The 576,716-nt window shown below is 46.8% G+C and overlaps 1 protein-coding gene and 1 pseudogene across 2 annotated transcripts; both read right to left on the reverse strand.

Moving 5' to 3' along the window:
• Window positions 1-195,556: 195,556 nt before the first annotated feature.
• USHBP1 (USH1 protein network component harmonin binding protein 1) lies at window positions 195,557-485,363 on the reverse strand. Of its 2 annotated transcripts, none has more exons than XM_069648861.1 (16): window positions 485,177-485,363; window positions 483,877-484,039; window positions 396,529-396,695; window positions 394,890-395,023; window positions 383,977-384,161; window positions 382,929-383,132; window positions 381,953-382,075; window positions 380,600-380,763; window positions 258,561-258,701; window positions 256,552-256,652; window positions 253,964-254,105; window positions 248,951-249,230; window positions 246,207-246,416; window positions 245,593-245,684; window positions 206,345-206,467; window positions 195,557-197,957 (listed from the first exon to the last, which is right to left on the reverse strand). In XM_069648861.1, the coding sequence occupies exons 2-16, from the start codon at window positions 483,898-483,900 to the stop codon at window positions 197,777-197,779; spliced, it is 2,271 nt and encodes a 756-aa protein (XP_069504962.1). In that variant the 5' UTR covers window positions 483,901-484,039; window positions 485,177-485,363; the 3' UTR covers window positions 195,557-197,776. The 2 variants fall into 2 exon arrangements, with proteins under 2 accessions (XP_069504962.1, XP_069504953.1); XM_069648852.1 differs by having other exon boundaries at window positions 253,964-254,108; window positions 485,177-485,362.
• Window positions 485,364-541,301: 55,938 nt separating this feature from the next.
• On the reverse strand, window positions 541,302-541,810 carry LOC138511637 (GTP-binding nuclear protein Ran pseudogene; annotated as a pseudogene).
• Window positions 541,811-576,716: the final 34,906 nt, after the last annotated feature.

A 576,716-nucleotide genomic window follows, 5' to 3' on the forward strand; every position in this document is an offset into this window, starting at 1 on the left:
AAACGGTTTTAAAAGGTTAAGCTCAATTTCCATGGAAAAGAAAATGCAAATGAAAATCGTTTTTTACTACGACCTCAAATGACAGGCAAGCTCTAGGCAATAGGGAACTCACAATAGGAAAATCGATTTTTAGTTAAAATGACAGAGGCAAATCACAGGTAGGCTCTAGGCAAAAGGATAGCTCACATTAGGAAAATCGGTTTGCAGTTAAATGACAGATGTAAATAACAGGTAGGCTCTGGGAAAAGGAATAGCTTTCAATAGGAAAATCGTTTTTTAGGTTAGGATGGCAGAGCCAGGAGAAAATACAGATGCAGATAGAAATTCTTTTCTAGGACACAATTTAACACACAGACAAATTCGTTTTTCATCTCATAATAAAATTAATTTTAGGGGGAACACTTTATAACTATAACGACTCACAGTGCACTGGGAAGAGAAAGTTGGTTTCGAAATTCCAACCATCCCAATCCCGTGAAATAAATGTGGAAATTAATTGATTTACTGAGAAAAATATACTAAGGATCTACACAAGCAACTGGAGATTCTTCATTGAGAAATTACTGAAATACACAGGCAAACAAAGTATTTTTCAATGGGAAAAATACTACAATGCACAGACAAGTAAATCATTTTTCAATAGAAAAATAACTGATTGAAAAAAAACAAATGAGAAAGGGGATTTTTCCATGGGGGTATATCTATGGCAATGCTGAAGAGGATAGGGCTTATTTAATCTATGGCTGGGGATGTATATACTTACAGGAGAGGGCTTGATGGACATCAGGGGGGCATCAGAGCATCACTGCTGGGACAATTCAGGGGTCAGTCAGGGATTCTCTCTGTCCTCCAATCCAGCTACTACAGCTCCTGGCTTCACTCCAAGATTTAGGCCTCACTCTGTTGTGAGTCTAGAAAAATGGATACCTCCACTGTGTGACCGCAAACATTTGTTGATGGCCGTGGGCCAACCGTCTCATGCACGATATGACAGGATTTTAGGTTTTCGAGTTTGCCAATGAACTGCCATTTTGATGTAACAAGAATCGCCATTTTGTTTTCCTAACCATTGCTCATTGCTTTCTGTTCTTATTGCTTCGCAGTACATTTTCTGCTTACACTGCTCAACTGTAAAACATTGTTGTCTGCACGTAAAAGGACAAGGCCGCAGGGCTCCGAGGATAACAAGAGTTTGTTGAAACACAACGTAGGCAGCGCCAGGAAGAATGCCCGGCTCCCTCCCGAGTGTAGCCTTGAAGCAGAGCTGCAGGGCATTTAATCATTTCGCAGCTGCCAGACAGTCTCGTTATATGGTAGAATATGTTAGAATAAAGCAGCTAAAGGCTCTTCTTACGGCCCCCCTTTGCTGAGCCCCGTTAGAGTGTGTCGGCTCCCAGAACACGAATAGCACCTCATAGATAGCAAGGTCTGGAATGCAACTCTCCCCCCGTATGTAGCTTGCTTCCAAGAACAGAAGCGCTGTGTTCTGTTCAACAACTGAAAGATGCCTCCGCACTCACAAATTGCAAATTGTTACTAGAATAGATGTTTGAAGGTGTCATAGTTGTTGAAAATGTCCATCATCACACCAAGTTTAAAGAAACCCAATAAAGGGGGGTGTTAAACATGTCAAAGCTGATTGTTTGATATGCATTTTGTATATATGTAACTGATGTACGTAATTCACTCTCTTGCGTCCCACGAGGTCTAGAGATACACGTCGCGGGGCGTGAGACCGAGTTGGCCAACTGAGACTATTGCTTTGCAATAAACCCTAGCTTTGGGAATACAACCTCGTGTCTGGCGTATCTATCGTGTGTGGTGACTTGCCTTGTTTCCATAGAGGTTAGGGACCCCAGGGGCCCCTTTCACTGTGTCAAGGATCACAAAAGGGGATCAGGGTTTGACAGCCTCCCCGAACCACAGAAGCCGAATAGATCGACCCCTCCCGCCGTGGTTGGCACAGGCTCCTGATGTTAGAATAACAGGTGACAACATGACAGCCAATGGGGGGAAGAGGGATTAGGGCGAGGTTGTGGATAAGAAAGGGGTAGTAGTAACACTGGAAAAAGGGATAAGGGATTCGTAGATTGGCTAGGTAAGGGGAGTTTCAGGGAAAATAACACACACATAAATATACCATCCTAATGCCAGCCTGCCTGACAACCTTTGTACTATAATGCTTGTCGCTCTAGTAACCTCCTATTAGAACCTTCTTCCTACCTATCACTGTATACAATTACCACCTTGTAACTTTTGACACAACATAATGCAGGACATAGCACATAAAGTATACATAACATGAAGCATGCCACCAGTATGTAGTTTCACGGAGCAGCACTTAATAACTTTCAACACTGGTGAGTAGCACATGGAACATATATCCAGATGTAACATGGAAACACTTAACCACAAGAGCAAGCGGTATGTAACATACACAGGGATTATCCCCTTCATGAGTGAGACAAAACACAAGGCCCTGTGGGCACGCGAAAGCAGACATGTGTAGCAAAACATTGAAAGGGAGATCCATAGAAGCATGTAATGCTGCTTAACCAAATGCTGCTTAACCAAACGTGAAATTGAACATAAAACTTTGGGCAGTTTTGTCTGCCTTCTACGACAATATGATTGAAATGTCCCTTTAAGCCACCAAACACATCAGGTAGTCAGATTCAAACTGCTGTAACCATTTGCCTTTTCGAATACAGCAGGGCAAGTAATTACAATTCAGACAACATGCCCTCATTCAATTCTCAAGCACTTAACTGAAGGTCCGGGCATCCTGAGGGATGACCCGGACCAGACGCTGCAGAGCGTAGAATCACCGGACCAGCTTCATGTTCACCGCAGCACTCTGGGATGAAGGTGATGAATCAGTCTTTCGGCCTCCCACAGATGGCCAAAACTGCTTGCACATGCCGCCGTGACCACCCTTGCTGCATACCGTTAATAAGCCACACCTAAGCACGGGCGGCCGATGTTTGAAATAGACCTTGCAATCAGCCTTCAGTTCTCGCAGAATGGATTGGGCAGTGCTCAAAGGTGCCCTCCCATCAGTGGGCAGATAGGTCCAAAGAATGTGGGAGTGTTTTGGGAAACCAGGGGAGGACACCCATCCATCATCTAACTTGGACAGGGAGCTGGGTCGGGTTTTTGCACATGGAAATCTCACTGTATTACAAATGCTGTTTCTATTCATATTTGGAAACATATGGCAGCATTTTTTAACACTATATTTTTCGGTGTATCACATAAACTTTGTCAGGTGTCTGTGCAACCTACTGCTGTGAAGATACCGGTTTTCTCATTTACGCCCAATCTATATTAATGAAAAATATGGCGCATGGTGGTATGTTGGTGTCATCAGAAGTGGCTCACTGCCAGCTTTTCAGAAATCCAAACATGAATAGTGTGCGATCAACATTGCCAAATTTATACTATAAACAGCATATCTCCCATTTTGTACAATGGAAGTGAAACCACTCCTTCAGCCTGGCCCCCACTCTTGGGATGGATCTGTTACTGGCTGTGACGTCAAGAGGGGTTCCTGTGTTTAGATTAGCAAAGGGCTTCAAGGGCTAATAGCCAGCTAAGGCCAGTTTGTTTGCGGCCTAAGTGGTTTGAGTCATAAACGCTGGGGAGCCGGGCAATTCTTTATCTCGCCCCCACCACAAAAATGATCTCTACCAGCCTTTGGTTTGTATGTCTAACAGAATGGCATCATATTTGAAGGGGAAACAGACTTCCATTACCATGACAATGGGCTTTGCACTCTAGTTTCAAATTTGAGGACCCACAACAGAGAAACAAAACCAGAAACCAAGATTTGGGCCTGCCTCTGCTGAAAGTATTTTACTTTTAACTAACCCTTGGAAATGCACACAATTTTAACATGTAAACCCTTGCAAAAGTAGTTCCCTGCACACAGTGGTTACAGAAGGGCAACATGATTATATATTTAGAGACTTTACCTGTACATCTGAATGCTTAAAGTGTTAATTTTAAATGCACAATTGCAATGTCACTTTGTGAAGTTTCAGCCGTGAAGCCTTCATTCTGCTGCAATTCACATCTCCTTGTAGATTCTGTGAATTATAGTTTCCTCTGTGATGGGCTCCTGTTGGGCAGAACTCCAGTTAATTTATTACAACTCTTGCACACCACATTTTGAGGAGCATATCTTTAACTGAAAGGGAAAAAAAGTATTTTACATGCATTTGTTTCTGTCACAGTAAAAAGTCTATATTCTGCTGCGCAGGCTTCAACACAATCTTGGCATTTTCATTTAACTTTCTGGACACTGCTGTTTCTGACAATATGACTTGATCTCTCCAAGACTTTTTGCAAAATTTGCCTCACGTCTTTCCCTTATGTCAGGCAATTAAAATGTGTATGCATCTCCATGTTTTGATGCTTAATTTCACTCCTTTTCAATTTGGAAGTGCAAGGCCTTATTTCAATGTTAATTCAAGCCAGGTATTTCATTTTGGGGAGACCTCATACTGACTCTGGCATTTAATTATGGCATTCAAGGCTATTTCACCCCACAATGCATCAGTGAGGGAAACTTCTCATTATCAGGTGAAACTCTTGACATGCAGGGCTTCTCTGGGGCTGTCGCCACGGTTCTCTACACAAAAGAACTTGATATCAAAATAGGAGGAACGAGGGTGCATGCACCTTTGCTGTATTCTGAGAGATCCCCGATAAATTTGTTATGGCGAGACCTGTTAAACAAATTGAATATGACCATCTCCTTTACAGACCATGAAATAGTGGGTGCCATTCTGGGCATGTGTGCCATAAGAGCGATGATTATAATGATGCTTTCCTGTTTTCAGTGAAATCCGATAAACACTGGAAAAACACCCCCGGAAGAAAAAGTGCCTCCGAGGTTTAAACTGAAAAACACTATTTTCCTCTTTTCCACTGCTACCTTAGTAGGAGCAAGGATAGGATGAAATTTGGAGTAGAAGGGGTGGCTGGAGAGGGGGCTTAGCAGACAATAGATAAAGGGCCCTACTCCCCCTGTGTATGCTTCTTTGCTTTCTCCCATTGCTTCCCCTCCTGTTCCCTGATCTTATTCAAAAACATTGTAATTTCAATGTGACATCGTTTTCTTTGTAAAAAAAAAATATTCTTTTGTAGTCAGAGCTATTTTGAGGAATTGTAGACAAATTGCAGCTATTTTTATGGTTGCCGATTTAGATCTCAAAATTGGCAAAAAGTCCTCAAAATGGCACTCGACCACTAAGAAATCTTTGTATTTACAAAAAATGGTTCAACATGGATTTTTCAGTATCTCGGTTTGTGTTCACAGACCCTCTGTGTATGTGTATCTATCTGGAGAATAGCTGAAAAGTGTCAGCTGCCTGTCGGCTTTAAAAGGAAAGCCGTGTGAGGCTTCCATGTATGGGGATTGTGTGAGGCCATGGTGTCACAGTCACCTCCCAACCTCATGTGGCTCTCTAGAGCACCCGCACCCAGCAGCCCATCAGAAGCTGCAGGCCCCTTAATTGCTGCTTATCACTTTCTTTCTTCAAGGAGAGTTTTAAAATTGGATTTATACAATTTGGCCATGGCACAATTGTTTGCGGCCGAATTGACCATGGACAATTTGGCCATAAAGACAATTTTGCTCCGGCCATATCGGGCCAAATTTAAAACCCCACCACCCCATACTTACCTTATTCACATCTGCTTTCTCTCTGAACCTGCAGCATCGGATCTGTCCCTCCTAGGCGGGTCGGATCCGATGCCGCAGGGTCCGCTTTTCTTTTCTTTTTTTTCCCATCCCCCTGCCCCCTGAAGTTGGGGATATCCCTGCTACCCCCGAAGGCCATCACTACCAAACATGGGGAGCGGGGGACAACCCTGCAACCCCCACACTCCATGTTTGATAGTGACTACCCAAACTGATCTTTTACAAAATATCGAATGGTACTGGTCGAATTTGGCCAGATTTACCATACGATCATTTGTAAATGATCAATTTGGGTACTACCTTTAAATTAGGAGCAATTTATAAATGATGGCTCATTCAAGGGATACATGTGGGTGGACAGCATAACTTGAAGAGAGACGTAACCCCTTGGTTTTTTTTGAGGTTGGCAAGCTTGCTCAAGTATTTGGCTACCAGGATTTTACCCAGGTTGTCATGTTTCCAGTGCACACGCTTTCCCACAAGAAAACAAACACTTGTCTTGTATTGGGATTTTGTTTTCCAGGGAATATTTCACTAAAGATTGCTGGGTTTAAAAGGTGAGCACCGTTATACTTTTCCAGCATTTATATTGGAACATTTTCTCTTGCAGGTCATTTTTCTGGTTTTCATTACTTTTTTTTAAAGTCTGATGGTCTTTTGTCTTGCACACTTCCGTCTAAGGGGAAGGTCAATTGATCTACATTTGTATATTTCACTTTAAGATATGCTCACTTACTGTGCCTATATTCATGGGTGCCAGCTTTTGATTTTCGCTATGGGGACAAATGTTCCGACAAAGAATGAAGCGAGAGAGCCATGCTCATCCACAGTCAAAACAATACTTTTTACAGCACACGATGCAGCAGGAATAGGAAAAAAGCCATATGATTTACAGGAAAGTATAAACATATAACATCTCAGCAATAATCACCTAACCTGCTGAGTTGCCTTTCAAAAATTCTGCTATAGGATTCCCTGATATTCCCACACCAGGCAAATGGTTTTGGCCTGCTCACTCCCTCCAATCAAGCACCAGGTGGTACATTAATGAGACTCCCTTCTCATTTTGTAGTTAGCAGCACTTGATAAACAGTTATTATCTGCTTGGAGTTTATTTATTTTGACAGTCAAAATAATCCTTATCTCCACTAAAGTGAGTGCTCCCTGGCAAATCCTTTTATCGTGCTATGCCTTATCTGCTAAAATTAGAAGTCTGTACAATGTGGAAAGGTCGTTTTCTAAAATCAAAGTCTTCATGGGAAGAAAAGAAAGAGCAAGGATGGGCAAAGAGTCCATGAAAAAGTATTGCATAATTTACTACAATACTTTTGACTTGTAAAAATGTTAGATATTACTGGATTAACACATTCATCTGTATTGTCCAGAAAGTGTTCATAACATCTCGCTCTAAAACACATTACCATACTTATGCGCGCAATGAAACAATAAAAGAATATTTGTGTCTTCATATTGGAAAAAAAGGGTATCTATGATTTTTTTCAAGTGGGCAAACTGGAAAACACTGATAAAAAAAGATTCTGAAACTTTTTGAAAACACTAAAAAACCACCCCTGGAAGTAAAAAAAAAAATAAACCCCTAAAACAGAAAACCCTAATCATAATATATGCAAGGGTAGGAGAGGCAGTGCTCTGCGGTATTCTCGTCGACCCCAATCTATTTGTGTACTGCATAACAGTGCTTCTTGAGGCGGTGCCCCAAACTGGCAAAGCTTGTTGGTAAGTGCCATCTGACTTCATTTTTTGGCCTGTGGTAACCCTGAATTAGTGGCAGGGACAACACTATCCCTGGACTAACAGGATCACATGGTGTCACCTAAATGGATTGTTGGGATTGGGACCGACTCAGAGGCGTACAGTAGTGCACAGTGTTGTGTATTGATCCTACAATGCCTCTCAGGGAAGTGGTGGATAAAGACTTATTTGAAGATAGACCAGATGACGGCAAAATTGTAATCGCAATTTCTATTCCATGTGACATTACGGTGAGTATTGAAAAGTTCAATGCTCCTTGATGGCTCTCACAGCCCCGTCCCCCTTCACTGAGGCAGACTTGAACAGGTCCCTGAAAGATTCTGGACACAAATGCCCATGATGTTGGGCTCCTACAAGGAGTGACCCCAGTCTGAATAACACTCAAGCCAGGTGCCGTGCTGCCCTGGGTGTGACAGTACCCTTTATCAAGAGAGGCAGAGGAAGGGATATGAGACACTATCATTGCCCTGCTAAATCAGGGGATAATTGTACCATTCACCTACCTGTGCTACATGGCTATATACACGATAAAGAAAGCAAAAAGGGGGAGCTGGAGAAAGATTCTGGTTTTGCGCCTTCTTAATGACATTGTACAGACAGAATTTCCAATGCTCCTGAACCCTGCGACAATACTTTGTAACATCCCTAAAGAGGTGATCTTTCTTAAAAATGCCTTCTTTTCTGTTCCCTAGCACCCCGACTCACAATACCTCACTGTGTTTACGCATGAGGGATGCGCTTTGAACACACAGGACTGCCTCAAGGGTACTGTGAGTCCCCCCATTTTTAACAGGATACTGCATGCTGATTTAAGCAATATTCAGGTGCCCAATACAATTATACAATATGTTGATGATTTACTGGTGTCCAGTGTCAGCGAGCCCCACTGCAGAAAGGCATCCATAACACTCCTACAGCTCTTGGCCCACAAGGGATACAAGGTTGATATGGCTAAATTACAGTACTGCCTCCAGGAAGTACTATGCTTGGGTCAGTTGATCTTTGTGAATTGCAAAAGAATCATCCCTGATCGCGCCACCTCCGTGTGCACCACCCCACAGCCCAAAACAGTGAAGGAAACGCAAACATTCTTGAGACTCTGCAATTATTGCAGGGCATGGATACTTGACTATGCAGCATACACCAGACTCCTTTTACAGGCCCTCAAGGAAGCACAAAAGGGCAACAACAAAATAGCATGGATGGAGGACATGCTCACAAGTTTCAATTACCTCAAGGAAGTCATATCGACAGCACCTGTGCTAGCAACCCCAGACTACGTGCAAGATTTCTATTTATTTTCCCATTCCAAGGGCAACTGATGAATGCAGTGCTCACACAGAAGAGCACCATGGGCCACAAACCATTGGCCTATTACAGTTGAAAACTAGACTCAGTAATGCAGGGCCAATTTGCATGTGAACAAGCACTTGCTGCTTTGGCATTTGCCATTGAGAAGAGTTATACTATTCTTATGGGATGCTCCATAACGTTGTATGTCGAGCAGGTAGTTTTGCAATTTTAGAGTGCTTAAAATCTGCACTGCCCACGCAGCATGCATTTGCATGCAAGATTATTTTATGAAACCCAAACATTCACATTTGTGATGTAAAACAATTAACCCTGCTACCTTTCGGACAGAAATGTGCTCTAATGAAGACTTAGCAAACCACAACTGTGTAACATTTGAGGGAGAGGAAGATGCTATTCCAAAAGCATGTGATAAACCACTTTATTGTGACCCATCAGCCACAATTGACCAGAACACAGGCTTGCGGCACACGGATGCATCAGTGGTCTGCCTGGTGGATGGGAAACACAAACCACTAGTGCAGAAGAGATTACTGATGCATGTTTTGGCTCAAGCTGCCGAGCTCATAGCGCTTATTGAAGCACTACTAGCATCCCAGGAGTGCCACGTGACCATTTATTCCAATTCAGCATATGTCACCATCACAGTGCATGCAGGTCTTGCACGGTGGAAGATGAGGAGCTTCCAGAGAACTGATGGATCTCCCATGCAACATGCCGCATTGTAGGATAAACTCATTCATGCACTGTGCCAACCATTTGTAGTGGCAGTCATAAAATGCAGTGCCCACACTAATAACAGAGACAAGGTCTCACTCTGTCACGCTTCAGTTTATCTTCCAGTGCCCCAAATTTCAGAGTATCTTTTGTTAACACCCAGCACTGAACAGTTGTCAATATTTGACAGTGACTTACCTATTGCACAGCTGATTGAGTTACAGGGTCGAGCACTACAAGAGGAAAAAGAACTTTGGGTGAAAAGAGGGTGTAAACAGTCCCCAACCTATCTGTTATGGAGGCGAGAGATATCCGGGAAAGCAGTTATTCCACATGAGTTATTACTGGTCGCATTCAACCAGTTACGCCATCCATCACACCTTTCCAAACAGCACATTTGAGCAGACATACAGGAGAACTGGTTTATTCCCAACCTACAGGAACATTTGACCAAAATGGCCATATATTGCACCATGTGTCAAAGTTACAATGCAGGGCTTAGATTAAGAACTATCAGATACATCTTGCCCCGCCCTGCTGAGCCATTCCGCAAACTGCATATTTTTGCAGACCTGGGGGAAAGGTGTAATGGATCCCGTTACCTCATTGTGGTCGTGTGTCCCTTATCACGATGCGTGGAGGCAGGGTCTTGTGCACATCGAGACGCTAATGTGCTGCAAAATCTTTAGTGCAAGAGGTTTTTCCTCAGTGGCGCATGTGTGATTTATTGAGGTCAGGTAACAGCACGCATTTCTTCAATTAACTTTTCAAGGACATTTCAGCATTACTGGGCATAAAGCATTAGATGTGCACTATTTACCACCCCCAGTCCAACGGCGTCATGAAACGGATTAATGGCCTCTTAAAAACAACGCTGTCCTAATGGTGCACCACATTAAAAAAAAAACTGGGAGCACTGTTTGCCATTTGCATTATTCAGTTTGCGGACACAGCCCTGCAAAGACCATCATTTATCGCCCTATGAAGTGGTAACTGTGTGCTTTAGGCACAGCACTCTCTCCTGTTTGGCAGGCCTAAGACACTCACAGGGCCGCGTCCATCTTGGGGAAGGAATTTAACAGCTATTTGTCCTCCCTAATGAAGGCCATAAAATGTGTCTCCAAACAGATTAAGCCACCCCGGACAGAGGAAGCAACTGGTGTCGCAATGGACATACTAGCAATGTCACCCCCTCTGCAGTTGTTCCCGGGTGACTAGATTTATATTAAAAACTTTGTCCGCTGGTTGTCAGAACCCAGATATAATGGTCAATTTCAGGTCATATACGCCACTCCGTTTGAAGTGAAGGTGAAGGAACTACATTACTGAGTACACCTCTCTGATGTCCACAAAGCACCTCAGCCCAAGCATAAACAGAGCAATTAAAGTGCCCACCTCCACAGCACCTAAACTGCATACTCCACCAAGGACCATATCCTCCTTCTAAAATAATAAAAGAATAGTACCCAGCATCCCCACCCAAACCATCCCCACACAAACATTACACAATGCTGCTATGCATTACATTTGCACAGTAAGTGCAATCCCGCCGCTCTCCATATTCTTTTCTATTACTTTTGCCATGTTTATGTACGGATTAGGGATTTATTGGGGATGTCCTTTTATATGGGGTGGACATATAAAAGGGGGGAGTATAACAATGGAAACAAATGTTACTAGAAAGGGTTTATTAAGCATGTGAATACTACCAGGAGTATAGACTTACATGTGTCCCCATTTTATTCAACATACAACACTGTGGCCACATATCCCCATGTTAATGACCAGTTCAAAAGTAACAACACTGTGAATGTACGAATGAATATGAATATATCAGTTCTTTTAATAATGCATATGACAAAGTTTCAACACGTAAAAAGAGGCAAGTTAGAAGGTCCTAGTATGACGAATACCGTAAACTTGGTTTAGATGCTATAGAAGACATGCACCATCCAGAACTCTCAAATAGTTGGTACACAGACATGAGCGTGGTGGAAAGGAAGAGGGTGAATGGCAGTTGTTATGTGTGTTAAGTGATACCACATGCATCAGGAGCACATGGTATTAATACCACAAGAATTACCATTTTTTGAGGCTCAATACCTAGTTCATCTGGCACTGTGTAGGCTGCGAGGCACTTTCCAGGCGCGCAATGTGCGACTAGAATTAATGGACCCTGATCAGTTGCAATGCACTCAAAATCCCGAAAGCATCCAGTGTTTGCAGAGACCATATCAGAAATTGCGAGTAGTAAAGTACGTGATGAGCAAGCTGCACGAGACATCAATGAGCTGCATGGCAGGAGGGCTACTGGGGTTTGGAGACAAAGTGTTGGCCCGAGTGAATACCGCATGTGTGCCATTCTGGAACGAACATATCGCAAAGTTGACATGGATCGAAGCAATGGAAAAGCCAGTGAAAGTGCAAAAGCTAGAGATTTATGAACTATGTTTTTACAATGAAAGAACTGCTATCGTAGGGGCCAACCAATGATGCAATAAAGCCTTACTTATTCCAGACCTCAAGATCAAGAAAGGCACTGCTGCAGGAATGGACTACTAGTGGGTGTGTGGACAGCAGGCATTATTGCACCTGCCACCATCATGAAGGGGCTTCTGCTCACTGGCCACGTTGCACTCAGCGCTTCTCGTGATCCCAGAAGGCCACCTAGCAGTGGGATCAAAGTGCTTGCTTGCCCCAATTTCAGCTCTAACAGTAGAGGGACCCACCAGAGATCCGTTTCAGCCCCCATCTTTCCTATCTTACATGAAAAAGAAAAGAACCAAAAACTCCTCTGAACCGCACAAAGAAATACCCAATGAATATAGACTATTCAGCAAAGAGGAAACATGTTTTGCATCTCTATTACTCCCTGGGATTCAAACAGATGCAAATGCTATATGGCTCCAAATTGTAAGATGGGAGGTCATACAGCTGGCAAATGACACAGATCAAGGCCTCAATGCAATTGAGGTCGAGATGCGCGCTATAAGATTGAGGCCCATCCAGAACAGATATGTACTAGACCTTCTCATGGCAATGGAAGGAGGCGTTTGCAAAAGAATTGGCGATTCTTGCTGCACATTTGTGCCTCCAAATGACGCAGAGAATGGCTCCCTGATGCAAATAATAGGAGCACTGCACACCCTTGACTCACACATGCAAATTGAAGCTGGCATACAAAAGGATGAGTAGTTTGAGGACCTTATTGCTGGATGTGGCGAGCATGAAAATGCTGGTGCCTGCAAACCTGCTTGTGTTGCTTCTTTTCTGTACCTGCCAACTGGGAGGCTGATGTTGTGCCAAAGCAGTATCTAGCAGTGCCATGATGATGGTTTCAATTGTGGCATCTAATGCACCTCGTGGTACAAAAAACAGTGCGAGATAAACAGATGACCCAATCAAACCAGGTATGCTGGTTATAGAGCAGCGCCTGCATACTCCCGGCACTATTACCACTCCCCCACCTGACTCTGACCATTATAATTATAATTTTATCATTGTTTTTTTATAATGCGCTTCATACCAAAGAGGTTTCTGAGTGCGGACTAGGGGTTTGAACCTGTGTTGCTCTGCGTCTTTTTTGCTTCCAATACGAGCGCGGTGCCACTGAGCTATACTACCCATGTCCCACTGAGCTACACTACCTGTGTATACAAAACACCAGGTGAAATTGGCAGGTTATGAGGGTTTTCTAAATATGACTTGTACCACTGAGGAATATGCCCAATCTGGCCAGAGTTTGCATCACCTATATAGAGCATGGGTTCCAAAGAAGGGTTTGCCACCTTACGTAGCGGTTGTGAGGTTGGAGGACAAACGCTACCGGGGGTAAAAAAACATGAGCTTATTGGGTAGTTTGTTAACGTGGAATTAACGAAAGGGAGAAATGTTGGGAAGGGGATGCAGGCTTCCCACACCCCAAGTGCTTCAGAATAAGGCAAAGTCCATGGGCGGTAATGTAAGAGACCAGGGGAGAGAAGGGTGCACTTAAAAGCTTTTACATTATCATATTATTGCATCCTTTATAGATATAGTGCACATGTGGGAACAAATGCCATCTTAGATATTAGCTGCCATATTGGAACATAATGCCTAAACTCAGCGCATCAGCCAGCATCCCAGACGTAGGCCATGAACATGAGGAAAATAACAGGTTGTATCCCGAGCACTGATGAGAAAGGCCAGAACCTCTCATAAGCCTTACTCCTGACCTCCTCAGGTACTACAGCCCCCTGACAACAGTGGGGCTACAGCCCTCCACAGTGGTTCCAAGGGCCCTAAAACTCCATCTTCGGAATATATGGAGTCAGTCCTGGCACCTTTGGCACCAGGCTCATTATCAGGAGTAAGGCAAGTACCCACTTTGGACCTTAATTCAACATGGAGGCCTGTTACACAGCTCAGATCCTAGAACCAAGCTGTGCAGACTAGTGTTTTGGGTGTGGCCGGGTCTTCAGGTGTGGCTGGCTATATAAGCCACGTCCAAATTGGAATCCACGCTTTGCGTTATTCTGCACTCCTGCAGCGTAACACTCATGGTATCCAGCTCCAGCTCATCTGCTTCTCCCGGGGACCTGCACCATAAGCCATCAACCAGAATTTCACCGGCTACCTGGAAGAACAAGAACAGCATTAGCAAACTGACACACTTACCTGTGAGTAGCAGTCTCTGCATCCATCCAGCGCTCGTTTGCATCGCCCATTTCGGAGTTGCACCGCAACCTGTAAAGGTAAAGAAAATAAGGACATCATTAACAATAACCCTTACCTGGCAAGCAGCGGATCCTGACATCACCCTGCGCTTTGTTAACCTCGCCCTAACTCCAGATTGCACCGTAACCTGCAAGGGCGAAGAAGAAACAAGCAAACATCAATAAAACACTTACCTGGAAATGCGTGAAGAAGAGAAAGGAATACAGGTTAGAAACTGATTCTAAATAAACAGCGCCGCACTCCGCGCTCAACAACTTAACATAGTCTTCTCCATCCGGTGCTGCAGCTCCGCAACCGCAACCATCCCTGTGGAGACAGAAAGAGACATTATCAAAGAGCATAGTAGAGAAAAGTAACACTGAGAAGACACAGAGAGCAAAGGAAAGAAAAGAGACAGAACAGAGACTAAAAGACTCACCTGAGCACAATAAGCAGAGTCGGAGTCACAGCCGGTCTGGACCCGACACAAGGGCAAATGGACCAGTGAAGCAACTAAGTCCTCGGAACGCCCGCATCCATCACACACCCCTGCACAGAGATGCAGGACAGAGAGCTCAAAGCATAAAAAACCAAGGCGCTACCCAATGGATCACATACAAACCAGGCAGAGAGGGGTACAGGATAGCGCACAACCTTCCATCCAGTATCGTGTGGTGGCCCCGTGGATACCAGGTGAGCGTAACAGAACGCGTAGCCTCCATTAAACATCCATCTGGTTCGTCATGTAACCATCAGAGTCTGACCAACTAACCCAGTTACTGGGGTAATTACGGGCCGAGGTATGGATACGGAGTCCATTAACCAAGGCCGAAAGAGACAAGAGAAGGCAACAGCAATTATGCCTGTGCTGCAGGAAGTCTGGTCACTTCCTCAGAGAATGCCCAGTCAAGCCTCCAAGGAGAATAGTTGGTGCTACAGAAAAAGAAGGAGGAGAACAAGAGTCAGAAAACTTCCAGGCCCGGCAAGCGTAGAGGTCCATTGTTTGTCGAGCGAAAGGAAAGAGCCACAAACCTTGGTCCTTGCCCTGCCTGTGATTTTGATCAGTCACCAACAACTGTCTCGGATGCATGCTGTGGAGGCATACATAGACAGCGGAGCCATTGGTAACTACATAGACCAAGGTCTGGCAACAAGGATGGGGCTTCTCCTCTGTCAGAAAACGACAACTGAGAAGGTCACCACGGTCAATGGCACAGATATAGCTTCTGGTCCTGTAACTCAACGCACAGCGGGACTTACCCTTCTGTGCCAAGACGGACATCAGGAAGCCATTGCCTTCGACCTTATCAAGGCCCCTCAGTTCCGAGTGATTTTGGGGATGCCGTGCTTGGTGGCTCACAATCTTAACATTGACTGGCGTGCAAAGAAGTTGGCTTTCTCCAATGAGTGTGCTCACGTCTGTTAACAAGTGGAAAGGCCATCATCTGATCCAACGACCCCAGTCCAAGGTAAAGAGGTGGTGGTGCTAGGTGTAACAAGTACGTTGCCAAGCGAGTACCACGACTTCCAAGACGTCTTCCAGAAGGAACAGGCCAATACCCTAACCCCTCACAGGCCATATGACTGTCAAATCGACCTTGTAACGGGTGCGCAAATCCCATGTAGTCGTATTTATGCACTCACCGAACCAGAAAACCTCCATTTGAAATCTCACCTGGACCAAAACCTGGCAAACGGGTTCCTCCGCTCATCCAAGTCCCCGGCAGCCTCACCCCTATTCTTCGTACCCAAGAAGGAGGGGGACTTGAGAACGTGCACTGACTACCGTGCACTAAATCAGGTAACAGTAAAAAACCACTATCCTCTACCCCTTATCCTGGAACTGCTGGACCAAGTCAAGGATGCCCGAATTTACACCAAATTGGACCTCAGGGACCATCTTGTGTATGTAAAAAAAGGAGACAAATGGAAAACCGCCTTTCGTACCAAGTATGGGCTGTACGAATATCAGGTGATGCCCTTTGGGCTTTGCAACGCTCCTGCCGTGTTCCAGTACTTCATGAACGACGTGCTGCGGGAGTTGATCGACATATGTGCCCTAGTTTACATCGACGACATCTTGGCGTACTCCTCTTCTAAACAAGATCATGTTAGGCATGTTTGCTCTGTCCTTGCAAAACTCTGACAGCACCAGCTATACACCAAACTTGAAAAATGCTCCTTCCATGTCACCGAAATTGAATTCCTTAGTTTCGTCCTCACTCCCAGAGGCATCTGGATGGATATGCACAAGGTAGATGCCATCCTTAACTAGCCAACACCCTCTTCAGTCAAAGGTGTCCAGAGTATGCTCGGTTTTGTGAACTTTTATCGCCAATTCATCCCGGGTTTCTCTCAGATAGTACACCTGATCACTTCTTTATTACGAAAAAATAACAAGCATTTCCAATGGACAGAAGAGGCAGAAAAGGCCTTTCAGGAACTCAAGAAAAAGTTTACCTGAGCCCCAGTTTTGCGACACCCCCGCCCAGATCTTCTGCATGTAGTGGAAAAAGATGCCTCCAGCATGGCGATGGGGGCTGTTCTTTCCCAAAGGGATCCCAAAACCGGCCAATTACATCCCGTGGCCTTTTGGTCGCATAAGTTTTCCCCACCTGAACTTAACTATGCAATAACAGACAAGGAACTCCTGGCGATTAAGGCAGCCTTTAAGGCTTGGCGACATTACCTTTTGGGTGCCAGACATACCATCATTGTAATCACCGACCATCGGAACCTACAATACCTCAAGACGGCAAAGGCTCACTCATCTCTTCAACTCTGATGGGCTTATTTTTCACAGAATATGATTACATAATCACCTATCGACCTGGAGTTCAGAACGGTAAGTCAGGCGCCCTATCCCGCATGGGAGTAGATGAGAAAGCATACTCAACCCCAGACCCTGTGGCCATCATTCCGGGTGACAAACTACTAGGACTCACAACAACGTTATCCTTGGACGAACTCCAAAAAGAAATTCAGCTTCTAATGAACACTGAGGCTTTACAGGACTGGACCACTCAAAGTGAACATCACATAACAAAGGACCAACTCCCATATTTCAGGGGGCGTTTATATCTACCGAATAAGGTGCTACAAGACCAAGTCATTTCTGGTTATCACAACTCCCTGATGGAAGGGCATCCAGGAACTGCCAAACCCTAGCCAAGGTGAAAAGAAATTCTGGTGGCCGACCTGGTGAAAGGACATTACACAGTTTGTTCTGTCATGTGGCATTTGTGCACAGAATAAATCCCAGAAACAGAGACCCGCGGGCCGTCTTCAACCCCTGGAAATTCCACCTGCACCCTGGCATACTCTGTCCCTCGATTTCATCACAGACCTGCCTCCCTGCCAAGGATTCAACACTATCTTAGTGGCAGTTGACCTCTTTTCCAAAATGGCCCATTTCATTCTGCTTAAGGGTCTTCCAAACGCATCCAGTCTGGCAAAGGTATTTTTAGAGCAAATCGTGCAACTACACGGATTCCCCTCCGTCCTGATTTTAGACCGAGGTAGTGTCATGGCCACTAACCAATGGCCCTTATTTCCTCCTTCCAAAGGGTCCAGATGGACCCTGTCCTGGCACCTTTGGCACCAGACTCATAAGAATGTGTGCTCTGCACACTTTGGATCAAAGGTACGTGTATCCAGGCTGGGCGTGGCCATTTGAAAGCATTGGAAGGCACGTGCAATCATCTATGGGAGTGGTGAGGTGGGGCCACAAGGCGGAGCTAAAGGGGAGTGGCTAGGGCCAGACTATTTAAGCCGGCCCCACACGCGTGTCGAGGCTTCGCGTTAATCTGCTGTATGCAGCGTAACGCTTACCGCCGTCTGAAGCTCTTACCTGTCTCCAGCTCTGCATCTTCGGATTCCAGCTTCACACCTTCGGCGCGCACATACCTGATTCCAGCTTCACATCTTCAGCGCGCACCTACCTGATTCCAGCTGTACATCTTCAACACGCACCTTAGCTGGATCCAGCTATACCATCGCCCGGAGCGCCTCCAACCGCGATCCGGCATCCGCAGCGTGCACCTTACCTGAAGACAGCCATACCACTGCTTGAAGTATTACAAGCTTCATGCCAGTATCTCCAGCGTGCACCTTACCTATCTTCGAATCCATCTTCTGTTGGGCACCTCTTCCTCACCTGTCGGAGTCTTCACCCACGCAGAAGTCTTCTTCTCGTCAGGCATCCTCACGGTTCGTCCATCTCGCAGCCACGGACAGCTTCCCGGATAACTGTTCTCCACTTTCCGACACCAGGTCATCCCTGCAAGAAATAAAGACAGCACAAGGTTAGAAACCGCATAAACATTTAACGCTTGGCCGTGCAACACCTAAGACTTGCGTTTCATTTAGAAACCCTACTTACCTTCTAGTGGTGCCTGCTCCATTCTTTTCGGACACTGCGTGGGTACACTGTCAGCAACGCGACTCAGTGGGGCCATCTTCAACACCTATTGGGGAAAAGAAAGACATTATTAAGGATAAGGATTCGGACAATAATCATTGGGAAAGTCTTTATAGAAGCATACAGACAATACACATTGTTATCAACCTCTCACGAGGATTGGTCGCAGCCAGTCCGGGCCATTACATATACGGGCTAGTGAAGCAACTGGGTCCGTCTATAGCACCCCTGCTGAAGAGAAGTAGGACGGAGAGCTCATCTTTGCAAAATAACAGGTGAGAGCCTATGGGAAAACGTTTGCAAATCTCATTCTGGCACGAGGGGGTTGAGGGGGATCGCAATTCAGTCACTGCATTCTCACTTCTTCTTACCTTTCCCCAAGGGCATTGCCAGCAACCTGACCAGACCAAATCGCTGCAGCTGGGGGTAAAGCAAGATCCAGGGAAGCCACATCCAGGGAGGGCTCCAACCATGCCCCAACGTCCCCGCAGAGACCAGGTGAGCGTAACAGGTAGTCAGTTTGTGTCTAAATTCTGGAAAAAGAGTTGTGCAATTGCCCAAATTGATATCCGTCTATCCACTAGTCACCATCCCCATACTGATGGTCAAACCGAGTGAACGAATCAGACGCTAGAGCAATACCTAAGGTGCATGTTACATCAAGTGGAAGAAGGTTGGAAGGATGTGCCGTGGATAGCCAAACATGCCTACAACAACTCGCTACACACCACCACTGGACAGAGTCTATTCTATACTGTGTATGGAAGGCACCCACGTACTTCTGAGTTGGACTTCCCCACGGCCTTGGAAATGCCTGCGGTGAAGACCTTACATACAACTATCACTCGGGCCTTCAAAAGGGAAGCAGAACACTTGATTCAAGCCAAAGACAGACAGACACCGAAGACTACCAAGTTGGAGACGAAGTCTGGTTGGCATCTCGGCATGAGCCCATAAGAGGAACCCGAACATTTCGTCCCAGGTACCTAGGACCCTATACCATCAAGGCTATCATAAACCCGGTGGCAGTAAAACTAGCTTTACCACCGAACATGCAGATCCATCCCGTATTCCATGTATCACTCCCAAAACCTGTTTAACCTGGAACCCGGGTCAAGGCACCACCAAAACTGGTACTGGTTAACGTAGGACCCGAATTTGAAGTTAGGGACATCCTAGACTCAAAACTCACCAGGTACAAGTTATTTTATTTAGTGGACTGGAAAGGGTACGGCCCTCAGGACAGGACATGGGAGCCTAACAAGCACATCCATGCACCACGCCTGGTAAGGCACTTTCAACAGAACTATCCAACCAAACCAGGGCCAGTCAGAAGAAATAACGTGAGAGGGGCCTTAGGGGGGAGTGCTGTCACGATCCTTACTCCTGACCCCCTCAGGTACAACAGCCCCCTGACAACAGTGGGGCTACAGCCCTCCACAGTGCCTCCAAGGGCCCTAAAACTCCATCATCGGAATACGTGGAGTCTGTCCTGGCACCTTTGGCCTTTGGCACCAGGCTCATTATCAGGAGTAAGGCAAGTACCAACTTTGGACCTTAATTCAACATGGAGGCCTGTTACACAGCTCAGTTCCTAGGACCAAGCTGTGCAAACAAGCGTTTTGGGCGTGGCCGGGTCTTCAGGTGTGGCTGGCTATATAAGTCATGCCCAAAATGGAATCCACGCTTCGCGCTATTCTGCACTCCTGCAGCGTAACGCTCATCGTGTCCAGCTCCAGCTCATCTGCTTCTCCCGGCGATCTGCACCTGAAGCCATCGACCAGAATTTCACCGGCTACCTGGAAGAACAAGAGCAGCATTAGCAAACGGACACACTTACCTGTGAGTAGCAGGCCCTGCATCCATCCAGCACTCGTTTGCATTGCCCATCTCGGAGCTGCAACGCAACCTGCAAAGGTAAAGAAAATAAGGACAGCATTAACAATAACCCTTACCTGGCAAGCAGCGGATCCTGACATCACCCTGCGCTTCGTTAACCTCGACCCAACTCCAGATCGCACCGTAACCTGCAAGGGCGAAAAAGAAACAAGCAAACATCAATAAAACAATTACCTGGAATAGCAGCGCTTCGATCAACCATCACTCCGAACATCACTGCACCGCAACCTGCATGAAGAAGAGAAAGGAATACAGGTTAGCAACTGATTCTAAATAAACAGCGCCACACTCTGCGCTCAACAATTTACCATAGTCTTCTCCATCCGGCGCTGCAGCTCCGAAACCATCCCTGTGGAGACAGAAAGAGACATTATCAAAGAGCGTAGTAGAGAAAAGTAACACCGAGAAGACACAGAGAGCGAAGGAAAGAAAAGAGACAGAACAGAGACTAAAAGACTCACCTGAACACAATAAGCAGAGTCGGAGTCACAGCCGGTCTGGACCCGACACAAGGGCACATGGACCAGTGAAGCAACTAGGTCCTCGGAACGCCCGCATCCATCACGCGCCCCTGCACAGAGACGCAAGACGGAGAGCTCAAAGCACAAAAAACCAAGGCGCTACCCAATGGCTGACATACAAACCAGGCAGAGAGGGGTCTAGGATAGCTCCCAACCTTCAATCAAGTATCGTGTGCCGCCCCCGAGGATACCAGGTGAGCATGACAGAATCACAGAGATCCATAAACCCATAGACCCTTAATTGTCCTAAAATGTTGCCAACTTTCATGCCCAGGGAGGAGTGTGCCTTGCAAAGCCACGGGAAAAGGGCTAAGCGTCTTTGTATGATACAATCCCACGAGATGGAGGGCACAGGCCTCCGACCCCCACCAGTCCCAATTCTAAGTTATAGCACCCAAATGACCTCTGAATTCCAAGATACCAGTCAGCCCCAGACCACTGATTGTAAACCTGTTAGACCCTGATTGATCAAAAGATCAGAGATCAGGGCTTTCCTGCCTTCACTTCTAGATTACCCAATTTGTGCTGTGAGGTGAAGGGACGGATGGAATTATAGCCCAGAGCAAGGGTGGAAAACCTTGGAAAGGTGCCAGTCTGTCTGGGAGCAAGTTAAGTGTGTGAGTTAGCATGACCTCCTCTTTCCCCCCAGTCCACTGTCTGCTTGTACCAGGTGCACTGATACATAGATGGAGATGTGTTGTTTAGTTTGCAAACCATTGCGTTACCCAGCTTGCGACTGATGACGAATGCAGCATCACCCACATGGAAGAAGATGGACGGATGGGGCTGGGGCCAACAGCCTTTCATCCACTATGGAGCAGGCGGTCAGTGTAGAGCAGGGTTGTCCAACATACGTCCTGTGGGCCACAAAGCAGCTCTCCATGTGGCCCACAAGGCAGATTTCTTTATTTATGCAATGTTTGTTGGGTAACTGTATCCGACAAACATTGCATAAATAAATAAACCGGGTTGTGGCGGAGGACTGTAACTGCCTCTGGTGGTCACCAGTCAGAATGCGGGCAGGCCTAGTGCAGTGTTCCCACTGGCCTGTAGGCCCCAGATGGGTCCATGTCCCTCCTGGGCCAACAGGTCAGCCCCCTTAACAAGAGCGTCTCAGGTGGGGTGCCCCCCCAGCAGGACACATCAACGCCATGAAGGTAAGGCCCAACGTGCACGAGTGGTGTTCGGATGGGGCCAGCGGCGGCAGCTAGTAGGCAGCCCCAGCCCTCCCGGAAGCCACAACCTGGTTAATTTATTTATTTCTGCATTGTTTGTCGGATACAAGTATCCGACAAACATTGCAGAAATAAATTAACCGGGTTGAGGCGGAGGACTGTAACTGGCTCTGGTGACTCAACTGCTTTTTTCACCTCACATTTTGCCACACCTTCTCCTCTTCTTCTCTTCCTATCTGCTCCACGTCACAGACTCCATCCTCATCTCCTCTACCAGCCTCTCCTTTCTTCAACTATCACTCCTTCTCATTCTCGAAACTCCTGCACCCTCTGCTTTTCCTGTGTCAGGTTTTACACTCCAATGTCCGCTACTCCCGGAAAGATCGTGTAGTGAGGGTCCACGACCGGGTTATTATTTATTTATGCATGTTTGGCGGATACATGGACCCAGCTTATTTATTTACTTATGCAATGTTTGCCTGATACCTGTATCCCACAAACATTGCATAAATAAATATACAGGTATCCGACAAACATTGCATGAATAAATAAATACCCCTATTAACATCACACACATGCAGCCACCCAACTGCTTTCAGAGGGGAGCTGCAGGAGCTATGCTGGGTGTGGTTCAAAAGGAAACATTGCTTATGGTGAACAGAAATCACCCGGTTCGAATAGTACCCAAGGGGGAGTTTTTTTTGTAAAATGGGATGAACATTTTGCATTTTAAACGAATATTTACTCGGCAACACTGGTCAAAACTATTATCTGCATAGCGAAGTAACCCAATTGGGTTCACCTTTGGGTGATCGCTTTTCTACATTGTATCTGTTGAATTGGATTATACTTTTTTCATTAGCACAGAAGTAATGAAATGTGTATTACAGAGATAATCTGACATATGTATTGGGCACACTGCACATGCTCAGGCAGCATCAATCATGCTTTGTACAGGACAATGCTGGCCTAAATTGAGAACAGCCAACATAGACATGTTGCTACAGAGGCATATTTTGGGCACAACCAGCATGACAATGTGTTACATCAGTGACAGTGCTGTCTTACACTGTGGACACATTGATCATTAACATGTGTTGTGTTGTAAAATGATCTTGTCTGCTGTTGGTGGCATGGAATTTTCATGTTCCCCTTTAGAACCGATTGTAAACATATCGCTTTCTGGTCACTTTTTCTGCTGTAAAATGCACCATTTCAACTCTATTTTTGAAAAAGAATTCTTGGGAGGGACACCCCCCCCCCAAAGCCTCCCTAGAACCTTATAGCTCCCTCGCTACGCTTGGTCGGCCCCACTATTTCAGAAAAATATTAACACATACACTTTAGAACTGATTGTAAACTTATCGCTTTTTTGTCACTTTTTCTGATGTAAAATGCACCATTTCAACCCCATATTTGGAAAAAGATTCTTGGGGGGGAAAATACCCTCCCTAGATCCTTATAGCTCCCTCTCTATGCTCGACCAAAAGCTATCTTTGGGACTGTATGGCTATCACTGCCTGTGATGTTATTGTGTCAAAGGTCACACACTATCGCTTTTTAACATACTGCTTTGGGTAAGGTTGTTGACTTTTGGCTCGCCGGCCCACTGGGTGATAAAAAGTTAATGCTTCAGCCCCCCATTTAAAAAGGTTGGGCAAGCCTGATGTAGAGGGTCTCACCAACCAGCCGTGCAGGTTTCTACTGTATGTAATGATGTCACTAATGACACTGTGTACCTTCATAATGTGCTGCTCATGAAGATTTTGCCAGAACGTTCCACAGCAGCAGAGTTCTTAGTTGGCGCTTACCATTTGTGTGTGGAAATAAACCTTGTTATACTTGCAAGAGGTGTATTGGGCCTTTTATTGGGCCTTTTTCCCCAGCGTGTTGTATTTTTTCTGGTGTGAGTGTCTAGGGACTTTTCTACATTAGTAATAAAACTTTAACACGAGAATCTAAGACACGAATGTTAGTCATTAAAGTAGATATGGGTAGTGGACACAAATGGTAAATGAGTAAAGTGTGTGTGTGTATGTGTGTGTGTGTGTGTGTGCGCACGCACACCCGTGCTTCATGCTGCCCCTGCATAAGCCAGTGCACCACTTGGGCCTGGACACGACACTGCTCTACGGTACTCAATTTATCGATCTTTGAGGGATGAAAGGCTGGTCTGCTCTTCCAGGATTCAAATCAGAGACACGTTATTTAGACTGTTCTTCATCTTTTTCTTGACCCAGTCACATCCCTTACAAGGCACTTGTATTTAAGTTTCTATGGAACTGATAATACACGTACATCTTTAGTCAGTGCTGGACCGGGGCATGAGGACACTGAGATAACCCCAAATAGACTAGATGGCAGGGGGCTGCTGTTATCATATTGTGGCAGCCCTGCCCCTGCTATGAAGTGCTTTAGTCTCCTTAGCGCCGGATTGGCCATTAGGCCAGGTAGGCACTGGCCTAGGGGCCCCACTCCTTTTAGGAGCCCGTGACAACAGAGCAACATAAAGCAGTGCAGAAAATTAAAAACGTATTAGGAGATACTTTATGAGGGTTGGGGTGGTGACATTTCGACTGCCTAGGGACGCCACCGGGTTTAATCTGGCACTGAGTCTGCTGGCCCTAGGCCCTGTCTGCTGCTGTGTCGCAGAACATTCCTGCCATTCATTGCTGGGAGTGTGCTGGGCTGCTGCTGAATAATGCACTATTCAGCACTCAGCTCAGCTTCCGCCGCCACACCCGGGCTTCTCCAATCATTGGACACGCGCTCTGATTCAGGCTGTGAGCCTCATAACGCCACTCGCCCTGCGAGGCACGTGCATGGTGCCACAGGAAGGCCCCAGGGGTCGAAACCACTGCAGCCATACCCTCTTATCACCAAAGCCATGCCACCAGGCCCCCTCTCTTTCAGCCAGCGAGACAGCAGTAAGAGCTGCAACATGAATGACGCGCATAGAAAACTGTGCCTGCTTTACTAAATGCGTGTAATAGAACGTGGCAAAATAGCTACAAATTGACATTAATGGCAGGTGACCTTGACCTGCCAACTGCAGCTAAAACCCCTGCTAAGTGCGGCTAAAACCACGTGACCACATCAAGCCAACCCTGCCCTCGTTGGACTGGTTCCCAGTTGCTATCCGCATCCACTTCAAGGACCCGCACCAGGCACACAGCCTTATGGGAAAGATGAACCCCTACTGTCCCGCAAACCTCCTCAGATACAGTGTTGATGCAGCCCTGAGGAGGGAGACACCAGGGGGACAACCATGGCCTCTACAGGTGCCTCCATTTCCACTGACTGATCCCTGGTCTTACAAATGGAAAAACGTAAGTGCTCTTGGAAGAAGACACTCCCAAATACATTTGAACTTAGCACGTGTTCCTGGAGTCGCTGCCTATTTTATTTCTTACCAGTACTGTCCTAAGCCTCTCTCTGTTCTCCAACCCCGCCCTCAGAGTTTGCTTTACTCCTGAATCCACTGGTTCTCCTGCACCCAGCTTTTTCTGGCTCCTTTGGCACTTATAACTCATAGGTACTTGCACACCTTCTGCCCCTCCCTGCGGTTGTAGTAGGCGCTTCTTCCCTAGTTTGTAGTGCACTTTTCCGGGGCTCTGTGAATATGCCCTTTCCTTGGCTGACACCATCGCACTTACTGATCTGAATGCCTCCAAGGCCTGTGAAAGAGCAATTGCCTGTACCTCGTTTACTGGAAGATTCACAAAATGGCTGTGCCTAAAGCGGGAGCCATACAAGTCACCAGTACATGCATTAAACTGTGAATGAGTATGAAATGTATAACGTGTACTACTGGACATTATGGAAATACGTAATCTGTATTTTGTGGCTAGCTCAGATGGCTGACTCCATCCCAAGGCATGCAGGAGGCTCTGCAGCCCAGGAAAGTCTGCTTATTGGGGTCTTGTCACTAGATCTGTTTGTAGGAAAATGGTGGGCGTTGCAGGGTCCCCCTCCCAATCCAGCACACTCCACAAAACTAAAGATTTAGCTTTTGAAGATCTAGATAATGATGAAGTAAAGTATTTGCCCTGCTCCCAATTGCCTATGCCTCAAATATATATATGAAGCCAGGGAAAAAGGGTCCAAATCACTCAAATTGTCCAAAAGGGAAACCCGTGGACCAATCTAGAAGGTCCAGATTTATCCATGGCCCACAGAGAGAACCCCTGCCCACCAGGGGGTCCCATCTGCCAGTGAGGACCCTTTCAGACATGTTATCCCAGAGAATCAGAAGTGATACTCAGTGATCATGTAGGGGGCGCTCTTGCATCACTGGGCTCAGTGCACCAGGAGGAAACCTGATTGAAAAAATCGCAAAAGACTAATAGTGTGAGAGAAGATTCTGAGAAATATGCAGTGTGCAAAACAGCCAAGATGCCAATATCCAAGGGCTGGGGAGGGTGATATGTCCCTGAGACTGTATTTAGGGTAAAGAAGTGAGGAGGGTGCCATGTCCCTGAGACAGTATTTAGGGTAAAGGAGTGAGGAGGGTGATATGTCCCTGAGACTGTATTTAGGGTAAAGAAGTGAGGAGGGTGCCATGTCCCTAAGACAGTATTTAGGGTAAAGGAGTGAGGAGGGTGATATGTCCCTGAGACTGTATTTAGGGTAAAGAAGCGAGGAGGGTGCTATGTCCCGAGACTATATTTAGGGTAAAGGAGTGAGGAGGGTGTTAAGTCCCCAAGACTGTATTTAGGGTAAAGGAGTGAGGAGGGTGCTATGTCCCTGAGACTGTATTTAGGGTACAGAAGTGTGGAGGGTGCTACGTTCCTGAGACTGTAATTAGGGTAAAGGAGTATGCTATAATACTAGACCCCTGAGATTGGCTCAAGCAAGGATGAAGGAGAACTCCAACACGTCTCAAACAGAAACGAAAAGGCAGAGGTTTGCCCTCATGAATCCCTTTGCCCTGCCATATTTTTTCCACATGAAAAGCTGCGCAAAAAGGAAAGGAAAGAGGTTCTATAAATAAGGATCGCTTCTTCCTGGGAATTTACAGAACAGTCACACGCGTTATAGGTACAATTCAAATTGAGGATACAATTCAAATGACGTGGCGAAGAAGCACTCATATCATATGACAGCAATAATGAAAACTAAATAGTTAGAAAAAATATATGAAAAAATATATTGAAAACACATATTATAAAGTCTGTGACTAGTTCCAGAGGAATCCGAGTGCTAGAGCCATCAGAGTCCGTACACAAACTCATCCTGGAGATTGGGTTTAGGGTAAGGATCCAGAGGAACACGCGTATCCCTTGTAAGGAGATTAGAGAGAGAACTCAGACACTTAATAGTTGAATCCCTTCTGACACTGTTTGCTTATATCATTCGGAGGGTGGAGTATACTTTTCTGTTATAGATAAACCCCCCGTACTCGTAGGCGTTATCCCCATTTCACTCCAGAGCAGAACGAAAGCATTTAGGGTGACTAACTTGGGTTATCCCTTCTGGACAGAGGGAGGACCTCAGCAGACCCAGGGTGAGACCTCTAACCCCAGTAGATTAAATTCCCTGATACCTTACGGTTTAGCCCATCCTTGCAGTTTTTGCTTAGTTATTTCCAAGGACGGAACAAGCCTTGTAGTTGTAGATAAACATTCATCTCCCATAGGAGTTTATCCCAACTTTATCCTTACAAGAAATTAAGCATTAAACATATATCTTTGTCATAAACTCAAAAATGTGAGTAAATTGAAGGATCTGGCTTATGTGCTTGCTGAAAGGAGAATTGCCATGGGATGGAAGACGTGCCACATGCCAAATGTGGAGGTGTGGTGTAGAGATCTACAAAAATGGGCGGAGGCAGAAACCATGGCATGGCAAGACACGAGTAGCAGGGGTGGGGGCGAAGAGACTGAGTCCCTGATGGCCTGGAAACTACTGATAGCCGAACTGTTTGGGTCTATACAGGACCCGGCGGATCCTGCGGATGATGAGACTATCACAGGTTGAGGAAACATAATGTTCAATCATTAGACTCGTATAGGGGGGTGGGTTGAGGGAAGTAGTGATTTGTAGTTGAGAAGCATAATGAATCTGTAGGATTATGTATTCTTTGAGTGGTTTGTATTGTTTGGTTGTGTTTATAAATTAATAAAATGTTTGAAAAAAAATAAATAAAAAAAAAAACATATATCTTCGTGTTTTGTTTGGTCCGCCGCAATTACCAGCCTTAATTGAGACTGAAAGTAATGTTCTAAGTGTGTACTATGGAAAGTGGCAATGATGTAAGGTTAGGTTCTGCTATGCTAAGGTGCCGCTATTGAGTGAGATGTATCAAAGCCTTAAACTGCATCTAAAGCATCCATGTATGTTTGCAAAGTGTGTCCTAAAACAGCAAGCCTGAGCCCGCACCTTAAGTAAATGACTAGGTCCACCTCCAAGATCTGGTTCAGAAGGAGCATGAGAGTGTCACAGGGCGTGCCATTCGGCCTACCTCTCTTGTCATTAAAGGCATGGTCTAGTAAAAAATGTTATTGTCCCTACGGGTCGGCCATGTTTTTTTAAGCCTAAGTGGCTCGATTTTAGAAAACTTTCCTATGGACCTTACCCGAGTTTTCGTCCATTAAACGCACGCGAAAACAAGCACCAGGGAGCCACCATTTTCTGATAATCCTATCTTTTCCCCGATCGCCCTGGCTGACCTGCTTTTGGGGCACTAAATCAATTCCCTCACCCCTGAGTCTGACATTATCAAAACATTCATATTCCCCACCTCTCCCCGTGACGTTACTGTGCTGCGTAGACAAACGCGCCCAGTCGTCTTCTGCGCGACTCCACACAGAACAGAAACCAACACAGACCATCTCACAACACAGCGCGCCACAATTCGGAATATGAAACTGTACTTTAAAATGAAACAGCAATACGGTACATTTGTAAAGTACATTTATTTGACATTAAATGTTTAGAGAATATTCAGCAATTGCCATATGAACTCCGGAAGCCATTTATTTTCTTTTATCTGTATCCGCAATAACTGTTCCGTTTCATCTTGAGTCACGCGCTGTTCCTTTATGGTGATTTTCGTAAAAAGAATCACTTTGGAAGCATGGTGAACCGCAAGGCTGTTCCATCAACTAGGCACTAGTCCAGCCTAAAGGTTGATATGTTGCTTCTAGCCACTAGTACAGCGTAAGGGCATGTGGGCCCTTGGCGATCGTCCCATAATATGGTGATCGTGCTTCAGTTGTTGACACGAAGCTGCAGGTGTCTGCTGAAGAATCCATCCGCCGGTGTCTCAAACAGATGGCAGTGGCAGAAAGGGATCAAATACCTGTTATGAAAACAAAAAAATGATAATTAGTCTCGCTAGCCGAACTTCATTAATATTACTCATTTTATTTATTACGGCCGATCAGAAACTATTTGCTTGCAAGGATAGTTCAATGGAGTATGTTTGTCTCTAAAATCAATGCGAAAAGTAACGAGATAAATCGAGGCCAACACACAATGATAAACGACAGTCTACATGCGTGAGGAATGATATGATATATGATATGGCATTTGTAACGCGCCTATACTCAAGTGTTTCTAGGCGTGACGAGGCAGGTGGGGAACAAGGGCAGACAGACAACGATCCTACTAGGCCAGGTGTCTTTCTGATCGCGCATGGGGAAGGGCTGTACATGGTTAGTTGAATACAAATTAAATAATAGGGCCAGCTGGTGGCAAGTGCAAGGTAAATGTCGGGAGAAGGGGCTGAAGGATACAGAGACAGTCCCGTAGTGCAGGTAGGCAGTGCAGGGAAAAGTGGCTGGGCCAAGGACCGAGATCGGTGAGACCAGTGGACCTGCATGCCCATGTGCCCACTACGAACAGTTTTACTTGCTTTTCCTAGCTCTTCATTCATTCATTTATTCATGCATCCATTCATTAAATCTTCATTCCGGTATAAAAGCGTGTAAAGATTTACTTACATTATATTTGAAATTTCCATTTCGGTCTAGTTTCTGAATTTTCTGCCTTATCGTCTCTTACGTTATTGCGCACTCCCTTCAAATGTAGTTCTTTCCGCATGGTCCCTGTCTCAAGGTCAAAAAACAATAGACCCTTATACTTCCAGTGCGACTTGTGGGCCTCATCTGGGCGCTGTCCTTCGCATTCTTTATTTGCAACATCACGTAGTATAGGCATCTGTGAGAACTTGAAGTTTAGAATCCGTCTATGTAGTGCGCCTCAATGTGCAAATCCGAACTGGCTTCTCTCCCAAATGCCACGGCCCGCTTGGCTGGCGCGTTCTAAGTGCCCCAATTTTGTCCCCGTTGTCTGCGAGCTTTGCAGCCCAAATTGAGACATTTAATTTTTGGCGGAAGGTCAGGGAAAGTATAAAGTACCACAGGAGTTGAGTTAAAAGTGAGATTTATTGTTTGTTTGTTTGTTTTAATATTTGCAATACGCAAGCCTCTCCTCCGTTAACAGTGCGCAGCATTTACATTTACATGAGATGAGACATGAGAAAAATATATACATACACATATGTGAGGTGAATAGAGAGAATTCAAAGATGACACCCAGCTTGTTCGCCACCCATGATGGTGAAGGTAGGGGTTAGGTTTACAGGTACACTGTACAATGACATTTATTTACAAAAGACAATCGTATTGCAATTATTTAAACCGGGATTTGTACTTCACAATCAGCTGTGCTTTGGGTGGGCATGGTACAGTCGCAATGTTCAGTGGCAATGGATCACTGCTCTGCACAGAAACGTCCAAAATTCCATATCTGTGCTTCTCTAACACAGCAACAATAAGGCCTTTCACAAAGTCGAACTGCATTTCATCATAGACTGGTTTGATCACCCATTGCTTACTTCGTTTTGAAAACACCTTAGTGTAGCGAGGCATCCTTACTTTACCCCTAGTCCTAGATTGTTCATGTTCGACATTGCTGTTATGGGCCAAGACCGCTAGTAGAGTGCGATGTTTCATGCCCCGAAAGCTAAAATGCAAGCGCTTTGGCCTGTACTTTAGGCACATTTTGTGGAACACCTCCAAATCTCCTGTGCGACAGAATTCTGTCAGTCCTCTCAAATCTCTTGATAGAGTTTTGTCGAAAACAATCTTCTCAATGGCTTTGTGTGTCGGTGAAGATGGAATCAACCACTTCTTCTTCCGTGCCTCCTCTGGGGACAAAGGGCCATGTTCACATTGGTGGAAATGTTCATTTGATGTCCAGCGGTGAGCGTTGGTACAGTGGTGCATCAGTGACCGCCATTTTTCAAGTAGTATTTCCACTGACCCCTCACAAGTTTTTGAGCTCCACCAAAGATGGTTGGTGATAGAATATGACCACTGCAAAATACTTTCAAAACCTTTTTTTTTCCCTGCAGCCGAGATTTTCTTATTGATTGAGTTAGCAAGATGCCATACGTCAAATTGATGTTTAATATGTGGGAACTGCTCTCTCATTGTCTTGGCAATTGAAACGTGTCTATCCGTGGCTATGAGGTCAATGTGCATTCCCCTCGATTGTAGATATTCCACTGATTTTATAAAACCTAGTTTCTCCATGGCCACTGAGGATGTACATTGTGTTACCTGAACGACCACCGAACTCACAATTTTCTTACTATCCATGTCCTGAAAGTGGTAGGTGCAGTACTTGGCAGAAAATCCAGGGCTGTCGCACTGTCCATCGCCGGCTAGCCTGAATCGTTTGCCTTCGAATATACTTGCTAGAGACAATTGTTCAATTTTCCAAGCATCACTAATGGCCGGAAACAGATAATCACGTTGGTATATGTAGTACAGCGCTTTAGAAATGAAATGGAGTCCCACAAACTGAAAGAAAGCCTCCAACTTTCTAAAACTGGAGCCACTAAAAAGTGATGCAGCTGCACACAGTAGATTGCCTGCTGGCAGTTTCCCCAGCATCGGTTGTGCAGACCATGAGAACCTATGATTTAATCTACAGGCGGCATTTATTTTGACGTTACTGCCTTTTATTTGACGAGTCACATTAATCAATGGCTTCCCACATACTTTCCCTCTAATGGAATGCACACATTTCAGCATACTTATAATTTCCATCAAACAACTGTAGAATACAATGTATTTGCTCTCTTTCATTAGACTGTCATCCTGCGTCAACGTTGTTTCGGCCTTTGACGTTGTGGAGATTTCAACACATTGGAAAGTAATATCGCTGATATCAAGTTCTGATGCGTCTATGGATGCTGCGGCTGGTTCATTCTCTGTCATTTCGACATCTATTACTTCAACATTGATGGGAGAACACAACAATGTCGACAGGTTTTTTGGTGGCAAATTTTTGGCGGGTGTAGATTGTGTAAATTGATCTGCAACCACTTCAGAGCTATCTTCAATACATTCAATAACATCTTCTTGTGGTGGTGCTGTCGCACTGTAGCTATGGTCCAATGCAACTTTGCTGTAGTCTCCAAACACAGTTAATTCATGTTCTGGCCATTGGACATGAGCATCTCGAGCCTGAACACGCCTCGCCTCAATTAATAGTTCCTCCCTAGTGTACACGGTCTGGCAAGCCACATCTCTCATTCGCTTCACTGTCTGTGTGTGTATAGTTCTGACACCCACGGGTAACTGGAGGAGAGATTGGAAAAGGGATGTTCAGTTTAAACACAAGATGGAGTGTAGTAGAATTGACTAGAAAAAAACATAAAATAGTCCCCAGCACAAACATTTTTTTAAAGTTATGAACTGTTTGTAACTAACCTTTTTTGTTTTTTTTTCTTTGCAACTTTTTTGACTCGACCTTCAACATCTGCACGCTGTAGCTCCGATTCGTTTCCGCATGTCCTCCCTTGCTCTTGCGCTGCAACGACTATATTTTCTGTATCCGCATAGACAGCACGGAATGAGGCTCCATCGTCTCCCTGAAACATAGTACTTTCATTACTATGTATCAAAATATTGTTAGCATAAAACACACGTGAGGACGAACACACAGGTACATCTCAATAGCCAAACACAATTTAAACATTGTGTGCAACAATCAAACGACAAGTATTCGACCAGTGATGATCTATTTCGATGGAACTGTCAGTATCCATACCTCTGGCTCTGCATGGACTGCCATGAATGGTTGTATTGGAGAGGAGGCATCCGCATCTCCCTGAAACACAGTACCTGCATTAGTATGCTTTTCAATATTGGAAACACAACACACACTTGGGGTCGACGGCACAGGTACATGTAAAGAGATAACCACAAATGATGCATTGTCCAAAAGAATCAAGGAAAATCCAAATATGATCACATTTCATCGACTTATTTCAACGATTCCTTTACATCTGCATCATCTAAATGAGATGTTGTGATTGTGGTGGAAGCTCCGTCGTCTCCCTGAAACACAGTACTTGGATTAGTATGGTTTTCAATATTGGAAACATAACACACACTTGGGATCGAACGCACAGGTACATATAAAGAGATAACCGCAAATGATGCATTGTCCAAAAGAATCAAGGAAAATCATAATATGATCACATTTCATCGACTTTTTTCAACGATTCCTTTACATCTGCATCATCTAAATGAGATGTTGTGATTGTGGTGGAAGCTTCGTCGTCTCCCTGAAACACAGCACTTGCGTTAATAGGGAAGAAAGTATAGCAAATGGAATCACGTTATATGATCACGCATGATGGAGCTGTCATTATCCATACCTCGTGCTGCTGAAGAATATCTATGGATGTTGCAAATGTAGTGCGCACTTCAGAAAGCTGTTGCGCCGATTCGTATACTTGAATGTCATGCTCTGCATCAAGTGCAGGGGTTGACGCTCCATCAACTACCTGAAACATAGTACTTGCATTAGTGAGGATTACAATTGTGAAAACATAACACACACCTGGGGTCGACAGCACAGGTACATATCAACGGCTAACCACGAATGAAACATTGTGTAGAACAATCAAACGACAAGAATTCCAGCTCTGATGATGACGCTCGATGGAGCTGTCAGTATCCATACCTCCTGCTGTTGAAGAACATCTAGAAATGTTGTAGATGTGGCGGACGTTTCAGCATCTCCCTGAAAGACAGTACTTGCATTAGTATGGATAACACTAATTAGAACTGAAAACAAACACCAGTGGACGATAACTAAGGTGTATATCAATTGGAAAGCAGTAACCAAACATTCGGTAAAGTAATTAGACGATAGAATAAAACTATTACTTGACATGCATAAAACAAGTATGTAGCGGATTAGCCTAGTAAGATTACCTGATACGCGCTAGAAGTGGTTGATAACTGAGACCACGTCAAGGATGTAGAATGTTCTTGCTTCAGATTGAGGGGATAGTCAAGAAGTTGTAAAGGTCAATTAATGATTGATAATGAAATGCCAATATTAAAAATAGCCATGTAAGCCGACAGAATACTTGAAAAATGCTCAATACAGCACAGTTCCCTGTCCCCATATATATATACATTGCGTTGTGGGTTATGAAATCGAAAAAGAATATATTGATAAATGTCATTATTCAAAAAACCATACACTCATTTCAATATCAAAATTATTACAAGGGATAGAACACCTACAATATCAATTAATCCATTCGGCTACCTACACACTACCGCAAGGCCTAAAGCTAAATCCGGACACTTGACTCACCGGTGGCGGAATGTGGACGAATAAAGTGGGAATAGCGTTTTCGCGCAATTTCCGTGTCGTTCGCCGTTTATTCTTCTTTGTTACTCAAGAAGTTGTGTACATGTCCAAGGAAAAGTGCCGGCTGCAGATGCGGTATCGATCACCCCTCTTGTCCTGTAAGACTTGTTGGACTCTACTTTCCAGCTCATCCAGTGGATATCCGCAATGTCTGACCCATTCTCTTATTCGATCAACAGTTTTCGGGAATACATGCATTGTAGTTCCTTCAGATTTCGCATGGGTCGAAGGGCAACCGCTAATCGAACAGGCAGGCATTGTTGATAAATCTGAAAAGTAAATATCGACATTATTAAACAATCTTCAAGAATAAAGATTTGATACAAAAGTAAATGAATCATACAATGATCAATGCAAGGTTTGTTTTGGTCGCAGGAACTATACCAGTTCATTATGTGCGGCTTAGTATTTGCATAAGTTGCAGAAATGTATAATTGATGTGACTGAAATCTGAACATGTGACTCGTCCCTTGGATGTTCTGTCTTGCACGAGAAGGAAACATGCTCACATTATAGACTGAACCCCCAAAGGATGCAATTCAATGACAATAGACAAAGATGAAAATAAATAGATCTATTGATAGCATAGCAATGGAAATTTAAGTCAATAGCAATGAGACCAATGAACATAGCACTATTGGGTACTCTACTCGCAAATAGATAGAAATTTAAAAATCTGCGAAATATGACCAGGATACATGGCCTTACCTTGACCAACAAACAGTTGGATTCAGCAAGCAGAGCAGTATGTTGCGGGAGAATAGGTGGATGGCCACAGGTAGCGCACTGATGGGTATGCTCGAAGCGGTCACAGAAGTTCACGGATAGCACCACGACGAGCAGATTAGCATGGATCTCAGTGGTTCCCAGGTAGCACGTTCAGGAGTTGACTTGCAAAGCACAAAGATGTTCTCATGACACATATCGAGTGGTTTTTAAAGTATTAGAAACTGGGGTGTGTTTGTGAATGAATGACGTATGTATGTCATGGTATTATGGGGGCGGCCTGCTTGAAGGGGAGGCCTGCATGGAGACACGGGGTCTGAGGAGGCCATGTGACCGATGGCCCCTTGGCGTGGGACACCTTTTGAAGTGTACATGTAGTTTGGCACCTTGGCCTTTCGCGCCCCTGACAGCCCCCCATGCCAGCGCGCATCCACCGGCGCGAACCGCCTTTGATATAGGGGGGTGGGATGGATGGGCCAGGGGGGTGCAGATAAGGCACAGGAAGACTGCTGAATGGAGACACACTTATGTGGATTGCAGGGGGGCGGCCTACTTCAAGGGGAGGCCTGGCTGGAGACACGGGGTCTGAGGAGGCCATGTGACCGATGGCCCCTTGGCGTGGGACACCTTTTGAAGTGTACATGAAGTTTGGCACCTTGGACTTTCGCGCCCCTGACAGCCCCCCATGCCAGCGCGCATCCACCGGCGCAAACCGCCTTTGATACAGGGGGGTGGGATGGATGGCCCTGGGGCGTGCAGATAAGGCACAGGAAGACTGCTGAATGGAGACACACTTATGTGGATTGCAGGGGGGCAGCCTGCCTCAGGAGAGGCCTGGCTGGAGACACAGGGTCTGAGAAGGCCATGTGACCGATGGCCCCTTGGCGTGGGACACCTTTTGAAGTGTACATGTAGTTTGGCACCTTGGCCTTTCGCGCCCCTGACAGCCCCTCATGCCAGCGCTCATCCACTGGCGCGAACCGCCTTTATATCAATATACAGTATATCGCCTTTATATCAATGATAGTATATCGTTGCTTATCAATAACAAATGCCACATACCGGAGATTCTTGTGAGCACAGACCCACACTTCAACCGGTGTATTATAGTGGTCAAGACCCTAAGGCCTGTATAATCCAATGGTAATTGTTAGTATAGATATATGTGTGACTTTTATAGAGACATAACCTACTGAAAGACTTTGAACAAGTGTTATTTAGTGCATGCATTATCGAGAATATGTTATGTTAGCTTAGATAGATAGTGACCACCCTGCTTCACAGCGACCAGACCTTCACCCATTCGGAGCACAGATGTCTGACGTCCATCCTTGAATGGAGACAAACTTGATTCATTTAAAAAATCGAGACAACCGTTGTTAAAATATATGTGGTGTTTTATTTTGTATCTTATTTTCATGACACAAAAATACAAGACTTTAAAGATTATACAGGTCAGGTTGCAGTACAGCGAGAGAAAATCCCCTGTACTGACCGCTGTCACTCGGGAACGTTTTTCTAATGGCACGAACGGCACAGGCGGGTATCACTCTTCGAACACGGTGTCCAAGCCTCCCGTGAAGCCACCATGTAAAGGAACGATAGGCCACCAGCCTGTACCACCTGTGAAAAGGAATGAAACAAACTGTTTTTAAATGACCAAGATAAGTTTAATAAACGTCTGTTGTCAATGACAATTCTTGTAACTAATGGCATTTTACACGGACAAATGCTATCTAGACAATGCACACTATTGAACGACTTACATGCGTTACAATGATATGTAGATGTAATTTTGGATATAGTAGAAGAACATGAAATAGGAGTGGCATGACAAGCAGAGTATACTTACTCGTTACTCGGATTACGAGGACGAACAGTTGCTCGAAGTTCGTGCATAAGCACCATCATTATTCTCAACACGGCCCGTGTGAGGCAGGCTGCCCTGAAGTCTGGCAGCTCGGTGATGCATTGCGGTCGTGGCTCGCCTTCCGAAATGTAGGCCAGGCATCCTGGGTTTTCTCGGCAGCAGCAGTTCTCGTCCTCAGTTGGCATTAGCTCGCACCGATTGCATGTGCACCAGGTGGAGACGCCGTCCATTCGACCAGGCCCAGGCTCTTCATCTGTTGATTTGTCCTGCCAACTGCCGTCCGAATCCCCATCGTTTTCGCCTGCTTCGTACATGTAGGGCATTATTGTAGCCATTGTGTGTTAAACAACCTAAAATAATTTATAGGGGTGGTACTGGTATCTGTTCACACGGGCTACAAGCGGCAAAGGTAGCTGACCAGAGCACTGAAACGAGTCACAGAATACTCAAAGTAACACAGAGAGAGGAATGGAATTGAAAATCTGCTGCTGTGTGTTGTGAAACGGTCTGTTTATACTTATTGAGGAGAGAGGCGTCATGCCATTTCCATGGCGACACGTCATTAGCTGAAGCGCAGCAAATGTTGACACGAGACGTGCTTTGGCGTTGGGAAATGGGCGGTACGAGTCTGCTGATGACAGGCTCAGGGGCGGGGGAATTGATTTAGTGCCGCAAAAGCAGGTCAGCCAGGGCGATCGGGGAAAAGATAGGATTATCAGAAAATGGCAGCTCCATGACGCTTGTTTTCGTGTGCGTTTAATGGACGAAAACTCGGTAAGGTCCATGGGAAAGTTTTCTAAAATCGAGCCACTTAGGCTTAAAAAAACATGGCCGACCCGTAGGGACAATAAAAATTTTTACTAGACCATGCCTTTAACCACATTTTCTGGCAGTCAGGAAGATACAATGTGCCTTGAAATAAGCATGCAGATATCCCTTCTCAACGTACAGTGCTTCAATTCAACCATCAGATAAACAGTCTTGGTTGAAATAGGTATGTTTGGGGTATGCAACAAGCGGGGACATGTTCTTGTGGCTACAACGGGTCAATGGGCAAAGCCCTTGTGCCCTTTACCTTCTCCGATGGGCACAACTGATAGGCCACCTTCTCAAAGACCCTAAGGAAATATCTCATAGCCTGATTATAAGCTGGTGAATTTCAAATGCGACATTCTGCATTTCCTAATTAGAGTTACCGCATGTGGTATGTCTGGAAATCAGCCTAATTACTACGAAAAGCAAGAGGTTTCTGGCAACGGCGGCAGATTTCCAGATATACCGAATGCAGTATTTGTGGAAACCCACATGTCATATTTTTCCTTAAACAAAATAATACATGTCCTCCTCATTTTTTAAAAACATTTTTTACCTCCCCCTCTTTCGGGGAGGAAAACGTCGGAGGTGTTTTTGGCACTATTCAAACCCATAATCAGGTGGTATTTATTGCATGCGGTACTCCTGAGATTCTTGCATGCTGTGAATTCTCCATCCTAATCATGCTGGAGCGGTAAAACAGCTGGTATTCGGAAATACAGCTTGTTCTCCCATCACCGCCAAACCCTTAGTTCTTGCATTCATTTGCGCTGCATTGCACTGCTGTAACTGCACTGCTGCCTGATCTTGATTGCAAAGCTAATGCTATGAAAGGCAGACTCTCTAACCACCACAGAGCGCTCGCTTTGACATCCGTACAGAGCTTGAGGTCGACAAATGAGCACCACACACCGTTGGTAATATGAGCAGCGCTCACATACCCGAGGGTTCTTAGCGCTATATAAATGCGAAATTATTATTATTATTAAGAAGCACGTTTAAAAAATATTGCAACGCTCCTCAACTTCTTAACAGTTCAACAGAGTTTATTCCACCACAACCCAGAAAATTAGGTCTCTGATTAACTGTTATGACCCTTCTGTGGCCAGTTTCTCACCTGCTGCCTCTTTTGAAACAATACTCTACCTTCAGCACATAAAGAGGCAAATAGAAGAGGGTGGTTTTAGCAGCTGGTTCCTGGAAAACGAACCTTAGTTGGTGATGGACCCACAATGGTACAGTCACACAAGCATGAACAAAATGTATAATCTTATGTAACTGCTAAGCTTTCTCCCCTATGTAACCAGTAATGAATATCTGTAACAGGGCCACGATGCCTAAGGGCTGATGTGTGCTTTAAAAATACAAATAAATAAATAAATAAATACCCACAAGGCGCATTACATATCCTTGTAGGCTCAAGGCAGTTAAGGGCATGAAATACAAAATGGTGATGGGTAGAGGTTGATTTAGAGTCAGAGCGTCAAGCATGTTGCAAATAGGCCCACTCACTCTCTTTGAACGTAAGCATACGTGCATGCGCAGGTTTCAGATAGGAGATACCACACAACTCTGGCAGCTGCCCCAACTCTAAGTAGCATTTGCAGTCATGTGGACTTATGTATAGTCTTCATCCTCAAGTTTTCTGGACCTTTCCCCCCACTCCTTTTAACTAAAGGACCGGGTCCAACTAACTAGAGACCTCTTCCCCAGACATTCCTCTATAAACTCCACACAAACTACTCCTTTGAACAATCAGATAATCACATCATTAAACAGTGCTATTCAACACAGGGTCAAACGTTCATCTTGACACTAGGGGGGGTGGGGGTAAAGAACTTTAAAGTGGTCCCAAGTGAACATGAAGCTGTGTGGGGTGTAATGAAAGGGCCCAAACTAACAGAACTGAAATGAACTGAAATACCATGTGAAAAAGGAAAAGCAGCATTTATAATTCAGGATTTTTAAACACTGACACTAAAATGGCTTTGCAAGGGTGTCTTTCTGCAAGGGAAACCTAAAGGAGGCTAAAACAAAAAATGTGATCCAAGTGCTGATTGGAAAAGCACATCACATTACTGGCTGAGAAATAAATGCAACATTTTCACTGAAACTGCCACCCATCAAAAGGCTGTGCACTGTGGCAATTCAGACTCACCTTTCAGCAGAAAATTAAACAGCAGATAATTAAAAGTGACTGAAAGTAACAGCCGGTACTTTTAGCACAAAATCAAAGTGGACCCTGAAAACACACTGTATGCAGAGGAGTCACGGCTGATGTTAGAACATTTTATATCTGGGTTCCTTTCAGCCCAGGAAAAGATGGGCCTCTGGGCAAACTTCACAAAGGCTTCCCCCACTGCCAGCCTGGGTTGTGCATCCCAACTGTTTACAACTGCAATAAAGTGTGGCCGCTAAGAGTGTTAAAAAACAAGTGTCACCGAGACTTGCTGTCTCTGAAAGCCCAGCCCGGGGCTAACCAAATGGTTCTAGCTAGTGCATCCCAGGTATTATGGTGATATAAATTCATCCACCTGTGACTCAGGGAACTGTAATGGCCCTCTTAAATTGTTTTCTGGCTGATCTGACAATATTCTGAATTTGAGAGTTTACAAACTGATGGAGTGTAAACTTAGGTATGTGGGGAATAAATTGCATGTTCCTAATGATTATGCTTTTTGTAAAAACAGCAGAAAATTGCCAAACGGCCGTGCAAAATGGTGCAGACCTGGCTGTCGCTTTATTTAATTCCCCATGATTAGCTGAATCGAAAAAATATATATACTATGGCAGTCACTAGTAAATCACAAAGTTTTTGACACATAACTTGTTTTGGCAAAATTTGACACATGAACAAATGAGGATTGCAAATGGAAGCTGCCATATGTCTGCACCAGACTCTTAATCCTTAGAAGCAGGACTGTAATTTAATTGGGTAATCCTATTTGTCCTGTTGACCCTGACTTCTTTAGGAAGAGTGGTGTCTTTGTCCCTAAACTAAAAGAAAATCAAATGTTTGCTGTCCAGCTTCCACAACAAAGGCCTTTAAGTAGAGGGCGTTGGGGGGTTTGAATTTTTCTGTCCGAATTCCCCAACATAGAACAAAGTAGGTGGGTTGGAAAAACCAGCTACTAAATCACCCTGTGTTATTTTAATGAAAAAGATGTGGCTGAAATCATAATTGCCATATGCATTGTACAATCAGTACACCAAATTGCTAGCCCTTTTAAGCGCACAAGAAAATCAAAATTGTACAGCATTGCCTATGTAATTGTATTTGTTAATTGATCAGTTTATTTTTTTGTGAATTGAAATTTGTAGAAAGTAAAGAAATGTGATTTGTGTTCTTTCCAACCAACCCACTTAAGAACTAAAGAGACACTGCCAGGCGGAACCGATCACGAGCAACAATACAATCAGGACAGAACAATAGCTAACAAGGCAGACACAAACAACAGGCACAACTATCAACCTTACCCACTACCAACTATCCCCCTGACAGACACAACAACATGACCCATGTGTAAACCCCAACCCAACGCAACTGTACATCCACACTATCCGACTACTACCTCATGGTCACAAGACAACCATCGTCAAACTGACCCTTCCATATAAGCTAACCCGCCAGACAAAATGGGACCACTAGGGCCACACTGAGAAACCCATGCCCTAGCTACTAAGTAGAAGATGGAATGGACTAGACTGACATACATAAACCCCTAGCAGTATTCCTGGAGATGTACTGACTTCCTAAACGACCAACCCAACACACACAACAAAAATCATCTGAGACATAGGTATGGTGATTCCCTTGCGTCAATGTAGACATGCTGGCAAGGACTGAACTCTACTGTATTGCACACAGACAGAGCAATGGGTATGGGCATAGGTCACAACTAGATAGATCCATGGGGACCAGTTTGCATCAGGCACAGACTGGGATGTAAGTGCTCGACTGAGTAACAACAAAGATAGAATTGTAGAGACTGAATAGCACAACATATGGACAGAGAGATGAGAGACAGCCTTGTGTCATGCTGAAACTAGATCACTGTAAGGAGGAAATTCATCCAAATCTTGAAAGACACACAAAAGAGTGTGCATTTCTTTAGAACACAATGCTAATAACCAACCCTACTAAAACCTCACCTCTCCTCATACACCTCTCAAACCCTAACTAAACACAACCACACCTCTTAAACTACAGTAACCCGCACACACTTCACCACACCGCAACAACAAACACACCACACAGAGCCTTACACAACAGCACACCACAGATTCTGGCCGGATACTACACCAAAAAGCTCAGCGAACAGTGTTAACTGAACTGAAGCTGCCAACAGCACATCACAGCTCCCTTGCTCTTTCTCCAAACTTTGTCCTACTAACGCGCCCTAACCTACCCCACTTTCTTTCAGATTCACCAGAGCACCAGGGGACCACTATGGTGGTGATAGTGTGTGGTATACATATCCTTTAAGATTAACATTAACATTGTGTGATTTATTTATGTTGAGAGAAGTTTATTGTGTTGTGCCATGGATAAAGTGGTGTTTTACATTTTAGTGTGATTTGATTCACATCTAATTCGAACAAATATAAATATATTTCCTGTACACCGGCCTAGTTCTTGGCTCATTGGTAGTTCAAGGGGAGTGATCTAAGGGGTATTAGATGAATTGGAGATAGGCCTGAATAAAAGAACTGACATTAACTGTGTATTGTGTGACACTTAGCTTGGGGAAGCATAGGAACTCCATTTGTTGAGGGTGGCCTCTCAATGAACTGTTACAAAGCACAACACAAAAAGAAAAAGAAACACATAGAAAATACATGATGTGCTAACTGGGAACACTGTAAACTATTTGTGAGGCTAGCCTTGCTAACTGGGGATAGTAGCAACTGGAAATGCTGCGCAAACTGTTCATATTGGAACCTGGCCACGATGAGCTAACTAACTGGTCTGTGTCTGCTGTGAGTAGTTATAGGGGGCCCATTTTTTCCAATGTTACATTTTTGACAGGTGGGAACGCCTCCTGGTTGTCCTTATCCCCACACCTTTTTGATATGGGTTTGGTTTCTTTTTGATATGGAATTTGATATCAATTCTTTTTTTTATATCAAAATGTTTCTAAATCAAATTTGATATCGATTTGATATCCATTTTATATAAACGGATATATAAAGTGTGTTTGTGTACTTTGATATGGTTTGATATACAGTTTATATCAAAATTATATAAAGTGTATGTCAATATGTTTTTGATATGGGAGAATGCGTGTGCGCTGTTGCTTGGTCGAGGGAAAAGTGAGTTGTGAGGAGTTAGACAGTGAGTGTAGGGTTTGATTATGCAGCGATGACTTAGGAGTGGGTTAGACCTTACTGACGTCATCATTTTATATAGATTTGATATAATTGTACAACAGATTTTATATAAACTTTGTATTATTTTTGTATATAAAAAATATTTTTAAAAAAAGTCTGATATTAAAATATCAGTCATTTTCAATATCGTAATTCAATTATTTCAACATTTTATATTGTTATCAACATTCTTTTTGATATAAAAATATCGGATTTTTTGTATCACAATTAAAATTTTGATATCAATTGTTTTTAATATCAAAATTCATTCAGATATTTTTATATTGCTATTCATTTTTTGATAGTAAACTCTGTTTATATACAAATGGTGCCACATCCCCTTTATATCCATTTTGTTATATAAAAAATATCAAATTTTATACCCAAATGTAAAAAAAATGTGATATAAAAAAATATCGGAATATTTACATACAAATGTTTTACATTCAAACATTTGATATAAAAAATGATCTCGGAGGGCATGCTCTGGCACACCCTGACATGCAAGCGTTGTGAACATATTACGCCAAAAGCTGCACTGTTTTTCTTTTTTTAAATTTCTGGTATTTGTGAATATATAGTTTTGTAATGCATAACAAATTGAAATTTAAAGATATAATTCCAGGGCTGCATAAAAAACACAGGCAACCCCATACAACATGCTGGGACACTGGAATCTATCATTCTCCTTGTTGTGCAGAAAGCAGTGTTCCAGCAACACAGCCCCAGTGTGACTTTATGAAGCTATGTAAGTCACCAGGGCAGAGAAGTCACAGATCACGACACACACACACACGAGGCCCTGGAACTCTGACTCAACTATTTCGGTTTCTCTGTTTATTACAAATGATATGAAGCCACATCAGAAGGATCCAACCTTGCAATGAAACCCTGAGGCTATTGTAATCACACGCCGCCATGTGCCTGGTGTGACTGAATTGTATTTGCATGGCCCCATTCATTGTAAAGTCACAGGACCCCCAAGGCTATTGTAATCAAGAGCAATCTATCATGCGGGGGGTGTGTCTAATTGACAGCCGTTCAGGCCAGTCATGGTAACTTATCCGTGACTAATGAGACTTTCAAAGGGCCCAGCAGTCTGCTCGTGGAATATTGTCATAGACAGGATGGGGGCTGTGCTGATGAGTAGGGTGTTGGATGTCTTTTAAACCCATGCTCTGGAAGCCTTCCAGAACATCGCTGCCTGTGGATTTCGGGACAATTGCAAGCCACCGCTGGAACTGAAGACCCCAGGCCATTTAAAGTTTGGTGATGAAAGAGACATTCCACTGCTAAAAAGGGAGTTGATTCTATTTAAAAATGGGACATACATTTTAAAACAAAATGTGCTTAGTCTTTATGTAAAGGCATGTAACTAAATAACTGTTTTTCTGACCAGGCTGCCTATGTGTTAAAAGCATTAAATATTTAAATTTAGAGAAGAGTATTCCTAGCACTATGAAGATGTCAAGGTGCAGATGTGTGCTTGTGATGCTGCAGTTCCAAGTGTTTTTAGATCAGCTATTTAATACCAGCTATTTAATATGCAGGATAAGAAAAATACAGGCGTTTTTCTATGAGTGGGGCAATATGTAAATCAGTTTATTTAAAGTTTGTTCTAGAATCTAGCACAATGTATTTTTATTCAACGGTGGCAAACAGTTTTTAAAATAAACAAAACATGCTTATTCTCACTATTAACTGCTATTCTGTATTTTTACAATATGCATTTTATTTTTGTTGAGGGACAGTTTTAGAAAGTTTGCGTACAAAGGGCCCCCCCCCCCGGTGGATGTTTTCTGTGTGTGTGTGCGTAAATGAAAGCCTTGGGGCTAGCTACACGAGGCATTGTGAAATGGCACACAGCACCTGTTTGTTAATTACCAAATGCTAACCAAATACCTTGTATTTTGTTTCAAGCAATGGATGTGAGACTGTTTAAATATCTGCATGGTAGTTTACAGCGCTCTGTTTCAGTATTTGAAAGCACAGCATTTGGGAGCTTTAGCAATTTCTGTTATGGGGTGTTTAAACCACACAGACGTCTGTGCTAGAGAAGTCGGTTTACATTGTTCAGCAAACTTAAATAGTACATGTCTGGATGTTTTACTGCTAGCCGCTCCAGCTCTAACCCTATCGCACAGCTGTTGTTATCAATTACGCACTGATCAAACTATCCCAACGCACATTTCTGCAGGGTTGTATTGAACATTTACATTAGCCAGAGTTGAAGACATTTTGATAAACCTAGGCGCAGTGATGGTTCAGAAGATAGCTCAGCGTGTTAAGCACATACTGCTTTGAACATTTACAAGCACCAATTCCAGCAAAATGTGTTTGTGTGTGTGTGCATGTGTACATGCATGTGTGCATGTGTGTGTGTGTGTGAAACACAAATTTGCGCTAGATACGTAATATTGTGTGTTAAATATTTATCTTTTTAAACATGGGTGCTCTTTCAAGTTTGCTAGCGAGCAAAGTTGACCATTAGGAACAGTGCAGCCACTTGGACTAATTGAGACATTGCAGCCATTTGGACTAGTAGGGACAGTTGCGACAATGCAGCAGTGATCCTGCGGATGTCCCTAATGGTTAAAATAGCCGCACTGCGCCTGATGGTTACATAATCACCATTGTGTTGGTTTCTTAACTGTGTGTCATGATTTTAAAATATAACGGCGCCTTTTATAATAGAATGTCCGGTTTGTAAATGTATCACAGATCACACAAGCAATTGAAATATTTAAATCCGCAGAGACTCAATATTTAACACTGAGCCAGAATATAAGATCATAACATTATAAGACGCTGATTCTTTATCTGTTTTTATAGAAATGGCCTACAACACCCGGATGGCACCAGCGTCACAATCTCTGGATGTGAATTGTAGAGCGAGTGATTCAGCAAATCATGGATGGCAGGATGGAGCAGGGATGGCCCTTTTGGCAGCCGGTTCAACAAATCTTGGATGCCCGAGGTGAATGGAATGATGCAACCTGTTTCTACTGGGGCTTTTGAGGGCGCCGGAATGTTTCAACGACCCATGGATGGGGACCGAGTGTGCTGTTACAGTGGTAAAGCTCAATGGATTTGGGGGGCATATGTCACAGAGTTCTTTGGTGAATTCATCAACGGGCCTGCTTGGCTCTCTTGTGATCAACAAATCATGAATGTTTTAAATGGCCCAAGGATGGGTCATCTTGGCAGTTGATCGTAAGGGCCCAAGGAATGGCTAGGGGGGCTACGATCGAAGTTGTTTTTGGTTCATCAATGCAATGGGCCTCATTACACGGACGGCGGTAAGGGTTAACGGTCACCGTTAATTGTACCGTGACCGTTAACCCTTACCGCCTTACCACAAGGTCCCTTTGCGGGTTGGAGACTTTAACGCCTGCTTTTTGCATGTGTTAAAAACCAACCCGCAAAGGGACCAGGGAGCTAATTACGATACTGCAATTTGCGGTGCCGTAATTAGCACCTTCCCCATTCCCATTATGCCCTATGGGGCAAAAAGGGGAATGGGGAAGGGCAATGGGGGAAGGGGGAATTACCGCCCCACCAACCTTGGAATAGGGCGGTAATTCCCCTTTCCTCCAAGGCGGTACCAGTATTTTACCGGCATGGACCAAGGTGCTAATAGCACCTTGGTCCACCGCCGTCCGTGTAATGAGGCCCAATGTCTTTGTTTTTGATTCATCCTGAGGGGGGCCCCAAGGAATGTCTGGGGGGTCCCTAGGATCAAAGTTGTTTCTGGTTCGCCCATCGGGGCACATGGAGTGTCTGGGGACTCTAGGATCAAAGGTGTTTGGGGTTCTAGGTTCTTGTTTGGGGGCCCGCAACATAAAGTTGTTCCTTTGTTTCATCCAAAGGGGCCCGTGGCTGCAACGCTCTAAATCCTTCTCTTATTTCTGAAAACTGAGACTGTGGAACACATGGAAAATGCTAACAGTGTTTTTTATAGGTGCGCTTTATGCTGAATGATTCATTATTACTTCTAAAGCTATGTTGTGTGCGATATATATTGTACGCGTTTTATACAGTTTTCAAGATGTAAATGCATCATGTTTTTTATTTACAGCTTTTTTATTTTCGATTCGGTGTAAGTTTCGACATAGCGCTTAAACGCCGGGTAGAAGCACATATACGTAGTAATGTTTGTTTATCAACTTTTAGAAGCTTGAAAGGCGCGCCATTCGATGGGATTTAAACTCGCCAAGAGCCTCATACTTGGCTATCTGTACATGCTTCGCTAATGCGCATGTGTTTGTCATTATGGATACCAGGCTACAACACCCCTTCACATGTGTGCTTGCAGCTCTTCTAGCTGTGGCAAGAGTTATTTTGTCAAAAAACATTTAGAAAACGCCCCCACCATGACATCATATGGCCACAAAATATTTGATTTTACAGCTGCTAGCAACCTCTTTACAACAACCTGCAACAGCAGTTTAAATACCTTCAGTTTGTAGAAGGTATGCCCGAGAGTTACAATTACGATCACTGATTACCGCTGAGCGGTGTGAATATGATTATTGTGCCGAACTAAAAAAAGCCTTTACTCAATATTCCCATCACTGCAATCTGAGCATTTGTTATATTGTGCAAAACATATTTAACAAGGGGAAGAGTAACAGATCGATAACACTATATGCTAGCTATATAGTGTTATTTAAACCCTCCCGGGATAAACAGCAACAAACCGTGATAGCCCGCCAGATATATCCGACCAAAACACATTTTTTCATGGAAGCTTTTGAAGACGTGACCAGTAAGCCCTACAGATATCTCCTGGTTGATTTAAAAACAACTACTCTAGAGGTTTATAGATTGCGCACCGATATATTTCCGCTGGAGTTGCCCACTGTTTATATCCCGAGAAAGACATCTAAAAAACAACATTAAGCGCAATATTGCGTCAGTACCCTGTCGCACCTTCACCATGTCAACATGCATATGAAGAAACTTTGCGCTGTTGAAAATGCTTGTATATGCCACCCCTCAACAACGCAAGGCCATTCTAGCCGTGGCCTCCGATGACTTGGTGACCGATATTACGGAGATTGTTCAGAACACTTTAAAGGGACACGTCCCCCTAACAAACCGTCAAATAAGTGTGTTGAAAAAGAAAAAGAAGGTCATCAAAAAACTGTGCAATAGGCAAATATCGGTAAGGGCTAAAAGAAAAGTGGTCTCGGAAGCCGGTGGATTCATAGGATCGAACATTGCAATAGGCTTACTACTAATGGCCAGCTTGCTCGGGGGTCAATAATGGAACACACCCATAAAATGTATCTGGTGGACAAACATCAGTTAGAAAACCTGACGACTCCCACACTGTTAGGCAGAAACCTGTGCAGTTCCCTTAGGGACCACTGAAAAAGATTTAAGACTACAGGTGTTTGGCAGTAAACCCACTTGGTAGCAGTCTGTACCACACAGATTCACTTGGTAGCTGTGGCTGAGTAGTCAGACCTCCCTCAAGAAGAGTTAGGCAGTATATAGAGTATACACAAATAGGTACAGAGATACAGTAGCACCAACAAACACTGACCAGAGTATATAATTATTTATTTAAAGGCACACTTGTAAATTACACTAGCACAAAGAGGTAAGTGAATTCAGCACACAGTCACTATTATATATATATATACAACCCTAATTACTTATTAGACAAGTCTTAATGAGAAACACCACTTATTTTCAGACAGAGGTGAGCGCTTAACATAAGATGGCACTCTAATAAGTTATTAAAAAGGGAGGGAAAAAGGCAGAGTTATGGAAGCACACACATTTCAATACTTCTTAAAGAACCACAGTAAGGCAGGATAGGCAGAGTTCTACTAGAGAGCAAGGAAGTCAATTGCAAGGCTCACTCTTGGAGAGAGCAAGCAGAAGGGGTCCAGGTTCACACAGTGGGGTTATGCCCAAAGAGTCTTGTAGATAGTTTGCACACAAAGAGTGAAATTAAAGTCAGGAAAAGTTAGCTAGGTTGTCCCAGGCCAGCCCAGGTTAGAAACTCGAGGCTTTACTGTCACCCCGAACGAGCTCTCGCAAGGGCAGCTAGGCGGGACACAGTACCTTAAGTGGGAAGGATGCTTCCAGAGGAAGAGGAGGTCTCGACGTGGAGGAAAGATGAAGGTCGTTACACTGCCAGGGAAGAAACCAGCCGCAGAGTTCTTCGGTTAAAAGGTACTACCCTTCTATTCGCGGTAGTGGTAAACCGTGGTATTCCGGTTGCCGGGGTATTTGGCACGGGCAAGGTGGCTACGAGGTGGTCCAGGAAGACGAAAAGAAGGCAAAACTGGTTATCCCCACCAGTCAAAGGTAGAAGACTCTCCGGACTGGAGATCTCCTCTGTCGTCGGGAAAATTGGTGAGACGGTTCAGCAGGGCTCCACCGGTGGTGTCATCATTGCAGGTCGGCTCAGATTCTCCCTCCTCGGATTCTTAGGTCCTGTGGCGACTTCTGAATTTCCAGTCCCCAAAGCCCTGATTTTATGCAGCAAACCCCCATTCATTCAGCCTAGCTGTCAATCAAACATGCTAAGTGGTGAGCCGGCCGGCTCACCACTTGGGCCAATCACACAAGAGTGGGACTTGAGTTGCCAAGGCAACTCAGTCCAGGGTGCCTAAACCCCCTCCCACACTCCCTGTGGTACCCAGACAGAGTGGCACCACTTTTGGAGGCTTCTGTGGAGAAGCCCGCCAAAAAATGGAACAAAGGGCTCGACTTGGGTTGGAGTCACAGAAGAGAACACAAACGCCATTTTAGAATCGAGTTCTGGCAAAAAATACCAACCAGTGAATTAATATTAAATAAATAAACCGGCGGTATGTTCGAGGCTATAGGAATTAAATAATTAAAGTTGGTAGCCTCGAACAATGGTAAAATCCCATAGAGATATATTTGCGGTCGAATATAAAAAGTAGTATCCACTGCCACCAGCCAAATCTCGATCAGGGGGGACGAAGACGTGCCCCCTCGAACAACAGACCCCGGGGCAATCAAATCGCCCCGACCAGTATGTCCACAATATGATGGTTTGTACTGGTTTCTGTAAAGCCAATGGTGACTTTACATGCCCTGGGAGACAGTAGTCAGTCCCAGGGTATGGAGTCTATGTTGGGGGGGGTCGCTACGACACCCCTGGGTTACGGCACGGAGGGTGCTGTGTAACCCACATTAAAAACACATGAAACCCTGTGGAGTAAAAGACCCCATAGCCCATAAAACACATGGAAAGACAAAGGAACACATCAAATCATGTCTAATAGTGGGAGTAAAAGAGTCTCACTCTTAGCAGGAGAAGAAAATAAACCCCAAAAATCCAGCAAAGCTGCTGGGGGACTCACTAGGTTTGGGAAATTAGCCTTTACAGAGAATTTCCCTAACACACACCCCGACGGATTGGGATATATGAAAAGTTGCTACCCCGCATCTCGACTCGGAAAGGAAGGATGTTTTAAACAGATCTGATTTATCGGCGAAGATGTTTTAAACAGATCTGATATATCGGTGCATGATAAAGTGGCATTATACTCGAATATTCTACACAGATACATAAACCACGCCCGACATGGCAATGCAGAGAAAAACAAACTAACTTTATACATGCGCCCGAAGAATCTAGCGGTGCGGGGGAACAACGGGGGACAGATCCGGTTGTGGCTGATGTGGTAAAAACTCTTAGCCAACGCTATAAACCTAATGCGGAACTATTGCTAAATAAAATGCAACTTACAAGGGATGTTACTGCTTGGACCGATCGAGGGGAGCTAATTTATAAAGGCAGAGTTTTCAAGGGTTCAAACTTGCATGATCTAGTACAAAGTGTTACAAACCGAAATCCCAGTGCTACAATAAAGGCACTCATCGGCTGGAATGAGTTTATGCAGGCGGTGGCCGGTTTAAATATTCTGACTTTGGTCAGGGGTAATGTCGGCAAGCTGTGCTTTCTATAACGGCTAAAAAATCGGGTTCCTGCAACTCCTCGCCAAGAACATAGCCCATTTGGCACCCCCATAAGCAGTCCCATCTCACCCATCCCTGAAAAGGATTGGCATACCAGCTGGCTTACGGATTCTTTATCTACCTCCGGCACGCGTGCCTCTGAAATGTCTAGATCTCGCCAGGGCCGCAGCATGCTTATATGGCTCCCCTTGTTGAATGTGTTGATTCTTCTCTGCTATATTCTGCTATAACCTTTCTTTTCTTTCAGTATTAAATATGTTTTTTAATAACAAAAGGTTCCAATTCATAAACATGACTGCTTATTATGTTATATTATTTAGTATGTTTAATAACATACAATGCATGTTGATTTTTAAAACTTTTTTATTGATGCATGTATCAGTGTATTGACGATCCGCATTTCCATTTTTTACACACTGTAAAAATTTTGCAAGATCTATGCACATTAGATAACATCTTATTAAAAACTCTGATCACCATTTGGTCGTTTTGCATGCAATTGCTCGAATACATTTTCAAAACAGCAGCCAGTGATTTACATTCTGACATTTGGCTGATAAAGAATATACAGTGCTGACCGCAGGTCACAGCTTTAGAGTCTTGAACCGGTACAGTAATATAACGTAAATATTTTGCAATGCTTTTTACATAGTCCATTAAAACTGCAGCGTATATGGGGTGTTGCGGGAAGTGCGCCGAACTTTCAAACACCGTTAGCACATCTCCCTCCGGCCAGTGTGTTCTAGCCCGGGCCTGAGGTTCGGTGTTCCCCACCAGGCTAACCGGGTGATTTCTGGGTAGGTGTTTGGGACATGTATCGCTGGCATACACACAATGAAAAGTTCTTCGAGCCCGTCTATGTTTACGCAAAAATCCTTTTATCTGTAGAGTATCCATTAAATATCAAAAAATATGTTTCTTTGCGCATTTATCTCAAGATCGCTATCGAAAACACTCCACACTAGCAGGGAATGTGTGGCTGCTAGGTTTATTTCAAACTTTATTTCAGTGTGTAGGTTTCCGCTCCTCATGAGGTTGAAATGACCCGCTGATGCGTTATCAGGTCTTAGATCAAAGGCCAGTAAGGTATAGCCAAGTGCACACACGTTGCATGTGAATGAAACTGGTACATCACGCTTGTGCTTTCCAGTGACAGCCATCAACCCCATGTATTCTCTGATTATGTTCTGCAGTCCAAAATTGGGTGTATATGTGTAACGCTCACCTGATTCCCGCAGAGGCGCCGGTCTTGACTGGGTGAATGCTGTATCTTCAAAGGTGATGTGTAACACACGGTTGGCTCTTTGGGCTGGACCTCTGTGCACTGTATGTCTGACTCGAAGAGTAAGATGTCTGCAGATAGAAAATATGGGATTAATGAACTGGGGTTATTGGGTGCCTCTCTCCTCTTCCCTTTCTCTTCTCCTGTAGAACCCCAAAGGTTAATGCCCTCACCTTAGGTAAGTGAACGCCGAGCTCTCCATCTGCCTCGGGGCAGGGTGCCGTAACCAGTTTCTTCACTGGATAAGGGTGCAGGCCTCTTGACCTCAGAGGACTGCTGTCCGTCGTTAACTGCACGAACGGTAAGTTCTGGGCACTTCAAATGTCTTAAAAGTCTTTTGTAATGATATCTCTTGTTTTGCAGTGTTCCGGCGATGGCGGATGGCGGGCTGATGAGAGTTGAGGATCGAACCCGCGTGAGGAATAGAAGCGCCTGGAAGCACGTAAGTAAGCGCTTGTAGCCTGCTTCACGATGCGCACTAACTGTCCCTTTTATCTTGCAGGTACAAGTTCGGAGCTTTAGAGAAGCTGAAGGGTGCTGGAATACCCACTGGATTCGGCATGGGAAGGAGTAATGGCACGTGAGTAATAAAGTTGCCCAATGTCTTTAAACGCACCTTCTTTTGTCTTTCAGATGCGGGATGCAGCGCCGAAGGCCTCCGGAGCGTGCGAAGAGCTGGTAAGCTTTTGTCTTTCAGATGCCGGAATGCAGTGCGAAGGAAGACCTCCGGAGCATGCGAAGAGTAGGTAAGCCTTTGTCTTTCAGATGCCGGAATGCAGCGCGAGGCGTTGGTGACAGCCGATGGACCAGGTAAGAGATGCGCTGCCACTGAAGACCGTAGTGCTAACCTGTTCTTTCTTTGTCTTTACAGGTGCTGCTGAAGACTGGATTCCAGGATGGTAAGCCTTTTTTCCCTTAGGCCCAGGATCAGAAGCAGAAGACACGATGAGCGTTCTGCTGCAGAGAATGCAGAATAACGCAAAGCAAGATTCATCCATCGGGTGTGGTTTAAATAGCCTCCTGTAGTGCTTAGGTGCCTCCTTCCACAGCCACGCCTAGGTAAGAAAAGAGTTCCTGCTTTCCAGAAGAGTTCCAGTGTTCTGAACCTAGGGAGTGGCTCCTGCCCCACCCAACAGGAAAAGTAGTCCCAAACAGAAGAGGATCAGGGGTTCAACTGGCAGGTAAGTAAGCAGCATGGTCTGCTGCAGGTAAGTCCACCCAAGCATTATGAGCCCGGCGCTTCCAGCGCTGGGACTGGGCATCTTTATGAGCCTGGTTCCACTGGTGCCAGGACAGGGTCCAAAAGGTCCCAATTGGGACTGGCTGGCACTCGGAACCGGGGTTATGGGTCTGCTTCCAAGGGAGTCGGGCAAGTCCTGATCTTTTGGAAGCAGAGATCATGACAGCACCCCCCCTCAAGGCCCCTCCCAAACCGGGCTTCTCCGGGGGTTTGGGCTTGTTAGGAAATGTTCGATGAAATCTTTTGATTAGACGAGGCGCGTGGACATATTCTGCAGGTTCCCAGGATCTTTCTTGGGGACCGTAGCCTTTCCAGTCAATCAGGTAAAATAGTTTAGATTTGGAGATCTTGGAATCCAGGATGCTTTTGACTTCAAACTCGAGTTCTCCATCAACTAGAATAGGTTTTGGAGATGTAGTTAGTCGGGTTTGAGGTTGCACGGGTTTTAATAGAGAGACGTGGAAGACCGGATGTATCTTCATGTGAGGGGGCAAGTCCAACTTGACCGCTACTGGATTTACTATGGTAGTGATAGAATAGGGACCAAGGTATCTTGGGTTGAATGTGCGTGGTCCTTTTAGAGGTAGATATTTGGTGGATAACCAGACTTGATCTCCTACTTGATACTGGGGGGCTTCCTTCCGATGTTGGTCTGCTCCTTTCTTGTATTGTTCTTTAGCCCTTTGAAGGTGAGAAACGGCTTCCTTAAAGGCTTGGGTGATTGTAGAATGCAGGTGGTCTACTGCTGGTGTTCCAAGATCTTGGAGTGGATCCAACTCCGAGGTTCGAGGGTGACTACCGTATAAAAGAAAAAACGGGGTCTTCCCAGTTCCCGAGTGGACAGAGTTATTGTAGGCATATTCGGCTATCCAAAGGATATCTTTCCAAGTTTTTTCAGTTTGCAGAACAAATACTGTTCCAGAGTTTGATTGGTCCTCTCGGTTTGTCCGTCGGTTTGAGGGTGGTGGCTGGTCGAAAGTCTCACATCAATTTGAGCCGACCGACAGCAACTTCGCCAAAAATGAGAAATAAATTGACTACCTCGATCCGAAATTAGAACTGAAGGAAAACCGTGCAGTCGGACGATGTTTTCGAGAAATTCTCGGGCCAGAGTTGCTGCTGTTGGTAAGCCTTTGAGTGGAATGAAATGCGCCATCTTGGAGAATAGGTCCACGATTACTAGGATCGTATTGTATCCGGAGCATGGAGGTAGATCGGTGATGAAGTCCATAGAAAGCGTATGCCAAGGGCGAGGCTGGATGTCAATAGGGCGTAAGAGGCCGGCTGGTTTTTCCTTTTGACTCTTGTTTTGGGCGCATACTCCACAGGACATTATAAAGTCTCTGATATCTTTTTTCCAAGACAGCCACCAGAAGCAGCGCTTGATCTTTTCCGAGGTCTTGGTCATACCGGGATGTCCTTCCATTAAAGAATCGTGATAACAAGAGATTACCTTTTTCTGTAAATCTGTGCTGGGCAGGTATAACCGTTCTTGGAAATATAATAGGTTGTCCTTCACCGTAAAGTCCTTTCCCTGCAGATGCCAATTCTGTATGTCTGCTGGAGTTACCAGTAGCCTGGCTTTATCCTTAACTTCCTCTATGGATTGTGTGGCGATTACACCTAGAATTCTTTGTTCGGGAATGATAGGTACAGGTTTAGGATTGATCAAATGTTCTTCCACTCCCATCCGAGAAAGGGCATCAGCTTTACCGTTTTTTGTACCAGGTCGATAGGTAATTATGAAGTCAAACTCGGCAAAGTATAGTGCCCAACGGAGTTGCCTAGAGGATTGAGCTTTTGCGGTTTTCAAATATTGCAGGTTTCGGTGATCTGTAATCACAGTAACGGTGTGTCGGGCCCCCAGAAGATAATGCCGCCAAGCCTTAAAGGCGGACTTGATAGCTAGAAGTTCCTTATCAGTAATAGTGTAATTGATTTCAGGAGGCGAGAATTTGCGGGACCAAAATGCCACGGGATGCAACTGATTGGTTACTGGGTCCTTTTGTGATAGAACTGCCCCCATGGCAAGGCTCGAAGCATCAGTTTCAACGATGTAGGGGAGTTCTGGGCGAGGATGTTTTAAGATCGGTGCAGAGATAAATCTAGTCTTCAAATTCTGGAAAGCTTGTTCCGCCTCGGTAGACCATTCAAAACGTTTGTTTTTCTTTAACAAGGCGGTGATGGGCTGGACTATTCGAGAGAATTCGGGGATAAACCTGCGGTAAAAGTTAGCAAAGCCTAACATGCTTTGAACACCTTTTACGGAGGATGGCGATGGCCATTTGAGAATTGCATCGACCTTCTTTGAATCCATACGCACTCCGCTAGGTGATAATATGAATCCCACTTCAGTCACGTTGAAAACACATTTTTCCAACTTAGCGAAAAGTTTGTGTTGACGCAATCTCTCGAGGACCATTTTCACGTGTTTCCGATGTTCAGTTTCCGATGAAGAATAAACGAGGATGTCGTCAATGTAAACAACAACACACACATCTATGAGCTCTCTGAGGACATCGTTCATAAAATATTGAAAGGCGGCCGGGGCATTGCAAAGTCCGAAGGGCATGACCTGATATTCAAATAGCCCATACTTGGTGCGGAAGGCCGTCTTCCATTCATCGCCCTCTTTTACTCGTACCAAGTGGTAGGCTCCTCTAAGATCCAGCTTTGTATATATGCATGCTTTTCTGACTTGGTCCAGGAGTTCAGGGATCAAAGGTAACGGATATCTATTCTTAACGGTGATCTGGTTCAGGGCGCGATAATCTATACAAGTTCTAAGGTCCCCTTCTTTTTTTGGAACGAAGAACAAAGCTGAGGAAGCAGGGCACTTGGAAGGACGAATAAACCCATTCGCTAGGTATTGATCCAGGTATTGTCGGAGGTGAATATTCTCAGGCTCGGTGAGGGCATAAATTCTACTACAAAGAGGAGTAGATCCAGGTATCAGGTATATCTGGCAGTCATAAGACCTATGAGGAGGTAGAGAGTTAGCCTGATCCTTCCGGAAAACATCTTGGAATTCTAGGTATTCAGGAGGTAACTGGGGAGCCTCCGAGGAAATTGCTGCCAGTGCAACACCAGGTCGAGGGTGACAAGTACAGACACATTCTGGAAACTGAACCGTTCTTGCTCGCCAATCGATCTGAGGATTGTGCTTCTCTAACCAAGGAATTCCTAGAATAATCTGGAACTGAGGGGCCTTGATCACATCGAACACGATCTTCTCATGGTGTCCATCTTGACTTACGAGCGTCACTTCTTGGGTGGTATGCGTTACTGGTCCGGAGGCTATCTCCGTACCATCCACCGTAGTAATGACGTCCTTTACAGCCTTTGGACAAAGAGTCAGATTCATCCTCAAAACCATTTCATGATCCACATAATTGCCGATGGCACCGCTGTTGACGTAAGCTTCAATCGCATGTAATCAATCCGGATGTTCAGGGCTAATGAGGACCATAGGTATCACGAAATGCGAGGTCACGGAACTGGTTTTAACGCTCGGCAAGAGGACCTCTATTCTTGTCGGGCGAGGTCGTTTCCCTGCTCAGAGTTTGTGACCCTGGTAACTGCAGCTCCTACTGCCTTCTTGGCTGGTTTCACCGGACAGTCTCGAAGAAAGTGCCCCGAGTTTCCGCAATAGAGGCATAATTGCAGCTGTTTTCTCCTTTCCCGCTCCTTTTGTGTTAGTGGTCCTTTCAGGCCCCCTATTTGCATGGGTTCCCCGGAGTCTACTCCTTTGGTAGGAGTTGGTGGTTTGGAAAATACTCGAGCATCAAACTTGGAACGATCGGCCTTCCTGTTCTGCAGTCTGTGGTCAATTTGAACGACTAAGTCAATATAGTCCGAACAGTCTTGCGGGGATTCGCTACTTGGGCTAACACATCTTTGAGCTCTCCACGTAGACCTCTATAAAACAGCGTAATCCTTTTGTCCTCAGGCCATCGAGTTTCCACTATCAGTCTGTTGAAAGACGCAATATAAGCCAAAAGGTCTTGATTACCCTGTCGCAATGAAAGGAGCTCATTGTCCAAGGCCTGCCCCTGTGAATGTCTTGCAAACAGTTTTTCCATACTGAGCTGAAAAGCATGAAAATCATGGAGAACCGGATCATCTTGATTAACTAGAGGGATCGACCAGTCTGCCGCATTGCCACTAAGGTATGAAAGCACGAAAGCTACCTTAGCTTGATCAGTTGGAAAGGCTGCTGGCCGGCATAAGAAGTGCAACCGGCACTGATTAATAAATACTGCAAACCTCTTTGGGTCACCAGAAAATCGTTCGGGCGGAGCCAGAGGTACATTCCCAGGTAGGTTGATCTGCACTGGGTTCGTAGAGGATGTTGAAGGAAGATTTGCCCCTGATGCGGGTAACGGAGTTTGTCCGGCTTGTGACTGTAGCAATTGTCTAGCAAGATCGTCTGTTCGCTCCTTGGAAATAATCAGTTCCCTTCTTAGAGCATTTGTTTCCTGACGGGCTGCATGCACTTCTGCTCTTAGTTCCCCAAGTAACTGGGCTAGCTGGTCGGTATCCGAGGTTTCCATAGCGCCTGGGTGGGAGTTTTGCGGTAGGCTTTGCGTTCTGTAACGCTCACCTGATTCCCGCAGAGGCGCCGGTCTTGACTGGGTGAATGCCGTATCTTCAAAGGTGATGTGTAACACACGGTTGGCTCTTTGGGCTGGACCTCTGTGCACTGTATGTCTGACTCGAAGAGTAAGATGTCTGCAGATAGAAAATATGGGATTAATGAGCTGGGGTTATTGGGTGCCTCTCTCCTCTTCCCTTTCTCTTCTCCTGTAGAGCCCCAAAGGTTAACGCCCTCACCTTAGGTAAGTGAACGCCGAGCTCTCCATCTGCCTCGGGGCAGGGTGCCGTAACCAGTTTCTTCACTGGATAAGGGTGCAGGCCTCTTGACCTCAGAGGACTGCTGTCCGTCGTTAACTGCACGAACGGTAAGTTCTGGGCACTTCAAATGTCTTAAAAGTCTTTTGTAATGATATCTCTTGTTTTGCAGGGTTCCGGCGATGGCGGATGGCGGGCTGATGAGAGTTGAGGATCGAACCCGCGTGAGGAATAGAAGCGCCTGGAAGCACGTAAGTAAGCGCTTGTAGCCTGCTTCATGATGCGCACTAACTGTCCCTTTTATCTTGCAGGTACAAGTTCGGAGCTTTAGAGAAGCTGGAGGGTGCTGGAATACCCACTGGATTCGGCGTGGGAAGGAGTAATGGCACGTGAGTAATAAAGTTGCCCAATGTCTTTAAACGCACCTTCTTTTGTCTTTCAGATGCGGGATGCAGCGCCGAAGGCCTCCGGAGCGTGCGAAGAGCTGGTAAGCTTTTGTCTTTCAGATGCCGGAATGCAGTGCGAAGGAAGACCTCCAGAGCATGCGAAGAGTAGGTAAGCCTTTGTCTTTCAGATGCCGGAATGCAGCGCGAGGCGTTGCTGACAGCCGATGGCCTATACGGAACTCTGGAGATTTCCCACCAGGCCTCTGCACCCTGGACCTCTTTTGTGTGGTATTTCCAAATGTTCCCATAGGAAATGGTTTGACATTGCTAAGAATGTGTAAAATGGGGCCACTTTGAACATTGTTTCCAGGGCCTCTTGTGGTTCCCAGTCCACCCCTGAATAGAGAACACATCCCGAAGGACCATCAACCTGGAATCTAGAGGCTCTAGAGAGTAAGTAAGCAGAGTAAGTAAACAGTGAGGAGGGCCTTTCAACATGATGTTGAGCCTTTGTCCCATCTAGCATCACGGTCAGGCCTTTTCCTTTCTCTATGGGGGTAAGTATGGACAATTCCTGAATAAAGGACCCTTGGAACCATGATAGAGACAAAAGCCCAAATCCCTCTTCCTTTGTCTTTCCTCCGGTGTAAGAGGTGCTACTGCTTTTTCTATCTGCGTATGTTAGTCTTGAGCAGGTTGTGCTGTTGAGGTAGGAGTGACAGTCTGCCTGGACAGAAGGTGCTTCCTCGTATTTGCTTCTTTTTGTCTCTTCCCTCCATCTCATAGTATTCGTTTTGAAGCACCATCAAAATCAAATGAGCAAGAGAGGAAGTGCGAACTGCCTGTGCAAGCTAATCCTTGATTTATTCAATAAGGCCTCTCTTGAAGATGGCGAATTGGGCTGTCTTGGGCCAGCGTGCCTCACAGGCTACTCATTTAAATGTGGTTGTACAGGCTAAGACATCTGATGAACCTTGTCGAGCATCTAGTAAGGTTTCATAAGGAGAGTATGTTAGTTCAGGACAGTTAAATAACTTGTTCATAGCCTTTATGAGGGTGGAGTAAGGAATGTGTTACTTACCTGTAATGAAAGATACCAATGCTGGAGAACTGGAATTACAGGTAAGTAACTAATTCCTTCTCCAGCATTGGATCTTTATATATTCAAATGCTGTGAATAGATTATAAAGCAGAATTACAATACCCATGGGCAGAGGCAAGCTCCCAGCATAACTTACAACTGGAGACTTACCCACCTCAAGAAAAAAGGTTCTGCAGAACCGAGTGGCCGACTCTAGACTCTTCTTACAGAATCTCTGTTTACATAGTACAACCTGGTGAATGTATACACCGATCTCCAGGTAACTGCATGGCAGATGTCAGGCGGCGGGATCCTGGAGAGAAATGCAGTAGTTGCAGTAGTTGCAGCCACTACTCTGCTGGAGTGCGTCCTGGTCGCAGAATGAAATGCAGGCTGCAATCCATCTTGAAATGGAGGACTTGGCGAGAGCCATTCCGGCCCCAGAAGGTCCAAATACAAAAAACAGCTGATTCGTCATACGGAATGATTAGTGCGTGCCACATAGTACTAAAGGGCACGCACCACATCCAGCGTGTGCAGGGTTTGCTCCGCTGGTGACATTGATGCATCAACTAATACTGGAAAAAATACCTGCTGATTGAGGTGGAAAGAGGATGGTGCCTTTGGCATAAAGGTTAGGTTAGTATGTAGAATGGCATTATCCCTGTGAAACATTAAGTAGAGTGGTCTCAAAGAGAATGCCTGGATCTCACCCACTTATCTGGCTGATGTTAAGGCCACTAAAAATGTTGTTTTCCATGAAAGATGTCTGAGGTATGCCGGGTGCATGGGCTTGAAGGGTGACCTCATGAGCCTAGCAAATTCAGCTCCCACGCTGGTGCAGGGTGACAAACAGTTGTAAAAGACCGGAACAGCCCATGTAAGAACTCCTCCACCAGCTAGGGAGGCCGTAGGGATGGCACCCCTGTGGAGCGCTTGTATGTGGAGATTGCTGCCAGGTGCACCTTAATTGAGGAATATGTAAAGCCAGACTCAGCCATGGACACCAGATAAGGCAACAGTCCATCCAGTAGGATGGTGTGAGGTTGCAGTTAATGGGTCCCGCACCATACCTGAAAACGTTTCCACTTGCTCTTGTAGCACTTCAAGGTGAACAGAGCTCTTGACCTAGCAAGGACCTCCTGGCAAGCTTGCGGGAGGGACATGGGGTAAAAATCTAAGAAAACAGGAGCCAGGCCGCAAGATTGAGAGAGGCCGAGTCATGGTGCAGAACTGCCCACTGGTTCCTGAACAGGAGCAATTGGTGCGGGTGCAGCTTGATCGGTGCTGCTGATGAGAGGGCAAGGAGGTTGGAGTACCAAAACAGTCTCGGCCATGCAGCGGGCTCTAATATCAGTTTGCACCGATACATTTTGAATGTGTGTAGAACTTGAGGCACCAGAGGAATTGGGGCAAATGCATACAGAAATTCCCCTCCCACGGAAAAGCAAAAGCGTCCCCCAAGCTTTCTGGGTGGGGAAAGCGGCTGGTAAAGGTCTTGCAGCGACTGTTGTCGTAGGTGGCAAAAAGATTGATATCCGTAGTGCCCCCATCTGAAACAGCAGATGAAATTCCCACTCGAGACAGGTGCGCAACTCCCTGCTGAAGGAATCCGCCAGAGTGTTCTGAATCACAGGTAGGTGGAGGGGAATAAGAAACAGGTTGTGTTGTAGAGGGCAATGCCATAGGGCTTGAGCCGCACTGAAAAGCGGTGGGTACCTCATTTTTCCTTGCTTGCAGACGTAAAACAACAATATTGTGTTGTTGGTGTAGATCCATACCGCCTTTCCTGTTAGGAGGGGGAGGAAGGATTTGAGGGCCCATAAAATTGCCTGGAGCTCCATCAGGTTGATGTGCTGGGTCTTCTCCTTCTCCGACCAAAGGCCTCTGGTATGCTGGTCTTGACCATGGGTGCCCCAGCCCTCCAATGAAGCATTCGCCCGTGACGGTGGCCTGATGGTCTGGTAGCCTGAGGGGGGCACCCTGCAGTAGATTCTCCCTCACCGACCACCAGCGAAGGCTCCTTCTGAAAACAGGAGTCAGTGCAATGCGGTCCGCCGAGGACCCTAAGGCTTGGATCCAGCGGACATCCATGAATTCCTGCACCAGTCTCATGTGTAACCGGCAGTTGGTGACCAATGAGATGCATGATGATAACAACCCCGGCAGGGAATTGTAGTTGCGAATAGTTGTTACATGGGCGCTATTGAGATAGCACACCTTGTGCAGAAGGGCCGCTATCCTCTCGTATGAGGGTCTGGCAGTCCAGGTCTCGGTGTCTAGCCTTTTGCCGAGGTAGAGAGCCTGTTGAGATGGTACCACACACAACTTTGTGAAGTTCATGGATAACCCTAGCTGCTGTATGCACTAGATGGTGGTGGCGATGTTGGTTTCTGCCAGTGGGTTGGAGGGGGCTCTTACCAACCAGTCAATTAGTTATGGGTAGACGTGAATGCTGCTCTGCTGCAAGGGAGCCACCACGCCACAAAGGCACAAGGCATTTGGTGAACACCTGCGGAGCAGACAATAAGCCGAATGCAAGGGCCTTGAACTGATAATGCACCCCTGTCACTACAAAGTGTAGGTAGCACCGGTGTGAGAGGTGAATAGGGATGTGAAAGCATGTTTCCCCGAGGTCGCGGGATGCAAGTAAGTCTCCTTGCTGTAGCTGGGAAACAACCCCAGCCGGTAGGGAACGCTAGAGGTCTGCACCATGGGAGACGCTAGCCAGCAAAGCGAGACACAGAAACAAAATTGCAAGCACACCGCCTAGCAGCAACGTGTGCTAACGAGAAGATAAAGAACTTCTCCTTTCCTGACCACTCGCCATGCGGCACATTTTGAGTCTTTGCACATCCCCATGGGAAGGGGCAACAATAAGAATGCCTGACTAAGGCCGAGGGCTGACTGGATAAGAAATAATAGTGACTTAACCCACACATTAATCCAGGACAACCAGCTGCCCCCTAGAAGGCGGGCACAGGAATTGGTACAAGCTACACCTGCCACCCGAAGGTTTCCAGAACACACCCAAGAGGGACACAATCCGAGGCCCGGAAGAAGGCGCACTCACCAAGAGCCCAGACGCCTTTTGGGACAAGCATCTTTTCTGCTGAGGAGTCCCTTAGACACTGAGGTCGCACCATCCTGGCGTAGACCTATGGACTGGTCACCTCTCTTTCTCTGTTTTTCAATTTATGTTAGGTTTTAAACAAGGACACACACATAGGCCTTGTGCCACAGAATCGCACAATTAGCACATTATTAATTATTTTTGCTGTATTAAGTTTGCAAATGAGAATAATGCATAAACTAGGCCATCTCAGATTCGAATTGACGGTCTTCACACCTCACATGGTATTGTCTAGTTTTCATTGAATATTGTTATGTATATATGTAGCTTTCTGAACAAGAACACAACATTTTGTACACTCATTGTACTGTTTATGTGGTAGAAAACAGCCTTGAGACTGGGTGCCAAAGGCAATATATTCATAGCTAATATACTCTCCAAATAGCTTCTGACATCTATGAATGACGAGATGTTGTAAACATTAAGTGGCAGGACGCCTCCCTGTTTCACAAAGCTGGAACAACACCTGTTGTAGCGTGACCATGTGGAACGTTTGTACTTTTAGGAACTTTTGAGCACCTCAGATCTAATATGGGTCTCCAACCCCCTGACTTGTTGTCCAGTGATTTTCTCCTTACCAGGAAGTACCGAGAGTATACTCCCATACCCACACATCCCTGGGAACATTCTCCACTGCAGTGTTCGTAGTTCGTGAAGCAAGAGGTGTTACAACTTCTCTGGTTTGCACACAGGAGGAATGTCCGTTGGATAGTCCATGAACTCCAGCGAGTAGCCCTGCTGGAGAAGTGATAACACCCAGTTAGAGGGCTTTTGTTATAAAGTATCCAGGGTGCATTGCAAGGATACAGAAATTTCAGCTCTGGCTGTAGAAATGCCACAATCCCCTTTTAAAATGGGGCTACGACATAGACCAGATTGTAGTCACAAGTGAGAAACGACAGTCGCAGCCAAAACCTATGGATGATTTGCCGATCTCCAAAACTGAATTGAGCAGTGTACAGTTTCTCAATCCTCTAAAAATTGTACACCAATCACTGCAGATAAGAAAACAGCAAACTCCCACTGGCACTGGTTACTGGCCTTCTTACCTGTCACCAGTCAGCATCCCTAAAAGCCATTTTACAAGCTGCTTCTGGAATATGTGTGGCCATTATCATTTATTTTCAGAAGAGAGCTCTTGTAGCCAATGTAATGCCTCTGATATAATATTGTTCCAGGAGACATGGCTGACTGGTGAGCTTTTGTTGGATGGATATATGTGTATCTCAAAATTTGCAAGAAAAGGGAACAATGCTCGTTCTAATACCCTTGTGGCAAGGGCAATTGGCATGCCACCTATAACCCACATTTCTTGCTGATTGAGGTGGAGTTTCATGATGGCCACCATACATTGCTGTTAAATCTCCATGATCCCCCGGGGGTGAGAGGGAGGGGTGTTTACACTGAAGCAATTCAAATGGCGATTTATGAAACCATTATCATAGATATCAGAAATGATCAGGCAATGGATCTCATTATTGGTGGAGATTTCATTTTCCCTTGTATTGATTATACTGTTGATGAAAATAAAGAGGAGCTGGCTATGGCAAAGGATAAGAAGCGCTGTAAATCAAGTGGACCTGCACGTTTGTAGTCTGCATTTTGTTTTGATCTGGGGTTACAACTGTTTAATGGTTCCATGAAGGGTGATATGCCGGCTGCCTCGAGCTGGAACAAGGGTGCCGCTCAATCGACTATTGATTATTTTCATGGGAGTATGGCTTTGTATAATGACGTTCATAGCATGTCTGTGCTTTTTCTAGATTTTAGAGATCATGCCATATTGGAAATTAAGTTCAATAATCATCTCATGACAATGCAAGATCGCGATAGGGTTGGGGAGGTCAAAGTAAATACTGCTCTGGATAGAATTGGATGGTCGGCCAGAAACATTGAGGCAGTTACGAAATATAAGAGCGGTCTGGATGCAGTGTTTACACACTTCGATACCCCAATCAATTGTCAATATCACCCCACAAATCTGGACAGATCATGCACTGATAACTTTCCTCCTAAATGTTAACATGGCCCAACCTATGGAAACTGCATTGGCCCCCCCCTTTGCCAACCAGAAATAAAAAACTTATAACCACAGAAAAATTGCTACCACTTATCCTCCCTACACTAAACTCTCTACCTGATTCATTGGACACCTCATCACTAGTAAAGGAATTCAACTCTACCATGGCTACAGCTCTTGATACTATCGCCCCATTAAAATTGAGAAAAAGCAAGCCCAGAGCCCACCTAAACACCTGGTTTACCCCTCACCTTAAATCTCTAAGATTAGAAAAACGCAAATGTGAATCTGCTTGGCGACTAACCCCAACAGAGACAAATAAAACTGCACTCATCAATGCCTCTAAGACCTACAAAAACGAAATAAAGAAAGCAAAAAAAGAGAACTTCAACAATAGAATACTGCAGGCTAAATCTGGAACCAAAGAACTATTCCTTATACTAAAGGAACTAGAAAACCCTATTCCTGTTCAAGATAACTGTGACAAAAATAAAATGTGGTGCTCGAACATCCAAAAAGCACTAAATGACAAAATAGCCACACTACAAACAAAAATTGAGAAAAAGAAACAGAATATTCCACCTCCATCCAACCAAAGAGGTAAACTACCAACCAGCACTAAACCAGACCATTAATTTAACTTCACGAAAGTAACTATACTTGAAACTGAAAAGATAATACTTTCACTCAAACCTTCCAATTGCCGAGGCGATCTATGCCCAGCCCAACTAATAAAAGACGTGGCCAGAGACCTTTCCCCATTCATTTCCAAGCTTATCAATGCATCCTTTGCATCAGGCACCATACCAGATAACCTTAAACAATCTTGGGTCCTCCCCCTCCTTAAAAAACAAACATTGGACCCATCCATCCCGACCAACTATAGGCCTATCACAACGGTACCCTTCCTGTTAAAAATCTTAGACAGGGTAGCCTACTTACAGATTCAAAAACACCTGGAGCTGCACCATCTTCTAGGCACAAGACAATCAGGTTTCAGACCCCAGCACGGAACTGAAACTGCACTCATCGATCTCAAAACCCAGGTCGACGAGCTGAGAGACTCCGGAAAGATGGCCTTACTCCTCTTACTGGATCTTTCTGCAGCATTTGACCTGGTGGATCATGACGTGCTCTGCACCCACCTAGAAACAGCTGCCCACTTCTCCACACATGCCATTGCATGGATCAAATCATTCCTAACCGGTAGAACCATGAGGGTCTTCTCTACTTCTGCTGCAGCTGACCCTGTGTCCATCACATGTGGAGTCCCACAGGGCTCTTGTGTCTCCCCCACTATGTACAACATCTTCACGAAGCCCTTGTTCGATGATCTGGACAATCTGGGTGTCACCTACACTAACTATGCGGATGACACTCAGATTCTCATTCCACTTTCAGGGGATTATGAACAAGATTTGGCCTTGGTGAACAAGATTTACCTCATCATTCAGGCATGGATGGCCAGTCATGGACTATGCCTGAATGATGACAAAACGGAACTCATCATATTGGGGCACACACAAAATGTCAAAAGATTAAAAGATTAATACTCTTCCTTCGTCATAGATGGTAACACTATCAAGGTAGCAAAAGAGGTAGAAACATTAGGGTTTTACCTTGATTCCTGCCTCTCCCTAACCAAACAAGTGAGCGCAATGGCATTCAGCACCGCATATACATGCAAGCTGATCAGAGCTGCAAAACCATACTTATCCACCGCCAACTGCCTCACCCTTGCTCGAGCATTAGTGCTATCGAAACTGGACTATTGCAACGCACTATACATAGGGGCCAACAAACATACGTTGCAAAAGATTCAAACACTACAGAATAATGCTCTCCGAGCTGCCCTAGGAATTCCAAGAAGAGAGCATATATCAGAGGCTAGAAGACAATCCAACTGGCTCTCCACAGCGGACAAAATTAAACTCAAAACAGCCTCCTTAACATTCAAAAGCATTAACGATCTAGCGCCCAAATATCTAACTGCAAGATTTAATAGGAAACCCTCCTCTAGGCCTACCAGAGAAGCATACGCCAACCAGTTAGTGATACCCCCATTTAAACTAAGTACGGCCGGAGGAAATAGCTTCCCGGTCAAAGCTGCCAGCTTTGGAACTCCCTCCCGCCCGGCCTAAGATCCTCCCAATCCTACTCTCACTTCAGATCTAACTGCATCAAATGGATCAAAGAAAATTACCTATAAACCATCCCTATGCCTACATAACTACTGACCAACAAGATGAACTCTGCATACATCTGGATACAACTGTATATACTCTCCACTGTACATATCGTGTACAATGTATATTTTCCTCACTTTCCTGTAATATGTAACTATTATATGCGAGTAATTGCTATCTGTAAACATGTGTAACCTGTAAAGCTTAAAGTATTCTTGAACAACGCGCCCGGTTACCCTCGAGTCTGGCGCGCGCTACGAAAAATAAACAAACAAACAATTCACAGATTGGATTAGCTCGATCGCAAATCGTGTTCTGTGTAGAGGTTGAGGCACTGTGTAGAGCAGGGTATGCATATGTGCAGCGATATGATAGAAGTATAACCCAGAAAAAAGAACACTTAGACAGGAGATTTATAAAGGTAAATAATGTATGTAATAATAATTTGGATACATTTCATCATATAAGGAATTTTAAGAATAGATATCATTCCTGGTTAAAGTGGTACCGTCTCTCCTGCCGGTCTTTAGTTTGTAGGGATCTGTACGAAGTTATTCATAAACACGATGCAAAATGTTTTTGGCTTCTTTTTAACAATAATGGTTCTCATCCACGGTTGTGTATGATTTAATCCCGTTGGCAGAAAAAATTGAGAATTGCACTTATGTAGCAAATGTGCAGCTAAATGTCTTCATGCTATATCCTCCTATCACCCATTGAATCTGTCTTTTGGCAGGGACAATTTGGTTGGCATTATGAGCAAGCCTCAGAAATCCAGAGCGCCGTTCCCTGATTTCGTCTCTAACGGAGAGCTAATCCCGAGTTCTAGGCAGATATTCTGCTAACCCTTTTTAGACAAATTGTGGCGATTGGTCAAATCCCAGATCACTGGAGGGTATCTCATTTCATACCTATCTTTAAGGGTGGAAAAAACGATGATCCTTCCCACTATAGGATATTACTTGTAGTAGACTGCGCCCACGCAAAACCTTCACCAAATGTCAGAAAACTGAAACATGGACTGTTGAAAATCACATTCGTAGTTGTTTTAAGACAGGATTCCGAAAGGGTTTTTCAGCAAATTATAACGTATTCATTCTTAATTCACTGATCAGACAAGCCTGTCTTAAACCAACCCCTACCCCTGTATTAATTATTTGTAGATGTTGCCTTTGCATTTGATACGATCAATCGCACATTATTGTGGTCTAAACTAGTGCAACTGAAGATGCCAAATGATTTACTGGTAGCATGTCAACATTTACACGAAAAAATAACACTGCACGTGCGGAGCTGAATGGTAAAGGCGAACTGTCTGCACCAGTTGACATTGCAAAGGGTGTGAAGCAGTGGTGCATTTAGGCCCCTGCTTTGTTTGACTTGTTTATGTCGGATATTGGCGAGTTTTTAACTAACGCACACAATTTTCCCTCTAAATTGGGTAATTTAAAAGTGTTATGTCTGACATACGCCAATGATCTGGCTACTTTTGACACTACCTATGTCGGCTTGTGAAGAAGCGTGCATGCATTGATTGAATATGCCAAACTTAACAATTTTATCATTCATTTTGCGAAATCAAAGTTCATGCGTGTTAGTAATGTTAAGAGAGATAAGCATCGTATTGTGACATCAGATGTGATTTTGTAACGTGTTCACAATTATTGGTCCCGAGGATACAGGATTGAATCTCTCCAAAACGAGCCATTGGATCTAAAGAATCGCTATACTAAAGCCAGCGCAATAATGTTATCGATAAAGACATTTGTTACTTCGAGTGATGGTTTTAGTTTGGTTGGTATAGTTATACTCTACCTCCAAAAACTGGTAAAAAGTATTTCATATGCACTGGAATGCTATTTTTTAATCACGAGCAATGGGCCAATCGTTGGGAGGGCCGCATTTGGTGCTGTATCCTGGGTCTTTGTAAAGCAACTCCAATATAGGCTAGAAGAATCGAGTTGGGCTTAACATCTTTGAGTATGATTATTAGTGTGAATAGAGTAAAACCTATTTATAAAAATAATGTGCGATGAATCGTCTTCTGTGCTAAGTCTGCTCAGGCTGAATTACTCAGGGGTAATAGTGGTTCCCTCTCAGAGTTTAGAGACAGCAATGAAGAGTTCTTCTCCAGAGTGTCGTGGTGCCCAGATTAGACAGATGGCTTGGGCTCCTTGTTAGGCTCCTTTAAAAAGAAAGCCCTGTAGTGGGACTGGGCATGTTGCCACAACCATATAGGAAAGTTATTCTCATTATCCCCCTATTCGAAACAATTTTTCTCCTTCTGTAAGGCCGAAAAGTATATGTAACTATTTCCAAGCCTGGTGGCCAGGTCACCATTCATGCAGATGAGGTTGAATAAACTTCCTGTCATGGAGGTTAAAGGGGCATGGTTGCATCTGCCCATTGAAGGACGAGGTTGCCCTTTGTGCAAAGGTCCGAGACTCACTGAATCACTCCGACATGTACTTACATCCTGTAGATGTATGATTAAGTATTATGTTAAATACTATATGCCTTTTGCTGATAGTCTGAAGGATTTACAGGGAGAAGTGTTCTGGCTGAACTGCCTTTCTGGATGTAGCCTGACCAGGTACATTGCCCTGATCAAGTTATGGCAGGCCTTTGAGTTCGAACTTTCAGGGATGTAGGTAAAGTGTTCCTAATTTGTGAGATATGTATGTCGATTTGTAGAGTTTGGATTAGCACTGTGTCTGTGTGAACTGTAATGTGTAATCATTTGTATGTTGCTAAAACAAGTATCGACGTATGGAGGTTATTATTGTGATGTGATTGGATTCTTGTTATTTCTCTCTTTTAGGATATTTGTTGTATGTATGTTAAATGAATTTTAATTTGAATTGTTGTATTTGACATGTAGTTTTGTAAAAAGTTTGTAATAAACTATAACACAATAAAAAGATGTTTAAAAGATGGTCTGTCTTCGTTGTGTTACGTGTGCAGCTGATATGAGTAGTGGAAGGGACGTCCCTACCGGTCACCACTGCGCCTGCCTGTGAGGCACAGGACAAGGCAAAGAGGGAACTAGATGGGAGAGCCAACTATCCAGGGGAAAAGCAGATATGCAGGAAAAACCCTGGGGGTCTTCAATTCGAGCAGGAAGAGAGAAGGCAGCTTCCATGAAGGGTCTATGGAAGGTGACAGCCGAAGGAGTAGGAGTCAGAGAAGAAGGCAAAAGGAACGAAGCAGCTAAAGAAGGGAAGTCGCAATAAGGAATGGAAGGAGAAAAAAGAAAAAAGGGAGTGTCTTTACCACAGGACCATGATCCAAGGGTTGTGATGCAGAGCATAGCCAGAGTTCCTTTGTAATTAAAAGTGGTCTGCCAGCCATCTTGGAAAAATACTAGAACCGTAATAAACGTACCTGTGGCACTGCCCGATGACGGGGCGCGCACGCGGCGGCGTGGCGTTGCACGCCGTCGCGTGCAGTTTAAATAAACGGGGCGTGTCCCGGCCGCATCAGAGCAACCGGGAAGCCTGAACCAAGACAGACGTGTCGGTCCATGTTCTTGGGGGCCGGGGCTTGCGGCGAAGCCCTCGGGGGGCGCCAGTCACCCTCAACAGTGGTGACGAGTGGGGGTAACGATGCCCGGGCCCGGCAGTGACAATTTGAACAATTTTTCTCACCGGAACGAGGTCGAAGGACAGACTTCGTTTCATGCCGCGAGTAGTGCGTTTGCCCACGTGGCTGGCGGCCATTTTGTGTAACGGCTGTGGGACTTCAAGGAGCTCCGGTTTGGGCCCTGAAACGACCCCAGGCCTAATTTTTGGACGTTTCAGTAGCTAACAGCTACATCTACACGGAGGTGTGCATGTTTGGTGCATTAACTTAATTTTGGGTTTATGAAGTCGAGTGGAAGCTAGGAGAAGGCCTATCTTGACTAGGCCTGCTGCATCCAGTCACTATCTTGCTACCAATTTGTGGAAAACCGAAAGGCATCCTGCTTTTTCGTCCCCTTCATCATCATCCTGGTGAACCCATCTGTCTTTATCCTCTTCATCATCGCAGAGGTGGCAGGACTCACTGCATCCTGGGTTGGTCCATGCTGAGAGTCACTGTGGGCTGAAGACTTGAGTTGCGGCCCCGATCAGCCTCATGGGGTGCCTGTGCGCTCAAGCTCATGAGTGACACCGAAGACCAGGACGGAGCACGCGGTGTGGCGGCGCAGTTTCATCCTCGTGCACCAGTGGCCCCGCAGTGTCTTCTACCCCCAATGCAGCAACCAGCAGCTCCAGGAGACGGTCAGGCGGCGGTTCCCGCCCCTCAGCCCCCAGTTCCACCTGCTGTTGCTCCTGGTGCTCAGCTGGCAGCGCCTGCCATGGCGCAGGTGCGTGCGCATGCTGCCCTGCAGCCCATCCCCGAATTTGATGTGTCGGGCCCACCATCCAGCCTGGGGCCCCGATGGAGAAGGTGGGTGGACCGCCCGGACATGTATTTCAGGGCTGCGCAAGTAGTTGATGATGACACCAAGCTGGCCACGATGTTGTACTCGGCAGGGCCCTCTGTCCAGGAGATTTTCGAATCATTGCCACAAGGGAATGGAACCTATGATCATGCAAAGGCCGCCCTCCAGGCATACTTTTTACCCCTGGCCAACGCGGACTATGAGCGATTCGTGATGCTCTCTGCCAAGCAAAAGGATGATGAGACTCTGGACACGTTCTACGGGCGCCTGAGGCGTCTGTCGCTCGCCTACGCCTGGGGCGATGCAGAGGACATGATCAGGACCATGCTCATCCAGGCGTGCTCATCAGGCAAGCTCAGGCGCCAAGTGCTGAGGGAGCCGGGAATAACACTCCAGCGCATCCTTGAGCTGGGAAGGAGCCACGAGGTGTCAGAGGCGAGAGCGGCAAGAATGGAAGCCGGGTCACGCCCCATAAAGACTGAAGAGATCTGCGCGATGTGGCGAGGGGGAAGAGGTGCTAGGAGGTATGGCGGTGGCACACGGGACAGAGCTGGGAGGGCAGGAGAGATTTGCCACAAATGCGGATACGACCTGCCTCACCCAGCGGAGTGCCCTGCAGCTGGAAAGACATGTGGACGATGCGGCTTGCCTGACCACTTCTCAAGAGTGTGTAGGGCGGCTTTGCCTGTGCTGGTGCCAAGGGGTCAGGGCCGAGCAGTCGCCGCTCGCCAGGGTCGGCCATCCAATGTTGCCCAGGTAGACCAGGGCGAGGAGGAAGCTCAGGCGGAAGAAGCAGAGGAGGAAGATGAAGAGAACATTTTCTTCGTATCAAGTGTGGAGCTCCTAAGAGGCAGAAATCGACGACTACCCAGGTGCGTGGTTGAGGTGAACCAGTCTCCGGTCCCTGTACTCGTGGACACAGGGGCATCGGTGAACGTCATGGCCCGAGAACATTACAACGCCATGGATCGGCCGCCCAGGCTGGTCACGCCAAAGGCCCGCATCTTTGCGTTTGGTGGGATGGAGCCCATCCCTCTGGACGGGGCCTTTGTGGCAAAAGTGGAACACGATGGCTCCCACATCACAGCCCCCTTCTACGGGACGCCAGTGAGTAAGAACACCTTGCTAAGTTGTGCAGCGGCGGAGGCTCTCGGCATCGTAAGCTTCGCGTACTCCGTCTACCTGGAGGACATTAATGACTTGCTAGAGAAGCATCAGGCCCTATTCAAGGGGATTGGGCAGATGGTCGGAGAGCCGGTACGGCTGCACATAGACGAGTCGGTACAGCCGGTGGCCCTCAAACATCGGAGGGTACCTTTCCACCTCCGTGAGCAGGTAGACAAAGAACTGGACAGCCTCGTCGATCTAGACATCATCGAGAAGGTGGAGGGACCGACTCCCTGGGTGTCCCCCATAGTGGTGGCAAGGAAACTCAAGCAACCGGGCGCAGTCAGAATCTGCGTAGACATGAGAATCCCCAACAGGGCCATCAGGAGAGAGAGGCACCTCACACCGACACTGGATGACATCATTGCGGAGGTGCAGGGTGCTCGATTCTTCTCGAAGCTAGACCTCAGGGCCGGATATCATCAGGTCGTCCTCCACCCCGACTCAAGGTACATTACCACCTTCACCACGCACCGGGGACTGTATCGCTACAAGAGGTTGAGTTTTGGGGTGTCCTCGGCCACGGAAGTATTCCAGAATATCATTCGGGGTGCCCTGGCCGACCTCGAGGGCGTCCTAAACATAAGCAACGACATTCTGGTCTTCGCGAGGACCGAGGTGGACCACCTGAGGCATCTGGCGAAAACCTTCGAGAGGCTGCAGTCGCTGGGACTCACACTACATAAGGAGAAGTGCGAATTTCTGCGCCCCTCCCTGGAGTTCTTCGGGTTTGTGTTCAAGGAAGGGGGGGTGTCGCCTGACCCCAGGAAGGTACTGGACATACAGAAGGCCCAACCACCGGAATCTGTGTCGGAGGTGCGAAGCTTTTTGGGCATGGTCACCTACTGTGGCCGGTTCATCAAGAACCTGGCGTCCAGGTCTGAGCCCCTCCGAGCCCTGACAAGGAAGGACACTGTCTGGAATTGGGGTCCGCTGGAACAGGCGGCCTTCGATGACATTAGGGGCGCCCTCACGGCCGAGGACACGATGTCATTCTTCGATCCCGCCCTACCATCGGAAATCATCCTCGATGCTAGCCCATTCGGCCTGGGGGCGGTGCTGACTCAGATTGACCGTGATGGCGGCGTCCGGCCAATCGCATATGCCAGCAAGGCGCTGTCAGACGCCGAACAACGCTACTTGCAGATTGAGCGCGAGGCTCTGGCTGTGCTGTGGGGATGCCGCCATTTCCGGCTCTATAAACTTGGACGCCCGGTGACGGTGGTCACCGACCACAAACCGCTGCTGCCGATCCTAGCGGGGTCGTCATCCAAACCGCAGGCACGCATTGAGAGGTGGATGCTGGTTCTTTTAGAGTATGGGGTGACCCTTGTTTACCGGCCAGGGGTAAACAACGCGGCTGACTATCTGTCCAGACACCCCGGGCCGCCTGGAGAAGGAATTCGTGACGTCTGTGAGCAGGAAGCAGAGGAGCATGTTCAGGTCGTGGTGGAAGCTGCCACGCCGAATGCCATGCCTCTCCAGGAGCTGGAGGCTGCGGCGGCACAGGATGAGTGCTTCAGAGTATTGAGGCAGTCCATGCAGCAGGGCTCCTGGAAGTCTGCGCTTGAGGCCCTGGCGGGACGCACTCAGGAGGCCCGGACGGCTCTTGAACAACTGTGGAAGGTTCGTGAGGAACTGTCCTTCTCGGCGTCGGGCCTGCTGCTTCGGGGCGACCGGATTGTAGTTCCCCAATCCAAGGTGGGTGAGGTGATCGCGCTGGCACACCGGGGCCACCAAGGGGCTGCCAAGACCAAGGCCCGCCTCCGGATGAAGGTGTGGTTCCCCGAGCTGGAACGCAAGGTGGACGAGTTCGTGGCGGCCTGTGTCTGGTGCCAAGCAGCATCGCCCCTACAGCGGGAACCGGTCATCGAGGCAATGCCGAGAGGGACCCATCCGTGGGAGGTGGTTCATGCCGATTTTGGGTCCACCACCATGGGCACCCACTTCCTGGTCCTGGTAGACGAGTACTCCCGCTACCCCGAGGTGGAGTTCGTCGAGTCCGTGGCGTTTGAACACGTGGTGGTGGCGGTGGAGAAAGTGTTTGCAGCTCACGGATTCCCGCACACGCTGTGTTCGGACAATGGGGCGCCTTTTCAGGGTGAGCGATTTGCTGAACTGATGGTGAGTTGCGGGGTGGTGCACCGGAAGATCATGCCCCTGTGGCCTCGAGCGAATGGGGAGGCAGAACGCCTGATGAGAACCCTCAATAAGACATTTAGAATTGCCCAAGGCCAGGGGCAGTCCCTACACAGGACCCTGTACCAGTTCTTGAGAGTGTACCGCACCACGCCACATGCGTCCACGGGAGTGGCCCCGGCAGAGGCAATGTTCAGGAGATGCCCGCGAGGGCTATTGCCGGAGGTCGGAGAACGGGAACCTGCGGTCATTGACGATCAACGGGTCGAGATGGACCGGCAAGCAAGGACGGAGCGGGAAAACGTGCGGAGGGGGCTTCGCCCCCAACATCTGGAGCCGGGCGATGAGGTACTCATTCGCAATCGACACCTGCATGGGAAACTCTCCTTGCCATATGAGCCTGAGCCGCTGGATGTCGTGGCCGTCCGGGGCTCCATGGTGACGGCGTCGGATGGACGATCGGAAGTGACGCGGAACGTGAGTTTCTTTAAAAAGATCAGAGACCCCAGGACTGACCCACCTCCTGATCCGGACCTGGGAGGAGCCCTGGAGCAAGAGGGAGATCCACCCTGCATGCCGGAGTCCCGATGCGAGGTCCACAGGCGGACCGATCACCCGTGCCGGAGGCGAGCAGGAGGTACCCCCAGAGGGCTGGGCGAGGGAAACCAGCTCGCCTCACCGATTACGTGCTGGGACAATTGGCTAAGGATCCAGAGGGTGAGAAAGCATAGTTAAGGGGACCCGGGTGGATGCTAATAAAGGGGTGCTCCTAGGACAGAGTTTGTGTGAGTTGTTTGTGTTGTCCCGTTAGTATCATGACTTGTTTCCGTTGCAATGTTTTATAGTTTGCAGTGAAGAGTTAATGATGATTATTGGTTATCCCCGAAAAAGGAGGAGTGTGGTGCTGCCCGATGACGGGCGCGCACGCGGCGGCGTGAAGTTGCACGCCGTCGCGTGCAGTTTAAATAAACGGGGCGTGTCCCGGCCGCATCAGAGCGACCGGGAAGCCCGAACCAAGACAGACGTGTCGGTCCATGTTCTTGGGGGCCGGGGCTTGTGGCGAAGTGCGCGGGGGGTGCCAGTCACCCTCAACAGTACCGGTCTAGCATTTTTAAGCCACACACACGCACCATCCTTCCTCCAGTGGTGCCATAGCAACCCAGGGCTCACTAAGGCAGTTTCTATGTGATTCAAGAGTTGTTGATAGATTAATTCTCCATGATTGTAGCAGAGAAGGGTGTGTTGGAGATGTCTTGCTAGCCATTGGCATCCACTGTTGATGTTTTGAGTAGATACTTAATGAAAGTGGCTTTGACGGATCGTGCAGTGACAGCGTGTTCGAAAGACGAATTGGGGGTGAAACAGAAATCAGTGTTGAGCACGAGCTGCTGGATTATTGATTTGCAGATTTCATGGCGGCATTGTTTTCAGGTGATCCTGCTTCTTTGCTGCTGTTGAATGTAGTTAGAAATCCTTGCACGGAGAAGGGTGGAAGACTTCTAGTGCCAGTATTCATGGTTGTGATGCTACCGATAGCACTGGATTCACTGTTAGGGATTTCTTACCTACCTGACATTGCATCTGTCAAATGTTGTCTCTGAAGTGTGATGAGATAGAGTTGCACAGATGTTGGGAAAGGGTCTGCGATGTGTTTCAGGATGAAGGGTTTTGGAATTTGTTGATAATTTTCAACATTTTCTTTTAGCCATTTTTTGCAGACTCCCTGAGTGCTGCAGAGAGTCTGTTTTGCTTTTATCATTTCCTCTCTGTAAATCTGGAGTTATCAATAGTACCTTATTTTTTCCATTGATAAGTAGTTTTCTCTCCAGGATTTCTCAAGCCTCCTGTTTTCTTTCTAGAGCTGGTTGCGTTTGGGTTTGTAAGCATAGCCACTTGATTCTTTTGTGAGTATTTGAAGGGTATCTTTGGGGCAGTTTGTCAGGAGCTTGTGATAACCATGCCTGATGGTTGTGTAGTTTTTCATCTGGTGTGCACACCTGGTTCTCACAGGAGGGGTTGTGATTTGTGGTTTCTAGTTTTCCCAAGAACACGTGCAATTTGATGTACTTACAGGGCTTGATCTTTGTTGGAGCCAACTTGATTCTTTTTTAGTAGTGGCGTGGCTTGGCCGTAAGCAGTGAACAGGATGTTGAGATGCTTGCCCCTTGAGTGGGTAGTGGGGATACAACAGTGGTGATGATTTGTAGCAGGGAATTCCATCCAGTGTATGACAGACTGCATATGTGCATATTTATGAAGTGCAGGGCACTCAGGATTACTAAAAGAGATTGTGTAGACCTCTTTTTCTTTTTTCTGGTGAAAGATTGAAATCACCCACTATGGTGAGGTGTTGGTGGCCTTATAAAGACTGGAGGGGGTTATCTATAGTTCTGCCCTCTATATGGTAGGGTAAAGGCACAGAACGCCCCAGCAAGGCTCTCCATTTGGTAGCAATGACCAAACAGCCAGGCTTAAGCTTTCAGAAGGTGATGCAGGCATTTTCTTATGTTCAGTGTTTCCCCAAATCTCCACAAAGGAATGTCCACACACTATGTTAGTTGATAACACAGCTTCTTCATATAAACTAAGGGTTCAGGAATATATACAAATATAAATAATAACACTTTGTACTTGGAATACTTATTAAAAAATGGTAAAAATATACATGCTATTTGGTACCACACATGACATAAATCCAGTAATAGATGCACTAACTGCAAACAGTTTTAAATAGGCAGGTGGATTCTTAAGTTGGGTATAACAACATAGAATAGGGAAGAAAGGCAGGTTAGTTATGAACAGTGGCAGAATGCTTTCTTTAGACTAGACAAATAATTCTGAGTAAAGACCCCACGCCCCCGCACCTGGGCAACCTGTAAGGGAAAATTTAGGAAGTAACATATGTAGTCTTTTACAAAACCCCTGGGACCCTTCGATGACTTCTGGCAGTGACGGGTGCATAGGTCACTTTTGTTGTCGGGTTTCAGAATATTACAGTTTTCTGACTTTCAGTTCTTTGGTGCTGCAGCCACATCATGGACCACTAGATGGCTTCTGGTGACCTGGACTCAACCACTGTAGTGGACCTCGGACCCTCACCAAGTCTGGACCCTTGGGACATCTTCATTAGCCTCTGGTGGTGGGAAACCCACAGACGGACCCTCTACTGCTTCCAGCGACCCTGGACTTTCTCCAGCAGGAGAAAGTGGTCAGGGTTGATGGCAAGGATGTCCTCTGAAATGTTCTTATGCAGTTTGGAACTTTAGCAGCTCCAGGTGTCCAGCAGCACCATGACAGGTGTAAGGGAGGTATGGTATAACAAGTATGACACTGACAAAAAAGGTACAATTTGGAAAACCTTTATTGAAGTCTCAATGTAGTTGGAGAAACTCCTACGTTGCCCTATCGCTAGAATGGGAGTAGTCTTGACCATCACATAATAAATAAAACAGTCCTAATTTAGCCTATCAAATCAAAATGGCCCATACTAATAAAAGCCTAGTGCCTGCCCTTTATCATGTACAAAAATTGTGAAAAGGAGAATATGTATGCAATGGAAGGTCAGTGTTCAAATTTAAAGTATGAATGGAGCTGAGCCAGCGCTCCTCCCCACGTTAGACAACACAGAGTAAGGTAATCCCTGTAGACAAGATGACACACTCTGGCTCAGGCTTTTAACACAAAGGCAGTTCAAAATGTGGATTGAGGCCTGCCTGGCCTTCCACGTTAAAGTCTTACTTTCAAATTTCCAAAACACAGTCCACCAAAAGGTTCATGTCTGTCCCCCTCTGTTGGGCTCAAACCTCTTAAAGCAAAATTTCACATCGGTCCCCCTCAGTCGGGTTCAGACCTTTCACAGCCAAAGTTCACATTGGGGTCCCTCAGTTGGGCTCTGATGTTTCACAATAAAATAAAACACTTGCAGGGGTTTCATTCGGCAAGTTTAATTCACCTCCCTTCCCCTAACTTATTGCACCTTCGGTCTCCCTCAGTTGGGCATGGACCGTTGCCTGATGTCGAAGACTTTCAAATGTGCATGGCTTTTTTTCTACAGACCTCTGTAGGACCACATTGACTTTCCAGCTTTCAACTCACACTCCTATGTCATTTGCCCCGGTGCTTCCATATCTCGGTAGTTCACTGTGTTATGCACCGATGTTCAACGTTCACCTTTTTACTCTCCCCTTTTCTCTGGGTTAATTTCAACCACTTCGCTTTTACAGTTCATTCACTTTATCGCTACAAACTTTTCACCTTTCACAGAGACTTTCGAGTGCGCTACTTTCTTTTGCCAAACCGCTACATTACTCAGTATTGCTGACTTTACATCAATCGTTATTTCAAAGTTCATTTGCAGGTCTGCCTTTCTTCGCGTCTCATCCACACACATGAAGCCTTCAATTGTTTGATATAGTGTTGCCACTTCAATATTTCTTTAGCACATACTGGTCTCTCATTTGGCTTGCCAACTAAACAGCTTAGTGTGTTTCTTTCTTGTCTTTACTGTCTTCGAGTTTATGAGTCAAGTTAGTACCACAGGCTTGGCCCACCTCTCCAACTCTGCTGTTCACCCAGAAGGGTCGCTGGCATCCTTGAAACACAAAGCAGCCTTCTTGTTTGGGATTCAACCTTCTCCACATGTCTTTCACTGCCTTTTGGAGGCAATGACCTCCTGCAGGGAACTCCTGGGGTTCTCAACCCGCTGCTCTCGTCCCTCGATCCCTTGCCCTGCTTCATTAGGTTCGCCTTTGCCCTGGAAGGTCTGCTGTTACTCATGTTCCACCTTGCTCAGAGTGTGTCTCTATGTTCCGCCTTTTATCCGTGTGAGGAGAGCTAATTGGTATCAGATGAATGCACATAGAGTCAAGTGCCTGACTTTGCCTGACCCAGTTAGCGGGACATGTCCAATGCGATGTGTAAGAGATAGCATTGTTACTCTCAGTCGCCCTTTTCCTGGGCCCAGTGTTTGTGTAGAAAGGGGGAGGGACATCGGCGAATCCTATGAAATAAAAGGGATCATGGGTTCTGGAAAGGGCGGAATACTGTGTCGCATCGTTGGCTGCCTCACCCCCACTCCCTGAAGACCCCTCACTCAGGTGATCCTCCCACACTGGTCCACCCCCAGGGCCTGGAACCAAAGGCAATGGCTGCTGTACCCTTGCCACCTGAGAAAGAGATCCCCGGGGACTAGCAGGTGAGACAGCCTTTGGTTTCTCATATACCCTTCCCCTATGTGATGTAGCTATATCTGTTTCACAGGGAAACCGGAAAAGGAATTTGATGTTCCCTTCTTCCTTTCATTTTTGGTATTCCACAGTGAAATAGTAGGGTTGCAGGTCTAAGATCCATCACATTACTTGAGGCTTAGAGTCCTTTCGTTGACCATACCAAAGGTGAGTGGTCGGTAACAAGTGGGAACTTTCTCCCCAGAAGTTAGTACTTCAGAGGAGTAGTTGCCCATTTGATGGCAAGGGCTTCTAATTGTACTACAGAGTAGTTTTTCTCATGTGGGAAGAGTTTACAACTAGTGAATAGGATGGGGTGTTCTAATCCATCGCATATTTGCGACAATACTGTTCCTAACCCTGTGAGGGAGGCAACAGTCTGTAATACGAATTCCTCTGAGAAGTCCACCACTTTAGTATTGGATTTTGGCATAAGGTTTGTTTCAGGTTATTAAAACATGCATCGTCCTCATCAGTCCAACTAATTTTCTGGGGCTCCGCATTTCATAGTTTGTCTGGCAGTCTGGCTGTTCTATCTGAAAAATGTGGGATAAACCCTCGGTAATAACTAATCAATTCAAGGAATGCCATCAGGTCTCTCTTGGTCACGGGTGTGGGGCGGCCATCAATGATGACTTTCACTTTTTCTTGCTAGGGTTAGACACTGCCATTCCCTACAAAGAAGCCTAGGTATTTCACAGCTGATAAAGCTAGCTTACATTTGAATGAATTGGTAGTTAACCCGGCGTCTCTGAGGGTTCTCATAATAGTAGAAAGATGAAAAAGATGGGCTTCCCAAATTTTACTATAAATGACTATGTCATCAATATATGCCCCACAGAAATCAGAGTAAGGCTGTAATATCCTTTCCCTAAGCCGTTGGTAAGTGGCTGGGGCTCCATGCAGTCCAAAAGGGAGGACTTTGAATTGGAACAATCTCATTGATGTCGAGAAAGCTGTCTTTTCCTTACCAGGTCCATGTACAGGGACTTGCCAACATCACTTGGTTAAATCTAGGGTTGACAGGAATGTGGCATTTCCAAGTTTATCTATTAAGTCATCGATGGGTGGTTCAGGATAGGCATCAAAGGCAGAGATGGCATTGACCTGCCTAATGTCTATGCAAAACCTCCAAGAATGATCAGGTTTAGTTACCAACACAATAGGGGAGGACCATGGACTCAAAGAGGGCTCGACAATGTTTGCCAACTTCATCAGTTACTATCTGCTTTAGTGCTTCTGGGAGTCTATATGGTTTCAAATAGACCCCTTTTCCCTTTGGAGTTCTGATAAAATTATAAGTAACATGCACTCTCCCTGGTTTCTCACAGAATACATCGGGGAATGCCATAATAAGGTCATTCAAATCTTCTTGTTTCTATTTGGATAGTTCTTGGGGAATAAGTTCAGAGTTGACTATCTCCTCGGGTACCAAACAGGATAATATAGAGGAAGCAGTAGTGGAAGGATTTTCTTTCCACTCTTTTAGGTGATTTACGTGGTAGAGGTGGGTCTTTTGCCTTCTATCTTGTTGGGCTATTCCCCTTCTCTTGTCCTTCTCCCTAAGGAATTAATTGTAAGAAAGCCTCTATGAGTACCGGATCATTTCACTGGGCGAAGGCTAAATCGGGAAGGATGGTAGGTTCCTCTTCCCTTTTTGCCTGAGTGAAACGTGTCTCATCAGCCTCTTCAAAGCCTAAGCTCCTTCTCTCAGTTTCTTCAGGTTGACCTTCTTTCTCGAAAGCTATTCTCTTGTCTCGGGAGGATAGCTCAGCGGCAACATGCTTGCCTTGGAAGCAAGACAACACGGAGCAACACAGGTTCGATCCCCAGGTCCACGCTTAGAAACCTCTGATTTTAGGGCCAATCTTGTTCCACCTTTTATCCATTTGAGGATATGGTAATTGGTATCAGATGTATGCACTTAGAGTCAAGTGCCTGACTTTGCCTGCCCCAATTAGCGGGACATGTCCAATGCGATGTGTAAGAGTTAGCATTGTTACTCTCAGTCGCCCTCTTCTTCGGCACAATGTTTGTGTAGAAAGGGGGGGGTTGGGACATCGGAGATTCCTATGAAATAGGAGGGATCATGGGCATGGGAAAGGGAGGAATTCTGCATCTCGCTGTTGTCTGCCTCACCCCCAGTCCCTGAAGACCCCCTCACTCAGGAGATCCTCCCACACAGGTCCACCCCCAGGGTCTGGATACAAAAACTATGGATGTGCCCTGACCACCTGAGAGAGAGAGAGATCCTCGAGGACTAGCAGGTGAGACACCGTTTGGTTTCTCACACTGGGTACCCCCTCCTCTGGGTGGTAGGCATCAACGGCTTCCAGTTGTCACAAAACAATCCTCCCACACGGGGCGATACCAATGGACTTCTCTGGCTCGAGATGTCTGGCACTCCTCTTCTGGCCTTTGAAGACCCAGGCACACAGGACTGGCTTCCATGATACTTTGATGAGGAGCAGCAATTTTGCATGATGGTCCCTGGTATCTCAGGGAGAGGTCTACTTTGCAGGTCCTCTCTGGATCAGTCCTTGGGAGACATGACCACTTTTGGATCACAGTGAAGAAATGCAGCAGCAGACTTTTCCTCCAGCTGGGCTACAAGGAACAGCTTCTTCTTGCTTCAGCTTCGACACTAGCTTCTGAACAAATTGGTAAGTGAGAGGTCACCAGATATACACATCTGTCCCTCATTTACTCTGGCTGATCCAGGCTCAGTCAGCCAGTCACACAAAAGGGCATTTATGCAGGCAGGCAGCCAATCAGGCTCACAGGCACTCAGTCCATTCACTCACTCCAGACCCAATATAAAGAATGTGGATTGGGGTATGTACCCGTCCCTTTCAGCACACCACACTGCATTCATGTCAGTTTCAGTCATGGCTCTCTCAGTCATTGTGTCACACATACAGAAACTAGACACCCACAAAAGAGAATGTGAGTTGACTCCCAAGTCCATTCACACAGATCCCACCCCAAGGGTTTACCCACATCACACAACACCTAGGAAGGCTCCAGTCAGTCAGACAGGGGGCAGCCCCAGAGCCATATATGGTATTTCCACCCAACAGCCAGTCAGGGGGAAAGGAACAACAGAGACATATATGGTGTTTGCACCCAAAAGCCATTCAGGAGGAAGGAAGAGAGTCAGGGTTTCCCAGGACTTTGGGGAACAGGATAAAAGGCAATAGAAACCAAGAGGCCACAGGGGCCATCTTGCCTGTCTGTGGGAATCCATTGATTCCTATGGCAGGGCCTGTGTCTCCCAAAAAGGGAGGACACTCAGAGCCACTGTCAGGTCAGCATGTAGCTGCCACCAGCCCATACCCTGCTCTGTGAGCAACACATCGGCGCCAAAAACAAACATAAGGGATGCAAGGGTGTACCTCCACCCTTGGGTGCCATAAGGGTATCCCATGGGTGTTGTTCACAAAAAGATAAAATGAAGAGCTGCACTGTGTAGGGAAGGCATGGTATGACACTGACACAATGGAAACAATGTGTAAAACCTTTATTGAAAATGTTGTGGTCGGAGAAAATCCTAGTTTGCCCTATAACTAAGATGGGAGTAGTCTCGGCCATCAAACAATAATCAAAACAAGTATGTGCAAGTAAATAACTTAGAAATTAATATTGCAAAGACCCAAATACTAAGATGTGAAAAACAGCAGTCTACACGGAGTAATATGTTCTCCTGGAAAATTCAGAAAGAAAATGTACAGAATGTACCCCAATACAAATACTTGGGGGTGCTAATCAGCAATATAAAAATAGATTATCTGAAGTGGAAGTAAGGAAGAACAAACTACAACAGCTTATTTCACAATCTCGATTGCTGATTAGGAAATACGGGAAGTTCTCTATGAAACACATTGTCTTATTTTATAAAAATGAAGGTAGTTTTTTGCCAAAAGAAAAGTGTTATTGGGATCGTCTGGAATCAAGTAACTGGAAACAGATCCTAAATTTACCCAATACTGTTCCAATCGCAATCTTGCGATATGAATTAGGATTGACCTCCATAATTGCTCAGGTAACTTGGAAACAGTGTGCATTCCTCCGTAAGTGCCTCTTGGAATGGCAAAGTAACAACATATTGAAAGTGATAGCTCATTATCTCCTGAAATCCTCAAATACTTTCGTTACTAAATGGAGAAAGCATGTATATAACAAATTAGCTCATATCGATATTACGGTGGAGATACTGCTATCAAATCCAGCTAGAGCGAAAGTAAAAATATATTTGGCGGATTGGGCAGAGAACATGTCAAGATGCTCCCAATACAAAGATTGGCCTGATGTCAAAATATCTGTTGAAAAGTCCATCTCCTAAAGTGAGAATGGGGTATCTAAGATTTAGATTAAACAAATGGTACATGAGAGATGTCCTTTATAAAAGGAAAAAGCTGTCAAAAGAACAAATCTATTGCAGATATTGACCTGTGCCAGAACAAAGGGAGACCTTACAACATCTGCTAGTGGAATGCGAAGAACTCTGTAATGTACAAACTAGATGTTTCGCAAACATCTTGGTAACACACAAAGCAACGGACAGTGACGAAAGGTGGCACTCGCTGTTTTCCATTTCTCGACCAAGATAGCCATAGTGCAGTTCTTTCAAATTGTGCTCCCTGGTCTTGATGTACTCAACGAGTAATGTACTACTCCATAAACGCTATTGGGTAATTGACTAGCTGTAAGAGGCAAGGTCTGGTCAAGTTGGCCCAACCAGGTGATACTATTGTAAATAGAATGAATTGATGTGAGTTATTTGTTTGTTATGAATTGTTATTTGTTATACGATAAGTATCGAAATTGTAAGAATGTATTATCTTTTAGCCTTTGTAAGATTGTATAATTTCTAAGTATATGTATATATATATGTGGTTGAAATTTGAAAAGTTAAGACAACTATAACAAATAAAAATAAATAAATAAATAAATAAAAACAGTCCTAGTGGAGTCCGTAAAATCAAAATGGCCTATGCTAACAAGAACCTAATGCCTGCCCTATCTCTTGTACAAAAAGGAGAAATGTATGCAAAGGAAAAATCAGTGTTCAAAAGAATAAAGGTAGGTGAACCAGCTGTCCTCACGTTAAACCCCATGGATTAAGGCTGTCCTTGTAGGCAGGATTGCACACTCTGGTTTCTAACACTCTACGCAGTTCCAAACCATGGATGGAGGCCCGCCTGGCCTTCCATGTTTTTTTTTCTTTTTAAAAAAAAACATTTTATTGAATATTTAAAAAAACAATACAAACCAAACTTGCAGTGTATAAAATAGCTGTTCAATTGTACATTTTCCAAGTCGTGCTCACTGCATCCCTTATCCCACCCCCCGTTACGAGCCTACTTCTGCTAACGTTCGGTTTCTGCCTCAGGCGATGGGGTATCTCTACCCGCGGGATCTGAAGGAACTTGTATTGACCCAAACAATTCTACTATCAGGAGCCTCGAAGCCATCAGGGTCTCGGTCTCTTCCTCCCCTCCAGCGCTGCTAGTTTCTCGCCATACCACAGTTTCCACCTCCGCCCATTTCTGCAAATCCATCCACCATACTTTTATTCGTGGTTTATGGCATGTCTTCCACCCCATAGCAATCCTCCTCTTCGCAAGCGCATATGCCAGGTCCCTCAGTTTGCTGACAGGCCTACGTTTCCGTGGCCTAGGGAACCCCCCCAACAGGCAGGCCCACACGGGATCCACCTTGATCTTAATGCCTTTTTCTGCCAACGTGTGTGCAACCTCACCCCAAAAGCGCTCTATTACTGGACATGACCAAAACACATGTACCATGCCCGCATTTTCCTCATCACATTTAGGGCATGCCTGCCTTCCCACATTTTTAAACTTGGATATTCTGTGAGGTGTCAGATACGCACTATGTGTAACATACAATTGCAACTGCTTAAGTCTTGCGTTCCTTGACACTTTCTTGTGATACCCTTGGTCTCGTTCCCACATCCCGTCCTCCATTGGGGTTCCTACTTCCCCTTCCCACTCCAGTCTCAATTGCACTCCTTCCCTACCATGGCCATCATCATCTCATATATTCGGGGTATCTCGTGTCCCCCTTCCGCTATATCGTATATTGTGTCTATAGCTGCATCTGGTTCTTCATCAAGCACAGGTTCAGGCCACCTTCTCTTAATCCTCCGCACCAGTCTATGGTGCGTGATATACTGGCCAGTGTGTAGCCCAGTTTCCGCCCCTAACTGCTCAAAGGTTTTCATGGTTCCTTCCTGCCAAATGTCCCCCAGGGTCGCTATACCGACCGACTCCCAATGGTTCCTGATTATCATTCTTAACTGCTCCTCCCCTCCTGCCAGTATAACCAGTGGTACCTGAGGGGAGCACAGGCTTAGATTCCCCATCAAGTGACAGGCCCTGCGCCACATCTTCCATCCCAATACCATCATCTTCGGACGCCCATCCATCTCTGTTTGGGACAACCACATGATCTCCTTCAGGTAAAATGGGGCACAATCTCGCCTGAACAATCTGGTGTCAGTGGTTTCATCCTCCGAAAGCCATTTTGCCACGTATTGTAGCTGACTTGCAACATAATAGACCTCGTAGTTGGGCAGATTTATACCACCTTTCTCGTAAAAGTTCTGTAGCTTCCAGGGGGCCACCCTATTTCGTGTGCCATGCCATAGGAAGTCTCTATACATACTTGCTAATCTGCTAAAGAACTTCTTTGGTATCATATATGGGATATTTCCGAAATAGTGCAAGAGCCTAGGCAGGACCACCATCTTTAGCATTGCACAACGACCCATCATTGCCAAAGGCAGCTTTAACCAGAACCGCATGCAATTCTCAATTTTCCTGATGGCTACTTCCGTATTACACATATGCTCTTCCACCACTGCGTGGTATATGTCTATTCCTAAGTAGCGGAATGTACTAACCGCCCATGGTACCTGCAACCTCGGTAGCTGATTCAGAGGGGTCCCTTTTTATCTACCCAATGGAAACATGCTAGACGTCTGAGGATTCACTGCTATGCCAGATAATCCTGCATATCTCTCCATCACCTCCAAACCATATTGAAGGTTTTCTTCTGGGTATCGCATCTCTACCCGCGGGATCTGAAGGAACTTGTATTGACCCAAACAATTCTGCTATCAGGAGCCTCCAAGCCATCAGGGTCTCGGTCTCTTCCTCCCCTCCAGCGCTGCTAGTTTCTCGCCATACCACAGTTTCCACCTCCGCCCATTTCTGCAAATCCATCCACCATACTTTTATTCGTGGTTTATGGCATGTCTTCCACCCCATAGCAATCCTCCTCTTCGCAAGCGCATATGCCAGGTCCCTCAGTTTGCTGACAGGCCTACGTTTCCGTGGCCTAGGGAACCCCCCCAACAGGCAGGCCCACACGGGATCCACCTTGATCTTAATGCCTTTTTCTGCCAACGTGTGTGCAACCTCACCCCAAAAGCGCTTTATTACCGGACATGACCAAAACACATGTACCATGCCCGCATTTTCCTCATCACATTTAGGGCATGCCTGCCTTCCCACATTTTTAAACTTGGATATTCTGTGAGGTGTCAGATACGCACTATGTGTAACATACAATTGCAACTGCTTAAGTCTTGCGTTCCTTGACACTTTCTTGTGATACCCTTGGACTCGTTCCCACATCCCGTCCTCCATTGGGGCTCCTACTTCCCCTTCCCACTCCAGTCTCAACTGCACTCCTTCCCTACCATGGCCATCATCATCTCATATATTCGGGGTATCTCGTGTCCCCCTTCCGCTATATCGTATATTGTGTCTATAGCTGCATCTGGTTCTTCATCAAGCACAGGTTCAGGCCACCTTCTCTTAATCCTCCGCACCAGTCTATGGTGCGTGATATACTGGCCAGTGTGTAGCCCAGTTTCCGCCCCTAACTGCTCAAAGGTTTTCATGGTTCCTTCCTGCCAAATGTCCCCCAGGGTCGCTATACCGACCGACTCCCAATGGTTCCTGATTATCATTCTTAACTGCTCCTCCCCTCCTGCCAGTACAACCAGTGGTACCTGAGGGGAGCACAGGCTTAGATTCCCCATCAAGTGACAGGCCCTGCACCACATCTTCCATCCCATTACCATCATCTTCGGACGCCCATCCATCTCTGTTTGGGACAACCACATGATCTCCTTCAGGTAAAATGGGGCACAATCTCGCCTGAACAATCTGGTGTCAGTGGTTTCATCCTCCGAAAGCCATTTTGCCACGTATTGTAGCTGACTTGCAACATAATAGACCTCGTAGTTGGGCAGATTTATACCACCTTTCTCGTAAAAGTTCTGTAGCTTCCAGGGGGCCACCCTATTTCGTGTGCCATGCCATAGGAAGTCTATATACATACTTGCTAATCTGCTAAAGAACTTCTTTGGTATCATATATGGGATATTCCCGAAATAGTGCAAGAGCCTAGGCAGGACCACCATCTTTAGCATTGCACAACGACCCATCATTGCCAAAGGCAGCTTTACCCAGAACCGCATGCAATTCTCAATTTTCCTGATGGCTACTTCCGTATTACACATATGCTCTTCCACCACTGCGTGGTATATGTCTATTCCTAAGTAGCGGAATGTACTAACCGCCCATGGTACCTGCAACCTCGGTAGCTGATTCAGAGGGGTCCCTTTTTATCTGCCCAATGGAAACATGCTAGACGTCTGAGGATTCACTGCTATGCCAGATAATCCTGCATATCTCTCCATCACCTCCAAACCATATTGAAGGTTTTCTTCTGGGTATCGCAAGTACAATAATATGTCATCTGCATATAATGATATCAAGTGACGTTCACCATCCACCGAGATGCCTATCGTGTCATATTGCTGCCTTAGATAAATCGCTAAGGGTTCCAGGGCTAATATATATAGCATAGGGGACCATGGACAACCCTGCCTAGTTCCCCTGCCCAGCTTCCACCTCTCCGATATCACTGTTCCTGTTTAAACCCTGGCCAGCGGTTCGCTATATAGCATCTTAGCCCACCGTAAATATCCTGGACCCATCCCATAGCCGGCCAGGGACGCCAACAGCCATGGCCATTTGACTGAGTCAAAGGCCTTGATTGCATCCAGTGACACAACCGCCAGTTCTTCTTCGCTTTCGTTCCCATATTCAATGACCCTGTGGAGCCTCCTGAGATTATGGGATATGTTCCTGTCAGGGACATAGCCCGTTTGGTCCGTGTGTATCAATTTACTTATAACCTTCTGTAATCTATTTGCCAAAACGGCGGTCGGAATTTTGCTATCTTGATTCAACATCGAAAAGGGTCTATAAGAACTACAGCTATGCCCTGGCTTGTTAGGTTTGGGAAGTGGTATAATAGTCACTTCTCTGAGTGACTCTGGCAGTCTGCCTAGCTCATACGCCTCGTTCAGCATGTTTAACAGCGGTGGGAGCACCTCATCCCTAAATATCTTATAAAATTCACTTGGGAGTCCATCAGCGCCCGGGGTCTTACTGGTTGGCAGCTGTCTCACCACCTCCCCGAGGTCCTCTAAGGTAATCGGTGCGTCCAGCTCCTCCCTCTCCTCAGCACTGATCTGCGGCAATTCAATGTCCTCTAGGGTTTCCTCTATCATCGCGCGGTTCTTCTCCCCATCGTCCCCATATAGTTGCCCATAATAGTTTGCGAACTCCAGATTGACACCCTCTTGAGTGTCGACCACATTCCCATCTTCTCCTATTATTGATCTAATAGGGGGCCGAGAGATCTCACTCTTGTATAGCCAGGCCAAGATCCTTCCCGGTTTATCTCCCCTCGCATGCTGTCTCTCTATGTACTTTCTATAGTTAAGGTTACATAGCCTCTCCCAGTGACCAGCTCACTTTTGCTGCAGTCTTAGTATCAAATCAGTATCCAGGTTGGTACTGTTTTCACCCCCAAGAGCCCTCTCCAGTTCTTCCTCAGTTTCTTGCAGATCAGCCAGGATCCCTCCCTGCAGCCCTTTCGATTTTGCAATAGTCGCTCCTCTAATCACTACTTTGAAGGCCTCCCACAACGTGCCCGCCGAGTCCACACTGCCCGTGTTCATCTCGAAGTAATTAATAATCTCGTCTCTCATGTCCTCCATAAAGAAGGGATCTCTGAGCGCTTCCGCCCTGAGGCGCCATGTCAGGATTCTTACTCTCGGGGGGCAACATTGCCACCCGAAGATCAGTGGCGAGTGGTCCGAGAGGACTCTCGCTTTATATTCAACGTGCGTGACTTCTGTCAGCATCTCTGGAGTGGCAAAGACATAGTCCAGCCTTGTGTGTAGTCGCTGCGGGGCAGAATAATGTGAGTATTGTCTCTCATGAGGATGACATGCCCTCCACACATCTTCGAACCCAAAGTCATTCAGCAGCATCTGTAACGCCATAGCCGACGGGGTAGGTTTATCCAATTTTCCATCTGACCTGTCTACCTTGGGATCTAGCACGCAATTGAAGTCCCCTCCCCAGATAACCGCACTCCCCACACAGTTGCTAAGGTTATTACACAGCGTTTTGAAATATGCAGCAGTATTTTGATTTGGGTCATACGTGTTTACAATACTTATTTCCCTGTTTTCTACCAATCCCCTCACCACCACCATCCTTACATCCGTCTCCACCAGTGTGTGTAACAGCTGGAACGGGACATGCGGTGCCATCCAAACGATCACTCCCCTGGAATAGGCCGAATATGAAGAACCCACCATAGTTCCCTTCCATTTCTTCCCAATCATCTCCATCTTGTCTTGCGTCAGGTGTGTCTCTTGCAACAGTACAATATCTTTCTTTTGCCTCCGCAGGTATAGCATAACCTTGTTTCACTTCAGGTAACTATTAAGCCCCCTGACGTTCCAAGTGACTACTTTAAGTTCCCCCATAGCGTGTCAGATTCCTACCACCTCCCCCATCCCTGCAATCCCATTTCCGCAGCTTGACCCGTCTATGTAGGCTCATACCCCAACTTAAACTCCCCCTAACTATTAACACCACAATCCCCCCGCCCCCTCCCACCCTCTTTCCCCCCCTCCCTAAATAACACCCTCCCCAACTGTTGCCCATCTCCATCCCTGGATCCCAGGCACCCCCGCATCTAGCCCCGTCCGGCAAAAGCCTACGCCCACGGCTCAGCAGGGTAAAGGCGCTCTAGCCGCGGCCTTACTACTAACTCTTGGTGGTGAGAGAAAAAGGGTCTCTATTCTATTGCCCCTGTATGTCTTGAATTTGCTGCGCTTAGTGCTACCCGGCTTGTTTATGCAATCAAGGCACTATATTCCAGTCCAACAGGTTAATGCAGTCCGAAAGCCACATCATATCGAGCAAGTGTTCCAGAGCTTCATACTAGGACTCCCCCCGCTTATCCCCACAACATTCCTGATACATTCCCATCACTTATCGTGCTTCTGGCGATCTTGCTCCTCGTCCTGCTCCAGGCAGCCCTGCAAGTCCAGCCAAGACGTCACTTCCTCCGGGGTGTCGAAAAAAAATACTTTGCTTTTATGCAAGACATTCAGCCTCGCAGGGTACAGAAGCATGTATTTGATACCAGCTGCACGTAGTCTTCTCTTAATCTCCACGTAACTGTACCGCTGTCTTTGCACCAGCATAGTATAGTCAGGGTATGCAGTGACATTATTGGATGCCTTCTCTATTGTACCGCCTTTGCGAAAATATTCCAAAATCTTCTCTCTGTCTTTGTCGTTTAGGATTTTTGTTATTATCGGCCACGGTGGGGCCCCGGGTCGTGGTTTCCTCATCAGAGCCCGATGCGCATGCTCAACCGCAAATCCCTGCGAAAGCTTGTCCACCCCTATCTTTTGCAGGATCATGTTCTCCACATAATTTGTAGGGTCCTGGCCCTCTTCTCCCTCCGGCAGGCCGACCACTCGAATGTTGTTCCGTCTTGCCCGTCCTTCCGCCTCTTCCACTCGGTTTTCAAGGTTAGCCACCTGCTGTTTAAGTGCATGTACCTCCTTTGCATTATTTGTGCTGACATCCGTGTTAGTCTTCACAGCGCTCTCCAGGCCACTTGTCCTTTCCGCCAGCGTTCTAACATCTTGTCGCAGCAGGGCGACTTTGATTCCTACTGCGTCAATTTTGTTCTCAAGGGCCGTACGCAGATCTGCCATTGCTGTGTCCCACTTAGTACTCAGTTCTGTTATGGCCGCTAGGACCTGATGATTGCCTCCCTCCGGGGAACTATCCGCAGAATGCGCCTTCGCACCTCGTGTCAGGGTCGAAGGGGCTTGCTGCGTCTTGGCAAAGGTCTCCATTGTCGATTGCTTGCTTTTGGTCCTCAGTCCCTTCACTGACATCATGTAATCTCCCTTACGTGCCCGGTCTCAGGTCTGCAATGTTATCTCATGTCTCCAATTCAGTCCAGTTTTGGGGTATCTACCCCCGCCGGTTGCGGTATGCGGTGGCTCAAAAATTGCGTTTCGCGTTGGCTGTGTCCTCCCACGTTTATCCAATTACCTCTATAGCGTCTTTCTTGAGAGCCCGTTAAGAGCCCGTTAGTGTTTGGCCCGGTCACAATCAGACATTTCCTACTGATGGGCACATTCTTGTCTAAGTGCGCCCTGGCCGGTTCCTCCTTTCTCACTGCACAATCCAGTTCGCTGCGCTATGCTTTCAGTGGGCACTGCGTCACCTGCCCGCTACCGCATGTGTGCACCTGGCTGGGTACAGCGTCCTCATGGGCTCCTGAGTCTGGTCCAGCACCTCAGCCCGTTAGCAGCTCCTAACACCAGTTCTAACAGCTTTTCACTGGCTTCTAGTAGAGCAAAACTGGCTTTAACATCTTGTAACCCTTCTAACACGCATGTAAAAAGGCCAAACATATCTTCATAACCTGTCTCTCAGTAGTGGCCTATCTGAGTTCACAGGCCCAGCCTTGTCCCTTAAAATTAATGAATTGAATATTGGCCACACAGCCCTGGAATAAACATGATGACCAAGTGAAAGGCCACACAAACTACATTAAAACAGAAAAGACTGGATAACTGCACCTTTCTGGAAGGCATTCAAACAACAAGTATTGCTGAAAACTACCCCACACTCCATCTTGATCCCTGCAAGGCACTAAGCCCACCAGATGAGCATGTATTTGTATTTGTATTTTGAAATTCATAACACGCACAGAACGGACTAAACCGTATAGCGGCACAGATGGAAACAGCAATTGATATAGAACACAGCTAAATCCCTACAGGAACCCAGAGATATAGGGCTATTCTATCTGAATAACAGGGTCTTTAGTGCTCGACGAAACTGAAGAAGTGATCTTAGGCTCCTTATTTCTAGTGGCAAGGAATTCCACAGCTTTGGGCCAAAAACAAGGAATCTTCTATCACACCGTGATTACTGAGTGAGGAGCAAGCAAAAGGTGACAATCACTAGAACGCAGCTGTCTCACAGGTGGATATAGCTGATCAGATCCTTCAAATACGCAGGGGCAATATCATTTACACATTTAAAGATGATACAGGCTACCTTAAACCTTATACGACATTCAATCGAGAGCCAGTGTAGATCACAATGAAATGCGGACACATGGGCAGTTCTGCCCAACTTAAATATCACCCTGATGGCCGCATTCTGTGCTTTTTGACGTCGCTGGAGTTGTTTGGATAGAGCACCCAACAAATGACTATTACAATAGTCCAACTGGGCACTAATTAATGCACCAGCCACAGATGCATGATCCTCTTTAGGGATGTAGGGGAGTGCCTGGCGTAAGAGTCTCAAAGAAAAATGCACCGCCTGGACTTTTGCTCCCACCTGAGCTGCACTACCAAGCTTGTCTTGCCATACACAACCCAGATTCTTTATCCTGGATACAAATTTTAGGCGTTTGCCTAAAAGCATTGGAATAGGCATCTTCTTAGCTGCGGTCAACAATTTCTTAGGTCAGAGCAAAATAAGTTCGGTCTTGGCTGCATTAAGTTGTAGATGATTTTTTGTTATCCATCCACTTACTTCATCCAAGCACTGTCGCAGTCTATTGAATGCTTCCCCGCAAGATCTGGGTATCGTCCGCATAAGAGTGAAAGTTGAACCCATAGTGTCTCAGGATCTCGAAAAGAGGCCGAATATACAGATTAAATAACAAAGGAGAGAGGGATGATCCCTGCGGGACTCCACAATCCAACCTAATGGCATCCGACAGGAACTCCCCCAATCTTACCCGCTGTTGACGGTCAATCAAAAAAGACCTGAACCAGCCTAGTGCCAAATCAGAAACTCTTCCTACTTCCTGCAATCAGTCCAGAAGGATGTTATGATTCACTGTGTCAAAGCATGAGTGCACATAATAAGCCAGATTTACTTCAACCTACTTTTTGCCCGATGACACTGTACACTGGCAAAGAGCCCCAAACCCATGGGTCTCGTGACCTGGCCTGTTCTATGTGGCTTCATCTTCATAATCTTTATAGTGGACCTATTAGATGTGGAACAGTCACCATTGCCATATAATTGTTGTTCTTATAATAATCCACTTTCCCATGTCCACCACATTACCGCTATGTCTTACACCTGCATACCCTCTTCCTCTAATATATATATAAATATATCATATTGGGGTGATCAAATTGCGAACTATAAATATTGTGGAGGTGAAAACACTGAAGACAGAGTCGCCCATTACTGGTTCATAGAGTAGGAGTTCATCAGTTACAAGGTTTCCACTCTATAGATTGTACAATATGTTATTGATCCAAGGAGCCAGGCACACTCTGAATTAGCAAGCAAGTGATATGCTCGGAGCCCTAGAAAAACTCTAAACAAATGTATTGATTACAAGAATCGTTACTGATAGTACTGCTTGATGGGACGTTTATTATTGACCACCAATTTTCTTAAAAATATCCTTGGTTGGAGATGTAATGACCAGAAAAGTGATCTTTAAATCTAGTCAATTTCTGATAAGTGTTGAGTATTGGGTTTGGCAAAATAGGTGTTTTTCTCATGCCACAGGAGGTTCCTAGTGATTGTTTCGAATGCCAAAGTTTCGAATGGCAAAGTTTTGAAAAAAATGCAGCGATAAAATGCATTTAAAAAAAAAAATAACCCCTGTTTTTCTTACCCCTTAACACCCATTTTAGTTAAAAAAAAACTTTACCTACAAAATAATTCATTTTTTTGATGCATTTATTTCGAAAATTTGGCATTCTAAACTATATATTCTAAACAATGTCTGGATACCCCACAGGATGTATGCCTGCTTTCTTTCCACTTGTTTCGACATGTACCAGAAATGCTTTCTTCTGTTGTACGATCAATTGTTTGCTGTCAATTCAGTGTTCATGCCAGGAGCACAGTTTTCTGATAGGCATATAAACATATTTGCTGCTGAAGTGGAATTATGATCCTGGGCTTGGAGGCAGACCTCGAAATATTGCATTGCTTCATGAGGTTTGCTTCAGAACTGCTTCAGGAATGTATCATGTAATGTGAGAAGATGAGATGCAAATGAATCGTTTGGAACTATTTCTTCAAATGATTTCTGAGGCAGATCAAATACATTATCAAATCTGTGAGTCTTGTTCTCGTGGTAGAAGATGGGGTTGGTACTGTAATAAAACAGTTTTCAGGGGGTTGTCGGCGATCAGTCTGTTCTTTTCTTAATGCCGTTAACATCAGGCTGGATGTAATGCATTAATGTATCAGAAAATCCATAATTTGCTGTTAACTCCAGTATCAGTCAGAGCTTGATGTTCTTATGAGGTACCAACTGACCCAAAAAAATTCATTAATTGTCAATCTATTTATATGGATGCTGGAAAAAGTAATCATCATAGAACCATTTCTTTCTTCATCTCCGACAAGCAGCACTCTTTCTCAAAAATTGTCTCTGACCCACCTCGTTTTAATGGCCAAAACACTGCGAGGGCTACAACAAATGTTGAATCAATTGGGCAAATTTGCAGACACTAATCTTCTAACAATCAACATAAACAAAACGAAAGTCAAGACATCTGCATCTAAACATACCATCAAAAAACATCCTTTATATGGACCTTGCAAGGGTAAACTTTAGAAAGAGTAGATGAGTATAAATACATAGGTCTTAGTACAAGCAATGATATATCTGACCGCCCCTATTTGCAAGATGTGACTAAAATAAAAACATTTGCACTGCGGCGGCTCAAGCCTCTATCATAAATGCCAAATACTGAAGATGTTCTATTCTCCCGGTCCTCTCCTTTAACAACCAAAAGGCTGTTCCCATTGCCATCTGTGGAGCTGAAACTAGAGCTTCACGGTCTGATCTATTTTGGCAAAGGATAGAAGGATACTTTTGGAAGTGATTACTTTTCTTATCTCAGAGTCGGCCAACGTGCGTATTACGCCACGAACTAGGATTGACCTCACTATACAGCCAATACATGTGGAAATTGTTGTCATTATACAGAAAATGTGTATTACCATCGGATTAAGGCTCTCTAATGAACGTATTGTCCCCCTACTTTCAAACTACTAACCACAAATTGATGCTAATCTGGAAAGAGAAGGTTTTAACTCTAATGGATCAGGCAGATATACCACTAGAACTCCTGAAACAAAATCCGAGCAGAGCAAAACAAAACAATTTGGAGATTCGATTGGATCTGCACCAAAAACCGATTTATGGAACATAAACGTGTTCAACACTCACAATTTCTCTGCAAAAGTCTCCACACCATACAAACCTATTTGGCGGAATTTCCATCAGCCAAATATAGAAATTTCTCCTTCGATTTTGCTTCAATTTGTGGAAAACTAATGATGTTTTAGCGACTCGCAAAATAATCTCTAAAGAAGAGAATGGGCCTCATTACGACCCTGGCGCTAAGTGAAAAACGATGGCGGTAAATGGTTACTGCCATCGTTTTCCGCCAGGTCCGATCATGACCCGTGACCGTTAACTACGATGCCATTAGCGGCATCGTAGTTAACGCTGCCGCTAACTGCGCTAAGGGTGCACGCACGCGACCGCCCACACCGTACTTAGCGCCATGGCGGAAAGGTACGCAAATGCCGACCCAAGCGGACATGCACCTAACGCCATCACCCAGCCCGTTAAGTACCTTACCGCCATGGTGCTAATAACGCCATCGCGAACCAACCGTAAAGGGCCATGTTAAGTGAATGCAGCTGCCACAGGTGCACAGAAACAGCACAGGTGAAGGCAATACAGACTCAGGAAGTACAAAAAGAGCACACCCCACCCCTTCCCACACCCAGTCACACTCCACAATGATACCAATACGACTAGCAATGTTGGGGCTGGAGGACCTGATAGCAATGCATGAGCTACAACAGCAACTTCAACAACAACAACAACAACAACAACAACAACAACAACAGGCAGCACAGAGGAGACGCAGGAGGAGAAGGAGGGCAAGGCAGGCCCAGCAAGCCCCACCAGCACAGCCAGTGCCACCACGCAGGCAGCCCCCAATCCCACGCATCAGAGCCAATCCATTCAACCTCACTGCTCAGCAGATCCACACCCTGTACCGTTTGGACCGGGACACCATCACCGCCATCGTAGACATGACACACAACGACATTGTCAGCATGATAGAAACTCCAACCGCCATCCCCCCCTACTGAAGGTAGTGTCTGTACTCCACTTCCTGGCCACTGGCACCTACCAGCACACAGTGGGGCACCTGCATGGCATTTCACAACCATTATTCTCACGAACACTCATCCAAGTGCTCGATGCCCTCCTCAAGCACACAGACGACCACATCTCATTACCACGGACTGGCCAGGAGATTGCAAACACCAAAGTGGGGTTCCATGCACTAGCCGGCATACCCGGTTGCATTGGTGCCATCGACTGCACCCATGTGGAATTGGTGGTTCCACGTGCCATGGAGGTACCGTACCGCAACCGGAAACAGTTCCACTCAATCAACGTGCAAATGGTCTGTGACTCCAACAAGATCATCACACATTGTTGTGCCCGATTCCCCGGATCAACCCATGATTCTATGGTCCTGAGGAACTCCACAATACCACGCTACATGGAGCGACATGCAGGGCCAAGATCCTGGCTACTCGGTGAGTCCAATGTCATGGAAGTGGGCAGGTGAATGACGTACCGATGCATACTCCACCTGGCTGAAAGGGGGGGGGATGCATACTCCACCTGGCTGAAAGGGGGGGGTACTCCACCTGGCTGAAAGGGGGGGATGCATACTCCACCTGGCTGAAAGGGGGGGGATGCATACTCCACCTGGCTGAAAGGGGGGGATGCATACTCCACCTGGCTGAAAGGGGGGGGCATACTCCACCTGGCTGAAAGGGGGGGGGTGCATACTCCACCTGGCTGAAAGGGGGGGGATGCATACTCCACCTGGCTGAAAGGGGGGGATGCATACTCCACCTGGCTGAAAGGGGGGGATGCATACTCCACCTGGCTGAAAGGGGGGGGGATGCATACTCCACCTGGCTGAAAGGGGGGGGATGCATACTCCACCTGGCTGAAAGGGGGGGATGCATACTCCACCTGGCTGAAAGGGGGGGGGGATGCATACTCCACCTGGCTGAAAGGGGGGGGATGCATACTCCACCTGGCTGAAAGGGGTGGGGGGATGCATACTCCACCTGGCTGAAAGGGGGGGGATGCATACTCCACCTGGCTGAAAGGGGGGGGGGATGCATACTCCACCTGGCTGAAAGGGGGGGGATGCATACTCCGCCTGGCTGAAAGGGGGGGATGCATACTCCACCTGGCTGAAAGGGGGGGGATGCATACTCCACCTGGCTGAAAGGGGGGGGATGCATACTCCACCTGGCTGAAAGGGGGAGGGATGCATACTCCACCTGGCTGTGAGTAACACAGAGAACGGAGACAGAGGACGGGCACACACAACCCCTCTGCATACATTGGGTGATGGCATGCAAAACAGGCCATGTGAGCCATGAGCATATAGTGGTAGCATTGTGTTAATCAATTAGTGCATGTAGAAGTGAGCCAAAGTAACAGTTGGATGCAAGCCATGGTGGAACATCATGTTCTTGATCAGACAACATGACTGACACATACATTCTCGCCTACATACAGGTGATGCAGGCTATCCCCTGAAGAGGTGGCTCCTTACACCAGTCCGGAACCCGCAGAACCAGCACGAGGAGGACTTCAACCGTGCACATACACGTACTCGTGTGGTCATAGAGCAGACATTCGGCCTATTGAAGGCACGGTTCCGAAGCCACAGCAGGTCTGGTGGGGCACTCCTGTATGGCCATGAGAAGGTGGCAAAGATCGTCATGGCATGTGTCATGCTACACAATATGTGCGTCAGACGGAATGTGCCCCTGCCCCCTGACGCAGAACTGCAACCACCTGACGATGAGGATGAGGAGGGTGCAGATGGGGCGGCACCCCATTGAGGAGGCGATGCAAAGGAGGGGCGTGCAATGCGCCAAAGTATCATCGACCACTGCTTCTAGCACACACGGCTGGTGTGTATCACATGGTGACTGCACTTGGGGCACTGTGTGGCTCTGGGACATGCACACTGTGGACTGTACACCAATAAAGCACACATACGCAATGAAAATGTCCACACAATTCTTTTTCGGAAAGAAAAAAGTGTATTCAAACTATGAAATGTCGTGACACACCCCCTCCCACCTCCCCCCTGCACACCCCAACACCCCCCCACCTCCCCCCTGCAACCCCAACACACCCCCCCACCTCCCCCCTGCACACCCCAACACACCCCCCCACCTCCCCCCTGCACACCCCAACACACCCCCCCACCTCCCCACTGCACACCCCAACACACCCCCCCACATCCCCCCTGCACACCCCAACACACCCCCCCACCTCCCCCCTGCACACCCCAACACACCCCCCCACCTCCCCCCTGCACACCCCAACACACCCCCCACCTCTCCCCTGCACACACCAACACACCCCATGTAGGTGTCAACAGATGCCTGTGACAGTGGCCACAGGCTGTTACAAGCCCCCTCTCCCGGCCCCCGGGGCACCCCTGGCTGTGGAGCACAGGTTACGTCCGGCACGTCGCACGGGGCTGCTCTGTGCAGAACTGGCAGTGGAGGATGTCCCTGCCTGCCCCCGTGCCTGCACGTCCTGTAGGGTGTGGGTGTGCTCAGTGAGCGCACGACGCAAGCCGGCAAGTTCAGCACAGATGTCCCTGGACATGGCCTGCATGGCATCCCTCAGGGTGGCAGTGCTCTGCGCTACTTCGGCCCTTAGGGTCTCCGTGGCCTGTTCAATGGTTGCCCTAGCCCCCACACATTCCGCGGCATGCTCAGTCAGCATCGTGGACAGTTGTTGCTGCCGTTCTGTGATGTCCTCGAGGGACTGCTGCCCCTGCTGGCCCATGGCCAGTGCTGGTGGTGTGATGGAGGGGCTGCTCCCCTCCTGTGGAGTGAGGACTGGGCATGGGGTGGAAGGCCACTCCTCTACCTCTGTGTGCCCCTGTGTGTGATCCTAATGGGGGCTGGCGTCTGAGAAACAGGGGGAATGTAGTAGGTCAGTGGGGCTTCTGACCTCGTGCTCCATGTCTGAGTCTGAACATGCAGCTATTGCAGCTGTCTCACCGATGTTGCTGCTGGCCGCTGACCCGGTGCCTTCTGTGGCAGGCAATGTCGGTAGAGGTGGAGCAGCTGCTGCTGGCCTGCTGCCTACAGGGGTGCTTGCCGGTGGGACGTCCGGTATGCTCGCAGTGGGTCCTGCTTGTTGTGGGGTCTGCCTCACTGCAGCTGAGGTTGAGGGTGCGGGGACGGTATTGATGGCCTTCTTGGCTCTCTTCGTCGCAGGGGTGTCCTGGTCCTCGGGGTGTGAATCTGTGCCTGTGGTGGAGCAAAGGAGGGAGGGCGTTATTGATGGGTCTGCGGACTTTGGAATGACAATGATTGACATTATTCTGGTCAGTAGATGAGGCAGATTTCAGGCAGGGCCATGCAGGTTGTCTCCTTTTAGTGTGGAATGTGGATGCAGGTATGCGGGTGCCAGCAGTGTATACAGGGTGGTGCTCGCATGTGGCTATGGGCAGTGTTGAAATGTGTTGCATTTACACTGTAGGGCAACCTTGTGCTACACATGAATGGACTGCAGTGACTATGGCATGTCTTGTTTGAGGCACCTACCTTCATCGCCTGATGTCGGAGCTCCCCTTTCCATCCCTCCAACGCCTTCAATGGATTCCATGCCAATCGTGGTTGCACAGATCTCCTCCCACGGTTGGAGTTTTAGTGGGGATTCCGACCCTCGACCGGTACCCAGGGCAAGGTTGCGGTTTGCAGAGATGACGGCTCTGACCCGTATGCGTAGGTCATCCCAGCGCTTCCTGCACTGCTGTGGGGTGCGGGGTACGGTCCCCACCGCGCTGACGCGCTCGGCCACCAGGGCCCAGATGGCCTTCTTCTTCGCTATCGCTGTCCTGGTCATTTCCGGGGAGAAAACGACACCTGCGTTGTCTTGCAGGGTCTCCGCAAGCATGCAGAGTTCCTCCCGGCTGAATCTCTCCTGGCGCTGGCGGTCACATGCTTTCTTTACAACTTTTGGCATTTTCGGGTACTTGGATGGGTGGCTGATTGGTTGGGACAGGTGTCAGGGTTGGGTCTGGTGTTGTTCGGTAGGATGGCAATGGATTGTGTTATTAAAGATGGCCGACGTGCTGTTTCCCGTTCCGGCGCGATGACGCTATTTCCGGTTCAGCTTTTTACGGCCACCGCAAATTACGGTGACCGCTAATTACGGTGGCCGCTAATTACGGTGGCGGAGGTGCACCTTACTCGCTTTACGATGCCGGTAGGGGCCTTTTCCGCCATGGCGTTAATTGCATTACCGCCATGGCGTAATGCTCGTGCACGATGGGTCGTAATGTGGCGCTCTTTACGCCATCGGCCCACGGCGTAAACACTCATTACGCCATGGCGGTAATGACCGAAGATTACCGCCTGGGTCGTAATGAGGCCCAATGTATGCAGATTTGCCGAGACTAGAAGCATCGGGAAATGCTCAAACATTTACTCATTGAATGCCCAGCTCTATTGCCACATCGAAAAATGTCCTTCCAGCGATTATTCGAAGACTTTGTAACTGTCACAAATGAATCTCTGTGGAATATGTTACCTAACTCGGAACACACCTCCAGTAGAATTGCAATTGTCAACTACTTGACTAGTCTGAATCTTTACTAAGCCAATGCCCAATGCTAAAAGACTAGTGTGAGAAGTAATGATGATTTTAATCTTTAAGAAACTTATGTAAATCACAAATATTATGTGAGATCGAGAACTTTGTTCTATTCTATTCCATTTTAAAGGAAAATTGTGTATGTTAAAATGTACATCACAAGGACTAACAATAGTTTACTAATTATCCCGTTTTACTGAATGTATTTCTTGTTGTATGATAATGTCTTTTCTTTTATGGATTGGTTTGAATAAGAAAATATTATATTTAAAGGTTCATTGCACTCAACTCAATAAAAATAAAAATAAAATAATAAGCATTGTTTGTCCCATTTTGTGGTCTGTGTGGAATTAATGTTAGCAAGGCAAATGCACAAGGGGTTTTTGTAGGGGGTTTTTCTTGCTTTGGTGACATAAGGTATAGATCAGTTCAGTTTTCTAGAGGTTTGAAGCGACCTTGCTTCTCCTTCTACAGATTGGCACTGTCTCTCAGAGGCTTTCTCCTCAACCTATTTATTTTCATTTTTTCACAGCGAGCTTTGAAGGGATTCACACAGGTTTTACAGAGACTTCTCACGCCTATTGGCTTTGTCAGGATTGACACAGTTTTCGCCTGAGCCTCCTCCCGGCTTGTGGCTATCTGAGAATTGAGGGCATTTTACAGAGACTTCTCCTACCGGTGACTTTATTTTGATTTACATTAGTTTAACACAGATTTGCACGTCTGTTGGCTTTGCAGGATTTGTAATGACTTTGCTGCCACAACATGGTAGTTTGCAGTTTCGCGCCCTGCTCCATGCTTCTCAAAATGCAGCGTCCCCAACGTATTTGGTCCTCTCACGATCGTCTGTCCCCTGGTACTGATGTGCATCTGTTTTTACTGTTCCGCTCCCGCCTCCGGATTGGTAGGGCATTGCCCTCCACATTCTCAGGATTTAACCTTCTCTGCAGGGTTCATCACCTGGTCTTTGTGACCGAGGTCATAAAAGCCTCCTGTGGCATAGCAGTGTCACCCAGCATCAACAGATGCCGATATCATGAATGACATGAGTCCTAGGGTTGTTTGTTATTGTAGTTTTGTCCTTATGAGTTTTGTCCCCTCTGCGTGGCATCCTGACTCCATAATGGGGTCTCTTGAAACCGTAATACGTTTGTTTGCAGAAATCGACCTATCATATATACATTTTTTGTGCATATGTAAATGTATTTGTGGGGGTACGGGCGGTGGGGTGGGGAGGGGTGCTAGGCATGTGTGCTAGAGAGGGGAGATGGGGGAACACATTTAAAAAAACATTGGTCGAAACCATGCATGTTCAAAGTACACACATTTTAAAAGGTGTTTACGAATAAACGTAGATCCCTTGAAACACAAGAGCTCTCACCAGGACACGGAAGATCCTTCCCCCTTGAAACACTGCAGTCCTTGCCTGGGGATCTAGACCTTCGTGTTGCTCCAAGTGACCCCCCGGCGCAAAAACTGTTCAGAAACTTGCACCCCTCGGCTTCCACTTCCGCCCTATTCAACCTCTCTCTCTCTCTCCTGACATCTTCCCCGCCTGTTACAAAGCAGCAAGACCCAGAATGCCCACTGTGGGTCGTGGCCCACACATCCCCTTGCTCTATAGGTCTGTCGCTCACCTTCCTCACCACCCTAAAATCCCAAGAGGGTTGTTTTCAACTGTGTAGTGTCACAGATGGTACTGAAATCATGTAAGTTGTAGAAACAGTTATGATATGATATGGCATTTATAACGCGCCTATACACAAGTGTTTCGAAGCGCCACGAGGCAAGGGAGTGGGACAGAGGGAAGACAGTGACAGAGACAACGATCTTACTAGGACAAGTGAAACTGAGACCACGCAAGGGAAGGGGGAATGGGAAAAGTGCAGGGGGTAAGGAGGAGGGGGCAGAGCAGTACATGGGATCGACAGTAAAAAATAAATAGAATAAATAAAATCAATAAGTAAAAGTGCAGCCAGCTGGTGGCAAATGCTGGGATAAGTGCAGACATCAGGTGTCAAATGCTGCTAGGGGACTGTAAGGATACAGAAAAGAGTCCCCTAGTGCGGGGGTTGCCAAGGAGACAGTGCAGGTGAGCAATTGGCGGGGGAGGGGACCTGGACCCCAGGTCAGAAGGTGGCCAGGTGACCAGTGATGTTACAGTTTCAGCCAGGAGTTCAGCAGGGGAGGAGAGGAGAGAAAGCAGAAGCAAAGAGGAAGGTTTTGAGGTACTTCCGGAACCGGAGATGGTTCTTCTCAAGTTTAAGGGAGGCAGGGAGGCAGGGAGGCCCCAGCCGAATCTACCACCAACTCGTTGCTTGGAGAAGCGACTGACCCTGAGGGAGTTGGAGGCGGATGAGCGAAGTGCTCGAGACGGAAGCTATTTAGGAAGAGAGAGTTGAAGGTATTGAGGCCCCAGGCCCCAGATGGCCTTGTGGACAATGCAGAGGGTTTTGAACTTAATCCTCGCAGCCACTGGCAGCCAGTGCAGAGATTTCAGTCCTGGAGAGATGCGATCCCTGGGTTTGAGGCCAAGGACAAGTCTCGAAATCCTGTTCTGGATGAGTTGCAGAGGGCGGAGAGTAGAAGCAGACAGATATAGAAAGAGGATGCTGCAGTAGTCCAGCCTAGAGAGAACCAGAGCTCTGGAGACAGTACGCTTCTGGGGAAGGAGAAGAAAGGAAGAATACATCTGAGGAGGTGCAGCTGGTAGTGTGACTTCTTAGAGACTTCAGAGATGTGGGGAGAGAAGGAGAGTGTGGAGTCAAAGATGTCCCCGAAGTTTTTAGCAAAGAACATGTTTGCAAGGAATGTAAAAAAGAAAAGAATGCAGGACTCTGCGCCATCAAAATGTGTGTATATTTAATAATATTGCATAATCACACATTAAAAAAGAAGCCCATGTATGATAACATGTTTCGGCTCTGCTGAGCCTTTTTCAAATCTGGGCTACATGATATTCCACAACAAATCACCATACGTAAATAACATAATATTGTAATTAAAAATATATAATTCACACGAAAACATGACATAAATGTACAAACAGTTATAAGGTCATATTGCACATTGCATTATTCCATCATGCCGCAATAAGACAATAGATATCATAGTAATAAGCGCATAGCGAGTATACAGAGAAACAAGGATTGGTGAAAGGGAGGATTCAAGGGTGTAGAAAAAGCAAAAAACCCATCAAAGATGCATATTAATTTCAAAAGATCAAAACATAAATAGACAGAACAAAAGAGAAAAAAGCAAAAAAATAATTGTTATTTTGAAATCGTGGTAACAAATCTATACTGGTCAACTGACCCCTATAATATCCTGAAATAAAATCAATCAGGTGTCCTTACCCGTATTTGCATATAATCAATCCATAGGACTGATGTCCATGTAGTAGTAACGGGGTTATATCCCCAGTATAGAGTCTGAAATTAAATAAATGTGAAATCAGGTTGTCATGGTATAATTATAAAATGTATACTCATTATTGGAATGAAAATCCACAAAAGAAAATTATCTCCCTGCATTTGACTCATGTAAAGTATTGTTTTGACTCTTCATAAAGTACATCATTGTATAAAACTAGCCATGGGCTTGGGTGTGTGGCGCATATAGCTAATGTGTGCACAATCTTAAATATCATCCTGCCGTCATCTACAGACCATATTGTAAATGCGTTCAAGCACTGTGATAGGCATCCTTCATTAACAGTGTTCGAAATAGTCACAGACTACGAACAAACTAGAGAACAGGCGTTACACATCACAAATCTTGAGCCCGTATGGCCCTGCTTATGAATAATCAGAATTTGCAAAGTAAACAGAATCAACCGTTAAGATAAGAGTAATGCCAGTCTAAAGCCTCCTAGGCTTACCTGATTCCTGCAAGCATAAAAAGTCACACGCGTCGGCAAAGTACGGAGCCGTCTGCGTACGCCATCTTGATAACTTTGTTGAACACGGTGACCATGGCAACGTGAGTCACGTCGCCATGGTGATCCGCGTTGACCGGTGCGCTACAGTAGCAACCGACGCAAAAAGAGCATCAGTGGCTATCGTCCATCTTGTAGATGGAGCCCACCATTATTGAGTGGTGTCTAAAGTTCACAACCAAAGCCGAAGTGGCTATAATTACCCTGGATTGATTATTTCAAACGTTGTGATTTCAACAAACCAATTTGTACAAATCTAATATTGGAAATATCACAGCAAGATAAATAATGTTCTTTCTTATGTGTAAGAAACAACTCTAAACAACGCCCCAGCACGTGCTCACACCCAATTACGTCATACAGTAGTGCTCAGAATTGTCGAACCTAGATCTGGAAATGGTTAAGAAACTCACCATGTACTGATACATTGTAATAAGAGTACTGAAAAATGCACCTGTTATAGGAAACTTCAGGCAAAGTAACTATACCCATTAACCTGTTATATGCTACAGGTAATCAGGAGCTGAGTCGCTAAGTTACAGGAATTACACCATTTCACTGTCACTGTTGAGACCTGTGATTGTTGAATTGAAATAGCAAATTGCTTGTGCCTCAGCTTGTCTTAGGATTCTCAACCTGTCCCCCCCTCTTTTATTAAGAGTAACCTGTTGTAGGCCGATAAAGCTAATCTCCGATTTATTATGTAATTGGTGCATCTTCTGCCAATGTTCAGCTATGGGGATAGATGGTTCCTGGCTACCAATTTTTGCCAGATGCTCGCGTATTCTGATTCTCAACTCTCTTTTTGTGCTCCCTATATATATTTTCATACATACACAAATAATACCATAAACCACAAATTTTGTCTTGCAATTGATCCCCTGTTTGATGGTCCAATTTTTACCATTGATGTCTACAAAAACCGTGGTTTAATCATGTGCATATTTACATTGGGGGCATATGCCACACTTCCTGAAACCAAGTTCTTTCTTATGTAACCATGTGACTTGATTGTCCCTTACGATATCTGGCAGAAGAGATGGGCTGAGAATGGATTTGAGAGTGCTTGCTCTTTTGTACATCATACGTGGGCGGTCACCCACGAAATTGCAAATGTGGTCATCCAGTTTCAATAGATACCAATGTCTTTTCAATATTTTCTGAATTTTATGATGATCAGAGCAATACTGAGTGATGAAACTTATTGCCCTGCTTGAGTCTGAATTGTCCTTTGGTCGGTGCTCCAAAGTATCTTGTTGCTTCATAGGTTTTGTTTTCTTATATGCAGCTCTTACGGATTTGTCAGAGTAACCTCTTTTCCTGAAGCGTTGTTGCAGTAGAGTGCATTCCTCTTCAAATTTAGTTTCTTTTTGACAATTACGTCTGGCTCTAATATATTCACCTAATGGTATATTGTGTATAGTCGGATGAAAATGACAGCTGTTAGCATGTAGTGTCGAGTTCACTTCAGTTGGTTTCCTGTACGTCCATGTCTGTAAATTATGGCTATACGCTTATTACTATGATATCTATTGTCTTATTGCGGCATTATGGAATAATGCAACGTTCAATATGACCATATAACTGTTTGTACATTTATGTCATGTTTTCATGTGAATTATATATTTTTTATTACAATATTATGTTATTTACGTATGGTGATTTGTTGTGGAATATCATGTAGCCCAGATTTGAAAAAGGCTCAGCAGAGCCGAAACATGTTATCATACATGGGCTTCTTTTTTAATGTGTCATTATGCAATATTATTAAATATACACACATTTTGATGGAGCGGAGTCCTGCATTCTTTTCTTTTTTACACTGTTTACGGTGACGGTGAGGCTTTATTACCGTCTGGATACGGTGACCTGCGACATCTTTGAACATATCCTATGGCCTCAAAGATACGGCATTAGATTGCACACTCAAATTGATACCAATTCAAGGAATTGTAAGGTGTCGCCCTCCAGAGCAACTTATACTAAAGCCACCCTTTTTATGTTTGCAAGGAACTTGGTGCTGGTCACCCTGCGTTACCTGGGGAACCCAGACGTGGACTCCCTGCTCACTGTGCTCAGAGAGGCACAGCTTTGTGTCACTGATGAGGCCCAACAAGGCTGAAACACGTGTATGGGTTGCTGTTGGTACTCTTGTTCAGAAGGGAATTGCCATAGCATTTCGATGCTGGACTGACCATGTGGGCGGGACAAAGACTGATATGCAAATGTTTATTTCCCATCTTTGAAAGATACAGTGAGCAAAAAGCGATGGCTACAAATTCACAAAGTGGGTAAAAACCACAGAACAGGTTATCATGCCATGTTCTTTCTGGAGAGGGTTGCCTGCTACCTTTTTTGAAAAATCTCTCCTCTAATAATACTCAGATGTTCTTCCCCTTCACTCCAGCAATATCTGATATTTATACCTGGCATAGGGGCAATGCTGTCTCTTGGATAGACTATTTTTGTCTCATCCATTTTGAAACCTATGTGAAGCAATATGATTTCCTTTGACCCTCTTGTAGGAGATCATTTAATGATCCACTTTAACTTGACATTACAAATTGCTGCACAGAAATGTGTCCGATATTGTTTGCTGTGAGACCTGATAGGAAGAGTCAAGGTTGTCCTTAGGATGGGAGACTCTACAACAGACTAATCAAGCTTCTTTTCCAGGGTGACATGGGGCACGAGGAGTCATTGGTAAAGGATTGCGTTCTTCCCCATATGGCTGGTAATCCCTTGGACATTTGCATTATTGAATGCATTACGAAGGTGTCATTTGAAGATGAATTTAATGTTAAAAAAGGATGCACCCTCACTATTTCGATCCCAGAATTTAGGCCTCTATTGTAAAAAACTGAAAGACCCAAGCCTGTTAAAGGGAAAGGACCTTCCTCTGAATGAATATCTAATTCAGAGGAGGCTTGCCAGCGTCGTTGAAACTTTGTGAAATCCCAGAAATTCAACCTGTACTTGAGAGATAACCAGACTATGCTTAGAACTCTTTGTAAAATCAAATTCAAGACAATTTTGGGCACTTATCAACAACACAACTGGTGATAATGTGGTGGAAATGTCATGCAGGAATCTACCTGGGTGTCTTTTTTCTCAGAGATGTTTAGTATTCCAGCAAATTTTAAGAACTATGTGGATCCTGTTGGGGCATGTGTTATTCGTGGTCTTAGTCCTTGGAATGTGAAGGACATTGAATGGGCCATAAAGAGACTTAACCATCTACGGCCTCTGGTGCTGATGGACTAACACCCTTTCTATTGAAAAAGGACCCCCTTGCTTGGGCTCACTTTCTTAAACCCCACTTTGACCACATCTATGCAACACACATAGTTCCGGAATCCTGGTCATAGTCCACCATTATTCCCATTTGTGAAAAGAGAGATTTGAATGGCCCAGGCAATTATAGGCCAATTTCCCTGATGGATTTGGTTAGCAAGATCTTTTCTACCTAGCTGTTGAGAGACTTTAACACCTCATTGAGTCAACATAACATCTTATCCCCCATTCAGGTGGGGTTTCACCAAAATATGGGCACGTCTCTCAAGGCTACCATACTTAAAAATCTGCTGTATAAAGTCAAGCACAAGCACAATCAAGGTGGTAATATATACATGGCTTTGCTGGATTTGACATCAGCATTTGAATGTGTTGTGCGGAAAACTTATAGAACAAATTGCTTAAATACAAAATACCACCGAAATTGATACAGCTGAATTCTCTTTTGCCCAACTGGGCATTAGGCAGGGATGCATCTTGGCACCTACCCTCTTTAATGCTTATTTAAGCGATGTAGAGGACTTATGGCAGAATGACAATATGGTGCCGGTAAAACCGGGGCATCTGAAAATTCACTGGTTGGCTTTAGCTGATGACATTATTTTATTTCATAGGACTCTGCAAGGTCACCAAAAAATCAAAGGTGGTTATAATGAAAACACAAAACTATGTGGTGGTCTTTGGGGGCTGAAAGAGTACAGCTGGTTTCATCGCTCCGTTATCTTGGCTCTAACCTTACGAACACGTCTTCCATTATTATGTGGAAGCAAGCCTTAAAAGATAGACTGTCTCTCCTTTTAGCCCACATGAAATGGATATTTGGAAAACTATGCCAATGTTCTATTCTTCCCATCATAAATTACTATCTAGGTATGATTGAACCAGCCTTACTTTACAGGCTAGATATGGCATCTGTAAATCTGGGTCCATATCTGGACATCTGGACTCTCTATGAGGTACAATTTGGAAGACCGTTTTAGGGCTCGGTCTCTCTATACCCAACCCTATCATACGCCATGAATATAATACCATTTCACTCCAAGCTCGATATCTTTGGCGTAAATAGTCAATATACTATAGATTTCTATGTCCACCGCACAATTCATTGTATACTGATTTGAAACAGATATTGGATGAATGGTCGACAATAGCAGTTACAATATTTAGGGATGACATGCAAAATCTGTTGCAAAGAATTATCTCTTCGGAGTCAGAATTGCTAAGCAATCCTGATGCGGTAAAGCAAAAACTTTTTGGAGAGGACCGGAGACTGATTGTTGAAGCCTTATCAAAAAACTCTTCATATTGTGAATATGCTAGGTTCCCTCGCAGGAGAGGCCAAATGTCAACTTACCTAAACTGTTTTCCCTGTATGAACAGTCACAAAATGTATATGAAATTCAAAATGAACCAGCTTCATACAAAAGAGAGAATGTGAAATTGGTCTGCTTTCCAATCTGAGGATGTGGTGTTGGCTTGTCGTTTTTGCAATGTGACGACTGGCACTGAAAGCCTCAAACACTGGAACCTGGACTGCGGATTAGATCTCTTTTTTTAGAATTGGATTGTTTTTCATTTGATTACTCTGAGGAACTGTTGTGGTCAAGGCTCATGTGGGATGAAAATGGGCCTCATTACGAGGTAGGAGGTAGCCATGGTGCTATTAGAACCATGGCTACCCCCTTACCGCATTCCGGGTCCGGGTTCTCGAAATAGGGACTTACCGGGTCATTCTAACCTTGGAGGACCCTGTAAGTCCCCATTCCGAGAACCATTCCCACTTCCCATTCGAGCCCCCATAGGGGGGCTCAATGGGAATGGGGATGGAGCTAATAATGGGCCTGCTAATAGCGGGCCCGTTATTAGCTCCTTGGTCCCTAAGCGGCTCCCGCTAAGGGACCTTGGAATACGATGGTAAGGGTTTACCAGCACCGGTCTCCTTACCGGTGCCCGTTAACCCTTACCGCCCACCTCGTTATGAGGCCCAATGTGTCTTTAATGATCCCATTAGTTTTTTTTTTTTAAGTAATTTTATTTATTTATTTTATTTATTCGCATTTGTATAGCGCACTTGCAGCCTATGGACATCGAGGCGCTGTTACAAGTAAGTGTTGGATTCTTAATTCAGCGGATAAGCATGAGACCAGAGGTCTTATGGATACACAATTACAAGCATAGTTGCAGGTGAGGCATGATATTCCTAATACAGTAACAGAATGCAGTCAGGTACGTTTCATATTGATTCTACTATCTAAAAAATGGAAGAGTATTAACATGTATGTAAAATGTATGAAATCTATATTTGTATGTATGCTTTCTACTTGTGTGAAGTCTTTTGTAAACCAACTCACAATAAAAAAAAATATATATCTAAATGGATACCCAACTGCCTAACTGCCATCACCCCCTAGATGGCTGTACACTGCCTCATGCTCATCTTTTAAAAGATGGAAGTGATTTGTCTTCCTGCCTCCAAAACCACCCTCACGCTTCCTTCTCCTATTTCCTCCCACTGGCTACCTCACATCTTCAAGCTTGACTCTCAACCTCAGGGCTCTCTTTGACAGCAGCCTGAAACATGTTTAGCAGATTAACAAGGCCACTGGCACCACAGCCAGACTCAACCTTCTAAATATTAGAAAAGTCTGCTCACATCTCAAGCACCTCTTAGGGCCTCATCACAAGTTGGGCGGTGCAGTAAAAATGTGGCGGTAATAGCATTACCGCCGCATTACCGCACTGCCCAACTATGAGATGGGTGGAAAGTTGGAGATCACCTCCAGCTCTGAGCTGGAGGTAAATACGCCAGCTTTCTGCCCATTTTTGGTGCAATTACGCAGTGCAATTACCGCCGCGATAATTGCACCGAAAATGCCCCATTAAAACCCATGGACTAAAGGAAAATAAGAACTTACACCACCACTTGTGATCTGGCAAAAATACTGCCTGATCAAGTGACGGTAACAGTAATTGTGCTGGGCAGTATTCTGGCAGATTTACCTCTGGGATACCACCAAACTTGTGATGAGGCCCATACATCCCTCATCTCTACTCATGCTTAGCAAACCGAACCACTGAAAAAGTCTACTTTTAGGTCTTCCCCTCTTATTTCTTTGCTCCCTTCAACTAAGTCCGCAAATTTTCCACATGCACCCTTTTAACCCTACCAAGACCCTGCCCCACCTCTACATCCAATCACCACTTTTGGAGGGTTCTCCATGCAAAATCATTATCCTTTTTCTACTGGAATGCTCTCCCCCTGGCCATCAAAGCCATCTATCTAGTGTATGTCAAGTATCTCTCTACATCGCAGATTAACCAATTTGCTTGCATTATTCCCTCAATAATACTCTATGTAATCTCTAAATATGTATATACTGGTGACCGATGCCATCAGGTGAAGGTGAAATACCCAAAGCTTTTTTGAGTTTGATTAAATAATTTAAATCATGCAGGTAAATCAGTCCCTAAAAGGGGCGCATGCTAATCAGACCTCTCTTTCATAAATATCCATGCCAGAAGCATAGTGCATACATGTGTCCTTGGTGCAAGACACTTCTGACATCTGCAGCACCTGCTCTTCAGTGGCACAAATGAGATGGGCTTTCATGAGAGCTGCTGTAGCCCAAGGTCACTGAAGGCAGAAATTGCAATTTAACATCTTCACCTCGGATCAAAATATAATAATTGTTTCCCTTATCCATTTGGTGGCATTGTAAACTCTAGGAATAAGCTAAAGCTGGTTGTGGTACAGTGACTGATAAGAATCCCACAATTATTAAAGCCACACCAATTCCATATCATACACAAGTCCATCCTGTGAGCCCAGACCAGCTATGTGAGAGCAATGTGTATTCATGGCAGCTTGGCTGTCTGCACTACTCCCAATGAGAGAATATCCCTCCTTTGATCCCCAGGAGGAAGGTAACGCCTCCTCTCGGGCAAAGGATCTCTCAACAGGAGATCTCCTGGTAGCCTTGTTTTCAAAGGGGAACTCTCATAACAAAGCCCAGCCTCACACCAGGAGGTTACAAACCAAAGCTCCTAAATATCATATCTGATAGGATGGAGTAAAGGTGTTACAGGAAAGAGAGGGATATCTTGTCTCACCATCCAGTGTCCCACTCCCACTCCCTAAAGATCCCTCACCCAGGTGATCCTCCCGCAATAGTCCACCCAGGAACTGGATCCAAAAGTGATGGCCGTGTCCTGGCCACATGAATGACAGATCTGCGGGGACTAGCGGGTGAGACACCTTCTGGTTTCTCAAACTGCCCTATTCTGAATTAGCTGGAGGGGCTTCAGAGTGGAAGAAGGTAGATTCAGGGGGATGCTATTGCAATTGTCAAATCTAGAGAGAACCAGGGCTCGGGTAACATTGAGCCTCTGAGGGAAAGTGAGAAAAGTGGGAATTTCTTTGAGAAGGAAGAGCTGAAAGTGGGGCATCTTTGTAATGTCCTGACTGTGAGGGAGGAAGGATAGAGAAGAGTCGAAGATTACTCCAAGGTTTCTGGCTTCAGAAGAAGGAGAACGGTGAGAGCCCAAGGAGGAAGGCTAGAGTGAAGGGAAGAAGGAGGGAGCTGGGATCCTGATGGCAAGGATCTCAGTTTTATAGGCATTGAGGCAGAGATCGTTGGAGGTGCACCAAGACTGGATGGCAGATAGGCAGTCAGGGATGATGGAAGGTGCAAGAGGGTTTGTAGGAAGTTAGAAAAGAGTTGTGTGTCATCTGCATAACACTTGAAGTTGGGGGAAAAGGAGGAGATGAGGCGTGCAAGCTGAGCAAGGTAGATGTTAAAGAGCCAAGGGGAGAGGATAGAACCCTGGGGGACACCACAGGTCGAGAAGGAAGTAGGAGAGGAGAAGGTACCCAGGACGACTTTGGACGAGCGGACATAAACTTGGGACATAAACTGGATCTTCCCCAATTTGTTATTGATGGGGGTTCAGTGTCGCAGAGGCAGGGAGGAAGTAACCAACATACAGATAGCAATGATCGACTGCCTCTCCCTTTTGCCCCCACTTACATGTAACATGGAAAATCGATGCCCAAATCAATTGTCGAAGCATCAATCTAAGCCTTTCTCGAAACCATACAGTATTTATTTAATTTTCAAAAACATACAATATTTATTTCAAAGACATAGAGAAAAACAGAAAGACAAAACATTTTAGCACAATCCATTATTGAAGCTTTGTGCACATCAACACATAGTGTGTGACAAGTGAGCAAGTGTTAGTAATGTGCCCACATCAGGTACTTCTCAATAAAATGTTGGTTTCAATGAAAACATTTTTGTTCATGTGAACATGGAGACTAGGGCACAGTCCCAGCTGCTGTTTGTAAGTGTTTTGCATAACTGTGTCCCAGGTATTTGTATTTATTGAAGAACAGGCTGCCATTTGGTACATGAATGACTTGCAAAGTAGGCAACACTTGAATGAGAATGTTTTTGTTAATATCTCTGCGATTCATCACTTTAACATAAAAGGACGTTGTATGTGTCGCACTTTAGAACGGTGCCAGGACATTTTCAATCATGTAATTGTTTATTAATACAAAATGACTTTTTGTTGAAAGACATAGTGGTAGCCCAGGGCCTATTGAAACTAATAAATGGTTTCTTTCAGCTCATTGATAACGGGGAGGTGAGGCTGATGTTGGTCTGGGAAGCATTCAAGGCCACGATACGTGGGGAATTAATCCAACGAGGCACTAGAAAGAAAAGGGAAAGAGAGAAAGAGGAGCTGAAGCTAAGAACCAAAATAAATGCACTAAAACCCTTGGGAAGGCTCAAATCCCAAATTGCACCAGATAAAATGGCAAAAGTGCAAATATACAGAACGCAGTTGAGGGACCTTCTCATACATCAAACAGAAAGAAAACTGGCGTTTCTCAAGCACAACATATGGAGAAGGGGGAAGCGTGCAAAATATTACCGTGGAAACTGCATGCCCAGAGAAATGCCAAAAGTGTGCGATCTATCTGTCAATCGGGCTCAGATCAACATATATAAAGATCAACAAATAGCAGAGGGGTTCACAAATCTTACGAGGCCGATTACACGACTAAATATAAGGGGGAGGGAACCCAGAGAGACAAATTTCTCAATGTGCTTCCAATACCAAGCATCACCCCAGAACAAGCAGCATTATTAGATGCCACTTTCACTACCGACAAAATAATCTCGTTGATTGTGAAGATGAAATCGGGCACCTCTCCAGGGGAAGATGGCTTCACGGTCCGATTTTTCAAAACATATCACTCTACCCTAGCACCCTTCCTGACTAAACTGTTTAACCAGGCATTGGAAACAGGTCTCTTCCCCGACTCCCTACTGAGGGCCTTGATAGTCGATCTTCTAAAGGAAGGAAGGGATCCAACGCAATGCCAGTCTTACAGGCAGATTTCTGTGTTAAACACAGATGCAAAGATTTTCGAAAAAACATTAGGCATAAGACTGGAATCACTCATGCCTTCCCTAGTCCATGGAGATCAGGCTGGTTTCACTGCACGACGTCAGGGCGTGGACAATTTTCGAAAAACAATCGATTTGATGCACCTGGCTCTGGATCAGAAACTAGAGACTTACCTGGTCTCCTTCGACTCTGAAAAAGCTTTCGATAGGGTGGAGTGGGGGTCTATGAGGAAGGTACTAGAGAAAATGGGGTTTGGTCCCAACTTTTGTAGGTGGATTGCGGCCCTATATAGGGATCTGATGGCCAAAGTTCTAGTAAATGGCACAATGTCACAATCCCTTCACTTTATAAGGGGAACTAGACAGGGCTGCCGTTTCTCCCACTCATCAACACCATCACCATGGAACCCCTGACGATAGCGATCAGAAGTAATTCTGACATCAGAGGGATACAGTGTGGCGCAGTTGAGTTTAAACTCTCACTGTTTGCAGATGACATCCTGTGTTACCTATCAGAGGTGCAACACACTCTCCCAAAACTCCTAGACCATATAAAGACTTGTGGGGCCTTCTCTGGCCTAAGAATTACCAAATTAAAGTCCAGTGTTATGCCACTACAGAAAGAATTCATATGTGGGACACCCCAGGGATCACTGAGAGCGATGAGACTTGAAAACAAAGAAAGTACCCACCTGGGAATGTCTCCCCCGAGACCTGACCCACCTGAATGCAGTTAATTTCCCCCAAGCCCTATCCAAGCTGGGTTCTGACCTTACTCGTTGTGCCCCCTTGAATCTGTCGTGGTATGGCAGGAAAACCTCAATCAAAATGTCGGTCCTCCCGCATCTATTATATCTGTTCACAGCGATTCCCACACACCTCCAATACACTTTCTTTGGGAAACTCAATTCCATGATCTCCCGATTCATATGGCAAGGGAAGAGACCCAGAATCAAAAGGACCCCCCTGAACCTGCCTGAGATTTTGGAGGGTTGGCAATTCCAGATTTCTTCCTGTACTATAAAGCAGCCCAATTGCGGATACTGCTGGAACATATGACGGATGACATGGGTACATTTTAGTCCTATTTGGAGGAAGTGTATTCTCCCCGGGGGAAGGTAAGAGACATGCGGTGGGCCCCGGCCAAGGCTGTACCAGTGATTCTCAGGGTCATCCAGTGCTGGGGGTAATATGGTTGCTGGGGAAGAACAATGGTCAGAATAAAGTCCTCTCCTCCTGGGCATCCCCTTTGAGTTCACTATGTGGACCCCCCATAACTTTAGGCAATAGGGGATTAAAAAATGCATAAATGTTGTCCGATAAGGGCCTGTAGAGGGTGGGACAACTCTTCCGGGATGGAAAGTTCGGGGAGTACGACGCGGTGTGGAAGGCGCTGGTGGCGGGAGGGGCTACCAGTGTTTGACTATCTGCGGCTGAAGGGCATTTGTACATGCCCTATGGTCCTGCCTAGCCTCTCCCGCCCGTTAACAATCTTTGAACGCCTCATGAAAGGTATCATGTATAAAATGTACAAAATTATGGTCACAGCTAATTTGGAAGGGAGACAAAAGTGTAAGCAATTCTGGGAGGCAGAGACTGGGAGGGAAATAGCCGAGGAGACTTGGGATTAGGTATATCGGATTATGTTTCATGGAAATCTCTTCACAGCCACAATCAAACACATTTTTAAAATGCTAAACAGCTGGCACCTATCACCCCTGAAAATGTCTAAAATGTTTGCTGCGGTGTACCCCCTCTGTCCCAGGGAATGTGGAATGCTAGGCACGTCATATCATATTTGGTGGACCTGCCCCAAAATCCAGATGTTCTGGTCTGAAGTCCTCAGTTGGATGAAAGAGGTGGTGGGCATAACTCTATCCCTGGATCCACTGCAAATGCTATTTGGGGTGCCTGAGAGTGACAGGCAGGAAAGCTGGTTACCAAAAATATTGGAGGCAATGCTGAGAGCAGCCCGTGTGCCGATAGCGCAAAGATGGAAGAGTAGCTCTACTCCCACAAAAAAGGACTGGTTGAATAAACTTTGGGACATCTTTAGCTTAGAAAAACTCACAGCCATGGTAAACGACAAAATGGAAACATTTCATGTCGATTGGGGAATGTTTATGCTTAAATGGGGCAATAGCAGACCGTGAGGTGGTACCAAAACCCTCCTCATGGACCGACTGATCCAGTCAAGCAGAAAATCTAAAAGGTTCATTCTGGGCCTAAGGTGGGGGAGTCTTCTCGAGAGGGAAAAGAAAAGGCCTCGAAACACCTGTGTATAGGCGCGTTATAAATACCATATCATATCATAAAGTTCTTACAGGGCTTCATACTTGGAACGCTCAGAACCCTTGCTCTACTGTCGTAACTAATGTAAACATGATGAAGCGAATGGTGTAACCCAGTGTTGTGTAAATTGGCATGTTGGAAAGTGGGTGGGGGGAAGGGCTGGACCACAATGGGAAAATTGTTTTTGAAAATGCCTTTGTAAACATGTTTGCTATCGCATTTGTTCCCTTTCCCATATGTTCAATAAATACACAGTTTAAGCAAAATAATATATTGCTGTAAACAAATACCACTCTTAACCCCATTTCTTTGGACGAAGGGTAAGCAAATGGTTTTAGGTGCTCCTTTCTCTACCGGTTTCTGCTGTGCCATATCTTACAGCATTCATCAGGATATCAGGACTACCTCAGTATCCAGGAAGGTCTCCCTGGAGTCACATCCTTGCTCTGTGAATGGAGAAATCCTTACCTGCACCTTGTCTTGCTTGCCTCTGGGGAACCAGACTATAAAAACCATTAGTGCCCACTGACATTTTCTCAATGGAGTGGAAGATGAGAATAGCACATTGCTTTTAGACAGGCGAGATATGTAAGAGATCACCTCATCATGACAGTACAATATCCATCTTGAACCCCAACAGCAGACGTGCCACCCCCTAGTTTAACCACTCCATGTCAGGCTAGGAGAACCCTGCTTGTGCATCTTCAGCTGTAAACTAAAATCACTGCTCATGGAACAATTCTTAAAAGACATGCATGGCCCAGATTATTTTAGCTGGACAGTTATAGAGCAATTCAGGATACCAGATGGGTTTAACATTGACTTCTTCCTCTTGTTAATAGAACAACCCTGGATTTATCATGTCAGCACGGCAACCTTGGGTCTTATTGAGTAGATAGAAGGGCGTCAGTCGGGTGTAGGGTAATAGCATAGATTGATACAATCCCCTGAGATTACCTCTGTGCTTAATTTGTTTTTTTAAAGCAGCAATGTCCAAGTATTTTCAAGCACCCCTATGCCACTTCGATGTGGTAACTCCCCACCCACTGCGGCAAGCACTTTTTTCAGCACCCAAAAGCGTTAACATATTTGGGGCTAGTTCTCTCAGAGTGAGCATCCTTGTTATCACTTTTCCATGTTTCGTTATGTGTCAAATTGACATTTTTCACCATCTAGACCCAGAAAATATACCAAAACAGCTTCCTTCCTACAATAAAGATCGGTCAAAATTCTTGCTGAACTGATGAAATTGCCACAGACCAGTGCAGCAAGATCATCTATCGGTTGACACGTCTCATTGGCAGAGGCCTTTTCCCTGGCCTTGCACCCTATTGTGGTCCTGTTGTTGTCCTCTCTGTGATGGGTTCCCCTTTTAGCTACTAATGGCACTCTGGACTGTTCAGAGTGTCAGGAATAAGGGCAGGCGCGGGTTTCATGGACCCATGAAAAGGGCTAAAACAGTGAAAATACACTAAAGACTACAATTGCCAGCAGTACTTGGGAGGCTGGGTAGTCAATTGCTGTGCGCGCTTGTGACCAGCTGATTCTGATTACTAACGGTTTATGAAGGGCCCACGGCGCACTGCAGGTGTGGCTTATTTTGTTTGGAGGACGAAGCCGCGTCGAATGAAGACAGGAGTCGTTCGCTCATGAACTTTGCAGGAACGCGGAGGCGGCGGGCGTGATTGTTTCTGCAGCGGCGAAGGAAGTGTTCACTGCGGCTGCTACAGCTACATCATTCCACGCCCGGGTAGGCTCAGGAGCCTCCCGGACTAAAGATAAGTGCGGGAATGGGCTCTACGATGCACGCGCTTATCAGGGGCATGGTTATGTAACGAACTAGCGACAAATAGACGCGCTGATTATAAACAATGTTATAGTCTGAAAGAGTGCTTCCTAGGTTCTATTTTGGGGGCAGCACGCCTCTGGTATCGCAAACTTGTGCTAATGGTTTGGGTTGAATGAGTACGCATTGGTCTCATTGTTTCCTCATTGTCCAGTGCTGATATGGAGTGCTAGTGGGGAAAAAACTTTATGCTTGAAGTATTCAAAGGGCAGAATTTTTACCTTTACATGTGTACTCCAATTTATGTTCTTGTTTCATAAGTGTTGCTGACGCCAGCCCAGGGGGTCATGTGTTATGTTCTTCATCAGGGGAGTTTTCCCCATTGTATGTTCCATCATGTTTGCTATGTTTATGTTAATGTCAGAGTATGAAAGGGGTACATGTATTAAGGTGTCCTCAAGAGGTATGTTATGAAGGAGACAAGTACTGCTGGAAGTGTACGTTATGAAAGTATCAAGGAATATAAGGTACAGGTTTGGTAGAAGTTATGATACCAGAAACACACCGTTGATGGTGTTACAAGCTAATAGTGAGAGTAGGGTTTTTTTTCCCATTGCTTCCCCAGTCCTATCCAAACTAGGTTTTCCCTTATCCTCTATCTGGTTTTCCTAAACTTCGCTACCCTGTCCACAACCTCTCCCCAACCCTCTTCCCCCCACTGGCTGCCACGTGGTGTCCTGCCTACTATATCAGGTACCTGTGCCAACCATGGTGGGAGGGTCGACTTCATTCGGCTGCTGTGGTTCAGGGGAGAGTGTCGACCTCTCTTCCCCATTTTTTTGTGTATCTTGACACAGTGCCATTCACAGTTGCATGCTGGTGTTCATGAGTCGATGCGTGACTTGTGTCTCCATATCCATGCATCACATGCTATTGAACAAAGACAGCTTCCCTGAAGCACACAGAGACTCACAGAAGTCTGTGTCACCTTGAAAGATGGCCGCCGTCATTATAGACCATCATCTCCCAGCAGCACTGACGTGCAGTGGTCTAGTAGTCCCTGGAGCCCTTCCTGCAGGATCGCCTGATTGGCTGATCCAAAAACAACATCCTGATGCAAACATCAGCAGGTGACGCTGGCCTGATTCGAAGGCCCTCATCTAAGGCCCATGCCTGTCTGGGCCTGTCCGGGAATGAACTGCCAAGTAATATACCAGCACCATCCACACAGGTATTTGCCAGTTTCCTCCACTCTACCGCCAGCCACAAGATTTCTGCCTAATCACCTGCCTTCTCATACCACTATGCCCCCACTAGATTCCTCCCATCCCTAACATTTCACCATGGACCTCCTAGCCACGCCACCCAGGGCTACCAAGTACCCACTACGCAACTACCACTCAACCCTTCTTCTCACTCCAGTGGGCCACAGCCTACTCAGCAAACCTGCCATGGCCACATCAGGCTCCACTGTCTACCTGCACTCAAACCCCAAATCTTCCCTTCTTCCCTCCCTTCCACCACCACCATTAGAAACCTGCATCTCATTTCACCCACCAATACTCCCCCATCACCTAACCATGTAACCACACCTCCCTGCAATGATTTACATCACCCTGCCCTACTCCATACTGATCACGCTACTAGCAACGCTCCCCATAGCCCCTCTGCTGTCGTAAAATGTTCATTGATTAATGCAAGGTCTGTTACAGCACACGCCCCTGATATATTCAACCTTATTCAAACAACCTAGATATGCTCACCATCACAGAAACCTGACTCCGTGCAGCTGCTGGCCCTGCCCTCTCTATTGTTATCCCTCCAGGATATTCTATCCTCTGCTGCGACCGACTTACTAGTAGAGGTGGCGGTATAGCTCTCATCTACTAAGAATATATTCCCTTCATATCCTTCACTACGAACCCCCCCAACTGTGACCTCCTATGCATGAAACTCTAACTATCCCCTACTACAACCATCTTTCTCCATGTCATCTCCCACCAAGTCCCAACCATTCCTTCAAAGAAGTTCTCCTGGTGCTTCTTACCAACGATTTAAAACCTAAATCTATACTTCTACTTCTAGACAATTTCAACCTAAGCTTCAACGATACCACAGACAAGGAAGCCATCTCCTCAGCTAATACCCTTAACACCCTTGGCTACTCCCAGTGGATACGAGCACCATCCCAGATGCTTGGACGCACACTTGACTGGCTCGCTGACATCAACTGCAGAACCTCGATCAGCTCCAACATGCCATGCCCATGGTCAAACCACATCATCTCCTTCTCCATCACTACCTCCAAACAACTAATTAATGTGCCTTTCGCCTTGCCTCCCACATTATCATGCTGCACCCGCAACCTTACCAAAGACCACCTTCTTCCACTGCTAGCCTCTGCCCTATCTCCCTCCTTAGTGCCAACCTCAACACCCTGGTTGCCCACTATAACAACGTGGTCTCCTAAGCCATAAACACTCACACCCTTAAAACAGCACAATGCCAAACCCTCCTTCCACAGATATTCATGGTTTACCCTAGACCTCCATGCCATGCGATCCAGAAAATGAGCAATTGAAGCAGAATGGTGGAAAACCCAATCGGAAACTAACAAAGAATGATTCATCACCTCGCTAAAGAATATAAACTGGCCATACATGGTGCTAAAGCTTCCATCTATAACGACAGAATCACCAACGCCAAGTCAGACTCATGTGAGCTCTTTGCCATACTGCGTGAGATTGAAACCCTCTCCGAACCAACTTCGCCAAAGACAACTCCTGGTGTAGCAAAGTGCAAGATGCCCTTATGGGAAAAATTGACACATTACAAGACACGATCTCCAAAAAACAAACTGCCATCCAACATAAATATCAGCAAATTGCATTCTCACAAACCCCCTAACCCCCTTTCTTTACCTTCCCACCTTTCAACTTTCAACCCATCACAGAGTCAAAAGTAACCCACCTGGTCAATGGACTCAAACCATCACGCTGTAAAGGTGATATCGGCCCTGCCCCACTTAGCAAGGACTGTGCTGAAGCCTCCTGTGTTGTCCCAACAAGTCTCAAGGAAGCCTGGATATCACCCCTTCGTGAAACATCCACGCTTGACCCTACCATTCCCACCAACAACCATTCCATCACCACTGTCCCATTCATCCTAAAAATTGTGGACCGAGCGGCCTATCTTCAGATCCAAGACCACCTTCAGCGACACCACATCCTGAGGCCCCGCCAGGCTGGCTTTTGTCCAGGATATGGAACCAAATAAGGTCATTCAGAACCAGCGGCATAATTAGGCTTTCTCCTGCCCTAGGCCAAAATAAGTGCATTCGTCTCCCCAACTTTACTCCACCTCTGCCAGACTCTGCACCTTCACCAGATTTTGCCCCTTCAACAAACTCTGTCTGCGTTGTCCAAACTTCACCACTTCATTCCCATTTTGTCCCCCATTTTGGCTCCATAACATTATAAGTAGGTTTTTAAGGTTGCATGGATTAGAAACGTATTGCTTACTCTCTATTAATTCAAGCCTGCCATCTTATATGTTATGTTAGTTGAAAGAGTGGTTTCAGATACTGCTGCCCAAGATTTGGAGAAGGCAGTGTGTTCTACAGTTCAGTGCACCAGAGGTAATTGTTATGGCTAATGGTCTACTTTTGGTTAAGTCCGAAAACAATCTTTTACAGGAAGTGATAAGAACATAAGCTGCCTTCCAACTGTACACAAGTGAGAGAAGGTTGGAATGAGGAATTTTGGTTTCAATGCTAATGTCTGGTTTCTCTCACAAATCGCCTGCTGTCACTCAATTAGAAGCACCGAGACTGGTCTGCAATATGAATACAAAATAACTACATTTCTACACCGGTCTTGTCACATGGTAAAGTTTACATATTAACAGATATATGCAAGTGATACAGGCAAATCTTATAAAACTTTTGAATGAAAAGAACTCAACCCCCTTCTCATGGTTACAGCTCTGATGTTAGCAGGGGGCAAAATGGAAATAAGGTAAGTAACCTGCTGCAGCTGATATACCTCCAATACCTTGGGCTGGAATGCCATTAACATATGGCAAAATCACAAGTGAAATTTGTAAACTCTGCCTGGGCATAAACACCTCAGCAAAGTGTGAGAGGCATTCTCATAAGTAGTCCTCTGGGATATGTTGCTCAGGTGGCCAGGGGAGGGCCATTGCACTTGGATCCCAACCCTGGAGACGGACAAGCGAGGGAGGATCACCTGGGCAGGGAGTCCTTGAGGACTTTGGGGAGAGCGTCCAAAGGCGAGACATGGTATTCCCCCCGTTCCTTGCCCCAATCCATCCTACCCACCCTCTTTGTTCATGGGATATTGTCACCCAAGTCCCAGCCTGCCCCTTAAGCCCCAGGTTAAGGTGCACTATATAAATAAATAAAACAAACAAACAAACAAACAAACCTTCCCTATCTAAAAGTGAAGATAAAATCTCGTGGACATCTAGAGAGACCAAGCCCTTTTTCAACTCTTAACCTTATCTCTCCTTCCTCAAAACCCAGAAGGTCTACTAGGAACCAGTGCTCCAGATAGTATTTTGAGGTGGGAGTATTTTACTCCCTATTTTTAAACTTTGAAAGTAAATGTGATTTCAAGAGATTAAAAATGAGTTTTCTACTTTGCAAGAGAGTAAAATGTAAGTGACATTCAGCCAACGTGTCCAAAAACTGTATGGAGATCATTACAATGCAGCAGCTTTCTGCATTGTGACAGAATACAGCTTTCATTATTTCTCTAAGGTCTGGCCATTTGATCTCTCCTGTATATATTTAAATGTTGAAAACACAAAAACCTAGCCAATTACACAGTAAAGCAAACCTGAATTGTATTGTGTGTTTTGAGGTTCGATAGCAGAATTGTCTTTTGATGTTTAATGAAAGTCCTCATTTCCTGGAACTATTACTACCTAATGGTATGCCAATGTTATGATACAACAGTGCAGCAGGGCAAAGACTCCATGCTAAATTCTATAATTAATCTCATGGTCAAATTGTTATTTATATAGCGATTTTGGCAAAGCACCGTACTTAGAACATATTTATCACAATTGTCACTAAACCGAAGTTGGTACTACACTTTTAGCGACCTCGAAAGGATGAAAGGCTGAGTTGGCCTTCCTGGGATTGAAACTGCAACCTACAGATCACGCACAGATTGCAGCAATGAACACTCAACCAGCTTAAGCTATCTCATTGGCTAACATCCTTCAAAGGCCGGTAAACTGAGTATCAACTGAAGTATAATAATCACAGTGCCTAGATGTTGGACGAACCATGCACAAAGCGCTAAATAAAGTTAAATACCAATATGGATCATCACAGGGACAGGTTTTTCTGAGTTTCTATTTCAATTACAAATGTAACTTTCATTTGTTTGTTTTTGAACAGTGCTTGCACTTCCTGGAGAGTCAGGTTTTTGAGGTTTTAATTGTAGTCTTAAAGATTTGAGAGGCTATAACACCTGTGTTTTGTGTAATGACCTTCACTTACCCTTGAGCAAAGGCTCTGCTGCCACTGACCATTTATAGTAATGTACCCCATTGACTGCAAGGTCATCCTTTTGCACACTGTTTTTATAATGTTAGTGTAATTAAATTATAAGTGGAAAAATGATCTGCCTACGCATGAATATGCCCATAGCACAGGAACTCAGACAAATAAAATTGTGCAATACTGCTTTGCTTTCACTGAGGAAAAAAAGCATAATTTGTTACAAAGGATTAGTTCTCAATTGCAGTTTAGTTGTCCATCTTATTAATTATACAATCCTAAAATGATAGGAAAATAAATATGCACCGTGCTTGTTTGCTCCATGAGCATCTACACCCAACATAGCAGAAGCTGAACAGAAATAAATCATTATTTCTAGCACAGCGTGCATGTTATTTTTTTTTTTTAAGGCTTCAGAGAAAACAATTCTTTTTCAGAAGCTTTTCTCAATGGCTTTTAATTACATCCATGTAGCTAAAAAAACAAAAGAAGCATTCTGGTTCTGTCAAGTAACCTGACCTCTGCTCCAAACCTGTGTGTAACTGTACGTAGAAAAATAATAAAGCTGTCCTATTTACAAGATTTTCATGCGTAAAAAGGCCTTGTACCACCCTTATCTAGTGGTCTGCTGGGAACCCACCTTTTTCTTGCCAGATATCCCCCTCCAGTAAACAGGGGGATTTAGCATCACTCCCTCACCTTAATGGGCCCCAACAAGTCCCCACCCCTGGTGCTGAAAAGAGGATCAGACAAGTTCAGGCTCCCTCAATCTGTCCGTGGTATTCCCAATCACACCCCATCTGCCCCTCCCCATTTCCAATAAGTACTGGGGCGAAGGAGAGGCGATCGGGATCAATGAGGATTACCCATAGAAACAACAGTGAGCCTTACCATGTAACACCTTTGAATTGTCCCACTTATAGAGTCAGGCAAGGTAAGGGACTTTATTCTGACTATTCACACCTGACTCCACTATATAAGGTGTGTTTCTACAAAGAGTATGGGCGAGCTGGGATTGCTGGTTGAAATGTGAATTCAGAAAGACGAGAAGCCTGGGAGGGCCGGAGGAAAACAGGACACCGAGACACTGGCACGGTGTACCAGAGGGGTCTCAGCGTGACAGAGGAGCAGAGGTAACAGTTTCAAACCGTAATTTAATAACGTTCCGGGGTTGGTGTAATACCTAACTAGCCCTAACTCTAAAGGGAGTGTTCCCTCAAATGATGTTTCTAATGCCCGATGATTAGAGGATACAGCTGGAGGATGCAGCTTTCCAGTCATCGCCCTCATGCTCTGGAACTCTCTACCGCTCTCCCTTCGCTCTGAACCATCCTATTGGGCCTTTAGAAGACAGGTAAAACCCTGGCTATTCACCTAACTCGGACTACTAATATACACGTTTCTACATGTACCTTATCTCTGTAACCACTGGTTAAGTGCGCTTAACAAAGGAAAAAATAAATAAATAGCTGTGTTACCCAAAGGATTAGTGCCCAGTTTAACATGGCCTTCATTGTGCCCAATGAGTGCCCCTGTGTGCAGAGGGGCAGCAATGTCAGAGCTATGCCTGCCACGTGCCAATCATATCCTGGCACTGACATATATACGCATGTGTGTGTCCGTGTGTCAACTGAGCTAGATCGTACTGCAACTGCCTGGATGCTGCCCTCACAACAATGTAGAGTCACTTACTCTGCTGCAGCGGTGCTGCCGGTTATTACAGTAGTGGAGCGATCTCAATGTCATGCAGGCTGACTGGAGCAGTGTGCAGGCATGACCGGCATGAGTACCACACTGTCACCTTTCAGGTCATTGTTATTCAGGTAAATAAATGACTAGCACAGCCGCGCTGGTAAGGGCTCATCGGTTTCATGAGTAACAATGAGCTGGCCTGTACTGCGGAGGCGCTTTGTATGGTTACAATGTTCTTACTTGTCTAACTATAAGTGTTTGACTATGAGTGATTGACGGTTAAAACAAAGTTGCTAAAACATTGCATCACAATCAAACTGACTCTCAGCCAAAAAATGGCAGTGCTCAGAAATATGTCCCAGGGCTCAGCACTGGCAATCCTCCCCACAAATTAATTTCCTCGAGTATTGCACATTTTCTTGAAGATTCCAGCGCTACTTGGAGATGGCGGTCATTTACCGTGCATGTAGCGGGGAGTGTTGTGACCTAGTTTCCCTGTAGATGTACCTCCCTCTGCCTATCCTTCTGGCACCCAGGCACCATCTGCTTTTCTCTCTTTTTCCTCTGCCGCAAGACATCTCACTCTCTTTCACGGCTCATATCTCCACTACCGCTCGCACCTGTCACTATCATCTCAATAAGGTTCATTATGCCCGTCCCTTCCTGTCTCCCTGTGCCACCCAACGTCTCTTCTCTCTTGCCTTTTCCTGCTTTGACTATTGTTCCTCTCTTATGATTTGGCATAGTGGTAAAATTGGCAGTAACAAAATTAACGCCAATTTTACCACTTACCACCTTACTCGTAATGAGGCCCATTGTCTACAAATTCCTGCATGGTCTTGTCCCGTCCCTTCATTTCTTGCCCCCTCCACTCCCCCCTTTCTCTCTATACATTCCTACACATTCTCTGCTCTGAACATCTTCACCTCAGTAGCCAAAAAGCCCCAGTGCCTCATCCCTCTTCCATTCTTTTTCACTACACGCTCCCAAACTCTGGAACTCCCCCCCTCTTGCTATATGTTCTGCGACCTGCCCTCTTTTCCTCTTTTCCGTACTGCTTTGAAAAATCATTTCCTCTCAATACCCTAACGCCTGCTTTCTGTTTCATTTTTATTTTGCCTTATCGCAACTTATTATGTACCTTCTTTTCTTTATTGTTCAGTGCTTTGGCAAAAGCGCTATAAAAATTCAAATAAATACAAATAGGTGCCATTCACTGTATACAGTGGTCAAATAGCAAGAATGGTGTGCTTTTGCCTCCTGCTGCTGGTGGGTGCCCATATCAATCTGTGGGTCCATATAAGGGCTGAATTTGCCCTATCTACCTGGGGTGGAGGGGGAGGGTTATGAGTGCTGTGGCCTATCAGTGACGCAGAGCTGGTAGTGGCTTCTGCTAACACCTAAGACACGGCCTAAAGCGAGTGCAGTGTAAATCCTGAGTATTTCTGAAATGTATACAGTGGCATGCTAGTCTTGCAATCATTGCTAACATCTCCACTCACACACTGAGCTTGCGTCGCAGCCGCAACCTAACTGGGCTTACCCACAAGTGTCTTTACATGTGACACCACAGCGTACAGCTTCGATGCCTTTGTGATTGCCCAAGTGTGATTATCTTTGGCTATATTTCAATTTTGTGTCACATAAGTTACCTCTTGAAAAGTATAGGTCCCATGTTAAAATGGATACTTATACTCTCCCTCACAGAAGATGGGTAGTTTTTCAGTCAGTAAGCGAGCGGTCTGCAGTGTGCCTTTTTTGGTACAAAGTGTTCCAGCTCTCGGAATAAGATGATGCTGCAAGCCGAGCACTGAAGAATCGTGTGCATACTGCATGGACAGGTCAGGTGAGCTAGATACCCGAGTGCGAGGTACATGGAAGTGGTTCTGAAACTCTCAGAGGTCACGTGATTGTCGGGAACTCAGGTCTTCTGGGATCTCGCTTGGCGTGGGGAACAGGGTCCACTGAGTCTTCACAGCTATCGCTTGCCACCACTACTAGGCTGTCTAGATGCTTCCACTCCTTCCACCACTTTATGTGGTATATTTGTGAGGGTTTTTGGCGATCCGTTTGTTGCACTCTGTAGTTGAGGTCGCGGTGTCCATAAACAGGCTATATATACCATTAGGCCAGCCACTTGTTTTTGGACCTTGGAAGAAGGACCAGATCCTTGTCCCCACCTTGAAGTGGCGGGTGTGACGTTCATGCCCTGTTGGCGCTCCCGTGTCACGTGTTGGGGGATAGCATGGTGCGGGAAGGGGAGCGGCGGGAAGTGGGAATACATAGTTCAGTTATGTGAAGAGTTGAGAGAATAAAGACGTCTTCTTACAGCCTCCTCCTGTGTCCGTCTCCTCCCTGCCTTGTGGTTGAGTGAGACCGTGTGGGGCCTCAGGGGAGGCAACGTAAAGGGACATCACTGCGTGGGGGGCTTCACAATCAAGTGGTGGCCTCTGTATCTGCTTCTCTCGCTCTCTATCCTGAGCTGGGTTGTTAATTCACAAGATCATGTGCCTGCTTCCTTCTTTCCTTAGTTGTTCAGGTGCCATTCCATGGAAGGATGATCCTGATATTGTGATGCCATTCCATGGAAGGATGGTCGTGGTACTGTGGTGACGTTTCATGGAAGGATGGTCCTCATATTGTGGTGCCATTCCATGAAAGGTTGTTCCTGGTATTGTGGTGACGTTTCATGGAAGGATGGTCCAGATATTGTGGTGCCTTTCCATGGAAGGATAGTCCTGGTACTGTGGTGACGTTTCATGGAGGGCTGATCCTGATATTGTGGTGCCTTTCCATGGAAGGATGTTCCTGGTATTGTGGTGATGTTTCTTGGAGGGCTGATCCTGATATTGTGGTGCCATTCCATGGAAGCTTGGTCCTGGTATTTTGGTGACGTTTCATGGAGGGATGGTCCTGGTATTTTGGTGACGTTTCATGGAAGGATGGTCCTGGTATTGTGGTGCCTTTCCATGGAAGGATGGTCCTGGTATTGTGGTGACGTTTCATGGAGGGATGGTCCTGGTATTGTGGTGACGTTTCATGGAGGGATGGTCCTGGTATTGTGGTGCCATTCCATGGAAGGTTGGTCCTGGTACTGTGGTGCCATTCCATGGAAGGTTGGTCCTGGCACTGTAGTGACGTTTCATGGAAGGATGGTCCAGATATTGTGGTGCCTTTCCATGGAAGGATAGTCCTGGTACTGTGGTGACTTTTCATGGAGGGCTGATCCTGATATTGTGGTGCCTTTCCATGGAAGGATGTTCCTGGTATTGTGGTGATGTTTCATGGAGGGCTGATCCTGATAGTGTGGTGCCTTTCCATGGAAGGATGTTCCTGGTATTGTGGTGATGTTTCATGGAGGGCTGATCCTGATAGTGTGGTGCCATTCCATGGAAGCTTGGTCCTGGTATTTTGGTGACGTTTCATGGAAGGATGGTCCTGATATTGTGGTGCCTTTCCATGGAAGGATGGTCCTGGTATTGTGGTGACGTTTCATGGAGGGATGGTCCTGGTGGTGTGGTGCCTTGCCATTGAAGGTTGGTCCTGGTACTGTGGTGGCGTTTCATGGAAGGATGGTCCTGGTATTGTGGAGCCTTTCCATGGAAGGATGGTCCTGGTATTGTTGTGACGTTTCATGGAGGGATGGTCCTGGTATTGTGGTGACGTTTCATGGAGGGATGGTCCTGGTATTGTGGTGCCATTCCATGGAAGGTTGGTCCTGGTACTGTGGTGACGTTTCATGGAAGGATGGTCCTGGTATTGTGGTGACGTTTCCTGGAGGGATGGTCCTGGTATTGTGGTGCCATTCTATGGAAGGTTGGTCCTGGTACTGTGGTGACGTTTCATGGAAGGATGGTCCTGGTATTGTGGTGACGTTTCATGGAGGGATGGTCCTGGTATTGTGGTGCCATTCCATGGAAGGTTGGTCCTGGTACTGTGGTGACGTTTCATGGAGGGATGGTCCTGGTATTGTGGTGCCTTTCCATGGAAGAATGGTCCTGATATTGTGGTGACGTTTCATGGAGGGCTGATCCTGATATTGTGGTGCCTTTCCATGGAAGGATGTTCCTGGTATTGTGGTGATGTTTCATGGAGGGCTGATCCTGATAGTGTGGTGTGACTGAAGGGGTACCTTTGACTGTGTTCCCTCCGTACCCACGTTCTCCTCACCTGGGCTTTCCGAGTCGATGGTATCTTGCAGGCCTCGACGTGCCAGGTAGTCTCTCTCTTTCCTCTGGTGCGAGGGCTTGTCACGGAGAGAAGCCACTGTGGCCGCTGGGTGTGAACAGCGGCACAGCGACCCCCTCTCCGGAATCAAACCAGAAAAAGCAGGGAAAAACCCACTAGGGGAAAAAACCCTGATAGGAGGTGCCAAGACTGTTCTCAGAAGGCCAGCAGTCCACCGATGAAGAGGAGGAAGCGAAGGATCACCAAACGCTGAAAACGTCCACTGTAGCGGTCGACCTGGAGAGAGGCGAGGGAAACAGCAGCTGGGAGGTCCGGACTGAAGGTAGAAGTCTTCCGAGAGGCACTGCGGAGGAACACGGGAGCACGGGAGAGAAAACCCCGCGATGACCAGACTCAAGAGCTAGGTGAGAGGACGAGAGGGAGAGAGAGAGAGAGAGAGAGAGAGAGAGAGAGAGAGAGAGAGAGAGAGAGAGAGAGAGAGAGAGAGAGAGAGAGAGAGAGAGAGAGAGCACGGCAGACGCCGCCTAAAGGGGGTCGGCGGATGGCAAAGGGAAACAAAGTATGGAGGTTACTGGTGACTGGACACCTATGAGAAGTAACCGCGTGGGGGTAAATATTAACCCCTAGTAGAATCCAAAGCGAGGTGCAGAGGAAGAGCGAAGGACCCAGAAACGAAGTAAACAACGGAGAGGGGTTGCAACGCAATGACCTGCCGGGAGGCAGGGATTTTATACTCCCGGCAGCGTTGCGTCTCGCGTTAGGAGCTGCGGCCATAAACACAAAAAAGGGACTAAAGCAACCTTCCCCCATGACCTCTCAAACTCCAACGCGGAAGTAAACGCCAGTCACGGCGATGGCCGCGACTGCGAGTGACAGTATGCCCCCCCCTAGAGTGCAACCGCCCAGGCCTACCTGGGTGCAAGCGATGGAACTTTGCCAACAGTTGAGGGGCATGTACATGGGAAGCTGGCTCCCAGGAATCCTCCGACCTTGGGAAACCCTTCCATGACAGGAGGTATTCCAACCGACCATGAAGGAATCTGGAATCACGAATGGCGGAAACTTCGTATTCCTCCTGGTCGGTTGTAGTGACAGGTAGTTTCCGGCGGAGAGACCGGTGATTGGGATCTGAATAGTAAGGTTTAAGAAGAGAGGCGTGAAAAACAGGGTGTATGCGTCTGAGAGACGGAGAGAGTTGTAGGCGATAGGCAACTGGATTGACCTTGGAGAGGATGGGAAAAGGTCCCAAGAAACGAGGAGATAGTTTAGAAGGCCTTGTCCATCTGGGAAGGAATCTGGTGGACAACCACACTTTGTCCCCCGGTTTCCATGAAGGTGTATCCCTGCGGTGTTTATCGGCCTCGGTCTTATTCCGCCGTCTGCAATCCGCCAAACTCGTTAATGCACTGTCCCTGGCCTCCTTGAGATTACTTAACACCTCTTCTGCAGTGGGAGAGTTGGAGTAACTGGGTACCTCGGGCATTAGATAACGCGGGTGAACGCCATAGGTACAATAAAAAGGTGATAGGCCAGTGGCACTGTGCTTGGAGTTGTTGTACACGAATTCCGCCGTAGGGAGTAGAGAAACCCAATTATCTTGGCACTGGGAAATAAAACATCGCAAGTACTGCTCCAAAGTTGCGTTGAGTCGCTCCGTTTGGCCGTTTGTCTGGGGGTGAAACCCTGAGGATAGGGCCCTTTCCATCCCCAATCGAGTACATAAAGCCGTCCAGAATTTGGATATGTACTGGCTTCCTCGATCGGATATCATCTTGTCGGGGAGGCCATGATGCTTAAAGATATCTCGGGCAAAGGTTTCTGCCATTTTGGTGGCCGAAGGGAGTCCTGGAAGAGGAGAGAAATGGGCTAGCTTGCTTAGAGAGTCCACTGTCACCATGATACATGTGCATGACTCGGAGTCGGGAAGCTCCACTATGAAGTCCGTGGAGATGAGACCCCACGGGCGAGTCGGCATCTCTGCTTGGGTAAGAAGTCCTAGGGGCTTCCCGGAAGCATATTTGACACTGGCACAAGTAGGGCAGGTCTTTACGTAGTTAAACACGTCTCTCCTGATGTTGGGCCACTGGAACGATCTCGAGATGAGTTCCAACGTACCATTCCCGCTTCGGTGTCCACCTAGACGTGAGTCGTGACACCATTTAAGGATTTTCCGGCGCAGTGACCCCTCAGGAATATACCACTTCTTCTTGTAGAAGACCCAGCCGTCTTTGATTTGGAAAGGAGAATCAACGGAAAAAGAGAACTGGGGAGCCTCTTGCGCAACGGCAGCCTTGACCTCCTGAAGGAAAGAACTCACTGTGGCTAAGATCCGATTTCTGTGGAATAACGGCTCAGACTTGACCGCTACTGTTTCCAAGTGGGAATCTTTGCGAGACAAAGCGTCAGCCAGACGGTTGAGAGACCCAGGGATGTACGTGATCTGGAAGTCGTACTGCGAAAACAGGTAGGCCCATCTAGCTTGTCTGGAGTTAGAACATTCCATGTCCTGTAAAGCCTTGAGGTTTTTGTGGTCAGTGCGAATGAGAAACCGATGACGGGCACCCATGAGAAGGTGCCTCCATTCCTCACAAGCCAATTTCATCGCCAACAATTCTTTCTCCAAAACCGAGTAGTTGAGCTGGCTGGGAGAAAGAGTCTTAGAGAGATAGGCGACCGGATGCTCCACCTTGTTGAAAGACTGAAGCAACACTGCTCCTACAGCGATAGCGGAGGCGTCCGTCTCCAGAATAAATGGAAGAGTTTGGTTTGGATGCTGCAGAATCGGGGCAGAGCAGAAGAGGGTTTTTAGATGACAGAAACTTCTTTCTGCTTCAGTAGACCAGGAAAAAGGATAGGCCGTCTTCTTGAGTAGGCGGGTGATGGGAAACACCACCTCTGAAAAGTTCGGAATGAATCTTCGGTAGTAATTTGAAAGACCCAAGAACCTCTGAACCTCCCGGACAGAGGTCGGGGCCGGCCAGCCAAGAATCACTTGCATCTTGTCAGGATCCATGGCGATCCCTTCTTCTGATAGCACGTATCCCAGATAATGTACCGAAGGTACCGCGAAGCTGCACTTCTCCTCTTTGACCAGAAGATGGTTTTCCTTAAGACGCTCCAAAACTCGTCGTACTTGTGCTATGTGTTCTCTCATATTAGGGGAAAAAACCAAGATATCATCTAAATAGATGATGACCGAGATGGAAAGCATGTCGGAGAACATCCGGTCCATGAACCTCTGAAATACCGCAGGGGCGTTCACCAAGCCAAACGGCATTACCTTGTATTCATATAGGCCCAGAGGAGTACGAAACGCAGTTTTCCATTCGTCACCCTTGGCTATCCGCAACAAATGGTAAGCGTTTCGTAGGTCCAGTTTGGTAAAGATTCGAGCACCTTGCACTGCCTCAATAATATCCGTGATTAGGGGCATCGGATACCTGTCACGGACTGTCACTGTATTTAGACCCCTGTAGTCGATGCAAGGTCTAAGATCGGTGGAATCTCTTTTCTTTATAAAAAACAAAGGGGCTCCTGCTGGGGACTTGGAAGGTTGTATGAGACCATTCTCCATGTTGGTATCCAAGTATTTCTGAAGCACTTGTCTCTCGGTCTGAGTGAGGGCGAACATCCTTCCGAATGGCACCAAGGCATGGGGCTCCAGGTCGATAGTGCAGTCCTCTGGCCGATGGGGTGGAAGTCTGGCATGGAGGCACTCCTGAAAAACGTCTGAAAAATCTGAGCAGAAATAGGGTAAAGCATGGATACCTACATGATAATTGGGAAACACCTTGACTGGCTGAAGATCAGCCCGACCTTCCAGAGAACAACAGTTAGTAGCGCAATATGGGGAACTGAAGCTTATTTGGTTCTCGGTCCAATTAATCAGAGGATTGTGTCGTCGGAGCCAGGTAATGCCCAAGATGATGGGAAAATGAGCCGCTCTGATAATATCAAAACTCAGGACTTCCTTATGTTGGTTGATCGTCAAAGTGAGTTCCTCAGTGGTATGGGTGATAGGACCTGAGGACAAAGGCGAGCCGTCTACTCCTTCCACCTTCTGACCTTCTGCCCGGGGAATTCGACGGAGGCCCACCTTGTCAGCCCACACGGTGTCAACAAAGTTCCCTGCCGCGCCACAGTCCAACAGAGCCAGTGTCTCCTCCTGATGGTTTCCGAGGTTGAGTTGTACTGGAATGACCATTAGCCTGGAATCTTCCTTAGACTCGGAAGAGGTCACTGACAGAGAAACATAGGGACGATGGAGATTTCTTAAAGACCCTCGGTCGTTTGTCCCTACTAACGCCGAGGGTAGTCGTTTCCCGACCTCTTGTTTGACAGTTCTGTGCAGTCTCTGAGAAAATGCTGCTCTGATCCGCAGTAGGCACACAGTCCTTTCTCTCTTCTGCGACGTCTTTCAGCAGCGGACAAGGGCGCCCTGGTAGCACCGATCTGCATAGGTTCTTCCGTAATGATGTTAGTAGAGCGACCAGGGAGAACGGGTACAGAGGGGTCTGAGTTATGGCCAGGAGTCCTTTGCTTACGACGTTCAACTCGTCTCTCCTGAAGGCGATACTCGATGTGAAGAGCAGCAGAAAGTAGATCTGTGAAAGTAGGAGAACGAGGAGACCTGGCTAGCTCGTCTTTAATTTCTTCCTTCAGTCCTCTTCTGAAAATGGCATACTGGGCTGTCTCGGGCCATCCGGCCCCGGCTGCTAATGTCTTGAAAGAGGAGATGTATGATAACACGTCTAGCGAGCCTTGCCTGACATCCAACAGGTCTTCGCAGGCTGTAAAGGAGAGCTCTGGTCGTTCGAAGGTGTGCTTGAGAAGATTCTGAAACCCCGGATAGTCCTGCAGAATGGCGTTTCCGCTAGTCACCAGAGGGGTGGCCCAGGAAAGAGCGTTTCCCGTCATGTTGGTTATTAGGAAACCCACCCGGGCCTGATCTGTAGCAAAGGTACGGGGTCTGAACGTAAAGTGAACCAGGCATGCTTCGAGAAACTCCTTTACCTTCTTTGGGGAGCCATCAAATTTCCCCGAGGACAGTGCCATGGGTGGCAATTCCGAGGGAGTAGGTTCCCTAGCCGCAACCATCTGTTTAAGCAAAGCGTTCTCAGTCTTGACCCCTTGTAGCTCTTGGGACATCGCTTGGAATGCCTTCCAGAGCTCTTGGACTTGTTCGTCAGCTGACATCGTGATACTCTTTGGCGTTGCAATCTGTGACTGAAGGGGTACCTTTGACTGTGTTCCCTCCGTACCCACGTTCTCCTCACCTGGGCTTTCCGAGTCGATGGTATCTTGCAGGCCTCGACGTGCCAGGTAGTCTCTCTCTTTCCTCTGGTGCGAGGGCTTGTCACGGAGAGAAGCCACTGTGGCCGCTGGGTGTGAACAGCGGCACAGCGACCCCCTCTCCGGAATCAAACCAGAAAAAGCAGGGAAAAACCCACTAGGGGAAAAAACCCTGATAGGAGGTGCCAAGACTGTTCTCAGAAGGCCAGCAGTCCACCGATGAAGAGGAGGAAGCGAAGGATCACCAAACGCTGAAAACGTCCACTGTAGCGGTCGACCTGGAGAGAGGCGAGGGAAACAGCAGCTGGGAGGTCCGGACTGAAGGTAGAAGTCTTCCGAGAGGCACTGCGGAGGAACACGGGAGCACGGGAGAGAAAACCCCGCGATGACCAGACTCAAGAGCTAGGTGAGAGGACGAGAGGGAGAGAGAGAGAGAGAGAGAGAGAGAGAGAGAGAGAGAGAGAGAGAGAGAGAGAGAGAGAGAGAGAGAGAGAGAGAGAGAGAGCACGGCAGACGCCGCCTAAAGGGGGTCGGCGGATGGCAAAGGGAAACAAAGTATGGAGGTTACTGGTGACTGGACACCTATGAGAAGTAACCGCGTGGGGGTAAATATTAACCCCTAGTAGAATCCAAAGCGAGGTGCAGAGGAAGAGCGAAGGACCCAGAAACGAAGTAAACAACGGAGAGGGGTTGCAACGCAATGACCTGCCGGGAGGCAGGGATTTTATACTCCCGGCAGCGTTGCGTCTCGCGTTAGGAGCTGCGGCCATAAACACAAAAAAGGGACTAAAGCAACCTTCCCCCATGACCTCTCAAACTCCAACGCGGAAGTAAACGCCAGTCACGGCGATGGCCGCGACTGCGAGTGACATGTGGTGCCATTCCATGGAAGCTTGGTCCTGGTATTTTGGTGACGTTTCATGGAAGGATGGTCCTGATATTGTGGTGCCTTTCCATGGAAGGATGGTCCTGGTATTGTTGTGACGTTTCATGGAGGGATGGTCCTGGTATTGTGGTGACGTTTCATGGAGGGATGGTCCTGGTATTGTGGTGCCATTCCATGGAAGGATGGTCCTGGTATTGTGGTGACGTTTCATGGAGGGATGGTCCTGGTATTGTGGTGCCATTCCATGGAAGGTTGGTCCTGGTACTGTGGTGACGTTTCATGGAGGGATGGTCCTGGTATTGTGGTGCCTTTCCATGTTAGAATGGTCCTGATATTGTGGTGACGTTTCATGGAGGCTTGATGTTGATTCTCACCGGTCTGATGCCGATAAGCACACATTTTATGGAGTCTTGATGGTTGCATTGCAGGATTTCTGATATTGAGACGGGATTTCATAGTGTTTTGATGCTGACATGTTGGGTATTTGTCGCTGGGTTTTGATGCTAGCATGTTGCTTCTCTTTCACGATAAGATAATGTTGAGACTGGGTGGTCTGCACCTCCCCCTCCATCCCCCCATTTCCTTTCCAGGTTTCTTGTAGATCCCTCGCTGCCAATTCCTTGATCCGTGTCTCTGCTTCCCTCACCGTGTGCTCCCCACTATGGCATGTAAAGCACTGTATTGCTTCCCATTGCTAGGGCCGCTCCCAATGCATACCCTAAGAATTATAATAATAGTAATAATGTTGTGTACATAGAACGGTGTTCTCGTACAACTATCCCGTGGACATGTAAGGCACATACATGTGGGAAATGGCATGATGATCTCGGTGCATTGAATGCAGATTTTGATTACATGTAAGGGTACTTTCATGCTGATACTCGAGGCTTTCAATGCTTAGAAGCATTTGTTTTTGGTTAATTTCATTATTCTTTTTAGAAATGTAAATGTTTCTCTCTTTTTAGCAAAATATGCCCAGTCATCTGCTATAATTACCCCTAATATCGAACTTTCTGGGGAACCCGTAATTGGAAGATAACTCCCTGACCCTCTTTAATGAAAACGTGTACTTGGACAATGTACAATGGACGTGGCTTGGTTTGAAATAGGCCCATTCCCCTTCATTTTGTGCAAACTTTTAGGGGTTGAGAATTCTTGCTTTTAATCGCACGTGTGACTGTCTCTGCCTAGCCTAGTGGCACGTCTGAAAATACTGCTATTATAATTATAAGCCATGCTGTCTCTATTAATAGGCAATTCGTATCAAAACTTCAAATCATACTGTTATTTCGCGGAATAGATCCGGCTCCAATCATTAAGAAGACTTGCGCTCTGCCGCCCTCAATTGGCGAAAACGGGTATTACAATATCAACACAGTCTATTTGATCTTTTTCGTGCCATCATACTTGCCGAGTCATTTTCATGAGGACTTCACAAGCCCCGCATTCCCCATCGGTCCCTAAAGGTTATTGATGTGGGAATCACAGGGTTTCTCTGAGGTGGGAGGTCTTGGGGTGTATCTTCGGTGTTTCAGGCATATACTGTATTCGAGGAGCTTGTAATGTTAAATGTTAAAGGTGTTTGTACCGCGCACCGTCACCAACGGAATTGGTCCCCAGGCGCTCTGGCGGATCTGTAAATGATAAGGTGGGGTGGGTTCGTAAGGTGAAGAGGGAGTAGGATAGTGAGAGGAGTGGTGTTCTGTTGGCAGCTTCAACTCGGTATACACCAGATGCTGAGCTTTGGTGCTGGTGTGATAGGCCGCGTGTGCTGTTGGTCCGGTTTATGTGTTGTTGCAGTGTTGTGAAGTGCGTGCGGCTTGTTGTGTGAGAGATGGTTGTGTGAGTTTGAGTGAGATAAGTATGCAGAGTTTGAGCTTATATTGTTTAGAGGGTTACCTGAACTTTGGCATGCTAGCATTGCAGTTCTGTCCCAGTGTGGCACCAACTTGTCCCCACAGCTCTATCCGGATGTGGCGCGGGCCAATGTCCAGAATTATTTCTGGGTGTGGGCAAACCAACAATTCACAGTCCCGTCTAGATGCGGCGTAAATTAGCGTTCTGAAATCTGTCCAGGTGTGGGCATGCTATCATTCGCAACCCCATCCGGATGCTGCGCTGGCTGGTGTTTGCAATTCCAAGTGTGGCACATGCCAACACTCAAGTTTCATCCAGGCGCGGGCTTGCTATCCTTCAATTGATCCCTTCTATATGTGACGCAGGCTAATGTCCACAATTCCAGGTGTGGCCTGGGCTAGTCTTCAGCTTTCACCTAGGTGCGGGCATGCCACCGCTCATGGTCCTATCTAGATGAGATGCAGGCTGACATTCTCCGTTCTGTCCAAATGTAGACATGCTAATATTCACCACTACATCTAGGGCGGGCATGCTAGCATTCAAAGTTTCCTCTAGATGAGACACAGGCCAATGTCCACAACTCCTTCCAGGTGTGTCCATGCTAATATTCTCAATTCTATCTAGATGTGTCTGCCGGTCTGGATATGGTGCGTCCGGTACGTGCGAGTGGGCGAGTCACTTGAGGACTTTCTCCTGTGTCTAAGTATGTGCTCCATCTCTGGAGCCTTCCTTTGTGGCTATTTCCATGATATCTTATGCTCTGTCGGGTGTTTAGTTCTTTGGTCTGAGTGTTTGTCCAGATTGAGAGTGGCCGGGATTGGGGTTATTTCCATCTTTGTTTTAATGTCTGGACATTCTGCTGCGTCTCCGTTGTGGTTACCCTGTGATGAGCCATGATTTGAGGAGTTTCCTGAATGCTAGGTGGTTTGCTGTGTTCCGTATATTCTTAGGTAGGTCATTCCAGGTTTTGGGTGCATGGTGGGAGAAAGAGGATCCACCGAGTTTTTTTCTGTTGTAGGGTTTTGGTTCCAGGCGTATGTCGGTGCTTGATGTTAGTGTTCTTGACGGTTGATGTAGGCGTAGGGAGACCACTGGGCGTTTGAGTTCCTTGCAGTGTTTGTGATGCAGGCATTAAGGTGACCTTGGAGGGCTTTGCATGTTTGGAGGCACTGCATCATTCAATCGGAAATATGCCTGTCTAGATCTGGTTTTCACTTTGCACTCTGGAACTTGTAGTCCATGATTTCCCCATTATAAATTCAGGACTGCAAGTTCAAGGAAGCAAAGAAGAAAACAGGACTGAACTACATTCCCGGAATGGAATAAGGCATGTTGGCATGTATGTCATTGGAGCCAGAGCCTGAATATGGTATTGCACCAGAAGATACTGTAAGCCAGTGGAGCTTCTTCAGACGGAGACCCCTGTAAGATGGTCTCTCCGGGGAGCCACAAGAGGCCCCCGAACTGGGAGTCCATACAGTTAGTATTGTCTGCGCATGGCTGTGCCTCCAGTGAACATCTCTGCTTTGGGTGATAGACTTTGGAATGCCATCCCATGGGAACTTTTGGAGGTGTCAACGGTGGGAGACACTGAAGTCCCTGTGACATCACACAACCCTTGACCTCTGATGACATCACAGGAAGTGATATCATTTAACGCCACTACCGAAGTGACATCACGGCAAGCGATGGATCACGACCTTTCACCCCTTGACAAAACAGGAAGTGGCACCACATAGCATTGTTCCTAAGTACACTACAACAAATATGGTAACAATATCACTATGATGTGATTTACATTTCATACAAGAAGGGATCACCATATGTATCGTTAATATCAGTGTGTATAACCAAATTACTGTGAATGCAAGCAGACGTCCAAGGCCAAATAGTAATGATGTGTTATTATATAGCTCTTACGCTTAAGCACTTTATATAGAACAAATATACATGCAATATCACCAAACCGGTGCTGGTACTCATGTATCGACCTCAGAAGGATAAAGCAGAGTTGAGGTGTTTAAGAACAGACTAAATCAGTCACTCACCCCCAGAAGTGTGCCTGAAATAAACCTTTAATGCATCGAGCAAATATTGTATAGAATTGCAGAAAGGTAAATCATCTGTTATTCCTATTCTTTCTTATTTGGGGGCACTGCTCAAAGTGTTACACTCGTGGAACTCCCTGTTTTTTTTAAGATGCCTGAACAAGAAAGCCAGCCACACCACAAATTAAGAGCCACATGGCGCTGGCCACAGCCCAGGAGCTTAAATTTAAAAAAAAAAAAAAACAGTTGCTTTTGTTTTTAGGGGTAGCAAGGGAGACCTCAGAGGTCGCAGCTGCGACCACTGGGGGGCCCCAAATGACATCCCTGCTGGCAATGTCAGCCACATAGGAGCCTCTGCAGTTGCAGTGGGGCCCCTCACCGAATTAGGGCTCTTTCTTGTAATTACTGTGGTTTCCTGAACTTTAGCAGAATGTCGCATGGGTCCAGTTATTTAAGAAAGTTGCATATTCTGCTGGTGCAGGTAACAATGGTTAGTTCTACCATTTGAGCTGAATGGTTATGCGACCTTCACTTTCCCTGCTACAAGGGCTGGTATGGGTCTCCCTACTGGTGGTCAGGCCATTGCTACTGGTATAAATCTAAAAGTTGATTCTGATATCTGGTTTGCCTCTGATGGTGTTTTAGAAGTGTGTTGGACTTTCACAGCTGTGAAGACCAAATACTTAGTGATTCATGTTTATTGGAGTCCTTCAACATACTCTATCGAGGCTTTTCATTCGACTCTGAACTTGCTGTTGAAGAAATGGCTTGCGTATGGTCACTCACATACTATTATTATGGGGGTGACTTTAACGCAAATTGCGCTGAGGGACACTACTATAATACTGCCTGTATGAGCCTGCTGTGCCCATCTAAATCCCTTGTTTAGTGTCTGCAGTGGGACTATTATTTGACAAACTGGGATTTGCAACATCTTGGTGTGCCTGGCGGCAATGCCGATGGGGTATTTACGTGGCATAGGGGTGACAGATCCTCATGGATTGATAACTTTTTTGTTTCATCTTTTTTGAAGCCTCGCGCTGGAGATCTGTGTTTTTATGACCCCTTGCAGGGTGATAATTTAATTTTGCAGTTCAGTCTTACTGTGGAGGAGGTTAGGAATTACATTTCACCCCCCTTTGTTTTCAGTGACGGAAGCTAGTAATGGAAATATGTGTAGGTGGGAGCATGTTTGCTGCCTCTTTGACTTGGATTGCTTTACCCCTCTTGTGATTTACCTCTCAGTTTAGGTCATACACCTTATGTAACTTCCGATCCACTTGATGTGGCGATAATTAAATGTCTAAACCACCTCTCTTCTGAGCGTTATGTCTCCTCGCAGAGAACCTCTTATTCTCATCTTTTCCAAGCTAGAATTTTGGCCTCTAAATGTGAGAAGCAGGACATCAAGATGTTCAAACTAAGTGATCTTTGCTTCCCAGATTATGTTTTGGTGAAGAGGCGGATTCTACATCAACATAGAAAGTATGTGAAAGTTCTAAGGCATGAGATGTTTCGCAATGCTACTCACTCTCTTTTGACTCTTCTTGGAAAGGCAGATGCAAGACACTTCTGGACCCAAATGAATACCATTTCGGGCCAGAAATTAAAGATCAATTCTGATGTATTTCAGGAGACGACCGTGGTCGATTTCGTTAAAGAAAAATGTGCTATGCCTTATCTGTTTTCTGGAGCGGATGATCCCTCTTTAGGTCTAGTGATACCTATGCCATCTTTTTGGGATACAGAAGATATTGAATGTGCTATTTCTAAATTAAAGCCGTCTCGGGCTTCGGGCCCCGATGGTCTCCAACCTTTTCTTCTGAAAAAGAACCCTGCTTTATGGGCAGTGTTTTTTAAACCTTTCTTCGACAAAATTTGTAATACTCATTTGGTTCTTTTGTCTTGGTCCTAATCTCTTGTTATTCCGATTTCTAAAAAGAGGGTCGTCAAGGACCCTTCAAACTATAGGCCTATGGCGCTTATCAATGCGGTGAGCAAGGTTTTTTCTATTCTTCTGCTAATAGACTTGAATCAATATCTACAACTTAATGTCCTCTCGCCTTTTCAGTTAGGCTTTAGGCAGGGCATGGGGACTATCCTCAATGCCACAATTTAGCCCATCTGTTACATGGCATTAAGCACTATCAAGCTGGTAATATGTATATGGCCTCTCTGGACATGTCGCCTGCTTTCGATTGTGTTATAAGAGAGAAGTTGTGGGCTACGCTCATTGTACCAGGTGTTCCTCTCTATCTGGTACAACTGATTGCCCTCCTTCACCAGAATTCTACACTGAAGGTGCCCCTTAATCAGTTGGGGCAGTCTCATTTATAATTCCAATCTATCTTGGTGTACGGCAGGGCTGTACTCTGGTTCCCAATCTCTTCAATGCTTATTCTAGCAATATAGAGGAGTTGCGGGCTGCTAACAACCTGATCCCTGGCAAATGAGGCCACCTCAAGATTCAATGGTTAGCTTTTGTGGACGATATCATCTTGTTCGACAGAACTGCCAAGTGCTTCCAAAAAAAAGCTGTATATTTTTCATTCTTTTGTCGAGGCAAATAACCCTATGGCAAATGGAGCGAAGTCCAACGTTTTTTTTTTCTGGGGGAAGAAATGTAAGAAACCTAAGGTGGACTTTTGCAGGGGTGAGAGTGGAGAGGGTTGTCTTTGAGGTATTTGGGATACAATCTTTCCAATACTGCTTCTATACAGTCATGGACGTTGGTCTTAAGAGACAAGATTGTTCCTCTTTTGTCCCATGTGAAGAGAATCTATTCAAAACTGTGCACATTCTCGCTTATTTCGGCCCTAAAATACTATGTAGCCAAGATAGGACTGACACTGCTGTATGGGCTGGATTTGTCTCTGCTTGATATGGGTTCTGTTTTGGACTCTTACAGGGACAAATTTGGAAACAAGTTTTTGGTCTTGCCTCTTCGATACCTAGCTCAATTAGGAGACATGAGTTGGACCCATTTTCACTCCAGGTACGCCATCAATGGAGGCTTCTGTCCAACTATAAGAAAATGCTGTCTCCCTTCTTTAACTCTCTGTAGATTGAATTTCATAGGTTTACACTGATGTCCTCTGTTAAGTCTGTCAAAGCTTTTGACACTGGCATGCTCAAGCTGCTGGATCGTATTGGTTCCAGCGCTGAGGAGTTGAGACTCAGACCGGATGAAGTCAAGGTTAAGCTCTTTTGGGACGACTTGAGGATAACACTTGAGGATTTCCCTTTTTTTCTTTGTACTCAGAATATGTGAGTTTTCCACATAAGAAGGACCATTTGTCCGTTTACTTGAAGCGCTTTCCATGTGATAAACTGAGATCGACATAGCTGTGTTTCAAGTTAGATCAATTTTATTACGAAGGAAAGGATTAGAGGTTGGTCCCGGTCTTCAGCGCTGCCATTTTCTCCAGTATGTCAGTATTGTAACAGCAATGATGGATTGGAAACCCTAAAATTATGGGTAATGGACTGCCAGTCCTTGCTCTCCATTCGTTTGAAGACATTCGATAAACCTATTGTGAATTTCAATTCAGACTTCTCGAAAATATGTTTTGGACAAGGTTGATGTGTGGGGAAAATATTTCTTTGATTATTGCTCTAGGACGGTTTTTAAATGATGAAATTTTTTTACTGATTGAATAGTTTGCTGATCTATTTTTCCTATGTTGATGTGATGAGTATGTTAAACTGTTTGATTTGTATTTAATTTGTGTAAGGGTTTTTGGAAACCATAACACAATAAAAATAACGAAAAAAAGGGGCTCCTTTGTCTCCTTGGAGCGGAACACCGGGAGCATCCGGCAATTGGAACACTTGAAGGTCCTTGAAGGTCCTTGCAGGGGGGAGTACTTGGAGTCACCTCTTGGGGCCCCCCTCTGGATCCCTGCCGTGGGAGTACTTGCCCTGGACGATCCTATAGAGGGAGCACCCCGAGTTCCCTGTAGTGGTTGCAGCTGAGGGTCCGTGCAGTGAGAGCCCCAGAGGGTCTGTGACTGCGAAGCCTTTAAAATCCCTGCAGTGAAAGCCTTTGAGGTACCTTCAGTGGGAGCCCCTGGGGGTCTCTGCTGCTGTGTATTTTAATGCCCTGGATGCCCCTGCGTGGGAGGCACTGGTGGCCCCGTCTGTAGGATCTAGTTCAGCGGTGATTAAATTGGAATGAGAAATTATTGGGGGCCTTCGTGAGTGTTGATACAATATTTGGGAGGGGGACCTAAGACGTTTCTGTTGCTACTTAAGAATCACAGGTAACCTTCAAAAGAGGTGTTGCTTGTGTACCTAACCAGACGGCCTAATCGACGATGTCAATTTTTGATCCGTTTCATAATATGCTTTAAATGAAACTGAGCAAAATCTAAAAACAAGGATGTATTGAATATCAGTAGTCAAGAAAATAAACTAAAATAAAGCCTTTCAGCAAAACTTGAACCTTACAAATTGAATTCTCTCGACCCTGCATATGATAATATGTATTATTATTACCCAACTCAATAATACTCAACATATAGATCTCAGAATGGTGAAGGACTGAGCGACCCTGCTGGGATTCGAGCCTGTGACTGCAAACTGTGCACAGATGCAAGAGTCGAGAGAGTCTAACTCTCTGAGACACTTTACAAAATCCAACAAAAGAGGCCCCACTCTTCCCAAAAACAACACAAGAGCTTTGGTCCAACTCTCGATGTCCCAGTCCACCTCACCCCCAAAAAACGGAAAGTATGCATTGTGCAATTTGCTATTCATAATTAACAAAAATGAAAACATATCTTTCAGAAAGGCGGGAGGAACAACTTTTAATAAAGTAAAGTTTTCTTACAGCACTCTGGGTGACCGGTGAGGTGTTAGTGGCTCATGCTGGATCATTGTGTGTTTTAGTGGTTTGCGAAATGGGAGAATAATCCCTACTGTGAATGAGATGTAAGGAGAGGGTCAAGGGGGTAGAATAAGCCTATGGCTGGGGTGAGGGAGGGGTCTATGCCTATAGCCACAGTGGAGGTATTGGGCCAGAACAAGATGGAGCTGCACTAAAAACAGTCTTGTGGGAGCTCCATTCTGTTTAGACAGAAGGCCCAACTGACCCCAACTGCCATCCTTTGCTGAACAACCCCAATTTAAACAACAAAGCTGTCCAAAGCTGCATATATGTCTCATGCTTTGCACACATTTTACTGTCAGGGTGACTATTCTGAAAGAGGAAATGAGCACCATACCAAGTGTGCATTACATGTTCAGATGGAATGAATGTTTGAATTACTAGCACAGACATGTTTGATAAATTGGTAGTCATTCTTATGTTCCCAAAATGCACTTTGTTTTAATGCAAAGCAGCCATCATCCTATATTCAGGGCACGCACATACTTTGGCCCTTAGCTCCGCCTCGCAGTTCACCCACACCACTGACTATCCACCCCCCACCCCACACACGAAGGAAAGAGGGGGTCCCCCAGTACATTTTGTCAATTTCCAGCACTGTATAGCCAGATCCTTCACTTGTGACCTCAAGTCTCACACTGCTCAGGTATAGTTCTGCCCAGTGCCTTAAGAGCCATGGCAAAACAAGCTGGGGCTCATCAAGGTGGTGTGGCCTAATGGCAGGGGGGGGTCGCCTGTTGGCTCATTATGCCATGCCCCCTTGACTAGGCCCGGCTTAGTGGCCTACAGCAGGGATCAGCACGCTCGCCCCTTTCGGAGAGAGGGTGCTGATCTCTGCATCTATTACCTAAAAGAATGAATGGCAGGGGACAGCAGCCACGTGTTTTGAGCCTTAATGGTGGTGTTGCCCGTCACCAGGAATTTGACATGGGGCAGAAGCACCATTAAGGATGAAGAAGGCAGCTGGAACCCAAGGACTTTTTTCCTAAATCTTGGAGATCCCACGGAGGTACAGGCTTTAGGAAGAAAAAGCCTGCTGCCTCACAGATTCTTCTATAATGGTGGCACTGGCCCACCGGCATTTCTTGATTAAAGGGATGCCTTGCAGGTGTCAGCACCACCATTATAGAGAAAGGGCATTTTTTTCTGAAGCCTGAAGCTCTCGCACATGAGCGAGAGCTTCAGGCTTTAGAACAAAAGCCTTGTCCTGTAGCGACTGGGGCTGCTTAGAGACATTAGGGGGCCCTGGCAGCGCCCTGTCTCAGACTCAAATTTCTGAGCCGCCGGGGCTCTGCACCAGCCCACTTAAAGCCCTAGTTCCGCCCACTGTTGATTATGAACTGGCCTTGATCTTTTGACCTATGTTGGAATCTGCATTTATTTCTGGCTTTCTGATTTCTGTCGCTTCCACCCAGCAAGGCACCCCTTTTTAAGCAAGTCACCTCACCTCTATCTCTGTGTTATCCAGTTTCTGACCAGCACCCCTTCTCGGGGGGCCACCAGAGCATGATTGGCATACAGAAGTACCAACCAGGCCTTCAGCTACTACTTGTCCTTTGCTCTCAGCACCTCCACTTGTCCTGGGTTCCTAGAAGGTTCAGTAGACGTGAGCATCATTGAGCCATCCCACTTCTGAAGGCCTGGATTTCTTGGAAGAACCATCATGTCCTCTGAAACCTGCCCCGCTGTAGATAAAGGACCTGGAAAGTTTTTATAGAGTAGGTGGGACTTTTGAGAGTGTTTGATTTGTACGGATTTTATGAACTGATATGCCAGTGTACTGACAGAATGCCTAACACTCAGCATGCTCTACCTTACAGTGCATTTTTGGGGTTAGGCTGATGCCATTGGGTTTCTTTTCTTAGGTAGGCTTCACCTCTCCAGCCCTTAGAAGGCTCCAGCTGTTATCCGAGAGGAGGCTCTGTTTTCAGTTTCTTGGGAAGGTCCTGCTCCCAGGCGCATAAGGAGAGTCCTGCTCCGACCCTTAGAAAGTTCCAGCTTTTATCCCCGAGAAGGCTTGAGTTTTCAGATTCTTGGGAAGGTCCTGCTCCCAGGCGCATAAGGAGAGTCCCACATCAAGGCTCTTATGGATATTGCAGAATTCAGCTCCTTAGGAACTGGCCAGGTCTCTGGCATTTAGGAAGATTCCATTCGATAAGCCCTTATGGAGATTCCAGCTTCTCAATCTCTTATGGAGACTCCAGGTCCCAGACCCTTAAGGGGAGTCCAACTCGCATGCCCTCAGGAAGATACCAGCTTTCAGGCACCGATGAGGTTCCAGCTGTTCTCAGGCACTTAGAACTATTCCACATCGACGGCCCTTAGGGAGATTCCAGCTCTCAAATCCTTAGGAAGATACCAGCTCCCAGGCCTGGTGCCAGCCCAACTCGCAGGAGGCCAACTTGTCAGGCCGTTTTGCAGCATTTTCTCACTGTATTTTTAGGTGGGGTGCAGGTTAGGGTTAAGCATTTTTAATTGTGGGAGTTGAGGAAGCGGTTGGGGGATAGCACCTTATAGAAATGCTGCAAAAAATGCAGGGAAGCGTCCACAATGAGCCTCCTGCGAGTTGCACGAGATACCCGGGCTTTTAAGGAGATTCCAGCAGTCATGTCCTTAAAATGGTGCCATATTCGGGGCCTTAGAGAGGTTGCAGTTCTCTGGCCCTCAGGAAGGATCCAGATTTGTTAGCCCATTTGGGAGGTCCCATCTCTCTGACATCCAGGAATGTTCCAATGTACACACCCGTAGGAATTTCAATTTCCCGGCCTTTATGAAAGGTACAGCTTTTGGGACCTTATGGACGTTCCCGCTACCAAGCCCATTGGAAGGTTCCAGCTTTCAGGCCTTTTGGCATTTTTTGGCTCTTTGGAATAGCCTGGCTTTTGGGACTTTATGGAGTTTTCAGCTCTGAAGCATTTAGAAAGGTCCCGGCTCTCAAGTACTTCAGCTTGTTCCAGGTAGATTCCAGCTTCCAAGACATTAGGAAGGTTCCAGCTGTTTGGCCCTTGAGGAGGTTTGAGCAATTGACTCCTAGGGAGGTTAAACGTCCCAGGTCCTTAGGACAGTTCTAGCATTCATGCCCCCTGGGAAGTTCCAGCTCTAAGGGCTTTGATGAGATTTGAAGATTCCATCTCCCAGGCACTTAGGGAGATTACAGTACTCAAGCCCTTAGGAATATAAAAGCTTTTAGGCCTGTAGGACAATTCCAGTTCTCAGGCTCATAAGCCGGTTCCAGCTTTCAAGCTGCTAGAATAGTTCTGCTCTCTGATCCTTAGGAATATTTAAGAATGCAGATCCTTAGGGCGATTACAGCTGTCAGCCCCCAAGAAGAGTGCAGTTTTCAGGGCATTAGAAGATTCCAGCTCTCAGACTTTTAGGAAGGCTCATTTGTTCAGGGGCTTACAGAGGATTCGGTGCTAAAACTCTAAGGATGGTTTCACCTCATATGTCCTTAGGGATATTCTAGCCTTCAGGTTCATAGGACGATTCCATACTATTAGGAAGGCTTCAACTCCCAGGCTTTTAAGGGGATTTCAGATCTAAAGCCCTTAGAAAAGTGCCCACTTTCGTTCCCTTAGAGACATTCCAGCACCCAGGCCCATAGGAAAGTTCCAGCTCCAAGGCCCCCATCCTTTAGTTGTTTGGGAAGTTTCCAGATCTCAGGCCTTTGGGAAGTTTTAGGTTCAGACCTTTATTACGGTTACAGCTCTAATGTTCTTTATTTGGTCCAGGCCCTTAAGAAGTTTCCAGCTTTCTGTCCCTTAGCAAGGTTTCAGCTCTCAGAACTGTGTGGAGGTTCGAGCTTTTGGCCCTCATGGTTTTCCAAATCTCATGGCCTTTAAATGGTTCCAGCTTTCTGGTCATTGGGTTGCTTCTCAGGCCTTAGGGAATGAAGGTTCTAGCTCAGAGACCCTAAGAACGGTTGGACGTTTATGCCCATATGTTGTTCTTGTACTGCTTTATCCCTATAGAGGCACTCTCTCTCTCTCCTTATCCCTCTATCGACAGGAGAGGTTTCAGCTCACAGGCACTGGTTGAGGTTTGAGTTTGTGGCCCGTAGGGCTATTCCAACTCTCAGGCCCTTAGAAAGGTTGCAGTTTCTGGTCTTGGGTTGGTTCTGTCTCTCGGTCCTTAAGAATTAAAGTTCTATCTCTCCCACCATTAAAAAAGTTAATTAAAGTTCTATCTCTCCCACCATAAAAACAGTTTCTGCTCTTTGGGCCCATCTGGGATCCATCCGATGAGGCATCATCTATGAGGGTCTCTCTCCTTCTATCTCCCACTCACTCTATCTCGCTCTGAGAGCCTTGGGGAGGCTATAGCTCTACCTCACTCTCAGTCTCTATCTATCTCTGTCTCCCACTCACTCTCCATCTCTCTCAGTTTCTTAGGAAGTCTACAGCACTCCATTACTTTGTCTCTCTCTCGCTCACTCTCTATCCCTTTGAGTGGTTGCATCCCTCTCTTTATCTTGCTGTCTCCCACTCATTCTCTATCTCTGTCTCTTGGGGAGGTTGCAGCTCTGTCTTTCTCTCTCGGTCTCCCACTCACTCTCTATCTCCCTCTGACCCTAGGGGAGGCTGCAGCTCTCTCACTTACTGTATATCTCCTTCTCAGTCTCTTGGGAAGGCTGCAGCTCTCTCTCACTCTTTGTCTCTGTCTATACTTCTCTGTCTCCCGCTCACACTCTTGCTCATGCCCTTGGGAAGGCTGCAGCTCTCTCTCACTCTGTCTTTGTCCCTCGGGGAGGATGCACCCCTCTCTCTCCCACTCACTCAGACCCTTGGGGCGGCTGCAGATCTCTCGCTTCTTCTCTCTGTCTCCCGCTCACTATCTCACTCTCGGTCCCCTGGGGAGTCTGCAGCTCTCTCTTGCTATCTATGTCTCTCAGTCCTTTGGGGGGGATGCACCTCTCTCGCGCCCTCTACCTCCCTGTCTTTTGGGGAGGCTGTGGCTCTGTATGCGTTCATGCAGCTGGAGCATCCAGCTCCTCAAGCCTGCTGCAGTCATTGCACCGTGAGAACCTGCGCGCCCTTGCTCAGAGCCCCTATTCTCTGCTAATTAGCAAGTCAGGCCCTAATGAGCCGCCTTTGACAGAGGCGCTGGCAGCCCCCCGCTTTATGACTTTATGGGGAGCCGTCCTTTTGTGCGCTGCTAATGAAGAGCATCGCCACTCCTCGCTTTGTTTGCCTTGGAGTGGGCCCTGAATGGGCGATAAATCCCAGTGCTGTCCCTGCCGCCCCTCTCCCACCCGCCCCACCACATGGAGGCTCCCCTCCTCAATAGAGGGCCTTGTCACGGGCTCTGATAGACTGTCCATCACTGGCGGGCCCGCAGCAGGCGGGTGCTGTCGCATTTTTCCGAAGTGGTATACATCTCTGGGCATCACGGGGCTTGGCAGCAAGCCCACCTGTTATTCCTTCGAGCGCAGACTTTTCCGGCGATGTGTGGACTGAGTGAGCGCCCATATGATCAGCGTTGCTGAAGGCTCCATTATGTGGCCTGCCGTACCTCAGAGGTCGTGGGTGCTAACACCTCCAGAGCAACTAATTGGCTAAACAAAACAACACGTGTTATTACCGCTGTCGGGTTGCTCATTGCAAAGCCCCCCGAAGTGTGAACCTCGCATTCCCCGGCAAGGCGCCATTCATAAACAAAGGCGCGGACCCCAAGCGAGGTTTAGCACTTCTTTCCCGAAACTCCTGCATAACACCAGCCCCTCCCCTTCCACCCACCTAGCTCACAGTACGTTGCGCCCCCCATCACGTGACTAGTTACGACATCACAAATGCCTACAGACAATTCACTTTTGTACCCTTGTTTGTGTGAAAGGTTTGTAAAATGTATAGAAGGGCTGGAAGATAGGCATGGAGTTGGGATCGTTTGAATGCGTCATGGCAGCGTTGGATCCATAAAACCTTCAGTCATGACTCCTCCCTTCTTGGGATGGAGCGTGCAGGACTGGCCCCAAAGAGACGGAGAGGGTCCCTGACATGAAGGGATGGCAGAGCAATGCCTGCTGACACTTGTGGCGTGCCTCTTCCGCATACTTGCCAAACACTCCGGATTTGGGCGGGAGACTCCCGAGTCTTTCAACAATAATGTTGCTATTTTTTACTTTCTCCCTCCCAACATATTTTTTAGCCCCAAATCAATCCAATGGGAAAATTCATCTGAAACAAAATCTCCCTCCCAGCTGTGGCAAAATGTTGGCAAGTATGCTTCCGTGTTTGAGGAAAGTATTAACGTTCTGCCGCACCTATGTACTGGTGTGCCATAGAGACGGGAAATGGATTACACGGATATATGACCTATGTTCGACTTTAACCAGTCAAATCACATTTTTCCGCATTGTTTTACCTTATTTTTTCACCGCAAAATATCGCAGGAGACCCCCTGCACAGACACACCTATCACATCGCTCCCTTTCTATATACCTAACCCCAACCAACCATCTACCTATCTAACCCTAACCCACCATCTATCTTTTCTGCAGTAAAAAATGCGGAAAAATTCAATTCAACCAACAAAGTGGGGAATACTAATTTTTTACAAGCACCACGAAGAGACAGCCTGTCAATATACTGTCCAAATGGATATATTTACAGACATTTTTCTGTTAGGGTAAAGTATTGAGACAAATGAAATGAGCAGGGAGCCTCATCCGAATGACTTGCTTTTAAGGGTTGCACGCTGAATCGCTACCTCGGACATAATCCATATGTGAAAAGTGGTAATTCTTATGTTACCAAAATGCTCTTTGCAAATCTCCAGGATTGGGATCCATGAAGAGATAGGGTGCTGCTCGACTTCAGCTCTACGCCCCTCAACCCTGCCAACATTCCCTCTATCCCCCACCACCCACCTCATGAAGAGACAGGATTTCTCAGAGTACATTTTTTTCAATTTCCTGCACTACTGCTGCTGCCTCTGGCATATGTTTTCTAAAAATTAGGTGAGTTTGCACTGCTGCGCTCTGTGCTGGGTGTGTTCTCACTGTGTAATGGAGACTTGAACCCATTCTGACCGTGCTGCTGATGTTCACATTGTAGAGCAAGCTTGCCCTGCTCTAGGAGTCATCTTCTTTTTTGAATAAAAAAAAAACTTTATTAAAGCACTTAGTAGCACATATTACACAAACAATGTAGAATGGACATAGCAGCTGTCAGTAACATCAAAGGTGACATCAGAGGCCCGTCGCCTCCCAAGCCCTCTGCACGGCCCTTGCCTCTCATTTCATCTAAAAAATCCAAGACATCATGTCCACACTCTGGTCCTCCCTGCCTCCTCCCCCTTCTCTCTCAGTTACCTCTGGCCCCCCTGCAGCCACCTCCCCTTGCTCTTTCTCATCTTTTCCTCTGTTCTCCACTGACAATATTTTCAGACAAGTTTGATCTATGAAAGTCTCATCAAAGCAGGTCCTTACTTGTTCATCCAAAACCATCAAGGACCACATTGATACCCTTGCTACTGTTCTGGCTGACTTCTGCAACCACTCCTTCGCCTCTAGAGCCTTCCCCTCCCCTCTGAAGCACTCTCTTGTGCACCCTCTTCTCAAGAAACCCACAGCCGACCCCTCTTGCCCAGCTAATTATCGCCTGATCTCTATCACTCCTTTCCTGGGCAAACTCCTGGAAAAGCTGGCCATCTCCCAGCTTAATCTTCACTCCGATTCTGTTGGTTGGCTCTATGACCATCGGTCTGGCTTCAGAGCTTCCATAAGCACGTAAACTGCTATCCAGAGCATCCATGAAGACCTGCCCTCCAACCTTGATTCTAATAACCCATCTGTCCTCATCCTACTCAATCTTTCTTCTGCCTTTGACACGGTCAAACATGTCACCCTGCACAATGGGCTCCATGATAATCTGGGTATCACTAATCAGGCCCTGGCCTGGCTGACCTCCTTCCTCTCCAACCAACCCTCCAAGGTCCAACTTGGGCCCTTCCTTTCCTCTATCTCACTTTCTACCTATCTCGTTCCTCAGGGTTCTAACCTCTCTCCTTGGCTTTTCAACCAATACCTGGCACAGTTCGCCCACTGCATTGCTGCTCTCTGCTCAAACGTGCAGTGCTATGCGGACAACACCCAACTTGTTTTCAGGCTCCCCTCTGCCACCACTTCTCTCTTATCTCTGACTGTCTGCAATCCAGGAGTGGTGCGCCTCCAACGACCTCTGCTTTAATGCCAGTAAGACAAAGATCCTCCTCATCAGCACACCAGCAACTTCCTTTCCTGTCACTCTCTGGCCAGCCTCCCTTGACCCTTTCCCTGCTCCCAATTGCGAGGCTGAGACCCCCAGGGTCATCTGCGATTCCACACTTTCTTTTTATCCTCACATTTCAGACATCTCAAAAAGTCTAACTACCAGCTGCACCTCCTCAGAGGTATTCTGCCTTTCCTCTCCTTCCCCCAGGAGCTCACTGTCTCCAGAACACTGGTTCTCTCTAGGCTGGACTACTGAAACAGCCTCTTTCTAAATCTGCCTGTAACCATTCTCTGCCCTCTGCTGCTCATCCGGAACAGAACTGTGAGACTTGTTCTTGGCCTCAATCCCTGGGATCTTATCTCTCTAGCCCTGAAATCTCTTCATTGGCTCCCAGTGGCTGCAAGGATTAAATTCAAGTCTCTGCATTGTCCACAATGCTTTCTGGGGCCTAGGTCCACAATACATTCAACTCTTCTTCCATAAATACATTCCTACTCAAGCTCTTCGCTCCTTTACCTCCAACTCCCTCAGGATCAGTCGCCTCTCCAAGCAACTAATTGGGGGTAGATCCCTTTACTCGGCTGGGTCCTCCCTCTGGAACAGCCTTCCTGCCTCTCCGAAACTCGAGGACCATCTTCGGTTCCAGATGCGCCTCAAGACCTTCCTCTTTGCTTCTGCCTTCGCTCTTCCTCTCACCTGCTAATCTGTTATGCTTTGGCACGGGGCACCTGGTTACCCTCTGATTTCGGGCCCAGATCTCTGCCCTCCCAGCCACACTCCCACACTGCATCCTGGTAACACCTGCACATGGATCTGTATCTGCAACCCTACAGTCCCCTTCCTGCACTTTTGTTGTTCTATCACGTTTTCAACACTTTCCACTTCCCCCACCCCTTGCACTTTCCCCCTTCCCTCTCCTATGTACCTGCACGCTCTCAATGTCACTGGGCCTAGTAAGATTGTTGTTTTGCCCTCCCTTGTTTCCCCCCCTTGCTTCGTCGCGCTCTGAAACACTTGTGTATGGGCGCGATACAAATAAAATATCATATCATATAATTGTAAACCAATAATGAATGATAAGCAGAAGTCATTATTAACAAAAGGCTGTGGCGTAAGCAGGTGCAACCAAACATGAAATACAATTGATGTGGCAAAGAAAGAAATAATAGTCCTGCATTAGGTTGTTAAGGAGTCCTCCTGTGTATGTAATAGGAAGGATTTGAAGGTTTCCATAAATCTCTCGGGCGATTACTCACCGTCTGCAAGTGTATGCAAACATGGTGGAATGGTGGCAATGGAGAAATGTTATGCGGTAATGTAAATGCATTTAATCAGATAGGAAGAAATGCTGAGGCCGTTCACCAACATGAGGAGAACCTGAGGTTGGGGGGCTTGGGTGCGGGGCTGAGCCCCAGGGGCACGACGCAAGCCTCAGCAGTGTCCAGTGTAATCCCATCATCCGGGGAGGTTAGTCAGTTACAGCAGGTCTTTGCAACACCATCAGGCCTGCAAGGGCATGGGTCAGCCTTGGGGGTTCAAAGGGTGGCTTTTTCACGGGAAACCCCAGTTTGTGGGGGCAGTCTTTGGGCACAGCCGTTGCCAACGCCGGCAGCAAGTCAAATTCAGGGTGTAATGGTGGGAGATGCCACACAGTATGGAAGAACAATGCCATGTTTTGCCCCCGCTCGGGCAGCAGGGAACTCATTGGTTTGGCACATACCATTGGCTTATAAGGAGAGGATCTGCCAGAAAGAGTTTTTTTAGCTCTTTTCTTTATTGAAAATGGAGCCGGTGGAGATGGGTTTGTGGGAATTAACTGAGAAAGAGAGGGAGAAGTAGGATGGAGAGAGGCCCAAGGTAGAGGAGACCATTCACAATTGGTTGCCAGCCTTTAGGATGCTGGCATCCATCATGATTGAAAAATACCCACAGTATGCCGGGGCTCTGTTTGCTTATGAGCAGTATATACATAAATTGTATTTGACTTATGGCGGTGACGCCAGGCTAAATTATGACAAGAGTTTTAGGCTCAAAATGCAGATTTGGCCCGCAATATCCTGGGATGAGGTCGATGTGAGGGGGTACATAGAAAAAATGGTACATTCGAGGGAGACCGGGGACAAGGCACAGGGTGAGAAGCCTCATTTTGGGAAATTCAGAGGGTCTTATTTGTACCGGGGAAGGGGGTCCTTTCACGGGCGCTCCTCCTGGAACAGTCATCCCAGTTACCAGGGGGAGCAGGCACCTTGCTGGAAATTCACAGAGAGGTACTGCCCCTTTGGTAAAACATGTCGATTTAAGCACACCGGTGGCAGAAGTTCAGGGGACCGCAGCTCTTCCAGCGAGGGGAAACAGAGGAGTGGTGCCAAACCCAAAGAAAAGGCTAAACGAAATTAAAACCCATTTGACCACACCGGTTCTCCTGCATAAATTGACTCCTTTTCTAAATGTATATTACAACAGTGCGGATGCAAAGTTGCTCTGGGAAGGTTTCAGGTGACCGTTCAGGATCCCTTAAAAGGGTGTGATTATGAGCAGGGAAGCCGACAATTTGAAGTCAGCATTGGGTATGCCTGAGCTTGTTACACAAATGGTTGCTAAAGAGATCAAGCTTGGGAGGGTGGCAGGCCCATTCGCCTCCTCGCCACTAGAAAATTTGGTAGTGTCACCTTTGCGATTGGAACCTAAGAAAGAGCAGGGTCAGTTCCGCCTAATACAGCACCTTTCCTTCCCCAAAGGGGAGTCGGTTAATGATGGCATAGCCGAAGAGATGTGCAGGGACCACTATTCATCATTTGACGATGCAGTGGAGCTGGTAAGGTCATCAGGGAAAGGCACTCTTATGGGGAAGGCCGACATTGAGTCAGCGTTTAGGTTACTACCGATTCACAAAGAGAGCTGTCATTTGCTGTGCTTCAAGGTAAAAGAGGAGTACTTTTATGAGCTGGGCAATTTCATGTGCTTACTTTGAAAAGTTTAGTACCTTTTTGGAATTTGCTCTGAAACAGAGGGCACAAGGGGGAGGGGTCCTGCCCTACCTCAATGATTTTTTGTTCATCGCGAAAGCCCACACTGCCCCGTCCCCTCTTTTCATTGGAAAAGAGGGGACGGGGGAGTGCGGGTCGTTGATGGGCACGTTCCAGGAATTGATGGAGGAAATGGGGGTCCGTTAGCAGGAGTAAGACAGTTGGCCCTCTCACAAAGCTGTCATTCCTGGGGATCAAGATTGACTCAGTCGGAGGGCTGTGCAGGCTGCCCAGGGATAAAGTGTTGAAATTGAAGGAAACAATCATGGACTTGAGGGGCACGAGCAAGGCTACCCCGAGGGAGTTCCAATCATTGACAGGTAACCTCAACTTTACGGGAAAGGTCATCCCGGCAGGGAAGGTGTTCGCTAGGAGTATCGAGCTCAAAACAGTGGGTTTGCAGCACACATCGCAGCAGGTGTGGCTGGGGACTGAGGTAAAGGAGGACCTCAGAATGTGGGAGGGGTTTTTGGATGAGTTCAGCGCTATGGAGGGAGGAGTGGGCCAACAGCAATAAACTCAAACTATTCACAGACTCTTCAGGCTCCAAAGGTTTTGGGGCCGTTTTGGGAAACAATTGGTGTGGCCAAGCTTGGCCAGTAGCGTGGCATCAGGAGGGGATTACCAGGGACATCAGGTTGCTGGAACTGTTCTCTATTGTAGTGGCCTTCAAGTTGTGGGGGAAAGAATTGAATAACAAGAAGATGTTACTCTGGTCAGATAACTTGGCAGTGGTTCAGATCATCAATCAGGGGACATCCAGCAAGTTGAGGGTATTGAAGCTACTTAGAGAGCTCACAAAAAGCTTGCTTACATTGAACACCGAAGTTAGAGCACAGCATATTCCAGGGGTGAAAAATATGGCCACTGACTCTCTCGTTTGCATTGAGAGACGTTTCGGGGGAACTATCCAGAAGCAAGCAAGACGATGACCCCATTCAATGCGCAGTGGTGTGGCATGATTGGGGGATCTGAGTTATTTAATCCACACTGCTCTGGCCCCTGGCACAGCAAGAAGATCCAAGGGGTGCTGGGAGCGGTTCTTGGCCTTCCAAGACGAAGGGTTAATGGATGGGCAGAGTGTAGCGCCAGTGCGCGCCTTTGTTGGATAGGGCTGGCGGTCTGGCAAAACCAGATCATGGATGGCTTATCACTTGGCGGCAATAGCGCATTATTTCAAACTGGGGCCCCACCAAGAAGCATACATTGTGATGGCGATGAGGGGTTGTGCCAAACAAGCTGAGAGGAAACCAGATGCAAGGCAGCCCATTGATATTGTAAAACTGCACTGTTTAATTGAAAGCCTGCGGGTGGTTTGCCATAGCAAGGGGGAGAGGGTTTTGTTCATGGAGGCCTTCGCATTGGCTTTCTTTGGAGCCTTTAGAGTAAGTGAGCTGGTGCCCGAAAATAAGGATGGAAGGAGCTTGGGGTTTCTAAGGTTGGAAGATGCACAGTTTTTTTTTTAATTTAATTTTTTATTTCATTTAGTTTATAACAAACTTTTTAAAAATTAAATCAATGTACAGTTCAATTCCCATCCCAGCCAACCCAAGATACAGTCTTCACGTACGCCATCAAGTAGAAAGAAAAAGGAAGAAAACGAAAAAATGAAAAAGCAACAGCATCAGCTACATGAAACAGGAGTGAGGAGTAGAGAGTTACCGATCTTCACGATCGTCAGTCGGCTCGAGCCTCTATCATTCTTTGCGTCATTCACCATGTTCCCACTGTATTTATTTATTTAGTTTCCACTCTCTAATTCATTTTGTTCTTTTAAACTTGAATTCAATTTGCATAAAAAGTTTATCAGACCATAAGTTTCTTTTTCACTTGAGGTGGCAAATTTTATCCAAAGCTCTTCTCCAGATAGTGATGGGTAGCGAGTTATCACTTGAGCCATGTGTACTGTTCTCAGAGATCTCAGCTTTATGCAGTATAGTGTGAGGTGCTTTAAAGTTTCAGGACAGTTTCCACAAAATTGGCAAGACAGAATCGCCAATTTATTTTTATGTCTTAGATTTAAGCTCACTCTTGTGTCAAATAAATTCAGCAGAAATTTCAGGAATGTTTTTAGGAATGTTGCATTTGGAGATTTCGTCATATATTGTGGGAGCTTTTTCTGATTTTTCCCTTCTTTTGCTGCATCTTCCATTAATTTATAACGGTTTCTTTTATTTACCATTGCACACCAGTGTCGCTCCCACAACTTCTTTTTCACCAAATTTGGGTTATTTTTCAGTGTCTCACGATCTGTAGATAGTTCTTTTAGGTGGTTTTCACATTCATTCACCCATCTAACAGGTGTTGAAGTCGAGATTCCATTTCCAAGATCAGCCAGAATATCAAACTGTGGTGATTGTTGGTCAATGATAATCTTACGGTAGACTGACAGCATATTCCACAAAACCCTCGCGTTGATTGACACCAGATTCAGTTCATAGCGCAGGCATGGAAGATGTACAGTTAACTAAAGGAAGGGTATGCATTTATCTAAGAAGGTCCAAGACCGATCAGAAGTGGAAGGGGAGGACGGTTACACTTCATAACATCCAAGGGAGCATAGTGTGCCCTGTAGCGGGCTTGGTGACATACCTCCAGCATAGGCAGCCGGCGGGTGCGGGGTCTCCTCTTTTCTTGCACAGGGACGGGTTGACCTTGAGCCGTTTCCATTTCAGGAGGGTCATGGACATGGCATTAGAGAAGATGAGGGTAAAAGAAGGTGTGTTTGGGACCCACTCCTTCAGGATAGGGGCAGCCACATCAGCAGTGGAGGTAGGCCTGGGTCTGGAAGCAATCAGGAGAATAGGAGGATGGAAGTCGGGGTGTTTCAGGAGATACATCAGGCCGGATAAAATGTAGTGTTAACAGCTTCCGTCTCATCTCCTTCCAACTAACAGCGACACAGTGGAGGAGACGGTCCGTCTGGGTAGTGGGGCATTCATCTGTGTCAAGGGCCGGGGCAAGCTTGACGGCCGAGAGAGAGGAACTGACTGCCGGCGAGTACCAGATTTGGTGGCACGGGGTGCTCGGAATGAGATGGGCTCAGCTGCATGGGCATGTCAACAAATTGCTGGGTAAGCAGCAAATGCCGGATGTTCTGATTATACACCTAGGCGGCAACGATTTGACAAGCCTGGGAAGGGGGGCTTTAATGAGGGAGATGATGTTTTCATTACAGGAGTTGTCGTCGCAGCTGGGCAAAACCGAGATTTTGTGGTCAGAGATCATTCCAAGGCAGGAATGGAGGGGCGCTGAGAGCCACTCATCAGTGGAGAAGTCGGAAAGAAAACTGAATGGGGCAGTGGCGAAATTTTGCAGGGGCAGAGGTATCCCCCACATCATGCATGGCTTGATCAATTTGAAATCCCTGGAGTATTATTTGAAGGATGGAGTGCAATTGCCGGCATCTGCGATGGATCTGTTTTACTGGAATGTATGCACAAAGCTCCTGGAATTGTGAAGTTGGAAAGGGGGGAGCCGCAGTGGGCAGTAACCCACTTTTGGCGTGGCAGTGTTTTGGTGACCAGTGGCAAGATACAGACTCCGAACAAGCCGTGGGAAAGCCATAAGGGTCTTCGTTCTTCTCAGGACCAGCGCTTCTTGGGGGCCTAAGCGGCGGGGTGTCTGGTGGTAGCAATGAGGGCTCAGCTTTCCCTGAATAAACGGCACTTGCCCAGCCCTGGAATACCTGCAAGGGCAGGTGGGGCTCAGACACAAAGGGTTGGGGGAGATGGGCCTACTGTGGACTTCGTTCGGAAAAGGGGGAAGCAGGTTTTGGACACGGTGAGGTCGCAGCACCTTCAGAACTATTTTCACAAAGTTGTTAGCAGTGTTTTGAATTTATTATGTTGTGAAAATAAATCTGCTGCCTTTTTATGCCAAAAAGAAGACATGTCTCATTCTGCACCTTACTGGGTGGGATAAGAAAGGGGCAAAGAGAATGAGAAAGTATGATGGTACAAAAATGGACAAATGCCCAGGTTATAGTGGGCTGGCCTCGAGCTAGCTCTACTCCTCCCGGAGTGAGGACAGGAAGTGGAGGAGTCTTGCCAGATTAAAGTCCAGCAGGCAGTGTTTAAATGCCCCTCCAACACCAACAAAACCTCTTTGTGGGCTAGGCAGCAAGGAAACGTTCTCCCACCCACACCCAAAGAAGGGCATTGAGGGCAAGGACAGGTTAGAGTAGGTTAGGACAGGGAGTGTAGGGCGTTACTAATTGATCTTGATTTCTTCAGTCACAGATTGGCGATCCTACCTTAGGAGGAACAATGGAGTGGCTGGCAGCTGCATTGACTACCCTCAGGCCATGGAAGCCACAGTGGTGTGATGGGCACTCTCTCCCATAAGGACAGTTGCACTCCTCAACAAATGTGGCGTGTCCTTGGCTACGCTCCATACGGGGTATGGGAGTGAATAGATGGTTCCCAGTAGTAAAGACTACCAGAGGCAGGTTTTAACCTGGCACTTTTCCGGAATTGAAAGTGATACCTCACCTAGATGGAAATGCCCGGTAAGGCAAATGCCTCGGAATTAATTAAGGCCAGAAGTGACACATGTCCCTGGATATTGATCCCCGGCAATGGCAAAGGGCCCCCCGGAAGTAATGGTTTGGAGCCTGGTTCATGGGGGAACCAGGATGTGCTGGGATTGCCTGTAAACTGACACTTATAATGAACTGTGGCCTGTTTCACTCCATTCAGCCGTGGTTTCAATTATTACTTTTCCCACAAAAGGGCCTTGGTAGGGCTAGCCCCACTATGTCCTGTGTTGTTTCCACTACTCTGGTCCTCATTACAAGTTAGACAGTAGTGGTAAAACGGAAGTTGTTTTGAATACCTGATGCCATTACAGCATGTGGCAATTACCAGTAGTATACAATCCATGTGCAGTCTTTTGGGAACCTAAAGTGGGGATTAATGGAAGGGTCTGCATATCTCAGAATCTTGTAGATCCTTCAAATTCCTGCATGCTTACTGCATACGTGATCAGGACATGGGTGTGCATGCGTGCTACCGCGTCTGTTTGTGTGAGGAATGCCTTTCCACTCCCATGCTGTACTCGTTGTTTGCGGAAAGCATGCACTACTTCTTTCTGGACTGTGTCTGTGCCTCAAATCATTCACTGCTTTTCATTTTGTAGGTGTTTTGTACCATGCTACATGCAAACATACAACCACTACAGTGTGCCAGAAAAAGGGGGACAAAAGTGAGAAAGGCTAAGGAACACAATGATATCAGGTGGCCTAGAAGCCGACGACCCTTGATGTGTATGAGGGTAGCATGCATTATTTCTGCCCATGCTGCACCTATTTGGGATGGGTGGTGGCGTGTGTGTGTAAGAGGGATGGAAGTTTGCAACGATGCTTCCAGTGCTGTACCTGTCCCATATGTGTACTGCAAAGTTGCTGGGCTACTGTCCAGGCTCGCACTGCTCGGTGCTTCAGGAAAGCTTGTCCTGCTGCACATGCCATCATGTGAGAGTGACAGTTGCATTGCTGTTTCCCATGCTTTAACAGTTTTACCCATGAGAGAAGCAGAAATGTGGCTGTCTGTATGTTGCGAGCTTACATTGGGGCTGTCTGTGCTGTATCTGTTCTCTGTCTGCAGGAGATCTTGCCAGGCTTGCCCGTACCTGGTATTTCTTCTGTGCCTCTGCAGGAAACCTACAGTGCTTTACTTGTTCTGTGAGTGAGGGTATCTAAACTACATTGGCTCAGTGTGTGAGGCAAGCTTGGGTGCTGCTGCAGATTGTGTTGTATCTATTCTGTGTGAGGGGTAGTTGTACTGTTGCCATACGTCTTCTGAATGTTAAGAAATTCATTCTGCTGCCTGTGCGGTGCCTGCTTTTCATGTGCTCAAAGCTTGCTTGCGCTCTACTACGCTCGCTGCACTAGTCGTTTCCTTTTAAAGGGAGCTTGCACTGTTGCTTCTTATCCTTAGCCACAACAGCCCAAACTAGGCCCTTCGACCCTTTCTGAGTACCAATTCATTATCCGCCCCTGCTGATCTCTACATCGTTATGGCCCCACATGCCCCATCCCCCCTGTAATAATGTCACCCGGACTCATATTGTGGGTGCATGAGGCTGCAGCTGCTTTATAAGGCAGGAGGTAACTTACAGGTGTTTTGCTTTTGGCAGTGCAGCATCAGGGTTCTGCTCTGAGCTGGTTCCCTTACACATTTGTAACTTTCCCCAAATGATCCCCTCATACGACCAGCAGGTTACTAAAACTCTTGCACATTTACAGGTTGCCCAGGTGCTTTGACCTCTTTCACGGTTCCTCATTTGCCAGGTACCCTGTCTACTTAGACAATTTCCTATTCCACAGGTGCCTTGAACTCCTACTCATTCCCCAGGTCTCCTGGCCTCTTACCCCATTCCCTGTTGCCCAGGTGCCTTGAGCTCTTACCTCTCACTCCTATTCCCAGGTGCTTTGACCTCTTACTCATTTCCCCGGTCTCTGCACCTCTTATGCGCTTCGCCGTTGCCTAGGTGCGTTGGCCTCTTACCCAGTGCCCATTTCCCCAGGTTTCTTGTCATCTTACCCAGTTGCTCCTTCCCTGAAGTTCTGCATTTGTCCTGCCCTTGCCCCCTTAATGTTTCCCTGGTGGCTTGTAATCTTCCCACTTACTTGCTTCCCCCTTCCGCCGTGGAGTTGCCTTCTTCCCCTTCGTTCCCCCGGACCTTTGTCCTCTTCTATGATTTCCTTGCATCCCCGGATCTCTGGACCTCTCACCTCATCCTTGGGTTCATTCGTTTCTTGACCTCTTCCCGCCTCTCTGGGTTTCCCCTACTCTCCTCCTCTCTCTTACCCCTTTCTCCGTCTCCTTTGTTTATTTCCTCTACTACCTATCCCAGCTGACATACCCTTTTGCCATGCATTTGGACCCCTGCCCCTTACCCCACTAAACTTGTTTTCGCACAAACTTTTACCTTTATGTTTGCTAGCCCCTTCCCCCTGCTACCCCTAGTCCCGCAAGTTTACTTTACTTTTTTCTTTACTTTACTTTTTCTTTTTTAACCCTCCTCCCACCACTTGTCCCGTGCAACCTCAGAGGTTATGCCCCTGCCGCTGTTAATTTCAGTGAATGCCCAGTCCCTTGTGGTTTCTGACAGCCCTCCACCGTGGATGCACCATGTACCTCCACTGTAACAGTTCAGCTGTAAAATTAAACAGATAATTTACAGAATGATCATTCAAAACATTCTCCATGGTGTGGGCGGCTGGGAATCCGTTGTCATCTGCTGCAAGCCCTGCCAAAGAGGGTGACTCCCTGTGATTGCTGCGTTTATAAATCCCTTCTGTGGGTTGGGCAAGCCCCCCCCTCCCTATCCATTTCCTGTCCTTTTCCCACTTCGGTCCAATCACTCCTCCCCTTTCCTGTTACCTCGCGCCCTCCAGTCTGCCTCTGCTGTCCGCAACTGCTTGGGGGCAGGGTCCTCCAGTGGTCTGTTGAGCTCCGCGGCTAATGCAGCGACCACCAGGTCTCACGTTGCTTGGTGCGTTGCCTGGCAGTACCCCCACTGTATTTGTCAGGGAAGTCTGTACCAATCTAGTCAGTTGTTGCTCCTGTTCTGTGTTTGTGGGCATATAATTCTTTTTCCCTCCTCACAGGATACGCAAGATATCTGTTTTCCAGGAAAGTGCTGAGTTGTATATTACCATTTATAGCATGCAGGGGTCATGTGTGTTGATGTGTTATGCAATCTGTGTATGGAGTGGCTGGGTGATCTGATTGATTGATTGGGTAGCCAATTACTGCATCTCTATGCTGACAAAACCAAGGAAGCAGGGACGGCATCAGGGCCTTTCAACATGTTCAGTCGAAATGGGCCCCTGTGCTCTAGGGGCCCCTAAGCAGCTGCCCCATTTTTTCAGTTGTATGGCATAGAAACATACACCTTTAATTTGAACCTTAAATGTGTGCAGCACACATGTTACATGATACCTTTTTTGGTGCATTAGACCATCACCTCCCTCGAACGGCTTGCAGTATCCAGCAATGTTCTTATCAGTGTGGGGCAGCCAAATATCATGTTGAAATGGGGTCACCGCCAGCCCTGACGTCTGACTTTGAGAATATCACACAGGTGGGTAGCCACCCATGATGGATCATTATACTGAATACACTCAGCCATACCTGATTGTGTCATCATTATGATATTTAGTGGCAATTGTACATTATACCTCAGAATTTGCAGCCAAACTCAATTACAGTGACACCACTTTGTCCAGTAGGTTTACCATGAGATTACGATGCTTGGAGCAGTGGTGGTGTAATACCCAATCTTTGGACTTCCTAGGGCTCCATGGGTAGTTCTGCTGATTTACCGCAAGCACCGATTCCAGTGTGGTAAAGCTGCTAATTTCTGGAGTGCAGGGTTTAACTCCAGCTGTATGATAGAGTTAAATCCTTCACTTCGCCGCCAAACTCTGAGTTCGGTGGTGCAGGAATGTGGCAGTAATTTCATTGCTGCCGTGTTACTATCTTTTTTCTCATACCACCAAACTTGTAATGAGGACAAGTGTCTATTACTGAGAATTTCATGTACCTAGGTAGCCAACAACGGTGCACATTTATGGGACATGAACCGGGGGCAGATAGTAGGGCTCAGACATAAATAACCCAGAAAATGCAGGCCTAGTGCCATGGTATATGTTTGTTCGTTTGTTTATTTATATATAGCACGCAAAACCATGAGGTATCTAGGCGCTTAAACTTAAAAATGTGTTTCAGTGCTTCGGGTTACAGAAAAGGAAGCGTAAGAGGTGAATTACAACATCGTGGAATGTGCAAAAGTAATACATCATACGCAAAGTGCAAAAGAGAAGTACATGGTGATCACATCCATTGGGCTTGCCCCAGGTTGCATGGGGTATATACATATTAACATATGAAATGTATGTGTGGGGATTAGCTTGGAGGAGTGGCCTGGGGTCAGTTTGTGGGGGAGTAGGGGTGACAGAATGCAATCTGGTGAGAGTGGAATTTTTGGGAATTTTAAAAAGTAAAATGATGTAGGTATTTCTGTTTTTGAAAGGCAGGTCTGCTAATCAGACTCCCTTTCATAACGCTACATGCCAAAATCACAGGTTACTCATGTGCCTTTGTGGAGATAGTATCCTGACATCTCAAGCCCCTGGCCTGCAGAGTCAACAGGACAGGATCAAAGTTCAAATGTGTATTCCTGACAGCTGCTGAAATAAAAAGTTAAAACAGGCAGAGGTGGCTTCTTAATCACCTGTACTTCTGGTTCAACCTATAATTGTGTACCCTAGTGAGCCTGGTGGCATGTTAAAGTGGAAATATAATCCATTCCTGGTTATGTCATATAGCCGCAGCACTTAGATGTCATATTAGTGCAGTGGTCTACAAACTGGGGGGCCCGAAGGATGTCCAGGGGGTGGAACATACTCTTTAAAAAGGGATTAAGATGACAGTATTTAATATGAAATATAAACCGAGTTTCTACTGCTTATATTTTCTATGAAAAGCAGTCACCTTCATCTTTTTTAAAGAGCCTGGGGACATCTGGATATCCTTTGGGTTCCCTATGTGAGGGGAAGCCCACAAACACTATTTTCTACTCAAAGGGCACCCGGTATGAATATCTTTGAATACCACTGTATTAGTGTACACTTGGAAAGAGGCCTTAGTCATGATAGGGCTGGTGCATATTAGCTGTCTGGCCTGCTTCTTTCCACAACCATATGGGACACTGCCCAGGAAGCTGCTACCTTTGATACCCCTGAGGAAGGCCAACACATTCCTCCAGGACACATGAACACTCCCTGGGAGGTATCCTGGGAACTGGTGCTTCAAAGACAGCCCTAGCATAATAAAGACACTCTCACACCAGGGTACTGATTACTGGAGACGTTTTGAAGTAGGCAGATATGGGAAGAGGTTGGAGTTAGGTAGTCAGAGGAGAGGGTTAGACCAAGGAAGGGGTTCCACCATCTTGGATTCTGCTAGAGCTGTCTTATTTGATTCATCTATGAACATTAAGACACAATGGATTCACCTGGAACTCTGTTGGGGATAGATTCTATTTCAAAATCCTCTGCCATGGAGGTAAAGACAAAAGGCTCCATAGAAGAAGAAATCTCTTCTCCCTACCCATTCCAAGGGCACATATGAACTGACACTGCTAGCTGACAGAACACCTGAAAGTGCTCGTTACAAACCTTCGTTGTTGGGAAGGGCAGAAAAAAGGAAGTAGCTTGTCCATGAGACCCTGTAACGGGTCTCTCAGGAACCACATCACTGAGGAAGCAACCCTTGGCTCATGGCAATGTTTGGGCACCTTCAATACATCCAAACTCCTGTAAGGGAACCACCAACGGCTCAACTGCTTCTGCATCTCTGTGTTCTCTCAATACTGGCACCAAAGCTCCACTGTCTCAGCATCTGAGACACGATCAGATTTCTAGCATCCTCAACTTGACACAGCCACCTGGCTCCAAACCGATGCTATTGCAGTGCCCCAATGCAAATGTAGAGGAGGAGCCAAATGCCTCTACAGAAAACCCTGCCCCTATTTTGCCTATATGTTGGAATCTGGAAATTGCAACATGCACAACACCAATAATGGTACCTATCCCACGAAGAATCCTCAAAACAAGGTATCTGTTGAGAAAGCCCTATATGAGGTACCCGCGGAGGGATGACAGTCTCTTAAAGGAGGTTCCTGAAGAAGTGTAAAGATGAATGAAAGAGGAGATTGGTGACATCACATGAAGCAAAGACGATGCATCAAGAGGAGATACCAAGAGAAAACATGAATAGACCTTACAGAATCTGATGATGAAATAAAGAGTCGAGTAACATTTCATGTGTGGAATGAAGATTACATGTGCGTAGAACACTGAAGAAAATATAAGTTGCTTTATAGCTGTACTGATGCTGCAACGCAAGAAGACTAAGTAACCAAGAAGGCTGGCTATACGTAGTGAATAGACTGCAAGCGGTGCAGCCAATATACATATGTGTATAGAATCTGTATGTTCCATGTTGCATTTTAGCAAACCAGGACCTCAGTAGCAAAAGGGCTGAAAGTGTGGCGCAGCAGAGAAAAGCAGATGAAGATGGAGGAAGAATCGAGAAGGCTTGTCTGGCCTAGTGTCAAGGGTTGACACAGCCAAGAAACTGCTTATCTATTCAAGAAGATATAATGAACGTGAGAAGCGAGGCAAGCTCCAGTTGAGGTATAATGCAAAAACACTATGAGTGCTAAGTTTTATTCATTTAATAGTATTAAATACGAAGAAGGAGCAAAAACACGGTCTCCTGTCACATGTGGTAGATGTAAATAGACTTTGGGCAAGCTACATCGAGACTTAAGATAAGAACGTGCTCACACTCCCTTCTATTCTCAGTCGCAGTGATACTTTGCAAGGCCGACTTCAAAGACAATTCGAATGGCAGGCAGCAGCAGTGATGATGGATGATGGGCTAATTGGGTGGGGAGGCATGGTCAAGTCCCCCCACAAGCACCTGGGGTACGAGCTTGCATGCTGCTAGCAAGTGCAATATTCCAGAAGGGTACACGCGTGCCAACCAATTATAGAGGGCCATGTTTCAAAGAGCCCTGTAGGTTGAGAGCCAATGAAACGTTGTGTATTTGATGACTTTCACTAGGGGTGGGCATAGTTGTCCACCTGACTGTAGAGACCCAATCATAATCCTATCCCCCATAGAAAGTATATTTAGATGTTCCCCGTAGACCAACCACAATCCTAGATAAGTTTGCTTAGTTTGCCACGTAGTATGACATCAATGATGGCGAGTCTTTGTTATAAAAGTGTATTTTCTGATGTAAAACGTTGAGGTCTATGTTTTGAGACGGCTGTTGATGTCTGTTGTACTCCCTGTTTTAGACAATTGATATTAAAACAGCTATTTTTTGACAACTTCCCGAGTCGATCTTATTATTGGTGTAAGAGTAAATTCTGCATCCCCATCGGTCCAATAAAGCGTTACCTCATTAAAAGGGCCTACGGGTTCATGTGGTAGCAGAGACAGGAAGGTTAAACCCATCAACCAGTAAGTTTCCAGTATTTCGGACGATCGGACACCCTCCGCCATCTAGTGGGAAGATTGCAAGGTTTTCTGTGGAGAACGGCCGATGTAGAATTCTTGCAAGAAAAATCGATGTAGGTGGGACAGGCCCCTCTTTGAGGAAATCCCTCCTGATTTCCACAGGCGCCTTGAGGACGGAAGTGGAAAGTGGCTGATTGGAAGAGGAGAGACGATACCGAAGGCCTTGAGCTGAAGAGCAAATGGTGAGGGCATGGGATTGTGGTAACATAGAAAAGTAACAAGGGGTTGTTTAAAGTATAACGAAAAGTGGTTAGAGTATAACGAAGAGCATTTAAAGAGCCCGGTTTCTTACCTCAAGGCAGGTCTAGAAGGAGTAATTTCAAATCCCAATCAGGGTATAAATAGGTGGCACATAAACAGGTTTATGATAGGGAAGGACACAAACTCCAATCAGAGTATTTTAGGGGCTAGGTGAAAAGGAGTACCATGGTATATATGTAAACAAGAGTCGAGTAGTATGTCTGTGTGTTGCGTATTGAAAGGAAAAGGTGTCGAAGAGCAACAAGAATAAGCTGTGTAAAGTTAAAGTAGAGATCAAAAGTTATTGCCTATTTTCGGTCATTGTCGGCACCTTCCAAAAAGTAGGTTCAGATAATTGAGAAATAGAAGAGCATGAAGGTTGGGGCGTGCTCATATTTGTTGTTTTTCTGAAACATATCTGTGTAAACAACGGTAAGTATTAACAGTCAATTGAGACTGGTCACAAAGGGAGATATTATTCCACTGATGTACCTGTGCACAACACTGCCAAAACACATGCCTAAGCTCAAACAGTATAGTGCGGAATGGATAGAGGGCACAGCAGATAGAATGTTCATGCCATGGCCACAAGGGGGATCACTGTCAAAGACAGTATTGCAACGCATGACCCCATACTTGTACGCTGTGTACACGGGGAAGAAAATGGAGACAAGGTTAGCTGTTTTAGAGCTCTGGAAAATGTACCAGGAGGAGCAGCAGGACCCACCGCCTCAGGAATGGATGCTTAGCCAGCGTGAGGAGGAAGGTGGTGAAACTTCTGCTCACCTTACCTCGCCGGAGGTAAACGGCGATAGTACAGAGACATAAGATTGTATCCGTTAAAGAAACTAAAAGTGGCGACAGTGTATAGTAATCCAATATATGAACCGCTTGCTTATAGCAGTGACGATAGTCCAGAAGAGACAAGAAAGGAGGAGATCTTTAAGATCTTACAGAACAAAGAGGAGAAAAGCAAACAATTGAATGTAACCACAGACATAGAACAAGAGATTAAGAGATGGTAAGGAGAAAAGGAGAAAACTGATGAGATAATGCTCGTACAGAACAAATGGATGGGTGGACAAATATTGTTCAAGCTTGATGGGAAAAGTATTGAGGAAATTAGACAAAGGGAAGATCAAGACGAGCAGGCCAGAAAAGACAGGGAACGAGAAAAGACTGAAAGAAGATGAACATAAGAGAAAGAGTAGGCCGAGGCACGAACAGATGTATCAGGAAGAATAGCAAAATAAAGTAGAAAGGTCGGAGGAGCAAAGGAAATATGACGAACGAGGTAGGCAAGAAAGGAAAAGAGAAGGAAGCAGATAAATTAAGGGATAAAAGGATGCAAAGACGAAGGGAAGAAGACAAGCGTAGAGTGAACGAAAGAAGGGAGGAGAAAAGACAAGAAGAGGAAAGAGTTAGATGGGAAGTGAGAAAGCGAAGAGAGTTAGACGAAGAAATTGAGAAAAAAGGTGACAGCGGGAACGTGATATTGATCGCATTCAGAAGGAGTTAATAGAACCAAGTCCAGTGATATCATGGGGCAATGTAGAGGAGTTCCTCCCGTTACAGGGGGCAATGTCACGGCAGTCTAGGACAGCCCTAGAAGAGAATTCTGACATAGGGAGCATCGGAGATAGGATCGATAAAGCCTATCAAGACTTGAGAGAAGGTAACAAATTGGGAAGCCGAGAGAAGGGAGACCAGTCCCATGTCTTCCAATCACAAAGCGCAGAAAGAGACCTGTTTAATCTTGAGCATAGAGCTGTGTCCTTAGACAGGCTGACTTTAGATAAGGGTGAAGGGGATGAGAGCCATACTAGCTGGGGGCTAAATATATCGGATGAAGAGAGAGAAACCTTCCGTGGGGAAGAGGGAGGAGGTGCATGCGGTCCCGAGGGATGTCTGCAGACAAATAAGGAAGTGAGATGGTCTGATCTAGAGCAGCCTAAAGATAGGACGCCAGATCCCATGGCGTATCCTGAGCATCCTAAAGGCTGATCGCATAGCGAGAAAGGAGAGTCACCATATGTGTGCAGGCTGAGGTCCTTGCCAGGTAGAAGGCGATCAGGAATCATTGTCTCTACTATAGATAGGCAGACGATGGAAGCCGATTGCGGGTTGCGATTCACGCAGTTCCCTTTATTGGAGAAAGGAGGGGACAGATTGCAGTATATTCCCTGGCCATAAATGGATAAGGATCATTTAAGGTGTAAACTTCCCAGTTTAACAGCGGGTGCGGGATAATAGATCTATGAGGTAGAGAAAATAACAGGGGGAAATACTTTAGCAATAGGGGACATTAAGGGTGTCCTTTCAGACATTCTTGGGGAAAGGGCTGATGACATTTGGACAAGAGCAGGCTATTCAAATATCATGGCACAGAGCACAGCGTACGATGGAGTGCCATTTAACAATTTTAGAGCAGATGTCTGGAGAGCACTTAGGGGCAGTATCCTGACACGTCAGACATGGGTGCAATTATGGCACGAAAGATGAAAGATGATGGCGATCCGATTGCTTACATTCAAAGTAGTTAGGAATGGTGGATTCTTTAAATGCGGGAGCCGTGGTGAAAAACAGTGGCAGTATTTTACCACATTTTATGTCAGGAATTGCTGGAACAAGTACAGAGACAGCTCAAGAAATTAGTGGTAATCGGAGCGAAGACATGGGCAGAAATACAGTTGACCATAGTGCATCACTGTCGGCTGTTTCAGGAGAAATATCTGAAGAAGGAAGATGCTAGAAAACTTGAGGAAGCCAAGTTAGTTCAGAAGAAATTGTCAAAATGTGCCATAGAAGCGGTAGCATTGACAAGGGGAGAAGGATTGGGAATACAGCAAGCAGTGGGTACATCGCAGGCGAATAATCAATGCCAAATGGATCAAGGAGGGAATGGGTTTGTACCACAAGGCAGAGGAATGGGTTACAGAGGAAGGGGTGGTTTTCAGAACAACCAAGGCGGTTTTCAGAATATGCAGAATGATAATCAGAATATGCAAAAGGATTTAACCAAGGTGGACAAATTAGAAGAGTTCCTCCTGTGTGTTGGACATGTGGGATGACAGGGCACATTTCATGCATGTTTGGAAGCCAACGGTATGTACAGAATGGGCAATTCTCAAGAGGTGGGACAGCTTATCCTTCAGCATATAGCTCACAAGCTAGGGACAGGTTCTCCCAAGATCAAACAATGTATCAAGCACAAGCACCGCAAATGCAACAGGCATTGCAACCACAGCAAACACCATTGAATCCCCCACAAGGGCAGTCACAGCACGCACCCATGCAGATACAGCAGAATGCAAACACAGGACAGTTATTGCTACCTAGAGTAGTGGGTGTCACTTTGGTGAGAAGACCATTCACAGGTACAAGGATATGCATGTATCCACAAGAGGACAGCTCACAGGGTGACTTGATGTGTTCAGTACTATTATTGACAACAGACCCTCAAGTGGAACCAAGGGTTGATGTGACGATAGGAGGCAAATCATTTTCTTTTTTAGTAGACACTGGGGCTACTCGTTCATGTATACGAGAGGGAAAATACCCAATGTCTGGAAATTCTATGAATGCTCAAGGATTCTCTGGATCTGCGAGTCGAGTTCCTTTCAATGACAAATTACCAGTCTCGATAGCAGAGTGTGACATGTCTGTTCCATTATTGTATTCACGGCAGACACCAGTTAACATTCTAGGACGAGATTTAATTACAAAGCTTAATATGACGATTTCTTTTACTGATGAAGGAAGGTGTGCTCTACTCCAGGGATACATTATATGAATGTGGGTGAATTTATATTGGCGTTTACATGGCAAAACTCCATACCATTTATGTAATGTTTATTTCCAAATGAGGATATCATTTGTTCATACAATTCTAGATGTTCCGACACCAAATACTTAGTGTTTTTTATGGTGTGGAGTCATGAAGCTCTTGATGGCCTTGATCTGTTTAATTGGGTCTTTGACAGAACCCTTTCCTTGTTTCCCTGCCTTCCTTTTTTCTCTGCACATAAGTCCATTCACCTTCTGACTCAGAGCTGCTATTGATACTCCATTCCCTATCTTCTAGGCGCTCCCTAACTCTATGAGACTGGGAATACCTCAGGGTCTGGACTCCTCTTTACTGTGCTGTCGTGAATTCTCTGGGTCATTTCCTCTGTAGTCACCTTTTTGCACAGGATAATACTCAGTCTCTTCCTCAGACTGACTCAACTGTGTAGTCTCCCCCCCTTCCGCACAGTCTGGGGAAATTCACCCCTTCCCCTGAATGTAAGGAGGTTTTTTAATATTCTTCTCCTGAGCTGAAGCTTTGAATGCTCTTCTCCAGCGAAGCGAGCTAGGTGGTTTTTTCCAGCAATCTTATTTTTTTAACTCCAACTCCCTCATTTTCTCATTTTCCCATCAAGGGAGTTTTCATGATCTGAAGTACTCAATGGATTATTCTGAACTTCCCTGGGCACACTCGTCGGGCCACCTTCCCTTCTGTATGATAGAGGTGAATACTTCTCAATCTCAGATAAGGACTGGCCTTCTGGATCAGTTTGGCTAGGCCTGGGTATGTCTAGGAGCCTCATGATTCCTTGGGATTGTTGGTGGAAAGCAGGTGGTCAGTCGCAGTCGGCCCATAGGAAGTTGTGGTTAACTAGCATCAGGTTCCTGGTGGGGAGGGCATCACCCCTGGATCAAAGGGCCCTTTCCTTTCCCGTTTTATCAGGGTGCCTCAGTGCCTGTCTGTGTTTCTTAATTTCATTTATCAAACTCTCACACCTGCTTCTCCCTGTCCTTATTTCCTGATGGTGTTGAGAGAGCTAGCTTTTTAACTCTGAGACCAAGTCCTGATTGGTCTCAAGCACATTACTCTGGGCCATTGATCTTTCAATTCCCTGATTTCATTCTGACTTGACTCATTTTCATTTTGTTCGGCCTGCATTGTGCACGCATATTCAAAGTGGTTGGCTTTCAAAAGACCAATCTCTTTCTCTTGCGCGTTACAACACTGCGCTGCCTGTAACAGGTCAGCTTCCGTTTGCCTCACATGCTGCATGAGTTCTGCATTGGCTTGCCTATTTCCAGTCAGTTCCTGAGTACCTGACAGACTCCTTTATGCATCCATTTTCAACTGATGCACCAGTTGCATTTTTTGTTGTTTTTAAGTATATACTTGCTGACATCTGATCAAAGCCATTTTGGGAATCAACCCTGTTTATAATTAACTGACTGTTTTAATTTTTCAACTCCTTTATTTGTAATTGAAAGGCCATACGGCAGGGGTGCACAACTGTTTTTATCTCGGGGCCGAATGTATCTTGCAAGCTGCCTGCAGTTGGCCGCACTGCTAATGTGTGGCATGGGGCAGGGGAGCGGGGCTGTTCAACTCCACCCGGACATTAACTGTAAACACCTGAAAAAAGAGCAAGTAAGGGTAACTGTAAATCACTTCAATCTATGCCAGCAATGGCCACTGGAAAACACTTAATGAAGCTGCCACCTCATTCTATGCCAGTAACGGCCGCTGGAAGGGACCTCCTGAAGCTGCAACCTCATTCAATGCCAGTAATGGCTGCTGGAAGTCAGCTCCTGCAGCTGCCACCTCATTCTATACCAGTAATGGCCAATGTAAGTCACCTATTGAAGCAGCCACCTCATTCTATGCCAGTAATGGCCACTGGAAGTTACCTCCTGAAGCTGCCACCTCATTCTATGTCAGTAATGGCTGCTGGAAATCACATCCCGCAGCTGCCACCTCATTCTGTGCAGTAATGGGCGCTGGAAGTTACCCCCTGAAGCTGCCACTCCATACTATGCCAGTAATGGCCAATGGAAGCAACCCCCTGAAGCTGCCACCCCATTTGATTTCATCAATGATCACTTGTATTACTTGCATGAAGTTGTCGCCACACCAGTCACAGTCTTCCCTGCAGTTGATTTTCTAATTTTGCGGGTTTTGGAATGGTGTACATCTGTTAGTTGGAGATTATGGTTTTCTTGTCCTTCCTGCAAGTGTTAAATGTATACAAATCTCAATCAGTCATTGTGTCTGAGGTCACTGCTGTACCAAAGCCTTCATGTTGAGTGAGTCAATTTGCAAACCCAGAAAACGAGATGTCTGGTATACAAATATACCAGAACTGGTGACGCAACATGGAGGTAGAATCCACTGTAATCAGGAATTAATACAAGGACTCATGTAGTAGATATTTTGAATATTAAACATCAATTATGCAGAAAACAGATGTGTAAAACAAATCTTCTTTTTAATCTTCTTATTCTTAGTTAGAGGTACAGAGGCCAACGTCGCCGGTGCATTTTGGACTACTGTCCAACATCAGGGCGATGTCTACAAAAAGAGTTGAGGTACATTTCATTTACCACCTCATAGTCTGTAATGTAATAATTCTTACATAACATACATATTAGTGCAACAACAAAACAAAAAAACGTGCAGCTGTGCTATGATACTTGTTCTGACAGTGTCCACTGCAAGGTAGTTTGTGAAACGTAAGATGTAAGTTTCTTTTCACAAATTTGCTTAAATACTTCAATCTTGGTGTTAAAGAAGCTGATGTTATAAGTGGGCACAAAACAGAGACCTTTTTGTAAAATATCAATTTTGGATATATTCAGCATTCGCTTAGATAAATTAAACACTAAGTTTTTCTGCTGGGATATCTTCCTTACGGTTTCTGTGTCACTTCTTTTCCTGTGACCCCTCCTGGTTCTTTTCTTCTCACGTCGATTCCTAAAAAAGATTGTCGTCAAGGAGTTGTTGAACACGTATTTGGTCTCATGGCAAGATCCGTGGTGTTGGTTTGTGGTTGTACTTCCCCTGTGTTCGTGCTTGGTATCCGAGATGTAGTAGGTCTTGTTTGAGCATCTGGGTATTAAGCGCGTTATAAATAACCTATCATATCTTACCATATCACACACGTTGTGTGTCTACTGAGCCAATAGAGAGACAGCCAGCAATGTTCCCAGGCAACTGTTTGTTTACTTGTGTAATGAAATGCAGCCGACTGCTTGAAGTGGGTCGCAGTTCATTACATAAGTAAAAAATCTTTATGGGCCGCATATCGAGGCAATGCGGGCAGCATTTGGCCCGCGGGCCATATGTTGTGCACCGCAGCCATAAGATCATCTAACAACCCTCTATTATAACTAGTCTGATCATTGTTGCAGTGTGCTCAAATTTTCCACACATTCTTTATGTGCATCTTGCAGTGCAGAACACGGTGTTTAACACTATGCACTCTCTTGCTGCTGGATTTGTAACTCATTTTTTAGTTGTTCAATGAGGCTTTCTTGTTTTAACACAAAAATATGGTTCTGCTGTGCTTGAATTTCAAATTGTTTAAGTTCAATATGCAGCATATTTAGATTCTCAATCTGACTCCGCGCACAGGCCTCACTCTTCTGCACTAACTCTTCCACTAACTACAGGTGGAAGTGTGGTTAAGCTGTGAGCTGAGCCAATTGGCTCAGTTCTTCTTGAGCATTTTTGGGTCAATGCTTTGTTCCATATCCCACCTTCACACCAAATGTCAATTCCTTCTGATGTAACATCTTGCATCATTTTAGCTTGCCAGCTCCCTTTATCCGCCTCTGTCCACTCACCACGAATGAACAGCTTAATAAGGAAGTGTCTCCTGGCATCACCTAATTCAATTGTATTCAACTCACAATACCAGAATAAAATCAATTCTTGCTCAATTTGAATTTTTCTCCTGTACACCTCCCTGGAACTCAGGGGTCAAGTATTTGCGGCACTTTAACAAGGCAAATATGACTTTCCCTCCACCCTAATGCAATTACATTAAAATGAATAGTCTGCCAAAATGCACTTGTCATGAGTCAATAATAGCAAGTCAAATCCCGGCCACAAGCCCCCAATTTGTAATGGTTTATTGAGAGGCCACCCTCAACACAAGGATCTAGGCGTCACACAATAAGTGGTTTAATGTCAGTTCTTTATTCAGCCCCATTTCTACCCCTTGCATCCCTCCCACTGAGCTACCAATGAACCAGGCTGGTGTACAGGAAATATATTTATATTTATTTGGATTATAGGTAATAGAAAATTGCACTAAAATGTCACATACCACTTAATCCATGGAACAACATAATACACTTCTCTCTACATAACTCACACAATTTGGTTGGGAAAACTCACATCACAATATTTTACTTTATACAAATTTCAAAACAAATGATCATCAACACTGGTCCCTGAATAAAATCACTTTAAATTTGCAAGGCTGTACAATTTCAGTTTTCCCGTGTGCTTAAAAGGCTAGCAGAAAATAAACACAGAATGGTCTAGCTGTGGGGTTTTCAGATCCCACTACTTTGGTCCGTGTTTGAGAAGTCGGTCAGAAAAATTGGGATGATTTAAGAATTTGGGTCTCAGACCCCCTCCACACAAAGGCCTGGGTTGGGGAAGCTGGATGGTAAAAATTGAGATTATTTGAGAATTTTGGATTTCAGACACCCCTCCACTTAAAAGCCTGTGTTCGGGAAGCTGGATGGTAAACATTGGGATGATTTGAGATTTTGGATTTCAGATCCACCCTCCCCCCCCAGACCCCTACTAAAGGCCTGTGTTGAGGAATCTGAACAGAAAAATTGCCCAATTAAATTACAGCTATACATTTCAGTGCACACTGGGAATGAGATTTGTTAATTTTGAATTTTAACAAAAATCATCCTGTGGTGTTCTGCCAAATGGGGAATACATTAAATGAATGTTTTTAGTTAAATAGGCTAAGGATCTTCACAGTTTTGCCCCTCCTCCCCCCGCCTGCCCACTATAAAGGGAAAGGATTTAAGGCAAGCAGACTCCCCCACCTTTGGTTTCAATTGGCTCAATTCTACTCACATTGAAAGCCTCTGTTTAAAGTTCAGGAAAGCCAGCTGCATTTCAGGAGGGCAGGGCAGGGATCTGGTCACTCCACTCTCAAGGATGGTCCCCGCTCTTCACCATAGTGCCCAATCAGATTTTATAGAGTGCTCCACCCAGATGGAATCTCAGCAATCTTCTCTGGTGTTTCCTTGCCTTCTGTCAGATGGTAATTTTCAGCAGCTCTGTCCCTTCTGCATAGTGTTATGTTATGTTATCCATTTCGTACCCAGAGTTACAGCGCATCTAACACCAAAAGGCAACCTGGTGCTACAAGACTTTCAAAACACCTACATTGGCCCAGTGCATTCACTTTATATATAGCAATGCCACCATCAAGATTTCAATACTGGGCGATACCCTGCAAGAATTCTTGCAACCCGTATTGGACAGTTTCCCTTCTCCCTACCCACAAGTCCAGCCTCTCTCTTTGGATTGGTTTAGGAGTCTGGAGCAGACATATGGCAATTCCCATTTGCAATCCCCTTTTGTTTTCATGTCAAGTTCTAGCAAGAATATGGTTATGTGTCAAAAACGTTGTTATTTACTAGTAACTTTCATAGTATATATATATTCCGCTTCAGCTAATCATGGGGAATTTAATAAGAGAACAGCCAGGTCCACATCATGTGACACGGCCATTTAGCTATTTTCCGCCATTTTCACAAAAAGCTTAATTGTTAGTATTTGACAAGTGCATTTATAAGTGCTGTCTCATCGTGCTATTCAAATCCGGAGTAAAAATTGTTACTTGTGATATTTTGAGCTTGGCTGCGCCCCCTTCCCAGCATTCCTACAAATATCCAGGTGTGCGCATTTGCGTGCGTGCATTTGACAAGTGAATTAATATTTTTAATGGTTAGTAACATGTAATTTATTCCCTACATACTTAATTTTACTCCCCACCTGTTCGCCAACTCTTAAATCTGGGACATGTTCATAGCAGCCAGAAACACCTTTTAGCTCGCCATTACAGTTCCCTAAGTCGCAGATGGATGAATTTTATTTCAACAAATTCGCCTGGAATTTACCTTAAAAATGACACATCAATCAAGGAAGTACAATTTATGGTTGCTGAGAAAAACGCCTAAATGATAATAGTCCCTTTAAAATGAATAGGAAATCTTAAGGTTATGCAAATTGGAGCCCTCCTGTCCCAAGCGCCATTTGCCCCTCTGGGCCAGCCTATGACCAGTTTTTTTTTTATTAGTCTCTTTCTTGTTTGAAGTTGGTAGCTGCTGGTCCTAAACACTTGGGAGACCTTGGCAACACAGAGATCCCCCTCCCCACATTCCAGTCATGCACCGGCTAGAGCCATTTGCTCTGCACAGAAATGAGCTTTCAGAGACACCAAGTCTGTGGAAAATCTGTTTTCAACACCACTTATCGGCCGCACTTTATTGCAGTTGTGAACAGCTGGGATGCCAGCCAGGCTTTCAGTGGGGGAGTCCTTTGTGAAGTTTGCCCAACAACAAGCAAAAGGGTGTGCCTTGGGCCTAGAGGAACTTTCATGTAATCCCTGGAAACAAAGTGGACTTTTCTTTTCAAATGTTTGCCAGTATTTTGCATGTAAAGCATCATATACATAACTTTTTGTCAGCACACATGATGTCTTTTCCCTGACATCTTTATATTAGCAGGGGTAGATTTTCTCATGTCTTGTTTTAAACTGCAAACGCCCATGCAAAGTCATTTCAGTGTCAGTGTTTGAAAATCCTGCTTTACACGTGAAAAGGCCGTTTGCATTTCTTCTGCCACTGTAAAAATGCTGCTATTCCTTTTGTAATGACAGTTAAGCCTTTTTACATAGCGCATCCTTGTGCTACGTTGAGCACCCCCCACAATCTGCTTTAATAGGCCCAGTTTCTGTGTGAGGTTTTTTCATATTTTCTTTGATGAAAACTGGCAGACCATGCTTTCCGCGACCCTCCAGTTTCATTTATTTGGGGGCTTTGAATAAACCCCAAATATCGGTGGGGAGTTATACACCAATCATTTGTTCCATGAAATTAACAGGTCATCGCCCAGGTAGACTGAGCCTCTGCCTCCCTTAGAAGCAAAGGAGCCTGCACTTCCTGTTAGATTCTGTGACAAACACATCCCCCATCGTTGACCGCACGTCACCAACAGCTGATGTATGAAAGAGTTGTGAGGCTCCCATTCGTGATGGCCATGTTGCAGACTGCTTAATCTGTTTCCCTCTTTGTTCTGACATTCCCGGAAGGTGAACCGCTCTGCAGGATATCCCCTCACAGAGGGTCTAACTGACTACTCCCAACCTACACAGGGCTGGGGGCCGAGTCCTACCCTGCTTGTTTATATAATACATGGAGGATGTTTTATCCATCTAAATAACCACAATCCTGCCTGAGACCACATGAAGGAACACCTTCAGCACTAGAGAAATAGCCTTCAGTTCCAGCACGTTGATATGCACCAACTGAGCTAGACTGGCGCAAAGTCTGTGAAGTGTCATTTCTTGAAAGGTTGCCCCTGAACCCATGAGGGGCAGATGCTCCAACACCTGGTTCCATGGCCAATGGTACTGCTAGAATGCCAGAAATCATCAGTTACAGCAGCCGTTGAAACCAGTAAAAATGACATATCATATCAGATGAGATCTGAAGAGAAACAGCTAGACCATCTGCCAGATATCTCTCCCCTCTCCTGCCCTCTGTGGGGAATATCTGGGCTCTGCTGGAGTCCACAGAAAGCTTATAAAAACGAATCCGCTGAGCAGGAATCGCTGGGAAATTCTCAGCGTCCATGGATAAACCCAGATTGTACAGAAGATAAAGAAGGTAAGGCAGGACTGCCAAGGATTCCTCAATTACAAATGCCTGGAGCAGCCTGTCATCCAGTTATTGGTATATGTGTGTTCCCTATTGCCTCAGATGAACACTGATGACTGCCATCAGTTTTGTGAACACTCTTGAGGCTGCACTGAGGTGGAAGAGCAGAATCCTGTACTGGAAGTGCATATATCCCTGTAACAGGCATTGGAATTTACTGTGCAGGGGACAAATAGGAATGTGAAAATGCATTTCCTTCAGGTCTACTGTGCATAACCAGTGATGATATAATTTGTGCTTTTCTGGTGATCTTGAATTTCTCTAGGCAAATTATGGAGGAGAGATGGTCGACAATCACTCTCAGGCATGCCTAGTTCTTATTTTGGACTGCAAACATCGTGGAATAAAAGCCATGGCCCATCCTGAAAGCAGAACTGGCTCAAAGGCTCTCATATCCAGGAATATTTGCACTTCTTCCTAAAGCACATTTCAAACCTGTCTCAAGGGAGGGGATGACAGAGATAAAGGAGGAAGGGCAATCCTGAAGACCCCTGCGACCACCAACATGGCCAAGAAATCCTCTAAAATTGAATGCCACACTGTTGCGAATGCTGAGATGCTGCCGCCAATCAGATATATGTGGACCCAGAAGCTGCCCCCCTTTCTGTTTCTCCACTGCCTGGAAAGTCAAGACGGAATAAGCTTCTTCCTGGGAATGCTCGGGGAGTAATCAGTGCGTCTCTTTTGCCTCTCAATGAAGCCTCTGAAATCACCAGGGCAGCTCAATCTGAAGTCCTGTCTGAGGGCTGTAGAATTCAGCTGCCTCTGAGGTGTCTTGGTCAGGACTGACAGCAGCGGTTTAGCCATTAGGATGGAGGTCTTTATCTGTTGTCCATCAAGCTGTGGAATAATTCTGCTACTTCTAAAGGAAAATAAATAATTTTATCTGGCACATCCTGTCCAAAATGTGTGGCCTGAAGCCAGGCTGATATGTGCATGTCTGCGCCAATGCACATTCTCATCAATGCTGCCAAGCCCAGAAAGTATGGGAATCCTCAGAGTCTCTTGTGAAAGCCACAAGCTGACAACAGTATTTCATCATTGCCCTTGATTGCATCCTGAGCAGGATCATCACCAACCAACCCTGGATCTGCAGGACCCCAACAGTCTCCAGAGTCAGGAGGAGGACCCACTGGTAGAGGCTCAACTGGCTTCTCCACTGAATTGGAAAGACCGATAATCGGGTCAGCCAGTCGAGGGATCAGGGCCAGTTGCACCAGAGGTTGAGGACTGGATTACGTTCAGGTATAAGGCCCTTAATTAGGCCATTGAAATAAGGTGTCATAGCAGAAGCCCTCATACGTGTCTGGAAGTCCTGGAAGAAGCGCTCCTCGCACACAGCCTGCAATGTAGTAGCTAAAGGGGGAGTCCAAGTCGCTGAAGATGCTGTAGGCTAAGCAGCCGGTTCACTGGGGTACCAGTGTGGCTATCTAAATGAAGCTGACCATGGGTCCGAATATCTGAGCGACCCATACACTGGAAGATACAGAGTCAAGCAGGTTGGCTTCGACATTTAAGTTCAATCCACCCTTGGTGTAAATGAGCCCTTCGACACGGTCAGGGAAATGGAACTGGCCTGGATGGAACATTTGAAACATCTTCCTGAGGTGAGTCCCCCGAATCTTATCAAGATGACAATGGTGATGTCTAGTCCATCTACGTCAAAGTGGTACCCCGTGATTCCAGAAATGCTGCCATTTTTTTTAAATATCTGTGGCCTGTGATACAGATGTGGACTTCGGAGTGCCAGTGGACCCTGAGACCCTCGCCAAAGGCTTTTTGCCCTCAAGCTGGGTGCCGGTAATGGCCATAAAGCACCTCTTGCTGGTGCTGCAAGGTGAAGGCGGACCTCAGGACGTGTCCCGAAAGCAGACTTGGCAGAGGACTCTGAAGATCCCTCGGTCGTAGATCTAGTGACAGGCCTCTGCATGCCCTCTCTGTTTCCACCAGTAGTAGACCCATTTGGGTCTTCGTTGCGGGCACTGGTAAATGCCTCTGGGGTCTCAGGGATGTCCATGATACAAGTAATATTAGAGAGATCCCTCACAGATGTGGCTATTTCCAGGAAGGAGTCACTGCGCCGGGGTGCGCTTATAGCAAATGGGTCACTTATCTTATGCCATGACTCCCCAAAGTTCCTCAGGTGCTCCGGAAGGTGAGCGTGGAAGCTTTGTCCACAGTGAGTCCATTTTTTTCTGAAGGCTCGATGGGAGACAAAGTCACTGATCGCACACACGTCCCATCAGGGATCCGTGCCCAAGCAATCCAATCAAAGGGAGTGTGGCCACATGCAGGACCAAAACACAGCAATCACCACCTTTATGCCTGACATAAACCATGGGGGAAATGTAAGAATTGCGAGGCCAGTACCGTCACTGTGGAAAAAGGGACTGATGGGAGTTGCCGATGGGTAGGGTCATGCCCCATGCATGCTCAGGCTGCTCCCCACATTGCCTTTTTTTTTTTAACCAACTTTATTTTTATTCATTTTTAACTGTAAGACGATTAGCTTTCGGTTACAGCAATATTCCAACCATTAATGACTGTGTATACATATAAATTGACCATCTCGAACTTAGGCTTTGGAACTATTGTCTTCCAGCTTTCCCCCCCAAATGCCCCTATCCCCACCCACCCTATCCCACCCTCAACCCTTAAAGAAATTCTGAAGCAAGCTGAATCAAGGTTATAACCAGAGCAAAGCAGTTCCCTGAGCTCGTCCCACCTCCATGTCTTCTGCTGTCGTTATCTGATGTGAATGTTTCTTAAGGTCCTGGGTTTAAAGAATCGGGCCTCCCTCTCCCCCACATAGTCCTGAAGAGGATCCCATATGGCTAGGAATTTCAGGTATGTCCCTGATTTTGTGGCGCAAATGTTCTCCATCGCCATCACTCCCCACACTTTCATCCACCACCATGGGGCTGTAGGGCCTTCCACTGTTTTCCATCATTGAGCGACTGTCATCCTTGCTGCCGCCAGTCGGTGGGTGATGAGGGCCGCTCTGTTCCCTGAAGCTGCGTATGTCCCTTCCGCCACTGCCCCCAACAGGATAACCTTGGGGGATTGAGGTAGGTCTGCACCTGTCATGTCTTTGATTAGACTCAGAACTTCTTTCCAATATATCTTTATCTTTGGACATGTCCACCACATATGGAATAGGTCGCCTCTTTCACCGCACTGGCACCAACAGTCTGGCGGGTACGTAGGGTTCATTTTATGTATTCTACTTGGGGACAGATACCATCGATAGCATAACTTATATGCTGATTCTTTGATTGCAGTGGACCTGGAAAGTTTGTGAGCCCACCTCCAGACTTGAAACCATTCTTCCTGAGTGATCTCCCCCCCCCATGTCCCGCTCCCAATCCTTCATGTATTGGAGGGATTCATCTGCTTGCGATTTATCTAGTAGCTTATACAATCTGGTAATCCCCTTTCCCTGTGCCCCCTCCCGTATCGTGAGTTCTAAACCAACTGGGGGGCGTAGTCCAACCCTTTTAACTGCAGGGTGCGAGATCCAGTGGCGAACTTGTATATATTTAAATCTGTTCTGTTCAGTGATGCCAAATCTTTGTTTGCATAAGTCAAAGGAGAGTGGGGCATCATCTTGGTAGATGTCTCGTAAGGTCAATGTGTCTGCTCCCTGCCAGCCATCCCAGAACCTCTGTTGGAGCCCAGGCGCGAAATCTGAATTGTGTATAATAGGAGACATTGGGCCCAGACCTAGTTTGATCCCTCTGCTATGGATCGCTGAGTCCCAGGTGTGAAGTGTCATCTTTGTCGCTTCCAATAGGATGCTTCCCCTCTCTCGTGCATTTGGCTTAAGGAATGGGAGCACACGTAATGGGGTGTCGGTCGTGAACTGTTCTATTTCCCCCCACCTTGGGAGGGGATCACTACCCGCCCATTTCAGAGCTGGCGCCAATTGGGCCGCTAGGACGTATCTCCCTATATCCGGCACTCCCAGTCCCCCCAGAAGTGTTGGGCGCATCATGATCTTTTTTTGGATTCTTGGCTTCTTATTCCCCCAGATAAATTTGAACACAGCTTTTTGGAGTTGCTGAATCCTTTTCGGGGGGATTACCACCGGGGTGGAACTCACCACATACAGCAGTCTAGGTAAAAAAGTCATTTTTATCGCCGCTATCCTAGCAAACCAAGCTAATTCCTGGAGGTCCCATCTCTGCAAGTCTCCTTGCAGGCGCTTCCAAAGAGGATTGATGTTCGCCTTGAGCAGGTTTTTTGTGGATCTAGTAATGCGAATTCCTAGGTATTCCAGGGATTGTTTTTCCCACTGTAGGGGATAGCGTTCCTCTAGGTATGTTATGTTCCCCCTATCCTCAGTTACATTCAGTGCTTTGGATTTGGCGTAATTTATTGTGAACCCTGATGTTTTCTCAAATGTCTGCAGTTCTTTAATTATGCTGGGTAGCGTGTGCCTTGAGTCTGCCATGTAGAGCATGACATTGTCTGCATATAGGGCTAACTTATGTTGGGTCTCCCCTATTCGCACCCCCCTGATTCCCGGGTCCTCCCTAATCCTGTGAGCGAAAGGCTCCATTGCCATGGCGAAAATAAGGGGGGAGAGTGGGCACGCCTGCCGAGTACCTCTCCGGACATTGAGTCTTTCTGATGTGTAGCCATTTACGATTAGGTGTGTGGTTGGGAGCTGGTAATTAGCCAGGACCATCTTAGAAAATGTCGGTCCACAGCCGAAACCATCTAGTACTAAACTTATGTATTTCCAGTCAATGCTGTCGAATGCCCGTGTGGCATCAAGTGCAGCGATAGCGAATTTCTGGGCGCTCCTAGTGCCCCAGTCTATGATATCAACTACCCGCCTGACATTATCCTGAGTGTGCCTACCCCGAACGAAGCCCGCCTGGTCTACATGTATTATCTCAGGCAATACTGTCGCCAACCGATTTGCAAGCATTTTTGCGTACAGTTTTGCGTCAGTATTGAGGAGGGCAATGGGGCGGTAGCTGGAGCATTCCACCGGGTCTTTCCCCGGCTTTAGGGGTAGAATTGTGGCCAAGTGCCCGATATCCTTTGAAACTGCTCCTTTATCCCTAATTAGGTTGAAAAGGCGTGTGAGGGGGGTTGTCAGCTGGGTAAGGAACACTTTATAGAACCCGTTCCCCAAACCATCTGGGCCGGGTGCCTTTCCCCTGGGTATTGCTGTTATCGCGCCCCCCACTTCTTGTGTTGTGAAAGGGGCTCCTAATTGATCTTTCTGCTGATCGGAAATCTGTGGCAGTTTTATGGTCGACAAGTAGGACACTTGTTCTGCTGCGTTCAGGTCCTCCCTAGACATTAGATTTTTGTGGAAGTGGACCATTGTTTCAAGTTTCTCCTTATCTACCGTTTGCAATACCCCACTACTATTTCTCAACCGGGTAATGTGGTTACGCACTTTCTGTTTGCGTAATTTGGCTGCCAAGAATGTACTCGCTTTCCCCCCGTGAATGTAATATGACTGTTTAGTATTTAGTAATATTTGCGCTGTTTTGTCCGCCATATGGTTTTCAAGTTTGGATCTAGCTTTTTTGAGGTCTCGCCAGGCTCTGGGCATCTGGCGGGTTTTATGGAGCTTTTCAGCGTTTCTTACTTCTTCTTCTAGTTTCTGCGTTATAAGGGCTTTCTCTCTGTAGTATTGCGTTGCTTGAGCTATAAATTCACCTCTAACGACTGCTTTCCCCGCGTCCCATACCACCCGCCAATCCACCTCTCCATTGTCATTTTCCAGGAAGTAATTTCTTATAACTTCCTCCATATGTGCCCTAAGCGCTAAGTCCCTCAGGATTGTTTCATTCAGCCTCCATTGTGGGCGGGCCCTATTCGTGATTTTCTGCAGTTCTATACAGGTTACCACTGGGGCGTGATCTGAGAGGTATTGGACTCCAATTTCTATTTTCTTGACATGGGGGATCAGAGTAGAGGAAACCAGGATCATGTCAATTCTAGAGTATCCTCTGTGTACCGCCGAGTAATGTGTGTACTGCATTCTGGGTGGAAGAACCGCCATGTCTCTATCACCTCCAAGTCTCTGAAGAGTTTACCCAGGGCTTGTCTATTCCGCTGGTCTGCGGCTGTTGGGGGGAGTGTTTTATCTAATTTTGGATCCATGACACAGTTAAAGTCTCCTCCTATTATCACTCTACCCTCACACCATCCTCCGACCTTCTGAAGTAATTTGGGGATATACTGGTCCTGTTTGTCGTTGGGGGCATATACTGCAATAATCGTGTACATATGGCCATTGATTGTCCCTTTCACCCTAAGGTATCTGCCCTCCCGATCCTTCATAATATGTTGTTTGTGGAAACCTAGGTCCCTGCTGCATAAGATTGCCACTCCTTTCGTTTTAGACTGACTTGAGGCGAAAAACTGAAGAGGGAATGTTCTACTATGCATCCTTCTCTCATCTTGCTGGAGCAGGTGTGTCTCCTGTAGGATCGCTATTTTCGTATGCATGGCCTCCAGCCTGCCTAGAATCGACCGTCTTTTAGCCGGGGAGTTTAGTCCCTGGACATTAAGCGAAATTATGTTCACTTCTTCCATTGGCCCCTAGTAGATGGGATTCAGCATATAGACCCAGTATCCTGCTACGGGATTTATTTCCTTTTGTTTTCTTTGTCTTAAACCCAGTTGTGGAGGTGGCCCATCTTTGCCCATGGTTTTTTGATTCCTTGCTTTCTTGTACTTCGAATGCTTCCCCACCCCTTCCCCCCCTCTTCCCTTCCCCCCCATCCTGGGAGAGTATGAGGCCAGGGCCCCTAACGGGCTCCTCCGCTGAACCAGCGGATGTATGGCCTCTAGATTCCTCCCAGTTCACAATGGTCAGTAGAAAAGAACTCTGACCCTGCTTCCAAGATTACTGACCTCCTACCTCCTTGCAGGCGCTTCGGAACAGTTCTGCGGGCTTCTCACTTTTATAGGGCGTTTCACTTTACATCCGTGTGTTGGGCCGCCTGCGGATCCGATGGGCCTTTTGGTTCGCCAATCTGGGCCTGTTGGGTGCTGCCAGATCTTCCGGGTCTTCCCCATCTTTGCCTTCTCCCCGTCGACCATTCCCATGGTTTGCCTGGCTGACCAGAAGCGTTTGGTCGGGGGTGCTCGGGTGCTTCCTGCTGTTCGTCCTCCAGATGTAGGAGCGCTAGACCTTCTGCGCAGTTCCCAATATTCCTCTGTTTACCTTCCCATGTGAATGACAGGCCAAACGGGTGCAACCATCTATATCTGATTTGATGTGTTCGAAGGGCTTTCGTAACTGGTTGCATTAGCCGCCTTTTATGAAGAGTGATCCAAGCGAGGTCTTGATATAGCTGAATGCGGGATCCGTTAACCGTGAGGTCCCCATTTGCCCTTGCCGCGTGTAGCACCTCTTCCTTCAGACCAATCAATGTCATCGCTATTAGGACATCTCTGGGTCGCAGACCTGGTTCGTTGCGTGTTGGGCCCACTCTGTGGATCCTGTCAAAGCTAATAGTTTCAGGTTGGGTATCGGCTAATAGACTGCTAAAGCAAAGTTGCATCGTGTCTCTCAGGTCTTTGTCCAGTACTGTTTCTGTCAGGCCCTTAACTCTGATATTGGATCTTCTCGAGCGGTTTTCTAGATCCTCTGCCTGGAGCTCCAAATTATTCGTTGCAGTTGCCAGCTGGTCAAGGAGCAAGTTATTTTGGTTAGTCTCCTCGGTGATGTTCGATAGGCCCCTTTCCACTATGTCCACTCTTTCGCCCATCTCCGCCATGTCCTTGTTGACCTCCTGGAGGGACGATTTCAAGTCCTCCCTAAGTTGTTCCATTTGAGTATGGAAGGCTTTTGTCATTCTGGCCTCCATGCCTTTCAGACAATTTAACAGTTCATCTTTGTCGGTCGCCATGTTGCTCGCTGGGTGGGCTTGTGTGTCAGTGAGTGGCGCTGGAGGAGAAGAGGGCAAGTCCGCCTGCGTGCGGCCCCTTTGTCGCCAGCACTTCTCTATCTGTCCCTCTTGGGGCCTGGCTGGAGTGTGTGCTCTTGATGGGCCCGTTTTAGATTTAGTACCTGGAATCTGAGGCAGACCGCTACTGTCGGCGGATAGTTTGCTCGAGACAGTGCAAGTTTTCGTTATAGTAGCCTTAGCCTGCTTCCGTTTAGGTGGACGTTGTAGGACGGCGGGTCCTGGGTTCGTGTCACCTCTCGTTGTGGGCGCCTAATTCCTCCAGCCCCACTGGGGGCCGAATCTTTCGAGTCCCACAGGGCACCAGCACCCGGGGACTGGGTTGCTAGCGTGGCGCAGACTCAGGGGGGTTCTTTCAACATCTGTTCCACCCGCCGTGTCTCTTCTGGGCCAAACACAACGTGCAAAAACGTATAAATGGGGGTCTCCCACCGCTCGGCACCTCGTGGTATGCCTCCCTCGCTGAATCCCGTCCAACCTCCTATGACGTGCCGTTCCTCAAGAGGAGCGTGTGATTTTCAACCGCCCCCGAATTGACGGTAGCCGGCGGGGTGGGGGCTCCGTCAGAAGCAGAAGGGAATCCACATGTGTATGGGGCGTTGGAAGTGCCCAGTGACTATTCCTTGTTCTCCCTTGGGGGGGGCTAACCCTCAGAGCCTGCCGCTCCCCCTCTCCATCCGCACCGCTGCTTCTTTCTTTGGGCACTCACCCCGCTGTTGGCCGCTCAGGATCTTCTTCCTTGGGAGCCGCTGGCACCTTGCGGGCTCCACCGGATCATCGGGGCCCGTTGTCGGGTGGGGAGGGGTAGCTCTCCTCACCACTCACCTTTCACTGAGGCTGGATCGGCTCCTCATGGGCTCGAGGCTTCGTTGCTTGGGAATGGGGGCAGCCCTGCCGGTTGCTCGCGAGGGCTTTCTCCTTATGCTTCCGCGGTCTGCAGCGGAGACCGTGCGTGCTTCTCCGCGCCGCCGAGGCGCGATGCTGGACCGGGGGGAGGGGAATCCTCACCCCAATTACTTTCTCCTGCCTCCGGAGCAGCCCCTGCCACAGGGTTCCTTCCTTCTTCTGCGGTCTCAGGCAGGGGACCGCGCGTGTACCTCTGCATAGCCGAGGCGCGTTGTCGGGTGGGGGGAGGGGAGCACGCTCCGACGGTCACCTTTCACCGCGATGACTCGGCCCCTCACGGGCTCGGGGCTTCGCTGCTTAGGGGTGGGGGAGACTCTGCCGGTCGATCACAAGCGAGCGGGGACCGCTGGCCACCGCTGCCACAGGGCTTTCTTCCTTCTTCTTCCGCGGTCTGCAGCGGGGACCACGCGTACTCCTCCACTCGGCCGAGGCGCGTTGTTGGGCCGGGGGGAGGGGAGTCCTCACCCCCGATTACTGTCGCCTACCTCCGGAGCGGCCCCTGACGGGGGCACAGGGTTTCGTCACCTGGGGGGCGTGGGGGTATCTCCGCCGGCTGTCCGCGACCAGGCTCATGGGGCAGCCTGTCACCGCTCCCTCAGATCTTCCAACTTCCCTCCAAGCCTCAAGCGGGGCAAGCTTGGATGTGTCGGGCTCCGTCGCCTGTGCCGGTCCCCTTGCACCGGCGTCTGGTGTCCGGACGCGCAGTCAGCATCCTGCTGTGTCTCCCTTTCTGCTTCCTTTTCTGCGTGGTTGGGGCTTTCAAAAGCCGCTATGTACACCTTTTTTTAATTTTTGCCTGCACGGAGGACTCGAGGAGTACGTCCTCACAGTCCGGCGGCCATCTTGGAAATCCCCACATTGCCTTTTTTTAAGGAAATGGCTATTTTATGGACAGAAATATGCTTGTCCCGTACCAATGGGGCAGACACAGGCTCAGACTGGCCTATATGGCAATAGGTAACAAATAAATGGTCCAACGGTCACTTCGTTGTACAAATTGGGGCACAGCATAGGGCAAAACAAATTTTGCTTCAAATTCAATTCTGTTACTATATTTGCTATCTTATAGTCAACAATTCAATCAATGATATTTCATTTAATATTCACCATGTTCGTATAACAAAAAATATTTATTCTATAGAGTTCCCAACATTTCTACATAAAAATAATTAGATTGTACATCATAAAGTTTTTTTGACATATTGACTCATAAGCATTTCACTTCACATTTTTATATTTGTATCAATTGTTGCTTCTTCATATGTGTGTGTTCATTGTCATGGTCCAATACCCTTATAGGTTTCCCAGTTTGTGATTTCCTATCTTAAACTACGCGTTTTGGGCAATTTGTGCCCTTCTTCAGGTTTTTAAGAATATTGGAGTTTTTCTGTAAAACATAATTTAAAAAGTCTCTATCTCTTGACCTCTTATATAAAGATTCAAAATCAATTTTACCATTGCTCAATTCAAATGAACTAACCTTCAGAATTTGTATCCCCTTCTAAAGAAAAGCTTGCTCCCACAAAACGTGGTCAATTTCAAAAGCTGCAAAATAAAGATAAAATTTGTTTCACCAGTGAATAATCTTAATTGTGGGGTGCAGAGGGAACAGTCGCTAAAATCAGCGCTGGGTACCCCTACACCCTGCCATTTCATGAACATTCTGATGTGGGTACATGGTAACTAGGGTAACTTTTGTCACTCACCACTGGGTAGGTGGTTGTTGCAATAGGTGTCAGCCACTGTCTTTTATATTCTTACTCCGATATAAGAAACCTCTAAAAATCATGCATAATTCTAATAAGAATATGCTTTTTCAATGATCATGTGGTCAATACATCCACTCAGTTGTGTAGCTCATTATTTCCTATATCCTACCTTATGGAGAAACATGATGCTGTCCCCTTCTGCCTGTTTTCTTACTCTCGGAGTGTAGCAGGGTTCCTAGTCAACCCGTAATCTCTCCTGCTCCTGCTTCCTAATCCACATAAATCTGTGGTGATAGGGATTACGTTAGTTTATGGATATAGGGCTGGGTGTGAACAGCAATCCTTTTAATAACATCTGCGAGGGAAGGCGGAACAGTATTTATTCTTACCCGTTAGAAGCCGACTTGCATATTTCAGCATTACGCGCGATGCTGCTCTCTGCAGAATTCTAAGGCGCCGAGCTGCTTAGCAGGTCGCTAGGCAAACACGGCAGCTCGTCGTCAGTTCTATAACAGCTGTAAGGTGCCGTTGCGGGCGCCATATTGGGAGAACAAAGCTGTTGGTATAAAATAGGGATTTACTGTCAAAGTGGAACTAACTACTCTAGATGGAACTAATCGAACCTAACATTATCAAGTCGAATTATACAGTTAATTCCCGATGTTCAATTTGGGGAAAGTCTGTACTAACGCTATACCGGTTTATGTTAGGTTCAGTTAAAGGAATATTCTTGACTACACTAATCCTCCACCTATCTCAGTAGAAAGAATGTGAAAATAGCAATACATTTCTTGTGCCCCGGCTAACATCTAGATAATTACAGAACATTTTCTCCTCTTGTATAACTTGTGATCTCTAGAACATTGAAAAACTTTACCAGGTGATTCAGGACATTACAACATTTGCAATTTAGTCCCTGGTATTTTTAACTGACTCCAGAGCGTTACTGAAGTACACATGTAAAGCATACTACTTATTACACAAAAGTTTGAATTTCAAGAATCCATCACAATTCACTGGTAAAACATTCAGGTACATTTTTTTACAAGATGTTTATAAATAGCAATTAAGATCCTGATCTAAATTCATCCCTCTTGGATGCATTGTATCGAGCTTATCAATCCAAAATATTTCTCTTTGTTGTAACAATTTGATAATATTACCTCCTCGTTTTGGTAATTTCACATGTTCTAGAATGACAAACTGGATCTGTGCAATGGAATGTTTGGCTGCATCAAAGTGTTGAGCAACAGGTGATTTAACTGAATGATTCCGGATGTTAGATATGTGCTCACCGCAGCGGGTTTTTGCTTTCCTGGTTGTTAACCCGATGTAATATAATCCACACGGGCATTTTATGCCATAAATTACATTCTTAGTATCACATGAGGATGTATGTTTCAGAGAGATACTTCGCCCAGTATGGGGATGATTAATGGAATTGCCTTTCATCACATTGTTGCAATTGTTACAGTTGTTACATGGTATGGTCCCCCTGTATGTTTATTTCATTGGACAATGTCTTTGACTGAAATAAGGCAATAGGGCCATGGCTGAACCAAAAACAGAAAATGCTGGTGTGGGCCACTTTTTTGGCCAATGTGGACCAGCAGTTTGATGAGTTACATCGCTATGCAGCTAGTAGTTTTGACCAGTGTTACTGAATGAATATTCTTTAAAATGCACAATTTTCATCACATTTTATCAAAAAACTCCCCGTTGGGTTCTATTCAAACAGTGTCACAAAAGGAATGACTAGCCCTTTGCAACTGTGGGCCATTTTTTCATTAGTGGACAGTCACCCTTAAGTATGGACGAAAGGGGACGAGACGTTGGAGTACATTAATTACAGGATTCACATGAAGATGTATTGGGCTGCAATAACATTGACATAACATTGTGAGTCAAGAGTTGGTGACAGCATGGACAAAGCCTGGTATACATTTCAAATGAACGGTGATTAAATTAACAATATGATAGCCTGGCATGGAAAACATCACACATCTTTGCATGTATTTATGTTTGGTATTTATAAAGCACGAATCTATCGAGATATCCTTAACATTGCCATAAGTAATGCCACTTTGCATTTGCACGGTGGTTGAGGTGTGATGTGCTGTCAATTCCTAGCGCTGAGAGTGTGGCTGGTCGGGTGCCCCGTTACCAGGTGGGAAGGCGGACATGTTGTGCTGCGGGATACGAGTCTGCATATGGGTTCAGCGGACAGCTGTTAAGTAAGGCCCATAAAAACTGACTGCAACTGATGGCGCTATGCTCGCACGTGCATTGCGCAACTTACCACGAACTGACTGCAACTGATGGCCCTATGCTCGCACGTGCATTGCGCAACTTACCACGAACTGACTGCAACTGATGGCCCTATGCTCGCACGTGCATTGCGCAACTTACCACGAACTGACTGCAACTGATTGCATTGCGCAACTTACCACGAACTGACTGCAACAGATGGCCCTATGCTCACACGTGCATTGTGCAACTTACCACTTGATGGGCTAGCAAGCATCATATGAGGAGACAATACACCAATAGCCGTTGCATTGAATAATAGACACACCCAATTTAGACAGTACAATATTTTAATTAGGCCTTTAATGAAACATCCAGGCATCCAGGCCTGAGAGAATGCAGCATCATAGGCTGAGATGCATAACAGACATTACATTATAGTACGACAGGATAGAGAGTGAGATTACAATCATAATATTCTGCAAACACGTGGTCACTGAGTGTCTCTACAGGCTAGACTGCTGTTCAAGGCTAGTGATGTGAGACTCATACCGATATTAATTTCTCATCAACAGTAGTGGTGTCTTTTCCACAGTCTCAGCATTAGCATCAGACAATAGCAGCATCAGACACCACTTCACGCCATAATGGCATCACAGGATCTTTGGCACTGATGATGGGCTGTCGAATCTGTTTAAACAATCATTAGTGAAAGTTCAAGAGTCTGCATGCCAATGCACATTTGATTGGTCACTAGCAAAAAGGCCAACACATTGAACAGCTAAAAGCGGAAGGCATTTTTAACCACTTTCTTTATAAAGACGTGGCCGGTAAAGTCATTGGCAAGCCTTCTGTGTAGCCAAGGACGTGGACGTCTACAGTGTCGGCAACCCACTTTGCGGTAATGTGGCCACAGGTAAAGTGGTGCTAAAGTGGTTCAAAATTGAGGAAAACGGTAGATATTTTTGGGGATGGAACGTCATGCCAGATGTTTAGAATCTAAGTAAATGAGGAATCACATTAGTTGAACAGAGGAGACAGTACATTATATATATGAGCAGCACACCATGTGAGACAGAGAAGGAAGAAACAGTGAGGGAGCCGGGAACAAGATAGTAATACTGGAGTCAGAGGTTAGAGACAGAGAAAGATACGATGATAGTGAGCGGAAGACATGGCAAGGCTGAACGCTAGAGAGTGGATAACATTGAGAAACCGAGAAAGGGAGAAGTGGGAAGAGTGAGAGAAGAGATTAGAGGGATGAGAGTAAAACACACACAAACATTATGTATATAGTATAAATCAGGAGCTAGAGAGAGAGGGAGGAGAGGGGAAAAAGAGAGGGAAGAGAGTGGTGAGAAAGATAGAGCGATAAAGAGAGAGCGGGAAAGTGAGAGAAGGGAAGGGGGGAGAGCGGGAGTGGAGCTAGAGATAAAAAAAGATTGGGCGAGAGAGAGAGCGTGGGGAAGACAGCAAGGGCTATTTTCCAAAGCAAGATACAGTTTGGGGACAACTTATATTTTAGGCCCCTCTGGACCAAGCATTACATAAAATGTGTTAGTGCAACTATGGGATGTTTTGCAAAGTTGTTCCGATATTTTCTACACGGTGCAAAGTCCTAGGAGGGTCAAAAGTGCAAGTTTGTATTGCAACCCATTTGGGGCATTTTTGTCACTGGCCAGCACAAACCTGCTGAATGTAAAGTTCCCCAAATAAGTAAGGGACACCATGTTTGCCTTAAGTCTGTGATGTTTGCATAAACTATGAACTTGTGCCCAGTAATGTTCTAAATACTCATCATCATTCAACATAGATCCCATCCTCATCAGATAAAGAAATAAGCTGTTTTCACTAATAATTACAACTGAAATATTGCATCACGTGCTGCAAGAAAAGGGAAGGGAACTCGCTCTAAAATCTTTCACGTTCCCAGAAAAAGCTTGCGCTAAAAGGACATTAAAATTACAAATATTCAAAAGTGACAATTTTTCAGTCAAGCACCCGGAGCAGCTTGAACTCACTCAGGGGTCCCTCCCCACCTTGAACTCACTCTGTGTCCCTCCCCACCCGCTCATCAGCAACAATTTACCGCTAGATACACATCCATTCACTTTTCCTAATGGCGCAAATGCACCATAACTGGGGATTCTTGGACATTCTTCAAGCTATCTAACCTTAATGAACCAACAGCAATGCTTTGAAGTCTGGAATGTGTCAAACCCATAAATAAGTGTCCATACATCCCATGTTGGCAAGTATAAACCAGTAGTCTTTTTGGACTTCCGCCTTGTGGGTTAATATCATATCACCAGCAATCCCCAGTGCCATTGTAGCGCCATATACATGGTTACCCGTTTTTATCATCTCTCTTTCTCTTCATTGAAACCCATTTCTTGGTCTGTTGCGGTGCATGCATTTTTGGAAGGCCTCCATGCTGGCGCTGGTTGGACGTCGATTCCCCATTTCTCAGCTTACCATGAAGTCCTCTTTCTTGCTCTCATACCAGCTCCTCAGGCTCTTGTAAGGAACGAGGTCCCACGCGGGCTCAGGTCTCACAGAGATGTCTCACCGGGGACTTGCGCAGCACGACATGACTCCAGCCTCTCTACTCTCTGCTGCAAGCTCCGGACCTGCCCCTGGTGTCGCCTGGACATCACCTCCACCTGGTTTTTCAGCTGCCGCAGCTGGTGGGCCTGTTTCCTCTGGGAATTCTTGTAGGCTGAAACCAGGTTGCTAGAAAATAACAACAGGACATGTTTCATGGTCTTTCAATAAATCTGTCAGGCGTTCCTGGGGACAAGGCCATTCCTGAGAAGTTGGGCCTTGCTGAGTTCTGCCCTTGCATTTCATGGGAAACTTTCAAACCTACCCCTCAACCAGCCCAGATTGGACCGTCTAGCCCATAATGGCCAGCCAGCTGTTGGGGTGTTGGGGTGCTGCTCTTACTGTTCCCCGTACCTGCTTCCCTTTCCAGAGCGCTCGTCTATCTGGAATCATCAACATTTGCCTTGACACCACTCCCACACAAAGCCCACTCTTCATGTTGCAGTATCCTGGCCTAGATGAGCCCAATTACTTTGTCCTGGGAGTGGGAGAGACAATAGGAGCAACTGTATGCAAGATCAGTGCAGTATGCATGCTCTGCTATAGAACATTTAATCAAATCAAAAAGGGGAAAAGGCCTAGTGTGGGGTGAAGTGTATGCTCTGGGTCCGAATTAAATTCCACTGTGAATCAAGAATACATCGAATGAATATATGTTTCCCTCACTCTGTGCCAGCGTACCCTCAATGAGACAACCAGTGGAGCACTTTAAAAAAGTACCAGGAAGTCTAGTGTGTCATAAATGTGGGCCAACAAAACAATTCTAGGAGACCACCGGCAGAGGGGCACAGTGGATGCCACTGTATCTCTAAAATATAAAGCCTGGTCTCTTTGTAAGCGGGCAGTTGGCATTCTGCTGTTAAAATATTTGCACTTTCTTATTAAAAGTACTGCTTGTTATCAAAACACGTTTGCCCACCTTAACTTGCCCGCTTTGCCCTGGCAGGGCGCACAATAAGGGCTCCAGTTCAGATACTGAAGTGGTAGTCATTTTAGATCCTACTTTAAGCATTAGGATGTACAATGATACTTTTTGGGGCCTTGCAAAGTGATGCGAATTATCAACATATGTAAGGGGGCAGGTAAACATGGATTTTCCTTTTAAAAGATGGAGCCTTTTTTGTGACGAATGCTGTTCTGTAGCTAGTTATTTAGTAAATGAATTCTATTTTCGTGTCTGCCCTTTCAGGATAATGAAACGGTGCCATTAGGGCACATCCTTGAATGCCCAGGGACGCTGCTGATGCCACTTATCCGAACCTACCAGTGGAGCAAAGCAGATAAGGAGGATAACCTCCTGTGCCGAGGCCATGCTTTTTTCCGGTGCCTGATTTTTGGGTTAAGCAGGTTTCCTAAGTCCAGAGGTACATGCAGCAGCACACATTATTACTTTTTTTTAAATGTGGGGTTTAATAGCGCCATACCCTACTTGGAGGTGCTTGGATGGAAAGGTGGAAGGGAAAACTGAGGTGGCAGAAGACACTGTATACTAGGAGGGCAGGGCATGCAACATTCGGAGCACGCTAGAGGCCACATTCATGGAAGACTAAAGTGCGCCCAAGGAGGTGAGAGGATGGGTGACGCAGGATGCAGTGCCGCCATTTTGTTGGGCGCAGTGTCGCAATCTTTAGTGCCGAAATGGTTAAGTCTGATGTGCGGGCAGGGTCTGGGATAGGCTCTGGTCAGAGCTGTGGTGGTGGCGAGGTTATGTGCAGAGTAGATTTGAGTCTGACTTTAGGGGTGCTGGTGGGTAGTAACACCAACAGGTGGTTTGGGAAAGTCCTGAGGAAGAGGTAGATTGTTATGGCATTGCAGAAGTGAGCATGATTCTTCAGGAGGCAAAGGCTTTCTGGAAGGTCAGTCCATAGTGTTCGCCCTGTGATACCCCATCTGCTGCCACCTTTGCAGACTCTGTTGCACACTGTCCCGATTGCTGCACTATTTGTCAACTAGAAGTACCTTGAGAAGAGGAAGCACTGGATTTCGTTAATAAAGTAGTTTGGCCTCTTCTCCCAAAAGGCGTACTACTTTGAAGTGTGCTGGCCCGACCCCTTGCATACATTACTATAAGAACACCTCCCGACTGCATTGCACAATGACGGGCCCTTACACAGCCCAAATTTTAACAGGACAGTACATTTAAAAAATACCATTTGTATCACTGTTTGAGGGACAGCAAAGCAAGAAATGGCCTTCACAAGCATTGTGCATGCTTTTCATTTCTGGACATTTGAAAGCGTATCACAATTGCGAATTTGGGATGCTCTTTAAAAAGAAACACACTCTTTAACTCCCTGCATTCCGCAATGAGTAAGTACATTCAGAAGCCCTTTTGTGAATAGCACACAACATATTTTGGTGCAAGTGAAGGAAATGCGCTACCACTTCACTTGTTATGTTATGTTGAGTTTTTGCAAATCGAGCCCTATGTGTTTTGCTTGGAATCATGTTTAGTTCCTGTAGTATGCTGGGAATATTGGACCGATTTAAGGGAGTAAAATGGAGTAATAATTGCCTTATATAGAGCCTTGTCCATAGTTCAGTTCTTAATTTATCTTTGGATGATGCAGAAACAGATCCCAGTGACCCCTTGGGGTGGTTCTACATATCCCCCATCCAGGATTTCAGGCCACGCAATTCAAGATGCTCAAGAAGAACCGGTGACTGTCTGCTCCCTAACTGAGGATATCAGGAAATATTGTGCTGCACTTGGGCACCAGGTATCCCTGCTGCCGCCATAGTGTTTTTCTGACCTTTTTACAGCAGATACAGAAAGTAAGGGAGGGGGGCTTGTCAAATACAGACTTTAAACCTACCAATGCCTTGTAGTGACTGGACAGTAGGTGCCTGTGCTGTTTTTGTGTCTGCCTATTCATACAGAAGACAGCGACAACATAGCAACTTGATCTTTGTCAAAAGGAGACTGCTAGCCTATAGACATGACCCTCCTAACGGGTGAGCCGGGCCGGAAACAATGCAGGTATAAATGCTGGTGCTACCGGCTCCTGCATTTTTTCCAGATTGGCTCGCTCTGAGTCTGCCGGTAGGGGTAGTGAACTACCGGCAGGCCTGATCTGCAGGAGTTCAGGCCCCGACCGGCAGAGAAATGACTGAATCACCAGCAGCGTTAACAACAGTGCTGGTGATTCAGTAGTTCCCATCCCATGGAGACCTATGGGACTCCATGGGATGGGAACTGGGAACTTGCCGCTGTTGCCTGCACCTGTAATATCCCGGAAACACTTGGATATCGGGCGCTGGTAAAGCTAAGGCGAGTTTATCGGTAACCCGCGGGTGGTAAAGGTGGGTTACCGGCAAACTCGTGATGAGGGCCTATAGTCTTGCACTTACCGGACTCTATCCCTGTTACACAAATGTCTGCCTGCTGCTTCCTTCTGAGTGTAATGCCCGGGCATTATGTGATTTGTGTCTGCCTGAGCCCATTTGGGTCTCTAACTATGCCTGACCACCATGGACCTGATTCTTAAAGATGTGTACTGGAGCACATCAGGAAATGGCCAAGCATCTCAGATTTGCGCCGGCTTCTTTATAAAGTATTCAGAAAGCCACCAACTGGAGCTAATGTGGAGCTGTCTGGCCCAGACGCTCATGTGCAAATGTGAATTGTGCTCAGAGACTTCTCCAGATGTTCTCCAGTTGTAGGCTTTTGGAATCAGGTCTTAGGTAGCAGGAGCAAGTCTGAGATGCTCCAGGTATCTCCTGAATAGCTCCAATGCAAATCTTTTTGAATCGGGCCCCCATGTGTCTACAGTCCACTTAGGGCTTGTTCTTAGTCTATACCCTCCCTTAGGGCCCCATTCAGTACTGTGCTTGGCCATAGGCTTCCCCGCTCCATCCTGTATCTGCCTGCTCTCATTTACTGCAGCTGCGGAGACCACACGACCACCTAACTAAGGGAAACCCGAGAGTGCCTTGTATGTGCCATTAGCAGTGATATGTATTGTTTTAGCATAATGCTAAGGGTGCTGTGAGACTGCCTCTAAGCAATTGTATGCTCTACAGGGGATTGAGGTGTGTGATGACATTAGGGGAAGTGAAATGGGGAGGATGTTGACAGCCCCAAGAGGGTATAACCCCTGTGCAAACCATAGGATTTTCTATAAAATGACTTTTCAGTTTTTTGCAGCTCTTTATGAAGATGGACTAAAGACAGAGGGTTGCCGAATGTGAGCTCCATTTGTTTGATCTTTGTGCATGGAATGATTTATTCAAATACATATATACCGCCTTGTGCAGAGGGTGGGTCTGCTTTGGAAAGCCGGCCTTGGGTATCTGGCAGGTTACTAAGGGCGCAGTCATGTTGTTAGGGCTCTGAATGTGTGTTCCAGGTAGAGTTTTGAACTCAACCTTTTGCTTAACTGGGCGCGGGTGCAGTGATTTCAGAACCAGTGTAATGTGGCCTGCCATTTACGGTCTTGGAAGACACCAGTACCGTAGTTCTGTACATTCTGTAGCTTGGCTAGTCTTGGGAAGTAGGTGCCATTGCTGCACTAGTGCCAGTTTGCGCTCACCCGTGGGGTCTCTTGCCAGGTGCGCCTAGCCACTAGGTGTGACTCCTGCATTGGCGTCTGTTTATGCCCCTTCCTCTGAATGTCATGCTATACTGTATTGGTCCAATGGGTGTTCCTACACTCGGTTATACACCAGAGGGTGACAAACAGTGGCCCCCACTTGCCATGGGAAAGCTGCAGGGACAAGTCCGTGTTTCTGAAGGTTTCAGACAATAATCTCGCTAGGCTCACCTGAAGCAGCTGCAGGGTGGTGTAAAGCCCTATACAATCATCCTGCATAATGAGACATAGATCCCTGCTATATTGGTGTGGGCGCCCTCTATTAGTATTCTATGTCATGCTGTACTAGACCGCTAGGTGTCGCTGCTACACTGGAAGCTGTCTATCCCCGCCCTTAACGTCTCCAGCACTGGAAGACACTGACCATTGACACCTTAATTCCTGGGTTGACTGATTTGGTATAAAGACAGTCACATGTGTCACCCACGTCCACCAGTTCTCCCTGGTTCAGCAGGTCTGAATGCAGTGTTCAGGAATAACGCATGTGGATTCGTATACTGGACCCCCATGACGGTTCTGCTGAATGCACACCCGCCATGATTGTGCAGCATACCAGAGGACATTCTGCATAACGACTGCCCCTGGGTGGTAGCGGTGCATAGTATAAATCAACATAACATAACCTGATGAAGTGCCCCATGGAAATCATTTGTGATGCCCCATGGATATCATTTGTGAGGCCATGTTGAGCCTCACAAATGATTTCCCTCGGGGATTGAGGCTGCGGAGTAACAGACATGTCAGCAAGGTAAATAATGGTATTTACCTTTGTTTCTTTCCGCTGTGTAGTCCCTGTTCACGGTGGAGAGTAAATCAGGATTAAGACGCAATTGGTGGTCCTCAGGAAGGATCCTACCTTACAGGGGATTTATTTGTTGCTCACTCTTTCAGAATCCACGGGGCGCAGAAGCAGTAGAGCTATTCGCCTACGATTCTCCTCCAATAGGAAAATCTGAATACTAGTGTCGCTTTTGCACACATGCATCAGCATCTACATCCATTACATTACATTTGTTAGGCGCACTATTGGCCCTCAGGCATAAAGGTGCAGACTTTATAAAAGACACCAAAGATGCAGAAGGAACAAAAAAGGAGGAAACCCCAAGAGGTGATAACTGGGTCCCTCGCATGAGAGCAAAGCAGGACATCGCATCAGAATTGAGGTATCCGGTTAAAGGATCGAATACAAAAGGATCGAATGCAAAAGGTGAGAGTCAATAGGATCGAAAACAAAAGGTTTGAATTTTTTTTTAATTATATATTTTTTGGGGGGTTTTGTTTAGGTAAAAAAGTGGTTTTTACCACAAAAACGGAGGTTGGGGGGACCACCCCCCACCCAAAAAAAAATATGTAAAAGAAGAAATATATATTTTTTCGAACCTTTTGTTTTTGGTCCTTTTGATTCGACCCTTTTGTCATTCGATCCTTTTGATTCGATACTTTGACCTATAACAAGAAATAATTAACTAAGAAACAGAGGGCCTCATTACGAGGTAGGTGGTAAGGGATTACCGGCACCGGTAAGGACACCAGTGCCGGTAATCCCTTACCACCCTATTCCGAGGTCCCTTAGCGGGTCCCTTCTTAAACGCCTGGTTTTACCAGGCGTTATGGAAGGGACCCGTTAAGGGACTTCAGAACTAATAACGGTACCGCAAATTGCGGTACCGTTATTAGCTCCATCCCCATTCCCATTGAGCCCTATGGGGGCTCGAATGAGAATGGGGAATGGTTCCCGGAATGGGGATTTACCGGGTCCTCCAAGGTTGGAATGACCCGGTAAGTCCCTATTTCGGGAACCCAGACCCGGAATGCGGTAAGGAAATGAGGCCCAGAGGAAATGAGGCCCAGAGTGGTGTAATTTCGGAGGCCTGGTTAAACCAGATCAGAATGGTATCAGGATAAAAGGCGAGTTTTCAGGTCTTTCTTTAATGCTTGGAGAGAATTATGGCTCCTTAGTCACAGGGAAGGCGCCTTCACATTAAACGCTCCTTTTTCTGCCTTTGAGGTCTTACATCTACGCTGTATAATCAGATTTAGATTTCCTGATCTGAGAGCTCGCTGATTACATTTCTCTTTTATATGATTTTGTAGATAAGCGGGCATTACTTGTAGCCTGCATTTAAATGTAAAACCAACACTCTAAAAGAGATCTGGGATTCAATGGGAAGCCAGTGAAGAGATCGCCTGGCCTCTGTTACATGGCTGCGCCTGGGAAGTCTGAGAACTACTCTGACCGGCCGGTTCTGAGCTACCTGCAGCCTAAGCAGTTCTTGCTGACTAATGCCTAGCAATAGACTGCAGCAATAATCCAGCTTTGCTCTGATTATTGCCCTGGCAATTGTCTCTGCACTTTCTTGAGAAATCATGGGCCTCAAGTGAGCCAGTAGTTTAACATAGTATATTACACCCGCCACTACTGTAGAGACATGAGCCTTCATACTCAGAGTCAGGTCCAGAGTTACCCCTAGAATTTTTGTTTTAGGTAGAGGAGAGATGTGGTCGTCTCCCAGTTTGAAAGAGTTACAGTCTTGATTTAGATTATTTAGTGCCTTAGAACTACCTACAATCAGTAACTCTGTCTTGCTTCGATTCAGGGCTAGGAAATTATCCAGCATCCACCTTTCGATCAGTGCGAAGATTCTATTTACCTCCAACTCATCTGTCTTTTGATGTCCAGTTAATGAGATGACACATTGGGTGTTATATGCATAGTTTGAGAATACGACCCTCTCTTCCTCTAGCATGAAGAAGAAGGGGGCCATAAATAGATCATAGAGGCAGAGCGACATGCTTGCCCCTTGTGAAACCCCGTACAGCACTGATAGTGGAGTGGCTTCAGCAGAGGCCGAGCAGATTCTGCTACTTCTGTGCTCCAGGAATGAGGCAACCCACTGGGCTGCCGAGTTAGAGAGGTTAGCTACCTCCTTTAATCTGGGAACAAGAATGGAGTGTTCAATTAAATCAAATGCCGCTGATTGATCTAATGAAATAATCAGGGACAAACCGCTTCTGTCCATTTCTCCCAAAATTTTAGTTTTCAGCTTCAGAAGAGCGGTTTCTGTCCCATATTCTTTTCAAAAGCCTGATTGTTTAGGATGGAGAATTGGATGTAACTCCAAATGCTCTGCCAACTGACCATAGGCCACCCTATCCAGAATTTTAAGTAAGAAGGGCGTGTTAGAAATGGGGCGAAAGTTGAGTGGATTATCCATTGCCAGACCTGGCTTCTTCAGAATTGGAGTAACCATCGTAGATTTTAGCTCATCTGGTTCGTTGCTTTCCTTCAGAGAGGTGTGCACACAGCTTCAATGAGACGTGGAGGGCATGTTTTTATAATCATAGAAGAGCAAGCATCTCCTCTACACTGTGGGGGTTTCATTTGCTCAATGATTGTTTTTAGCTCACTCACCGTTATGGGATGAAAGTTGAACTGAGGAACTGAAGGGTCATGACTGAACCCTTTGTTTGAATCCTCCTAAAAGGAATAGAGGAGTATTAATGTCTGTCTGCTTCTGACCTGACAATTTCATGCAGTGCCAAATCAGTGTGATCATCGGCTGGCAACCAGTTGCTTATTATAATCAAAGCAAACGCTCATAATGTTAAGGGGCCTAAATCTCAAAAATTTGTACTGAAGCAAATTGGGAGATGCCTGTGAGCTTCTAGGATTTGCACCTGCCACCTTATACCTGATTCTCAAAGGCTAAGGCCGGAGCAAATCTGAGATGTCTTGAGCAAATCTTTGCAGATCACATTTGCACATGAGCATCTGAAAGCTGCTCCGGGCATCTAAAGATTTCCTCGGGTTTTAAGCTTTGAGAATGAGATCCGATGCGCAGTGCCAACAGACTAAGCATTCCATGATGAGCATGACATCCATGATTCAATTTACTCAGCCATTCCATTCTACCAAGGCCTCACCTGTGAGCTCTAAAGAATTCATTGGTCAGCTGGATGGACTGACTTTTTCTGGCACTGTCTTCTCTCGTGGATTTTTCAAGTGCTGCCGAGAGGGCCTCAATCTGGGTCTGCAACTCTTCGCACCTGGAGCACCAAAAGAGGGTGAAATTAGGAATTAAGATTTTAGTGTGATTTGGGGTGGGGTGGGGCACGAGTTCAGATCTGAGAACCATCCACCTCAGAGAAAGAGTGTAGTAGCAAATAAATGTGAGCAGGTCGTATCTGACAGTGTTCTATGGGAAAGTAAAAGTCACTCACCCTATTGATTATAACACTTTTAGTCTATACTTCCCTTTTTCTCCATACGCATGGGTGCCAATCCCATTGGGAGGGGACTAGCACATTTTTGCTCAGCAAACATCACTTTCTCCAAAAATGTGGGGTGGAGCTGGTGCACACATGGGCCGTGACCTCGATGCTTACTAGTCCCGGCCACCAGCAACACCTGTCAGTCCCCTTTTCCTCTGCTTCAGAAAGGCTAACCTAGCTGCAATTTCTTTAGGGAGGTAGAGGGTAGGGTGTATGGAGGAAAGGGGACTAAATACAGGAGTACAGTAGTCACTTTAGTAAATACCTTTTACTTACCCCAACGTCTCATATTCTTTCCTAAATACTTATGAGAATAACCAAGTATATATCTCCTAGGGGCAAAGATGGTCAGGAACTATTGAAGCAAATAGATTCTACAGGGCCACCTGCACAAATCTTGTATCTGCATTTAAGTTTGTGTCTATAGAATAGTGTCTGCGAAGGCGGACAGACTACATCATGTATCTGCCTTGATGACATGCCATGGAACCCTTCTCTGGAATGCCACCGAGTTTATATTAGCCCTGACCACTTATGTGAGAATGCCCTTTGGGTGGGTATACCATATACATCTGGAATGCAGACCACTATCCAGCGAGCAATGGATGTCTTGAAAGCCTTAGTCCCTGGATACGAACCTTCGAACATCACCAAAAGTCATCCCTTCTGACATCTTTCGTTCTTTCAATGTGAAGCATGAAGGCCCTTTGAACACTAAGCTTATGCGCGACCCTCTCAGCCCCTCACTGTGGATAATGGAAGAAGTCTCAGAGATACATTTTCTGGTTGATGTGAAAGGAAGAAACTATTTCCGTCAATAAATGTTTGTGTATCCGTAAGACCAGCTTGTCCTTATAAAAGACTGTGGCCCTCATTCCAAGTCTGTCTTTCGGGACCGCCAGACTACAACTATGCCTGCAGGGGCTGTTGCTCCTGGCAGGTCTGACCTGACAGTGGCACTGACCCCTGTTTTTTGCGGAAGCTCAGGCACCATTAGCAATGGTGCCGATGATTCCGTGTCCCCATTCCCGGACTTACACTTTACGCCGCATGAAATCCCGGGCCACCGGGACTGTAATGACCTGGTGGCACCGGGATATCAGGCGGCGGAATGGTGTTACGAGTTCAGCGGAAACCCGCTGGTAACACCGGCGGGCTACCACCGAACTAGTAATGAGGGCTTCACTAAGTTCCTTCGCATCAGCATGAACACTTAACATATGACCCACTGCAGAAGCTGTAATGTAATGACCAAGTGCAACATCTGTAAAAACAGTATTATGTTTTGTAGTATTCACAATGTGTCAACGACTGCGACCATTCCTGTACCTTTGTAACTAAGCTCTTGCAAGCAACAGCGCCTCAATGCCCCTGAGCTGTTTGCGCGCTATATAAATATAAGCAAATAAATAAATAAATAAATGGTTCTGATGAAGCCAAAGCTTGAATTGCACTTTTTCTCCTGGCTGACGTCGCTGCAACCAAGAATGCCATTTTCCAAGCCACAAAACGAACATTTGTTGTTGCCATAGATTCGAGTAGCGTATGCGCAATAGCTGAAAGAACCAAGTTAAGGGGGTACAGCTGCAGAAAACCCTCAAAGTGCCTTCGAATGATAGGGTTGGAAGTACACACGCACAGGTAGGGGGTGCTCCTATATGCACAGAATGCAGCAATGGAAATGCAGCAGGACTCCACCGAAATCCCGGTCTGAGCCAGGTGTGAGATTAAACAAAGCACCTGGTAATGGTTGCATTTTAAGAGGATTGAGTTCCCTCTGCAAAGAAAAATGGCAAAATCGGAGCCACTTTCTCTTGTACTGAGAGCTAGGGGAAAGTTTTCAAGATGTCTGGATGATCTTAAAATTAATGTATCAAGCCAAATCTTCAGGAGCCAGCTGACCAAGGAATGACGGGAGTGGTGAAGGTCCATCCCTTCCTGTTGGAAGAACATCTCCAGAAAGACTGGAAGAAAGAACACCCCGGCTGCAGCCATCTCCATTATATATGAGAACTGCATTCTGGGGGACCAGTGAGGGGTCAACAGGATCATTGAGGCATTCGTAGTCATATGCCATTTGAACACCCCGTTGGGAATGAGAGGAATTGGCTAGAAGGCATATATTTAGCTTCACTGCTCCAAGAAATGAAGAGGGTGCAGCCCAGAGAGGCCGGCCCAAAACCCCTGAAATACAAACCTCTTGCATTTTTTGGCTGCTGTGGCAAACTTGTCCACCATAAGGAGACCTCACCTCTGAAAATGTTGCTGCAGAAGAGAATCATGGGGCTTCCACTCGTGCCTGCAAAGGTCTAGGCAGCCCAGCGTATCCACCTCAGTATTCTTCTCTACTGGGAGGAGGCCCACCCGGAGGAGCAGCCCATCTCCAAGGGCCCACTCACAAATGTTGACTGCCAACCTGCCAAGGGCCATTGATCTGGACCCGCCCTGCTTGGTGATATAGTACAAGCAGGTTATGCTGTCTGTCTGGAGGAACACTCTCCTTCCCGCAACCAAGGGAAGGACCGATTTGAGCGCCAAAAATATTAGTTTGTGTTCCGCACGTTAATGTGCTCTAACTGGTCTAGACCGGACCAAATACTATTATTATTATTGGGTATTTATTGAGCGTGAACCTAGCTTTGGGAAGCAATGGAGCAGTTTACAAGTCCTGGGGAGAAGGACCCAGTGAGGGAAGCAGATATACATGGGAGGAGGAGCGAACAACAGGGATGGGAAGGGCGATCAATTTGGCAGGAATGGATCTACACGCAACCAGGAGAGGAAACAGGGGGGAGAAGATCACACAGTGTCAGGCTATGGAGAGGAGGATGTGTGGACCTAACTGTTAGAGAGCAGCCATTCCTTGTAGAGGAACGTCTGGAGCTCCTTCCTGAAATGTAGAAGAGATGGGGCGAGTCTGGTGTTGATAGGTAGGAGGATCCAGAGTCTTGGGACTGTGGTGGGTCAGAAGAAGGAGTCGGACTCTTTGAGGACATTTCTAAATTACTTTTATTAAATGATAAGAAAACGGCTGATCTTTCCCTATTCTAAATGGGTTTCCTTACTGTTAAGATGAATCTCCTGTAGAGTTAGGTTATGGGCAAGGAAAATATGTATTGATACTAGTGGATTTGCTCTCACGATGGTCTGAATTCAAGGTTGTGAGAGATATCTGTGGTGAAAGTGTGGTGTAGTTCATTCAATTCGTTTTTGCAAGGGGAGGCATACCAGGGAGCCTACTTACTGACAATGGTATGCAGTTCATGGGTGGTTGTTTTTTGGAGTACTTGAAAGAGTGTGGTGTGAAGCACAAAAGGTCAGCATTGTATCATCCAGAGGATAATGGGATGGTGGAAAGGATGAATAGATGTGTAATAGATGCCAATCACATGGCTGTTGCAATGTGGCTTGGACAAAAAGGTGACCATCCATGACAGATTATATGCCTTGCGTATGTCGCCACACTCCATGACAGGTGTGAGCCCATTTGAACTCATGAGAGGGTGTAAGTCGAACACTAAGGTGAGCCCGCCCTGGCTGCAAAGAGAGAGGGAGGTGGATTGTGTGGTGGACGAATGGAGAGGAGTTTAAAGAAAAGAAAGAGAAGTGGGTAATGAGAGGGAATATAAGAATAAAAAGTGGGTGATGAGAGGCAATATGAGACGGGGAAGGAAGGAATTGAGACTGGAGTGCAGAGAAACTATGGGTGAAAATAAAGAAAAGAGTGATCAAGAGGAAGGGAGAATTATACTCTGATCCTGTCCATGTGGTGTCTGTGCTCAATGGTGCAGTGTGTGTTAGTGGTGGACAAGTGTGGAATAAGAGTAGCATTGCAGTGACGAGAAGAGGATATGTTAGGTAAATGAAGATAGGTGTGTTATGATGTTTCTTACTGAGTATAGAGTGTACTGTTGCCAACACTCCATGAAGAATGTTATCTTCAGAATGTATCATATGTTTTGTATTCCTAGCACAGCAGTTGGACAAGAGCAGCTGAGGGAAGAGCTGTGCTGGGGGTCTGTTCCTCATTATCTTAAATAAAGATGGCATATAAAACTACAACCTGCTCTTTGGTTTATATCATTACACTTACCTATGTAAAGGAAATACATGTGCGTGTCTGTCATCAAGAAGTCCCAAAGAAAGAAAAGTACTCCATCCAAACTATCCCCCTAAAATAGTAACCCTAAACGATTTCACCCGATTAGCTTGATTCTTCTGATGTACCAGTCTTTCCGATGGCCTCTTGTCTTTTTTATCTGGTTAGTATTTATCCCATACAACCTTCATTTATTGTCTCTCGTTACTTCTTTCATTAGTAATTGTAATTCCTTCACAACACTCTGCAGTTTGATATTCTCTTTGGTGAAGTATTTGTGGCAACCTTCCACGAGATACTTCCTCACTTGTTGGTTGGGATTTTTAGGACTCGCACAGTCTATTGAACCAGGCTGTCTCAGCTTGTCTGGTGTTTCTTTCCCTTTTGTATTTCCCCACTTATGGATTCTCCCCTTTTTTGCACTTTCTGCACTTGTCTTTACAGCTTCTTGGTCGTATAATATCTTCCCTTTGTTATTAGGTTTTGCTTTCGAATCTTGATAGGCTTTTAAGGCAGGGTTAGCTCAGTCCCCTCTTTCCCAGGTTTTTACCGTTCCAATTACATAGGTTTAAGTTAGGAAAATCTTCATAAGTACTGGGACAAGTTTCTCGTCTCGTCTTCCGTTGCCCTGGCGACCTCCCACTTCTCCCCGTTACCTCGCTGCCAGTTGGTGAACGTTGCAATCTCTTGCGTTTGCTGAGTGATCTTCTCCGGTACTTGGTCTATCCTTTTGCTTTGTCGCGCCATTGTCCTCAGATGTCCTTCTGCCGTACACAAAGTGTTTTGCTGGGAAGCTGACCACATTCCCAATGTGTCTCTCCTTCTCTTTGTTGGTCTCCCATTCTCGGCTTCCCTTACGCTGAGTATGGACAACAAGCTCATGCTTTCAGTTGCCTTGTTAGATGGTCTCAGCTTGTTCTGTTGGGCACCCTGTGGACCACAGTTGGGACCTGGTATTGCCACCACCTGCTGCGGGACTCTGCCTTACACTGGTTATCCGTAGGATATGCCAGGCTTCCAGCATCTCACTTTGGCCTTCAGCCAATCTTCGAAAGTCGCAGGCTCCGCGACTACTCTCTGGTCCAACCCTTCCAAGCATGCTCACGTCAGGGGCTTCCCAGGCTTAAGGTAATCTCTGCTTCTTCAGAATCCCCCACTCGTCCCAGTTAGGAATGTGTTTTCTCTTAAAGAGATATTCTCATTTCCCTATTCAGGCTGGCATAGTCCCTTCAGCCAAACAACTATATGGTACATTAGTCTTTGTAGTCATTAGTCCCATGTATACTACTAAGCTGGGTGGTTTAAGGAGTTCCTCACAGGAACGGGAGTCCTTGTCCCTTAATGGCAAGTCTCTCTCAGTAAGGTACCACTTGGCCAGACCCTTTGGGAGGGTCTTGCGGAGCCGACTTACTTCCCTAGCCTCAAAGGGAGAGGCTCCCCCTTGGGGAGGAGGGACAACACCTTTGATTCGTCAAAGGATGTAGTCAGAGAAGGCCTGCATTCTGGTTCTTTCCTTCCTGCTCCATCGGAGTTCAAGACTGCACATGTCCTTGCTTCTGGTGGATCGTAGGCCTCTGGATATCCTGAATTTCTCAGTGAGTTATCTTGGGGACTTCAGTGTGACAGCCTTGTACATGATGCAGCGGGATTTAAAGATGATACAGGCTTGCAGCGGGAGCCAATGCACTTCAACAAGGGTCAGGTTGATGCGCTTGAATTTGCAGCGTCCTTTGATGAGTCATGATGCAGCATGCAGGACACATCTCAGGGGTTACAGGGTAGTTTGCGGAAGACCTTCCAAAAGACCATTGCCACCTGTTAAAAGGCAGGTTCCAGGCTCTTTAAGATATCTTCAAGTAAGTTTATTTCCAAGTTCTTAGTTACATATCCACATGAAGACATAAAGGACATAAGCTGTGACAAACACCGGCTCCCATCACCCAGGGCCAGCCAGCTGTAACTGTCACTGAATAGAGCACTCACTAAGAAGATTCTATCATCCGCACACAAACATTCCACATGACATCACCAGCTACATCACCACAGACAGGCACAATACAACACCACCCTCCAGGTGAGAGAGAACCAATACTTGGACAGCAGATCTGAAGTTGTTTTCTGGGATGAAGGGCTTGATTCTTCGCAGGTGCCAAGATTGGTACCAGGCCATTTGTGTTTTCCTTGCTATGTGCTGTTTGAAGGAGAGATGTTTGTCGATGTCGAACCCAAGGGACTTGGCACAGGTGGCCCGCTGCGGTGTGAAGACCTCAAGGTACATACCAGAGAGCCAGGACTTGATGCCAGGGTGTTCATTGTTGTTGGTGCGCAGTAGGAATTCAGTCTTGGAGGGGTTGAGCTTCAGGCAGGCACTAGATATCCACGACTGGTTCAAAGAGAGACAGGCCTAGAGTCTGTGGATGTCTTCGATGGTGGATATCTTGAGGTTGAGCTGTGTGTCATCTGTATATTGGTGGATGTGGATGTTGTGTGGAGAGAGGAGGGTGTCACGCGGTTCCATGTAAAGATTGAAGATCACTGTGGAGAGGATGGATCCTTGTGGGGCTGCACATGTGATTGGTAGAATTGGTGATCTGAAGGAATCCATGTGTACAAACTGATGGCAATTATCAAGGTAGGATTTGAATCAGCCGAGGACGATCTCACGGATCCCCATGCAGTCATTTAGATTGTCAGTGAGTGTCTGGCGGTCTACTGTGTCGAATGCTGCTGAGAGGTCAAGAAGAACCAGCAGGAAAGGATGGCCACCATTGAGGATTTTACGGGCATCATCAGTCACCTTGATGGTAGCATTTCTGTGCTAAATCTGGGTCTGAAGTTAGATTGGTAGGGCTGAAGGAGGTTGTTGGCTGCAATGTGTTGGAGGAGTTGGATGGCTACTGCTTTCTCAAGGATCTTACCTAGGAAGGGAAGATGGGTGATGGGCCGGTAGTTGCTGAGGTCGGCCGGACTCAGTATTGGTTTCTTGAGAAACAGGAGGATTTGTCCATTCTTGATTTTTGAGGGGAAGGTGCCTTGAGTTAGGGAGCTGTTGATGATTGTCAGGTAAGGGAGGAGTGCAGCAATCAGAAGGGTCTTGAGTATGGAGGCCAGGAGGATGTCTGTGTACGATATGATCTTGAGGGATGTCAGGGTGGCAGCAAGGTCTTCCATAGTGAGTGTCTTGGTAGTGTGCAGGTAGTTGAAGTTTTGCCAGGTGCAATGTGCAGTGTGCTATCAATTGTAGCGTTGGTGTCTATGTGTTGGCGGATTATGCAGATCTACTTGATGAAGAGTTGATGGTGGTTTTTCAACCGAGTGTGCTACGAGTGGGTCAGGCAGCGGGTTGATGCAGAGCTTGATGGCTTTGAAGAGGGCTCTGCTTTACTTGTTCACCTGGGCTATGGTGGTTTGGTAGTAGTTAGCTTTGGCAGTCTGATCAGTCATCTGTTTGTAGTACAGAGTTCCTTGAGCAGGGCGAGATCGGTTGCGCTACAGGCATGAGTGGCAGATTTACAATCTTATAAATGGACACATTTAGGAAACTGTGGAAGTGATCCTTTGCCTAAACTGGATAGCCAAAGGCTCACACCAGTGGTGTGTCTGTATACATAAACCCACACATAGTTCGTGTATACAGACATTTTACTGTAAGGGCGAGTGTTGTGACAAATTAAATGAGCAGCAAGCCCTGTATGTATTACATGCTCCGAGGGGTTGCATGCTTGTATCACTTTCACAGACATATTTGTCAAATATAGAAAACTGAGGTAATTCTTATGTTCCAGAAATGCTCTTTGTTTTATGGAAAGGAGACAAGAACCCACATTGGTGATATTTCTCACCTTCCCTTTTCTCCTAGGTGATGCATTAACAGTATGAAGGTCATTTACTTACTGAGTAAACTGTTAATTTACTGAGTGAATAACTGATTTAGTACAAACAGCTATTTAATTACACATCAAGCCAGAACGGGATTTATTTTGAATATGCAGTCTGGATGCGAACAAGACTGTCTGACCGTATACAGATTGACACAAAATACAAGTTTGCAGGGGCTCATGATGTATTGTTAGGGGCAGGCAGCCATTACTGAAATTGGCTGCCCCCACTTCAAGCCTTGTCTTGCACCCTTTGGGCCGCCCCATCAGCACTCAGGCCATGTCCCCTTGTTACAGTTCTCTACAAGTTCTTATTCAACTTAATGCACTGTGTAGTGCTTTCATAGATTGCCTCAAGAACCCACTAACGTGCAGAGAATGTTCAAGGTTTTTAGTGAAGATTTTGAAATGGGACTTGTTAAGGGCCCTCTCGCTCTCTAGTCTCCCGTGAACAGTTCCCTCCGTAGCCCAGTGGTTTCGAAAACCACAGGATTGTCCTTAGAGATCGGTAGCCCCTACTACATAATAAATGACTTATAGTCGTGATGGCCTAAATGCAAAGTCTTACTTATCTAACTTCCTCGGTGAGCAATCTAGATGAGTCCTTACCCACGTTCCTCAATAAGGATGTTCTCAAGAACAGTTGCCATCCAATCACCCAGGCCCCACTCTGTCCTTTCCTTGCACACTTTTGTAGTCCTCAATCTGTTTTTCTATTGTTCCTTTCCCTCTGTAATACTCTTGACCTTCTCCTTCACCCGCTCTTCTTTTACTCTCCCTCACTCTTCTTCTCACTGTCTCTCTGATGTTCTTCTTCTACTCCTACCCTCCTGCTTCTTGCCTCCTTTCTCCATTCTACTACTCTCCCCTCCACTACTCTCCGCTGCGCTCTACTACTCTCCCCTCTCTGCTCTAATACCCTCGCTTCTCTCCTACACTCCCCTCTCTGCTATACGACTTTCACCTCTCCACCCCAGTATTGTACACCCCACCCACACCTTCTCCCACAATCACCCTCCTTTCACTCTCCCAGTCACCTTCCCACCTAATCTCATTCACCCATGCCTTTCTTCTGTTAGTTCCACTCACTCACTCACCTCACACACTCTCACCCCACGTACCACTTTCTTCCACCAACCAATACCTGACCTTGCACATCACTCTTCTTGACCGTATTGCCTCCAATTGATCTGCTAGTCCTCCTCCTCCCTTGATCTCACCCAAAAAACTCACCTTGTTCTGTTCCCCCTGTCCCCTTTAACATTGCACGGCCACTGCCATTGACGTCCCTGGTACGCTGGTTCACCTGGCCAACCGCTGCCTTCCTTCTCCTTAGGGTTTGGGATACAGGTATCCAAACAGATATAATATACTTTAAGCCCCATCCATTTCTTGTACGCAGGTCAGCTGGTATTCGACAATGGCGGATTGCTTAAAATGTAGTCAATTGATTGGGGGCGTGGCCAATGCTGCCCATAATGGCCACCTTCTAATCACACTCCGGCTGCCCCAAGGAAAATAAGCCCTCTCCCCCAGTAATGCGGCGCAACCTGTAAGACACAGAAGGGGACGCGGGAGACAGAGAGGTTTGCCACGCAGTGGGTTCGCTGGGGTTACGGCAATCGCAGAAATTGAGTGTTCCCGTGGGGGGTGGAGGACCTGCGGCAGCAGCTTGCTTGGGCACTGGGGACAGTGTGCTGCCACTGAAACATGACACGGTCCATGTCCCAGCAGGTGGGGAACTTGGGGCGCACCTCCCAAGGTCCTGTTCTGCAGGTCACGGAGTGAGAGAGTGGGCTGCCCAGCGCTCTCCGGCAGGCTGTGTAGAGTGGTTCACCAGTGGTGCACACGGTAGCAAAAGCTACCATTTACGGAGGATGATCTCCCAGAGGATAAGTGGACACAGGTCTGCAGGAGCGGTCTGCCGTTCCACGGTTAGCTTTCAGTATGTGGAACAAAACTTTAAAGTGCTCTCAAGGTGGTATATCACCCCTAATAGGGAGGCACACATAAGGGTTCTGTAGGAGATGTTGCGGGGGGGGGGGTACCTTTCTACATATCTGGTGGAGCTGCCCAAGACTACTACCCTACTGGACGGAAGTAGTTCAACTACTGCAGAGGGTGACTGGCATCTGCCTCCCCAACACACCAGAGGCCTGCATACTGGGCCTTATAGAAACTAAAAAGTGGCACTCGGGCAGCAGCTAGATGACCCTTAACCCTTAACAACAGACTGAATACGTTTTATCATAAATGGAGCTGCTAAATATCTAATAAAGACCATACATGGCCGTCCCGAGTAAGAGGCCTGGGTCTACTGAACACCCACTAGGCCAGAAGCCTTGGGCTATAGGACCCCTCTCACTGGAAATATCGGAGGATGGTTAGTCTGGTCATGGGCGGGCACTCAGATTCCTCAAAGTCTGATTGCACTGCCTATACATGTGGACATCATGGCTTTCGATCCGTTGTTCCTGGTGAAATGAACTGCGATACTTGATTGGGCCTAAACAACAGTAGCATTTCTGTATAGTGGATGTTGGATCTTGTTTCCTTTCCTGATCTTATATCTGTACTTTTGTTGGTATTCTCTTTTTGCCTGATCCTCACTTAGTCTCTTGCTCTCTTCCACTTTCTTTTTCTCTTTTAACAAGATGAAATGCATGTCATAGCATCCAAGTAGGTTTTGACACAGGACGGTGGAATTTACTTTGTTGGACGTCTGTCAAATCATTTTAGTATTAGTTTTGAGGCAGGGAAACCCCTCTTACATGTTAGGGACAGTAAGGAACGATATCTAAAATCATGCCACCTTTGTATCAGCATCCTTCGTTGACACCCATACACCTGCCAACACAATTCAGAGACTTCCTCTACTTACTCATTAACATGAAATGCAAATCATATTAGGCGAGAAGTGTAAGATGGCAGAATAGCAGCAAAATACCTGGCAGATTGTTACAATAAAAGGGATTGAACAGGCCATCGTTTTTGTTTACCTATAAGTTGATGGTTTGCAATTTCATTTTCTCCTGTTGAGTCTTTGCACATCACTGAGCCACACAAAGCAATACAGGCGGAGCATTGATTTCACTTTCATGTATCCAACCATGCTCGTTCCTCAGTTGGTTAAATAGAAACATTGAGACAGGACGACTTGCCATTGCTACCATCTGCTTTTTTTCAAATTGCATTTTAGTGTAGCTGGCGTGACAGAGCAAGACAGCAGAGATGCGGTAAAGTCTTTGTGAGAAGTAGTGCAATCCTATAGAAAGCAAACATCACTTCTTGTATAGCACTTTTTTGGCCTTGCTAAAAGCAAAGCAGGATATGTATATCCTTTTCAATTGGAACACATTTTTTTCTCACAGACAGGAGTCCCCATTCTCTCACCATACATATACTCATTTCTACTTGTCTCAGTTTTACTTCTTCGCCACACTGTAAGGTTTGCTCAGTGGTAGCGCAATAGCAAGATTTTCGAACACAAACCAGCATAAGCAGTACAGGCAGAGTCACTGCACGATTTCCATACACATATAACATACAGAGAAGGGGCAGCATTAAAGCAACGTTTCCTCTGACACATAGAAACTGTATAGAACAGTGCAGAACTAGTGCAAGCTTCCATGACACACCACAGTTTATTTATTTATTATTTATTATTTATTTTTTGGGTATTTATAATCCACCTATAAACAATGGGGGTCATTACAAGTTGGCCGGTATCCCTGTGGTAAATCTGCCAGGATATTAGCGCCGGATCACAAGTTGCAGTACTGCTGTAAATCCCCATTGTATTTGAGTGCATGGGACTCAATGAGGCATTTGCAGAGCAATTACCACGGCGGTAATTGTGCCGTGGTAATTGCGCCAAAAATGGGCAGAAGTTCGGCGCATTGACCTCGTGCTGAAAGCTGGAGGTGAATGCTCCGAGGTTCGCTCAAACTCGGGATTGGGCGGAGCAGTAATGCAGCGGCAATAGCGTTACTGCTGCATTGTTACCGCCCAACCCCTGATGAGATGCAACATGACAAGAGGGTGGGGGAACAGGGGAGGACTAAAACAAACAATCCTACTAGGCCTTATGACATTCGGCACGTGCCAGTGCAGTGAGAGAAGGGCAGGGGGAGGGGAGGGTGGACTGCCGGTCAGGGCGGACAGGTCAGTGAGAAATAAATGAGTGCCCTGGGAGGCCGGGTGGACAGTGCTAGGGGAAAGTGAGAGTGGAAGGGATGGAAGGTCCATGAGCTAAGTGCGAGGTAAAGGGCTGGAAGGGCTACAGGGTACAGGCCTAGCCAAGCAAGTGCGGGGGGAGGCGCAAGGAAGGGCAAGTACAGGTTGGGGGAGGTTCAGGGAGACCAAGTGCAGGGGCAGACTGGAAAGGGGGGGCTGGAGCCCTGAAGACTCTGAAGAAACCAGACAGCCAGTCAATGAGTAGACAGGGACATTAGCAGGGGAGGGGGAGAGGGAAGGAAGAAAAGAAAAGGAAGGTCTTGATAAGCTTCTAGAACGTAAGGAGATCCGGCTCAAGTCTGAGAGGGGCTGGGAGGCCATTCTAGAGGGAGGCACTTGCAGAGGAGAGAGATCTACCCCCCAATCTCGGCTTGGAAAAGCGTTTGATCTACAGAGAGTTAGAGCTAGACGACCGAAGGGTCCTAGCAGGGAGGTATTTGGGGAGAGAGAGTTGGATGTAGAGGGGTCCCAGGTCCCAGAAAGCCTTGTGGATGATGCAGGGGGTCTTGAACTTGATCCTCGTAGCAACCAGGAGCCAGTGGAGAGAGTTTAGGGCTGGAGAGGTGCGGTCCCGGGCTTGAGGCGAAGGATAAATCCTGCAGTCCTATCTGGATTAGTTGAATGGGGCGAAGGGAGGAGTTAGGCAGATTGAGGAAGAGGCTGTTGCAGTAGTCCAGCCTGGAGAGAACCAGAGTTCTGGAGACAATGAATTTCTAGTGGACAGTGAGGAAAGGGAGAATGCCTCTGAAGAGGTGCAGCTGAAAGTGGGCCTTCTTGGCAAGGTCCGTGATGTGAGAAGAGAAGGAGAGAGAGGAGTCGGAGATGACACTAAGAGGGTAATTCATAGAATTACGCAGAAAAGTGTCGCAAGCGGCTGGCGCAGAGTGTCCGCGTGCGATTGACTGCGCCAGGCACGTGCGATAAAACCGATTTCCGCGCACAGCGTATTCATGGATTTCATGCTCCCAAACCAGCCGTGGCGCAGAGTATCGCAGCGACCCTGCAGCAGCGCCAGTAACGCCCCCAAGAACGCCCTCGCGCAAGGAAAAGCCAGCAAAATCGCTAAATCATCGCAAAGGGCTGCGCTAACTCTGGACCAGTTCACAGGGCAGCCAAACAAGGAACGCAAAGCGGGTAACGTGCATATCAGGGGTACACGTGAAGTCATACACGCGATTAGCCAGGGTACGTGTATTACAGGGGTACGCGGGAAGTTTAACACGCGATTGGCCAGGGTACGTGTATTACAGGGGTACGCGGGAAGTTTAACACGCGATTAGCCAGGGTAAGTGTATTACAGGGGTACACGTGAAGTCATACACGCGATTAGCCAGGGTACGTGTATTACATGGGTACGCGGGAAGTTTAACACGCGATTGGCCAGGGTACGTGTATTACAGGGGTACGCGGGAAGTTTAACACGCGATTAGCCAGGGTAAGTGTATTACAGGGGTACGCGGGAAGTTCAACACGCAATTAGCCAGGGTACGTGTATTACAGGGGTACGCGGGAAGTTTAACACGCGATTGGCCAGGGTACGTGTATTACAGGGGTACGCGGGAAGTTTAACACGCGATTGGCCAGGGTACGTGTATTACAGGGGTACGCGGGAAGTTATACACGCGATTAGCCAGGTTACGTGTATTACAGGGGTACGCGGGAAGTTTAACACGCGATTAGCCAGGGTAAGTGTATTACAGGGGTACACGTGAAGTCATACACGCGATTAGCCAGGGTACGTGTATTACATGGGTACACGGGAAGTTTAACACGCGATTGGCCAGGGTACGTGTATTACAGGGGTACGCGGGAAGTTTAACACGCGATTAGCCAGGGTAAGTGTATTACAGGGGTACGCGGGAAGTTCAACACGCAATTAGCCAGGGTACGTGTATTACAGGGGTACGCGGGAAGTTTAACCCGCGATTAGCCAGGGTAAGTGTATTACAGGGGTACACGGGAAGTTCAACACGCAATTAGCCAGGGTACGTGTATTACAGGGGTACGCGGGAAGTTTAACACGCGATTGGCCAGGGTACGTGTATTACAGGGGTACGCGGGAAGTTTAACACGCGATTGGCCAGGGTACGTGTATTACAGGGGTACGCGGGAAGTTATACACGCGATTAGCCAGGGTACGTGTATTACAGGGGTACGCGGGAAGTTTAACACGCGATTGGCCAGGGTACGTGTATTACAGGGGTACGCGGGAAGTTATACACGCGATTAGCCAGGGTACGTGTATTACAGGGGTACGCGGGAAGTTTAACACGCGATTAGGCTGGGTGGGTCCTCACAGGTGTTCCCTGTACACCCTCCACGGCCCCTGCAGGCAGCCTACAAAACAGGGGACTACCCTGCACACCTGCTCATGTCCCCCTGCACCCCCACCCCCCCAGCAGTGCAGGGGCAGCCTCCACCAGGCCCCCACTCATGTCTCCCACCACCCCCACCCTCCCGCCACCAGGGGCAGCCTCCACCAGGCCCCCACCCATGTCTCCCACCACCCCCCGCCACCAGGGGCACTCTCCACCAAGCCCCCACCCATGTCTCCCACCACCCCCACCAGTGCAGGGGCACCCTCCACCAGGCCCCCACCCATGTCTCCCAACACCCCCACCCACCAGCACTGTGGGGCACGTGGCCAGCAGGCAGTCAGGCAGCAGCAGATGGCAGGTGGGAGCGTGCTCAGGGCTCTGGGGGGCAGTAATTTCGCCTCCTGGCCAGGAGCGTGGTCTCTCGTGTGTGAACGCGTGGACAGCCTGATAGGTAGTGAAATCCCACACGTCAGCAAAGGCCCTTAGCGCGTAAACCCGTCAACAGCATATGCGCGCCTATAGTCACCTGCACGTGCAGGAAATTGTTGCGTGACACGTCCCAGTGTCAAAGCGTGTGATTGGTGAAAATGGAAGTACACGTAGAAGTGACAAAGCGTGTGATTGGTGAAAATGGATCTACACGCAGGAGTGACAAAGCGTGTGATTGGTGAACGTACACGCCGCGTAAGTGACGCTGTACGTGTGGGCCTGTATATAAGGTACATGTAGAACACCATTTCCTTGTACGTGCTTTTCGTGGAGAGCGAGTGGGTGAAATCTGTACTTCTTGTCGTTTCACACGCGATTTACTTCACAGCGTTTCCAGTTCGTATTCCCTGTTACCTCTGACAGCTTTTTCTCTTTTTTCTCTTTTACTGGTTTACCTGGGCCTGTTCCCTCAAACAGTGTCCCCTTCTACTGTTGTCCTGTCTTCTCAGACAGCGTACACATCTTCTTTTGGCGGGGGTTTAGCCAGCCAAACGCGCTCATTCTTCACGCTCTTTTACCTGGCAGACGGTGAGTCACGCACGTATCCAACTTCTGTGCTTGCCCCGTGTGTTGCCTACCCCTTCAGAGGTCATTCTAGGCTGCGTGTGACACGCATACGTTCATTCTTGTGTTACTGGGTGCCACAGCGTAGTGCAGGTTTTTCTTTCTGCACACGTGGTCTAGGAGGGGTTGCGTGCACGTCATCTCCCTTTTTTGGGCCTCCTGTGCGTTGCGTGACCCGTCATCTTTCCCCAGGGGTTACAATCAGCCGTGCTAGGGTACAATTACCATCTGGTACCCAACCCCTTTGACCCCCAATTGCCCAGGACAATTGTCTACAGCCACTCCCATACGCACATTAATATCAGTGCCATGGCTGGGAGGCGAGGATTCCGTAAGGGTGGCAAAGGTGGAAGAGCCACAAGTGGTGGCCGTGGTGGATCCGGTAGGGGACGTGGTCGTAACTTGCAGGGTGAGCCTGTCCCCCCATGTGTGGAGGACCAGTCAAGGGCACCCATCATCCCCCCCCCCCCTCCCCCCCCTTCCCCCCTCCTGTTGAGGCTGAAGTGGCTGACACCATCCATGCTCAGCCCTTGTTGGACCAGCCCATTGTGGCACCAGACCTGGCTGACTCCATGGCTGACTTCCAGGTCAGCAGGGCTACGACACGTGCGCTGGTGCACGTTGATGCCATCATGCCACGTGGATCTGGGGCAGCAAGGTCATCTGCTGCACCAAGGAGGCAGGGCGGAGTGGCTGCAGGGGCAGCTGCGGCTCCATCCACCCCAGCCCTCACACACCCAGCCAGGACAGTGTCGGTCCTAGTCCATGCTGCTGACATTCCCCCTGACACCATCACACTCGAGCCAATGCCTGCACCAACTCCCATGCTGAGTGTGCAATCCCACACTCCTGATACAGAGTCCACCAGGGCTCCTGCCCCTAGTGTCCAGAGCGGCGCAGGACACTCAGGATCACCACCACCTTCCAAGCGGAAGAGGAAGAGTGCTCGTCCGGCACAGGCTGATGCCCCAGACACGGCTACACAGTCCGGCCCGTCCAGGAAGCCCAGCTTCACGGATGACGAACTGAATGCACTTGTCGAGTATGTGTCCGGACATGACAACGAGATGGTCATTGTTGCAGGATCCAAGACCACACCTGCACAACGCCAGGCACACTGGCAGACCGTTGCCGACATCGTAAGTGCCCTTGGAATCGTGAGGCGCACAGCCAATGATTGCTATAAGCGCTGGAATGACCTAAAGCGCAGGGCAAAGAGTAAGCTGGCCTCAAGTCATGCCGCAACTCTAGTGACTGGAGGTGGGTCTCCAGTAGTAGACATGGAACTCACTCCACATGAGTCAGTCGCTGGGACCTACGTCACGGAGGAACAGATCCAAGGCGTGGGAGATCTGGCTGATTACGAGGCATTGTCCGGTGAGTGCACATGCATGTGTGTGTCATACATGTGCATGGTGTGTGTGTGAGGGCTTCTGTTTGGGTGGCAGGAGAGAGTGTGTGCGCCTCAGTCGTATGGGTCAGCCATGTGCTTCATGCAATACTTCCTGCACAGCTGCATTTGGCCATAGCAGTATCCCTTCTGCCAACAGTAGACATCTAGCACAACTGCACGCCAGTTGCCCTTGAAGTGTCACCTTGACACAACAGATTTGCTTATTTTTCACTGTTCATTCAGTCAGTTTGTTTGCATTCCACCACTTTCACTAGGCATGTCGCTGTCCACTAGTCACATGTCTGACATGGGTATGGTAAAGGGGAGTGACTTTGTTACCTGGATATCATTTGTACACACATGTCCCTGTGCAATTTGACCATTACAGACTGGCAGCTCCAGGTGAAAAATCTGACCTGTTAGAATCAGAAAAGCTATTACATGCGGGAACTGGACTGAATGAATAGGTGCTGCCCTCCTCTCCATCTTCACTCAATAGCAATGGTACATGCCATCTGTGTGATGGCATGTGTGTTTCACCTGCCAATCACAGGCCAATGTGTGATGCCACTGCCAGGCAGCATGCAGAAAATTTGTTCATCTTCCATCTTGGTGTCATCAGTGTGTGCCGTTTGCCTGCACTTCATACGCAGTGTGGGTGCATGCATGGGAGGGTTTTAGTCATGTGGGACATGTCAATCAAGTACTGGTTCTCTTGCTTCTCAGCCCTCAATGTGTGCCATGGTGCTAATGCCTGTTTCCATTACTTTGTTTTCATGTCTTTGCAGGGGAAGACGCACCTGATACTGCTGGGGTTGTGGAGATGGTGCAGACCCAGGAGGTGTCCCAGGGCCGACCAACCACCAGTGAGGGACGTGGTGTGGTGGTGGGGGAGAACCCACAAGTGCTGCAGGTCGTGCTCTCAAGGGGTGTCTCTGGCTGCACCTCCCCCGAGCTGTACTCAGGTGTTGATTCGGATGAGACCTACGTGCCGTCGCTGGTGAGTGTTCCAGGGAGGGATTCTGTTCTGTCTCACCCACCTGCACCAGGGTCAGTACCCTCCATGGGGATGTCAGTGTTGGCAGCTACGCCTTCGGTGGTTACGGATGCAGGGTCACACTCCGCGACATCTGATCCTGTTCCTGGGCCAGCAGATCAGAGGGGGAATGCAGTCCTGCAGCCTCAGGCAGTGCCGGCACAGCAAGGCGCAGTTCGCCTTGCCCCAGACAGGTGTGGTGCCCGCCGACGTGGTGGCCGTACGCCACCTGGCAATACCGCATGGGAGCAATCCATTTACGGTATGGCTACCCAACAGGCTGCATCATCCGAGATGATGGCTCAGGCCATGGATAGGGTGGCCACTTCCATTGTCCCCCCAGAAAGGCTGATGGAGCGACTAGAGCAGGCAACTGACTCCATCTGCCAGTCACACAGGGAGGACATGTTGGGGTCCAACAGGGACAGGCGGGCGGCACTGGCGACTCTGCAGGAGGCCATCTCCATTGAGTCCCAGGGCCACAGGGAAGCCCTGAGGCAGGAGCTCCTACACCTCAGGACGACTCTTGTTGAGCTTGAGGCTTCAACACACCAAAGGACAGAACAGCAGCTGGAGCGTCTCACCCATACGCTCTCAGCTGAGATGCAGGCAACGAGGGCGGAGGTCCGGGCATCCCGTGAGTTGTTGCATGGGGACCTCCGCACACTCATCCTCCAGAACCAGACCTACCACACCCGCATGCTTGCAGCCATGGAGGAGCAGACTAGGGCCTTGCGTGGGCTGCCTCCCATAGTGCAACCACCTCCGGATGCAGCTGCACAGGGTGATAATAGCGACAGCAGTGACACTCCCACAATAGGGTAGCCGTGTGGGCCATGAGCCCATGGAGGTGTTTTATTTTCCCAGGATCCACGCAGGTGGGTTCTGGTGTGCATCCTGTCCTCGGACCTCCTGGGTGGCCTCCCCAACCCCCCCGGGCCCATCAATGGCCATTTTTGATTGTTTCTTATTTTTATTTTGATTTTGATTTCTTTTATTCCCAATTGTTTTGGGAGGATCTGTTGGCTCCGATCTGTTGGCTCCAATCTGTTGGCTCCGATCTGTTGGCTCCGATCTGTTGGCTCCGATCTGTTGGCTCCGATCTGTTGGCTCCGATCTGTTGGCTCCGATCTGTTGGCTCCGATCTGTTGGCTTCCGTGGTTCCTGTGGGCATACGCTGCATTGTGGCTGGGCACATGCAGGCTTGTAATGTATTTGGTTCAGATGCTTGGGTTTGAGTCACACACACCCCTCCTGCTTCCCGTTTCCATGGGCTTGCAAAGGGTGTGCCCAAGTGACAGTGAATTACACAGTGACGTTGGACTCCCATGAGCTGTGTGGCCAGTCTGTAGTCAATACTGTGTATACATTCCTAGTGCATATTGCTGTTGTGTTGTACACTGCATGTTGCATTGATGTGTAACTCTTCTTCTGTGTCTACCTCCCAATTTGCAGGTCCCTTCCTCAAGTCCACACAAGGACCTCTAGTCTGGCGATGGGGACCATGTTGGCAGCAGTGCACCTACAACTCTACATGGCGCCAACACTGCACAGTTGGTAGTGGTGGGAGTGCAGGCATTTCCAGGTGGTGAGACTACTAATATGTTACATTTTTGATGTCATGTTAATGGTACTACGTGCTCAAGTATGTTGTTGGTCCGGCATTGCTGTGAGCATTTCAGGTGTTGCAGGTTTCTAATAGTGCCACTGTACATAGTGAGAGTGATGTCATGTTGTGGGGATTACTTTGTTTACCTGCAATTAGCATGACATGGCACGGTGTGTCGTGTGGCAGTGCTGGGGTTGGGTTGGCTGACATGGCACTGTCCTCTTTTTGCATTTTGCAAGTGGGTATTCATTTTAGCTGCTTCAATGTGTAACTTCACAAAACTGCATTGGTGGTGTCTGTGTGGGTAGGGATGCACACATTGTGACACTTCCAGGTGAACAATCTCAGGCTGACATGGAATTCCCGGTTCATTCTCCAGACATTCAGGATCAGTGTCAGGTTGAGTCATCATTGATTGTCAGATGGAATGTGCCAGGGCAGTGTGCACTCCACAGGGGTGTGATTTCTATGTGAAGTAATTAGCCACTAGCTGTGTACGGGCTGCCTCCCCCCGTGCCCTTTCCCCTCCCATGCGCAGCGGCTGTGCATGTGGTTGGGGATGTGGGGCCACCACCATGTCCACGGCCAGGCCCCGGCGTATTGCAACGTTGTGCAGGACACATGCTGCCACTATGATCCTGCACACTACTGGGGGAGCGTATAACAGCTGCCCGCCAGAACGGTCAAGGGAGCGAAAGCGTGACTTCAGCACTCCGAATGTGCGCTCCACTATGCCCCTGGTTGTAATGTGGGCTGTGTTAAATCTTACCTGGGGTGGCGTGGTGGGGTTCCGAATTGGCGTCATCATGTGGGGGCTGAGAGGGTAGGCACTGTCCCCTGTGGAGGTGGGGATTGGTATCATTGGTGAGGTTGTGACCTTGCTCAGTATCCAACATGCATGCATGTGCAGTGGCATACATACTCACCAAGCAGCCATGTATCGCCATGCCGCCCAGCTTCTAGGTCCCGGCTTAGGGTGGACATTCGGTAAATGAAGCTGTCGTGGGTGGAGCCGGGATAGTTGGCATATACTGAGGTGATGATTCCCTTGGCATTACATGCTACCTGCACGTTGATGGAATGCCAGTGCTTGCGGTTCCTATAGATGTGCTCAGATGCCCTGGGGGGACGTAGAGCCACATGGGTGCAGTCGATGGCACCTAGCACTTTGGGGAATCGTGCCACTGCGTAAAAATCCAGGGCGGCAGCATGCCTTTCTGCAGGTGTTCTGGGCAGGTATATGTGCCTGCGGACTGATGGGCGTGCAGTCATGATGTTCAAGACCTGGTGTAGGCAGCGTGACTGGGTGGCCTGTGACACCCCACCCACTATGGCACTTGTCCGCTGAAATGATCCAGTGGCTAAGAAGTGCAGTACATTGAGGACCTTCTCCAGGGGGCTGAGTGCTTGGGAGCACAGGGTGGGTGATGTGAGGTCATCCTCCCACTCAGTCACCAGGTCCAGTATGATGTGTGGTGGAAACCTGTACCTCCCATACACCTGGTCATCAGGCATCCCGAAAAGGCTGGTTCTGGGTGTGAATATTCTGGCCCTGACTATCCTCCTCCTCCTCCTTTGGTAGCCCACTGCCACTGCTGCTAGGAACGGTATGTTCATCCTGGCGTCTGAGCTTGTTATAGTTAAAGTCCGCAATTTATGCTTAGCGCGTGTTCTAGGCGAGCGTGTGACCCGCGCAGCCCTGGAATCCTGTTCCCAGTCCAATAGCGTGTGGAAATTCACACGCACCACGGGATACAGCGTGTGACCCGCGCAGCCCTGGAATCCTGTTCCCAGTCCAATAGCGTGTGGAAATTCACACGCACCACGGGATACAGGTTCGCTGACGTACTTGCGTGTGTAAGTGGCCGCGCACCCATTAAATACACGTACATAGGCCAATCGCGTGTACGCGCACTTTTGTCCAACGCGATGACACTCTGACGTGCAGTATCTCCACGTGTGCCCCGTCATCACGTCCTGAGTGGGGAACACCCGTGCGGGTCACGTCACAGACGCGCTTACGCGCTGAGGGACTCTGGTCCAATAGAATCGCGTATGCGTGCTGACGCGCTTACGCGCTAAGGGCCTTTCCTCGGATTTCACGCTGACGTGCAGGATTTTCACGTGCCAAATCACTCCGTATCAAGCTGGCCACGCGAAAACACACGGAAGCCCACGCTCCTGCCCAGAAGGCCGAGTTACTGCCCCCCAGTGCCCCGAGCAGCCTCCCACGTGCCATCTGCTGCTGCCTGCCTGCCTGCCTGCTGCCACCGTGCCCTGCCATTTGGTGCCTGCACATCAGCCATCTGCAGGGGTCCAGTTGCTGTGTCCACCCCTGCTGGAACTGAAGACTCCCGACTGGTATTACATCGCTCCACAGCCCAGCCCCAGGACCCAGTTGCCCACCCACACCTGCCTCTGGGGTTGCCATGTCGGGCACTTCCACATCTGGCACCAGTGGCAACCCCAGGCCAGAGGGGCAGAGGGGCACCAGCTTCACTGTCACCGAAGTTGGTGTCCTGGTGGAGCATGTCCTGGGGCAGTATGATGCCCTCTTTGGATCGTCCCGCGCCAGCAAGGAAGGACGGCAGAGGATCTGGGCCGACTGTGTGGTTGCCATCAACGCGGAGGGGGTGGCAACCCGCGACGTCCTGAAGATCAAGAAGCGCTGGGAGGACTTGAGGTCCAGGACCCTTGTGAAGGCCCGGCGCCTCGTGGAGGGGGGCCGGGGCCGCATGAGTACCATCCAGATGAGGGTCCTGGAACGCGTACGCCCAGCGCTCCACGCCCAGATCCTTGAGAGGGAGGCCCGTCTGGAGTTGAGCGGTAAGTGTCCATGCATTACTGTGTGAGACAGGGCATGTTGCGGTGTGCTGGTTCTATGATACTTGCCTGTATGTGTGCCATAGCCCATGTATGCATGTATGTGTGCAGGGACATCATGGTAATGCATGTGCGACCAGTGATGTGTGATGCACATGGTTGTTGCATGTGTTGATATGCCGCATGGGGAGCCCTAATCAGATTATGAACATGAGAGCATGCCAGTCTCTGTACCTGAACATGGGTGGGGGTGAGGGATGGGTGCTGATGCCAGGTACATATATGGTAGCCATGTCTGTGTGCCTGACCTGCGTGTCTGTGACTTGTGCATGCCATGGATGCATGACACATGTGTGTGACAATGCAGAGATTCAGTAAAGCGGCAAAATTACCCTTGTATCCGCTGTGTTTGGTGTGTTTGGGGCCAGATGGATGTGACTGAGGTGATGTGTGTGCATGTGATGGGCATGAGGCATGATGCATGTGAGTTACATATCATTGAATGTTTCAAGAGTCCATTGGACATGCATGGAAATGTCCATGGCATGCACCATGCCTGTTACTGTGTGTGTTTTGCCTGGACTGGCCCATGTGTTGTGGAGGGACATGATGGAAGTGTACTTTGACAGTGGTGCTCATCTGCTATTGCTTCCTGTCTAGGGGACCATTGTACAGTGCCCTGATGCTTGTGTTCTTTGTCTCCCTCTACGCAGCGGCTAGTGAAGAAGAGGGCGGAGACGGCGCTGTGGAGCAAGGCGGCGGGGATGCCCCCACGGCTGCAGCGGAAGGGGTGGGTGAGCCCCCACAGGGGCCTGCTACGGTGGGAGACGGTGAGGAGCCATCCAGGTTGGTGGTTTGCACAGAGGAGGAGGAGGCCGCCACTGGGGCACACATGGGGCCTGGTGGGGGCATCCCTGCTGGTGCAAGTGGTGCAGTCCAGGGCCAGGGGCAGGAGGCAGCACAGGTCACCGTGGAGGGGCCTGTGCATGTCGCTGTCCCTGACCCTGTGAGTGCACCACCATGCACCAGCAGGGATGCCCCGTCCCAGGCCTGTCCGCAGGTAGAGGGGATGTCCATGTCACCTGACTCCCCTCCACCTGCGGACGTGGGAACCCCTGGCCGTGCGGAGAAGGTCCTGATTGGGGTCGCGTTGCGCACGGCTGCGATTCGTGATGCCGTGCGTGCTTCCCGGGAGGAGCACGCACGTCATCACGAAGTGCACCGTGCCGACGTGGCCCAATTGGGATCGGCCATGTTCGGGGGTTTCCTGCATGTGTTGGCCAATGTGGCGGCCCTCTCCTCCTCTGTGCAGGCTATCCACCAGTCGTTCTCCTTGCCGTCTTCCAGCCCAGATGCCACCAGGGCCCCCTGTGGACCTGCCCCGACCAATGCAGCCAGCTCGGTGGGGATCCCATCCCTGCCACAGTCGGGAGTCAGAGATCCAGCAGGGGTGGACACCAGAGCAACTGGACCCCAGCAGATGGAGGATGTGACGGCATCATCGGGCAGGGCACGTGCACGACGGCGTCGGTGGTTTCCATCAGCCTGGATGCCGTCGTGCTGGCACAGGCAGTTGCGTCGGAGGCAGCAGCAGGCTCAACGTGGGAGGCATCATGGCTCGGGGCCATCAACATCAGGGGTGCAGGCATCGGCCGGAGGGCAGGAGAACCCTGGAATGGGAGTGGCTTCCGTGTGGGAGAGGTTGTGCCAGCGGATGGGTGCGGAGCGGCAGCGGGCAGAGGAGGAACGGCTCACGATGGTCAGGGCGGAGGACTCCATGCGGAGGGCACTGAGGCGGGCTGAGTGCCTCGAGGGTCTTCGCAGGGAGTTTGAGCTTGACACTGCGTTATCCCTGCGGGACCTCGGGGCCAGGGAACATGCCCGCCTCCAAGCCATTGACCAGGAGTTCGAGGATGCCCTGGCCCATGACGACAACCAGTGAGCCGTCCGAATAGCCCGCTGCCTTTGTATATAGTTGTATAGTTAGGGTTAGGTTTCCTTTGTTTTTTTGAATTTTTTTTGGGTTGCGATTGGACAATGCACCACTTTTTTGTATATAGTTCCCTTTTTAGTTAGTAGTCAGTTAGGTTTAATTTGGTAGGGCTCATGGACCCAGGATTATCTTCTTGATTGGCTTATTTTAATTTTTCGTAATTTTTTCTTGGACATTCATCTTGTTTTGTTTGATTTGCTTTGTGTTTTTTCTTATTTGCTGTTCAATACATATTATTTTTTTAATCTTCAATGTGTCGTATCATCTCATTGCTTTCAGGCATGTCATGTTGGGTGTTTTGTCATTCACTTGCAGCCATTGTGTGTGACAGACATGTGTTAAATTGCATTATTTACATTGGGGGTGTAACATGTAATTGGCTTTGATATGTGGGTGGGTGTGATAGTTGGTTGGGCCTTTTGGCAGGGGAGGATGGGCATTACGGACATGATTGGGGAATGTTGGGACCCAGGTGCAGGGGGGCATGGATTGGACATGGGTGGGGGCCTGCTGGCAGGTGCCCCACAGTGCTGGGGGGTGGGGGTGGTGAGAGACATGAGTTGGACATGGGTGGGGGCCTGCTGGCAGGTGCCCCACAGTGCTGGGGGGTGGGGGTGGTGAGAGACATGAGTTGGACATGGGTGGGGGCCTGCTGGCAGGTGCCCCACAGTGCTGGGGGGTGGGGGTGGTGGGAGACATGAGTGGGGCCCTGGTGGAGGGTGACCCTGGTGGCTGGGGTTTGGGGGTGGTGGGAGACATGAGTTGGACATGGGTGGGGGCCTGCTGGCAGGTGCCCCACAGTGCTGGGGGGTGGGGGTGGTGGGAGACATGAGTGGGGCCCTGGTGGAGGGTGACCCTGGTGGCTGGGGTTTGGGGGTGGTGGGAGACATGAGTTGGACATGGGTGGGGGCCTGCTGGCAGGTGCCCCACAGTGCTGGGGGGTGGGGGTGGTGGGAGACATGAGTGGGGCCCTAGTGGAGGGTGACCCTGGTGGCTGGGGTTTGGGGGTGGTGGGAGACATGAGTTGGACATGGGTGGGGGCCTGCTGGCAGGTGCCCCACAGTGCTGGGGGGTGGGGGTGGTGGGAGACATGAGTGGGGCCCTGGTGGAGGGTGACCCTGGTGGCTGGGGTTTGGGGGTGGTGGGAGACATGAGTTGGACATGGGTGGGGGCCTGCTGGCAGGTGCCCCACAGTGCTGGGGGGTGGGGGTGCAAGGGGACATGTGTTGGTGTTCATTAGTTCAAGGAGACATGTGCCTTTGCTGGGGGGCATGCCCATGTTGGGTGGGCTGCCTGCGGGACATGACCAGGGATGCAGGGTAGTCCCCTGTGGTGTGGGCTGCCTGCAGGGGCCGTGGAGGGTGTACAGGGTACACCTGGGAGGAGCCACACTGTCAAATCACATGTGGAACTTCCCGCGCACCCCTGAAATACACGCGCCCAGGCTATTCGCGTGTGGAACTTCCCGCGCACCCCTCAAATTCACGCGCCCAGGCTATTCGCGTGTGGAACTTCCCGCGCACCCCTGAAATACACGCGCCCAGGCTATTCGCGTGTGGAACTTCCCGCGCACCCCTCAAATTCACGCGCCCAGGCTATTCGCGTGTGGAACTTCCCGCGCACCCCTGAAATACATGCGCCCAGGCTATTCGCGTGTGGAACTTCCCGCGCACCCCTGAAATACACGCGCCCAGGCTATTCGCGTGTGGAACTTCCCGCGCACCCCTGAAATACACGCGCCCAGGCTATTCGCGTGTGGAACTTCCCGCGAACCCCTGAAATACACGCGCCCAGGCTATTCGCGTGTGGAACTTCCCGCGAACCCCTGAAATACACGCGCCCAGGCTATTCGCGTGTGGAACTTCCCGCGCACCCCTCAAATTCACGCGCCCAGGCTATTCGCGTGTGGAACTTCCCGCGCACCCCTGAAATACACGCGCCCAGGCTATTCGCGTGTGGAACTTCCCGCGCACCCCTGAAATACACGCGCCCAGGCTATTCGCGTGTGGAACTTCCCGCGCACCCCTGAAATACACGCGCCCAGGCTATTCGCGTGTGGAACTTCCCGCGAACCCCTGAAATACACGCGCCCAGGCTATTCGCGTGTGGAACTTCCCGCGAACCCCTGAAATACACGCGCCCAGGCTATTCGCGTGTGGAACTTCCCGCGCACCCCTCAAATTCACGCGCCCAGGCTGTTCGGGTGTGGAACTTCCCGCGCACCCCTGAAATACACGCGCCCAGGCTATTCGCGTGTGGAACTTCCCGCGAACCCCTGTAATACACGAAGCCCGCTCCCCCAGGCCCGATCGCGTGTGGAACTTCACGCGAACCCCTGTAATACACGTAGCCCGCTCCCCCAGGCCCGATCGCGTGAGGAACTTCACGCGAACCCCTGTTATACACGTAGCCCGCTCCCCCAGGCCCGATCGCGTGAGGAACTTCACGCGAACCCCTGTTATACACGTAGCCCGCTCCCCCAGGCCCGATCGCGTGAGGAACTTCACGCGAACCCCTGTAATACACGAAGCCCGCTCCCCCAGGCCCGATCGCGTGTGGAACTTCACGCGAACCCCTGTAATACACGTAGCCCGCTCCCCCAGGCCCGATCGCGTGAATAACTTCACGCGAACCCCTGTGATGCACGTACCCTGCAAATCGCGTGTGACACTTCCCGCGCACCCCGGTATACATGCACACGTATTTTTTGTCAGCGGGTGTCCGTGTTTGTGGGTACCCCTTTGCACGTCATTTTTCCTGGAGGGCCACAGTATGGGACATTCATCATGGCAGTATATAGGTGCTATTTGTTGGCGCACCTTTTGGCGCACATTTCTTACAGCCGCAGAGACGCTACCGCCTCCTTTCTTGTGGCGGTCGTGTTTGTGCCTGTGCGCTGGTTTGAGCGTGCGCTTTTTTCCCCTATTCTATTCCATGAATACGTGTTGTAGGCGAGCGTGTGGGCGTTCCGCGCACTTGTGCCCTGTACTTCCCCCGTGACGCCCACGTTTTGGCAAGTTGTTCCCCATTCCGAGTGTTACGCCCGTGTTCCGCCTACTTTTATTGCGTGCGCCGCGCTATGTGCGATTTTCGCTGTGGCCTGTGCGATTTTCGCTGTGACCTGGCGCACGCTGTTAGATGGCCTGTGCGCTAACGTGCGCCGCGCACTTTTTATCGCACATCCGCTGGTTTTCTCGCGCACGGCCTTCCATGAATCGACGTGCGCTTCTTTTCGTGCGATTTTCGCACGTTCACTGCGATTTTCGCTATTCCACTGCGATTCGCACGTTTATGCCCACTTGCGCCGCGCTAATTATTCCATGAATCGGCCTGTAAGGTTATTTGCCTTTTAGGAGGGTCTGGGGAGGGGGCCCAGGGAGGGAGGCCAGAGTGTGGGAGGGAAAGAGGGAGCAACAATCCCAATGAGAAGGCTCTCTCTCTTACTGCCATTAAGGTAGAGATTGTTAGCAGAGCACCATGCCTGAATAGCAGACATGCAGTCAGGAATGAGAGAGGAAGAGGAGGAGACCGAGGAGGGAAGCTTGCAGGAGAGCTGTGTGTCATCTGCATAACACTGGAAGTTAGGGGAGAAGGTGGAGATTAAGTGGGCTCGGTAGCCAAGTAGATGTTGAACAGCCAAGGCGAGAGGATAGAGCCCTAGGGGACTTTGCAGGAGAAGAGTGAGATGGTGGTGAGAAAAGGGCCAAGTTGAACCTAGGAAAGTCAATCAGGGAGGAAAGAGGTCAACCAGTCCAGAGCCAGGTCTGTGATGCCAAGAATATCACTGTGCCGATGTATCAGGCTGGCATGATTGGAAGGAGAAAGGTCAAGAAGGATGAGAACGGAAGGAGAGCTGGAATCGAGATTAGAGAGAAGACTTGAATCTACCATCACATACAGCAAAGGTACATTACATGCAGCAGCATTGGAAGCTTCACAGCCAATAACAGAAATGGATTCTCTCTGCACGAAAGTTTGCAGAAAGTAGTTGTATAATAGTTGACAGATAAAGACCCACAAACCAAAGTAGTATGGCTATTTGGCTGCCAACCACAGCATTGTAGTTTCTAGTACCAATTTGGCTGCTTTAATTTTTAAAGTTTATTAAAATGATATCAAGTGCAAACAAGACATTAAAATGCATGAGAGCAGAATCAATTAATGTACATTATGTGACATGGTACATTGCCTGGTCCTAAAAGTGTGCGGATACAAAGGTGGATGGGCTTGGGGAGGTATGGCGTGGATCCCCTGTCCCACCACAGTACTGGGAGAATAGCACATGCGACTGCTACCACTTTGCTCATGCTCCTGCCCCTTTAAGAAGTCAGTGCCAAAATATTATAATGAAGTCCACAAGCCTTGTAAGACCAGACCCACAGTGTCTGACATGTTTTGATAACACTGAGAAGATGACAAAGCTAGAGGCAATCAGAAGCATGCTCCTGATACCATGGAGAAAGAGCAGCAAGGTTCAGAAGAGACAGTTCCTGCGGCTTCGATCGCTGGACCCAGATGTGCTTTTGAATGTACATGCGTAACTTTAGCAGATCCAAGATGGCGGCCTGTCCTTTTAGAGGTTCAGTCCATACTCAGAGGAAAGCTGGTAAGTTAATTAAACACACATGGCTTGTGAAGACCTGACAGGCCAGGCAATCTTTGAATAGTGGTGCAGGTCCTTACTAAAAGCCATGCCCTGGGGAGGGGAGTTGGGGGAGGAGGACTGCTATAAAAGCACACAAAGGAAGAATAGTAGTGTGTGAGTTTGGAGTAGTAGAGCAGCAAGCAGAGGAGTTTGAGGCACATGAGGAGTTGCTGGTGCAGGGGAATTTGGAGATACAGGAATAGTTGTGGGAACAGTAAGAGTTGGAGATTCAGGAGAGGTTTGAGGAGGTAATCATCCAGGAGGAGGAAGGGAGAACGTTGGAAAGGTTGGAGGAAGTGAAAATTCTGGAAAAGAAGTGAGAAAGCAGGAGTTTGGAGGAAACAAACATCCAAGGGGAGCGGAGAAACAAAAAAGATGTTGGAGGGGGAAATTATGCAGGAGTGGAGGAAGCAGAAGAGGGTGAGGGGGTGAAGCAGAAAATAGCAAACCACCAGGAGAAAACAAGGTTGGCAAATTACAAGGAGGAAGGCGGGATAGTTGGAGGAGAGAAGAAGCAGGAGGTGAGAGGTGGGTCATGGGTGGTCTCTTGGAGACTTTGGGAGAGGGCCAGACAAAGAGCAAGACAAAACAAGCCCATTTGTTGTCTGAGTGAAGTGGGAGGAGGAACAAGCATGTGGCGGAACATCAATGACGTTAGAGGACAGCCAGCTTGAGGGCTGGAAGCAAGGTCTAGCCACAGGTAAATAGGCACGTGAGATTGTTAAGAAGAGGAGTAAGACAGAATTGGGTGATTGTAAGTCCAGAATCTGAATAGAGGGATGTGAGACAGAGCCAAACCAGGTACATAATCACCTCTGAGAGATTCTGTGGAACCTAGTATAGAAAGGCCTAGAGCTCAAACAATAATAGCCAAGACAGCTTGGCAACGCAATCCACTCAGTGGACACTACGGTACCATTAATTGCAGAGGCTCTGTGCCTGAAACTGTGAGTGGCAGTGGGGGGAGACCCGGACAGAGACTATTTGAACAAGTGGCATTGACTGGTAGAAAAAGGAGAAAGGACTGTTTTGTGAGCTTCATTTGCAACTAGATCCCCCCTCCTACAAATACATGGGGAGGAGGGAGAAGATCCTACAAGAGGTGTCCCAGGGAACCTTATTGTAAAATGGAAGATTTATTGAAAGTTCTAACGAACCTTGCAAGAACCGAATGTGAACACCGGCAATGGTTTAGGAAAGGAATCCTGGAAGAGACTATTAGTGATGTTAGCATACTGTACAGAGACCTACAATACCTTTCAGGGTGTCTCACGGGGTGCTTAGTAAAGCACACAGGGGAGAAGGAGCCAAGCTAACAGGGATACATATTCCTTGTCTTATTCTCACTTAATTTATGATTCTGCACTCAACGGAGGTTCACCTTCATGTACACTTGCCCCGAGTACCTTTAAAGCCCTAATAAATACAGCACCTGTGAACCTTTCTTGCATGTCTTGTGGTGTTTCCCAGTTCTTTGTAGGAGACATCCTATAATTAATATAATACATAATACTACACAAAAACACAAAACATAATACTACACAAAAAACAAAAACCTATAAAATACAAACATTAAAGTGCAAAGAGTCAGCAAGAAGTCAAGAAGTTGAGAACCAATGCATCTGTGCCAAAAAACATTAGACATTCAGGAACCTGGTGAAGATTAACAGGAAACCTGTTCCAGCAATAACAATCATTACATTAAGCATGCTGTGAATTTCCTTAAAAAACAATGTCATTGTTAAATGTATTGTGGCACTACTTTTGTTATGTTATGGTATTGGGTTTTATAGCACGTACTGCTGCCAGTTGCTTGGTCTCCAGGTGCTCTTGTGAATCTGAACGGCAAAGTGGGTGGAGCGTTTGATGGCGGAGGAGAAGGAGGAGAAGATAAGGGGTGGTGATTAGCTGTTGATGCGTGTAGAACCAGGACCAACTAGCTTCTGTGATGGTGTTTTCTAGGTAGGTAGTGATTTGTACTAGTTTGTCTCCAGATGGGAAGCCTGAAGTGTTTAATTTGTTGGTTGTCAATTGCAAGTTGATTCAAGAGGTGTGGAGTTTTGAAGTGTTTAGGTTGAGGCAAAGCCATTTCTTTTGTCGTGGTTTGTCAGCATGTGGTGAGTGAGGATGATTGAGTATAAGGTTGTTAGTGGGTATCCTAAAGATACCTAGATACAAGAGAACTCTGGTCAGTGAAGACCAATGCAATGCGATTTTGGATGCCTAGATGAAAACACAATAGAGTAAAATACAGAAACAATGCAAAGTGCCTTTCTAGGGGCACTCAAATGCAAGCACAGGTAAGCACAACAAAGAAACAATGCAATGCGATTTCCTTGAAGCCAACCAGAGGCGAACTAAACAGAGCAAATGCATAGGGCAAAGCATATTCCAAGAGAATATCAAAGTATGAGAATTGTTAAGAATCAAGGGAATTCATCCCTTCTCCCCAAAGGGGAGTCCCCTCCTGTGATCCCACGCCGCAACACCCTCCCTAGGGGTTGAGGCAAGTGGGACCTCACCGGGAGACACTCTACCTCCGAGGACAAGGACTCCCATTCCTGTGAGGAACTCCCTAAGCGGTTCACAGGTTAGCGTACATGGGATGCTCTACAAGACCAGAGACTGTTAAACACCAAGACTGGGACAAAGAAACACTTAATAGATGTCATTATCATATAGCAAAAGAGCATGTCCTTTTAAATCGAACTGTCCAATCCACTGGGACAAGTACGTTGAATAGCGTGTACTCGACGAGCAACAGATGGAGAGAAGAGCGCCTACGCAGGCAAGGGACGGTCCTGAGCTGCGCAACACCTGGAGAAGGCGGAGTAAGCATAAACCAGAAAGCCTGCGAGTTTCAAACTCGCACAATACTGAAGAACGGGATGCCAGAGTTAGGCGAATCCCAAGCATGAGGAAGGTGGTGGCGAGACCACAAAGAATCCATGGTGGGCAGGCGGTCCACCAACCTTTGCCAATGCCACCGCAAGCATACCACAGCAGGGTGTCCAGACACCCATCTGAACACTGAGACACTGTAAGGAGATGAGAAAACCTGAGGAAGAAAACACAGATGAAGACAAACTGATGGCGGTACAGGACAATAAAGGAGGTCCCCGAGGATCAACACTCCCAAAGACATTCTCCTTCATAGTCGAAGGTAAAGGGGAGAATGGGAATAGCGGGAGGCCCTGAGGGAATCATTATTACGTGCAAGCAACTTGTTTCAGTAGAAGTCATGAGGCAAAGTTAAATCTGAAACTGATGAATTTACAGTGTTGCGATACAAGAAGAAGAATTACTGACTATCTGAATATTGAGAGAAAAGAACAGTGGATAACAATACCCTGGGAAAATGGGAAAAAAAACTCAGCATTCTGTGGAAAAGTAATATAATAGCAACGAAAGAGAACATTATTAGCCCGAGTTCACAGGAACTTTTCAATTGAACCATGTAAAAAAATCAAGTAAACCAGAACAAGCTGAACTATAACTATCCAGGAGGGAAAGCCTACCAGAGAACTAGTATTTTCCAAGGATATGCTGAAAGCAGCAACCAGGAATATATAAATGATCTACAAAAGGAATTCCCAAGGAGGAGGGTGTTAGGAAAGGATATCACCTTTCCTCTTTGATCACCTTTTCTCAGTTCATTCATCTGTAACCTTTGCCTCCTGGACGACATAGCTGTGTGTGACATCACACATCCAGGCTTAGTACTCTTAGAACATCCACCCCTGGTTACTGTCTCCACCTAAACTTGTTATTGTTCAGGGTTGAGAATGTGAAGGAGGTTGAGAAGCTCCAGCTAGAGGGTGCTGCCAGAAGCCACCTGAGGCTGGGGGTTATCTTGAAGATGATACTGAATAAACTTCCTTTGGCAACGTTTACCAGGTGTGGTTCCTTTGACTATCAGATGATGTCTGCCACCACACATAACGAATTGGCGACGAGGATTTGGGCATAAAGAAGTTGTGGAAGAAGGAAGAGCGGCAGACAAGCCCCAGCGACGCTACGTTGCTAGTTATTGTAGGCAGGATGCACCCAGGATCGTGGATGCACCCCAGCCAAAGGGAAACAGAAGAAAATCCTTTCCAGGAGCAAATTAAGCGAGGACAGCACCAGCGGACCCAGCAGAGGCAGGCATCACTGTCACTTTTATGTGTTTGAAACCTTCACGAACTCTCTCTAATTGCAAGTAAGTCAAGCTTTTAAGGAAAGCATTTGAACGTTGTAATATTGGCACAGTCACTGCAGGGAGTGCCAGCAGCCAGCACTTTGGGTATTAGCATTAGCATGGCGAACATTCCTGCCCCAGTAATTTTCCTTTCCAGCCCTGGTGAACGCAGAGTGAGATGGGTTGATTGGAAGGAAGGTTTTATCAAATATGCACTGGCAGCATTTGGGGCAAATTACTCGAACGAGAGGATGGAAGCATTATTGTCTCATTGTTTAGGCCCGGCTGGCCAGGATCTGTTGAGGAAGCTTCCCGAGACAGTGGGGTTGGAGGATGGTGGGCCATATGAGAGGACCCTATCAAAGTTAGACAAACATTTTATGGTGGAGGAAAACATTATATTAGAATGCTACAAGTTTGGCACCAGAGAACAGAAACAGTGTGAAACTATTGAGGAGTTTATAACAGCCTTGAGAGGACTAGCAGTAAAGTGCCATTGTCATGACGAACATCTGAGGGATCAACTTATGATCAAGTGCACTAATGACAATGTTAGGAAAGAACTGTGGAAAGAATGCAACCCTTCATTGGACAGAGTGATTGAAATTGCTAAAATGGTGGAGCATACAGAGAAATGCATCAATGCTCTCCAATCAGACAAGGGATCTGACCAATCTCGAGAGAAGCCCAAGGTGGAAGATGGCTTGGTGAATAAAGTCAATAAGGCACCCTCCAAAGCGCCCCAGGGTGAAAGTTCCAGGAAGCCGGAGAGAGACACCCGTGGATAGTGGGAAGAGAGACAAGGACATCTGCAAGAGGTGACGGAACATTCACAGAAAATGTTAGAGGAATGCCCATTAGAGGCATGCCTAGTAGAAGATGTTTCAGGTGTGGAAGCACCACGCGTTTGCTGTGGACAGGGAATGTTTTGCATGGCACATGATATGTCATGAATGTGGAAGAAAGGGACACTTAGCACGATGTTGCAAGAATTTTAACAGTGGTCAAATTAATGAAATGTATGATAATGAGGAAATGTATGAATCTGAGGTTGCAGGCAGGGAAGTTGTTTTCTCAGTTAATGCTGTGGAAGGGAAAGTGAGAATACCTAAACCTTATGCTGATATGATAATTGCAGGTATACCAGTGAAAATGTTAATTGACAGTGGAGCGGACTATACCCTAATTAGTGTTCAGGTATGGAGAAGAAAATTTCAATGTTGCACGTTGTGGAAAATTGGGTCAATGCAAACGCTTATGGGGATGTACCCACTGACATCATACATTGTTTTGAGGGAGAGGTTAAGTTTAAAGGGAGAAAAGCCGTGTCCACCATTCATGTTGCAACCAAGGGTGGTGAGCTATTGTCTTGGAGTGACCAAGCAGCTTTGAAGATTAGGCTTGAAGCCTGTCATCATTACCAAGTGCAAATGGGGAGAGAAGTTGAGACACCAGTCAAAGCAGTGGAAGTAATGGAAGTGAAGAAAGCATCAAAGTTAGGATGTCTGAGATGATTTGTACACAAAATTAGGTTGAAGAGAGGATCAGTTCCCAAAGTTGCAAAGTTACGCACAGTACCTCTTGCACTGTGCAAGGATGTACAAAATGAGATATTCAGGGTGGAGAGTGAGGGTGTGCTAGAGAGGATACAGACCTCTGAGTGGGTGCGTCCCACTGTGGTGGTTAAAAAAGCAAATGGACAAATAAGACTCTGCATCGATCTCAGGCACCTCAATATCATGGTGGTTGCTGAGATATTCCTTTGTCCAAGGATTGATGATGTGTTGGCGGGGGTGTCAGGTGCAAATATTTTTTCAATAATAGATTTGAAATCTGCCTATCACCAAGTAGAACTCCACAAAGACTCCAGTGATCTCACAGCTTTTATAACGCCCATTGGTTTGTTCAGATGTGTGAGAATGCCATTTGGACTGGTGTCCGCTGCTAGCGTGTTTCAAAACATAATGTATAAGCTGTTGGGGGATGAAGTTGGAGTGATGTTTTATCAAGATGATGTTTTAGAATGTGGGGCTGATGTGAAAGAACATGAGGTGAGGCTCAAGAGAGTTCTGAGAATTCTGGAGGAAGCTGGATTAACAATTGCTAAAGAGAAATGCACATTTAGAGCTGAGAAAGTAGTCTATCTTGGGCATGAGATATCTGGAAGCGGAGTCAGACCCAACAAAGATGCTATAGAGGCGATTAAGAACATGTTAGCTCCCAAGAATAAATCTGATGTATTGTCATTTCTAGGATTGAATGAATTCTATGGGAAATTCATTAGAGGATTAGCAGATAAAACTAGGATTATGATGGGGTTGTCGCGAAAAGGGGTCAATTTTAAGTGGGATGAGAAATGTGAAGCGGAATTTAAAGATATAAAGCTTGCAGTAGTTAATGCCCCATTTTGTCAGGATTTGAAAAAAGCAGGGAAACAATTATTTTTGTTGACGCTAGTGATCAAGGCCTTGGCGCAGTATTGATGCAACAGGACAGACTAGGATTACATGCCATTGCGTATGCTTCTTGAAGTCTCAAGGATGCAGAAACCAGGTATTCAGTAGTACAGAAGGAAGCACTGGCATGTGTGTGGGGAGTAAACAAGTTCATGAGGTTTTATGGGGGAGAGAATTTGTGGTGTGTACCGATCACAAACCGTTGGTGAGTATATGTTCTAAAAAAGGATTAGAGGGTGTATCTCGCCACATAATGAAATGGGTAAACTCCATGCAGGGTCTACGGTTTACCATGGTACATGTTTCTGGGGGAAACAAAGTAGTAGCAGATGCATTGTCGAGATGTGTGGAACAAAGCAAAGGTGATTTGCGAACCAGAAATATGGAAGATGAGTCAATGGAGATTTTTCAGGTACAGAACAGCATTCAGAGGACTAAGTGGAATGTGGCATGTAATGAAGATGAGTATATAAGAAAGTCCTCAACATGGTAAATGGCAACAACATTAAAGGAATTGATGATGAGGGTTTTTCCAGAGTGAAGGAAGAGTCATGGGCAGAAAATAACTACTTGTATCGTGGGCACCAATTAGTAGTTCTGACTGGTATGAGAAATGCTATTATTGAACTAGCCCATGTGGGGCATTTAGGTGTGGCGAGAAAAAGGGACTAGTGAGAGCGGATTTTTGGTGGCCAGGATTAGACAAAGAAGTGAAGGATCAGGTGTTGGCCTGCTCAGACTGCAAAGAAGGAGATCAAGGTCTCTCAGTTCAAACGGTTCCTATGGTTGTTCGGGACAGTCCCAAGTTACCATGGGATGAGGTGGCACTAGATTTGCTTGGGCCTTTTAATATAAGGGGAGCTAGAGACACATATTTACTAGTTGTTGTTGATCTTCTTTCAAAGTGGCCTGAAGTATGTGTTCTTAAAGAGATTACAAGTTTCAAGATAATTCAGTTTTCGTAACAGCTGTTCTGGAGGGAAGGCTTCCCCAAAAGATGCATTTCAGACAATGGCACGCAGTTGGTATCCAAAGAATTTAAAGAAGTTCTAGAAAAGAATGTGATTGAACAGGTGAACACAGCGCTTTATCAACCTCAAGGGAATGGTTGCGTTGAGAGATTTAACAGAACACTCATGGAAGCAATAAGAATTGCAGTGGCTACGCGGGGTGATTGGTTCAGGACTGTTATGGAGAGAATGTTTCAATACCGTCTGGCCCCACGCAGTGTCACTGGAGTGTCCCCATTTGAAGTTTTGAGGGGAAGGAAACCCAACACCCTTCTGTGCCCTGGGTGGATGGGGAGGTCAAGAATGGTAAACGTAGATGTGGATAGAGTGAGGGACAGAATGCAGATAAGTGGTGGCAAAGCTAAACGCAGGTATGATTGGATAAATTGTTGCAGGAATCTAACTGTCACTGAAGGTGATTGGATCAGAATTAAGTTGCCAACTAAGGTATGTAAAGGTTCTCCAATATTTTCGGAGCCCAAATTAGTAGTGAAAGATTTGGGCTCATCTGTTTTGGTGGAGGGTGGAGCTGTATGGAATAAAGAAAGAGTGGCAATCGTCAAAAACGGTGCAAGAAATAAGTAGCAGGAATGATGAAAGGGTCAAGTTTATTGGACTAGCTTTGCTGACAAATTTTGTGAACAAGCATCATTGATGAAAGGGTCAAGTTTGATGAACTACTTTGCTGACAAATTTTGTGAACAAGCATCATTGTTTGTATGTATGTAATTTCTTTGGAGTAGAGATCAAATGTTTCATTTATTGCTACTTTCAGAAAGAAGGGAGGTGTTAGGAAAGGATATCTCCTTTCCTCTTTGATTACACTCTTTTCATTCATCTGTAACCTTTGCCTCCTGGATGACATAGCTGTGTGTGACATCACACATCCAGGCTCAGTGCTCTTAGAACATTCACCCCTGGTTATTGTCTCCATGTAAACTTGTTATTGTTATGGTTCAGGGTTGCCAATGTGAAGGAGGTTGAGAAGCTCCAGCTAGAGGGTGCTGCCCGAAGCCACCTGAGGCTGGGGGTTGTCTTGAATATGATACTGAATAAACTTCCTTTGCCAACGTTTACCAGGTGTGGTTCCTTTCACTATCAGATGATGTCTGCTACCACACATAACAGAGGGAAAAGTCAATAGTCCATTTGACGAGTTTCAGAGACTAATCCAGGAAATCACAAGAGATTATTTAAGGATTTTGTATTAATAAAGAATCCTAAAGACTGGAAGGGAGATATTCTCCTGACCTAAATAAATGTTCACATTGGTAGGGTCATTTAGTTTTAGACAGCAGACGTATTCCTTTCGACATTCATGCATGAATGACGAGCACCTTAGTTAGTGACATAGGCAGGGACCATCCATAGTGATAGGGAAAGTTAGGCCTTATCATTTTACTTTAATAACATTCCGGGACACAGGTCCTCAGAGTGTCTGTGTCCTTTTTCTGGATTGGCACAGAATACACTACAGCAGTATATGGAAAGGTTAATTGCACCATCAGCGGTATATCTAGACACGAGAGTGGAGACAGAAAAGGCACAGCATAGCACACTGCAATATGCTGTCAAGGGAACTCTAGGTGTGAGTTACAATTTGATGCACAATAGAGCCAATGCATTGCCCTCTTCAAAGGTGCATAGATGGAAGATGGTAATAACTGAGCACAAAAAGGTGATACATATATATCGACAACAATATTAAGTATATATAAATGTACATGGCAATGCACTTTTCTTGAGACTACATAGAGAGGAGAGGAACAGTGATAGGCCACAGTCTAGAGTAAGGCAATGGGCTTTTTTGGGATACGAGGCAAAAAAGTACCTCATGTAGATCAAGTTACAATTTGGTATAGCCTTAGCAGGGGTGATGTAAGGTTTGGGGAAAAAGGGCATTGTCGCTTATTATTTAGCAAAACACATGCTCTTATTACTCCCGTGATCAAAGTAAGCACGCTTTTAACTATTAGTGCAAAGCCACGCCTATCGGCCTTGTCAAGTACTAAAGGGGAAATTGGCATGACTGGATGAGTTAGTCACCAGGAGCCGGAGATTGCTACAAGGAGCATACCATTTAAAATGGCATTAATTACTTGGGAGGATGGCGAAGAATGAGTTTCCTTGAAAGGCACTGGAAAGAATGCAAGATACGAGTGTGTACTCACCGGGCCAAGGACTGAGTAAGCGCATGCATTATGTTCGGCACTTGGAAGTCCACCACTTGTCCATTACTCTCAGTAGCACTTTCAGGAAACCCCTGGCACAAAATTAAGAAAATCGGATTGAGAATACCTTTTCAATGAGGACCACCGACATCAACTGTGTAACTTGTTAGAGCAGACAAGATTAACATGTCTGGCTGGAGCTACAGAACGCATCGGGTATGGGTCATCATCATTGATGTTTTAGAACTAGGGATAGCAAGCTTTAGATTCAGATCAAAACAACATCTAACAGAGAGAGATACAACACTAACACTGCCAGACAAAGATCTTCATCTTGAATACTGTCTTATACCCCTCAACCAATGAGACAGCTGGGTTAAGAAGTCCCACTAGATCATTGACATTTTTAATGCTACTTCAGGAATGGCTATTTTAAACCAGTGGCCAGGGGATTAACATCAGGCTATATAAATAACATGTGTGCAATTATCCTTCTCCAAACCCTAGTCACCTCTGAGTCTTCTACATCTGTAATATGTCCAGACACTCCAATGGGGGCAAACAGAGAACCATCTTCCCTGTTTCCTTTGAAACCAAACAATGACTAAGGTCACCTTTGTGCTGGAAGTGTTGTCACCAGTACATCTCACGGAGCTCATACATAATGTGGGCCATTCACTTCCATCCTCCAGCTTCCACTTCAGGTGCTCGGTCAGCAGCAGGTAGGCAGACTCCTGGTGTCGGTAGGCCAGGGCCTGCAACTCCAATCCTCTCTTCTCCTTCTCCCTCAGGTGCAGTTCAGTTTTCAGATCAGACATTTCCTCCTGGTTGGACAAGACAACACAACCAGTAAGTATCCTGCCTTTTGATGGCAGGTAAATTGCTGCATTTCCAGCTCAGTTACTTGGGCCCGGGACAAAACACGACCAGTAATGCCCGCCCATGGCTCGGCTTATTGCTTAAATATGAAAAAAGATGGCATTACTACAAATAATAAACAACTATTGATGTGTTAGTACCCTGCGAGGGTCAATGAGCCTGTTTCAAGCAAGCTCATTAGCCCTATCATGGTCCTTGCCTCGCCGACAAGGCATCATTTGCGCTGCGACCCTCCCGTGAGTGCCTGCTATGGAAAGGAAGAAAGGACTACATGTGCCATGGAAAGGGAGAAGGGACTCCCATTCCATGGTGGACATTTTCTTTGGGTGTTTTAAAATATTTTTTTAATGTCCGCCATGGAAAGGGAGAAGGGACTATGTGTATTACATTCTGCCGTTCCATAGCGGCCATTTTATTTGTTTACTTTTCTTTTTTACTATTTTCAATGGTCACCATGGAAAGGGAGAACAGACGTTCCCCGTTCTATGACGGACAATTTTATTATTTTATTTTTTTATTTTCAGTTTCGAAATACCAAAGTGTCACGCAACTGTAAAAACTGCTTTTAGTACCCCGGTCCTACAGGTTGGAGTAGTAATATCAATAAGCCCCTCACAGGGGGACCATTACCGCTTCTGGTAATGCCCCGTGGCCTGCGTACCGTGCTGTTTCGGCCCACTGCCAAGGGTAATATTGCCATTAGCACCGGAAAACTGCAGAACATGTGCTAAAGGCTGCAAACATTTTAAAAGAAAAAAGAAAATCTCACTTACCTTCTGTCCAGTAATGTCAGATCTCTGACAGAGACTCTGTTTTCAATGTTGATTATGTTGACGTAGTCAATAAAGTGCACTCCCTGTCAAAGAAGCGGTATTGCCGGACAGAAGGTAAGTGAGGTTTTCTTTTTATTTAAATATAGCCTTTAGCACCTGCATGTGCTTTTTCAAGGGTGGTAAAGGCGCTGTGGGAGCTATGGGGGGAGGAAAGTCAGGCACAGGGTTAGGTGCACGCGAGGGGATCTCAGAACAAATGCAGACCGCATTCCCAGCTCCCTTTTTGGTTAGCGCCCCTGCCCAGGATGATACTAGTTAAATATAATTCCTTTTTAGTGAGGAGTATCCATCAATTATATTAATTGCCTTATACTTAACTGTCTCTCAGTTTCAGTCATGTACTTGCTCATAGAAACTTCATCAGGACTAGCCCGGACCTCCAGTGGGAAAATGTCCATGCCGGACAGTACTTGCATAAGTGTGTCCTAATTTCTTATGGCTATCAGCCTTGCTTTTGGAAAAGCACTATGACCCCCTTATTATGTAGAGGAGCAAGCTGGGATGTTCGAATACATCAAGTGTACTAACTTGTCTGTGCTGACGGCAATCCCCAAATTTTTTATGATTTCCATTGCATATAGAAGATCAAGCTGGTTAGATTAGCAAGCGCCATTGGAATTTTCCACCAATAGATTCCATTAGACAGTCAGCACACCACCTCAACCTAGGGATAGGTATCCCTCCCTACTAGGTAGAGCTTAGCTGTCCCTTTTCCAATCGCTTGCATAAAACTGCTACCCATTTAATGCAGATGGCTCCTCCTTTTTTATTTTAAAAAAGCTACAGCTACTAACTTTCTTTAAAGAATTAGATCTGAGATATCAGCACAGAACGGCTTTAAATGTTCAAATGCACAAACTGTGGTGGCTACTTTGCACCTTTTATCCTTACTAACAATAATACAGAATGTACAAAGAAATTGCACTTAAAATTCGACTAGTGCACTTTTTGTCTATTAGAATTAAAAAAGTCTGACAATTGTTATTCATTGTATCTCATTTCTAGAAATCTTCTGTAGTAATGAAAGTCTGAACACTGGTTTTGCTGTTGTCTGCCTCCTCGAAAGGATAAAAGGCAACCCCCTGTTTGTCAATGTAGCTACTACAGAAGGATGAAAGGCTGGTTCCGACTTGCAAGGATCTTTCACTGTAGCTATTAGTTGGACACATATTTTAATCTCCTGGCTCGGGCCTCAGCATGCAGTATGGCTCCATGATGGACCTGGTAATGTGCATGTCCACTTTTATTTCATACAGGACTTTATATGGGTTGTCTAGCGTATTTCAAAGCTCTGCCAGCTTAGGCAGAGAATGTAACGGAGACCCGGAGGGTTAAATCAAATTTCTAATGGTCATGCAATGTTGTCAAGTGATGAAGAAAGGATTATAATTCAAGTCTCCTAGGCCCACAGCCCTAATGATAGCCTTTATGGCAAAACTCTTTATTATCTACAGTCTCTGAATATTTTCCAACGGCTTACCTTTTCTTTACACATTACAATTCTGATCGCTGACATTTGAAAGCCAAGGCCTGCTTTCACTTACAAGGGTGCTCCAGGGTTCATACTTTTTATTACAAAATAAATTAAAACATGTATTATCAATTCTATATGCCAGCCATAAAGGTTAATGATTGTCATTGCATACCCGGAGTTCTGATAGTGTCTGCAGGAGCTGGGATCTGTCCAGAACGGGTTTCCGTGCATAGCTAGGCAAGATGTCCAGAGAGGCATCGATGGCATCATCAACCTTCGCCTTTATGACTTCCTTTATTCGTGCCACATCCGCCGGCTGAGTGGACCCTTTCAAGGCCAGCTCTACTAGGGTGACTTTAATAGAGGCCTGGTCATGTCTGAGTTTGCAGATGTAATCTTTCAAAAGGTTCTCTTCCTCACAGATCAAGCCAAAGTGGTTCCTGTTGGAAAAACTAAAGCAAATATATAATTTTATAACACACCCCAAAGTACAATGCTCCTGCCTTTGTACAACCTACTCCTACAACCTTAATTGTGCGCTGAGCCTTATGCTGCCTAACAATAGTGTCGAACCAGAAATGACCACGACTCTCAAGATTAGGTTCGGGTTTGCAGTGACAGAGACTTGGATATCATTTGGCATATGTTTTCATGGGTCAAAATGCTATTGCCAAGTCTAAGCACCAACAGAGTACATGTACCATCTACAACAAGATCCAGCCAAGGCTTTTTTTACTTGGAATATTTATTGGCAGGGTACAGAGACGTCCTATTATGCATCAAATACCTCTTTATTTTCTAACAGAAGCACAATGCAAGAGATATATTGTGACGGATCCCCGGATGCTATCACTTCTCCGCTATGGGAAGCTCCTTCCCATGAGGCCACAGCGGTGTGTCTGCTACCTGATAGTCCTCCTGGGGGTGGATCTCATGGGGAAGAGTCATCTTCTTCGTGGCAGTCCCTGGCAGGCTGAGAAACCAGGGCTGCACAGACTACGGGATAAAGAAGGAAGTCTTTACAAAGGGGTCTCGGACCTAAGAGAAGAAAGAAATACCTACAAAAAGGGTCTAGGACCCAACACAGAGAGGCAGTCTCTGGTAGACTGGGAAGCCAGGGTTGCATAGACTACAAGAGAGAAAAAGGAACCAACAGCAAGAGGATCTGGGACCCAACAAAGGGACTACCTGGCAGGATAGTGAACCAGGTATAAGTCCTAAGAAACAAGAAGAGCCAAGAAGTGTCTGGGACCCAGACATAATAACAAACTGCCTCTGAGCTCATCCCTACAGTGACAGTACCTAGCAGGATAGTGAACTGGAAGACCAGGGGAAGAGAAAAATACCCCCTGGTGTTTTGGAACATACAAAGAACCAAGAGAAAGGGAGTCATTCTCTTGTCACTGTGAAAAGCTGGAAAGAAACCAGGGTAAGAGAGCTTTAACCTCTGGTGTTGTTGAACATTGTGTAAAGAACCAGGAGAAGGGAGTCAGCCCTTTGGCACAGTGGGGATCTGGAGAGAAGAGAAACCCAGTGAAGAGAGATATACCCTCTGGTGTTCATGAACAGGACACAAAGAGCCAAGAGAGAGAGTCATTCCCTTGGCACAGTGGCACAGTGAACATTGGCAGACAGACTAGCAGAAGAATGGCACTTGTCCTGGCATTGATAAAACTTGAGAAAGGCAAAAGGGGGAGGGAGTCATCCCCCTAACACTGTTGAGATACGGGAATTTTTTTCAGAGTTCCTTGCTGGAAAACCCAACCCAAACAATCCTTTTTGAAACTTTGATTTGCAATTTCTGAGAACATTTAGTTTATGTATCCTGTGGAATTGAACTTTGGCTGTCGTCCAGAAGATGGAAGCCATTGGACCAAGAAGACCATCGCTTTTTCTTAGTTAAGTTTCTAGTGTAAAGGTCAGAAATAGGTTTTCTGACACAGGAAGATGAAATCAAGATACTTCACATGGTCAGAAAAGCAGAGGTTAAACAGGCAGAGACCTAGAATGTAGGCCTGCCTGACAACGCTATTCTTTCTGACATGGGCTTTCTGTATAATCAAAATGTATGTACCCGTATGCAGATGGAAAAGAAATACTGAAAAAGCCTTGTTGAATCCCCCAAGAGACAAGTTTACTCCATAATCGAGAAGGATGAACATAATCAAACACAGCCAATGGATCAATACAGGCCACATAGATAATGGTAATGTTTTTACGTCAAGCCCGCCTCTGGAGAGAGGCCACAATAAGGCCATTCAAGGAAGAAAAAATCTTTTTCCTAAAACAAGTTTGACATTTTTCCAGCCTACTTGTCTCGTATGACCACCTCTCTAGTTCTTTTAGCACCAATGACTCAAAGATCTTGCTGCTCACGTCAAGGAGGGAATTGACATATTATTTGGAATGATTGGATCTATCACCTTTCTTATGAATAGGAACGTGAGACAGGTGTGAGGAATAAGGAAAACAAACAGTTGCTAATATTTGCCTAAATAAGGTTGCAAGTATTTATGCCCGGAATTTTGGAAAACCTTTTAAGATAGATAGTTTTTGTTAACTCCTTCCTGGCAGGAGCTCAGGATTGTTTTGCATTACTTATTAATAATACAATGTCCAAGTATCTCTATGCCAGGTACGATTAGCCGGCACGATTCCCACAACATTCCCATTTAGTTGTACAGGCCCCGAATTCCATGAAAATTAGCCCACTGTTAACTCTGAATAGATATATATTTCTTTCTTCTCACGTAGACATTATCAATGGGGCAATCCCTCTTATCTAAACATTGGCAACAGTTATTCAAATCTTCTGCCAACAATACTTCATAGCCTGGTGGTCACCATACTAGGCGTAAAGGAGAGCTGATAAAACTCCCAGGAATCAATCTAACTCAATCTGGGACGGATTCCAGTAGAGGTAATTTAGTAAATGGAAAATTCTATTCAGGTTCATATTGCAACCAGGCGTCCCAGGCACACGTCTGGCCATCGTGTTACACTTACCCCGAAGTAAACTTTAACGGCTGTAAGCAGACCGCGAAGGGGGCATCCGCGAGGGCCTTTTGAAGTCAGAGTCCTCTGTAATGTTCAAATTAGCAGAGAAGTATAGGGCGCGTGATACCAGTGAATCAGTTCAAAAAAGAGAGCAAGAGTTTGAAGTATGGAGCTCCACTTGGGAGACAGTTAGTTTGCGGATGTAACGAGCAACAGGGTTCTGTCACCAGCAGTAGTGGCTTCTTTCTTTGAAGAGAAGTAGTTTGTGATCTTGGCACTACGCGTGAATGTAGAGTAGGTAGTACTTGAAATGTTCAGAGTCACAATTTGCTGAGGTATTAGTGATGAAGGATGGTGGGGGGAGGAACGAGACATGGTGTTGGTCTGAGTTGTAGTATTACTAAGCAAATTGTACTTTTATTGTTATTGCAGGTAGTACTGTAGCAGGGTGATGGGATGCTCCACTTGGACTTCAAAACTGCATATCTGTCAGTCCCCATCACTGTTCTTTCCCCAATATCTATTCCTTTAGTAATCTTAATGGATCAAAGTTTTCTGTTTCACTTGTTTTCCATTCAGACTATTCTCCGGTCACAAAACTGATTAAGATAACAGCAGCGACCTTACAGGGTCCAGGAATTTGATTAGTGATTTATCAAGACAACATTCCGATCATGACCTCATTCGGGGAGCTGGCATTGAGTCATCTGGAGACTTTCCTACAGCAGCTGAAGTTTGTGATAAATCAGAGCAAATCAGACACTTCTCCAGCTCAGTAGACAACCTTTCTGCGATTCAGCCTCCGGGCGGCAACACCCTCCATGAATCTGCCCCACTCCAAGTCCTAAGCCACCCTCTACTTTCAATTCAGCACTCTCATCAATTCGGGCTATCTTTAAGGGTCTTCTGTATTGCAGGGACCTTCAGAGAAAGACAGCCAGCAATCTACGGCAGGAAGTATGTAGATTGGATTCCCCACATTAGAAGACAAAGGGAGAGATATGTTGGTTGCTATCTCTTTTACCCCAATGTCATCTTGTTCATACGAAATTTGGCTAACATTATGCGTTTTTGCTATTCCTTTATCAGACGGCACAACACACCATTATACCGGGAAAGGTATTGGCACTGTAAACCAACTACAGTGGTGAATAACACAGTATAAAAGCTTCATAACATAACATAAAATGCAGGCATGGACCTGTGAGCCATCTTCAATTGTCCCCACAGTCTTCTGTTATGGGTACCATGTCAGCCTGGCGGATTGGGGTGTCATACGTGGAGAAACCTTGACTGTAGGGTCATATCACTCAAGCAGTCGATAACGCACATAAACTATTCAGCATTGCTTGCCGGTTCCCTTGTAATCAAGTGTTTTTCAGGGAGACAGTTCTATGTTCCCAGTTTTTGAAAATGGACAACATATCACTGTTCTATTATATAAACAAGCTATAGGGGATCTGGCAAGAAGCTTTTGGAAATGTTGCCTCCCTTGGACTATCATGGTCCATGCAGGTTTCTGCCGGGGACAGTCAGTCCTGTGGTAGACTGGTGCTCCAAGCAGCTAAAGGATTTCGGTGGTTGGTGTCTATTGTTGAACTACATGCCATTGTTGCAGGCCCTGTGATACCTCTAGGGTCCGATATCCTTGGACCTTGTTGCATCCCGGCAGTACACTCCCGTTGCCCCAGTTTTTCAATCATAGGCCATACCCAGAAGCCGTAGTAACAGACACATTTTTCAGTTTTTGGATCACAACTTACTGTACACTTTCAACCCTTTTGCTATTATTGCAAGGATAATTTTGCTAAGAGGTGTCCCTACTTAATTTTAAGTCTAATGCTTCTTTTTGTTGATGATGGGAGAGATGTCGGATCTTGACTGCTGCAGCTTACAGCTTAAGAAAAGAGAAGGTGAGACTCTATGACCGAGGGAGGTATGGGGTTGGTCTTCCCATTTGATATAAGCTTAATGCATGTATTTATTTACTTGCATGGTGTCAAAAAATAAAGACATATTTGATGAATAATACTCGCCTCCTTGCCCTTAATAAAATGTTGAATTTCCATCGTATACTTGCCATTCTATCGTAGTTAATCTTGAACAACTCCCCATCTTTTTCGAAAACCCCTACAAAAGATGCTGGTGATCCTACAGTGTTTCCCTCGAGACCGCAGAGGCGACTTACCTTTCCCACAAGGAACCCTCTGAATCTTTCTTCTCAGCAGCTGGTAGGAGCTTGTCCGCGTGAAGAAGGCTGTAAGCCTCTGAAAGCACTGTTTTCTTTTTTAGCTCAAATTCTTTGAAAGCTGACTGCCACTTCAAAATCTCTTCTGAAACAGAATGAAAGGGTCAGCCAGGGACACATGTGGCTGGTTCTACGCAAAAGTACAACACTTAACAGCACCGGGCCAACAACCCACTCATTCTGTGGATCCTTCTTAACATCAGTTCACTCACTCCCACTACTGCTCCTGCTCGCCCAATACCCACTGTTAGCACTCAGTGAAGCAACATTTGAGAATATATTTTGTGGTGAGAGTTCTAAATCCATGCAACAAACCTAAGCAGAACATTTAGAGACCCCTGCCCATCCCAGCTCCTCTGTCATCCTTAAGCCCTACTTGAAACCCTGCATGTGTCCCTTTTGTAGAAGGCTTTGTTGCTTCCTAGCCAGGTTGGCACTTTATAAATCCCATACATACATGCATACATGCAAACATACTACATACATAAATACATAGCGACAAAACAGTAAACGATTTTAAAAAGGACTGAAGCAAGGAAAGGAGAGAAATATTACTGGAAAAGTAAAGGAAAAACCAAAGCCTGATCTTTCTCTGCCTGTTGGCATGTTTCTAGCCACTGCTACACCTAACAACCATGTGTCTGTCCGCTGGACAAAAAGCTATATCTGTACATGAATAGGCACTCTTAACATGATGAAAACATCCCAGTCAATTATTATAGGCCATTTTTGACACTGCAAAGAAATACCATCAACCTCTACGCTTTTCTCATGTTTAAAGTCAGAAGTCCTGCATCAGCGCCCCTCTTGTGAATTCATCTTTCCTCTCAAAAGCCTCCAGCAAAACTGCTAGGATTAGTAGATAACGCAACTGCACCAAAAGATCTAGCCATGACCACACACAGCTCAACTTCTGCCCCCAGCACAAACCTCTGCTTCATTGGCCAGCTGATAAAATAACATCTTCCAATAACAGCTCTTGTCCAATCAGGTTTCCAGTGCTTCTGCAGTTTCAAAGCAGCCGCTTCCAAAATTGCCCATAAACACGTATAGTGTAGTGCATGCGTGCTTGACTGGACCCATCTGACTCCATCACACAAAGGCTGCCCATTCATGTGACTCCACGGACTGACCCTGGATAGCTTTTGCTGTTTCTTATACATTCAATCCAAGCTTCAGCCTGCCAGCCCCTCTGCACAATTCTAGACTCTTAACACCTAGTCTCTCACCAATTTCTTCGGTCTCTGCATGGAACCCATAGGCAAGTTTGTGGTCCATCGCAACAGCTTCTTCGACAAATATAATGACTAGCCCTAGTTTTATCTTCTGCCAAATGGAGTCAATCACCTGCCTCCAAAAACTAAAACCCTGTATCAGGGACACGGAAAGATTTGTGACCAGGCACTTACCTATACTGGGCATTGCTTAACAGTTTATTGCTGATAATGTACTGGAAAATCACCATCTCCTGAAAAATGACATCCGGAGATCAGAGGGTCCCACCATCAGTGACCCATAAAGCCGATACCAAGACTTCATGCAAGATGGCTCCCTCACTTTATCCACTCAAATTCTTCTGAAAGACCAAACAAATTCATGCCCATATCCCCACTATCTATACCACATAACTAGCCAGGCGGTCGCCCTGCCCTAGCAACACTACAGCAAACTGCTGCTAGGTTTATCATTGTTACGACTATGGCAAACAGCTTGCCCAAGCCAACACTAGTCCCTTCAAAATGTGTCTTGCACAACGCTGCAAAATTAGTCACCGGAACACACGATTTCTCCCACAACCGCCACATCTGTAAAGAAAACTGCTGGGTTCCCCTGAATGCTATGACTTCCTCATGTGCTTCACCCACAAAGCCAGTTGCCAAACCAACCCAGATAACGAGACGAGGCGATCAGAGTATCAGCAGACAACCACCGACCATTTTAGTTCATCGCTGCTGGCGAGAGAAGATCACACAGCAATCACTCAAGGGCTAGGCTCCAAAGGAACTGAGCAAACCAACAGCCACCCTTTACTTGCAACAAGGCCTTCTAGTGTTAAACCCGGACTTTCGCAAAATTCGCAAAATTCACCAAACAGGGCTATCCCAACAATACAAAAATGCAAGGTCCCAAAAACGCGTACAGCACCAACATCTTGCAGATCTACTACAAACTGTGCAGCATCCCAGTCCCACTTCAAGCACTGTGATGCCCAATTACTAGCCCTCAGGGGCGTTGCTAGGGGGGGCTAAGGGGACTGTAGCCCCTGATCTTTTGGTTGTAGCCCCGGATAGAATCTCAGGAGCTACAGCCAAAAGACTAGCTAGCCCCGAGTCCCAACAGTTCAGACATCAGCTTAGCCCCGGCTCTTTTCCAGACCTAGCAACTCCCCTGCTAGCCCTCAATAACGTGCTCACTGATTGCTGCCAAAGATCCGCACGAACATTTGAATCTGCGCCTTTTAAGGGTGTGGCTGGCACTGTGACATAAATAGAGAGCGACAGATTCACGAGAGACCGAGGAGCAATCACCTGGTGACATGGGCCTGTCCTCCGCCATTTGGCCCAGCAGACTCTCTGCGTTCATGTCGACCAGCATACGTAGCACGTCATACGCAGCAATACGCCGTTCACTGCCAAGCAAAATAGGATTCAAGGAGTGAGGTTCTTCGACATGAGACAGGTATCCAGCTGTTATCAACTGCGCAGCTCTTTAAACACGAACTCTGCAACCTCGGGGCTCAGTGAGGCTTCACTTAGGCAGACAGCGCTGGCATACAAAGTGCAGATGTATTTCTCCCTTTGGAAGTCTTTATGCACACAACTTTACGTTTGATTTACCTTACTAGGTTGTTAGTCATAAGTTATTAGTGAGGAGATTTCCCACCCTGCTCCTCTGACCTGCATCTGATAGCCTAACATTGATCTCCCGCCATTTTCCCTTTCTGTCATTGTCAATTGTTTTGGATTTCAGGATTGCTTCCCTGCCATAAGAACATCCTTTATAGAGGGTTCTATGTATTATATGATAATTATTTTATAACGTGCTTAATACCCAGAGGTTTCTAAGCTCTGACCCGGGAATCGAACCTGTGTTGCTCCGTGTCGTCTTGCTTCCAAGGCGAGCATGTTGCCGCTGAGCTATACTACCGAGAAATGTGAAATTGAAGTACGTTTTCTTAAAGAGATCTTCTCTTACCGAACTTTTTCTTGGATAATCCATTCTGACATTTGGGAGTGTTGAAGCTGAAGAATTGTTTTGAGGAACGCAAACTTGATAATATTCGTTAGAAAGTCAATCAAATTGCCTCCATAAATTAATGTGGTTCGGATATGTGCATTGTTTTGCTTTTATGTCTTCGTCTTGCTGTATTGGTCTCAGGTGCCAACATCTTTTGCCTGTTCTTGCTCCCATGGAGGGAACATGCAACTAATACTCACTTCTTTACTCTTTATTTTTTGGCACCTTCTTTTAGTGAGCACTTCCCTCTTGTGGTCATTGTTGACATAGCACCATTCCTCTAAGCCTTAGCGGCTTATCTTTTTTTAGTACAGCATTTCATGTTTTTAACTTTCTCCGTCTATTATTCACCAGATTGTTTTTATTCAAGTTTTTTCAGCCTGATTATGTTTCTTTGAATATTTGTATAGAGATCTGCATAATTCTGCATAAAGCATCTGGTTGCTATTTTAATAAACATGGGGTGTTTGTGTTTCTATTTTTCCTATTAGATAGCGTCAATGCACCACCTATAAGCCAAAACTATGGCAATCGAGGACAGATAGGGAGAAATGGCATATGAAGAGGCACACGAAGCTTGTAGGTGTTTTTTTTCTCAAGCCTCACTATCACATTTTGCGCTCAAAGTGCCTGCCAGTGTTTCTTCAAGGCAGTCTTCTGAGAGATAATGGCTTAATTGGAGCTGTAAATTTGCTACTGGTGTGATAATGTCTGCCTTCACCCACTCGAATGTATAAGCACTATGCATGTCTTTCATTGAAGTCCTTTTAAAAACGAGCATTGGCAAAACCAACAGCTTTGGCTTTGTATTTAAGTATTAGGCATTTGCCAGGCACTGCTATTATATATCCAGGAATTCGCACCGTTTTGCAAATGCTACCATCGATGGCAGTTAGTACCACTACAGCAGTGCCTGAAAAATGCCTTTCCCATGCTTGCACAAAAGCTGCAGTGCCTGGCAAAGGCCAATGCTTGATAGAGAGATGGAGGGGCAATAAAGAGCCTGCCCTTAAATGCCAGCTTGAGCACAGCACAGTGCCAACTGAAATCTGCAGATTTCTCAACCGAGCCATGCCCCTGATAAGCCGGGGCCACTAGGCAGCCCTCATGCCAGGTAGATCTCTGACATCTGACCAGACTGATGGGACATGTGGCGCTATCCGGCATTTTTTACACCAGCAAATCAGAGTCCATTTCAAATAGGCACAGTATTCTAATTCATCCACATCAGGACTCGCGAGCACAGCCCAGACACCTATGCCTGGCCTAGTTCTAGGACTTCATTCAGCCTGGGCCTCACCTGGCCTGTAGCCCCAAGTGCAGCGCGGTGCTGTTGGACTCGTGCTTCCCCAGAATCAGGTTCAGTCTCTCGGAATCGCTCTTGCACTCCTCCAGGGTCACCACCAGCAAGTCGTTCAGGCACTTCAGCTTATCAATGCATCTGAAAGAGAGGGATGCACGAGAGGGCTGGCACTAAAAACCTGGGGTTCAAGACCGCTTCCACAGCAGGGTGACACTGCAGCGACTGGCATAGCTCAGAGTCACCGAAAGGATGCTTCCGATCCTGGGCGCAGACATGCATGCCCCCCCCCCCTCTACGGGGCAAGAGATTTTAATAAGTGATAGATATTGCATTTCCCTAGGATTCACTCCCCGAGGGTATTATAAAATCGGGAGGTGTTCTCACCATAGACTTTTTTTTCAGTAGCGTGCATTTGGGGCAAATCTGTGGCCAGATCATCTTCTACTAAAAACATGCACCTCCACAGATATAACAAGGAAGAACAGCTACTAGCGTGCATTTCAAAGCCATCCGCATAAGACCCTTGTGTAGCCATTACATCCAATTGTCATGCCAACATTTCAGCCGTATGAGCAACGCTGGGATGATACTGCCACATAATGCTGCTGATAGGGGATTCGTGCCCCGGTTTCCTCACTTTCCTCCAGGGTAATAGACTGTATTTCGCCATTTACACATGACAATTCTTTCGTCTGAAGATTGGCTCGTGCGCCTTTCAAGCTGCCGCATAAAACGGTATATCATCAACCATGCATTATCCAACCACAATAACATGATATAAGGAAAATATAAGGTTTTTCTATGGTGCTCCATGCCAGCTTCCTTCAACACCCAAGAGATGTAATAACGAGTGCTATTATTGCACGATTAAAAGGTTCTCAATTTGCAGACCTCGGAAGGATGATGGGCTCTGTCAGCCCTGCCGGGATTTGAACCTGGGATTGAACACAGATGCAAAGGCAAGCGGGAAAAGGTTGGCATCTATAGGCCAGTTAGCCTGAGCTCCAAGGTAAGGAAGACCTTGCAATCACTCCATAAGGAAACGATTGTGGGAGGTAACAAAGGGATTACAGGATCAATAGCAGCATGGTTTCACGAGTTAGAGGCTATGCCTGAAAAGTGCAATTAAATCATTTGACTGAAGTATTCGGAGTTAGCGCAAGTGGAGGGATGGTGGATGCGGTGTAGTTGAGCACCAGGAAATCCTTAGCTACTCTTCCTCAAGCAGAAGGCACTTGGACAATTCCGAAGCATTGGAATGGGGGCTGGAGTGGCCAATTGTTTTATGGCTGGAACAGAGGCCAACAGGTGGAATAAAATATACAAGAGGGAATCTTTTTTTTTATTAATGTAAATGGACAGGAGACCTTCAATAATGATAGAAGGCTTAAGGGTGGGGTGGGGTGGGGTGGGAGCAGTGGTTGTGGCCCAAAAGAGAGATGGGTGAACATCTCCTGATGGGGAAGGTAGTGGATGCCTCCCGCCCGCTGTTTCAGTTGTTTCCTTCACAGAGTAAGGTCTTCCCCTCGACATGGCAGCCGTAGGATTCAAGAACATGCATGTTTTAATAAGAAAGTGTTCACATTCTTCAGTCTATATGAGGGAGAAGCAAAAGTGGGCTGTTAGCCCCAGACAGCCTACATGATAAGAAATAGGGAAAAAAAAAGTGCAAAACAGCGGCAACAATAGAGATAATAGAGAGAACGCCAACTTATAAAACTGTCAAGATCCAAAAAAGCACCACCATCAACACATTTCATCAGGAGTCACCTTGTATGATGGCATGTCCCCCTATTATGGAGGAGCGAGAGGGAGATGCAGAAGGCTCGCTGTTGCTCACCATGACAGCTGCTGTCAGGCCCTGCAGGACATGAGGCTCCATGTGCCCGAGGGGCCAGGGCATGCAAGGAAGCAGTCCCACAGGAACAAGGTGGCACTGCTGAGCACAGCCTGTATGAGGCCCTAGGGTCACCTAAGGTCTACAGCTCTAGCATGCATGGACACACACAGGCCAAGACTCCCCCCCAGGCCGTGGACGCTCGGCTTGCACAGCATCCAATAAAGCACTGACACAGCGTTCTCACTCTCCGGATCTACTGGTGCACTGCCTGCACGTGTGCAGAGAGCCCCCTTTTTATTAACTCCAGTCATGATGAAGTCCTGAATGATTCTCCTAAACGGGCCACATACTACTGTTAAAGGGGCCACACCACACAGTGCACACCAGCGCTATGAGGCTTTCTGCCCGAAGGCATTCCCTGGGTAAGGTCAGAGGCAGCTCTTAGGGAGAGAGGTCATTGCCACCTCTCTCTGCGCATCCTACTTCTGTGCAGGAGTCAAAGCTGAATGGCGGCGTTGTGCAGGATTCTGCAGAAAACTGTGGCAAGGGTTTGAGGCACCAGCGATGGCATGGGCCAGTTTAGGCGGCCGTTAGAGAGGAAATGGCAGTGCCATGGGGCAAATCAAGATGCAGTGGGACATGACATGAGGCAGTTGTAGTGGGAAATGAGAGTGATCTGGTTCAAATAGACATGCCACAGGGCAAATCTGGTGGCAATAGGGTAGTTCTCAGAACAATAAGAATTACTTGGGGAAAATCGTGAGGCACTGGGATGTGCAATGGGTAAAAACAGCGGAGGCCAGTCCATTTCTGGAAGAAATATGAGACTCACATGGGGCAAATTAGCAAGCAGCGGTACTTGATATGGCGGCACATGTCAGGTTAAAAGAGAGCAACAAAGATCAAATCAGGCCGCAACGAGAGTGACACGGGCAAATCGTAAGCAATGGGGTGTAAGAGACATTTCTAGGGGCAAGGACAATCACATGGGGCACATCAGGGCACAGTGGAAAACACTACGGGGAAATAAGGGGTAGTTGGGCAGTTCAGTTGCAGTGAGAGTGGCATCAGACCAATCGTGTGGCAATGGGACAGTTCCGGGGCAATGTAGACACTTTGACAATGTGCTTATCTGTGGCAGTGCAGTTATGGCATTGTTGAGGCTTGTATCACCATTTTATGGGTTAGTGTAGATCACCCCCACAAAATAATGATAACCATATACTTATTGCTATTCCAGTTTTGCTGCAGTAAAGCAGAGAAACACGTTGGCATGGTTTTCTTAAGAATGGCAATACAATTAGTAGGTCAATGCAAATGCAGCATGATCATGGTTTTTACTGCAGAAATACTGGCATGCATGGCACTGTTAAAAATGACCTGACATTGATGTTGTGATTAACTGGGGCAGTGCGGAGCTGACATAACATTATTGTATTTTATGTTCTGGAATTTCAGCTTTATTTTATTAACCAGTGGAGGAACAATTATATGCATTCATAAGCAGCCAATGGTCTTTTTTAGTCTAACTCCACAAAGTATACAATCACAGGATACTTCCCCCACCCAAAACCTCCCTGGGTGGGTTTGGCCTCTCTTGCTAGGCTCACTCCAATTTTGGAAACTATGTACAGCCCACCAATGTATAAATTCAACAGTCAATGCTGATTCGCATAAACCCTGTTCAGTTCTTGCTTCTAATGTGATCTATTCACCAGAAGATGTGGTACTAGGTCGGCCACAGGTCTGTGACAGGGCCCAAGGAACACAATCTACTTGACTGCAGCAGCCAAATACTGCAATCCTTGGACACACTTTTTCCCGACCTTTAAACAACGTGAGTCATTCAGGCAAAATAGAATCAATGCAGACCGCGCTTTGTGAACTCGCTGTGGACTCTCTGCTACAGTCAAAGTACAAGCAAATATTTTCTTGGAATCTACATAGCAGGGATAAACACACATGCGGCTTCACAGCCACACGGCCAGTCAGAGCTCTACCAAGAACCTTCAAAGGCTTATTCCCGTCATGGAATCCATATTAGTAGAACACTGATCACATGACCACCAAGCACCAACTAAGCTTTTCCGCCTACCAGTGGCTAGTGAGGTTATGAGTGCTCCTGGTGTACCAGAGGTTTTCAAAATGAGCTCCAATTTATTGGAGCAGACAGGATACATTAACCAAAATAATGCTCCCTGTAACCCAAACAATTAGAAACTCAGCTTGAGGTGTAAACTTTCAACACACCATGGGTGAGACTGTAGTCTTAAAGTATCAGTTATGGTTAAAAAGAAGAACCAGAAGCCACCAGTCAATAATGTCTGGGGACAGTGAACCAGATATGCCATCAACCGTAAACAAAGTGCGTAGGAATCCTCAACAGAAATGATGTGCCCGTTCCTACTGCTTCTAGGCCAGATTACCAACATTCCAGCCCACAATCAAGACTTCTAAAATCATGTGCCTGGTCTACAACTGAAGCTATGTATATTACTCTAAAGAGGCAGAGAAACCAATCCCGTTGTAAAAAGGTTAAGTTAACTTTACAGGCAGATCGCCCCATGACCGTCCTCTATAAAAGATGGTCTGAAAATATATTCTAAAATCCTTGCCAACAAGTTAGCACCTATCCTATTGACTATTACCTAATGAGATCAGTCTGTGATCATTCAAGGGCAGAGCACTACTGAACATGATGATCTGGGATCCTGCTCACCTGCCTGACTTGCCATATATCTCATAGATCATGCGAAGATATTCAACAGAGCCCTTCAGGGCTTCCTCTGGGCCGCAATTAAAATGTTAACAATTTTGTGTAGTTTCATATATGGGGCTCAAGTCTGTTTCACAAGCAGCTCTGTTCCTGCCGAAAGCCTCCCCCTTAGAGGGTCCTGTGCTCGCTTTGTTTTATATCTAGACACACCTTTCCTAATCTACAACCAAAGCCAAAGAGGATTCCCTGTTGTATCACTGAATGATCCGATAGCTTTGTTCTACTTGTGGGGCTATTGCTATATTTACTAAGGATTCTAACACAGTTTTACTTTAGTAAAATAAATCTGATCTGCATTTGACACCTCAGACTGGTATACACTTTAAATGCACAAAACTTGATGTTGGTCATTCCTTGAAAACAACACCTCAAACTGAACACAGAACTAGGCAAAATATGGACAATAAACTATGAACTGCAACTAGAAGTTTGATTTACTTATTTTACAAATATGAAAAAATCCTTCTTCTCTCTCTGATCAGACAAATGAACATGGTAAAAATGATTACTCCACTCGACCCTATATATTGAGACGAATCCCCAGATGTCGTCACTTTTCCTCTATGGAGAGCCCCTTCCCATAAGCCAAGAAAGTGAGGCCGCTACCCGACAGTCCCCCTGGCAGTGGTACTCAGTGGGTAGATCTCATGGGGAGGAAAGCCCACTATGGGATAAGTAGCGACCGAGGGGAGACCATAGTATACCCTTAGCCCACTTAACCCTACACACCTTTTGTCATACCACCAATATAGGAAGTAAAGTACTGGGACGAGGAAGAGTGTGGACTCCTCAAGGAACATGTATCCCTTAAGTACTGAGACGATGGAGAGACCAATTAACTCCCTGGAAGACCTCAGGATCAGTCCTGAATCCAGAAGATGTGCAGAAGCATAGAGAGCACTTATGAGAATGTGAATGAACAGTCTAGTTTCTCTTGAAATCTGATTGGGTAGAGCCCAGTCAAAACTGAAGAGGGAACCAAGGAAGGAGAGAGAAGCCCTCGCTGGAGGAACCACGAGACGTGAAGGACACCAGAGTGGAGAACAGGAGAACACGTTGCTGGAGACGCTGCCCTGCAGGAGGAGCCATCCATAACTGGTCTGCTGTGGAGAGACCGACCGGAGCTGGGGAGAAGCAGGCGTCCAGACACAAGGAGCAGTTGGAGCGCACAGTCAACAGGAGACACGCAGCCCGCGAGGAACTAAACACTGTGGAGCCACCACAGCACACCAGAAAGCAGCAGGGGCTGTGAGAGGCTCAAAAGGACACAGAGGAGAGTCTGCGATTGACCGAAAGAACACCGGCAAGCCCCTTTCAGGTACCTGGGTTGCCGGTAAGGTTGGTGGGCCTCCAGAAGGGCTGACAAGCATTTGAACACGTTTTATGAAGATCAACCCAATAAATCTTCATAGCCACAGTACCTGGCAGGATAGTGACGCAGGTTTACTGCAAAAAGACAGGAAGAATACACACGTCTAGGACCAGCACCCATAACACTGGGAGCTCATGTGAAGTGCAAACCTTTGAAGAGCAAAGCAAACCAGGCGTGAGAGACATGCCGCCAGGGAATATTGAACTGTGAATTGCGAAAGCCAAAAGGGGAAAAGAAGCCGGGTGAAGGGAGGCATTTCCGCTGGCCGTGTGAACTGCATGCTAAAGTCTAAGAAGGGCCTGGGGGAAGGGAGTCATTCCACCCATCCCTTGTGATCTATGAAGCCAAGAGGCCTCAGGAGAAGGAAGCAATACTCCAGGCGATGAAGGGAGGCATTCTCCAGGAGCCCAATGGTGGAACAAAACAATGGTCAATAAGGAATAATGTTTACGTTGAAACATTTTCTTTTGAATTAGAACAGAAGCCTTATAGCACTGTTGATTGTTTTCCTCAGAAAGGAACCGAGACCTGGAGAAGGGAGTCATTCTCACAAGCGAAATTCCTCCTATGATTGGACCTGTGGCTCATTGTCCAGAAGAAGGGAGTCATTCTTCTGGACCAAGAAGAACCACTAACCTTTTCTTATTCGTTACAAGTGTGAGCGATAGAAGAAGACATTTTGACATGACAGTGGACTCTTTATTTACTTGGACATTCTGACCGATTCCTTAATTCCTTAGTAGAGGCAGGGAAACCCCTTTATCTTTGTCTGAATAAAAGTCTTTGACTATCACCATGCCACCATTGTGTCAGTCTTGTACATCTGCACCCTTACATTATCCACTGCAAGTTCAGACAATCTATGGCCCACAACAGTACGTCCTCAAAAAACAAATCACTGACTTTATGTCTCATTAGTGGTCAACCAGGAGGCAGGGGGCAGTCATGTCCCAAACAAACCCCATTATAACCTGAAACACCCACACTATTGCACTATCCGTATGTATTGCACTCATTCGCCGGAATGCTCTGGTGTTTTCTCGTTCGTCATCCTGATCTGCATTTCAAGGATTATCAGAAGCAAACCCATGACTTTGCATCTCAAATCCTTAGGCAGGTGTCTAACCCCTTCCTGCTAGGTATGAGGAAAAAAGGGAACCACAGTAGAGTTCTCTGGACGCGAACGCCATTTCGCTGAAATGAGAGAGAGAATCTGTGTCTGTGCGAGTCATAGCATCAAGCAAACATACCCTCTTTCCTTCTCAAATGTTTACCAATACTCTTCTCCCTTACAAGACCAAGGGATGCTTACTGTGAGGGGAAGGTGCGTGTGCGGGGCCTGGGAGTGCGTTGACTGAGAAGCCCTTCAAAAAACCCTCCAGGATTGAGGGGAAAAAAGGCACTGGGCAAACTCAAAACAGTATTTATTTATTTATTTGGTATTTATAATGCGCCTATACACCCAGGTGCTTCAAGGCGCAACAAGACAAGACGGGTCTTGTCTTGTTGCGTCTTGTTGGTCTTACTAGGCCTTGTGTCATTCGGATCGTGCAGTAACACGAAGTTCAGGGGAGCGGAGAGAGGGAAGTGTCGGTCACGGCGGAAGGCACAGTTATGCGAGTACCAAAGGGGGGTCAGGTGGACAAATGCCAGGGGAATGCAGAGAGTGCAGGGGAAAGAAAGTCCACGTGCTAAGTGCGAGGGACATGGCTGGAAGGGCTCAATGGGGTGCAGGCCCAGCCAGGCTAGTGCAGGGGGAGGGAGACCGGAAGGGCTAGCGCTCGTTTGGGTGGGAGGGAGTCAGGGGAGAACAAGTGCAGGGGAAAACCTGTGGAGGAGGGCCTGGTGCCCTGCAGAAATCAAAGGAGGCAGAGGGGGGCATTAGCAGGGGAGGCGCAGAGGGAACGAGGAAGGGAAAAGGAGGGTCTTGAGAAGCTTCTGGAACTTAAGGAGATCCGGCCCAAGTCTGAGAGGCGCAGGGAGGCCATTCCAGAGGGAAGCACCTGCGGAGGAGAGAGATCTAACCCCCGCTCCCGGTTTGTAAAAGCATCTGATCTGCAGAGAGTTGGAGCTAGAAGACCAAAGAGCTATAGCAGGGGGGTATTTTGGGAGAAAGAGTTGGCTGTAGCAGGGTCCCAAGCCCCAGAAAGCCTTGAGGATGATGCATAGGGTCTTGAACTTGATCCTCGCAGCAACCAGGAGCCAGTGGAGAGATTTTAGGGCTGTAAAGAAGCGGTCCCTGGGCTTGAGGCCAAGGATAAGACTTGCAATCCTATACTGGATTAGTTGAAGGGGGCAAAGCGAGGAGTTAGGCAGATTGAGGAAGAGGCTGTTGCAGTAGTCCAGCCTGGAGAAGACCAGAGCTCTGGAGACATTCAGTTTCTGGGGGAAGGTGAGGTGCAGCTGAAAGTGGGCCTTTTTGCAAAGGTCCGTGATGTGAGGAGAGAAGGAGAGAGGAGTCGAAGATGTCACTAAGGTTTTTTACCTCACAGGAGGGTGCAGGGAGGGGGCCCTTGCAGGGCATCCAGAGTTTAGGAGGGAGGGAGGGAGGGAGAGAACTGGGTTCCAATCAGAAAGATCTCAGTCTTACTGGCATTAAGACAGAGATCATTAGCAGTGCACCATGCCTGAACAGCACACACACAGTCAGGAATGAGAGAGGAAGAGGAGGCAGTGGAGGGCAGCTTGAAGGAGAGCTGCATGTCGTCCGTATAACACTGGAAGTTAGGAGAGAAGGCAGATATCAAATGAGCCAGATGGGCAAGGTAGATGTTGAAAAGCCAAGGATCGAGGATAGATTCCCGAGGAACACCACAGATAGAGAGTGAGATGCAGGAGAGAAAAGGGCGCAGTTGAACCTGGGAAGGATGGTCAGAGAGGAAGGAAGTCAAACAGTCCAGAGCCAGGTACGTGATGCCAAGGGTATCACAGAGCCGAATTATAAGGGTGGCATGATTGATCGTATCAAAGGCAGAGGAAAGGTCAAGAAGGATGAGAACAGAAGGAGAATTGGAATCAAGATTAGAGAGCAAGTCTTCACAGGTTTTCAGGAGTGCAGTTCCTGTGCCTCTGGCTGCTCTGAAGCCAGACTGGTGGTCATGGAGACAACCAACAGATTCAGTGTGGCGGATACGCTGGGAGATGACCAGCTTCTCCAAGAGTTTGTCCAATAAGGGAGTAATGGAGATAGGGCGGTAGTTAGCTGGACAGGAGGGGTCGGCAGAAGGGTTTTTGAGCAAAAGGTACACAAAAGAGTGCTAGAGGAGTAGCTGGAAGGATGCAGTGGTAAAGGAGTGATTGCAGAAACCAGCCAAGGCTGGAGCAAGGGAGGCAATGTTGTCCTTGATAGTTCTGGAGGAGCAGGGGAGCACCTGTTTCGATGAGACTCTCATAGAGCGGACTTGCCTAGAGACCTCATCAGATGATATGGGAGAGAAAGAGCAGAGAAGGAGGGAAAGGAAGAGGAGGGGCAAGGGAGGCAAGAGAGCAGGTGAGGGAGAAAGGATTGGTGTAGATGAGAGTGAGGACAGGAAGTCCTGAGTTTCAGTAATGAAGTGAGATTCCAGTGCAGTGCAGAGGGCCAGGGAAGGCAGAGGTGAGATGGAGAGACAGCATTAGGATTGGCGAGTTCCTTGCAGATTTAGAATCTGTGTTGTTAGTGGCCTCAGAGTTGCGGGCTTGGATATAGGCCCTCTTCTTTAAGCAGATCGATATTCTGTATTGCCTTTGTAGTAGGCGGCAGACCAGTCTGTCAGAGGATTTGCTTGAAGCCTGCCACTTCTGCTCAGTAGCTCTGCACTTGCGTTTCAGAGAGCCCAGTTAGGAGTGTTACGATCGCAGGAGCCTGCTGTCATCTCTGTGCTCCGCAACCTAGAGTGCATGGTCTCACTCACGGTAGGATGCAGCATTTCACAGCCCCGTTCCTTCACAGGCGACAGTTGCCCTAAAGATGCTCAAATGCAACGACGCTTCGCTTAGGAAAGAGTGTTGCCTTGGTTTCCTCGCATACTAACATAGCCAAGTCAGCTGATCGGTGGCAGCGGCTCCACCAACGATATTTGAATAACACGAACGCAATTCAGAGGAACGTTGCTTCTGATTGCAGTCGCTCACTTCCTTGATGCTGCGTTCCCGTTTAGCTCTTTACTTCAGCTTAGTGCCTTCATTTACCGGATTCCACCTGTCCGCTGATTTTGTACCTTGAACTTCTCGCTGTTGTCGACCTTGTCTGTTATTGGATTCCGACTGCCTCATGATTGAGTACTTCATCAGTCCCACCGCTACCGAATCTCTGCCTGTGCCTGGATTCAATTTGCTTGCAGATTCCAATCTGTACTTCTTTGGAACGGTTGTTCTTGCCTTCCCTAGAGTTACCGCACAGAACTTTCACAGACCTTTTTCCAATTTCCGATTCCTCTCAACATTGTTAAAGACTTGGGAACATTCCTGTTTTGACTTCTCGTGCACACTCAGGACGCCTTGCTGTGATTATCCCGTGGACCATCTCGGAACTAGTGCGACCCTCGTGCCTCAAGGGTAAGAGTCCTACTAACCTTGCCTGGTTGTTGGTTTTTCCTTCCGTTGTTCCTTTTCTGGATTCTTTTGGCCCTCATCCTACCTTTATTCTGCCACCAGCCCATCACCTAATCGGTAAGATCTGGCTATCAAGACATATTATATACTAGTGTATTAGTGATATATACCTTATTTCCTGTTAGTAGTCCGGGTCCGAATACTGCCTCCATGTCCGGATTCCTGAGCACCTCACAGAGCGGGATCAGGTTAATTACTCCAGATATAAGGGTATACATTATCTTTCTGTGTACCATTCAGTAACCATTGTGCTTTCCTTTGCAGCTTGGTAATGTGGCAGTGTGTTCTCCTGATCTTTCATCTGATTTACCCCTCTGTCTGTTTTGTTCACACATCAGAGGAGCGTATCAGGAGAAATAGTTCCCTCACGTTCACCTTGAACCACCATCCAGGGGATCCCCAGACGGTTAGTGACAGGAGGCATACCAGGAGTTGCGCTAGGAGGCAAGCTTCATGCGGATCCTCATGACAGGGTCAACGATGTCCAGAGTGTTGGAGATGGAGGGTTGAAGATTAGTAAGGGATGTGTCAGAGTGAGAGTCAGTGGCAGGAGTGGTAGTGGGAATGAAGGTGGAGGGAAAAGCAGCAACAGGCACTTGCTTCATAGGTCGAATGACGAAGAAGGAGACTGGCAGTGCGCACAGGGGTTTAGCCGGGGGACCCAAGAGGTCCAGGTGAGAGGCCAGGAGAGCACGATCAGACCAGGATAGAGGTGTAGTGAGAGGGTTGGAGATGAGGATGTCTGCTGAGATAAGAGCATCCAAGATGTGTATTGCTGAGTGTGTCCGACCAGCGGGATGATTGGAGAGGGAAAGAGAGTCACAGAGGTTGCATCAGGGGAGTCAAGGTGAATATTGAAGTCTCAGAGGAGGAGAAGCTTGGAGGTGGAGGCAAGGAGAGATGAGGGGAGGTCAGACCACTCAGAGAGGAAGAGGGTGCCTGGACCAGGGGGCCTGTAGATGGTGGCCAGAGTCAGCGACAGGATAGGAGAGACACCAAGCCTGCAGACAAGGCATTTGAAGGAGGAGTAGGACTGAATGGGTATGACAGTAGCAGGGACCTGTTCAGGGAATATGAGGCCCCCCCGGACCTGTTAGGCCTGGTCTTAGAGAGGATCTTGTAGCCCTCTGGGGGGAAGAGTGTCAAAACCTGTGACAGAGCTGGCCGTGAACCATGTCTCAGTGAGAGCGAGGATGTTGAGGTCTCCAAGGAGGTGGCAGATGTCAGAAGAGTGTTTGACTGCAGAGCGAGAGTTGAGGATAGCTAAGTGGAGCTGGTTGCCACTTTTGAAAATCTTCAGAGGAGAGGTACAGGAACGTGGTGCACCAGCCTGTGCTGGCAGAGAGGTGGCAGGAGGAGGACTGGCAGGAGAAGGGAGGAAGTTGATGAGATACAGAACACGCCTATCAAGAAGGACGAGGTTCGGCTGAGAGCCCTGGACAATGACAGTGCCATTCAGATAGACATTAATGATGGTTCTAGAGGAAGGGAAGTATGCCAAGAGAACTTTCCAATGGGTGCCACCATTAATGTGTGAGGAAGAGAAAAGGGAGAGCACTGAGACCAAATGAGGTAACAAAAGGTCCGGAGAGGGAAAGACAAAGTTAATGTCAGTGACAGTCTGCCTGGAAGAAGTGTTGGCATAGGGGTCAGCGATGGGCAGGCCTAAATTGGAGACCAGGAGATCCTTCTTGAACTTTCTCCTTCCTGACTTCAAAAGAGAGATAGAATAGGTGATAGAGTAGCTGTCAGAGAACATAGGGGAGATTGAAAGCACCAAGGAGGAAGAGCATGTAGAGAAGGAGAGGGGAGAGAGGGATAAAATGCAGTGCACAACCCCCAACTTCAACACAACTGCAATGCAACAATCTAGATTCAAGCGTCCAGGATAAATGGAGAGAGCCAAGATTTCAGCATACAGCAGATGAAAGCAAAGCAACGACCCCTAGAAATGAGTTTTCTGGATGAAGGCCAAAAATTCGATATTTTAAACACACAGCAATGCAAAACATCCAGATTCTACTTTCCTAGATAGAGGGGAAAAAGCCTAGAATTCAGACACACAGCAATGCAAAACACCAAGGGCCTCATTACGAGTGGGGCGGTAAGGGATACCGGGCACCGGTAAGGAGACCGGTGCTGGTAATCCCTTACCGCCCTACTACGAGTTCCCTTAGCGGGTCCCTCCTTTAACGCCTGGTCTGACCAGGCGTTATGGACGGGACCCGTTAAGGGAATTCAGAGCCAATAACGGTACCACAATTTGCGATACCGTTATTAGCGCCTTCCCCATTCCCATTGAGCCCTATGGGGGCTCAATGGGAATGGGGAATGGCTTTTTCAATGGGGACTTACTGGTCCCGCGAAGGTCGGACTACACCAGTAAGTCCCCATTGAACGAAACCGGTGCCAGACATGTTATTGGTGGCAGTCATGGTGTAAATAGCGCCATGACTACCACCAATCTCGTAATGAGGCCCCCAGACTCGAATTTTCTAGATAGAGGGGAAAAAGCCTGCATTTCAGACACACTTCAATGCAAAACACCCAGATTCGACTTTCCTAGATAGAGGGAACAAAGCCTACATTTCAGACACAGCAGCAATGCAAAGCACCAAGATTCAACTTTCATAGATAGAGGGGAAGACCCAATATGGCTAACGACGACAATGCACCTAATGGCAGATATAGATAACATACAACTGTGAGAGAAGTGTAGCATACTGCAAGCTTAGCTAATAGGAGTAATAAGAGAAGAGGAGCAGTTAAATAGGGAGCAGTAATGGCTGTTCATCCTGCCCGCACCTTTCTTACCGTGTCAGTCGCTGCTGGTTGATGGCTGTGCTGCATGCTCCTCTGGCGAACACAGTCTGGAGATGTTACTGTAGGAGCTGACATTTGCCGCAGGGCTCTCCGCCGAGGGGGCTGCATGGGCAGGTGGCTGCCTTAGAGACTTGAATTAAAGGTCACCAAGGACCAATTAGGGGTTGGGGCACACTGGGAGGCAGGTGGAGAGAAAAGGAATAAAGAAGAGGGCAGGAGGTGGGTGTTAGGCAGAATCCTGTGCAGTTCCCTTGGGGAACACTACAAAAAGATTAAGACTACAGGAGTAAGCAGTAAACCCAATTGGTAGCAGTCTGTACCACCCAGATTTACCTGGTAGCTGTGGCTGAGCAGTCAGACTTCTCTCAAGAAGAGTAAGGCAGTATATAGAGTATACACAATAGGGCTAAAAACACAGTGGAACAAGCAAACACTGACCAGAGCTTTGTATCAAAAGTATATAATTGTTTATTTAACACACACTTTAAAAACACACTAGCACTCTAAAACAAAAGCAAGTTCAAACACAGTCAGATAAAGTATAAACACCTCCCTTGATAACTATTAGACAAGTCAGAGTTAAAACACCACTGTTTGTTTAAACATATGTGAGCGCGTAACCTAGATGGCACTCCAATAGTTAGGTTAAAGGGAGAGAAAAAGGCAGAGCATAGAAATAAAACAGGTCCCAACACTTTTAGGAGTTCTCAGCAAGGGAATAAAGGCAGTATACTCTGTAGAGCCAAAGTTCATAGGCCAGGCCCACTTTAAATGGAGAAAAGCGAAATGTGCCCAGGATCACACGGTTTAAAATGCAATGTCTTTGCAGAATGTTCAAAAGAGGTTGGAGGGATTCAAGAAGATGAAGTTAGAAGGTCTGGGGCCAACCCAGTTGGAAAGCCAAGGATTTAAGGGTTACCTTGGGCAAACCGAAGAAAGGGAGGCCAGGCAGGACACAGTACCTTAAAGAGAGAGGAAGCTCCAGCAGTGGCAGTTGTTCCTGGCAGTAGTTGCAGTTCGTTGTTTTCGACCAGGGTAAGAGAGGATCTCGTCGAGGAGGAAACGTGGAGTTGATGCACTGCACAGGGATGAAACCAGCCGCGGAGTTCGTCGGTAAAAGGTGCGTTCCTTATTCGCAGTCGCAGTCGCAGTGGTGAAGCTTGGCTATCCGGCCGCCAGGGTGCTTGGCACGGCCAATTCGACCAAGAGACGTCTTTAGAAGGCGAAAAGGGCGAACTGGTTGGTCCCACCAGCTCAGAGGAAGAAGACTCGTCCAGTAGAAGATCTTCTCTTGTCGTTGGGAAAGTGGTGAGTTTGTTGCAGCAGGGCTCCACCGGTGGTGTCGTCGTTGTAGATGGCTCAGCTTCTTCCCTCTTTGGATTCTTAGGTCCTGTGGCGACTTCTGAAGTTCCAGTCCCAAAGGCCCTGCTTTTATGCAGAAAAACCCCCATTCAACAGCCTAGCTGTCACTCAAACATGCTAAGTGGTGAGCCGGGCGGCTCACCACTGGGCCAATCAGAATAGAGTGCGACTTGAGTTGCTAAGGCAACGCAGTCCAGGGTGCCAATTCCCCTCCCCACACATCCTGTGGAATCCAGACAGAGTGGCACCATTTGGAGGGCTTCTGTGGAGAAGCCCGCCAAAAAGTGGAACAAAGGGCTCGACCTTGGTCAGAGTTACAGAGACGGACACGAGCGCAATTTTAGAAAAGAGTTTTGGCAAAAAGACCCAACCGTTAATTTAATATTAAATAAATAAACCGGCGGTATCTTTAACATTGCACCAAAAAGTGGTGCGTTTAAAAATCAATGGGAAAATCCCATAGAGAATATTCCGGTGGAATATTTCGCGTGGTAACCACTGCCACCAGCCAGAAACTCGACAAGGGGGGACTGGACAGTGCCCCCTTGAAAACAGACCCACGTGCAATATAATTAACCCCTTCCAGTACTTCCACAATATGATGGTTTGTACTGGTTCTGTTCACAATTTAAGACTAGTAAAGTCAATGGTGACTTTACATGCCCTGGGAGACAGTAGTCATTCCCAGGGTATGGAGTCTATGTTTGGGGGTCACTATGACACCCCTGTGTTACTGCACTGAGGGTGCTGTGTAACACATACACACAAAACAGATGATACCCTATGGAGTAAAAGACCCCATAGTCCAAAATCACACAAATAGTCAGAGACATATCTCAAATCATGCCTAAGAGTGGGAGTAAAAGAATCTTACCCTTAGCAGGAGAAAAAAACAAACCCCAAAAATCCAGCAAAGCTGCTGGAGGACTCACTAGGTTTGGGAAATTAGCCTTATAAGAGAATTCTCCCCAACATGGGGCAGGCCCTGGCAACAAGCGGCGAGGTGGCAAACAACAGTAAAGGTTTTCTAAAGTTTAAAAATTAACAAATGTAACACGCACTAATGCCCACACCTCACCAGATGGATAGGAGCTGCAGAATGCAGTGCCCAGACTCGGGCACGCTGATGCAACGAGTGGCACTCTGAAATCAGGGCATCAGGCCCAATCAGGGGTCAGGCGGGCTGGGAGGCGGGTGGAGGGAAGGGGAATAAGGAAAAGGGCAGGGGGTGGGGGAGGCCATGGCAACAAGGCACAAGGAGACAAACAACAGTAAAGGTTTTCTAAAGTTAAACAATTTGCAATTGTAACGCACACTAATGCGCACACACAACAATGAAGGCGATATACTAGGGAGCCAACGATAGGTGGTGATGAACAGAGCGCAAGACAGAAGGACAAGGAAGCGACAATGGGATAAGAGCAGAAAGTGTAGGAAACACCACTTACAGGGAACAATGGGGACGTGCAGTCGATGTTGACAGGCGAAGACTGATTGGGAAATCGCTGCTAAAGAAAGATTTCTAAATGAACACAGAAGTTAGATAAATAACTCCTAGGCTGCTGGCCAGAAGGTCATGGAGTTAGTGTGCCTGAGGTTATAGCGAGGAATGCAATGTGCAGTCCATTTTCATATCTAGGTCGGGCCTTGTGGCCCAGTCTATCTTAAAATTAGCTGTAGATTGGCTGGCAGTCATTGTAGCTTCTTCCCGGCTGCTGTGGTATGGTCGATCTTTCCCACCTCAAGACAGATCTTGCCCACCTGTTACTATTTTTTTTTTAAGAGCCGTATGTGCAATAGTCAAGTTGAGAGAAGAGAATTGCTCCTTTAATTACTGCACAAACGTTAATTGGCTAGAGTGGGAGGATGCTTCAAAGTAGCATACATTAGAAGCGGGTAAACCGAGACTTGAGAGCCGACCCGCACACTGTGATTTTTCATTTTCTGAGTTGGTATCAGAGTTGTGCTAAGTGATGATGGGCAATTGCAGAGTAGGATGGAGCCAGTATCTTTGATGTGGTTTCATTTAGGCAAAGGTAGTCCCGTTTCATCCAATGGGACATGTGCCTCAGATATTCAGTGATTTTCTTTTGATGTGCTCAGATCTGCCTACGTTTGGAGAGGGACTGAGTCATCAGCACTCAGTCCCTCTACACACAAAGCTGTGGGTTGTGGCTGTTCTTCTCTAGCTACCCCTTAGTACCCATCCGTGTGCAGCCCATGTTAGGGCCTCTTCTGTATTTTCTTTTGCTCCCCCATTTCAAACAACTTTAGTACAGGCTACTCTGGTCTACAGATTATGGTCTGCATTTGGGGGAGTGCATCAAGGTCTTCAGCATTTTCCCCTTCTCTATAAAAATACTGTGACAGGGATTGTGGCTCCACATATGGTTGTTTTCTGTTGGTGGCATCACTTGTGCGTTCCTCTAACAGTCTTGGGGAGACTTGTGGCATTCCTCTGGCTTTTTCGCCAAATTGATTGTTTAGGTTTTATTTTCTCTCAGCGGTTTTATGGGGGAAAGGGCACATTATCTGTTTAGGAATCCATGTTGGGGGCCCATTCCTACCTGACCTGGGTATGACATTTCTAACAGCCGAAGATTTCCTTTCTTTGGAAAAGAAAAAAAGTACAAAAACAAAGGAAATTCTCCCTTTATACTCTATTATATTACAAACGAGAGTGCACTATATAGGCCCCTGTTCTACAGAACAACAATTCTAACACTAAAAAGGACACAAGGAGTCAAAGTGTGACCAGAAAAAAAAGCATTCATGGTATTGTAGAGCAAACTGCAAATGTAAAATTTAAAATACACAATGAAAGCAGGGTGTGTTGTTTTGTCTTTACATACTAACGGCCTCATCACAAATTGGGTGGTAACTCTTAATCCGGCGGTAACGGTATTAGCGCCGCCAATACTGCACCGCCGGATCACGAGTACAAATACCGCCAGCGTAACTACAGCTGGCTGTAACAGCGCCAGCTGTAATAGCGCCAGCACCCATTTGCGCTATTACAGAGCCATCACTAGTCCGGCGTGGGTGCTATTAGTGCCATAAAACTGGCAGAAATTCTGCCGAAAATACCCATAGCCAAATGCTGGAGGTAAAAGAACACAGGAGACAGCAAAAACAGCCCTGGTGAAACCAATGCAAATCAGAGGCCTACAAAGGACCCACCCAAGCACAACACACCCTCCCCAACACCATTACACAAGCAGGAGCAGGGAGGAGACAGCAAAAAGTGCCCAGGTGAAACCAATGCAAATGAGAGGCCTACAAAGGACCCACCCAAGCACAACACACCCTCCCCAACAGCATGTTGCCATTTGGAGCCAGGAGCCTTGATGATGACATCTACTTGCTGTGCCTGATATTGATATTGATATTTTATTTATATCGTGCTCGTACACAAGTGAGTCAGAGCGAGACCAGGCAAAAGGGAAGGGAACAGGAAGACAGAGATCTACCACCAGCGCGTTTCTGCAGCGGCCTGCCAACCAGCCAGGGCCCTGGGACCACAGGGGGTATTGGGGATGAGGAGAAGGAGGAGGAGACCAGCACCAGCAAGGCGGCCAGCCATCCCCGGGCTGAGGTCAACACCCTGGGCCCTGACTGAAGGGAAGCTGGTGACAGAGTACAGGCTGGACAGGGCAACCATCACGCAGTTGCTGGACACAATCCAGGCTGACTGAAGCAGCCGTATAGCCATCAGCACTTCTGTGCCCCCACATGTCAAGCTCTTGTCAGTACTACAGTACCTGGGGACTGGCAGCTACCAACACACCGTTGCCATGATGCAAGGCATGGCCCAGTCCACCTTCAGTGCAGTGCTGGGACAGGTGCTGGATGCACTGCTGCTCCATGTGAATGAGCACATCGCATTGCCAGCCACACAGGCAAAGGTCAACCAGCGCTAGGGCCAGTTCATTGCCATTGCCCAAGTCCCGAACGTCATAGCAGCCCTGGACTGCACACACGTAGCACTAGTAGCACCCCGGCAACATGAGGCAGCGTACAGGAACCGTAAGGATTATCATTCAATGAACGTACAGATGACGTGTAGCCCTGACCTAACCTTCACCCACTGCTGTGCCCGCTACCCAGGATCCACCCACGACTCCATGGTCCTGCGCAACAGTACCCTGCCAGCCTACATGAAGAGGCACAGAAGCCAAAACACATGGATGTTGGGCGAGTACAAAACTAGCCTCAAATGCATGCCAAATTGCATCTGCTGGGCAGGGGCCAAACACAGAGGAATCCCTGCATGCCAGCACGAGACACAGGCAGCACTAGCACTGCAACATTCCCATGCATGTGCCTCGCATGTGAAACCTTGCACACGTTCAACACAGCAGAGCACAGTCTGAATGTCACACACCTGTGAGAGCACAGTCACATATGGAAGCACAACTACCACTAAGCATCTTGTGTGTGCCGCAATGCTGTACCTCCCTCTGACACAGAGGGGACATCACGCCCTGGCCACCAGACAATCATGCCAATAGAGTCCTAATGCAGGCACATTCACAAAGCCACCATACACGAGTAGTTGGAGACTGACCCCTGAACGGGCAATCACATGCCTGACCAAATGTACATGACCGTGCCAAGTAGCAAACGCAACACCAGCCATAGCGAATGCCACGACACATGCACTAACAACGTGTCGCCTGAACAAGCAGACATAAGGGTGCCCCCATCCAGTGAGAATGGACAGAGTACTCTGGCATTTCGACACTGGGGTTGTGCATGCAATAAATGTTCCATTGATTGAATGTTGCACCTTGCCCAACACACACCACAATGAAATTAACCAAATAGGAATGAGCGTGCTTGTAAAACATGAGAGTGACACAAAGAATCCACATATCAATTGATACACTGCTGTGTGTAAACCTCAGGCCATGCATGTGAAAGGAAGCGCCCCCAATTTCAGCACGATCCTCCCCGCAATGAGAGACAATAAGGGACTCTCCCGTAGTGGGAATAAGGCCAAGACAGAGTGCGGGTGAGCGTAAGTGGGAGTTTATCCAAAGAATAGGGCATGCAAAGAACTCTGCAACCTCCGAGAGCGCTCTGTCTGACAATAGCAAAGACAGGCGTATTTCTAGTACAAAAAACGTCATCAGAACCTACACACTATAGGGGGCACAAGTTAATTGGGATTGGGTGGCGTCGACTAACTATAGGTGTTGCTGCAGCGCGGTTGGTCTTTGGCGTGAGGACGTCACTGGTCAGCCGCGTGGGTTGGGTTGGGCCTGGCAGGCCAGCTTGAGGTCATCCGAGCGGTGTTGGTATGCTGGGGCAGCCTGTGACAAAGATGAATACCTCTCCTGACTCGTTTGCCCTAGGCCATGCACACTGCAGTTATTCAAGAAACGACATCTAAGGTCATCAATAAATCGCTCAGCAGTTTGTCTTATACAATAAACGCAACGCATGAGGAATGCACCTCTTGAGAGGTCCGGTGATTGTCGGTTAGGGTGAGATTTACCTGTGTCCTATTGACCGGTATTCTAGGTCGAGGGGCTGAGTTTTGGGGCCTGAGACGACTGGTACATGCCTGTCTGCCGCGTTAGAAGTTATTATACAAATGGGTCTCTGTGTCTTGTCCCAGTGATGGGGGTCGTTCTTGGGGTGGTCTAGGGGGGAGGGTTGTGGACTTTACGAGAGGGTGCTGGTAGATCAGAGGATTCAAAACGTGGGTTTATTACCGTGCTGTAAATAACCCAGGTGGTGGGCTGTGGCCTTGGGTGCGGTACCGGGGCCTCTGACTCTCTGAAGCGGCTCCAGCTTGGTTGGGGGAGGTGAGGGAGCGCGGCACAGGCCTCAGCTTCCTTATCTGGCAGGCTTGGCCGGGTGGGAGGGAGAATGGCCTTGCATATACTCACAAAGGTTTTTTCCTCGTGCGTTGCTAACTTTTAAATGCAGAACTTTTATACTGTTCCGCCTTATTTTGATGTCATTTAAACACACATATATATTTCCATTTCGTTACACATTTCTTTAATACAGTCGGTCCGAGTACCTTTTCGTTACCTAACATTATGTTTGCTACATGATGTGATTATTTTATGTACATTATACGTTACACGAGGTCGTTCTAGGTTATGGCCTACAGAAATTGATGCTCGTTGCGTTAGGTGATTAAGGAAACGTATATGAGTAAGTAAAGGCTATACATTTGGCCGACATCTTTCTCTGTGGTTGTAGCAGCACTAGTCCAGACCTAGAGTGGTATCATGTAATCGTTACATCTTTATGGTTTATTCACAGTTTACATGATCTGTTTAACCCGAGGTAGTTTGTTGAATGCCAATACTTGAATTATTTTCTACTTTCTTCAGATAGTGATGCTTCAGCTTTTTTCCCGTCACCCCGGCCTCGCGGACCAGGTCATGCAGGGTGCGATATTACATTGTGGATGAGAATAATGTTACAATGTTAGCATCTCGGGTTAGTTCATATCCGACTTTCTCATGGGAACGCGCTCGCAGCGGATCTACCAAGGCTACTGCGGCGGCAGAGATGCATGAAAGGTCCTCCAAAGGTGGGGGCCTCGTTACAGTGTGCTGAACTCACGCCATGTTTGCTAAACAAGATGGCTTCTAGGCCTAACTGAATTTGGGTATATGCAGGGAACGGATAGGTGTGGGCAATGTCGTCGGCGGGTGACCCCTCCTTCACCTGGGCCCGGGTGGCATGAGGGGACGGCCACCGAGTCATGGTCCTCACCTGGGGAGAAGGCTGCAGGTGAGGAGGGCCTCGCGGCCAGTCCTCCCCTACATTTCCCCCCTTTCGTTACTAAAGTAACGAATTCTTTAGCTCTTCTAATCTTCTGCATTCCTGCTCCTCTATCACTGCGTCATCCCATGCAGGTGTTCCTTTTCTAGGCATCCAGGCTCTGCATACCCCCCTCAAGCTCTCACCTCTTCTAGCATACTCATCTGGGGTACAGGTTAAATATATACAGTCACCCGTCTCTTCCAAGTCCACCCAGACCTCCTCATACCATTCCAGTTCCACATCTCGGGGTTCTTTGATAGTGGTGTGCCATAGTTTGTCTACTATGTACTTATCACGGCACATAGGCACTAACTGGTATCTGGGAGTATTATCCGGTCCTGTCTGTACATGTACTTCTTGTGTCGCCTTAATTGTACCACCTGAGTTGCCCATTGTCACCATCATCATCGCACCGTTAGGGACTGCGTTAGCACAACATCGAAGGCCCACCTGGCACAGGCAGAACACCACGAGGAGGACCACCGCAACCGGTATCAATAATTTCATCGTCATTCCAAGCCAGGAGGGAACCCAGGAGAAGATATTGTCGAACCATGAGCTGTCTTTAGCCCCACCTTCCAGCTTCATTTTCTCTCCCAGGTTATGGACTGCTTCAATGACGTGGGACAGGGACCCATTTTCTGCGTCTTCAGAAGGTACGAACGTGCAGCACGCACTTCCTATTTTTCGGCAAACACCTCCATCGATTGCTGTTAGCAGGTCCAGAACATACCTGTTCTGCATGGTCATTAGTCGCAGAGCTCGTAATTCCACCTTTATTATGTTGAATCCTTCTTCAGTGTCATTGGCCAGCTGAATTAATTCCCACCGTGTGATCTGAAGCCATTTTGCATTTGCTCTTGCTTGGACACTTGAAACCAGTGAGGCAAAAAATGTTTCCACGGAGCTGAACAGGCGATACCTGTCTGGGATCTGTGCCAATAAATCGGATGACGCTTGTGATATATAGTTTGATGCTCGCTTGTTCCGTGATAGCTCCTCTTCTTTCCCTCCGGAGGACAGGACATAGAGGTGTGCTTCTGCAGTGGGAGACGTCTCGTCCTTGTTCATGTTTCCTTGCGTCTTTTTATTTTTGTCAACGTGGCTTTCTGGAATCACCATTAGGGCCGAATGCAAAGTGGCCATTGAGCAGCTGCCACTCCATGCCTGGGGAAGGTGCAAGTAAGCCTGATTCCCGCACACCCAGTATGTGTCCATTAGTGCTGCTGTTCCTTTTTTCATGTCTGGGATGGTGAGAGTTTTGTTACAGTTTTTGTTCGTTCCCATTGCCACTTTTCCTTCTCCCTTGAAACATAGTTCGTTTTGTATTTCACTTTGTAGCTTGAAGGGTTTCTCCATCGCTGTTACCCATGTTAGTTTAGAGATGTGTTCTTTCCATATTGGTAAGCACGTTTTTTCCATCCATCGCAGCTTGTCTGGTTGGACACCTCTCAGTGCTTCCGCTTTGCACAGTACTTCTTCATCTTTCCATTTGTTTTCTGAAAACAGCGTCCCTTGTATTGCAAAGAAGGGTTCTTTAGGACAGACCACTCCAGACGCTTTTGAATAGCACGTTTTGTTGTCCTGTATTATTTTGAAAGAGACATCGTGTGCTTGAAAGGTGTTCTTTATTCTACACAGTGTGAGATGAAGGAGACATTGGGCATCCACAATGGGCAATTCTCTTGGCAACAACACTTTGGGTGTACCTGATGCATGGGGGATGAGCGAACAGACATAGCAGCTTTCATTAGTTGTCTGTTTAGCTGTTGTACTCATATCTGCATACCATTTATTTGCTTGGTGGGGGTGTCGTGGGTCTTCCATCTTGTCTAATCCTAACCCATAATACTCATCATACCCCCTCCTGCTTGTCTCTCTTCTTCGCCTACTTCTCTCCCCCCTCCTATACCTTATAGTTCCGATAGATGTAATAATAGGCCCCCCTTTCTCATTCCCTCCCCCCTTTTCCACTTCTTCATGTAGGGACTTGTGTTCTGTCATTGTAATTACTTTTCCATTTTCCTCAATAAACAACAAGTCGCTGTTTTGTATCGGGGCGGGAAGGGTAGTGGGGCTGTTATATATTTCAGGTAGGGACATTGTGTCATTTTTCATACCTTTGTCTTTTGATCGTGACGGGGCAGCAGTGGGTGGTGCAGTGTAGTAACCCCATACAAGGCGGGATCCATCCCAGATCAAAAAATCACCTTCTTTAATATTCATATTTGTAATTGAATTCGTGCCAGGGGCAAGGGTGGTGTTACTCCCCCCCCCCTCCCCCCTCGTTCATCTCAGTAGAGATGAACGCTATGACCCAATGTGTCATTAGGCAGAATATTGAGATGAAGAACACAATAACACACATTGATAAACCACATTCGTATGAATACGTCAATCTATCTACTAACATTTCTCTAAATCTAACAAATCTATTAGTTGCAGGCTGCCCATCCGATGCCATAGTGAATCCTGTTTGAGACATAAAAGTGCATTAAGTACACGCATGTAAACATTTAGAACGTTGTGAATTTTTTTTCGGCAAAGTATGGGAGTGGGTGAAGGAGGGGGTATGTCCACAGACAAGGTAACTTTACAAATATTACTATCAGTACATTATTTCATACATAAAGAGAAAAGTCGAGAGAGAGAGAGAGAGAGAGAGAGAGAGAGAGAGAGAGAGAGAGAGAGAGAGAAAAGAAAACTTCTCCAAAACCCAAAAAGGACCAGACAAAAACCTTCAAAAGTTGTAAAAAATTATATATATATATATATGTATATACACATGTTCATTTCAGTACGCATGTCGTGCGCCATTCGTGTTCAGTGTTCAACACTTAATGCACACAAAATTCCCATCATCCATTCTGCACAATTTCATTGTCCGCAGTTGTCCGTGCCTCGTCCTGTACCTCACCTTCCGCGGCGTTATAAGCTCTGCGTACGTCTGTCAAATGCACCCAGTATCGTAGGCCCTTTACCTTTACTGCTGTCGGTGTGCAAAACACTACCTCATAAGGGCCATGGAAACGTGGTGCATTCCACCTTCGCACAAAACTTCGGACATATATAAGGTCACCAGGCATTAGTTGTAATGGTTTTTCAGGCATTGTCTCTGTTTCTGTTGTGTTCCCCTCCTCTCTTGTAGAGGGGGGGGCTAGTTGCTTTGCAATTACGCGCGCTGCCCGTGTCAGTTTTCTCAAGTACTCTGTGAACTCCTCTCCTAATATCGCTGCGCTTCTGTGTGCATCAGAACGTTCACGGAGAGGTGAATGCGCTGTGTGCATCCTCCTTCCCGTGACGATCTCATGCGGGGACAAGTGGTGGTCTTTACTTGGCTGATTTCGTAACTCGAACAAGGCCAAAGGCAGGCAGTACATCCAGGTCTTTTTAAGGGAAAAACACAGTTTTGACAATCTGCTTTTTAACAGACCGTTCATTTTTTCCACTACGCCATTACTTTGAGGATGATAAATTGAACATAATTTGTGCTTTATTCCCAATAGGGTAGTCACTTCCTTGAATAGTTCATTAACAAAATGCGTGCCGTTATCTGAGCGAATAACTTCGCAAATCCCCCAGCGCGGGAACACTTCCCGCACTAGGAACTTCGCGGCGCCCTTCGCATCAGGGCGCGCACAGGGGCCTGCCTCCACCCATCTCGAAAATGGACATACAACCACAATCATGTAGCGAGCCCCGTTACATCTTTCTCCCATGTCTACATAATCAATGTGGAGCTCTCTGAATGGGCCATTTGGTTTGGGTATCGTTCTTCTCAGTGTGCGCAATGTCATGCCTGAGTTGTAAATCTGACATGTCGTGCATTCTAAAGCCAGTCTTGTGACATGTTCATGGAGGCAAGGTGCAAACCAATCTTCTTGTATCTCTGCCATTATGTGTTGCTTTGCGTTATGTGCGGGAAAGTGTAGTTGTTGAAATGCTATTTCTAACAATGTGACTGGCATTACCGCTTTTCCTGAACTTTTTTGTCGCCATAACAAATCAGTCGGCGATTTGCTGCATCCCCTTTTAGTCCACAGCAATTTTTCTTCTGCACTAGCTCCCTCTTGCAGCTCTATTATTTCCTGTGTGGGCATCATGTTGTATCCTGTGGGGACCTCTTGGCGTGCTGTGTGGTGCAACATGTATTCTCCTACTACACCTTTCTGTAAATACGAAGCTTCTTTGGCAGCGGCGTCTGCTGCCGCGTTCCCCAAAGATATAAAATCTGTATTTGTGGTGTGGGCTTGGCATTTTACGATGGCCACTGCCGTGGGGTCTTGCAGAGCCTCAATCAGTTCTTTCAATAGTTCTGCATGCTGAACTGGTGTTCCATCTGCTCGTCGGAACCCTCTCCGCCCCCACCGTGCCAACCCGCCGTGTACTGTCGTTGTCATGTATGCTGAGTCGGTATATATTGTCACTGCGCACCCCTTGGCGGCATGCAATGCTTCTATTAGCGCAATTAGTTCTGCTGCTTGGGCTGAATAGTGGGATGGGAGGCGGTGTTGCACTAGTGTCTCGTATTCATCTTCCTCTAATCGTACAACTGCCATACCCACATGTTTCTCTCCTGTCTCCATATCTATTGATGCTGACCCGTCTACAAAATACACCTCTCCCTCGTTCAGGGCATTCTCAAAAATCACTTGATCCTGACCTTCGTCACCTGTGAACGTAGCGCAGTTGTGGTTTTGCATATCCTCTACGGTGCATGCCTCTGTGATGAATGTGGCTGGGTTCACTGTTTTACATCTTACTATGTGGATGTTTGCGCTGGACAATATTATTTCGTATGCTGTGGCGCGTTGTGTCGTCAATGTGCTCTTTGATCGCTCTAATATTGCAAAGAGTGAGTGTTCCACAAACAGTGTCACAGGACAGCCCATCACTATCGTGGCACTTTTCTCAATCGCGAACGCGGCTGCAGCTAGAGATTGTTCGCACGCGAAATGACCTTGCATTACTGCGTCTAGGGTGCCACTATAGTAAGCCAGTGGTTTGTGCCCTAACGATGTCTTTTGTGTCAATACTGCTGTCATCAGTGTTCCTTTGCAGTGTGAAAATAAGAAGAATTCGCGTCCATAGTCTGGATTTGCCAGTACTGGAGCGCTTGATATCAGCTCTTTTAGTGAGTCAAATGCTGTGTTCATCTCTTCTGTCCATTCTATGTGTTTGTTTTCCTGCTGTGCCTCTTTTAGTGCCTGTAACAAGGGCCTTGTGTATGCTGCATAATCCAATATCCATGCTCGGCAGTAGTTGCACATACCCAGAAATTTCTGCATCTCTTTTACTGTTTTGGGCTCCCCAACTGCTCTAATCGCCTGTGCCCTGTCGGGTATGATCCGCTTGCCGTCCTTTGATATCAGCTGTCCCAAGTATAGGACCTCGGTCAGACAGTATTGTAACTTCCCCTTGTCCACCTTGTACCCTTTATTGGCCAATAATGTCAGGAGTGTTATTGAGTCCTTTCTACACTCTTCCTCAGTTTGTGCACAGATCAATAAATCATCAACGTACTGAATCACTGTGCTTTCTACACACAAATTCCCCAGATCTTCATGTAGTACCCTGTTGAATATGCTTGGGCTCTCGCAATACCCTTGAGGTAGTCTGCAGTGTTCGAACCTCCTCCCCCCTAGTGTAAATGCTGTTAAGTACCTGCTCTCCTCAGCTAAGGCAATCGAGAAAAATGCATTTTTTAAGTCAATAACTGTGAAGTGGGATGCCGTTTTTGGAATGTTGCACAGTATTGTTGATGGGTTCGGGACTAAAGGGAACTCCTTCTGAATCACATCATTGAGTGGGCGTAAATCCTGTATCATCCTCCATGAACCTCCCTTCGCCTTTTTAATCGGGTAAATACATGTGTTGCATGGGGAGTTTGAGGGCACTATTATTCCTTGTGCTAGCAGTGCATCTAGTGTCTCTCTGATCCCTTCTTCTGCTTCGCGTGACAATGGATATTGTTTTACCCGGGGTATAATTGCTCCCGGTTTCAGTTTTATTACCACAGGCTGAACCTCATGTAATAACCCCACGTCATGGGGGCCATTTGTCCATATGTTATCGGGTACTAACCGCATGTCATCATCAAAAAATGCATGTGGTGCTCCTACCACTGCCATTAATTCAACTTGAGTTTTTCTGGCTGTAACTACAATGTCACACGGCATCGCTAGTTCCATCACTATTTCGCCATCTCTCTCAGTGTCTGAAAATAGCTCCTCGTCCGAGAGCTCCCTCAGTGGGATATTTGCATTTGTACACAGTACTGTCCGCCACTCACATCCTTCCATGTCAACGCCAATCACACATATTCTGTTTGCTGACACGTGTACTGCGTGTAAATCCAACGATACCACTGACCCTAGAGCAGTGTCGGGGCTTGCTATGGGGCGGAAGAGGAATTCGGCTGGAATCCTCCAATCCATCCTTTTTAGTTCTGGTACTATGAGAGCCAATGCTCTCATGCCCTCAACAAACATCTCCTCGTTTCTTGGTAACCCTCTGATCTCTTGCATAATTGTGTGGCCGTGTATTACTGCTAATATGCGGAGAGGACATATGCCTGGCGTCGAACATACGATACCGCTCCCTGTGAATGATATTGTCATGTTTAGTTTGCTCAAGAGATCTCTCCCCAGCAAATTAATGGGAGAGTGTTCATAGTACAGTAAGGGTGCTTTCACTGTTTTACCCCCCACTGTCACATCCAATGCTTCTGTGTAAGGAACTTCAATTACAGCCCCAGAGAACCCCTGCGTCTCTAACGTTCTATTAGATAACGGGAACCGGCCCTCTCTAATGCATGATTTCTCCGCTCCCGAATCCACCATGAATATGAACTGCTTGTCTCCTATCTGCGCTCCTATCAATGGTTCCTCTGATGCATTGTGGGTCGTAGATAGTACTGGACACGCAAGTGCTCTCTGTGGGCTGTCCTATGCGGGGTGTCTCATTGCCCCCCCTTGATCAAAAATGTTCCCCGAAACTACTGACACTCCGCTGTAAGGTGCAGGAGCAGGTGCTCCGTTAGCTACTGTGGCGAAAGTGTTACCTGGCGTGTATTGCATGTTGTCATTATTCTGTGGGTGGTTTTGTGTCCTGTACTGATGTCCGTGTAGCTGTGCGTTACTTCTTTGTCCTACATTTTCTGGTTGTTGATATTGTCCCATGGGGAGGCCGTAGGGGCTTCCTGGGTGGGGGTGACCGTACTGTCCTGTCTCCTGGAACCCGTTGTTTTGTCTGCTCCTGCACTCTCTTGAGTAGTGCCCCCATCTCCCACAATTCCAGCAGCTCCCCTGTGGACCTCTGGGACCCTGCCACCCATTACCTCCCATTCCTCCATACCCTTGTCCTCCTCTTCGGCCCCGGTACCCACCTCTTCCCCCTCTTGGGGCCCACTCTTGCCACATTGGACCTCCGTTCTGCTCCTGCTCAGTCCACTGTCGTTGTCCTTGTCCTGCCCAATTTGCTGCTATTCTTCCTTGTATTGCTATTTGCCCCTCCTCTCCTTCCTCTCCCTCCCTCATGAGTGGGAGTCCTGCTACCGCTGCTGCAACCTTCACTAGTTTTGATTGTACCAACTTTGCCTCGTCTGCCAACCTTTTCTGTGCTACTTCCCTCTCTCTCTCTTTGATCCTTTTGCAATGGTGCACTATTATACTTTGGATCTCTGGCCACCCCTTCGCCTCAACGCCCGCTATCTTATCGAGTGCCTTCTGCACCTCTTTTGGGAGCCCTCTCTTAATGATGAAATAAAATAGAGATGTGGATTGGTGCCAGGGCGTGCCCGTTTCCGCTCTCCACATCTCCTGCACCCGGAGAATGTAATCCATAGCATCCTCCCCGTCGTTCATTGTACATTGCATTACTGACTGTAAATCAGGGGTATCTGGGAATGTCTCCCGCAGCGCGTCCCACACCCTTGCTCGTACTGTATTAAAGGAAGCTCCATCATGACGATCATAATCTAACGTCACGGCCGGGAAACCAGCCTTAGCCCATACTCTGTCCGCTTGATCTCCTACTGCGGTGACTAGTAGGCTTTTCACATCGCCTACTGCCAACGGTATGCCGGCGGTATGTTTCTCAAATGCATATATCCACTTGCTCGCCCCTCCTGACAACTGGGGCAATAATTTCATTAAATTAGCCTTATCCATCTGAGCCCATGGTATATAGTTTGGTCTCCCCCCCCCTCTGTGTATCAATGGAAGTTGTAACTTCCCTTTTGCAGTTGCACCCTCCCTTTCCTTAGTCGCTGCTGACTCCAATGACGCCATCTTCCCCACCCTATTTCTTAGTCGTCCCATCCATTCGTCGTCTATAGTCCCTAGTGAACATGCACCGTCCACTTCCTCGCTTTCCCCTCCCACTGCCATACTCAACCTATCACTGTCATCCAATCCTCCTCTGACATCACATAACAAGTCCTCTCTGATCCCTCTCTCTCGTGATACATCACCAATGCTCCCTTCTACTGCTCCTACCTCTATTATTCGTGTCGGCTCCTCCTCAATCCTGAACAGTATTTCCCCCTTTTTCCATCCTTCCTCTATCTGTCTACCTTCGCTCGACGCTCTAGACGTGCGTCCTGATTGTGTGGGGGCACACGCTGTGCGCTCACATATGTCTTTTATCCTTGAGAGTTCATCCCTTGCCACAGTAAGCCTCGACTCTAAGTCACTCGTTAATTTCTCTATATCCACCCTCTGTGTGCTTCCCTGGGCTCGCTCTCTGGTGCTTTCGTATGGCGGGGGGGCTGTTGGTCTTTGTGGTGTACCAGTTGTGGGGGGAGGCACATACGTAGGGTCGCTGTATCCTGCTGCGGGGGCTGGTTTAGGTAATATCGGGTACAAACTAATCACTTCCGCAGGTTGTGCTGTACTTAGCTGTTCCTTGTCCTCTCTTGGAATCATCAATGGATTATCTGTGGTGGAAGGTAGATCAATATTTGGTGCCGGAGCTTTGGGTGGGGGTACCTCCTCAAACAATCTCCAGAGGTCTAATATCTCCTTCCTATTTTGCCATTGTTTCCCCTTATACTTGAGGCTAATGCATGTTCGTACCATATCAAGAACGCTTTTGTCAAAAGACCCTCCCTCGGGCCAAATCTGGGGCAGACCCTCCCCCTTCAATTCTGTTACCCATTGATCGTGATATTTATTTATTCGTTCAGCGTATCCCGGTAAGCTCTTACAAATATGTGACAAGGGAGTTTCGGCCCCCATCTTCTAAATCACTCTCACAGCCGTGTCCACCTTCTTTACGTTTAGTTAGGTGTAGATCTATGTATGTATACCTTTATGGCACAGACAAGAGCGGACGTCTCAAATTTTATCACCCAAGTTTATTTACTGCACAAATCCTTTCGCACTTACCATAGCTCATTTCCTTTCCATTCCCATACACTCCCGTGTGATTCCGCTCACAACTGATCAAGTACTAGTTATGGTCAACACTCTCTGGCGCCACCTCACGGTCAACCGATCGTCTCCAACACTCACACGGTGCGCGCACCCATCACAATGCCTTTCCACTCACACTTCTTCTTATTTCCTCCCTTTCCTCCCTGGCCAGCTGTCCCTATTTTTCTGCTAAGGTTGCTCCGTTCACGTCTGTACGTGCCACTACTTAGCCCCCACTCGTCAAAATGTGCTCCCTATTTTATAGCCCTTCTACAAGTATATTTATCTTATACCCTTTTCGCTTTCTTCCCCTGCCCCGTGGATTGGAAAAAAGAAAATAGAGAGAGTAGCAATCACTAAAAAATATTCCCGGTGTCTCCTTTTGCCAGACACCAATAACTTATTTCTTACTTCTTCATATATTCCCAGTACTAGTTTAGATAGCACTATGCGGCGCCGCCTTCCACCCCCTTTCGGAGCTAGGTTTCCGTCACTTCTACCACTTCACTTATTTCTTACTCCTAATGGCCATATGCAAAGAAAAGATAAAGAAAGTTTCAAGACCCGTCTTTAGTAGACCCCCGTTATTCTTCTCCTCTACCTGTCCCCGTTCTCCTGTTCACCGTTTCCCCTCCCTTCCCCTTTACGATCGCTCGCACTCAGTACTCACGTGCCCGTCTTGAACCGATAGTCTCCGAAACTGGGTCCGTCCAGGCGGTGTCACCGGTAACTCAACGGTCAGCCCCTGGCTCCGGCGAGCGGCACTCAAAGGGGATTTTTTTCCAATCGGGATCCCGTACCCTTTCTCATTGAGTGCGCACTTCTTATTGTGCCGGTCGCCGTTGGCGGGCGGCCTCCCGGAGCCGGCTCACCGTGCGTATCCCTTCTCGACCGGAGATTCTCGTGCCACAAGGGGGTCGTTAGAAAGGAGTTAGGAAAAATAATTTGGAGATATCACGCTATCGGGGTCACCACTGAAAGGAAGCGCCCCCAATTTCAGCACGATCCTCCCCGCAATGAGAGACAATAAGGGACTCTCCCGTAGTGGGAATAAGGCCAAGACAGAGTGCGGGTGAGCGTAAGTGGGAGTTTATCCAAAGAATAGGGCATGCAAAGAACTCTGCAACCTCCGAGAGCGCTCTGTCTGACAATAGCAAAGACAGGCGTATTTCTAGTACAAAAAACGTCATCAGAACCTACACACTATAGGGGGCACAAGTTAATTGGGATTGGGTGGCGTCGACTAACTATAGGTGTTGCTGCAGCGCGGTTGGTCTTTGGCGTGAGGACGTCACTGGTCAGCCGCGTGGGTTGGGTTGGGCCTGGCAGGCCAGCTTGAGGTCATCCGAGCGGTGTTGGTATGCTGGGGCAGCCTGTGACAAAGATGAATACCTCTCCTGACTCGTTTGCCCTAGGCCATGCACACTGCAGTTATTCAAGAAACGACATCTAAGGTCATCAATAAATCGCTCAGCAGTTTGTCTTATACAATAAACGCAACGCATGAGGAATGCACCTCTTGAGAGGTCCGGTGATTGTCGGTTAGGGTGAGATTTACCTGTGTCCTATTGACCGGTATTCTAGGTCGAGGGGCTGAGTTTTGGGGCCTGAGACGACTGGTACATGCCTGTCTGCCGCGTTAGAAGTTATTATACAAATGGGTCTCTGTGTCTTGTCCCAGTGATGGGGGTCGTTCTTGGGGTGGTCTAGGGGGGAGGGTTGTGGACTTTACGAGAGGGTGCTGGTAGATCAGAGGATTCAAAACGTGGGTTTATTACCGTGCTGTAAATAACCCAGGTGGTGGGCTGTGGCCTTGGGTGCGGTACCGGGGCCTCTGACTCTCTGAAGCGGCTCCAGCTTGGTTGGGGGAGGTGAGGGAGCGCGGCACAGGCCTCAGCTTCCTTATCTGGCAGGCTTGGCCGGGTGGGAGGGAGAATGGCCTTGCATATACTCACAAAGGTTTTTTCCTCGTGCGTTGCTAACTTTTAAATGCAGAACTTTTATACTGTTCCGCCTTATTTTGATGTCATTTAAACACACATATATATTTCCATTTCGTTACACATTTCTTTAATACAGTCGGTCCGAGTACCTTTTCGTTACCTAACATTATGTTTGCTACATGATGTGATTATTTTATGTACATTATACGTTACACGAGGTCGTTCTAGGTTATGGCCTACAGAAATTGATGCTCGTTGCGTTAGGTGATTAAGGAAACGTATATGAGTAAGTAAAGGCTATACATTTGGCCGACATCTTTCTCTGTGGTTGTAGCAGCACTAGTCCAGACCTAGAGTGGTATCATGTAATCGTTACATCTTTATGGTTTATTCACAGTTTACATGATCTGTTTAACCCGAGGTAGTTTGTTGAATGCCAATACTTGAATTATTTTCTACTTTCTTCAGATAGTGATGCTTCAGCTTTTTTCCCGTCACCCCAGCCTCGCGGACCAGGTCATGCAGGGTGCGATATTACATTGTGGATGAGAATAATGTTACAATGTTAGCATCTCGGGTTAGTTCATATCCGACTTTCTCATGGGAACGCGCTCGCAGCGGATCTACCAAGGCTACTGCGGCGGCAGAGATGCATGAAAGGTCCTCCAAAGGTGGGGGCCTCGTTACAGTGTGCTGAACTCACGCCATGTTTGCTAAACAAGATGGCTTCTAGGCCTAACTGAATTTGGGTATATGCAGGGAACGGATAGGTGTGGGCAATGTCGTCGGCGGGTGACCCCTCCTTCACCTGGGCCCGGGTGGCATGAGGGGACGGCCACCGAGTCATGGTCCTCACCTGGGGAGAAGGCTGCAGGTGAGGAGGGCCTCGCGGCCAGTCCTCCCCTACACATGTCTCAAAAGGTAAAGGATGTGTGTCAACATGTCACTGGGATAGCGGGAACCTCACAACGCATACCTAATTGTGCTGCCAATGTCACTGATGACCGAGCCTTGTACACCCACTGAACCAACCGAGCCCTGATGTACACATTTTCTCCCATGCAGGTAATTCTGGATACCCACAGTACACATGGCTTATGACCCCTGTGCGTCATCCACACACTGCAGCTGAGCTGGCATACAACATTGCCCATGGGCGTACACGCATCTGTTTATTTGGAGTATTTGGACTGCTGAAGGCATGATTCCGGTGCCTAGACCGTACAGTAGGGGCATTGATGTATGCACCTGATAAAGTTGGCAAAAACATACTTACCTGTGCTATACTGCACGTCATTTGCTGTCGCCGGCATGTGCCGCTGCCCTTGATGCTGATGGCCAGCCACCTGGGGATGGGAGTGATGATGAAAATGTGCCAAAGCCATGCCACATGCACACAGGGATGCAGTGAGGGAGGGGAAGTTGGGCAGACAGGCCTTGATTGACAATTATTTTTGATCCACTGCATTGAAACACTTGACACATACCACTTGTAGAATAAAGAGCACTTCAACTCAATCATGAATGTCCATGCTATGTATGCATTTTGAACGGGATTTATTGTTATTTTTACAAACCCCCCCACCTCCCGGTAAACTCCCCATCACATGATCCCACCACCCCCATGTAAACTCCCCATCACACGATCCCTCCAACCTCCTGTAAACTCCCCATCACATGATCCCATCACCCCCTGTAAACTCCCCATTGCACAATTCCCCCACCCCTGTAAACTCCCCATAACACGATCCCACCACCCCCCTGTAAACTCCCCATCACACGATCCCACCACCTTTGTAAACTCCCCATCACACGATCCCCCCACCATCTCAGCACACCCCTACATAGTGCTAGTGAGTTCATGTGCCCATAGCTCTGCACAACTGTGACATGTGGATCTACGATGGACGTGGCCGCTTTCCACGGCCAGGTCCCTCCGGTGAACAGCGGGTGAGATTTCGCAGGGAATGTCACCTGGGCGATGCCTCCTGGGATCCCTCAGTGGGTGTGGATGAGACAGAGGGAATTGCTCTGGTGATCCGCAGCTGCTGGCGGAGCAGATTGTTCGCCTCCCGCATCTGCTCGGCATGTGCGGATTAGACCTCGCACAGCTCCCGTATTCTCTGACCAAAACCTCTCAGGGCCGCTGTGCAGCCCTCCACGACCCTACAGGTCCGTGCATTGTCTCGTGCCATGGTCTTTGCAGCATCCTGTATTGCACTGCTGATAGCCTTGATGTGGTGTGTGTGTTCCGTTGACATTTCCTCAATGCGCCGATGTCGAGCTTTCATCAGATCCAGCTGCCCCATCACTGCTTCTCCTGTGAGGAGTGCTGGGGATCGGACTGACGGCGCAGCGTGGGTTTGGAGAGGGGCTGTTTGGGGTCATGGTGCCACCTCTCATGGGGTTGCTGTGGTTTGAGTGACTTTCCTCATGGGAGCCATATGATGGTGTGTCCACATCTGGCTGAGGTGGGCGGACCCGACGCACACGTACATGTGGCGTGGGTGCATCCTCTGGCGCATGGTCTGGTCTACCCTGGGGTGTGGCCAACTCTTGTGTGACACTGTAGACAGGTGACGACAGCAGTGCAGTGTGTCGTGCTGCTGTGGGGGTGTGGCCCTCATCAGAGTCAGACCCACTTGTGGCTCCCTCCACACTCTGGGTGCCTGTGGTGGCTTCCGGGGAATGAAGCGCTGTCGCCCTGTGGCCCTGCGGAAGCTGCACCCGTCTGGTTGGGCTACGGTGGGGTGACGTGGGATGTGTCCAGCGTCTTGTTTTTTCTGCCCGGCCCCTTTGCGGGGTAATGGTGCTGGTGGAAGCGAGCCGGGTCAGGTGGCTGGATGTTGTTGCCTCCTCATCATCATCATCGGCCTGTGATGAGCACTGCGTACCTGTGGGGTACATAGGGTGTTGAATGAGTTGAGGGCAACTTAGATTTGTATCATGCATATCATGCCTTACAGTGGGTTTGGACACAGTTTCAATCATGCTTCACCATTGCATTTTGGTGACTCCTCATGTTGTGATAGTTTGGACGTGGTACTGGGAGGGACACTGCTTGGACATGTTGGCGTGACATCTTCAGATGTCTGCTGTGGATGCACAGCCCCCATATTGCTGGGGGGGGTTCATGCACACTCACACATTACGTTGCTTTGCCATGGCCATGGATGTCTTTCCCCTGGGCCTTGTGCTGATGCAGTGTACGTACTCAGGGGACTAGGGTGCGCTGCAGTATGGTTGTACGAGGTGTCAGTTGTGGGTGGCTGCGGTGCCTCACGCACATTGCATGCACATACATTCACTCAGGGTCTGGGGTTGTGGCCCTTACAGGTTCATGGATTTTTAGGGATAAGGGTCTCACCTGCAGCCTCCTGGGTACCGGTGCCAGCCTCTGCTACTCCGACTCCCTCAATAGTGCCCATATCGATGAGTGTTGTCATCTGCTCCTCCCAGGGGATGAGTTTGGGTGGTGGTGGTGCTGGCCCTCCTCCAGTTGCCATGCTTGCACTCCTGTGCTGGGAGAGTAGGCCATGTACTCGGACCCACAAGTTATTGAGGCACTTGCAGCAGTCCTCACCATCCCTGGGCACGCAGCCCACCGTAGACACCCTCTGGTTGATTTGCCTCCATATCTGCACTGGACGCTGGGCAATTGTCTCGCACTTCAGTGCTCCATACAGCCCTTCCTGATGGGCCACTGCCTCCTCCACCAGTATGGCTAGCTCCTGGTTGTTGAATTTTGGTTTCCTCATCCTGTCCAGGGCAGACTTGCCCCTGGTGTGTTCCGGGGACATTTTGCGATGTTTACAGGGGTGGATGGCTTGCAGGGGCTGTAATTTTCGGCGAATTGTGATTTCCAAAATGGCTACCGCTTTATTTCCCGTTCCGACGGTGACGCCATTCCCATGCGCTAATACCGCCGAGGCTCAGCGGTAGTGCGATGTGCGATGGATTTCCGGGATCCTGGGCAATTTTTAGGCTGAGCGCTATTTGCGTTAACGCCATGTCCCTGAGCGCGTGCACGCAAACTTGTGGTCTGGCATACTTTCCGCCAGGCAGCGTGGCGTTAGCGCAAATAGCGCTCGACAGAAAATCTGCCGGAATACTGCCAAACTCGTGATGAGGCCCTAAGTCTAAATATGCTGATAGGTATGCTTAGTATGAAGTATTATAAAGACAAAACAACACACCCTGCTTTCATTGTGTATCTTATTGCAACCAAACTTCAGTCTTTCTAAGTAACATTTTTGCACATGTCTCCATGTCAGCCACAACCACACAATGATTGTAATTCCAAATTGAGCTTAAAAATTGCCCACTGTGCAGACTAAGCACATGATTGTTTTAAGTGGGACTCTTTTTGTTAAAAAACCATTCTGGTACTGTAGAGCAAACTTGAAATGTATGATTTAAAAACGGACTGTAGGGATTCCAAGATGGCTGCCATGCACTAAAGACGTGTGCAGGCTGATTTCCGCCCTGCGACTGTAAACACTGGCACAATAAGCGGCTGCATCTAGCAGTTTCCCCTCTCTGACAACCAAGTAAATGCTGCTTTGAGTTCCGTGTCCCTCCAGCTGTCACTAATGTGCTCGGGGATCCAGCAACTGAAGGAAGACCAGGCGTTGTTTGGTCTGGCCACGCCTGTGACTCAGAGAGGCGTACGCTCTTCACAGCCACACGGGTGAGTTGGGAATACGGCTCGCCCGCAAAGGTGAAGCACAAGGATACTGCGGGACCGGAGAAACGAAGAAGGACTGGCAGTGTGCCGGCAACGCAACCCCCAACTATATACCCTCCTGAGATTCCTGCGCTCGCAAAGAAAAAAGCGGGCACACTCGGCGTGAAACATCTTTTGCAGACGGCGCATAATCGAAAGGAACTGCATATAAAAGGAGGACACAAACGAGCAACACAAAGAATGGAAAGTAAGTTTCCTGCATATACAGTCCTCATGTGATAAAGAGGTGTGCACTCTAACCTAACGCTCATGGAAAACTAGCGGCATCCCCATGACTTATAACACTTAATGAAAAGTTCATATCAGGGGGATATACATTATTTCAATGGTTTGTTCGGCACAACTAGTATGAAACTGCATTATATATACAATCAATATCATGGAGGTGCCGGCCCAACGTGGTTTTAAGGAAAACAGGCCGTGTGACGCTGGGAGGAGTTAAGGCATATTAAGTCGGTAAATATACCTGGAACTAGGACAACATTGCCCTAGAGACAGTGTAGGCGTTATAACTGGTTGCATGAAACGCATAACCAAAATGTCACTGGCTTCACTTGGTTGGACACCACACCAGCATAACATGATAATAGCACCCTAAGAAGGATAAAAAGTCTCATATACTATTTGACACTTGCACCTATGGTCATTTGTGGGACTAGTACCAGCGCACTAATCTGGTGATCTCAGGAAAGGGCACAACTGTCTGCTTGGAGCTGAAGAGTTAACAAACATAGGTACTCTGGCCCAGGGTGAACGAGATCAATAAGGTTCATATGCAAACAGAAGCACTGTGAGAGTTATCACTGAAGAACAATGCCACTGGTAACATATAACTGTTGACTCTGGCAGGACTTATTAGCCAGTGAGATGACATTTTACAATACCCAAGACACAAGAATCTTATATATTGTCTTCACAGAAGTTTGACAGGCCAGCTTCCATCAAAGTAAATACTAAAAGTCCAAAGTGATATTTCAGCTTATTTCATGAGCACTAAAGACGTACGATGTACTCTGCAATAGTGACACTAAAAAATGCTGGACTACTATAGCCAGATACACCAACATAGGACAGCTATTCCCTTAAGGACTGAAGTAACCGTACCTACAATGGCCGTAACATAACGGCGGAACCAGTGTTAGCATCAACTATATAATACCTTTCAAAACATCTCGTTGAGCATTGGCAATATTTATCAAAACCTGCAGTCACTAACCACTCCTATAGGTTCTCCTAAAAGTTGTCTAGTTTGGGGGTGCCCCATTAACGGCCAGCACCTAATGCCGGGAACAAAAAAGGAAGTTGGTTTGGCCTCTCGTTCTATTTCTCAAATAAATAAGGAAATTCCATTACAGGATATCTGGGCTAGAACATCCAAGGCACAGCTACCATATTCTCCTATTTGATCCATTGACATCCCTGCAGCTATGCAACCCCCAAGGAAGACTTTGCAAAGAGTTTCCAGGACTTTCAGAGCACATTCACTGCATCATTTCAAACGCTGTTTACTGCATCTACTACGAAGATAAAGCAAATGATTACGGATTTCCAGAAAGATCTGACAGATCTAGGTGAACGCACTGACACCAATGAAAGAGCGATACCAGAATTGACTTACGATAACCAGCAATCAGAGGGATTGCTTGACCATTTGGCGAGATCAACCCATAATCTTGAGATACAATGTGAGGATTTAGAGAACAGGTCTCATAGGGCACATATCCGAGTCAGAAACCTCCCTGAATCAGTCGCAGACCCAGATCTGAAAGAAACAATAAATACCATCTTCAAAGAACTAATGGGGAACGGCGGAGTAGAGAAGATCTCACGTGACCGTGTTCACAGGGTGGGCCCGAAGAGATCAGACTCTGGTTTGCGCTCAAGGGGTGTTTTGGCAGCATTGGGCGACTACCCACAAAAGGAACACATTTTGAGGGCAGCCAGGCAAGCAGACCCCATCACATACAATGGTGTAACTATACAATTATACCAAGATCTTTCTCCACTCACACTTCAAAAGCCTAGAGAAATGCAAATTGTAGTAAAAACATTGCAATCTAAGAAGATAAAGTATAGGTGGACATTTCCATTTGGTGTAACATTTGCACTAGACGGGAGACAACATAGGAACACCTCTCCGGCAGAAGGTACTGCATTGTTAATAATCGAAGAAGATGAAAGTGGTATCGCTCAGGATCATCAGCTACAACTGGTTCACCCCACATCAGAGACATCAGACAAAAGATTGAGCAGGGACACTGGAGGCACGCGTACCAAAGGATCTAACTGGACTCGTTGGAAACAATGAAAATTGTAGAAGCTAAGCATAACTTCTACAACAGTCAAAATACCCAGGCTGGAAACCAAACTAAAGAGCTCTTTGGACTCCTGAGGTCCTGGGAGAAGCCCGTCAGCACAAGCCCTGTCATCAAACCTACTAACGATGACTTCAAAAGAGTGCAGAAAGCCTTTGCCGATAAACTAAGAACTGCTCAAAAGAAAATACTCCAAGAATTATCTAAGGCAACCTCTACTGTTACCCACAGAGAGCTCAGCTGCAACAGCACTGAGAAGTGACAGATCAACCCTAAAACTGCCTTTAAATCTTTGGCTGATGGAGAGCAGTCTCCCCAACAATCTCAGACTGAGTTTAACTTCAGGGAACATACCACGACCGAAATGTGTAATATTATGCGGGCCATGCACCCTACCAGTTGTCCGGGTGAACATGTACGCCCCTTTCCTCTGCTGGTTTGTGAACTCCTATTTCCGTACTAGTAATATCCCTTCCTCTATAAACAAATTAGCAGTCACCCCGTTGCTAAAAAAGCTGGCCTGGATCCAAATGATGCAGCCAATCCCAGGCCAATCACGAATACACTTTTTTTCTTGAGACTTGTGGATAAGGTAACTACGTTACAACTACAAGCACATGTGTCAGAAAGGTGTATCTTTCATAAAAAAACAATCAGGGTTTCACAGCTTTCATGGCACTGGGAGTGCCCTGCTAAACCTACAAATACATATGCTTTCCGGGTTGGAGTCTGGCAAGTCGTGGCTGCTAATGTTACTAGATCTATCGGCAGCGTTTGACTTGCTAGACCATGGGATCCTGCTGGACCGGATGGCCACTGTTGGAGGCCTCTCAGAGGAGGCAATAACTTGGCTCAAATCCTTTCTTGAGGGATGCAGTTCCCGAGTACACTGGGGCGACAGCGCATCTGATGCCGAGATTACTGTCTGTGGAGTCCCTCAAGGGGCTTGTCTTTCCCCCCTGCTTTTTAACATTTATATTTTTCCATTATGTATGGATCTTGAAAACTCTGACCTTTTCTTCCGCAACTATGCAGATGATTTTCAGTTGGTACTGGAAGTCTATGGGGCCCATAAAAAAGACCAACAGACATTATATTTGGTCTATTTGACGGTGAAAGGATGGATATCGACCAACTGGCTCTGCCTTAACGCCACAAAGACAGAGTTAATGTTATATGGCCCTAGACAAGCCAGAGAGAAGCTGAGCTCTTTGTACAGCAGTTTCCTAGTTGATGGATGCCAGATCCCAGTGGTACACAAGGTGAAGACCCTAGGTACTTATTTGGAGGCCAAATTGGACAACAATGCACATGTTGATGCATTTGTAAAAGGCACTAATTACCACTTGAAAGTGCTTCACCAAGTGGCCCCTCTGGTCTCAGAGGAAAACCGCAAGAAATAGTTTTGAGCTATAATACTCCAGAGAGTGGACTATTGCAATGCCCTCTTAGGGGGAGGCAGGAAGGCAGACCTTCAAAAACTCTAAATGATTCAGAACGCCGCTGTACGTACTGTCTTTCAGATGAACCGCCTGGAGCCTATATCAGCAGCCAGGAGTACTCCCCACTGGCTGCCAGTTTCGGCCAGAGTACAGTTCAAGCTACGGACTATCTGTCACAAGTTTGTCTATGGTGACACTCCTGTATACGTTCAGAACAGGATGAGATTATATACACCTAGTAGAACCCTTTGATCAGCTAAGGCTTGTTTTCTACAAGTAGACTGAGTGAAAAGAGCATGTGGAAATGGCAGTGCTTTCCATGTACAGACCGCACTGGCTTGGAATGCCAACCCTGAATCCTTACGTAACACAGCCGACCTTTTGGTCTTCCGGAAACAGCTAAAGACCATTCTGTTCGCGTAATCTTGATATAGCTGACCAGCAATAATTAGATAGGGCACTATCTTCTATCTTTCCTCTTCTCATGACGCCTGGATGCCTTTGGGCTTTGGCGCCTTACAAATAAACTAACATAACATAACCCTCACCTTAAAGGGCCACAATATCTGCCCAAGAAGTGACTTTAACTGAGAATAGGGAAGGCTGATTCCAGTTTATTACTGCTGAACAAGGATCGATAAAGAGAACCTTGGTATCAATCTACGCCCCAAACACACGCCAGGATAGCTTTTTGAAAAATACATTAGCGGAGGTGAAAACATTTATGGTAGGAGAACGGTTAGTATTCAGAGATTTAAACATGGCCTGGGACCCTTGCGGGGACAGAAGCGCGAGAACCTGGTTCAGTCAGCCCCCTCCGTCACAAGGTTTACGCACTAGAGTAGAGCAGCTATCGATCTCTGACGTATGGCTAACATTAAAAGGGACTGAGAAAGGCTACACAGATTACTCCCATGTCCATAAATCGTTCTCATGTATTGATTACATTTGGTCGTTAGCCTTGCTGTTGGATCATATTACAAAAATAGAGACACATCCAATCACAATATCAGATAATTCTCCCTTGGAAATGGAGTTACTCTTTCCAGGGCCAACACCGGGGATATGGTCTTGGGTTTGTCTTTCTGAACTTTTCCATGATTCAGATCTGAGGGAGAAATTGGGGGGGAAAATTGTGGAATATTTTTAGCTAAATGATACTGGTACGATAGCGATAGATACATTATGAGACACCTTTAAGGCTATGTTTCACAGGGAACTAATTTCAGTAGGGGCCTGTAGATATAAAGAACGGATGGCCATTTAGCCTGAACTGGTGATGGAATTGAAGCAAATAATGAAAGAAATTGAAACGGACGGTGGCCTACTTATCAAAAGGCATATAGAAATGTAAAGGGGAGACTACAGCTTATGCTAACATCAAAAGCGGAAAAAGGTCTATTATATGCGAAACAAAAATATTATATGCAAGCGAATAAGGCCAGACAGCTACGGCAGAGTCAGGCATCACGTACAATTTTAGGGGTAAAAGGCAAGCACAAGGATCTGGTTACGTCAACCCCACAGATACTTACGCAATTTGTGGAGTTCTTCTCTAGGTATCAGGTAATAAATCGCAGCAAAAATGTGACTGGTATAAAAAAATCACGGCAAAAATGCTGTGGTTTGACCCGGTAAAGGTGTACCCCATTATACTATTTAAGGGGAGCGGGGGTTGCGGGGGTGTCCCCAGCATCCTTTACATGATTGTGGCGGCAAAACCACAGCATTTTTGCCACGATATTTTGTATACACAGCCATTTTTGCAGTGATTTTAAGACATGGAACCTTCTCCACACTATATCAATCAGACAATCCCTACCCAATAGCCCAAAAGACAAATCTATGCTCCGTCAAGCTTCCTACTATTACATCGCAGGGTACGTGAACAACTAGAACAAGAGTTAACAATAGACGATGTCTCACACATAATCCGTAGTCTCCTCATGAATAAGGCTCCAGGTCCGGACGGATATTCTGCCTCATTTTATAAAACTTATCATTCGATTCTGGCCCAAAGACTGATAAAGCTACATAACTCATTTAAAGAAATGGGCCATCTAACACTGGCTATGCAGGAACCCCAAAATTATTTTCTTTCCAAAATCTAATGAAGACCCCACAGTACGTGGATCATATCAACCTATTGCTCTGATTAACCTCGACGTGAAAATGTATACGAACATTTAGCTAACAGATTAGTAGATATCTTACCGTCCTTAATCCACCCTGATCAGTCAGAGTTTATTCAAAACCGTCAAACTCATGACAACATTAGAAGGGCTTGTCATTTGATTGAAAAAACGTGCACGAAAAGACAACCAGCGCTCTTCTTATCATTGGATGCAGAAAAAGCATTTGATAGAGTGGAATGGTCATTCTTATTTCAAACCTTAGAGGCTATGGGATTTGGTCCTCCCTTCCTGAACATGATACGCGTGAATTATATAGATCCCAAGATCAGGTTGTCAATAAATGGTCAGGTATCCAATCCGATCACGCTACGTCGTGGTAAAAGCATGGATGCCCATTATCGTCCCTTTTGTATAAAATCAGACAATCAGATCTAATACAAGGGATGCCATTTGGGACAGAAAATCACAAGTTAATGGCATACACCGACGATATGTTGGTTACAGTTACAAATCCGGTCGAATCATTGACTGGGGTCACACAGGAATTAGAAGATTTCGGTAAAGTGACGGGTCTGAAAATAAACTTTTCCAAATGCGAAATAATGAATTTGTCTCTCACACCATCCCAATTAGCCCAGGTGTCTGTAAATACTAAATTTACTTGGGAAAAAGATAAAATTAGACTACTATACGTGTATCTAACCAATTTGCTAGAGTCGACATATAAAGCAAATGTTCCCCCATCCTGTTAGAACTTTGACGTTTATTGTTGCGGTGGTGCCCACTAACAATCTCCTGGTTGGGGCGGATAAATGCTGTGAAAATGTCGACACTCCCCAAGGTGCTATATCTATTTCAGGCTCTCCCTACACCTGTACCGCAAACTTTCTTTCAGGAGTTATAAAGTTTGATTTTGAAATTTATTTGGAATAAAACCCCATGCGTAGCAATGAGAACACTAATGATTCAAACAACTAAGGGGGGCCTGGGACTTCCCAATTTTGTTAAATATTATCAGGCTTCACACTTACGGGTAATGAAAAAATGGGTGTCATCATCGACAGAGAAAATATGGGCCAAAATGGAAAAGGCAATTTGCGGCCCGCATATCGAGGAACAGGTCTGGCTTCCCAAACAAGATCGTCCAATGAACATGCATGCTAGTCAAATTACTAACTTGGTTGAAAATATATGGGATAGAGCTGTCAATCAATACCACATCACTACATATCCCTCCCCGTTCCCACCAATATTTAATAATCTGCAGTTTAAACCTGCTTTAGAAAAAGGGTCCTTTACTAAATGGAGAGAAATGAAATGCAATAAAATTAAGGACTTGTTTCAAAGCATAGACTTTATTCAGTTCGAACAATGTAAAAAGGAGCTGGGACTTACGCAATTAGATAGATACCAATACTTTCTGGTTCAACATTGGCTTTTGGCTCCCCCCAAACAAAGCTGAGGCCCTTTGACCGCAGACTGCATTTGACAAATTCCTGATCTGAAATCCAGGAGAGAAATCCCTCATTTCTAACCTTTATCGTCTATTACAAGAGGAGTTCCAAGAAGGCAGCCTGAAATGTGCTCAGAACAGGCAACAGACACCAGGAATTTCGACATCAACTGAAGAATGGCAAACACTATGGAAAGACATCCCTACATGAACATGTTCTCTACAGGTCAGAGAATCATGGTATAAGGCAATGCTACAATGGCATTACACCCCTCACAAGCTATACAAAATGAAACTAATCAGCACAGACAAATGTTGGAGGCAATGCAACGGTAAGGGCGACTGGCTACGCACATGGTTGAACTGTCCTAAATTGGCTAACCACTGTGAAACCATTAATAAGCACATTCAAGGTATGTTTGGACAACAGACTCAGGCTCACATAAAGGACATTTTGTTAGGAATTCGTATATCGGAGGAGAGAAAATGGCCCAAACATAAACGTAAAAAGCGCATATTATCCTAAGGGCGGCAGCTCTAGTGGTGATTGTCCAACATTGGAAAGATAAAGATCCCCCACATGTTCATAACTGGTTTATGAAGCTTTGGAATTTTGTTGCATTAGAGTGGTTGACATATAGTATCCAGGGTGTGCAACAGGCTTTTACAAAACAATGGGGAATGGTACTGCAATTCTTACAAGCTGATTACAATTTGCAAGCGGTTGCGTGGGGGGGGAGAGAGGGTAAGGAGTGGGTTCTAATTAGGGTTGGGAAGATGTTCATTGTTTATGAAAATTGAAATGCCAATAAAATACATTTTAAAAAACGTAGTGTGTGTTGTTTTGCATAGCCTCACGATGTTCATAGGTATGCATAAAGTTCCATAACTGCAAACAATCTTGGTGGGGGTACAGTGATTTAACTACAGTTCCTTGATTAGAGACTAGCATACAAAGTGACGAACACAAGATACATTACCAGTGTAGGAAAGATGCAATATACAGTACTGTCTCAGTTTGCCCCATGCTTGAGAACAGATGGGTGCCAACCAATTGAGTGCAGACTCCAAAATTTGGCATTGTTGATGTAATGTGTCCTCACTCATTAATGATAGTGTTCGAGAGTCACACAGCAGTACACATACATATCCTGGTTGTATTCTGATGCTGTTGATTTGGTTTTCCTCTTTCTCCAGGGTTCAAAGGTGACCATACGGTGTCATAAATTTGTTAACCCTCCATTTTTGAGCTTGAACATCTCGAGGAACCTGAGCTCCCATGTTCTTCTGTGTCGTATTTTATAGAGCCCACCTTTCAATGCCATCACCAGCAAACTCAGTGCGGTGCGCCCATCCTGTGGGAAGTGGAGAACCGCAAGTGTTTCTGTTTTGTTGTTCTAGATGGATTATCTATGTAGAATTTGTAGATTCATTCTTTCCTGTATTCCTGGGAGGCCTGACCTACGTTGCTTTTTAGCAGGCCTTTTTTTTACATTGGCTCAAATATACAACATTGGATGATTTTCAGTTGTATGTCCCTTGGATTTGTATTGTTCTGTTCTGTGGGGGTTGTTACTGCAGATTCGGTACAGATTGGTGGGCATGTTTTGCATCTCTTGTTCTTCATCTTGCGAAAATGCACTTCTGTTCAAGGGCAGTACTAGATTTCTCGCTTGCTTGAATGCAATTAAGGGGGACGCATTGAAAATGTCTTCCAGCTCATCATATTTGCTAAGTACTGGTTGTATATCCATAACAATTCTGTTCCACTGTGTTAATGCTTGGTGATAAGTGACAACCAAAGCTATTTGGGCTGTACTTCCACTGTCTATGTATTGTAGCAGATTGTCTGTGGGTCTTTTCAATGCATGATCAAATTCACTGACAAATTGACTAAATGAATGACTCCTTGCGAAAATCCAGCGACGGCCAATGTTTTGCGATTTTACCAACCCTGTGCTCTTATAAAGACACGTTTTCCTCTCTGTGTGCAAAAACGCAGCATAGAGAGCAAACAAGGTAAAGGGAGTTTGAGGTTTAAATTCCAAAATGTCATCCGGCCAAATAAAATGTCCAATGTTTGACCTCCTTTCTGGGTGGCTCCAGCTATTCTAGGGATAAAATGGAGATGTTCCGTCCTTCTAAAAAGGTTTCTACCTATGCTGGATTGAGTGATCTGTTCGAAGATTAAACATTACTTAGGACAATGATTTTTTATGGATCATTGAAAGCTCTGCTATGCGATCTTCCATGTGCTCAACCAAAGTAGGGTTTTTTTTGGGGGTGGATAGATCAGTAAAATGCCAAGGTCTGAGAGTGGAAAATAGTAAAGCAGAGAAGCCTGAGTCACATTTTGGTACAGATGAAAAAGCCAAATGTATTTCCTGGATTTTAACAGCTGCAATAACTGAGAATCCACCTCCTTGAAAGTATCCTTAGTTATTTTAAAGCTAGAATGAACCATAGCCGACTTAATCAGCCGATAATCATCTTTAAGCCAGGATTCTGTTAAGAACAACAGCTCTATTACCTGGGCAGTTACAGTTATGAGTTTAGAACTATCAAATCCATGTTTGACTGCTGACCTGGTAGTGAAAAGTGAAAAAAGCAAAGATAACCATGAGTTTATCTAGAAAGGTGGCTTGATACATGTATTGCTCAATATACATGGCATTGATTTAAAAAAAAATCTTGAGATTAACAGATTCCTACTTCCTGAAGTATCACAAGATTATGATTTTTCAGTTAGGTGTATGTGCCATAGTTTGCACAGATCCACTAATAAGTACATTTGTCTGCAACCATACATGCAGAGTTAAGGGAGGTAACCCAACCCCCATCTTGGCCTAGGCTGGGCTTGCTTTGGACACACCCACTGCTCATCGCCCTATCTGCCAAGGCACGATGGCAGTTGGTTAGAAAAGGGGGACAGACAACAAATTGTAGTTCTCTGCTAGGGTTTATATGCCCCCAACAGAATTGACGGCAGTTAACGTAAAACACATACAGGGTAATTCATAGAATCCAGCGCACAAGTAGCGCACGAAGCTGGCGCACAGCGTGCGCCTGCGATAGTCTGCGCCAGGCACGTGCGCTAAAACTGATTTCCGCGCACAGCGTATTCATGGATTTCATGCTCCCAAACCAGCCGTGGCGCAGAGAATCGCAGCGAGCCTGCAGCAGCGCCAGTAACGCCCCCAAGAACGCCCTCGCGCACGGAAAAGCCATCAAAATCGCTAAATCATCGCTAAGGGCTGCGCTAACCCTGGACCACTTCACAGGGCAGGCAAACAAGGAAAGCAAAGCGGGCAATCTTCAAATCAGGAGTACGCGGGAAGTTCTACACGCGACTAGGCAGGGTACGTGTATTACAGGGGTACGCGTGAAGTACAACACGCGATTGCCCAGGGAACGTGAATTACAGGGGTACACGGGAATTATCACACGCGAACAGCCAGGGAACGTGTATTACAGGGGTACGCGTGAAGTAGAACACGCGATAGGCCAGGGAACGTGTATTACAGGGGTACGCGTGAAGTAGAACACGCGATAGGCCAGGGAACGTGTATTACAGGGGTACGCGGGAATTATCACACGCGAACAGCCAGGGTGCGTGTATTACAGGGGTAGCGGGAAGTTCAACACGCGATTGGCCAGGGTACGTGTATTACAGGGGTGCGTGGGAATTATCACACGCGAATAGGCTGGGTGGGCCCTCACAGGTGTACCCTGTACACCCTCCACGGCCCCTGCAGGCAGCCCACAAAACAGGGGACTACCCTGCACACCTGATCATGTCCCCCTGCACCCCCATCCACCAGGGGCACCCTCCACCAGGCCCCCACCCATGTCTCCCACCACCCCCACCCCCCAGCAGTGCAGAGGCACCTGCCAGCAGGCCCCCACCCATGTCTCCCACCACCCCCACCCCCCATCCACCAGGGGCACCCTCCACCAGGCCCCCACCCATGTCTCCCACCACCCCCAACCCCCAGCAGTGCAGGGGCACCTGCCAGCAGGCCCCCACCCATGTCTCCCACCACCCCCACCCACCAGCACTGTGGGGCACGTGGCCAGCAGGCAGTCAGGCAGCAGCAGATGGCAGGTGGGAGCGTGCTCAGGGCTCTGGGGGACTGTAATTTGGCCTCCTGGCCAGGAGCGTGGTCTTTCGTGTTTGAACGCGTGGACAGCCTGATAGGGAGTGATTTTGCACGTGAAAATCCCACACTCAGCGAATCGCGCGAAAACCCGTCACCAGCATATGTGCGTCTATAGTTACCTGCACGTGCAGTGTCAAAGCGTGTGATTGGTGAAAATGGATCTACACGCAGGAGTGACAAAGCGTGTGATTGGTGAAAATGGATCTACACGCAGGAGTGACAAAGCGTGTGATTGGTGAAAAGTGAGCTACACGCAGGAGTGTCAAAGCGTGTGATTGGTGAAAAAGGATCCACACGCAGAAGTGACAAAGCGTGTGATTGGTGAACATGGGCCAAGCACGTACACGCCGTAAGTGACGCTGTACGTGTGGGCCTGTATATAAGGTAGTGTAGAACACCATTTCCTTGTACGTGCTTTTCGTGGAGAGCGAGTGGGTGAATTCTGTACTTCTTGTCGTTTCACACGCGATTTACTTCACGGCGTTTCCAGTTCGTACTCCCTGTTACCTCTGACAGCTATTTTCTCTTTTTCCTCTTGTACTGGTTTACCTGGGCCTGTTCCCTCAAACAGTGTCCCCTTCTACTGTTGTCCTGTCTCCTCAGACAGCGTACACATCTTCTTTTGGCGGGGGTGTTGCCAACCAAACGCGCTCATTTTTCACGCTCTTTTACCTGGCAGACGGTGAGTCACGCACGTATCTAACTTCTGTGCTTGCCCCGTGTGTAGCCTACCCCTTCAGAGGTCATTCTAGGCTGCGTGTGACACGCATACGTTCATTTTTGTGTTACTGGATGCCACAGCGTAGTGCAGGGTTTTCCATCAGCACACGTGGTCTAGGAGGGGTATTGTGCACGTTCCTTAACTTTTTTGGGGTGCCTGTGCGTTGCGTGACCCGTCATCTTTCCCCAGGGGTGTCATATAGCCTTGCCACTGCACTAGGGTACGAATACCATCTGGTACCCAACCCCTTTGACACCCAATTGCCCAGGACAATTGTGCACACCGACTCCCATACGCACAATAACATCAGTGCCATGGTTGGGAGGCGTGCAAGCCGTAAGGGTGGCAAAGGTGGCCGAGCCACACGTGGTGGCCGTGGAGGATCCACTAGGGGACGTGGTTGTGACTTGCAGGGTGCCCCTGTCCCCCCCAGTCTGGAGGACCAGTCAGGGACACCCATGCCCCCCCCCCCCAGTTGAGGGTCATGTGGCTGATACCAACCCTGATCAGCCCTTGTCGGACCAGCCCATTGTGGCACCAGACCTGTCCGAGGGTGATCCCATCGCTGACATCCAGGTCAGCAGGTCCACTGCACGTGCACCGGTGCACATTGGTGTCATCAGGGCACGCGCATCTATGCCAGATAGGTCATCTGCTGGCCCCCGTAGCCAGGGTGTGGCTCCATCCACCCCACCTCTCATACACCCTGCCAAGACTGTGTCGGTCCTAGTTCATGCACCTCAGATCAGGCCTGACCCCATCCCTCTACCCCCAATGCCTGCACCTACTCCCATGCTGAGTGTGCAATCCCACACACCCAGTACTGAGTCCACCACGGCTCCTGCCCCTAGTGTCCACAGCGGCGTAGGACACTCTGGATCCCCACCCCCTTCCAAGCGCAAGAGGAAGAGTGCACGTCCGGCACAGGCTGATGCCCCAGGCACGGCTGCACAGTCCGGCCCATCAAGGAAGCCAAGCTTCACAGACGCCGAACTGAATGCACTTGTTCAGTATGTGTCAGATCATGATAGGGAAATGGTCATCGTTGCAGGGTCCAAGACCACACATGCCAGACGCCAGGCACACTGGCAGACCATTGCTGACAGAATAAGTGCCCTTGGAGTAGTGAGGCGCACAGCTAGTGATTGCCAGAAGCGCTGGAATGACCTTAAGCGCAGGGCAAAGGATAAGCTGGCCTCAAGTCATGCCGCAACCTTGGTGACTGGAGGTCCCCAGCACAGGAAATAGAACTCACACCACACGAGTCCGTAGCTGGATCCTACGTCACCGAGGGACAACTCCAAGGTGTGGGAGATCTCCCTGATTACGAGGCATCATCCGGTGAGTGCACATGCATGTGTGTATTATCCATGTGCATGGTGTGTGTGTGAAGCATTCATGTTGGGTGCCTGTCAAGGGGGTGTGTGGCAGAGTTGATAGTGGCACCCATGTGCCTCATCCAGTATGTTCAGTGCAACACCATCTGCCCACAGCACTATCCCTACTGGCAACAGTGCACATATGGCCCTACACCATGGAAGTTGCCCTTGAATAGTCATTTTGTCACTACATTGTTGCTCATACTCCCCTGTCTATTCATCTGATGTCTTACATACCATTCCTATACTTTCCCCCAGCCATTCAAGTTTCATCTTCACATGCCTGACATGCAATGATACCACATGCTAATGCGTCCTCTGTATATAAATGCCAACCAACATGCTGTCATACTGTGGATGTTGCCTTGACATCCACCTCCTACCTGTGTGCTTTGGTACCGTCTGGTTTCGAGCCCCATTCCCTCACACTCCATGCTGCTCTTCATGGTCTATCTTCCCTGACTTCTACAGTTCAGACCATCGTGCCCTACTCACGACACCTGCTTGCTAACAGTCAAATGAGGGCACCCTGCCCTCCAATGCGACCCACCCTATTGCTGACAAGTGCATCTGAGCCTACTCAAAGCTAACTCTCACTGACATCTGCTCATACATGCCTTTGCCTGTCCCATAGACCCTTCACATGGTCCCTGTCCTCTCTCCTTGCTCCTCTTCCACCATCAATGGTGGGACCCGTTGGGGTGTACTCCTGGCCTCCTTCCAATCCTCAGAGGCCACAATTGATGTGTATGGTAATGGGAGCATCTCAGTCCAAGGCCCTTAGGCCAACCTCATTCTCCTTGAGAAATGCTACCCACATCTCATCAACTTCCTTTCCTCTCCTGCTGTCCCCCCTCCTCTCTCCTCATCAATCCTGCACTGCCTCCCTGCACCCTCCCATGATCCTTCTCCGCCTCCCACTCCAACTCCTACACATGCTGCACCTCTGATCTCTAGCACTCCCCGTAAGTCCTACAAGGCTGTCAACCTCCTCCACAATTACACTCCTTTCACTGCGGCTGCATCAGGCATTCCTCCGATATCTGTCACTTACATGAGGTTATGCACCTTGACATCCTTGGTCTCATGGAAACATGTCTGACGGCCAGCTCTGTCTGCATCCTTCACACACTCCTACCTGATGTTCAGGAGATCCTCTCCTTGGCCCGCCACTACTGTGCAGGGGGGGTGTGCCCTTGGCTTCCCTGAGGGTATTCCTGCCACTGTCACTCCTACTTAGACCTACTCCACTCTGGAATGGCTTGTGTGACGTCTCTCTCTACCACACCTTGACATTCACAAACTGTGCGTACTGTGTCTGGGAAAACTGGTCAAATGTACTACTTCCTTTCTGAGTGTCCTCACCTCTCCTCCTCACTCATGTCCCCAGACACAGAAATCCTCTTCCTTGGTGCTGTACGCATCCACCTGCATGCTTGTTGACCCCCCCACGTGACCTTTCTGTGACCTCAGCAACTCCCTCTCACCCTCTAGACTCCCGTCTGTCCCTACTCATTCTGCAGGGCACACTCTTGATGCTCTGATCTCATCTGACTTTCCCCTCTCCGTCCATCTCTGCACTCCTCTCTCCTGGAGTGATCACATTCTCCTCTCCTCCCAGCTCACCCTCACCACCCCACAGGCAAAGCCACCCTCACCACTGTCACACACCTTCTTGGTATTCCAACCCATGAAGTGTGTGTCAGTCGAGGCTTATGCTGCCAAAATCTCCCCCCCATCCAGCTCCCCCTTAGGCTCACTCCCATCCTGACAGGGCCCACTCCATGCTCCACTCTATGTCAGGTACACTGGATGTCTTTGCCACGGTCATGACCACCTGTCTGAAGCCCCATGCCAATGCAGAGTCCTGGCATGACTCGGATCTTGTGAACCCAAACCACAGGTGCCGGGTGGCAGAGAGGGAATGTCCTGCATCATGCTCACCCTCTGGCAAACTGGCCTGCCACATGCTCCAAAGGCAATAGCGCCTCACCCTTTTCACCAAGATGAGATCCCCAATCCAAGGGCACATATCTGCGGCATGTGACAACTCTGCAGGACACATAGAAATCTGCAAGGACCTTGCCGAGCCAGATGCAGTGTGTACCTCCCCTGTCCCCTCCGAGCCCACAGCACTGCATGATTGTCTCTGTACCCCTATAGGCCACCCCCCCCAGCACTTGTCTGCGCCTAACACCATCTGCCCTTGACGTTAAGTCCTACTTACCTTGTACAGCACTTCCAGCCGCCACTTCCCCTTGCACTTCATTGTGCCACCCACCCCTGCACTTGCGTGACATGAATGACACCAGCACCAGTAGGATTGTTGACTGGCATCCCCTTCTGCCCCACCACCCCTCAGTGCTCCGCTGTACCTTCATACATTTCTGGACCGGTGCTTCACGAATGCTATATGATTCCTTTACAGGTGATGGGGAGGTGGAATCTCATTGTTTACTGCATTTTGTTGATGTAGACAAGGCACTGTGCATCGTGGCCAATTGGGACTAGCAGATCCATGTACAACATGTTAACTTATTGATGTGATGATGCAATGTCAGGACCAGAGTGGTTGAAATCCAAAAAAGTTGCCCTCCTCTCCCTCTTCACTTGGTGGCTATGTCACATGCCATGTGTGTGATGGCATGTGCCTTTGACATGGCAATCACCGGCCAATGTGTGATGGCAGTGCTAGGCAGCATGGTGAGCAGGCGTTGCTCTCCAATCTGTACATTGTATGCCCTGAGCCTCCCCTACAGACCCAGTGATGGTGAATGCATAGGAGGTCTCCCAGTCATGTGGGACATGTGTCGTAGAACTACTGCCTCTGTTGTTCATCAGCCCTTGTTGTATGCCATGGTGCTAATGCCTGTTTCCATTTTTCTCTTTCATGTCTTTGCAGGGGACGAAGCACTTGTTGATGCTGGGGATGTGGTGGTTGAGCCGTCCCAGGAGGGCAACCCGGGCCGACCTTCCACAAGTGAGGGACGTGGTGTGTTTGTGGGTGAAAACCCACAAGTGCTGCAGGTCGTGCTGTCGAGGGGTGTCTCTGGGGGTTCCTCCCCCGAGCAGTATTCAGGTGTAGACTCGGAGGATGACACCTATGTGCAGTCGCAGGTGAGTGTTCTTGGGAGAGAATCTCCTCTGTCCGACCCACCTGCAGCCGGGCCATTGCCCTCAATGGGGATGTCAGTGTCGGCAGCTCAGCCTCCGGTGGTTACGGATGCAGGGCCACACCACACAATCTCTGATCCTGTTCCTGGGGCTGCAGATCAGAGAGGGAATGCAGTCCTGCAGCCTGAGGCCTTGCCGGCACAGCAAGGCGCAGTCCGCCTTGCCCCAGGCAGGTGTGGTGCCCGTCAACGTGGTGGCCGTATGCCACCTGGCAATACCGCTTGGGAGCAATCCATCTACGGTATGGCCACCCAACAGGCAGCATCATCCGAGATGATTGCACAGGCCATGGATAGGGTGGCCACTTCCATTGTCCCCCCAGAAAGGCTGATGGAGCGACTGGAGCAGGCTACAGAGTCCATCTGCCAGGCACACAGGGAGGACATGTTGGCGTCCAACATGGACAGGCGGGCGGCACTGGCGACTCTGCGGGAATCACTTTCCATGGAGTCCCAGCGCCACAGGGAAGGCCTGAGGGAAGAATTCCATCACCTCAGGTCGACCCTGTTAGAGCTTGAGGCTTCATCCCATAGAAGGACAGAGGAGCAGCTGGAGCGTCTGACACGGACGCTCTCGGCCGAGATGCAGGCAACTCGTGCGGAGGTCAGGTCATCCCGGAAGTTACTGCATGGGGACCTCCGCATGATTATAACCCAGAACCAGAACTACCAGACCCGCCTGCTTGCAGCCATGGAGGAGCAAACTCTTGCTTTGCGTGGGCTGCCTCCCATTGTCACACCATCTTCTGAGGCAGCTCCCCCACCTCCTGAGTCAGCTGCAGGGTCTGGCCAGAGCGATAGCGACTCATCTCCCACAACAGAGTAGCCGTGTGGGCCACGAGCCTATGGGGTGTTTTATTTTCCCATGATCCACACAGGTGGATTGTGGCGTGCATCCTGTCCTCGGACCTCATAGGTGCCCCCCCCCCCCGCCGGCCCTTTCATGGCCATTTTTTCTCAATTTTTTTTTCTTTTTCAAGAGTGTTGCCTTGTGTGGGTACCTGGGCATACACTGTATTGTGGCTGGGCACATGCAGGCTTGTCCTGAGTTTGGTTTCGATGCTTGGGTACCAGACATCCACACCCCTCCTGCTTCCGTTTCCATGGGCTTGCAAAGGGTGTGCCCAAGTGACAGCAAATTACACGGTGACATTGGACTCCCATGAGCTGTTGGCCAGTCCATAGTCAATACTGTGTAGACATTCATAGTGTACATTGTTGTTGCACCTAACTATGCATGATGGTTTGATATGTGCCTCTACTTACATATGTTGCTCATGTTTTGCAGGTATTTCACACAGTTCTTCACACGGGCATACTCTCTGGAGTCAGACTACATGTCGGTAGATGTGCACTGACACTTTTGCGTGGCGCCATCACTGTACATCTGGACGGTGAGGACATACCAGCAGAATCAGGTATTGAGACTACCATTGATTACATGCATTGTGTCTTGTTTGGGTGGGCTTCAGGGTGGGTTGGTGTGTAATTTGATTGAAATTACTCTTACACAGGTGTGTAGTAGTGGCTCCAGCGCGGTTAGCTGTTCAAGTGCGGCTATGTACCATTTGGGGCACTGCTATTTGTGACACCGGTGTCATGTTGTGATGGCCAGTTTGTTTGCTCTCACATACCATGACATGGTGTCCTCAGTGGCGGGACTGTGAAGGGAATGGGTGACATGGCAATGTTGTCATGTAGTGAATCGCCTGTGGCAATGCATATTTGATTGATGGAGTTGTGTCTTTTCGTTGTGATGCATTGCTGGTGTATGTGTAGGTAGGGGTGCACACATAGTGACACTTCCATGTTAACAATCTCAGGCTGATGTGTATCTGACAGTTTATTGTCAAGTAATTTTGTGACATTGTCAGGTAGTGTCATCATTGATTGTCAGATGGTATGTGCCAGAGCAGTGTGCACTAGCCAGCACTGTGATTCCTAGGTGAAGAAGTTGGCCACCAGTTGCGTACGGGCTGCCTCCCCCCGTGCCCTTTCCCCTCCCATGCGCAGCGGGCGTGCATGTGGTTGTGGATGTGGGGGCACCACCATGTCCACGGGCAGGCCCCGGCGTGTTGCAACGTTGTGCAGGACACATGCTGCCACTATGATCCTGCACACTATTCGGGGAGCATATAACAGCTGCCCGCCAGAACGGTCAAGGGAGCGAAAGCGTGACTTCAGCACTCCGAATGTGCGCTCCACTATGCCCCGTGTTGCAATGTGGGCTGTGTTGTACCTTACCTCGGGTGGCGTGGTGGGGTTCCGGATTGGGGTCATCATGTGGGGGCTGATAGGGTAGGCACTGTCCCCTGCGGAGGTGGTGATGGGTATCATTAGTGGTGTTGTGTCATGACCCAGTATCTGACATGCATGCATGTGCAGTGGCATTCATGCTCACCAAGCAGCCATGTATCTCCATGCTGGCCAGCCTCTAGGTCCCGGCATAGGGTAGACATTCTGTAGATGAAGCTGTCGTGGGTGGACCCGGGATAGTTGGCATATACTGATGTGATTATTACCTTGGCATTGCATACAACTTGCACGTTGATGGAATGCCAGTGCTTGCGGTTTCTATAGATGTGCTCTGTTGCCCTGGGTGGACGTAGAGCCACATGTGTGCAGTCAATTGCACCAAGCACTTTGGGGAATTGAGCCACACCATAGAATTCCTGGATGCACGTCCGCCTTTCTGCATGAGTCCTGGGGAGATATATGTGCCTGCGGACTGATGGCCGTGCAGTGATGATGTTCAAGACCTGGTGTAGGCAGCGTGACTGCGTGGCCTGTGACACACCACCCACTATGGCACTTGTCCGCTGAAAGGATCCAGTGGCCAAGAAGTGCAGTACATTCAGGACCTTCTGCAGGGGGCTGAGTGCTTGGGAGCACAGGGTGGGTGATGTGAGGTCATCCTCCCACTCACTGACCAGGTCCAGTATGATGTGTGCTGGAAACCTGTACCTCCCATACACCTGGTCATCAGGCATCCCGAATAGGCTGGTTCTGGGTGTGAATATTCTGGCCCTGACTCTCCTCCTCCTCCTCCTTTGGTAGCCCACTGCCACTGCTGCTAGGAACGGTATGTTCATCCTGGCATCTGGCTTGTTTATTGAAAAGTGCGCAAATTAATGCTTTGCGCGTGTTCTAGGCGAGCGTGTGACCCTCGCACCCCTGGAATCTAGTTCCCACTCCAATAGCGTGTGGAAATTCCCACGCAGCAGGCATACAGGTGCGCTGACGTACTTGCGTGTGTAAGTGCCCGCGCACCCCTGAAATACACGTACATAGGCCAATGGCGTGTACGCGCACTTTTGGCCAATTACACGCGATGACACTCTGACGTGCAGTATTTCCACGTGTGCTCCGTCATCACGTGCTGAGTGGGGAACGCCCGTGCGGATCACGTCAGACGCGCTTACGCGCTGAGGGACTCTGGTCCAATAGAATCGCGTATGCGTGCTGACGCACTTACGCGCTAAGGGCCTTTCCTCGGATTTCACGCTGACGTGCAGGAATTTCACGTGCCAAATCACTCCGTATCAAGCTGGCCACCCGAAAACACACGGAACACCACGCTCCTGCCCAGAAGGCCGAGTTACTGCCCCCCCAGTGCCCTGAGCAGCCTCCCACGTGCTATCTGCTGCTGCCTGCCTGCCTGCCTGCCTGCTGCCACCGTGCCCTGCCATTTGGTGCCTGCACATCAGCCATCTGCAGGGGTCCAGTTGCTGTGTCCACCCCTGCTGGAACTGAAGACTCCCAACTGGGATTACATCGCTCCACAGCCCAGCCCCAGGACCCAGTTGCCCACCCACACCTGCCTCTGGGGTTGCCATGTCGGGCACTTCCACATCTGGCACCAGTGGCAACCCCAGGCCAGAGGGGCAGAGGGGCACCAGCTTCACTGCCACCGAAGTTGGTGTCCTGGTGGAGCATGTCCTGGGGCAGTATGATGCCCTCTTTGGATCGTCCCGCGCCAGCAAGGAAGGACGGGAGAGGATCTGGGCCGACTGTGTGGTTGCCATCAACGCGGAGGGGGTGGCAACCCGCAACGTCCAGAAGATCAAGAAGCGCTGGGAGGACTTGAGGTCCAGGACCCTTGTGAAGGCCCGGCGCCTCGTGGAGGGGGGCCGGGGCCGCATGAGTTCCATCCAGAAGAGGGTCCTGGAACGCGTACGCCCAGCGCTCCACGCCCAGGTCCTTGAGAGGGAGGCCCGTCTGGAGTTGAGCGGTAAGTGTGCAAGCATTACTGTGTGAGACAGGGCATGTTGCGGTGTGCTGGTTCTATGATACTTGCCTGTATGTGTGCCATGGGCCATGTATGCATGTATGTGTGCAGGGACATCATGGTAATGCATGTGCGACCAGTGATGTGTGACCCACATGGTTGTTGCATGTGTTGAAATGCGGCATGGGGAGCCCTATGCAGATTTAGGACATGAGAGCATGCCAGTCTCTGTACCTGGACATGGATGGGGGTGAAGGATGGGTGCTGATGCCAGGTACATATATGGTAGCCATGTCTGTGTGCCTGACCTGCGTGTCTGTGACTTGTGCATGCCATGGATGCATGACACATGTGTGTGACAATGCACAGATTCAGTGACGCACCCAACTTACCCTTGTTTCGCCTGTGTTCGGTGTGTTTGGGGCCAGATGGATGTGACTGAGGTGAAGTGTGTGCATGTGATATGCATGAGCCATGATGCATGTGAGTTACATATCATTGAATGTTTCAAGAGTCAATTGGACATGCATGGAAATGTGCATGGCATGCACCATGCCTGTTACTGTGTGTGTTTTGCCTGGACTGACCCATGTGTTGTGGAGGGACATGATGGAAGTGTACTTTGACAGTGGTGCTCATCTGCTATTGCTTCCTGTCTAGGGGACCATTGTACAGTAGTCTGATGCTTGTGTCCTTTGTCTCTGTCATGCCGCCGTCCTTTGGTGGCCGCTGGCGGTTATGGAAGGCTTGGCGTTGGCGGCGCCATTAGTTGTTCCGTGTGTTTTTTCTTTTCACTTCCTGGTTTGGCGGTCTAGTCTTTTTCTTCTGTGTTACTTTTCCTTCCGCTTCCTGGTTTATCGGTCTAGCCTTTTCTCTTGTTTCCGTATTTAACCACGCCCCTCTCTGGGCTCTGTGCGTTGCAACTTGTTTCTTTCGCTTTGTTGCCGTGCTACTGTGTTTCCAGTACTTCCCTATTACCTAGTTTACTCAGTAACAATAGCAGTGATTCTTTCTACTGCTTCTTCCCTTCCTTTTTTGCCTTTTTACTCCATTCTATTGATTTCCCGTGCCTTTCGGGGCTCCTCTATCCCTTCCTGTTTTCCGGATCTCGTTCCGGTATCTGGCAGTGGTGTGTTTTCCTCCTTCCCGGGTTCCCCGGGCTTCTCATGCTACAACTTCAAATACTACAGTTTGACAGCGTCGGAAAGACTTTCCTGCCTTTCACCTGCACTCCGGACTCTCCAGTCAACTCCTTCAGCACGCATTTGTTATCAACAACATCCGGCGAGAGGTTTTTTTAAGCGGCTGCTTTTTTCCTCTCTTCCTGGCATCTTCGGGACGGGGCCGGCTGTTTTCCTGTTTATCAGGGAATCAGGGTGGCTTCTTCCCGCGGACGACCTTATCTCTTCACAAAGAAGAAAAGACCAAGAGACAAGTCCTACAGACGAGGAAATCTTCTGGAAGAAACAGGTGAGGAGAAAGGGGAGGAGGACATAGACTTATCTGATTTGGAGGAATCTCCGTTATTTCCCAGCACTTGTGACAGTCTCCCTCTACGCAGCGGCTAGTGAAGAAGAGGGCGGAGACGGCGCTGTGGAGCAAGGCGGCGGGGATGCCCCCACGGCTGCAGCGGAAGGGGTGGCTGAGCCCCCACAGGGGCCTGCTACGGCGGGAGACGGTGAGGAGCCATCCAGGTTGGTGGTTTGCACAGAGGAGGAGGAGGCCGACACTGGTGCACACATAGGGCCTGGTGGGAGCATCCCTGCTGGTGCAAGTGGTGCAGTCCAGGGCCAGGGGCAGGAGGCAGCACAGGTCACCGTGGAGGTGCCTGTGCATGTCGCTGTCCCTGACCCTGTGAGTGCACCACCATGCACCAGCAGGGATGCCCTGTCCCAGGCCCGTCCGCAGGTAGAGGGGATGTCCATGTCAACTGACTCCCCTCCACCTGCGGCCGTGGGAACCCCTGGCCGCGTGGAGCAGGTCCTGATTGGGGTCGCGATGCGCACGGCTGTGATTCGTGATGCCGTGCGTGCTTCCCGGGAGGAGCACGCACGTCATCACGAAGTGCACCGTGCCGACGTGGCCCAATTGGGATCGGCCATGTTCGGGGGGTTCCTGCATGTGTTGGCCAATCTGACGGCCCTCTCCTCCTCTGTGCAGGCTATCCACCGGTCGTTCTCCTTGCCGTCTTCCGGCCCAGATGCCACCATGGCCCCCTGTGGACCTGCCCCGACCAATGCAGCCAGCTCGGTGGGGATCCCATCCCTGCCACAGTTGGGAGTCGGAGGTCCAGCAGGGGTGGACAACACAGCAAGTGGACCCCAGCAGATGGAAGATGTGCCGGCATCATCGGGCAGGGCACGTGCACGACGGCGTCGGTGGTTACCATCAGCCTGGATGCCGTCGTGCTGGCAGAGGCAGTGGCGTCGGAGGCAGCAGCGGGCTCGACGTGGGAGGCATCATGGCTCAGGGCCATCAAGATCAGAGGGGCAGGCATCGGCCGGAGGGCAGGGCAACCCTGGCATGGCGGTGTGTTCCGTGTGGGAGGAGTTTGGCCAGCAGATAGGTGCGGAGCGGCAGCGGGCGGAAGAGGAGCGGCTCGCCATGGCCAGGGCGGAGATCTCCATGCGTCGGGCATTGAGGCGGGCTGAGTGCCTCGAGGAGGCTCGCAGGGATTTTGGTGAGCACATGGGGTTGTCCCTGCGAGACCTCGGGGCCAGGACAGAGTCCCGCCTCCAGGACATTGACATGGAGTTCGAGGATGCCCTGGCCAGCATCACCAAGTGAGCCGCAGGACTTGCCCGCTGCCTTTGTATATAGTTTTTTAGTTAGTTAGTGCTAGGTTTCCTTTATTTATTTTTATTATTTTGGACCGCTCGGACAATGGCCACTTTTTTGTACATATTTTTTTTATTAGTTAGTATTAGGTTTCATTTGTGGTGTTGGGCTCATGGACCCTGGAACATTCCTGTATATATTGTTATTTTTTGGGAGATACATTTTTTTATTTTCTTATTGTTTACACCATGACGTAATGGTTTTTCTTTGATTTCCTACTACATGGTTTTGCTTTGGACAAATTCTATTTATTTTTTAATCCTTTGTTTTTTGGTTTATCATTTTTGTTCTCGGACATGGACCTTTTATTTACTTTGCCACATAGTTGTATGTTTTATTAGTTTACTTATTTTTTGTTTTTAATACCTTTTTATATTTTCTTACACTTGTGTTATTTTCTCTTTGGTTTCTTACATGTCATGATATGGGTTTTGACATTCACTTGCACCCATTGTGTATGTGTGTGTGACGGACATGTGTTCTTTTGCATACTTGCCTTTGGGGTTGTGTCATGTGATTGCATTCACTATGTGGGTGCATGCAATCCTTGCCTGGGTGTTTGTGCTGGGTATGCTGGCCATTACTGCCATGATTGTGTATCGTCAGGACCTGGGGCCAGGGGGACATGGGTGGGGGCCTGCTGGCAGGTTCCCCACAGTGCTGGGGGTGGTGGGAGACATGGGTGGGGGCCTGGTGGAGGGTGTCCCTGGTGGATGGGGGGTGGGGGTGGTGGGAGACATGGGTGGGGGCATGGTGGAGGGTGCCCCTGGTGGATGGGGGGTGGGGGTGGTGGGAGACATGGGTTGGACATGGGTGGGGGCCTGCTGGCAGGTTCCCCACAGTGCTGGGGGTGGTGGGAGACATGGGTGGGGGCCTGGTGGAGGGTGTCCCTGGTGGATGGGGGTGGGGGTGGTGGGAGACATGGGTGGGGGCCTGGTGGAGGGTGTCCCTGGTGGATGGGGGGTGGGGGTGGTGGGAGACATGAGCAGGTGTGCAGGGTAGTTCCCTGTGGTGTGTGCTGCCTGCAGGGGCCGTGGAGGGTGTACAGGTAATGCCTGGGAGCACACAGCCAATTCGCGTGTGGAACTTCCCGCGCACCCCTGAAATCCAAGTACCCGGCCATATCGCGTGTGGAACTTCCCGCGCACCCATGAAATCCACGTACCCTGACTAATCGCGTGTGGAACTTCCCGCGCACCCCTGAAATCCACGTACCCGGCCATATCGCGTGTGGAACTTCCCGCGCACCCCTGAAATCCACGTACCCGGCCATATCGCGTGTGGAACTTCCCGCGCACCCCTGCAATCCACGTACCCTGCCATATCGCGTGTGGAACTTCCCGCGCACCCCTGAAATCCACGTACCCGGCCATATCGCGTGTGCAACTTCCCGCGCACCCCTGCAATCCACGTACCCTGACTAATCGCGTGTGGAACTTCCCGCGCACCCCTGGAATCCACGTACCCGGCCATATCGCGTGTGCAACTTCCCGCGCACCCCTGCAATCCACGTACCCTGACTAATCGCGTGTGGAACTTCCCGCGCACCCCTGGAATCCACGTACCCGGCCATATCGCGTGTGCAACTTCCCGCGCACCCCTGCAATCCACGTACCCTGACTAATCGCGTGTGGAACTTCCCGCGCACCCCTGAAATCCACGTACCCGGCCATATCGCGTGTGCAACTTCCCGCGCACCCCGGTATACACGCACATGTTTATTTTTTCTCTCAGCGCGTGTCTGTGTTTGTGGGTACCCCTTTGTACGTCATTTGTCCTGGAGGGCCACAGTATTGGACATTGATCATGTCTGTATATAGGTGCTATTTGTTGGCGCACCTTTTAGCGCACATTTCTTGCAGGCGCAGAGACGCTACCGCCTGCTTTCTTGTGGCGGTCGTGTTTGTGCCTGTTTGTGCCTGTGCGCTGCTTTGAGCGTGCGCTTTTTTGCCCTATTCTATTCCATGAATACGTGTTGTATGCGAGCGTGTGGGCGTTCCGCGCACTTGCCTCCTAAACTTTCCCCGTGCCGCCCACATTCTTCCCCATTCCGAGTGTTGTGCCCCATTTTATTCCCCATTCCGAGTGTCCCGCCCTGTGTTCCGCCTACTTTAGAGCTGTGCGCTGCGCTCGGAGTGATAGCGCAGTGGCCGTGGCGCACGACGTTGGTTGACCTGTGCACCGGCCTGCGCCGCGCGCTTTTTCAGCGCACGTCCTCTGCTTTTCTTGCGCACGGACTTCCATGAATCGACGTGCGCTGGTTTCCCTGCGCTTTTCGCTAATTTTCGGCGCAGCGCACGTATTGGCCCCTCTGCGCCGGGATTTTCGGCGCACATTTATTCCATGAATCGGCCTGCAAATCTGCTATCCCTTGGCCTTTCAGGATTGGGCAATACTATCCTTATAAAATAGAATTACTTTACTCTTTGTTCTTTTTTGCAGGTTACTGACCTTATGGTTCTAAAATCAATGTGGCAGACATGCAGTGGGCTGTTCTCAATCATTTAATTTCTATATTTAAATAGTACTCCTCTTTAGTTTGAAGCACTTTCCCCCTTAGGTTAATGTTACCTTTGTAAGTTACCTGTGTTATATATATATATATATATATATATATATATATATATATATATATATATATATATAACCTTTTTTCTATTTTATTTTTTTACCGGGGCCTGAGATAGCGGCCCTGTAGTTATGGTTAATTTGCTCAACCCATAGGACAAGCACTTTTTGGGTGGCCTATAACTTCTCCCCCCCTGGTCGAATCCTCACCAAACTTTGCAAAACAAGTATATGGCCCCTCGGCTTGATTCTGTGAAGTTTGGTGAGGTGTCGTCCAGAAGGGGGGCAAAATTATGCAGAGGTCCCAAAATGTGTGGTTTTCCTCATAGACGCACAAAACATTTTAAAAAATGTGACTGGTATAAAAAAATCACGGCAAAAATGCTGTGGTTTGACCCGGTAAAGGTGTACCCCATTATACTATTTAAGGGGAGCGGGGGTTGCGGGGGTGTCCCCAGCATCCTTTACATGATTGTGGCGGCAAAACCACAGCATTTGTGACACGATATTTTGTATACACAGCCATTTTTGCAGTGATTTTAAGACATGGAACCTTCTCCACACTATATCAATCCGACAATCCCTACCCAATAGCCCAAAAGACACATCTATGCTCATTCAAGCTTCCTACTATTACATCGCAGGGTACGTGAACAACTAGAACAAGAGTTAATAACAGACGATGTCTCACACATTATCCGTAGTCTCCTCATGAATAAGGCTCCAGGTCCGGACGGATATTCTGCCTCATTTTATAAAACTTATCATTCGATTCTGGCCCAAAGACTGATAAAGCTACATAATTCATTTAAAGAAACGGGCCATCTAACACTGGCTATGCAGGAACCCCAAAATTATTTTCTTTCCAAAATCTAATAAAGACCCCACAGTACGTGGATCATATCAACCTATTGCTCTGATTAACCTCGACGTGAAAATGTATACGAACATTTAGCTAACAGATTAGTAGATATCTTACCGTCCTTAATCCACCCTGATCAGTCAGAGTTTATTCAAAACCGTCAAACTCATGACAACATTAGAAGGGCTTGTCATTTGATTGAAAAAACGTGCACGAAAAGACAACCAGCGCTCTTCTTATCATTGGATGCAGAAAAAGCATTTAATAGAGTGGAATGGTCATTCTTATTTCAAACCTTAGAGGCTATGGGATTTGGTCCTCCCTTCCTGAACATGATACGCGTGAATTATATAGATCCCAAGATCAGGTTGTCAATAAATGGTCAGGTATCCAATCCGATCACGCTACGTCATGGTAAAAGCATGGATGCCCATTATCGTCCCTTTTGTATAAAATCAGACAATCAGATCTAATACAAGGGATGCCATTTGGGACAGAAAAACACAAGTTAATGGCATACACCGACGATATGTTGGTTACAGTTACAAATCCGGTCGAATCATTGACTGGGGTCACACAGGAATTAGAAGATTTTGGTAAGGTGGCGGATCTGAAAATAAACTTTTCCAAATCCGAAATAGTGAATTTGTCTCTCACACCATCCCAATTAGCCCAGGTGTCTGTAAATACTAAATTTACTTGGGAAAAAGATAAAATTAGACTACTAGACGTGTATCTAACCAATTTGCTAGAGTCGACATATAAAGCAAATGTTCCCCCATCCTGTTAGAACTTTGACGGTTATTGTTGCGGTGGTGCCCACTAACAATCTCCTGGTTGGGGCGGATAAATGCTGTGAAAATGTCGACACTCCCCAAGGTGCTATATCTATTTCAGGCTCTCCCTACACCACCTGTACCGCAAACTTTCTTTCAGGAGTTATAAAGTTTGATTTTGAAATTTATTTGGAATAAAACCCCATGCGTAGCAATGAGAACACTAATGATTCAAACAACTAATGGGGGCCTGGGACTTCCCAATTTTGTTAAATATTATCAGGCTTCACACTTACGGGTAATGAAAAAATGGGTGTCATCATTGACAGAGAAAATATGGGCCAAAATGGAAAAGGCAATTTGCGGCCCGCATATCGAGGAACAGCTCTGGATTCCCAAACAAGATCGTCCAATGAACATGCATGCTAGTCAAATTACTAACTTGGTTGAAAATATATGGGATAGAGCTGTCAATCAATACCACATCACTACATATCCCTCCCCGTTCCCACCAATATTTAATAATCTGCAGTTTAAACCTGCTTTAGAAAAAGGGTCCTTTACTAAATGGAGAGAAATGAAATGCAATAAAATCAAGGACTTTTTTCAAAGCATAGACTTTATTCAGTTCGAACAATGTAAAAAGGAGCTGGGACTTACGCAATTAGAAAGATACCAATACTTTCCGGTTCAACATTGGCTTTTGGCTCCCCCCAAACAAAGCCGAGGCCCTTTGACCGCAGACTGCATTTGACAAATTCCTGTTCTGAAATCCAGGAGAGAAATCCCTCATTTCTAACCTTTATCGTCTATTACAAGAGGAGTTCCAAGAAGGCAGCCTGAAATATGCTCAGAACAGGCAACAGACACCAGGAATTTCGACATCCACTGAAGAATGGCAAACACTATGGAAAGACATCCCTACATGAACATGTTCTCTACAGGTCAGAGAATCATGGTATAAGGCAATGCTACAATGGCATTACACCCCTCACAAGCTATACAAAATGAAACTAATCAGCACAGACAAATGTTGGAGGCAATGCAACGGTAAGGGCGACTGGCTACGCACATGGTTGAACTGTCCTAAATTGGCTAACTACTGTGAAACCATTAATAAGCACATTCAAGGTATGTTTGGACAACAGACTCAGGCTCACATAAAGGACATTTTGTTAGGAATTCGTATATCGGAGGAGAGAAAATGGCCCAAACATAAACGTAAAAAGCGCATATTATCCTAAGGGCGGCAGCTCTAGTGGTGATTGTCCAACATTGGAAAGATAAAGATCCCCCACATGTTCATAACTGGTTTATGAAGCTTTGGAATTTTGTTGCATTAGAGTGGTTGACATATAGTATCCAGGGTGTGCAACAGGCTTTTACAAAACAATGGGGAATGGTACTGCAATTCTTACAAGCTGATTACAATTTGCAAGCGGTTGCGTGGGGGGGGAGAGAGGGTAAGGAGTGGGTTCTAATTAGGGTTGGGAAGATGTTCATTGTTTATGAAAATTGAAATGCCAATAAAATACATTTTAAAAAACGTAGTGTGTGTTGTTTTGCATAGCCTCACGATGTTCATAGGTATGCATAAAGTTCCATAACTGCAAACAATCTTGGTGGGGGTACAGTGATTTAACTACAGTTCCTTGATTAGAGACTAGCATACAAAGTGACGAACACAAGATACATTACCAGTGTAGGAAAGATGCAATATACAGTACTGTCTCAGTTTGCCCCATGCTTGATAACAGATGGGTGCCAACCAATTGAGTGCAGACTCCAAAATTTGGCATTGTTGATGTAATGTGTCCTCACTCATTAATGATAGTGTTCGAGAGTCACACAGCAGTACACATACATATCCTGGTTGTATTCTGATGCTGTTGATTTGGTTTTCCTCTTTCTCCAGGGTTCAAAGGTGACCATACGGTGTCATAAATTTGTTAACCCTCCATTTTTGAGCTTGAACATCTCGAGGAACCTGAGCTCCCATGTTCTTCTGTGTCGTATTTTATAGAGCCCACCTTTCAATGCCATCACCAGCAAACTCAGTGCGGTGCGCCCATCCTGTGGGAAGTGGAGAACCGCAAGTGTTTCTGTTTTGTTGTTCTAGATGGATTATCTATGTAGAATTTGTAGATTCATTCTTTCCTGTATTCCTGGGAGGCCTGACCTACGTTGCTTTTTAGCAGGCCTTTTTTTTACATTGGCTCAAATATACAACATTGGATGATTTTCAGTTGTATGTCCCTTGGATTTGTATTGTTCTGTTCTGTGGGGGTTGTTACTGCAGATTCGGTACAGATTGGTGGGCATGTTTTGCATCTCTTGTTCTTCATCTTGCGGAAATGCACTTCTGTTCAAGGGCAGTACTAGATTTCTCGCTTGCTTGAATGCAATTAAGGGGGACGCATTGAAAATGTCTTCCAGCTCATCATATTTGCTAAGTACTGGTTGTATATCCATAACAATTCTGTTCCACTGTGTTAATGCTTGGTGATAAGTGACAACCAAAGCTATTTGGGCTGTACTTCCACTGTCTATGTATTGTAGCAGATTGTCTGTGGGTCTTTTCAATGCATGATCAAATTCACTGACAAATTGACTAAATGAATGACTCCTTGCGAAAATCCAGCGACGGCCAATGTTTTGCGATTTTACCAACCCTGTGCTCTTATAAAGACACGTTTTCCTCTCTGTGTGCAAAAACGCAGCATAGAGAGCAAACAAGGTAAAGGGAGTTTGAGGTTTAAATTCCAAAATGTCATCCGGCCAAATAAAATGTCCAATGTTTGACCTCCTTTCTGGGTGGCTCCAGCTATTCTAGGGATAAAATGGAGATGTTCCGTCCTTCTAAAAAGGTTTCTACCTATGCTGGATTGAGTAATCTGTTCGAAGATTAAACATTACTTAGGACAATGATTTTTTATGGATCATTGAAAGCTCTGCTATGCGATCTTCCATGTGCTCAACCAAAGTAGGGTTTTTTTTGGGGGTGGATAGATCAGTAAAATGCCAAGGTCTGAGAGTGGAAAATAGTAAAGCAGAGAAGCCTGAGTCACATTTTGGTACAGATGAAAAAGCCAAATGTATTTCCTGGATTTTAACAGCTGCAATAACTGAGAATCCACCTCCTTGAAAGTATCCTTAGTTATTTTAAAGCTAGAATCAACCATAGCCGACTTAATCAGCCGATAATCATCTTTAAGCCAGGATTCTGTTAAGAACAACAGCTCTATTACCTGGGCAGTTACAGTTATGAGTTTAGAACTATCAAATCCATGTTTGACTGCTGACCTGGTAGTGAAAAGTGAAAAAAGCAAAGATAACCATGAGTTTATCTAGAAAGGTGGCTTGATACATTTATTGCTCAATATACATGGCATTGATTTAAAAAAAAATCTTGAGATTAACAGATTCCTACTTCCTGAAGTATCACAAGATTATGATTTTTCAGTTAGGTGTATGTGCCATAGTTTGCACAGATCCACTAATAAGTACATTTGTCTGCAACCATACATGCAGAGTTAAGGGAGGTAACCCAACCCCCATCTTGGCCTAGGCTGGGCTTGCTTTGGACACACCCACTGCTCATCGCCCTATCTGCCAAGGCACGATGGCAGTTGGTTAGAAAAGGGGGACAGACAACAAATTGTAGTTCTCTGCTAGGGTTTATATGCCCCCAACAGAATTGACGGCAGTTAACGTAAAACACATAGGCCCTCATTACGACCCTGGCGGATTTCGCGGTGCTAAATGCACCGCGAAGCACGGCGGAAAGCCGTCGATAGCGCCATGGGGGTTGGCGGATTTACCACCCCATGCCGACCTTGGCGGAGCGGTAAATCCCCAATCCCCATTTTACCCTTCCCCATTCCCATTCTTGCCCCATAGGGTATAATGGGAGTGGGGAAGGAGTTAATTACGCCGCCGTAAAGTACGGCGGCGTAATTAACAATGAGGTCCCTTAGCGCCATGGTTTTCTCCGCCCGGTAAAACCAGGCGGAGAAAACCTCCATGGCGCTAAGGGAACTCGTAGTACGGCGGACGGGTCCGCCGCGATTAGCGCTGGCGGAAACCCACTCCGCCAGGGTCCTAATGAGGGCCATAATCTGCTATCCCTTGGCCTTTCAGGATTGGGCAATACTATCCTTATAAAATAGAATTACTTTACTCTTTGTTCTTTTTTGCAGGTTACTGACCTTATGGTTCTAAAATCAATGTGGCAGACATGCAGTGGGCTGTTCTCAATCATTTAATTTCTATATTTAAATAGTACTCCTCTTTAGTTTGAAGCACTTTCCCCCTTAGGTTAATGTTACCTTTGTAAGTTACCTGTGTTATATATATATATATATATATATACATATATATATATATAACCTTTTTTCTATTTTATTTTTTTACCGGGGCCTGAGATAGCGGCCCTGTAGTTATGGTTAATTTGCTCAACCCATAGGACAAGCACTTTTTGGGTGGCCTATAACTTCTCCCCCCCTGGTCGAATCCTCACCAAACTTTGCAAAACAAGTATATGGCCCCTCGGCTTGATTCTGTGAAGTTTGGTGAGGTGTCGTCCAGAAGGGGGGCAAAATTATGCAGAGGTCCCAAAATGTGTGGTTTTCCTCATAGACGCACAAAACATTTTAAAAAATGTGACTGGTATAAAAAAATCACGGCAAAAATGCTGTGGTTTGACCCGGTAAAGGTGTACCCCATTATACTATTTAAGGGGAGCGGGGGTTGCGGGGGTGTCCCCAGCATCCTTTACATGATTGTGGCGGCAAAACCACAGCATTTTTGACACGATATTTTGTATACACAGCCATTTTTGCAGTGATTTTAAGACATGGAACCTTCTCCACACTATATCAATCCGACAATCCCTACCCAATAGCCCAAAAGACACATCTATGCTCATTCAAGCTTCCTACTATTACATCGCAGGGTACGTGAACAACTAGAACAAGAGTTAATAACAGACGATGTCTCACACATTATCCGTAGTCTCCTCATGAATAAGGCTCCAGGTCCGGACGGATATTCTGCCTCATTTTATAAAACTTATCATTCGATTCTGGCCCAAAGACTGATAAAGCTACATAATTCATTTAAAGAAACGGGCCATCTAACACTGGCTATGCAGGAACCCCAAAATTATTTTCTTTCCAAAATCTAATAAAGACCCCACAGTACGTGGATCATATCAACCTATTGCTCTGATTAACCTCGACGTGAAAATGTATACGAACATTTAGCTAACAGATTAGTAGATATCTTACCGTCCTTAATCCACCCTGATCAGTCAGAGTTTATTCAAAACCGTCAAACTCATGACAACATTAGAAGGGCTTGTCATTTGATTGAAAAAACGTGCACGAAAAGACAACCAGCGCTCTTCTTATCATTGGATGCAGAAAAAGCATTTGATAGAGTGGAATGGTCATTCTTATTTCAAACCTTAGAGGCTATGGGATTTGGTCCTCCCTTCCTGAACATGATACGCGTGAATTATATAGATCCCAAGATCAGGTTGTCAATAAATGGTCAGGTATCCAATCCGATCACGCTACGTCATGGTAAAAGCATGGATGCCCATTATCGTCCCTTTTGTATAAAATCAGACAATCAGATCTAATACAAGGGATGCCATTTGGGACAGAAAATCACAAGTTAATGGCATACACCGACGATATGTTGGTTACAGTTACAAATCCGGTCGAATCATTGACTGGGGTCACACAGGAATTAGAAGATTTCGGTAAAGTGACGGGTCTGAAAATAAACTTTTCCAAATGCGAAATAATGAATTTGTCTCTCACACCATCCCAATTAGCCCAGGTGTCTGTAAATACTAAATTTACTTGGGAAAAAGATAAAATTAGACTACTATACGTGTATCTAACCAATTTGCTAGAGTCGACATATAAAGCAAATGTTCCCCCATCCTGTTAGAACTTTGACGTTTATTGTTGCGGTGGTGCCCACTAACAATCTCCTGGTTGGGGCGGATAAATGCTGTGAAAATGTCGACACTCCCCAAGGTGCTATATCTATTTCAGGCTCTCCCTACACCTGTACCGCAAACTTTCTTTCAGGAGTTATAAAGTTTGATTTTGAAATTTATTTGGAATAAAACCCCATGCGTAGCAATGAGAACACTAATGATTCAAACAACTAAGGGGGGTCTGGGACTTCCCAATTTTGTTAAATATTATCAGGCTTCACACTTACGGGTAATGAAAAAATGGGTGTCATCATCGACAGAGAAAATATGGGCCAAAATGGAAAAGGCAATTTGCGGCCCGCATATCGAGGAACAGGTCTGGCTTCCCAAACAAGATCGTCCAATGAACATGCATGCTAGTCAAATTACTAACTTGGTTGAAAATATATGGGATAGAGCTGTCAATCAATACCACATCACTACATATCCCTCCCCGTTCCCACCAATATTTAATAATCTGCAGTTTAAACCTGCTTTAGAAAAAGGGTCCTTTACTAAATGGAGAGAAATGAAATGCAATAAAATTAAGGACTTGTTTCAAAGCATAGACTTTATTCAGTTCGAACAATGTAAAAAGGAGCTGGGACTTACGCAATTAGATAGATACCAATACTTTCTGGTTCAACATTGGCTTTTGGCTCCCCCCAAACAAAGCTGAGGCCCTTTGACCGCAGACTGCATTTGACAAATTCCTGATCTGAAATCCAGGAGAGAAATCCCTCATTTCTAACCTTTATCGTCTATTACAAGAGGAGTTCCAAGAAGGCAGCCTGAAATGTGCTCAGAACAGGCAACAGACACCAGGAATTTCGACATCAACTGAAGAATGGCAAACACTATGGAAAGACATCCCTACATGAACATGTTCTCTACAGGTCAGAGAATCATGGTATAAGGCAATGCTACAATGGCATTACACCCCTCACAAGCTATACAAAATGAAACTAATCAGCACAGACAAATGTTGGAGGCAATGCAACGGTAAGGGCGACTGGCTACGCACATGGTTGAACTGTCCTAAATTGGCTAACCACTGTGAAACCATTAATAAGCACATTCAAGGTATGTTTGGACAACAGACTCAGGCTCACATAAAGGACATTTTGTTAGGAATTCGTATATCGGAGGAGAGAAAATGGCCCAAACATAAACGTAAAAAGCGCATATTATCCTAAGGGCGGCAGCTCTAGTGGTGATTGTCCAACATTGGAAAGATAAAGATCCCCCACATGTTCATAACTGGTTTATGAAGCTTTGGAATTTTGTTGCATTAGAGTGGTTGACATATAGTATCCAGGGTGTGCAACAGGCTTTTACAAAACAATGGGGAATGGTACTGCAATTCTTACAAGCTGATTACAATTTGCAAGCGGTTGCGTGGGGGGGGAGAGAGGGTAAGGAGTGGGTTCTAATTAGGGTTGGGAAGATGTTCATTGTTTATGAAAATTGAAATGCCAATAAAATACATTTTAAAAAACGTAGTGTGTGTTGTTTTGCATAGCCTCACGATGTTCATAGGTATGCATAAAGTTCCATAACTGCAAACAATCTTGGTGGGGGTACAGTGATTTAACTACAGTTCCTTGATTAGAGACTAGCATACAAAGTGACGAACACAAGATACATTACCAGTGTAGGAAAGATGCAATATACAGTACTGTCTCAGTTTGCCCCATGCTTGAGAACAGATGGGTGCCAACCAATTGAGTGCAGACTCCAAAATTTGGCATTGTTGATGTAATGTGTCCTCACTCATTAATGATAGTGTTCGAGAGTCACACAGCAGTACACATACATATCCTGGTTGTATTCTGATGCTGTTGATTTGGTTTTCCTCTTTCTCCAGGGTTCAAAGGTGACCATACGGTGTCATAAATTTGTTAACCCTCCATTTTTGAGCTTGAACATCTCGAGGAACCTGAGCTCCCATGTTCTTCTGTGTCGTATTTTATAGAGCCCACCTTTCAATGCCATCACCAGCAAACTCAGTGCGGTGCGCCCATCCTGTGGGAAGTGGAGAACCGCAAGTGTTTCTGTTTTGTTGTTCTAGATGGATTATCTATGTAGAATTTGTAGATTCATTCTTTCCTGTATTCCTGGGAGGCCTGACCTACGTTGCTTTTTAGCAGGCCTTTTTTTTACATTGGCTCAAATATACAACATTGGATGATTTTCAGTTGTATGTCCCTTGGATTTGTATTGTTCTGTTCTGTGGGGGTTGTTACTGCAGATTCGGTACAGATTGGTGGGCATGTTTTGCATCTCTTGTTCTTCATCTTGCGGAAATGCACTTCTGTTCAAGGGCAGTACTAGATTTCTCGCTTGCTTGAATGCAATTAAGGGGGACGCATTGAAAATGTCTTCCAGCTCATCATATTTGCTAAGTACTGGTTGTATATCCATAACAATTCTGTTCCACTGTGTTAATGCTTGGTGATAAGTGACAACCAAAGCTATTTGGGCTGTACTTCCACTGTCTATGTATTGTAGCAGATTGTCTGTGGGTCTTTTCAATGCATGATCAAATTCACTGACAAATTGACTAAATGAATGACTCCTTGCGAAAATCCAGCGACGGCCAATGTTTTGCGATTTTACCAACCCTGTGCTCTTATAAAGACACGTTTTCCTCTCTGTGTGCAAAAACGCAGCATAGAGAGCAAACAAGGTAAAGGGAGTTTGAGGTTTAAATTCCAAAATGTCATCCGGCCAAATAAAATGTCCAATGTTTGACCTCCTTTCTGGGTGGCTCCAGCTATTCTAGGGATAAAATGGAGATGTTCCGTCCTTCTAAAAAGGTTTCTACCTATGCTGGATTGAGTGATCTGTTCGAAGATTAAACATTACTTAGGACAATGATTTTTTATGGATCATTGAAAGCTCTGCTATGCGATCTTCCATGTGCTCAACCAAAGTAGGGTTTTTTTTGGGGGTGGATAGATCAGTAAAATGCCAAGGTCTGAGAGTGGAAAATAGTAAAGCAGAGAAGCCTGAGTCACATTTTGGTACAGATGAAAAAGCCAAATGTATTTCCTGGATTTTAACAGCTGCAATAACTGAGAATCCACCTCCTTGAAAGTATCCTTAGTTATTTTAAAGCTAGAATGAACCATAGCCGACTTAATCAGCCGATAATCATCTTTAAGCCAGGATTCTGTTAAGAACAACAGCTCTATTACCTGGGCAGTTACAGTTATGAGTTTAGAACTATCAAATCCATGTTTGACTGCTGACCTGGTAGTGAAAAGTGAAAAAAGCAAAGATAACCATGAGTTTATCTAGAAAGGTGGCTTGATACATGCATTGCTCAATATACATGGCATTGATTTAAAAAAAAATCTTGAGATTAACAGATTCCTACTTCCTGAAGTATCACAAGATTATGATTTTTCAGTTAGGTGTATGTGCCATAGTTTGCACAGATCCACTAATAAGTACATTTGTCTGCAACCATACATGCAGAGTTAAGGGAGGTAACCCAACCCCCATCTTGGCCTAGGCTGGGCTTGCTTTGGACACACCCACTGCTCATCGCCCTATCTGCCAAGGCACGATGGCAGTTGGTTAGAAAAGGGGGACAGACAACAAATTGTAGTTCTCTGCTAGGGTTTATATGCCCCCAACAGAATTGACGGCAGTTAACGTAAAACACATACAGGGTAATTCATAGAATCCAGCGCACAAGTAGCGCACGCGGCTGGCGCACAGCGTGCGCCTGCGATAGTCTGCGCCAGGCACGTGCGCTAAAACTGATTTCCGCGCACAGCGTATTCATGGATTTCATGCTCCCAAACCAGCCGTGGCGCAGAGAATCGCAGCGAGCCTGCAGCAGCGCCAGTAACGCCCCCAAGAACGCCCTCGCGCACGGAAAAGCCATCAAAATCGCTAAATCATCGCTAAGGGCTGCGCTAACCCTGGACCACTTCACAGGGCAGGCAAACAAGGAAAGCAAAGCGGGCAATCTTCAAATCAGGAGTACGCGGGAAGTTCTACACGCGACTAGGCAGGGTACGTGTATTACAGGGGTACGCGTGAAGTACAACACGCGATTGCCCAGGGAACGTGAATTACAGGGGTACACGGGAATTATCACACGCGAACAGCCAGGGAACGTGTATTACAGGGGTACGCGTGAAGTAGAACACGCGATAGGCCAGGGAACGTGTATTACAGGGGTACGCGTGAAGTAGAACACGCGATAGGCCAGGGAACGTGTATTACAGGGGTACGCGGGAATTATCACACGCGAACAGCCAGGGTGCGTGTATTACAGGGGTAGCGGGAAGTTCAACACGCGATTGGCCAGGGTACGTGTATTACAGGGGTGCGTGGGAATTATCACACGCGAATAGGCTGGGTGGGCCCTCACAGGTGTACCCTGTACACCCTCCACGGCCCCTGCAGGCAGCCCACAAAACAGGGGACTACCCTGCACACCTGATCATGTCCCCCTGCACCCCCATCCACCAGGGGCACCCTCCACCAGGCCCCCACCCATGTCTCCCACCACCCCCACCCCCCAGCAGTGCAGAGGCACCTGCCAGCAGGCCCCCACCCATGTCTCCCACCACCCCCACCCCCCATCCACCAGGGGCACCCTCCACCAGGCCCCCACCCATGTCTCCCACCACCCCCAACCCCCAGCAGTGCAGGGGCACCTGCCAGCAGGCCCCCACCCATGTCTCCCACCACCCCCACCCACCAGCACTGTGGGGCACGTGGCCAGCAGGCAGTCAGGCAGCAGCAGATGGCAGGTGGGAGCGTGCTCAGGGCTCTGGGGGACTGTAATTTGGCCTCCTGGCCAGGAGCGTGGTCTTTCGTGTTTGAACGCGTGGACAGCCTGATAGGGAGTGATTTTGCACGTGAAAATCCCACACTCAGCGAATCGCGCGAAAACCCGTCACCAGCATATGTGCGTCTATAGTTACCTGCACGTGCAGTGTCAAAGCGTGTGATTGGTGAAAATGGATCTACACGCAGGAGTGACAAAGCGTGTGATTGGTGAAAATGGATCTACACGCAGGAGTGACAAAGCGTGTGATTGGTGAAAAGTGAGCTACACGCAGGAGTGTCAAAGCGTGTGATTGGTGAAAAAGGATCCACACGCAGAAGTGACAAAGCGTGTGATTGGTGAACATGGGCCAAGCACGTACACGCCGTAAGTGACGCTGTACGTGTGGGCCTGTATATAAGGTAGTGTAGAACACCATTTCCTTGTACGTGCTTTTCGTGGAGAGCGAGTGGGTGAATTCTGTACTTCTTGTCGTTTCACACGCGATTTACTTCACGGCGTTTCCAGTTCGTACTCCCTGTTACCTCTGACAGCTATTTTCTCTTTTTCCTCTTGTACTGGTTTACCTGGGCCTGTTCCCTCAAACAGTGTCCCCTTCTACTGTTGTCCTGTCTCCTCAGACAGCGTACACATCTTCTTTTGGCGGGGGTGTTGCCAACCAAACGCGCTCATTTTTCACGCTCTTTTACCTGGCAGACGGTGAGTCACGCACGTATCTAACTTCTGTGCTTGCCCCGTGTGTAGCCTACCCCTTCAGAGGTCATTCTAGGCTGCGTGTGACACGCATACGTTCATTTTTGTGTTACTGGATGCCACAGCGTAGTGCAGGGTTTTCCATCAGCACACGTGGTCTAGGAGGGGTATTGTGCACGTTCCTTAACTTTTTTGGGGTGCCTGTGCGTTGCGTGACCCGTCATCTTTCCCCAGGGGTGTCATATAGCCTTGCCACTGCACTAGGGTACGAATACCATCTGGTACCCAACCCCTTTGACACCCAATTGCCCAGGACAATTGTGCACACCGACTCCCATACGCACAATAACATCAGTGCCATGGTTGGGAGGCGTGCAAGCCGTAAGGGTGGCAAAGGTGGCCGAGCCACACGTGGTGGCCGTGGAGGATCCACTAGGGGACGTGGTTGTGACTTGCAGGGTGCCCCTGTCCCCCCCAGTCTGGAGGACCAGTCAGGGACACCCATGCCCCCCCCCCCCAGTTGAGGGTCATGTGGCTGATACCAACCCTGATCAGCCCTTGTCGGACCAGCCCATTGTGGCACCAGACCTGTCCGAGGGTGATCCCATCGCTGACATCCAGGTCAGCAGGTCCACTGCACGTGCACCGGTGCACATTGGTGTCATCAGGGCACGCGCATCTATGCCAGATAGGTCATCTGCTGGCCCCCGTAGCCAGGGTGTGGCTCCATCCACCCCACCTCTCATACACCCTGCCAAGACTGTGTCGGTCCTAGTTCATGCACCTCAGATCAGGCCTGACCCCATCCCTCTACCCCCAATGCCTGCACCTACTCCCATGCTGAGTGTGCAATCCCACACACCCAGTACTGAGTCCACCACGGCTCCTGCCCCTAGTGTCCACAGCGGCGTAGGACACTCTGGATCCCCACCCCCTTCCAAGCGCAAGAGGAAGAGTGCACGTCCGGCACAGGCTGATGCCCCAGGCACGGCTGCACAGTCCGGCCCATCAAGGAAGCCAAGCTTCACAGACGCCGAACTGAATGCACTTGTTCAGTATGTGTCAGATCATGATAGGGAAATGGTCATCGTTGCAGGGTCCAAGACCACACATGCCAGACGCCAGGCACACTGGCAGACCATTGCTGACAGAATAAGTGCCCTTGGAGTAGTGAGGCGCACAGCTAGTGATTGCCAGAAGCGCTGGAATGACCTTAAGCGCAGGGCAAAGGATAAGCTGGCCTCAAGTCATGCCGCAACCTTGGTGACTGGAGGTCCCCAGCACAGGAAATAGAACTCACACCACACGAGTCCGTAGCTGGATCCTACGTCACCGAGGGACAACTCCAAGGTGTGGGAGATCTCCCTGATTACGAGGCATCATCCGGTGAGTGCACATGCATGTGTGTATTATCCATGTGCATGGTGTGTGTGTGAAGCATTCATGTTGGGTGCCTGTCAAGGGGGTGTGTGGCAGAGTTGATAGTGGCACCCATGTGCCTCATCCAGTATGTTCAGTGCAACACCATCTGCCCACAGCACTATCCCTACTGGCAACAGTGCACATATGGCCCTACACCATGGAAGTTGCCCTTGAATAGTCATTTTGTCACTACATTGTTGCTCATACTCCCCTGTCTATTCATCTGATGTCTTACATACCATTCCTATACTTTCCCCCAGCCATTCAAGTTTCATCTTCACATGCCTGACATGCAATGATACCACATGCTAATGCGTCCTCTGTATATAAATGCCAACCAACATGCTGTCATACTGTGGATGTTGCCTTGACATCCACCTCCTACCTGTGTGCTTTGGTACCGTCTGGTTTCGAGCCCCATTCCCTCACACTCCATGCTGCTCTTCATGGTCTATCTTCCCTGACTTCTACAGTTCAGACCATCGTGCCCTACTCATGACACCTGCTTGCTAACAGTCAAATGAGGGCACCCTGCCCTCCAATGCGACCCACCCTATTGCTGACAAGTGCATCTGAGCCTACTCAAAGCTAACTCTCACTGACATCTGCTCATACATGCCTTTGCCTGTCCCATAGACCCTTCACATGGTCCCTGTCCTCTCTCCTTGCTCCTCTTCCACCATCAATGGTGGGACCCGTTGGGGTGTACTCCTGGCCTCCTTCCAATCCTCAGAGGCCACAATTGATGTGTATGGTAATGGGAGCATCTCAGTCCAAGGCCCTTAGGCCAACCTCATTCTCCTTGAGAAATGCTACCCACATCTCATCAACTTCCTTTCCTCTCCTGCTGTCCCCCCTCCTCTCTCCTCATCAATCCTGCACTGCCTCCCTGCACCCTCCCATGATCCTTCTCCGCCTCCCACTCCAACTCCTACACATGCTGCACCTCTGATCTCTAGCACTCCCCGTAAGTCCTACAAGGCTGTCAACCTCCTCCACAATTACACTCCTTTCACTGCGGCTGCATCAGGCATTCCTCCGATATCTGTCACTTACATGAGGTTATGCACCTTGACATCCTTGGTCTCATGGAAACATGTCTGACGGCCAGCTCTGTCTGCATCCTTCACACACTCCTACCTGATGTTCAGGAGATCCTCTCCTTGGCCCGCCACTACTGTGCAGGGGGGGTGTGCCCTTGGCTTCCCTGAGGGTATTCCTGCCACTGTCACTCCTACTTAGACCTACTCCACTCTGGAATGGCTTGTGTGACGTCCCTCTCTACCACACCTTGACATTCACAAACTGTGCGTACTGTGTCTGGGAAAACTGGTCAAATGTACTACTTCCTTTCTGAGTGTCCTCACCTCTCCTCCTCACTCATGTCCCCAGACACAGAAATCCTCTTCCTTGGTGCTGTACGCATCCACCTGCATGCTTGTTGACCCCCCCACGTGACCTTTCTGTGACCTCAGCAACTCCCTCTCACCCTCTAGACTCCCGTCTGTCCCTACTCATTCTGCAGGGCACACTCTTGATGCTCTGATCTCATCTGACTTTCCCCTCTCCGTCCATCTCTGCACTCCTCTCTCCTGGAGTGATCACATTCTCCTCTCCTCCCAGCTCACCCTCACCACCCCACAGGCAAAGCCACCCTCACCACTGTCACACACCTTCTTGGTATTCCAACCCATGAAGTGTGTGTCAGTCGAGGCTTATGCTGCCAAAATCTCCCCCCCATCCAGCTCCCCCTTAGGCTCACTCCCATCCTGACAGGGCCCACTCCATGCTCCACTCTATGTCAGGTACACTGGATGTCTTTGCCACGGTCATGACCACCTGTCTGAAGCCCCATGCCAATGCAGAGTCCTGGCATGACTCGGATCTTGTGAACCCAAACCACAGGTGCCGGGTGGCAGAGAGGGAATGTCCTGCATCATGCTCACCCTCTGGCAAACTGGCCTGCCACATGCTCCAAAGGCAATAGCGCCTCACCCTTTTCACCAAGATGAGATCCCCAATCCAAGGGCACATATCTGCGGCATGTGACAACTCTGCAGGACACATAGAAATCTGCAAGGACCTTGCCGAGCCAGATGCAGTGTGTACCTCCCCTGTCCCCTCCGAGCCCACAGCACTGCATGATTGTCTCTGTACCCCTATAGGCCACCCCCCCCAGCACTTGTCTGCGCCTAACACCATCTGCCCTTGACGTTAAGTCCTACTTACCTTGTACAGCACTTCCAGCCGCCACTTCCCCTTGCACTTCATTGTGCCACCCACCCCTGCACTTGCGTGACATGAATGACACCAGCACCAGTAGGATTGTTGACTGGCATCCCCTTCTGCCCCACCACCCCTCAGTGCTCCGCTGTACCTTCATACATTTCTGGACCGGTGCTTCACGAATGCTATATGATTCCTTTACAGGTGATGGGGAGGTGGAATCTCATTGTTTACTGCATTTTGTTGATGTAGACAAGGCACTGTGCATCGTGGCCAATTGGGACTAGCAGATCCATGTACAACATGTTAACTTATTGATGTGATGATGCAATGTCAGGACCAGAGTGGTTGAAATCCAAAAAAGTTGCCCTCCTCTCCCTCTTCACTTGGTGGCTATGTCACATGCCATGTGTGTGATGGCATGTGCCTTTGACATGGCAATCACCGGCCAATGTGTGATGGCAGTGCTAGGCAGCATGGTGAGCAGGCGTTGCTCTCCAATCTGTACATTGTATGCCCTGAGCCTCCCCTACAGACCCAGTGATGGTGAATGCATAGGAGGTCTCCCAGTCATGTGGGACATGTGTCGTAGAACTACTGCCTCTGTTGTTCATCAGCCCTTGTTGTATGCCATGGTGCTAATGCCTGTTTCCATTTTTCTCTTTCATGTCTTTGCAGGGGACGAAGCACTTGTTGATGCTGGGGATGTGGTGGTTGAGCCGTCCCAGGAGGGCAACCCGGGCCGACCTTCCACAAGTGAGGGACGTGGTGTGTTTGTGGGTGAAAACCCACAAGTGCTGCAGGTCGTGCTGTCGAGGGGTGTCTCTGGGGGTTCCTCCCCCGAGCAGTATTCAGGTGTAGACTCGGAGGATGACACCTATGTGCAGTCGCAGGTGAGTGTTCTTGGGAGAGAATCTCCTCTGTCCGACCCACCTGCAGCCGGGCCATTGCCCTCAATGGGGATGTCAGTGTCGGCAGCTCAGCCTCCGGTGGTTACGGATGCAGGGCCACACCACACAATCTCTGATCCTGTTCCTGGGGCTGCAGATCAGAGAGGGAATGCAGTCCTACAGCCTGAGGCCTTGCCGGCACAGCAAGGCGCAGTCCGCCTTGCCCCAGGCAGGTGTGGTGCCCGTCAACGTGGTGGCCGTATGCCACCTGGCAATACCGCTTGGGAGCAATCCATCTACGGTATGGCCACCCAACAGGCAGCATCATCCGAGATGATTGCACAGGCCATGGATAGGGTGGCCACTTCCATTGTCCCCCCAGAAAGGCTGATGGAGCGACTGGAGCAGGCTACAGAGTCCATCTGCCAGGCACACAGGGAGGACATGTTGGCGTCCAACATGGACAGGCGGGCGGCACTGGCGACTCTGCGGGAATCACTTTCCATGGAGTCCCAGCGCCACAGGGAAGGCCTGAGGGAAGAATTCCATCACCTCAGGTCGACCCTGTTAGAGCTTGAGGCTTCATCCCATAGAAGGACAGAGGAGCAGCTGGAGCGTCTGACACGGACGCTCTCGGCCGAGATGCAGGCAACTCGTGCGGAGGTCAGGTCATCCCGGAAGTTACTGCATGGGGACCTCCGCATGATTATAACCCAGAACCAGAACTACCAGACCCGCCTGCTTGCAGCCATGGAGGAGCAAACTCTTGCTTTGCGTGGGCTGCCTCCCATTGTCACACCATCTTCTGAGGCAGCTCCCCCACCTCCTGAGTCAGCTGCAGGGTCTGGCCAGAGCGATAGCGACTCATCTCCCACAACAGAGTAGCCGTGTGGGCCACGAGCCTATGGGGTGTTTTATTTTCCCATGATCCACACAGGTGGATTGTGGCGTGCATCCTGTCCTCGGACCTCATAGGTGGCCCCCCCCCCCGCCGGCCCTTTCATGGCCATTTTTTCTCAATTTTTTTTTCTTTTTCAAGAGTGTTGCCTTGTGTGGGTACCTGGGCATACACTGTATTGTGGCTGGGCACATGCAGGCTTGTCCTGAGTTTGGTTTCGATGCTTGGGTACCAGACATCCACACCCCTCCTGCTTCCGTTTCCATGGGCTTGCAAAGGGTGTGCCCAAGTGACAGCAAATTACACGGTGACATTGGACTCCCATGAGCTGTTGGCCAGTCCATAGTCAATACTGTGTAGACATTCATAGTGTACATTGTTGTTGCACCTAACTATGCATGATGGTTTGATATGTGCCTCTACTTACATATGTTGCTCATGTTTTGCAGGTATTTCACACAGTTCTTCACACGGGCATACTCTCTGGAGTCAGACTACATGTCGGTAGATGTGCACTGACACTTTTGCGTGGCGCCATCACTGTACATCTGGACGGTGAGGACATACCAGCAGAATCAGGTATTGAGACTACCATTGATTACATGCATTGTGTCTTGTTTGGGTGGGCTTCAGGGTGGGTTGGTGTGTAATTTGATTGAAATTACTCTTACACAGGTGTGTAGTAGTGGCTCCAGCGCGGTTAGCTGTTCAAGTGCGGCTATGTACCATTTGGGGCACTGCTATTTGTGACACCGGTGTCATGTTGTGATGGCCAGTTTGTTTGCTCTCACATACCATGACATGGTGTCCTCAGTGGCGGGACTGTGAAGGGAATGGGTGACATGGCAATGTTGTCATGTAGTGAATCGCCTGTGGCAATGCATATTTGATTGATGGAGTTGTGTCTTTTCGTTGTGATGCATTGCTGGTGTATGTGTAGGTAGGGGTGCACACATAGGGACACTTCCATGTTAACAATCTCAGGCTGATGTGTATCTGACAGTTTATTGTCAAGTAATTTTGTGACATTGTCAGGTAGTGTCATCATTGATTGTCAGATGGTATGTGCCAGAGCAGTGTGCACTAGCCAGCACTGTGATTCCTAGGTGAAGAAGTTGGCCACCAGTTGCGTACGGGCTGCCTCCCCCCGTGCCCTTTCCCCTCCCATGCGCAGCGGGCGTGCATGTGGTTGTGGATGTGGGGGCACCACCATGTCCACGGGCAGGCCCCGGCGTGTTGCAACGTTGTGCAGGACACATGCTGCCACTATGATCCTGCACACTATTCGGGGAGCATATAACAGCTGCCCGCCAGAACGGTCAAGGGAGCGAAAGCGTGACTTCAGCACTCCGAATGTGCGCTCCACTATGCCCCGTGTTGCAATGTGGGCTGTGTTGTACCTTACCTCGGGTGGCGTGGTGGGGTTCCGGATTGGGGTCATCATGTGGGGGCTGATAGGGTAGGCACTGTCCCCTGCGGAGGTGGTGATGGGTATCATTAGTGGTGTTGTGTCATGACCCAGTATCTGACATGCATGCATGTGCAGTGGCATTCATGCTCACCAAGCAGCCATGTATCTCCATGCTGGCCAGCCTCTAGGTCCCGGCATAGGGTAGACATTCTGTAGATGAAGCTGTCGTGGGTGGACCCGGGATAGTTGGCATATACTGATGTGATTATTACCTTGGCATTGCATACAACTTGCACGTTGATGGAATGCCAGTGCTTGCGGTTTCTATAGATGTGCTCTGTTGCCCTGGGTGGACGTAGAGCCACATGTGTGCAGTCAATTGCACCAAGCACTTTGGGGAATTGAGCCACACCATAGAATTCCTGGATGCACGTCCGCCTTTCTGCATGAGTCCTGGGGAGATATATGTGCCTGCGGACTGATGGCCGTGCAGTGATGATGTTCAAGACCTGGTGTAGGCAGCGTGACTGCGTGGCCTGTGACACACCACCCACTATGGCACTTGTCCGCTGAAAGGATCCAGTGGCCAAGAAGTGCAGTACATTCAGGACCTTCTGCAGGGGGCTGAGTGCTTGGGAGCACAGGGTGGGTGATGTGAGGTCATCCTCCCACTCACTGACCAGGTCCAGTATGATGTGTGCTGGAAACCTGTACCTCCCATACACCTGGTCATCAGGCATCCCGAATAGGCTGGTTCTGGGTGTGAATATTCTGGCCCTGACTCTCCTCCTCCTCCTCCTTTGGTAGCCCACTGCCACTGCTGCTAGGAACGGTATGTTCATCCTGGCATCTGGCTTGTTTATTGAAAAGTGCGCAAATTAATGCTTTGCGCGTGTTCTAGGCGAGCGTGTGACCCTCGCACCCCTGGAATCTAGTTCCCACTCCAATAGCGTGTGGAAATTCCCACGCAGCAGGCATACAGGTGCGCTGACGTACTTGCGTGTGTAAGTGCCCGCGCACCCCTGAAATACACGTACATAGGCCAATGGCGTGTACGCGCACTTTTGGCCAATTACACGCGATGACACTCTGACGTGCAGTATTTCCACGTGTGCTCCGTCATCACGTGCTGAGTGGGGAACGCCCGTGCGGATCACGTCAGACGCGCTTACGCGCTGAGGGACTCTGGTCCAATAGAATCGCGTATGCGTGCTGACGCACTTACGCGCTAAGGGCCTTTCCTCGGATTTCACGCTGACGTGCAGGAATTTCACGTGCCAAATCACTCCGTATCAAGCTGGCCACCCGAAAACACACGGAACACCACGCTCCTGCCCAGAAGGCCGAGTTACTGCCCCCCCAGTGCCCTGAGCAGCCTCCCACGTGCTATCTGCTGCTGCCTGCCTGCCTGCCTGCCTGCTGCCACCGTGCCCTGCCATTTGGTGCCTGCACATCAGCCATCTGCAGGGGTCCAGTTGCTGTGTCCACCCCTGCTGGAACTGAAGACTCCCAACTGGGATTACATCGCTCCACAGCCCAGCCCCAGGACCCAGTTGCCCACCCACACCTGCCTCTGGGGTTGCCATGTCGGGCACTTCCACATCTGGCACCAGTGGCAACCCCAGGCCAGAGGGGCAGAGGGGCACCAGCTTCACTGCCACCGAAGTTGGTGTCCTGGTGGAGCATGTCCTGGGGCAGTATGATGCCCTCTTTGGATCGTCCCGCGCCAGCAAGGAAGGACGGGAGAGGATCTGGGCCGACTGTGTGGTTGCCATCAACGCGGAGGGGGTGGCAACCCGCAACGTCCAGAAGATCAAGAAGCGCTGGGAGGACTTGAGGTCCAGGACCCTTGTGAAGGCCCGGCGCCTCGTGGAGGGGGGCCGGGGCCGCATGAGTTCCATCCAGAAGAGGGTCCTGGAACGCGTACGCCCAGCGCTCCACGCCCAGGTCCTTGAGAGGGAGGCCCGTCTGGAGTTGAGCGGTAAGTGTGCAAGCATTACTGTGTGAGACAGGGCATGTTGCGGTGTGCTGGTTCTATGATACTTGCCTGTATGTGTGCCATGGGCCATGTATGCATGTATGTGTGCAGGGACATCATGGTAATGCATGTGCGACCAGTGATGTGTGACCCACATGGTTGTTGCATGTCTTGAAATGCGGCATGGGGAGCCCTATGCAGATTTAGGACATGAGAGCATGCCAGTCTCTGTACCTGGACATGGATGGGGGTGAAGGATGGGTGCTGATGCCAGGTACATATATGGTAGCCATGTCTGTGTGCCTGACCTGCGTGTCTGTGACTTGTGCATGCCATGGATGCATGACACATGTGTGTGACAATGCACAGATTCAGTGACGCACCCAACTTACCCTTGTTTCGCCTGTGTTCGGTGTGTTTGGGGCCAGATGGATGTGACTGAGGTGAAGTGTGTGCATGTGATATGCATGAGCCATGATGCATGTGAGTTACATATCATTGAATGTTTCAAGAGTCAATTGGACATGCATGGAAATGTGCATGGCATGCACCATGCCTGTTACTGTGTGTGTTTTGCCTGGACTGACCCATGTGTTGTGGAGGGACATGATGGAAGTGTACTTTGACAGTGGTGCTCATCTGCTATTGCTTCCTGTCTAGGGGACCATTGTACAGTAGCCTGATGCTTGTGTCCTTTGTCTCTGTCATGCCGCCGTCCTTTGGTGGCCGCTGGCGGTTATGGAAGGCTTGGCGTTGGCGGCGCCATTAGTTGTTCCGTGTGTTTTTTCTTTTCACTTCCTGGTTTGGCGGTCTAGTCTTTTTCTTCTGTGTTACTTTTCCTTCCGCTTCCTGGTTTATCGGTCTAGCCTTTTCTCTTGTTTCCGTATTTAACCACGCCCCTCTCTGGGCTCTGTGCGTTGCAACTTGTTTCTTTCGCTTTGTTGCCGTGCTACTGTGTTTCCAGTACTTCCCTATTACCTAGTTTACTCAGTAACAATAGCAGTGATTCTTTCTACTGCTTCTTCCCTTCCTTTTTTGCCTTTTTACTCCATTCTATTGATTTCCCGTGCCTTTCGGGGCTCCTCTATCCCTTCCTGTTTTCCGGATCTCGTTCCGGTATCTGGCAGTGGTGTGTTTTCCTCCTTCCCGGGTTCCCCGGGCTTCTCATGCTACAACTTCAAATACTACAGTTTGACAGCGTCGGAAAGACTTTCCTGCCTTTCACCTGCACTCCGGACTCTCCAGTCAACTCCTTCAGCATGCATTTGTTATCAACAACATCCGGCGAGAGGTTTTTTTTAAGCGGCTGCTTTTTTCCTCTCTTCCTGGCATCTTCGGGACGGGGCCGGCTGTTTTCCTGTTTATCAGGGAATCAGGGTGGCTTCTTCCCGCGGACGACCTTATCTCTTCACAAAGAAGAAAAGACCAAGAGACAAGTCCTACAGACGAGGAAATCTTCTGGAAGAAACAGGTGAGGAGAAAGGGGAGGAGGACATAGACTTATCTGATTTGGAGGAATCTCCGTTATTTCCCAGCACTTGTGACAGTCTCCCTCTACGCAGCGGCTAGTGAAGAAGAGGGCGGAGACGGCGCTGTGGAGCAAGGCGGCGGGGATGCCCCCACGGCTGCAGCGGAAGGGGTGGCTGAGCCCCCACAGGGGCCTGCTACGGCGGGAGACGGTGAGGAGCCATCCAGGTTGGTGGTTTGCACAGAGGAGGAGGAGGCCGACACTGGTGCACACATAGGGCCTGGTGGGAGCATCCCTGCTGGTGCAAGTGGTGCAGTCCAGGGCCAGGGGCAGGAGGCAGCACAGGTCACCGTGGAGGTGCCTGTGCATGTCGCTGTCCCTGACCCTGTGAGTGCACCACCATGCACCAGCAGGGATGCCCTGTCCCAGGCCCGTCCGCAGGTAGAGGGGATGTCCATGTCAACTGACTCCCCTCCACCTGCGGCCGTGGGAACCCCTGGCCGCGTGGAGCAGGTCCTGATTGGGGTCGCGATGCGCACGGCTGTGATTCGTGATGCCGTGCGTGCTTCCCGGGAGGAGCACGCACGTCATCACGAAGTGCACCGTGCCGACGTGGCCCAATTGGGATCGGCCATGTTCGGGGGGTTCCTGCATGTGTTGGCCAATCTGACGGCCCTCTCCTCCTCTGTGCAGGCTATCCACCGGTCGTTCTCCTTGCCGTCTTCCGGCCCAGATGCCACCATGGCCCCCTGTGGACCTGCCCCGACCAATGCAGCCAGCTCGGTGGGGATCCCATCCCTGCCACAGTTGGGAGTCGGAGGTCCAGCTGGGGTGGACAACACAGCAAGTGGACCCCAGCAGATGGAAGATGTGCCGGCATCATCGGGCAGGGCACGTGCACGACGGCGTCGGTGGTTACCATCAGCCTGGATGCCGTCGTGCTGGCAGAGGCAGTGGCGTCGGAGGCAGCAGCGGGCTCGACGTGGGAGGCATCATGGCTCAGGGCCATCAAGATCAGAGGGGCAGGCATCGGCCGGAGGGCAGGGCAACCCTGGCATGGCGGTGTGTTCCGTGTGGGAGGAGTTTGGCCAGCAGATAGGTGCGGAGCGGCAGCGGGCGGAAGAGGAGCGGCTCGCCATGGCCAGGGCGGAGATCTCCATGCGTCGGGCATTGAGGCGGGCTGAGTGCCTCGAGGAGGCTCGCAGGGATTTTGGTGAGCACATGGGGTTGTCCCTGCGAGACCTCGGGGCCAGGACAGAGTCCCGCCTCCAGGACATTGACATGGAGTTCGAGGATGCCCTGGCCAGCATCACCAAGTGAGCCGCAGGACTTGCCCGCTGCCTTTGTATATAGTTTTTTAGTTAGTTAGTGCTAGGTTTCCTTTATTTATTTTTATTATTTTGGATCGCTCGGACAATGGCCACTTTTTTGTACATATTTTTTTTATTAGTTAGTATTAGGTTTCATTTGTGGTGTTGGGCTCATGGACCCTGGAACATTCCTGTATATATTGTTATTTTTTGGGAGATACATTTTTTTATTTTCTTATTGTTTACACCATGACGTAATGGTTTTTCTTTGATTTCCTACTACATGGTTTTGCTTTGGACAAATTCTATTTATTTTTTAATCCTTTGTTTTTTGGTTTATCATTTTTGTTCTCGGACATGGACCTTTTATTTACTTTGCCACATAGTTGTATGTTTTATTAGTTTACTTATTTTTTGTTTTTAATACCTTTTTATATTTTCTTACACTTGTGTTATTTTCTCTTTGGTTTCTTACATGTCATGATATGGGTTTTGACATTCACTTGCACCCATTGTGTATGTGTGTGTGACGGACATGTGTTCTTTTGCATACTTGCCTTTGGGGTTGTGTCATGTGATTGCATTCACTATGTGGGTGCATGCAATCCTTGCCTGGGTGTTTGTGCTGGGTATGCTGGCCATTACTGCCATGATTGTGTATCGTCAGGACCTGGGGCCAGGGGGACATGGGTGGGGGCCTGCTGGCAGGTTCCCCACAGTGCTGGGGGTGGTGGGAGACATGGGTGGGGGCCTGGTGGAGGGTGTCCCTGGTGGATGGGGGGTGGGGGTGGTGGGAGACATGGGTGGGGGCATGGTGGAGGGTGCCCCTGGTGGATGGGGGGTGGGGGTGGTGGGAGACATGGGTTGGACATGGGTGGGGGCCTGCTGGCAGGTTCCCCACAGTGCTGGGGGTGGTGGGAGACATGGGTGGGGGCCTGGTGGAGGGTGTCCCTGGTGGATGGGGGGTGGGGGTGGTGGGAGACATGGGTGGGGGCCTGGTGGAGGGTGTCCCTGGTGGATGGGGGGTGGGGGTGGTGGGAGACATGAGCAGGTGTGCAGGGTAGTTCCCTGTGGTGTGTGCTGCCTGCAGGGGCCGTGGAGGGTGTACAGGTAATGCCTGGGAGCACACAGCCAATTCGCGTGTGGAACTTCCCGCGCACCCCTGAAATCCAAGTACCCGGCCATATCGCGTGTGGAACTTCCCGCGCACCCATGAAATCCACGTACCCTGACTAATCGCGTGTGGAACTTCCCGCGCACCCCTGAAATCCACGTACCCGGCCATATCGCGTGTGGAACTTCCCGCGCACCCCTGAAATCCACGTACCCGGCCATATCGCGTGTGGAACTTCCCGCGCACCCCTGCAATCCACGTACCCTGCCATATCGCGTGTGGAACTTCCCGCGCACCCCTGAAATCCACGTACCCGGCCATATCGCGTGTGCAACTTCCCGCGCACCCCTGCAATCCACGTACCCTGACTAATCGCGTGTGGAACTTCCCGCGCACCCCTGGAATCCACGTACCCGGACATATCGCGTGTGCAACTTCCCGCGCACCCCTGCAATCCACGTACCCTGACTAATCGCGTGTGGAACTTCCCGCGCACCCCTGGAATCCACGTACCCGGCCATATCGCGTGTGCAACTTCCCGCGCACCCCTGCAATCCACGTACCCTGACTAATCGCGTGTGGAACTTCCCGCGCACCCCTGAAATCCACGTACCCAGCCATATCGCGTGTGCAACTTCCCGCGCACCCCGGTATACACGCACACGTTTATTTTTTCTCTCAGCGCGTGTCTGTGTTTGTGGGTACCCCTTTGTACGTCATTTGTCCTGGAGGGCCACAGTATTGGACATTGATCATGTCTGTATATAGGTGCTATTTGTTGGCGCACCTTTTAGCGCACATTTCTTGCAGGCGCAGAGACGCTACCGCCTGCTTTCTTGTGGCGGTCGTGTTTGTTCCTGTTTGTGCCTGTGCGCTGCTTTGAGCGTGCGCTTTTTTGCCCTATTCTATTCCATGAATACGTGTTGTATGCGAGCGTGTGGGCGTTCCGCGCACTTGCCTCCTAAACTTTCCCCGTGCCGCCCACATTCTTCCCCATTCCGAGTGTTGTGCCCCATTTTATTCCCCATTCCGAGTGTCCCGCCCTGTGTTCCGCCTACTTTAGAGCTGTGCGCTGCGCTCGGAGTGATAGCGCAGTGGCCGTGGCGCACGACGTTGGTTGACCTGTGCACCGGCCTGCGCCGCGCGCTTTTTCAGCGCACGTCCTCTGCTTTTCTTGCGCACGGACTTCCATGAATCGACGTGCGCTGGTTTCCCTGCGCTTTTCGCTAATTTTCGGCGCAGCGCACGTATTGGCCCCTCTGCGCCGGGATTTTCGGCGCACATTTATTCCATGAATCGGCCTGCAAATCTGCTATCCCTTGGCCTTTCAGGATTGGGCAATACTATCCTTATAAAATAGAATTACTTTACTCTTTGTTCTTTTTTGCAGGTTACTGACCTTATGGTTCTAAAATCAATGTGGCAGACATGCAGTGGGCTGTTCTCAATCATTTAATTTCTATATTTAAATAGTACTCCTCTTTAGTTTGAAGCACTTTCCCCCTTAGGTTAATGTTACCTTTGTAAGTTACCTGTGTTATATATATATATATATATACATATATATATATATAACCTTTTTTCTATTTTATTTTTTTACCGGGGCCTGAGATAGCGGCCCTGTAGTTATGGTTAATTTGCTCAACCCATAGGACAAGCACTTTTTGGGTGGCCTATAACTTCTCCCCCCCTGGTCGAATCCTCACCAAACTTTGCAAAACAAGTATATGGCCCCTCGGCTTGATTCTGTGAAGTTTGGTGAGGTGTCGTCCAGAAGGGGGGCAAAATTATGCAGAGGTCCCAAAATGTGTGGTTTTCCTCATAGACGCACAAAACATTTTAAAAAATGTGACTGGTATAAAAAAATCACGGCAAAAATGCTGTGGTTTGACCCGGTAAAGGTGTACCCCATTATACTATTTAAGGGGAGCGGGGGTTGCGGGGGTGTCCCCAGCATCCTTTACATGATTGTGGCGGCAAAACCACAGCATTTGTGACACGATATTTTGTATACACAGCCATTTTTGCAGTGATTTTAAGACATGGAACCTTCTCCACACTATATCAATCCGACAATCCCTACCCAATAGCCCAAAAGACACATCTATGCTCATTCAAGCTTCCTACTATTACATCGCAGGGTACGTGAACAACTAGAACAAGAGTTAATAACAGACGATGTCTCACACATTATCCGTAGTCTCCTCATGAATAAGGCTCCAGGTCCGGACGGATATTCTGCCTCATTTTATAAAACTTATCATTCGATTCTGGCCCAAAGACTGATAAAGCTACATAATTCATTTAAAGAAACGGGCCATCTAACACTGGCTATGCAGGAACCCCAAAATTATTTTCTTTCCAAAATCTAATAAAGACCCCACAGTACGTGGATCATATCAACCTATTGCTCTGATTAACCTCGACGTGAAAATGTATACGAACATTTAGCTAACAGATTAGTAGATATCTTACCGTCCTTAATCCACCCTGATCAGTCAGAGTTTATTCAAAACCGTCAAACTCATGACAACATTAGAAGGGCTTGTCATTTGATTGAAAAAACGTGCACGAAAAGACAACCAGCGCTCTTCTTATCATTGGATGCAGAAAAAGCATTTAATAGAGTGGAATGGTCATTCTTATTTCAAACCTTAGAGGCTATGGGATTTGGTCCTCCCTTCCTGAACATGATACGCGTGAATTATATAGATCCCAAGATCAGGTTGTCAATAAATGGTCAGGTATCCAATCCGATCACGCTACGTCATGGTAAAAGCATGGATGCCCATTATCGTCCCTTTTGTATAAAATCAGACAATCAGATCTAATACAAGGGATGCCATTTGGGACAGAAAAACACAAGTTAATGGCATACACCGACGATATGTTGGTTACAGTTACAAATCCGGTCGAATCATTGACTGGGGTCACACAGGAATTAGAAGATTTTGGTAAGGTGGCGGATCTGAAAATAAACTTTTCCAAATCCGAAATAGTGAATTTGTCTCTCACACCATCCCAATTAGCCCAGGTGTCTGTAAATACTAAATTTACTTGGGAAAAAGATAAAATTAGACTACTAGACGTGTATCTAACCAATTTGCTAGAGTCGACATATAAAGCAAATGTTCCCCCATCCTGTTAGAACTTTGACGGTTATTGTTGCGGTGGTGCCCACTAACAATCTCCTGGTTGGGGCGGATAAATGCTGTGAAAATGTCGACACTCCCCAAGGTGCTATATCTATTTCAGGCTCTCCCTACACCACCTGTACCGCAAACTTTCTTTCAGGAGTTATAAAGTTTGATTTTGAAATTTATTTGGAATAAAACCCCATGCGTAGCAATGAGAACACTAATGATTCAAACAACTAATGGGGGCCTGGGACTTCCCAATTTTGTTAAATATTATCAGGCTTCACACTTACGGGTAATGAAAAAATGGGTGTCATCATTGACAGAGAAAATATGGGCCAAAATGGAAAAGGCAATTTGCGGCCCGCATATCGAGGAACAGCTCTGGATTCCCAAACAAGATCGTCCAATGAACATGCATGCTAGTCAAATTACTAACTTGGTTGAAAATATATGGGATAGAGCTGTCAATCAATACCACATCACTACATATCCCTCCCCGTTCCCACCAATATTTAATAATCTGCAGTTTAAACCTGCTTTAGAAAAAGGGTCCTTTACTAAATGGAGAGAAATGAAATGCAATAAAATCAAGGACTTTTTTCAAAGCATAGACTTTATTCAGTTCGAACAATGTAAAAAGGAGCTGGGACTTACGCAATTAGAAAGATACCAATACTTTCCGGTTCAACATTGGCTTTTGGCTCCCCCCAAACAAAGCCGAGGCCCTTTGACCGCAGACTGCATTTGACAAATTCCTGATCTGAAATCCAGGAGAGAAATCCCTCATTTCTAACCTTTATCGTCTATTACAAGAGGAGTTCCAAGAAGGCAGCCTGAAATATGCTCAGAACAGGCAACAGACACCAGGAATTTCGACATCCACTGAAGAATGGCAAACACTATGGAAAGACATCCCTACATGAACATGTTCTCTACAGGTCAGAGAATCATGGTATAAGGCAATGCTACAATGGCATTACACCCCTCACAAGCTATACAAAATGAAACTAATCAGCACAGACAAATGTTGGAGGCAATGCAACGGTAAGGGCGACTGGCTACGCACATGGTTGAACTGTCCTAAATTGGCTAACTACTGTGAAACCATTAATAAGCACATTCAAGGTATGTTTGGACAACAGACTCAGGCTCACATAAAGGACATTTTGTTAGGAATTCGTATATCGGAGGAGAGAAAATGGCCCAAACATAAACGTAAAAAGCGCATATTATCCTAAGGGCGGCAGCTCTAGTGGTGATTGTCCAACATTGGAAAGATAAAGATCCCCCACATGTTCATAACTGGTTTATGAAGCTTTGGAATTTTGTTGCATTAGAGTGGTTGACATATAGTATCCAGGGTGTGCAACAGGCTTTTACAAAACAATGGGGAATGGTACTGCAATTCTTACAAGCTGATTACAATTTGCAAGCGGTTGCGTGGGGGGGGGAGAGAGGGTAAGGAGTGGGTTCTAATTAGGGTTGGGAAGATGTTCATTGTTTATGAAAATTGAAATGCCAATAAAATACATTTTAAAAAACGTAGTGTGTGTTGTTTTGCATAGCCTCACGATGTTCATAGGTATGCATAAAGTTCCATAACTGCAAACAATCTTGGTGGGGGTACAGTGATTTAACTACAGTTCCTTGATTAGAGACTAGCATACAAAGTGACGAACACAAGATACATTACCAGTGTAGGAAAGATGCAATATACAGTACTGTCTCAGTTTGCCCCATGCTTGAGAACAGATGGGTGCCAACCAATTGAGTGCAGACTCCAAAATTTGGCATTGTTGATGTAATGTGTCCTCACTCATTAATGATAGTGTTCGAGAGTCACACAGCAGTACACATACATATCCTGGTTGTATTCTGATGCTGTTGATTTGGTTTTCCTCTTTCTCCAGGGTTCAAAGGTGACCATACGGTGTCATAAATTTGTTAACCCTCCATTTTTGAGCTTGAACATCTCGAGGAACCTGAGCTCCCATGTTCTTCTGTGTCGTATTTTATAGAGCCCACCTTTCAATGCCATCACCAGCAAACTCAGTGCGGTGCGCCCATCCTGTGGGAAGTGGAGAACCGCAAGTGTTTCTGTTTTGTTGTTCTAGATGGATTATCTATGTAGAATTTGTAGATTCATTCTTTCCTGTATTCCTGGGAGGCCTGACCTACGTTGCTTTTTAGCAGGCCTTTTTTTTACATTGGCTCAAATATACAACATTGGATGATTTTCAGTTGAATGTCCCTTGGATTTGTATTGTTCTGTTCTGTGGGGGTTGTTACTGCAGATTCGGTACAGATTGGTGGGCATGTTTTGCATCTCTTGTTCTTCATCTTGCGGAAATGCACTTCTGTTCAAGGGCAGTACTAGATTTCTCGCTTGCTTGAATGCAATTAAGGGGGACGCATTGAAAATGTCTTCCAGCTCATCATATTTGCTAAGTACTGGTTGTATATCCATAACAATTCTGTTCCACTGTGTTAATGCTTGGTGATAAGTGACAACCAAAGCTATTTGGGCTGTACTTCCACTGTCTATGTATTGTAGCAGATTGTCTGTGGGTCTTTTCAATGCATGATCAAATTCACTGACAAATTGACTAAATGAATGACTCCTTGCGAAAATCCAGCGACGGCCAATGTTTTGCGATTTTACCAACCCTGTGCTCTTATAAAGACACGTTTTCCTCTCTGTGTGCAAAAACGCAGCATAGAGAGCAAACAAGGTAAAGGGAGTTTGAGGTTTAAATTCCAAAATGTCATCCGGCCAAATAAAATGTCCAATGTTTGACCTCCTTTCTGGGTGGCTCCAGCTATTCTAGGGATAAAATGGAGATGTTCCGTCCTTCTAAAAAGGTTTCTACCTATGCTGGATTGAGTAATCTGTTCGAAGATTAAACATTACTTAGGACAATGATTTTTTATGGATCATTGAAAGCTCTGCTATGCGATCTTCCATGTGCTCAACCAAAGTAGGGTTTTTTTTGGGGGTGGATAGATCAGTAAAATGCCAAGGTCTGAGAGTGGAAAATAGTAAAGCAGAGAAGCCTGAGTCACATTTTGGTACAGATGAAAAAGCCAAATGTATTTCCTGGATTTTAACAGCTGCAATAACTGAGAATCCACCTCCTTGAAAGTATCCTTAGTTATTTTAAAGCTAGAATCAACCATAGCCGACTTAATCAGCCGATAATCATCTTTAAGCCAGGATTCTGTTAAGAACAACAGCTCTATTACCTGGGCAGTTACAGTTATGAGTTTAGAACTATCAAATCCATGTTTGACTGCTGACCTGGTAGTGAAAAGTGAAAAAAGCAAAGATAACCATGAGTTTATCTAGAAAGGTGGCTTGATACATGTATTGCTCAATATACATGGCATTGATTTAAAAAAAAATCTTGAGATTAACAGATTCCTACTTCCTGAAGTATCACAAGATTATGATTTTTCAGTTAGGTGTATGTGCCATAGTTTGCACAGATCCACTAATAAGTACATTTGTCTGCAACCATACATGCAGAGTTAAGGGAGGTAACCCAACCCCCATCTTGGCCTAGGCTGGGCTTGCTTTGGACACACCCACTGCTCATCGCCCTATCTGCCAAGGCACGATGGCAGTTGGTTAGAAAAGGGGGACAGACAACAAATTGTAGTTCTCTGCTAGGGTTTATATGCCCCCAACAGAATTGACGGCAGTTAACGTAAAACACATAGGCCCTCATTACGACCCTGGCGGATTTCGCGGTGCTAAATGCACCGCGAAGCACGGCGGAAAGCCGTCGATAGCGCCATGGGGGTTGGCGGATTTACCACCCCATGCCGACCTTGGCGGAGCGGTAAATCCCCAATCCCCATTTTACCCTTCCCCATTCCCATTCTTGCCCCATAGGGTATAATGGGAGTGGGGAAGGAGTTAATTACGCCGCCGTAAAGTACGGCGGCGTAATTAACAATGAGGTCCCTTAGCGCCATGGTTTTCTCCGCCCGGTAAAACCAGGCGGAGAAAACCTCCATGGCGCTAAGGGAACTCGTAGTACGGCGGACGGGTCCGCCGCGATTAGCGCTGGCGGAAACCCACTCCGCCAGGGTCCTAATGAGGGCCATAATCTGCTATCCCTTGGCCTTTCAGGATTGGGCAATACTATCCTTATAAAATAGAATTACTTTACTCTTTGTTCTTTTTTGCAGGTTACTGACCTTATGGTTCTAAAATCAATGTGGCAGACATGCAGTGGGCTGTTCTCAATCATTTAATTTCTATATTTAAATAGTACTCCTCTTTAGTTTGAAGCACTTTCCCCCTTAGGTTAATGTTACCTTTGTAAGTTACCTGTGTTATATATATATATATATATATATACATATATATATATATAACCTTTTTTCTATTTTATTTTTTTACCGGGGCCTGAGATAGCGGCCCTGTAGTTATGGTTAATTTGCTCAACCCATAGGACAAGCACTTTTTGGGTGGCCTATAACTTCTCCCCCCCTGGTCGAATCCTCACCAAACTTTGCAAAACAAGTATATGGCCCCTCGGCTTGATTCTGTGAAGTTTGGTGAGGTGTCGTCCAGAAGGGGGGCAAAATTATGCAGAGGTCCCAAAATGTGTGGTTTTCCTCATAGACGCACAAAACATTTTAAAAAATGTGACTGGTATAAAAAAATCACGGCAAAAATGCTGTGGTTTGACCCGGTAAAGGTGTACCCCATTATACTATTTAAGGGGAGCGGGGGTTGCGGGGGTGTCCCCAGCATCCTTTACATGATTGTGGCGGCAAAACCACAGCATTTTTGACACGATATTTTGTATACACAGCCATTTTTGCAGTGATTTTAAGACATGGAACCTTCTCCACACTATATCAATCCGACAATCCCTACCCAATAGCCCAAAAGACACATCTATGCTCATTCAAGCTTCCTACTATTACATCGCAGGGTACGTGAACAACTAGAACAAGAGTTAATAACAGACGATGTCTCACACATTATCCGTAGTCTCCTCATGAATAAGGCTCCAGGTCCGGACGGATATTCTGCCTCATTTTATAAAACTTATCATTCGATTCTGGCCCAAAGACTGATAAAGCTACATAATTCATTTAAAGAAACGGGCCATCTAACACTGGCTATGCAGGAACCCCAAAATTATTTTCTTTCCAAAATCTAATAAAGACCCCACAGTACGTGGATCATATCAACCTATTGCTCTGATTAACCTCGACGTGAAAATGTATACGAACATTTAGCTAACAGATTAGTAGATATCTTACCGTCCTTAATCCACCCTGATCAGTCAGAGTTTATTCAAAACCGTCAAACTCATGACAACATTAGAAGGGCTTGTCATTTGATTGAAAAAACGTGCACGAAAAGACAACCAGCGCTCTTCTTATCATTGGATGCAGAAAAAGCATTTGATAGAGTGGAATGGTCATTCTTATTTCAAACCTTAGAGGCTATGGGATTTGGTCCTCCCTTCCTGAACATGATACGCGTGAATTATATAGATCCCAAGATCAGGTTGTCAATAAATGGTCAGGTATCCAATCCGATCACGCTACGTCATGGTAAAAGCATGGATGCCCATTATCGTCCCTTTTGTATAAAATCAGACAATCAGATCTAATACAAGGGATGCCATTTGGGACAGAAAAACACAAGTTAATGGCATACACCGACGATATGTTGGTTACAGTTACAAATCCGGTCGAATCATTGACTGGGGTCACACAGGAATTAGAAGATTTTGGTAAGGTGGCGGATCTGAAAATAAACTTTTCCAAATCCGAAATAGTGAATTTGTCTCTCACACCATCCCAATTAGCCCAGGTGTCTGTAAATACTAAATTTACTTGGGAAAAAGATAAAATTAGACTACTAGACGTGTATCTAACCAATTTGCTAGAGTCGACATATAAAGCAAATGTTCCCCCATCCTGTTAGAACTTTGACGGTTATTGTTGCGGTGGTGCCCACTAACAATCTCCTGGTTGGGGCGGATAAATGCTGTGAAAATGTCGACACTCCCCAAGGTGCTATATCTATTTCAGGCTCTCCCTACACCACCTGTACCGCAAACTTTCTTTCAGGAGTTATAAAGTTTGATTTTGAAATTTATTTGGAATAAAACCCCATGCGTAGCAATGAGAACACTAATGATTCAAACAACTAATGGGGGCCTGGGACTTCCCAATTTTGTTAAATATTATCAGGCTTCACACTTACGGGTAATGAAAAAATGGGTGTCATCATTGACAGAGAAAATATGGGCCAAAATGGAAAAGGCAATTTGCGGCCCGCATATCGAGGAACAGCTCTGGATTCCCAAACAAGATCGTCCAATGAACATGCATGCTAGTCAAATTACTAACTTGGTTGAAAATATATGGGATAGAGCTGTCAATCAATACCACATCACTACATATCCCTCCCCGTTCCCACCAATATTTAATAATCTGCAGTTTAAACCTGCTTTAGAAAAAGGGTCCTTTACTAAATGGAGAGAAATGAAATGCAATAAAATCAAGGACTTTTTTCAAAGCATAGACTTTATTCAGTTCGAACAATGTAAAAAGGAGCTGGGACTTACGCAATTAGAAAGATACCAATACTTTCTGGTTCAACATTGGCTTTTGGCTCCCCCCAAACAAAGCCGAGGCCCTTTGACCGCAGACTGCATTTGACAAATTCCTGATCTGAAATCCAGGAGAGAAATCCCTCATTTCTAACCTTTATCGTCTATTACAAGAGGAGTTCCAAGAAGGCAGCCTGAAATATGCTCAGAACAGGCAACAGACACCAGGAATTTCGACATCCACTGAAGAATGGCAAACACTATGGAAAGACATCCCTACATGAACATGTTCTCTACAGGTCAGAGAATCATGGTATAAGGCAATGCTACAATGGCATTACACCCCTCACAAGCTATACAAAATGAAACTAATCAGCACAGACAAATGTTGGAGGCAATGCAACGGTAAGGGCGACTGGCTACGCACATGGTTGAACTGTCCTAAATTGGCTAACTACTGTGAAACCATTAATAAGCACATTCAAGGTATGTTTGGACAACAGACTCAGGCTCACATAAAGGACATTTTGTTAGGAATTCGTATATCGGAGGAGAGAAAATGGCCCAAACATAATCGTAAAAAGCGCATATTATCCTAAGGGCGGCAGCTCTAGTGGTGATTGTCCAACATTGGAAAGATAAAGATCCCCCACATGTTCATAACTGGTTTATGAAGCTTTGGAATTTTGTTGCATTAGAGTGGTTGACATATAGTATCCAGGGTGTGCAACAGGCTTTTACAAAACAATGGGGAATGGTACTGCAATTCTTACAAGCTGATTACAATTTGCAAGCGGTTGCGTGGGGGGGGAGAGAGGGTAAGGAGTGGGTTCTAATTAGGGTTGGGAAGATGTTCATTGTTTATGAAAATTGAAATGCCAATAAAATACATTTTAAAAAACGTAGTGTGTGTTGTTTTGCATAGCCTCACGATGTTCATAGGTATGCATAAAGTTCCATAACTGCAAACAATCTTGGTGGGGGTACAGTGATTTAACTACAGTTCCTTGATTAGAGACTAGCATACAAAGTGACGAACACAAGATACATTACCAGTGTAGGAAAGATGCAATATACAGTACTGTCTCAGTTTGCCCCATGCTTGAGAACAGATGGGTGCCAACCAATTGAGTGCAGACTCCAAAATTTGGCATTGTTGATGTAATGTGTCCTCACTCATTAATGATAGTGTTCGAGAGTCACACAGCAGTACACATACATATCCTGGTTGTATTCTGATGCTGTTGATTTGGTTTTCCTCTTTCTCCAGGGTTCAAAGGTGACCATACGGTGTCATAAATTTGTTAACCCTCCATTTTTGAGCTTGAACATCTCGAGGAACCTGAGCTCCCATGTTCTTCTGTGTCGTATTTTATAGAGCCCACCTTTCAATGCCATCACCAGCAAACTCAGTGCGGTGCGCCCATCCTGTGGGAAGTGGAGAACCGCAAGTGTTTCTGTTTTGTTGTTCTAGATGGATTATCTATGTAGAATTTGTAGATTCATTCTTTCCTGTATTCCTGGGAGGCCTGACCTACGTTGCTTTTTAGCAGGCCTTTTTTTTACATTGGCTCAAATATACAACATTGGATGATTTTCAGTTGTATGTCCCTTGGATTTGTATTGTTCTGTTCTGTGGGGGTTGTTACTGCAGATTCGGTACAGATTGGTGGGCATGTTTTGCATCTCTTGTTCTTCATCTTGCGGAAATGCACTTCTGTTCAAGGGCAGTACTAGATTTCTCGCTTGCTTGAATGCAATTAAGGGGGACGCATTGAAAATGTCTTCCAGCTCATCATATTTGCTAAGTACTGGTTGTATATCCATAACAATTCTGTTCCACTGTGTTAATGCTTGGTGATAAGTGACAACCAAAGCTATTTGGGCTGTACTTCCACTGTCTATGTATTGTAGCAGATTGTCTGTGGGTCTTTTCAATGCATGATCAAATTCACTGACAAATTGACTAAATGAATGACTCCTTGCGAAAATCCAGCGACGGCCAATGTTTTGCGATTTTACCAACCCTGTGCTCTTATAAAGACACGTTTTCCTCTCTGTGTGCAAAAACGCAGCATAGAGAGCAAACAAGGTAAAGGGAGTTTGAGGTTTAAATTCCAAAATGTCATCCGGCCAAATAAAATGTCCAATGTTTGACCTCCTTTCTGGGTGGCTCCAGCTATTCTAGGGATAAAATGGAGATGTTCCGTCCTTCTAAAAAGGTTTCTACCTATGCTGGATTGAGTGATCTGTTCGAAGATTAAACATTACTTAGGACAATGATTTTTTATGGATCATTGAAAGCTCTGCTATGCGATCTTCCATGTGCTCAACCAAAGTAGGTTTTTTTTTGGGGGTGGATAGATCAGTAAAATGCCAAGGTCTGAGAGTGGAAAATAGTAAAGCAGAGAAGCCTGAGTCACATTTTGGTACAGATGAAAAAGCCAAATGTATTTCCTGGATTTTAACAGCTGCAATAACTGAGAATCCACCTCCTTGAAAGTATCCTTAGTTATTTTAAAGCTAGAATGAACCATAGCCGACTTAATCAGCCGATAATCATCTTTAAGCCAGGATTCTGTTAAGAACAACAGCTCTATTACCTGGGCAGTTACAGTTATGAGTTTAGAACTATCAAATCCATGTTTGACTGCTGACCTGGTAGTGAAAAGTGAAAAAAGCAAAGATAACCATGAGTTTATCTAGAAAGGTGGCTTGATACATGTATTGCTCAATATACATGGCATTGATTTAAAAAAAAATCTTGAGATTAACAGATTCCTACTTCCTGAAGTATCACAAGATTATGATTTTTCAGTTAGGTGTATGTGCCATAGTTTGCACAGATCCACTAATAAGTACATTTGTCTGCAACCATACATGCAGAGTTAAGGGAGGTAACCCAACCCCCATCTTGGCCTAGGCTGGGCTTGCTTTGGACACACCCACTGCTCATCGCCCTATCTGCCAAGGCACGATGGCAGTTGGTTAGAAAAGGGGGACAGACAACAAATTGTAGTTCTCTGCTAGGGTTTATATGCCCCCAAAAGAATTGACGGCAGTTAACGTAAAACACATAATCTGCTATCCCTTGGCCTTTCAGGATTGGGCAATACTATCCTTATAAAATAGAATTACTTTACTCTTTGTTCTTTTTTGCAGGTTACTGACCTTATGGTTCTAAAATCAATGTGGCAGACATGCAGTGGGCTGTTCTCAATCATTTAATTTCTATATTTAAATAGTACTCCTCTTTAGTTTGAAGCACTTTCCCCCTTAGGTTAATGTTACCTTTGTAAGTTACCTGTGTTATATATATATATATATATATATATACATATATATATATATAACCTTTTTTCTATTTTATTTTTTTACCGGGGCCTGAGATAGCGGCCCTGTAGTTATGGTTAATTTGCTCAACCCATAGGACAAGCACCTTTTGGGTGGCCTATAACTTCTCCCCCCCTGGTCGAATCCTCACCAAACTTTGCAAAACAAGTATATGGCCCCTCGGCTTGATTCTGTGAAGTTTGGTGAGGTGTCGTCCAGAAGGGGGGCAAAATTATGCAGAGGTCCCAAAATGTGTGGTTTTCCTCATAGACGCACAAAACATTTTAAAAAATGTGACTGGTATAAAAAAATCACGGCAAAAATGCTGTGGTTTGACCCGGTAAAGGTGTACCCCATTATTCTATTTAAGGGGAGCGGGGGTTGCGGGGGTATCCCCAGCATCCTTTACATGATTGTGGCGGCAAAACCACAGCATTTTTGACACGATATTTTGTATACACAGCCATTTTTGCAGTGATTTTAAGACATGGAACCTTCTCCACACTATATCAATCCGACAATCCCTACCCAATAGCCCAAAAGACACATCTATGCTCATTCAAGCTTCCTACTATTACATCGCAGGGTACGTGAACAACTAGAACAAGAGTTAATAACAGACGATGTCTCACACATTATCCGTAGTCTCCTCATGAATAAGGCTCCAGGTCCGGACGGATATTCTGCCTCATTTTATAAAACTTATCATTCGATTCTGGCCCAAAGACTGATAAAGCTACATAATTCATTTAAAGAAACGGGCCATCTAACACTGGCTATGCAGGAACCCCAAAATTATTTTCTTTCCAAAATCTAATAAAGACCCCACAGTACGTGGATCATATCAACCTATTGCTCTGATTAACCTCGACGTGAAAATGTATACGAACATTTAGCTAACAGATTAGTAGATATCTTACCGTCATTAATCCACCCTGATCAGTCAGAGTTTATTCAAAACCGTCAAACTCATGACAACATTAGAAGGGCTTGTCATTTGATTGAAAAAACGTGCACGAAAAGACAACCAGCGCTCTTCTTATCATTGGATGCAGAAAAAGCATTTGATAGAGTGGAATGGTCATTCTTATTTCAAACCTTAGAGGCTATGGGATTTGGTCCTCCCTTCCTGAACATGATACGCGTGAATTATATAGATCCCAAGATCAGGTTGTCAATAAATGGTCAGGTATCCAATCCGATCACGCTACGTCATGGTAAAAGCATGGATGCCCATTATCGTCCCTTTTGTATAAAATCAGACAATCAGATCTAATACAAGGGATGCCATTTGGGACAGAAAAACACAAGTTAATGGCATACACCGACGATATGTTGGTTACAGTTACAAATCCGGTCGAATCATTGACTGGGGTCACACAGGAATTAGAAGATTTTGGTAAGGTGGCGGATCTGAAAATAAACTTTTCCAAATCCGAAATAGTGAATTTGTCTCTCACACCATCCCAATTAGCCCAGGTGTCTGTAAATACTAAATTTACTTGGGAAAAAGATAAAATTAGACTACTAGACGTGTATCTAACCAATTTGCTAGAGTCGACATATAAAGCAAATGTTCCCCCATCCTGTTAGAACTTTGACGGTTATTGTTGCGGTGGTGCCCACTAACAATCTCCTGGTTGGGGCGGATAAATGCTGTGAAAATGTCGACACTCCCCAAGGTGCTATATCTATTTCAGGCTCTCCCTACACCACCTGTACCGCAAACTTTCTTTCAGGAGTTATAAAGTTTGATTTTGAAATTTATTTGGAATAAAACCCCATGCGTAGCAATGAGAACACTAATGATTCAAACAACTAATGGGGGCCTGGGACTTCCCAATTTTGTTAAATATTATCAGGCTTCACACTTACGGGTAATGAAAAAATGGGTGTCATCATTGACAGAGAAAATATGGGCCAAAATGGAAAAGGCAATTTGCGGCCCGCATATCGGGGAACAGCTCTGGATTCCCAAACAAGATCGTCCAATGAACATGCATGCTAGTCAAATTACTAACTTGGTTGAAAATATATGGGATAGAGCTGTCAATCAATACCACATCACTACATATCCCTCCCCGTTCCCACCAATATTTAATAATCTGCAGTTTAAACCTGCTTTAGAAAAAGGGTCCTTTACTAAATGGAGAGAAATGAAATGCAATAAAATCAAGGACTTTTTTCAAAGCATAGACTTTATTCAGTTCGAACAATGTAAAAAGGAGCTGGGACTTACGCAATTAGAAAGATACCAATACTTTCCGGTTCAACATTGGCTTTTGGCTCCCCCCAAACAAAGCCGAGGCCCTTTGACCGCAGACTGCATTTGACAAATTCCTGATCTGAAATCCAGGAGAGAAATCCCTCATTTCTAACCTTTATCGTCTATTACAAGAGGAGTTCCAAGAAGGCAGCCTGAAATATGCTCAGAACAGGCAACAGACACCAGGAATTTCGACATCCACTGAAGAATGGCAAACACTATGGAAAGACATCCCTACATGAACATGTTCTCTACAGGTCAGAGAATCATGGTATAAGGCAATGCTACAATGGCATTACACCCCTCACAAGCTATACAAAATGAAACTAATCAGCACAGACAAATGTTGGAGGCAATGCAACGGTAAGGGCGACTGGCTACGCACATGGTTGAACTGTCCTAAATTGGCTAACTACTGTGAAACCATTAATAAGCACATTCAAGGTATGTTTGGACAACAGACTCAGGCTCACATAAAGGACATTTTGTTAGGAATTCGTATATCGGAGGAGAGAAAATGGCCCAAACATAAACGTAAAAAGCGCATATTATCCTAAGGGCGGCAGCTCTAGTGGTGATTGTCCAACATTGGAAAGATAAAGATCCCCCACATGTTCATAACTGGTTTATGAAGCTTTGGAATTTTGTTGCATTAGAGTGGTTGACATATAGTATCCAGGGTGTGCAACAGGCTTTTACAAAACAATGGGGAATGGTACTGCAATTCTTACAAGCTGATTACAATTTGCAAGCGGTTGCGTGGGGGGGAGAGAGGGTAAGGAGTGGGTTCTAATTAGGGTTGGGAAGATGTTCATTGTTTATGAAAATTGAAATGCCAATAAAATACATTTTAAAAAACGTAGTGTGTGTTGTTTTGCATAGCCTCACGATGTTCATAGGTATGCATAAAGTTCCATAACTGCAAACAATCTTGGTGGGGGTACAGTGATTTAACTACAGTTCCTTGATTAGAGACTAGCATACAAAGTGACGAACACAAGATACATTACCAGTGTAGGAAAGATGCAATATACAGTACTGTCTCAGTTTGCCCCATGCTTGAGAACAGATGGGTGCCAACCAATTGAGTGCAGACTCCAAAATTTGGCATTGTTGATGTAATGTGTCCTCACTCATTAATGATAGTGTTCGAGAGTCACACAGCAGTACACATACATATCCTGGTTGTATTCTGATGCTGTTGATTTGGTTTTCCTCTTTCTCCAGGGTTCAAAGGTGACCATACGGTGTCATAAATTTGTTAACCCTCCATTTTTGAGCTTGAACATCTCGAGGAACCTGAGCTCCCATGTTCTTCTGTGTCGTATTTTATAGAGCCCACCTTTCAATGCCATCACCAGCAAACTCAGTGCGGTGCGCCCATCCTGTGGGAAGTGGAGAACCGCAAGTGTTTCTGTTTTGTTGTTCTAGATGGATTATCTATGTAGAATTTGTAGATTCATTCTTTCCTGTATTCCTGGGAGGCCTGACCTACGTTGCTTTTTAGCAGGCCTTTTTTTTACATTGGCTCAAATATACAACATTGGATGATTTTCAGTTGTATGTCCCTTGGATTTGTATTGTTCTGTTCTGTGGGGGTTGTTACTGCAGATTCGGTACAGATTGGTGGGCATGTTTTGCATCTCTTGTTCTTCATCTTGCGGAAATGCACTTCTGTTCAAGGGCAGTACTAGATTTCTCGCTTGCTTGAATGCAATTAAGGGGGACGCATTGAAAATGTCTTCCAGCTCATCATATTTGCTAAGTACTGGTTGTATATCCATAACAATTCTGTTCCACTGTGTTAATGCTTGGTGATAAGTGACAACCAAAGCTATTTGGGCTGTACTTCCACTGTCTATGTATTGTAGCAGATTGTCTGTGGGTCTTTTCAATGCATGATCAAATTCACTGACAAATTGACTAAATGAATGACTCCTTGCGAAAATCCAGCGACGGCCAATGTTTTGCGATTTTACCAACCCTGTGCTCTTATAAAGACACGTTTTCCTCTCTGTGTGCAAAAACGCAGCATAGAGAGCAAACAAGGTAAAGGGAGTTTGAGGTTTAAATTCCAAAATGTCATCCGGCCAAATAAAATGTCCAATGTTTGACCTCCTTTCTGGGTGGCTCCAGCTATTCTAGGGATAAAATGGAGATGTTCCGTCCTTCTAAAAAGGTTTCTACCTATGCTGGATTGAGTGATCTGTTCGAAGATTAAACATTACTTAGGACAATGATTTTTTATGGATCATTGAAAGCTCTGCTATGCGATCTTCCATGTGCTCAACCAAAGTAGGTTTTTTTTTGGGGGTGGATAGATCAGTAAAATGCCAAGGTCTGAGAGTGGAAAATAGTAAAGCAGAGAAGCCTGAGTCACATTTTGGTACAGATGAAAAAGCCAAATGTATTTCCTGGATTTTAACAGCTGCAATAACTGAGAATCCACCTCCTTGAAAGTATCCTTAGTTATTTTAAAGCTAGAATGAACCATAGCCGACTTAATCAGCCGATAATCATCTTTAAGCCAGGATTCTGTTAAGAACAACAGCTCTATTACCTGGGCAGTTACAGTTATGAGTTTAGAACTATCAAATCCATGTTTGACTGCTGACCTGGTAGTGAAAAGTGAAAAAAGCAAAGATAACCATGAGTTTATCTAGAAAGGTGGCTTGATACATGTATTGCTCAATATACATGGCATTGATTTAAAAAAAAATCTTGAGATTAACAGATTCCTACTTCCTGAAGTATCACAAGATTATGATTTTTCAGTTAGGTGTATGTGCCATAGTTTGCACAGATCCACTAATAAGTACATTTGTCTGCAACCATACATGCAGAGTTAAGGGAGGTAACCCAACCCCCATCTTGGCCTAGGCTGGGCTTGCTTTGGACACACCCACTGCTCATCGCCCTATCTGCCAAGGCACGATGGCAGTTGGTTAGAAAAGGGGGACAGACAACAAATTGTAGTTCTCTGCTAGGGTTTATATGCCCTCAACAGAATTGACGGCAGTTAACGTAAAACACATAATCTGCTATCCCTTGGCCTTTCAGGATTGGGCAATACTATCCTTATAAAATAGAATTACTTTACTCTTTGTTCTTTTTTGCAGGTTACTGACCTTATGGTTCTAAAATCAATGTGGCAGACATGCAGTGGGCTGTTCTCAATCATTTAATTTCTATATTTAAATAGTACTCCTCTTTAGTTTGAAGCACTTTCCCCCTTAGGTTAATGTTACCTTTGTAAGTTACCTGTGTTATATATATATATATATATATATACATATATATATATATAACCTTTTTTCTATTTTATTTTTTTACCGGGGCCTGAGATAGCGGCCCTGTAGTTATGGTTAATTTGCTCAACCCATAGGACAAGCACTTTTTGGGTGGCCTATAACTTCTCCCCCCCTGGTCGAATCCTCACCAAACTTTGCAAAACAAGTATATGGCCCCTCGGCTTGATTCTGTGAAGTTTGGTGAGGTGTCGTCCAGAAGGGGGGCAAAATTATGCAGAGGTCCCAAAATGTGTGGTTTTCCTCATAGACGCACAAAACATTTTACTCCCGCTTACAGCCCAAAACTACTGGACGGATTTTCACCAAATTTGTGCCAGGAGTGCAGTCTTGGTCCCGAAAGCGTGCTTTTGTAAATTTGGTGTAAATCCGTCCAGTAGTTTTTTGTAAAACGGCCAAAAGGTAGGTATCTAGGTCCGCTCCGCTGACTCACTTCCCTATTTGGGCTGCAAACACCTCTCTGGACCAATCAGGACCTAGAGTGATGTCCGCTGACATCAGACTCGCCCGCTGATTGGATGGCGAAAAACATGAGCTGTGTCAGATATTTTGAAACGGTTGGCATGTTGGATTCCGCAGACATTGCGGTAAATACATATTAAAAAACATAACAATGCACTTGTCAAACTAATGAAACAATCTCTGGGGAGGTTAAGGGTGATGAGGATGGGATATGGTATTAAAAAGCCAAAAAACATGGATGTTCGTGGGCATTCCTGTGATGTTCGCAAACATATCAGATGTTCAAGGGCCTCCAGGCCTATTTCTGAATTACAGGGTGGGTGAAAAGCATTTGGCGCCACTTAATGAAACTGCATGACATATTGCAATACCATTCTAGACCTGACCCTGAATGGTTCTGCAAACTTTGGTGCTGTATAGCCAAGAGGGATCAAAGTTAGAGTGGAGGTAGTGGGGCCCAAAATATTTCAAAGCCTTATACATTTTGGTGCCATTTGACAAATCTGCACAAAGTTTGCAAAAAGATTTTAGATCCATATTGTAATGTTTTCGCAAAGGTTTGGTGGGATTTTATCAAAAGGGGGCAAAATTAAGGGGGGTCTCAACATTTTCAGATGGCTTATAACTTTGTTGCCGCTTGACGAATGTGCACAAAGGTTTTCAGAAAGAGTATAGACCCAACCTTGAATGTGTGTGCAAAGTCTGAATGGATTTTGGCAAGTGGGGGCTAAGTTAAATTACTATTTTATGTATGTACATTTTGACACTTTTCAAAACATAAAACTTTTCAAAAAATAAAACTTGGACGGATTTGTAGCACACTCGTGCAAAGAGCATTGGCAAGGACCTGAAAGCATGGTTTTGCAAATGTGTTGTGCTTTATTTTTTGAAAAGTGTCATATTGTAGGCACAAAAAATAGTGATATACCTTTGGTGACTGAGGGCCCATGGCCTATGGGCATGGGTCGAGACAATCTGGCTACTGGCAAAGACCACGAGGGACCAGCAATGCAGTTAAAGTGGGCATGGCCACCAGGGACGAGCTATGTGGTAACGTTTTTCAAAATCAGGATAGGTTTTAATTGGAAGAAAAATTCTGCTCGTGGCTAAAGCCCGAAGTGCTGGACAGGATTGCAGCAAACATTCGTGAGGAGCATCAGCAAGAACCTCAAAGCATGGTTTTGCAAATCTGTCCTGTGTTTTATTTTTTCTAAAGTGTCAAAATGAAAGTACACACAATTGTTATAGAACTTTGGTGCTTGGGCAATGGGCCTGGCTCTGAGCAAGGACAAATGTGTACTCTGATTTGCATATTGGGGCATGCGGCATGGCCGAAGCCCTAGGTTTAAATGGGAAAACAAATGTTGCTTGCGTCTGCATCCCGAAGTTGTGGACGGGATTGCAGAAAAGTTGTGAAAGGAGCATTGATAAGGACCTGAAAGCATGGTTTTGCAAATGTGTCCGTGCTTTATATTTTGAAAAGTGTCATATTGCAGGCACAATAAATAGTGATATACCTTTGTTGACTGAGGGCCCATGGCCTGTGGCTATGTGCCGAGACAATATGGCTACTGGCCATGACCACGAGGGACCAGCAATGGGGTTAAAGTGAGCATGGCCACCAGGGACCGGCTATGTGGTAACGTTTTTCAAAATCGGAATAGGTTTTAATGGGAAGAAAAATTCTGCTTGTGGCTGCAGCCCGAAGTGCTGGACAGGATTGCAGCAAACATTTGCAAGGAGCATCAGCAAGGACATCAAAGCATGGTTTTGCAAATCTGTCCTGTGTTTTATTTTTTCTAAAGTGTCAAAATGTAAGTACACACAATTGTGATAGAACTTTGGTGCCTGGTCAATGGGCCTGGCCCTGAACAAGGACAAATGTGTACTCTGATTTGCTTATTGGGGCATGCGGCATGGCCGAAGCCCTAGGTTTCAATGGGAAAAGAAATTTTGCTTGCAGCTGCAGCCCGAAGTGCTGGACGGTATTGCAGAATACATGTGCGAGGAGCCTCAGCAAGGACCTGAAAGCATGCTTTTGCAAATCTGTGCTGTGTTTTACTTTTTTGAAAGTGTCAAAAAGTAAGTACAAAAAAAAGTGATATTAGTTTGCTGCCTGGGCAGTGAGCCTGGCCCTCGGCAAGGACAAATGTCTACTCTGATTTGCCTATTGGGGAACGCGGCATGACTGAAGCCCATGCCCCATGGATTGTGGACACTGGCCTAGGCTGCAAGCCATGAGCACTGGCCATTGGTCACATTATGATGGCAGGTATTAATCAAATAACCATATATATATAGGATGCAGAGTAGGTGCAGTGGATAACAGGGGTGGTTTGGTGGGGCTAGGGTCATGGTCGAGCCTCATGCCCTAGGCAATTCAACCATGACTTGCATCCCCAGCATGCGCTGCTGATAACAAAACACATCAGTATGCGTTGCAAAATAATTGTTTGTTAAAGGAGGTTTACAGTTCTTTCATATATGTTAAACAAAGAATTATTAATAACGTATTTACAGTGATGTATCATCATGAAACATTTTCACTCATGAAAACCTATGAAATTCAGTGAAATAACTGTGTTAAAGAGACGTTATGGTTAAGTTGCACTAATTAAAAGCTATGAAATTCAATAACCATAATCTGCACCATCACTGTGTAGTAGTAAGACTAACACCCAGGACATCAAAGATGACATCACAAATATCATTGATGACATCAATGATGACATCACATATTAAATTCATTTTGTTGAAAAGTCCCTACAAGGGGTTGTGTTTATAATGTTTGTAACAAGATGTCCGGGGTGATCCGGCGACCTATCATGAACTACTTAATGTGTTAAAGAATGTACTCATCTAACAAAATATTATATTGGAGTGTTGTTGTTAAGTCAGGAATCTAATCATACATACACATAGGCAAAGGCTGCACCATAGAAGCACAATATTTTTAATGTGGTAATTTTGGAAAGTAAAATAATAAATGCTACTTTATCAGAGTTTTGTGTAATGTTAAACATGGAATAAATAGCTAATATTTCAAGATTTACTAAATACTTGTGTTAGTACAAACAATACATATGAAGACCCACAATGCATACAAATCAGAAGCACATACAGGAAACTAACGTAAGGTAGAAAAAAACAACATCACCAGAAAATGTCAATAATATTAAAGTTCATCATCATATATACAAATGAATTGTGTATTGAGGCCTGCTTATTGCCCCATATATGTGCACCATGAGCTGAGACCAAACCCTACGGAAGTACTTTAAGAACATACTAGAAGGTTAATGTCTAGATATATAGCACCTTTTCAATTTTCATATTCTGACTGTCAGTGAATAAAACCGTCTTGCTTAGATTTGTCAGTAAACAAAAACAAGCCATTGATCAAGTATAGTGGGTAGTTGATATCTGATGTCATCAATGACATTTGTTATGTCATCTTTGATGTCCTGAGTGTTAGTCTTAGCAGTGCAAGGTGGAGGCGCAAGTCATCGTTGCTTAGCTTGCCATTACTGGCCAATTTCTGGGGGGATTTCACTGAATTTCACAGCTTTTATTAGTGCAACTTAACCATAACGTCCCTTTAACAAAGTTTTTTCACTGAATACATATATCTATATATATATATATATATATATATCTATATATAGTAGTTGGTTAGATAGGCTCCAGAAGAAGAAAGGAATTCTTGTGGTGGACACGAGCTGGCAGCGATCACAGGAAAAGGGTGGATGAGCCCTGCAATGTAGGGGGTTGTTGTAATGTAGTCTTGTCATGTCATGTCACTGGCTTGGAGTGCTTGATGTCAGAATGTTGATGTATGAATGCAGCTCAGGAGAATGTTGTGTGGATCTGTGAGTGAATGTTCTGAGAGAGTCAGTTGGGGGCCTGAGAGGGATAGACAGATGGCCGGTGGGTGTCCTCCTCTGTATGTGGGTCAATTACCTCTCCTTGTCCTTGACCTACATCTACATGTCTTGTATATAACTGTAGAGTAACATGATTGATGTATATACTGTACATCTGTAGAATAAAGCTACCTAGAACTATACCGACTCCACAGCAGGTCTGTGTTATGAGTGCCAGCTTTATTAACCAACAACTTGACTTTATAACAGGGGTACAGAATTCGGTAACATGTAAATGGCCTCTAAGTACATGGGATTGAAATTCTTTCATCATGCCAGGAAAATCAGTGGAACATGTGTCAGGCTGGAAAAATGTATTAAAGGGCAGAGTGAGGAGCAGGTTGGTGCTGTGTGGGAGTGGATGCCATGGGTACCAGTATGGGACAGTGAGGGATTGTGTGGGTTGGCAAGATCAAACTGTTGTTAGACCGATCCTACCTAGGATTTCTAGAAGTTTTACTTGTAACCAGTTTGTGCAGCTCTCTTTCCTTTGTAAATATGACTTAGGTCTAGTGACTGTATAAAATGTGTACATCTGCCTGTAAATATGTTTGACTGCATAGTTGTTTCCTCTATGATTCTCATTGTTCTTGCCTGTAAGGTGATTTGTAACACACCTCATCCCCTGTTTTTTTGGGTCCTGTGTACTATTTTCTGTAACTACCATGTAACTAAGTAGACGCGCCCAGATACCCGTGGGTGGGGTGTGATATATAAGTAAATAAACTAAACTAAACTAAACTAAACTAGGACATGAATTGAACAACTACCCACTATGCTTCATCAATGGCTTCATTAATTCATTGAAAATCTTTATTCCAAAAACTCCACTTTTACAGTTTGTTATTTGCACCCACACGTTTCCCCCATTTTGGGCACCTACTCCAATTTGTTGTTTTGTAAAATGTCCAACTTTGAACATTAGTGAAGTAAACCTTTTATGTTATGTCTCAAAAGTAGATATCCATTAAGAGCTATATCATCACATTAAAAATTACACAAAGCATATGTGCATGTGTTTGTGTGTGTGCATTTTGGAAGCTATACGTTGCTGCTAGCATGGGCAAGCTCCTTTATTTTGTAAACCGCCTGAAATTAATAATTAATAAAAGAAGGTGGCACAACAAACAGAAAAAAACCCACAAAAAACAAGCAGAACATTGATGCCAGCAGCAGCACCGAGGACAGCACTACCACTACCATTAAAAAACAATAACACAAAGAACATCAACAATAAAAATATCTAGACATGAAACTACAAGAAGAACAGCAACACAACCAGCTAGACTAGCAACAGTACCAACAAATCTAACAACATTAAAAACAGGCCAAACAATAAGGAAATAGTAACAGAAACAGTATCAAAAGGAGTCAAGGACGGGAGCTCGAGAGCCCAAGCATGATGGCGGCTGGGTGACGGAGCTCCGACGCAGAGGAGCTTTCCCGCGACAATCTCAAGCGTTTACGATAAACTAAAACGGACGGAAATTACCCTTAGAGTCGGCTGAAGATATGAGGGATAAGAAGCCTGCCCTTCAACCCGTGGGCTGGCTGCTCCAACGTGGTAAGAGGGCCAAAGCCTCCCTGGGGAGCCTAGTCGCAGCGTTACCCGGGTAGGCTGGGGACCGGACCCGACTCGGCTCGAGGACACCCTGCGGGGGCCGATTCGCACTAAGAGACAAACTGCCCAGAGACAGTTTCTACTTAATACGCCGCAGGAGCCCACGTCCGGCGCAAGCAAGTGATGGTCGACCATCATAGCTCTATGTGTGGCGGCCATAACACCCCATACTACCTGTATGGAAGCTTGCACTACGGGCTACTAACACCAACAGTAACTGCACACCGGGAAGCAGCCGCACTTGCTGCCCACGGAAGACGGATCCACCCAAGATCGCAGAGGGAGAAGCCCGCACCACAGCGACCTGCTGACGCTGAGTTGAGGCACTAGGGAGCATACGGGGCACCATGACTTTGCGGGCCATGAGGGGCTATGAATGACAATACCCCCAGTAGACGGTAACCATGGGGGGCCTTCACCCCCACTGAATCGCACAACGCTGGGACTTGTGCTCCTCCGTCCATGAGCCACCCTTAACGCGTGCTCAAATATCGCCGGCCCCCCGGGTGTTCTTCTCACCCAGCTACCGACCCGCAGCCAAGTGAAGAACCACTGCCGGGAGCATCACGAGACAATGTTGCTGGCAGCCAGATGCAGGGGCCAGGGGTGTGACATCCGCCAAATTCTGGGAGTGCCCAGACTATCCTAGCGACTGAGGGTGACCCTGAGGAGGGACCCTCATGTTACAGACTTCTACCCGGCTGGATGGAGGTGAAAAACCGCTGAGGCCTGCTCATCTTCCCACTCACGCTACCATATTTGCTAACAGTGTGCGCCCTTACAGGAGTGATACAGCCCAGTGGGGACCCCATCAGAATCACTGACAACAACCTGGGCCGCCCCAAGCCTGCTCCTACCTGGAACGATACAAGGACCCCCGATGCCCCTACAGACAACACCTCGGAAATAGGCTCGACTAGTGCACCACTACACCGCTCTACCTGGCGACAACCTATGATGGAGGCCCAAATTCAGACCCAACTACAGGAAATACTCCTGGAGAAGAAAACCATCAGTCAGAGAACACAAGAAACGAACAATACTGTTCAAAATATTAAACGTGACCTCCAAAAAGTCCACACAAGACTGAGCAAGCTGACTGGATGACCCACAACGAACAACGCATCAGTTCCCTCAAAGACAATGTTGAGACGGCCACCACTGATATCAATGGCCTGATTAGAGAGGTCCAAAGACTTGCCACAAAGTTGGGGGACCAGGAAACCAGGTCCTGGAGGAACAACCTATGCCTGGTGGGCCTGCCAGAACACAGCGAGGGACCCGATCTGGAAGCCTATATGTATGGGTTCCTCCTGAAAAGGTTGCAGGTTCAAGAACCGCAAAACCTTATAATAGAGTGAGTGCACAGGGCCCCCGTCCCCAATCCCCCCCCTGGAGATCGCCCGCGGGTCATCCTAATGCAGCTCTTAAACATCCAACACAAACTTTCCATCGTGAAGACATACAAAGCTGCTGGTGCGATACGGATAGATGGGGTTGATATTAAACTTTTCAATGACTTTTCCATTGAGGTCTCAAAACGCAGGAAAGAGTTTAGCCTGATCTTTGAAGCCTTGAAGAGCACAGACCACAGATTTTACTTGCGTTTCCGGCCGTGTGGTGCAACCAGCTGGGCAAACAATGGCACTCACCTGAAGATCCAATGGCGGCATGGCACTTCCTGCGACAAAGAGAAATCATCTCCACAGAATTCCCATGCACAGGCAACCCTCGTTCAGAATGTGGACACCTAGACCTCAACTTCGCAATAGACCACAAGGCCGCTGGAGGAAAACGGCCAGATATCCAATAGAACAGGGAAGCCGGCAAGAACCCCAAGCAAAATTAATATCAGAGACATTGCACATGAACCCGCCCTTCTGCACTAACATCGGCCTTGTGGGCAATACTCTTAAAAGCTGAACTCTTGTTAAAAGTCCTTGACCAAAAGGGGCTCAGTCTTTTCTCCCTCGAAGTAGACTCTGATAGACACGGATTTCTAGGGACACAGATCTCCGACTCTTCAACAATAAATGTGATGTCGTTAACAGCTCTGCTGTATCACCCGTCATCCGAAGCTCATTTCCTTTTTTTCTCTTTTTCTTGACTGGTTCTCTCATATCCCCCCTTGTTCATTTTTGGTGCACAATGAGAGACTGGAGGATAAAGAGAGTTCATGGCAACACCGATACCTCGAGGAAGGGAACTTCGGTATGTGTGGAAAGTGGAGGAGACCCTGGGTCTCCCCCGACCAACCTCCATGCATGGGCTGTCCTCCTCTTGTACTGGAGTACAGTTCCACGTCCCCAGTGTTTTATTGTTACACTGTTTGTTCATGGCTTGAAATGCTGGGGTATGTTTAGGGGCACAATCCTATGTATGAAATCCCAGCCCCAGTTCAGACACACAGTAATGATGTGAAAAACGGTCCTTACCACATGCATGGAGTGTTTCCCTCCCTCAAACTAAAATGGCTACCCTGAACTGTACCACCCTTAGCATCCAGGGTCTAGGCCACCCCATAAAGAGAAAACGAATGCTCAACTACACATGCGATATACGAACAGACATACTGTTTCTCCAAGAAACGCACCTCAACTCAATCGAGTCGGAGAAACTTTGTCGGGGCTCGGTGGGAATGGCGGTACACTACGGGAATAGGGGAGTTTCCATTCTAATGCACAAAAGGGTCCCCTTTCAGATGCTTAACATGCAGATAGATAACAAAGGCAGATATGTATTGATACAGGGCCACACATTCCACCAGGCTGTAGCTCTTCTTAACATGTACAGGCCCACAACCGATATACCATCCTTCTTCACCCACACCTTCTCTGCTTGCGCCCGATATATGAGCGCTACAACGCTCATTGGGGGAGACTTCAATGTAGTATTCCCATCAATTGACAGCCAAAGCAATTCTACGACATCACACCCGATCCCAAGAAAACTCTTTGATCTCTCCTGGGGGAGCTGCAGCTCCGAGATGCATGGCGGATCACTCACAAACAACAGCAAGACTTCACATTCTATTCCAATAGACACAGCAGCTACTCCAGATTAGACTATTGTTTACTCCCCTCTAACTCCACTCACCTAATTAGAGAGTGTAAAATACTGGCCTCCACCCTTTTGGATCACTTACCTGTACTACTACGGATAGAACTCCCCTACCTCCCACGTAAAAGACAGGTGTGGCGCCTCAATTTGAGAGCCCTGGGCTCTCCACAAAGACCCTGACTTCCTCGAACAACTAGTGGAGGACACAGACGTATTTTGGCTAACCAATATGTCCGGTGAATTTACATCTCTGAAATGGACGCATAAAAGGCATACATTAGGGAACAATGTATATCAATGTATATCACGCTGGGCTCACAAACAAAAAACCTGAGGGAAACGGGAAGCACAATTAATGGCCGAAAAATCTATCATGGAAAGGGATCATAAACACTTGCACGACCCACAAACAAACGCTAAACGGGTGGGGCTTTCCTCAGAATTAAAACCGGTCTCCTCCTACCGGGCTCAGAAATCATTCACCAGCTGGTGACACACGTATTACTGCAAAGGTGACCGACCCCTTCACCTCATGGCAATTGCTTTGTGCAGACGACAGGCAGCACAACTGATTGATTCCATCAACAACAGAGACGGGAACCCGGTGAAGGGGGATATGATATGATATGATATGATATGGCATTTGTAACGCGCCTATACACAGGTGTTTCAAGGCGCGACGAGGCAGGGAGGGGAGGAACAAGGGGAGACAGACAACGATCCTACTAGGCCAGGTGTCATTCAGATCGCGCAAGTGCAGGGGTGGGGGGGGGAGTGCAAGGGGAAAGAGGAGGGGGGGGAAGTGCAGTACAAGGTAGGTGGCGTAAAGTAATAAATAAATAGGGCCAGCTGGTGGCAAGTGCAAGGTAAGTGCAGAACAAGTGCTGGAAAAGGGGGGGGCTGTAGGGATACAGAGACAGTCCCGCAGTGCAGAGGGGTTCCAGGGCATCAGTGCAAGTGGAGAGTGGCTGGGCCCAGGACCGAGGCCGTTAAGAGTGGTCCAGTTGCAGAATCAATGAGCTAGTCGCACAATTCTATAGCAACTATACAAAGAACCAGCCAGGATAGACTCACAGTGTATTAATGAATTCCTAACTACCACTGAGCTCCCAACCCATATAGAAACCCTGACCACTGCAATCACTGCACAGGAGATCCTCTGAGCGATCGTATCCCTCTCTGCGGGTAAGGTCGCAGGCCCCGATGGACTCCCCATCGATTTCTATAAAGCACTAGACGACCACCTAGCACCCACCCTCGAAGCTGTTTATACCGAGGCCGGAAACACTGGCTCCCTTCCGCGCTCCATGCTCTCAGCTAATATAGTAGTATTCCAAAAGAAAGGCAGAGACCCAGTAGACTGAAGATCATATCACTGATATCGTTAATTATCGCTGATGCAAAGATCTTAGTGAAATGTTTAGCCCATCGCATCGAAGGCCTACTCCCTGACCTTATCCACAAAGACCAAACTGGGTTCATTCTGGGTAGACAGGCGACCGACAATGTTTGCCGTCTCCTGCACGTCATGGCGGGGTGGGGTGGACAAACCCGGACGAGGCGATCCTAACACTCAAGGCAGAGAAGGTTTTCGATAAGGTCCAATGGGACTTTATGTTCCAAGTGTTGAACGCTTCCGCTTCCCACCAGAGTTTACCAAACTCAAACTGCTATAAACCGGCCCCACAGCAGCAGAGGTGACGAATGGCATAACTTCCACTCCCTTCGGCCTCCACTCGGGCACCCGACAAGATGCCCTCTGCCCCCCCCTCCTATACGCTCTTACTTTTGAGCTGCTAGCGAACAAACTACGAACAGACTCTGGATGGACAGGGATACAACGCGAGACAGAGGAACATCGGGTGGCCCTCTATGCAGACAACCTCCTTATATATTTAAGTAACTACAAGACCGCACTCCCGAGGCTGCATCAATTACTATAATATCTCGGCCTCATGGCAGGCTATGTTATAAACTGGACGAAGTGCAAGTTCATCCCATTGAGACTAGACATCCCTTTGGACCCAGGCAGGGTGGCCCCATTTAGACTCCAACTTCACCATATCACTTACCTGGGGGTTAAAATATGTCCGACCCTGAGTGAAATACTCCAACTAAATTACCCTCCGATCCTACTAAAAATAAAACAAGATCTACTCAGATGGGACTCACTTCCCTTGTCCCTATCTGGAAGTATCAATGCCTTCAAAATGAATTCCTTACCGAAACTCATTTATTTTTCTCTGATGCTCCTCTTTTCCCCTACTAACCAGATGTTCAAAGAATTAGACTCCTACATAACCAAATTTATCTGGATGGGCAAAAAAGCGCAGCTCAGACTCAAAATCCTTCAGGCCTCTAAGGCGGTGTGCGGTCTAGTGGTCCCACAACGGAGAACATATTAGCAGGCGGCGCAGGCATGCTGAGCAAAACGGTGGCTCAACAAAGCAGACCTGACCAACTGGAAAACGATGGAAATATCTCTACTGACCCCACCTACTCCTACCAAGGTGCTGGCTATTCCCCTGAACAAACTGCTGGCATCACTAGGCTCTTCAATGCAAGAGGCCCCAAGGTGGAGTAGTATCAGGGCACTGTTGTCATATGGGTTAAACCACGGGCTACATCCCAATCAAGATACAAGGTGGCAACATATCAGGGTAATGGACCTCTGCAAACATCATCCCTGCTTAGCTTCTCAGATGGGAGGCGACTGCTAGGGCTAGGCGAATCAGATTGGCTACAATACATGACCTTGATTGAAATGATTCGCAAACATACCACAGAACAATCCCTTACAGCCCCCCGAAACCGTGAGAATCAGAAATGGAGCAGAACACAAAATACCCGCACTTAGGCAATTTCTACACAATATGCACCACCAATAATCTAATACGCATCCTCGCTTCCCAATGGTCCGATGATCTGGGATCCCAGTTTGACCCCAGCGATCTCTGACTGTTTTGAAGCCATACCAATGGTCTTGGTAAACATCCGCAATCGGGGCATCCAATACAGACTCGTCCAAAGAATGTACAATACACCTAGCAAGTTGTTTCGGATGGGTCTCATACACTCCCAGGACTGCTGGAGATTGTGTGGGGGACAGGATACCCTAGGACACATTCTATGGTCATGCCCGAAGATAAAGACATTCTGGGACAAAGTATATACACATATATCGTGCATTGACGGGACAGATATTATGATGACCCCAGGCTCCCTACTTCTGGGAGGACAGAGGAAGGACTGGCACTTCAACCCCATGCAGCGCAGGATAATACATATAATTCTATTCGCAGCGTGTAAAACTTTGATTCTTAATTGGGAAGCAGCCGAGCCACCCACCAACTCTATGTGGCAATCGCTACTCTCCAAACTATGCTCCGTAGAATACAACACCTACAAACGCTGCACTAGACCGGCACAAGCTGCACATTTTAAAGAATGAACAGAAGCATGTATATGACTGGTTTGAAAATAAAACCATGAGCAACCGACGGGCTATGTGCATAACTAAGAAACACCAATAGACGCTAGGTATAGGACGGGGAAACCACACTGACAGACCCAATTAGGAAGACCATAACACACTTATATGTCACAAATATACAATCAGCGGCAAGGGCGTCACGCAAGACTCACGAGACAGGGGATGTAGAGCCCAGATCAGCAGCACTACAATACTGGGCACTAATTAACATTCAACAATCAATGTTTACAGGGTAAGACAAACAAGTGATGGTAGGGTTAACGGGCGATGTGGGCAAGAACCTATGGGAGGATAGGGAGTGGGGTGGGGTAGTCCTGATCAAAGCATGGGACAAGGCAACCAATCTTCAGCACTGCCATTTGTGATAAAAGGAATAAATACTATGTTTATGCTCAATCCTTACCACAGTGCTGTCTCATGGGCCCACCTTATGTATCGGGCTGTTTCAACTATGTTATGTGGTGTTTAATAAAAAGATTTAACAAAAAAAAAAGGAGTCAAGAACAAAGGCACAATAATGCCACAAGTAACAACACCAATAGGAGTAGCAGTAACAAGAAAATTAAAAAAAAATGAATATTAACAGCAACAGCAAAGACAACCACGTGAAGAAAAGAAACAAGCCAAGTAATAACAACACATTTTAGTTACACTAACAGGCATTAGAGTATTGCCAATGTGTAGCACTGCAAATAGCGGGTGTATATATCAACGAATCAGGCACACTCAGTTATTTTCACCTTGGAAGAATGAAAGACTCAGTCAGATCAGACAGGTTTCCGTTCTCGGGGTTACAGCTAGAACTCTGCATTAGGTGCATTCACTTTGGAGCTGTCCTACCCCCGAGATAGAATGAGTAAGGCAGCTCCACTCCTACACCGCTGTAGAAGTCCAGATAGAATCATGACTCTTACCCTCTCAGATCTTCCAGCTGGGCCTCCAACTCTTTGATTTTGCTCTCTGATACTGGAGGCCCGGGCTTCAGTGGAAGCAGCTGGCAAAGGTGCCGGACTCTAGAGCAGTTCTTCAGGCAGTGGACCAAGCTCTGGACAGTGGCAATGGTGTCCTGGGAAGAGTGCTGAAAAATACAAGAAAATGTAACACGGGGTCTAGCACTGACATACAATGGGCAAGTAAATTCCAAAGCCCAGTATGAATGTTCTAATCCCATAGCATAGTTCTTCTGAACTTGCTCACTCTCCGGAGGCCACTGAACATGGAAACTTGCAATGACGTTCACTAGGGGCGCTTGATACAGTCTTGGCTCCTTCACTGTGCAGATGTTTGTAGTGGGCAATCTGCGCGACTCTGAATGCACACTGAAGTCTATATAAAAATGATGCTGTCTCATCCCAACTCCGGAATGAGCACTCACGCCATTTCCTCCTTCACTTCTTTCGGCGTTACAGTCTTTCTTGTGATAACTAAAATGATACTAAGGCAAACCCGTCCTATCGATACTGTGCTTGCTCTCTAAACTTTGGGGCCAATCCATTCTAGAGATGGTTTAAGAATAGGCCCTTTTCCAGATGAAACATGTCCCATTCTTAGTCCATGGCAGCTGGAAACATGCTCCTCGCATGTGGCGCAGCTCATGAGGAGCGCCAAGTATAAATAACATAGGGTGCACAGAGTTGGGGGTTGGGAGATAAGCTAACCAAAGCACAGTTTGCATCAACTAATTCTGATCTTCATGAAGCCGTCCAACAAGGGCAAGATTGAAGTAGCGGGATCTCCATAATAAGATTCCAATTCATGCAATAAGCACTTTGGGAGGCATACCAGGCATGCAAAGAAGCTAGAATGACAAATGTAAGGTTTTGGAAACAAAGGCCTTGATCAGACAAGATTAGTATGGCTATATGATCAACACTATCTATTGCCAAAGACCCACAAACCACTGCCCGGGCACATTTGTATGCAACATAGGAATGCTAACTAAACACTTTGCAGTATGTATTGACTCTTTTCTTATTTCATATATATAAAATGCCCGATTTCTTATGTTCAGGACAAGAAGGATACTGGCCAACCATATAAACAACCTTGCATGCAAACCAAATGCACAACCTGGAGACTACACAAGATGAGCTGGGTTGACTACAATATGTTTTAAAAGACACCACTCAGCATCCTATTATATGAATATTGCTATGCGAGATTTATCCTGTGAAATAATAATTTTTTGTTTAAATAGTTGTTTTTTTCTCAAGATCCAGGAATTACCAGTGTGAATAAAAAAAAATAGGACACAAGGTCCAACTCACGTGCATCACCCAGTCGCCCTCTTCTGTGCTGGGCGTGACCACTCCGCTGAAGGAGCTGGAGCGGCTCGAGGGCTGTAGCGAGGGGGACTCAACCCGCTGTATGCTATCTTGCAGGTCTTTAACCTTGGGGCAGAAAGGTAGAGATGCTTCAATGGAGGGAGGGGGGCTGGATAGGTTGCATGTGTATTTGTACTTCTAGGACAAGGGATGGGTGCAGTGACAGAATAGGGTATCAAGAGCTGTAACATGGCGATGATGGGTCAGTAAGAGCTATGTGTGGTCACAACCCTGGGATATCAAGGGTTGAAGTAGAGGGGTCAATTTTCCAATCTCCCAGAGCAGAAATGGGAGTCCAGGCAGAGCTACCTGTAGTAGCAGATGTGGAGTATCTGATCTGGGATGCAAAGCTAGGTGTGATAGGAGAACCTGGAAGTCAGGGTGCTCCAGCAAAGGAATGAGCAGCAGGGGCTGAGCGACGTCTGGTGGGAGGAATAATATGCCAATGGGTGCTGCAGACAGTGGTGCATAAAGGACTGTCAGTGAAATAAATAGGCGTATGGTGGCATGCCGGGTAGGGATGGTCGTGTCTTGCAAAGCTGTGTTTGGTGACTGAAGTGTGAAATCAGGGATGCTACGGGACAGGGATAAGAGTCAGCATCCGGGCTGGCAATGGCCTTTAAGGAGGGCTACAAGGCGAGGATGAAAGTCTGTGACAAAGCTCTGTTGGTTGGCAGAAGCGGGATATCCAGCGTTGCGGCAGAATGGAGCTAGCGGCTGAGCTATGCGTAGTGGTGGCAACAGCATGTCTAGGGTTCTGCAGGGCAGGTTTTTGCAAATCCCAAGGGGCATGGGGCATACTAAGGGCATACTTAGGGCATAGGACCTACTTAGACTTAGGGCACAGCATGTGGGTTCTTTGGATTCACATTCAGGAGCAGACACTGTCCCACCCACCCATCACATGAGACGCGCCTACCTTCCTCTGAAGTCTATCTCTTTCTTCTTGGAAAGTGCTCAGTGTGGCCTTCGACCGTTCTAAATCTGCCTCCTTTCCCCGAAGTGCCCTCTTGAGCACCAGGTTCTTTTCACGAAAGCCAGCAACTTCTGCCTTGTACCAGCTCTGGTCATCATCCGTGAGCTCCGACCAAGGCCCGGATACACCCTCCATTTCATCCAATGCCTGTGGAAACAAGAGACTCGCTAAAGAAAATAGGAGCATATAAAAAGCCTACACCCTCAGCTCCTAAGGACACATAAACCCTGATTATAGCATTCATAGCAAAGAAAGTGAAAGTGCCTTCTCGTAATTCATTAGTGAATTATGAAGTGGTGTAGACTACAATGTATTTCCTTTTCCAAAGATAGTGCCTGAGAATTTAAGGGGTGTATGGCGATGTCCTGATCCATGAGTGTGGAATGACGTATCCCCTTTACACGATTTATCACTCGAGTCCTTACACATAGTGACCAATAATATGAAATACTACTATATAAACAAACATACCATTACTATAATAGAAACTATTTCTCAGATATGTTTTCTCTTGTGAGGCATTGCATCTCTGGGGGAGAGCTACGCCTTATTCACTGATAGTCCTATCTGCTCACATCTCTGTTTTATCACTAAACTGGCACAGGAGGGCACAGTATAGATCAGTTCTATTCAAAATGTTTATGCCGAGCCATCCCTTGAGTAAAAACGATGTTTCCGAGCCCCCAGCTCCTCTTGCTGGGCACTTATTTTTTCTATTAAAAGCAGCCACCCTACTCCCTTTTGGAAGAGCCTGGCGGCCCCTGGACATCTTTCATGACTAAAAAAGGCGAACTATGGCTCGCCCTGAGAAAATAATCACATAACCTGAGATCTTTTGAACGGGCTCAAATTGCTTAGTCTGGTCCTAAGGAAAGCAAGGAAATTGTCATGGACAAACTATGGTCATACAGGTGCGCCCAGGTTACCCAATGATCATTAAAACAGGGTGGCCTGCCATGAACATTCAGGGTGTGAGGTGATGACTACCCACCTCAAATGCCTCGCTCCACTTCTCCACGTCCCACTTTTCCAAGCTTGCGTCCAGACTGCGCAAGTCAGGCTCGGCCCCTCCTTCGGCACTCTGCAGGCTAAGGGTCCGATTTCGCCGACAGGATACTACGTTCTCCAAAGAAGCAAGCGCCTGCTGCAGCTCTGCAAATAGCTGCGCACTCTCATCTACCAAGGCGATAAACAATGATATAAATTCCAATGTTAATATATATTTGCAACCAATGGCTCAAGCTCATGATATGCCCTATTGTATGTTCTGGCGTATATGTGTTCAATCTTGACCACATAATGTGGAGGATCGGCCCCAAGACCTCTACAGCACTTTGGGTCCCAGGTCACAGTTTAGAAAACACAAGACTAACAGACTACCTTGCAGAGAAGACAAATCACAGTGCAACAATGTTACGCATAGAGTAATGCTGTGTGCACCGCTAATTATTCCAAAGAGAACAGTCTTATGATTAATCCCAGACAAAAGAGAATTTTAGAGCTCTCTAACGAAATGAAGCGCAGTTCATCGAAATGGTATTTAGAAAATACAATGTTAACACATGCTTCTCTAGTGTTACATATCTGGGTTTTCATATCAAGGCGCATCCGGCACTACAGAACATCTGTTGCATCTTAACTCAGAAGGCGGTGTTTCTGTGTAGCCAATCGCTGAAGATCGACAGGAAGATTGCTCGCTTCTCAATAAAACCAGCTATTGGCTTCCACGAAGTTGACCCGAAATTGATCTACAGGATGGAACTTTGGCCTAAGGCTGTTTATGGGTGACTGGACAGAATCGAGGCCGCAATGTGAAGAGTGTACTGAATGTGCCCAATGCCGTTCCCATTGCAGCAATGCATTTTGAACTAGGGACATTATCACTGAAGGTGCATGTTCAGTGGCGACTTTTGTCTCTCATCCGCAAAATAAACAACCGCAAAATAAACACTTCGACTCGGGGTTGCCCTATACGATGATATAAATATTTGCATTGAATTGAAGCAGGGTGCTCCCCAGTTTATTGGAAAATTAAGAGAATATTGTGAAACCATGTTGAATGATCTTAATCAGGATGTAAAAGACTTTATAATTAATCCCAGCAAAGTTAAAGCTGCACTGTACAATAGGAACTGGAGCGGCACACTAGACTTATTCCGTGAGTATCCGTCCTTGTCACATTTGGCACATAAAAATAGAGGTCCTGTAGCTCCTTATTTGCACGTTTCCTGATCGATTTTTTAGATACATTTGAATGTGACTAAGATGGAACTTGTTGCAGACCAAGGAGATGCTGCTAAAGAGGAAAATGATCTGTAATGGGGGGTGGGGGGGCTATTGCCGATTGTGTAAGGACAAAGAAGTAATAGAAACAAGAAGGCCTTTACTTTTAGAGTGTTCAGCTCTCTCGACGGCACGAATGGCCTACTTTGACAAATACATTCTTTTCTATAAAATGGGCTGATAGTGAAAACCTCTGGAAGAGATATCTAAGTGTCAAGCTAATGTCTGATGGGATAGCCGTGGAAGCTTTCGTAAATTCCCTGAAGTTAGGCACTGTGCAAGTTCATTAGGATATCACATTTATAGATGGGACTGATTTCTTATCTTTTCATTATTGTGTGTCTTTTAACCCTATGTTTTTTAGAGATATGATATCCTAAGTGTGTGCTTCGATGAATACTTATATGAGAATGAAATATAGTATTGTGCATATGCAATTGTCTTTTAATAATAACTGTAGGGATGATAATGATGTAAATTGTTGCTTCTAAAATTGTTATCTTTTGTACTAATGAATTGTAAAGGTTTTGTTTAAACCATACACAATAAAAAAAGTGTACAATAAATTGTGCATGTATGCAAAGTGCTGCTCTCTAGGGACTGGCCGGTGCTGGAAGTTAAGGGGTGACATAATGTAGAAGATTGAATATAGAGGTTTCAGATCACCAGAAGCTGGGGCAGGAACGCTGGCATGTGTAGATGTATTTTAACCGGATCTGGGAATTAGATGTCTGGAATAAGGGCCTCTGGCGTGTCTCGTCTATCCACCCCCTACTGGTGTGTCCTGTCAGCATGTCCTGCTGGCTAGAGGGAATGGGTGATAGAATGTTGGTTCATTCTGAATTCCTGTGGGCTCAGTGAATGTTGTATGAGTGTTCTGCGTGGTGGGTCAGTCGGGGGTTGAGCTTGAGAGAGTAAGGAGTGTGATGGGTGCCTCTTGTCACTTGTCCTTAATTTACGTACAAAGTTTAACTGAGACAGCAACTTGTATTAATTGTTTGTGTGAGGAATTCGACTATTCGCACATGGAGTCTGTACGCGCCAGGGCTTTTTTAAAATTTTATAAGAAATGGAATGATGAGAGATCAACCTCAGAAAATGTGTGGAGCTAATCCACACACATTTTCTTATGCTTGCTGAACAACAAACACATAGTCAAGTGCACTCTGGGGGGACACAGCCTGCAGGCGCAGTCCTCTCTGCCACATTTAACTGGAATGTGACAGCCAAGAGTACATGAAAACATCTCCGGAAGGGGGAAGGCAACACCTTCCTCCTGATATGGCCAGACTAATAAATATCAAAGGCTCCATGGATCCGCTCTGCCCATCGTAGTTCTGTGTGGTGGCTGCGCATACTGATGAGAGTTAATTAAAGCAGGCCTGCAAAGAGGCCTGGTCACAAAACTAACAAGGGGCAGGAAACCCCAACACCTTTTTGATATGGAATGTGTCAGCTTGAAGCTAGCTCCCACCCCTCTGTATGAAGGGCAGTGAATGTCATGTCTGGGACACCTGTTTACAGTGGGCAACCCCTGCAAAGGGGACCCCCTTTCAGAGGGAAGAAGTATGTGATTTTATGGAGACAGAAGTCTATTCGGGCGCTTTGATCAGGAGCCACAAAGAGCTCAATTAACAAGAGAGACACTTGAATCCACAACAGACAGGAAGATGGGTGGGACTTAGTAGTACATGCTGTCACCCCTTGCCTTTCCTGTTGCAAAGCACTCTGGTTATGATCTCACGCATAACAGAAGATTGTTGGAGGATTGGTTCATTAAGGTAGGCTTAGCCTGCACCAATCACTGGGGCCCATTTGGCTTTAAAAGAGGGTTGAACCCCTCTTTTGGCAGATTATCCGACGACTTAGGATAAGAAGTAAGAAGTAGGACTCATTTGGACCAAGGCTGAAGATACAGACTGCCTTACAGCTTCAGCCAGTGAAGGAAGGCCAGGATTTCCAAGAGAGAAGCAAGATCCCTCCCTTAGATATCTACCAGGGAACAGAGGGAGATACCAACCTAATACGACCCACCAAGCAGCTCTACAACCGGTACAAAGCCAGCACATAGCGTGCCCTGTTAGGATCTGCCAGCAAGCAGTCGAGCACTCGAATCGCAACGGCTGAATCACTGACTGTTGTCATGCTGCAGTCACCGAGACATCCCGACCAGCATTACAGATCTTCCAACCAGCACAAGGACCACGATTCCTGACCCCGAGCCGCTGTGTAGGCCAGCCTGCAGCCGTCCATCCAGCCTCGCTTGCCAAACTGCCTACTGCCTGATACCCGCAGCTGTCTCCCGTCTTGAACTCTGTCGCAGGAGCAGCAAGGCATCCTAGAACCGACTCGTTGCTGTCGAGCATCAAGATCATCTCAAGCAACAGGTAGATTATGGTTCTTGCCCCTGGTCCTTCTCCGAAGGCCCCTAGTGAAATTTACAACCCTTGCTCCCTTGGTGCTGAAACCAAATCACATTGAACAGTTAAGACTGATTGCTTTACTGACTACCCTCCTGTCAGTATCTAGAGTGCATCCCTTTCCTTTGTGAAACTATTGTCCTCTGTGCTGTATTTTGTAGTTTGCTAGAACTGTCTGTTGCAATAACAATAAAGTAGATATTTTTATACAACCTTGAATGGACAGTCCCTTTTATCATTGGGTAATAATTGTATTTTCGCTGTGTTGGAACAAACCAACGATCCACAACCTTGCGGAGATAAGCCTGCCGTTCCATCCACGTTATTAACAATTAGACAAGGAGGTTTATAATTTGCTTGTGTTCCAATCTGTTTGGATCTCTTCTGGTGTACTAGAGGTGTGGGGCTGATTGATGGTTTAAAAAACGATATTCATCCCTGGAACACTGGTGCCCAGGAAGTTGATTTGTCACAGTGTATAATTAAGTTTTTCCATGTCTTTCATTATGGTACATATGTGATGTCCTCAAGGATCCTCTGGGGCGGAGGGTGGAGCATTTCTAATATGTGTGCGTGGGTGGATGGGTGTGGTGTTAGGACATTTATGTGTGAGTTGTGGAGGTGTAGTATGAGAGAAGGAGAAGTGTGGTGTCCTAACTGCATATCGGGCTGGCTAAATTGACTAAGAAATAGAATGATGGTGAACGATGAGTTCCTGTCAGGTCAGAGAATGTATGGAATGCCGTGTGGATGCTCTGAATGAACATGGTAGTCCAGTTGGGGCTGAGCTAAGTCAGGTTGCCGTTGGGTTTCCCTTGTCCTTAATGTTCTTCAAGGCTTGCACTGAGACTTTGACAAAACTGAAATAAAATCTTTCATAATTCTACGTGCTGCCTCCTGTTGCAACTGTGAAACATAACACCAACACTGTGTGCCATTAAAAGAGAAAGCACAGATATTTGATTTAAGTGCACAGGCAAGCCTCAAGGGAAACTGGAAGATTTCACATATAACCTGTGCATTTTAAAGGCCAAAATGCATGGGACAAAGTTATTCACATGTCAGGCTAAAGGTCGGTCATTCTTCCTTTGCTTTATGTTCTGTTAGAAATCTTTCAGACTGTGCCAAATCAACATCGTCCAGACGTCTGCAAAGCAAAGAGTAGGGGGGGTGAAAGCAGGGGAAAGGAGAGTACAGATAAAACAAATAGTGAGGTTCAAACTGAAGTGGGGCAGGAAAAGGAAGAAGGATAATGCTTGTGATAACCTGGGTGCATGTCCTTCCAGCCACAGTAGAGATTAGCCAATCAGCATTGCACACGGATTTATACTATGACCTTTTCACAATTGACCTCGGGAAAATTGACCTCAAGAGAATTTAAAAGGACATATATGCGGGGGGAAAACCCCCATAATCCACCACCCAATCCAAAAAATCCCTGCAGACCCCCACCCAATTCCCTTATATTACTTATAACCCAAAACCAACCGACTACATATATGAAATAACTAAAATAATATAAAGGTCAATTGTGCAGAAGGTCAATTAGGACCACTATAATTAGGTCAATTAGGACAAAGGGTCAATTGTAAAAGGTCAATTTGGGTAATACCTTGCACACATTAGGAGGGTTAATGCTAAACCGACTGAAGAAGAGACTATCTACGTTAGGGCAGTTTCAGAAAAGTAGCATGTTATGGGCACGAGATGTGCTCCAGATGTTATTGTCCAGGAGTACTTCAGAAATAAGTAGCAGCTCTGGGGGCCAGCCTCGGAGGATGCCACTACTCTTAACTAATTAATATAGACCATGGGTGCACAACATACGGCCCGCGGGCCAGTTGCGGCCCGCCATGCTGTTTTTTCAGGCCAGCGAGGCACAAAGACTTTCCTAATGGAGGGCGGCCCGCAAGCAGCATCGGCCGCCCTCCATTAGGAAAGTCTTTGTTGTCTTGGACAAAACACTGGCCGTCATTGGCTCAGCACACACGCACCACGTCACTCCTACGAGCCACGTAGTGCGTGTGTGCTGCACCAATGGAGTGCCAGCACTACGGCTGGCGTGGCCAGTAAGGCTTGATGCCGGAAGGCATTTCAGCCTTGCTGGCCACGCCAGCCGTAGTACGATTCCACTTACCTCGCCAGCGTTCCAACTTACCTGCCTTCCAGCACGTCTCCGGTAAGTGGTCTGTGTGTTTGTGTGTCGGGTCTGTTCTGCTGTATGTTTGTCTTGTGTATGTTGAGATGGGGGCGTGGGGGGTGTCGAATGTGTATGAATGTTTATTTTGAGTTTCTGTGTTGTGTATATTGAGATGGGGGTGGGGGGACGTGTCAGATGTGTATGAATGTTTGTTTTTGAGTGTTTGTGTTGTGTATGTTGAGATGGGGGGTCAGGGGGTGTCGGATGTGTATGAATGTTTATTTTTGAGTGTTTGTGTTGTGTATGTTGAGATGCGGGGGTGAGGGGATGTCGGATGTGTATGAATGTTTATTTTTGAGTGTTTGTGTTGTGTATGTTGAGATGTTGGGTCAGGGGGTGTCGGATGTGTATGAATGTTTGTTTTTGAGTGTTGGTGTTGTGTATGTTGATATGAGGGGTGGGGGGCGTGTCGGATGTGTATGAATGTTTGTTTTTGAGTGTTTGTGTTGTGTATGTTGAGATGGGGGTGGGGGGGCATGTCGGATGTGTATGAATGCTTGTTTTTGAGTGTTTGTGTTGTGTATGTTGAGATGGGGGTGGGGGCATGTCGGATGTGTATGAATGTTTGTTTTTGAGTGTTTGTGTTGTGTATGTTGAGGTGGGGGGGTGTGTCGGATGTGTATGAATGTTTGTTTTTGAGTGTTTGTGTTGTGTATGTTGAGATGGGGTGGGGGGCGTGTCGGATGTGTATGAATGTTTGGTTTTGAGTGTGTTGTGTATGTTGAGGTGGGGGGGCGTGTCGGATGTGTATGAATGTTTGTTTTTGAGTGTTTGTGCTGTGTATGTTGAGATGGGGGTGTGGGGGGGCGTGTCGGATGTGTATGAATGTTTGTTTTTGAATGTTCGTGTTGTGTATGTTGAGATGCATGTATGGGTGCATGCTTGAGAGTTTGTTTGCTGAGTTGGGGGGTTTGGGTCTGTATGGGTGCATGCTTGAGAGTGGGTGTGCTGAGTTAGGGGGTGGGGGTTCGGGTCTGTATGGGTGCATGTTTGAGAGTGTGCTGATTTGGGGGGTGGGGGGTTCGGGTCTGTATGGGTGCATGTTTGAGAGTGTGTGTGCTGAGTTGGGGGGTGGGGGGTTCGGATATGTATGAGTGCATGGTGTATGCTTAAGAGTGTGTGCTGAGTTGGGGGGTGGGGGTTCGGGTCTGTATGGGTGCATGTTTGAGAGTGTGTGTGCTGAGTTGGGAGGTGGGGGGTTCGGGACTGTATGGGTGCATGTTTGAGAGTGTGCTGATTTGGGGGGTGGGGGGTTCGTGTCTGTATGGGTGCATTTTGAGAGTCTATGTGCTGAGTTGGGGGGCGGGGGGTTCGGGTCTGTATGGGTGCATGTTTGAGAGTGTGCTGATTTGGGGGGTTCGGGTCTTTATGGGTGCATGCTGTTTGGTTGGGGCTGAGGGGGCCATGGGGCATAGTGTTTGGTTGGGGGTGAGGGACAGGGGGCATAGTGTTTGCTTGAGGCGTGGGGGCCATGGGGCATAGTGTTTGGTTGGGGGTGGAGCCATGGGGCATAGTGTTTGGTTGGGGGTGAGGGGGCCATGGGGCATAGTGTTTGGTTGGGGGTGAGGGACAGGGGCATAGTGTTTGCTTGGGGGGTGAGGGACAGGGGGCATAGTGTTTGGTTGGGGGTGAGGGGGCCATGGGGGCATAGTGTTTGGTTGGGGGTGAGGGACAGGGGGCATAGTGTTTGCTTGAGGTGTGGGGGCCATGGGGCATAGTGTTTGGTTGGGGGTGGGAGCCATGGGGCATAGTGTTTGGTTGGGGGTGAGGGGGCCATGGGGCATAGTGTTTGGTTGGAGGTGAGGACAGGGGGCATAGTGTTTGCTTGGGGGGTGAGGGACAGGGGGCATAGTGTTTGCTTGGGGGTGGGAGCCATGGGGCATAGTGTTTGGTTGGGGGTGAGGGGGCCATGGGGCATAGTGTTTGGTTGGGGGTGGAAGCCATGGGGCATAGTGTTTGATTGGGGTTGAGGGGGCCATGGGGCATAGTGTTTGTTTGGGGGTGAGGGACAGGGGGCATAGTGTTTGCTTGGGGGGTGAGGGACAGGGGGCATATTGTTTGGTTGGGGGTGGGAGCCATGGGGCATAGTGTTTGGTTGGGGGTGAGGGACAGGGGACATAGAGTTTGCTTGGGGGTGGGAGCCATGGGGCATAGTGTTTGGTTGGGGGTGAGGGAGCTATGGGGCATAGTGTTTGGTTGGAGGTGAGGGGGCCATGGGCATAGTGGTTGGTTGGGGGTGAGGGACAGGGGGCATAGTGTTTGGTTGGGGGTGGGAGCCATGGGGCATAGTGTTTGGTTGGGAGTGAGGAGGCCATGGGGCATAGTGTTTGGTTGGGGGTGACGGGGCCATGGGGCATAGTGTTTGGTTGGGGGTGGGAGCCATAGGGCATAGTGTTGCACTCCAAGAGTGAACTCAATAATAAAGCTAAAACAGGCACATTTAGGAGATGTACATCCTTTTCTTTTTTGAGGAAACCTGACTCAACGAAGGCCATACTCCTCTTGGGCAACCCAAACAGCAAACTATAGCAGTCCAAAATAACGGAATGTCCAATCAAGGGTCAATAAAATATATATAATTTAATTAAACAGACGATATACAATAACTAAATCGAAATAAATGGTAACAATGGAAAATGTGTAGTACAAAATGTAAGTTTGAAATGCAATAAAAATCGTTACCCCTCAAAAACATATTCTTTTTCCATGTGTTTAATACAAATTGGGGGTTGAAAATGCCTCCTGACATGTCCCGCCTAGCGCCCCGCCCACTTTTACTTTTCGGCCCACCATAGCCCTCATGTAAGGTACTTTCGGCCCTCTGTCAAAATCAGTTGTGTACCCCTGATATGGACTCTCTCCACACTGTTGCCAGCCAGAACAGTGATAGGGGCTTTTTGAGTGTGCGGGTAAGCTAAGATGCAGATCTAGTCCTCAGAGCCCCAATTCCTGCACAATAATTTTACAATCTTCCTGCTGATGTAGGCAGCGCCTTTAGCAATGAGCACCCATGTCTGTATGGTCTGGGACAGCAACTGTCACCTCCGACTTGTGGACGTGTTACCTACTGTCTGTGACCTAGCCAAATCAGGAAAATTCAGTTTTTGTTATTCCTTCCCTGGAGCTGCACATTGAGGATCCAGCACCCCAACGTTCAGTGTTTACTTATTTCCACTGCAGGCTCTCCCTACCTACAATCAGATATCAGAAAGGGAGATAAGAATTGAAGAAAGTGCACTTCCCTCGCAAGCCTGGTAAGAGTTGTGGAGCGTGTGTGCCTACTGCAGAGGGGAAAGAAAGAGGAACCACCATTACCAGAGTGTACCCCGGAATCTCCTTCAACCTCTGAGACAGGCCAGCATGCACGGCAAATGTTGCGTGCCAACAATAAATTTGGATTCTTTCATTATCCCTGGGATAAAATTGGATATCCTGACCAGTTGTGCCCAGGTCCCGCATGGAATACAATTAATGAAGGTAATCTTTGATAAGATAGGTAAACCCTCCACTCAATGTGCCCTGCCCGAGTGGAGGCCTAGTTGTATTTTTTAAAAACAATTAGATGTGGGCCTGCAGGTCCTCTCAGGGTGACAGGAATTAATGTTTGAGAGGATTTGGGGTAAATGTTGGCCTTTATACCTTCCAGGTAATAGGCTAAGTAAAAGAATGGTGTACATTGTATTAACATTGAATTTAGGGACAAAGGTTCCTGTTGAGGGGCAGACCACCTCAAAATGAATAAGAGAGACAATCTATGCTTAAACATGACTACTGTTGGCGATAAAATCTATGGATGAAAGATTGGGATATCTGCTTCATGGGTAAGATTTAATCACTGTCCTTGTAAGTTTAAGATCTCTGTGAATTCTTAATATTTTAAGTTGAGGTGAGAGCTCAGCAGAAGCTGAATGGAATGGATTTGAACAGTGTTTTACAGCTAGGATTCAAATACAGGCTTTTATTCAGGGCATCAGTAATTTGATGCTGATAAAAAAGACCTTTTGCTTGAGAGATGGCTGACCAACGATTATCCAGGCCTGCCTATGTTTGATTGCATTTACAGGTGGAATTGTGCAGATAGCAAACGATCCATTCCGTTCTATTTGCTGAGTCAGATCCAGGGAAGGTTTCATGCCGTGCTAGTTCATTTTAAAATCACACACAACACAGGTTTTGATAGCTGTTATTGGACTAACTGAAAGTATTATGTAGGGAGCAAAAAGTGCATAAACTTTCGAAGTCTCAACTTCTTCATCAGATGGTGGCAAGAGAATGAGTAGCAAAGAAACACACACTAGACAGTTCATTCCCATAGTTAAAAAATGATTCTGAGTTAGAATTTCATTGGGCAAAGAAATTGGATGCCTGGAATGCAGGCCTGGAATGGCTACATAAAACCTGTATCAGGGAACACACATAACAGTATCCATGGGAACAGTTCACCTTATCAACCATTCTGAACAATTAATTTTAAGAAAGCACATCTTATTCAAGCTTGTTGATAATGTTGAATATGGTAAATTCTCTATATCAGGCATAGGCAGTCTTAAACGTGAGACCCTGTAAGTTTGAAAAAATATTCATGTTCTTTTAAAAATATGTAGAAGTGTAAGATTTAAAAACACAGTTTAAAAGCAAGGTGCGTTTTGCATACTCTATCTAGTGCCAGGAAAGTGATTTCAATACACATGCTTAGGTTATATGGTCGTTATACAATATGACCACTACAATGTATGTTCTCAAGTTTTAAATGATGCAGTGTCCACTGTTACCAAGAGGTGGATGTAATGCTGGATTGTGGTGTGCTGTCAGGTGTGGCACTCAGAATGATAAAATAGTGGGTGCTTTCATGAGCAGGGGTCACTAGAAGAACATTATAGTAGCCCACTTGTGGAAATAAAGGGTGTGTTGCAGTAAAGGGAAAAATGGAGGCTCCATGGCGGTATCATGTCTGCGGAACCTCAGGGTTTCTTTAGAACATATATTGGGTGGCTACAGTACCTTCTCCTGGGATGAGCATGCTTTCACACTCTTTGTCCGAATGTGGGGTTATTTTCAGACTCCTCGGTTGCCACACACATCTGGGCAGGCTAGAAGTACACTGAGAGGACTGGTCCAAAAACTCCTCCTCCTCTCTGCCAGAAACCAAAAAACAAATTGTAACCAATTTAGAAATTGAAGGTCCCTGTTGTTTACAACACAGCACTTAACTAAGCCTCCTGTTAGAGTGGCTTCTAAATGAAAACTGCAAAGGAAGAGAGCACAGGTGAGAGGTAGGTATCCATTGAAAAAGGCACCAGCAAAAAAGTAGTCTGTGAAAAAGTCACGGTGAAAATACCTCTGCAGTGAAAAAGTTGTCAAGCAAAATGTAGTCAAAAATGCAGCTGAAAAGTAGCCAAAAATGTAGGGCTGCTAGAGTATTTCTTAGGGTTAAGGAGGGTTTTGTGGGCGTGTGATTGCTTGGTTTAGGGAAAGGGTAGGGCTAGAGTGAAGATTTTGGTTAGAATTAGTGTAAGAGGTAGGGTCACAGTGGTTGCTCCAGGGTTGGTGATGTTGGGGTTTGGTTAGTCATTAGGGTAGATTAAGTGTCTGGGTAAGTGTTAGGATAGGAGCTATGGTAAGGCAAGGTCATATAGACTAATGCTTTGGGTAAGTGTTGTAGAGAGGGATAGGGAAGTTGGGGAGGGCTGGCGATGCTGGTGTAGAATAAGGAGGTTAGCCTAAACCCAGTGAGTGGATAGAGCAAAGTAAGCATTAGGGTTAGTGTTAGAGTTGCAGTTAGGGTACGGCTAAGGGTAGGATTAGGATTAGAGCAAGAGTTTGATTTAGGACAATGGCTATGTCATTTGTGGTGCGCTGGCGATGGGGTTGGAGTTTCTTTACATTGAATTTGCATTGAGTAACATGCTAATAAAATGCTTTAGCGTACTGTAGGGTTAGTGTTCTGCAAGAGTTCAGGGTAGCAATTAGAGTAAGGAACGGAGTTAAGGTGATTGTGGATGTTTTTCTGAAGGTTTGGGTTATTGATAGGTTTAGTTTGGGGAAGTTTTCGGAACGGAGTTAGGGTGGTTTGGGAGGTTTTATTAGTGGTTTGGTTCATTGTTAGGGTTACAGACCTGTACTTTTTTGTATTTAAAAATATCTTTTTGGCGACCCTACTATTGGCAACTTTTTCACACTTTGCATTGAATGTATTGAATAACTACATTTTTTTAAACTACTTTTTGCTGGCTGCTGTTTCATATGACTATATTTTCCTGGGGACATTTTCATGCAAGAGTAACCTTATGGGATAGAGAAAAGGAGAAACGCTTGCTGTTACTTTAAAGTGGTAGAATAGTGCCCTTAGATTGGAGAGATGGGTGCAGAAGGGTGTCTTTGAATGTAAGAGGAAACATCCAGTCACATTGCAGAAGGAAAGGAGGGAAGCCGCATGGGAGAAGTTGGGGCAGGCGATGCAGGCATTGAGATGATAGGGAGGATAGACGTTCACATGAGAAAAGATAAAAGACACAGGTGCAGTCCCATTGGACAGGATCAGGAAGAATAGGCAGGCGCAAAAGAGGGGACAGTTCAGAGGTGCAAGACAGTGAGCGCGATAGCCCTAAGCGTGCTGCTATTCTAGACAAGCGGTTAATACCTGCTCGCATTTTGCTGCAGCTCCTCAATCCTTCCATTCAGCTCTGTGATGGTAACCAGTAGCTCCGTGATGTGCTCTTCATATCGCAGCATGGACCGTCCATCTGCTGATGCCACCTCCTCCAGGTCTGCAAACTCTGTGCCCCCCTCCAGCAGGTCAATCTCCTCCTGTAGCAGAGTCAAGAGCAAGCATCATCAGAGTCGCTCACTAACAGCCGCAGTGAAGGTGACATTGCCCCATGTGCTTCTTAACTTCCACCAACAGAGCGGCAGGTTTTGGCAAAAGCGTATGTGAGGAACCAATCTCTTCTGTAATATTGAGGTCACTAGAGCTGTGCCAAAAAACCTCAACTGGCACAGTCCTAAAAGTAGCGTTTTAATGCATCCACGGTTTTAGGTTCACACCCACTGCTTTCTGAGAAGTAAGGCTGGCAAATATCGGGCAGTCTGAGTACTACTGCTCCTTACCTTAAATGCTAAGGGTGTATATGTTAGTCCTGAATTCCAATAAGGAATCATTGTAGGCTCCGACTCCTGCAGTTAAGTTCAATGAAAATGGTGAACACCGCTCTGAACCGTACACCCCACTCCACAGCGGGAGGAGGTCTGATCCAGAGCAATGTGTCTCATTGACTGAGATACCTGTGGACTTTCAAGATCTAGATTAATGCACTCAATCTAGGGGCGCTCTGCTCCTAATGATGTCACACTGGACCAAAGATGGATGCACTTTTTTTGTCCCTGATAGAATCATTTCTGTAGAGTGCTCATTTCCTGTTCCTTCACTTTTGTTTAATTTCAGCTGTGAACTTTACTCTGCGGTCAAACTCGTTTTGATGATTTGAATTGAGGCTCACAACAGATTTGTGGTCCTCCTACTCTGTATGCAATCTGTTTTACGAGTGTTTCTTTGTATTATAAGGACTATGGGGCAGATGCTCAAAAATGAGCGTGAATAAAAAAAGCACAGAGGGAGCGCTTTTTTCATTTGTGCTCATTGCTAAAATGCACAGAACTCCTTATTCTCAAAGGTCACCTGCACTTTTCAGGAGGGGTTGGACAGTAGGTAAAAAATGTGCTGTCCAGCCCTTGCATACATTACGGTCAGTTGCGCCGTTCTGACACTAATGTATCGTTGGCTCACAGCAGCCAGCACATTTCACTAAGAAGGGCCGTTAAAGGGGCCGTCTCTGTAGTGCTCTCAGAAAAAAAAGCATTTCCATCTCTCTTGGGTTGTTTGAAAAGCAAGAGTGACAGCCACGTTTTAAACCACAAACCACGGCTGCCACACAAACAAAAAAAACATGACAAGATCAGAGATGACCCTGTCAGGATTTGCGCAACAGGCAAAGGGGAATGTGACCAATTTCTGTGCATTTAAAGAGTGCATTCCGTTTATAAATTTGGGATGCGCTTATAAATTTGCTGAAACGTCCCCCCCATTATATGCGCAAATGTGCAAAGGAATGAAAAGGTGCATCCGAATGGACGCATTTAAGATGTGCTCATTTAGATGCTGTTTGTAGATTGGGGTGACCAAAACATTTTTTTCTGACTCTGACCCTATGTGTTCAAGAACAATAAATGCAGGGGTAAACATTTCAAGTTGCAAGCTACTAGCCAATCATAAAAAAGTCACTTGTCACCTTAATTCTTACATACACACAGCACACCATTTCTTACTCCACAAGAATCAATTTTCACTAGCCAGTGCCTACTAGGCACCCTTAGTATTTTTTAAAAATAAATAATAAAGGCATAGGGCAAGATTCTCCAAACTTTTTTGGGTGCAATTTTTGGCACACCACAAGATGGAGATGCCAACAATGCAGCAAAGAAGCAAAGCCCCCACAAGATACCACCGGGGATAACGCCACCAAGTAAAAAGGTGGGATGGCGCCCCAGTCAAGGGAAAGCGGTGACATGCTGCCCGACCTAAATACCAGCAAGCGCACCAGGTTTCCATAGATTTCAAAGGTCAAATCGACAGAAAAAACAGGAGACATGAACATTAGTGGCCAGCTCCCTTGTGTTATCTTGCGGAAAAACAAAAAGTAGAGAGGCCTATTCCATACAGGAGAATCACAGATGTCTTCTACTTCCTATTGAGGGCCCTGAGACCAAGAGCGGATGAGGTGCAGGATGACGAAAATGATCCAGCCGGACACGCTTACGGAAAGAAACATCAAAGACAGGATGAACGCGCCAGATAAGAGGAAGTTGAAGACGAAAAGCAACCAGTCAAACGCGTGTCAGGATGCAAAATGGCACATCAAACCTGGGGACTAATTTGCACAGAACATTATGTAACAGTAGGTTATTCGTAACAGCGTTCTTCTAGAAGAGCCTCCACTGGGAAGTTCTTGAAGGATCTGAAGTCTTGATTGCTTGGTTTGCAATAGGTTTGCTTGAGAGGTGTGGTGTGACTAATCTCAAAAGTGTAAAGTTATACGTGAAATATTGGATTGGGTATTGCAGGGGGTTGTGTTGCCATTGGCTCATAGAATATCATCTCTTAATTCTCTTGACAACAACGAGAGACACTAAAGTCTGATTTAAGGATCCAAGCACAGGTTTTCCAGTTGATACTGGGATTACGAGTTCAGAGCTGGGGTAGACGAAGCACTAAAGGGTAAGAGTAAATCTGTATCACATCAAAAGCAAGAATTTCACGATGTTTGTTAATGGACACCCAGAGTTGCATCAATCACGTGTACATGTGCGACTTGCTCTTTACTGAGTGTGTGAATGCCTCGGAGTCGAACAAACTCTTGATCCCCGTAATTCATGGAGGCCCCACTGTCCAGAAGTCCTGTGACTTTAACTGACTCACCAGGTCCCGTGCCCCAAACCACTGCACTTCCAAAGCAAAGAGCAAGGAAGGGGGCATGGGAATCTTTGCTTCTCCGGGAAGATTCATTTCCATAAGAGTAGGGCCCGCTGTCATCTTCCCTTCAAATAGCAAACCCTTCTGTTTTCCGCCGGTCTAGATGGATGCACTCGGCAATTTCTCAAGAAATGTCCTGCATGATCGCAATACAGGCAAAGACTATTAGCGTGCCACCTGCGCTTTTCTGTTTCCATTAATGGGCCTCAGAGGGTACCAATCTGCATGGGCTCTACAGAATTCGGTGTAGGCAGAGCTTGAGACAGACTACAAAACGTACAAACATTTGAGCGGTCCATTCGTCGATGCTCTGCACGTTTGTCTGTGATGCGATGATCGTTTTATATTACCTGGTCAATCAAGCCTTGGAAGGAGGCTGACCCTGATACATGCACCAACTCATCCTTGTATTCCTCATGGCGTCCCCAATGGAACAGGGCGAGTTATGTGACCTCTGGCCACAATGGCTCAGTAACAAGCTGCATGAAGCAGCAGACACAGGTGATCAAATCTTAATTGCCCTGCTTTATTTCGATTAATTGGTTCTGAGCTAAGGCTGCATGGTTCGGCGACCTCAAGACATGGAAAATTCTCAAATTCTGTAGAGTTCTCCATTACCGGGCTGTGCAAGGTAACATAAGGGATGGCCCATGAAAAGGCACTCCCAGTTAGATGACTCAGTATATTTCCAATTTTAGCTTTATCTGTCAAGAAATGCATTGGGCGAAGCATGAATTATATAGTACAATGGTTACAAAACTCACTTCATTTAAGTGGGCCCCAATTGTACTTCATTGTACCAGACTGGCCTACCATACTTTCCATAAAAGCCTCTGTAGTTGTAGCCGAAAGAGCTTTCTTTAGTTTGGCATTTTCTGTCTTCAGCTACTTCAGTAGAAGTCAACAGCATAGGTAAGTCGTTGCAATCTGTCAAGCTGTACCTCATGTTGCACCATTGTACCGGTTAGTAGGATTCGTAGGCGATTGAGCACAGCTTCGTCATCCGGGGTGTCCAGGCTGGTCCTGTAGGCGGGTAGCATGGTAGCCCTGTCTCACGGGGCCAAGAGTAAACTTAACTGGATTTTCTCCCAACACAATGGAGGGACGTCTACCACGCATTAACGTGGTGTCAGAACAGTGCGTGCACTGAGCGTGGGTAGTCACAGTAGGTGAAGACATCAGAATCCAGAAAGGGAAAAAGGAAGGGTGGAGGAGGATTACCAAACCCAACTTGAACCAAGAACGGGGAAGCCAGACACCAGGAGGCAAAAGATAACAGATGGGAAAAAGACCAATGCAGAAGACACAAACAAATGTCGAGGCACGGGGATTCCAACTAAGTATTATCTCCTTGGAGCTAAGATGAATTACGACGCACAGCCATGTGAGGTAGCAGTGTTTTTGCTGATACCGATATCCAGGACAACGGACCAAGCGGAGCGTAATGCAAATGCGTGAAAATATGCAGCATGTCCCCCGCACCTACATGCTAGTGGCAACATGGCAGCTCCCATGTGGGTAGACCTCCAAGAAAGAGAATGCCAACTCTGCAGCAAAGGAGCAGAGATCCCCAGGCGCCACCAGGGATAGGACCATGAACAATATAGGATGGGAAAGCACCCCAGGTAAGAGAATACGGGGAAAGGTATCACACATGACATGGGGCCACTTGGCAGATATGCACCGGACCAGTGGTCTTCAACCTGCAGCTCTCCAGATGTTTTGAAGTATGTCTCCCATGATTCCTCACTTTTGACTATGCTGTTTGTGGCTAATTGAAGTTGCAGTCTAAAACATCGAGTAGTCCAAGCGTTGCAGAGACATACAATAGACTAAAGTTAGAGCTGTTAAATTAATAATCATATAGTCTGCTAGAAATGTCATGCAACAAAATTCAATGAGGTTGTGAACTCGACAGCCAGACACCCTGCCACCCTGCATACGAAAACGGGCAGGTATGCAACGCCATCGAGCTAATTATGCTTTAGACCCTCTTCTGCCGAAATTCACAGGACTTCACAGCAGAAGCCGGGAGGACAGTGATCAGCAGTTTCTGAAACTAGGACCGCTTTTGCTTTGTAAGTACTTGTCTGAATGTAGGCAATTGAAACTGTGATGGGCCATTTCCAACTGAAAGTTACCACAAAGCTACAAATGTGTGCCTTTTTCAGAAGACAAAGGGCCTCATTACACAGATGGCGGAGAACCATGGCGCTTTTAGCGCCATGGTGCATGCCGGTACCGCCTCAGCGGAAAGGGGAATTACCGCCCCATTCCAAGGTTCGCGGGGTGGTAATTCCCCCTTCCACCATTGCCCTTCCCCATTCCCATTTTTGGCCCATAGGGCTCAATGGGAATGAGGAAGGCGCTAATTACGGTACCGCAAATTGCGTTACTGTAATTAGCTGCGTGGGTCCCTTTGCGGGTTGGTTTTAAGCAGGCGTTAAATCCCCCAACCCGCAAAGGGACCTCGTAGTAAGGCGGTAAGGATTTACCGGTACCTGTATTTTACCGGTACCGGTAAATCCTTACCGCCATCCGTGTAATGAGGCCCAAAAACACTTAAAGTGAGTCGTAGAATGAAACTCATTTTTCAATGAATAATTTATATGCTATGTTCACACGCAAAAAAAGGGGTTTGCCGTTATGTGGACTTTCCAGTTTTCTTAACATCATGCATAATAAGCTGGACATGTGTGCCTACCAATTACATATGTAGGTAACTGTATCAGAACATGTCTTTTATTGCATGTGTTTAAGTGTGGAAAGTGTAATGGCGTAAAAAACCGAAGAAATATTATAGGCCTATTTATTTTTATTTATTTTTGGCTATTGAGAGGAGACCGAGCGTTGAGAAGCAGGGCAGCATGTACACTAGATATTAATAGTATTAAACAATAGAGGGCAGATTTACAACATGGCTTTGTTACATTCCAGGTAAGTAGCAGCAATGTAATTAGGGGCAAGCTTCTTTCTGAATTGTATAAGAGTGGATGCAAGTATGATGTTGACAGGTATGATGTTCCACAGCCTGGGGGGCATAAATTGAGAATGACTTTCTCTTTTTCATCTTTTTTGCATCTTATCTAACCAGATCCTGGTTCCTTGTGGAGCATTGGTTTGACAGAATGCCATCTGTGTGGGTCTGCTAGTGCTAGCCTGAGCTTTTCAGATTTTTAATACAAAATGGTGATATTAACTCTAGCTCAGAAAGTGAGATCTTCTAATCAGACCCACTTTCATAATGCCACATGCTAAAATGTATAGTGCAAACATTTAACTCTGCTGGGACTAACTACTGAAACCCCCAGAGCTGCCCTGTAGTTTGGCAACATGGGAGTTACAGAGTAACATGTGCATTACAGCAAAGGTTTGCTGGAACCTGAAGTTCTAACTGTCAGGGGCTTCCCTTAATCATGGGCAATCCTGATCCAAATGATATATAATTGTGTATCCCTCAAGACCTGATGGCAGTTTGATTAATAAATAATTATAAACCATATCTGCATTGATATAATGGTCTATGGAATATGCAATTGTACTGGCCAAAAACTTTATGATATTATTTTATTGTCAACCTGGTTTCTAGTGACTCATTCAACAGTTAGAGATTCATGGACCCATGTCTGGTGCTGGGTTTCACACAAAAACAAACAATTTGGTTCAGCCTGAGGAACACACCTTTCTGGGAAGGCTTGCCAGCTTCCCAGGAGGGCGGGATATGCCCCCAAGGGGTAATTTTGGAACTAGTACTTCAAAGGAAAGCCCTACCAGGACAATGGAGAGATCAGACCAGGGTGGTAATTACTGGAGTCTCTTTGATGTAAAGAAGACAGAGGAGAGGGAGCAGATAGTCTCTATATGTATTCCCCATCCATTTCCATCTACTATAATGTTTCCATGTGTTTCGTCTCTTAATTTTAACAGGTTTGGTCAGTAGTGTGTTCAGTGAGGTTCTGTTGTGTTTAGTCTGGGTTGCCGTGCTGCATGGACGTCTGAACTCCTAAGGAAGACGTTGTAAGCATGTGTGGGGGAAATGGTGGTGAACAGGTTGGCAAAGTTGTCAATGAAGGAGCTATATTGTTTGGGGGCTGTTGATAAGGTTGAGGGAGATGGTTTCAAAGGGTTTGAGGGGGAAGTGGCAGGAGATGGCTTCAAAGGAGCTGATAGTGGCTAATTCTACTCTGGTTCAGGGCCATGGAGATTTGTGGATGATGGCAAGTTCTCTGTCTCTCTTGTTTGGTCTGTAAACAGTTGAATGCTGTAGACATTGTGAGTGAGGGCATCCAATATGTGGATCACAGAGGCGATGAGTCAAATTTCAGTGATGAACTGGGCATCCAGATAATGGTTGGTAATGGTGACTATGTCAGCTGCCTATGTGATTGTAGAGGGTGGTGATGACCATCAGCTTCTGTATATTTGTACGGTACGTGTGGCTTGAGGGCAATCTAGTTGAGATTGCTGCGATGTGGAGTCCATGATGGTGGCAGAGTTGTGGGTTGTTTGCATTGTCTGATGGCAGCAGGGCTGGGCTGCGAAGAAAGGGAGGCTAACGGCAGGAGAAAATAATACCTCAAGTTATGCCTCTGTGAGCCTGGCCAGTTGGTATAACTGATGCATGGAGGGTAGAGGGCAGTTGGCATGACAGAGTACTAGATGGCAGTGGAAGCTGGCTGGCAGAAAAAGCAGGAAGGCAAAGGTGAGGTACAACACTGAGGGAGTGGGTGTGGGAAAAATGCAAACAAGTTTTAAAAAAATGGGCCTGTGGAAACGGCCATGTGACTTGATGATTGAATTACTTTGCATTCTGGGACTTGTAGTCTCCCATTCAGGATGTGGAAATTAAATCTACAATTAAACTGTTTGGAAAGAGCATCTATACTGTCCAATTGCTTTACTGTGTTATTTTTAGTTTTGGCTATTAGGTGGAGCTGAAATTACTGATTATTGTCATTAAAATAAGAGCTTTAACATGAGAGCTTGAAATATGAGCTTTGGATGCAGGTTTGTAATGCTATTCAATGCAAGTTGACATATGAGGAGGGATATTATGTAGTTTGGCCATGTGTCCCAGAATTTAACACTCATTGCCAAGTGGAATCTGTAGGGTTTTCCTCCCATTCCCACCCATTTCCTCCCACAACACACCTCTTTTTGAACTTTTTGGCTGTTTTTTTACTGTGTGGTGAATTTGTGAGCCATTTGTTAATGTTATTTTAAAGTAATGTGACTTGATTGATGCTTTAAAATATATTTACTGCAGCTCTCAAGTTATGTTACACATTTTACAGTATTGTTTATTAAAGATAAACAAGGTACTATAATAGTTTTGTTTGGGTTAAAAATGGCTGTTAAAATATACATCTAGTGACTTGTGGGGGATTGTTTCAGTGTTTTTGATGTAAGGAGTACCTGATTGGCTGTGCAGTTAGTGCTGTAATTAGATGTGCAGTGTGTGTTTGTTTGTCCAAGTAAGCCATTTTGTTTCTGGTAAGCCATAGTTGAAAGTTATGTGTTTTGTTTGCATTTCTTAATTTTTGTTAATTTGTGTTGGTGGTTTTAGCCACCGCCGCCATTGAATTTCTTTTTTACTAATGTTAGAAATATGTGCCGGCAGCGTTTTCATTTTGTTAACCCACCGCAGGCACCTATTTGCAACGTTAGTGAAACAAATTTAATGTCGGTGAGGCTTGGCTTTCCCGATGCCGCCGCCGCTGACTTTCACTTTGGTTTACTAACGTTGCAAATATGTCCCGGCGGCGGAAATAATGCTATTAACCTGCCGCTGATACCTATTTGCAATGTTAGTTAAACAAAGTGAAAGTCGCTGGCGGCTTGTTTGTAAATGTCGCAGCACTAGACATCATAGAAATAAACTTGACAGTTTAAAAAGAGGGGGCAGAGGAATATTTTGGGACTCCGTTTATTTGCCCTTAGATAAGACTCAGATTTGGGTAGCTAACTAGATACGAGTTAGCTTCACACACCTGTGCCTTACAGTTGCAAATTGTTACTACGCAAATCGAGGGGTTGAAATGATGAGCCAGGAGACCAGGTTTAGTTAAGAGACTTTAGTGGGTTCGTGGTGTAATGGCCACAGACCCAGGAGAGGTTAAAACATAACACAAATGCACCTAGGATTGTTTTGTCACCAACTGGGAGCGGGGCCAGCAACACCCAGTCCCTTCCCCCCATCACCACGAGAATAATATGATGCCCGGTCAGACTTTTTCAGAGCTCCACCGACCAGCACCTTCTTCATCTCATGATGGCTTTAGCTATGCACCAAGGACCCCATAGATAAGAAAATGAGAAGTGCAGTCAGTGTACTGTTCACTCTACTGCCTGCTAAAGAATGTAAGAACTTGTATTGAATGTTACTCCCTCTACATCACAACCGCGGCTCAGACAGATCAATGAAATGACCATACACCTCAGAAAGTATGCGTGCAGATCTGCTTGGTCCAAGGTAACCTAGGCTGCTGCAGAGAGCCATGTGATCGGATCACTTTGTACAACTAAAAAGCCCAGGAATGCGGGAGACCCGGTACAGGATAGCTGCAATGGCTCTACCTGGTACGCAACCTCAAAACCTAGTCATGTATCGGGTACATCAACACAGTTGCCGGATTTGCATTAAGTGCCCTTGAGTATTGTCGCCCCACTGTATGCCTCTAACCTACTATACCCACTTCACCAATCAGTCCTGTCACCTCTGTGCCCCGAACCACTTTGCGACTCCTCCACACATTCACCCACTCTTTACCCTCACATTTAATCTGTGCTTCTTTCACCCACTTTGTGCCCTCTTCGCTCAGTCAGTGCCTTCCATAATGTAGAATATCCCCCCTTATCCCACTATGTACATCCACTCCCACTCTGTGTTCTATTTACTTGTTTGTTTGTTTCTTTGTTTATTTTATTTCTATAGCACACCTGAGCCTGAAGTATCTGGTCGCAATTAGGTCACAGTAGTTAGTAGTGTTACAGACATAGACAAGACAGATTGCCTAGACGTACAATTTGCCTACTTACTACCCGCCTCACCCACATTTTGCCATCACCCAGTTTAGCCCATACCCTCCATATGCCTTATAACCCATCTGTTTCAAAATCCTTCATATGCCTCATTGTTAATCTCTCTGCAGCCCATGTTATCTGCTATTCCATGGCACCCCTAAAAGATTCACAATAGGTCATCAATACTACTTCTCTTACAGATTGCACCCTAGTCTCGGGAGGATAACTCAGGGGCGGTGTACTCGCCTTGGAAGCAAGACGACACAAACACCACAGATTCGATTCTCGGGTCCGCGCTTAGAAACCTCTGAGTATTAAACGAGTTATAAATAACCTATCATATCGCCCTCCTTTCCATTGCACCCAGACGAATGGTTTAAATTCTGTTTAACTTCACTGATACTGTCCCGAGAGGCTGCTGTGGATTTGACAACATCTAATGGTGTCTGCCAATGGATGGCATGTACTTTTAACATAAAAGCATATCTTTCTGCAGCCTACTTCAGACCTTGCCCCTCTGTATGGTTTCCAACCCCATTTAGCCCTTTTCCAGAGCTCTCATGTCGTCCAATATCAGATAGGAGTAGCGCACTTAGTCCATATTTTATTTGCTATTTAGGGCTAGCACTCCAGCATTTAGAATGGGAAAACAAAACAACGCATATCAGAATGTAAAAATTCAAACTAGAAGTGGAAAAGTTACCCAGGCATGATGCAGGAAACCGTAAGGGCTATGACTTTTCCTGTCCCATTATAACCCATGACAAATTACTGGCCCTCATGCTCTGCTGACCATCTGGCCAAGTTGCTGTGATTGTTTGGTGTAGTTACTATCCTCAACCATATTATCAATCATTCTTCACTAATAAGCAAGCGACTGAGCGAGCCAGGGAGCACAAACCCACTAAAGGTTCTCATCGCAAAATGCTTTTTTAAATAAAACACATATTTACTCCCAGTTCTGAAGGGCAACACATGAAAAAATGCAATAGATGCCAAGTTTCAAACAGTAAATAGAAGCATTTTCCATCACATTTTCTAGACGCCTGTGCCCAGAACATAAGCTATCATTGTCATTGTAAATACATACTGATTGTTTTGTTAAATAAGGCTGCTACTGGTACTGTAAGTAGGCATTCAGGTTGATTTTGCCTAATGTTACCAGTGATGCTACTGGAAGTACAATTTAGACACAAGTTGGCTTTGGCAAATAAGGCCAGTACTGTTACTGTAAGTACACGCTCATGAGAGTTTGCCCCAGTAAGCCCTGTGCAGCTGCTGTAAGTACACTCTCATGGTGGATTGGTCCAAAAAAGCTCAGTACTATTACTGTAAGTACACATTCATGTTGGCTTTGGCTCGTAGTGCCGGTTCGGCTACTGAAGGTACACACTCATGAGTGATTTACCAATTAACCACAGTACTGCTACAGTTAGTATCTACTCATGATGGGTTTGCAAATAATTTCAACAATGGTGGCACACACACATTTTGCCTATAATGGCGTAAGAAGATCTAGCTATAACTTAATAATAGGAAACGGAAAACATAAGACCAAACTGCGAAAGCCAAATGATTGCGTCCAGGTTCCTCAAAGTACTCGAGGCCTCCAACTCTGCTTGTAATACCCTGATAACTTGTTTAAAACTGACAGAATTCTCTGTGCATCCTGTCCTTGATTTCCTAGTGTTAGCGCCATTCGTCCACACATTTCTGTCATTTGTAAGTCCTTAGTACTATTTTGATTAAATAAATTAATTCTCCCTAAAAAGAGGCACACTGCGTGAAGGGTTAAAACTGCAGTGTAACTTTTCTATTCATAGGTGGCGTTTCTCTTTTCTAACCACTAAAATCTAGCTTAAGCGAAACTTGGCGTTTCGTTTCCAAACCAATTTTCTCTGTCAACTGCTGTTATTTTTAAAAATGAATTTACTTTCCCAGTGAGAATCTCATCCTGTCATTAATTTAGAGTCACTCTTTCCCTTTCATACTATCCCTGTGATGTGCATCTGTCACCCAGCATAAAAAGCGCATTTCGATTGTCTATTTCACCCGCTTTTCAAACCGTTTTCACATTTAAACCTGTGTAAATTAGCAAATGCAATTCCTATGCATGTGATTTGACTGCACTGTGTTTTCATTTCAAATTTGATTTTTGAAATGTATGCCCGTTGTTGGTATCTTGCCTTGTAGTTACTAGTGTTCTTACATCCCTGATACTGTTAGAACTCATATTTACCTCATTCATTCAACTTCACATTTTAATTAAATAATTAGTAATTCCGAGTGCTATTTTTTGCAATTGCAAAGGTTTTAAAATCCATTTCGTGGGGGAAGGTAAGGTTTTAATTCTGTTGATACCTAACTCCTTGCTGCTCCTTTCTATCCACTCAAAATTCGATTAACAGGGGTTTGAGGGAGCATTCCAGGTGGAAATCTTAACTCAGGTGCTATCTACCCGAACAGTAAAATTGCTCCCATTCATTTGTGCTTTGGATATGTTACAGTAGAAGGTCAAACTAAGTGTATTTAATCAATTTACCTGGTAATTATCACCCCATTGGTGATTGCTGCTCAATATTAAATGTGTGTGATTTTCTTTGAATAAAGATAAATATTGTATTACCACCCACCGACCTGGTTCATGGTCCATTGTGACCCGGGGTATTTGTAAAAGGGGGAGTGAGACGGGTTGGGTGCCAGCTCAATCCGAACTGTAGGAAATAAAGCAAAGGTATTCTAATTGTGCGCTGCATCTTAGGCTGGTGGCAAGAGTCCTGGTCTGGTGTGTGACGCCCGATTGGAATCCTTAACAGATTGGGGATTCATCCGGGATTTGCCACCCGTGACAGCTTAACACAGCAGGCTAACCTTCAAGGTAGTGATACTTTGTGTGGCTAGAAAGCTGTGTTATGCTTTAGAAGGTGCCTCCCCAAAACATAAACCCTAAGTACCAGGCCTGTGTGAAAAACTAAAGCAGAACCAACTCCAAATTTGACACAAAGCAACAGAATACATGTTACCCTTATATAAATAAATTAATAAAGAAAGAACACAGTAGAGATCAACATGGCTAGGCAGCACCTTCTGCACAAGCTATTTGTCGGGGGGAAATGGGCACAGCAAGATGAGGTGGTTTGGCTAGAAGAAATGATGCAACAGGTCACCGCCATGGACATGGATACGTGGCCTATTACATCAAGCTTTAAGCGAGTTGTACATGACTCCGAAAATTAAAGAGGAGCAGATTCAAATTGTCAGAATCAAAGCCTACATGTATCTCCATATGGGAGTGATGCAGGCAAAACATGAAGAAAAGAGAACCCTTGCGCAAAACGACTGCGGGCTCTTAAACCAAATCCAGGCTGAATTAAAATTAGTGGAAGAAAAATTGAAAAAGAGACTAGATTCGGAGGTAGAATCTGGAAATTACATTTAACAACTTAGTTACCTCCGAATCTTGGCTCTTTTTCAATTTTTCTTCCACTAATTTTAACTCAGTCTGGATTTGGTTTAAGAGCCCGGATTGGTTAGAAGAGAAGAGAGTCTACAGAAACTAAATCAACAACTAAAATATAATAATGTTTGCTCGGAACAAATAACCGTGTTACAAAAGCAGATTGATAAAGTGGAAGAGGAAAGTAATGCATTAATTATTAAATAACTCCACTCGCAAGCAGAATTTGATCAAGAACGCCAGAAATGAAATGCTATCAAGCAACAAAGGGACGACATGGCTGAACAGAGGGGCACCTAAATCAGGAGAAAGATGCCCTATGTCAGGAAGTGTGCAACCTAAAAACAGAACTGCAGAAAAAAGAGTTAGGCCTCCAGAAACTAAATGAACTAAAAGTAGAGCAGGTCATAGACGCAAGTCAAGCCCTGATAGCAGAGCAAAAAGCTCAGACCTTTGCCTATTATCAAGAGGTAGGGGCTGAGAAGGAGAAACGAGGGAGGTTAGAAAAAGAGTGTGCTATATTAAATCCAAACTGGAGGGACCCCGAACAAGTAGAGAGGGACAGGTATGAACAGCATGAAATGAGGTATGGACAGGTATGAACAGTATGAAGCCCTCTGAAGTAAGGGCCTCAAACCCACTTACCAATTTGTATCCCCCCAAGGCACTGCAGACTTCATGTCTACCGGTTCACATCAGCCAGAAACCATGAGGCAGTCAGAATTAAGTAGGCCTATCAAAAATGGAGCTGACAGATCAGCGCCCCTCAGAAATTGATGGGCGGGCGTCCCTGTATAGATTCAAAAATATCATGGCTGATGTCTCTGACCATGAAGCCTCTTATGAGGAGAAAGTCAGGGAATTAGACCTACAGAAGCACTATCTCCAAAGGGAACATTCACTTCAAATTGCAGAAAAACAGCATGAAATGAGGCCCCAAAAGATCATTCTGAAGACCTCCACCCAATCAGGGCAGTGGGGGGGGATCCTCTGCCAACCCTGGAAGCAGGGAAGAGTCAGAAAACTACTCTCCTGTGCTCCACAGGGGAGAAGAAACTAGGCCCCACCATTCTGCGAGCCCCTCACAAACTCACAGAATTAGGGAGCGCCTAGAAGATCATGAGGCGACCTCAAACAGTAGCGGCTCTGAGTCTGAGGGCGAGTGGACTCAGGTGACCTGGCAAAAGAAGGCAAATAAACTAAAGAGAGTTCTGGTGAAAGACCTCATTAGGCAGATCAAGACTATTAGGAATCTCATAACAATGCACAACAAAAACGCAAAATATTCTGTCTGGGAGCATCTGGAACCCTATGAACAAATGATGGACACTTTTACCATCAAAGATAGCCAGAACTGCATAGAGTATGCTGGACTAGAAGATCAAAACCATTCAAGGTGGTCCACCTACAAGGTGGCCATCTTGAAGCACTTTTCCACCCACAGAAACCCCCAGGAGGCTCGCAAAGTGGCCCACAATTTGCAATGCAGAGAAGATCAGGCCCCAAGAGAGTTTGTGCAGGAGCTGAAACGCACCTTTGCACAAACTACCAGGCGGGGACGAACTAATTCCAGAAAATGTATAACTACTTATTTTCATGCGCTCCCAAAATACATAATGACCCAGCTGTTGAGGGATTTTCATGACAAAAGATCCCTGAACTGGGTAATAGAGCAGGCTATCTGGATCTATAAAGTCCAAAAACCTGCAGAAAATAAAAACCAGATAAAAAAAAAAAAACAACCAACACGCCCGCTGCTGTTAAATGTGGCATGGGTGAAGGTGGCCCCCATTTCAGACCTAGAAATGGGGGGCCTAAAAACCAACTGTCCCAAAATCAGCCAAATCAGAGGTAAAGAAGGCCATCTGATCAATGAGCAACAGGTGGCAATCACAGAGGTTACCCCACCAATGGGAGCCCTAACTCTCCTGATTACATTAGTGCCCAATACAAGGGCAACCAACCTATCTTGGGGTATATATGGACTCCACCAGCCCAAGGGGGGATCCAACCAGGTGAGTACTGTCCCAAGAAACTTCTCTCCTAACTTCCCTCAGGAGGGCAGTAATCCCCCCAATTCAGGGTTAAGTTTCTTTCCCCGGTACCTACCAAACCCCAACCTGTAGGACAACCCTCCTTTCTTTCCCCGTTTTCAGGAGTCCAGACCACCCAATCCGGGAGAGGGGAGGCCAAGGGTGGAGGGTTACCAAAAACGTCAATACCCAAGGTACTCTGGAAGAAGGGATAGTTACCCTTCCCCAGAACCACCTAGGTATGAACAAAGACCCCCATACCAGCTGGAACGGGTGTCCCAACTGGAACGCCAGGTCCAGGACCTCACGCAGGATCTGAGTGGCATATAGAGGGCTCAGCAGAACCCTCAGATGAACATGGCTGCGCAGAACCCCTCAAACTCAGGGTCTCGCACCACAAAACAATGATGGGGAGAGAACCCCTACAACTCACCGGTTCCAGAGGAGAAGGCACGGGAGGAAGGGGGGTATAAAGCCGTAGAGGAAGCTTCCTTCCTCTCCCATGGAAAGCCCCTGGGCACCCCGGAACTGGAATTAAATATCCTGACACTGAAAATCTGCCGCCCAGGGAACAGAGGGTGGGTAGGAGAAATATAGATATCGAAAAGGCCCATTTTGTGGAGGAAGTTAGTGTCCTTCAGTTTGAAGGGGAAGAATCCTTAGAGGATTCTGGGAAAAAAATCTTCTCCCTCAGGGACGGGGCAATTCCTCCCAAAGAAAAATGGGTCCCATGAGATCTGAATGAAGACTGGGTGGGTGTGGACTGATTCAGAGTCACCCATCGCTGAACCCCAGAATTGTCATCCTGAGGAAAAAATAGTAATGGAGGGATCCTCCCCACAAATTAGTTCTAGTGACTGCCACCAGGTAAAGGGATGCGGCACAGAGCTAAGGGAAAAAGGGGATTCCAAAATCCCACATATTACAGGATGCCAAATTTTTGTTACAGATTCCCAGGCTCAGGCACAATAAAATGTCCAAAAACCCACTGTGTCGGAGTCCAAAAGAAAGAAATTGACCACCTAGCTTGCCCAAAATGCCCATTACCTTTGCCTGCTTTAGGGGAAGGAAGGAGGGGAGATGCTATGCCCCCGTTCGAGTGCAAGGACAATGGGCATTTTCAGCACTGGTGTACACTGGATACCTAGCCACTATTCAGTCGAAAAGGGCCTTTGAGCAGCTAAATTCAGGAAGGGAGAGGGACACCAGATCCCTTCCACCCCTCTTCCAGGACAACTCCAGAACCTCAACGAGAATTAAATTCCTGTCGAGGGGACTGCAGATCTGGAAATATAAATTGGGCGCGATAAGTTGAAACACCCAGTCATATCCGTGACTCCAGAGGGAACCCCCTGTCTATTAGGGAATGACATCCTTCGCATGTTGTCTCACCTAATAGACTGTGTGAATAAGGTCCTCTGGACTAACAGGCCAATAAAATTAAAACAGAGTGTCAACCATGTTAGTTTAAATGCCACATGCCACCTGGTTGAACAAAAGTCTGATCATATTGAGTTTCATTTCCAAAATAATCAAACACCTGACGTGACCGTAATTGCTGTGGGATAACAAACTGGGGATGGGAACTTCTCTCCATTCCTGAAAATCAACCTACCTTTCAGTTTCAAGTGGCATTCCACACTGGAAGGAAATACTTTGACATTTTAAACCAATTCACAATCTGAAAATCCTAGTTCTATAGTCAAAAGTGATGAAAATCCAGCTCAAAGTTTAGCTGACATTCAGAAAATTAAAGAACAGTTCCTCCTTATTCAGTTAAATGAGGGGAAAGAGTCTTTTCTCACCCAAGTGTGCGTGAACAATGGAAAGAGCTTCATCAGCGAAGCCATGTTCAGAAAGCTCCCAAAAGATCCAATCATTACCAGATTTAAGTTGATCGATAAGTGGGAAATGGGCCTGGAAACTCCCAATTCCAAACATCTCCTCCCTAGCAGGTTTATGCTTAAAATTTCTATAGGTGACAAAAGCATAGAACATAATTGTTGGGTCGTGCGAAATGTCCCTGCTGCATTCTATTTAGTCAGTGACATTCTCAATCAGTTTGCAATTAATTTGGATCTTATAAATTACAAGGCCTGATCCCGACTAGGGGGCAATCCCATGGGGTTTGATGATTCTGAAAAGGCATTTCGGTCAGCCCAATTGCTGCCGTATGCGGTTGAACTTCAAATTGGAGAGGAGGTTACCATCCCAAGACAGACCCGACAATTCCCACTTGAATTAAAAATGAAAAGGGGACAGAAATTACAAAATCCTGACGCATATGTACATCTCAATGCCCATCTCCAACAGCAGGGGTGGGGTTAAACCCAACTCCATTGGTCAATGTAGAGCACAACACCATTCCAATAGTGATGGATAACAGCGACCTCAGGAGTATCACTCTGGGCGCGGACACCATTATTGGAATGGCGGTTGATGACTAACATTTTTCCATTGATCTAGGAAATGAACTGATAGGACCAATCTCCAATGACTGTTATGATCATGACAATGATGATGACATACCACCAGACATGGTCTTCACCCGGCAAAGGGGGAATTTACTGGTGTACTCTTCTTGCCCTTACAGAGAGGAAGAGGTGACCTGTGACATCAGGCTGGATGAGGTGATATTCCAGGTCCACAATGACTGCCTCTCCTACCTGAAACCCTCTGTCCAGGTCAACACCCTAACCAGAGACCTCGACACCCAGCTTGAGCAGGCCACTGAGGTAGCAAAACCTGAAATCTTTACAGGCTTCAGGCAAATGGCTGAAGAGCGGGTCAACCTAGCTGATGCCTGCAAAACTGAGTAGCAAGAGCAAAAGTTGAAACAGGTTTTCTTAGATTTCCAAGACATCTTTGCTCTGGACTCGTATGACTGTGGTCGCACCGAGATACATACTACCACACTTCCCATGGACCCTGGAAGGACTCCAGTATTTGTGAAGCAATATCACTTGCCTCTCGCATATATGGAGTCCCTGACAGAAATGTTCAAATATCTAGAGTCCTGTGGGATAATTTGTCCAGTCCACAGCACCTTTAATAATCCTATGCTGGAGATTTTAAAACCAAATGGACAATGGAGACTTTGCACAGACCTTAGGGAGCTAAATAAACAGGTCCACGTGTCCCGATAGCCTCTTCCCTACATTGACCATGGGCTGGCCCAGATCCAGGGATCAAAGGTATAGACTGCCATTGACCTGACAAATGGATACTGGACCGTGCCCGTCATAAGGAGGACCACTACAAGCTGGCCTTTACATTCGGGGGGCAGCAGTACACATGGACCCAGACTCCCTTCGGATACATAAACTCTGGCAACAAATTCAACATCGTCCTACACAAGGCCATGCCCGACTTGGGTGAAATTGGTAACCTGGCCTAAGTGAATGATGTCTTGATAAAAAGTTCAACTGTGGAGGAACACATAGCGGAAATCTGTTATGTTCTGACCCAGCTGAGGGTTGCCAGAGCAAAGCTGTCCTTCCAGAAGGCACAGTGGTGCAGGACCCGTGTCTACTTCTACAGACATGAAATAACTCCTGAGGGTCTCTGTCCCCAGGAGTAGAAAGTGGAAGCACTCCTAAAACTAAAAGACCCCACAACTCTGCGTGAGATAATAAGCCTCCTTGGACTGACTAATTACTGTAGGAAGTTCATTGAGGATTACGTAGAGGTCACAAGACCCCTGATCCATCTGTTGAAGGGGGGATCAAGTGGGATGTGGTCCAGAACAAGCCGAGGCATTAAAGCAACTCAAAAGAAGTCTCTCACAAGCGCCTTATCCAGTTTACCATGTCAAAAACAAGGAGTTCTTCATAGAGACAGGGTTCTCAAATACACACTTGACAGTAGTATTATATCAAAAGCATGACAAGGTCAATAAAGTCATCTCCTATGCAAGCAAGACTTTATCCTCTGTTGACGAAGAATTCAACGATTGTGAGAAGGCACTCCTGGCAACGGTGTGGGCATTAAAAAAAATCTCTGCCAGTTCGTACAGGAAAAGCACATTATAGTGGAGACTCCACACCAGCCTTTGCAATACCTCCTAAGCGACAGAATCCGGGCCGGAAATGTGAATAATTCCAGAATTACTTCCTAGATTCTGGCAATGCAAGGCTTTTCTGTGGAGGTCAGATATGGCCAAAACAAGAAGAGTTCCCTCGTGCAAGTTCTTGTTGACTTGCATGATTGTGCCAGAGAAAACTGTCTCGTGGATGAAAGTCTCAAAACCCAGGACAACATGGAGGCGTACCTGAATTCCCTGCACAAAGTCTATGAATAAGAAACGTGCCAGGGAATGCCCACAGTTTATGTGGATGGGTGCTCCTACCATGTTGACAACAGGGAAAAGGAACTGGTGGCCGGCGTTGGGAATGCCTGAGTGAATGATTCCCCGGAACCCTCCACTGGCAACAAAATCGGTCCCCGCAGTAGTCAGGTGGCGGAGTTGATGGCAGTTTATCAGACCATCCTCACTGCTGTCCAACGCCCGCTCCACGAACTGGTCATAATCACTGACTCAGATTATGTCCGGAACAGGTTTGTGGAGCACCTGGTTAATTGGAAAACCAGAGGCATGCTGTGTGCTAATAACAAACCACTTAAACATGGCAAGCTAATAAAACATATTGATGACCTGGTCACCTCTAATGGATGACCAGATGGTAGATATTGGAAAAAGATTAAGGGTCATTCCAGAATAGAGGGGCCAGACAAAACTGGAAACAACCTAGCTGATCAGCTGGCCAAAACCGGAGCCATCCATGGGGATCTCCTTTAGATCAAGTCCCTGTTCCTGTTGGGAGAAATCCAGGTCACTGCTGTCACTAAGGCCCAGACAAATTCTCACAACAAACTCTCAACTGCCCAGTGGAGTAAGGAGACCGCAGATGCTGATTTAATCATGGCACAAAAAAAGGGGTTCCGATTATTGGGAAATGTTATCAACACATTGAGGACCCTGAGAACTTTCCTCTGACGGATACCGATTACATTGGGAAAGAGGACCTCAAGGTGTTGATAAAGTGTCCCAAAATGTTCAGAATCCAAGACAGTTTGTTGGTAAGGAGATCCATCTCCGGATGCGACTAGTGGGTGGTACCTACCTCATTCTGGAGCCTGATGCTAAGTCACGCCGATGACGCGGTACAGCCGGTCATCAGGGGTTTCACACTACTCTAGAAATCTTGCAGAAGGTTGCATACTGGCCACACATGGGGCAGGACTTCAACCAATTTTGAAAGGGTGTCTTGTGTGTGCACAATTTCAGCCAAGCTCACTCACACACTGAGCTCCCCTTCAGAAGAGGGGGATGACACTGCCTTGGTCAGATTTACAAGTAGATTTCATCAGGCCTGTGATTTGCTCCTCTAGTGGGCACAAGTACATGTTAACAGTAACATGCTTGTTTACCAAATGGGTGGACTGTCTCCGAGCCCCAAAATGCGAGGCAGAAACAGCAGCTGCCCTGATGATCAACCACATCTTCTCGCGTTTTGGCCTACCCCAAAGGATTGAATCAGACTGAGGATGTGAATTCACCAGCGAAGTGATGACAAAGATGTGGGAGATACTTGAGGTAAAAAGGAAACTTTTTGCATACCACTGTCCTCTAGTGGGGAAGATGAGAGGTACAACAAAACAATTGTGAGCATTCTAAAAAGGTTTGTGGCAGATTCTTGTCCAAATTGTGACATCCAATTACCGCTTGTCCTGATGGCCATCAGATCTACACCATGTTCTGCGCCCAAAAGTCTCCATTTGAGCTAATGACTGGGGGAAGAATGGTGCTACCTCAGCATCTGCTCTATAGAACACAAGAGCAGACACTGATAAACACCTCCACAATACACAAGTATATTGAGAATCTAATAAAACACCTTCAGCATGCTTTTGCGTGCGCTCAGCGGAATCTGGAAAGATCAGCAAAGGGTTTGCAGACTCAATATGACTTAAAAACAACCAAAAACGAATACCAAGTAGGAGACAGGGTCTACTTGTACACTTTTCAAAAGAACCAGACCAAGGAGCGGAAATTTCTCCCTAGCTGGTGCAGTCCTTTTGAAATTGTAGATAAAATTTCACCTGTCGCCTACAGAGTTGGCAGAAGAGAAATGGGTCCATATTAATAAGTTAAAGAGTTGTCACCCCAGACACACTTTGCAGCTGACTGAGGAGCCAAGAGAAAGTCAAGTAGAGGAGACATCTGGAGAATCAGAACAAGAAAAAGAGGAACCAGAAGGGAACAGGTAGGTCCATAGGTATATCTATCCAACAGGGAGTAATTTCATTTCATTGCCATTGCAAAACGGGGTCACAAAAACATGGCGTAAATATCGATAGTTATCTGTGTCTTGTTAGGAATTATTTATTGTTATTGTCCGAGTACTTGAATGACTGTAATGTATGTGTGTCCCACTGCTGTCAACCTTTCGGGAAGACAGTCAGTGGGAAAATGTTGTAATTTGTTTTTATCTATCCACAAGTTAGTATCAATTCCGTTCCTTCAGGAGACCAAGGAGGACTTCCCAGGGGACCTGGAAAGGAAAGACCGAAGGACAATCTGGGGGTGTTACTCCACACTCCAACGAAAGACAATGGGAGGATTGTGGCGTACCGCTCCCTGATGGAAGAAGAACACCTGATGAACCCCACTTTGCCCTACTCTTCCCTCAACAAGAAGTCTCGGGAGAGTCAGGGGGAATTTGTGGGGTACATTTACCAATCCAGCAGCATTCCCCTCCATTACCAATCTGCAATTCAGCAGTACCAGCAGAAGGGCTGCACTGGCTCTATTGAGCACCATTGCCTCGCATCAAAACTGCGTTTTGCAGCTACAAAAATTATGGCTGCGCTGTCTTTGCCAAGCACATATGGGCAAGAGGGAACATGGAACACCCAGAGAATGGCTGCCAGTGTTTTCCTTATGTGCACCAAAGAAAAGAATTGAAAGGCATCGCTGCTTTGCTGTTAGCTCAAAATTTCCCATTGAAAAAAGGAAATATTTTGCGTCCTGATGCTCTTTTCCACCACTTTCAACAGTACAAAGTTCTGATCCAGTGGGACCCAGCTATGTTTATCCACGTTCAGGTTGTGCTCCAGCAAAAAAAGGGCATTTCTCATTGAATGACAGGCTGTGTCAGGCAAGATCTGTGAAATAACAAAGAAACTTCACTTCAAGCCGTATGGAAAAATGCTTTACCTTGCAAACAAATATCACAGTTGAACTCTTCACAAAAAGCCCTATTTCTCTGTGCTTATGTTAGTGTCAGTGGATCCTTGCTTTGAACAGATTTCTGTGTATGAGAAATTGACTAGGGCTGCAAATAAGGTTTACAGTCTAGATGTCAGAGAAAACCTCATTGGAAGTGACAGCAAAAGGAAAATTCACCACGTGTAGAAATGGTTGCTTTTTGCAAACAAGAAAATGTCTGTTTAAAAGTAAATTGTTGAATTAAGGCCCTGTCCTTGCATAGAAAGGTGAGGGGGGTTTGTTTTGAAATATTTGTAGGATATTTATTCCCAGCAGACTAGCTTCTTGTTCAGGAAAGAAAAAACAATCTACTGTGAAACAAGCAGGACAGGTTTTTTTCAGCCCCTGGCTTCAAAGGACATGACTTCCTGGGAACAGGATTTGCCTCCCTTCAAGTGGACAGCCCCCGAGGCATCTGAATAGGAAAGGGTAGTGGATGTAACATGCTCATCAGACTCTGTGGCAGTGCACCAGCTTGATACAATGGATTCTGGGACATATAGGTGTAACTATTTAAGCAACACCTCCCCTCATCTTAAACTGGGGAGCTTCAAAGGCAACTCTAGAGCCACATTGGATTCAGGCTAGCTAAAGCCTGACATTTGCTGGGGGTTGGAAGTATGTTCTTTTATGGGAGACAAAAGCTAGCCCATCTGGGGCAAAAGACTGTTCAGAATTAATCAACTTTAATACTTTTATCTCTGCAACCGGAAGACGCAGAAATGTGACAGTTTAACAGTTTAAATGTAATTTTGGTGGCATTAAAACAAGACTTTGTTGATTCCCCTACTGTCACAACTTTAAAAATTTGCAATTTATGTCCTAACTGATTTTTGGCAAAATTGACTGTGGGATGGCTCTGTACCTCATAAAAACACACCCCATAAAACTGAGTCCCCTCCTTCAGTCCAATCTGCTTCTAGGGAGGAGGCGACATACATAGGCTGACCTATCCCATTGTTAGAGGCATGTCTAGCCAAAGCCGGCCACACTGTATAATGCTGTGATGTCACCCGCCTTATAAAACGGGGAAGCTCACAGAGACAAAGGACACACTCTTCTGAATTTTCCAGCTCCTGTGTATCCAGACAATCCATATTCATCCTGCAAGATTCCAGATTCCACTGCCAGGCCAGAGTATAGCTGACTCTATACAGGCAGGACCACTAATCCAAAAGGAAACCCAACTGAAAATCCCAATAACTCAGGGAGAAAGGGGAAAAGCTGTGGTACCCTTTTTGAGAGTATCCTGTGACCAGACCGGCTTTTGGCCTCACTACCTGCATGTCAGCTGTACCCTCACTATCCAGTGACCAGACAGGCACAGCTGTTTTCTTTTAGGAGAGCCCGCCGTTGGGCCATGACCAGATCCTTTGAGTCCATAATCCCGGTTGGCTGACCCAAATCCCAAACTCATGTGCTGATTGTGAGTATTACCCTATCCCATAGCAACAAATAGCATACCCCCATCTTGATACCTTGTCTTTGTTCCACCTTATAAGTAATTCCATCAATACCCTGATAACTTGTTTAAACTGTCAGAATTCTCTATGCATCTTGTCCTTGATTTCCTAATGTTAGTGCCATTCGTCCATAAATTTCTGTCATTTGTAAGTCCTTAGTAATATTTTGATTAAGTAAATTAATTATCCCTAAAAAAAAGGCACACTGCGTGAAGAGTTACAACTGCGGCGCACCTTTTCTGTTCACGGGTGGCGTTTCTCTTTTCTAGCCACCAAAATCTAGCTTAAGTGAAATTTGCCCTTTCCTTTTCAAACCGATTTTCTCTGTCAACTGCTGTTATTTTTAAAACTGAATGTACTTTTCCAGTGAGAATCTCATCCTGTCATTAATTTAGAGTCACACTTTCACTTTCATATTATCCCTGTGATGTGCATCTGTCACCCAGCATAAAAACAACCACATTCCGATTCTGTCTAATTCACCCGTTTTTCAAACCATTTTGACATTTATACCCGCCTAAATTAGCAAATGCAAATCCTACGTGTGTGATTTGACTGCACTGTTTTTTCATATCAAAGTTGATTTTTGAACTGTATGCCCGTTGTTGGTACCTTGCCTTGTAGTTGCTAGTGTTCTTACATCCCTGATACTGTTATAACTCATATTTACCTCATTCATTCAACCGCACATTTTAATTAAATATTTAGTAATTCCGAGTGCTATTTTATTAAATTGCAAAGGTTTTAAAATGTTGCCTCCCATTTCGTGCGGGAAGGTCAGATTTTAATTCAGTTTTCTGCCTAGTATACCTGAGTCCTTCCTGCTCTTTTATATCCACTCAAAATTAACAGGGGTTTGAGGGAGCATTGCAGGGGAAATCTTAACTCGGGTGCTATCTACCCGAACAGTAAAATTGCACCAATTCATTTGTGCTTTGGATATGTTACAGTAGAAGGTCAAACTAATTTTATTTCATCAATTTACCTGGAAATTATCACCCCATTGGTTATTGCTGCCCAATATTAAATTTGTGTGATTTTATTTGAATTAAAATAAATAAATATTGTATTACCACCCACCGGCCTGGTTCATGGTCCATTGTGACCCAGGATATTTGTAAAAGGGGGTGGGACACAGGTTGGGTGCCAGCTCAATCCGAACTCTAGGAAATAAAGCAAAAGTATTCTAATTGTACGCTGCATTTTAGGCTGGTGGCAAGAGTCCTGGTCTGGTGTGTGACGCCCAACTGGAATCCTTAATAGGATACAGAGACAATGCTACCACTGCGGCATGAGCTTCCCATATTCTGGAACCTGCCCAGCCTTATCACAAAAATGCTCCAACTGTGGCAGAGAAGGCCATTTTCAATCAGTCTGCAGAGAAAGAAGGCCATTTCCCACTCCCCAAATGAACTTTCAGCCACAGGGGAGGACGTATAGCCGCCCGCCACAACATCCGGCACACCAGAATATATCCAACATACCATTCTATCAAAGACAACGACGATACATCAGAGCAATAGAAGAGGTTCCTCCCCAGGACCTCGGACAGGGCTATGACCAGTACGACCCGTACTCCCAGTTCGGAGACGAATACAACAAACCCCCAAATGCATACCAGACCTACGGAGATCATCACCACAACCTCCAGTATCAATTTGGCGATGAATATGTCCGAAGTCACCTAGATGAATATGTCAATCTAATCCAAGATGACCATGAAGCCCGGGAGGCACCCACAATAGCAGTCAATCTGGGGAAAAAATTCTGTTTTCTCATTGACTCTGGCACAACGATAAACATCATGGGGGTGCAAGAATTCTTACTAATGCCAGAGAGGCCCGAACTCCCGAAAGCCAACTCGAAGATCTTCCAGTGGGGAGCAGCACTGCCCCTACATTCGATCAGACAATTTGGGAGATGCTGTCACGCCCCCATCATCATCCACGCGTCCCGTGGACACACTCCATAAACCAGCCCTCACTACCACCACCAAACAAAAAACATGCCAGGACATACTCTCACCTGGAGGCCTGCCGGCAAAGGGTGGGACAAGGTCAGCGACGCCGGTTTCTGCCTCATTTCCCATCCCGGCGTTGGTTTCCATCTCAGCGTTGGCAGTTGCCATGGAGACGCGCCACGGGCATTCTACAACGTCTCCATTGCCGGCGCCTGGGAGCTCCTCCTCAGCACGTTCGATCACGTGACGGATGACGAGAGTCACGTGATCGCTAGTCAGCGTTCAAAAGCGACGCGCTGACTGCCATCTAGCGCTTCACAGATGATCCTGTTGGGCGCATTACAGATTACGGATTACAGACTACCACTTGGCTATTTTGACCTCGGATTGATCTTGGACTCTGATTTGGTCCTTCCCATCACGGTACCTTTGCCTGGAACTTACTCCTTTCTGGTTACGACCTCGGCTCTTCCCTCGGATTGATTTTTGGATTTCCCTTGCTGTACCTTGCTGGAACTGTTTCTCCTGGATTCGACCATGGTTTTGTCCCCGGACTGCTATTGGGTTGCCCTTTTGTTACAAACTCTGTTCTTGGATCACGTACCTTTCAGGACTCCCATACCTGATTGGCTCACAGTTTCTGGCTTCTACGTCAGGTGGTGATTACATCCTCCTAAGTGCATTGCCAGGCTGCCATCCTGTCGTCAACCTTGCCGGCTGCCTCCGATAACATCCCTACACCAATATTGGGTACCGACCAACTCCTAAGGGTAAGCCCCATTGTAAGATTTCTTACGTATTCATATTCAAGTCTAGGGTTCTGTATTTATTATCTAACCCCGTGTTTGCCTTACAGTGGTCGTGGGGGGCATCTTCCGGCATTCCTGGTTCCGGCTGACGAAATTCACCACCTGTGGCCTCAAGGACCGCTCGGGCAGTAATTTCTTGTTTGCTCGGGTGGTACTTGGGGATGGAGGTATCATCGTCTACACGACCATCAAGTCTTGACAGATGCCTGGTGCACAACAGGTCAACACTTGCCACTACCATCCACATCATTGGGAGCCCAACGAAAGGCTGCTGCCTCCTCAGCTACAACACAGTGTGCTGCCTAGGCCTCATTGACATCCGGTTCCAGGAGGGTGAGGTGATTCAATCAACTACAGTTGCAAGCAATAACGGAGAGCTGGTGTACACGATCAACACCGCCCTGAATGAAATCGACAGCATCACAAAGGACACAATCCTAGCCCGATTCCCAGGCCTATGCAGAGGTCTAGGGAAGCTAAAAGGAGCACCTATCAAACTCCACATCGATGAAACCGTCAGATCAGTCCCTCAACACCCCCGAATGGTAGGCTTCCACCTCCAGAGGGCAAGGCAAAACAAAAGAGAAAAAACAAATAAGTGAAAATATAGTTATCAATATATCTAACAAGATGCTCACCAGCGGTCAATTAGACATGTTGAACCGAGGTTTATCCTTTGTCCCTACAAACAACACAACTTTATTCAAAGAAAACATTTATTCTCACAGGCTTTTAAGAAAATTGCGATTAAGAATCTTTTTTGACATAGATGAAAACCTTGAATCCAATGAGTCAGGAAGTGACACATTAGAAATGAGACCAAAGAGTAATTTTGATCCACAGACACAGAATTTCATCTTGAACCTCTTTGAGGATGAGGTCCTAGCAGACATAAAACGTATCAACTATAATCTAACAACACCCTGTAATGTGAGGAAACACCAATTGGACCATATCGAGGCACTAGCTAAAGACGAAGATTTAACGATAAAACCAGCAGATAAAGAAGATGCCATTGTGATCATGGACACGGCAAAATACACACAGAAATGTCTGGAATTACAGGAGGATGACACTACCTACAACAAACTAGATTGTGACCCCATCATCAGGATAAGATCAGCCATAGAGGAACTAGTGGAGGAAGCATACTCCAATGAATGGATTAGTAGCAAAACCTGCGAGTTTCTTATAAATCAACATCCTATCACACCAGTTTTTTATGGACTCCCTAAGATTCATAAAAACCAAAACGACCCACCTCTAAGACCCATAGTGGCAGGATCTGATAGCATATTTGACCCCTTGGCTATATACATTGACCAACTGTTACAACCACTTATTCAAGATATACCAACATACTTGAAAGATACAACAGACTTCCTCAACTGCATCTATGAGATCTCAGAGTTAAGCTCAGACTGCATACTTTTCAGTTTAGATGTATGCAGCCTATATACCTCCATCCCCCATAGGGAAGGTATAGAAGCAGTAGAATGGTTATTACTTGATTCACGTGCCACAAGAGGCGATCCTCAATTCATAATGCAATTGTTAAATCTGATACTCAATAACAACTACTTTAGGTTTCAAGGTCAATTCTACCTCCAGACAACAGGCCCCTGTCTACGCTAATACATTCATGTATAAGTTTGAGCGATCCTTTGTATTAGGCAAACCAGAATGCGCAAGCAAAATAAACATGTGGAAACGCTTCATAGATGACATCTTTGCGATAGAGTTAACAACATACTTTAACTATTTGAACACGTACACCAGAGCATCAAATTTACCATGGAAATAGGAGCTCCCTCTCTCCACTTCTTAGCTATTTGCTTGAAAATCAAAGACAATGCCATCGCCACAAATGTGTATCACAAGCCAACAGATGTTAACAATCTTCTACATTTCACAAGCTTTCACCCTAAATCCATGAGAGACAGTTTATCTTACAGTCAAATCTTGAGGCTAAAGAGGATCATCTCGGACCCAACAGGTCTCGACACAGAGTGCACCAAACTGCTGGAGAAGTTTGAAAAAAAGAGGATACACAGCTCCTGTGCTAGATGAAGCCAAATCACGATCATTAAACAAGAGCACAGAACATCTACTGACACCTAAGATTAAGGATAAGACAACACCACTACTCTATATATCAAAATACTCACAAAGTTTTCAAGTTGGCAGAGCAATAAAGAAACACTGGAGTACTCTACAAAGCGATCCTTTGCTCAAAATGTATTTTCCGAAACCACGCATGATGGCCTTTAAGAGAGGCATTAACCTCAGAGATAAATTGGTCAGAGCAGAGAAGATTCCTAAAGATAGACGGTTGTTATTGAGCACGAGGAAAAAAGGCACTTACCCCTGTTTAAGTTGCTCCAATTGCAACAATGTAATCAAGGGAGAAACAGTGACACACCCACATACAGGCAAGAAATATTAACTCAGAGATTTCGCCACTTGTATCTCTGTAGGCGCAATTTACGCCGTTAAATGACCCTGTGGGAAACTGCATGTGGGACAGACCACAAGACAAGTCAAAGACAGAATCAATTAACACAAATCTAACATCAGGTGTAAGAATACTAACAGGGTAATTCATAGAATTCAGCACACAAGTGGCACACAGGGCTGGCACACAGTGTGTGCGTGCGACTGTCTGCTCCAGCCGCGTGCGCTAGAATCCATTTCCGCGCACAGTGTATTCATGGATTTTAGCATCCAAAACAAGCCGTGGCGCAGAGTGGCGCAACGACCCTGCAGCAGCGCCAGTTACACCCCCAACCCCTCCCTGTGCGCCATGCACAGCGCACAAATCCCGTACATGGCGCACAGGCCCCGAACCACGAAAACGCCAGTAAAACTCCCCGTGCACCCCTCCAAATACATGTACATCCCGGCGCGGGGAGTTTCCCACGCGATTGGCCCTGTGCGAGCGGGTACGTGTGTTACTGGGGTGCGCGGGAATTTTCACACGCGATTGGCCCTGTGCGAGCAGGGTACGTGTATTACTGGGGAGCGCGGGAACTTTCATACGCGATTGGCTCTGTGCGAGCAGAGTACGTGTATTACTGGGGTGCGCCGGAACTTTCACACGCGATTGGCCCTGTGCGAGCAGGGTACGTGTGTTACTGGGGTGCACGGGAACTTTCACACGCGATTGGCCCTGTGTGAGCGGGGTACGTGGATTACTGGGGTGCGCGGGAACTTTCACACGCGATTGGCCCTGTGCGAGCGGAGTATGTGTGTTACTGGGGTGCACGGGAACTTTCACACGCGATTGGCCCTGTGCGAGCGGAGTATGTGTGTTACTGGGGTGCGCGGGAACTTTCACACGCGATTGGCCCTGTGCGAGTGGGGAACATGTATTACTGGGGTGTGCAGGAACTTTCACATGCGATTGGCCCTGTGCGAGCGGGGTACGTGTATTACTGGGGTGTGCGGGAACTTTCACACGCGATTGGCCCTGTGCGAGCGGGGTACGTTGTGTTACTGGGGTGCACGGGAACTTTCACACGCGATTGGCCCTGTGCGAGCGGAGTATGTGTGTTACTGGGGTGCGCGGGAACTTTCACACGCGATTGGCCCTGTGCGAGTGGGGAACATGTATTACTGGGGTGTGCAGGAACTTTCACATGCGATTGGCCCTGTGCGAGCGGGGTACGTGTATTACTGGGGTGTGCGGGAACTTTCACACGCGATTGGCCCTGTGCGAGCGGGGTACGTTGTGTTACTGGGGTGTGCGGGAACTTTCACAGGCGATTGGCCCTGCGCGAGCGGGGTACGTGTTTTACTGGGGTACACGGGAACTTTCACACGCGATTGGCCCTGTGCGAGCGGGGTACGTGTGTTACTGGGGTGCGCAGGAACTTTCACACGCGATTGGCCCTGTGCGAGCGGGGTACGTGTATTACTGGGTGCGTGGGAGGTTTCACACGCAAATTTGCTGTCAGAGCGGGTTACGTGTATCCAGTGTGGTGCGCGGGGAGTCCTACACGTGAATTGGCAGTGTGGGTCCTCCCAGGTGTCCCCCCTACCCCCTCCACAGCCCCTGCAGGCAGCCCACACCACAGGGGACGACCCTGCACCCCTGGACATGTCCCACAGGCAGCCCGTCCACCATGGCCATGCCCCCCCAGCCAGGCCACGTGTCACGTTGCACTAGTGATCACCAACTCATGTCCCCCTGCACCCCCACCCCCCATCAGTGAGGGGCACCTGCCAGCAGGCCCCCACTCATGTCCCCCTGCACCCCCACCCCCATCAGTGAGGGCAACTGCCAGCAGGCCCCCACACATGTCCCCCTGTGCCCCCACCCCCCATCAGTTAGGGGCACCTGCCAGCAGGCCCCCACTCATGTCCCCCTGCACCCCCACCCCCCATCAGTGAGGGGCACCTGCCAGCAGGACCTCACTCATGTCCCCCTGCACCCCCACCCCCCATCAGTGAGGGGCACCTGCCAGCAGGCCCCCACTCATGTCCCCCTGCAACCCCACACCCCATCAGTGAGGGGCACCTGCCAGCAGGCCCCCACACATGTCCCCCTGCACCCCCACCCCCATCAGTGAGGGGAACCTGGCAGCAGGCCCCCACACATGTCCCCCTGTACCCCACCCCCATCAGTGAGGGGTACCTGCCAGCAGGCCCCCACTCATGTCCCCATGCACCCCCACCCCCCATCAGTGAGGGGCACCTGTCAACAGGCCCCCACTCATGTCCCCCTGCACCCTCACCCCCCATCAGTGAGGGCAGCAGGTCCCCACACATGTGCCCCCCCTACATGAATAAAGATGCACAATCATGGCCCACTTCTACACCAAATCACCACAGCACGCCACCCCATTTCTGAGATGCAATGATTTTCCAATCAAACCCACACTGATATGCCCATCTCAAGACACAAACCAAAAGTCAGCTATGTACATCAACACATGTCCGTCACACACACACACTCGTTGGCATTGATTGGGTAAACCCACATTTTCACATGCATTAACCCAATGAGCAAATCCCACACATTGAACTAAAATATGAAAATGTATTATGTACAAAAATAAATCAATAAAATGAAAGCATAACAAAATAGCAAACATGAAATGAAAAGCATGTGCAAAAGAAGAGTAAATTAAAAGTATGACCAATACAAAGAAATCCAAAAGAAAAATAGTCCAAACTCTCGCTCCACCAACGCAAATCCAAAGGAAACGTAAAAAAAAATCCATTGGTCCATGGTGAAATCAAAAGAAAAAGTTCAAAATAATCCATTGTCCAACTATGTACAATCCATTGTCCAAAATAAAAATCCATTAATCCATGTTCAAAATCAAATCAAAAGTTAAAATCAATCCAACGTCCAACTATGTACAATCAAATTTCCAAGGGTCCATGAGCCCAACAAAACAAATGAAACCTATCTAATAACCTACCTAACAAAAAAACTATTTACAAGTGTGGGGCATAGTCCAAAAGCCCCAAAATAAAGAAAAAAAAGGAAACCTAACACTATAAACTATTTACAATGGCGACGGGCAAGTCCTGCGGCTCACTCAGTGATGTTTTCGGCCAGGGCATCATCGAACTCAATGTCTATTTGCTGGAGGTGGGCCTCTGTCATGGCCCCAAGGTCTCGCAGGGAGGCACTCAGGGCCTGTTCCAACTCCCTGCGAGTCGCCTCGAGGCACTCTGCCCGCCTCAATGCCCGACACATGGAGAACTCCGCCCTGACCATGGTGAGCTGCGCCTCTTCCGCCCGCCGCCGTTCCGCACCTATACGCTGGCCCAACCGCAGCCAGACGGAAGACACATCCATTCCAGGGTTCTCCTGCCCTCTGGCCGATGCCTGCCCCCCTGATGTCGATGGCCCTGAGCCATCATTGCTCCCACCTAGAGTCTGCTCCTGCTGCTACTGCTGCTGCTGTCCATGTGCCCTGTCCGATGATGCCTGCACATCCTCCATCAGCTGGTCTCCAGTTGTGGTGACCACCCCTGCTGGACTGCCGACTCCCGACTATGGCAGCGATGGGATCTCCACCAAGCTGGCTGTCTTGGTCAGGCCAGGTCCACAGGGGGCCTTGGTGGAATCTGGGCCGGAAAAGACAGCAGGGAGAACGACTGGCGTATAGTCTCCACAGAGGAGGAGAGGTCCGCCAGAGTGCGCGTCACATGTAGGAACCCACCAACCAGGGCCCCTCCCAACAGTGCCACATCGCAACGCTGCTGTTCGTGATGGCGTGCGTTCTCCGCCCAGGAAGAACGCATGCCATCACGAATGTCACGCGTGCGCAACGTGACACCAATCAGGACGGAGCCCATACATTCATTGGACCCCTCGTCCGCAGGTAGTGGAGAGGCAGATGACATGGCACTCTCCCCTACCTGCGGACGGGCCTGGGACGGGGCATCCCTGCTGATGCAGTCACAGGGTCAAAGACAGGGACATGCACAGGCCCCTCCGTGGTGACCTGTGCTGCTTCCTGACCCTGGCTTGCACCACTTGCACCAGTGGTACTACCCCCACCAGGTCCCATGTGCGGCTCAGTAGCGGACTCCTCCTCCTCTGTGGAGACCACCAACCTGTCTCCGTACCGTCTTCCGCCATTGCAAGCCCCTGAGGGGGCTCACCCGGCCCTTCCGCCACAGCCGTAGTGGCAGACGCGGCACCAGCCCCCTCGATCCCGGATGATGGCAAGTCATGGGAGGGTGGCTGGGCCTTGCGTCGCCACCCAGTGGAGGCATCCCCGCCGCTTGGCTCCACAGCGCCGTCTCCGCCCTCTTCTTCACTTGATGCTGCATAGAGGGAGACATAGAACACAAGCATCAGGGTACAGTACAATATTTGCCTAGACAGGAAGCAATAACACATGAGTGGCAGTGTCTAACGTCACTTCCATCCTGTCCCTCCACAACACATGGGTGAATGCACGCAACACACATGCATAAACAGGCACGGTGCCTGCAATCAACATCAGCATCCATGTACAAGGGCCTCTATTAATCAAAATGTTGCCTTCAAACTCACATGGATAGACACAGTGCATACAACGGTGACCGCACTGCATGAGTGAATGTACACATCATCACAGACATGTGTCATGAATCCATGGTGTTTCAAAGTCACAGACACACTTCTCAGACACACACACATGTGCACCATACATGACACCAGCACCCACCCCTCACACCCCCATCATGTGCAAGAAAAGACACTGGCATGCTTTCATGTGTGCATTTGCCATACAGCTCCCCATGTTGCATTGGAACTCATGCACAAACCATGTGGTTCGCACATTACTGGTCACTGCACACACACATCCATACATGGCCCATGTCACACATACAGGCAAGTATCAGACTACCAGTACCCTGCAACATGCCCTGTCTCACACAACAATGCTTGGCCACTTACCGCTCAACTCCAGACGGGTCTTCCTCCGAAGGATCTGGGCGTGGAGCGCTGGGCATACGTGTTCCAGGAACCTCATCTGGATGTCATTCATGCTGACCCGGCCCCCCTCCGCGAGGCGCCGGGCCTTGTGGAGGGTCCTGGACCTGAAGTCCTCCAAGCGCTTCTTGACGTGCTTGATGTCGCGGGTTGCCACCCCCTCCGCATTGATGGCAACCACTACGTCGTCCCAGATCCTCTCCCGTCCTTCCTTGTTGGCGCGTGATGTTCCGAAAAGGGCATCATACTGCCCCAGGAAATGCTCCACCAGGACACCAACTTCTTTCACACTGAAGCTGGTGGCCCTCTGCCTCAGATGGTGTTTGCCCCGACATGGCGACCCCGAGGCAGGCGTGGGTGGGCAACTGAGTCCTGTGGCTGGGCTGTGGAGCGATGGTATCCCAGTCGGGAGTCTTCTGTTCCAGCAGGGGTGGACACAGCAACTGGAACCCTGGGTGATGTGCAGGCACCAAATACCAGTGCACGTGGGCAGCAGGCAGCAGCAGATGGCAGGTGGGAGCGTGCTTGGAGCTCTGGGGGGCAGTAATTCGGCCTTCTGGGCAGGAGCATGGTCTTCCATGTGTTGTTGCGTGGCCAGCTTGATACGGAGTGATTTGGCACGTGAAAATCTCGCACGTCAGCGTGTAATTCGAGGAAAGGCCCTTCGTGCGTAAGCGCGTCAGCACACATACGCGGTTTCATTGGACCAAAGGTCCTTATTGCGTAAGCGCGTCTGTGACGTGACGCGGGCAGGCGTTTCCCTCGTGACGTGGAAATAGTGGCTCATGGCACGTGAAAAAACTGCACGTCTGCGTGTGAATGCGTGTAATCCGAGGGAAGGGCCTACGCGTCTGTGACGTGACACGCGAGCATTTCCCTCTGCACGGGTGCATGTGTACACGTCCAAGAACTGCACGTCCGAGTGTAGGCTGTGTAATTGGAGGAAAGGGCCTTAGCGCGTACACGCGTAAGTGGCGTTGTACGTGTGGGCCGGTTTAAAAGATACGTGTAGGACCCCATTTCCTTGTACGTGCTTTTCGTGGAGAGCGAGTGGGTGAATTCTGTACTTCTTGTTGGTTCACACGCGATTACTTCACATCGTTTCAAGTTCGTACTCCCTGTTACCTCTGACAGCGTTCATTTTTTTTTGTTGGGCCTGTTTCCTCAAACAGCGTTGACTACTTCTTTTGTCCTGTCTCCTCAGACAGCGGACAATTCTTCTTTTGGTGGGGATGTTGCCAACGCGTACACGCGCGTCTTTTTCACGTTCTTTTTCCAGTCAGACAGTGAGTCGCGCACGTATTTACCAAATGTGCTTGCCCCGTGTGTCGCGTATCCCTTCAGAGGTCATTGTAGGCTGCGTGTAACACGCGTACGCTTATTTTTTGTGTTTCTGGGTGCCACAGCGTAGTGCGGGTTCATTTTTCCATGCACGTGGTCTACGAGGGGTTGCATGCATGTTACCTTTTTTTTCGGGGTGTCTGTGCATTGCGTAAACCCGTCATCTTCCCCCAGGGGTCACAGACAGCCTTGTTAGAGCACTAGGGTACGAATTCCATCTAGTACCTTACCCCTTTCACCCCCAATTGCCCAGGACAATTGTTTACTGCAACTCACATACGCACAACAACATCAGTGCCATGGTTGGGAGGCAACCAAGCGGTAAGGGAGGCAAAGGTGTCCAACCTTCAAAAGGTGGGTGTGGTGGGTGCGGTAGGGAACGTTGCCAGGATTTGCAGGGTGCCCCTAGACCCCCATCTGTGGAGGACCAATCAGGGACACCCATGCTCCCCCCCATGGTTGAGGGAAACGTGGCTGACACCATCCCAGCTCAGCCCTTGTTGGACCATCCCATTGTGGCACATGACCCGGCACAGGATGACTCCCAGGCTGACTTCCAGGTCAACAAGTCTAAGCCACATGTGGCGGTGCAAGTTGGTGTCACCAGGCCACGTGGATCTGGGGCAGCAATGTCATCTGCTGCCCCAAGTAGGCAGGGTGCGGAGGCTGCAGGGGGAGCTGCAGCCCCATCCACCCCAGCTCTGAGTCTCCCAGCCAGGACAGTGTCGGTCTAGGTCCATCAAACCGACGTTGCCCCTGCCAACATCACACTTCAGTCAATGCCTGCACCAAGACCTATGGTCATTGTGCCTTCGCACACTCCCAGTACCCAGTCCACCGGCGCTTCTTCCCCTACTGACCAGAGCGGCGCAAGCCACTCAGGCTCCGCTCCACCTTTGAAAAAGAGGAAGAAGGGTGCTCTGGCACTACAGGCTGAGACCCCAGACACGGCTACACAGTCCGGCATGTCAAGAAAGCCTTGCTTTAATGATGCCAAACTTGATGCACTTGTGACCTATGTGTCGGCACATAGGCACGAAATGGTGGTGACTGCAGGGTGCAAGACCACACCTGGTCAACGTAGGGCACACTGGCAGACCATCGCGGACCGCATAAGTGCCCTTGGATTTGTGAGGCGCACAGCTGATGATTGCTACAAGCGGTGGAATGACCTGAAACGCAGAGCAAAGAAAAAGCTGGCCTCAAATCATGCCGCTACCCTGGTGACTGGCGGTGGGTCTCCACCAGAGAACAACAAACTCACTGAACATGAGTCTGTTGCAGGGACCTTCGTCACAGAGGAACAGATCCAAGGCGTGGGACACCTACCTGATTACGACGCATTGTCCGGTGAGTGCCCATGCATGTGTGTGTAATCCATGTGTATGTTGTTTGGGTGACTGGTTCTGATTGCTTGCCAGGTGAGGGTGTGTACTCCTGAGTGTTATGGGTCACCCATGTGCTTCAGGTATGACAGTATCCCTTCTGCCCACAGTAGCCAATTAGCCCCACCTTACTGCTATTGTACTTGAACTATCATCTTGCAACAACATTGTTCTGATTTTTTCTGTGTTCATTCACGCTGATTGTTTCGATTATCCCATCATTCATATGCTTTTTTCATCCATAATGCCACATATGTGACATGCTTCTGTCATTGTTTGCACCGACATTGTGCCACATTAGTTACCTGGTTATGTGAATGATTAGACAATTCAGGGCGAGGGAGTATTGGCCTGCTGAAATTTATTTTTAGGGCCTGTTTGCATGTGGAACATGAGAGTTGTTTCCTGTCATGTTGAAGTGACCAACCATTGATGTGGGCATCTGCCTACAATCACTGTCTTATTGTACACTGGATGTGTTGCAGTGTGTGGCACATGCATATTTTGCAACACTATTCTGCATTAATTTCTCATCATGTCCATGTGACATGGATGTGTGACAGTACTCATTCACTGACATATCGCTCTAGTTGTCTAATTTACCATGGTTATGCTACATGACATCTGTGTGCTGGCATGTGTCATGCATGTGTATTGGACATGCCACTCACATGCTGATGTGTGATGCCAGTGCTACATAACATGCTGCGAATGTGTTGCTTTTCCATCTTGGTGTTTGACTCCCCTTCAAACTCATTGACGGTGCACGCATGCCAGGGTTATATAGTCATGTGGGACATGTGTAAACCATGTACAGGATCTCTGACTTGTCAGGCCTATGTGTGTGCTATGGTGCTCATGCCTGTTTCCATTTCTTGTATTTCATGTTTTTGCAGGTGACAACGCACTTGATGCTAGTGAGGTTCATGAGATGGTTCAGACCCAGGAGGATTCTCAGCCATGACCAGGCACCAGTGGGGGAAGTGGTGTGGTGGTGGGTGAAAACACTTTGGTACTGCAGACCATACTGTTGAGGGGTGTCTCTGGGTGCAGCTCCCCAGACCTATATTCAGGTGCTGAGTCGGTTGATGAGACTTATGTGCTGTCGCAGGTCAGTGCTTCTGGCAGGGATTCTGTTCTGTCCAACCCACCTGCACCAGGGGTAGAACCCTCTATGGGGATGTCAGTGTTGGTAGATCCGCCTTTGGCGGTTACGGATGCGGGGTCACACTCCACAGCATCTGATCCTGTTCCTGGGCCAGCAGATCAGAGGGGGAATGCAATCCTGCAGCCTCAGGCAGTGCCAGCACAGCAAGGTGCAGATCGCCTTGCCCCGAACAGGTGTGGTGCCCGCAGTGGCCGTGCGCCACCAGGCAATACTGTATGGGAAAACTCCATGTACGGTATGGCAACCCAACAAGCAGCATCAGTAGAAATGATGGCTCAGGCAATGGAGAGGGTGGCCACTTCCATTATCCCCCCTGAAAGGCAGATGGAGCAACAACAGCAGGCAACAGACTCAATTTGCCAATCACACAGGGAAGACATGTTGGCGTCCAACAGGGACCGACTGGCGGCACTGGAGACTCTGCGCGAAACCATATCAATAGAGTCACAGGGCCACAGGGAAGCCCTGAGTGTAGAACTCCATAACCTCAGGCAGAGTCTGCTTGAACTTGAGGCTTCCCGAAATGTTAGGGCAGAACAGCAGCTGGAACAGCTCACACGTTCGCTCTCAGCTGAGCTGCAGGCAACACGTGAGGAGATCCGGGCATCCCGCGAGGCCATGCGTGCAGAAGTGCAGGCAACCCGTGAGGTGCTGCATGGGGATCTCCGCACTTTAATCCTCCAGAATCAGACCTTCCAGACCTGCATGCTTGCTGCCACCACCTCCTGATGCAGCAGCAGAAGGTGAAGAGAGCGACAGCAGTTCTCCCAAAATGGCATAGCTGTGCAGGCCATGAGCCCACGGAGGTATTTTATTTTCTCGCAACATCCACGCAGGTGGGTGTTGGTGTACACCTTGTCCTCGAACCTCCTGGGTGGCCTTCCCCCCCAGGCCCCCACATGGCCATTTTTGATTTTTTTTGTTTTTGTTTACAGTGTGTTGCCTTGTGTGGCTCCCGTGGGCATCCACTGTATTCCAGGTGGGCACATGCAGGCTTGTCCTGAGTTTGGGTTAGATGCCTGGGTTCATGACACACACACCCCTCCTGCTTCCCGTTTCCATGGGCTTGCAAAGGGTGTGACCAAGTGACAGTGACTTACACAGTGACATTGGGCTCCCATGAGCTGTGTGGGCAGTCTGTAGCCAATACTGTGTGTACATCCCTAGTGGGTATTGTTGTTGTATTGTACACTGCATGGTGTATTGATATGGGCTTGTGCATCCATGTCTTCCTCCTAATTTGCAGGTTCCTTCCTCATGTCTTCACAAGGCCGTCTCCTTTGCAGATGGAGTTCATGTTGTATGCAGTACACTGACACATTTATGTGGCAGCAACACTCTACAGTTGGAAGGGGTCGATGTGCTGGCTTATTCAGGTTGTAAGACTACCACTACTTTGACTTAGTACTGTCATGTTTTTGCAATGTTTCATGGTGTGTTGCTGTATTGTGTTGGTGGTAAGTATTTGTTCATGTGTGCTGTTTGTTATTGATTACTGGGAGCATATTGTCTGTGGGCAGTTTCCATTTGGGACAGTGCACTTTGTGACACTTGTGTCAGGTCTTGTGCATTGCTTTGTTTGCTTTCACATTGCATGACATGCCATGGTGTGTTGGGTGGCGGAGCTGGTTGAGGGGTTGGGTGACATGGCGCTATTTTCATGTTGTATTTTGCAAGGGGGTAGTCATTCATGCAGCATAAATGATTGTTTTTTTGTGACACAGCATTGGTTGTCTTTCGGCAGGTAGGGATGCACACAATGTAACAATTCCAGGTGACCAATCTCAGGCTGGTATGGTTGTGACAGTTGACTGTCCCTTATGTCATCATCATTGATTGTCAGCTGGTATGTGCCAGGGCTGTGTGCACTCTACAGGGGTGTGATTTTGCGTACGAGCTGCCTCACCACGTGCCCTTTCCCCTCCCATGCGCAGCGGTCGTGCTTGTAGTTGGGTATGTGGGGGCACCACCATGTCCACCGGCAGGCCGGGGCGTGTTGCAACGTTATGCAGGACACATGCTGCCACTATGATCCTGCACACTACTGGGCGCGTATAGCAGCTGCCCAGCAGAGCGGTCAAGGGAGCGAAAGCGTGACTTGAGCACTCCGAATGTGCGCTCCACTATGCCCCGGGTTGCAATATGGGCTGTGTTGTATCTTACCTCGGGTGGTGTGGTGGGGTTCCAAATTGACGTCATCATGTGGGTGTTCAGTGGGTAGGCACTGTCCCCTGGGGAGGTGATGATGGGTATCATTAATGGGGTTGTGACATTACTCAGTATCTGACATGCATGCATGTGCAGGGGCATTTATACTCACCAAGCAGCCATGTATCACCATGCCGCCCAGCTTCTAGGTCCCGGTTTAGGGTTGACATTCTGTAAATGAAACTGTCATGGGTGGACCCTGGATAGTTGGCATATACTGAGGTGATGATTCGCTTGGCATCCCATACTACCTGCACGTTGATGGAATGCCAGTGCTTGCGGTTTCTGTAGATGTGCTCAGTTGCCCTGGGAGGACGTAGAGCCACATGGGTGTAGTCAATGGCACCTCGCACTTTGGGGAAGTGTGCCACCCCGTAAAAATCCTGGACGACAGCCTGCCTTTCTGCAGGTGTTCTGGGCAGGTATATGTGCCTGCGGACTGATGGGCGTGCAGTTATGATGGCCAACACCTGGTGCAGGCAGCGTGACTGCGTGGCCTGTGACACCCCCCCACTATGGCACTTGTCCGCTGAAATGAACCAGTGGCCAAGAAGTGCAGTACATTGAGCACCTTTTCCAAGGGGCTCAGTGCTTGGGAGCACAGGGTGGGTGATGTGAGGTCATCCTCCCACTCACTCACCAGGTCGAGTATTATGTGAGGTGGAAACCTGTACCTCCCATACACCTGGTCATCAGGCATCCCAAAAAGGCTGGTTCTGGGTGTAATAATTCTGGCTCCTCCTCCTGCGGTATCCCACAACCACTGCTGCGAGGAACGGTATATTCATCTTGGCGTCTGAGCTTGTTTGTTGTTTGCGCGCACTTTTATGCTGCGCGGGTCGACGTACGCCTGATTCCTGCTGGCGTACGTGTTTCCGGATTAGCGCGTCTTTTACGTCTGAATACTTGTTGTAGGCGCGCGTGTGGGCGTTCCACGCATTTTCCTTCCGTACTTACCCTGTGACGCCCACATTTTCACACGTTGGTCCCCATTCCGCGGGTTACGCCCCGTATTACGCCTACTTTTGTTGTGTGTGCTTCGGTATGTGCGCTTTCGCTGTGCGCGTAGCGCACGCTGTTTGAAGACGTGTGCGCCAGCGTGCGCCACGCAGGATTTTAGCGCACATCCATGGATTTACCCACGCACGGACTTCCATGAATATCTGTGCGCGGGTTTCACTGCGATTTTCGCACTTGCGCTGCGATTCGCACACTTTCGCATGCTTGCGCCGGAATTTTCAGCGCACATTAATTCCATGAATCGGCCTCTTAATCTCCATTAGCAAAACATTTCACAGAACACCACCCCTCTGTGGCTCAGTTTAAATTTCAGATCTTGGAATTAGTAAAAAAACCTTATAGAGGAGGTGATTACAACTCGATCCTCTCCCACAGAGAAAAATATTGCATCCATCTTCTGGACACCCTGAAACCCAAGGGACTTAATGAAGAATTTTCCTTAAGGTGCTTTACATAGTGAACTAGCAATCACCCATATCTATACACAATCTACACCCACTCTTATTTATATAAGTGATATTCACTACCTTAAATGACATCATATAATGTTGATGCAAAATTAACATGGCAAATTCAGATATAATGTTTATACAACCTCAACAGGGCAAGTGGAGGTGGAACACCTGTTAAATCCATTGGAGTCCGGGACGTGTCTTAGCGGCCCAACCCATCACTCTCTTTTTTTTATAATGTTCAAGAGGGAATCCTCAACATTTACTTTACAGATCCAAGATAAATATATGGTGGAATTCGTGTTAAACTAACAGAAGTCCAGGCTATGATTTACCGGCCCACCATACCGTTTGATTCAAGAAATGAAAAGTTGTCTTCCATGGTAAAGCTTCACACTATTTTCCTGAAATTCTTAACTCTTGATGACCGCTATCAATCCAGCATATGCATATCTCCATAACAACCATTAGTCAAACTAGACTCAGGCGGCATTTTACATAAGAAGGCTATGCGACACCGATCTAATCGCGGGCTGATGGACTTTGAACAGACACAGGGGTGCTTTTCTGCATATCTAATATAGACTTTGGAATTTCATCTTTCTTATTTTCGTGTTACACCGATATAATCGCGGCCCTTCACACTTTGGATAGACATGACTTTTTGTGAGTCCAACATGTGCCTTGAAGTTCCATATGTTCTTATTACCTTACATCCACATATATATGCTTATAATTCTATGCTATCACCAGTTGGACTTTATTCCAAGCAAACCTTCTCATTTTACCATTTGATGGGTTGCTTTAGTGGCGTACACCATTCCAAAATGACGCCCCCTATTTTTCCTCTCCATGGTGACTTCCAGATTAAGTCCATTTTCTATTGTTATTATTCTGCCGTATTATACACATGAAGGTCTTTCCTGATAGACCCTTACTGAGCATTCACGGTCACCAAGACGACCGCTACGCTTCGTTCCGCAGATTTCTCTACACTAAGCGTGGATAGCATCTCTTGACAAACCGCGCCTTCAACAATTGGATTTCGCACATTTCAGCGCGTCTCTACATACTACTGACACATCGATCTTCAGGTGTCAGAGGTAAGAATGCCTTTTCACAAATCTATCCTGCCAATATCAGTAAACGCCACATTACGAGCTTGTAGTTTTCGATTCTACCTCTAATGAGGTCTCACTCCTTAATCCTTTTAGGGGAAGATACCTCTCCAGAATTACTGGACTCCACCTTTCATGGAGCAATCAATCGCTTACCCTGCATTTTTTCATTGATGTAAGGTTGCGGACATATTGGATGTATGGACACGAACTTTCAGCCATAAGATTCAGCCCCATCTCATGGGTGAGTGCATAAAGAGGAAACCTTTGTCATTGTTACACATTAATAGATCTCGTAAATGGGCACATCTGGGGGTTTCTAATAAATTATTCAAGATTTATTTTCGTCTCTCTGAACCTCATAGGAACCTGTAGAAAGTGACAAAGTGTTTGTCTAGTGCCAGATCAGCCATAAAGGGACGAGAACATTCACTTAGAAAAGGAACAAAGACAGAGTATCATCAAGGTACATCATTTTATACTCTCGCTCTAACTATTAAGCATGACTTTCGGGGATAGAGCTTCATTCAGGCCGCTTGTGAAATTTCACAGATTATCCTATAACTACAGACTACTTATGATACAACATTGGCGTCACGCCGTCAGCCATCAATATACCTGAATTTTTTGTGAAAAAGGTTCTTATGCATATGCTGAATTGAAGGCTCTCTTGAACGTTTACTATTGAAATACTAGGAAGGATTTTTGCATTTCACAATGAGACCACTTTAAGGGTGTACGGATAGGGTTGTTCTATGTGCGTGGCTAAACTCTTTTGTTTAAACATTAGATTAAGTCTAATTCCTTTGTTTTTGGAGATGATTGTTAATAAAAGAAACTACTTTATTTGCTTTTCAGTTCTAAATCTGGCTCAGGAAGAGAAAGGATTCTCGAAATGCGTCAGCCCTTTTAATTGTTTATTTACCTTCAAAATCCTGTTTCTTTATGCTGATCTTCTGTATTCATGAAACTAATGTGAAAGAAACTAATTCAATAGTTGGTTCTCTCTTTTTATGAAGATAATGTTTTGAAAATAATTTTTTCATAATATACTCATTAAATAACAATATTCTGTTATAAGTAATTATTGAACCGGTTCATAAACTATAGAGTGCAGGGGACGGGAGGGCTCCAGAATTTTGGACCTTCTTTTTCTCTTTACACAATTGTAGTAGTGGACCTGTGCCAGATCCACTTTTCCTCCCCCGCACCTTTAAGTTGTTTAAAGTTCTATAACCCAGTTAATTTATTCACTATTTTAAGGAGTGCATCCACATATCCCTCTTTTCCACCTCCAGGATGCCATCTCGAAGGCGCTCGACCAGCTATTCTGCGATGGAATCATCGAACCTGTCACAGGTCCCACCCCGTGGGTATCCCCGTTGGTCACTGTCCCAAAAGAAGGCGGACATTTGCGACTATGTGTCGACATGAAAATGGCAAACACCGATATTCAACGGGAACGACACCCAGGTCGATACATCTAGGACATGATCGTGCTGCAAAAAACAAATCAACCACATTTTCAAAACTTGATCTCATACAGGGATACCACCAGCTGGAGCTCCACCCAGAATCAAGAAGCATCATCACATTTGCCACACACGACGGACATTTCCGCTATCGGAGATTAACCTTCGGCATCTCCTCTGCCGCAGACATTTTTCAAGAGGCCATTCAGCAAGTCAATCACGCCGTCAAAGGCGCACTAATCTACAGCGATCACATCCTCGTTTTCGGCACATCTCAGGAGGAACATGACTCGGCACTACTATAGACCTGCGAGGCGCTACACATAGCAGGTTTGACACTCAAACTGGAAAAGTGCAGGTTCAGTAAAAGAAAGCTAAACATTTTTGTCCATGCCTTCTCGGACTAAAGCATGACACCACACCCAGACAAGGTCAGCACCATCACTGGTTTTAGGGAACCTGCACAAGTGGCGGATGTGCAGTCATTTCTCGCTACATCTGATATTATGCATCCCTCACCGAACCTCTGCAAAGACTGTTGCAGAAGGACTCTGCATTTGAATGGTAAACAGACTGCCAGACAGCATTCAACGACATAAAAACGGCATTAGCCGAAGCACGCCGACTCACATACTTTGACCCCACATGGCACACAGAGATAACAGTAGACGCCAGCCCTGTGGGACTCTGTGCCATCCTGGCACAGACAAGTGGGGCCAACATATACTCCAGACACATTGTTGCCTACACAAGCAGAGCCCTATCGGCCACAGAATCTGCATACTCGCAGGCCGAGAAGGAAAGCTTGGCAGCAGTCTGGGCATGCAAAAATGTTCACAATTTTATAATTGGAATAAAATGTACGCTAATCACCGATCACCAAGCCCTACACTCACTGTTTGGGAACCCTCACACGAAAATGCCACGAAGAATAGAACGATGGGGCATCAGACTGCAAGAATACGACTATACCATCGTTCAGAGGTCGGGTGGCAATCAGAATCCGGCGTACTACATCTCACATCATCCGTCCGGGTCCCTGACGACATGCATAGGGACGCTGTATGCATAAACTATGTGGCTGCTAACGCCCTGCCACCTGCACTGTCCCTTGACACCATCGCAACAGCGTCTGGGGCTGACCCTTCCATGGCTTTAGCCATCAGCCTCACGTGCAACAACAAATGGAAAGACTATCGTTGTGCTGTCCAGAACCACCCGGGGGTGAGCAAGGAAGAGCTAGAGAGGCTAGCAAGGGTACATAACGAGTTGGCGGTCAAAGACCATTCCATACTACTCCAAGGCTGCTGGTTGGTCATCCCAGCGACACTCAGAGCAGAGGACATCAAAACGGCGCATGAAGGCCATCAAGGAGCTGGCAATACTAAAAAACAGCTGAGGTGCCACATATGGTTCCCATTCATGTACTCACTAGTAGACAGTTGGGTCAAAACCTACCTGCCCTGTCAGTGCACTGCACAAGCGGAGACCCCCATCCCACTGCTACTGACGCACATACCGGAACGACCATGGAACAAAGTGGCTGTCGATTTCTATGGTCCCATGGAGTCAGGCGAATATCTACTAGTATTTATCGATGAAGTATTCAGCGAGTGGGGCATTCCCTGCTCCATCAAGTCAGCTAATGGAACCCCTGTTTAATAGTCATGAATTCTCAGCATTTGCAAGACACTTGGGATCACCCCCTGCTGGTCAAAAGCCGATGGAATGGCGGAATGCTTCAGGGCGTCAATTAAAAAGACGAACCAGAGATCCCGCATTGATGCCACCAACCCACACCAAGCAATCTGCACAATGCTCTGGGACTATCGCAACACGTCCCCCAAAGGCAACAACAAATCACCCGTGGAAAGAATTATGTGTTTTCAAGTTCACACCAGCGTTGTGAGGAACACCAGCGAACAAGAGGAGGCTACCGAACAAATCATAAGAAGAGACACCGAAAGGAAATAGCAAGCAAATGTGGACACTGACGCGAGACGGAGAGCAGTGCCCAAAGAATTTCAAGTCAGAGATGACGTTTTAGTGCAGCAATCCACCCCTAGGAGTCCGACAGTCTGGCTTCAGGCCTCAGCACGGAACTGAGACTGCACTCATAGATCTCAAGTCACAGATAGATGAGCTGAGAGAGGAGGGCAAGACTGCATTATTGCTACTTCTTTATCTCTCAGCCGCTTTCGACTTGGTTGACCATGAGATACTCTGCAACCAATTACAATCGGCAGCCCATTTTTCTCAAGAGGCAACCGACTGGATCCAATCCTTTCTCAACAACCGTACTATGAGAGTCTTCTCCCCATTTGCAGCTGCTGACCCAACGCCCATTACTTGTGGCGTGCCTCAGAGCTCTTGCGTCTCTCCCACTCTGTACAACATTTTCACAAAGCCCTTTTCGATGATCTAGATGGTCTGGGTATCACCTACACTAATTATGCTGATGATACCCAGATCATCATCCTGCTGACGGGGGATTATGACAAGGATTTGGCCTTTGTAAATAAAGTGTACCTCATCATCCAGGCATGGATGGCTTCACACAGTCTATGCCTGAATGATGACAAAACAGAACTCCTCATTCTAGGCACCTCATCCAACCTTAACAAACTAGGCCAAAACTACTCCTCCTTTGTAATTGACAATAACAAGATCACTGTAGCCAAGGAGGTCAAAACCCTCGGATTCCACCTAGACTCCACACTCACCTTCTCAAAACAAGTTAACGCTATGGCGCCCGCTACATCTTACACATGTAAACGTATTAGAGCAGCTAGACCATTCCTCTCACCTTCCAACTGTATTACCTTAGCCAGAGCTCTGATCCTGTCCAAGCTGGACTATTGTAATGCTCTATATGTAGGTTGCAACAAATATATCACTAATAAAATTCAAATTCTACAAAACAATGCTTTAAGAGCTGCCCTAAGAATCCAGAAGAAAGCCCATATTTCAGAGACCAGAAGATCTGTCAATTGGCTATCAACGAAAGACAAAATCTTCCTCAAATCCGTCTCTCTGACTCATAAGTGCCTCCACCAGGCTGCCCCTCAATACCTGATAACTAGATTCACCAGACCAGCATCCTCCCGCCCGTCTAGAAAGACTACCTCTAATCTCCTTCTAGTGCCCAGATTCAAACGTAGGATGTATGGAGGGAACAGCTTTCCTGTCAAAGCAGCACAATTCTGGAACTCCTTACCACCACCATTTAGACCTCCCATACCTACAATTCAGATCTAAGACCATCCTTTGACTTAAGGAACATGATACATAACGTTCCTCCTTGCTGTCCTACATTACAATTACTGTAAATTGTGTATATCCATGTTTATCTACTGATTCTCTTAGAGATAATATATTATATAACTTGTAAATATTGTATATATTGTGCAACCAGCTGCCTGATCGTCTCTGATTGTTCTTGTTGTCTCCAGCAATGTAACCGCAGCTGGACCCCAACTTTTGCTGTTATGTAACTAAGTTTCACAATCCTCTTGCTGCCTCTGCGCCTTGTTACCCTTGGGTAAGGTGCGCACTATAAATAATAAATACAAATACTAATACAAATGAACAGAAAGACCGATGCAAGATACTCACCAAGATCACTGAAAGTGGTTGCCGTAAAAGGATCCATGGTGACGGCACAAAATGCAACCCATGAGATAACGAGAAACAGTTCACAATTCAAGAACCTCATCAAAAGAGAAGAGCCTGAACTGGTTCCACCAGAACCTGATCCAGAGTCTAGGGAGCCAATGGACAACACATGGATCCCTCCAGAGAGAAGTCGACACGAAGCACCGGACCCATCAAGACAAGCCAAAGTAGCGAGACTCAGCGAGGCCTGGATGCGTTCACAATGCATAACCAGGAAGCCTGCAACTGGTCGAAGAATGTTAAGCCCAACGACAGAACATTTGTCCAGGGGTGATGTTAAAGGTCTCTCCACCTTTAAGGCAGAGACGAGAACACTGGCGGGAGCGAGGGTGAGGAGAGGGAGGAGCCAAGGAGGAAAACGGGCAGTCTCTGAGTAATATCCAAATAAAGCAGACACATTATTCATTCCTCCGGTGTTGCGTCCTTTATGCTACGCAAGCTTTCCAACAGAGGTCCTCTAAGTAATCAGAGATTTCCTACGAGGGCCTCTGTATGTTGTCAATGGTACTACACCTCTTTAATAAATAATGCTTGTAATACAATGTAATGCAAGCATTATTTTTTGGAGAGGTGCAGTACCACTGACAACATACAGGGGTCCTCATAAGAAATCTGAGAAGATCTCTGTATTTTGTTAGTGGTAGTGCACCTCTCCAAAAAATAATGCCATTCAGATATCCTCTAAGAAATCAGATTTCCAATGAGGACCTCTGTACCTTAACAGCGGTACTGCACCTCTAATGCCATACAGAGGTCTCATAAGAGATCAGCTCTGGGGAGCTTTGCCACTCCCCCCCCCCCCCTGCACTTTCGCTCCTTTCCCCTTGTGCCGATGCTCCTTCCCTACTTGCGCTGTTGCTCCTCCACCCCTTGTGCTGTTGCTCCTTCACTCCTTGGGGTGTTGCTCCTTCCCCTCCATTTGCGCTCTCACGCTTTTCCCCCCCATTTGCACTGCAACTCCTTCCTTCAAATGTTGTACAATGCTTCTGTGTACTGTTGCTGGCCTAGCTTTCATCGATTGGATTGTTTTATTCTCCCTCTTGTAGTCATGTACTTCTTATTCCTCCCTTCACAGTTCTGCCCTCACTCCCCGGTTCTGCCCTTCATTCCCTCCCATGGTGTAATTCACTCTTCCCTGTGCTGTCACTCCTCATTCCTTGCCTCCATGCTAAATATAACATGCAATAAGCAACTAAATACGCCAAAACTATTGTCAATGCCAAAGCTTCTTTAATGTAAGTAAACTCTATACGACAGTATCACTGTATATCTTGAAAAACAAAACTTAAATATTTGTACCAACTAGAGCTCAGTGGGTAAACTGGCAACTGCCTAAATTGCAGATTGGATTAAAACTGAGGCATCACTAACCAAAGCAAGTGATCCTGGACAAATACTCTAATCACACTGCTTTATCTGGCAAAATTGGGAGCCCCTAATAGGTATTAATTTTATAGTTATAAAAAATACTCCCTTACAATCGGACAGATTTAATGTTTCTAGGAACAAAATGGTCTCCTCCAGGTCAACTTATTGTAACCCCAAAGCCTCAGCCACCTCATCCCTCGTCATCACTGATAACAAACTACAGGAGAAAACACCCCTCAAGTAAGTCATGGAAGGAAGCCGAGAACCTGCGAGTCAGGCCAGTTGGCATAACAGATGCATGGAGGGAAGGGGGCAGCTGCCAGGACGCAGGACTCGAATGAAGCGGAAGCGGAAGCCGACCGGCCCAGTCTAGGGCTGCATCCTGTTATTGCCTGGAAACTATCGGCCTTCCGCCAGCCCTAGAGTGCAGGACAGGTCACCGTAATATGCCACACATCATTAAAAGGGCTCACAACTGAAGGGTAACAGTACGCGGTCTCTTTGCTGCTTGCAACTACTCACACACATTTTGAACTGAGCTAGGACGTTTCGTTTTGATATTTAGGTTTCTGGTCAGAGAACACCTCGTTAACTGTGACACCAATATGCTAATATAAGACAGTTCTAACGATGATATGCTTTCCATGTGCCAGGGCACTCTTTGGTAAGTGGTCTGGCCTTCATCAATATATAGTCCTTGTTTCCCATGCACGCCTTTGAAAGAAAAATCTGTGCATAAATTAAGCGAGGGGACGCCAGCTTTGGGAGTGGATTGGCTTGTTTAATGGGGTTGCTTATTTGCTAAACCTGATTTCTGGAGTGTTAGCAAGATGGAGCTGAGTATAAAGGAGTTCCCGGCAAATCTGACAAGTAGTGTTATGGTCTAACGTCATATTTATTATAAGTGAATCCGTGGCAATGAGATGCATCATCACCAACGTAATAAATGCTCGGATTACTTACCGGTAATCGTCATTACTCCTAGTCCTGCTCTTCCTCGTCCCAGTACTTAACTATGTGGGTCCTTGCCTCTCACCAGGAGCCCTTTTCACTTTCCATTCTTTTCTGCTTATCTATGGCTCTTCCCACCGGGGCATAAACCCCTTCTCCAGCAGCCACCGACAGTTATTACCAACTGCCATGAAACCCATTCGTCATATTCGTCAATCGGGAGGGATACATGGGACGGCCATACCGGGATGAGAAAGAGTAGGACTATAAGTAATGAAGATTATCGGTAAATCCTCTGAGCATTACCTCCACGTCCCTCTTCCTCATTTCATTACTTACCTTTGAGGTATACCAACTCTGTATAATGAAGGAGCCTAGAACATAAAAATCAGACTAGGCATAGGTATGCACACCAAACATCACCAGGTTTATTCAAGAACCAGCAGACCACCGCCCTGTGTCCATGCCCTGTAGGTTACAGTAGTGCAACACTCAACACCCCAGTACCAAAGGCCCCGCCCTCCTGACCATGCAGATTAGGATGGTAGTGTCTACTGAAGGTGTTCTGGATAGCCCAGGTTGGTGGTGTCCTGCAAATATCATGAATGGGGTCTTCGGCCCAGGATGTGAACAGCAAGGGGGGAGGAGGGGAATAGCATCCACCGAAAAGGAGGCCAGGGAGACCCCATTCCTCAGCCAGCGGCATAGGTAATGTTGACTTTGTCGCAGGAGAGGGCCCCCAATGGTGTCAAACAGACTGGGAGCCAAGCAAAAGACCTTGCGCCTCTGTAAGAATGTCAGTACAGCCCTTCTGACATCCGATTTGGCCCAGAGTTCTTCCTCCGGGGATGACAAGTCAGGGAAGAATAAGGGCAGGACTATTAGCTGTGATGTATGAAATTTGGAAACCACAGTGTGAAGAAATGAGGGATGACACCAGAGGACAAAGGCTTCCGGGGAGACAACCAAGTACAGTCCTCACATGACAAGACACTCATTTTCCAGAGTCTCCTGGCAGAAGTGATGGCTACCAGGAAGACAGTTTTAAGGGTCAGAAATATGGACCTCCCACAAGGACTTGAAGGAAGGAGATTGCATGATTTCAGGACATCCCAGGGAGGTAGCCCTGATGCTGTGACAGGCCTAGACAGGTAGAAGCCCTTGAGGAGGCAGCCTTCAAAATCCTGCAGTTCAGAAGCATCATTCCCCTGGACTCCGAAGGAACAGATGGGAGCCACTGCACCTGAAGGGTGGAGACAGACAGCTCCATGTTAAAGCCTTCCCGAAGGAATTGAAGAATACTTGCTCTGGGGCCCATAGAAGAAGAAACCTCCTGAATATGACACCAGGAATCAACATTTTTCCAGTGCCTTTCATATGCCCTCAGCACGGAAGACCTGCTGTCGCTCTGGGTGGAGCAAGCTACCTCGGAGAGACCCTGCGACAGCAGCCTCTCCCTTTCAATTTCCAGGCCCAAACATCAATTTCTTTGGACCTACCTGGTCCCGGGTGGGGGCACTACCGGCTCCAGAAGTAAGGAGAGGGAAAGCATTTGAGCTACTGCTAGGTCCAGGAGAAGGGGGAACCAATTCCTGTGGGACCAGAAGGAAATAAGCAGAATAACTTCCACCCTGGAATCCTTGATTTTGAGCAGGACCCTTGGGATCAATGGAAGCGGGACAAGGCATAGAGGAGCCCTTCTGGCCACTTCAAGGACATTGCTTTCATATCCCACACTCCCCGGGAGGGGAACCGTGAGCAAAACCTGGGAACTTGATATTCAGAGGGCAAACAAAGAAGTCACAGGTTGTGGATCCGAGGACATTGCAGACCTTCCAGACGACCTCCACCCTCAATTCCAAGTTTGACAAGGGAAACACTCTGCTGAACTGGTCCGCCACAATGTTGTCCAGGTCCCTGATGTAGAAAGTAGACAGTCGGAGGAGATTTTGCTTCTGCCCGGGATCCTAAAATGAGAGCCATATTCCCCAAGTGCCTTGAGCAGGTACCCCCCTGCTTGTTTATGCAAGCCGCTGCAGTGGTGTTGTCAGACTGGAAGACGACCAAATAGTACTGAAAGGAGAACTGAAAAGAGAAGACAGATAAGGTACAATTCTCCTGACATGAGATGTCAGTTGGAGGAAACCTGGAACAAGCATTGCCAAGATCCAAGATCCAAGAAAGATTGAAAGAAAGGTTGACAGACAGAGCTTCAATACATTCTCATATATGGAATGTCAGTATGGAGTAATTTGGTACAAGAAACAAGGAACAACTGAAGTCAACAAAAGTTTGATGGTAAAAAAGTACAATTGTAGGACTTGAGTGTGTTGTATTTTATCTGCACATTTAACCACAGAGCCTGGCTAAGAAGAGATAAAGCTCTTTTATCTAATGGCTCGAGATCTTGAGCATTGTGTAAAGCTCACCCTAGATAAAGCGTGGACATGTAGGGGGAATTGAGGCAGCTTGAACATCTTAGTGTCCTATCATGCACTGGTATTGACCTATTATGTACATTTTATTATGGAATTACTTAGTTTAATCTGATTTTAGAACTCAATGTTTGACATTTTGTAATGTGTATGTGGTTTTATCCATTGAATGTATTTTAACTCTTTTTTGTAACTGAAACGGTTTATGCCGAATAAAGGTATTACACACACAATTGTATGATACCTAAGGAGAATGGGAATGTTGCAGAAAGGCCTGATAGGAGTATCAGATGATGAAGGTTTTGGAAAGAGGTACCTAGCAGGAGAATACACCAGGGGATCTGTGTGAGCCAAAAGGGGAGATATTCCTGACAGAAGAGTAAACTATGATATTAAGAGTTTTCAGTTAAGAGGTTTCCTGGCAGGAGAGTGTACTGGGAAGCTCACTTTGAATTGGTTTGTTGAACAGAACTTTGTCATATTAAGTTGTTATTGCAACTGAACATTTTGTCAACCACAAGGTCAACTTTCTTTAGTCTTAGTTTCATAGGAAGGGACATTCACTTTAGAATAGGGAAGGTTAGGCCTTTATCCAAACCCCTTTCTTTTAATAAAATGGCTAATTTTGATAATATTACTACTTTGTGTCCGCCTCTCATTTCTGACCCCTCACACTTCCCCATCTCCTTCCATAGGAAAATGGGACAGGAAATCCATGTTTCCCTGATCTTTTCCCGTTATATGTTCTACACAAAAACAAAAGGGTTGTAGGTCCAAGAATCAGCGCATTATCCTAGGGTTGGTATCTTTACAGTGACTTAGCCAAGTAAGGGGTGAATGGTCAGGGATACATCTACATTTTCTCGCGGTTAGATAGTATTTTAGGTATTCCATGGCCCACGTTATTGCCAATGCCACTAATTCGATGGTAGCCTCATTTCTTTCTTGAGGAAATAACGTCCGGCTGATGTATAGCACAGGATGTTCCACACCATCATATTCCTGAGATACCACTATACCACATTAGAGGCGTCAGTCTGAAGGATTATAATTGTTTTTTTTATAACGCGATTAATACCGAAGAGGTTTCTAAGCGCGGAATCGGATTTCGAACTGGCATTGCTCTGCGTCTTCTTGCTTACAATACGAGCGCGTTGCCACTGAGCTATACTATGTGTGTCTATCCGCAATCCTTATTAATATCGGGGAGTTTTAAGACTGGCTCACTACATAGGATTGACTTCAAAGCATCAAAACTGGCTTGGTTTTCCTTCTGCCAATGCAGTTTTTAGGGCTCTGCATTCTTTAACTTATCAGTTAGACACGAGGTGATGGCGAGTAGTTGTGGCTAAAGCTCCTGTAATATCCGGTAAATCCTACGAAGGCCCTCAGGTCTCTCTTGGCTTTTGGAGCCTGTGTTTCCTAGACAGCACAGATTCTTTATAACTTGGGTTGAACCAACCCATTCCCCACAAAAAATCCCAAATACTTTACCGCCGTCTGGGCTAGGTGCCATTTCTTGGGGCTGTTTGTGAAGCCTTGCGTTGCAGGGCTCTAGTAACTTCATAAAGATTGAACATATGCTCTTCCCAGGATCGGCTTTGAATGGTTATATCATCCAGATATGCACTGCAAAAGCTGGAATATGGTCGCAAAATTGGGTCCATTCGTCTGTAGAAAAAGAGCGCCATGGAGACCAAATGGGAGGACTTTAAAAAGAAATAGTCTTCTAGGGACGGAGAATGCCATCTTCTCTTTGTCCGTAGGATTCAAGGGCACCTGCCAATAGCACTTGCTAAGATCAATCGTGGAGAGAAAGACCGCTGACCGCAGCTGATCAATAAGGTTGTGTCAGGATCTCAGGGACAGGTTTTAGTCGAGACCACAAATCCAGATGCACTGATGCCCTTCACTGGAATCAAGCAGCCAGAGAATCCCTTTACCCTTTAAAACTCTACTAACTGAGTGATTGCAGAGTAAGAAGGAGGAAAGCAGGAATCAGCACTGGATGCGCACCGGATACCCCACAGCTGTGAAGGCAAAAAGAGGAGAGGGTGATTAATACGAGAAGGCAATAGCACCCACACACAACCCCATTGAACTTAAGTACCTGAAGGCAAAACAGGGGCCGGCTGGTAACTCCGCAGGATGGAAATTCAGAGAAGCAGCAGTAATCCGGTGCAAGTATTTAGAATGCAAATGGCAGATCCCAAAAAGAAAAACAGTACGATCCACGGTGCCAGCAAACAAAAACAAAACAAACTACATAGTATAAATCCAGGGCGTAATCTAAGACTGTCCAAAGAGTAGCAAGGTTCAAAGTTCCAGGTGAGCAATCCGAGTGTTCACCAAAAACCAGCAAGGAAAATCTGATGGGGAGTCCTTTAAACAAAGTAAAATTCATAACAAGGTGCAAGCAACAGGGGAGAAGAACACATTTGATTGCCAGCCGCTCTGACTTCCGGCGTGAATATCTGTTGAGAAGTGCTGTTCTATGAAAAACGTTTAGCTTTATGTGCCTGCGTTCGCCTCCTGACCATGGGGCCTGTGACATAATCGAATGGGCGTTGGTGCACGTCCTGCTGGGAACTGTAGTCTTTGCCTAGGCACTCTGTCCTGCAGTCTTCAGGGTAGTTTCCAGCAGCGGGCTACCATGGAGATAATTAAATGTCTAGAAAGCACAAGTTCTATCCTTGGGCCAATAACCCTTTGAATCGACTAGGTAGTACGGGAGTCAAGAACGGCACAAACCTTGTATTCTTAAGAACCATCCAACTGCAGAGGATGAGGACGCGCAGGAAGGCGAGTAGCGGGCGCATGGTTTCAGAAGGGAGGTGTAAAATACCAGATGAATGCACAAAGAACAAGGAAGTATTAGCCGATAAGTGACAGGGTTGATAGGCCGATCGATTTTATATGGTCCAGCAAACTTGCGAGAACCAGGGATCTTCAAATAATGGGTAGAAAGCCAAACCAAGTCACCAGATTGGTACTGCGGTGCCTGTCGCCGATGGCGGTCAGCAAACAAAGGAACCCACAGCTGGGCTGTTTTCAAGATAGAAGGAACAGTGGTTTGAACATCCGTGAGATCTTGGCAGCAAGAATTTGCTGCAGGAACCAAAGAGCTGCGTGTGTAACTCACCACGCAGGCCGGGGCGTTGAACACAAAACCTGACACTGGTGAGGAGCTGATGAATGTCGAAATCCTGTGGACTGGAAAGGCCAAGTTCGTCCTATGCCGCACCTCCTCAACTTGAGGAACTCTTTACTATGATTTGACCCTCTGCTGGAGTAAACAGACAGAGGGACCGATCAAATTAAAGAGCAGGGGAAACCACGCACCTCCAATTCACCACGCTGTAGGAGGAAATTAGAAATGATTAGTATGGGTGGACACTTGTGAGAAACAGCTCTACTAATTCTGAACTGGGAATACCTTATGAGTTAGAAGGAAAGACTTGCAGAAAGATTACCCTATTAAAAGAAGAAAGGCACTATAAGTCTAGCTGTTTATGTTTTCTTAGAGGTAGAGTTCCAAAGAAGGGCAAAGTCTTACCATACTGAAAATAACTGGATTTTATACAGTCCAGAGACTAGAACAAAGCGACAGGATAAAATAAAAAAAGGTAGTTTGTACAGGTAAGCAATCCCGAACGGCACGAGGGTTGCACTAAATCCGCGATGGTGCACTACCACAGCAGAGCGTCCCAGAGTGCACTGTCATAATGACTGAAGTGGAGAGCAATCCCAGAAAATCTGATATGCCAGGTAGGAACACAGCAATAGGTAACCAGCAGGAGAATGGAGGAGTCACAAAAGGAAGGAAGGCTCACCCGCAGTGTTCAGGTAGAGGCTTCAGTAGTGGTACTTGAATGGAACAGCAGAACCAAACAGAGTTCACTCCGTGTGCGGGAACGCATGATTGAAGACAAGCGACGTAGTAGGGAAACTACGCAGGAGTCTGTGGACAGGCTGAAGTCAGCAACAGGCAGGTAGGAGTCAGACAGACGAAAAGCGAGGCAGTTCGTAAGGGAAGTCCGGGTCAGAGGATCAGGAATCAAAGGGTCCAACACGTAAGGCAGAAGGAAATCCAAATAGAAGGCCGAAGTCGGTAACCAGGTAATCTTCAGAGTCAGGAATGGTATGAAAGTGAGAACGCTAAACAGAAGCAGCGTTCTGCACGAGGACGCCAGCTTTAAACAGACTAAGGAGGCGTATACGTCACAATCCCGACATGGGACGTAGTCAGCTGAGCGGTCACGTGATGGGTTTCCGTTTCAGCGGTGCGCAATGTATTGCAACAGAGTGTTGCCATGGTAAGCGCCAACGCTGCCAGAGAGGGGAGGCCAGGCGACGACTGGATGGATAATAACGCCATACAGGCAGTTTAGCAATTTGTGTGGCAGGGGACTACTGCTTGCTGCTAGATGTAACAGTGTGGTCCTAGTAGCAGCAAGTTACGAGGATGAATGAGCAGCTGTGTTATATGCATACTCGGCCGTAAACAGAACCAATACCAAGTCTCTTGATGTTGTAAACAAAGACACCTCCAGAACCTTTCCAAGGTCTGGTTGACTGTTAGGTAGAATTCTCAAGAATGGCTAATTTCCCTTACCTACTGAGTCCCTCAGAAGCTTTGCTGGATTTCTAGGATTTATTCTTTTCACCTGGTAAGCGTGTGAGCCTTTTTTCCCACTCTTACATGTGTTTTGCTGTGTGTGTTTAACATTTTTGTGTTCATAGACTGTGGAACCTCACCTACTCCACAGGCATCATCTTGTTACTGTTTGTTACACAGCAACTTCAGTGCAATGGGTTGTCTTTTATTTTACCAACTCAGACTGCATTTTCTGGGACTGGCTACTGTCTCCCAGAACATGTAGAGTTGTCATTGACTTTATTAGTCTTTTTAAATCCACAGACCCAGTACAAACCATCTTTTATGGCGTACTGGAAAGGGTTAACACTTATTCTTTTTTGTCTCTTTCTCTTGGAGCATTGTTTTGCTCCCTTTTCATCAAGACTTGGCTGGTGGCAGTGGTAACTACCCATTTGTTCCTACGGCGATTATCTTAAATAACCTTGGTATTGTTTTAGGCTATCTTGGTAACCTCGAACTTAAACCCGCTAGACCATATGAGTTTTTATACGGTTCCAGCTGGGTTTATTCGTCATTTCTTTTTGAAAATGTCTTTCTTGTGTTTTTCTCTGCGCACCAAACCAGGTTTGGTTCCTTTGTTCACTGTCTCTTCGCAGGCTTCTACACCGAAGCCCTCCTTAGGCGCCTGAAAGTCTGGGTAGGCAGGATGTGAGGGAGGGGTTTTAGGACCCCTGCCATGGGTTCCCTTGGTAACCCAAGTCGCACTCCTGTTTGATTGGCTAGGTTACTGTCCAGCCAGGACAGCCACCCTGCTGTGTGATTGACAGCCAGGCTGTGTGAATAGGGAAAACGGCATAAAAAGCAGGTCTCTGGGATTGGAAAGGCAGAGTCGCCACTGGAACAAAAGAACTGATGAGGAGCTGACAGAGGAGGACCCCTACAACGCCTGAACCACCCGGTGAAGCCCTGCTGCAGGTCCGAATCTTCAGACTCCAATGACAGAGAGGATCCTCCAGGAATCTTCTTCCCCTGAGCTGGTGGGACCAACCAGTTCACCCAAACTGCAACCCAGGACTCCCTCCTCTGGTCGAATTCGCTGTACAGAGCTACAGTGGGCCGGATAGCCAGGAAGGTCGGACCCAGCTTGGGTTTTAAGGAGCGCACCTTTTATTTGTTGCTTTGCTCTGCTGCTGGTTTCTTCCCTGGGTAGTGCAGGACCCTCCAGTCTTCCTACTTTGTGTCAGTCTGACAGTCGCTTCAGGAACCGTGAGCCTGCAGGAACTACCAGGAACAGCCGCCTCAGCTACAGCTTCTTTTCCATTTAAATCTACCTGCCTCCACTCTCCGCCCTCTACAACTAATCCAGAACAGGACTGCAATACTTGTCCTTGGCCTCAAGCCCTGGGATCGTATCTCTCCAGCCTTGAAATCCCTTCATTGGCTTCCAGTGAAACCCTCTCCATTGTCCACAAGGCTTTCTGGGGCCTGGGTCCAAAATACCTTCAACTATCCCTCCATAAATACCTCCCCTCTCGAGCCCTTCACTCCTCTACTTCTAACTACTTCTAACTCCTTCAAGGTTAGTCGTTTGGCAATAAAATGAGCTGGGGGTAGATCTCTGTCTTCGGCTGGTGCCTCCCTTTGGAACAGCCTCCCGGCCACCTTGAAACTTGAGGAAAAACATCTTCAGTTCCGGAAACCTCTCAAGACCTTCCTCTTTGCCTTTGCCCCCCTTCTCCCCTGTTGATCTGTTTCTTCACGTGGCATTGTGCACCTGGCCACCCTCTGTTCTTTCGGGCCCAGGTACCTGCTCACCCTGCTACCCTCCTGCACTGCCTCCAGGTCACCATCTGCACTAGGGTTCTGTATCTGTACCCATACAGTCCCCCTCCCACATTTCTTCTGCACTTATCAGATATACCTTTCTGACTAACTTTCACCTGCCACTTGCTGGCTGCACTACCATGGTTTATCGCCCTTAGTTATTATTTATTCTATTTATTATTTATTTTTGTTTTCTCTCCTCTGGCTCACACTTTCCACTCCCCCCTTTCCATACACTTTCCCCCCATTTTCCTTTCCCATGCACTTGCACTTTATTAAATGTCAATGGGCCTAGTAAGATTGCAGTTTTTCTGTTTTTTCTCCCTTGTTCCCCTTCCTTTTTGCCTGGTCGCGCTCTGAAACACTTGTGTATGAGCGCAATATGAATAAAATATCATTTCATTTCAAATATCATTTGTCATAAAAGAGAGAAAAAAATAGAAGGGGTAGTGGAATTAATATTATGTGGTCACTATACTATACTATGGTCACCCCTTTTCCCACCCTGCTGACTGCACTTATAGTTTCTATGTGCCCCGCTCTCCTCCTCACCTGTGTTTTGATATTAAGGAGCTCTCCATCCTGCTTTCATGCAGGGGTGCATTGTGGTGAGGCTCAAGAAGAACTCAGGCCGGAAAACGTTGAAAAGCCTCTAAAGGTTAGTGTCTAGAGCTTGGCAGGATCTTTTGTTTTTGTAGTGAGTTGGGTGGTGAAGTCTCTGAGAGCGAGAGCTCTCTCTTGATGTAGATCTAATAACTCTCTCTTTCTTTTGCAGGTTCGTTGAAGAGAGAAGTTTCACTTGAGGAGCATGGGCATCGTCGAAGAAAAAACATGAATTCTTCTCTTCAGGTAAGAATGCGCGCATAGTTGGGAAAGGCGTGCAGCGCTTCGTGCCTTTGTTACCAAGCTATGGTACCATATCGGTGAGGCAAGGCTTTGGAATGCTTGGAAGAGCTTGTTGGAGCTTCAGGTATGTAAGCATGTAGTTTTATTACCACTCGCTACAATGTCTTTACTGTTCTTTCATTAACTATTGTACCTTGTCTTTGCAGGTTTTCGGAGGTCGGAGGAATCTACGATGAAGCTGCAGCTGAAGAAGAAGATTGCTGACTGGACAGCAGAACTACGGAGAAAGATGTCACCTGTCGGAGGACTGCTGCTGCGGAAAATTCTTTTCAGGTATTTTGAATACTTGGGTCTGTGGATTGTCTGTTAATTTAACAAGTTCATAACATGACTTTGTCTTTACAGGTCTGTGAGCTGAGCGCCAGTAGCGTTACACCGCTGTCAGCGGAACGAATACGAAGCGCGTGTTACTGTGGGGGCGGGGCTTTTATAGTCCTCCATGCCAACTACTAGTTCTCAATTGCTACTTGGACAGTGTCCCGCAAGGCGGCCGTCTTAAGGGAAATTGTACACCATTGGATCTCTATGGGAGCCCACTGTAATTTTGGTACTGAGGAATGTGAGAACACCGGGTTTGACATGCTAATACCCATCTAGCCCCCACTAATCTGCGCCATGAACCCTTCCTGGCCTGAATACCTGATCCAAACCCTGCAACTCTGGAGGTGATCATGACAGTCGTGTGTTTATTGCCAACAAACACGTGACTGCAGGACGCATCTGGCAGCTGCCATGGCGCCTTCGCGACTGTCGCGCTCTCAAGCCTGTCGGTTCCTGGAAGGTGACATGCCCCCACCTTGCTCGCAATCGATTGCCATAGAGACAACCCTCTGCTACTGACGCCGTAAAGCACGTCACGAAAGCACCATCATCCACATTCAGCGGGTGCTTCTGATTGAAGTTGTTTTGCTGTTTGTAGCTGTGTTCTACTCTCCATGATGGTTTCCATTCCGGTCTGGCTGAAATCCCTTGTTCCACGCTCCACTCTGGTTTCCAACTCCGTCCCGGCTGCTATTGCTCTGGTAATTGCATTCTGTCTTTTTTTCCTTGGTATTACCCCACTTACTGATAACTTGGCTTTTCGAACCTATTTTTGAATCACGGATTGCTACTGAATTTTCCCTGATGCTTGCTGTTAAATTTTGACTTGTTGCCTGTTTTCTTGGACTTCTTTCAGATTACCCTTAGGTCCCGCAGAGTGTTTTGAACTTTGGATGCCTTGCAGTTGTCATTGCCTCTTTGCATTCCCTTAGTGCGCCCTCGTTCCGTTCGAGTGTTAGGTTGCCAACAAACCAAATTAACTATGCCCCCTTTTCCCTACTTCCCAAAAAACCTTTGGAAGTGTGTCTACAACCCTAATATGGACGTTCTATCAGAGAACATTTGCTATAAATAGTTTTTTACCACCTATACCTGCTCTTCCCTTTGATCACTATTCACTGCATCTCAGGTTAGTCTGACATTCATTACCCTTTCATACATACGTATACTTCTTGGAGGAGTTCTGTACTAATACTCACCTTCATTTCCTTTCAGGCTGTGCATACCGGGGGGTATGTATGCTCTTCCAGGTGAACCACCATCCTGTCCGTATCTGATTGGCTTGGACAGGGTGGTATTTCACAGGGAAGGTCACCCTCAATTGAGGAGGTCTGGACTGGGCTAATAAAATATGATTTGGACCTGACCAATCATGCCTACAGTGAACTCGCAAGTATACCGGTTTACGTGAGTGCTTAACAGAATCAGAAGCCTTAATTAGCAATGGATGTGGCAGATACTTTGGCTAGTTTGCTTCAGCTGGTTGCTGATCTGTGGACCGACATGACTAAGGCGCAGTCGGATCTGCATCGCAGAATGGATGCACTTCAGGAATTGTTGCAACGCTCTGTTCACAACGCTGACTATTCGGGTGCCTCTGCCTCAACTTCAGGGTAGCCCTAACCACAACAACATTCCGTCCCTGTATTAATGTACACCAACTTTCCTGAGAGGTTCCAGGGCTACTCGAAGTTGTATCGCACCTTCATTATTCAGTGCAAGCTGCACTTTCGCTGACTTTTTATATAACTGCAACGCCCTTATTGATGCCATGAACCGGGTTTTTTATACCCATTATAAATCACAGGTTACGGATCTAGAGTTCTTGGAGGTGAAGCAAGGCAATGCCTCCTTGTTGACATATCTGGCCAAATTCAACCAGTTAGCAGCCAAAACTAGTTGGCCAGAAGAAAAGAAGGCGGCAGTCGTCTCCAAAGGGCTGTCTGATGACCTGAAGGACATCATCGCCACTGTCCTGGTAGTCCCGGTCCAATACCCAGAACTATTAGATTTAATCCTTCCGATTGTTGCCTGCAGGGCCGAATGCAAAGTCAAAAAGAAAGCAGTTCAAATGCCTCCTACCAGACTTCAGTCACCGGCCACAATGCCATTGGAGACCAAACCTATTCAAATCGGTGCTATTCGTGGACCCTTGTCTTCCGCTTAACGGGAATGCAGACGCACCTCCAACCTTTGTATGTAGTGCAGTTCTGCTGATCATGTCCTATGAAATTGTCCTAAAAAACCTATTCGTAGGGCAGGAAACTCCAAAACTCGACCACAGTAGGAGTCCCTCGGTCGAGTAATGATCCTTTGGACTCTGTTTTTTCTACAACCCTGTTACCGGTTGTCAAGTCAGTCTTACTATCCTTGTCTAATAACCATATAGCCCGGACACCAGTGGGCTATGATACTGAGGCCACTGGCAATTACATGGATATCTCCTATGCTCAACTGATAGGTATATCGATAAATGCGTACCAATTTTGGTTGGGTGATATTGTATGTAAATATGTGCTCTGTAAAGCGCTTTGGATTAAGGCGCTATATAAATAACACATCATTATCATTATCATTATATCGGCTGTCCACAAGACACAACCTGAGATTGTTAACCCTGTGGATGGTACTGCCATAATTTCTGTATTAATGGTTTATCAGACCCCCGTTATCTCTATGATTACCGATTCGGGCCACCGGGAACACCTATCCTTTGATCTTATAGCTGCACCCCACTACAAGGTGATACTGGGCATACCATGGTTACAACTACACAACCCACACATTGATTGGAATAGCCATACCGTCTCCTTTTTGTCTGATTTTTGTCGAGATTCCAGTCTCCAGTCTGATGCCGTCCTTTATAGCTCACCTTGTGTGTTGCTACTGCAGACTGGGTCGTCCACTGGGGCTGTCACTAAGTCGCCTGAGACCTCGATTCCGGTACATTATAGGAAATATATGGACGTATTAGATAAAGGCAAGGCTGAACACCTTCCTCCTCATAGACCATATAATTGTACTATTGATTTACTTCCTGGTTCCAAGATTCCATCTGGTCGTATATATTCACTTACTATCAAGGAGGACAAGGTCCTCAAAGAATATATCGATTCTGCTCTGGCTAATGGCTTCACATGCCCCTCCACATCCCCCGCTGCTTCCCCCTTATTCTTTGTACCCAAGAATGAAGGGGACCTCAGGGCTTGCATCGATTACATGGCATTGAATGCTGTAACGGTAAAGAACCAATACCCTCCGCCCTTTATTTCAGTGCTTTTGGACCAACTGCCTTCCTCTACCATCTTCACCAAGCTATATCTGAGGGGGCCTATAACCTGGTACGAATCTGTCGGGGGGACGAGTGGAAGACAGCCCTCAAAACACGCTATGGTTTGTTTGAGTATTTAGTGATGCTCTTCAGGCTATGCAACGCTCCTGTCATCTTCCAGTTCTTTATGAACGATATTTTCCGGGACATAGTGGACCGCTACGTAGTTGTCTATTTAGATGACATCTTAATCTTTTCTCAGTCCCTGGAACATCATTTGTTTGCCAAGGCGGAGGTTTTCCATGCCACTGACATTGAGTTTCTAGGCTATAACATTACCGATAAGGGGGTCAAGATGTCTCACTCCAAGGTGAAGACGGTTTTGGATTGGCCCGTCCCTAACTCAGTGAAGTCCCTGCAAAATTTTAAAGGGTTTGCAAATTTCTATAGGAGATTTATCCATTCCTTTTCCTCTATTGTCGGTCCTCTTACCACCCTGACAAGTCCTAAAATGCTGTTTCGCTGCAACCTGGATACCCAAAATGCTTTTAAGCGACTTAAGGAAGCCTTTACCACTGCTCCTGTTCTGCAACACCCAGACCCTTTGTAGCTGTCGGGGCTGTCCTTTCGCAACCGTGTCCGGGTACTGGTGTCACCCATCCTGATATGGACCAATGTGAATGTTATATTTGCTAAAAGGTAATAACATTTTGATACCAAAAAAGACTATTGAAGTTGTTGTTATTCTAATTTGAAAATTACCATTGAAGCACTTTTCTGTTCTGGTGTTGAAGAAATGAACGAGCAGGCGAGTATACACGTAGGGCAATAAGTGACTGCCCAGAAGAAACCTGGTGAAAGAATAAGCCAGGTCGTAGAAGGTGCAAGTGCTAAAGAGTGGTACTAACAGAAAACAACATGTTGTGACATTTGGTTGAAGAAAAGTTAAATTCTTTCTGCAGTTAAAATTGTGGAGAACCATCCTGACCGCACTGCGAGACCGTTCTTATACCAGTAGCAGTGAGAGCTTATTATTTCTTTTTCAAGATCATTTATTAAAGCAATGGAACTTTGTGAATTTGAGTACAAGAAATTAAGAACTGTTTTGAACTTTGTGTTGAATCGGATTTCCTTGTTTTTCCTTTTTGTGGAGAAAACCCTTGATTGGATGTGGGGAAGGGATGTTCGCCCACACCACGACAAGAGACATTGATCATACAGTGAATCACGACATATCTCATATATTGTTGTTGATTTGAATTGCCATACATTTCCTTTTTGCTTTGATTGTTGTCGAAGTGTGAGGGTTAGATATCCCTTGGTGGTTAGTGTTACCTTTAGTTTATTTTAGGCAGGGAAATCCTTGTCATGGTAGGGATAGTGAAGCGTTTATTCAACCTGTTTATTTAATCGAATGGCAAAAGTTTAGAGAATACTCTCTAAAAAGTTGTCTGCCTCACATTTCTGACCCCTCACACAAGCTAATAACAAAGACATCCTGGGAGGATAGCTCAGTGGCAACGTGCTCGCCTTGGAAACAAGACGACACAAAGCAACACAGGTTTGATTCAAGGGTCCGTGCTTAGAAATCTCTGGGTATTGAAGCACGTTATAAATACGCAACTTAGACAAAAGATTAAACAATTACACAACAAAAAAAAAAAGACTATTCTTGTAACAGCGCCTCGATGCCTGCGGGCTGCGTGAGCGCTTTAAAATGCAAAATAAATAAATAAACATGTTCTCACAGAAGGTTTAAAAAAAAAAAAAATTACATTTGATTTTATTAGAATTTGTCTTCTCTAGGAACTTGACCTGACCTGTGTTGGGGGAATATATTACTGCAATCGTTACTTTCACCTTTGCGATATTCCCAGTAATCAGAAGGGCACGCCCGCTTACGTCGGACCATGTTTTGTCTATTTCTAAGTTGATACCCTTCTTAATCAGAATACCCACACCTCCTTTCCTGAGCGGGCCGGATCCCTAGTACTCCATTCCTCCTTTTCTCCCGGTAATACATCGTTCTTTCCCTTTAGCAAACTTTGTCTCTTGCAGGAGAAGAATGTCAATTTGAGATCTCCTGAATTCCCTGGCAACCAGAGACCTTTTGGTTGGTGAATTTAATCTTTTCACATTAGTGTCCCTTTCCTGAGGGAATTTTTCCCCTTCTGCTCTTCATTCGGTGCCATATTTGGCCTTTATTTGGTGCAAATAAGCGACCCGTGTCTGATAAGTAGTATGTGCATCAAGTCCCACAATGTCTTGGAAGTTCTGGATTGTCATCAGTGGTACAACATCCTTGTCCCGCTTTTTGTTCGCTCAATTCCCCCTCCCCCACCCTTCCCAATTTGGCGGCGTTCGGTCAAGCCAAGGTGAAAACTCCGGCCCTGCATCGAACCACCTGTGGGGACCGTTACTTCACGTCCCTTTACATAACATAACATCTCAATATTGATTGAGCCCCACTTCAGAACCCCCCCTCATGTCCATGGCCCGTCTTTATATTAAACCTGCATTTCTTTCTCTATTCAGGTCATCGACATGTGTAATGGAATAATGGTCTTCTTACCAAAGCTGCGGATCATCTGTTCTCTCCCCCTGGAGGGGTGTTACCTCTGCGGAATTTCCTCGAGCCTTTGACAAGTTTCCTTCTAGGACCTTGTGTTTGCCATCCTGTATCTCCCCGCCATGGTCCTTCTCGAATATTTTCTTCAGCACAAGGGTCGAGGAGGTCTGCGATACAAGCCTTGATTTCTCTCTCTGACTTAATTTGATTCTGTCACCATTGTACTCGAAGGAGAGGGAGAAGGGGTAGCCCCACCTATACCTTATACCTTTTTCCTTCTAGTGTTTGGTAAGAGGTCCGCACATCCGTCGGAGTGCGAGCGTCATTGACGATAAGTCTTGATATATTGAGATCTGGGCGCCTCCCAGAGTGATCGAATCATTAGCCCTCGCCTTTTCGAGGATCCTGGTCTTGTCCTGAAAGCGATGGAATTGCGCAAGTACGGATCTCGGTCCGCCTGGCGGTCCACCAGCTCTATGTATCTTTTCCGTTTTAGGCTTGTCAACCATATCATCAGAGACTAGGAGTTTAATGATGTTGTGTAGAGTATTCTTCTGGTCACTCTCCGTTTCCCCTTCTCGTTCCGGGATGCCGAAAATTATCAGGTTGTTTCATCTTTCCCTGTTTTCTAAATCGTCGAGTTTTAGTTTGAAATGTTCTTCTTGTTGTTCTAGTTCTGTCATCCATTGGTCAAGTTGTGCTACCAGGGTGTCTATGGACGCCTGGTTGTTTTCAACACCATCCAGTCTTTCCTCCATGGTGTCTAGGCATTGCGTGGTTTTGTCTATTTTTGAGCCAATGCCGGCACCCATGTTTTTTATTTCACCTAATAGGGAGGCTATGTCTCCTTTGGTGGCTGCCGATTCGCTCGTCGAGCTGTCTTTGTTCGCCATGCTGGAATTGCAGTTCTTGGCGGACGCCGGGGTGTAAATAAATGATGCAAGTTTCTCTTTTACGTCCATAGGGTTTATCGGGACCTTGTGATGACACTGTTGGTCTTTGGTGCGAAGGTGGGGAGCAGGACAGAGGAGGCACATGCCCCTGAGTCGGGGCCCAGCCCTCTGTACTGGACTGCTCGTGACCGTGTTCAAATATTGTGCGGTAGAAGACAAATTCGTGTGGCACTTGGTGATGGACTAGGAATGCGCAGGGTACAAGACTATGAGTAGGTCATTAGGAACTCTTGCGATGGAATTTCAGGTCTGCAAGGTTCTTGGTTGCACGCATCAGTCTCTTTGGGGTTCAGGTTCAGTGATCAGGGCCTTGTTTGTTATGGCCAGGTGGAGGGTTGCGCCTCTGGGTGTCTGCAGATTTGACCTCTGTCTAATTTACTATGTCCTTCTCCGACCACTTTCCTCTTCCCTCTTGCCCTCTTCTTATGTCTCCCCCCGCATCTGTTGTGTTTCTCATGCGTATCCTCTGCTAGGCCCGTGCACAGGTTCTGAGATGCGTGGTTCCTCCAGAGTGTGCAACCTCACTTGAGTACACGCCACCGATTCGACGTTGGTAAGGTTTTTTGCCGTGGGGGGCCACCCGCGTGGTCTGCTGTGAATATTGTTGGGGGCTCAGGAGGGGCACAGCGCGAGCGCCCGTTGGGCCTGTTCCTGCGTATGTAAGGCCGCTCGTTTGGGAGACTGCTCACACTTCACCCGCGCTGAGCGGAGCACTCCCAAGAGCGAGGAGAGACCGTCCAGTGTCACACGGTCCGCCGGGGTGAGTACTGATGGTGCACCAGGGGCACAGAGTGGGTGCGTGCCAGGAAGACCCTGCACCGGCAGGCTGCTCCCGCCTCGCGCTGCCTCCAGGTGGGGGGGCCGGGGAAGGATTTCGTGCAATGTCACGTAATCTGCAGTGGAAGGCTTCGGGGAATCCTCAACGGCACAGTGGAGTTATCCCTCGAGCGCCGCTTTACGGGCGGTGGGGGGGAGACGGTCGCTTACCGTCTACTAATGAAGGGCGAATCCTGTGCCTTCCAAATGTGTCTCGTAGCGGGTACTTCCGCCGTTGCGCCAGTGACTTTGCTATTGCTTGCGGTTTAGCGTTGAGAGGGGTGAGGGCCTTTACAAACAAGAGGTACAGTGTTTCCGGGATCCTCAAACTGCAGTTGCGCGGGCCTCCTGGTGTGGAGAGGAGCCGCAAAGCTCTTTTATGTCCTGTCTTTTTCAAGGACGGGGTTTGAGGGTTTGCAGGGGCCGATTTCGGTTGGATTTTTCCTCAGATTGTGGTGGTCTTTAGACAACTCCGCAGCAGGTTTGGGTCTTGGGAGGGCTCCCAAGGTGGGGGCTCAAGCCATTTTAGGGACCTGGAGTCGCGGAGCTCACACGGAGTAAAGACCCATCCGTGCGCCCTCTGGTGGCCAGTCCCTCACAGAAGGTTTTGAATCATATTGTATCAATACTAGTGCTTATTTTAGATGATTTAATGGTATCGCAGTCACCACAGAGTATTTTAGAAATCTTTAACTTACTGTGCATTAGAAGCTCAACAAAATGTCAGAAGGAGGTCACTACGTTTTTGACTGGCAAACAGGCAAATTGGTTTGAAGAGAGATTCAAGAATGCACGAAAGTCACTGCTAGTACTACTAAAAAGCCTGGAGACTGATAAAAACCTGATTCGCTCAGCAAGAGCAAATTGCAAACAGGTAGTGTAAAAAGAACTTGATATGGCCTTTTGGGAAGACTTGATCCAGGTCACCAAGGCCAATAATAGCAACATATATTGGGAGTTAGTGTCCCTGGGCCCTAAGCATACAAGGCTATGTGACGGGTTAGAAACCACCGTCTCGAACGGCAAATGGATATCCCATTTTAAAACACGCTATAACCCAGTTCATTCTGGGATTGAAGGGGAACAATCCCCTCCCATACAGGCACAAGATGTTCCCATAGTGAAGCAGCCATTGCAGGATGGGCAAATAGTTACATTTTCCCTTATAGAGTTCATGGAGGGGCCTTCATCAAAAGCTTAATCTCTTTCCTGGCCCAAATGGTAATCCTGCTGACTTATTTAGAGAGGAAGTTGATTTTTGGGCACCAATACTTAAATCTTGTTTTAACACTATGAGCCTGATTCACAGAAGTGTTTTATAATGGCACAGTCGCATAAGAAAACGTTCTGTGAATCAGGCCCTATGTGATCAGCAAAGCAATTCCCAGCATCTTGGGAAAATGCGGTAATTCAGCCAATATATAAGAAAGGCCCAAGGGATGTCCTTCCTCTTACCTTCCAATTTCGCTCTTTGAATCTCTACTTAAAATATTTTGCAGGGCACAGTGGGTAAAGTTGAATCCTGGGTTAATGAGAATGGTATTCTTTTAGACATTTAACTGGGGTTGCGCCAGGGTTAGGGCACTAGTGAACAAGCTCTGAACTTACACTTTATTGTGGTGAGCTCTATGCATGTATGTGTGTAAGGCGCGAACCTATATATTTGGCCTTTATGGACCTGAGCACAGCCTTTGATAAGGTGAATAGAAGCATACTTTCAGCCGTGCTCAGGTACCAGGAATGCCCGCTACATTGCATGAAAAGGCTCAAACTTGTGTTTGGAGCGGTACCAATGGGCAAATAGAAGCAAACTTTCAGACGTGCTCAGGTCCCAGGAATGCCCACCACATTGCATGAAAATACTGAAACGTGTGTGTGGAGCGGTAGCAATGAGCACTGCATAACCTATTTTTCAGTGAAGGTTGGAGTCCGCCAGAGATGTTTAGTGTGACGATTCGCAAGGTATCATCACTTCTCTCCAAGGGGGAACCCTTTCCCATGAGGCTAGGGAGGTGCGGCCGCTACCCGATAGCCCTCTTAGTTGTGGTATAATGCACAAGGATCGCTGAGGATAAGGACGATCACCTAGGGTATAGCCCACTGGCCAATGTCACTCCCCAACCTCACCTAACGCCTCCCTCCCTCCCTCCATGCCAAACAACTTTCATGAAAGTAGGTTAATGTATTCCTGTATTGTAGGAGAAACCATCACATTGGAAAGTACCAGGCCAAAGATGAGCACAGAAGACATGAGTATTAATCACTGTGCTAGTACTGGTACGAGGAGGTCCTGAGGATGCATGAAGATCAATTCATCAAAAACAACAAAGGATTTTGACAATCCGCCAGGGTTGCGACTGGCAATATTTTATAAGAAGAGACGAAGGACTGAAGATTTGATCAAACCCAGCCGGGATAGGCAGCAGGTGCGAGCGGGAAGCAGAAGAGCAGAGGATGCTTGTGAGGCACTGAGAGAGTTCTAAGTGGGTCCAGCTGCAGCAGACTCGAAAGCGACTCAGGAAGAAGAATCCGAGCAGTCCAGTCGCACACTGCTGCAGAGGTGGAGAGAAGCAGTCAGAAGAGCCGGAGAGATGCGTCCCAGTTCCCGGAAGCCCCAGTGGCGTACCAAAATCACAACAAAGGTAACGAGAGGTACAAGAGAACCAGAGTGGACACAAGGGAGGAAGAAAGGCAGACTAGAGGGACTCTCTGCTGACCCAGTAGTACTAGTCAAACTACTGGGAAAGGAGCATCGAGCATCGGTGGGTAGCTTCCTCGTCGCAGTGGTCGTAACAGGCCCACTGACCACCAGAGATGGGTCTGGGGCCCGGACACCAGTATATTGAGCATCAGAGGAGAATTTCTTTGTCGCAGAGGCAGCAACGAGCCCACTGATCACCAGAGAAGGGACCCTAAACCAAGTATATTGAGCATCCGAATGAAAGCATAATCGTCGCAGTGGTGGGGAAGGGTTAACTGAGGCCCCGAGAAGGACTTGGGACTTTGCCAATACCACCAGAAGGGAGTCATTCTCTTGGTTTTGAAAGTTGAAGGAAATTAAAAGGCATTTTATTCAAGAGACACCAGGGGATGGGAGTCATTCCCCCTGGTTTTGTTATGAAATACAGTGGGGTGATTAAACCACTACCAGGAGAAGGGAGACATTCTCCTGGTTCTGAAAGTAGGAGAAACTGAAAGTCCTTTTGAACAGAAGACGTCAGGGGAAGGGAGTTATTCCCCCTGACTTTTGTGTGAACTATATTGGAGGCAGTGGAATAATACCAGGAGAAGGGAGGCATTCTCCTGGCCCTGAAAGTTGACTGGTATAAAGGTTTGTTGGAACCATAAACCAGGGCAAAAGAGCCATTTCCCCTGGCATCCTTTTTTACCAAAGAACATTTACCCAACTACCAGGAGAAGGACATTTTCTGCTGACTTATTCTTTAGTTGTAATGTAAGGGATAGAAGTAGGTTATGACACAGGACGGTGGAGTTTGTTTTCAACAGACATTCAGACAGGCAATCATTACTATAAGTTTTAGGCATGGGGTTTAGAAAATATGGATAGTTAGTTTCTTTTGATAAAAATAAAATTCTTTGCCAACCTCCATGCCACCATTGTGTCAGTTTCCTTCTTTATCACCCCTACAGTAATGACCCCTTTATTGTTTGTTTTCATTGTATATTAATGGACTAAGTAATCCCCTGACGCATGCCTCCTCTGATGTCCCGAAAATTGGAAGGAGATTACTTTCGGTCCTTCCGTACTCTGATGATACGGTCCTGATTGGCCACATTCCACGTGCCTTGCAGGTCCTTATCACGGCGTACACATACTTTATGACAACATTAGATCGAAAAGTCAATCCCAACAAATCGGTGTTAATGGCTTGCCATCCTATGAGAAAAAAAAACAGGATGGCAGCGATGTCAAGTAATGCAATAATCACGATAGTGTATGTATTTGATTATTTAGGATATGCTTCACTCCTAATTTGAAACCAGCAGCGTATCTAACAAAACAAGTAACTAGGTTCAAACAAGCTCTCGGTGGGGATAGGAGATTTATGGCAATGTCTAATTCAAAGCCACTGGACCTGATAAAGATGGTCTACGGCAGTAAAGCAGGGGCAGTGGCTAAACATGGAGCTGCAACTTGGGGTTATGGAAATGCTTGGAGCTTCTGCAATCATTACTGAACTATGGTGTTCATCTTGTATTGGGCATTGTCGTATTTGGAAGATGAAATTGCAGCTGAACCACCTATGCATTGGTAAGGCTAAGGGCTAATCCCAAAGCTGTACTGGCACATTATTAAATACGCAGATTCTTGGTAAAAGCAGCGCGTATGATATTCCCTGGCTAGGCCATGTCAAGAAACAGCTGCAAAAATTGAACGTGAAGCATTTTCTGACTGACCCCACCCTGATTAGTCGAGCAGCTGCAACTCACTTAAAAACTAAGTTGCTGTTGAAATTCAAGGAAGACCGAGAATCCTGTGAAATTCAGAAAGGAACAAATAGGAGTTTGGCCATTATTTCCTCTGACTCCATTCAAATGTACTTGTTGTGGGTTAATAATATGCCTGAAAGAATACTTCTAACCCAGGCAAGATTTAACCGTCCCCCAGTAAGAACAACACTGTCCCGCGGGTCAACAAACAGTACTGAAGGAAAGAGTTGTTCCCTTTTGCAGAGACATAGGAGGACCTCTTGCACTTCCTGCTGTTTTGTCCAGAATATAGTGTGAGAAACCAGAAGGTGTCTCACCCACTAAGCCCCAGGTATCTGTCATCCAGGTGGCCAGGACACAGCCATCGCTTTTGGATCCAGTCCCTGGGGGTGGACCAGTGTGGGCGGATCACCTGGATGAGGGGTCTTCAGGCAGTGGGACTCCATATGGTGAGACCCAGTATCTCCTTCCATGTAACACCTTTACCCCACCTTACTAGGTAGGATATTAAGGAACTCTACCTCCCACCCTTTCACAACACGAACACTTTCACACAGACAGCCCGCTATGAGAGAAAACAGACTAACCCTGAGCAGTACATCTGACGTGTCCCAATACAATGGTCAGGCAAGGTCAGGCAATTACTGACCATCACACACACCTGACTTCCATTAGTCTTCCCCACACAGATAAAAGGTAGAGCACAAGAGCACACTCTGAGCGAAGTAAAGCACACAAAGAAACAGCAGTTCCCAGACGGCATCTGAACGAGAGAGGAAAGATGACAAAACAGAAGGGAATCGCAAGGAGGGAAGTTCCCTTGAATGTTGGCAAGGAACTGTTACTTTCCAGATACCTCGAGAATAGAAAGTGTAAGACCAAGAAACCAGGCTGAACCAGGCTGAAGTGGTACTGTCCTTGGCTCCAAGAACAAAGCAGCCAGTGAAATCAACACAGCAGGTGAGTTGGGATGACTGATACAAGACTGGTCTGAGTTGAAGCCAAGGTTGCAAGCAGCAACACTGTATGGCAAGCGCTGGAATGAACATTGTTAAAACATGTGATGAGTGTCTGAACTTTAAAAAGGAAGATACAATACCTTTGACAGAGTGGTCCGGCACATCATGGGTGCTCAATCGAAGGTCTCTGTAAGGTGTCCAGCTCGAAAGTGGCAAAAGTGAAAGTGAGGAAAAGGTTATATCAAGAAGAAAATGAGTAATTGTGAATCGAAGTGGTCCTGCGACGGGTCAAGCAAAATCCCACGCACAGTCGAAATTTTTCGATTTTGATGAAGTAGAGAAAGTTTGGAAAAGTAGATAAATTTGGTCCGAGCAGGCCGGCGGGAGACCAATTGAAGATTTTGTGTAAAAGTGGGTCTGACCACGGCAGAGGGGGACGCGGGGTGAACAGTAAATCACTCAAGAAGTTGTATATGTGAAATCCTAAGAAGAAAGGAACTTTAATGTTTGTTGTTTTGCATCAGGCCCTCTGAAATAAGAGACTTTGAATGGCAAAGAGACTTGGGCACAGAAGGCCCTGATGTTGAGATTTTGAACTGCATCCTCATGCTAGAGAAGCTAAAGAGTGTGCTAAGCTCCAGTGTGCTGCCTTGTCCCGTGCTGAAAATGTGGGGAAGGGAAGCCAATGGCTTGAATATCCTGAGATATCATTTCTTGAACACTTTTCTTTTGCATAACATTGTTTCCCACACTATTTGTATTTAGAAGTAAGGATTGGCAATAGGTTTATTAGTATAAGCCCTTTTATTTTGACATACTCGACTAGGACTGCGTTATCATTATTTGATGGTCATATCTTGCCCCCATCGTTAGATTTAGGATTAGATAGGTGTTTATCAAACCCAACTGAAGTTCAATAAACACCCTTGAACTGTGATCACTTGTGACTGTCTTACTGTTTGATACCATGCCTTCCTTACGATATGGACATTAGAGGTAGGACCTTGGTGCCCATTTTGGGAGATAGACAGTTTACACAATGTCGTCCGGCATTGACATACTTACTGTGGGCTGAAAATCTGCTAGTGAGCTGAACACTATTAGTTTTTAAAGCAAGCTCTAGCCAGAAGGATGTTTATTTTGTCTCAATAAGCAGTGCTTGTTTCTCGATTTTAAGATATACAGCCTCATCACGAGTTTGGCGGTAACCCTTAAATGTGGCGGTAACGCTATTACTGCTGCATTTAAGGATCTGCCAAATTATTGTCTTGTCAGATTTACCCCCAGCTCTGAGCTGGGGGCAAATCCGCCACGATTTTGCTGATTTTCGGCACTATTACCACCAGCGGTAATAGCGCCGAGCATTCCACATTGGGTCCAATGTGGAATGGGAAATTACCAAATGGGCCCAATGGGGAATGGGGACTTACCGCTTCGCCAACCCTGTGATTCAGCGCTAATAGCGCCAGGGGGTTTGGCAGTAGGGCTGATAGCCCTGGCGGTAATACCGCTGCGATTAGCACCCAACTCCTGATGAGGCCCATACTCTTGACATCAAGCAGGTCATAGGATGTGCATGTCGCATGAATAACAGGATTGCTTTGAGTAAGGGTTTATTAGGCCCCCTTGGTTTGTGAAGTTTTAGCTTAATCTCATTACTCCAATGTTTTTACCTGGTACTTCCTAGTGTTCCTTATAAGTAGAAAAAGAACATTCAGGTTGCTTAATAATGATTGCTTCATCTTAGTTCTATTTTTAACTCATGGGTATGGTGATTTTTAGTACACAAGTGTGTTTTTAGATTCTAGAATAGTTTTAACTGGCCATTTCTTATCGCTCATAGGAATTTGGAAGTGTTTTGTGTTTTGATTTATCTACCTACTGACTTGCACAACATGACTGTTGGAACATTGTGAGAATGTTTCATGTGAAAGTTGCTATAATGGTGTGTTTTATGGAAGTATAGCACTGAAATATACATATTGAATTTTCAATAAGGAAAGCATCCGCAGGATGACGGTTTCACTGTATATTCAGGAAGGTGACACTGCATAGTCCAAAATAGGGAACCGAGTATGCCGCTTGAACCACAACCCTAGTGAGTAACTGAGGTGAAGGGATTGTAGAGAAACCCCTAAATGCTCACACCAGAAAAAATGCAACCCGCTAGGGAAAAAGGCCCAGCACACCTCTTGCAAGGAGATCAAGGTTTATTTCCACAAAAATAGGATGCACCAGCAAAGAACTCTGCAGCCGCGGAACGTTCTGCCAAAGTCAGCACTAGCAACAAGTTAAAAAGGCTGCAGCGTCATCAATGACGTAAGTTACATAGGTTACAAATCCAAATGGCTGGTTAGCGCGACCCTATACATAGGCTACCTGCTCCATAAGGGTTGCCAGGTCATTGGTCCCAGCCTCTTTTGTCTGTCTTCATCCACTTGGGCTCCTCCGAATATGTCATCAGGCTTGAACCAACAGTTATTCACCAATTAAAAACAGAAAAAACAATACATTCTCGATCTCTATCCTAGTGTGTACCTGGTACTGCAGACATGTGCTTGGAGGATACATTTCAATGTCACTGCAATTCACAAACCCCAGCTTGATTCCAGACACGTTGTTGCCCTTCCAAATCTCCCCACCCTTGTTTTAGGTTTGTTGTTTTAGCCCTCCCGGCACCTCGCAGCACAAATCACACGACCAGATAGTGGGGGCAGCCTGTCTCTGCTTTCTGATCTTTTCTCACCGATTGGAGGTATAGCAGTTTTATAATCGGTGGTCTGGGGCTGACCGGGGCCTTGGAATGCAAGGGTCCAGGGGTAGAGGTCATCTGAGCACATAACTTAAAACTGGGATGGAGGGAAGGTCAGAGGCTTGTGCCCTCCTTCTCCTGAGATAACCACTTGTGGAGAGCTCTCAGCCCTCTCATGGGCTTGAAGGGTGCATTCCTTCCAAGGTACGCGTGCTGTAGACATAAGACATTGGAGGATTTATGAATCTCTGTGGCTCTGGCCTTTCTAACTGCTGTGAGAAACCTGAAGGTGTCTCACCCGCTTGTCCCCAAGGATCTGTCATGCAGGTGGCCAGGACACAGCCATCGCTATTGTATCCAGTTCCTGGGGGTGGACCAGTGCGGGAGGATCACGGCAATGGGGGGTCTTCGTGGAGTGGAAGAGGGACACCGAAGGGTGAGACGCGGTATCCCCTTCCGTATAATACCTTTTCCCCATCCTACCAGGTAGGATACCTAGAAACACAACCCCCTCCGCCTTTTCTAACACGAACACTTTCTCACAGACAATTCATAATGAGCAACAATGGACTAACATCAGCCATATACCTGACATGTCCTAACGCAAGGTTCAGGCAGAGTCATGCAATTACTGATAATTACACACACCTGACTTCCATCACCCTTCCCCACATGGATAAAAGGCAGAGCATGAAAGCACACTCTGAGCAAGGCAAAACACACGAGGAAGCAGCAATTCTGAGATGGCAGTTTAAACCGAGGAGAAAGGCGGCGAGATCAGAGGACGACAAGGAAATAATTACCCTTGCCCTTCTCAACTCAAAACCACGACTTTCAAGAAGCCCCAAGGAAAAGAAACATAGACCGGGTATTGCAGCTGACGAACGGTGTAACGTGTGTCAAAGGTACATGGGGCCCACCCGCATTGATAGTCAAGGCAGGGAGAAGCGATTGCCACTGTGGTACTGTCCTTGACTCCGACACGCCAACGAGTTCAGCACAGCTGGTCAGTTGGAGAAACTGATAGCAGACCGGATTGTGTTAAGCTCAAGGTTGCAAACTGCACCATTGTATGAAGAAAGAGATCTTATATACAATTGAACTTTGTGAAACAAAGATAGGTACTAAATACAAAGTGTTCCGGCGCCATGTAGGTGCAAACTCGAAGATCTCTGTTTGGTGCCCCCCTGACCCTCTCAGCGGGGAAGAATTATTGAACTGTGAAATCGAAGAGGTCCTGCTGCAGGTTACGTTGAATCCTGTGAACACTCAAAAGTCATTGATTGTCTGTAAACTGAAGTTGATCTGAAACCGCCACCTATTCTCCCTCTCATGGTTCCCTGGATCATCTTCCACCACACCCCTGAGTACAAACCAGCACTTCCTGGTCACCCATTTCTTATGTCGTTCTGACCGAATCAATTCCTAAAGGTGTCCAGTGGCTGGACGTGCCACCACTTTACCTTTATAGACCCTTATGGCAACTCTACAAGTGCAGCTCGTCCCTGTGATGCCTGTGCCCACAGCACAAGCCATCAATGCCACTCTAAAGCACGCCCCACTCCCTGTCCCCACAATATATGCCAGTGTTGATCTTGCCGAATACCCTTCATGAAGTCTGTGTCCACAAAATATGCAAGCATTGCCTTTGCAAGCAGACCCGCATGAAGCCTGTGCAGATGGCAGTGGCAAACCATGTGCTCCAGAATTGCCCTGCAAAAACAAATGCCCATGCCGACTGTGACCCGCACATGCCGGCACTGTCCTTCAAAAGAACTATCTTGCTGCCAGTAGCACATATCAGACCTTCCAGCTTATAGCGATTTTGCGATCCCGCAAAATGCAGCGAAAACGGCCGTTTTGCGTAAAATGCTACAAAAACGGGTGTTTTTGCAAAAATAAACCTGCAAAAAATACATTAAAAAAAATCCTCAGGTTCCCAGATTCTCAAAACGTATCAATGCAAGAAATGAAATGCGCAAACAAATCTCATCACTTGCGCCAAAAAAAAGAGCAGACCAATCCACAAGGGACACCTCAAAGGGCACATTTTATTAAAATGTGCCCATTCAGGTGTCCTTTGTGGATTTTATATGCGCGCCCATTCAGATCGCCGTTTCACCTATGAGTAAATCAGGGGGCGTTTCTGCCAATTTAAAAGCACATCCTAAATTTCCACGCAAGATGCACTTTTAAATGTGCAGAAATTGTAGGCAACCCTACGCCGGGGGTGCCACTGCATGACAGGGGGCCTCATTACAAGTCGGTGGTAGCCGTGCCGGCAAAAACGGCACATCTGGCGCCGTAGTCATTTTTTTTTGGCAGTCCCTCTGGCCAGATGCTGGAAAAAAGAAAATCCCTATTCCCATCGAGTCCCATTGGACTCGATGGGACTCGATGAATTTAAATAGAAGCATTGTAAACATAAGTCATCAGAGTAATCTGTTCTGCATCTAGATCCAGACAGAATTCATCTGATGTTCTGGTGGGGAGGAGCAAGAGTGTTTATAATGAATGCAGATAGCAATGTAGAGAACTTCAAGGGTTTGGCAATGTAGGAGAGAGGGTGACCCAGACGCTACAACACTTGTCCAAATTAATACAAATATTATTTATTATTATTATTATTATTATTATTATTATTATTATTATTATTATGGTATTTATTGAGCACGGAGAAGAAACAGTGCTTTACAGAGGTATACACCAATACAGATACATAACGGAGCGCTTTACAGATGCATAAATGAGTGCTTTTAAGTGGTAACAACAGAAGAGAGATACAGTTGAACCAGGTGGCAGGGAAGAGATGGGCGACTCAGGTGGCGCAAGGGGCGACGTGGTGGCCTAGGTGTTGAGGAGGAGAGACTCCTTGATGATGTGGGTTTTGAGTTCTTTTCAATGAAGATACAATTGATGGGTAATACTAGAATCTAAGACATTGATGTGAGGAAAATTAAGATAGCTGAAACTTTAATCAATACTTAAAAGGAGGGGCAAATAAAGCACTGTAAGAAGTTAATTACGGATGTATGGAACCTTGAGAGCAATTAATGAAGTCTGGAACTCTGAGAGCAACTAATGAAGTTGAATTTGATGTGTGGAACTTGTCAGCCACAAACAAGAAAAGATACCAATAGGTAAAATTGTTATATTCATAAGTGGAATTGGGAGAACTGTAATCTAATAAAGAACCAAATTGGTATAAATGCATGAGAGTATGTATTCGATGAACAGATAAATCTAACGCACTGCTTTAATGGTTCAGATTTGAAGTAAAAAGCTAAGCAGCAAACTAAGTAATGAAACAGTGACGTTTAAGATAGCTGTCAAGAGGACCCCAACTTCCAGGAATTGGAAGGGTCGCGAGACAACTGGAGCAGGGTTGTGATAAGCATTGATTGAAGGTCGATGAGTTGTACATAGAATAGTTAAGTCCCATGCAGTGACAGGTGGCCAAGGCAGTCGATTTGAGAGATGTCAGGGGTAAAAAAGAAAGGCAAAATGTGGGTTTCATCCACACGTTACTGTTTGCAAAATAATGTAAGTTTATATGTGGCCCATTTAAAAATTAATGTCCGTAACAGTTCACTAACCACAAATATTACACCTTCCCCTACTAATTTTATACCTCACACTGCAAAACAAGCACTTTACAAGCACAAAGACAATTCCTCTGCACAGAGTCGGTGTAGGCTAGAATGGCTACAAGTCAACAAGCCAAATACCACCCAACTGTGAGGCACCACACATTCAGCAAATTAAATCCAAGTCTGTACATAAATTGGGCAAAATTAGGAGTCACTTACCTGTAGCCCCCGGTTTCGTAATTATTACAGCTGAAATGGAGATAGTCACTGTATGCATAATCTCTTGGGATCAAGTATAATTTCAACAGTCAGGCAACCTTTGATAAGTGATGCTTAATTGTCTTTACCACCATATTGTGAGATTTCCACCCATGCTTTTATAATGTTGGCACTTTTGGTACAGCTCTCACAATGCATCGGCATGTATACCCACAGGATTCCTACTGCAATTCCATTACTGGAGTACTGCTGTCAGCTCTGTCAGGGCCCCTTGATCCTGACCTACAGCAATCCTGCTACCTAAATATGTGTGCCTCAGGTCAGTCTGCCACAGTGTACCTCAACCGTAACCTGCAGCACTTCCGGTTTTCAGGAATGTGCACCTGACATACAGCTATGGCAATGCGCCTACACTGTGACCTACAATGCTTTGGCTGCTCCAGCTTTAGGATTTCGCACGAACGGCTAGAAATGCAGTCACATTGCTACCATATACCAGGACCTAAAAGTACCAATCAGAATGAAGACCTTGGGGATTATTGCAAGTTTGGCAGCAACTGTAAATCTTGCTGTATATACCAATACCCCCAGATTTACTGTCCAGCCAATTCAGAGTCAGGTCAAATACAACTGGCGGTATTCTAGAGGGCTATCACCGATGGCTTTTCAACGTAATTCTGAACTGAAAATCTGGCTATTTTTACCTCCAATCCAGAGATTAGGGTAAACATTGTAAAATGACCCAAAAAGTGTTTTTGATTGTTTTTACTACATAGACAGGAGTCACGTGCACTACACTTCAATATAGCAACAAGGGTTTTTACATAGGGGTCTTTGGAAGATGCCGTCCTCTCACCACCTTTCACATTTAATGCACACTAGGGTCAGAAATCTCCCTTCTGAGCATTTAAAAAATGTACAGTAGTGGTAACAACCCCTACTTTACATTACATAGTTCCACCATCAGTATGATGATAGAAATGGCTAAAAATGTATGATAATAATTCCAGGGTTTATAAATGGTAGGGATGTTAAGGGTGGAATAGCACATTACCACCCCTGCCACTGGTAAACACTGTATTGGGGGGATTTGCAGAAATATCATTGGCAGAGGAAGCATGCACCGCCAGAGGTATTTCTGAAAATAATCTGCCCAACTCGTAATGAAGCCCCATGTGAGAATCCTTTACAGCAGAGATCTGAGTGTGACCTGCAGACCACAGGATCAAAATTGGGTGAAGCTACCTCAGCTTGTCATCCCTATGACTGTGATCATTTGAATACCATTACCTTTAACACTAATTATTTACAGTACAATGAAACAGAAAAACTGTGTTAGTAGCCGCTGTATAGAAAATATTTTACATTGTGAAGTTTTTGGCCTCATTTGACTCAAGCAGGATATTGGTAGGGCTACCTTGTGCAATGTCGTTTTACTGACTTTGCTATGCATCATGGGTCACACTGATTTGAAAAAGACCCCTTAGTCATCCTAATGTGAAAAATACCCCCTTAGTGATACTGAAGTGGCGAAAGGGAGGAGAGATCACATGCATCTTGCACTAAATCTCTTTTTTTGCTTTTGTTTTTTTGCATTATAGCCCGACACTGATGGCTCTATCAATTGTTATAAACCAACTCCCAGAGTTGAACTATAAATAAACCTGGGAGCAGAGATGGAGCATTGGAATTATGGAACAAAGTGCAAATGCCAGCCATTGGCACCCTAGTTGGGTTGCTCCGCTAATCAACCTGTTCTAAACTCATTCTATATTCACCAGTACAAGCACGTGTTTGGAGAACGCCATCCCACAGCTCCCACTGCTCCTGATGCCTTAGAAAAACACAAGAGGTGATGGCTAGAAGGTTTAGAATTAATCTTAACCACTCTCATGGCTATGGATAACCCTCCAGATCATCATCAATCTGCCTTTGTCCGAGCCCAAACAGGGCAGTCCAGCCGGAACCACTTGGTCGCATGCCTTCTGCATGAGACCACAAGCAACCCGAGAAATGTTATGACCTCATTGGGCATCATTAGTGAGGTGTAGCTTGGGTCTCTAGGCCCAGCAGGCTCGGAACCCACATCTGGGCATACTTTTGGGTAATGAGGGACACGACCAGGCGGAATGTGGGTTAGCAAGTGTTTATTAACGGAGAGCGCAGACAGTGGCAATCACCTCTTCCTGCCTCCTTCTCTCAACTCCATTCTGTTCTAGAACAGTGCGAGGTTCTGGAACACTTTAAAAGAACACAACACATCTTTCCCCTTGACAAGGAATCAACAACAAATTAACATAACCCCCCAACAATCACAAATTGAACAATGACAACACTTAACTAAAGAACTACTATTTTTTGAAACAATTGCCAGCATCGAAATTATAATTAACCACAAAGGAAATGTTTAAACTTCAATGGAAACGTTTTAACTCTTCTGCTAACACATCCACCCACACTATTCGCCTCCTCGCCAACACTCTTCATTTCCTCGTCCACACTCTTTACTTCCTCCCCACCTCTTCTCATCACTCCATAAACTCGTCACTTGTTGCCAGCCTACCCTTGGACCACACCTCTCCACCATCAACCACCAACACACTATTCCTCACAGCGGCAATCCTTTTTGGTCCCAAAAACATGCTCTCAAAACATTTGAGCCCGTACCTGGGATTCTTCATCAGTACCCAATCCTCAACTTTTCATTCCCTTTCCTTTACTTTGAGGTTTTCATCAAACCGTCCTTTATATTGACATTGTGCCTCTTCCACCATCCTCATCATCCCCTTTCGATAAAGATTCTCACTGCATGCCAGCCCTAACCAGAATTTTGTCCCCGGTTTGCGTCCCTTCAATGACAAAAAGGGAGACAGTTTTGTTACACAATAACTCCTTACCATGTGTTTCAACACATTACTACACAACAACCCCGACCTCATAGCCAGTTGAATGCCCCCTTTAAGGAACCTATTTGCACGTTCCACCATCCCATTAGCTCTAGGGTGGTACAAGGCTGTGCGTGTGTATTTAATGCCGAACTGTCAAAAATGTCTTCATTGTTTCTGAAGAGAACTGCTCCCCATTATCAGTTACAATTTATGTGGGCACGCCTTCACAAAAAAACACCTCTTCAAAAAATGTCACCAACTCCACTGTGGATGCTTATCTTAGTCCCATCCACTCTATCCACATTGAGTGGTAATCACTAAGACTACAACAAACTTGAATCCCTCACCCAAACCTTGAATGGGGCCCATTAAATCCACTGCAACCTTTTACCAAGGTCCCCAGGTACTTGCACAGGGCAAAGTGGTATTTCAGCTACTACTCTGCATTTGTCACTTGCCAGGCAAACTTCACATCTCCTTATTTCTCTATCAACTCCACCATCTATTGCTGGCCACCAATAACCCTGTCTCAACATCCTTTTTGACCTATTCATTCAACAGTGTCCTTGATGAGCAATCTCTTTCAGACTTTTCCTGACACCCTCAGGAGGGATAACTTTATTGCCTCTTCTAAGACTCCCTCCAGACAGAGACAACTCCTCTGTCACTTCATATAAGCGATCAAACCTCCTGTCCACATCATTCCTACAGGGCCATCCCTTCACTGTACACTCCATCACTTTGCTAAGTACTGGGTGATCTCTTTCTGCCAACCCCCATTATTCCATTCATTTTTTTGGGCTCAAAATGTTCCTCTGTTTTTTTCATCTAGGTCCCCCGCTCCTTCTCCCTGCGGTTCTGGAAGGCCATCAAGGACACTGCAGCCCTCCTGGCCCAAATTATGGAGTAACAGAGCTTGTTTCCTGGAGGCGTTGAACTTGTCTCTGCCCATGGCAACAATGTATGTTTCAAACCTCTCCTTCCACCTCTCCCTCCTTATTGGAGGTGTCCCTGGTTCAGCTAGGAATGGTGGTGGGGTGGTATAGCTGCCGTGGCCATACTTTACTGAGGTCAAACGTGGATTCCTTATATCTTAAGTACTATTCCTTTCATTATAAGTTGGCTCGGAGCAGGCACTGTAATTCATTTCTTTTATGTTTTCTATAGTGTTCCTTTAATCTTTCTTAGGATGTTCCTGTTCCTCTTTCCTCCTCTTTTTTTTCTTTGCAGAGCGCTGCTTGAATAATCTGCAGCTTTGTCTCCTGCGCTACCTGGACAGCATCCTCGTCTTGGTAACGTTTAGTCAGGCCGGATTGTGAAGGGAGGGCACCCAAAAGCGTGGTGTGTGGCGTTCTCTTGACAACGCTCATGCTATCATCAATGGTGAGGGGGAGGCACTCGCAAGAGTAACTACCAACGCTCGCGTTATTCTTTGTTTCCTTGTTTGGGGCTGGCACTGCCCCTGTTGCGTTGGGCTTTCTCCTTTTGTGATACTGCCGTGCCGCGGTCGCCCCTCTCACCTGGTGCTGGTCTGGAGCCGTTTCCTCTGATCCTCCTGAGCTATTCCGCCAATCCTCCCCCAGGATCTGCTTCCGCATGAGGCCCTCTGCGCTCTCCTTCGCCAATCCTCATCGCCAATGTTGGGTAATGCGGGACACGACCAGGCGGAATGTGGGTGAGCAAGTGTTTATTAACGGAGAGCGGCAAGCACCTCTGCCGCCTCCTTCTCTCAACTCCCTTCTTTTCCAGAACCGTGCACGGTTCTGGAACGATTTAAAAGAACACAAAACATACCCGTCCCACTCAGGGTGCCTTAAACAAACAAATGAGGGGAGGCTGAAAGGTTAAAAATGTATCTTAACCACTAACATTGCTCTGGGCAACCGTCCAGACCATCATTCTCAGGGCTCACAAAATCTTCTAGCCCACTCACTTGGTGAGGAGATTTTATGAAAGGGGGGTATCATTTGCATGGTACTCAACCTTGCTTGCTAAAATGATTTTCAAAACTTTTATTTGATATTGACTGCAAATAAACTTTGTTTGCACTAAATGACAAATAAAAGTTTCACTGTGCATGGTGCCCTTTGTTGTCAGCATTGTACCAAATGTGAAGTGTGCTTATGGTGACATGCATCAACCAAATAATTATCCTAGTGTAATACCTAACTACCTCCTGGAGAGTGTGTCTGGGAAAAACAAATAACTCTAAGACAGTAACACAAAGTCGTTACTAGTGTATAAATGCTGTTAAAACAAATTTTGAATGCATAGATTTGGAAAATCAATTACAAACAATGTGTAACACAACATATATACAGATGGTACCTAAACCTATAAAGTGCCTTTGTGCTAAAACCTACAAAGCATATGTGATAACAAACAAAAGCTCATTAAATTCATTGTCAAACAAGAACATTCCATTAAAATATATATAGCACCCATCAATACAAAAACAATATAATCTTGTGTTGACAAATAATTAAAAATTCTTAAAGCTATGGTCTATCGATATAGACTCATGTTGGACTGAATGGACGCTCCCCACCTTCGCCTGCATGCACATTTACAGAAAACACTGCTAAATATTTTCCTACCATTTTACAGAAAACACTGCTAAATATTTTGCCCTCGTCCCCATTGGGAGAGTGCATGCCTCTTAGGTTGGGAATTTAAACTAAGGAACTCACCCTGCAGGTCTAGTGGGATTCTTTCAAATTTGTAGAGCCTGATTTTTCAGCCTGCCAAACCATTAAAGAAAGAGGAAAGCCCATATGTAATGAAGGCTTGGTTCCAACCCAAAAGAAAAAGTCTAGCCCGAACTGATTGGTCAAATCCCTTCTGCACGAGACCTCTAGAAACCACAGACATGCTTTGGCCTCATTGGGTATTATAAGTGAGGTGTTGACTAGTCCTTGTAGCGTGAGGTCTTGTGCAGAAGGGATGTGACCAAGATGTTTGGGCTGGAATTCCCACTTTGGGGTGGAACCAAGCAGTGGAGTAACGTTGCTGAAAATGTTGGGGGGGACATGTCATCTGAAAAAAAATGCTCCATTCAAATAAATGGGGACATAATCGTGTGCCATGAAAGTTGGGGGTGACAAACCCCCCGTACCCCTCTAAAATTACACCCATGGGACCAAGCCTGATTTGCATATGGTCTTTCCCCTTCTGTAATGGCTTGGCAGGCTGAAAAACGAGGGTCTGGAGAGTTGCCCAGAGCTATGCCAGAGGTTCAGATTAAAGGTGAAACCTTCCATCCATCGCTCCTTTTGTTTGCATTGCCCCCATGCCTGCCTGCTACTTCCCCCCATTAGCACCTGTGTTTTGAAAAACACTGATGCTAAAGCCTTGTTTCCCTAGAAACGAAAATTAAACATTCCTCTCACCTATAAATCGCTGTGCGTCCTATCAACTGGAATCCATTTTTACTTGCGCATAACCAACTTTGCAAACAGGACTTCAGTATAACGACCGTGCCTACGCACACCTTGAAGAAATATATATATTTTTTATAAGAGGCATTAGCACCTCTGTGTGGTAATAGCACTTAACCCGGCCGGTGCGGCTGCCAGACAGCTTGCCCTGTTGATAATGGTGCTCATGCATTAACTCCAGCAGGCAGGCCGTTGGCGGCAAAGACAGCGGGCCGTGGTGGGTATTATTGCCTCAATGTTATCTTTTGCCATTCCATGCTCTTTAATAAAGTGGTACTGGCATTCGGGCAGTCGTACCATCTGGTAACAGCCTGCCGTTCTGAGGTAATGGCTGAAGCATGTAAGGCCGTTACCCAGACTGTACAGATTAGAACCCATCTGGAGACCCCCAAAAATGGACTGCTAATGGCAGATCACAATAAAGAAAAAACAAGGAATATGTTGCCGCATTGACACCAAGTGGGAGAGGATGGGCGTGCGGCAGGTGGGAGGCACAGAGGAGCCACAACATGCCCTGGTTTGGGAAAAGGATAGAGAAGGGCCAAGAGAGTGGGAAAGCGGCAAAGTAGGTATGCCGTGTCTGCCGAGTGCAGGAGGCGAGGAGATATAGAGGTGACAGGGGCAAGAAAAGGGATGCCACTGTGGTCTGTGGAGGCCAAAGAATGCATGGAACATGGGCTTGTCCCAGCAGATAATGCTGTATTCCCTGTGTCCTGACTGGCTTCTGAGGACTGAACATTCGGCCTAGGGTGCTAATGGAACTTTCTCCATTCCAGTGGACCTGTTCTCTTTTTTAATAACATTCCAACCATAATCTCTTTGAATCTCTGAAGGATTCTAGACAGTACCTTACCTGATCCAAATCAGCACTCTCCATTATCACTTGCTGGGTTGACCAATGTACGTATCCTTGGCTTGGTAGGTGCTGAAGAAGGGATCAATGCTTTCTTAAATCCTTGAAGTCCAGTGTTGACCAACTCGAAGACTGGATCAGATTTCCATCATGCTGGCTCCAACTGGATAGATCATTAGACAGACACTGCTCAACACACTGGCTACTACAAGAAGACTGTGTCTACTACAATTAGCCCATCAATTTTAAAACTGGCCAATCACTGGTAGACCATCATGGCTAAAATAGGGCTGTAAAGGCTACAAGAGGTATATCAATACTACGGCTGGACTGCCGCTACTTCAACAGGACCATGGCAGCTACAAGAAGAATGTGACTTCAAAAACTGGTAAATCAATGCTACAACTATGGCTTGCATAACTACTACAAATAGACTGTTTCGGCTACAACAGGATGTCACTGGTATGCCAGGCCATCCAGCAAGTGGATTGTAAATGCTGCAACAGAACCATCACTGCGATGCCTGGAATTTCAACCTTATAACTGCCCATTGTTGCTACAACTTGAGCAGAAATACTACAACGGAGCCATCACTGGTACAAACTGGCAGATCACTGCTATAACTGCAATGAATACACTAACTGTGAATCCTACAACAGGGCTGTCACAGCTACACTACACGTGGATCCGCACTTGCATTACTATAATGCAGCGGGTAGAACTAAAATCGAAGTGACCCAACTACGCAGTCGTAGTTACAATGATGGGGGAGAATCACTGAGACAAGTAAAGCATTACTATTACTATTAGAACATTCATTGGTACAACGTCCACTGCTTTAGGTAGACAAGAGTCATCCCTACAACTATACAGTTCAATTCGAATGGCTAGCCAATGGTACTACAGGTCCGTAATTAATATTACATTTCACTTCTGCACCTACAGTAGCAGTGCTTCAAGCAGATTGCCACTTCTACAACTGTACAGTTACTGCTACATCCAGAGACGAATTGCTGCAACTAGACAATTACTCCATACATGAGCCTGTTCACTGCTAGAACTGCGCTGTTCCCTCAAAAATGCGTAATCTCAGCGCTGGCACAAGTATTATATACCATCAATGCACCATCAGGTCCACTAGCCTACCACTAAACTGCGACTGCTACCAAACCGTTCACTGTTTAATGTACTGCCACTTGTACGAGTGCATTTGTTCTAGTGGTGTATGAACAAATGCACTCGTACAAGTGAGAGTACACCTCAACCGCTGTGCTACCTAAGAATCAAGTAGCCCACTTACTGGTAGAAGTAGATTGTTCATGCCCTGGACCGCTCTCTGCGTGAATGAGAAAGCGCGCGGCTAGAAGCGGGCCGTCTCGCGTGAATTAGGCGGCACGTCTGGTACCAGCAGAGCCGCCTGTGCCTGGGTGAGCCCGCTCTCTGCTGGGAGCCCGCCTGCGCTCTGCCCTCACAGAGGGACTTCCTGCGTCGGCGCAGCCGCCCAGGCCCTGCGCGCCCCCCTTTCCATCCGCAGGCCGCGCATCGCCTGGAGAGGTTTCCTGTCCCTGAGGAAACCCGACTCTCTCGCCCAGGCCGCTCCCTGCCAATAATTCCATTTATTTTATCCTTTCGATTGTCGCCCAAGAAGCACGCTGCATCAGGGAGTCGGAAGGCCAAGTCTAAGCAGGGTTCGCTCTAAGTTCTTGTATGGGAAAATAGGATTTCATTGGGGTTAGAAATATTTTAGGCGGGAGAAATTAACAAATTACTATTTTTTATTGAAAAATCGTGCCTCCCGCCTAGAGGGTTGTCATGTATGAACAACGGTGATCCCGAATACCTTTACACTCTATTAAAACCTCGTACGACGCACGATCACATTATGTCCAGATGTTTCCAATTTACCAGGTTTGCGAAAATATGTGGTACAAGGCAATTTCAGCTCGAGCCCCTAAACTTGCACTGTGCAACGGCCGAAACCTAGCTCTTTTGGAAAAGAGCGGTTTTGCGAACCCTTCTTCTCGGCCATCATGTCCCATTTGAAACTCAGAAGGGAAGGCAGGCGCTTATTTTTTTTTCAGATGGTACATATGTTGTTGCTGCTAGATTCCATGTAACCCCAGCTGCTGTTTTTCCTTCTTCTGGGATTTCGTCTGGTGGAGAATGCACTACATTGCGAAATTCAGAAATCAACTTATGTGGAATTCTGACTAATTTCTATTTCGTGTAATTGAGTAGTCTGTGGGTTTTGGGGAATGTGTGATTTTACTCGTGGCGGGTTCAAACAGCTCAGTGCAAAAGACAGTGGAAAATGCGACAGAGTGGATACAATTGCTCACCATATTAACACACGCATATATTTTTGCATACATTGAGAGCTCACTAGTTTAGTTTCGTTTATTTTATTTGTAGAGTGCACCAAGCCCTACTACAAAATGAAATTACAGGCAGCTTTGCAATGCCCGAATCAGGCATCACAAGTGATCAGTTGACTGGTGGGTGATGGGGAGATGATGGAGCAGAAAGCCGGGGCAGTAAATACATGATCTATGGAGCAGAGAGAGAACTCGTTTTGTAGTTTCAATGCAAAGGGGCAAGGAGGGAGAAGGAGTGGAAACGTGATGCGGTGCAAGAAGGGTGGAGGGCATGTGATGGTGTGTACCTGGAGCTTTATGCAAGGTAGCGGGGTGCAAGGCAGTGCAGTAATTTGAACACAAGTAGAAGGAACTAGGGATTTAAGTACCTTCATATTACTTCCTGTACTTATTTCCTGCCACCTAGTATAGTACTTTCTGTATTTATATCCTGGAGGGACACAATAACCAGAGGTGGGCAGCACAGGAATTCTCGATTGTGAACCAAGCCAAGTGCATACATGGCAATGCCCCCCTCCCCCACAACACAAGACCAATATGTGGTGTACTGCCTTCACAACCCCCACAACCCAAGACCTACACCTGGCATCATGCATCCCCACTGCCCAAAACACAAACACCGACCTGCATCATACCTCTCCAGCCCTCATCCACCAAAACGCACAACCCATTCCTGTTGTCTGGCCACCACACTTCTCTCAAAACATACCCCATACGTGTCCCAATTCTTTACAGATAATACATAGAAAGATTAAAAAGATTTTACAAGAACCACACACTTTAATTAGGACTGCCAGAATTATGAGCCTTGCACTCTGGACACTTAACCACATACCTTCTCAGCTGTAGTACATACAAATATGTGTCAATGTATGGCTTTAAGTATCTACAATACTACTCTGTTTTATGGAGATATTTAAAAAGAGCACAATCCATGCTATTACAACCATGTGACAAATACATCGTTAGGTTAAGCAAAACGTTTATGATTGTAGCTTTATTTTTCCAATCCTGATTCAAAAGCTACAAGTACCAGAATAAACAATGCTTCTAGCAGAAAACAACCTCCTACGTTTTGTAAAACCTGAAGGCCCACAGAAACGCATCTGTGTGAGAAGGTCACATGTTAGTAGTCATTGTATGACACAGACATGCAGCTAAATGTTAGAGAAGGGGTAGTAGCCGAACAGGACATGTGACACATGCCACAGCATTTCAACAATTACTGAACTTGCTGATGTAAAATGTACTGTTTAAATAACTTTAAAGACATTATACAAGTGGAAAACACCTTGTTAGGGGTGGACCCCCAGGTCCGACTGAGCCTCTTTGGTGGCCCGCTGGAGCGAGACCGTGGAAGGCCCAACCACTTCCCTTAGTCCTGATCAAGAACTCCAGGACCACACAAGAGGCAAGGATATCTGTGGTTTATTGTACACGCCACAGGGATCACATACATGGACAGGAATCCATGAAGCTCGCAACGGATCCTGGCTTCCAGGCCAGTTTTGTAGTAAAGTGACGTCGTAATTGACGTCATCACTGTGAACTGTCTCAAAAACCTATCGGAATTTGGGATAGGCTGTTTAGTAGTAGGTCCCCTATACAGACATATAGAAGAATTTGGTTATTGGCCCAAACTGTGCCAGGTGGTATGGTGGTATGGTATGCTTTAGCCATTCCCCTAAAATTTCTACAACAAAATAGTTACAGTGACTGGACCCCATGATTGGTTGTCAATCCTCACCCTCCACCCCAAAGGTTCTTTACCCTGATTGGATAAGCCCTGAGCCCCCCACACTGGGACTGATCCTGTTCTCGGGTCGCGAACACCTGTGAACAATACTTTGTATAATAATGTATCAGTGCAGTGCAACTATATGTCAGCATTATATGGTGTGTAGCCCATAACCATGCCGAGGGCACTCTGGTTCCCAGCGCAGCACTTTGCTGTGGCTGTAACTATTTTGTTACAGTTATTGTCTGGATGGTGGAACAGGTGGTTCTTCTCAGGCTGCACTCTTGGCAGCTCCTCATCATGGTCTGATCACGTGTATGGAGACCGTAGTTGAGAGTCTAGGATGGCCAGTTTATACTGTATTTTGTGAAGCAACTCACTGCTTCTGTGGCCGGTGTTACTATAGTTCAGGAGCAGGAATGCCACTTGCAACATTGCAACCTTAGCAGTGGCTTCGCTGCTGTCGCTGCGGTCTTCCTATGCATGATCCTGCGAGGCTTTGGGTTCCGTCTCTGGGCAGTTCGTGGCCTACTTGAGATAGTGAGCTATAGTCTGGCTTTGGTCGTATATGCGTTATAATCCATCTATACGTTTGTGCGGTTATGGTTGTCAGGTCCCTTGAGTGCTCCTGTCATGCCCTGGGTTATTTGCATGTGAGCGTCAGCAAGCTTGTGCACAAACTCCTCTTGCTTCTTACGTTACTGCGGTGCTGGAGCAAGCCTAATGACAAAATAATAAACATACAGACAGTATGTATATTTCACGGTCCTTTAACTATAGAGCTATTCTTCGTGTAGATGGGTGTGTGTGTGTGTGTGTGTGTGTGTGTGTGTCAGAGGTGATCAGATAGCACCTATGCTTCATGTCTACCATGGTCGTTGTGAGGTCTCTAATGACAGGGCATATTGATTCTCTGCATTTAGTCAATTCGGTCCATGTAATCTTCTTCAGCTCTGTCTTGGGTCTCTTCATTCACTCTGGGTAAGATCTGCACCACTGCAGGGTTATAGGGTCTGCTGGGTGAGTATCATTCGTGGTAGCTCTCCATTGTGGGGGCAGAAGGAATTTGTGTATGTTCATATGATCGGCGGTCATATTGTCTCAGGTGCTTCTTCCTGCTGAGGGGTCTCCTGGGACTAGGGACACGTTCTGCTCTCCCCTCTTCAGCCCCCCTTCTGGTCAACTTGTCAACCACACCACTATATTCTTGTCTCTCGTCCACCAGGCGCCATACCTTTGTTATTCCAGTCAGATGTCCATAATAATTGACTTGATCTTCAAACGACCAAGACATGTAGATGCATCTCCCCCTCAGGCTTACAATATACCCATATTCCAATGTATTTCTTCGGATTTCGGGGATGTTCCACCTTCATTCCGAGCAGGAAGATCTCTGACGCTGCAATCTGCTTCCTCAGCCTCTCTCTTTTCTTAATGATGTCATCCGTCTGTTCTTCGTTTTCTATTTCCATCAGTAGTTGTATCCCCACTACTTCTGCTGCCGTGGTCTTGCATTTTGCAGTGCACACTTTTATCCCGAACAGTGATGCCACTCCTAGCATCAATGCTCCAGTCAAAACCTTCATACTATCTGCCAGCCAGCAGGGCATCCAGGACCAGCGGTATGTGAACCAGCTTTTGTCTTTCCCTGTTCCCTGTGCTTCCACTTCCATTTTTGCATGTAGGTGGGCCAATTGAGCCACAGCGTCTGATAATGTTCTGTTATCTTCATCGTTGGCAGGAATGAATGTGCAACAGGAACCTCCTATTTTGGCACAAACCCCTCCTTCCATTGCCATCAGGAATCCAAGACATATCTGCCATGAAGTGCTACTAGCCTTATTGTTCAAAGCTCTACTTTTATGGCGTTGAATCCCTTCACTGTTGAATTGATAGTGACCATGAGTTCCCACCTGGTGATCTGCAGCCATTTTGAATTTGCATACACCTGTGCTCCGGGGACGAATGCCACAAAGAACATCTGTGCTCTGCTAAATAGTCTGTGGGAGGCTGGTACTTCGTTCAATGCTTCTTCAGATCGTCCCCACAGGTAATTTCCTTCTCTCTTCACCCTTTTGAGCTGGTTGGCAATGTCTTTGTCTTTTGAGCTGTCAAAGTTAGGTGCTATCGATCTCTTTTTCCTCGTATTCTTCCTCGTATTGTATGGCATTGTTGTCCCCTAGTTGCAGATCTTTCTGCGGCACTACTAGGGAGGGCATGTTCACATGTGCCAGCGAACATATCCCTCCCTAGTTTGGAGCCAACTTGTCATATGCCTTCGTTCCGCAAACCAAATAGCAGTCCATTAATATAATCGTCCCTACTCCCCTTTCTGGTATTGTCTGTAATGATTTGAATCCTACATTTTCTCCTAGTTCATCTTTGTCGTTATTCTGGAAGTAGAGAGCAGGCGTTGTTAACAGAATTATTGATATGGGTCCTGCTTCATTGTCTACCCATGTCACCAGTTTGGCGTCCTTGTCCCATTCTTGAGGCATTTGTCATTTTCCTCTTGTACCTTGTTTAGTGCTGCTTTGGCAAGGGTTACTGCTTTGCTTCCTACCACTCCATCCATCCATCCATCCTTCAGTTGTGTATACTTGTCCATAGATCAATATTTGTGGTCTTTCCCAACACCCTAGTTCTCCACCTATCTCTCTTGCTCTCCATTTGCATGGTAGATACATTATTTTTATTGTTTTCGCCTCTCCTTTCTCTGGTTCTTCTGTTATATATTTCAGGCTTTCAGCTAATTGCCAGTAATTATTCATCATGTGCAGTGTCTTGATATAGTTATCTTCATACGGGAAGGTTGCTTTGGACATCCATTTTAGGGTAGCCATTTTCCCTTGAAATCCTCCCCTAGTTTGGAACATGGCTAGGCACATGAGGCATTGTGCTGCTGTCGCATGTATTTCTGTTGCTTCAAAGGTTCTAGAGGCACTCATGGTATGTGGAATTGATGAGCAGACATAACAGCTCTCATCAGTTGTGTCTTTCCCAATGATGAATATCGTTTTTATTACTGTCATAGTTGGTTCTTATACTTGCACCGTAGCTGTAGCAGATGAGATGAGATGATAAAGTTGCCTGCCTGAAAATCACATAAAATGCGTTATTTTTAGTACTTGCAAGTAGAATTCAAGCCCCGCGTACTAAGTAATCATTAATATCCCATGCAAACATCTCTTCCCATATCTTTCGTACAGAATGATGTCTAAGTACGGGCAAAACAGGGTATTCCCGTTGTTTAAGTTGTGGGTATGTTTGCGCTAAATATTCGAGGAATGCGTAATAATATATACGGAGTGGTTGGGGTCTGAAATGTGTGGGTATTCTTATAGCATGGACACATTGATGGGAAAGTGCTTCGGGGGTGCTCAGTAGAAGGCAACATCTAAGCTATTTCTTATCCCTATATTTGCTACTATATATACATCAACAATGAACAGTCGCAGAACCCTGCATTTGCGAGAAAAGAGATTGTTAAGACAGTGTTACTCGTATCTGTTGCGTCTACTAGCTGTGCCTGCGGTATGACAAGTTAAAACATCTAGCTAAGCTATTATTTCATGTGACACAAGCAATTGGAGATAGGTGTGAGGACCCCTCCAAGGGTGATGATGGAGGGAGGGACAACAATGATACAGTATTTATAGAGCGCCTTAGGACCAAGGCAATATTTATGACAGATCGATTTGCATCAGGACTGCAGTCAGAGGGTCAATTACTTGGGAGTGTCTGAGCATAGCACGCCCAGTTGGATGGCGGTCATCAGAGTCTTGGGGCTTTGGGTTTTCTGGTACAGCGTTGTTCTTATCAGCTTCTTGGGGCGGTGTCAATGGTACATCCTGGGCGTGATTCCATGTTGCTTTTTCATGGAGCTTCACTGTCCGGTCTGTGACGGCTTCTACAATGTAGGGGCCGGTGATCCGGAGCACGTTCCACTGCCGAACGAAATTCCTTAGGAGGACCCTATCACCCACCTGTACTGGTGTCTCTCCCTGTGCATCTATTCTGCAGGAGCTGTCTCGTATGTTGTCCTCTTGCTTCTTCTTTGTTTGCTGTATTTGATGAGAAATAAAAGAGATGCTAGAAACAAATTAATTCACATAGTCATGCATTTCCTGTATCAACATTTCTGCAGTGTTTTTACAGTCCTTCAAGGCTCTTGCAGGGGGTGCTAGTGGGAGCTGCATTCTGTGTCCTGTCACCACCTCGTAGTGTTTTAAATGGAGGTCAGACCCTGGTTTGTTTCTCAATTCAAACAGAGCAAGGGGTAAACAATGGAGCCAACTTCATTTGGTACTCTTTTGGGTCTTTGCTATGCATTCTTTCAGGATGCCGTTGAGACGTTCACACATACCATTTGCTTGCGGATGATACGCACAAGCAAATTTGTGTTTTTATCCCTAGCAGAGTGGTAATATGCTGGAACAGCTATTTGGCAAAGTGGGGTCCGTTATCAGACTGCAGTACTGCACACACACACACACACCCATCTGGGAAACCCTTCTCTTACTAGGAATTGTGCTGCTCTCATGGCATTGGCATGGGAACATGACCCTGCTTCTATCCAGCGGGAAAAGGGACAGACCACCACAATCATGTAACAGTACCCTTGACAAACCTGGATCATATCCACGTTATCAACCTGGAGATGTAAGAACAGTCCTGAGGACCTGGGTATGCTTCCTGTTATTACCTTTAGGGTGTGACCCGCATTAAATTGTTTGCATGTCAGACAGTTACTGATGAAGTTTGCTACATGGCTGTCTAAATCAGGGCAAACCCATGATTCTCCAATGCATGCTGCAATGACTTCTTTCCCGGTGTGTGCAGAATAATGTAGTTTCTGTGATGCTGTTTCTAAGAGTGCACATGGCATTACTACTTTCCCTGTATTGTTCTGCCACAATAGAGCGTTGGTATGGTAGGGGACATTGAACATCCCCTCTTTACCCACAATTCCTTCTCATCTCTGGGCGCTGCTGCCTGCGGCTCCATTATTTGTGTTTTCTGGTAGGTGGGTGTATAAGTCCTTTAATAACATCTGTCTCACCCCTCCCCTTCGTTTTAGCTCCTCCTTCAGATTCCACCATTCCCCAAAATATGAGGCATGCTTTGCTTGATAATCTACTGCTTCATTTCGCCTAGACACCCATTGGTATGTGCCTGGCATTTTACTAATGCTACTTCCTATGGGTATGTGATGTCATTTATTAATTCCCCTAGAAGTAGGGCATTCTGTACAGGGGTTCCGTCTTCTCTTCGGAATCCCCTTCTGAGCCACCTTGCGATGCCAGAGTGTACTGTGGAAGTGGCATAGGCACTATCTGTATATATTGTTACTTTCTTCCCTACGCTATTCTGTAGAGCTAATATTAATGCCACTAATTCTGCTGCTTGTGCTGAATAATGGGATGGTAAGCGGACACTATACACGACATCACTTGTCCGGTCTTCTTTGAGCTTTACTACTGCTGCTCCAGTTCTCCTGACTCCATCTGTTTGATCAACTGTCGATGACCCATCACTGTATAGCACTTCTCCCCCCTCAAGTGCATCTTCCTCTACCTTGTGTCTCAGTGAAGAATTCAATATTGTGCGTGCAGTCATGAGACCAATCACCTGGCTGTTGCTCTGCTATGAATTGTGCAGGTTAACATTTTTACATCACGCTATTTTTAATTTTGACCTGGACAGTAGTATTTCATACCGTGTTGCTCTTTGGGTTGTTAAAGTGCTTTTTGGTTTGTGCAGTATTGCAAAGAGGGCATGCTCTACATAAAGTGTTGTTGCGCATCCCATGGTGATTGATAAGGTTTTTTCTACAGCGAATGCGGCAGCAGCTGAATGTTGTTTGCATGGGAAATGTCCCTTTATTACTGGGTCTAATTGTGCACTGTAATAGGCAATTGGCTTGTGGCCTAAGTATGTTTTCTGGGTCAGAACCACCTTCATCACTACGCCATCGGCGTGAGAGAACAGGAAAAAAATGTTTATAGTTTGTAGTTGCTAACAATTATGCTGTACTTATAGCCTCTTTGAGTTAATTGAAAGCATCAGTCATTTCTCTTGTCCAGCCCAGTGGTTTTGTGTCTCTCTTTGCTTCTTTGAGGGCCGTTAAGAGTGGGCAGGTGTAGGAGCTGTAGTCAAATACCCATGCTCAACAATAGTTAAATAATCCAAGGAATTGCTGCAGTATTGTTTTAGATTGGGAGTGTTTTTGATTGTCTGCACTCTCTTTGGTGCAATATGCATCCCGTCTTTAGATATTATCTGGCCGATGTACAGGACTTCCTTCTGGCAGTATTGAAGTCTTGCTTTGTCTCCTTTGTATCCTTTGTTTGCTAGCACTGTCAGTACATGCGCTGAGTCCTCCCTACACTCTCTTTCAGTTTCACTACAGATCAGGATGTCGTCTACATATTTTAGGACAGTACTTGCTGTTTGAATATTTGCTAGATCCATCTGTATGACTCTGTTGAAAATGGAAGGTGATTAGCAGTAGCCTTGTGGTAGCTGGGTGCGTTTCCACTTCCAGTTACGGTACATGAAACTGGTTAGATCTTGGGAATCTGGGTGTAATGGCATCGAAAAGAATGCATTTTTGAGATTAATTACCGTGAAGCAGCCGGCCTCTGCCAGTATCCTGCACAGGATTGTGGCAGGGTTCGCTGCCACCGGATACTGAGCTTCTTCAATCTCACTAAGTGGGAGGAGGTCTTGAATAAAACACCATGACCCCCCGTCAGCCTTGCGCACGGCATACACTGCAGTGTTGCAAGAAGACTTTGATGGTTCTAAGATTCCTCTTTGAACGAGTGCATTGATTGTTTCATAGATGACCTCATCTGCTTACTTTGTTAACGGGTATTGTTTGGCTCTGGGTACGATGGCGCCGGGTTTCAGCTTGATTTTTACTCCTCCTATGCTTCGTATGTAGCACACGTCATAGGGGATGGTGGTCCACAAGTCGTTGGGCACCCTTGCTAGGTCCTTTTCCATAAATGGGGGCGGTACCTCCAGCACGATCTCCATTCTCTGGGCCCCTTCCCGGTATGTGATGCATAGCCAAAACCTAATACTCATTTCTAGCATTGTTTCTGTCCTACTTATGTCTTCTGTGAATAGTTCTTCATCTGACACCTGGGTTAATCTGCATCCTTCTGTTGCTGCAATTATTGCCATCCATGCTCTTCCTTGGTCATCTACTGCGTGCACTACAATGCCTTCAATGTCTACAGCTAATGCCGCTCCCTCCTCTTTGTCTGCTGGTGTTTCTGGTCTAAAAGGTACTCACCTGGACTCCTCCAAACATTCCCTGCAAATCCCAGTAGCCATGAAATTGCCATGTCTGTGCCAAATTGAAACAACTCGGGGTCTGCTGGCTCTCCTCTCGGTACCCTTTTGCTGCAGTATGCCTGAACAAGCTGCCTCACTGTGAGCATGTGTATCGCTGGTGTCGAGCATATTATACCCTTGTCCGTGAATGAAATGGTCATATTTAATCTACTCATTATATCTCGATCTAGTATGTTAACAAGCGCATGTTTAGAGTAGAGTAAGGATAATGACAGATCATATTCCCCGATAGATAAGGAGATGTTATCAGTAAATGGAACTACCTCTCAAGCCCCAGAGAATCCTTGTGTGTTCATGGCATCTCCTGGAATCGCAAAAGTCTCTTCCCATATGCATGATCTGGTTGCCCTAGTGTCCACAAGAAAGGAAAATGTTTTGTCACCTATCGTCACACTTATATCCGTAGGATTAGGTGTGACTGACAGGATGGGACACAACAAGTTCATCTGAGGGCTGTCCTATTGGGGAAATAAGGATAGCCCACATCCTGTGTATGGGGTTATTCCCTATTATGGTAACCCCTCCCATCTTTTGAACTGGTACCGTTGTTGTCGTATCCATGGGATCTGAATGAGCATGTGCTTGTACTAACTGCTGTGTCGGTGCTGTTCCTTGGGGCACTATCATCTGGGGTGGCACTGTTGTCGGGGCTGTGTATTGGTGTTGTGTCTGTGTTTGTTGTTGCATGCTCTGTGGTTGTGTCACGACCTTAGCCCCTGACCATGGGACTCGGGCACCATGGCCCCCACCACAGACCTCAAATAAGGCCAGAAAGGTCCACCTTAGCCCTTCGCGTGTCCCTTGGATGCAATCCTGGCGCCGTTGGCATCAGGCGCACTTGACGAGTGTGGATTCCAATGGACAAGGGTGAACATGGCTGCCCCCACAGGAATCATCGGGGTACTGGAACAAGCAGTCTAGCATCATGGCGGCGTCCACCCCAAAGGCACCTGGGACACCTGCCGGGTATTTAAACCACGTCCGATCCGAGGCACGCGCTTTGCGTTATTCTGCTTTTGCAGCGTGACGTTCACCGGGTCCTGTTCTGCATCCAGGCCTACATGGGCGAGAGACTTTAAGAACATCGCCATCCTTATCTGTACAGCTCTGGTTCCTCCATCCAGTCGGAGCCTTCAGGGATTTCTCCATCATCCTCCTGCTACATCCCTAGAAAAAATAGAGGCAAGAATCAACATCAAATAAGCTACTTACTCAACTCTCCTGGAAGGCCTCCGCCATTCCGAACATCATCTTCGGCGTTTGGTACCAGTATATCGCAGCTTCCAGGAATACTCTGCAACCTGTAAAGAACAACATCACAGGTCAGTCAACTTGTAAGGACGCTTTCAGCGCTGCATCTAGCGCATCCTTACCTTCTCGAACTCTGCCGTCAGTCTCGGCACTCTACATCAGCTCCTGCAAGACAAGGGAAGAAGGTTATAGGAGCATTGATCATCACAGTCATTACTCGAAAAAACATTAAAGACTTACCTGAAAGGTGGAGTTGCAGCCCGTCTGGACTCCAGGCTATCGCCAGTGAAGTAACTCGGCGGACCAAGCCAACAACGACGCACCCCTGCCCAGTACGGCAGGACGGAGAGCACAACATCCCAAAAATCAAGGTGAGAGAAGTCCCAAGGGGAAACTGCAAGGGGAACGCTGGGAGGTGGGTCTCTCGAGGGAAGGAGAAGTCGCTAACAACCTCCTCCTGTCTTCTAGAATTGACTCCTGGCAGAACGAACCCCGGGAAAGGCGCAGTGTACCCAGAAGCATCCCAGACAAGTCCAGAGGCGCCCCTGTGGATGCAAGGTGAGCGTTACTTAATAATCCACCCGGACACCCAATATGGAAACCTCAGAAACTGATTAGTTGGCCCAATTGTTGGGGCAGTTGCACGCAGAGGTCCACTCATCGCAGCAGGAAACCAACGCCTTGCGGAGGGAACTAATTGTGACCAAAGAAAGAACGGACAACCTTAGTAGGCAACTTCTTCAATCACAAGCCGGACAAGCCCCGTTGCCAGGGGTCGCCCCTTCAACGCCAACTCCAGTGAGCAATCCGGTCCAGATCAACCTACCTGGAACAGTACCGTTAGCCCCTCCGGAGCGATTCTCGAGAGATCCCCGACGATATGCGACTTTCATGAACCAGTGTCGCCTCCATTTTCTGTGTAGACCAGGGGCATTTCCTACCGACCAATCGCGTGTGGCCTTTGTCCTATCCTACCTGAGTGGAAGTGCTGCAGATTGGTCGGTGCCATTCATCAGTCGGGATGATCCCTTGTTACAGGACTTTGGAGGGTTTCTACAGGAGCTGGAAAAGCTCTTCGCCCGACGCCACCATGGACAGGCTTTAGACAATGAACTCTTGTCCCCCTGTCAAGGGAACCAGAACTTGCTGACATACATCGCCACCTCCAACAGACTGGTGGTAGAGGCGGATTGGCCTGAGGACAAGCGGACCACCCTGTTCCCCGGGGTCTGCGAGGGGAGCTGAAGGACGTTTTGGCTCAAGTGGTGGACCCACCCCGGGATTGTGCTGAGTTCATTAGCTCAGTGGTGCAACTCGATCAGCGACTGCAAGATCGAAAAAGCGATCGTGGTAAGCTGGATGCTTGCCCTGTATTTGTACGACCCAAAGACCAAGCTCCTCGAGGGTCCGAAGGGGCCAGTGAACCCATGCAAATAGGAGGAGTCAGGCCTCCCTTGACCAAAGCCGAACGTGAGAAAAGGAGGGAGCTGCAGTTGTGCTTGTATTGTGGAAAGGCCGGTCACTTCCTAAAAAATGTCCCGTCAAGCCGCCCAGAAGGACTGTCGGGGCTACAGACGAGGAGACCCCCGGTGAGGAGTCGGAAAACTGCCAAGCCTGGCAATTGTAGGGGTCCAATTGTCGAGCAAGGAGATTCAACTATAGACCTCCCATTTTGCTCTACCTGTGATCTTAATCACCCACCAGTAGCCATCTATCATACACTCAACGGAAGCTTATATCGATAGTGGAGCCGTGGGAAACTATATTGATCAGGACGTCGCAGCAAAGATGGGGCTACCTCTCTGCCCTAAGCCAACCACAGAGACGGTCACCACTGTTGATGGCAACGAAATCGCCTCGGGTTCAGTGTCCGAATGCACCACAGAACTCACCTTCTTGTGTGAGGATGGACATCGCGAGATCATCACCTTCGATCTGTTCAAGGCACCGCAGTTTCGGCTAATCCTGGGAATGTCATGGCTAGTCGCACATAACCCACAAATCAACTGGCATGCTCGTGAATTGTTTTTCACCCATGGCTGCACGCACACTTGCTACCCAAAAGGTCAGAAGGAGAAGCATGCCAGTTCTCCTGTAAGTGAGGGGGCAGTGAGTGTCCTGGAAGGGGTCGCTTCACTGTCAGTGCACTATCAAGACTTTCAGGATGTGTTTCAAAAAGAGCAAGCGAATATTTTGCCACCCCACAGACCCTACGATTGCCAGATTGACCTGTTGTCTGGAGCTCGGATTACATGTGGGCGTATCTATGCGCTCACAGAACCTGAAAACCAACACCTGAAAACCTATCTCAAGCAACACCTAGCCAACGGTTTCATCCGCCCGTCCAAGTCATCAGCCGCGGCCCCATTATTCTTCATACCAAAAAAGGAAGGAGACTTGAGAATGTGCATCGACTACCGTGCTCTGAACCAAATCACCGTAAAAAACGTTATCCCCTGCCGTTGATCCCGGAACTATTAGACCAGGTTAAAGAAGCCCAGATTTATACCAAATTGGATCTTAGAGGGGCATACCATCTAGTGCGCATTAAAGAAGGGGACGAGTGGAAAACGGCGTTCCGCACCAAGTACGGCTTATTTGAATATCAGGTAATGCCGTTCGGCCTGTGTAATGCCCCAGCCGCGTTCTAATACTTCATGAACGATGTGCTTAGGGAACTCATTGATGTCTGCACCCTAGTGTACCTCGACGACATCCTGGTGTACTCAACATCTGAGCAAGAACACGTAGAGCATGTACGGGCAGTCCTGACCAAGCTTCGCAAACATCACCTCTATGCCAAGCTGGAGAAATGCTGGTTCCATGTTACGGAAGTGGAGTTTCTGGGCTTTGTCCTTTCACCTAAGGGGATAGGCATGGATGCTCATAAGGTCAACGCTGTCCTCAACTGGCCACCGCCAAGTTCAATCAAGGGTGTCCAGAGTATGCTGGGTTTTGCGAACTTTTACCGCCGCTTTATTACTGGGTTCTCTCAAATTGTGCATCCGATTACTTCACTATTAAGAAAATGCAACAAGACCTTTCCCTGGACAGAGGAGGTGGAAAAGGCTTTCCAGGAACTCAAGGCGAAGTTTACCACCGCCCGATCTTGCGGCATCCACGTCCAGACCTTCCCTACATTGTGGAAACAGATGCGTCTAGTATGGCAATGGGCGCGGTTTTATCACAGAAGGACTAGCACACAGGTCAACTACATCCAGTGGTCTTTTGGTCACGGAAATTCTCGCCACCACAGCTCAACTATGCCATTACAGACAAGGAGCTGCTGGCCATTAAGGCCGCATTCAAGGCATGGCGACACTACCTATTGGGCGCCAAACATACCATCACCGTGATAACGGATCACCGAAATCTCTAGTATTTGAAAAATGCAAAAGCTCAGTCGTCTCGGCAGCTACGTTGGGCCCTTTTTTTGCTGGCAGAGCAGATGCCCTTTCTCGCATGGGCACCGAGGAAATGGCGCATGCACCTCCAGATCCCGTGGCCATTATCCCAGGGGACAGAATCCTGGGCATCACCACCACCATGACCCAGGACGAGCTCCAAGTCCGGCAAGTGTTAACTCAAGAGCAACTGCAAGAATGGGGTTCCAGAGGTGAGCACTATTGTGTTAAGGACCAATTGCTTTAATACAGGAACCCGCTATTTGTGCCGGTGAAGGAACGGCAAGAACAAGTCATTTCAGAGTATCACAACTCTCTCATAGAAGGACACCCGGGAATTGCAAAGACCTTGGGTAAAGTGAAAAGGAGTTACTGATGGCCAACGTGGCGCAGAGATGTAATCGAGTTCATCTCTTCTTGCGGCATCTGTGCCCAGAACAAGTCCCGCAGGCCTCCTTCAACCTCTGGACATTCCGCCAGCCCCATGGCACACGCTATCGCTAGACTTTATTACTGATCTCCCTTCTTGTCCAGGTTACGACACCATCCTGGTAGTCGTGGACTTATTCTCCAAATTGGCTCACTTCTTTCCATTCAAGGGTCTGCCTAACGCTTCCGGCCTCGCCCGGGTCTTCCTCGAGCACATAGTGCGTCTGCACAGATTCCCTTCAGCCCTAATATCGGATCGAGGAAGTCAGTTTGTGTCCAACTTCTGGAGAAAAGGCTGCTCTCTAGCCCAAATAGATGTCCGACTGTCCACTAGCCACCACCCCCAAACAGACGCTCAAACGGAGAGAAAAAATCAAACCCTTGAGCAGTACTTACGCTGCATGCTCCACCAGGTGGAAGGGGATTGGAAAGATCTCTTATGGATCGCTGAGTACGCCTATAATAACTCTTTGCACAGCAGCACTGGACAAACGCCGTTTTTCACGGTTTACGGAAGGCATCCAAGCACATCCGAGCTAGACATCCCTAAGACTCTAGAAATGCCAGCTGTCACAACCCTCCACACGACTATCTCACAGGCTTTCACAAGAGCTCAAGAACATCTGCAACTAGCCAAAGCGCGCCAGAAAGAAAATGCGGATCAGCATCGCACCAAGGCCCCAGATTACCAAGTAGGGGATCTGGTGTGGTTAGCTTCAAAAGACATACCTATAAAGGGTAAGCGGACATTTCGCCTGCGGTTTTTGGGACCGTACCTGGTGGAATCCATCATTAACCCAGCTGCAGTAAGACTGGCGTTACCAGCCCACATGAGGATACACCCGGTGTTTCACGTATCTCTGCTAAAGCCAGTGAAGCCGGGAACTCGGTTTTCCACTCCACCAGAGCCTGTAATTATCCATGGCGAACCCGAGTACGAAGTAAGGGCATCCTGGACTCTAAATACGGGAAGACAAAACTTTACTATTTGGTGGACTGGAAGGGGTACGGTCCACAGGACAGGACATGGGAGCCTAGTGAGTACATCCATGCTCCGCGCCTGCTTCAATGTTTTCATCGAGAAAACCCTGACAAGCCAGGACCAGTCAGGAGGGTCACCGTGAGAGTGACCTTAGGGGTGAGTGCTGTCACGACCTTAGCCCCAGACCATGGGACTCAGGCACCATTGCCCCACCACAGAACTCAAATAAGGCCAGAAAGGCCCACCTTAGCCCTTTGCAGGTGCCTTGGACGCAATCCTGGCGCTGTTGGCATCAGGCGCACTTGACGAGTGTGGATTCCAATGGACAATGGGTGAACATGGCTGCCCCCACAGGAATCATCGGGAACTGCAACAAGCAGTCTAGTATCAGGGCGGGGTCCGCCCCAAAGGCACCTGGGATACCTGCTGGGTATTTAAACCATGCCCGACCCGAAGCACGCGCTTCGCGTTATTCTGCTTTTGCAGCGTGACGTTCATCGGGTCCTGCTCTGCATCCAGGCCTACATGGGCGAGAGACTTTAAGAACATCGCCATCCTTACCTGTTCAGCTCTGGTTCCTCCATCCAGTCGGAGCCTCAGGGATTTCTCCATCACCCTCCTGCTACATCCCTAGGAAAAATAGAGGCAAGAATCAACATCAAGTAAGCTACTTACTCAACTCTCCTGGAAGGCCTACGCCATTCCGAACATCATCTTTGGCGTTTGGTGCCAGTATATCGCCGCTTCCAGGAATACTATGCAACCTGTAAAGAACATCATCACGGGTCAGTCAACTTGCAAGGACGCTTTCAGCGCCGCATCTAGCGCATCCTTACCTTCTCGAACTCTGCCGTCAGTCTCGGCACTCTACATCAGCTCCTGCAAGACAAGGGAAGAAGGTTATAGGAGCATTCATCATCACAGTCACTACTTTAAAAAACATTAAAGACTTACCTGAAAGGTGGAGTCGCAGCTGGTTTGGACTCCAGGCTATCGCCAGTGAAGTAACTCGGTGGACCAAGCCAACAACGACGCACCCCTGCCCAGTACGGCAGGACGGAGAGCGCAACATCCCAAAAATCAAGAAGTCCCAAGGGGAAACCGCAAGGGGAATGCCGGGAGGTGGGTCTCTCGAGGGAAGGAGAAGTCGCTAACAACCACCTCCTGTCTTTTAGAATTGAATCATAACATGGGAAAGGCGCAGTGTACCCAGAAGCGTCCCAGACCAGTCGAGAGGCGCCCCTGTGGATGCAAGGTGAGCTTTACAGGTTGTGCTTATTGTAGTGTCTCTGGTGTGTAGTAATTGCCCTGCTCCTCCTGGTACCCTGGCTCCCCCCATCCTTGGTGGATTCCCCTGTGCTTACCCACTCGGGAGATGTGTCCTAATTGCACACACGTCCAGCATTGTGGGGGCTCCCTTGTCTGCCAGGGAAATCCCCTTTCCCCTTCTCCCAGTCCATTTTGTATTTGCTGTGTATAGCCTCGGAACCCTCCTACGTGTTGGTGTGCCATGGTTCCAAACCCCCTTCCCCTCTGAGGGCCTCCACTCCCTCAGAGTCCTTGTCGGTATCCTCCCCTCCCCATGCACCCTCCTCCCATGGGTGGTGCATACATCGGTGCTGTGTTGTGGACTTGTCGCAATTGATGCTGAGGTTGCGAAGTCGCTGTTTGCGTGTGTGGACCAGAGCTAATTATTAATGCTCCTTCCAATGTGTACTTTCTTTTGTACTAATTTCGCTTCATCTGCCTTTCTTTCTTCCGTCTTTTGCTTCTGTTTTTGTTGCCACAATCTACAATAGTGAGTTGTATTTCTGGCCAGGCCTTCCAACCAACTTTTAAAAGATTTTCTGTACCGGTTCTGGTAACTCTTGCACTAAGATTTGATAGAATATTGCTATAGTTTTGTCCCACGGCTCTCGAGGCGGCAGTGCTGCTGAATCTACTGAATGCACTCAACAGGATCTTCGTTGTCACGTATTTTGAGTTACGTTATTGCCCCTATGTCTGATGTGTCCGGGAATTGCATCCGCAATGCTTGCCATAGTGCTGCCTGCAGTTTGCGAATGGTGCCCCATCGTGTGCTGTATTCTGGATGGTCACCCCAGGGAACCCTGCCCTCTTCCAGATGTCATCAGCAGCGGCACCCAGAATGGAGACCAGTAATCCCTTGACATCCCCTACTGCTAGCTAGTGCCCCGCCATTAACTTCTCCATCTTATATATCCATTTCCCCGCCCCTCCACTCCACTTTATGTTTTCCTTGTCTGTGTGCTTGCACGGCCCATACTGTGGCCACGTCCATCGTGGACTACTCGAGTTAGTGAGCCATAGTCTGGCTTTGGTCGTATATGCGTTCTAATCCATCTATACGTTAGTGCAGTTATGGCTGTCAGGTCCCTTGAGTGCTCCTGTCATGCCATGGGCAAGCTTGTGCACAAACTCTTCTTTCTTCTTGCGTTACTGAGGTGCTGAAGCAGGCCTAGTGACAAAATAAACATGCAGACAGTATGTATATGTCACGGTCCTCTAACTATAGAGCTGCGTATCCGTATTCTTCTTGTAGATGTGTGTGTGTGTCAGAGGTGTGCGGATAACACGTATGCTTCATGTCTACCGTGGCTAGGTCGTTGTAACGTCTCTAATGACAGGGGACGTGGATTCTCAGCGTTTAGTCAGTTTGGTCCATGTAATCGTCTCCATCCATGTAATCGTCTCCAGCTCTGTCTTTGGTCTCTTCATTCACTCTGGGTAAGATCTGCACCACTGCAGGGTTATAGGGTATGACTGTGTGAGTATGTTTCGTGGTAGCTCTCCATTGCGGGAGCAGAAGGAATGGGTGTACGTTCATATGTCCGGCGGCCATATTGTCTCAGGTGCTTCTTCCTGCTGAGGGGTCTCTTGGGCATAGGGGCACGTTCTGCTCTCCCCTCTTCAACCCTCTGAATCATTGTGGGCTATTATGCATACAATGAAATGAAAAAACAATCTGAGAGGGTCCTTGAATTCTCAACATCAGAGTCCTAGTCCCTTCCACAGAACTAAATGCCCTAATGGTGTTTGTCATTCATCCAGGCCTTATCACCTTCTCAGATTGCAGTTTCTACTAGTCATTTTTCGGTATCAGGTAATCTTATCCCCATAAATAATGTCACCATACATATAGTCGCTGGGAAACGGCATAGGCAACCTTGTTTAGGGGGGTAATATATGGGGTAAATCGGAGCTGGGGTTGGGGGGGTGTCCCCCGCTCCATTTAAAAATATGTGGGGAGTTGTAGGGGTGTCCCCCGCAGGTTCTATGTGGTAATATCGTCACAGAAAAAACAACGCCATTGTTGTATGGCGAAATTTTTACAGAGATATTATCACATGGAACCAATTTTTCTCTGTCAATGGGCCTGATCATGACTTTGGCGGTAACGCCGGCGGTATTACTGCTGGCGGTATTAGCCCTACCGCCGAACTCCCCGGCGCTAATAGCGCCGGATGACGAGTACGGCGGTAATGTAATTCCTCATTCCCCATTGAGCCCATTCAGGAATGCCCCATTCCCCATTGAGCTCAATGGGGAAAATCCACACTCTTACCGCCGGCGGATTTCCCGCCGGCGGTAATAGCGCACATTTTTGGCAAATTTCCCCCCAGCCAAGAGCTGGGGCGAAATCCGCCGAAGTCCTGATTTGGCGGACCCCTAAATCCGGTGGTAATAGCGCGACCGCCGGATTTAAGGGTTACCGCCAAACTTGTGATGAGGCCCAATGTATTACATATCATGTCCTAGAGTGACACCGACATTTATCTGCATATCACATTGAAATCAGCCTTCTGTTGGCTTCAATTAGTACTGCAGACAGCTCTCCTCTTACCCTGTTGCCTTTCATTAAATAGCATTCAGCAATTGCATGGTTTAAAGCACATAAAACACAAGCATGCCACAGCATGTCACCAATCACTGTACTCACTGATTCAACATTTAATGTGTAAATTACATTACAAAGACATTAAACAAGTGAAAAACACCCTCTGAATCATTGTGGGATAATATAAATTAAAATTAAAAAAAAAAGTAATCTGATAGGGTCTTTGAACTATCAACCTCATGTATCAGAGTCCTAGACCCTACCACAGTACTAACTATTGTAAGAGTTGAATGTCCCACAGCTTGGCTTTCACTGCTATGGATTACCACAAAACCTAAACAGCACGGTGAGGTATGCATCAGAGTGGACATGCGGTTACCCAGCCAGCACTGGATGGTATCATGTGTGATCTAAAAGGTCTGGGAGTTACCAAGGGTAATCCAGACGTGGACCCCTTGCTCACTGTGCTTAGAGAGGCACAGCATCACCTCACTGATGAGGCCTGACCAGGCTGAAACATGTGTCTGGGGTTGCTTTTGGTACTCTTGTTCAGAGGAGAATTGCCCAGCATTTCGGTGCTGGACTGCCCTTGTGGGCAGGACAAAGACTGATATGCAAATTGGTATTTCTCTTCTGTGAAAGGTACAGTGAGCTAAAACGTGGTTGTGGACCCTCCAAGTGGGCGCCTTCCGAGAGAACAGGATATTGCCTTTGTTCATTCTCGGCAGAGAGGCTCACAGACCTCTTTGTGTTTGTTTAGATACAAGCCACTCTTTTTCAGGGTGTCATTGGCTACCGAGGTTTTTCAACATATGTTGAAAGGGTTACTACCTTGCCTAGACACTGTCGTTAATATGAGTGATGATGTCCTGATATATTGAACAACTGAAAAAGAATATCTGAAGACACTTCAAGTGATGTTCAGTCGATTGCGTCAGAAGGGACTTATATTAGATTATATCGGTGTCCTTTAATGCATACCAAATTACACTTCTTTGGTTTTCTATTCGAAGGCACAGTCATTTTAGCTGATCCTCAAAAGGTGGCAGGCATCAATGACTTTGCATATCCCACATCCCCTTCTGAAGTACACAGTTTCCTAGTTTAGATACATTTTGGTGGTATCTCTATCCCGAACTTGCACAAAATAACAGTGTTGTCACAAACAAAGCATTTGAAGACTCCAAAGCAGCTCTAGTAGAATACACCACAATTGCATTTTTCAACCCTCTCGATCGGCCCGATATATTTGTTGATGCTAGTCTTGTGGGACAATGGGCCTCATTACACGGATGGCGGTAGGGATTTACCGGTACCGGTAAAATACCAGTACCGGTAAATCCCTACCGCCTTACTACGAGGTCCCTTTGCGGGTTGGGGGATTTAACGCCTGCTTTTTGCAGGCGTTAAAATCCAACCCGCTAAGGGACCTCGGAGCTAATTGCGGCACCGCAAAATTGCGGTGCCGTAATTAGCGCCTTCCCCATTCCCATAGAGCCCTATGGTGCAGAAATGGGAATGGGGAAGGGCAATGGCGGAAAGGGGATTTACCGCCCCTCCAACCTTGGAATGGGGCGGTAAATCCCCTTTCCGCCAAGGCAGTGCCGGTATTTTACCGGCATGAGCCATGGCGCTAATTGCACCATTGCTCACCGCCTACCGGGTAATAAGGCCCAATGACAGGGTGAGACACTCCATGGTATTTGCTGCCAAAGCATTGAAACCAACAGAAATTAGGTATTCACTAATAGAGTGTGAGTTGTTTCTTGTTCTGTGGTGGTGTTGTCATGTCCACCTTTACATTTTTGATCATCCAACCATGATCATGACAAATCCTAAACCCCTACTGCCAATTCTCCAAGGGTCATTGCTTCACACACCACTCCCATTAGAGCACTGGATGTTGCAACTGTCAGATAATGCGATCACTGTCCAATCTGAAGCAGTGGCTGGCAACCCCATGGACTACCTGCTGCGTCATCCAAGTCTTCAGGCATCAACACCGGGGGCAGTGTAGGTTGAGGTGAAATCTCTGGTGAGCATGGTCAGATGGATGACTACTATGAAATTGATGTCTTTGCAAGACATTGCAGAAGCCACCCGCCAGCATTGAGGCATGCAGAACGTCATCAAACAGCTTAGGGGTTAGTGAAAATCCTTATTGGCGGATATTTGTCATGATATAGAAGAAACACAGGTATTCATCTAGGGCCAATGGAGGGTTCGCACTGAATTGTCTATGGATATTGAGGGTGTCCTATTTCGGGGTATCCAAATTGTGATTCCCCCAATCACTAATCCGAATAATAATCAGTATTGCATACATGGGCCACAAAGAGTCCTGCACAAAAAGTCTGTTTCCCTTTATTCTATGACAAGACTGGAGGCGAGCATTATGCTTCATCTTCATTTATTTCTACTCTTCAGCAGTTCAACAAAACACATAAAAACCATGAAAAAGTGTAAACGTTCCTTTTCTCTTTTTTTTTTTTATTTTTTTTTTTAAGAACTACAACATCCCTGAGTCTCGGTAGTCCATGCCCTTTCCACCAGTCACAACCCACTTCCTGTGCTCGGGCTCCTCCTCTTCTTTTACTGCTCTTCAAGCAGATAAGTACAATTTCTTCCCTCTCCGCATGTCAGTGAATGTATTGACCGGGTTTGAGTGGGAGACTATTAGTAAAGATAGTTAAGACACGGTATATGTGGGAAAGAGAGGAGACGCCGATATAGTGCATAATAAAAAAATTAAAAAAATTTTTTGTATATACGGAGTAACTGTAATAGCCCATAATGTATGCGCGTAATTTATAGAACGGGCGACGCGTTAACGTAGAAGCTTGGGGCGCTTAGGATGGCGCGAAGGATTACGCGGGAGTATTGCCGAAGGGTTTATCAGGCAGGAGTCTGTTCGTCAGGCGGACGGCCCCGTGTCGTAATTTCGGCATGCCGGGGGTTTAGTTAGCCTCGCGAACCACACAGCAGGCCAAGCCAGCATCCGAGAGCAGGCCCCCACCCTCGCATAGGCGGAGCCAGCTCCCGCGAAGCACGTAGCGCGGCCAGAATGCTCCACAGGAAGCCCCCACCCGCGGGTGGGCGGAGCTACCGCAGAGAGCACAACGATTTTGAGCGTTAGCCCCCACCCGCGGGTGGGAGGAGTTAGACGCGTAGGACACGAGTTTCAAAACGTCGCATTGATGCACCGTTATCTGCAGAGCACAACCGGCATCAGTACGCTCGTGTGAGCAGGTCTTTATTAGTGACCGCAATTAGGAGACCTTTTTCATAATCAGCGGTCATAACGATCGCAAGCGCCGTGTTTCCTAAGGAGCACGTATAGAGACAGCAGGCCTCAGGATAAGGAGCGGCAGAGGTCAGGAGGCTGCTGGGCTCTTACACTGCTAATTAGCAGAAGATTGGCGCGACTGAGCAGAGGGCTTCACAGGAGCCACTAAGCGACTACGTCTAGATGCAGCCACTGAAGAAAAAAAAAAAAAAGGGAGTGCAAAGAGTAAAACGACTTTACTGACTCCGAATCATCAAGAGGGACAGTGGGCGTGCTAAGACACCTGGCTCAGGTATTTTAGGCTCAAGCACAAGAGTGTCAGAATTTGAGTGGAGCGAGAAGGAGCAGTCCCAGGACCTCGCGGCCAGCTTTAAGAAAGTGCTAGGAAGCTCCCTTGTTGATGCAGTGGCAGAGGGCGTCAGACCCCTACAGGAGAGGCTGGAGACGCTGGAGGCTATGCTTTCACAGCCTAGTAGCAGCACCGGAGACTGGAAGCGCACGCCCGCGGAGCCCGTGAAAGAGGGACACAAGGGGAGTATGCTAGCCCTCAAGAGGAAATCCTCTGACGACCCCCGGGGCTCTTTGGAAGGGGCAGAAGATAAGGCCCCAGAGGTGCCTGACGGGTTCGCGAAGCTGAAAGAAGCTTATCTGCAACGGCAGGCAGTGCCGCACCTCATGACCCCCACTCCAGGGGATGAAAATATAGGAGATGACCCTGACTCGGAAGATGAGAAGGATGACTACCAGGCCTCGCAAGAAGACGAGGAGGTAGAGGATGAAGACTGGGCGAAACCCAGTGGGGGTAAGAGAGCTCGAAAGGAGAAGCACCTCCTGGCGCCGCAGGAGGACATGTTTGACCCAGATAGTATACGGAATCCGAGGTTCTCCGAGTGGCATCCGTCCCCCCGAGTAGCACAATACATGGCAACAAGATTACGCAAGCCTCTAGACAAGGAGGTGAGACAACGACTGCGAGCAGAGTGCCCGCGTCCGGATCTTCCGGGAAAAGTAGCGGAAGCTCCCGAGCTCGATCCGAAGATGCTGACATTCGTGTCGAAAACAAGTAAAGACCCACGCAAGGGTATTGACAGGTCCTGGAAAAACTGCCAGGAAAAAGTACTCGACTTAGCAGGCCCTCTCGCAAAAATCATGGACCTAGCGGAGAGAGCAAGGGATACGGGGGAGGACGTTGACCCCGAGGCTCTCTCAGGATGGGCGCAGAGAGCAGTCTGCCTTCTGGGGAATGCGAATTGCGCCATTGCTTCGGAGAGAAGGAAGGGTCTCTTACTCAAAATTGATTCTAAGCTCAGCGATCTTTCATCATATGGAGCGGGAGAAGGAGCCCAGGGCCTCCTGTTCGGGGAGACTTTCGGGAAGGAGATGGGCCGATTCGTAGGGACATATGCTTCCCTCGAGAAGGCCCAAGCATCGATCCGCAAAATATTCCCGAGTAGAGTTTTTAGAGGGACCGGCCGCTCCAGAGGCCGTGCAGCCGGTCGTACTCAAGGAAGAAGGCCTCAGAACCCCAGAGCTCAATACTGGGAAAACAGGAGCCAGGATACATTCTTCCCGTCCAGAGGGAGAGGCCCGAGAGGCCGCAGGTCCAGAGGATCAGGACGAGGTCAAGGGTTTACACCAGGTGAGAGCGGTTCAGTATCCTCCGGTAGGGGGGAGGACGCGCATGTTTTTAGAGAATTGGCGCAAGCTTTCAAGCGATTCCTGGATATTGCAGACCGTCAGCGGTCTGAGACTAGATTTCATAGAGACCCCAGTGCAGCGGAGCAGGCCACAGAGTCAGAGGCTAGCGCAAGCGGAACAAGCACTCCTAGACAGCGAGATAGCGCAATTAGTTCGCAAGCAGGCGATAGAGAGATGCGAGACCACACCCAAGTTCGTGAGCAATATGTTCCTGGTGCACAGGAAAGAGAAGGTACGCCCGGTTATAAACCTCAAAGAGCTGAACGGTTGGATCATATATCGCCACTTCAAGATGGAGGGCATACATCAGCTCAGAGACTCACTAAGAGAAGCAGACTGGCTGACGCGCCTAGATCTAAAGGACGCGTATCTCACAGTACCCGTACTCAAGGAGTACAGACCATATCTAGCTTTCCGCTGGCACGGACAGTTCTGGAAATTCAGGACAATGCCATTCGGACTTGCCTCAGCCCCCTGGGCTTTCACGAAGCTGATGAAACCAGTAGCGGCAGCGATCAGAGAGAAGGGCGTCAGGCTGATCATTTATCTGGACGACCTTTTACTCCTAGCAGAGGATCGAGAAGTGCTGGTATACCAAACGAGATGGGTACAAGACCTTCTAATCTATCTAGGACTTCTAGTGAATACAGAGAAATCGGACACCATACCGGCTCAGAGGTTAGACTTCCTGGGGTTTGTACTAGACACAAAGAAAGCAACCCTGGAGCTGCCAGCTCGAAAAATGAAAGATATAAAGAGGGAGATCAGATTATGCCTAGAGAAACAACGGATATCTCTCAGGACATTGGCAAGGATAGTGGGGCTATTAGCAGCATCTATTCAGGCCATATTCCCAGGGCCCCTGCACTACCGGGCGCTACAGAGGTTGAAAATAAAACATCTACAGCAGGACCTGAAGTATCACCAACAGGTACCTCTAGATCAAGACTCCATTACAGAACTAGAATGGTGGTTGAAGAATATGGACGCCTGGAATGGGCGAGCCATATTCGGAGACAAGCCAGATCTGATAATAGAATCAGACGCCAGCCGGAAGGGCTGGGGGGCCAGATGTGGGACCCTACAGACTGGGGGCAAATGGAGCGAAGAGGAGCTCCGGCTACACATAAACTGCCTGGAGCTACTGGCAGGATCGTTCGCGATCAAGGCCTTCACAAGAGGAAGAGTGAAATCTTGTGTGCTGCTGAAGATGGACAACATTTCTGCAGTAAGGTACATAAACCACCTAGGAGGTACGAGGTCCAAGTTGCTAGCGGAGCTAGCGAAGGACTTCTGGCATTTCTGTCTACAGTCAGAGACGTCAGTGACAGCAGAGTACCTGCCAGGCTCACTGAATGTAGTAGCAGACTGGAACTCTCGTTACCTGATAGACTCCAGCGATTGGAGACTGGACCCAGCAGTGTTTCAGAGGCTGGACAGGAGATGGGGACCACTACGTATGGATCTTTTCGCCTCTCGGCTCAACGCACAGACGAGCCTCTATTACAGCTGGAGGCTGGATCCGGAAGCTCAAGGAACAGATGCGTTCCTGCAGGAGTGGACAGGAGGTCCACATTACGCTTTTCCCCCCTTCGCGATGTTGAACAGAGTTCTAGCGAAGTGTCGGAGGGAGAGAGCGGAACTGGTGTTGGTTGCACCATTGTGGAAGTCACAAGTGTGGTTTCCAACGCTGATGGAGCTAGTAGCGGACGTACCCAGAGTACTCCCCGAAGGAGAGCGATTGATCACGGACCCAGCTGGGTTGTGTCATCCTCTGAGAGCGAGAGGGACACTCCCGCTAGTCGCGTGCAGGATATCAGGAGACGCTGGGCCCTGCCAGGAATTTCGGCGCAGGCAGCTCAGCTTATCGCAGAGTCCTGGGCTCCTTCCACTAGGAGGAGCTATGACGCAGCTTGGGCAAAATGGACAAGCTGGTGCAAGAACAGAGGTGTTCATCCCGTTTCAGCACCTGTAGTGGAAATTCTAAATTTCTTAGCGAACTTACTGCAGAACGGAAGAGCTTTCCGTACGATAGGAGTATACAGATCAGCCATATCGGCGGGACACATGCCAATAGAAGGAGTGCCAGCAGGAGAGCACCCCGCAGTAGTTAAACTCGTTAGAGGGGCGAAATTCAGAGTGCCACCTGTGTCCAGATATAACACAACATGGGACGTGGCGACAGTATTACGATTATTATCAGATTGGCCAACAGATAAATACCTTACCCTTAAACAACTATCTGGTAAACTAGCTATGCTATTATGTCTAATCTCATGCAAACGAGTGTCAGACGTTAGAGCTCTAGAGGTTAACAGGCGAGCTTTCGGACCGGAAGGAGTCACATTCTCCATAGCCAGGAGAACTAAGACAGGCACCTCCACAGTGCATTATCCGTATTTTCCGAAAAATTCGAAATGGTGCGTAGCACGATGTATTAAAGAATACGAGAGTAGAACAGCAGAGAATAGAGCAGCGAATATTACCCAGTTGTTATTAGCGCGCAGGAAACCCTATCACGCAGTAGCATCGGCTACCATAGCCAGATGGGTAAAGGAGATCATGCATGCAGCTGGTGTGAATGTGGACACGTATGGAGCTCATTCAGTGAGAGGTGCAATGGCATCGTCAGCCGCGAGAGCGGGAGTGCCCTTGAGTGTAATAATGCTAGCAGCAGACTGGTCAAACGATCGTACATTTAAAGAGTTTTACTTTAAGCCAGCAGAGAGTCTGGCTAGTACAGTGTTGGGGAAGCTTTGAACAAGCATAATGCTCGCCTCCAGTCTTGTCATAGAATGTAGATTACCCCTGCTATCTGCGCAGGGAATATTAATTCTATTAAAGACTAAGGAGGCGAGCATTAAATTCCCTCCCGAGTAATGTACTATACAAAATGTCGATGCATTATATGAGTGAGTACACTACAGGCGCACCACCCTAAGATTTTCTATTTATGTTTTCATAGGAGAAGATCAGAAGAATAGCTGAAGGCAGTGCCGTAGCTGAGAGTATTAGGAGACCGGGAGTGCACCGGCAGTGGAGTTTAAGAGTTCAGAAGAGCCTCCGCACCGTTGGCGAGGATTAGTTAATGGACTTGAGCGACTATCAGAGCGAGTAAAAGCAGAGGAGGAGCCCGAGCACAGGAAGTGGGTTGTGACTGGTGGAAAGGGCATGGACTACCGAGACTCAGGGATGTTGTAGTTCTTAAAAAAAAAAATTAAAAAAAAGAGAAAAGGGACGTTTACACTTTTTCATGGTTTTTATGTGTTTTGTTGAACTGCTGAAGAGTAGAAATAAATGAAGATGAAGCATAATGCTCGCCTCCTTAGTCTTTAATAGAATTAATACTCCCTGCGCAGATAGCAGGGGTAACCTACATTAGAGAAGAAAGTGTATGCCCTGTTAGACAGCTGTTAGTGATGCCAGGAGACTGGTGAAATTCAGACATGTCACCCCACCAATTGTATCGCCCGTGCGGTCATCTGTGCCATGGCAAGCCATAAGCATGGACTATACAGCAGTACAAGTAGTTTTTCTCCTGATATCCTGCTGGTGATAGAGGAACTTATTGTTGATCAAAGGCTCCCACAGACGGTGAGAACATATGATGGGCCCCCATTTCAAGGAGCAGATTTGGCAAAATTCACGTCTTTCTATGACATTCTGCACCACCGCATTATGCTGTGCTGGCCAAGAGCTAATGTAGACGTGGAGTGGTTCATGAAAACTTTAAACAAGGCTTTCTGAATTGCTCACACAAACGGCATTCCAATGGAGACAGCACTGACCATGTTCTTGATGTCTTGCAGGACAACTTTGCACACAGCCACAAGCTTGTCTCAGGCCAAGGTGTTTTTGAAGAGGAAAGTCTGCTCGCTGGTACCTGAACGTTAGTACGGACAGTCACAGGAAATTGATGTGACTTTAGTTCACCAGAAACAGGTGATCAACAATCAGAGGCAATCATCCTGGAGGAAAATGTTATCATCCCAAACACAATCGGGGTATCCTCGTCATTTACGAAACGGGAAGCCCATTCATAAATTGTGTATGCCACATGAGTATTCCCCATAGGCGGTTATTAGCCGAAAAGGTTCCATGGTCATGGCAGCCAGACCCTGTGAAGAGTTGACAGAGAACTGCAATTGGTTCAAGCAATTCCCATCATGGAACAATGGCAACCTGTTGGTAGATGTAGAGGCCAAAGATGCCACATCAATGTCTGAGAACTACCTCCCCAGGACCAACCATGGCATGGAGGTAAGGAGTCCGCCACAGTCCCCGATGGCGGGGCCCATCCAAAATAAAGAAGGCCTGGGTTTGGAGAAGAGATACCCATCAAGGCCCGCTACGTGAATGCCTGGAAAAATTAAAGACTATTTGACAGAAGAGGGAGATTGATGCTATCAGAACAATGGGGTGTTTCAATATCATTTTATATTGATGGCTTGTGGGGGTGTTAGTAAGACCGTGTTGTTGATGTTTGTATTTGTTGCTTAATGATTATGATGGAGGGATGGTGTAACTTTAGTGCCCGCTCTCCTGTGAGGTGACAGACAGTGCCCGCCCTCCTGTGAGGTGACAGACAGTGTACGTGACATGAACTGGAAATAAACTCTACCATTATGCCACTTATCGCAGCAGAGATTCGTCAGATATTTCTCTTACAACTTCTGCCAGAAGCTTCCTTCATAAGCAGCAAGGAAGTATGCACCGCAGCATGTACACTCTGGAATAGCTGAGGCTGTGAGTGAAGATCCTTGATGGCGTTGCTTCTTTATGATACAGAAACCGTTTGGCGAAACAAGCTTGCTGGCTGAAAGTTATCTGGTGATCATTGTGGCAGTAGCTTCTATGGCTCCATATAGCCTCGGCAGATTAGGTGGCTTCAGGTAGATCCTCCAAACCCACTAGCAAGGAATACCCTTATCAATTTTTTTAAACTATAAAATAGACGATTAAGTAAGTCTGGCACTATGCGATTAGTGAAGATAATGTGTGCTCTAAAAGGGTAATAGTAAAGACGGTTGGTCAGTGTTTCTCTATGCACTTTATTATCAGTGCTGTAGGCAGTGCGTTGCCTTCACCGTTCAGATGCACATCACTGTGTTAAAAAAGCAAGTGCAATGGCTCCAATCCAAGCTACAAAGGGGTCACTTTTGTATTAAATTAGTAGGATGTACAGTAAAATGCATAGATGTGGTGATACATGTTATGTCAGCCTAATTTCCTTGTTCTACAGTAGCAGTTGCATCAGGCCGAATTGCAGCGGTAGGTGCATATTCTTGATATCAGTGCATGGCAGTCATCCACCTTGTACCCACTATCTATGCTACTGCTTTTAGCACTGAAATGCCATGCTTATCCGTTCAGCTACGCAACTCTTTATATTCAGTTTGCCCATGATTATTCATCCTTTGAGCCCATGAGACCTTCTCTCCCTATCCCCATACCTCTCATATTACCCTTCGTTCACCTCTGTGAGTTATTTAATTCCCGTTCCCACTTAATAAACGTCCCTTGTGTTGTATCATTGTAAAGTCTGTTTATTCCCATTGTAAACTCACTCATCAACGTTTTGCTGTTAAGCCTGAAACCCTACGCTGCCTGCCTAGAGACCCTTCAAGCCCCTCAAATTCTGTCTGTCCTCCTCCCACTTCTGAGCACTTCTGTTTAAACACACTTTCAACCATCCTAGGTCACTTGAATCAACCTGATCTGCAATTAGGCACTCTCAAGCCCCACCTTCGTTAATATAGGATTTGGATCATCTCTAATATTGCCCATATACATCATCACTAATTAACATATTCAAAAATGGCATTTTGAACAAAAGCTTTCATGACTTTACACAGTTTTACTGATGACCAGTTAACAATACAAACCTATTTTTTGTATTTCCCTTTGTTAAATAAAACATACTTTGGATCTCGCAAGTAGTGAATAAATCAGAAATATTTTGTACTTATAAACCTTTTTAGTGAATTTGTACAACATAGTGTTAAAAATGACAAGTAAACACTCTTATCTTCTACTTGGTTGGAACCCCCTACTGTGTCCTGAATGCTGCGAGTTGAGGGATGGCCTAATTGCTTGATGGTGGGTCAGCCAAGCTCTAGCCTGGGCCTCCAGAAATAGCAGCAGCTATCTCTTAGTTAAACAATATACCACCTTCTCCTTTTCTGGTAAATGGAAGGCTATACTCTCAAGAGGGGTGTGAATGTGTTTCAGTAGCCACGCAAACAATAACAGTCCAAAATAAAAGAAATGTCCAATCAAGGCTGTATGAAAAATAGATATACTTTAATAATACACGCCATTTACAAAATAACTAAATAGACAAACATTACACTAAACCCACCCCTGATGAAAGAACAGAATAAGCAAATATAGCACAATGCAGCACTCTGGCACCCCGACCCCGCACAATACCAAACGCCATTCATGACCTGGTTCACACAACCACCATTATGTGAAGACATTTTGTGTGTCATGGCCACTTCCCACACCAGAAGGTTTTTCGTGCGCTACTCTGGGAAGGCAATCGAGAACTAGCACGGAATAGCACTGGAAGGACTTGAGGAACAGGTGGGTATTACGCCTGGAGGAACTATAAGGCTGGCCACCCATGACAAAGGTAAAAATTGTGAAGGTTTAGTATGCACGCTATATCTGGAAGATTCGCCATGCGTGCAACCTGGAAGAGCCTATAAGTATAGCCCGTGCTCATCCAGCGCAATTTATGAGCCATAAACTGTTCCTAACCGTTTTATCGCTGCTGCAAAAATCGACAGAGGAAGCTACTACCTGACTGGGCACACATACACACCCGAACTGCTCAGTACTATAATGCACCACTCAGGTGGACACTGGCTGCAGGCATGGCTACTTGCACACATCCCTGTTGCCTTCCAACGTTTTCCCCTAACCCACCAAAGACATCCAGTGCTCTTTCCACACACCCCTCCTTCCCGCCTCTCGTCACTTTTCCCCAGAGGGGAGCCCTGTTCTGTGAGGCTAGGGAGTTGAGGCTGCTACCCAATAGTGCCCCTACAGGTGGTAGAAAGTGGGACCTCACAGAGAGAGACTCCCCTCCTGGGGATAAAAACTCCTGTTCTGTGAAGGAACTCCCTAATCCCTTTTCCCTTGGGACCAAGAAAAAATCCTGATAACACTACTGTCTGTTATGGTAATGTCTCTTTCACCTTCGATCCACAAATTAATATGACAGAGACAAAGAAGAGCCAAAAAAACCTGCAGAGTAATAACAGGTTGCCTTACCATAGTACTGAGAAGAGTTGGCCCCAAAGGAGGCATAAAGATTACCTCAACAACAGTAAAGAAGGACTTTGACTTTACGCTGGGGAGTATCCAGCCATAGGGAATAAAGTGCGGGAAAGGACTGGGAAATAGAGGGAGCAGCCGGCGTGAAGCCAGCCTAGCCCGGGATGTTCGAACCTGGGAACAGGAAGCTGCAAGAAAGCTGATCCCCAGTGGCAGGGACATCGAAGAACGCTCGGCGGAGCATGTGATCCAAGTCTCATCTGAGCTGCAAGGACAGAAAGCGGGGAGTGGAGTGAAGGAAGCAAAAAGCGCTGAGCAGCACAAGTCAGTCCATCACCTCAGGAAGAACTGGCAATGCTGTTCCAACATGTAACAGCAAATAACAAGGGGGGTCCTGGGAGACTCACTGCCAGACATGAGTCCTGGTTACAAGAGCATCACCCAGAGTCTTTAGCTCACTATCTTTCACAGAGAAGAAATATCCCAAACATATCAGTCTTTGTCCTGCCATAGGGCAGTCCAGCGTCGAAATGCTAGGCAATTCTCCTCTGAACAAGAGTACCAACAGCAACCCCAGACATGTGTTTCGGTCTGGTTGAAACTCATCAGTATGGTGTAACTGTGCCTCTCTAAGAATAGTGAGCAAGGGGTCCACGTCTGGACTCCCCTAGTAACTTAAGGTGAGATCCAAAGTTACTTGAAATATGCAAATAACAAGGGGGGTCCTGGGAGACTCTCTGCCAGACATGAGTCCTGGTTACAAGAGCCTTTCCCAGAGTCTTTAGCTCACTATCTTTCACAGAGAAGAAATATCCCAAACATATCAGTCTTTGTCCTGCCCTGGGGCAGTCCAGCATTGAAATGCTAGGCAATTCTCCTCTGAGCAAGAGTACCAACAACAACCTCAGACACGTGTTTTGGCCTGGTTGAACCTCATCAGTAGGGTGTAGCTGTGCCTCTCTAAGAATAGTGAGCAAGGGGTCCACGTCTGGATGCCCCTAGTAATTTAGTGTGAGACCCAAAGTTACTTGAAATATGCAAATAACAAGGGGGATCCTGGGAGACTCTCTGCCAAACATGAGTCCTGGGTACAAGAGCCTTACCCAGAGTCTTTAGCTCACTATCTTTCACAGGGATGAAATAGCCCAAACATATCAGTCTTTGTCCTGCCCTGGGGCAGTCCAGCACCGAAATGCTAGGCAATTCTCCTCTGAACAAGAGTACCAACAGCAACCCCAGACACATGTTTCGGTCGGGTTGGACCTCATCAGTAGAGTGGAGCTGTGCCTCTCTAAGAATAGTGAGCAAGGGGTCCACGTCTGGATTCCCCTAGCAATTTAGGGTGAGACCCAAAGTTATTTGAAATATGCAAATAATAAGTGGGAACCTGGGAGACTCTCTGCCAGACATGAGTCCTGGTTACAAGAGCCTTACCCAGAGTCTTTAGCTTTCTATCTTTCACAGAGAAGAAATTGCCCAAACATATCAGTCTTTGTCCTGCCCTGGGGCAGACCAGCACCGAAATGCTAGGCAATTCTCCTCTGAACAAGAGTACCAACAGCAACCCAAGACATGTGTTTCAGTCTGGTTGGAACTCATCAGTAGGGTGTAACAGGCCACAGAGTAGTGGGAAACCCACTAGGGTCTTAGGGCAGCTCAAGAGTCAAGAGAACCTCAGGAGTATTATCCCTTGTCACAGTAGTGACAGTCAGAGAATCAAAACTCAAGAGAGCCTCAGAGTAATCTCCCTCATCACAGTAGTGATACCCAGAGAACCAAGAATCAAGAGAGCCTCAGGAGTAATCTCCCTTCTCACAGGAGTGATACCCAGAGAACTAGGAATAAATAGAGCCCCATGAGTAATCTCCCTTGTCACAATAGTGATAATCAGAGAACCTAGAGTCAAGAGAGCCTTGAGAGTGATCTCCCTGGTCACAGTAGTGATACCCAGAGAACCAAGAGTCAAGAGAGCCTTGGGACTAATCTCCCTCATCGCAGTAGTGAGATCCAAAGATCTAAGAGTCAAGCGTACATCGGGAGGAATTTCCCTCGTCACAGTGGTAATCCAAGAAAGAGTAAAGAGGATACTAGACAACAAGAGCTGTCCGGAAGTAATCTTCATAACATTGTAACACAGGGAAGAATTGCTGGAACTGTAAAGCAAGCTTTCAGGAGCCCTTGAAAGAAGTGAAGTGAGTTTTGAGGACTATTGCGAAAGACTATCCTAAAACAGCCCTCAGGGCTGTGCAACGTAGGCCAGGATAAGGGAGTCATTCTCCTGACCATACTCTCTTGGTTGATTCTGAAACTAAAGCAAAGGATTGTTGGAAAAGAGACAAAGACTGAGCAAGTGCATCTTGCCATACTTCTTGGGAGATAAAGTCCTGTGGGTCAGGATCCAGCAAAGAGACGCCTTATAGAGTGTTACGGTGTCTTGAAGGGGAAACAGCAAACCAACTGGATCCCTCTTCATCCCCCCTCTAGGAGGCACATTGGTTATCCATTTTGGTGAGCTATCCATTCCCGTGTTGCCCTCACATGTAAGGAGTTCAGAAAACTCACAACTGCTCACCAGTTGCCGACCTCTTACTCCCTCTATGATATGCTTCTGGATTTACCTGTGATTCTGCCTACCTGCCATTTGCAGGTCTCAGAGTTCTCCTGTGACCCAATTCTAGTTCCTCACGTATCTACGTTCACCTGCATGTTGTGACCTCTGGCAACTCTGACACGCTCTTGGATTCTGTGAACTCTTGTAGCTCTTTGTTTACTCTGACTGTTTCTTGGATTGTTCCAGCTTGCCATCATTACTTGCCCACTTCTACTGCTGCCTGTAACCCTGCAGAATCCTTCTCCTCCCTCTGTTTTCTCAGACTTCAGGAATTATCAAGACTTTCTCCTGTCTTCTGAAAACTGTCCTCGTTCCATCAAAGCCAGGACTCTTGGACTGCTCCATGTCCTTGTGCCGTTTGGATAGTTCTCCTTCCTCATGCTCATCTTTCAATTGACCATCTCCCCATGTGAGGCAGCCAGGGTTCATCTAGATTCACCTTAGTAGGTGTAACAGCTATCCCATATATGATTCAGGGACTCTGCTATTTGAGTATTTGTTTTTCTCTGGTGACCTCAATTAATTGCTTAAACAACCTGTCTCCCTTTTGCAGCTGTGAGCTGGTTTGTCTTCCTCCCGTCCCTTATCTTTAATCTCTGGTGCACTGGAGAATTTCCACTTTGATGGAGCTTGGAGTGGTGCCTCCATGGGGGCCAGCACCACAGCCGGTGCCCAAAATATATGCATTTATGTACCTGTAAAACACATGTCATGCAACCTGTATGAAAATGTATGCTATTATTGCCACTGTAAAAAACATTTTAATAATGGTACCAGTGACATAATGCCATCTACGAGAGCAGAACAGCCTGAACTAGTTTCAATTTTTAGGGTACCTCTGTCTCTGAAAGTGAGGTCTACTAATCAGAACCCCTCCCACCACATAATGCCCCCTATTAAAACATAAAGAGCTCACATGCACCTCTGCTGAACCTTTCTACTGACACATCTCAGCAACTGCTTTTTGGTTTGGCAACATGGCAGTCACGAGGTGAGACGCGCATTCCTGCCAGGAGCTATTAGAAAAAATATCCATCAGCCACAATCTGCCTTTAACCATGGTCAATCCTGCATCTAAATTAAATAGTATTATTGTGGGACCTAGGATCTGGTGGCAGGTGGCACATCTAAATATAATCCATGTCTGGTTATGACACAGTGGTCTCTGGGTCTCCACCATTATATACCCAAATTCAGTTTGTGTGATTTTATTATCAGCTTGGTTCACAGTGACCTGCCTGACACAAACCTTTTAGGCTTCCTTCTGGGAAGAGATGAAATGCCCCCAGGGAGCAGGTCTTCAAAGGTTAGGCAACCTGGGCTAGACCAAAGGAATGTACACCAAGGTGGTAATTAACAGAGACTCTTTGATGTAGGCAGATAGTAGTAGCAAGCAGAACTAGAGTAGCCAAGAGTGAAGCATACGTCTACAGAAAGGTCTCACCATCTTGGATTCAACCAGACCACCCAAACTTCCTGTAACCCTCCCTTCTCTTACTGCAGGCAGGGTCTGACATCACCATGCAGATGAATATAAAAGAGTAGTCTCTACTGGACCCCTTACAGAAGGCAAAAAGGGAATATGTGCTCTATAGAAGATTGTCTATATAAGGGGGAGAAACCCTCAGCTTAGCCTATTGATCTGTGGAAACTTGGAGGAATCATCTGGAATCTTGTTGGGGGTACAGTATATTCCACAATTCACTGCTAAAGCAGTTAAGATCAAGATTTCCATGGAAGAGGAAATCCCTTTTACCCACCCAATGGAATATTTGGGGGAGACCTGTTGGCTGCATAAGGCCTACAGCAACTGAGACTACTGGGACACTGGAACCTGAAGGCACGCCCCTGTATGCTCACACTAGAACAAATACAACCTGCTAGGAAAAAAGGCCCAATACATGCTTGCAAGTGTAACAAGTATTTATTTCCACAAAAATAGGAATGCATCAGCAAACGTCTGTGCTGCGGCGGAACATTCAGCCGTCCAAGAACACCTGCAGCACATTATAAGCACAAGCAACGTCACTAATGACGTCATTATATGTAACAATTATACATAAATAATACACATAGGGTATGCTCCATATGGGATGCTCCATTAGCCAATCTTCATCTGTTCATCGCTCTCCATGTGGGTGCAGCTGGGCTTGTTATCCAAGGTGAAGTTGGTCTGCAATTAATTGGCTACTTATGCTAACAATGTTATTTTATCGTTGTAACAACCACCTGGCAGACACATGGATGGGTTCAGGAAAAGAGCCGAGGGCACACTAACTCACACCCTTCACTCGTCCCTGGACAGATCAGAAACTCCCAAGGTCCTCCACCTTAGTTTTGGGTTATAATTTCAATGCTACCCTGCACCTTGCTGCACAAATCATGTGACCCGTTTCTGAAGGCGCGATAGCCTTGCCTTCTGATGTTAGTGATCGATTGAGGAGTGTAAAAGTTTTATGGTCGGTGGTCCGGGTATGGGTAGTGCCCTGACATGTAGGGGTCTTAGGATGAAAGTACTACAAAGCTGTATTTCTCGTGTGGGGATCATTGGGGGTCATCCATCTGTCCCGTGGGATGGTACTGCCAAGAGACACGCTGCTTCCTTCCCAAGGCCTTGCAGAGCGCATTCTTCCCTGGGCGCAAAGGCTTGTAACTTTCTGAACAATGAGGAAGGTTGTGGACCTGTGAACATGGCAGGGTGGGGGTGATGTTCGCGCTCATGCAAGAGGGTCTGGTACTAACACTTAATGATGTTCGCCACGTTTGGGCCTAACTTCTAAGATGGCTGCTACTTGCCCAGATGGCGTTTATGCTTGTATCTATCATATAGCTCATAATGCCTGCACTAAGGTGATCGCGCACCCTTCTTCATGTGTAATCCTCTCCCCCTTCCCTCTGGGTGGGCTCAGTTAGATTTTATTTCTCAATTGGTGTTACCTAGGGGGGTGGGAAAACCCTGTCTTCTTCCCAACAATCCCCCTTTCGTTAATTCTATATTAACAAACTCCCCACTTGGGTCCCATGAGATCTTCTCCATTCTTCAGCATTCGTCCTGGACCATCCCCTCTCTAGTCGTTCAAAGTTCAGCCTCCAAGTATGGTGGTGAACCCTTTATTGGAGCCTTTATTGGGAACAATGCCCTGCATACATCTCGCAAGCTTTCACGAGACTGAGCATATTCTTTTGGAGTGCACGTCATGTAAATACAACCCCCATCTCCAGCTAAGTCAACCCAATGCTCGGTATAATTCTCTGGGTCGGGTGGTGTGTGGTGATTGTCCTTCGGGTTTGAAAGGGTTGGTAAATCTCTACCATGCCTGGTTGGTGTCTGGGTACCACAAAGTGCTTTTGGTGCTGCCTCAATCGAGACGCTCATCATTGCAATACTGGGCACTGCTTTGGCACAACATTGCAGTCCGAGCTGGCACATGCATAAAATAATCAAAATAAAAACGATGTTGGGCACCAGTATCTTCACAATCGCCCTCAGCCAGTGTGGAGCCCAAGAAAAAGTCAGATTGATTCAGTCCTCATTTTGTATTCCAGCTTACTTCTTCATGTGCACGCCCAGGTTGTGTACAGCTTCAATGATGTGTGACAGTGAGCCGTTCTCTTCAGGAGACACAAAAGTGCAGCAGGAATCGCCTCCTTCTAAGGCAGTAAGCATATCCAGGACAGAGCGATTCTGCATCATCATCAGTCTTAGGGTGCAGAGTTCCACCTTTATTACATTGAATCCTTGTTCGGTGTTGTTGGCTATTGTATCAGTTCCCAGTGGACAATCTGCAACCATTTAGCAATGGCCGCAGCTCTTACCCCAGGCAGTAACAAAGAGGTACTCATCTGAGATTTCATCGAGTAAGCTTGATGAGTCTTTGGACAGATAGTTTGCTCTCTTCTTTCTTCTCAAAGTTTCATGCTTTTCTTTTACAGGGTTGATGTTGAGTTCTGGTGCTGACCATGGGTGTCTTGTTTCTTCTTCAGGGGCAGGAAAGGGGGCAGAGGTAAATGTCTCTGTGGACCCCTCTTGCAAATGTACTTCTGGGATTACAAGCAGTGCAGAGTGCATCGTGACCAGCAAACAATACCCCCTCCATGATGGTGGGAGGTGCAAGTACGCGTGTTGGCCACACACCCAGTAGTAATCCATCACAGCCGCCGTAATTTTCTTGAGGAATGAGCAAAGTCTTGTTGCAATGTTCGTTGGTTCCATCAAATTTTGCCCCTTCACTATAGAAGTAAAGCTCATATGTTTCTTCTCTATGCACCTTCACTGGTTTCTCCATTGCTTCAATACATGTTAGTTTTAGTGATGTGTTCAGTCCAGAACGGTGCACATGCTACTTCCACCCGGGCCAGGATCCCTTCTTCGTATCCTATTAGCCCCTCTGCCGTGCCGCTCACTGTCGTTTCTTGCCATTTACTGTTTGTGTATTTCAGTCCTTGTATTACCAAGTAGGGTCTTTTTATTTGTTACTCATTGGGTTGTTGTTACGTTGCAGGTGGTCGGGGTCAACAAGTTCGATTCTTTTATCGTGTGCCTGGAAAGTGCCTCTGAGTCTGCATAGCGCAGGATTTACTAGGCATTGAGCCTCTAAAATTGGTACTTCCTGTGGCACTAGGACCTTCGGTACTCCTGACGCATGTGGTATTAACAAACACACATAACAACTTCCATTCACTCTATTCCTACCCACAGTGCTCATGTCCGTTTACCAACTGTTAGAAAGTTCAGGATGATGCACATCTTCTATGGCGTTGAGACCCAGCCCGCGAAACCAACATTTTTCGTCCTTCATGTTTGTCTCTATGCGCGTTTGGGTACCCTTATGTATCCATTGATGACATTCGGAATGTTATTTACATCAGTATGGTTGGTATTTTACAAAGTATTGTGTATTCTTGTCCACAACAAGGACCTAGCAATATATTCTAGAATTTCATATTGCGGGGGGCGGGGTAGAATAGTTCATTTTTTGATGCATAGTGTTGGGCCTTGGGGAAAACACATAATCAGTTTTGTTTGAGTGGTGTTCAGTTTTGCTTACAAACAATGTTGACCCATTATTCACAGTAAAATCATAATGTCTTCCTCTCCCCCATTCCTCCACTTTATATTCACCTCTAATATAAACAAACCCCCTAAATAGATCCCTAAACTAAACATTGAAATAGCAAATATACCTGCTATAAAATGAATAGCGCACATATAGGAATACGAATACCAGTGCATAATACTATAAGTAGAATATTTCCTAACATACATTGATTTATTTGAGAGCGCTGGGTACATTTCGAAGGAGGATAGCTCAGGGGCAACGGGCTCGCCTTGGAAGCAAGACGACACGGAGTACAACAGGTTCGTTCCACAAGTCCCCGCTTAGAAACTCTAGGTATTAAGTACATTATAAATAGCCTGTCATATCATTTTCTTCTCACTCTGAAAGGCAAATGATAATGCACACAAAGGTGGGAAGTAGAAAAAGCTGAGTCGAGAGCAAATGTATAGAAAGAGATAAATATGCAGCTAGAGAAATGAGAAGTGCCAGAGAAGGGTTGAGAGAGAAATAAAGTGACAGCACAAGAGAGAACAAAAGATAAAGATTATGGGAGGGTCCAAGAGAGCTCCCTCTGTGCACATGAACTGTATAGCAGCTGTGCAATTTTGCACGAGTTTGGGGTGGAGACAAAACTTAAATTTGAACTGTGGCAGCGTGAAAGGGAATTAGGTAGATACAAAATGCCAGTCTTTTAAAGTGAGGGTGCAACGCCCGAAGGCGCCTTCCGAACATCGGATAAGTGGATCCAATACCGGAGGTCCTTCACCTTCACTGCGAGAGGAGTGGCAAAAATCATTTCGAACGGGCTATTAAATCCAGGGCTGTTCCACCTGCAGATAAAGGACCGCATGTACATGAATTCTTCCAGCATCAGCTGTGGAGTGTGTGGGTCGTTAGTTGTGCCGTTAGGTGTGGCACCTGACAGATCTTCTGATCGGGGTGGCACAATCTGTCGGGAGATACATTTTATGTGCACGTTAGGGTTGTCAAATAATCTTTAAATTCTTCTCCCAAACAGCTGCTGCCCTGTGCGCATCTGATGCTCTCCTAATGGGAGATATTGGTTCGTTCATGAAACGACCAGTTACTACCTTATGGGGTGATAGGTGGGGGTCCTTGCTGGGTTGCGTGCGCAAACTGAACAGGGCCAAGGGAAACCAATGCATCCAGTTTTTCTTCAGTATGCTGCAAAGGTTAGACAGTTTACCTTTTAGTAGTCCGTTGATCCGCTCCACAACTCTTATGGCCTCGGGCTGATACATTGTACACATCCAGTGCTTAATGCCATGAAGCATGGTGATCTCTTTAAATAGCTCATTGAAAATGTGTGTCGTTATATGATCTTAATGTGTCACACATGCCCCGTCAGGGAAACACTTCACAGACCAGAAATGTAGCCACACAATTGCCATTTGGATGTGCTCACGGACCTGCCTCCACCCAACATCAGAAGGGGCAACGACAACGATCAAATTCCGGGAATCGCTGCATCTCTCCCCCATGTCCGCGTAGTCAATATGCAACTCACAGAACGGCCCAATGGGGTGTGGCAGTGTGACTCTGAGTGTTCTTAATGTCATAACTGTACTGAAACTTTGACAGGTGGTGCATCTAATCACCATGTTTGTTAGATGCTTTTGAATGTTTGGAACAAAGCAGTCCTCTTGTATGTCTGCAGCAATGTGGTGCTTGGAGCTGTGAGATGGGTGATGGAGCTGATTGAATGCTGTTAGCAATAATCTGTGTGGCATTACCACATTCCCTGTGCATCCCTGCCTGCATAAGAGATCTATGGGGGATTGTGCACCCCACCTTTTTACCCACAATAATGTTTCCTCATCTGGGGCGCTTCCCTGTAATTCAATTATTTGTGCTAGGGGCAGGGCATTATAGGAGGCAGGCTGCTGGTCGGTGGTGGGTTTTATGAGAACATATTCACTTAGAGTTGGAACTGTGAGGTATGTTGCTCATTTGGGTGCAGCATCTGTGGTGGCATTTCTGAGTGACACTTCGTCAGTGTTAATGCTGTGGTCAGCGCATTTGATGACCGCCACTTTGTGTATGAGGGGCATCTGTAATTCTGTCCCCTTCCCTTCTTTATCGCACTTCCCTTTTTCCTTGTGTAAGGAAGGCATGGTATCAACAGCAGACACAGATACAATAGATGCAAGTTTCAAAAATCTTTATTTTCTATTTAATAATGTTGGGAGAATTCCTAACTAGCCCTAACTCTAGAATGGCAGTATTCTCGACCATTAAAACCAATAACAAACAAGTCCAAGTCAGTCTAGTCAAAATAAAAAGGCTTATACTAAAAAAACGAAACTTGCCTTCCTTCTCAAATAACAAATGTGTAAAGGGGACATAAAAGGAAAAATAGTGTCTTCAAAAGAAATGTTAGAATGGCTTAGATAACAACTCCCTTCCCCATGTTCAGAAGCATGGGGTCTCAAAAGTTTCTTGAAGGGGTAGGTGGATGGCACAGTTCTAGTAATCTTGGCTTGCTGGTACAATTCAACAGTTCGGGCTTGGGCTTCAAGCTTTTAACAGTTCAACAAAACTGTTCAGTCTTTGTCCACCTTGTTACAAATGCACAGTTTAAATCTTGACTTTTACTTTACCACAGTTCGACACAGGCTTTCCTCCACCGGACCCTAGCCTGCCTTTCTTTTCACACTTTAAAGATCTCTTCATTTCACACAACTATGTTTCTTGCTGGGGAGCGTGGCTAGAAGGCCATGTGAGCAGACGTGCTCTTGGAGGAGCTCCTGGTGATCCTGAAGTCATCCGGATAAAAGGTGCAGATGCAATAGTCCTTTGAAGGAGAAAATATAAGCGTGAGCGTATGAATGTGAAGTGCACAGATGCTGGAAGTTTGGAGCCCACACGTCTAAGGGAACATCAGCAAGGAGCGTGTGAAGTTCCTGAGATGAAGACCCGAATAAAGAAAAATGGCAGACGTTCTAACACAAAGGAACAACAAGTAAAGTGGAAGCGGCGCCCGAGGTATGAACGGCTTTGGCATAGGCTGGGCAACAAGAAGATATATCCCCGGCGCGACACTGATGTGCTTATTGTGCTCTGGACGGCTGTAATTACAGTGCCATTGGAAGCCGGAGACTGTGCGGTGAAGAGGGGCGACCGTCGCTAGGACCGCATCGGCGGTGGGACAAGAGCGGCCGGACCTCGCGGCCCGATTGAAGTAGTGCTCCAGGCATCCGGGGGCTGAGGGGGGGCGGGCAATAGACCCCAGCCTGATGGCGGACCTCTGGGGGCACGCTTATTCGGCGAGGAGTCTGGCATACACAGAGGGCAGCATTCGGGTGCACCGCGCACCGGAACACACGGATGGCCTGATGACTGGCACGGGGTCCGTGTAGGAAGGGAGGAACGGGCAACTGGACCCAGCGGGCCGAACGGACAAGCAGCTTTGGCATCCCATAGTGAGATGGGGAGCGTGGACATTCTGTCTGTTAGTTACACGCCCGTGGCTGCGGAGGCAGTAGCCTGCTGAGGAGCGCTGATCAGTGGCACAGCGGACTGGCATGTGATTGGTAAAGCAAGAAACGAAGCTGGAGGCCATTTGAACAACTGACACTTGTTTCTCAGGAGATCAGAGAGGTGAGCTCACAAAACTGTGCTCCGCTGGTGCTTCCCTCACCTAGACTAGTCAGCTGGGTCCTTAACAAAGGGCTCATAACACTGCCCTACCCCACGGTTGAACTGAGAGTATCTGGCCAGTGGAAGGGCACATACTGGGAGCAGATCCTGAATGAAGAGGGGTGCTGTGGGTACTATAGGCACAGACTGATAAGTGGAGACAAAGACCCCAAATGGCCACAACTACCTAGCGTGCACTACACGAGAAGGCGGGCATAAAGAGTGTGACACATGTGGACTACATATGGAGAGCTGGAGAACTTGTTCGGGCCCGCAGCCTGCCTGGACACACAGTGCCTGTTCTAGATGGCTCACAGTGTGGGCGGGCGAACGGATCGAGGTGCAGCCTTACATTCCTACGTGGGAGGACACAACCCACTCCTGCAGCTCATAATTTGCTCTAGAACTCCCTTTGCGTGGCCTGTCCGGGCCCTGGCGATAATAGCTATCTAATCCCGCTGAGGCTGGCTAGTGGGAGGCTTGCCCACGAGTCTATGGCATGACGCCATGTCCAGCAAACCTCTGAGTACGAAAGGCAAGCAACCCACATTAGACGAATACGCCAGAACACCACCGGGCCCAGAAGGAGCCAGGAGTAAAGACAAAACCCCGGCTGGAAGCGCAGCCACCATGGGCACTAATCAGGAGATCTTTGCAGCGATCGCAGACCTGAAAGTGGCTTGGGAGACCAAACTGGGACTGGCTATGACTGAACTGAAAGCAGCATTGGGGCTTAAAGTCGGGGCAGTGCAAGAGGAAGTGAACCTTCTCCGGCAAGATGTCAGGTCGCTGGCGGAATGCACAGAATTTTTGGAAAAAGAGGTGGGCCCGAACACAGCGGACTGTACTACTCATAAAGCAGACCTTCACCGCCTAGTGCAACGCGTGGGCAATCTAGAGAGTAGGGCGGAAGAGGCGGAGCCAGAAGGAACAACATCCAAATTGTTGGTTTGCCGGAGGGAGCTGAGGGACCCGACCCTACGGAGTTCATTGAATCCATGCTACTGCAGGAGATAACTGGAGGAGTGTTATCTCAGGGGTTCGCGGTGGAAAGAGCGCACAGGGCCCTGACGAGGAGGCCGCCCCCGGGGACCCCCCCCAGGCCGGTGATTGCCAAGATCCTGAACTATCGAGACCGGGAAAGGATCCTTGAACACTTTCAGAATGACGGCACAATACAAAGAGGAACGGCAAATATAACCGCATACCCAGATTATACCCTGTCGGTACAACGCAGCCGCATGAACAAGATTGCGCGAAGCAGGCCACAAGTATATGTTGCTCTACTCGGCGAAGCTGAAGGTGTTCCACAAAAACAGAACCTTGTTTTTCGAGTCTCCGGAAGAAGCGATGGGGTGGCTCGACACGCAGAGCTGCCCCCAGGAATCGGGCATCCAGACAGAAGAAGGTGATGGAAGAGATAAGTAAGCTGTGTATGCTGCACCGAGGGGGGTGCAGCCTAAGACTATGGGACTTGATTATTGTGCAAGTTGTAGCTCATGGGCGGGCATGATCAGCTTATAATTGGATATGATCCATGAGCACTGAGACTGCTAACACAATAAGGGAGCCTCGCAGAGCTAGTCCTCATACCCCCATTTAGAGTAGTTCAGTCAGTGACACCCTGCCGGGCTTCTGTCCTCGGCATACCGAGGCAGAACCAGATGCGGGGTCGCCTGAGATCCAGGGATGGAGCTGGGCATTTGTTGGGGTTGGGAAGGGTGGGGGAGGGATGGGGTGGAGTGTGGAGGTTTGAAGTTGGGAAGTGGGAGGAAAGGGTGTTTGTTGGGAGGGAAGGGGTTATGAGCCAAAATGTGAATCTTAGTAGGCGGGTGGGCAAGGGGGGAGGTGGAGGGCGGGACATTCTATCCATGGCATCGGGGTGCCTTATAGTGGTTACCTGGAACGTCAGGGGCCACAACAGCTATTTGAAGCGTAATAAGGTGATGATGTACCTGAAAAGGATGAGGATTGATATTGCATTATTGCAGGAGACCCACCTCCCCAGGGAGAAATTTGAGGTGGTCAAAAGGAAGTGGAGGGGGTGCATGGTGGGAGCCACATATTCGGCCTACGCTAGAGGTGTTATCACTTGGGTGTCACCGCACATACCATTTCAGCTGCTTCAGGCTACGGGAGACCCGGAAGGCAGAATGATCGTTATGAGGGGGATGTTGGAAAACTGGGAAGTGTGTATTGTAAACTTATACGCCCCCAACCAAGATACAACAGCTTACTTTCGGACTCTGTATGGAAAAATTAGCCCCCTATTAGGTGGCGGGATCCTGTGGGGCGGAGACTTTAATTGTGTACTTAATCCTAAGGTTGACAGATCAGATAGTAAGCTAGACAAACCCACCCTGGCTGCAAAGGTGTTACAGGCCCTCCTGAGAGACTTTGACCTAGTTGATGTCTGAAGGCAGCTGCACCCAGCAGATAGGCAATATTTGCACTATACTGCACACAAGGCTGGACTACGTGTTCGCCGCTACAGAGATGGCGGAAGAGATGAGAAGCGTGGAAAATAAGGCCAGGGTGCTCTCGGACCATTCACCCCTGGTCCTGGAGTGGCAACACCAACCTCCTAGGGCGCGGATTCCTACTTGGAAGCTCAGAACCGAGGCTCTGCGGGACCCGGATTCCAAGAGGACTTAAGGGAGGTGATCACAGAGTACTTCGAGATCAATACTGGCAGTGTTCGATCTATGGGAACCGTGTGGGAGGCATTTAAAGTGGTTTTGCGGGGGGTTGTCATATCAAAATCTAGAGGGCTCCAGGGGGACATAGAGCGAGAACTGCGGGGAATGGAGTAGATGTTGGAGGACATTATGCGCAGGGGAGGCACCTCTAGTGAAGAGGGGGTCAGGATGAGACAGCTACAACAAGCTAGTGGTGAACTCTGGGAGAGGTTAGGTAAAATAAGCAATAAGAAATATGTAGAGAGACAGCATGTGGGAGGAGTCAGGCCGGGCAGGTTGCTGGCCTGGCTACATAAGAGCGAGAAACATAACGGATAACCATAGAAGACTGCATCATATTATTGATCAAACAAAGGAGGACCCGGGGGAACTGGCGATCGTCTCGCTTGACGCGGTTAAGGCTTTCGATTCAGTTAGATGGCCCTGGCTGTTGGCGACTTTGGGAGGCTATGGAATGGGGCCAGGGTACCTCAGGTTGGTGAAAATGTTATACAGCTCCCCAATTGCTAGGGTTTAAACGGGTGCTACTATGTCAGATAAATGGCAATTTAGCAGGGGCACTAGACAGGTCTGCCCTTGGTCGCCCATGTTATATATACTAGCGTTGGAACCATTGGCCGTCTGTCTGAGACAACAATATGAGGAGATAGGGATCCGCACTGCGGGTGGTCCGCATCTTGTTTCATTATATGCTGAAGATATACTATTGTATCTGCGCTTCCCAGAAGAGAACATACAATACATTCTGGAAGTGATGGAGCAATATGCCGCTCACTCCGGCATACCGGTTAACCTCAAGAAATCTAGCATGTTCCCCCTGTGGAGATACAGGTTTGCCCAACCCAGGGGCTTGCCGACATTACCAATACCCTGGCACACCAAGTCGTTCCGATATCTCGGAATTGACATATACCATACGGCCGGAGAAGAGCATAAACACAAAACGGAAAAGGAAGTAAAAGGCATTAAAAATAGCATGATATTTTGATCCAGACTACCCCTGGTCATGATGGGGAGAGCTGCTCTACTTACGATGGTAGTCTTGCCCAGACTGTTACATTTCTTTGTAAATATCCTGCATGTGATTCCTAGGTGCTTTTTCGCTAGTCTCCACAGTTTGTGCAGGGGCTTTATTTGGCATAACTCCAGGAACAGGGTGGCTCTTTGGAAATTACAGAATTCATGTGACAGGGGAGGAATAAACCTGCCGAATTTCGAGTTATATTATTTGGCGGGACAGCTGCAGTATGTGGCGAGATGGCTGTCTGAGGAGGAGACGGCTGAAACCAGGCTGTTGTGCATGGAACCGGCTCCCTTCTTCCTCAGGGAAGTAGTGTGGCTGTCCAAGCCAAAGGTTCTAAGGATGGCGAGGCTGTTGGTGTTTGGCTGGGAGATGTGGCATAGGGCGTGGCAGATGGTGGGATACCCGGCTCTGTTTTTTTCTATGCAGGTGCCGCTGGTGGTTTTATGCGGAGAGGATCCCCAATTGATGCACGGGGTCCGAAAGTACTGGGAACCGATGGGCCTGGCCACCTTGGGAGACGATGGGCCTGGCCACCTTGGGAGACATATGGCAAGAAGGGGAGGCATTGAATTCCAGAAACTGATAGAAGACACCGGGGGGCATAAGTGGCCGTATATAACCTACTCCAGAATTGTTAATCGAGTGCGAGAAAAGTGGCCGGCGATGGTGCTTTCTGAACAACCGGATGCCACCATGGAGACGATATATGACATTTCAGAGGGTGGGCATGAGATATCCCGCATATATGAGCTGCTAGGATCTAAAGTGGGCAGGGAATTGTTCCAATTGAGACAACTCTGGGAAGAAGAGGTGGGAGAGCCCATGTCGGATGGGCTCTGGGATAGGGCCCAAAGATATCATAAGAAAGTGTCCCGGAACGCAAGGCTCCAGCAGATCCAATTATATGTCACACATAGAGCATATCTCACCCCCAGGAAGATCGCCAGGTTTGGTGGTCAGACGACTCAGAGATGCCCCAGGTGTGGGGAGGAGGAGGCCGGGATGTTCTGGGCCTGTCCGGAGGTGGGAAGATTTTGGTCAGAACTGAAGACATGCTTAGCCGGAAAAGGCATTACGCTGGAGGTGGAGTCGGCCTGGGCATGCATGCTGGGGGGTTTCCCTAGGCCACGTAATTTAAGGCACATTAGCAAAATGAAAGACCTGGCATACATCCTGGCCAAACGGAGCATTGCAATGTGCTGGAAGGCAGCTCAGAGGCCAAGGATAGAGTTGTGGTGTGCTGACCTCATGAAATGGGCAGAGGCAGAAACGGCTGCTTGGTTTGACACGGTCTGTTGGGGAGGGGATGAGGAGGTAGGACCCCTAATTGAATGGTGACTATGGTGGCCCCCCCCCAGCCCTATCACAGTGATGAGGATACGGATAATATGATGACGATAGACCCGCCTGAAGAAGCAAAGGCTGATGACATGGACACATTGGCTCAAGTTAAGGGGGTGGGTGGGAGCGGGACTAAAGAATTCAATTTGTAATGTTTTGCTGTCAAACTTGAACATGGAAGTCCTAGTTATTGAAATGTTTGGTGTGTTGTTATAAAATAAAAATTGTTTAAAAAAATATATATCTTTCTTGCTTTGCTTTTTAATTTGTCAAAGAATTTCGAAACTGAAAGGATTTTACATAGGCCTCTGCATGACCACTTCAACCTCTCTTTTAACAAAGTGACAATCTTCATCAACTCATAACACCAATGTCTCTTGGTAATTGTAGTTTCTTGGAAACATTTCTTTACTTTTGCCCTCTTGGCATGTTTTACGTTCATACTTTGCCCACTTGACGTGTTTCAAATTCACATACTTCTGAAATAGGTAGGGAAAGGGGTTAAATGGGTTGTGGAAAAAGGGGTATACCATGTCTCACCCTTAGGTGCTTCTCCTCCACTCCCCGAGGACCCTCTACCCAGGTGACTATCTCTCGCTTGTCTTCCCCCAGGGTCGGGATCCAAAACCAATGGCCCTTCCCTGGCCACCTGAGTACGGAAATAGCCTCTGGTTTTTCACACTTGCTACTGCCATCTGGCTAGACCTCCATATCCTTTCATCCCATAAACTCTCCACCCAGGGTGTTATTTCTGGCACCTGTTGCGCTTCCTCCTCACTGTCGTCCTCAAATTCGTCCACTGTGCTCCACCTTTTCTCTCCTGCCCCTCCTTCTAGACTTCTGTTAAGCCTTATGGGTTTGCACCCCACAGGTTCTGTTCGCCCGTCCTCTTTCTTTTCTCTAAGCACATCCTTTATTGCCCTGCTGTCAAATCTAAACAAAATGTCCGCTGATCTCCATTCGTCTAACTAACTCCCCTTTGCTATGCAGTGATCTTATCGAATACAAAACAACAAATGGAATTTTTAATGAACCCAAAATGTCTAAAAAGAAATAACGTATTTTTTAAAACTACATATATGTAGTTGGGAATGGGAAACGTAGTTTCAGGGGTGGGGGGAAGTATGAACAAAAAAGGGGTGGGTGTGGCTAAGCAGCCATGGAATAGGCTGCACTGTTGTCATGCGACGCATTCCTACCTGGCGTCTGTGGCCCCGATTCCGCTTACGCACTTCCTAATTCCTGTCACGTCTTTCACGTCACGTCCACTTAACAGTCTAGTCTTTTTCTGTTTAAGCGAACGTGGCGTTATTTAAGCCACACCCTATCTTCCTTCTGTGCGTTGCAACCCTTTCCGGTCAGCTGTGCTTTCTTTTGCTGCCACGGTTTGCTATACGCTGTATTCTGGCTCCGCTGAGCTTTCCTCTCTCTACTCCTCCTCGTCCTTTCGGGTTCCGATTCCCGGGACCTTTCTCTCTTTATTTTTCTTCCTATTCTTTGGTTTATGAACCAGCTGGTTTGCTTACAGTTTTTTCCGTTTTTCTGTAGTAGGAGCTATTGAATTTCCTACACTTCCTGTTTCCTGTTATTCCTTCCTCGCTTTGTATTTCTGAGATTTGCTGATTTACGCTGAGTTCAACTACTATCTCCATCAGGATACCCACCTGCCGTTGTGAATTCCCGAGGTTTTTGCCTACACTTGGCTTTTTTCCCCTATCCGGTCCCTCCCGGGAGGGGATCACGGTCAGGGCGTTTCTATCGCCCTCACTGTGGCTTCTTCTCGTGGGAGATATCCTCAACAAAGAAAAAAAGAAAAGGACTACAGAGCGCACCGAACTCTCAGATCTATTGAAGAAGACTCTGAATCAACAGGTGAGGAGGTGGAAGAGGGAAGCAGGGATATTGACATCGAGATTGCTGACAGTTTGCAACGCCACCAAACATCAAGAATGGCTACTCCTGAGCAAGTGTAAGAGTTAATAGCGGCGGTTCAAAATCTTTCTCTCGAAATGTAAAACATGAAAGCTGAAAATAACCTTTTGAAACAAATGGTGACGGCACGCGAATCACCCACAACAGATCTACCTCCTATGTCTTTGTCCTCTGGGAAGTACGATGGGTCTCCTAAGACACTAAAAGAATTCCTTGATGCTTGCAGGGTGTATTTTTCATTTAGAACTCGCACCTATGCTTCCGATCATGCCAAAGTCGGGTTTCTTATATCAAACATGACAGGGAATGCTCTTGCTTGGGCTACCCCTCTAGTTACAGGAACCGACCCAGTTCTCCAAAATTTCGATACCTTTGTGGATCTAGTAAAACACACATTCGAGAGACCAGAAGTATCTATGGCAGCAGGGGAAGACCTGCTAGACATTCGCCAGGACCAAGCCGATGTGTTGTCTTACATTTCCTTTTTCAAAAGACTGGCATTGGTGACTGGTTAGTCGGAGCAGTCTCAATTTATATTATTTCGCCAAGGCCTCAGAGAGGAACTTAAAGACGAATTGGCTCATTTCCCTCGTCCTGCCTCATTACCAGATCTGATGACTGCCGCGCTTCAGATGGAATTCAGGATGCAAGAACGGCGGTAGGAGAGATGCAAGACACGCCCCTCTTTTACAAGAACCTCCTCACCTCCTTCAGCTTCACTCAAACTTAGTGACGAACCCATGCAAATCGGAGCTACTCGTCGGTCCCTGACCTCTGAAGAAAGGAAAAGGAGAAGGGAACTTGGCCTATGTGCTTATTGTGCTTCGGATCGTCATTCAGTACATAATTGTACAGAACTACCTCATGAACCGGTGGAAAACGCAAACCCTCGTACCTAAAAGGGACGGGTTATCAAGGGCAATCTTCCAGTCCCTATGTGACTATGTCAATTGATTCTTCAGATCCCTCAGAAGATTCACGGCTTATGGTATTAGCAGTAAAAGTTACCATTCATGGCAATCAACTGGAGACTCTGGCACTTTTAGATTGTGGTGCGGCAGGAAATTCTGCTGATACACTCTGGGTGGACAAAGTTGGAGCAAAGCCAGTTGATCGCAGACACGGCCAAAAGGTTGAGGGGGTGGACGGTACACCTTTGAGTTCTGGACTCATTGTACAAACAACTGAACCTCTGCCATCACCATTTTTCAGTATTGAGAAGTCATCACATTCGACATTATCACATACTTGCCAACCCTACCGATTTAGGCGGTAGGATACCGCTTTTTAAGCAGTCCTACCGCCTACCGATTTAGTGGCAACAAATACCGATTTTTGTAAAAAAAAAAATTGATTTTTTTTATTTTTTTATACAAAAAACAGTATTTGTTGCCACTAAATAGGTAGGGTTGCCAAGTATGTCAGAATGATAACGTGGGCATGCAGGCCGGGGGTGCTGGAGTTCCTTTCTCTGGATCGCAAGTAGCCGGTGTTCTCTCCCATTCATGGTGGTGCTGACATGATGAGCAGCAGAGTGAAGAAAAGGACCTTGGAACGAGTGTGGCGTGCTAGATGGTGTACATTCAGCGGGCTTTGTTATTTCTTTTCCTTTTGATGTGCGTTCAACCTTCGGCCCTCTATGTGCAATACATGTTATTCATATTTCAAGCGGAGCCATGTGCTGATCGCGGTTACGTTTGTAGTTCCTATTAAGCCGGCGTATGAAGGTACTCAATATAACTTTGTGAAGTTGGGATAGGCTGCATGCGTATTTTGAAATATTTTGAACTACGAACTATCTATGTGAATTCGGGTGGATCTGGGGGGAATTACTGTGTTTAGGGTTGACTTTATTTATGAAGGGAACTAATTTGCTATCAATTTGTTTATTCATTGTTTGCCTTTTTAGGCGCTCATATCAAGCAAATTGAGATATAAAATGCAGATGTTTATGCACCATTAGCCAAGTATGAGGTCGTTGATGGCTCAGTTGCTGTCCACAATAGAAGACTTTCGAACATGTGCGGCATTTAAAGATCATAGTCTAGCCAACAACTGCAATGAATGTTTAGGAATTTATTTGGTGACATGTCAGGCCTTTGGCGATTGGAGTTGATAACAAGAGTTAAGGTACAGGTCATTTTTGCAGTTGTCACTACAGGATACATAGTAAGCCACAATTGTAAACTACAATAAAAAAAATAATAAGGGTGCAAAATTGTAAATGCATTATGGTGCAAATGTTGATAATTATGTTTGTGACTCCATGTGCAAATGCTCTAAATGAGGTCTCTTGAGAGTAATACTCATTTATGAATTAAGTCATAGAATGCATTATGCTATAGGTGTACATATGTGTGCAGTATTGCAGGATAATATCTTGGAAACTTTCTCGATGGCGGAGTCTGATCACCACTGTCTGGGAAAATGTTAAACACTACGGTGGTGACTGATCATCGCCACGTTTAGTGCTTAATTGTGTGTCTGGATTGTCATAAGGAACATGCTTCTACAATGTGGGAATGGATTGCGTGTACATTCTAGGTCTGCAAGGGGTTGATTAATAAACTTTTGATCACATGCATCATGGCTAGTAATGACAAAATGAAGAATTATAAAATAAGTTATACGTTGGTTAGGTACCGTAAAACTATTAAACAAGGGTTACGCGTGTGTTCAAGACAAAACGATTGCTTACTAAACAAGTTACTAAACAAGTTACACGTTGGTTAGGGGCGACCATTAAAGTAACAAGGGTACGCGTGTGTGCAAGATAACATGATTGCTTATAAGATAAGTTACACGTTGGTTAGGTTAAACTATGGAAGTGGCAAAGGTTACGCGAGTGTGATTGGCAAAGGCCAAATGTGTTTAATTAAGGTTGGGAACAGAGCATTAAAGCTTTGGGTAAGTCTATGAGGAGCATTGCTATTCATTGTAAGCATGTCTTAGTGCAGTAAGGCCTAGGGTAATTTGGTAAGCATGTCGTTGAACAACAAGGTGTGCAGTGTAAATACTGTACATTATTTATGGCATACTATTTTGCCAAGATTGGGTATTGAAGTTTGAGAGTTGTTTTCTGGCACCATAAGTGCAGATTATTCTGCTCATGAGTGAAAGTTAAGGGTATAATATGCACCAGTCTTAAATGGAGCAGTGAGGTAGTCCATTCCTGGCACTGCAGGCGTGGGTTTGGAGCGTTAGTTGTAAGCACAAACATGGGAAGAAGGCAGTTTCCTTTTGTACAAACTTGCACCCTGAGTGTTCCTGCTCCACATGTCTCACCTAAATGAAGTCCCAGGAGGCGGCACTCTACTTCCAGAGTATTTTGTTAGATTGGTGAATTTGTCTCTTGGAAAAAGCTTTTGATGGTGAGATTGCACATGCTGGGTGATGTTTTCCCCATTCTGGACAAGATGGTCACCTTTCTCCTGGTGCTGCTAGATCTCTAGGAAATTTTAAATTCTAAATCGACTAGGGGTGGGAAGACATATTCCCTTCTGGCTTCGATCCTTTTTTGCTGGTTGCTATCAGAAGATTATGGTGGGGAATAGTGAGTCAGTGCCCATTTGCCCTACATTTGATGTTACCTTATGGTCAATCCTGTCACATATGTTAGTCAATCTGTACATAGAGTCATTGTATGACTCAGTATGTGGAAGTTGGTTCCCACATTCTCGAATACGAATTACACCCAGATCTAACCTACGGTGATGCTGAACAATCCAGTGGGCCAACGAAAGATTCAGCGACTTAGCCATATTTTGCTGCTCTGTTAGGGGAGTTTTTCAGATAGAAAATTCGATCCCCAGGTGAAATGCGCAGTTTGTGGGGCTATTTTTGGCCTGGCAGAGGGCCCCACTTCATGGCCGCAGACATTCTGAGGCACATGGAGAGAGAACACGCCATTGAGTAGGGGAGCCCTCAGTGACTAGAATTTAGGGTATTAGTAATTGGTCCTACCATGTGTCCTGAGATTTATTTTCCCAGGTGTGCTGAATCTTCTATGCCTTTGTCTCTGGGAGCTGTGGCTTCATGCAGCATGTGAGAGGAGAGGCTAAGGTGGCACATCTGCAGCAATTCCATGCTGCCACATGAAAGGCCCACCCAAAACACCCAGAGTGAGGCAGTGGCATCTATTCCTGATATGTTGCCCATTCCTGGTTTAAGTCCAACTTTTATTTTCCCAGTTTTATTTACCTTAAACAATAAACAAAAAATATCCCCTAAGAATGTGTTACATTTTCCTGATAGGAAAGTTGCTCCTTGAAAAATTGTTAAGGCTCATAACTTGTAGTGAAGCTACGCCTTGATAAATTGCTAAGGTTCATCCTTTGCAGTGATGCCAATTCTCCAAAAATATGTAAGGGTAGGGTCAGCCCATGTATCAAAGAAGCCCCTTGAAAAATTGTTAAGGGTCATCCCTTGAGGCAAAGACACTGGACGAAACATTTTTAAGGGTGGCAACAAATACCGATTTTTGTAAAAAAAAATATATATGTATATTTTATTTTTTACGGGTTATAAATATTTTATTATTAGCCAATATGTGGACATTGGGTCCGTGTGAGTCCAAGCTCTCCAACATTTTAATTCCCATATTACAAACCATTCACAATGTAATCTATTTTTCTCAATAGTCCATCTCTGTACACACCCCGGATGACAGCTGAAAGCACCCAAATTATCATTTTGCCAAACCAATCAAAATGAAAAGCTAGAATTGGCGTGTAAAAGTGGCATCCGTTTGGGGACGTATGAACCAGCTGCAACTTTCATGCCATGTTCCAAAGATACCAAAGCCAGCGGTTGCACCAGCTTGGATAGCACCAACAGTAATGTTTAGGACTGCTATGTAGTATCTCGAGTGTCCCTTTTCCTAGCGGAGGTCCAAATGACGGACAGGAGTAGGAATGGCTTGTCAAATAGTTAACATCTGCAGCTGCAGACCAGAGCAACATTTCAGCATGGTTTAACCGGCCAACACGGAGTCACCTTCACACTAACCATCAGAGCAACAATTCATTTCAAGTAGCATGTTCAATACACAGGGTAATGCACTAGTGTCTTTACAGTGCCACAGAACCAGAAAATCAATTAAAACAAACAGAAAACAGTACTGGTGGTTCCACAAGAACTGCATCCTTAAAAGAAGTACTAAAAGAAGTACTTACAGTGTATAAAAGTTCACTTGCTTAGGTATTTGATATACAACTTGATTATGGTCTAAACGAAAAATCGAACGGGAATGGCAGTAACAAACAGGGTTCACCACTGAAGTGATGTGACTATAGCAGTCTTTAAATTAGATTTGAAACTTGAGGGGTAAAGTAATTGCAGTCCAAATCAGCTAAATACATAGGTCCAAAATGTGAAGGAATTAATTTTATTGCCACATTCACGCCAAAGCCCATTCATCTCCTTCAGCTTCCCAAAGATTAAGCACATGTTCTGCTCTGCTAGATAATAAAGTGGCAAACACGCTGCACCATCGACATCACAGGACAGTTGCCTATAAAACTAGACTTCTGACGCTGGGCTGCAGCCGCACTCCCTCACAGATCGTCGTTTTCATCTGGCAGCGCAGTGGTTTGGGCGATCTGTAAATCTTGTTCATACTGTGCTGCCAGTGCTGGGTCCATAACAACTTCAGGGGGTGCGAGGGCAGGCATTGCTACAAACTCCAAGATGGGATCACCAATTAGCTTTCTTGCAAGCCACAGGAAGTGTTTTTCAAAGTTGTAATTACTCTTTGCAGAAATATCGTAGTACTGGAGATTCTTCTTCCTGTGAAAGACTATGGATTTCGCCTTCACCGTCCTGTCTTTAATATCCACTTTGTTGCCACAGGGCACAATGGGGATGTTTTCACAGAGATCTCGATGCCAGTTAGGGACATTCTTATATGTGACTCTTGATGTGACGTCAAACATGATTATTTTTTTTTTGGCCTGGATTTAGCAGCCTATTCAGCCATGGTTGCAGGGTGCGCAAGTACACAGAATCCGAGGAACGTTCTTCAGTGGCGATGTGTCCAAGCTGCTGCTTTTATAATGGTGTGTTCTTACTGGCAGCAGTTAGCAGACCAGTGCACCAGTGCAACCTCCCCAGACTGTCAGAGGCGCCCTTGAGATCCGCTCCAGCACTTTTGGATATCAACAGCCACATGGTTCACTGTACCTAAGCTCCCCGGTGCCAGTCATCTACATGCTGGGGCGAGCCGCTGAAGCAATGACGAGCCACTCCTTTTAATGAGTTCTGGTACGTGTGAGCTTGCGCCGGGGGGGGGGAACTGCATGTTTCAGCCCCACCCTGCGCGAGTCTCGCCACTTCCACCCGTCTGCAAGTGCAATATGCTATTTCTACAGCGTAGCTGCACAATGCAGCGCCCCTCTTTCTGGCACCTGCTACATACTTGCCAACCCTACCGATTTAGGCGGTAGGATATCACTTTTTAAGCAGTCCTACCGCGTGCGATTTAGTGGCAACAAACACTGATTATTTTTCAATATTTTTGAAACTTTAAGATCCCTACAGATTTTTGGTCACAGAATGTTGGCATGTATGTTATCAGGGCAGCTCATTTTCCTTTGATCTTAGGGATCTCCTGGTTGCGTCAACATAATCCCAACACCGATTGGAAATCCAACAGTTTGCATTTCAATTCCAATTATTGCCAAACACGTTGTTTCAAGGACACACCTTATCAGAAGGTAAAGATCCATCCCACCTCTCTTCACACGACAATTGGCGTACACTCGCTTGACAAAGTCTTGGAGGATTTTCAATCAGTTTTTGCAGAAGCTGCTCCCATGTCGTTACCTCCTCACAGACCCGAGGACTGCGCCATTGACCTGGCTCCCAATGCTCTCGTACCTTTTGGCAGGATGTTTGCATTATCAAAAACTGAAAAGGAAGTACTATGGAAATATTTGGACGATAACCTGTCTAATGGTCTCATCAGACCTTCAAAGTCCCCGGCAGGTGCTCCATTGTTCTTTATCCCCAAATGGGATTCCAAAGACCTCAGGCCATGCATTGATTATAGGGGACTTAACAAAGTAACTCTCAAGGACAGATACCCCATGCCGCTGATCCCAGACATCTTTGAATCCGTACAAGGAGCAACGGTTTTCTCAAAGTTGGATCTGCGTAACGATTATCATTTACTCAGAGTACGCCCCGGAGATGAATGGAAAACTGCGTTCAGAACACCATTTGGTCTATATGCATTCTACATGATGCCCTTCGGACTAGTGAATGCTCCAGCCATTTTCCAAAGGTTTATCAACCGTGTCTTCTCAGATTTGTTATTTGTGTCTGTTGTCGTTTACCTTGACTACATACTGGTTTTCTCTCAGACCATACCAGAACATCTAATACATCTCAAAGAAGTACTGGAGCGACTCAAAAGGCATAACCTTTAGTCAAAAGGGAAAAGTGTGTTTTTGGAGTTTCTTCTGTACCCTACTTGGGATTTATTCTTTCATCTGAAGGGATCCAAATGGACCAAAAGAAGGTCGATGCCATTCTACAATGGCCAGCTCCTTCGTCTGTTAAGGAAATACAGCGATTCCTGGGCTTGGCAAATTTTTACAGGCGATTTATACCAGGGTTCTCGAACATTGTTCTACCCATCACCAGTTCCCTAAAGAAGTCAGCCAGATCAAAGGAAACCTTTTATCCTTGAGACCGATGCTTCAGCTTCAGCTATAGGAGCGGATTTATTACAGGAACACGACAACACAGAACATCCGATAGTCTATCCGTCAAAAACTCTTACAACAAGTCAACGGAATTATTCTGTCATTGAAAGAGAACTCTTAGCCATGAAAAAGGCTTGCGAAGTTTTGCGAAAATCTTCTACAAGGGAGTTGCCACCCCTTCACAATTTGAACTGATCACAAAAATGTACAGGTGTTACAGTCAATAGATTGCATAAACTCCAGACAAGCAAGATGGGCACATTTCTTTTCACAATACGATTTCCAGATTACTTACATCCCCAGAAGTCAGAATACCTTGGCTGATGCTCTATCCAGAAAGACACTTACCTCCCAGACAGCCTCTTCCTACCCTGAAAGACTGTTCCCAAGGAATCGAATAGTGGCTACCATCACCTCATTTTTTCAAAGGATTAGAGAAGCTGCTTCCTGTCAACAGGAGCCCCATGGCATGACTGAACGAGATGGCCTGTTCTTCAAAGATAAAAAGATATGGGTACCATCCAAGACCCTCCAGAAAGACATCTTGTCTTGGTGCCATGATCACAAAACAGCAGGCCATAGAGGGCAAGCCAGTACCTTAGACTTGATAAGAAGAGCTTTCTATTGGCGGGGTTTGCCTGAGGATGTTAAACGGTATGTCAGAACCTGCAAAATCTGTTGTCAGAGCAAAAACAGTACTAAGAAGCCCCTTGGATTGTTGCAACAAGACACCATTCCTGATCGCCCGTGGAGTCATATATCCACAGATGTCATAGTGGATTTACCACCCTCACAGGGACACACATGTATAATGGTGACTATCGATTCTCTCATCAAGATGGCCCATTTTTCTCTGCTCCCAGGTCTCCCAACTGCTGACAGCATGGCATTGGTTTTCATAAAATATATTTTTAGACTCCATGGTCTCCCAGACAAAATCATATCTGACCGGGGGAGTCAATACGTCTCTAAATTCTGGAAATCGCTTTGTGCTGCTCTTAACATTCAGCGTGCTTTATCGTCTGGATTTCATCCCCACACGAATGGCCAGACGGAACGCTTAAATGCAACCTTGGAACAATACTTACGCAGTTATACGAACTTGGAACAAGACAACTGGGTGGAACTGTTGCCAACGGCAGAATACGCCTATAACAATGCCAGCCATTCAGCAAGTGGGATGTCTCCTTTCTACTGTTCATATGGTTTTCATCCCCGAGCCATTATTCCTCTCTCTCTCTTTCAACCTGCCCTTCCGGCGGTTGCTGAAACACTGTCCAGGATAAAAGATACTCAAGAAAAAGTAAAGGTAAACCTGAATGACAGTTTACAAGTCTATAAGAGACAGGCTGATCGACACCGGCAGGTGGTTCCTGATTGGAACGTGGGCTCTAAAGTGTGCTTATCCACTAAATACCTCCCAAGATGGTCTCATCCGTCTAAACTCTCCCCTCAGTTCATTGGACCTTATCCTATCACTGAGAAAATCAATCCAGTGGCATTCCGTCTAAAATTACCACATGCATTGAGGCGGATCAACCCGGTGTTTCATGCTTCACTTCTTAAGAGTGCCAATCAGTCTCACAAGACTCGATCTTTACCTATTCTTTCTCACTCCCCTTATTCTTCTGAATACAAGCTTTCCCAGTTGTTGGATGCTAGGTATCTCAAAGGGCACCTGGAATACCCGGTCCATTGGAAGGGTTTTTATCATACGGAGGCCTCTTGGGAACCTCGTTCACATATCCATGCCCCAATACTTCTCAGAAAGTTTCATCGATTACATCCCGGTAAACCGGGGGGTCTGTGTCTTGGAAGGGGGCATACTGTCATGCGACGCATTCCTACCTGGCGTCTGTGGCCCCGATTCCACTTACGCACTTCCTAATTCCTGTCACGTCTTTCACGTCACGTCCACTTAACGGTCTAGTCTTTTTCTGTTTAAGTGAACGTGGTGTTATTTAAGCCACACCCTATCTTCCTTCTGTGCGTTGCAACCCTTTCCAGTCAGCTGTGCTTTCTTTTGCTGCCACGGTTTGCTATACGCTGTATTTTGGCTCCGCTGAGCTTTCCTCTCTCTACTCCTCCTTGTCCTTTCGGGTTCCTATTCCCGGGACCTTTCTCTCTCTATTTTTCTTCCTATTCTTTGGTTTATGAACCATCTGGTTTGCTTACAGTTTTTTCCGTTTTTCTGTAGTAGGAGCTATTGAATTTCCTACACTTCCTGTTTCCTGTTATTCCGTCCTCGCTTTCTATTTCTGAGATTTGCTGATTTTTGCTGAGTTCAACTACTATCTCCATCAGGATACCCACCTGCCATTGTGAATTCCCGGGGTTTTTGCCTACACTTGGCTTTTTTCCCCTTTCGGGTCCCTCCCGGGAGGGGGTCCCGGTCAGTGTGTTTCTATCGCTCTCACTGTGGCTTCTTCTCGTGGGAGATATCCTCGACAAAGAAAAAATGAAAAGGACTACAGAGCGCATTGAACTCTCAGATCTATTGAAGAAGACTCTGAATCAACAGGTGAGGAGGTGGAGGAGGGAAGCAGGGATATTGACATCGAGATTGCTGACAACTGTCTGTGGGCTCCGTGATCCGACAAGAAGATCCGATGTGCAGCGCGAGGTCCAGCGGCTTATTCCGACCTCAGAGCGCATTAACAAACTTGGGAACGGCCCAGGCACAATATGAGATGATCGACGGAACGCTAATGGCAAAGTAGCAGAAGATCTGCTACTTTGTATCAGGAGCCAGAGCACCAAAACAACAACAACAAAATGGCGGCGTAACAGAACAAAGGATACTTCGGCGAGCGAACGCTGCAGCCTGGAATGCAGTGGGCTGGATGCCTGACAATTGCTTCATTGTGGAGCCCAAATGAGAACAGAGGAGCGTGCAGCCCTACAATGTATGCCTATAACCCATAACTGGTAGCGCTGGGGGCTTTGTGCGGTGAGACACGGCAGCGCACAGATCAGACGCCAGCCGGAGGATCAGCTGTGCGGAGACAGCAGATTCCTTCCCCTGTGGGGAGGAGCGGGGGGCGCAGGAGCGCAGACATCACAAGCAGGCGCACAAGGCCACTGTGAAGAAGAAAGGTCGAGCCCGGGAGACAAGCCCGAAACTCGATCGGGTGAGTGGGCCCCTCATGCTCACGGAAGTACTGGACAGACCTGAGGGCATCGGATGCTCCGTTTCCTCAGAGATCAGTGCCGAGGTAGTGCGCGAAAGGGGCGGCAGGGAACTGCAAGCTGAAGAGCAGTTGCCAGTAACATTAGCATCGGAACGTAATACTGGAAAGATCTGTACGCACTAAAACGCTGTGGATGATGTACACTATGTAGACATGACGGATGCATGCAAGGCTCACAAATAGACAGCTCTGAGAAGCAAGAACAACTGGGGCAACACACGGATGGCACGAATATAAACCAGAACCATTGTGAAAAGAGGTAGATGCTGAGAGCCAGCATACTTTGCACACCCTGGTGCGCCTAGATCACATGGTGAGGGGTGCCGGAGGAAAGTTTTAACGTGGCCTGCGCATCTAGATATGCATGGGTGCCAGAAGGCCCTGGTGGGAGCCAGAGAGGGCATGCCAGGACACATTACAACAGCTGCATACGTGGGGGGACACAACCCATTCGGTGCAGGGCATAACATGGACTAAGGGTTCCGGTATCCCAAGGAGACAACGCCCTTGCACAGCAATCACCCCCTTGACGCTAAGGAGACCTTGGAGAACAGAAGGCAGAACAGTCACGTGGTACACATACGGTGTGGTGAAATGACGGCAAGAGGGGCCAAGGTGAAGAGCAAACAACCCACGATGTATATCTTTGCTAGGACACAGCAGACTCATACCGTCCCGGTACAAGGCGCAGGTGTAGCGTCCGTGGGGGGGAACCCCAGTAAAAGATGACAACCTGGTCCTTGCGGCCATTTCGGAGTTAAGTGCCTCATGGGGAACGGCAATGGTGGACTAAAGAACGGCCCTAGAAGCCAAAATAGATGCAGTGGGGATAGAAGTCACCCTACTGCGACAGGTTGTCCGGTCACTGGCTGAAAGAACGAGTGGTCTGGAGAGTGAGGTTCAAACCAACACAGAAACCGGGGCAAGTAACACAAAGGAGGTGCACATATTAAAACAACAAGTAGCCAACCTCGAAAGCCGATCAGAGGAGGCTGAGGGCAGAGTCAGACGGAACAACATACGCGTGGTCGGCCTGCCGGAAGGTGAAGAAGGCCAAGACCCAACGGACTATGTGGAAAATATGTTCCTGCAAGAGATAGGGGCCGAACAATTTTCACAAGGAATTACGGTGGAACGGGCGCTCAGGGCCCTGACAAGGAAACCGCGGCCTGGGACGCCCCCGAGAGCGATAATACCGAAGATTTTGAACTATAAAGACCGAGTGAAGATCCTGGAGTACTTTCGTAAAGGAGGAACAATTACAAGAGCAGCTGCTACCATCACAGCGTACCCGGATTATACCCTTCTGGTGCAAAGACAGCATTACAGCTATGGTGCAGTCAAGAGGAGGCTACGCACAGCCGGGATCAAGTATATGCTGCTGTATCCTGCAAAGCTGAAAGTCCTGCATAAAAGCAGGGCCCTTTTTTTTGACACCCGAGGGGAGGCGGCGGTGTGGTTGGACAAAGATGGTGAGCACGCCCGCGAGAATCACGACAAGTGAAAGGGACGCAGTAGGCAGAATGGAAAGGCGGGAGGGAGGGAGTCTGTCATACCGGCAAAAGGTGAGGAAGTATAATGCGGGATGCCTGGACCTGCAGAATTTGTTGGACTGGAATATAGTAAATGCAATGTATAAGTAAATTAGGCAATGCTAAGCGCAGCGACTTTGAAGCTAATTGGAGCAACAGGATACAGACAGCCTATCCCCCAGAAATAGTAGTAGAACAGCCATTAGGGTGGTTCACCCTGTGGGGCCGCGAGTACAGGCTATTGCCAGAAAGGGCTAGATGCAGGGGTGCCTGAGATCCAGGGATGGAGCTGGGCAATAGTTGGGGAGGGTATTTGGGCAACAGTTGGGGAGGGTGTTGTTGGGGAGGGGAAGGGAGGCGGGAGGGCGGAGGGAAGGGGTGTTTGGAGTGTTTATAGTTGTAGGAAGTTTGAATGTGGGAATGAGCCTAGATAGATTGAGACAGAAGTGGGATCTGGATTGCACCTGTGGGAGGGAAAAGGGAACTCTAATGGGCCATGGGGGACCTTAAAATAATCACGTGGAATGTCAGGGGACTTAACAGTTATCTAAAAAGGAATAAGGTCATGCTGTACCTGCGCAGGCAAAAGATAGACATTGCGCTGCTGCAGGAGACACATCTGACACAGGAAAAGATGGAGATCGTGGTGAAAAAAAGGAAAGTGGTTGTAGCGGGCTCGTCATACTCATACTCCGCTTATGCTAGAGGAGTACTCATCTGGGTGGCGCTGCATGTCCCGTTTCAACTAATACAGGAAGTGGCGGGAACGGATGGAAGGATGGTCATATTGAGAGGATTAGTGGAGAATAGGGAGATAAGCATTGTAAATACGTACGCCCCCAGAACACGGCAGCGTATTTCAGAACTTTGTGCACCAACCTTGGTATGTGTATGGGTAGTGCGGTGATCTGGGGTGGGGATTTTAACTGTGTATTAAACCCCAAGGTAGATAGATCAGGTGGCAAAATTGATAGACCGGCCCCAGCGGCTAGAGCACTGCAGACACTGCTAGACGACTTTGGTCTGGCAGATGTTTGGAGAACGAAATACCTCCAAGAGAGGCACTATTCGCATTACTCCGCCCCGCAGCAGCTACATACAAGATTAGACTATATCTTTGCTATGTCGGAGGTACTAACAGAGATTACTCAGGCAGAACATAAAGCGAGAGTCCTCTCGGACCACTCGCCCCTGGTAATCGGGTGGCAATACTGCCCCCCGAGGGCACGGATTCCAACATGGTGCCTACGAGCAGAGGCGCTTAAGGACCCTGTATTTAGGGAGGAAATAAGAGAGGAGATTACAAACTACTTTGAGATGAATACGGGTAGCGTTGACTCAGCAAGTACATTATGGGAAGTCTTTAAGGTAGTGATGCGAGGGGTAGTCATAGCAAAATCAAAAGGCCTACAAGGTGGGGTTTTGGCTGACCTACAGGGAACAGAAAGGGAACTAGAAAAGGCATTAAGGGGCGGAAGTGAAGACATGGAGCTGGTGCTTAAATTACAGCAGAAATGCACGGAACATTGGGAAAGATTGTGAAATCTCAACTACAAAAAGTATATAGAAAGACAGCATGCGGGAGGGGATAAAACAGGACGGCTTTTGGCATGGTTATACAAGAGCGAGACTCCCAGCCCTACGATCAGAACGATAATGATAGAAGATAGTAGTGTAGTGGACACCCAAGTGGGAGTTAATCAGGAGTTTGCAGATTATTTCAAGTTGCTATATGGAGATGAAGAGGGAAGTAGCCACAGGGAGATAACGGAAACATTGGAAGACATAGGACTGCCTATGATAAGTGTTGAGGAGAGAGAGGAGCTGGATGCACCGATTACTCTGGAGGAGTTAGAAGAAGTGGTGAGGCAGCTGCCCACTAGTAAGACCCCTGGGGCGGACGGGCTCCCCAGTGAATTGTATAAAGTATATAAGGAGGAAGTGCTCCCCCCAATGATAGAAATGTTAAATGAAGCGTTCGAGGTGGGACGGTTGCCGGAGTCACTTAGAGAAGCAATCATAATACCGCTTCCCAAACCCAACAAGCCTGGGCATAGCTGTGGCTCTTACAGACCCTTGTCGATTTTGATCCAAGACAGCAAGATATTGACGGCTGTCTTGGCAAACAGATTGCGAAGAGTTATTGGTAAACTTATACACCCCGATCAGACGGGCTATGTCCCGAATAGAAATATAACTCAAAATCATAGATGACTCCAACGGGTAATTGAATGGGGAAGTGAAAATGAGGGCAAAATGGCGATTGTGTCTTTAGACGCGGTAAAGGCTTTCGATTCGGTCAAGTGGCCGTGGCTGTTGGCGGCCCTGGCGGAGTATGGAATGGGGCCTGGATACATAAGGTAGGCGAAGATGCTGTACAGTGAACCGCTGGCTAGAGTTAGAACAGGATCAGTGATATCCGAAAGATGGCAACTTCGCAGAGGCACCAGACAGGGGTGCCCATGGTCCCCAATGCTTTATATACTAGCCCTGGAGCCCCTAGCAATATACCTTAGGCAACAATATGATACTAAAGGTATTGAGGTGGGAAGGGAACGACACCTGATCTCCTTATATGCGGATGATTTGTTGCTGTACTTGAGGCACCCGGAGGAAAATCTCCAGTACATCCTGGAGGTGATGGAGAGATATGCGGGACTGTCAGGGATTGCAGTGAACCCCCAGAAATCTAGTATTTTCCCGCTAGACAGTTATAAGGGAACCCCTGTGAGACGGCTACCGGTGTTACAAATACCATGGGCGGTTAGTACTTTCCGGTACCTTGGGATAGACGTGTACCATACTGTTGAAGAGGAATACAAGCACAATACCGAGGTAGCTATTGCGAAAATCGAGAAGTGTATGAAATTATGGGTGAAGTTGCCCCTAGCAATGATGGGACGAGGTACAACGCTGAAGATGGTGGTCCTACCTAGGCTCCTACATTATTTTGGGAATATTCCGTACATGATACCTAAGAAGTTTTTTGCTAAACTGAACAGCATGTGTAGGGATTAACTGTGGCATGGTAACCGATATAGAGTGCGCTATGGAAGTTGCAGAACTTTTATGAAAGAGGGGGGATAAAATTGCCTAATTATAAGGTTTACTATGTAGCGAGCCAGCTGCAATATATTGCCAAATGGCTCTTGGACGAAGTAACCCCTGAATCTAGGTTGTTTGGACAGGATTGTGCCCCATTTTATTTAAAAGAGATGATCTGGCTACCCAAGACAGAAATAAGAGAGCGCCCTAGGATGATGATGCTTGGGTGGAATATGTGGCGCTGGGCATGCCGGATGATGGAGAACCCATTCCCATGCTCCCCGCAGATGCTGCTAGCTGCACTGGCAGGGGGAGATAAGTAGTTAAGGATGATAATTAGGAAGCATTGAGAATCGGTGGGGTTGGTAACGCTTGGAGATGTCTGGCGAGAGGGGACTATTACAGATTTTGAAATGCTGGGAGAAGAAACCGGGCTACACACGGGCCAGTATATCACATACCACAGAATGGTGCAGAGAATCAGGAAGACATGGCCCGAAACAGTATTGGAAGAAGAATCAGATGCTACCATAGATGCAATATATGATATATCGGAGGGGGGGCATGAGATCTCTAGACTGTACGAGATGGTGATGTCTAAGGTCGGGAACGATTTATCACAATTGAGACTAGACTGGGAAGCTGAAGTAGGAGCCCCGATAGAGGATGGGATGTGGGAGCGTGTCCTGGGGTACCACAAGAAGGTGTCAAGAAATGCGAGACTGAAACAGATACAACTGTATATTACACACAGGGCATATATGAAACCTCTGAGGATATCTAGGTTTGAAAACGCTGGATGACAAGCATGTCTCAAATGTGACGAAGAAAAGGCTGACATGGTACACATTTTTTGGTCATGCCCAGTAATTGAGTGTTTCTGGGGGAAGTGGCGCAGAAACTAGCGGAAAAGGGGGTTAGGACCATCATAGATACAGCCTAGGCCTGCTTGCTGGGGGGGGGTTCCCCAGATCGCAGAAACTTAAGCATGTTGGTAAACTGAAAGATCTAGCATATGTGCTTGCAAAAAGAAGGATTGCCATGGGATGGAAGACATGCCACAGGCCACGGGTGGAGGTGTGGTGGAAGGAGTTGCAGAAATGGGCGGAGACAGAAACCATGGTCTGGCAAGAGGCAAGCAATGTAGGTGGAGAGGAGGAGGCTGGAACCCTGATGGCATGGAAATCATTAATAGTGGAATTGTTTGGAACAACGCAAGACCTGACAGAATCCACGGAAAGTGAGACTCCACCACGGGCGGCAGATACAGAGTGTGTGGAATAAATAGGCTCATAAAGGGGGGTTGGATGGGGGGAGCAGTGGCCGAAATAAAGCAATGTATAATTGAACTGTTGATATATGCACTGCGTGTTTGGTTGTATTGTTGTTTGATTGAATAAAGTCAATAAAACAATTTTAAAAAAAACGTATGAACAAAAAAGGGGAGTTTGGGGGGAACCCCCCAAAAAACAAAGAAAGAAAATGTGTTCTTTTTTTTAGTCATTTTAGGTATGTTAAAAATGCATTCTTCGTTTATTCATTCGTTAAAATCACATATAACCCTCCCCTTTGCCTCGGTCTGCACTGTTCGCAATCTGCTCTCGCTGTTCTGTTTGGGTCCTCTCTGCTTCTGCGCACTTATCCCACTCATGTAATCCCTGTGCCCCTCCCTCATTAGTGTCTTTGATGTCCTCGATCATCTTCCACAAGCCTAGGACTTCCTTCCTTCGCTGCAGTTGTTTATCCTTATGTTTCGCTGCCAGAAATGTAGCCATGTGTTCCAAATTCCCCTTATTATGGGTGCCCGGATCTGGCCAGGAGTTACAAATTCCCCCACGTGTTTCTGCCACCCACTGTTTGTGATACTTCTCTATTGTATCTCTGTACAAGAGTAAGGCCTTGTAAATGTACTCTAAGGGCATGTGCTATAAGGCGTGTCTACGCTCCTAATCGCGCGCTGTTCATGCTGCAAATGTCATAGTCAAAAAAATCAATTTGTCGATTCCACTCTCCCCGTCAACCCCTGTCAACCCCAGTTACTTTCATTCTCCTCCCCTTCACACACACCCACTCTCACCCTCTGCATGGTCAAAACACACCAACATTTACACAATGCCCCTCCTCGGGCCTCCACCCTACATAATGAAAGACACAAACACAATAAACTAAAAACTAAAATAACAACCACTACTACTCCCAAGCCCAATAATTATGTGTGGCCCCTATATTTTGTTTCCTTTTCCTCCATTACACAATATCAGTGGTACCACCTTCCCTACACAAATTTTTACTTTCCTTAATATTCTCCTTAAAATATCAATGAGAATAAAAAAAACAATACAATTCACAACCACACCTCATCAACAATCTCATACTCCAGTGCTCACAACCCACACTTTCCCATATAACCTATTTAAGAAAGACATGGTATCAAAGCAAGACATACACAAGTGATCACAGTTCAAGGGCGTTTATTAAACTGTAAAACGGGTGAAATAAACGCCTAATATAAACCTACATCAACGATGGGAGCAAGCTATAACCATCAAATAACAATAATACTGTCCAAGTGGAGTCTAGTCAAATTAAAAGGGCCCAAAACTAAGAAACGTATTGCCAATCCTTACCGCTATGTTACAAAATAAAGTGGGATAATGTTCATAAGAAAAGAAAGAAGTGTTCTCAAAAATGATAAGTCAGGATGTTATAGCCAGGGTCTCCCTTCCCCACGTTTTCTAGCACGCAACAAGGCAGGACTCCTGCTGAGCTCCGCGCACTTCTGGGCTTCTCCAGCATGAGGTTACAGTTCCTTTTCCAGTATCAGCGCCTTCTGTGCTTAAGTCACTTTTCATGCAAAGCCTCTTGCTTCAGAGGGCCCGATAAGCCAAAACAACAAAACAAAAGTTCCTTCAGATAATCTTTACGTGGGGTAATTATGGTTCACCCTTGGATCCCCCTCAGCCGGGCTCCGATCCTTCTCTCAATCATCAGCCTCTCTCAAACACTTGCCAATGTAAACAGAGACTTCCGTAGCGCGATCTCATCTCGCTGGGTCATTCTGTTAATCTATGGCAAGTGCTGGCTTTACAAAATCATAGTTCGCACAGCATTCCCCTAAGCCGAGGTGCAAAATCCAGTTTCATAATTTCTAAATCTCAGTAGTATGCTGGGTCCCTTCCCTTAGCTTTCTCTTGGCATCCCTCCGCCGGGTTCACATTTGCATCAGTTCATGTTTCAACAAAAAATCATTCTAGACCTCTTAGATTCTTCCGTTTACCGAAGTCTGGGTCTCAGCCCCCAGTCAGGCTTTCCCTAAAGCCCCCAGTCAGGCTTTGCACAGTTCATTCACCACAATGTTCTGGGGTATATTAGGGCTTACCCCAATTTGCAGACATCCCTCTGTCGGGTTCACGTGTTGCCTCCACAATGTGTCAAAGACGTTCGACTGTACAAGGGGTTTGGTTTGACCCTTTTATGACTGCTCTGACACCTTACGCCGGCCTCCCCTAAGGCCTCTTGGCACTTGTTGTTTCGCCTGGCTCAGGAGAGGGGCACCAGCCAGAGACCTTCAAATGAGCGGAGACGTGGAGCCAGAACACTATATCTCTTGTGCCAGCTTCTCTTATAAAAGTTCCAAGGGGTCTCCCTCTGCCAAGCTTGCACCTATCTCATAAAGTTCACATGGGACTACGTCTGCCGGGCTCAGACCCTTCCCTCAAGGTTCACAGTCTTCAAAAAGTATGTTTTTTGTACTCCCAGTCCCGGAATGAACTTGTGACAATTTTGCTCCCACTTCACAGCTCCTCAAAACTGCATTCTATATTTTGGGAACTGTAGGAACCACAAGGGGGTTGCTTCACTCAGGTCAGGGTCTTACCTCCTACCCCTCATCTACCTGGGTTCGCCTGCCTGGCCCCAGGGGAGGAGTTCTGCTACAGGTACTGCCAGGCAACCCCATCTGCCCCTGGTCTTGCCTTCTGGAAGTACAGCTCCCCTCCACCCTACAGTCTCCTCTCAAATAGCAGGGCCAGTGTTTGGGCGTGTTCCTCCTCCTCCGGGTCTTCCAGGACTTCTGCAGCTCACTAGGGCTCTCTCCTTCTCTCCGGCATCCCCAACTCGCTCAGTGTGCGCTTTCCAGCCCTGCCATTTATACTTCCTGGTAGGTTTAACTAGAATCAGGTGTGAGTGGTTGGAAGGGAATGCCTTAATCTGCCTGTCCTCATTAGCGGGACTGTCTGCTGTAGAAAGGGGAGAGTCTGTTGTCTGTGTCTGTAGTTCCCTGTTGGTAATCCTTATCCTCCCAATCTCTCTCCTCCTCGTCCCAGTGGATTTAGTGCAAACAGTGTTGAGGGATTATGGGAGTTGTAGTCTTTCTGAAAGATACTGGAAACACCATGTGGGATTCTGTCAGGGTGAAAAGGGTAACTGTAGTGTTGTGTACAAATGAGTTGTTGTAGAGTACGGCGTAACATATGTACGTTCCTTCTCTCAGTTCTCCTATGCTGTATGGTGACTGAGGGAAGGTCTGGTAGGGTGTTGTTAATCCATTGCCCCTCGTGGTGAGTTGCCTGTAGGAAAGTGTCTGTGTTGGGAGGGGGGGTTTGTGTTCCTAAATATCCTACCGTGCAGGATGGGAAAAAGGTGTCACAAGGAAGCGGATACCGCGTCTCAACTGGGGTATTCCCCCGAGCGTAACCCCGAGTTCCATTACCCACGTGATCCTCCCTCACAGGGTTGGGATCTGAGAGCGCCAGCCCTTACCTGAATAGGGGATTCTTGGGGCCTACTTGGGAGACCACCCTTAGGTTGTTAGCCCTTGAAAGGGTATACTCGCATGCGTGTGTTCACCTAAACTCCTCCGTCACGGGGTTCCAACACTGGCTCGGACTCTCTCGGGAGCCGTGCCTCGCTCAGAAGAGCAGACAGGAATTCTGCAAAGACGGCTCCTACAAACCACTTGATATTACCTGTTTTTCGGACTGACTGCTGTAGATGGGCGCGGCCCCTTCAGAGAAGCGGCCTGGAAGACTCTGCACGGCGGTGGCACTGGGATCACGTCGGGGTCACCAATTAAAGGCACACCCCCTGTCTGCTCACACCAGAAAAAATACAACCCGCTAGGGAAAAAGGCCAGATACCCGCTTGCAAGTTCAAGTATTTATTTCCACAAAAATAAGAATGCACCAGAAAAGGACTCTGCTGCGGCAATATCACTAAAAACGTCATTATGTATGATACAACTATAGCATCCAAACTTAATAAGCACTATACACATAGGACATGCTCCATATGGGATGCCAGGCTATTGGTCCATCTTCATCTGTTCATCACTGTCCACGTGGTTGCAGCTGGACTCCTAATATGAGGTGAAGTTGGTAAGCAGTTAATTGGCTACTAATGCTAACAATGTTATTTATTGCTGTAACAACCACCTGGCAGATACATGGATGAAATCGGTAAAAGAGCCCAGGTCCCACTAACTCACATACTTCATTTGTTCCCAGACAGATCAGCAACTTCCAAAGTCCTCCTCCTTAGTTTTAGGCTATTATTTTGATGCTACCCTACACCTCGCTGAACAAATCACGTGACCCATTCCTGAAGGCAAGATTTTATGGTTGCTGGTCTGGGTTTGGGTAGTGCCCTGGCATATACGGATTTTAGGATGAAAGTACTACAACGCTCTATTTCTCGTGTGGGGATTATTGGGGGCAGGAGGACCTGCTATCTGTCCCTTGGGATGGTACTGCTGAGAGGCGCGCTGCTCAATGACGTTGCAGTGAGCATTCTTCCCTGGGCACAAAGGCCTGTAACTTTCTGAACAACGAGGAAGCTTTTGGATCTGTGAAACTCGGGCAGGGTGGGAGTGATGTTCGCGTTCATGCAAGATGGTCTGGTACTAACACATAATGCTGTTCGCCACACTTGGGCCTAACTTCTAAGATGGCTGCTACTTGCCAAGATGGCATTATGCTTGTATCTATCATATAGCTCATAATCAGTGGTCGAAGTGAGCGGGAGCGGTCGGGAGCGGTGCTCCTCTACTTTTCTAAATTACCTTTTACAGCTCCTATACTTTTATTTTGAAAAAGAAACCGTTCTGGAATAGTTTCGTTTTAAAATAAAAGTGTTGGAAGAAGTTGAAACTTGCCCCACTGAACGTTCCCTTAAACAGCAAGTGCAAGTGTTTGGCTGTGTGTATTGTGTGTGGGAGGGGACGTGGTGATGAGGTTTGTGGGTAGCTGGGGCAGGCCAGCATGGAACATAGTTCCACTACTTCTTTTCGTACACTTCCACCACTGCTCATAATGCATGCAGTAAGGTGACGGTGCATCCTTCTTTATGTGCATGCCCCCGGCCCCCTGAGTGGGCTCTGTTAGCGTTTATGTCTCATTCGGTATTGCCTAGGGGGGTGGGAAGACCCTCTCTCCTTCACAACACACACACTTCTAGGTGACCCAGGTGACAGAACTCTGCAAATGTTCTCAAAGAAATTCCTGTCTGTGAAAAGCAGAAGAATGTACATCCTTTGTGCCTGGAGACACTGGACTGACATTTAATTTGATCCAGTATGCCCAGAAAGAGGGGTAATGAGCGCATGAGATGCCATTCCTGTCGGCCTTCCCCTCTTCTTGAAACTCGCTAGGCCTCAATGATTCCAATGACAGAAAGGAGTGCCTAGAAACATACCAAGTGCCTAGTGATATAATTAATATAGCGCCTTGCATATAGGTAAATACTGAAAGCGCTGTACTCAAAAGAGTACTTTACACTCTTGCAATATAACTTGGGCCTTTTAAGAACATTTTCTTCATTTGAACTCTAAAACGCGCACCATGCGTACAGAAGCAAGTACTAGAAAAACAATTCATTTTATTCCTTCCAAAATTGATTTTTTACAGTGGTTTGCAAAGGAAAGCTATGTCTGCTGAACTTTGTCCTTCTACAGAGTGAAAATGACTAGTTAAGTGATAACAAGCAGAACCTAAAATCGTCCATAGAAATCTCTTCAGGGACGTGATAAAGCACATTATCTGTTGGCGTCCATCGCTTAACTGCAGACAGGGTTTGTGTCAGCTGAAATGACATCAGTGATAGAGAATCATGCAACAAAACTTTAAATTGTGTGTATAAATTATAAGGATTATGGGCGTGGCAAAGTGGCCAGGGTGTCAGAACCCTTGCCTCACAGGATTGCATTGGGAATACCAGACACAGACAACTGTCTGTCACTGGCTATTGTTAGAAAAGATTTCTCTGGTGTGATTTTCCCTCCATATTATGGACCCCCCAAACTTTTTGCTTTTGTTTGACTGACCTAACCTGACTTTCTCCAGTGGAGCACAGCCTTCCGCTGCAGTCCCCTAGGCTTTTTTCTCATTTGTTATGGGGAAACTGACACATCCTTCGGACTGTCAGTACTGGGAAAATATGGTTCCCTTAGTCTTTGACTATGTTGCCATTTCTTGGTAACTTTTTATCTGTGTGCTAAGTACCATACTGTACCACGCACAGGGATCTTTTTCATGTTATGGCCCTAGACACCCTCTAATGATTTTTAGTGGCTATACAAGTGTGCCTAGGACGAACTGGTGGCAGCAGTTTATTTTACTGGTATTTTTACTTCTTTTTATCTAACCATACCGTGTTTATCACGTTTGGTCCCTGACGGTGGGCAGTGCCGAAAATGGCTGTGCCCTGTAGTCTTTTTGCTCTGTCCTTTGGTCATCTTGTGCATAGCCTTCACCCAGGTTGAGCTAACTCAGGACTTCCTTATATGGGCATGCAGCCTCCCACAGAAAACGCATCTTTTGAGGGCTCCTGCATGTCACGTGTGCTTTTGCCCAGGAGATGGACTGGGACTGTCTGGTCCCAATCCACACTACTGGTGCCAAGTTGTCTGGTGTGCCTGAATGACTGAGACCACCATGGGCCATGATTGCCCCACACTAGGCGTGCATACAAGAGAGCAGATCTTCCACTGGTTATCCCAGATTTGAGAGTGAAACAAATTGTGGTTAAGAGAAGGGGCCCTGCATCAGTTTCAGGTCAATCTGCTGAAGTTCACTCCGAACTACAGAAGGAGCCAAGTATTCTGAAATGCCGAAGCAGACCCGTGAAACCGCTGGAGACGGACTGGAGGTTTGGCACCCTGAGTCTGCTGCTGTCCCTTTGGCCCACTGCTTTGCTATCGATCCTGAAGGCCTGCAAGGGCGATTCGACTCTTTGGAGTAGTGGGAACAACTACTCTCTGCACCTCCTGATCTCCTGCCAAAAGAGCCTTCTTAGAAGTGTTCCTGGGCTGTCCAGCAAACTGACCAGCTCTATCCCAGGACATTGTATAGGAGTGCCGCCATCCTGAGTTGCGACTCGAGACTTGGGGAATCATTAGCTTGTGGCCCTGGGCCCTCTCCCGCCCAATTTTGTAGTCCTAGCTTTTCTGGGTCATGAACACAGAGAATGTGCCATCTCGCAAGTCTTTGTGATTCCAAAGTCACTACGCTGTGGAGGTGGTCACTGTAGCTGCTTTGCCTATCTGCCCTCCTAGGTCCTAAAGCCTGCTGCATTGGAGTTTTCTTCCTCTCTTCTTCGTGAGCTGAGAAAAGGCTACTGTCCCATCACGCACGAGTGTCCTGTCCTGCAGCCACTGAAAGCCGGATCGCAGAGAAACTGCAGAGCTCAAACCTAAAAGCGACCTCGACTAAACTGGCAAAGTTTGGTCTGACCTGTGCCGAGGGGTGTTGAGTACTTGCTTCACTTATCGTTGACCCCTGGCACCGCCGATACATTTGTACGCACGAGAACCCCTTAAAAGATCCTCACTTGGCTGGGCTAGCCTGCGCTCCCTAGCTATTCCCGAAAAATCAAAAGTTGCTCTACTTGCAAGAGTAGAGCCTCCTCGAATAAAGGGACCTTATTCTTCACCACCTCAAGCCCCTTCCTGACCTGCTACTGCCCCCTGAAGAGGTACCGTTTTCACTCTTGATCACTAGCGCACGTAGTAAATGCACTGCTGTACTTCCGAGAGCAAGGTTCCACACTTCGTAGAGCCGGACTGCTTAAGTTAGGATTTGGATTCTGAAGATTGCCTAATGCAGGTTGTGGATGTGTTTTCCCCCCATCTTGCATTAGGCTAAAAGCAATTGCATATATGTAACTTAGTGATACGCTTGTGTGATAATTGTTTCCTATTACTGTGGTTATTCATGTTTGATTATAAGGCCTATAATAAATGTATATGTATTTTTGATATACACCCGTCTAAGAGTAATCTGTGGCTCTTTAGTGTGTGTGCTCATTGTGGGCTTCCGATCACTCTCACCCGTCCTGAGACTTAGGGGGTCATTACAAGGTAGGAGGTAGCCATGCCGCTAGATTCCTTAACTGTTTGAACCATACATCCCCTTCAACATTTTAAAAAATATTGAACTTTTCAAGCTACAAATAAATAATGCATCAGATGCCTGCCTTACGGTTTGTGAGCGCTATACAAATGTAAAAATAAATAAATAAATGCATATTTGCTTCACTTAATATATATATTAGATGTACTTTTGGCTGGCGTGCTTCTTCCAGAATGTGGCCCTAAATTTGACCCATTGTCCACAATTTGCGTCTATAAATGTAATGTTTACTCCAGTTGTGTTTATTTTTTAACTGACTGTTTAGAATTTGTAACAGTTCCAGGTGATTACCCTAAGAGAAAGTTGGAAACATCTTCAAAACATTTTATAACTAAGGCTGTTTTATTGCCCCACCCCAAAACCTGACTCATCAATGCTATGGTATCCGACAGAAATGCTGCTGTTCTGTAATATTTGGTATCCCATACCGATCCGGTATCCCCTGTCTTCGTCTGTCTTCGTAGATCCCAGACCAAAGTAGGAGAGTTCCGAGCCTCGGTATGGGTACCAAATGTTGCATAACCCCAGCATAACGCCCGAGTTCCATATTGTCCAGTCAGGGGAGTATCCAGCATTGCAAAAGAGGGGGGGGGACAGCCACGGTGAAACTCCTGCTACTTTCCCCTCAAATGCTGTGCAGGCAATTCCAGGTTGTCTCATTCGCGCCCACAAACCAACCACCCCTGTCCCCAATGTACTTTTTTGTAACATTACTAGTGGCATATCACATTTTAACACAACAAAATCAACAAAAACTAAATAAAAAACGACACAATCATTACAGATGCAGGGAACTCATCTATTAGAGCTCTGTGCAGGCGCTCTGGGGCAAAATACATGCACATCTCCTGATTTGCATATGGATTGCACCAACAGAAGTGACTTCACAGAAAGGACATTGCAAGGAGCATCATCAGTCTTTGATACTTGGAGGCGCCATGCAAGTGACTTTAGAATAAATTGTCATAAGTAAGCCAAGTGGCAAATAATTTTGTGATGCAAAATACCTAAAATGCACTGTTATATAAGGAGCAAGTCAGGCTTTTAAAAAAAAAATAACAGCATCATATATTAACGCATAAGCTTTGAAGTGAATCATTTACAGAGCTGCAGATAAGACACAGTCTGATTACATGATCTGCCCAGGATCACACACATTGGTTAAATAGTGAAACCGGGATGTGGACAATTTAAGCAACTGTGCACATCTTCACAGTTTTAGTTCATATAGATATTTATTAAGGTTTCCCTTTGTATTTCACGTGCTTAAATAATACTTTATTTATAGCAATGCCTTGGAAGCAAAGCACATTGCATAACAAACTTGCCTTTAATTATTAACTTTACACTATACATCATACACTATACATCATCATAGAAATATGTTGAGCAATAAGAGGATGGATTTGGTTTTATTCTCCCCATCCTGCATGCAAAGTCACAATAGCATCATGCAGATTAACGTGAGCCTAACAAATGCCCATTGGATAAAGCCATAGTCATTATTTCATAAAGTCGACAGCATTATGCAACCTTCTCACACCTGATCACTCCCTGCCATGCACATTTCTAAAGGGACAAAGGTCCCTGCAAATAGTCCCCCCTCACTCCCATTAGTGCCTAATGGCTCACATTGAAATGCTCTGTTGACACACAGCAACTTGAGAGCCCATCTGCTGCTGCCCTGATCTCCTTGGGACATTGTCCTGGCAGAGGTTTTGGAAAGGGTAAGGTGTCTTGTGCTGAGCAGCAATTACATTTTCCTGCCAGCGGAACACCTTTCTCGTTGGGCACCTTCATTGAGGTGCCGAACGGGAGGGGTGGCCCAATGACGAATGTCCCGGTCAGGCACTAAAAAGAGCCTGTTGGGTGGCAGCTTGCCCCCCACCCTCGGCTCGGTACGCCACTGTTACTTGATCAGTCAGCTGAACTGCATTGAGTTGAATGAAACTTAGTTGGTTATATGGTTATTTGTAGCTTAAAAAATCACAGCTGCCAATACTTGGCGGGTTATATGGTTATTAGTAGCTTAATAAATCACAGCTGCCAACCGTGATATAAATGGGTACATAAACTACCCCTGGAAATTGAAAAAATACTCCGGAATACTATCTCCTTAGGGACATTGACCCGATAGATGGGTTCACTGTAGAGGATGTGGCCTAGCGATGCAATCATCATGGCAGGCACGTAAAACACATACAAATAATAGTTCATTTTACAGGGTTGACAAGAAACGCAGATAAATCACACAATAAACCAGACTGACAATATATATATATATATATTACACATCTCATAGAATAATGGGAGTATTTGTGGTGTTTCCCTTTTAAGAATATGTATTGCCCCTCTAAGGATGTGTCATGACAGCTTCATACCTGACTGGGAAAAGAAGGAGCCTCTGCACGCACGTGCAATACCATGGCGGTAGACTAAATGTAATGGCACTCTGTCTCTGTGTCTTATTGTGCTGGGCCTGCAGGCCTACCCGTGTGATCATAGGCCTGTGGCCCTGCTAGTCTGGGTGCGGTCTGGGTGCCTGCAAACCAGCATGTGTAACCTGGGTGCCACCAGGCCACTGGCCTTCTGTGTGATCGCAGAGCAGCTGCTTGTCCGGGAGCCCACGGCAGCTGCGGTCTTGTCGTGTGACCATGGCGATCAGGGTGATCCCTGCCACATTAATTGTGTGTTGGTGCCCCGAGGACCCCTTGGGCTGGCCCAGAGTCACAGTGCACAGAAATTATGTACTCCCCTCCCCAATTCAAGGGATAGTTCAAGCAGTATTTTGTTAAATGTTAACCCTCGAAATTAAGGGGATACCAAATATTACAACACTATATTAGCTGCAATATTTGGTATCCCCTTCAAAAAAAGGATGAGATGGCTTCCAGAAGCTGTCACAGTGTAGGCCTATGATGTACTCCCCTCCCCAATGCAAGGGATAGTTCAAGCAGTGCTTTGTTAAATGTTACCCCTCAACATCAAGGGGATACCAAATATTACAACCCTATATTAGCCATTATATTTGGTATCCCCTTCAAAAAAGGATGGGATGGCTTCCAGAAGCTGTCACAGAGAAGGCTTATGATGTACTCCCCTCCCCAATGCAAGGGATAGTTCAAGCAGTCCGTTGTTAAATGTTACCCCTCAAAATCAAGGGGATACCAAATATTACAACATTGTATTAGCTGTAATATTTGGTATCCCCTTCAAAAAAAGGATGAGATGGCTTCCAGAAGCTGTCACAGTGTAGGCTTATGATGCACTCCCCTCCCCAATGCAAGGGATAGTTCAAGCAGTGCTTTGTTAAATGTTACCCCTCAACATCAAGGGGATACCAAATATTACAACCCTATATTAGCCATTATATTTGACTGGGAAAAGAAGGAGCCTCTGCACGCACGTGCAATACCATGGCGGTAGACTAAATGTAATGGCACTCTGTCTCTGTCTCTGTGTCTTATTGTGCTGGGCCTGCAGGCCTACCCGTGTGATCATAGGCCTGTGGCCCTGCTAGTCTGGGTGCGGTCTGGGTGCCTGCAAACCAGCATGTGTAACCTGGGTGCCACCAGGCCACTGGCCTTCTGTGTGATCGCAGAGCAGCTGCTTGTCCGGGAGCCCACGGCAGCTGCGGTCTTGTCGTGTGACCATGGCGATCAGGGTGATCCCTGCCACATTAATTGTGTGTTGGTGCCCCGAGGACCCCTTGGGCTGGCCCAGAGTCACAGTGCACAGAAATTATGTACTCCCCTCCCCAATTCAAGGGATAGTTCAAGCAGTATTTTGTTAAATGTTAACCCTCGAAATTAAGGGGATACCAAATATTACAACACTATATTAGCTGCAATATTTGGTATCCCCTTCAAAAAAAGGATGAGATGGCTTCCAGAAGCTGTCACAGTGTAGGCCTATGATGTACTCCCCTCCCCAATGCAAGGGATAGTTCAAGCAGTGCTTTGTTAAATGTTACCCCTCAACATCAAGGGGATACCAAATATTACAACCCTATATTAGCCATTATATTTGGTATCCCCTTCAAAAAAGGATGGGATGGCTTCCAGAAGCTGTCACAGAGAAGGCTTATGATGTACTCCCCTCCCCAATGCAAGGGATAGTTCAAGCAGTCCGTTGTTAAATGTTACCCCTCAAAATCAAGGGGATACCAAATATTACAACATTGTATTAGCTGTAATATTTGGTATCCCCTTCAAAAAAAGGATGAGATGGCTTCCAGAAGCTGTCACAGTGTAGGCTTATGATGCACTCCCCTCCCCAATGCAAGGGATAGTTCAAGCAGTGCTTTGTTAAATGTTACCCCTCAACATCAAGGGGATACCAAATATTACAACCCTATATTAGCCATTATATTTGGTATCCCCTTCAAAAAAGGATGGGAGGGCTTCCAGAAGCTGTCACAGTGTAGGCTTATGATGTACTCACCTCCCCAATGCAAGGGATAGTTCAAGCAGTCCGTTGTTAAATGTTACCCCTCAACATCAAGGGGATACCAAATATTACAACCCTATATTAGCCATTATATTTGGTATCTCCTTCAAAAAAAGGATGGGATGGCTTCCAGAAGCTGTCACAGTGTAGGCTTCTGATGTACTCCCCTGCCCAGTGTAAGGGATAGTTCAAGCAGTGCATTGTTAAATGTTACCCCTCAAAATCAAGAGGATACCAAATATTACAACACTATATTAACTGTAATATTTGGTGTCGCCTTCAAAAAAAAGGATGGGATGGCTTCCAGGAGCTGTCACAGTGTAGGCTTATGATGTACTCCCCTCTGCAATGCAAGGGATAGTGCAAGCAGTGCTTTGTTAAATGTTACCCCCTCAACATCAAGGGGATACCAAATATTACAAATTTGGTATCCCCTTCAAAAAAAGGATGAGATGGCTTCCAGAAGCTGTCACAGTGTAGGCTTATGATGTAATCCCCTCCACAATGCAAGGGATAGTTCAAGCAGTGCTTTGTTAAATGTTACCCCTCAAAATCAAGGGGATACCAAATATTGCAACACTATATCAGCTGTTATGTTTGGTATCTAGAAGGAGTCACAGTGTAGGCTTATGGTGTACGTCCCTCCCCAATACAAGGAATAGTTCAAGCAGTGCTTTGTTAAATGTTAACCATCAATAATAAGGAGATAAGAGCCTTGTTGAGCTCCCTCAAGTATGCACTGAATTCATCTCCAAGTATTTCAGCAGAGCTGCTAGCATCCAAAAATGTACCTGCAGAGTAAGAGGCGCATGCATTCTCCTGCCAGTAACAATTTTGTGCAGAGTCAAATGATCAATACAGACAATTTTTGGCAAGTCCCGACAACTTCTTGGCCAAGCACTTTTTAAGAAATCCATTTCAATGTTCATCTAATCCTTTGGCTTGAGTGTGGTACACTGAGCTTAGTCTGTGCTTTATACCTTGGAGGGTTGTAACCTCCTTAAACTGGTCATTGTCAAAATCTTGTCCACTGTGGGACCTCAATTCATCACATACACCCCTCCTCTGGAATACCCCGCGAACTAAGAATTTGGTCACAGATTTTGCTTCACTTTGGGCACAGGGTACTGCCTCAAGCCAATGTGAAAAGGGGAATGCCACCACTATCATGTACCTATAAGAGGCACATCTATCTTGCATGTTGACATAGTCAATATGCAAGTGCCGGAAAGGCTCCTCTGTGCATGGCAAGTTTGCCTTGACAGTTTGTAAGGTGTTTCCTGCCAAACACCTGTCATAAACATATTTTTGAGCTTGGAAACAAACCATTCCTTATTAATGTCTAGGGCCCCTGTTTCTTTCCTGGGTGAGGACAGCCATCATCACTGTGCCATTGGAATTTTATAACAACCTCCCCTTTCCACTGCGCAGAGTGTCTGGGACAATTTATTGCTCTCTTCCCTACCGGCCTCCTTTTCCCTTTGTCTCCGTCCCATCTCCTTCTCCTGATCCACACCCCAGGGCTTGTCGTCCCACCCTTCTCCGGTACTCATGCCTGTCCCCTCATCCCCATCCGAGGCAAAAAAGTCATCTTCAAGCCTGTCTGACACGTCCTCCCCCTCGTCAGAGGGTTCTTTGTGTAGTTTAAATATTACCTTCTCTGATGTCCACCCATTTTGACCCTTTACTGCCCCCTGCTCATTTTCCTGTCTCTGCACCTCCATTTCTATCACCCTCTCTGCTTCCTGGAACATGGTGTGCAACTGTTGCTGTGTGCCCTCTTTTATGTCATCTAAATACTTCATGTTACTCTTCTCTTTTTGCTCCCTATTGCCGCCCCCTTCAAGTTTTCCTGTCCCAGTTCTAGTGCCCCCTATACTTGAGGGCAGGCGCTGTGGGATGGTGAACCAGACGGCAGCTTTCAGTGTCAGATAGAATCCTTAGGGAGGGGGCGGTGCAGTAGGCGATACCATTGTGTCACTGTCCTGCCCGTCCCCCACACAGAGAATAACAAGGTTTATTTGGCAAAGTGCCTCTGTGCCAAGAAAGGAATACAAGCTGTTTAAAAAGCTGCTCATGGACCCTGGTGGTCTGTAGCAGAGTATTATATGACATGAGTCATTAGGAGAAGTACGACATGTACAGGCAAGAATATCAGAATTAGTTCCATTTCAGAGTGTGGACATTAGATATGTCTATAAAAGACTTAGATACCAAATATTATGGCACCATATGAGCGATTATGATTACGAGCTCTACAAAAAAAATGTAGTAAAGGCATGACATCAAAGTAAGACACACACAAATGATCACAGTTCAAGGGTGTTTATTAAACTATAAAATGCGCGAGATAAACGCCTAATGTAAACTAAATCTAAGATGGGAGCAAGCTGCGACCATCAAATAATAATAATAATAATAATAATACTGTCCAAGTGCCGTCTAGTCAAATAAAAGGGGCTATTCTAAGACACCTATTGCCAATCCTTACCGCTATGTTACAAAATAGTGTGGGATAATGTTTGTAAGAAAAGAAAGAAGTGCTCACAAAATTATAAGTCAGTATGTTATGGCCGGGGGTCTCCCTTCCCCCACTTTTTTAGCATGGGCAAGGCGGGACTCTCGAGCACAGCACACTCCTCGCCTTCTGTGGCACGAGGTTACAGTTCCTTTTCTCAATATCAGGGCCTATTTTGCCCAAGTCTCTTCTCATGCAAAGTCTATTTCCTCAGAGGGCATCATATGCCAAAACAACAAAGAAAATGTGTTAACCTTCACGTCGGGTGTTTACCCTTCATCCTTGGATCCTCCTCAGCCGGGCTCCGATCCTTCTCTCACTCGTCAGCCTCCCTCAGTTAGGTTCAGACCAACCACTCACTGTGGACATCCCTCAGTCGGGTTCATACTTGCCATCACAATGTTGCTCACTTAGCTTTTTCACAACTTTACTCTTGCTGTCCCTCAGTCGGGTTTACTAGTGCCTGTGAATCTCCTTCTGAAAGGTGGGGGTTCCCTTCTCCTAGCTTTCTCTTGGCATCCCTCTGTCAGGTTCCCATTTACGCCAGTTCACATTTCAACAAAAAGTCCTTCTAGACCCTTTAGTTTTTTCCCTTAACCCGAGGGCGGGTCTTGGCCCCCAGTCAGGCTTTGCACAGTTGTTTTTTAAAAACCTTCGGTTATGTGAGGTCCCTCTCATCGGGCTTAGACCTTCCAAGCACCGGCCAATCCTTAAACAGAGACTTCCAAAGGGCGATCTCATCTCGCTGGCACACTCTTTTAGTCTACGGCAAGTGTGGGATTCATACCATCACAGTTCTTAGAGCGTTCCCCCTCATCCGGCGCAAACACCTGTTTCACAATATCAAAACATCTGCAATGTGTCAAGGACTTTCGGTTGAACAAGGGATTTGGCTTGACCCTTTGTAAAGACTGGAGGGGGTTTCTGTACTCCTGTCCTCTATATGGCAGGGTAGAAGCACAGAGGACCCCAGCCAAGATTCTCTATTTGGCATACTTGGATGAGCAATCAAGGCTTAAGCTCTCAGGAGGTGATGCGGGCTGGTTCTTAAGTACAGTGTAGTTTCCAATGAAACCACAATGGAATGTCTGCACGCTATGTTAGTGATAACACAGCTCTTTATATAAATAAGGCTCAGGTTATATACACACACAATAATACACTATGTGCTCAGGCAATTCTATAATGATAAATATCTCTGTGGTACCACAATTCACTCTTGACTCCATTAAAATTTACCAACTGGCGACAGTAATGCGAACCAAAACCAGACATAGGAGAGAAACAAGTAGTTAAACAGTTGGCAGAATTTTGGGTCGCTAGCCCTCCGCCCCCCACACAGCCCCGACACCGTTCTGTGTGAGGATCCCCCCACTGGGGCAACCTGTAAATAAGATATACTAACAGGTCGAGTCCATATATTCTTTAGCAGAGTCTTGTTCCCTCCTGAATGTTCTACTACCCCAATGTACCTGGTTTAGCAGAGTTCTTTGATGAGTCATCGACGGATCCTTCTTGAATGAACTCCCTTTCAGGCAGGAGCCACAGATCATCGGGATTCCTTGAAGAAGAGGTGAACAATGTTGTCGAGGCAGCAGCTTCAGTCCTTGCGGGGCTAGTTGACGATCAGTCAAAAACATCCTGCAACAGTGAGGCGTGCAGTGCACCTCAATGACAAGCGTTCCTTGCTGCAAAGGGAAGACAATGAAGAACTGTAGGCCCAGCAAGGGCGTCGGGTCGTCAGCGGTGTCGTCGGCGAATGGTACTTAACCACGCTGGCTTCCGGATCTTTGTTGGCATCTTTGAGGTCTTCGGGTGACGGTAAACCCACCGGCGGATTCGCCTCGGTTGTCAACGACATTGACTTTCTCCGGCAGGACAAAAACAGTCGACAGTGATGAGCAAGTGAGTCCTTGATTCAAAGTGCCTTAGGCAATGCAACGTTGCGGCTCCGGTCAACGAGGTTATAGCATTACCTACAAATCTCGGTCGGCGGTGATGGTCTGGCCACTTCACTTCAGAGTCCTCGGCGGTCCTTGTCTCTGGTTGGCAGCCTTTCGAGGACTGACTTCCAGGGAGCCTTGGTGAAGGTTAGCTGGTGCACGATGGTCCCTCGTAATTTGGTCTCCTAGCCAGATCTTCTCTTGGATCAGTTCTTGGAGGCACGACAGCTTTCAGATTGCAGAAAAGGAACGCAGCAACAGCACCTTCTTCTTCTAGCTGGGCTTCAAGGTAAGCATCAAGTTTCAACTTCAGCTTCTGAATGATTTCTATCAGTGAGAGGTACCCAGATATACTGTTGGTCTCTCATTCACTCTGCTGGGTCACACTCGGCAACCAATCATTCAGAAGGTCATTTAGGCAGGCAGCCAATTAGGCTCACAGTGCATTCAGGCCATTCTTCTCCATCCAGACACACACAACACGGAATGTGGCTTTGGACAAGCACCCAGCCATTCAGCACTCCACACTGCATTCAGACCAGTTTCAGGCAGGGCTGTCTCAATCATTGTGTCACTCACACAGATACCGGACACCCATAACATGAAATGCATATTCGTCACAGACTCCATTCACCCAGGTCCCACCCCACGGGCGTACCCACAACATACAGGCCTGGACTTCCCCACAACACCATATATGGAACTTCCACCCAACAGCCAGTCAGGGGGAGGGACAGAGTTAGGGCTTCCCTGGACTTCAGGAAAACAAGGTAGCAGGCAATGGAAACCATGAGGCCACGGGGGCCATCTTGTCCCCATCAGGAATCCCCTGATTCCTATGGCAGGGCCTGGGTATCCCAAAATGGAGGATACTCAGAGCACCTGTCAAATTCAGCATGGAGCTCCAGCCCATACCCTGCTCTGTGAGCCACACACTGGTGCCCAAAACATACACTAGGAGTACAGGGTTATACACCCACCCATGGGTGCCATAAGGGTATCCCAAGGGTCTGGTTACCAAACCAAAAAAAGAGGAAGAGCTGCACCCCAGGAGTCCCACATGAACTCCTGTGCGGAAAATAACACAGGATAAGCGGAATAAAGGACAAGGATATGGAGACCATGCCCCTCCAATGCATTTCCAGCATCACACCCTTGTATGACCACCTTAACACCTTTGGTACTTGCAGTTTTGCTACTCACAATGTTCAACACAGTCTCTTTGTTCAGGAGAGGGGTACCAGCCAGAGACCTTTGGCAGAATACCCATGTGGTGCCGGACCACTCTAACTCTGGTACCAAGTTTGTTCACAAAAGACCTCTTGTCTATTTATCTTCTTAACGTTGCCACTGCAACCTTGAGCCCAACACAGTCTGGTCGACTATCAGGTTCTTCCGATTTACCGGCTCTGCTGAACTCGATGGCTGTTCCTTTGCCACTGGAGTCAAGGACGGTACCACGATGGCAACTAAGTCTCTTTGCCCTGGCTCTGAGTGTGGGAGGGTGCCATGTACCGCTGACATCCGTTACACCATCTGCCAGCTGTGATTCCCGGTCTTTTTTTCTTTCATTGTAGGCTTTGCGGGTCTGGGTTGAAAAGGGCAAGGGCAACTCCCTCCTTGACGTCCTCTCCGGTTTCGCCGCCTTTCTCCTCTGTTTGAACTGCCGTCCTGGAATGACTGCTTCCTCATGCGTTTGGCCTTGCTCGGAGTGTGCCTTTTATCCCTATGGTGAAGGGAAAGGGTAGTCAGGTGTGTGTATTTGTCAGTAATTGCTTGACTCTGTTGTGTTGGGACATGTCAGGTAAGTGGCTCGAGTATTAGTCCATTGTCGTTCATGCTGTGAGAAAGTGTTCTTGTTGGAAAGGGGGGGGGTAGAGTTTCTACTGGGCAGGATGTGGAAAAGGTGTCACAGGGAAGGGGATACCACGTCTCAACCTTCGGTGTCCCACTTCCACTCCCCGAAAGACCTCTCATCCAGGTGATCCTCCCGCGCTGGTCCATCCCAGGAACTGGATCCAATAGCAATGGCCATGTCCTGGCCACCTGGATGACAGATCCCCAGTCTGGATGACAGACCTGGAAGACAGACCCTGGCCCTGCTGTACTCTCCTGACAGGATAAAAGAAACTACCAACACTACTACAATGCTTCATAGAACTTAGAAAGTCTTTTGACTTTCCACAACCTCAGTTTTGACTACTTCTTCTGGGCATGGTCGGACTGGACCATGTAATTGTCTTGGGCACCAATGAAAAAGTGTCCCACAGTTGCAAATGGCTATTCATTCCTTTTGTGACACTGTTTGAATAGTAACCAAGGAGGAGTTTATTGATTAAGTGTGATGCAAATTGTTCATTTTAAATAATATTTATTCAGCAACACTGGTCAAAACGACAAGCCGCAGAGTAAATTTATTCATCAAACTTGCCCAAATTGGCCAAAAAAGTCGCCCACTTTCACCAGACTGGCCCACACCAGCATTTTGTGTGTTTTTGGTTTGGCCATGGGCCTAATGCCCTATAGGCAAATCCGAGCCAGCTTCTCAGAAAACATGAGACATATTCGTGCAGTTTGTTCAACACTTTTGATTGCCACATGCAGCGCATGTTATCCTCAATTCCTGAAGACATTGGGCCTCATTACGACTCAGGCGGTAAGGGGTTTACGGCGCCGTAAACAGCGCCGACCCTTACCGCCTGAGTACGAGGTCCCTTAGCGCCATGGAGCTTTTAACACCTGCAGGTGTTAAAATCCATGGCGCTAAGGGACCATGGAGTTAATTACGCCACCGTAATTTACGGTGGCGTAATTAACGCCTTCCCCACTCCCATTATGCCCTATGGGGCAAAAATGGGAATGGGGAAGGGTAAATGGGGATTGGGGACTTACCGCCCCGCCAAGGTTGGAATGGGGCGGTAAGTCCGCCAACCACCATGGCATAAACGTAGTTTACGCCATGGTGGTAAAGTCACGGCCCAGGCGGTAACTTACCGCCTGGGTCGTAATGAGGCCCATTGTGTCATATATTCTGACACTATTGTTTTGGGTTTCTCATTGGGGATGGGTACTAACTTGTTCATGTCTCTTACCATATATTCCACATGTTTGTTGTATTTGGTGACAGTTCATTTACCTCTGCCCATTTGCTGCTGGAGGTCACGTTCATTGCGCGTGGAGTTCCTTTCTGGTTCACTGATGTTTAGGTGTTCCTTTGGCACTTGCTTGTCAATGTGGATGTGCCCACGCTTCTTTCACTGGTGTGGGTATTTTGATTTGTGGGTGTTGAAGAGGGATGTGGCCTCACTGTGGATCAGGGGGCTGCACCCATCACTTGTGCACTCAATGGTAGATAGCTGTTTCCCTCCCAAGGTACAGCCACCCACCCATACACATATATGCAATCACCCGCTACCAGATCGCACATCACCCCTGCCACCAGAATGCAGCTAAGTCCCATGATAAAATATGTGGTCTCGCTGGACCCACAATCAGTCTCCTTGACTCACATACTCTCTGATAGCCTTCACATCACCCAACCACAAGCTGTTCTACTTGGGTCACTAGCTACCTTCTTACGGGCTAAAATGCACACATGCATTGTACATCACTGGGACCAATCTCTGATACCTCAGACTGATACCTCAGACTCCTCTTCGGCCCAGGCAGCCCCACGCATGCCGCCAGGCCAATTGTCATTCCTATGCCCGTCTGGTCTGGCCCCACATGGGCCGACACCCACCACATCCATGGGGCAGCTGAGCTACCGCTGCCAAGCAGCTAGCTCACTCTTTGGGGGCTCCCTCGTGTGACATCTGGTGCTTCACGGTCTCTGTGCCTTGGGGGACTGCTCGAGGCCACAGCCCCTCAGGTAGTTATTTTCTTTTAGTGCTCTTTTTTTTATTTAACACTTGATTATTTTCTCCCTTGGCCAGTCCATTTTTGGGCAGGGGATTTTTGTTTCATTGTTCTTGGCTTGCTTTACTTTTTTCTGAACATTCCATCCAGCCTCACGGTGGCTTGGTGATTTAACCCTAAGCATATTACAGACACAGAAAAAAAGAAACACACACACACAACATTTAATAAAATACATTTATTAACCCTGGTGTCTGTGTCTTCATTTCTAGGGTCCCTTAGGGGACAAGCATGTAGCCCCTAGTAGCCCCTAGTATGCAGGTCTCTTTGGACCCTGGGCTACATCAGTCTTCTCATAGTCACACCTTATACTCCCTTTTCTACCTATGTATCTCACACAAATGAATACTAACTCTAGGGAGTCACTAATAACCTAATCCAATGCCTCACCTGCTCCAAAACCCTCCTCCACAATCCGCTGCTCCCTCCTTTCTTCTGCTGGCCTTTTGATCGCCGTCCACCTCCTCCTCGGACCTCATCCGATTCACCAACATTTCCCAATTCCTTTGGGAGAGAAAAGGCTTTAAAACTGCTCTTATCCCGCCGACATTCTCTGCATGGACCTGCCACCAGAAGATCTGGCAGTGCTGGAAGATGGAGTGCAAAGTTCGTTTTCAGGGACCCTGCCATTAAGTCTGGGGACCGTTACCCTTACAAGTCCATGGTGGTCTAGTGGATTGGGACTACCAGCGAGCTCAATCCACTGCAAGGCTAAACTGTGCTTCTGCTCTGCGTCTATGCGAGGTGGGAGCTGGAGTTTCTGTGTCTCTCGCCGCTCCACTGCAGTGATCAGGTTTCAGTGGCGCTGGAGCGCTGGAATTGTAGGTAGTCGCTTTTGATCTTCCTGCCTTTTCTCCACTTGTCTCTATGTTAACTGGCTGTTCTTCTCTTATTGTGGACTCTGCATCTGAAATGGAAAGAGAAGACTGGCAAGCATATGCATGCAGAGGCACAGCTTGAAACATGGCTCTGCAGAGACACAAGTGGGCACAAGAAGGAGGGGAAGGAATTGGGTCCCTCTCTGCTGCCACCATCCACCAAAGGTGTAGGACTGGTTCTGGCGACAACCCTGGTATTTGTATTTTATTAGATTATTAAAGTGCCTTACACCAAAGCGCCACAAAAGGAGCCAAAACGGTACAATAAATAATAAATGCTTGCAGTTTGGGAAAGGTGATCAGGATCAAAGAAGACGCTCCTCGGGTCGAACTTTAAACTGAGCAAAGTTAGAGATAGAACAGAGAGAGAAGAACGGAGAGAGAAGAAGAACATTCCAAAACATTGGAGCAAGTAAGGAAAAGGAACGGAATCTGGAGGGCGCACATGAGATATTGAGACTAAGATCTAAGTGTGCGAGTAGGAGCATATAGTGAGATTAAAGAAGATAAGGAGGCCCAAGATCATTGAGGCCTTTAAAAAGTATACAGAGGAAACGATATAGTAGCCAAGAGTTGAAGGAAACCCAGTGTAGGGGCATAAAAGTGGGACAAATGTAGTCCCGGGGAGAAAGAGAGAAGATGTATAGAAGAATTAAAGATTGAGCAAAGTGGGGCAAGTTTGAGGCAGGAAGTCCGAAGAGAAAATATGAGCAAAAGAAAAGTCAAGAGAATACCAGAGAAGAAAGCAGGATCTTAGTAGCATGAGTTGTGAGAAAAGGGCGAGACATGCAGATGTTGTACAGTTGATAATGGCAAGAGCGAGATACATGTGTGGGGAAAAAGATAGATGAGAGTCAAAAATTACACCCAAGTCCTGGCAGTAGGAGATAGAGCAATAGAAGGGGGCGGGAAATAGAAAAGGGGGTGGTTGAAGCAGGGAAGAAGATAACCTCGATTTTAGAAGGATTCAGATGAAGATAATGGGATGCCATCCAAGATTGGATGGCAAGAAGACAGACAAAGAGATTGAACTGTAGGTCTGAAGAAAAGGAAAGGGAGATTTGAGAGTCATCTGCATAGAGATGGTTGGAGACTCCAAAGGAGGAAATAATGGAAACTAGAGGACTCGTATATAAGGAGAAAAGAAAAAAGGGCCTAGGGTGGAACACCATAAATAAATGGAAAGGAAGGGGAGAATTGGTGAGGCAGGAAACAGAGAAGGTACCTGCTGAAAGATAATAAGGAAACCATTGTAAAACAGAACCACAGAAGCTAAGATTATGGTGACAGTAAAGATGAATAGAAGTGTTCCACAGTGTTTAAAGCAACATAGAGATCAAGGAGGACAAGACAGATAGAAAGCTTAGAGTAACACGCAGTATCGAGAGAGTTGGAGAATGCAAGAAGAGCTGTTTCCATGGAATGCATAGGTCGTAAGCCGGATTGATGAGGGGAGAGAAGTGGATTAGAAATGATCTGAGGAGAGATCTGGGGGTAAACTATGCGCTCCAGGTGTTTAGAGAGAAAAGGCAGAAGTGAGATAGGACAGAGGTTAGCTGGAGAAGAAGGGTGCAAGGAAGGAGGATAGCTAAAATAGAAGATTAAAGGAAGAAGGAAATACAGCATTTGAGAGGGAAGAGTTGAAAAGAGAAGTATGAAATGGAATGAGAAGGGGATTAACTGAAGGAACAAGAGAGGAAAGTAAAGGGCTGGTAGAGTGGTTCCTGACCGCCTTTTGATAAGGCCCAATTATTGGCTTGCCACACTAGTTACACTCTAGGAAACATTTAATGAGTACACAATGGGTATTATACAGTGCTGTTAAAGGAAGAATTCTCAAAATGGTCAAGCATGAATTGTCCTCCTTTTGGACCCTTGATAATGAGCATGCCAGAACAGAGACCTTGCTCTTGTACATTCCCTAAAACTAAACCTGGACTATATATGGTCTGTGGCAGATCAAAAGGATAAAATTCCTTTGTTAACCCAGTTTGGCAAGGAGATTTTGTGAGGAATCTGGCATGGATTCTTCATCAAGACCGAAGGTTCTCCTATCATGAATATCCACAACATGCATAGTATGCTGCATATATAGCTGATAAAGAGATCAACAGGGTGTTCAAGTCCTTTCATAGAGAGATATACGCTAACAGTGATTTGGTATCTGGTGATATTATTATCTCATACAGTATACCCTGAAAGTCTCTCAGTTTGCCATGTTGTGAAGAGCTGAATACTCCTTTCACTGAGCATTG

The sequence above is a fragment of the Ambystoma mexicanum genome, chromosome 1p (assembly GCF_040938575.1).
Source record: "Ambystoma mexicanum isolate Mex_15411 chromosome 1p, UKY_AmexF1_1, whole genome shotgun sequence".
NCBI lineage: Eukaryota > Metazoa > Chordata > Amphibia > Caudata > Ambystomatidae > Ambystoma > Ambystoma mexicanum.

Bases quoted from the DNA above. Each gene is read 5' to 3' on its own strand.
- USHBP1 (XM_069648852.1), bottom strand. From the start codon at position 483,900: ATGGAGAGTGCTGATTTGGATCAG. The intron at 384,162-394,889 runs GTACTGTAGCCA...TCGCCTTGGTAG, and splicing joins CATGCTCATCCCAGGAGAAG to ATGAGAGTGCGCAGCTATTT. The intron at 245,685-246,206 runs GTGACCTTAGTC...ATTTTGTGCCAG, and splicing joins ACAACACTTCCAGCACAAAG to GGGTTTCCTGAAAGTGCTAC.